Here is a 576716-nt window from a genome sequence, read left to right as displayed (position 1 = left end):
TAATTTTGTAAATAGTATTCCATTTCTTGATACTGCTAGGAATTTAGATTTTTAGAATAGCTAAACCATTTTCTATGTTTTCTATGAATTTTAATATGTTGTCAACCTGTTTTATTTTGATCAAGATGACAGAGTGGAATAAGATTAGGAGTGTCTGCACTCAATTATTATCGTCTAAAAATTGGTTTATGGTTAATTAGGCGAATGCTAAATTTTGTTGATGTTTTGAGCATATGCATTTCCGCTGTTTCTTTTTTTTGGACATTTTCTGAGTCTGTTTACGTTACACGAACATCCTCAGACAATGTGGGGCACATGTAACGCCGGAAATGCATATCCTCCTATTTCCATCTATTGTACTATAATTTGATTTCCTTATTTTTGTTACCTGAATATATGACATTTCTGTGTCTTTACATATTGTAATTGTTTTACTATTTGTATATATATATTTATGCATTTATGTCGATGTATAATTGGTTTGTTTCGTAAATATTATTTGTATTTTTACGCTGGGTCTTGCCTAGGGAAAACTGCTATCGAACGATTACATCGATAGGTCGTGTGAAGACTCAAAGTGTGTAGGATCTTTGGTAGTGTTAACTCTGCCGCGTGGAGCGCGGGCAGAGCTGTCGGAGTCTGGCGGGAGTAGCGAGTGGAGCAGGTGTGTTGTGTGACGCTCCCGCGAGTTGCCGCGCTTTCGGGGTTTGGCAGCATGTAATTGCGCTCGACTCGCGATGATAGTTTCTGACATGGTGTCGCGGACGGGAAGCATTAGCTGGCGCACATCAAGAGCCCGTTTCGCCTGGTGACCGTGTCGAGAAGAAGGCGCGCCAACATCCAGCTTCTGCAACAGCGACGGCCGACAATGAGTGACTGTCGCCACCTCCTCGATCGACGGCTTCAAACCTTCAATCAACCAACAAGGAAGACTAAAAGCACGTAAAGTTTCAGAACTGTATGGCAGACCTCAGCTTTTCAAATTGTTCCATTTGCCTCGCAAAATTACAGCAACTTAGCATGAACCTTTGTTGCTCATTGTCCCAATTGCATTGCCAAGCAGGGTCCCTTCCTTTTCCGAAATGAACCCGAGTGTCGTTGAAATTCAAACGCCAGCATAATTCCATTTCACTGCTTTAATTTCAAAGTTCAATTTAAGTATTCATAGCTGGCTACAATAGTTAGATTACACAAGCACAAATTAAGAGTGCGAGTTTTGTTACCGTATTTTAGCTCACCTGTGACTGCAGCTCAGCTTGGTATGTACTAAATTTTACTATTGTTAATTGTTCAGAATCGTTTAATTCAAGTTCAAAGTTAAATCTCTTCTTTCTAAATTGCGTAGATTCAAGTAGCTTTAGAAATGATTGTTGAGGTAGTCCAAGACTAACTGTATTTCGATGTGCTTCAGAAAGAAAGCTCACTATTAACTTCAGTCACTAAATTAACTTTCGATTTTCCGGTTTCATTAATTCTTTTGCTAAATTAAGTGTAGCGAAATTTATTACTTCTGACAAACTTTCAGTTTTCACACTACACGTGTCAACCTTCAGTTGCCACGCTTCTAGTGCTAATTATATGTGTAATAACCTTTCTTTTTCAGTTATTATAGTAATTGTCTATAGGACTGGCGACCGTAATTTCCCCCAAATCTCAAATATCTAATTACCGCTAGTTGATTGTTAACGTAACGGCCGCACATTTACTTTCTTTATTAACTTTATCCCTATTTCAAAATTAATTTCCACCAGTTTCACTTGCATTTTTCCTTTCATTTAGATGTAACCCTTTCCTCCCTCTTTACCGACAAGTTAACTTCGGTGACGATTGATTTTCCAAAATTTCCATTAGGTACACGCGGTTTCATTTTTCACTGTCATTAAGGTCGATAAGTGAGGGGGAGGCTACAATCCCCTCGAATCCTTTCCTGTCTGTGCCAACATGTGCTTTGAGGTCCCCTATTATAATCTGATTACCTCCATTTAGCTGCTTTTGCATGTCATCTTCAAATTCCTCCTTCTCCTTTTTTTTGTACACCCCACCTGTGGGGCATATGCTTGTATGATTTCAATGCTTTTTCCTTTCACTTGTACTCTGGCTTTTATCATTCGATCATTGATACCTTCCACCTCCTCCTGCAGACCTTCATATATATTGACTAAAAATACACTCTGATCATTATAACATCTCCTTTCGAACAACATCTGCTGTCTAGCCCATCAAAACAACTGCACGCGACATGGCCTCAAATAATACAGCTATCAACATCCTCTCAGCAAAGCACTAACCACCACAACTTCTGAACAAGCACTGCCAGTGGAGGCGGCTGAATAATACTCTTTGGCGCAATCTCTGGCGCTGTGACTCAGTGTAGTCACCTTTCATATGCCCTTCCTCCACGGGCTAGAATTTGATGGTATTTTTGCTAGCATTGGTGGTGAAAATACCACCAAATTCGTCCAAAAAAAATACAGACAAAAATAAAAGATAATATTAATAAGTAAATACCACGTAACTAAATAAATTTTTGCTTTGCACTGACCCTTCAATAACCTAATATATAAAATACAGTAAGGAATACAAATGCTTTCATACATGTGATTTTACATAATAGTTTACACAAGTAGCATTCAATCAATGGCACCAGCAATGACGAATATGTGCAGGTAGGAGTCTCATAACATTTCATAAACAGTAAATACACAAAAAATCAGTTTATACAAATATTCACATAAAATCCTTTCAGTAGTTCAATAAATAGGTATCACTTCTCAGAGTAGTTGACAGTTCCAACAGTAACACCCAGCAATGGTCAACAGGTGCAAATAACAGTCTCATAATATTTCATCAGCAGTAATTAAACAGCTCCATCAGTGGCACCCAGCAATGTTGAGCAGGTGCAGACACCAACAAGTGACATCATTTCAGTAGAAGCAGTTCCATTAGTAGCACCCATCAATGTTGAACAGGTGCAGACACCAACAAGTGACATCATTGGTAGAAGCAGTTCCATTAGTGACATCCAGCAATGTTGAGCAATCGCAGACAGCAACAAGTGACATGATTTCAGTAGAAGCAGTTCCATTAGTGGCACCCAGTAATGTTGAACAGGTGCAGACACCAACAAGTGACATCATTTCAGTAGAAGCAGTTCCATCAATGGCACCCAGCAATGTTCAGCAGGTGCAGACACCAACAAGTGACATTATGTCAGTAGAAGCAGTTCCATCAGTGGCACCCAGCAATGTTGAACAGGTGCAGACAGCAACAAGTGACATTGTTTCAGTAGAAGCAGTTCCAACAGTGGCACCCAGCAATGTTGAACAGGTGTAGACACCAACAAGTGACATTATGTCAGTAGAAACAGTTACATCAGTGGCACCCAGCAATGTTGAACAGGTGCAGACACCAACAAGTGACATCATTTCAATAGAAGCAGTTCCATCAGTGGCACCCAGCAATATTGAGCAGATGCAGACAGCAACAAGTGACATTATGTCAGTAGAAGCAGTTCCATCAGTGACACCCAGCAATGTTGAGCAGGTGCAGACAGCAACAAGTGACATTATTTGAGTAGAAACAGTTCCATCAGTGGCACCCAGCAATGTTGAACAGGTGCAGGTAACAGTCCATAATATTCACTATCACTAATCAGACAGTTCATCAGAGTTTATCAGCAGAAATTAAACATTTCCAAGTGGCACCCATCATTTTGAACAAGTGCAGGTAACAGTCCATAATATTCACTATCACTAATCAGACAGTTCATCAGAGTTTATCAGCAGAAATTAAACATTTCCAAGTGGCACCCATCATTTTGAACAAGTGCAGGTAACAGTCCATAATATTCACTATCATTAATCAGACAGTTCATCAGAGTTTATCAGCAGAAATTAAACATCTCCTAGTGGCACCCATCAATGTTGAACAGGTGCAAGCACGAACAACAGTTTGAATGCACACACAATTGCTTTTACATAATTATCATCAATGCTCTTACACTAAACATAAAAATAATAATAAACACACAAATGATATCAGATAATTGTCATATTAAACATTACAAATACACAAATATCAGTAAACCTATAATATTTATGGGTGTCAGTGCTAGCCATAACAAACAAGTAAAATAATATTTAGGAGATAGGTCAGTACCAATTATTTGGGATTAGGAAAGGAAAACACACAAAACACACTCACTCATCTATCATCCACATTAAGTGCTACTGTGTAATTGAATAGTGTTAACTGTGTAAATGCAATCCTGTCAAAATTTGATGCTCAACATGTGTATCAAGTAGTAGTGCCAGCAATGTATAACAGTCAATAATAGTTAGTCAACGTCATAGTCATCATGTCAAGACCAATGTTTGCCAAGCCAAATCAAAATGTACGGTTTCTGAACAACTGTCAGTGTGCCAAGATACGCAAATACTTCCTCTCTCCAAAAAAAAAAAAAAAAAAAAGTATATACTGCTTAGTGATTTAACAAAGTGTGTGTGTAGACAATCTTCCTTCCACTTGAGTGTTCTAGTCTGCCATCTTCATCCTCCTTGTTCCATATAACCCAACAAAAGAAATATGCTCCTCACTTACTTTACCTCTTGTCCACCAAAACTCCAATAATTATCAGCATCACATAATCTTAATACTTCAATAATATCTCTTACGTCGATACATATAAACCTTATCATCAATATCATTTACCTTACCTCTTGTCCACCAAAACTCCAATAATCATCAACTTCACACAATCTCAATACCTCAATAATACCTCTTCAATACGTCGACACATATAAACCTTATCGCCAATATCATTTCACTTCCATAACAACTCTTTCCTCTAGTCAGTCTCCTCGAACAAGTACAGATAAAATCCTAGTGCAAACTTCAATTCATCATCCCATACAATCCGAAGACACAATGTCCACACACAACCTCTGTGTAATCCATCTGACCCAAATCTTCTACTCATTATGAATCATAAAATACATTTTGGTTACCTTGTCCATCATTAAATAAAAGAAATGCCTACATGACCTCTAACAGCCTTTAGTTTGAATAACTTTCAGTAAGTAAGTACGAGTACGGAGTGTGAATGATAGTAATAATTCACAGTGTCTACACCACTTTAAGAATCATGGCAAAACAGAAGCAAACATGTGGAGTATTTCTTGTGTCAAGTGTCACTTGCTATTTCAATTGCTCACGAAGAATGCAGTGTAATAACTGTCAATGGTCTAAACCTAGTGTTGGTATGTCATGTCGTTAGCTTCCTTCCTATTACCATAAATTTAAACAGCTTCCATAAAGCCTCCAGCTCATGTGACTTCAATGAAGTTTCTTGTACCAACGTCGTTCGTAGAATTATAGCAGTTCATTTTCTTATCTTAAAATATAGAGCACTGAGCGTAAGCAAAACATGCAATAGCGAGTAAATATACTAGTAGAGAACATAATGTCAACAAGTGGATGCAGCACAATCCCTATAACGAGTCTCTGTCAAGCGAATAATCTATAATTAACACCATACTGTGGCCTAAACTCCATGTTCGTACATCTTATATCAGCATTTCTATATACCAAATTAAAGAGTAGTTATGACAACAAACAGAAATGTGTAAATATGCAATCCATACGCAAGGCAGCAATTATGTATCTTACATAATAAACAGGTCATTAGCATCATATCAGCATACGCAAATAAATGTTCATATGTAATCTTAATAAGTAAACATGAAGGCGCAAGCAGATAAATCACAAAGTGTAACTTACATACATAACCACAGTCAGCACAATTAATCAGGTGACAATTATAATTTAAATAAATAAGCACAGCAGGCACATAGTAGAACAAAATGTGACATCAGTGAAAAAGCATAGCAGCCATGCAATGCATAATATACACAAATAACAACCCTGTTCATTAATCAATCATTGTCAATATCAGTTAACACGAAGTATGAATCACGTAATCGCGAGCAGCAAATTACGTCTAAAGTACGTACCAAGTGGAAATATGTTACCTGGAAAATAAACTCAATTAATAATTACCTTTTTAGTTTATTAGTTTCTTCTTCGAAATTACATTCTTCCTGAAATTTTCTCGATAGCAAGTCCTCTCAACGTCGGACACACACAGAATTTACCTGAAGTTCTTAAATATTTTATACAACCGTATCCTGAAAAATACTGAACGTTAATAACATAATTTATCAAGTCACTATAGCTTTATACTGAATTTAATCAGAGAAATTAGACAGTGTATTTGTTTACGGCTGTCAGTGCATTCGCACTGAGCGCTCGATCAGCTGTAGGTACGCGTGACGTAGGAAGTAGTTGTTTGCGGCCAACGACTGCCTTGTGCGCCGCGCAGACTTGACTGTTGCTTTGAGTATGTGCCGCCGGCGGAACACGGCGCGGTATCCTTGTATTCTCTGCGTGTTTACATGTAACCGTGAGTCTCTCAAAAGTATGTCATTCCACAAAAATTTTAACGTTCGATATATGATGTATTCCCTTAGAGCGCCGAGATTTAAGAGTTTCTACTTCGACAGTGTTATCATGAATAATTTTGCGAACTCTATATGGACCGTTATAAAGCAGAAAAAATTTGCGACACAATCCTTTTCCTTTGTGAGACAAACGAGGAGACTTAATTAAGACCTTTTGACCAACCGACAAGGTTTTTAAACGACCAGGACGTTTAGCTGATTACTCTCTTCTAGCAGCCGTAGACGCAATATTTTGTAGAGCCAGGTTGACAACTTCATAATCCCGCAGTTTCCGTGAAGGCGGAAAAGGAACGATTTCAGAAATGCGATTTGTCAGTGCTTTATTTTTTAATATCAATATAGGTAGTAAAGAAGTTGAATCATTAGGGAGTTCATTCAGAATGTTTCCAAAAATATAAAGATACTGATCCCACGTTCTGTGATTCTGATGACAATAGAGACGACACAATTTATTGATTTCCTTCATACATCTCTCTGAAGCGTTAGATTGAGGGTGAAAAAGTGAAATGAAAATTGGTTTAATCTTACGACGCCGTAGAGTACGAAGCCAAATTTTAGAGCGAAACTGTGATCCATTATCTGATATAACCTTATCAACATGACCCGCTTCTTTAAGAAAATGTTTGATGAAAGCGTTAGATACTGAACGAGCTGTTGCTTTGCGTAAAGGTGTAAGACGCACATATTTTGATGTCAATTCCACTGCTACCAAAATGTACGCAAAACCATTAGTAGAACGAACCACTGGACCGAACAAATCGACTGCAGCCATCTCCTTTAATTCCGCTGGAATGATAGGAAACATCGGTGCTCTGTGAAATATAGTTGGTGGCTTAGCCTTTTGACATAATTTGCATTTGGCAAGAACAGCTCGGCAATAGTTTTCTGCACTACAACGCCGTTATCTTCTATCTCTTGAAATAAGTGTGCACCCAGGCCTTTGTATGATGAGTCCTTCGCCAAACAAAAATCTTTAGATAAATCCAGATGTGAAAGAAGTGGAGCAGCAACTAAAGCTTCACGAAGTTGTTCAAATTCTGACTGAGCTTCCTCATCCCAACACCAATTAGAATTTTTTCCAGATAGTTCACATAAACGAGGTGTGGTCAAATCGTCCAATCTAACAAAGCGTCTAAGAAAATTACAGACACCAAGGAAACTACGAACATCACGTTTTGTGGTAGGAACAGCATAATTACGAATAGCGTCTAGTTTCTTTGGATCAGGAAGAATACCTTCTGTAGAAATAATGTGACCAAGAAATTTCACCTGAGAACGACCAAATTCAGATTTTTCCAAGTTCACTGTAATGCCAACTCTTGCAAAAATACGTAATAATGAATCCAAAATTTTGTTGTGCTCACTCCAAGAACGTTTAGCAATAAGAATATCGTCAATGTATGAAGTAATATTGTTACGAAGATAAACAGGTAAAATTTCGTTTAAACTACGAATGAATACTGCTGAAGATGCAGTACGTCCAAACAGTAATTTCCGAAATCATTTTTGGGTAAAATAGTCATATCCGGTTATTCTTTAACGACTCCTTTTCTAGATAGATTGATAGTCGAAGAGTTGTTTTGATAGATACAAAGAATAGTAAAAGAGTAGGCAGCAGTGCAGAAAACTAAAAGGGAAATAGCACTACTACAGCTCGGGGCCCTGTGCACGCTACGGCACATATTCACTTAGTCTAGTGAATCCCCTGAGAACTTAAATATCCGCACATAAATTCCAGTTTGTGACTTAGTGGCCAATTTGGTGGAAGTGCGTACATAAATTGATCTAACCATGAACATGGATGTATGTCATTCTTAGAATTGCGAAAGATCTTAAATTTCCAAACAGTTAAAAAGTGTTTATAGTCAAAGTTTTCGCCTCGTGGCGACAAAGACCTACCGCGTCTGTCCCAGTCCGAATGTCGATTATTGTCAAGTTCGTGCGCCTGGCGCTCTCTTCTTGCATCTCGTAAATGAAATAAATTATTTTCTTCAAAGCCCTCTGCTATCTGTGATTCTAAATTTCTTCTGCTGTCTCTTCCTACGATTTCGCTTTCAATTTGTTTGACTTGCTTTCGTAACGCCTCAAATTCCCTTTTAACGCGTTCATTAAATTTTCCCTGATTTTCAACATGTTTAATTATGTTCTGGTACTCTTCGTTTTCTGCAAATTGCAATGGAGCTGTATCATCTGAATCTCTGTCCCCATTTAAACTACGACTTGTCAATTTATCTGAAAGCTCCTCAACACTTTCCGATAAGTCACCTATTTGTTCTTTCTGTTTATTTACGTCTTCCGTAAGTGTCGCGACTCGGGTTTCAGTATTAACACATTTAGTAGTTAACTGTTCATATTGTTGTGTTAGGTTATTTATTCTGTCATTTGTTACGGATTCCTCGATTCTTTCAAATATTTCTTCCTTATCGTGTGCACATGGTAAATTTAACTCTGAAAATTTTTGTACTATCACGCGATCTCTTTCTTCCTGTTCTCTATCCTGTTCCTTTTGTCTAATTTCTATTGCAATTAATCTATTATTGTGAGAATTCAAAATCGGTTGTACTTCTTCTCTAATTTCTTTCTTTAATTCATCTTTCATCTTTTTGAAACATGTCCCTATTCGTGAGTCTAACCGTGTTGCCATTGTTTCCATCTCTGTTTTAATTGTTTCTATTTGTGAGTCTAGCCACTGTTTTTAATTCAGATCCTAACTGTGATCCCAGTGAGTCTCCATTGTTCCCATATCAGTTTCTAACCGTGTTGCCACTGTTTTTAATTCAGATCCTAACTGTGATCCCAGTGAGTCTAACCGTGTTTCCATTGTTCCCATATCAGTTTCTAACCGTGTTGCCAATGTTCCCATATCTGTTTTAATTGTTCCTATTTGTGAGTCTAACCGTGATCCCAAATTTAATATTGCACTCATCAACTGCTCCATGTTAACTTGTTCGAAATTCTTTTCACCCCTAACATTTCCCGCAAAATCAACTTCTTCCGTCAAAGCTGTAAAGCTATCTGTGTTCGACACTATTCCAGAATCTTCTGTCGTTAATCTCGTATTCTGAAAATTTTTTGATTGTGAAAAATTTTGAACTGGTTCCGGACTATTTTCCCGACGTATTAAATTGTTTTCTACTTCATTAATCATCATACTGTTCTCCTGTGTTGGCGAGTTCGCCATGTTACCAATTTCGTCATTCTCCCTGTTCATCATTTTTGCCTTTTTCATCGATCGCGTAATCATTTACAAAATATACAAAACTCGTCACTACACGAAAACTACACACAATATGACACTTTATCACCAACAATACCATTCACACGAAATGCTTCCCTCAAACACGATTAACGAAAAAATTGAAATCTTCATAATTGCACAAAATTGTCAAACGCGTATACAAGACATAAAAAATTAAATTCTGCAAAAATACCATTAGAAGAAAGACAAGACAACTACAAATGTTCATTACCAAATCTACACATGCAATATAGACTACAATCACTAAACTACAAATTATTTCAACAATACTACTGTCTGCTATTTTACTATCAGAAGATTTCCAAAGGACGATCCGAAGCAGTGGTCGCCACGTGCAAATAATTTTAATTTTAGTAGCTGACTGTCCGATTACGAAGTCTCGTAACCGGTTGGCCCTGACTAGTATTAGTACGCAATCTGACTGCATAGAATAACAACAAAGAATGAAAGGAAATTTCCGTTACCACAATTAATTAATTAAGTCCCCAGCAACTATAAAAGCTACGAAACAACAAAGCACAAGTGTAACTGTTCTGTGTGTGGAAGTGTGATTCAACGTAGACATTTGGCACGGTTCTTCCTCACTTCGACAAGATGCTTTAAACGCCATTCACTGAAGTAATTAAAAAAAACCCAGAAATACTATAATTGCACATAGAAACCAGTATTACACTCTAATACATGAACACAAGCCAGATGATTTGTTGACTGAACCTGTGACCAAGAGACATTGTTAGTTAGGAAATTTAAAAAATAAAAAAGATGTTTTTTTACCTTCATATATATTGACAAAAATACACTCTGATCATTATAACATCTCCATTCGAACAACATCTGCTGTCTAGCCCATCAAAACAACTGCACACGACATGGCCTCAAATAATACAGCTATCAACATCCTCTCAGCAAAGCACTAACCACCACAACTTCTGAACAAGCACTGCCAGTGGAGGCGGCTGAATAATACTCTTTGGTGCAATCTCTGGCGCTGTGACTCAGTGTAGCCACCTTTCACTGTCTAACGTAAGATTTGGGTAAACGAGTAACCGTGTCATGCTAAGTAGTCAGCTAATAATCATACAAATGGCCAGTCTTGTTTCCAAACCGACCAACACCCATCGTGTATTGATTTATACATTAAAATCTGGACCAGAAAATATCATACACTTTGTGTGCGATATTTTGGTTTTGTGTGCAGAATAGACGTTTAAAGAATTTAATTTTTGTGCTTTCGAAGTCTCTGACTTATTATGTTAAGCATTTGAGACTTAATTTTGGGTATAAAGATAACTAATTGCAAACGCTCAATCACACGTTTGCTTTTATCTCTGAATAAAAGTGAACGACAGTTGTTCTCTATATGATCCCTGCTACCCAGAAGACTTCTGCTAAGATTTGATGCCTGTGCGGCAAAGCCAGCAACATTGCGTTTTCCAGTAGACTGCCAATGGCCATAGCTATCGACAAGAGTTGCAACAGGTTGTAGCCCTCTCCTCTTGGCGCTTCCACAGGACGTGCTGTAAGGCATCCTTCAGAATTGCGAAACATTATAAGTCCCTGGAAAAAGATAGAGAGTTGAGAAGAGTGTCTTGGAAGACTAACTTTATTCAGAAATAGACTGAAAGGTCAAGACTGAAAGGTCACGAGAACACTGTGAGGAAAATAAAATATCTGTGGAAGGTATTGAAAGTAGGGAAGAAAACACAACCGCAGCGCATCTGCCTTAAGCCTGCACGGCCTCATTAAAATTGATAGACGCTTAGGAACTTATGGTATTTACTATCTGTGCATCTCATCAACGAAAATAATAAATGTGTTTGAAATGTTAAAAATGAGTTTGGCATTCAAACCCTAGGAACATAAAACGTGCAGTATCAGTAGGGTATGTTAACTGTGTGGCAGATTGCCAGAATAGTCGAAGAGGGGTATATGGACTACCATCCACTCAGCTGACTGAAGTAGGTAAATCAATTAGCTGCTGCCATACTGTACTGTCTGGAGTGATATCTTGAAATTAGATGAGACAGAGCCAGTATTACTGTACACGTCTCAGTTTTCTCTGGTATGTAACCAGACAGATAAGAATGTTTGAAAAATTCTCTGATATTCTCGGGAAAAGAAGAATTGCGGTTTATAGTCACTCGATTCCAATGAACCTGCAAAGACCAACTAAAAATATTTGATCGTTTCGACAAAATTGCCAGAACGCAGATCAGGGAAGTGACAAATGACTTAGAACGAATTAACGTGCAGAAAGCAGAAAATCTAGACAGACAAAATTTTCGGAAGAGGATAAGGAAGTTCGTGGGTTTTCAGAATAAAGGTCAGAAAGTGCATCACGGTATGAGGGGTGAAAGAAAAAAAGAATAAAGTGAAAGAATGAAGATGTCTACCTGTTATTTTTATAGTACTCGTCATTGCGTCCTCTTCCACTGCATGGAGTTGAGTCTCTTCAAACTCGGCTGTGCAGAAAATCAGGAAAGAAGACAAGATCACGAGGTAGTTACTTCGCATGGTCCAAAGATGATCGAAATCGCAGAAAGAATGATTGAAGTTTCGCCTCAAGCAAAACTTGGGAACTAACGATCAGTCTATGAATGTCACAATAACAATTTTGCGTACTCCTAAGATCGTTGGTATGAAAAAGTAGCGCCTCCAAAATTTTTATTCTGTTATCAATATCGACTGAGGTATCACATGTCATGCACATTACTCAGTCGACCTTCTAGCTTTCCTCACCCAAGCTGCAACTCTGTGCCGCTGGAGGGCCCCATATTGCAGCGTGTAACATGGGTTGCGTAACGCAACGATGTAGATGCTTGAGAAACCCTCGCAAAACTAAAAGTTAGATTTTCGAAAAGTTCGTCATCACGTGGATAACCATCTCTTTCAGCATAATAATGCCAGATGACACACCATCGCCGCATCATTTGCAACAATCCAACGCTTTGGGTTCCGTGTCATCGACCATCCTCCGTACAGTCCCGACTCGTCCCCATCCAATTTTCACCTGTTTCCAAAACTTAAAGAACAGCTGCGAGAAATTCTGCCTGATAGTGTGGTAGCCTTGCACGCAGAGGTGAAGTTGTGGCTCCGTCAACAAAATCACACATTCTGCCTGCCGGTATCAAGAAACTGATTTGTCGTTGAGAGAAATGCGTTAGTCACCAGGGTGATTACGCTGCGAAACAGACGTACAGACAAGAAGAAATATATTGTAGAATGTTAATAAATGTTTTATTGATAAAGTTGTAAGTTTTCACAAGAAAATCAGAGGCATTACTTTTCAGCACGCCCTCGTAACATGTGGCTGCCACTGGCCATGTTTTTATTGGAAATCCGACCAACAACTGGAATCTAACTATAGAACCTTCAGATTAATGACCAATAACACAAACGGTGATACTAAAATTCTACCACTAGTTAAGGAATAGAGAACTGATTATATTACATCTACATCTACATATATACTCTGCTAGCCACCAAGCTGTGTGTGGCGGAGGGCACAATTCGCGCCAAAGTCATATTTCCCCCCTTCTGTTCCACTCGCGGATCGCGCGAGGGAAAGACGACAGTCTGAACGTCTCAGTACGAGCTCTTATTTCCCTTATCTTTGAATGATGATCATTACGCGATTTGGAAGTTGGTGGTAATAATATATGCTCTACATCCTCGGTGAAGATTGGATTTCGGAATTTAGTGAACAGCCCCTTCTGTTTAGCGCGTCGTCTATCTGCAAGTATGTCCCACGTCAAACTTTCTATGAGATTTGTAACGCTCTCGCGATAGCTAAATGCACAAGTCACGAATCTTGCCGCTCTTCTTTGGACCTTCTCAATCTCTTGAATCAGACCCAACTGGTAAGGGTCCCATACAGACGAACAATACTGTAAGACTGGACGAACTAACGTATTGTAAGCTATTTCCTTTGTTGAAGGACTGCATCGCTTCAGGGACCTACCAATAAACCGCAATCTAGAGTTCGCCTTACCCGTTACTTGTGTAATCTGATCATTCCATTTGAGATCATTTCGAATAGTGTTATCGTTTCCAAAGACTGATCATTTATTTTGTACTCATACATTAATGAGGATTTTCGCCTTGTTCAAAATGGTTCAAATGGCTCTGAGCACTATGGGACTTAATATCTGAGGTCATCAGTCCCCTAGAACTTAGAACTACTGAAACCTAACTAACCTAAGGACATCACACGCATCCATGCCCGAGGCAGGATTCGAACCTGCGACCGCAGCGGTCGCGCGGTTCCTGTCTGTAGCGCCTAGAACCGCTCAGCCACTCCGGCCGGCCTTCGACTTGTTATACGCAGTAGGTTACACTTACTAATATTGAGAAATAACTGCCAGTCATTACACCACGCATTTATTTTCTGCAAATCCTCATTGATTTGTTCACAACTTTCGTGTGATACTACTTTCCTTTAGACTACAGCATCATCGGCAAACAGTCTAAGGCCGCTGTCAATACCATCAACCAGATCGTTTATGTAGATCGTAAAAAGCAGAGGACCTATTACGCTGCCCTGGGGCACACCTGAAGTTACTCTTGTTTCTTTTGAAGTTACCCCGTTCAGGACGACATACTGCTCCCTGTCTGTTAGAAAACTTTCTATCAAACCGCATATGTCATCGGATTGACCGTAAGCGCACACTTTTTGTAGCAAGCGACAGCGCGGAACTGAGTCGAACGCCTTTCGAAAGTCGAGAAATATGGCATCAACCTGGGAGCCAGAATCTAGAGCCTGTTGTAAATCCTAAAACACTAGGTACGTCCATCTCAGAAGGCAGAAGAAAGAGACGGCAGGAGAGAAAGTTCGGGAGCAAGCTGCAGCAAGTGGTGTTAGTACGGGAAAACTGACGCCGAAACAGAGAGCCTACAGAGGGAATAACGGGCACAGGCACCAATGAAGCTGGAGAGAGCGTGCCACGGTTCCCCTCAGCGTGCAAAAGAGACGGGGAGAGGGTGGTTGAGGGAGGTCGAGGAGGCGGAGGGAGGATGGGCACAGAACGGGGCAGAGCGGACAGGCATCGAGTCAAAGACGTCGGCACGGAACGGCGGTAATGGATGCCTTTCCGGAGATTGTTTTAGTTGGCGCGCCCCAAGTTGGAGATGTGCGGCACTCTTTGCCAGCGGCCGGCTGTGCTGCAGGCGAACTTGCCTCATTACTCGCCGTGGACGCTCCGCGCCTGGTAAACACTCCGCTGCGCCGTCGCGGGCGCCGCTCTCAAAACCCCCAGCAGATGTAAAAAGGGCCACGGCTTTGCCAGCCCGGCGGAACTCTTACAGATACGGCGTCCAATAAAACTGCCGGCCGCATGCACGAGACCTGCTCGGAAAGTAGGTTCCGATGCTATCGGGTGCGCAGAGTAACAGCGGTGGCGGAGTGTTTTCGGCACAGATGTGTCGCCGGCTCAGCACGAGTATGGGGTTGCCGCAAGAGGGTTCCTGAAATTCGTACTTTAACTGTAAATCGAAATGGCCGATGATTAAATTATACTCTCTACGAAAGTCTACCAGGCGCCTTCCCCTCATTCCAATGTCATCCTATTATTTTTCTTTCTCTTCCTATTCCTACTATTGAACCCAGTGAATTATCACAATCATCTACATCTACACACATACTCCGCAATCCACCATACAGTGCGTGGCGGAGGGTACCTCGTACCAGAACTAGCATCTTCTCTCCCTGCTCCACTCCCAAACAGAACGAGGGAAAAATGACTGCCTATATGCCTCTGTACGAGCCCTTATCTCTCTTATCTTATCTTTGTGGTCTTTCCGCGAAATGTAAGTTGGCGGCAGTAAAATTGTACTGCAGTCAGCCTCAAATGCTGGTTCTCTGAATTTCCTCAGTGGCGATTCACGAAAATAACGCCTCCTTTCCTCTAGAGACTCCCACCCAGGTTCATGAAGCATTTCCGTAACACTCGCGTGATGATCAAACCTATCAGTAACAAATCTAGCAGCCCGCCTCTGAATTGCTTCTATGTCCTCCCTCAATCCGACCTGATAGGGATCCCAAACGCTCGAGCAGTACTCAAGAATAGGTCGTATTAGTATTTTATAAGCGCTCTCCTTTACAGATGAACCACATCTTCCCAAAATTCTACCAATGAGCCGAAGACGACTATCCGCCTTCCCCACAACTGCCATTAAAAGCTTGTCACACTTCATATCACTCTGCAATGTTACGCCCAAATATTTAATCGACGTGACTGTGTCAAGCGCAACACTACTAGTGGAGTATTCAAACATTACAGGATTCTTTTTCCTATTCATCTGCATTAATTTACATTTATCTATATTTAGAGTTAGCTGCCATTCTTTACACCAATCACAAATCCTGTCCAAATCATCTTGTGTACTCCTACAGTCACTCAACGACGACACCTTCCTGGACACCACAGCATCATCAGCAATCAGCCGCACATTGCTATCCACCCTATCCAAAAGATCATTTATGTAGATAGAAAACAACAGCGGACCTACCACATTTCCCTGGGGCACTCCAGATGATACCCTCTCCTCCGGTTAACACTCACCATCGTGGACAACAAATTGAGACCTGGTGGTCAAGGGAAGGTAGGATTCGGTTACGAATGTGGACGGGGCCGTAATCAGTTACTGTTGGTTGCCTTCTCTTTTAATCACACACAATTTATTTAAAATCAACAACAAATTAAAATAATGGCAATAATTCAAGAATTGTTTCACGGCTGAAGGCCTTAATGGCAATAAATTAAGAATTGATTAAACTTGCTGCAACTTACAATTAAAGTTATTAAAATATAAAAGACAAGTGACCAAGGTCTTAAAGCTCGCTGCAAAAATACAATTGCCAAATTAAAATTTCAAGACAAGTAACGACACTCACGGCTGAAGGCCTTAATGGCAACAAATTAAGAATTGTTTAACCTGTTGCAACTTACAAACTACAGTTATTAAAATACTGAAAACAAATCACCAAGGTCATAAAGGTTAACTGCTAAAATACAATTGCCATATTAGAATTTGAAGACAGTAGCGACAGTCACGGCTGAACGTCTTTAACGCATTGAATGCCAATTATTAAAAAAAATTTAAGAAACAAACTGTCAAACAGCGAGGCAGTAGCAAAAGTTAATTTAAAAGACAGGCAACTGATCACCAAACAAGTGAGAAAATGATAGTAAACTTCGTAGCACAACCGTTTAAACTTGCTGTAAAGTCAAGAATGGAAATTATATTTAAAAAAATTAGAAACAAACAATAAAAACAGCAGATGTAATAACAACGTTAATTCAAAAGGACAAGCAACTGGTCGCCAAACAGGCGAGACAAATGATGGTAACTTGGTAATACAATAATAAAATAATAACACAATAATGAAACAGCCGGCCGAAGTGGCCGTGCGGTTAAAGGCGCTGCAGTCTGGAACCGCGAGGCCGCTACGGTCGCAGGTTCGAATCCTGCCTCGGGCATGGATGTGTGTGATGTCCTTAGGTTAGTTAGGTTTAACTAGTTCTAAGTTCTAGGGGACTAATGACCTCAGCAGTTGAGTCCCATAGTGCTCAGAGCCATTTGAACCATTTTTGAATAATGAAACACAAGTGCTAGTCACAGACGGTGCTCCAGGAATCGACCTCTGAGTAGGTCAGGCCAAAAACACTTCCGCGAACAATGAGAAAGGCAACCAAAAGTTGCATTCGCTTCACAAGATGTTAACTCAGACTAGTGGCAGTCTAACGAATGACTAATGATAATCTGCTGAAGCTACCTAACGTCTGATAACCAATGCAATGATGGAACACCACGCCAAAGCCTGAACTACGTCCTCAGAATGCTGTGTTAGAGAGTCCGAAAGGAGAAAGGAACCACTACTACCAGAGTAGAAGAAATACCAACCGACCTACAAATCAAGGAAACTGTCAAAACTACGCGCCTTACCGGACAGCAGCGGCAAGGCGAGGAAACGTACACTGCCGTTACATACACTAACCTCCAGGGCAGGTCACTGGGGCGACCACCAGGCAGGAAGAATACCGCTGGCTGAACTTCACAAATAGTAACACACAGACTGCAGCAGTTAGTAACGAGAAGTCGAGGAAAGCTAATTAGATCCGCCTTCCCCAAGCACTCCACTCGCTGCTCTTCGTCTCGGTGACACAGCGAGCAGCAACATGAACCCAAGTCACCGGAGAAGCGCGAGATCTCACAGTGGTGGACGCTTCACTGCTAGGATTAAAATCCACTCAACTTAAAGCTTGTTGAATCTTGTTGACGACCAGGTCGTGTACCCTCGCGACCACAGCCCTTCCATCCGGCAGTGAATGCGTGCCGCCAGCGGTCCCGGCATGTTTCTGCACTGCCCTCTTGGCTCCTCTGGAGTCCGCAACCGAACTGCTCACTCACACAACCTGGAAGAACAACGATGTCACCCCAAAGATAGGGCTACAGTTACTACATATCGATAACGCCGCTACTGCCACTAGTGGACAGGCAACGCTTGTGAAACAAAGTGGCGCCAGTCAACACAAGAAGAATACAAACAACCGCAACCATGTCTACTAAACGATACAGTCTGACCTCCAGCAGAGGACGGAAACCTACAACAGCACCAATGTGAGCCGCAGCAAGGCTCACAAATACTTGTCTCCTTTAACTATATGAAGACATTCCCTTAGCTCATCATAAGTTATTTTAATGTCTTCATCATCTACAGATCTAGTTCGCATATAAAATTGCGCTACTGTTTTGACTACGCATTGCATTCAGCATACTATTTACAGTAGCCTAACTGCATTCCTCTTTCCTTATTTATTATTAAATCTACTCTTGCATTACGTATATTTGATTTTCTATTTATAACGCTGTACTCACCTGACCAAAGCCCCTGTCTTTCCAACCACCGCATGTTGCTAATTCTCACTATAAAACTAAACTCCATCTGTTCAGGCGTCGGAAGGCCCACAGTACCGACCGACCTCACTGTCACCCATAGCCAACAGGCGCTACTGATGAGGATATGGAAGGAGGGACTTGTGGTCAGCACAGCGCTCTCCCAGCCATTGTCAGCTTTCGTGACCGAGTCGCTACTTCTGAATCAATTAGCTCCTCAGTTGGCCTCCCGAGGGCCGAGCGCATCCCGTTTACCAATAGCGATAGGCAGAGATGGACGGTCTCCCATCCAAGAGCTAGCCAAGCCCGACAATACTTAACTTTGGTGATCTGACGGCAACCGGTGTTACTACTGGCCGCTGGCAATTCTACTTCAATCTATCCGTTTCCCTTTTTACATTTTTACCTTGTCGTTGGTGGGGAGGCTAGCTTGACTCAGCGATACAGATGGCCGTACCGTATGTGCAACCACAACGGAGGGATATCTGTTGAGAGGCCAGACAAACGTATGGTTCCTGAAGAGGGGCAGCAGCCTTTTCAGTAGTTGCAGGGGCAACAGTCTGGATGATTGACTGATCTGGCCTTGTAACACTAACAAAAACGGCCTTGCTGTGCTGGTACTGCGAACGGCTGAAAGCAGAGCATAACTTAATCATAGCTAACACTTGGTTCAAGAATCATAAAAGAAGGTTGTACACATGGAAGAATCCTGGAAATACTAGAAGGTATCAGATAGATTATGTAATGGTAAGACAGAGACTTAGGAACCAGGTATTAAATTGTAAGACATTTCCAGGGGCAGATTTTGACTCTGACCACAATCTATTGGTTATGAGCTGTAGATCAAAACTGAAGAAACTGCAAAAAGGTGGGAATTTAAGGAGATGGGACCTGGACAAACTGATAAAACCAGAAGTTGTACACAGTTTCAGGGAGAGCATAAGGGAACAATTGACAGAAATTGGGAGAAAAATACAGTAGAAGAAGAATGGGCAGCTCTGAGGTATGAAGTAGTGAAGGCAGCAGAGGATCAAGTAGGTAAAAAGACGAGGGCTAGTAGAAATCCTTGAGTAACAGAAGAAATATTAGAAAATATAAAAATGCAGTAAATGAAGCAGGCAAAAAGGAATACAAACGTCTCAAAAATGAGATCGACAGGAAGTGCAAAATGGCTAAGCAGGGATAGCTAGATGACAAATGTAAGGATGTAGAGGCTTATCTCGCTAGGGGTAAGATAGATACTGCCTACAGGAAAATTATAGACCTTTGGAGAAATGAGAACCACTTGTATGAATATCAAGATCTCAGATGGAAACCCAGTTCTAAGCAAAGAAGGGAAAGCAGGAAGGTGGAAGGAGTATATAGAGGGTCTATACAAGGGCGACGTAGTTGAGGACAATATTCTGGAAATGGAAGAGGATGTACATGAAGATGAAATGGGAGATACGATACTGCGTGAAGAGTTTGACAGAGCACTGAAAGACTTGAGTCGAAACAAGGCCCCGTGAGTAGACAACATTCCTTTAGAGCTACTGACGACCTTGGGAGAACCAGTCCTGACAAAACTCTACCATCTGGTGAGCAAGATGTATGAGACACGCGAAATACCCTCAGACTTCAAGAAGAATATAATAATTCCAATCCCAAAGAAAGCAGATGTTGGCAGATGTGAAAATTACCGAACAATCAGTTCAATAAGCCACAGTTGCAAAATACGAACACGAACTCTTTACAGACGAATGGAAAAACTAGTAGAAGCCAACCTTGGGGAAGATCAGTTTGGATTCCGTAGAAATATTGGAACACGTGAGGCAATACTGACCCTACGACTTGTCTTAGAAGAAAGTTTAAGGAAAGGCAAACCTACGTTTCTAGCATTTGTAGACTTAGAGAAAGCTTTTGACAATGTCGACTGGAATACTCTCTTTCAAATTCTAAAGGTGGCAGGGGTAAAATACGGGGAGCGAAAGGCTATTTACAATTTGTACAGAAACCAGATGGCAGTTATTAGAGTCGAGGGACATGAAAGGGAAGTAACGGTTGGGAAGGAAGTGAGTCAGTGTTGTAGTCTCTCCCCGATGTTAATCAATCTGTATATTGAGCAAGCAGTAAAGGAAACAAAAGAAAAATTCGGAGTAGGTATTAAAATCCACGGAGAAGAAATAAAGACTTTGAGGTTCACCGATGATATTGTAATTCTGTCAGAGACAGCAAAGGACTTGGAAGAGCAGTTGAACGGAATGGACAGTGTCTTGAAAGGAGGAAATAAGATGAACATCAACAAAAGCAAAACGAGGAAAATGGAAAGTAGTCGAATTAAGTCGGGTGATGCTGAGGGGATTAGATTAGGAAATGAGACACTTAAAGTAGTAAAGGAGGTTTGCTATTTGGGGAGCAAAACAACTGATGATGGTCGAAGTAGAGAGGATATAAAATGTAGACTGGCAATGGCAAGGAAAGCGTTTCTGAAGAAGAGAAATTTGTTAACATCGAGTATAGATTTAAGTGTCAGGAAGTCGTTTCTGAAAGTATTTGTATGGAGTGTAGCCATGTATGGAAGTAAAACATGGACGATAAATAGTTTGGACAAGAACAGAATAGAAGCTTTCGAAATGTGGTGCTACAGAAGAATGCTGACGATTGGATGGGTAGATCACATAACTAATGAGGAGGTATTGAATAGAATTGGAGAGAAGAGGAGTTTATGGCACAACTTGACAAGAAGAAGGGACCGGTTGGTAGGATATGTTCTGAGGCAACAAGGGATCACAAATTTTGCATTGGAGGGCAGCGTGTAGGGTAAAAATCGTAGAGGGAGACCAAGAGATGAATACATTAAGCAGATTCAGAAGGATGTAGGTTGCAGTAAGTACTGGGAGATGAAGAAGCTTGCACAGGATAGAGTAGCATGGAGAGCTGCATCAAACCAGTCTCAGGACTGAAGACCACCACCACAACAACAACAACTTACCTACCCTCTTAAGGGACCTAACATTACATGCTTTCACCCGTAGAACGCCCAGCCAGAGATTAGAAGGGGGGACTGTTCTCTCACCAGAATATTTTCCGAAGAGCATGTCATAATCATGTAACGAGACAGCAGAGCCTCATACCTGCGGGAAGAACAACAGCTATAGTTTTCCTTTGCTTCCAGCCGTTCACAGTACGAACGTAACAAGGCCATTATGGCTGAAGTTACAAGGTCAGATCAGTCAGTCATCCAGACAGTTGCCCCTGCAACTACTGAAAAGGCTGCTACTCATCTGCAGGAACAATATGATTGTCTGGCCTCTCCACAGATACCCCTCCACTGCGTTTGCACATACAGTACGACTATCTGTGTCGTTGAGGCCCGCAAGCCATCCACGTCGGCGAATAATGCTTCATTGGCGACATCCACAAGTATTGGCGCAAACTCCAATCATCTTGCGAAAACATGGATATAAAGTTTCACGATCCACCAATATATCATATAAAGTTTTACTGGTGTCAATGATATTTTTTCACTTACTTAGAGCTCTTAGGGAAATACAGCTCTGATGTCAATAAAACTTTTTGTGTGATACGCTGGTCATTCCGGAAACTTTGTAATTATGTTTTCGCGAGATGATTGGCGTTTTTTTTAAACCTCTCAAAATCCGTAAGTTTTGTCGTTAGTCGTATACTCTTCTGTGAGTCAAACTAGGAAATTAGCTATCCATGTTTAGTAAGACATGATATTTCTGCAAGTAACTCCAACAACTTATAAGCGGCAACTGATATTAAAAACTGTTAAAAAACCTTGTGGGTACTAATGAATAAGGTAAAACGAAAAATACCAGAATATTGTCATCATTTCATCTCAGTTACAATTAAATGATTGAAAGAAGCAATGTTACTCCTTCTGAAGACGCTTTAAAACCATTAAACTTATTTAAAACTTTTTTTAATGGTTTTTGTCAAAACTATGTACCTGTCAACCTTTTTGAGACCATTTCTCTTGAAGGATATCAGATATCAGTAAAATAAAGTTTGGCATCTCACAAAACTTTAGATTGGAAAAAATTAACACTTCTGTTTCTAAAGCGACGGATGATTAATAATTAGTAAAAGATTGAACATATATATCTAACGCGTTTTTGTAGGGCTTTTAGTAAACCACCCAATAATGAGTTAATGAGCCTGTCAGTTTTGCTCTTTTCCAGCAATGCTAATTTATATGTCGTGTTGAAACATTGTAATTCATGATCCAATTACACTTTGGTTCCTAACTTTCATTTTATTGCTGCCGTAGTCGGAAGTGAACTATCACATCTAAGTTGTGGCGAATGGAATCGGCCTTTTTAGGAGTTCTCCTTGTGGTAATGGTTATTAGCCACCGATCTTTCGCCAAAATAATGCCAGTTTTGTTTTACTGAAATCTGTAATAAGTGTTAAGGTGTCTCCCTTTTTAAAAAAGGTTCAATAACGAATGTAAACCGACCTCTGATTTTAAGTTTTTATGGTTTACCTCGGGTAAGCCACCACTGTAACGAACTTAATATGAAAATTCCCTGAAAACTTTAGTTTACCAGTATAAAAATCATGATTGGGGTCCTGGAATACGAAAATCACTTCCGTTAATAACGTTCCGCCGCCACGGGCGTTGCTTGGCACCAAAGAATACTTAATGGCAAATTAAGAGTTAATAACGGTTCCAGACTCACACAGCTATTGATAATATAAAGAAACTGCGCACTCTAAAATTAACAGAAAATAAATAACCACACTGACATATATATTTATTCAGTGAAATGAAAGATTGGTCACTGAACCTGATTCTGTTCTGAAAATAATAATATACGCACTGTCCCTTGTAAAATTAAACTTCCCAATTATCTTTTAAAATATCAATTAACTTCAGTAGCGCTGTATTGAAAGAGGTTTGTTGCGTATCGTGAAAGGAATCACTCAAATATTCTGCATCGATTAAGATCCAAGCTTTGTAACTTAACCGCTTGTCTGCTGCTCTCTATCTGAGTGAAACTTCCTAAAACTGTCTACCAAAACATCTCAAAAATGATTACTAAACAAACTAATTCCTAACTTAAACTTGTGTACTGTGCAAAACTCTGCCGACCGGAGTGGCCCTGTGGTTCTAGGCGCTACAGTCTGGAACCGAGCGACCGCTACGGTCGCAGGTTCGAATCCTGCCTCGGGCATGGATGTGTGTGATGTCCTTAGGTTAGTTAGGTTTAATTAGTTCTAAGTTCTAGGTGACTGATGACCTCAGAAGTTAAGTCGCGTAGTGCTCAGAGCCATTTTTGTGCAAATCTCCGACTATACTGTGTTATACAAATACTTATTATCATTTGCTCAACACTGTCTACAAATTGAAGCTAACTGTTTCTATAAAGATGCCGTGCTACCTGAATGTAATCTGACTTCTGAAATAAATGAGCAACTGAAATTACAAAGCATACCCTGGCCCTAAACTGTATTTTCACTTACCTCGTTTCTTCACAAACATGTTTGCAGAATTCTGGAAAGCAGCGCACAGCATACAGCAGCAAAGCAACATAAAAGAAACTACGACTGAAAAATCCGTACCACAAAGCGCATTGTGTGTACGTACATATTAAACTGAATGAACATTGGGAATTTTAACTGGCTAGAAGTGGCCTTGACAAAACTCAAATCAAACTATATATTCAAAAGATGAGCTGAATTTTTTCACAACAGTATTTAAATAAAGATCAACTGACTTTGCACAACAGTATTCACATACATGACTTTAAAAAAATAATTTTTAGCAAGGGGAATCTCATCCTCCTGTCGGAGCAATCCATTTAACAGTCCTACTACCTGAGCTGCGTTACTACAATCTCAATAACACAAAACAATGTTATGCACTTGCTTGCTTACCACGATCTCTCAACATTCTAGTAGCCGGCAGCTGTGGCCGAGCGGTTCTAGGCACTTCAGTCATGAACCGCGCTGCTGCTACGTTAGCAGGTTCGAATCCTGCCTTGGGCATGGATGGGTGTGATGTCCTTAGGTTAGTTAGGTTTAAGTAGTTCTAAGTCTAGGGGCCTGATGACCTCAGATGTTAAGTCCCATAGTACTTAGAGTCGCTTTGAACATTCTAGTAAAGCTCACAAATAATCTCCATTGCTTCTCTCTCCATAATGGCATGAGAAACATTCATACTGCAATTCCACCTGTGTGATATCACATTTATAAAGAAGATTTCTCGACTACTCTTCAAAATACGTCTTCTACTCAACACTACTCAACTTAGAATTGCTGTAACATTCCTAGCGCTCTCAGGCAGGGGCGATCTAACAACACGAAAATATTACAGCAGCAGTCAAATATTACGCACCTGCATGATTTTGCTCTGTGTGAGCTATACATATCGATATTTACGTAAGAAATAGAATTTACAGAATGATCAAAATAATATGCACACCTCACACCTTGTCGGCCGAAGTGGCCGTGCGGTTCTAGGCGCTGCAGTCTGGAACCGCGAGACCGCTACGGTCGCAGGTTCGAATCCTGCCTCTGGCATGGATGTGTGTGATGTCCTTAGGTTAGTTAGGTTTAACTAGTTCTGAGTTCTAGGGGACTAATGGCCTCAGAAGTTGAGTCCCATAGTGCTCAGAGCCATTTTGAACCACCTCACACCTTCATCAGCTGTAATGACAAGACATGATTCCTATCTTTGGTTACTCTTTAAGCACTGACTGGGGAATTAAGTTCGCGTTACCTCTTTCACCTTTATTGAGCGGATTTTACTTTCGGCCACGTTGATGAAAACAATCGTTTTAATTTATTTTAATAAGAGATAAACTGTTTATCGTCCTTGCGTTATATATCAAAGTCGCCCACCACACGTACAAAGGCCGCGCCGAATTTTAAATGAATGAGTAAGGAAAAGCTAAAATCTCATATTTATTGTGAAAAGCGTCGAAGCAGTTGGCTTTGTCGCTTTTCTTTCTGCAACAAGTCACTATGCCCACTTATATGCAAACTGGAGTTAGTTTGATACGCAAATTAATGACGTTTCAAATTAAATATCGTCTAAATCAGGGAGACTGTCGAAACGCGCATTTATTTTCAGTTGCTATTGAAACCTGGTTTGTAGGTACTCAGAGAGCGCACAGGATAAGGTTACATTTGTGGATGGAGCCGTAAACAGTTACTGTGAGTTGCACAAACAAACTCAAAACTTTGTTTTTCTAAGAACCACTTATTTACACATTGCTTTAAAAGATCACAGTTAGACAATACGGCTGAAGGCCTAGTTAAAGAAAACTTGAGATGCTTTCTGGATTGAAGGCCCAAAACGACACCAAAAACAAGAACGGCTGAAGACCTGGCTTAGAAATCAAAGGCAATTAAAAATCGAAGGTAAAATAAAAAAAAACATGCAATTGAAAACAATTAGCGGCTGAAGGCTTACATTATACGTCTGAACGACAACTATAAATAAAACACATTAATAAACAATTTTTTTCTGACCAAGAAATTTCTTTGCAAACTTACATCAGAACAGCCAAAAGCCTTATTAAAGAAATATTAACTTATTGCACGACTGAAGGTCACAAACAAATTTGAAACAATGGCTGAGGGCCTGAGCAACAAGTCAGGCAAACAATTTAAAATAAACCGCTTCCATCTTATAAAAAATTTTCCTTTAAAGAATACACACGGCTGAAGGCCTTATTAAAAGGGGCTCATGTAAATCCTCGGCTGAAGGCCACACATAGCACATCGAACACAAAGGGCCTGGATTACAAACAATTTCAGATTGAACAAATTTTAAGGAAAAATTATATTTCTTTTGAATAAAATCAATCTTCAAAAATTTTAACTCAACGCGGCTGAAGGCCTTTATGTAAAATTTAAAAAGAACTGAATTAATACACGGCTGAAGGCCTCGCACATTACTTCAATCTAAAATGAAAATCACAATCTAAAACAAACAGAACAAGTGGTGCTCAGAAATGTTCTAAGGGTTGGCCTGAGAAGGTCGCTCAAGGTGAGGTGAGACAGGCAGCCAAGAGTTGAATCGGATGGCAACCCAAACTATGGACGGCCCAAGGACCGACCAACAATTTAACCAATTCCCTTCCGTCCGACCAACGGCACAACGATGGAAAAAATACGAACAGCACTACGTCTTCAGAAGCTGGCGTCTAGAAACAGCCAAGGGAACAATAGCCACTATAAGCAAAATATGAACCAAACAACTCATAAGGCTGTCGAACTACATGCCGTGCTGCCAGTCGCACTCTGTAATAGTTTACTGCTATCGATACTCTGCGATTCCCTGATGAAACGAGGATTTGGAAAATACCATTGCTAGTTATTTTAGCTGTTCTTAAGAGAAAGACACACTGCCAGGAAACCACAGTAACGACCAGGGCAGGTAACTGGGGCGTTAACGGCCAAAGGGCGGAAAATACCGCTGGTGCACTTCACTGGCAATGTAACAGTCAATTTAATAATTAATTACAGTATAGGGAGACGGCTGCAAGATTTCGCCAACTCCAACACATCATACGTTGCTGCTAGCCCGGACGGCCCAGGGCGCAACAACCCGCAAATGAACAAAGAGATGTCACAATAGTTGAGGTTTCAAAACAGTTTATCTGATCACACAATTTCAGCGTCCAGGTTCGGTGGGCAACGAACTTTGTTGCTCTCGCAGCTAGCACCTCACGATCCGACAGCGCGTGCTCACTGCCAGCAGTCCCGGCCTGGCCTTGCGCCACAGAGACTTTCTCGCTGCTCCATCTCAACTGATTGACCACCACACACACCACCACCACCTGGAAATACTATGGTCACACCGAAGATAGTACGACAGTACTAGTATCGATAAGCGCTGCTGCTGCCACTCAAGGAGGCCAGCTAGCAACTTCATTACGCCAGTAAGTAAGGAAGAAACAAGACGCCACTCGATGTGACAAAATGCCAAAGAACAAACGGCATGAACGCGAGCCGCACGCGGCTCAGCTGTACGACAATAGTGATTTTGTAGTTAATTATTTCCGCTGGTTATCAGGCAGGGAAACCATCAGTCTCTGGAGCTGGACTCAGTGGGTTGGGGGGAGGGGAGACGAATGCTAGAGACAGTCGTTCCTTGTGCTCTGTCTTCTTCCTGGGGAGACTTTGTCAGCCAGTCGCACTCTGTAACTGTTTACTGCTATCGATGCTCTGTGATTCCCTGGTGAAAAGAGGATTTGGTAAATACCATTGCTAGTTATTTTAACTATTCTTAAGAGAAACGTTTGTAGTGGAGAAATCGATCTGGAAAGCTTTTTAAAAAGCACGGGCAGGCTATTATTAATTTATTAAATTTCGTGCGCGTTTTTCTGTTTAAAACGTCCAATCTAGCGTTTTTGTAAACGTGAATTCATTCAGTCTGTAGCGCAATAGTTGCTTTCTGAACAGCCAGCTCTGTAGGTCATTAACGCATCGTGAAAAGCTGAATGCGCTTTAGGCTACAGGCAATCACCTTCAGGCTGCTCCCTCAGAATGTAGCGATGGCGGAGATTCTGGCGCATAACATGAGGCAGCACAGGTGTCGCGTGTTTTCCCCACAGGCTTCGTTTCCGAGCACCTCCTGCTGTTCCCGACACGATGGATCTGCCCTCACAGCAGGGTGAGTGGCTAGTGGTAACGTGTTCGTGTCGCTCGTGGTGGAGTGCCAGTGTGGAGACTGGCTGCCTGGCCTCTCCCATTCACGCTGAGAATGAACAGGTGACCGCTCCTGCAGCGTGGTCCGAATAAGCACGTGGGGGGAGGGGTTCACTACTTGTAGGGAGCTCTAACGTTAGGCGCGTTATGACGTGCCCTTAGCGCTAGGATTTCACCCGGAACAAGTCCCGCCCATTCACCCCCCTCCACGCCTATCCATAGTGAAAGGCCCTCCCCTAAACAGCCGCCAGTTCCGCAAACTGAAAGCTACATCAAAGTTGTTATCCTCACAGTCCAACACATGTTACACTGTGATGAAGTTCAGTAATGGTAAGAAATTTAAGTTTTTCTGGATACTAATATAATATGAATCTGCACTATTAAAGAAAAAAAATTTTTTATAGAGTATTGAAAGCATCACCAGCAATAGAAAACAAAAGATAACGTGATGTTATTTAAGGGCAATAAGGACAAATTTTCATCAACTAATTCACATATTATAATACGATTATTTGAGGGAAACAGCAGAACAAACATACACTACTGGCCATTAAAATTGCTACACCACGGAGATGACGTGCTACAGACGTGAAACTTAACCTACAGGAAGAAGATGCTGTGATATGCAAATGATTAGCTTTTCAAAGCATTCACACAAGGTTGGCGCCGGTGGCGACACCTACAAAGTGCTGACATGAGCACTTTGATAAAGGTAGGATTGCAGTCTACCACGATTGTGGTTTATCGTATCGCGACATTGCTGCTCGCGTTGGTCGAGATCCAATGGCTGTTAGTGGAATATGGGATCGGTGGGTTCAGGAGGGTAATACGGAACGCCGTGCTGGATCCCAACGGCCTCGTATCACTAGCAGTCGAGATGACAGGCATCTTATCCGCATGGCTGTAACGGATCGTACTGCTACGTCTCGATGGGGACGTTTGCAAGACAAAAACCATCTGCACGAACAGTTCGACGGCGTTTGCAGCAGCATGGACTATCAGCTCGGAGACCATGGCTGCGGTTACCCTTGACGCTGCATCAGAGACAGGAGCGCGTTGGTGTACTCAACGACGAACCTGGGTGCACGAATGGCAAAACGTCATTTTTCGGATGAATCCAGGTTCTGTTTACAGCATCATAATTGTCGCATCCGTGTTTGGCGACATCGCGGTGAACGCACATTGGAAGCGTGTATTCATAATCGCTATACTGGCGTATCACCCGGGGTGATGGTGTGGGGTGCCATTGGTTACACGTCCCGGTCACCTCTTGTCTCCATTGACGGCACTTTGAACAGTAGGCGTTACATTTCAGATGTGTTACGACCTGTGGTTCTACCCTTCATTCGATCCCCTCGAAACCCTACATTTCAGCAGGATAATGCACGACCGCATGTTGCAGGTCCTGTAGGGGCCTTTCTGGATGCAGCACTAGTCATTTCCTTCCCTGATCCACTCGCAAATAGAGCGAGGGAAAAACGATTGTCTATGTGTCTCCGTCGAGCCCTAATTTCTCGAATCTTTGTGGTCCTCATGCGCAACGTACGTTGGCGGCAGTAGAATCGTTCGGTATTCAGCTTCAAATGCAGGTGGATAAGATGCCTGTCATCTCGACTGCTAGTGATACGAGGCCGTTGGGATCCAGCACGGCGTTCCGTATTACCCTCCTGAACCCACCGATTCCATTTTCTGCTAACAGTCATTGGATCTCGACCAACGCGAGCAGCATTGTCGCGATACGATAAACCGCAATCGCGATAGGCTACAATCCGACCTTTATCAAAGTCGAAAATGTGATGGTACTCATTTCTCCCCCTTACACGAGGCATCACAACAACGTTTCACCAGCAACGCCGGTCAACTGCTGTTTGTGTATGATAAATCGGTTGGAAACTTTCCCCATGTCAGCACGTTGTAGGTGTCGCCACCTTCGGCAACCTTGTGTGAATGCTCTTCTTCGTGTCGGTTAAATTTCGCGTCTGTAACACGTCATCATCGTGGTGTAGCAATTTTAATGGCCAGTAGTGTATTTAGACGCAAATTTATGTAAGAGGGGTTTCTGTACAGTCGCTTGAAAGGGTACAATAACGTCTGCTTAGTTTTTTTACTGGCGGAACAAAAGTGTCGTTCTCTGATTACCAACTGTTGCCTGAGACGCTGGAAACGTTCGCAGAACTGATGTGCTCTGCACTTATAACTTAACTGCAGACTCTGAGTAGAGCAAGTTCAGGCGCTGCCTGCACATGGGACACTTCGGCCTCTGTTTACAGCAGAATCATTTCGAGTCTTACATTCAATAGACACACTTGGGGTTCTGCACACAGCCGGACCTTTCCTCGGTCACGATGCTCCAGGCGGAGACTCCGTCTGCGGACTCCAGCGTCAGACCTCGTCCGAGGGCAATACTGTAGTGACGGCCACATTAGCCGCGCTTACCGAGCCGCAGCCTGCACGTTCACACTACAACGGTGGTGAGATTAACGGTCAGATCCGGTGGTATAGACCGCGATGAATTTATTAACACGGAATGATAATACATTACTGGCCATTAAAATTGCTACACCACGAAGATGACGTGCTACGGGCGCGAAATTTAACCGACAGGAAGAAGATGCTGTGATATGCAAATGATTAGCTTTTCAGAGCATTCACGCAAGGTTGGCGCCGGTGGCGACACCTACAACGTGCTGACATGAGGAAAGTTTCCAACCGATTTATCATATACAAACAGCAGTTGACCGGCGTTGCCTGGTGAAACGTTGTTGTGATGCCTCGTGTAAGGAGGAGAAATGCGTACCATCACGTTTCCGATTTTGATAAAGGTCAGATCGTAGCCTATCGCTATTGCGGTTCATCGCATCGAGTCATGTTGATCGCATTGGTCGAGATCCAATGACTGTTAGCAGAATATGCAATCGGTGGGTTCAGGAGGGTAATACGAACGCCGTGCGGGATCCCAACGGCCTCGTATCACTAGCAGTCGAGATGACAGGCATCTTATCCGCATGGCTGTAACGGATCGTGCAGCCACGTCTCGATCCCAGAGTCAACATTTGGGGTCGTTTGCAAGACAACAACCATCTGCACGAGCAGTTCGACGACGTTTGCAGCAGCACGGACTATCAGCTCCGAGACCATGGCTGCGGTTACCCTTGACGCTGCATCACAGACAGGAGCGCCTGAAATGGTGTACTCAACGGCGAACCTGGGTGCATGAATGGCAAAACGTTATTTTTTCGGATGAATCCAGGTTCTGTTTACAGCATCATGATGGTCGCTTCCGTGTTTGGCGACATTGCGGTGAACGCACATTGCAAGCGTGTATTCGTCACCGCCATACTGGCGTATCACCCGGCTTGGTGGTATGGGATGCCATTGGTTACACGTCTCGGTCACCTCTTGTTCGCATTGACGGCACTTTGAACAGTGGACGTTACATTTCAGATGTGTTACGACACGTGGCTCTACCCTTCATTCGATCCCTGCGAAACCCTTTATTTCAGCAGGATAATGTACGACCGCATGTTGCAGGTCCTGTACGGGCCTTTCTGGATACAGAAAATGTTCGACTGCTGCCGTGCCCAGCACATTCTCCAGATCTCTCACCAACTGACAACGTCTGGTCAATGGTGGCTAAGCAACTGGAACGTCACAATACTCAAGCCACTACTCTTGATGAACTGCGGTATCGTGTTGAAGCTGCACGAGCAGTTGTACCTGTACACACCATCCAAGCTCTTTTTGACTCAATGCCCAGGCGTATCAAGGCCGTTATTACGGCCAGAGGTGGTTGTTCTGGGTACTGATTTCTCAGGATCTATGCACCCAAATTGCTTGTAAATGTAATCAAATGTCAGTTCCTAGTATAATATGTTTGTCCAATGAATACCCGTTTATCACCTCCATTTCTTCTTGGTGTAGCGATTTTAATGGCCAGTAGTGCAAAAATTATTTCACAGTTAGATTCAGCGTGGCGACTGGGACTGGCACAGTAGCACAACAACTTAAGTTATATTCAAAGTATGAATCCAATCACTATTGCTGAGTTCCGTATCTGAGTCAGTTAAAATTTTATATGTTAGAAAGCTGAACTTACCATCGCGCTTCCCTTCCTAAACTTTGCCAACCGTAAGCCACTTCCATTTTATTTTGTGTTGTGTTTATCACTGTTTTCGTTGCATCTATAGTAACCTTTACTGAATTACTTGCCAATGTTTCTAACTAAATCAATTTTTTTAGTAAACTAAGGAATTCATCCTATTTTTGATTTTCATTTCATAGCTACTCATCCGTGTGCATAATTAAGCAAACCCCCATCCACTGATTCATTGCTGGGCTGAAAGTTAACATTTATGAACTCCGCTGACCACAGTTTAATTAGCGAGGTTCATTGGAAGAGACATTTAGATGGGTGATTAGCTAGCATCATTTCACTCTCTTTAATAGCAAGGCGTTTCGCAATTGAATAAAAAAAGCAGACACAACGGAAACTCAACTGATGTGCGACCATGCGATGTTTGTGTAGGTACATGATGAAGGACCCCCAGGATACCGTAAAGTTAATGTTTACTTTAAAAAAATTAAAACACCGATCGATGACAAGCATTGGCAAAGATGTTACTTGTGAATGCGCCGTGGGGCGCAGACAAATAAAGGGACTTGCATTCAATTATTTATTTATGATTTTGTTTTTTAGAGAGTCTCAATCAGGCTCTCTCGTATGTAGAAGTTTTGTTACGCTGTACTGCTCGGAGTATGATGGGTTACTGTATCATATGTGTTTCCGAATAAGAGAAGAATTAATAACAGTGTTAAGCATTTTTTTTATTAAAGTTAAATGGAACCAAGTCAAGAAAAATTCCTTCATATTTTGCATCATCCTGGGCGTCACTGGTGTCCCCTGGAGTCGGCTGGCTGCATCTACGATTGGAATGGAGGAAAAGAAGTCCACGGTCATATTTTCGTAAAATTAACAGGAGAAGCGTTCAGAAGACGAGAACTACAATTAATATATATATACAGTGATGGACGCAGAAAACCAAACGACGCAAGGTAAAGTGAATGAACCAAAGCACAACTTTGTACACGCAGAACGTTTCATAATAATGCAATTGTACTAATATTCCCTCTTCACCGCAAGCGAAAGGACAATTACCAATCAATTTCTTTTATTCCTTCCTTTTAATTTTTTAAATTATTTTTTTATTAAATTACAGGCTGAATGGTCTTAATGCTCTCTTGTTATTCATTTGTCTTCTAATAGTAACACAAACGATTCTAGCATGTGCTTCACCTGTTAGGGAAAGAATTTAGTTAGCTGAACGTGATGGTAATTCCATACAAACAATATTATTTTGCACAAAACGCCACACTTCGTACAAGACAGCATTGGAGATATTAGTATTCAAACTGACTGCTACTTCTTGAACACACTGGTAGTGAAACAGAATCCACTGACAAAGCAGCAATACTGCCTCCCAGAATAACAGGGAATAAAATAATCAATTCCACCGGAAGAAAGAACAAGTTGAGCATGATTGTTAAAATTTAGTTGTGTAGCTAACGGTTGTACAAAGAAAGAAAGGGTCTCCCGTGCACACCTAACTTGTGTTCTCAGCAGCTAGGATCATGCAGTTTAACTGGAGAGGGTTAAATTTAATAAAATTCATCATAAAACGTGGAGAATATTAATGACGGTGTTGGTTGTATTCGAAAGATCGAGGACTATATAATGAAACACTTCGTAAATTGATTGGGGTGACTTGCTTGCCACGTGGCATTCAACACCATACAAAGGGAGTCACGTGTTCGTAGCAATAGTTATGATATTAGGAAAAAGGAACTTGAAGTTCCTGCTGGATTTACTGTGATGAAAATTCACTGAAGGCGATTAAACAAAGAATGATGAACGGAAACCAAGATTGCAAGGGACACAACGGTACTGGCCGCCATGAAAGCCTCCAAGTTTACTCCACTGCTCAGTTTTCTCTCCAATGAAGAACTTCGTTTAAATTACGCTCTGCTTAATTAAACACCACTGATTGACTACAGCAAAGCACCATACGAGGATGTTATCACAAGAAAACCCGAAATAACCACTATGAGTTACTGTTAACGAACAAAGCATGAAGATCAGAGCTAACACTACACACAAGTTAATTAATCTTCGCACGCTGATATCATCATAAGGGTCGTAATTAATTAATAACAGAAAATGAAAGAGCTGATGCGATCATGTTTAGCAAGAGCATATCTCACTGTTTTCGATCTCAGATTGTAATGCAAATGTGCTCTTCCCCGCGTACGTGAACATATGGAATGGTTTTTTCGATTGTATACCACAAAACGTAGGGCACATAGCGTATTGCTAATGAGTATGTGCTGGAAAATGATTTAAGAGTCGAAAATGGCAAACGCACAGCAAATAATGGGTAACTACCTACTACGGACGATGTTTTCTTTCGCAAACGTAGTGTTTATGATATATTTATTGTTTATGACACGTTGGTTCGACCGAGTTGACATGGGGATAGAAGGGCTAAAACCATACAAAATCAAAAATCACTACAAAAATGTCAAAATAAATATCAAATAAAATGTGGTTGATATATGCCTCAAAATATTGCCTTTCATAGATTACAGATCTAGAATTAAATTTAGCTATGACGAAGTTATTTGAAAGTTATCGGGGCATTTTTATGAATGTTTCATATGACAAAATATTTTGAGCTTGTAAATAGACTAATTCCTCTGTTACGTCAGAATGTTTCTCAAAGTTGTCCAGCGCTCTCATATCAGGCATTATAGGATTAATTTATAGAAGCTATCTTTTATGTCACTGCGAATAAGAGGTGGTTCTGACTTCCAATAAACATTACTAATGCTGTAGCTAATATTTAAACGGAGAACAAATGCGAAAATTTGAATTATACGAAGAAACTTGATGAAATAAGTATTAGAAAACATATTGATTTCAATAAATCATTTCAAGCAATTTATGTAGTAATCAATAAGTGTCTGTTATGCTATTTTAGAATCGACATTAATCACACGTTAATTTAGTTTACTACGAACTAAGAGCCTACATTCTAATCAGTGCATTAGATATGTTTAGAGGTCTTGGAACCGACCTTTCATTTACAGAACTATGTAGCAGTATGGAAAGGGTTTCTTTGGCGCCAAACCTGGCGTGGCTCTTTCCAGTTAAAGCGTGCTGTTTGAATGTTTGGCTCCTTTTCATACAGCGGCATCCAGTCTCACTCTTGCAGCGCAGTTAATAAATACTTAGGACTCTGATCGCTGGCACGTTTTCCAGCTTATCCTCGCCACACCATCTCGTAGTCTGCTCATTTCTTACTTTAACTTAGTTAACTGACGTAAAAAGCGTCCCATGTCATTATATCCACACCGTAATTACGAGTAAACAAATGGAGAATTATGCTAACCAATAAACCTATTATAACATAACCAGTTAAAGGCAAATTCATGTACTTATTCATTCAGTATGAAGTTCTCTGCACCATAACGTAGCAAAGTACTGGATGCAACAGAACAGAGGCGTCTCATGTCTGCAACTACGTCCAAACTAAAAACGCATTTGCCGAGGGTAAAAAAATAAAAAGCACAAAACTGCATTTTCTACAAGGGAATAAAATTATGCAATAAACTACCCAATGAGGTTAAAGAGAATTAAATTCAAGAGACACTATAATGAAAAAAGAAACTGACCCACCACGAAGGATTTATCTGAATAGGAAAGAAATCGGTAGATGCGATGTACACGCACGGAAAAAAAATGATTGCAGTTTCAGAAAAACTGGAGGATTTATTCAAGAGAAAGAGTTTCGCGAATGGAGTATGTTGATAACACACTGGTCCACCTCTGGCTCTTATACAAGCAGTTCTTCGGCTTGGCATTGAGTGACAGACTTGTTGGATGACCTAAGGGGTAGTCTGCCAAATTATCTACAACAGACGCGTTGTTGTTGTTGTGGTCCACAGTCCTGAGACTGGTTTGAAGCAGCTCTCCATGCTACTCTATCCTGTACAAGCTTCTTCATCTCCCAGTACCTACTGCAACCGACATCATTCTGAATCTGCTTAGTGTATTCATCTCTTGGTCTCTCTCTGCGGTTTTTACCCTCCACCCTGTCCTCCAATACTAAATTGGTGATCCCTTGACGCCTCAGAACATGTCCTACCAACCGATTCCTTCTTCTAGTCAATTTGCGCCATAAATTTCTGTTCTCCCCAATTCTATTCAATACCTCCTCATTAGTTACGTGATCTACCCATCTAATCTTCAGCATTCTTCTATAGCACCACATTTCGAAAGCTTCTATTCTCTTCTTGTCCAAACTATTCATCGTTCACGTTTGACTTCCACACATGGCGACACACCATACAAATTCTTTCAGAAACGATTTCCTGACACTTAAATCTATAATCGATGTTAACAAATTTCTCTTCTTCAGAAATACTTTCCTTGCCATTGCCAGTCTACATTTTATATCCTTTCTACTTCGACCATCATCAGTTATTTTGCTTCCCAACTAGCAAAACTCATTTACTACTTTAAGTGTCTCCTTTCCTAATCTAATTTCCTCAGCATCACCCGATTTAATTCGACTACATTACATTATCCTCGTTTTGCTTTTGTGGATGTTCGTCTTATATCCTACTTTCAAGACATTGTCCATTCCGTTCAACGGCTCTTCCAGGTCCTTTGCTGTCTCTGACAGAATTACAATGTCATCGGCGAACCTCAGAGTTTTTATTTCTTCTCCATGGATTTTAATTCCTACTCCGAATTTTCTTTTGTTTCCTTTTCTGCTTGCTCAACATACAGACTGAATAACATCGGGGATAGACTACAACCCTGTCTCACTCCCATCCTAACCATTGCTTCCCTTTCATGTCCCTCGACGTTTATAAGTTCCATCTGGTTTCTGTACAAATTGTAAATAGCTTTTCGCTCCGTGTATTTTACCCCTGCCACCTTCAGAATTTGAAAGAGATTATTCCAGTCAACGTTGTCAAAAGTTTTCTCTAAGTCTACAAAAACTAGAAATGTAGGTTGGACTTTCCTCAATATATCTTCTAAGATAAGTCGTAGGGTCAGTATTGCGTCACGTGTTCCAGCATTTCTACGGATCACAAACTGATCTTCCCCGAGGTCGGCGTCTACCAGTTTTTCCATTCGTCTGTAAAGAATTCTTGTTAGTATTTTGCAGCCGTGACTTATTAAACTGATAGCTCGGTAATTTTCACATCTGTCAACACCTGATTTCTTTGAAATGGGAATTATTATAACCTATCAATTTCCCTTTTTAAATTTTCTAACCTACCTGCCCGTTTAAGGGATCTGACATTCCACTCTCCTTTCCGTAGAACGCCAGTTTTCTTTCTCCTGATAACGACGTCCTTCTGAGTACTCTCCGTCCGGAGATCCGAATGGGGACTACTTTACCTCCGGAATATTTTACCCAAGAGGACGCCATCATCATTTAACCATAAAGTAAAGTTGCATGCCCTCGGGAAAAGTTACGGCTGTAGTTTCCCCTTGCTTTCAGCCGTTCGCAGTACCAGCACAGCAAGGCCGTTTTGGTTAGCGTTACAAAGCCAGATCAGTCAATCATCCAGACTGTTGCCCCTGCAACTACTGAAAAGGCTGCTGCCCCTCTTCAGGAACCACACGTTTGTCTGACCTCTCAACAGATACCCCTCCGTTGTGGTTGCACCTACGGTACGGCTATCTGTATCGCTGAGGCACGTAAGCCTTCCCACCAACGGCAAGGTCCATGGTTCCCGACAAAATCCCGAGATGGTTGGAGGACCCTGCCCATAATGGTCCAAACGTTCTCCGTTTGGGAAAGATCTGGAGACCTTGCTGGCCAAGGTAGAGTTTGCCAAGCACGAAACAAACAACAGAAACTCTCGCTGTGTGCGAACCAACATTATTCCAGGATGGGGTACCATGGAGGGCAACAAAACGATGGAGAGAACATCGTCGACATACTGCTGTGCCGTAAGTGTGCCGCGGATGACAACCGAAGTGGTCTTGCTATGAAAAGAAATGGCACCTCACACCATCAGACCTGGTTGTCGGGCAGTATGGTAAACCAGAGTCACGTTGGTAAACTACTCCTATCCATCTCGACTTCAGACACGTCTTTGCTGATCGTCGCGGCTCAGTACGAAACGGGACTCATTACTGAAGGCAATTCTACTCCAGGCCGAAGCAGCGTCGCGAAACGCCCCAGACAGCCGTGGGATACCACCTTGACAGTCGCCCGCCATACAGCTCGGCAACCGCGAGTGATGGTGTGGAGTGCCACTGTTTTCATGGTAGCATCACTTTGTGTGTCACCCTCGGCAACCTCACAGCACAGCCTTACCTCGACGTTATTCTATGCCCCTTTTTGTCGCCCTTCATGGCAAGCCATCCTGAGCTTACATTTCAGCAAGATAACGCCCTCCGATACGCAGTGAAAGCTTCTACTGTTTCTCTTCGTGTTTCTCTTCGTATTGAAATAAATTTCTACAGAATTTAACTCAACGTAATATTTGCTCGCTTTTCCTTTATTTTAAACGAATTTAATTTCAGTTTATTTTAAACAAATTCCGTACCTATTTCTGTTACATGTGATGTAATACCTCAGTTTTTTTTAATTTGTAAACTATGTTCACTCATATACACTGCGTTGGAAAGGTTTTCTAAATTTTAAATTAAGTCCACTGTAGCAGAATGGTGCTAAGCGAGTTACAATCAAGAAATAGAATTTTAGAAATAGCCTTACTTTGCAGAAAAGCGGTCCATAGGAAGTCAACAACCTGATACCCACCTTCGTAGCTGAGATTTCTTACGCATGCCTGTGTGGTGGTGCTGGATTCGGAGCTAAGCCGGTTTGAAGCCTGGTGCTGCAAGGAGGTTCCACTGCCAGTAATTAACTGCCATGGGGGGGGGGGGGGGGGAGGTAAAGTTCATGATGGTTAGTCTTTGCATCAATGCGTTGGATTAAATTCCGAACTCTCCACAGTGTCTCATGAAGTGAGGTATGTGACACTGTTGGTCAGAGAACGCTGTAGAGCATCCACTGGGTAGTCTGTGTCCGTTGTCTCCATGTGTGCTGTGCAATTGGCTTCAGTGAACTAGTGTTCGTATAGCAGCACTCGTTTTTCAGTTTTTGGCTTTGTTCATTAGTACCGCCTTCAGCGGCGTCTAAAAGACACCAGAGCTTGTTTTACGTTTCTTGTTTATTGATTAAAGGCGGATAGGGACTGCACCTGTTGCGTATGGATGATGGGGGTATTGGCCACTGTCCGTAAACAACTGGAAGCTGTGTTGGCTACAGTCAACAGGCTTCAGGCTGCTGCACTGGGCTGCGATGGCACTTGGGGCGCCTTAGGCGAACGTTTCTTGTTTATTGATTAAAGGCGGATAGGGACTGCACCTGTTGTGTATGGATGACAGAGGTACTGGCCACTGTCCGTAAACAACTCGAAGCTGTGTTGGCTACGGTCGACAGCCTTCAGGCTGCTGCATTGGGCTGCGATGGGATTTGGTGCGCCTTAGGCGAATGTTTCGGCACCTCTGGAGCCTATAGTGCCTCTGGGATCCCTGATGCCGCTGCGCTTCCCTGGACCGTCGAATGTTACCCGTTTGTCATTGGCGGACAGTGGCGGGGTCGTGAATGTCTGGGCAGTAGCTGGAAGTGGGCACCGGCCACGCGGCTACTCCTTATGGCTTAAAAGTTGATGTGAGGTATTACCTACTGCTGAAAGTACAGCTCAGCCAGTACAGCACGCCTCGCCTATTTGGACTGGGGCTGATCTTCCTGAGACGTTCTGACAATCTCAGGGAGTGGGACTGCTTGTCATTGGGCGTTCCAGTGTTAGGCGGCTGACGCAGCCTCCCAAGAAAATAGTGGGCAGGTCAAGAAAGAAGGCCAGTGTTCACTCTGTTTGCCTGCTGGGGGGTTCGTCGGAGATTTGGGAGAGACTCTGCCGCCAGCAATTGAGAGCAACGGGTGCACCTGGCGGCAAATCGTGGCTCATGAGGGCACGGATCAAGCCTATCCCCAAGGTTCAGAGGTCATGCTCAGTTCCTACAAGCAGCTAGCTGATTCGGAGAAGACATCTAGCCTCGCCCGCGAGTTGGAGGCAGAAGTAATGTTTTGCGTATCTTTCTCAGATCTGATCTCGGTCCTTTGATTTGGAGCAGAGTGGAACTCCTAAACTGGAGGCTCAGACAATTCTGTGACGGTATCTGATGCAAATTTCTCGATTTCCGCTATTGGGGGGATAATCGTAGGGTACCCCTTGGTAATACGTGCACTGCTTGCAGTTAGTGGTTTCTAGGGTAGCAGAGTAAGCGTGGCGGGCACGTATGAGTGTTTCAGGTTAGAGAAAGTCCACCACAGGTCCGTTAAGATGCCTTCTGACAAGTGTATCATCCAGTCCGATGTGTCGAAACCTACCCTGAAATTTTTTCTCACAAGCAGAAGGCATCGAAAGAAATGCACTGCCAAAATTTTAGCTGCTAAGACGCCTTGCAAATACTTTTAAAAAATGTTGAAGTTACGCATTTTGCTTCACAAAGAGCCGCTTATAGCAGTGGTGTACAGCCCTTCATGATCGGCGCGTGAAACGGCGAATAAGCAGACGCAGCCGGAACTGGAGAACGTAGTGCCGTGTAGCACCCAGTCCATAGTGTACAAACGCGAAATTTTAAGAACTTAGACCATTCCAAAATTGTCTCAAATCGTTTATTTTATGAATAAGTTGCAGTTCATGTCGACAGCTAAGCTGTTGCAGAAGTAACTGTTACATAAGTGAATAGCAGAGAAAAGAAAATCAAGGCAGTGTATAATGTACTAACTTTCATCAATTGGGCCTTTAATTTGTTGACATGGTACAATAGATCTTATGGGATTTTCTGAATGATATACACTCGTATTTTAGTAACTATAAACAGTTCCTAGTTTCTTCCCTGCAGTCGTCACGAAAACGTGAAATGTCTTTTGGGTGACAAAAACGAATATTCGCCTTAACCTTGAACACCTCATAAACGGAACATTAATATGTTCAGGCACTTCACAGTAATTATTAGTTTTGGTTTTACAGAAATGGAATGCAGTAAGAAATGGTCGTGGCAGTTGCGCTGTGTACCAGAAATACTTGATCGGATTCTTAAAATGTGCTGATGCAAACCGACAATGCTCAAATGACTGACGTTTAAGAATACTGACAGAAATTATATCGTTCAATAATTTTCTAAAAATCCATTGCGGGACCATTTCCTTACTGAGAGAGTGAATCACACGGCTCCAAGGGGAATTCGAATGAAACTGACGGTCTTTTCGTCATTCTCCTGAAGACAGAGGTGTCGTTATGTCCAGGCTAAGAGACAAACAAAAGCGATTAATCAATTTCTGCAACTGGTAAGAAGACGCTTCGGATGTAATACCGAAAATTATTCTTTCGAAATTTTCCGGATTTTGCTGCGTTGACTACAAGATTTTTGCAACTAATCAATCTTTTAGATTCTTGGTCCCAGTTTGACTTGTGGTTTAAAACGGATATAAAGATGGGGAAACAATAATCCACTATTTATCACTGGTATTGTTGTATATGAATGAACAGTGGCATTCATCGACTGCACAAGAAACTGTACCTTTTTTTCGCTCGGAATAATAAATTGTCGTTTACATGTAGTTCTTCCACGACATGTGATTGACTGGTTTTATACACAGCGTTTTAAGGAATAACAAAAAGCTTCATCTTCATGTCGGCTATGGATTTCTCTGTGGTATTAATCTATTAATGATATCTTTACATGTTTACTTTAAGTAAACTTCGTAATTTTGAAATTTCCTTTTCCGTATAACATCCTGAATGAATCTGGGTAACCAGAGGGCCCAGTCTCGTACATCTTCCTTAGTAATGCTGCATTGACTATAGCGAGTAGTTCTAGATTCTTCTGAACTGTTTTTCTGTCACACTTCTACGATTTTCATTCTGGCACGTATTTCCCGTAACTGTTTCTTCCATTTTTGCAATTTGCGTTCAGATTTTAGGAAATGAAACAGTTTATGCACACTGCTTAACATTGAGTGTTTTCTCCCTCCTTCGTTCGTCCAAAGAATTTGCAGCCTTTCCTTTGTCATTGAAACCTAGTACTGTACATGTTTTCTTTGGGTAGGACGGTACTGTATTTTTTTGTGGACATTAATCAGCCCAACAATCATCGTTCGAACCACAATCCACGGAATCCTCAAAGTTATTTCCGATTTCTTATAACGTTTACACAATTTGTAACGAAACGTTGACACATTCGAATGAATTTCCGAGACATTAATTTTTAAATTAAGACAGATATTAATAAAAGAAAACATAGTCCTTAGTAGGCTGTAATGTAGATTACCTTTATTTAAATCGTAGGTCTTCAGGAGAATATACCACTATTAGTCATCTAAATTTATATGTGAAATGTATAATGTACTACATAATATTTTGTCATAGATTAATGAAATGAAAAAGTTTGTGAGTGTCCGTACTTCAAGAAACTTGTATGTCATAGCATGGGTAGTGTAGCCGCCATTACTATCAGCCACACTCAACGGCTACAGTCAACATGTTACGAACTGTGTAATTAGAATAGCAGAACCATTTATTCAAAATTAACTTTTTTGAATAATTAGTGTGTTAAACATAAAATTTGGTTCACCCTGTTATTTTATTCCTAATCATTCATCTATATCGGACCCTTTCCTCGTGTTTCGTTATTCCGAGTAAACCTGTTACAAAAATATTTGAAGTGCTTTATTCAGTATCTACAAGCACTAAAGTTTCATCTTTGAATAAATGTCTGAAAATAATTGTTGTGATCTAACTTTTAAAGTGAAGATAAAAGTACTGTATGATTTATGTAATGGATGTGCTGAAGTGAAATTTTGTATAAGTACTGAAGTAGATATTTTCAGACAAATTTAACGATTTTAATATTCTTACTCTCTTTGTGGCAATAAGTAAAGTGAAAGTGAGTAAATAAGTTTTGGTTAAAGTACACACAAAATTCTTTCAGTTATAAATGAAATTTAGTAAAGTACAAAGAGCTATGAAAAGAAAATTGCTATGTAGGACAGTAAAATTGAAGTAGGGTTGCATAAAATACGGAATGGCAATGTAAAGTGACCACATCCTCCCTACCTTTTTTTGACAGATCATTTGTTAAGAGGAAAGTACAAACAAAGTGCCTTAATAAATTTAAATTTATGTATTTTGCTATTGGAATACTTAAGTATTTAATTTCTTGGTTATACAAAACGCAAACATAGAAGTCCTCCCTAACCAATTTTTTAGCACGTAGTAATGATTAAAAATTCGTGCCCTTTCTGGATCAAAACTATGTAGGAGTGTATGAGGGTGCAGTAGCTAAAAGATTCCTATGACTTTCTCAGAATCATGTCCTCAAAGTTATATTTATTTCTGAAGTTATATTACAGAACGGCAGGAAAGTAGGCCAGATTTACTTCTTAACCATTTAATTGCCTAGAAAGGCTGGCGACCTTAAATCCATTAGACAAAGCACTTAATGAACTTGGTACAGAAAGATCCTAGAATGAGAATTATCCAATTTTTACTGCGGTTCTTTATAACAGCTAGAAAACCCTTAGGAAAGGGAACTAATAGTCTGATTTCCATATCCATTAGTCATACATCACGGTCAAATCCTGTAAAAGGAGTAATATTATACAATTCTCCATATAATATTGTTATACATGGCTTTTCGATTGGCAGGACTATTGCTTCTGTTGAAGTGTGGTGCTATAAAGTGATTTCATTTACATAGCACGTTCTTCATATTTCATCTTTGCAAGGTTGAAAACCTTTTTGGATCCCACATTACTGTGCAAAACTGGAACCTACACAAAGACAGATGCTGTTAGCAAGAATACAAAAAGAAATCACAAAGAAAATTAATTCAGTTATACCTCCATTGTTAACACTTAGCGAAACCACAAAGAACTGCTAATTACTATGGATATTAAGTGAGTTAAGAATTATGGTGAATAGTGACTGTGAACAACTGTGACAGAGAAACCATCAACGAAAACTGAAATTCGCTTTAGAAATTACGGTCGCGTAGTGCTGCGTTATCTGTTTACCAAAGTTATGACAACCAACGAGTGTGTGCTTGCCGTGTTGCGCATGCGCTGTGTGCTACAATTACGGTAGGGGTGTACAGATCTCGAGCCGCCTGACGGTCTACGAATATGGCAATTTTCAGAAATTTTTAAAACCTACTTGGTGTCTATTTTAGCAGCTAACATTTTCACATTGTGTATCTTTCCGTGTATTCTTCCTGTATAAAAAAATTTGAGGACAGATTTCGACATGTCGGAACGGATCAGACAGAGTAGGAGCATTCATCATAGCAGATCAGGGAAAGAAAACGTTACCACAGTATTAGTTAACTCCAGGAGCGTCTATGGAAAGGTCCCGGAACTACTCACGCTTATAAACAGCAGCAATGCCCACATAGGTATCTGAAACAGGAAGCTGACTGAAACCGAAAGTTAATAACAACCATATTCTAAGTTCCGATTACAAGACTGGTTGAACGCTAATGGTGGAGGCGTGGTTATAGCAATAAAGAGAGATAAAATCGAGAACTTTTAACATTGCAGCGCGTCAGCAATCGTGAATAATTTAATGATTATAAAGAATCCGCCTCGATTGCAAATAGAAACCGGCTGTTGACCTAGGTTTCGGCGCGGATAACCACGCCTTCTTCTAATATTGGACCATGACTCTTTACGCAGTTTGTAGTTTAGCGTGTTCCGAAGAAGGCGTGGTTATCCGCGCCGAAACCTAGGTCAACAGCCGATTTCTATTTGCAATGGAGGCGGATTCTTTATAACCATTAAAGATAAAATCTGTTGAGATTAGTACAAACTCAGAACGCGAAATAATGTGGGTGAAGATGAGTGTTAATGATGGATCAAAAGTGGTCATAAGATGCTTTTATAGACCCCCCTGCCTCAGCAACAGTAGTGGCGGAAGAGCTGAGGGGAAACTTAGAGAATATTTTGCGTATATTTCCTGGTCCTTATTCCAAAATTATCTTGAGCAGTTAATCAGAGAACCGACTCGTGAAGATATCATCTTAGACCTGCTCGTGACAAACAGATCCGAACTTTTCCAGTCAGCGTAGAACAGGCGATAAGTGATCACAAGGCCGTTACACCATCACTGAATACGGCAGTAAATAGCAATACAAAGACAGGCAGGATGATCTTCCCGTTTAGCAAGAGCGACAAGAGACGAATTTCAGATTACCTGACAGGCCATCATGAAAAATTCATCTCCAGCACTGACAATGTTGAGCGTCAATGGATAAAGTTCAAGAGCATCGTACGATACGTTTGAGACAAATATGTCTCCTACGAAAGCAAAGAAAGCTTCACTACAAATTTAGACGTAGCCAAAGCCTGCCGATGAACAAAAACTAAACGAAGCCAAAATTAACGCAAGGAAGACCATGCGTGAAGAGTTCAACGAATGTGAAACTAAAACTCTAGTTACCAATTTGACAGAAAATCCTAAGAAGGTCTGGTCTTATGCTAAGTCATCAAACTGATCAAAGCCATTTGCTCAGACATTTGTGACCAAAATGGAACTGAAATAGAGGATGACACAGCGAAGCCCGAAATACTAATCGTCGCTTTCCAAAACATTCACAGAGGAAGATCACATTGTAGTTCCTCCTTCAAATCGTTTCACAAATGACAGAATGGCAAATGTTGAAATACGTGACCAAGGGACGAAAAATCAACTTATATCGCTCAACAGAGGAAAGGCCACTGGAGGTGACGGGATACCAGTTCGATTCTACAAAGAGTATGAGAAAGAACTTCTCGTCTTCTAGCAGCAGTGTACCGTAGGTCTCCTGAGGAGTGAAGTGTTCCTAAAGATCGTAAAAAAGCACATGTCATTTCCGTTATCAAAAAGGGTCGTCGAATAGACGCACAGAATTATAGGCGTCTGACGTTTGTCAATTGTAGAATTTTGGGGGATGTTTTATGCTCGCATATTATTACACTTCTGGATACCGAAATCTCCTCTGTAGGAACCAACATGTAGTTTGAAAACAACTATCATGTGAAACCGAGGTCGTTCTCTTCGCCCACGAGACACAGGCTGTGGTACACATGGCAGCACAGGTGGATATCCCGTTCCTTGACTTCCCGAAGGCTTTCCATACAGTTCCACACGGCCGCATAATGAACAAAATACGAGCGTATGGAATGCCACACCAACTGTGTGATTGGACTGAAGAGTTTCTAGTAAACAGAACACAGTATGTGATTGTGACCGAAGAGAAGTCATCAGACATAAAACTTTGGATGTGCCCCAGGGTAGTGTTGTAGTATCATTACATTTCACAATATATGTGAATGACTTTCTAGGAAGTTCTGCGAGGCTTTTTGCGGCTGCTGCTGTATACAGAGCAGTCGCGACGCTGGAGAATTGTAGTGGAATGCAAGCAGACTTGCAGAGGATCGAAGCTTGGCCTAGGGAATGGCGATTGACCCTCAACATAAACAAATGTAACGTATAACGAATATGAAACTTCCTGGCAGATTAAAACTGTGAGTCGGACCGAGACTCGAACTCGGGACCTTTGCCTTTCGCTGGCGAGCGCTCTGCCATCTGAGCTACCCAAGCACGACTCACGCTCCGTCCTCACAGCTTTGCTTATGTCAGTACCTCGTCTCCTACCTCCCAAACTTCACAGAAGCTCTCCTGCGAACCTTGCAGAACTAGCACTCCTGGAAGAAAGGATATTGCGGAGACATGGGTTAGCCACTGCCTGTGGGATGTTTCCAGAATGAGATTTTCACTCTGCAGCGGAGTGTGCACTGATATGAAACTTCCTGGCAGATTGAAACTGTGTGCCGGACCGAGACTATAACTCGGGATCTTTGCCTTCCGCGGGCAAGCGCTCTACCGTCTGAGCTATCCTTTGGAAGGTAGGAGACGAGGTACTGACAGAAGTAAAGCTGTGAGGACGGAGCGTGAGTCGTGCTTGGGTAGCTCAGATTGTAGAGCGCTTGCCCGCGAAAGGGAAAGGTCCTGAGTTCGAGTCTCGGTCCGGCACACAGTTTTAATCTGCCAGGAAGTTTCATATCAGCGCACACTCCTCTGTAGAGTGAAAATCTCATTCTGTATAACGAATACATAGACGGAAAGATCCTGTACTGTAGGATTACAATCATTGGAAGTAGTTACTTCCATAAAATATCTAGGAGTTTGCGTACAGAGCGATTTGAAGTGGAATGATCACATACAATGAACCGTGAGTAAGGCAGATGCCAAACTGAAATTCACTGGAAGAATCCTCAGGAAAAGTACTCCGTTAACAAAGGAAGTAGCTTACAAAACACTCGTTCGAGCAATACTTTAATATTGCTCGTCAGTATGGGATGCGTACCAGTCAGGACTGATGGAGGAAATAGAGGAGATCCAAAGAATAGCAGCAAGTTTCGTTACAGGTTTATTTAGTAAGCGCGAAAGCGTCACGGGGCTGCTCGGCCACATGCAGTGTCAGACGCTGCAACAGAGGCGTTCTGCATCGTGTTATGGTCTGTTGTTGAAGTTTCGAGAGTGTACATTCCTAGAAGAGTCAACCAATATATTGCTTCATCCTACGTATGTTGAGCGAAAAGACCGTGAAGATAAAATTAGAGCATTACCAGCAATCTTTGTTTCCATGGGCCATAATCAACAGGTACAGAGAAAGGGGAAAGTGACACTGGTATCCTAGCACCGTCCGTCACTTGCGGAGCACAAGTGTAGATGTAGGTGGAGACTATGAGTTTCACTGTGTCTTGGTGCTATTCGAGAGGAGTAGGCTGTGCGTTGGCTCCGTGTTCACTCTCTCCCTTCCCTCACAAACATAACACTACAGTATACACAGACCTATTACTAGCCTACACTCTAGAAATACGACACTACTGTCCCACTGTGTGCAGAGAATGAACGCCCTTACCGACGGGCGCGTGAACCTTCTCCGTGGAAGAACACAACTAACAATTACATACAAAATTTACGTTTTTACCGACGTTATGACCACGTTTATGATGGTCAACTGTGATCTCCTGAAAAGGACCAAGATGATGTTTCTGGTGTGAAAGGATCAGCCGCCAGAGAAACCTGACGCCCAAGGTACGCCCGATTGCAAGTCTTATCTTGGTCGGAAATCATTGCAATCTTCGTGGAGGCTCCTTTCATGTACCGCAGGGAAGCGTCTTGGCTCCACTTCTCTTCAACATTTATACCAACGACCAGCCATTGACCCCAGGCACAAGGAGATTCTTATATGCAGATGATCTAGCCCTTGCTACGCAGAGCTCATGCTTTTAAAGAGTGGAAAGAAACCTGACAACAGAACTTAGAACACTGTCAAACTACTACAATCGGAACCAACTCAGACCAAACCCTTCGAAGACACAAGTGTGTGTCTTTCATTTAAGGAACAGGGAAGCCTAATCGCGAGCTACATATTGCATGGTCAGGCATCCAACTCCAGCATCATTACGCACCTAAATACTTGGGAGTCACTCTCGATAGAACTCTGACATTCAAAACTCACTGCAAGAACACCAAAATGAAAATCTCCGCTCGAAACAACCTAATTCGCAAACTAGCGGGGACACAATGGGGATCACATCCACAAACTATTCGCTGTTCTACAATGGCACTGTGCTTTTCTACTGCTGAATATGCTTCTCCAGTCCGGTACAGGTCATCTCATGCCAGACAAGTAGACATTGCTCTCAACGAAACCTGCAGGTTGATCACAGGTTGCTTAAGATCTACCCTAACTGATAAGCTCTACTGCCTGGCAGGAATAGCGCCACCATGGGGACGCAGAACAGTGGCTGCCAACAAGGAGAGGCTGAAAGTGGAACAGGACAGCGTCCATCCACTGCACGGACATAATCCACCACAGCAACGGCTGAGATCGCGAAGGAGCTTCCTAAGAACATCTGAGAAGCTCACCATTTCACCAGAGAAGGCAGGGCTGGAGTTATGGAAGAAGTCGACGCCTCACCTGCAGACGCCAGAAGCTGAAGAACTACCACCTGGACACAACGAGAGCTGGCTGGTGTGGAAATCTTTAAACAGATTACGATCAGGATTTGGACGATCCAGAGATAACCTGAAGAGATGGGGCTTCATAACAGAAGATACGTCCTGTGATTGTGGACAAGAACAAACCACAAGCCACGTGCTCCAGTCCCTTTTGTGCCCTACATCCTGCACGAAGATTGATCTCCTGCAAGCCACTCCAAGCGCCTTGGAGGTTGCAAAGTACTGGGCACATGTAATATAAATACAACTTGTATATATATATATATATATATATATATATATATATATATATATATATATATATATATATGTGTGTGTGTGTGTGTACATATTTATTGATGTCTATGGCTACTGTAAATTTGTATATTTCTGACTCGAGAATAAATAAATAAAAACGTGTACTCCCTAGTACCGTCTGAATTTTCAGTGATCATCAGAGCTCTCTCATGGGCGCTATAACCAGATTTTCGGTACTCGACTGTTATGTATGGACGAAGCACAGCTGAAGTAAGACTGAAACATTGCAAACCGAAGTCTTTTCTAAGACTTACAAAGCACACTGAGAAAACGTCTCAGCTGTCCGGACCATTCCTCTTAAAAAAGAAAAAGAACCGTCTAAATTAAAACCGTCTTCCATCGCGGATCGGTATTGCCTAGGTAATTAAGTTTTATTGATGGTAGTCGCGGACATTAAAATTATGTTAAAAGTTAATGAAATTAGTCACTCAATTTATGTATCAAAAATCAGTTTTCACAGCCAATTGAAACATCTGACGGCTCGCTCGAGTAGAGAACAATTGAATGGTTGGAGCGGAGCAGCTTTCATATTCACCAATCAGTTAATTCAGGAAATTCACAAGATGGCAAAATCTGTAGAACTTCGGGGCAATTACTTTCAAATTAAAGCCGCAGTCAAGCTGATGTGCAAGGTCACTAACCCCACCCGCGTTCGGAGAACTGCCACCACCACAGGGTTACCAACCTTAGCCAAGTAGGCTGAGAGCTGCCGCTCCGTCCGAAAGCAGCAGAAACAATTTGCATTAACACCCCCCCCCTCCCCCCCTAGTCAAGTTAGCTGACTGTAGGAACCTTTTTGCGACATAGGAGGCATACTGCTGTGATCCATCCAAGATTACTAAACTACAGAGGGGCTTTCCCTGCCCATTTTCGTTGCCATCCTCTGTTGGCTTCCCTTCGTCATTAATAGTAGATCGGGAGTTGCTGCCATTATATTGTATACGTGTTGTCATTCATCACTTTCGAAGCGACCAATGTCAATCAGCTGTTGTCAAGACGTTTCGTGGTAGAATTTTGATGGCAACTCTGGCCATGATTAAGATGAAAATACAATACCTGCAATGCGATCAGCTGGCGATACGATTCCACCTACGATGAAACGGTAAGCTTTGTCGCTTCGCCCCCTTCTATGTGTTCATATTACCTGACCCCTCATGGAAAAAGCCTTCATTTAGTTTAACGATTGTAAAGAATCCGCCTCGATTGCAAATAGAAACCGGATGTTGACCTAGGTTTCGGCGCGATAATCACGCCTTCTTCGGAACACAATAAAACTACAAACAGCCGAAAGAGGCATGGTCCAACATTAATACAGGTTTCGGCGCGGATAACCACGCCTTCTTCGGAACACACTAAAACTACAAACTGCCTAAAGAGGCATGGTGCAACATTAATACAGACCATGCCTCTTTAGGCGTTTGTAGTTTTAATGTGTTCTGAAGAAGAAGGTTATCTGCGCCGAAACCTAGGTCAACATCCGGTTTCTATTTTCAATCGAGGCGGATTCTTTATAATCATTAAATTATTCACGATTGCTGACGCGCTGCAGTGTTAAAAGTTCTCACCTTCATTTAGTGATTATTAGTTCCCAAATATCTCTCTCTATGGAGTGAACGAGTACTGTAGTTTCTCGTTTGATCCTCGCTGTTTTTCATGTACAGGGCGGGGCAAATAAAAGTGACCCGGAGAATTTGTGGCACCGGTAACGGTGGAGGAAAAGACCTAAGTTACTTCCGACAGGGTGGAGCAACTGCCCATAGAGTGGACCGAACCTTGGACGACATTTACATAATCGTCACGCCAGACAGATTTGTTATCAATCTGGTCACGCTCTTAGCTTGTCACTCAGCTCACCTGATTTGTTAGTGTGCGATTACTTTGTGTGGGGAGCCCTCTGTCTAAGGTGTAGCGCAACAACCCCCATACCCATAGTCTTCAAGAACTGCGGCAGAATATTTCTGATGAGACTGCAGGAATTCTAGCTGTCCAGCATCGATCATATTTCAGCAACTTGCTGAGATGATGAATGGTGGTCACTTTCAGTACCTGCTGTTTTCAATTTAGTACTGTATTTCCTTTCCTCTGCTGTGTTTCTTTGTACCCAGGAACTTCGTTTGCCCCATCCTGTACATTTACCTTGTCCTACAGAAAGTTAGCAGCTTGCCGTGTAGACCGGTATTGTGGATTGGTTAAATTCTATTCATTGTCACAATATTACCTCGCATTTATGTGTTTTTATCATTAATATATTTGATTTAATTTCAATTCACTCTCTGTTACCGATGCGTCGTTTTGCCCCAGTCCCCTTTATTTACTAACCCATTTTTTCAGGCAAAAAAATCTCATGCCGTAGGGATTAAATGCTGATGTCTGAACGGTCCAGGGAACAGATAATTAGCAGGTGAGATTGTTTTTAATGTGCTGATATGGAAACAGCGACAGGCAGTACATCTCATTTCCATACGATAAACCTGCAGCTCCAAACCAAATCAAAATCCAGGAACTATCGAAACTTTCGTCAGACCATCCTCATTAATGTTTATATGGTTTCCATAAACTGTTTGAGACAAATAGCGGTGCAGTAGATTTCAAAAAGGACGTAACCGATTTTTTCTCCAGCTTTCAGTAACTCTAACTTATGCTCCGCTGCTAATGGTCCCGTCGTCGACGGAACGTTAAATCCTAATATTCTTTCGTTCCTTCCGCATTGTTTCCTAAATCTGTATACGAGCTGCCCCAGAAACCATTAGGGACAAAATTGTACGCACTGTAGAAGATCCTAAGGTAAGTATTCTTAGGTAAAAATCTAAGAAACGAGATGAACATTTCAAGATACATCAGGTTCTGAGGGTCATCTTTGTAAATCGCTTACGTCTCGAACACAAATTTCGTGCTGAATGGAGTTTGGGGATTCTACCTAGAAATAAATACACATCGCCTCTGATAAGTCCGCGATAGAGTTTACCAGTGCTTACAGTTCGGGATTGGTCCTCGAAAGAAATAAAGAGACTTATGACATTGTTGGCTGGGAGACACCGAGGGGTGTTTCACTCGCCTAATTGGAGAAGTATTTTGTGCACAATGGATCATTTCCTCGCGGTGAATTTGTGTGTAGCATGGTTTTGTGGTACTGGCGCATAGCCTATTCCTCTTGAACAGCATCAAAGGTCCGTCGAGCTTCACATCCCTATTTGATAGACGGATCGTCATAGAGGGTGTCACATGCCTTGACTCCACGAGACACTACGGAGGGGTTTGGCGTTTAATCCAGGGCATCGACGCAATGCCTGGTGATCAGGAACTGTACGCCACCACTATCCTTGCCAGCCAAATACCGTCGATAGCATCTCGACTGCGGATATGAGTTAGTTGTCAAACACTGAGCAGTACTCATTAAAGGACCTTGCAGGTATTCATTTAGTGTTCAATGCAGCAGGATGTAGTGTCCACAAAGCCAAACGAATGTTCAGAGAAAAGCATTGAATCTCAAAAACTATGAGAAATTAGATCATTCAAGCGACAGAGAGGCGAAGAATTTCGTCGGTGAAGAATTTTTCGCGCAGGAAAATTTTAGGAGATGGTATTAGATCGTATGAGACAAGATTCATCAGTAACCACTAGTCAACATGCCTGTGAAATGCACACTTGAAAGAATATAGTGTGCAGAATTCAGTTTTATCAGCAATCACACCCCTATTACAAACAACTTGTTCAAGGAGAACCCAAAGCTCAATTCTGTCTCTGGGCTGTTTTGTAATGGATCGACTGAGACGGGGGATCGTCAGTCTGAAATACTGCTATGAGATCATGTTTTTGCTTTAAGGTGAAAGTTGTTTACCCCGGTAAAGAAGATAAAGGTTCATTTCCGACTCAAAATGAGTCCCGCATGGTCGAGCGAGCAGTATGTCAGTCCTCTTGATAGCTAGTCACTAGGGACAGTTGAGATTCTGCATGACGTTGGCTAACGACAAACTGAACACATCTATTCTATATGTACATGAGAGAAGTGTGAGCCCGACCAGTGCGAAAAGCAATATCATAAGGAATAAAACTACTTTCTCAGTAGCCCACGATCCTGCCACTGTCGAATACCGTTCTGGTGCTAGTTCGTGTATCTCCTTTTTGCACCATGCATAACACGATATTGTCACAGACAATCAACATTTAAATGTTAAATTCTCTGTGTAATCCTTCTTGATATATAAAGAGTAGATGGCGTTAGTGCTACCAGGTCTGGTCTGGTCTGGTCAAACACGTACCCGACTCATACGACGATAGTTGGTGGTGACTAAAATTTTCCCTCGATATGTTGGCGAAAATACATGTTTAATTCCGGAGTTACGCATAAAATATCATCCGAAATTGTACTAAACGCATTCTCTGAAAATTATTTCGAGCAGTTAGTTTATGAGCCCACGCGAATAGTAAACGGTTGTGAAAACACACTTGACCTCTTAGCAACAAATGATCCAGAGTTAATAACGAGCATCAAAACCGATCAAGGATTAGTGAACACTGGTTGTCGTAGCGAGATTGAATGTTGTAATCCCCAAATCCTCCAAAAATAAACGAAAAATATACCTATTAAAAATGAGATAAAAATTCACTTGACGCCTTCCTGAGAGACAATGTCCACTCATTCCAAATTAATAATATAAATGTAGACCAGATGTGGCTTAAATTCAAAGAAATAGTATCGGCAGCAATTAAGAGATTTATACCAAATAAATTAACAAACGACGCAGCTGATCCTCCTTGGTATACAAAACGGGTTAGAACACTGTTGCAGAAACAACGAAACAAACATGCCAATTTTAAACAGGCGCAAAATCTCAAGATTGGAGATCTTTTACAGAAGCTCGAAATTTAGCGCGGACTTCAATGCGAGATGCTTATAACAGTTTCCACAACGAAACTTTGTCTCGAAACCTGGCAGAAAATCCAAAGAGATTCTCGTCGTATGTGAAGTATGTTAACGGCAAGAAACAATCAATGCCTTCTCTGCGCGATAGCAATGGAGATACTATCGAAGGCAGTGCTGCCAAAGCAGCCTTCCGAAATGCCTCCGCCGGCCGGAGTGGCCGAGCGGTTCTAGGCGCTACATTCTGTAACCGCGCGACCGTTACGGTCGCAGGTTCGAATCCTGCCTCGGGCATGGATGTTTATGATGTCCTTAGGTTAGTTAGATTTAAGTGGTTCTAAGTTCTAGGCGACTGATGACCTCAGAAGTTAAGTCCCATAGTGCTCAGAGTAATTTGAACCTTTTTTTAAATGCCTTCACAAAAGAAGACGTAGTAAATATTCCAGCATTAGAATCGAGAACAGCTGCCAACATGAGTAACGTAGAAGTAAATATCCTCGGAGTTGTAAAGCAACTTAAATAACTTAATAAACGCAAGTCTTCTGGTCCAGACTGTAAACCAATTAGGTTCCTTTCGGAGTATGCTGATGCATTAGCGCCATACTTAACAATCATATACAACCGTTCGCTCGACGAAAGATCCGTACCCAAAGACTGGAAAGTTACACAGGTCACACCAATATTCAAAAAAGGTAGTAGGAGTAATCCACTAAATTACAGCCCCATGTCGTTAACGTCGATATGCAGCAGGATTTTGGACATACACTGCTGGCCACCGTAAATGCAACACCCTGAAGGAAGCATCCGAATCAAGTGAAATTTACACCATGGGTTTGCAGCGATGAGATATGCAACTGATTAGAATTTCAGCGCAGACGCACATCACGTGCGCCTGTGGCGCCACCTCATAGCGCCATTTAAGGCTTGGCGATTTCGACGAGTGTACGTTCGGCACGTGTGTTTACCTTGTGGTTGTTTCATAAGACGATCAGTTATGCCTCGCAGACAACAGCGAACATCGTTTGATCAAGTATCCGAGTTCGACAGAGGAAGGATAGTGGCTTACCGAGATTGTGGATTATCATACAGAGAAATCGCTAGTCGTGTTGGACGAAACCAAACAACTGTAATGCGGATATGTGACCGTTGGATGCAGGAGGGTACGACGGACCGACGTGGTCGATCGCATTCACCTCGGTGCACCACTGCACGTGCTGATAGGCAAATTGTGCGCATGGCAGTGACGGATCGCTCAGTGACATCCCGAACCATAGCACAGCACATTGCGTCTGTAACGCATCATCCAGAGTCTGCGCGTACCATTCGACGCCGTTTACAGCAGAGTGGTCTGTCCGCAAGACGTCCATTGCTTCGTCTACCAGTGACGCAGAACCACAGACGTCTCCGTCGCCAAAGGTGTGATGACAGACGGATGTGGACGGCAGAATGGAATGACGTTGTCTTTACTGACGAGGCATGCTTCTGTCTGCAGCACCACGATGGTCGGATTCGAGTGTGGAGACACCGTGGAGAGAGGATGCTGGACAGCTGCATTATGCACCGCCACACTGGTCTTGCACCGGGTATTATGGTATGGGGCAGTATTGGATATTACTCTCGCACGCCTCTAGTACGCATTGCCGGTACTTTAAATAGCCGGCGCTACATATCCGAGGTGCTGGAGCCAGTTGTCCTTCCTTACCTACAGGGCTCGGCCACAGCCATATTTCAACAGGATAATGCGCTACCACACGTGGCAAACATTGTCCAAAGGTTCTTCGTCGATAACCAGGTTGAATTGCTTCCCTGGCCGGCTCGCTCTCCGGATCTTTTGCCGATGGGAAACATGTGGTCCATGGTTGCTCAACGAGTGACCCAGATTACATCCCCAGCTGCCACGCCAGATGATCTTTGGCAACGTGTGGAAGCTGCTTGGGCTGCTGTACCCCAGGAACACATCCAACGTCTCTTTGACTCAATGTCGAGACGTGTGGCAGCGGTGATCTCCAACAATGGCGGCTACTCTGGCTACTGATTCTGGCAGGAACCACATGTCACAGACGTCTGTAAACGTAATCATTTGATACTTGATCAACATGTTATCTACAAAATAAATTTTGTTGTGGTACCTCTTTTCTTTCTTGGTGTTGCATTTATGGTGGCCAGCAGTGTATATTGTGTTGAAACATTATCTATTACCTCGAAGAAAACTATCTATTGACACACAGTCAACATGGGTTTAGAAACCATCGTTCTTGTGAAACACAGCTATCTCTTTATTTACATGAAGTGTTGAGTGATATTGACAAGTGATTTCAGATCGATTCCGTATTTCTGCATTTCCGGAAGGCTTTCGACACTGTACCATACAAGTGGCTTGTAGTGAAATTGCGTGCTTATGGAATATCGTCTCAGTTACGTGACTGGATTTGTGATTTCCTGTCAGAGAGGTCACAGTTCTTAGTAACTGACGGAAAGTGATCGAGTAAAACAGAAGTGATTTTTGGCGTTCCACAACGTTGTGTTATAGGCCCTTTGCTGTTCCTTATCTGTATAAACGATTTGGGAGACAGCCTGAGCAGCCGTCTTAGGTTGTTTGCAGATGACTCTATCGTTTATCGACAAATAAAGTCATCAGAAGATCAAAACAAATGGCAAAACGATTTAGAAAAGATATCTGAATGGTGCGAAAATTGGAAGTTGAGCCTAAATAACGAAAAGTGTGAGGTCATTCACATAAGTGCTAAAAGGAATTCGTTAAACTTCGGTTACACGATAAATCAGTCTAATTTAAAAGCCGTAAATTCAACCAAATACCTAGGCATTGCATTTACGAACAACTTAAATTGGAAGGAACACACCGAAAATGTTGTGGGGAAGGCTAACCAAAGACTGCTTTTTATTGGCAGGATACTTAGAAAATGTAACAGATCTGCAAAGGAGACTGCCTACACTACGCTTGTCCGTCCTCTTTTAGAATACTGCTGCGCGGTATGGGATCCTTACCAAAAAGGACTGACGGAGTACATCGAAAAAGTTCAAAGAAGGGCAGCACGATTTGTATTATCGCGAAATATGGGAGAGAGTGTTACAGAAATGATACAGGATTTGGCTGGACAACATTAAAAGAAAGGCGTTTTTCGTTGCGACGGAATCTTCTCACGTAATTCCAATCACCAACTTTCGCCTCCGAATACGAAAATATTTTGTTGACACCGACTTACATAGGGAGAAACGATCACCACGATAAAATAAGGGAAATCAGAGCTCGTACGGGAAGATATTGGTGTTCGTTATTTCCGCGAGCTATACGAGATTGGAATAATAGAGAATTGTGAAGGTGCCAGGCACCTAAATGTGATTTGCAGAGTATCTATGTAGATGTAGATGTAGGTGCCCGGTTGTGGTGAAATGGTAAACATTTATGTGTCCAAACATCTAAAACATTTCATGCCAGCTACAAGCTTGTTGCATGCCTTCTTCATGATGTTGCAGTTTTGGTGGTCATCGATGTATACAACGAACTCGTAATGCCAGAAAATTATATCAAAGCAACGGAAGACTTGCAGAGTATCTACGCTTTATGCTGGGACTTTCTTTTGGCTTTCTGTATACTCCTGACAAAAAACCTAATGTTACAACAATTTTTTTACAGGCTCAACCAGACCTTTCCTCTTCGATTTCAATACTTTCAAGCGATCATCTTCAGATCAACGTGACGTAGAGGGAGACCATTCATTGTCATTCTGTGGGTTTGTTAAAAATGAGATTCAGAGTGCTCCAGTTATACCCGGAACTAACCTGACTGCTCGCATTTATGGTGCGTTTCACGAAATGAAACCGCATTTTGTCATGCTAGACTGCCAGCCAGAGTGGCCGAGCGGTTCTAGGCGCTTCAGTCTGGAATCGCGAGACCGCTCCGGTTGCAGGTTCGAATCCTGCCTCGGGCATGACTGTGTGTGATGTCCTTAGGTTAGTTAGGTTTAAGTAGTTCTAAGTTCCAGGGGACTGATGACCTCAGATGTTAAGTCACATAGCGCTCAGAGCCATTTTGTCATGCTAGACTGCTTTGAATAATCGTTACAACGAAAGGTATCAATCTTGTTAGAATGCTCAAGAAAAACTATTTCAACATCTTTTGCGTATTTTCTTCTACAACTTCGTTCATACTCCGCTGTTGTATATTGAGGACATATAACTTGTACGATGTTACGCTTAAGGCTATTTGGAGCCATGAAGGGCACTCCAAGGAAGGAAATCTGAGACTCAATGCAGAGAGCAGGCGAAAGTGGTAGCGTTTAGGTTACTGGAGATAAATAGTAACTCTAGAGCAGTGAAAATTGCAGATGATTTGTGCCGCTGTTCCAGGGGAGAAATTTCTCTTCAGAGCATTAACTGGTAACTCCATCCACCGCCTACACGCTGTTGTAAGGTGTCATCGTAGAAGATGGCCACGAAACGGCTCGTCCTAGCAGAGGCAGCAAGCTTGATACTTGCTCCTGAGAACTGCAGCGTCAGAGCGCTACTACAGCAGTCTCCACTGTAAGTAGGCTGTTTAGGTTTTTATGTTGGTAACGCCACGTAGCACTCTGTATGAAAATCACTGGCTGTGCTGTGTGCAGTCTGTGGCTGGTTTGCATTGTTGTAATATTCGCTTGTGTAGTGTTGGGCAGTTGGATGTGAACAGCGCGTAGCGTTGCGCAGTTGGAGGTGAGCCGCCATCAGTGGTGGATGTGGGGGGAGAGATGGCAGAATTTTGAGAGCGGACGATCTGGACGTGTGTCCGCCAGAAAAAGGAAATTTGTAAGACGAGATGTCATGAACTGACATAAAATGACTTTTGAACATTATTAAGGTAAATACATTGATTGTTCTCTACCAAAATCTTTCATTTGCTAACTATGCCTATCAGTAGTTAGTGCCTTCCGTAGTTAGAATCTTTTATTTAGCTGGCAGTATTGGCGCTCGCTGTATTGCAGTAGTTCGAGTAATGAAGATTTTTGTGAGGTAAGTGATTCGTGAAAGGTATAGGTTATTGTTAGTCAGGGCCATTCTTTTGTAGGGATTATTGAAAGTCAGATTGCGTCGCGCTAAAAATATTGTGTGTCAGTTTATTGATGATCAGAATAAGTAAAGAGAGAAATGTCTGAGCACGTTCAGTTTGCTCAGCTGTTTGAAAATCAAATAACGTAAGAGGTATACCAGCACTGTCATTTATAATTTTCAAAAGGGGATGTTTCACCACTTACAGAAGGACAGAGGACGGGACCAAGTGGTGCAAGACACTGTTGTTGCCGACCATAATAGGAGTGGCGGTGACGTTTAGCTTTCAGCTAAACTTGGAGTTCGTTAAAGTAGAACCTAGAAGCATCCCTACTTACCGAGTAGGAGTAGGGGAGGAATCTAAATATGGTTCGCCAGGGGCAACCTGGCGGTGCAGAGCCACTCCCCAGATTGGTCGAAGCTTTTTAGGTGCCGGTGAATTGGTGGCACGACTGTAGGAGGGGAGAAACTGTGTGCGGCCACGATTCTTTAAAAACCCACGTTTTTTGTAATAAGAGGAAATTCTCAGTCAGATCGCTGGGGCAGTGACTCCTTGTCGCTCGTGGCAAGCCTCGGTAAGCTCCGACATGTCCTTTTTCCCACTTACAGTACTGTTCTCATGTTTGTACTTAGCGAGCTGTTAGTGTTCGCTACTCCTGTTAGCATCTGCCCCATGGCTTCAGACACTGACTTCTGTTGTGCAACCAGTTGCCTCCTTTGCCTTTTCTAATGTTTGGAACTAGCCTTCAGTACACTAGTTAGCCTGATCGCAATTAAGTAATGTTAATCAGACCGCTGAGTTCCATGAGTCTCCTCCTGCAAGCATCCTGTCGAGTCTCAGAGTCTGCATCTCTCGTAAATACCCTGTGATAGTGTTTGGCACTCATGCAAGTCATCAACTCGCCTTCACTGGGAATTTGTTCTGCGTTTGCTCCTCACTGCTCGAAAATTGCAGGCTGACCACAAATCCTCTGTCTTACCTCTATCCTGTGTTAGGACACGGCACTGCAACCACTGTGAATTGTACTGAAGAGGGTCTTTGCCATTGTTTCACGTAACAGGGTTTCTTCACTTTCTATTCACGTATGGTGCATGAGAGTAACACCTCTTAAAAGCTGCAGCTCATCTAATAGCGTCTTCGCGGTGCTTACAGGAACTATACCTAGGAGGCTGTTGGAGTCTTCGCTTAATACTGGTTCTTTCAGCTTTATTCTTCCAAATATGAACACGGGTGCTCTTACTTGCTCCTGTCAGAGGCGTATGTTTCGAGTTCTTCACTGAGAGGTGAAACTACTGACACATGATTGGTTTAGCTCTCAACTAATGGAAGTGACTAACAATAAGCCTTACATGCGACAACTACAGTGCACATACTCCATATGATAGATGTGTAGGGGTAAAATTGCGGCATAATTGATTTGTAGTTTTGTAGTCACGTTGATCGTATGGTCTAGCAGTATCGTTGATCGAAAATCTACTGTCCATTCTTTAATAGATTGGTCTCAAAGTACACGCTTAAAAAAAAAAAAGAAAAGAAAGAGACACACCACAAAGGAGTTACGCAAACTAATATTCATACAGGTTGTAAGGTGGCGTGGTCACCTGCGCTTCATTTCTTATGTATTCCGACCTCGCCATCGTATTCTGCGTATCAAGACGTTTCATTCGAGCCCAAACTCGATAGGGTAGAGTCAGTTTTACATATTTCCACTTAATCGATATGCAAATATAATAAATAAATCGCAAGTGCACACCGAGATTAAAAAGTCGAGGCTGGCATACACAAACATTCAAGACACGATGGCCACAGGAGTTTTTGTTCGGTGGAGGCAACCAGCCTGCTGGAAAGTCCGTAGGAGGGTGAGTTACCATGCAGTTGCGTCAGCTGGCCAACCACCCAGGGACCAAAACAGTTTTTTGCCAGAGAAAAGGGACAATGGCCTGCGTGTTCACCTTAAAAGCAAAACCCGCAGTATTGTTTGGGAGAGCCCTAGGATACACATTTTTTGACGGACCTAGTGCGCCGTTTCAGAGTGCTCACAGGTAGACAGTAAATGCCTACTGCAGATGCTATATATTTCCGGATTGGTCGGCTTAAACGGAGCGCCATTATCCCATTTGTAAGGGTAACGCTGACTGGCGGACTATTTCAGATGCAATGAGCAGGAGGAGTGAGGGAAAGACAGTGGATGATATACCCTTTCGCTTTTGAATGGAAAGGAGTCGTTCCGGCGCACTCTTGAAGCGGGAACACGTAGTGGGGGTGAGTGCGCTCGTGCGTGTACGCAGAGAGCGAGGAACAAAGTCTCTACTCAGTACTGCACTGAGAGAGCACCTCTGTCGCTAGAGAATCGGTGTGATTCTCTATATTGAGTTGCTCGCGATTAAGCGTTTGTTCACTGTGTTGGCCGTGACACTTAATGTGCAGTGTGAATGCAGACAGAGTATAGTTAGCACCTGCGAGCGAACATTGAGTGGCATCGCGGTGGATTGGTTATCTGACCGGTGTACCACGTCAATAGTTAGACTAGGGGCAGATAGGAGTCCTTCACTTCATCAAGGTGTAGTAAGAGTTCGTTCGATTGCCTAATGTCAATCCAGATAGAAAGAGTTTTGTTATTTTTCAGTGGCGAACGATGCAGGCGGCAGTCGTCACAGCTCACAGTATTGTGCGCTACAGCGTAGGTGAACCCCATCTTTCCTCCATTGGAAATAACATACTTCATTTACGTCACTCCATTACATTTCTCACGCAACAGCCTCGACTGTACTTAGAAAAATTCAAGCGGATAATTATTCAAGTAGAGTGGGCGTGGATCTCAGCCATTTTGCTGAGTAAATAACATACTTAAAGAAAAAGGATAAAAGAGCTTTCCCACACTCTGTATATAAATTTCATTAACAGGATTCCTATCCATAAGATGTAACCTCCTATTCCGCAAAGTACCCAGAAATTTGTGTATCAGTTTATGAATAAAAGTATCACTTGATTTTCTCAGATTTTGCAATAAATAATATTTTCCTTTCGTTTAATGTTTTTCTTACGCTAACTAGAATACTCCAGTATCCAAGTATCCCACTAGTTACGTAAGAAAATAGAATATATTTTATGTCTTTTCCTTACAGCGGACAACTCCAGAAGATATTTATTGCTGAAAGTTTTTCAGGCATTTCTTTTTGGTACGTTGGAAGCGTCTGTCTGACTTCTGTAGTTGTGTGGGGTGGAAATTGCTTCTTGCAGGAGCCAAAGGGTACTTGTCAGATCAATCCGTTGTGCAACTCGTAAACATATCACCCACACTAACAAGACATCGACTGAGAATGAAAAATCGTAAACTTTCGAGGCCGTTAGAGGAATGTGTGAGGCTGCTGCGCAATTTCACTGTAGAGCTAGCAAGTATGGTAAAAAGTAGACATGTCGATAACAGGGCATGAAATCTTTGAGAATTTCCTTCCGTGTACTCAGCTGGATCGTAACTAGGACTTGCAGACAGGCGCGTGAACGATATACGCAGATGTCAGTATTTGAGAGAGGACGTGTAGATCGATGCCACTGTTCGACAATGTTGGCAGGAACTGGTGGACAGTGGCTGAACACAGCATCAACAAGGAAGCGGTCGACCTAGAGAGACGACAGAACGTGATGACCGAGCAATCATCAGAGAGGAACTCAGAGCACCAGATTAGTCGTTACCAACTGCTGCTTCAGCGATAACAAGGGCGATTAATAGGCGTCTCGCAGAAAGGGGACAGGGCTCAAGACACCCTTTGCGCCGACTGCCATCAACGTCTGTACACCAACAAGACCGTTTGCAGTGATGTCGGGGAAATTCGGCTTGGAATCTCATTGAATGGAGTAGAATTGTCGTCAATGATTAGTCTTGCTTCGAGCTGATCTCCGATGACCAGCAAGGACGTGTCTGAAGACATCCCTGACAGTTGTGAGACATACGGCACGACAGCCAGGAGCGATTGTCAGAGACGCTATTTGCTTTCGTAACAGGACATCTTTGGTTATCAGCCGCAGCACCCATACAGCACAGCGCTACGTCAACGATATTCTACGTTCCGCTTTGTTGCCCTTCATGGCAAACCATCAAAGACTTACATTTCAGCAAGATAACGGCCGCTCGCAGGTGGGGAGAGTTTCTACTGCTTGTCTTCATGTTTTCCAAACGCTACCTTGGCCAGCAAGTCGTTGGATCTCTCCGTATTTCTGAACGTTCGGAGCCTTATGGGCTGGACTCTTCAATAGACTCGGGATATTGACCATCTAACGCGGCAGTTGAAGAGAATTTGGCAAGATATATCTTAGGAGTACATCTAACAACTCTGCCATTTATGCCAAGCCGCATAACTGCTTGCGTAAGGGCCGGAGATGGACCGTCACGTTGTTGTCTTCCTCAAGTAGTGAGGCTTTTTATCTTGAATAAATCATCAATATACATCGCACCTACCGATTTCCATCCAATTCTGATAATTCCTTCGTGGTGCGTCACTTTTAATTTCTTTTTTGTCTTTGTGTTTACGTCATCTAGAGGTAACACTACCTAAATGAACCATTATTTCTAGGAAGTGGAGCGTAAGTAAATGTTTTCTTGTCCTGAATTTGCAAATGCGGTAACTTTCAGAAACAAATGTTATGGTACCAAATACACACTTTTACTCTGGTATTTCTCTTTCAAATTTTACTTCGGAATTTTATCAGGGAATGACATTCGAAGGAAAACAAATACTCCCAGCCACGTGAAACTTTAATATATTTTTTTTAGCTTCCCTGTGAGATGGCTGTCCTAAAGTACAATATGCTTACGAAATTTTTCCGTTTATATTTAAGAGCTCAAAAGACAAACTGTTTTTTCAAAACAGTCTCTTTCTTATTTTCTTTGCACAAAGCTCGCCTTTTAAAAATATTTCTGCACATGGCAAGGTATTTGAGGCCAGAGCGAAGAACTCGAGGACGTACAAAAAAATTAACTCGATGAACTGATTTACTGTAGCAGACATTGGTGTTATGGTTGTGTCGAGGAGCTACAACAATAACGTCAGATCAAGTAAGCGGTGCTCAAATAAATTGATTATCGCTTCTTCTGGCTGAAGTAGAAGGCTGACTGAATATATGTCGCAGTGGAACACACATGCCGTATTACGTGTGAACGTGATACTTAAATAACAATCCTTTCCTCCCACAAATCCAGGATGTTACAAATACGCAGAGGCTTAAAATTCTGTCAAAAATTTTATTCGTGTCTTGTTGCACATTCGAACTCAGTGTAAAAATGAATTTTTGGGGATCAAAAGTATTTAAATTCTTTCTACCGGAAGACTTTTCTGCGCTTGTTTCAATACACAATTTGTAAGCCAGGAGTTTCTTTATTCTCACGTAGTTACGAATGTATAAACGGGAACAAGCGACGAGGCCTTTTTTGGCCGTAAAAAATGAAAGCAGGCGAAAGGGAAATCCGTACAGAGGCAGAGAAAGCCCTCGGAAGGGAAAGGGCGGAGAGAGGGAAGGGAGAGGGAGAAGGGAAGAAATGTGAAGCGGAAACAGTCGCGCTGCAACTTAACCGAAAACAATGCGGCCAAGAAACCCGGACCGGAGGAACAGTTTTTTATTGTTACAATACTTTAATCAGTTTAACGCTGTCTGAAACTCGGGAGGAAGTTTCTCGACAAGCAAAGAGCCTGAAAGAAGTTTATGAAAAGACAAGCGAAACGGATGCCCATTTAACGTCACGGGAGGCGGGGGTCGTTGGGAAAGGGAAAATCTCTGGTCTTCTCGGAATTATTCATTGTTTTGTGGTGCGAGACATTGTTTGGCGGCTAAGTTAACAACAGCTCGGTAAGTGAGCCAGTGACAGAATTATCTGCTGTCCAAACGAGACATCTAGCGTGCTTGCTTTTAACGTCTGTAGTGTTATTGTTCTCTAAACTAGAGGGGCCGTTAATTTTTTGCTTCAGCGTGAGATGATGGTAGTTTTACACATAAGCGGAAGCATCCTGGTTCATATAACGATCACGCCATTCCGATTTAGTTTTATTTTCCTGCTGGGGACTGACTGGCCGACTCATTCTTCAATGTGTCTTCAGAGCTGTGGACTATTCGTTGTCCGCATAACACAAAAAAGCTACTGTCTCATGTCGGGTGGTGCTGTTTCGGTATATTAAAACTGAATAAAAAAACGTTTGCAAGTTCATTGTAGGGCTCCTGAAATCTCCCTGCAAGAATGTAGGAATTTATATGCAGTTCGAGAATCACTGTAGTAAACAATTTTTGTCGAGCAAAACAGTTAGACATAGATGTAGTAACTCAATAACATGTAGTGAATGCCCCTGTATAGGGGATACCACACACGGACCACCATCAATTTTCCCTTCTCCACAGTTCTCTGTCGGTGATTAAGATGACAATGCTGCAGCAACTAACAATGCATTTCGATTAACGAAGCGATCACTCTCGCCCAACTGACGATGAGACTTGCATTGCGACGTCTCACACGCCTCACGGCGACTTAGAATTCTAACGTATAGTCTCTTAACGCTGCAGCCGTCTTGAGCAATGGCTCCCAAGCCACCATAGAAGCAGTAGACGTTTGCACGACATGGTCAACAAGATTTTCAAGCATCAGCCAGAGTGGCTGCAAGCTACAAGTCGTGCTACACTCTCCAGGGGTAGCGAAATATTATCGCCATATCAGAATTAATTTACTTAGAGCTTAACAAGCCTTTCAGGATAGCATAATATTACTACAGTTTATGAATTAATTTTGACTCTAATTTCTTTCATGAATTTGTTTGGAGTGCACAAGAGTAAGAGCACGTAGACAGTAATGATACCCTGATGTAGAGGTAATACTAATAATTTTTGCTGGTCATAATTGTAATTAATTCAGAAGTTAGTAATTTTCGCCAAGATGGCGTTTTCTGTTGTTAAAGAGCTCTTTATGTTGAGTTTGGGTAGTTCTTCCTGCATGAGTACACCAGAGAAGTGATTCTGGCTAGTATAAAAAGTCATTTCTAGCAACCTAACGTAAGCGAGCATCTCCCCAAAACTGTGCAAACTATCAGTTATGTGCGCCATGAAAAGTAGAGCTCTCTGTGCAGTCGGCAATATTTTTAGAAATCTGGGTTTTCAAATAATTTGCACAGCAGGAATTCCGCCGCAATGGAAGGGAAGGGGGGCGAGGGAATGAGGGTACTGACACTGTTGCCACATTTCATATAACTGATCCCCCTCCTCTCTTCCCTTTCTCCCCTCTTCCCACCAAGGTCACCTTAGAGGACTCCAGGGGCTGATGCAACATGCATGGTTGCTAGATCACCTGTGCTAAGTATAGATTGCAAGATGGCAGACCTACTCCACTTGTCTATGGTGGGAAATCTGTGATGGTGATCTGAGATGGCTGACCTGGATCCAGTCAAGTGGAATTAATTGGAGGTCGAGGAGTTCTGGGTGGTCCCTGTAAGCCAGTCAAGTGGATTTAATTCATAATCCAAAGGATTCTCGAGGTCCCCCCAACTGGGTGATCACTATAACTCAGTCCTCCTCCCCCCCCCCCCCCCCCTGCTCCATACTGCAATCCAAGTCAACCCACTTGTCCTGGTGGGAAACCCTAAAAAAGAAAAAAAAACCAAATAGGGTAGGCCCACTACATTGCATTTTATACATTACAAAAGCGACCTGTCAACCAGGCAGTCTGTCTCAGCCTCTCTTTAGAGACCCTGGCAGAGGAAAGGTTAGGTCTGTCGTCTTGCATTCTATAATTACAAGGAAAAGTCACCAAACTTACATCATATTTTAGGTAGAAAAAAGGACAATTGCCAGATGTCAGCCCCAACGAACGGTTCCACATGAAAATTTGGGCAATAATTCTGATGATACACAGTTATGCCCTTCTGAAATAACAGTTTTTAAAGTGCCTCACACAGCAGTTGTTTGTCATTCGCTTCATTCCATTGTAGCAGCTTAGCGCCTGAGTGTGAAGTACTATACAGCACAATGGCCACTGGAGATTTCCTATTCGCTGGATGTTGAAAGCGAGGGAAGAGGAGAGAGAAGGGGTCTATACATGTGTAATACAAGTATGCAATATGTCAATCTCAGGCACATGTATGTTCCATATTATTTAAGAAGATTCTCTTACTGATAATCTGCAGCTATATATGCACCTCAAAATCGAAATGAGTAAATCTAAGCGACTGCAGAATTATCATGAAGTGAGGTTAATGATTTTACATTTAAAATTTAATCATGGCCCACATTGCAGAATATCGTATTTTCTGTTTCAGTCCAGCAGTGTTACCTTTAAAATACAGCCGGCCGTGGTGCCCGAGCGGTTCTAGGTGCTACAGTCTGGCACCGCGCGACCGCTACGGTCGCAGGTTCGAATCCTGCCTCGGGCATGGATGTGTGTGATGTCATTAGTTTAGTTAGGTTTAAGTAGTTCTAAGTTGTAGGGGACTGATGACCTCAGCAGTTAAGTCCCATAGTGCTCAGAGCCATTTGAACCATTTTTTAAAAATACAAAGACAATAACGCGAAACATCAGTATTAATTCTTCTTTAAAGGCACACTAATTCATTTGATTCATTTACTCTGCACTTGTGAATCACAGCATAGAAATGCTCACGATAAAGAGATATCTGGCGCCAGCTGCAGGTTAGGAACGCCGCACTTTAGCACAATGAACAAAGCATGTTAACACTGTGAAAACAATGATTCACAAACCTCTTACTCACTCCACTGTACAGCACTATGTGCTCAGCATTAGGCAGCTGCAGCATTTTTTTTTTTTTTTTTTTTTTTTTTTTTTTTTTTTTTTTTTATTAAATAGAGGTGGAGCCCCTCCACGCCCACACCGGCATGATGGCCAACACAAAAGGTCTACTGCCATCTCTGCATAAGGGTTAGTATTCACTAAAGTGAGGTGTCGCAGGATGTGGGTACTGCGATGTCTGCGTACGTCTGGTTAAGGTTAACGATTAATACGCGCTCATCTGGTGATAGATTGGGTCGAAATCGAACGAAGAGTAGCGGTTTGAAGGGCAGAGGAAAAAAAGTGCCAAGGCCAGAGCCAAGGGAAAAAAACCGCTCCGATAGTTAGGTCGGGTGGTAAGAGCAGTAGCGGATGTCTTGCTGCCTGCGATAGGTCGTGCAAGGGTAGGCTTTGTTAGTAGTGGGTATCATGCAAGTTGATACCTTGACGTTGTGCAGTTGTGTTGCTCGGAGGCTGGTGCTGGGTGCTGGTGTAGAGTCCTCGTTCAGCGTCGGCAACCTGCAACAGTTAGGTTTATAATCGTTTTTGTGTCCGATAGGTCGTATGTCGGAAGCACAGTGTAAGGTAATGTTGGCGGTTTGTTTGTGCGTCAGTGGGCGAGCTCGTCGGTGTCCCTGCTGTGGCCTGTTGGTCGGCTATAATAGCAGTTGGTAATTACCAGTTAGTGTTTCTGATATGTAGCGGCTCGCCGACGTTTGTCGTTGTTTACGTATGTTAGTTTACCATAGGTGGCTATGCCCTAGCTAACAGTGGCTTTGGCCGCTTGTGCTTCCACCTATGGTTGTGATCGTAGTTTCCCAGAGTGAGGATGAAAGGATTGTTCGAATGTCTCGAGTTCCTGTATAGTCGTGTGGCGTGTTTTTGAATACTTCCTTGAGGGTATCAAGGCGGTATTCATGGTGAAGATCCGCGGTGCGTGTGTAGCGTGGAGCGTTGCTAATGATTCGTAGCACTTTGTTCTGTATGATCTGCAGGCGGCGCAGTCGTGTAGGAGCTGCATATCCCCAGAGGTGTAATCAGTGTCATGTATATGGACCTCGACACCCTCCTATTCAGTGTGCTTTCCCTGTTGAGCATTGGGTAGAGCTGTTTGAGCCTCGCGTGCACTTGGTTGGCAACGTACTCAATGTGGTCCCCCCATGTTAAGTTTCCGGCCCAGCCAAACACCTAGGTATCTGACTTTCTCTCGGAAACGTATTGGGTGTGTATGTAGTGTTATCGGTCTACAGTGTTGATGTTTGCGCAGTAGTTTCGGTCTGCGTGTGAACAAAACTGCTTCGCACTTGTCGACGTTTACTTTAATACGCCATCGCTCCAACCAAGGCTCAGCTGTTCTGAGTGCTGTCTGTATTCGTGAATTGATGTTCGACGGTTTCCAATCTTGCGCAAGGATGGCGGTGTCATCCGTGTAGATGGCTAAGGTCGTGTTTTGCGTTGCTGGGAAGTCATTAATGTACAGGTTAAACAAGATGGGCCCTAGGATGCTTCCTTGTGGTACTCTAGCTTGGATACCATGTTGCCTTGATTGTTTATCCTGCACGTTAGTGTTGAAACACCTGTTCGTGAGATATGAGTATATGAGACGTACGAGTCCGTCCGGGAAACTAGCTTCGCTTAATTTGCGTATGAGTCCGTTGTGCCAGAGACGGTCGAAAGCCTTTTCGATGTCCAGGAACACGGTCCCTGTGGCTTTGTTCATGTTGTAGCCGTGTGTTATATGTTCGACTGCGCGGAGGAGTTGTTGTGTTGTCGAGTGGTGGAGCGAGTGACAAACATAAAATGCATGTGAAAGTTTAAAATCTGTACTTTCAGAAGTTCTTAACTGCGTAATGTCCATATTATGGCCAAAATTTTCAAATGAGATCGACTGCTGGGTCTGACATCTTAATTTTTTTTTCTGCTTAAAATATTAGGTCAAGTTACTGATGCTTTCTTGTTAGCACAGGCGACTGGCAACCAGACAGGTTGCACCAGCCCTAAGAGTCCTCTGGGAAGACCTTGGTGAAGGCGTTAGAAGGAGGGAGGGGCCTGAGTTACATGAAATCAGGCCACAATGGAGACTGCATCAGCACCTCCATTTATTCCCTACTACCGGGATCAAAGTACTTCTGTAGTCGAGTCAAGTTTCTGGTGGTTGGTACAATCAGTCTTGAGGCCACATGGTTCTATCGTTTAGGCCTCAAGTCGAGACAGTTTAACTGAGTACTACAGACACCAGAAGGTCGATAAAAATATCTCTTTGGTCGGAGTATCAGTAAATGATCATATTGCTCGCTAATTGTAACTATCAGATCACCCAAAATTACGATGGCAGCTCGTAATTACGATGGCATGCAGACTACCATCACGTCCATGGCCCTGATAAGATAATGTCAGGTTCTCGAGCGATATGCCATCATTATATGTACACTAAATCTCTCGCTCTCCCTTCCTTTATACGTATTCTCTGATTATTTATATGTGTGGTTTTTCTTGACTGACCGAGCGCCGTCTCCGAGTCCATTAATAACTCTTTTATATGCAAGCACTTTTACCACCTATTTCAACTAAAGTGACACCAATTTTTTATGTATGACATTGTCTAGTATATAGCGAATTTTTATAGACTGAAATGAGTAAATTTGGCAGTGTCGATAGTGCACAGAGACATGGCTGTGATTTCGATTCTACATGATGTCTCCCATTGCGATGTACTATTACTATAGTAAATTACTTCTTACTTTCTTCCTCAGCTGCAGTTCACTTCGCTGTATTTTGTCAGGCGCCCTTCCATCAACATTGCCCATTATCTGGTATAGATCAGTCATCAATACAGAATTTTTGGTCTTATCTTCATATACTGCCAAAGAAGTAGGTTACACATTGATATCCTTTTCCTCAAAGCTCGATCTGAAAAATAGTGAAACAAGAATAAGAAAAAATTATAGAAATATGACTTTTAAGCAAAATAATATCTCATCCCTCATACAGAGCGTACCCTCTGAAAAGCAGTGAGATTACTAGGTTACTACATCTACAGATCAATACATCTTTTTCCGTTAATTGTAAATTTTTTGGTAGAACTACCAATGTATACATGACATACTTGATATGAGTAATAAGTTGAAACATCGGATTCCTTATCCAGTTCCCTGTTAGTAGCCTCCAACTTATTATTAGTTCCCTTCACACTAGCGTCCAGTTTGTGTACTCATTATTTTGCAATAACTTTATTTTCTTTTACAAAAGTCTCTATTTGTTCCTTGACATTGCAAGACTTCACTGTTCTTATGATCCAATTTGAAAGGCTACAGGCTACTGCAAGTTTACACCCTGACAGCATCACTTTAACTTATAACCCTTCCACTTGTCGACCTGACCATGTGGCTGCTAAATCGATTCTGCACTCTGACAGTGGTTGTTGTTGCTAGTCCGCAATGGAGGCTATCACTTTTATCAGAATCTTAAATAAAACTTCAGTGCTGAAATAATTTAATGAAATGGTGGCCATGTCGTTATTATAGTCAATTATTGTCAGTTGATTCATATGTCAATATGGAATTAATGGTTTATAAAAATGGCAGAAGTTTATTGATCATAAAGTAGGAGAAACAACACAAGTTAAGCGAGATGACAACTAAATCATGAACAGTTGGCAACACAAATAGAAGAAACAAATAATTAGCACTCCATTGGGTGGCGTTTGGTTGGCAAAGACTAAACTTTACCTGTTCAATCTATTTACCTTGGCTCGAAACATGGATAACGCAATCTGAAATTATCTAACGCTGAGTAGACTTTGATGGATTTATTTGACGCAGAAGTTATACGACGTTGTTGGAGCTGAGAACAAGTGGTGAGACTGTGATTCTGTTTGTCCTAACAAATTGGAGCAGCAGTACTGTACTCCGTGTGTGTTTACTCAGTGTGATCGTAAATATAGATGCTTACTCATGGAAAAACAATTTATTAAGACAATATTGTAGCTTAAATAAGTAAATTAGTATCTTTGTGATCTATATATTGAAGGTTTCGCTTTTACTTGCGTAGTTTTCGTGAAAAGATAACTGTTCTAAGTGCAAGCCGTTGGCGTCGGTTTGTTTTCGTTATCGACCGCAGTAAGTTGTGTGAATATTCAATAATTTCCGGGTATAGTCTGTGTAGCTTCATTGTGAAGAGTATCGTGCGTGTATAGTTTGCATTCGGTTCGTGTTTTCTGTGTTTCTATACTTCCGTACAGTTAATTTTCCATATTGTACAGTAAAGTCGTTAAGTGGTATTTCTGTTTCCATTAGAGTATTTGTACATAATTCAGTGATAGCGCCTGTTCAAATTTGTCGTAAGAAAATATCGAGCCTCTTCAGTTTCTTACTCGTTTCGTGATTTCCACCACTATAACCTACGCCAGCAATTAACTTCGCGCTGTTTACAGTCGCCTGCTGCTACATTCGCCTGACATACAGAAGTTCTTTGCTCATCTCGCCGGAAGCTAAGTTCTTTCTACTAATTATTAATTGGTGTAGCGGAATTGTTTGTAGTATAATTTGTATTGTTTGTATTTGTGTTGTTTGTTTGTTGTTTAATTTGTATTGTTTAATCTGCCGTCATGGGTGACAAAAGTAGATGTTGTCGTAAATTAATGAGCATGGGAGTGAAATGTCAGGATTGTGGGTTGGTGTTTCACTGGGGTGATTGTAGCGAGGAAGCTGTTATAATGCCAGATGGGGCTCGCCAATGGAGTTGTAGATAATGTAGCCGTGACAAGAAAATCATGGAACAGTGAAAAAAGATTCGTGCCCTCCAGGCTGAATTAGAAATGGAGTAATTCGAATTAGACGGGTTGAAGGGAGAAAGAGACAATGGGAGCTGGGAACAGGTAAAAAGTCGTAGACAGAAGGAGAAAACCCCAGAAATCACTTTTCAGATTCCAGTGAGCAATCAGTTTGATTTGTTACCTGAAACAGAAGAGCCTCAAACAGTTTTTGAGCAAAGTAGGGTGCAGTGGACTCATAGTAACAATTGTAATGCTAGATCGGGAGTAAAGTCGAGCAGAAAGAAAAGGGTCCTGATGTTAGGTAGCGGTCATGGAAAAGGTGTAGGCCAGTTGCTACGCGATAAGTTAGAAGCCGAGTAACAGGTCACAAGAATTGTGAAAGTAGTGCTAAGCTTAGACAGGTTACAGAAAACCTAGGAGTCTTGTGCAAAGATTTTGATGGTGAGCACGATGTTCTTATAGTAGGAGGAGCAGGAAACAGCCTGGCTAGCAATTAGGACTATAGCATTATGTGTGACCTGGAGGTAATAGAAGCAGCAACGGCTCACACTCGTGTGGGGTTTGTGGGTTTGTGGATGACCAGCCTTGGGTTAATAAGGCTGTCAACTGTTGGCAGAAACTAAATGTCATATCTGTGCTGTGCCTGTTGATGCAGTTGGGAGGTGAGGTTACACTAGTCATGACCTGCACCAGAAGAGGAGGGGGAAGGATAGATTAGCTTATCTTCTTGCAGAAAATGTAAGGGGGGCCACAAGCACACAAGACAAAATGCCTGTGATTACTGGAGTCAGAAAGACACATTTTTTTTTTTTTTTTTTAGGTTGGAGTCAGGTTACAGACAGAGAATACTGAAAGAGATTAAAACAGAACAGTGCCATAATATCTGTAGCAATATCCAAAGAAATAAAATTTGTGTGTTTCATCAGAACATTACAGGATTGAAAAATAAGATAGATGAGCTTCTTGTATGCCTAAATTCTGAAGGTATAGATGTTTTGTGTCTCTCTGAACACCATGTAACCACATGGATGGAGAAGTTAAATTTAAGAGATTACAGACTAGCATCTTATTGATGTAGAGTCAACACGGAAAAAGGAGGAGTTCCTACTTATATAAAAACTGGACACAAAGTCAAAAATATTGAAACAAATAGTTTTTGTGTAGATCAGATCCTTGAAGCATGTACTAGTGAGTTGCTACTGCAATATAGTTCAATAGTAATTGTAACAATCTACAGATCCCCTCAAGGTAACTTTCAGCTATTCATGAAAAATCTAGGAGCATTATTGAGCTACCTGTCAGACAAAAAGAAGCAGTTAGTGGTTTGTGGTGATTTTAATGTAGATTTCTTAAAAGCTACAGATAGGAAAAATGAGCTAGAATCTTTGTTTGTTTGTTTCAATCTAATATCTGTTGTAAATTTTCCAACTCGTGTGCAGCAGGTAGTAGGTCACTTATCGATAACATTTTCATAGACAGTGCTCGGGCAGAAACAACTAATGTGCACCCAGTTGTTAATGGGCTATCTGATCATGATGCACAGTCAATGGAAATAGCACATATAGCACCTTACAGGCTTCAGGCAGGTTCATACGTGGCAGGAGGCTTATTGATGCGAACAGGGTACAGAGTTTTAAGAGCAGCCTAGAAGAGGTAGAATGGGATTAAGTATACACAGAAAATGACACTGATGCCAAATTCAGTTTATTCCACTGTAAATTTGTCTCAGTTTTTCAGAGTTGCTTTCCTGAAACGTTATCCAAAAAAACCATTACAAAGTTAAGTAAGCCATTCATTACTAAGGGAATTAAGATATCATGTAAGAGGAAGAGGGAAATATATGGACAGGCCAGAATAAGTCAGGATCCGACGTTACTTGCTTACTGCAAAAGATACTTTAATAATTAAGAAGTCGAAAAGCTTATCTGGTCTGACAGAAATTAATAATGCGGATAATAAGATTACAACTATATGGAATATTGTGAAATGGGAGACAGAGCAGTCTGACAGTGCACAGCATACCACAGCAATAAAGCTAAATGATGATGCTGTGAGTGATAATTCACAAGTTGCAACTATTTTTAACAATCACTTTCTGAATGTAACACCAAAAATAGGCTTAAAGGGTTCAGTTGAAGAAGCAAAAAAAAATATGTTAAAAATGTCATTCACCATGACTTTAAGCCTTTAGAAATAGCACCAACGTCCTCCACTGAAATTAAGGGAATTATAAATATACGGAAAAACAAAAGCTCATGTGGTGTTGATGAAGTCTCTAACAGAATTTTGAAGTGCTGTTCTAATTTAATAAATGGAGTCCTTAGTGATATATGTAATGTTTCACTGGCACAGGGAATTTTTCCAGACAGATTGAAATACGCAACTGTCAAACCTCTTCATAAGATAGGGGACAAGCGTGACTTAAATAATTATAGACCAATTTCATTGCTGACTCCATTTTCTAAAATATTCGAAAAAGTTATGTATTCAAGGGTAGTCTCACATTTAAGTGAAAATAATTTACTCAGCATGTGACAGTTCGTTTTCCAGAAGTGTTACTCGACTGCGAATGCCATCTACACATTTAACCATCAAATAGTACAAGCCCTAAATAACAAATTATCGCCAGTTGGTATTTTTGTGATCAAGTCACGCTCTTAGAAAAACTCAGGTTTTATGAAATTGAAGGCTATACACAGAGCTGGTTTGAGTCATACTTAACGAACAGAAAGCAAAACGCTGTGTTGAATGACACAAATAATGTTGGGAGGGTGGTAAATTCTAGTGAATGGGGAGTTATCACAAAGGGAGTCACACAATGTTCAATTTTGGGTCCTCTGGTGTTCCTTATTCATGTGAATGACCTCTCACTTAACGTTCAGCATGCAGAACTAGTACTTTTTGCAGATGACACGAGTGTCATAATAAATCCCATTCCAGAAAAAGCAGCTGAAGATATTGTTAATGCTGTCTTTCAAAGAATTATTAAGTGGTTCTCAGAAAATGGACTCACCCTTAATTTTGAAAAAAAAAACATTATATCCAGTTTCGTACACCGAATAGAGTCATACCGACAATTGATGTAGCATATGAACAGGGCTCAGTTAACAGGGCAGATTTATCCAAATTTCTGCATGTTCACATTGATGACAACTTGAACTGGAAGAAGGATATTACTGTGCTTCTCAAACAATTAAGTTCAGCTTCTTTCGCTCTTCGTATAATCGCTAGTCTTAGTAATAAACAGATCAGCCTCCTAACGTACTCTGCGTATTTCCACTCAGTAATGTCTTATGGAATAGTTTTCTGGGGTAACTCACCACTTAGACATAGAGTATTGGTTGCACAAAATAGAGCAGTGAGAATAATTAGTGGTGTTCACCCAAGGACGCCACGTAGGCACCTATTCAATGAGTTAGGTATTTTAACTGCACCATCAGAGTACATATATTCGCTAATGAAATTCGTTATAAATAATCCATCTCAATTCGCGAAGAACAGTGATGTTCATATGTACAACACCAGAGGGAAAAATGACCTTTCCTATCCGTTATTGAAGCTGTCAGTTGCTCAAAAAGGAGGACATTCCTCAGGAACAAAAATCTTTGATAATTTGCCCAACAACATAAAGTGTCTGGCAGGTAGCAGATCAAGTTTTAAACCTAGTTTAAAAGCATTTCTATTGGACAACACCGTCTATTCCATGTAAGAGTTTCTGTTTCGGAATTGGTAAAAAAATTGCACCTCTAAATGTAGTTGCATGTGTAGAACTGAAAAATTCAGTAATATTAATATTAGCACTATTCATATATATATATATATATATATATATATATATATATATATATATATATATTGTAATCTGACTTGTTTCACATCATGTCGATAAAATAATCGTGAAAATGATCTACGGAACATGACATAGCTAAACTAAACTAAACCTTTCTCGATGTGTAGCGTTTCCTCAGGTGACAGTCGTGGTGTAAGCGTCTGCAGAGTAGCAATGTGCGGCGTCTGGAAATTCACTATCGCGGGGATGAAATATGCAAAGCTGCAAGCTGGCAATCTGTTAGATGGATCGCAATTACTACTGTATGATGAAACTCTGAAATATCGGCAGATTTCAGCGTGTAACACATCCATTCGCCGGTCATATCACGGACCAATTTGACTCACTTATACAACAGTACACACAAGGACATTAAACGTCAAGCTGGCAGACCTGATACAAATAAGATTGTCCTTGGCGCAGCGAGCTGCCATGATGATTGTGGTCTAAACTGTTGGTACTGCTAAGACTTCATCATAGGCTACCCAGTCAAGACCAGTGACAGTGCAAAGTCACGCTTAGGACTAGTGCCCCAAGTGCAGCCCACGCAAAACAAGAGTCAAGACTAGAATCTCCTCTCCAGGCTGATGTCTGAAACAGAAGCTACGTTTCTCCAACTGTCCCTTTCCAACAAACCTCGGTAAATTCGAAAAATGCACCCATGCAACTGTCCCACAGGGGTTTCATGCCAAATCACAAGAATCCACTAGTACCATGTGTCCCCTTTAGCTAGTCTGCACTACCATCCAACCAACTCTAACCAAAGTTAATAATATTCTTTTCCTTGCTGCAGAAGCAGCCAAACCATGGCTCATAAATTTCCATGTAAGGACGAGTGACGTTGCAATCATGAATTTCTTTTCCCATGACTACGTTAGGCAGTGTGTTTTGAGTTTTCGTTTAGGCCTAAAATGAAGAAGACATTTATCACAGACATCGTTGTCTTGATGGACTGAATGTTACAGTATGTCTGATCAAAGGCCTAAGCTAAGAGAAGTCCTTTTGTGCACCAACATAGAGCATTTCAGAGCCACCATAAATGTGCGTTTCGTCCTAAAATTCTTCCAAAGGCCTACGGCTTCTGTAGTATAACGACGAAAGGTTTGTTTAAAGGATTTTCATTTGACATATGACTATGTGCAGACTTCGTCACCTACGTCAGTTACAACACACTTCAAAATTATTTAAGTTCTTTTTAAATTGTCTCTAAATGGTTCTTGAACGAAACTGTAATTAAAACATCATCATTTGAGTCGTATGCGCAGAATTACGTCACTCAGTCCTATTGGTTTGCGCAAACTTTTTCTCAATTTAGATGTCGTTTTGTTTCTTCTCAGAAGTTATATTAATGCAAGTTATCTGATTTAACAAATATTAGAACCACATTGAATAAACTTTCAAGACTCAAACTCGCGATGAATGTTGTCAAAATTAATGATCTTGTCAAGTAGGTTATTAATTCATTCACATAATTCTTCATAAATAAATTCTCGGAACACGTATTTAAACTTTTGTAGCATCCACTAGTTTATTATCTTCCTACATATAGACGTGAACCTGAGCCTTGACAAGATAGGACTGGACATTTACACATGATTAAACTTTCTATGACGTCATTGTTATACAAAACATTAAAAAATCACAATTTTTCAATTTTTAGAAGCACGACGCAACAACTCGGTTTCAGGATCTTCTGTTGCTCTTTGGCTGTCGACCCGCGACGTATAGTGGCCAGCAGTTTTCTCTCCGGTCCCGGCAACGAAGATGCTGTCTCCGTTCGTTGCGCCGCCCTCTCCGTACATGAAACATAAAAAATAAATACAAACTTTAAACAATTCACAACCATTACAAAAATTACAAAAAATACATAAACAAAAACTAAATTAAACCTATATTCGCCTGCAAACTGGGCTGACACTGGTGGAGGGGTGACGCTTCAATCTCGCGTCCCACTACACTTCCCAAGAAACTCGGCAGGCAGGGAACGACACCACCTGATGGCTCCAAGGTGAACATGGAAACTTGTGGATTTTTGTGGACGCTGTCTCTTTACAGATTGAGCATTTAAGACACAGCCAAAGCGCCTTGTCTGGGCGTCCCACTTCTCCCGTGTGCTTCTGTCGCTGCCGTGGCCCAGAAATGCCTAACAGGTGGATCCAGGTAGGCAGTTTTTCGACTCTTTGGCCCAAATCATTGTCTGCACACCGGTATGAGAAATTTATGGGACCAAAATTCTGTCCTCAGTAAGTGCTTTGAGAAGTTCCTCTCTCTAACAGCTCCCAAGCCCCAAATGTCCACTACAAGATTAACTGTTAAGTAACCAAACTGCCTGCTTTTCTCAACTACAGAAAATACTATTTGAAGGAGAGCTACCATAAAGATCTCATATGCATTCACAATATACATCCTCCCATCAATGCCTGCTCATGTTGATAACTTCTTTTCATCTCAGAAAAATGATGTCTACGGTGTAAGAACAACATCAAAGAGTAGCCTTGAATATGAAAATAAGGGAGAGAGTGACATGTCTGCTCTCAACATGAACCTTGAACCTTAAAATTCCTCACTATTTCTAATAGTAAATAGTTTATATCTTTATCGTAAATATCTGATGTAGGCATCTGTGTGTTCGGCTGTCTGCCTTGAGCAGGACAAGTGCACGAAAGACAGAATCATCTTCCGCAACATCACAACTACTAGTGGACTCAAGTGGGCACACTATTCCAGATTCATCAATGTCATTCATAATCACATCATCGACTTCATAAGCTACGATGTGAACAGTAATAGCCTCAGAATTCCCAGCCTGACAAACTGAAATACTAATTTAATCACTGAAATCCGTTTATTCTTCATCCTGCGTAGCAGTAGCAAAACAAGACTGGAATTTGACTGCATAATAGAATACCAATGAATGCACAAATGTCTTAGAGCACGACAACAGACCACTAATCTCACAAAAAGTTCAACAGCGAGTTAAAGACTAGAACCTTCCCCCAATATATCTCCAGAAACTATCTACAAAGTACCACACTAGCCACACAAAAGACAGCAACACTCGAAATCACTCTTCAGTTGTCCACATCATCTCAAAAGTCAGAAACTGGATCAAATGAAACATGATATGGAAAATATCCAAAGTTCACTGTAACCATATGTTAAATTTTAAATAACCACTTCAAATATAAAATATTCATTAGATGAGGCGTCTCAGTTCACAGTAAGGAATGTACAGTACTACATCAAGTCACACCCACACATAAAATTTTAAAAATCTCAGATACATATAAATGGCTATTAAATAAATAATGAAATAGACAATTTTTGTTTAATCCAATGTAATCAGCGTCCTCTAATCATATGAAAACGACTCCCCCCCCCAACCTTCCTCACAGTCTCACTTTGTTCAAACACCTATCAATTTTGAAACATTGAATTATTAAGGAAAATCTCTTCGCCTTTCACCCTATCAACAAATTATTTGCTGTATGATATCGAATGAGCTTCAAATACGTCTTCATCCAGTTGTATTTAAATCAATGAATTGTATAAAGTATTCTGCAAGGCCATGGCTATATTCCACAGAATAAATGTAACGCCAATGAAAAAGTATTTATTTATATATTTACTCGTTTTTGTCATTACCAATACATGTCGAAATAACGTTATAAAATTTACAATTCTTAAGTTTTACGTTACACTGAAGAATTTTTCGTCTTATACGTAGAATTTTGCTTTGTATCTAAATGTTTTACATTATATTTAATGTTTTTATTTACGTAAATGACTGCCAAATTGATGTGGTCGCTGGCACTGATAAGTGTGTTTAATAATACACAATCTATATTGTACAACACTGAAATTTTGAGCTTACACTTTATCAGCTTGAGGAATACACAGTAATGAATTTTTATTTCTTTCGTTGCTTAATTTTTTTCCAGTTAACGAAGGGTTTGAACAATATATGGGAATGAAGAGAAACTTAGAGTTTAATATGTAAATTCGAAATCCTTAACGCTATAAACACAATTGTCAAATAACAATGTGTGAAGGTTCTTCTCGAATACGTCACTAGGTGAGTCTCTCAATGATAGTGGTAGCTTGTTATCTAGTTTCATTCCTGTGTGATAAAAACCACTTTGAATCTTGCACAGTCTTGCAAATTCTATATCTAAGTTATTTCCATTTTTGGTTTCAGGCCTGTGAATAACTGTTCTGCAAAGGACTGTGTTAATATTTTTGTGGGAAGAAAACATATTTTAAAATAAAAGAAAGGTTCAGTTAAGATGCTTAGATCTTCAAAGTGCTTTTGTTATGATTTTCGGCATGTAATTCCTATAATTGCTTTCATAGCTTTCTTCTGCCACATGAACATTAACCTTCGCAATACCAACGGGGGAGGGGGAGAGGGGGGTACTATTTGCCCACCTTTTGAAAATATTGGAATATCCTCAGGTACTTTTTTAAAATTTTGTGAAAAATATTCATTGTCTTTAATGAAGCCTCTTCCAGATTCTATGATTGTTTTATATTTTTCGTTTAAGCTTAGTCAGAAAAATTGAGTTTAAGGGAGGTGGTCATAAAGTCTCCCTCCCTTGGCAATAGATGCGACTTCCCACAACGGTCGTTTTACTCCACAAATAATAGCATTACGTGACCTTAGAACTCATGGACATTATATTTCTCTGGGTTGACCGCAAAAGTAGTCTCAACAATTATCCACTTCCCTTTGGTTCTTTATTGTTTCCTGTTCAGTGGCACTTACTCCAGCGTTAGATACAACTGTGATTGAAAATGTATCGACAGTCACTTACTGACAGACACATCACAGGTTTTGGAAGAATCTACAATTTCTCAAATTGAATTTGATGCAACTGACGATGTAGTGAGTAAACCTGAAGAGGAATGTGTTGTGCGTGAAGATGTGGACAGTGATAGAGTACCTACAGATGCTGAAGATAAACTCTGGGCACCTGAAACTGATGACGACGCAGCCTGCGAGGTTAGTGATAAGTATATTAAAGCACAGGAAAAATTTATAACTTCAAACCTCCTCACATTAGTAGACGAGTAGTACAAAACTTAGTGACAGAAAGAGAAGGCATAAGAGACGAAGGTAAAGTAGGAACAATAAGAGAGTCATTTGAAAAGTTTTTGTCTCCAGAAAGTGTCAACATCATAATAAGTCTTACCAATGAGAGGGATTGAGGCAGAAAATACACAAGACAGACAGACTTGAGTTCGTGGCATATATAGGGCTACTTATTGTTATGAGGAAGGAAAAGTATGTCATCTGTTAGAGATTTATGGTCCTGCACTTCAGGAAGGTTTGTTTATACTGCTACCATGAGCCGAACCAGATTCCAGCAGCTTACTAAAATACTATAGTAAGATTTGATGACAGGGTCGCGAAGCAATCGCAGGAAGTGTGGTAAGTCTGCTTGAATACGAGAAATTTTTGATAAAATAAATGAATTGCTGCCAAAATACTATTCTGTTGGGATGCACACTGTTACTGATGAAATGTTGTCACTGCCTGCGGCAGGTGCCCCTTCAAGGTCTTCATGAAGAAAGAACATGTTAAATACGGTATACTTATACGCCTGCTCACAGACGCTAAAACCAGATATGTTATGCTGGGAAAAGAAATGATAGTACACAACAATCAAATTCCGGTGCAGCTGTGGTCAAACGCCTGGTGGTTCCCATACACAATTCAGGGCGAAATGTCATGACAGACAGATATTACACTTCAGTTGATTTGGCCGAAGATCTACGGAGGAATCAGAAGCTAACTCTCGTGGGAGAATTACAAACCAATCCCTCAAGAACTGAAAGTTATCTCAAGACGAGAATTATATCCTAGTAAGTTTGCTTTCAGTGATACTAGTACTGGAAATATTCTAATCAGAATTGTTTCTTGTATCTGTCATGAAAACCCAAAAGGAATCTATTGTTTCTATCATGTCAACATTATGACGCTGCATTTTGTCAGCTACTGACACTAAGAAGGAAACAGTTATAAATTTATATTACAATGAGACTAAAGGTGACGTTGACATGATAAATCAAATGGCGAGGAAATATTCAACTAAGAGGACTACAAGAAGGCGGTCGCTGTCTGTTTTCTACACTCTTATGAACATAGCAGCGTTAAATAGTTATACACTGTTTTTGTTGAACTTCATGGACTGGAATAAGAAAAAAACCTAATAAGCGACGACTTTTTCTGCTAGAATTGGGATTACAGCTCATGAAACCATAGATTGGAGAAAGGACTGCCAAAGCATGTAGTTTCAAGAACGGAGGGTGTTCTCGGACGGGAAATCTAGCAGAACTTCGGTGCAAAGGAAGCTCATGGAGGTAAAGTAGATGTCATTTGTGTGTTAGTGGAAGCCGTTCGAAAGCAGTAAAGTACAACAAAGTGAACAAAACAACAATAATCAGCAACAATTGTGAGAGATACACATGTGGTAAACACAGCAAAATCACTGTTGTATGTTTCAAGTGTGAAGTAGATTCCGAGGAGAGTGGTGAATAATTCTTCTCACAAAACTATGTTATGTGCCTAAGCTATTATAGTAAAGTGTACTTCAATAGTATCATGTCGACATTTCCTACTAATTTTTCTCAAGGTAATTAGACCTAGTAAACTTAAATGACGAAGTAAGTTAAAGATACAAAATGCAGTTTTGAAAGAAATATTCAGCTTCTGTATCCTGATTATGCCTCACTAGATCTTTCAAAAGTATTTAATTAATGTAGCTGATGAAAAATTAATGAATTATATTTATTTTTTAAATTTTTTATAGTGGGGACGAAGTACCCCGCCCCTTCTATTGATAATACATGTTACTGAAAATGTCTTGGTATTGCGAGGGTTAAATACCAGCAGAGTAGCTCCGTAGTATTACTGCATATTGCAGACAAGATAATAATAAGAAAGAGTAATAACAAGAAGATAGTTGTTGTTCCATGAACAACGTTTTTAATTTACTTAACAAAAAACTACAGTAGATAGTTTGGTATGTGGAATTTCCTTGAGTAAATGTTTGTAGTGAAATGCGGAGAACAGAGTAGCACTTTACGGATCATACTGAGAGTTTCAGGGAGAGCATAAGGGAACAATTGACAGGAATGGGGGAAAGAAATACAGTAGAAGAAGAATGGGTAGCTTTGATGGATGTAGTAGTGAAGGCAGCAGAGGATCAAGTAGGTAAAAAGACGAGGGCTAGTAGAAATCCTTGGGTAACAGAAGAAATATTGAATTTAATTGATGAAAGGAGAAAATATAAAAATGCAGTAAATGAAGCAGCCAGAAAGGAATACAAACGTCTCAAAAATGAAATCGACAGGAAGTGCAAAATGGCTAAGCGGGGATGGCTAGAGGACAAATGTAAGGATGTAGAGGCTTATCTCACTAGGGGTAAGATAGATACTGCCTACAGGAAAATTAAAGAGACCGTTGGAGATAAGAGAACCACTTGTATGAACATCAAGAGCTCAGATGGAAACCCAGTTCTAAGCAAAGAAGGGAAAGCAGAAAGGTGGAAGGAGTATATAGAGGGTCTATACAAGGGCGATGTACTTGAGGACAATATTATGGAAATGGAAGAGGATGTAGATGAAGATGAAATGGGAGATACGATACTGCGTGAAGAATTTGACAGAGCACTGAAAGACCTGAGTCGAAACAAGGCCCCCGGCGTAGACAACATTCCATTGGAACTACTGACGGCCTTGGGAGAGCCAGTCCTGACAAAACTCTACCATCTGGTGAGCAAGATGTATGAAACAGGCGAAATACCCTCAGACTTCAAGAAGAATATAATAATTCCAATCCCAAAGAAAGCAGGAGTTGACAGACGTGAGAATTACCGAACTATCAGTTTAATAAGTCACAGCTGCAAAATACTAACACGAATTCTTTACAGACGAATGGAAAAACTAGTAGAAGCCGACCTCGGGGAAGATCAGTTTGGATTCCGTAGAAATACTGGAACACGTGAGGCAATACTGACACTACGACTTATCTTAGAAGAAAGAGTATGGAAAGGCAAACCTACGTTTCTAGCATTTGTAGACTTAGAGAAAGCTTTTGACAATGTTGACTGGAATACTCTCTTTCAAATTCTAAAGGTGGCAGGGGTAAAATACAGGGAGCGAAAGGCTATTTACAAAATGTACAGAAACCAGATGGCAGTTATAAGACTCGAGGGCCATGAAAGGGAAGCAGTGGTTGGGAAGGGAGTGAGACAGGGTTGTAGCCTCTCCCCGATGTTATTCAATCTGTATATTGAGCAAGCAGTAAAGGAAACAAAAGAAGAATTCGGAGTAGGTATTAAAATCCAGGGAGAAGAAATAAAAACTTTGAGGTTCGCTGATGACATTGTAATTCTGTCAGAGACAGCAAAGGACTTGGAAGAGCAGTTGAACGTAATGGATGGTGTCTTGAAGGGAGGATATAAGATGAACATCAACAAAAGCAAAACGAGGATAATGGAATGTAGTCGAATTAAGTCGGGTGATGTTGAGGGTATTAGATTAGGAAATGAGGCACTTAAAGTAGTAAAGGAGTTTTGCTATTTGGGGAGCAAAATAACTGATGATGGTCGAAGTAGAGAGGATATAAAATGTAGACTGGCAATGGCAAGGAAAGCGTTTCTGAAGAAGAGAAATTTGTTAACATCGAGTATAGATTTAAGTGTCAGGAAGTCATTTCTGAAAGTATTTGTATGGAGTGTAGCCATGTATGGAAGTGATACATGGACGGTAAATAGTTTGGACAAGAAGAGAATAGAAGCTTTCGAAATGTGGTGCTACAGAAGAATGCTGAAGATTAGATGGGTAGATCACATAACTAATGAGGAGGTACTGAATAGGATTGGGGAGAAGAGGAGTTTATGGCACAACTTGACCAGAAGAAGGGATCGGTTGGTAGGACATGTTCTGAGGCATCGAGGGATCACCAATTTAGTATTGGAGGGCAGCGTGGAGGGTAAAAATCGTAGGGGGAGACCAAGAGATGAATACACTAAGCAGATTCAGAAGGATGTAGGTTGCAGTAGGTACTGGGAGATGAAGAATCTTGCAGAGGATAGAGTAGCATGGAGAGCTGCATCAAACCAGTCTCAGGACTGAAGACCACAACAACAGAAACTGAGATGCAACTCGAGTGCTTGCATAATAGACGGTTACTCACGGCGAATTAAAAGGGTCAAAAATTCTCGCCGCACGGATGAACAACCCACTGCTAAAAGAGTCTTTTTCGCTTGCACATGTATTATTAATAGTGACGTACCCACAGCCTCCCCCCCCCCTCTTCCTCTCCCAGGAGTCCGTTGCGCTGGGAGAGGTAACGTGCGAAGGCTCATTTGTCAACTGTGTCTTTTCGCATGTGCACGTGACCTACTATGCTTGACTGGCAGCTATGCAGGACACAGCTGGGCCGTTTCTCGGCGAGAGAGAAGAAAAAGACCGTGAAGTTGTGATCCTCGACTTGTCTCAATGCAGGTAGTATTGGCTGAGAGAGGGTGGCGACTGGCGGGGGTGATCACAGGGGGCATGTTATTCTGTGTGGAGCTCATCGAACTGCGACGGGGGAGCGCTGGCGTCGGGAAGTGATGGGGTAGAAACTGCAGTGACATTCAGTGCAACCTGAACGCTCGGAGGCAGGTGTTGTGTTCTAGGAGCAGTGATGCTTAGGAACCCGTAAACCAATAATCTTGATGTAACTGCGGCCGGTTTGTAGCTGGGAGGGAACTCTCGGGAGATAAAACCATTGTCATCTTGACGTTCCTCGTTCTGTTCTTCAACCACGACAAACTCGTCTACCACTTCCACTTTAATGTTATTTTTCTAGAATTGCTGCATGTCAAGTGTCACCATGAACGTGTTGTCAGCATTCAAAATAACCGATGCGCTGTCGTCCCTTGAAGTGAGGCGAGTAGTGCGTCAGTCTGTGCGGCCTGTTCATCCACTGAGCCAGTGATATTCCGGAAAATCCAAGCAGGTTTAAGGTGGTTCATTGAAACAATGACTGGCTTGCCACGTAGCAAAACACTGAAAGTGATAGTTCCTCGTTTTGGTACTCCGTGATGACCCAAACATGGTGCCTGCAGCACAGGCCAAACGGTGTCATCCCACAACATGACGTATTCACAGTCTGCTGAGGATTTGTGTAAAGAAATTTTTGGCGAGCTGTGTGCCTGTAGTGGGTATATTTCTGAGCTGGGCAATGTGTTGCATCACTCTGCTGACGAGAGCGGGACGTTTCTTAGTCGCTGCTCGTTGCACTGGTGAAACGAAGTCAGCTGGCAGAGTGAACGGTTCGCTATGCAGAATTTCTGCTAAAGAGCCATGGAGGTCTTCTTTGTATCGTGAGTGTGTGCCAAAAAGCACCCACGGTGAAGCTTATGCCCACTGGCTATGATGACACATAAGTGCTGCCTTCAGCATCTGTTGCCAGTGTTCCACAAAACCATTACCTTGTGGGTGATAAGTTGTAGTGCGGTAATACCAGATACTGCAAGAGTTGCAAAGAATGGAAAATGGCGCAGATTCAAATTGGCGACCTTTGTGGGTCATGACCGAAGCGCGGCAGCGGAAATGTGATATTCCACAAGCGATCGAATTTTCTCTCCGTCGTTTCTACCATTCTGTCTGCCAAGTGTATGGCTTCAACCCAGTGGGTGACTCTATCAACAACGGAAAGATTGTACTGGAAATCTGCCAACACAGTAAGGGAGACGACCACATCAGAATGAACATACTATAACTGGCCTTTAGGTATATCGTATCTCTGTGTGGCGGCTGTGCGTACTATCCAACTTTGAAGCGTTGACGAGCTGAGCAGGCTTGAGTCTACAATTTACAGTCTCGTTTCACATTTAGCCAGATCTGAAATTGAGTATTCAATTTCCTGTAGATGAATACTAAAGACTGATTTCGAGCCTGGGTTGGTAGTGTGTTCCTTAAAACGTATCTAAAAATGTCTACCGGTTTGACCCATATATCCTGAACTACACCCATCACATGTAATGCAATATACTCCATGAGTTCTCGTTTTGTAAATAAAAACAGCTTTTTCTTGCCGCATTGTATTTTATTTGTCCCAGACGCGTTTCGCCTTTTACTTTGCGATATCATCAGTGAACTCCACAATGATGCAGTTTTGTTTTGATGTGTGATATTTGTAGACTATAAAATACATCATTTCTTGTTTTTTTATGAAAATAAATGATTACGTACAGTTATTTGAGTTTTTGGCTGGCCTCTGTGTTTCCTTTCATCTAGTCGCATGCTGGAGTTAGTACTATAGCTTCACCTATGAAACATAAGCACATTTTTTATTAAACTTTTCTCTTCATAATTTTCATGTTCTTTGCTCTGATTGCTGTGGAGCCCTATTAGCCTTCTGTCACTTTTACCGAAAACTGCGATTTAAAGTCGTAACTACTGTGTGTTTACTTTATGTCTCTTCCTGTTTGGTTTTGCATACATGTTGCTGAAAACCAAAGTCTGTTCATTTCTCTTTTTTTATATCAGTATGTGTGCGTGTGTGTGTGTGTGTGTGTAAGAGAGAGAGGGAAAGAGTGTGTCTTTGTATGGATTGTTATTATCGAAGAGAGAGAGAGAGAGAGAGAGAGAGAGAGAGAGAGGGGGGTGGTGGGGAGTGTATATGTATGGTTTCTTTTCTGTAGATATGTGTGGGTGTGTTCGTGGTTATCCAGGGCGTGTTGTGGGAAGTTGAATGTGAGTGTAATACCTAACAGATAGTGGATGAAAGTTTTAGTGTTCAGCTGATTCGTGTTTTGGTTTAAATGTTTTGTAGAGGGCTTCATCGACGAAGGAGTGAAAAGAGGTTGGCTGGTGTTAATATGATAATAATCCTTTGTTGGAGTCTTACTCCTGTTAATGCGAACAGTGAGTTGTTTGAAACTTCCTGGAAGATTAAAACTGTGTGCCCGACCGAGACTCGAACTCGGGATCTTTGCCTTTCGCGGGCCAGTATCTCATCTCCTATCTTCCAAACTTTACAGAAGCTCTCCTGCGAACCTTGCAGAACTAGCACTCCTGAGCACTTGCCTGCGAAAGGCAAAGGTCCCGAGTTCGAGTCTCGGTTGGGCACACAGTTTTAATCGGCCAGGAAGTTTCATATCAGCGCACACTCTGCTGCAGAGTGAAAATCTCATTCTAGTGAGTTGTTTGTTATGCGCACTTGATCATCCAACAGGGTTTTCTTTTTTGCTTTGGTTTTGTGTGTAATAATTTTCTTGCAGGGTTAGGAGATGTTTTTTTACTATTGGTTCTAATTGTTTTCATGTCTTCTTCTCTAGAGGTTTGTCTGTGATTGTGTTCTCTTACATGGTCCGCAAAAGTGGAATGGTTTGTTCCGTATTTAGAGGTTCTCGTGTGTTTTTTATATCAGACATAAAATTCTGCCTCTTTGTCCTATGTATATGCCATCACAAGTATTACACTATAATAGATATACACCTGCTTTCTGGTATATGTCTATGTCTTTCGCCAGTTTTGCGATGTATTTTTGGAAAGAATTGTCTGTTGTGTGTGTTATGTTTATGACCTGTCTTTTGAAAATGTTGCTGATTTTATGTGTGAGTTTGTGTTTGTATGACACTGTGTACCATCTTATGTCTTCTCTTATGTTTTTCTCATTATTCTATGTAGTTGTTATGGTACTGATTATTTGTGGTTGTGTTTGGTTGTGTTGTCTGTGGTTTTGTGTTTTTATTTTTCTTTTAATTTTATTATGTGATTATGTAACCATTGCTTTGGTTATCTGCATTTTTGTGTCAAGTTCTTTTTGGTAGTTTTTTTTGTTGAGTGGCAATGTATTGAGTCTATAGAGCATATGTCAAAGTGCTACTTCTTTTTGTGAGTGTGGGTGGTTAGACGCTTAGAGAATGATAACATCAGTTGCTATGGATTTAGTTTAAATTTCAAACATACGCTTATTGTTTTGTTTTTTGATTCTTATATCTAGAAAGTTAATTTGGTTATTCTGATCTCTTTCAGTTGTGAAGTTTATATTTTTACTTATCTGGTTGATGTCAGTATGTAGTTTTTAAATTTTTGTTTGTGGTTCATCTATTAAGCAGAGGGTGTCATCCATATACCTGAACCAATGTTATATGTTGTAGTCTTTTGATATTATTTTTGTGAAAGTGATCTGTACAATGTGGTTTGTAAAAATATTAGCGAATGATCCTGCAACTGGGGACCACATTAGTAATCCATCTTGTTGTAAATAAAACTCGTTATTGAATTGGAAATAGCTATATTTTGTTATAAGCCTTATTAATGTATTTCCTCAGAGACCTGACATGTGTTTTCGTGTTTTTCTCTATGATGTCTGTTGTTTCTGGTGTTGGTATGGTGGAATACATGCTTTCTACATCAAAATGAGAGGAGTGTTGCTGTGTCTGGGATTAATATATCTTTTATTTGTTGTATTGGCTGTGTAGTGTTTCTAATGGTTCTGTCTTCTTGTGCTTTGAAGTTTCGAGACAGTAATTTTAACTTGTATCCTACAGGTTTGTAACTGGACGATTTCCTGAAATCCAGTATCGGCCTTGCAGGGATATTCGGTCTGTGGATATTTGATTGGCTTCACAGGACAGGGGCATATATTACACATAATTAGTTTTCCTATGTACTCTTCATCTATTTCTGAAGTTATATTGTATTTTAATGCATTCTCCAACAGTTGTATTTCTTTACTTTTGATCTGTGTGCCTGCAAGGTTCACTGATCTTGGGTGGAATTCGTTTGTGTGTGTTTTTGTTGGATGTGTTTAGAGTGATTGTGTAGTGATTGGTGTTTTTTGAGTCAGCTAATTTTTCTTCTGTGAACTCTTTGCATCCTTTCTACAGTAGTTTCTGTGGGACTTCCAACCTTTAAGGCGCCTTAAAGTAAACTGTGACATGCGTCTGGAACAAATAAAGTATCTTGCAGCCAGAAAAGGCTGTTTTTATTTACAAGATGGATATTCCTGTGCTTGCTAGAAATAGTGGCCAGAGGTTCAGACTCAAGGAGAAGTCGGGATCTGAAAGTTATAAACCTCCTGGAGTATCAAGTTTGTTTGTGTTACCATCATCCACAGCATGCACAGATATATTCGTTTGCTAAATAAAAAGCACAATTTCTTGCTGCAGTATACGTTATTTGTCCCTGCTGCAATGTATTTTATTTGTTCCAGGTGTGTTTTGTTTTTTACTATAGAGCATCTTCAGTGGAATCTAGGATGACATAGTTTTGTTCTGATATTCAGTATTACAAAACAATTCACGTATTTTTTATGTAAATAAATGAACACTTACAGTTATTTGAGTTTTTGGCTGACACCTGCGTTTCCTTTCATCTGGTCATATGCTGGAGGCTGTACTATAGTTTCACTTATGGAACATAAGCACATTTTCATGTTACGAACCTTTTTCTCCGCAACTTTCGTGTTCTTTGCGCTAATACTGTAGTTATGGAGCACTACTAGTCTTCTGTCACTAGTTGTAGATATTTTTAGCAAAAACTGTGATTTAAAATCATGACTCCTATCTCTTCCTTTTATGTTTCTTCCTGTTCGGTTTGTTTTACGTGCCAACTTGAACATGAATGTAATAGCTGTCAGAAAGTGGATGAACGTTTAGTGTGCAGCTGTTTTGAGTTTTAATTTAAATGTTTTGTGGAGTGGTGCATGGACAAGTGAGTGTAAAGGGACTGGGTGGTATTATTACTGTAATAATCCTCTTTGGGAAGTGTTACTGTATTATTTTATCTATTAATGTAAAAAATGAGTTGTTTGTTATGTGCACTTGATTATTCAGCAGAGTTTTTTTCAGCTTTGATTTTTTGTGCGTGGTTATTTTCTTGCAGAGTTAGGAGGTGATTTTTTTTATTCTTTATTCCAATTATTTTCTTGCCTTTTCCTCAATTATTTGCAGATGTATTCCAATCCCTGTCTTTTTCTACAAGTTTTACCCTCGGCAGTTTCCTCTAGTACCATCGATGTTACTCCCTGATGTGCTGACAGATGTCCTACCATCCTGTCCCATCTTCTTGTCAGTGTTTTCCATATATTCCTTTCCTCGCCGATTATCTGCAAAACCTCCTCATTTCTTACCTCATCAGTCTATTTCATTTTCAATATTCTTATGTAACACCACATCTCAAATGCTTCGATTCTCTTCTGTTCCAGTTTTCCCACATCCATGTTTCACTACCATACAATACTGTTCTCGAAAAGTACATTTTCAGAAATTTCTTCCTCAAATTAAGATCTTTGTTTGATACTATTAGACTTAGCTTGGCCAGGAATGTCCTTTTTGTCAGCTCTAGTCTGCTTCTCTTGTCCTCATTGCTCCATCCATCATAGGTTATTTTGCTGCCTAGGTAGCAGAGATACTTATTTTCATCTACCTCGTGACCATCAATCCTGATTTTAAGTTTCTCGCTCTTCCCATTTCTGCTACTTCTCATTACTTTCGTCTTTCTTCCACTTACTCTCAGTCTATATTCAGTACTCAGCTGACTTTTCATTACATTCATTGATTCATTAAAGTATAGAGGGTGGATCTCGGGCCACACATGGTCAAATACCTGTTGTCACAGGGAGGAAAAGTAGGTCTTTTTAGGATAAATTCAGACAACATGTTCCTCTGCCTAAAGAGTATCTCCAGCACTTTAAAAAATACTGAAACAATCACTCAGTAGACATGGGGCATTTCACAGAATTAACAAACCTCCATCAAAACATGAAATCAATAAAAAATAAAATACACCTATCAGAAGTTGAGCTCCAATCTTTGAACTGCACAGTAGTTTGTATTACTGAGCACTGCTGTAGAGACACAGAAATCCAACATGTAGTATTGTCATTCAAAGAAAAGGCAAAACTCATACTGTAGTACTACTTCAAGGGGTGGAGGATCATGTACTTATATCAGAAAAAGAACACAGTTCAAATCAAGACATGACCTCAGTACCACAAGTGAAGACAAACACTTTGAAATATCAGCTATTGAATTAACAGGGCTTGATATCACCAAGAAATTAATCATTTTGTGTGTGTATAGATCTCCCAGTTGTAGTGTGGACACTTTTTTCAATAAGTTAACAGAAGTTCTAGATGAAGTCTGAAGTACAAAGGTCAACAACATTCTGTATGGGGACATTAACATCAACACTAACATCATAAATGAATCCAGCAGCACCTTCATAAACATCCTTCAAAGTTTTGGCATGTCGCTATTGGTCAATAGTGCAACAAGGGTTACCACAACGACTTCATCAGTAATTGATCATGTGGCCACAAATATGGACAGGGAAAAACGTGATGTAGCTGTAAAAGATCTCAGACTATCAGACCATCTCTGTCAAATAAAAACAGTAAAGTCAGGCATTGACTCATTTCCTAAACTAAAAGCCTATAAACGACATCTATCAGAAATCAAAATGAAAGATTTTTCAAAAGAAATAGAAAAACAAAGCTGTGATGAAGTGTATAAGGAAACCAATGTGAATATGAAATTTTCTAAATTCTCTGCATTATTTAATTTGAACTCTGAAAATGCATTTAAAAAGTATGCATGTCTGTATCAACATCTCACAAAAACAGATGGATAACAGCAGGTATAAGAAGTCCTCCCACATGTTTAAACACCTCAGTTCCATGAAAAAGATTCGCAGTGATCCAGAATTGTCAAATTTCTATCATAGATACAAAAAGATCTATAGGAAGGTGCCGATTGCTGCAAAAAAGTCATTTAATGACAAAATAATACATAATGCAGAGATTAAAAGCAAAGCAGTCTGGGATTTTACAAAAAAGGAAACGGGGAGAAGCAAACAAAGGCAGAATAGCATACTGCTAAGGGAGGGGGATAAAGCAATAAATGATCGACAGGACTTAACAAACTATGTAAACGAGCATTTTTCAAGTATTGCAGAGAAGCTACAGTAAAAATTCCTGCAAACAAATATAACACCTGTAAATAATGTTGCACTGAATACAATAATGTTACTTCCAACCTGTCAGCACTCTCAAAAATAATAGAAGCCATTATGAAAGACAGATTAATGAATTACCTGAGTAAATACAATATTTTAAGCGAATCACAGTTTGGTTCCTGAAGTGGCAAAAATACGGAGTCAGCCATAATTGAATTCACAAAAGTTGTACTTGATGCTCTTGATAAAGATGAGTGTGTCACAGGCATATTTTAGGATCTTTCTAAGGCATTTGATACATACGACCACAAGATTCTATTAAATAAATCAGAAGCATTAGGAAAATGAGGGGTACCTAATGACTGGTTTTGATCATACCCCACAGATAGGGTACAAAGAGTAGAGATAACACATACTTCAAATAGATCCAAACATTTAGAAAAACACTTATCGGAACCGAAGTACATTAATATAGGAGTTCTGCAAGGTAGCATATTAGGACCAATACTGTTCCTGATATACATCAATGACTTTCCCAATAGTGTTACTCATGGTGAAAAAATCGTCTTCGCTGATGAAAGCAATATTATAGTCATGAGAACTCCTTGCTGACAAAGCAACTGAAACTCTCAAGGAAGTTTATGATCGGTCAATAAGTAATACATAAAGAAAACTAATGCCATGAATTTCAGTTTGAAGAGGAAAAATAACAATGTTAAATTAAATGTAAATGGCACATGGCACCTCTATAGACTGTGTAACAAATGCAAAATTTCTAGGAATGAATATTGATACTCAGATGAAGTGGTGTGAACACACAAAGGTACTTGCAAACAGAATGTCATCAGCATGTTATGGCCTTATAATCCTATCATGACTGTGTAACATGGTATGTCTTTTAGTTACATACTATTCATATGTACACTCAATTCTTAGCTATGGCATTCTTTTTAGGAAAACAAATGCACTAAATACGAACATAATTTTCAAACTCCAGATAAGAGCCATAAGAATAATAACCAAAAATACTAGTCCAGCTCATTGTAAAGATCTGTTCAGAACACTAGGGATTTTAACTGCTCCATATGAATACATTTACCAGTCAGTTGTAGACATCAAAAATAACATTGGTAATTACTGCACAAACAGCCTTTGTCCATGATCATGCAACAAGAGATAGACTCAACTGACATTTACCAAGAAAAAATAAGCATAAAACTCAAAACAGCATTTTTCTACCAAGGAATAAAACTGTACAGTAAATTACCAAAGGAGATTATAGAAACTGCAAAGATACACTTATTTAAAAGGTGGCTAAAAAGTACCTATTATGCAATACATTTTATACACTGAAGGATTACTTAGCTAAAACAGAGTAGGGGTTTGATAGAAAATGTTATATAAATAAATAATAATAATAATAATAATAACAATAATAATGATTATAATATATCCAACATTCCACATAACACTTTATGTTTTTCCTTCTTTTTTTTACTTTCAAGAAATACTTACCCCCAAGCTATACATGGCCAATACTAATACGTTTTCCTCTTTCTGAGCTCAACATCTCACTCATTATGGAGGGATGCTGACTCAGTTTTTCAGGATAGGAAATGGGAAGTTGGCCCAGAGATAACGAGTATGTGTGTGTGTGTGTGTGTGTGTGTGTGTGTGTGTAGTGAGTGAAGTGTTATCAAACAATGTGTGTACAGTGTGTGCAGTGACTGATAGTAATATATGAGTGAACAATGTTGCATTACATTATTTATTGAGTTATTTGTAAAAAAAATTATTGTATGCCAAAAGTAAATCTAATGATTGTCTCTAACTAGAAGTCTGTAAATATATGTGTATACGAATTAGCTTATTTTAATTTGATCTAAATTTGTAAATATTTTGACATGTCCTATATCATTGTAAAAAGAGATCTACGGATGACTAAAGCTACTACTACTACTACTACTACTACTACTACTACTACTACTACTACTAGTACTACATTCAGCACATCATGTAATTCTTCTTTGCGTCACTGAGGATAGCTATGTCATCATAGAATCTTATCATTGGTATCTTTTTACCTTGAATTTTAATTATATCTCTGTACTTGTCTTTTATTTTCATAATTGCTTCTTCGATGTATAGATTGAACAATAGGGGTGAAAGATTGCATCCCTGTCTGACATCCCTTTTAATCTGAACACTTTATTCTTGGTCTTCCACTCTTATTACTCCCTGTTGTCTCTTGTACTTGTATATTACCTATGTCTCCCTATAGCTAACTCCTATTTTCCTCAGAAATTTGTACGTGTTAAACCATTTGACACTGTCAAACGCTTTTTCCACGTCGACAAATCCGATGAACGAGTCTTGATTGTTCTTTAGTCTTGTTTTCATTATCAACAGCAACGTTAGAACTGCCTCTCTGGAGTTTGCACCTTTCCTAAAGTCTAGCTGATCGTTACCTAGCACATCCTCATCTTCTTTACCATTCTTCTGTATAATATACTTATCAGCATTTTGGATGTGCGAACTGTTCAGCTAATTGTGTGATAATTCTCGACTTTTCAGCCCTTGCAGTCTTTGGGATTCTGTGGATTATGTTTTTCCGAAAGTCAGATGGTATATCGCCAGACTAACGCAGTCTACACACCAACGTTGTGAGAGTGTGTGGGTTTTATTTTGTCAAGTTGCATAATGGATTGATCGAGGAAGTACCCTTTTGCTACTGTGAGAAATAATTGCCACCTCACACTACTACAGAAGTCAGACAGACGCTCCTAATGTACCAACAAGAACTGCTTGAAAAACATTCAGCAACAAATATCTTCTGGAGTCGTCTGATGTAAGGAAAAGACACAAAAATATTCTATATTCCTACGTAACTAGTGGATTACTTGGGTACTGGAGGATTGATAGTTAGTGTAAGGAAAACATTAAACAAACGAAAAACATTATTTATTGCCAAAAGATTCTGAGAAATCAAGTGAAACTTTTTCTTATAAATTAATAAATTTCCAGGTTCTTTTCGGAACAGTAGACTGCCTCTTATGGATAGGAATGCTATTAATTTACAAAGTATGGAAAGGTTCTTTTCTCCCTTTTCTTTAAGAATGTTATTTACTCGGCAGAATGGCTGAAAGCCACACCTACACAACTTGAATAAATTTTCTAGGTATGGTCAAGGCTGTCGTGTGAGAAATGTAATGGAGTGTACCGTTATGGAGGACAGATGGGGCTCGCATTCGCTGTAGCACACAATACCGTGAGCTGCGATGACTGCTGCCTGCATCACTCACTGCTGACAAATAACACAACTATCTCTTTCTATCTGGATTGACCTTCGCCAATCAAACTCTTCCTATGCCTTGATGAAGTCAAGGACTCCTATCCACCCCTAGTCTAACTATTGGAATGGTACACTGGTCATATAAACAGTCCTCCACAATGCCACTCAATATTCACTTGCAGGCGTTTAACTAGTACTCTGTCCATGTTCACACCGCACAATAAGTGTAGCGGCGAACACAGTGAACGACGCTTAATCGCGAGCATCTCGGTATAGAGTATCACTCCGATTTGCTAATGACAGAGGTGCTCTCCCAGTGAAGTACTGAGGAAAGACTTTGTTCGACACTCTTTGCGTACACGTATGGGCGCACTCGCTCTCGTTACATGTTCCCGCTCCAAGAGCAACAACGGAACGGCCCCTTTTTCTGGAAAAGTTGCAAGGGTATATCATTCACTGTCTTCCCTCACTCCTCTGGCTCTTTATGTCAGAAATATTCCTCCAATCAGCGTTGCTCTTTTAAACGGTAGAGTGACATTTCGTTTAAGTCGACCAGTGCGGAAAGATGTAGCATCTCCATTAGGCATATACTGTCATCCTGTGAGAAGTTCGTAACTACGCAGTCGGTCTGTCAAAAAATGCGTCTTCTGAGCGTTCCCACACAATGTAGCAGAACTTACTTTTAAGTCGAACACGTGGGTCATCATCCCTTCGCTCTGGCTATAGCTGTCCTCTCTCTGGACAGAGGTCGTTCCGGCTGAATTAGGTGTGTGTTGACCCACCCCTCTGAAGGGACGGGCCTACCAGCGGGCTGGCTGCCTCCCAAGAACGAAAATTCCTGTGGCTGTCATGTTGTGTATGCCAGCCTCGACTTTTTTAACCTCAGTGGGCACTTGCAATTTACTTGTTAGATTTGCATATCGCTTACTGGAATTCATACAAAATTGATTCTACCTTATCGAGTTTGGGTTCGAATGAAGCGTCTTGATGTGCAGAATATGATCCTGAAGACGGAATATGTAGGAAATGAAGGTTAGGAGACCACACCACCTTACAACGTGAATAGTCATTTTGTTGCCACTTCTTCCCAGTTTTAGAAATTCTGATGAAATGTTAGCTATCCATTCCACCTTATATGATATTAAGTCTTCCATAGTTCTTTTGAATTCTGATGCTAATACTGGACCCCTATCTCTTCTATGTTGACTCCTGTTTGTTGTTCTGTCACATTAGACAAGTCTCTCCCATCACCGAAGTGTTCATTGTACTCATTCCATCTATCCACTCTCTCCTCCACATTTAACAGTTTTGAATTCTCATTGCAGTCCTAGACTCTAGTGTTACCAGCCTTGCATTTAATTTCCCCGAAGGTTATTTTGACTTTTCTAAATGCTGAGCCAGTACTTCAGACCTTCATTTCTTTTTCGATTTCTTCACGTTTTCCTTGCAGCCATTTCGTCTTAGCTGCCCTACACTTCCTACTTGTTTCATTCTTAAGTTACTTGTACTTCTGAACTTCTCTGACCGATCATTTTCGTACTTCCTTCTTTCATCAATCACCTGAAGTTATTTGTTATCCATGTCTTCGCAGTATCCGTGTTTTCCTTCCCAACTTCGGTGATTGCCCTTTTTAGAGAGTGCAGTGCGATATTCTGGATAACGATGTGTAGTTTCTTTGGACAAGCATGCACGTCCAAACGAACTTTGTTTCGTAATTCAGAGTAATACAGGCACTGCAATATCCTATAGATGAGAAGGGTGAACGATGGATAGAGAAATGTGTATGGGTGAATTGAAGTGTAACTATTGAGCAGCTGACCACCCTGACAAACCAAGCGGTTCACAATAACATATCCTCAACGACTGTTCAGCGAACGTTGATGGATATAGTCCTTCGCAGCAGTCACCTGGTTCATGCACCTTTACTGACTGCTGTTCGTCAGCGATGAAGGCTGTAATTTTCACGCTGGTACCGCAGCAGGGCGTCAACTGAGTGGTGACGGGTGGACCTCTTCAGATGAACCAAATTTCGTGCTCCAGCATCGGTGAGTGCGGCGTTAAACGTCTGAATGCAAACACCCTGCAACAGCCGTCGGAGCGTCATGGTCCAAAGAATGTTTTCATGGCATTGCCTGGGTGATCTCTTTATTCTGGAAGGCACAACGGATCAACGAAAGAATACATCTATGATTGGGAACCATGTCCATCCCTACATGCAGTGTGGTTTTCCTTTGCACAATGGCGTCTACCAGTAGGGCAATGCAAGATATCACATAGCTTACAGTGTATGTGTGTGTCCCAAAGGGCACCAGGATGAGCTTTCCATTCTTCCCCAGCCGTCAGATTCCCCCGATTTAAATCCAGTCTAGAATGTGTGGGGCCACCTCGTTCGGGCTTTTCACGGCATGGGTCCTCAGCTGAGAAACCTAACACTGCTGGCCACAGCACTGCAATTGACGTGACTCCACATCCCTGTACCTACCTTCCGAAAGAATCTCATTGACTCTCTTCCTCAATGTCTCGAAAAAGATTGTTATTCGGGTTCTTGACAGGAGGTCACATTAAACTGACACTGAATGGAAGCTTATAAATCGTTAGCTGCCACGAAGATATCGATATAAATTATCACGTCAGACATACACTGAAGAGCCAAAGACACTGGTACATCTGCCTTAAGTCGTGTAGGCCTCCCCGTGAACACGCAGAAGTGCCGAAACATGACGTGGCATGACTCGACTAATGTCTGTAGTAGTGCAGGAGGGAAGTGACACCATGAATCCCGCAGGACTGTCCTTAAATCCGTAACAGTACGTGGGGGTGGAGATCTTTTCTGACTAGGACGTTGCAAGGCATTCCAGATATGCTCAATAATGTTTATGTCTGGGGAGTTTGGTGGCCACGGAAGTATTTAAACTCAGAAGAGTGTTCCTGGAGCCATTCTGTAGCAATTCTGGACGTATGGGGTGTCTCACTGTCCTGCTGGAATTGCCCAAGTTGGTCGGAATGCACAATGGATATGAATGGATGCAGGTGATCAAACCGGATGCTTACGTACGTGTCACCTGTTAGTGTCGTATCTAGACGTATCGGGGGTCCCATATCACTCCAACTGCACACGCCCCACACCACTACAGAGCCTCCACCAGCTTGGACATCTCCTGCTGACATGCCGGGTCCATGGATTCATGAAGTTGTCTCCATACCCATAAACGTCCATTAGTTCGGTACAATTTGAAACGAGACTCTTCTCACCAGGCAACTTGTTTCCAGTCATCAATAGTCCAATGTCGGTGTTGACGGGCCCAGGCGAGGCGTATTGCTTTGTGTCTTGCAGTCATCATGGGTACAAGAGTGGGACTTCGGCTGCGAAAGCCCAAATCGATGACGTTTTGTTGAATAGTTCGCACGGTGACACTTGTTGATGCTCCAGCATTTAAATCTGCAGCAATTTGTGGAAGGGTTGCACGTGTGTCACGTTGAACGATAAATTCGCCGTTGGTTCAGTTCTTGCAGGGTCTTTTTCCGGCCGCAGCGATGTCGGGGATCTGACGTTTTACCAGATTCCTCATATTCACGGTACACTCCTGAAATGGTCGTACGGAAAAATCCCCACTTCATCGCTACCTCTGAGATACTGGGTCCAATCGCTCGTGCTTCGACTACAACACCACATTCAAACTCACTTAAATCTTGATAACCTGCCACTGTAGCAGCAGTAACCGATCTAACAACTGCGCCAGACACTTGTCTTATATAGCCGTTGCTGACCGCAGCGCCGTATTCTGCCCATTTACATGTCTCCGTATTTGAATACGCATGCCTATACCAGTTTCTTACAGTGGAAAAATATTTATTGACACAATCTGGTGAATGGCACATTTCTGTTCCTTTATCGAAATATTAGCAAAAAAAAAAAAAAAAAAAAACTGCTTCTTGAAGTGTCTCCCGAAACTAATCAGTTAACACCATAGAAATTAAGAACTTCAAAAAATTTAGTATGGCAAGAAGAGATATTCTTGAAAACTTTAGCCTTTCAAAATGTCGATAATTGGGAGCAAATAGTCAGGTCTCTTGCTGGACGATGTAACTGGTAGAACAAAAATTTAAGGTCCTTCAAGCCACTATGGAGCACATTTCTCATGAATGTTAAGTCTGTGCTGAGCACGAATAATGAAAAAGTTAATGTTCCTAATTACAATCGGCGAAACGAAGACAAAGTCCAAACACGACAGCTGGTATAGTCCAGTCCTTTAGGCGTGTGGTCTCTCGATTGGAGAGTGTCTGTGGACGGCGGACTGAGCGGCTCTTGTGAAGGTCATCGGTTTCAGCCTGGGCTGTCACTTTCTTCTGCTGCCCCGACGTGCGGAGTACTACATCCTTTTGAATGGCTGCCTGGCTGCATCACGGAAGCAGAACATAGTCTTGAGGAGAGCACGCCGATGCTAGCTGCACACGACGATCGAGATAATGGCGCTGCTGCCGGCGTCGCACTCTGACGGTCTAGTGATTGGTCACTGACTTGCTGGCTCTGCCGTGGTTCGAGTGGAGCATCACGCGTCTGAATTGTGCAGCTGGCAGATATTCGGCAGCTGGCGTTCCACGGTAGGTATGCCACAGTGTAAACTTATCTTCAAAGATTCATAAAAGGACGTTACGAATTAGGCTAATCTGACTGTGCTAGCAGCTCTTAGTGAATAAATACGTTTGGTAAATGCAAATTATGGCAGAATTCCTACTACAGTTTTAATTTGTACAGCCCGTGAGGATGGCATATTAAAAAGCTATCAGTTTAATAGTGACAAGCAATGTAAAGACATTTAGAGAAATCTTGTTAAAACAAATGATTATTTCAACTAAAAGAGCTACCCATACTATATGCAGGAACAAAGATTTTTTTTTAAATGTTCAAATGTGTGTGAGATCTTATGGGACTTAACTGCTAAGGTCATCAGTCCCTAAGCTTACACACCACCTAACCTAAATTATCTTAAGGACATGCCCGAGGGAGGACTTGAACCTCCGCCGGGACCAGCCACACAGTCTATGACTGCAGTGCCTTAAACCGCTCGGCTAATCCCGCTTGGTAGTTTTTTTTTTTGGATGAACCACGTGGCATTCCATACATAACACAGAATTTGCCAGCAAAATATTCAATAAACATACTAAAATATTAAGAATAGTTAAATGAATGAGCAAGGGATTTATATAGTTCGCTTATGTTTTGGATGTGCTATATAAATAAACCGAATTCTGTACAACATGAACCGAGACTGGATGCCACACAGTACAGAACATGTCGCATCCTGTTAATCCTAATGGCTCATTACAGACGTGATTCTTTACACAGAAGTAATAACGCTAAGCTCCGCTATCAGTTCATTACTTCATAACTCGTAGTTTATAACAAGAGAATGCAGGAAACAAATCTCATTGCAAGTTTGCACATAGAATTGCAAGTATCAGCTGCCACTAATATAACCCACGCACAAAACTCCTTTATACCATTCGAATGCCTACACGCCATGCCAGCCCTGGCCGCACGTAAGTCTTATTGGCCTAGTCGCTGCTCGCGAAAGAAAGTCGCTCAGATTGTCCATCTCGACTGAGCAAAGACTACTTTCATCTCGTTCCTTTCGGAGTATGCTGACGCATTAGCTCCAACAATCACATACAACAGTTGAAACGTTCCCTTAGGAAAATTTATGAATTACTGTGCTGATAAACCTCTTACGTTATTTGATTTTCAAACAGCTGAGCAAAACTGAACGTACTCAGACATTATTCTCTTTACTTATTCCGATCAACACTAAACTGACACACAATATTTTTAGCGCAACGCAATCTGACTTTCAAAAATCCCTACAAAAGAATGACCCTGACTAACAATAACCAATACCTTTCATGAATCACTTACCTCACAAAAATCTTCGTTACTCGAACTACTGCAATACAGTGAGCGCCAATACTGCCTGCTAAATAAAAGATTCTAACTACTGAAGGCACTAACTACTGATAGGCATAGTTAGCAAATGAAAAATTTTGATAGAGAACAAACAATTTATTTACCATCAAAGCGTTCAAAGGTCATAATATATATATATCAGTTCGTGACATCAAGTCTTACAAATTTACTGTCTCTGATGGACACACGTCCAGATCATCCGCTCTCAAAAGTCCGCCATCACTCTCCCCACATCCACCACTGCTGGCGGCTCACCTCCAACTGCGCAACGCTACACACTGTTAACAGTCAACTGCCCAACACTACAATAGCAAATTGCAACAATACAAGCCAGCCACAGAGTGCACATAGCACAGTTAGTGACTTTCATATAGAGCGCTACGTGGCGTTACCAACATAAAAACCTAAACAGCCTACTTACATAGCCCCCATGCTCCCCACAAAAAAATTTTACAAATTGTTTTGAACAGTGGCCAATACAGATTTGAAATTTTTTTATAATTACAATAACAACGATATCAAATGCACACACTTATTGATACGCTGTTGGTCACAGGCAAAAATTGTTCTCATAAAGACAGTCCTGATCATTCATCACAGTATAATTACATTGCACAAAGTCTGATCAGTAAAAGAAAATGCACACGGAAGTAGTGGATTTCCATGCTGTCTTGAAGAAGTAGTGTTGTCCTTCCAACAGAAAGACAGTGCTGACTCTTGGCATGCAGACAGGTAATGGGCTACAACAGAGCAAACCCACAGCAGAGTCAGTCGAAGTTTTGAAGAATATTGGTAGGTAGGTCATCATCACAGAGCAGACCACTGCAGTCCTGTTCGAGATTATGGTATTGGTAAGTCATCAGAGGTGTAGACTCACTGTAGTCCTTGTAGAGATTATGGTATTGGTGTGCCATCAAAGGTGCAGACCCACTGTAGTCCTTGTAGAGATGGCTAGCTGCCATCCGTTGTGACTGCGGGTTCACAATCACCATTAAACAGTCTTGCAGATACCGAGCGAGGTGGCGCAGAGGTTAGACACTGGACTCGCATTCGGGAGGACGACGGTTCAATCCCGCGTCTGGCCATCCTGATTTAGGTTTTCCGTGATTTGCCTAAATCGCTCTAGGCAAACGCCGGGCTGGTTCCTTTGAAAGGGCACGGCCGACTTCCTTCCCCATCCTTCCCTAATCTGATGAGACCTATGACCTCGCTATCTGGTCTCCTTCCCCAAAAACAACCCAAGTCCTGCGGGTAATATAGCAAGTCCATAAACCACCACTTGTGCACTCACAAAGTTTTTGGAATTGTCCTTAGAAACAGCAATGCTCTTAACCAGTCTCTTGCTGAATTATTAACACACGTGGAAACACTGACAGTCCCAACTTCTCACATATTTGTAAGTAGGCTGTTTATGTTTTCTCTATGTAAGTAGGCTGTTTATGTTTTATCTATGTAAGTAGGCTGTTTATGTTTTATCTATGTAAGTAGGCTGTTTATATTTTCTTGTTGGCAACGTTAAGTAGGCTGTTTAGGTTTTTTTATGGTAACGCCACCTTTGTATGAAAATCACTGGCTGTGCTGTGTGCAGTCTGTGGCTGCTTTGCATTGTTGTAATACTCGCCATTGTAGTGTTGGGCAGCGGCAGCTGGATGTGAACAGCGTGTAGCGTTGCGCAGTTGGAGGTGAGCCGCCAGCAGTGGTGGATGTGGGGAGAGAGATGGTGGAGTTTTGTAATTTTTCATGAACTGATATATTTATATGTGATGATATTAAGGTAAATACATTGTTTGTTCTCTATTAATATCTTTCATTTGCTAACTATCCCTATCAGTAGTTAGTGCCTTCAGTAGTTTGAATCTTTTGTGTAGCTGGCAGTAGTGGCGCTCGCTGTATTGCAGTAGCTTGAGCAGCGAAGATTTTTGTGAGGTAAGTGATTTGTGAAAGGTATAGTTTAATGTTAGTCAGGGCCATTCTTTTGCAGGGATCTTTGATAGTCAGATTGCGTTGCGCTAAAAACATTGTGTGTCAGGTTAAGCACAGTCTTGTATAATTGTTCAAAGGGGACGTTTCATATGTCGACCCTTAGCCGAGGATACCTCACTGGAATCTTCTGATTTTTTCTTGTAGTTTGTGTATTTAGTGTAGCTTTTGTTTATTGCTAGCGCGTAATTGTAGAGAGAATCTCCTTTGTAGTTGTAGTTTTCATTGTTGTAGAGTAAAACAGTTGTGGCATGCATGTAGATTTGCACCAAGTATTTCGCAGCTGCAATTAACTAGACATTATTTCCATTGCTACGTTATTTTATTTTGCTCTTCAAATTGTGTTTTTCTGTGTTGTCGTGTGAAATACTGTGACAATAATGGCGTGTGAAAAACGTAATACTAGGCTCCAAAGTAAACTGAGAAATGACAGTGAAGACGAAGGCAGTGTGTTAGCGCCGCAGAGTAATGAATTAACTGATGTTCAAAGTAGTAATTTGGTAATTGTGCATAGGGAAATGGAGCGGGCGGCAAACAATGGCGCGGACAGTGAAACAATTAGTGAAGAGGGAAGCATTATCGATCGATCGGTCGGCAACAGCTCGCCTCAGGAATCCGAAATGACAGGACACAATTTCGCAAATACTGTAGATTCAGGTTTTGGGTCATCACCGTTTTCTCAAATAAGTCAAGACACATTTTCTGCTTGTCAAAATGTGAATGTTGTCGGTGCAAATGCACTGCCGAAAAGCGTAGAGAAACAGATTCCAGACACTAATACATTATTATTGCAATTAATGCAACAAATGGAACAAAATCAGAGACAAACACAGCAAAAGCTTGGAAAGTTAGACACAATGGAACAAAATCAGAGACAAACACAGCAAAAGCTTCAAAAGTTAGACACACTGGAACAAAATCAGAGACAAACACAGCAACAGCTTCAAAAGTTAGACTCATTGGAACAAACTCTTGAACAAACGCGTGAAGATTTAACTACTGAGTTACATAACATTGAATCGAAATGTCAAAAAGTCTGTAATGACGTAAAAACTCAAATTTGTGAGCATTTCCAACCTATTTTTTCGCGTCATGAAAATGCACTACAGAATCACGAAGCAGCCATAAAAGAACTGCAAACTATTGTTCATGAAAATCATGAGACCTTGCAAGCAAAATTTGACTCAGTTGCATCTACCGATACGGTTATGCAACTTGCAAAAACTCAGGAAAACTTAAAGGTCACAGTAGACACGATTTCAACACAAATGGACACTCTGAAACTTGGTTCAGAAAAACATACAGAGGAAATGATTTCACTATCGGATAAAGTAGCCGAACTTTCAGATCAGTTCACTAACTTATCTACAAAGGTAGATGATGATCTGAATGACACAACACCTGTAGCCTTCACTGACACAGAAGAGTATGAACAAATTAGAAAATTCAAACAAAATCAAAATCAACTCAATACACAGTACAAAAGAGAAATCCGGGAAGTGCAAGATCAGTTGGCACAAGTAGTACAAGAATTACGTATTTCAGAGGACACTCGCGCCCCAATACTGGAAGAGGGACATACAAATACGGAACAGACACAAAATAACACAGGGCATTTCGGAAGTAATGAAAGAAATTGGGAATGTGCACCGAATTTTGAGAGGGAACGGCCGACACGACCTAACAATGACCGATATGCGACTCGCCGATATGATGATTTTGACTATAAGCTGTTCATTACTACACGTAAATTCAAAACATTTAAGAATTCTGGCAACGACATTCATCCACAAGCATGGCTCCATCAATTCTCTCATTGTTTTCCTCCCAACTGGTCGTTGGAACACAGATTAGAATTTATGTGTGGCTACTTAGAGAATGAACCAGCTGTAAGAATGCGATCGGTAATTCACGATTGCCACAGTGAAGGAGAGTTTTACCATGCCTTCCTCTCAGCATATTGGTCTCAAGCCACACAAGACCGTGTAAAACATAGCATCATAATGATGAAACGTTTCGAACAATCTGAATTTTCCAGTCTTATGAAATATTTTGAAGACATGTTGCATAAGAATCAGTATCTTTCAAACCCATACAGCCCCTCAGAACTCATCCGCATTTGCTTAATCAAACTGCCTGAACATTTACGACATATTATTTTGGCAGGACGTTGCAAAGACGACATTGAAGCATTTCAGGGACTCTTACAAGAATTAGAAATTGACACTGACAATCGCGGAACGCGAAACCAGGAACACAGCAATTACAGGTCACATCCGTCGCAATTCCGCGATGAAAGAAGTAATAACTTTACACGACAAGACTATTCTCACAACACAAATCGTGACCAAAACAGACAGCACCCGTATGACAACCGTTGGCAGGGTAGTAATAACTACAGGGAAAGATCACCTCTCCGTGGTAGTGACTATCACAGAGACAATAAGAGAAACAGACAATATGGGAACCAAAGTAAATATTATCAGGGGAGACAGAATAACTTTAGACGCAACGGTCCACCACGCAATTACGATTCCGGGAGAAATTCTCCACCACATGACCGACAAACAAGAAACTATGTCAACTACCGACATAACGACAGACCTGAATTCCATCAGAACTGGCGAGCTTTAAACAGAGCTGGGCCCTCTGGGCAAGGCGAATTTGTGGAAGTTAGGCCTCCTAATCCCAGTAACGGCGCGCGCCAACAAAGAAACAGACAATGACTCACACCGCAGGCAGCCGCGTGCGCCCGCTGGCTCAGGGAAAAATAACATTGACGCTAACCTTGAGCAAAATTCCAGTATTCTTTACCGACGTATACCACATGATAATTGCGTTAAAGTTGAAACTCTGCGTGCTAGGAAGAGTAAAGGGCTACACCACATTTCACATGTAAAACCATTTATTGGGAGATAATCTGCTTTTTAACTTTGTCTTTGCCATAAAACGTTTCGCTTCACATTTCTAGTATGCTTTGTCAGACTTAAGAAACTGTTACCATGCAACAATGTTTGAAGTTAAATATCCAGTCAAGAACCAAGAGAACTTATTCAAACAGAAATTGCGAATGCATTGTTATTGCGAACAGACGACACAGTGTTGTTATTTATACATTCCTCCTTGTTAGTTGCACGATTACGTAACGAATATTAGGCTTACATACTTAGAACATATACCAGCACTGCTAATGAAATTTTCATGCAACATTTTGGTTTGCTTGAGAGTGGATTCTGGATTTGAGGTGCTTTCTGTGAAATGCCAGATGACACAGTGGTTAGTTTATGTGACAGCTACACGATTTTATCACGACGCTGCTAATGCATGACAATTTACAATGTTGCTTTTGCGGTGTATCTGTCTTATATCTGCACAGTTTTTTCTGAATTCTTCTATAAAGTGAGACATATTTTAGTAGTAACTTTTGTGGTATAGCTACAAGGAGACAGCTTTTCCGTAGCACAACAATACGTTACAGCACAGTACTTTCTTCATCACAACAATAAGCGTAATAACTACGATATCTATACGCAAAGCATTTCACTTTGGTTTATCATGAGGTAAGTACATTGGCTTCTGCGGAACTTAGCTTTCGGAGGAAAATAACTACGACACTTCCACAGAGATTATCTTACAACAAGATGCACATTTAGCGCTACAGGACACGCATTTCAGTGATTAATTTTGTACTTAAAACATTTATTTTTAAAGATTTTTGAATTACAAAGAAAGTTTTCAGTGATACATTTCATTTCATTGCTGTAATCTGTAACACCTGAGGGTATAATTACATTAATCCTCAGGGGGGTACACGCTTACTTTGTGTACCATGTGTGTGGCAACCACAAGGAACCCTAGCTGATATGGTATTTGCTTATACAACTTTACACATCGGTACCATATTTCTCTAACACAGAATTACACAGCTATCTGATTATTTGACAGAGAAACAAACATTCTTTTTACTACATCAGTGACAGACGTTTAAGTAATTACACAGTTGGATAACTTCACACTTATGAAACTGTATTTTGTCTGTACTTTGTAAACTGTTCATATTTTTTCGGAATCATTGTGATACTATGAGAGCTTTGAATGATGTATTTGGTATGAGATCATGATTTTTAAAGTACGTTTGAGGTAGATGACATTATTTAAATGAGCAGAGAATTCTTTTTAGGCTTAGAAATTATTGGAGGAAGTTACGACGATTTTGAGATTTGACTGAAGTTTTATGTTATTATTACGACGATGATGTGTATTATGTTGTTGAGGAATGTTTATTATGCTACGTATTTCTTATGATGAAATACTGAAGAAGTGTCGACGAATAAGGTAAGGAATAATGAGTAGTGTTTAGGGACTCTGATTTGTGGAAAAGGTTGTTGGAAACCAAGAATCGTACTTTAAGAGTTATGAAATGTGTGTGTATATTCGTGAATGTATTACAATGCAGACGAAAATTTTTTTGGACACTGTTATATCTATAGCATTTTGTTTCTACAGATTTGCAACGCTAATTCTTGACCTGTGAAATATTTCTATGTGAGACGGTAGCAGAAACTGCTGTCGTAAATATTTCCGTACGAAAGTTAAGTGACCACCTGCACATAATGCGTCGTGGGCACCCAGGTGTGTCAGACACCTGGAGAACAAGCCATTAGTGTGAGTGCCTCGTCAGAAGCACAGGTAAAAAAAAAAACAGAAAGGGAAGGCCATTGTCCGCGCTACTGACATCTCCTTGTTGAAAGCATACTGTGGAGCTCGTAATTTATGATATTTTACTGAAATGCCTAATGAAACGATGAGAAACATTTCACAGCTATTGTCTTGCTAGTTAAGAAAAATGCCATATGGCTTGCTTTATGTATTTATTTACACATTTTGTTTAATATCAAGTTTCTAGCTGCACTGCAGCATTGGTTAAAATAAAATTTAATATATGTACTAATATAGTTATTTTATGCCTACAGATCCAGTCAATAAGAAATTTATGATCTACTTACAAGAAAACGAGGGCACATAAATAGACATTTCCCTTCACAGGAATTGCATAAATAATTTCTTTACGATTTGGTAACTTATCTGCTAGTGTAAGTTCTCGTGATGCATCACTCTAATGTTAAGATGTGACATAGGTATTAGACATGGCCATTTTAGTGTAATATTTTTTTCTGCTTGCGCTATGTCATGTTTAGGTATAAGTTGCTGCTGTTTGCCAGGCATAGTGTTATTGAATTTGACTTTTGCTAATTTATACTGTAGCTTGCTTTGCAATTTTCCATTTTTTTATTGCTGTTTATAATAATTGTTTTACGTGCTGCTGCATTGCCTCGTCCCTTAGTTTAGCATCTGAGCTCAGTAGATTTAAGTTAGCTTAAGAGGGGGTAGACTATATGAGAAACTGACTATGGAGAATAGGTAAGGAATGCATTGCGAAGTTATATAAAAAGGATTTGGGCCCAAATGAGTATTGTACAATCAGAAATAATTATTTTGAAAGAAATATGAACGGAATACAGAAAGCATGCTTGGATAAGATTTTTTTGGTGGAAGCAAAGGTTGAAATAAGACGAAAGATCTATAGTATGAAGTTTTGGGTTGGACTGCAGTACCACATGTTACACTGAAAACGAACCCTGTCCTTTCCTATTGGTGTTATCCCACTATGTGTTTGTGTACCCTTGAGTATTTGTTTTCTTCCTGTCTCTGTGTACAGTTTCATAGAATTTTTTTCTCTTTTAATATTAAGCTACATTCACTATGATGAGGAATACTGTTATCCTCGAATATAATTGGCATTAATAATATGTTATTTACTTTGTAAAGATGTTAGATATTGTTAATTCCGTTCTGTTTAATGCTCATGTGTGAAGTTGATGTTTCAAAAGTTCTTGTGATCTTTATGTATTTACTTATGTCATAATTCCTGTAACACTGATGTATATGTCTATTTCTATTCTTTTGTAAAGCCTGTTTTGCTACAAATGTTATCTGTATTGTTATGTTCTTTAATGATGTATTCTGTACCTTTGTTATTGTATTCTCATGTTATAAAATTGTAATTGTTACCAGTTCTTCAAATTAAGTAACATTTCACTGCACACGTTTTTGTTGGTCATAGTACATGGACAATATGTGAGAAGTAGGGACTGATAGTGTTTGCACGTGTGTTAATGATTCAGCAAGGGACTGGATAACAGCATTGCTGGATCTAAGGACAATTCCAAAAACTTTGTGAGTGCACAAGTGGTGGTTTATGGACTTGCTATATTCTCCGCAAGACTCTTCAATGGTGAATGTGCACCTGCACAATCGCAACAGATGGCTGCTGACCATCTCTACAAGGACTACAGTGGGTCTGCATCTATGATGACCTACCAATACCATTATCTCTACAAGGACTACAGTGGGTCTGCATCTATGATGACCTACCAATACCATTATTTCTACAAGGACTGCAGTGGGTCTGCACCTCTGGTGGCCCACCAATACCGTAATCTCTACCAGGACTACAGTGGGTCTGTTCTGTGATGACCTACCTACCAATATTCTTCCAAACTACGACTGACTCTGCTGTGGGTTTGCTCTGTTGTGGCCCGTTATCTGTCAGCATGTCAAGAGTCAGCACTGTCTTTCCGTTGGAAGGACAACACTACTTCTTCAAGACTGCATGGAAATCCACTACTTCTGTGTGCAATTTCTTTTACTAATGAGACTTTGTGAAAAAAAACCTGTAATTACTGTTATGATGTACGATTAGGACTGTCTTTATGGACTGTGAGACAATTTTAGCTTTTGACCAACATAATATCAATAAGTGTGTGCATTTGATTTCTTTGTTATGGTAATTATGAAAAATTTTTTCAAATCTGTATTGGCCACTGCCCCATCAAATTTGTAAAAATTTTTGTGGGGAGCATGGGGGCTATGTAAGTAGGCTGTTTATGTTTTCTCTATGTAAGTAGGCTGTTTATGTTTTATCTATGTAAGTAGGCTGTTTATGTTTTATCTATGTAAGTAGGCTGTTTATATTTTCTTGTTGGCAACGTTAAGTAGGCTGTTTAGGTTTTTTTATGGTAACGCCACCTTTGTATGAAAATCACTGGCTGTGCTGTGTGCAGTCTGTGGCTGCTTTGCATTGTTGTAATACTCGCCATTGTAGTGTTGGGCAGCGGCAGCTGGATGTGAACAGCGTGTAGCGTTGCGCAGTTGGAGGTGAGCCGCCAGCAGTGGTGGATGTGGGGAGAGAGATGGTGGAGTTTTGTAATTTTTCATGAACTGATATATTTATATGTGATGATATTAAGGTAAATACATTGTTTGTTCTCTATTAATATCTTTCATTTGCTAACTATCCCTATCAGTAGTTAGTGCCTTCAGTAGTTTGAATCTTTTGTGTAGCTGGCAGTAGTGGCGCTCGCTGTATTGCAGTAGCTTGAGCAGCGAAGATTTTTGTGAGGTAAGTGATTTGTGAAAGGTATAGTTTAATGTTAGTCAGGGCCATTCTTTTGCAGGGATCTTTGATAGTCAGATTGCGTTGCGCTAAAAACATTGTGTGTCAGGTTAAGCACAGTCCTGTATAATTGTTCAAAGGGGACGTTTCATATTGTGCATATACTATGATCAACAGAAACGTGTGCAGTGAAATGAAACTTAACTTGAAGAACCGGTGTCTATACAATTATAAATTTACAATGTAAGATTACAATTACAGAGGTACAAACTACATCATTAAAGAACATAACAATACAGATAACATTGTAGTACTACAGGCTTTACAAAAGAATAGAAATAAATATATATATCAGTGTTACAGGAATTATGACATAAGCAAATACATAAAAGATCAGTATAGCTTTCGAAAATAATGTCTAAACATCTTTACAAAGTAAATAACATATTATTAATGCAAATTATATTTGAAGAAAACGGTATTTCTCATCATAGTGAATGTAGCTGAGTATTAGAAAAATTCTACAACATAAGTATTATCAGATAAACACATAAAGACAGGAAGGACACAAATACACAAGGTACACAGACACATAGTGGAATAACACAAAAGGACAGGACAGGGAGTGTTTTCAGTGCAACATTTGGTATTGCTGTCCAACCCAAAACTTCATTCCATAGATCTTTCCTCTTATTTCAACATTTGTTTTCAGCAAAAAAATCCTATCTAAGCATGCTTTCTGTATTCTATTCATATCCTCTTTCAAAATAGTTTTTCTCCACTTTACACTACTTTTTTGGCCAAACCATTTTCTTATAGCTTCTCAATTCATTTCTTCCAATTCATCACAACTCGTTCTCTTATATAGTCTACCCCATCTTAAGACAACTTAAATCTACTGAGCTCAGATGCAAAACTAAGGTACGAGGCAATGCAGCAGCACAAAACAATTAACACAAACAGCAATGACAAAAAATGCAAATTGGCAAATCTAGCAGCAATAAATATAAATTAGCAAAGCAAATGTTACAGTACAACTAATATGAGCCAATGTGCAGCAAGAAGAAAAATAAATCAGTAGTAAAACTAGCTTAACAGAGTAATAAAAAGTGAATTTCAGTACCACTATGCCTGGCAAACAGCGGTTCACTAGAGTGATGCATCACCTTGACTTACTGTACGAAACAAGTTACCAAGTCATTGACAGAAATTATGTATGCAATTTCTGCGAAGGGAAATGTCTTTTGTGCTCCCTCGTTTTTTTGGAAGTAGATCATAAAATTGTTATTTACTGGATCTATAGGCATAAAATATCTATGTTAGTACATCTATTAAATTTTATTTTAACCAATGCTGCAGTGCAGCTAGAAACTAGATATTAAACGAAATGAGCAAATATATATACAAAGCAATGCATGAAATGTCATTCACAAGCCATATGGCATTTCATAAGTCAGTAGAAATTCTCTCAACTCTCGTAGAAAGACACTTGTCACAATCAGGTGTGCAGAAGTAAGAATATTTCCCATCAATTCATAAGCATTTCAGTAAGTAGCACAAAGTATGTGCTCCACAGTATAATCATACATTTCCAAGAAATAGCGTGTCATATTTGCGATGCTTTCTACAAAGGAATGTCAATAGCGAGGTTAATGGCCTCTTTTTTCTCCACCTAATGGCTTTTTCTCCAGGCGGCTGGAGCAGCTGGGCGCCACAATGTATTACATCAAGGTCACTTAGCTTTCTTACCCAAAAATTTACGACAGCACTGACAGTCTCATAAAAAAAATTTCACAGGTTTAGATTAATGTTACAAATGTGTAGAAACAAAATCCTATGAATATAGGAGTGTCCAAAAAATATACGTCAGCATTGTGATACATTCACGCATTTACACACATTTCATGACTCTTAAAGTACAATTCTTGGGTTCCAACATCCTTTTTCGCAAATCAGAGTCTCTAACCACTACTCATTATTCCTTTCCTTATTACACATACACATATTTGTCGACTCTTCTTCAACATTTCATCATAATAAATATGTAGCATAATCAAATTCCTCATATAGCATCAGCTTATTGATCATATACATACCTCAACAGCATAATACACATCGTCATCATAATAATAGCATCATAGCACATCAATCAAATCTCAAAATCGTCGTAGCTTCCTCCAATAATTTCAAAACCTAAAAAAATCTCTGCTCATTTCAATAGTGTCATCTACCTCAAATGTACTTTTAAATCATGATCCCATACCAAATACATCATTCAAAGTTCTCATAGTATCACAATGGTTCTGTAAAAAATGGTTCTGTAAAAAATGGTTCTGTAAAGTACAGACAAAATACAGTTTCATAAGTGTGAAGTTATCCAACTGTATAATTACGTAAGCATCTGTCACTGACATAGTAAAAAAAAATTTTTGTCGTTCTCAGTTAAATGATCAGATAGCTGTTTAATTTATGTGTTAGAGAAATGTGGTACCGATGTGTAAAGTTGTATAAGCAAATACTATATTAGCTAGGGCTCCTTGTGCTTGCCAAACACATGGAACACAAAGTAAGCGTGTACCCCCCTGATGATTAATGTAATTATGTCATCAGGTGTTACAGATTACAGCAATGGAATGAAATGTATCACAGAAAACTTTCTTTGCAATTCAAAAGGCTTTAAAAATAAATGTTTTAAGTACAAAATTAATCACTCAAATGCGTGTCCTGTAGCGCTAAACTGTGCGTCCTGCTGTAAGATAATTCTGTGGAAGTGTCGTAGTTTCGTCCTCCGTAAGCCAAGTTCTGCAGAAGTCCATGTACTTACCTTGTCATAAACAGCAGAGAAATGCTTTGTGTATAGATATCGTAGTTATTACGATTACTGCTGTGATGAAGAAAGTACTGTAATGTAATGTATTGTTGTGCTACGAAAGAGGCGGTCTCATTGAAGCTATACCACTAAAGTTACTACTAAAACATGTTTTACTTTCCAGAATAATACAGAAAAACTGTGCAGATATAAAACAGATACACCGCAAAAGCAACAATGTAAATTGTGTCACACATTAGTAGCACAGTGATATAATCGTGTAGTTGTCAAGGAAACCAAGTGCTAAGTCATCTTTAATCTCATAGAAAGTACATCAAATAAAGAATGTCACAATGTTGCATTAAAATCTCATTAGCAGTATATGTTCTAAGTATGTAAGCCTTATAGTCGTTACGTAATCGTGCAACTAACAAGCAAGAATGTACACACACAATAACACTGTGTTGTCTGTTCACTATAACAATGCATTTGTAATTACTTGTCTAAATAACTTCCCTAGGTTCTTGACTGGATAGTTAACTTTAAAACATAGTTGCATGTTAAGAGTTTCTAAGTGTGACAAAGTGTACTAATAACGTGAAGTGAAAAATTTTATAGCAAAGACTAAGTTAGAAAACAGATTATCTCTCAATAAACGGTTTCACATGAGAAATGTGGTGCAATCCTTTATTCTTCCTAGTACTCAGAGTTTCAACTTGAACGCAATTATCATGCGGTATACGTCGGTAAAGGATACTGGAATTTCTCGAAGTTAGCTTATGTTAATTTTCTCAAGCCCAGCCGGCGCACGTGGCTTCCTGCAGTGTGAGTCATTGCCTATTGTGTCTTTGTTGGCATGCGTCGTTATTGGGATATGGAGATGTAACTTCTACAAATTCACCTTGTCGAGAGGGCCCTGCCCTGTTTGAATCCCGCCAGTTCTGATGGAATTCAAGTCTGTCGTTTTGTCGGTAGTTTACGTAGTTTCTTTTTTGTCGGTCATGTGATGGAGAATGTCTCCCGGATTCGTAATGCGCAGTGGACCATTGAGTCTGAAGTTATTCTGTCTCCCTTGGTAATAACTATTTTGGTAGCCATATTGTGTGTTTCTCTGATTGTCTCTGTTAGTCATTACCTCAGAGAGGTGATCTTTCCATGTAATTATTACTACTCTGTCAATGGTTGTCATATGGGTGGTGTCTGTTTCTGTCACGATTTATGTTGTAAGAATAGCCTTGTCGTGTCCAGTTATTATTTCTTTCATCGTGGAATTATGACGGATGTGACCTGTAATTGTTGTGTTCCTGTTTTCGCGTCCCGCAATTGTCAGTGTCAATTTCCAATTCTTGTAACAGTCTCTGAAAGGCTTCAATCTCGTCTTTGCAACGTCCTGCCAAACTAATGTATCGTAAATGTTCAGGCACTTTGATTAAACAAATGCTGATGAGGTCTTAGGGACTGTATGGGTTTTACAGGCACTGATTCTTGTGCAACATGTCTTAAAGATATTTCACAAGACCGGAAAATTCAGATTGTTCGAAATGTTTCATCATTATGATGCTATGTTTTACTCGGTCTTGTGTAGCTTGAGACCAATATGCTGAAAGAAGGCATGATAAAATTCTCCTTCACTGTGACAATCGTGAATGACCGATCGCATTCTTAGAGCTGGTTCATTCTCTAAATAGCCACACATAAATTCTAACCTGTGCAATCTGACTTTTAAAAATCCCTACAAAAGAATGGCCCTGACTAACAATAACCTATACCTTTCATGAATCACTTACTTCACAAAAATCTTCGTTACTCGAACTACTGCAATACAGCGAGCGCCAATACTGCCTGCTAAATAAAAGATTCTAACTACTGACAGCACTAACTACTGATATTCATAGTTAGCAAATGAAAGATTTTGGTAGAGAACAATCAATGTATTTACCTTCAAAGCGTTCAAAGGTAATAATATATATATATCAGATCGTGACATCAAGTCTTACAAATTTACTGTCTCTGATGGACACACGTCCAGATCATCCGCTCTCAAAAGTCCGCCATCTCTCTCCCCTCATCCACCACTGCTGCGGCTCACCTCCAACTGCGCAACGCTACGCACTGTTAACAGTCAACTGCCCAACACTACAATAGCAAATTGCAACAATACAAGCCAGCCACAGAGTGCACATAGCACAGTCAGTGATTTTCATATAGAGCGCTACGTGGTGTTACCAACATAAAAACCTAAACAGCCTACTTACACGGTTCACTCGACGAAAGATCCTTACCCAAAGACTGGAAAGTTGCACAGAACACATCAATATTCAAGAAAGGTAGTAGGAGTAAACCACTATATTACAGGCCCATATCGTTAACGTCGATATGCAGCAGGATTTTAAAATATATATTGTGTTCGAACATCATGAATTACCTCGAAGAAAACGGTCTATTGACACACAGTTATCATGGGTTTAGAAAACATGGTTCCTGAGGAACAACTCTTTACTCACATAAAGTGTTTTCGGATCGATTCCGTATTTCTGGATTTCTGGAAGGCTTTTGACGCTGTACCACACAAGTGGCTTGTAGTGAAATTGCGTGCTTATGGAATATCGTCTCAGTTATGTGACTGGATTTGTGATTTTCTGTCAGAGAGGTTACAGTTCGTAGTAATTGACGGAAAGTTATCGAGTAAAACAGAAGTGATTTCTGGCGTTCCCCAAGGTAGTGTTATAGGCCCTTTGCTGTTCCTTATCTATATAAACGATTTGGGAGACAATATGAGAAGCCGTCTTTGGTTGTTTGCAGATGACTGTCGTTTATCGACTAATGAAGTCATCAGCAGATCAAAAGAATCTGCAAAACGATTTAGAAGAAATATCGGAATGGTGCGAAAAGTGGCAGTTGACCCCAAATAACGAAAAGTGTGAAGTCATCCACATGAGTGCTAAAAGGAACTCGTTAAACTTCGGTTACACGATAAATCAGATTAGTCTAAAAGCTGTAAATTCAACTATATACCTAGGTATTACAGTTACGAACAACTTAAACCGGAAGGAACACATAGAAAATGTTGTGGGGAAGGCTAACGAAAGACTGCGTTTTATTGGCAGGACACTTAGAAAGGAGACTGCCTACACTACGTTTGTCCGTCCTCTTTTAGAATACTGCTGCGCAGTGTGGGATCCTTACCACATAGGACTGACGGAATACATCGAAAAAGTTCAAAGAAAGGCAGCACGTTTTGTATTATCGCGAAATATGGGAGAGAGTGTCACAGAAATGATACAAGATTTGGGCTGGAAACCATTAAAAGAAATGCGTTTTTCCTTGCGACGGAATCTTCTCACGAAATCCCAATCACTAACTTTCTCCTCCGAATGCGAAAATACTTGGTTGACACCAACCTAAATAGGGAAGAACGATTACCACGACAAAGTAAGGGAAATTAGAGCTCGTACGGAAAGATATAGGTTCAAATTCAAATGGCTCTGAGCACTATGGGACTTAAGATCTGAGGTCATCAGTCCCCTAGAACTTAGAACTACTTAAACCTAACTAACCTAAGGACATCACACACATCCATGCCCGAGGCTGGACCCGAACCTGCGACCAAAGTGGTTGCGCTGTTCCAGACTGAAGCACGTAGAACCGCTCGGCCACACCGGCTGGCAAAGATATAGGTGTTTATTCTTTCCGCGCGATATACGAGATTGGAATAATAGAGAATTCTGAAGGTGTTTCGATGAACCTCTGCCAGGCACTTAAATGTGATTTGGAGAGTATCCATGTAAATGTAGGCTGGTGGCCATAGGCTATGTTAGAAAAGGTGTTCAGGGTTAACCAAGTACGGAAAATAGAAAAGCAGGAAGCTGGTGTGGCATGTATTCAGTGGATGCAAGGTAAGCGTTGCTTACCCAGCACAAACTGGAAACAACGGTGATACTAACGGAAAACACTGAAGTCTGAAAGCGTCCCTTCCTTGGACTGACAAATACTAATTTACGGAATGTTTTTGATTCAGGGCTGCCGATTTCTCACGGTTCTCAGTAAACTGGGTAACTTCGCTCTAACTGTTCATTACGTTTCAAGTGAGGACCGATGCTACTGGAGAGATGTGAGTGATCTGTACGAGCTGTCGCTGGACTTCCAGGAAGCATCTCTAACGCTACCCTGGTGAAAAAGTCCCATAGTGACCACACTGTAGGCGTTGGTGTGGGATCACAAGGAGTAAAAGTTATATTTTCTTTTTTGGTGCTACAGAAAATGTGTTCGTGGTTGAGATATCTGACTAATTATATACGTGTTACGTAGTTGTACTTTACCTCAACGCCATAAACAGTTTTCACAATTTAAGATAGACGTCACATAGGCATTATAGCCTCGGCAGAAAGTAAGAAAGTCGGCTGGTTGTGTATCGTAGTGGGAAGCGGAGAAGGCATGGAAATCCAAGCTGGGCAACGCCAGTGTGTTGCGCAGTCAGGGGATTCTGCTTCACAACTTTGCGTCCGCGGTTGCTGAGGGAAGAGCAACATAATACAACAGGGTAGCCCTACATCTGTAGTATGCATACAACGAAGGTGAAATCTTGCACACGGCGCTTTAATACGCAACTGTACAACAACGAGTGGCTGACAGGATGTTGTTCTATACAAAAGCTGTACCGCCGGTCACGTATTTCGCTCATAAGTTATAAATCCGTTTGGAATAATGTTGGATATTGCGACCCGGATAACTTCCACAGAACTTGTTAAAAGCACAGTTAGTCTAAAAACATTTGCTGCACATAATCGATGAAAGAACGTTCGATATAATAACACTTCTCGTATTTGTAATAATAAATTTCTCTTAGCCTTTCAGAGAGAAGTATTATTACGACGACGAGATGTGGTAATAATGAAACTGAAATGATCAGCGTAGCTGCTTTCCGCTGCTAGTCATTAATAGGGTTGTAACAACAACGACGTTGTAATATTGTACATATAAATAATATTTTTTTCCATCTGATTTTTCGTTAAACTTGTGTAATTGATGTTCCGATTTCATTTGTTTTTGTTTCATGCCATTGTGTTAAGAAAACTGTAAACAAGTTTCAATATGAATATTAATGTTTATGTCCAATGTCAAGCAATATTGTAATAGAATTGAAATGTAACAAATGTTGAGACAGTTGTAAGATGTTTAAAATTGTAACTGTGCGGCTGGTCCATACGTAGGCAATGTGTTAGGATATGTAGAATGCAAAACCTCGGGTGAATACCGGTCTGTCAGGGAGCAGTAAAAGGTGGATGGCAGGCGAGCGCGGGAAAATTCACACGGGCATTGCACGGCACAACGGGCTCAGCAGTAGTAATTGGAGTTTGGCACTGGTTTGAGCAACACCTTCTGGAGCGAGGAGGCTCTCCTGAAGACGTAGTTTCACTGAGCCTCGGGTATGCTGTTCCAACGCCCACACAGCATGGCAAAATTCCATAGGCACTAAATGGAAAATTACTGCGACGCTAAGAAGAATTAAAGTGCCGATACATCAAGAGCCATAGCTGTGGTTGTATGTGTGCTCTGTGCCTCGCCATCTCGCTGCCCGCCAACCGCCGTATCGATACAAGCAGGTTGAAACATTTAGTACTGTATTTGTATGGACCAAAGAGTGAACTGTTCAATAATAACCTACATTTACCAGAACTTTCCCATCATTTAATTGTCCTCACAACTAACCTAGACAGGGTCCTTTCCAAATGTTGTGCAATCCGAGTGTCCCGAAATGAAAAATCAAATTTTGTGTTAATAATAATTACTTGCAGACCTAGCTATGTTAGAATGGTGTTTAAAGAACTATTTTGTTAATGAACCAGTAAATGAATAACGAAGGTCTAACGAAGTCGAAAGATAACTTTAATGTTGATATAGTAATGAAGTTTAATTACTTCGAGACAGATATAAGGTATTTAAATGAGCAGTAAATAAGATAAAAAGAGTAGTAACTCATATACTGGAAATCTTGAATGCATAATAATTCCAGTAATAAATTTTTTAAATATAGTGATCATAACAGTTTCAGGGTCCCCTCCCCCTCCCCTTTTTTGTTCATTTGAATTCTGAAGTGTTCTAAATTGGTTTGACCAGCAAAAGTTAAAGTCAATATAAAAGCCAAAATTTATCAGTGTTTTATCTTTATCAAAACTGACATTTTGTGTGTGGCTCGAAAGTGCTATTTCTAGGGTAACCTATGCCCGATTTTAATCGGATTAATAGACAGTATAAAGTTTTGTAGTATACATTGTAGTGTAGTGTTATGTATTCATGGTTTTTCCATGTCAGTACAGAACGTGAAACTATCAGTTCAATAGATTTTCTGGTTCTAAAATTCTACTATATTATGCAGTGTTACTACTTGTTGTTTTCCATGAATAGCTACCAACTTGTACAGGGAAGAAACTCAGTTAAAGCCTAATTAGGCTGGCGACCGTATTATTATCAAATTGGTAGCATCTTCAGTGTTGCTTTTGGTCCATCCTGACGTGTAATTGCATTTCGGACTTGCTTGACGGATCGTTGTTATTACAGAGTGGGTGTAAGTCTGATTTGCCACCATTCAGGTACACGCGGTCGATATCTAAACGAAAATCTTTTCTCATAAGGTGAGCCCCGCTCACTTACCATAGTACAGACTTTAATGAGTATTGTGTGCCCGACGCGTACATTACAGGGTGATGCTAGACAGTTTATCAGCAATAAAGATTTGAATCTCCAATGATGGCGTGCATAAAAATCATGAGAATATAGTGAAGAGAGGCTGTGTGACTGATAGTGGAAATCTGCGTATAGATGGCTACACGGTGACCGATCAATTGCAGCGCTGTACCAAGATTTCCTCGTTTTCTCGTCTCATGCTAGAGTTGAAACAGGTATGAAATGGATTAGGACACGGTAGTTACAAACATTTTCGTAAATAAGAGCTTTTAATATACAGGATCATTTACGAAGAAATGCTAATATTTTAATATGTTATTCTACAAGTAAAAGTAAAGAAAAAAAGTTTGTATAAACGTAGGTCCGCAAATTTTTAGTTACGGAGGTACGGGTAATAAAAGATTTTGCCTGAAATTTAGCAACATCGCTAACATGACGTCATTGCAAAACTGTACCAGGTTAAAGTAAAGCACTTTTTCCATTTATTTTGTTATTGTTCTGGCGAATCTCATAAAACATGTACCAGACGTGTATCTGCAGTAGTTTTCCAGATCATCCAGAGAAGCAAAGATTATTATAGAAGTAATTTTTTTTCCTTCCATTAAGAATATAAAAAATTTTATGTTATTGTTGGCAACTGTTAGTGAGCTGTTTCAGTCGTTTCGTAACCTTGAAACTAGTTAGTTTTCTGTATTGTTCGAAAAAAAAATACAGTATTTGTGCGAAACCTCTTAGTAACTGTTACAGTTTGTAGATTATTCACGAAATAGGGATGCCTTTCAAATTTACGACAGAAGAGTACGCCGGTATGGTGTTTAACACCATCTTTTTTCCAAAAATAAATTCTCTACAACTTATGTTGAAAACTTTCTGCAATTGTCTGTGAGACGCCCTGCTGAACCCGCAGGACAGGTAGTTTAAATTGTGGAAAGGGGCCAAAGAAAGGGGCTGTCAGTTACATTCGAACACACAACTTTATCATTTGATCAAACATTACAAAAGCCCAAATTTTTTTTAAACACACAGCTTTAATCTTTGGGACTTTATTACCGGCTAAAAGCCACTTTAACCACTTTAATTTTAAAACGGCTGAAGGCCAATAACTTATAACTCAAGAATAATGAGAAATTTAAAAGGCAAGCCTTATCTTACAACAGTTCTTTAGTTAGGCTGAAGGCCCAAAGCATCAGACACTTCAAGAGCAAACAAGTTAAATTCAAATTGGCTGAAAGCCTAACACTTAAAACTCCATAACATAAATTTTTTTAAACACCAAAGGCCTTATGGGAAACAGTTCTTTAAATTAGGCTGAAGGCCTAAATAATCTTACGACTTAGGGGCAAAACAACCTTAATTTTTTAAAAAAGGGCTAGAAGCCATACAACTACAAACAACAACAAATAAAATGAAGGCAGTACACCCAAGGGCGCTCAGATGTTCGAGGGTCGGCCTGGAATTCAAACACTAACGCTCGCTTAGGTGAGACAGGCAGTCGGGCTAACCATTCACGATGCGACGACAATCCGAGCGACTGACCGACAGTCAATGGACCCACCGACAAGATAACTTTAACTTCACCCAACCAGGGCACGACAGGGAGTTCAACGGAACAACGTAGAATATACTGGCGCCCACAACCAATCATACATGGAGCTGTCAAACTACACACCGTGCTGGACAGCAACAACACGATGAGGAAGCTACACTGCCTGAAATTTACGTCAACGCCCAGGGCAGATAACCGGAACGTTAACGGCCACTAGGTAGAAGATTCCGCTGGTGCCCTTCAATTGAAATAACCAGATACAGTGAAACTCCACCGGAGAGTGGCTAGCATTTTCCAACTTGAAAATTACGTTGTTGCTCGCGGGAATATCCCAAACGCCGACAACGAACTCCAAACGACACACTGTGACTTGGTGGTAGATTAAATCAAAACTCAACTTTCGCGCCCAGGGTTGGTGAGCCACGGACCTCGTAGCAATGTGAGCAGCCCCACACACTCCGACACCACGTAGAGACGGGCAGCGGCACCGGCAAAATTATGTCCGGCGGAGAATTCCTCGCTGCTCCACGCCAACAGACCGACTGGTCACACAGCGCCCTGCCGGAAAATACAAGCGCCAGGTCAAAGATAGCCCAAGGTGCGAATATCGATACGCACCGCTGCTGCCACCCGCAGAGGGAGAGGATAACAGCATAAACACCATAACCGCGAGAGCCTATCACAGAATCGCAACGAAGGTTTAATCCAGCGCATAGCACGAGCCAGCCACGGCTCAGTCTGGAATTTAAAATACAAATTGGCCCAAGTAGTTAATAAATTAAATTTTACGAAATTACTTCTTTGCTTCTCTGGATTCTCTGGTAAACTACTGCAGATACACGTCTGGGACATGTTTTATTAGATTCACCTGATAAATAACAACAAAATTAATGGAAATCGTGCTTTTCTTAAACCTCGTACAATTTTGCGATGCCTTCATATTAGCGAAGTTTCTACATTTCAGGCAACATCTTTTATCAGCCGTAACTCCAAAAGTAAACATTAGCGGACCTATATTTATATGAACTTTTTCCTTTAATTTTATTTGTAGAATAACATATTTGCATATCTTCATGAATCATCCTGTATATATCCCAATTAAGGCGTGCGCCGCTCACAAGGGAGGAGAAGGGAGGAAGAGTGTGAAGTGTACAAGATCCATCGCTAAAGAAATCAGTATCATTTGTTTCAAAGAGTATGTTTAAGTTTTACAACGTTGCGTCATTCCATCTGAGGAATCCCACTAACACATGCTTACACTAACGCTTAAATAATCTACCTTACAAGACATTGTACAGAATTTTATTTTACATACACTACTGGCCATTAAAACTGCTACACCACGAAGACAACGTGCTACAGACATGAAATTTAACCGACAGGAAGAAGATGCTGGTGATATGCAAATGATTAGGTTTTCAGAGCATTCACACAAGGTTGGCGCTGGTGGCGACACCTACAACGAGCTGACATGAGGAAAGTTTCCAACCGATTTCTCATACACAAACAGCAGTTGACCGGCGTTTCCTGGTGAAACGTTGTTGTGATGCCTCGTGTAAGGAGGAGAAACGCGTACCATCACGTTTCCGACTCTGATAAATGACGGATCGTAGCCTATCGCGATTGCGGTTTATTGTATCACGAAATTGCTGCTCGCGTTGGTCGAGATCCAATGACTGTTAGCGGAATACGGATTCGGTGGGTTCAGGAGGGTAATACGGAACGCCGTGCTGGATCCCAACGGCCTCGTATCACTAGCAGTCGAGATGACAGACATCTTATCCGCATGGCTGTAACGGATCGTGCAGCCACGTCTCGGTCCCTGAGTCAACAGATGGGGACTTTCGCAAGACACGAACAATTCGACGACGTTTGCAGCAGCACGGACTATCAGCTCGGAGACCATGGCTGCGGTTACCCTTGACGCTGCATCACAGACAGGAGCGCCTGCGACGGTGTACTCAACGACGAACCTGGGTGCACGAATGGCAAAACGTCATTTTTTCGGATGACTCCAAGTTCTGTTTACAGCATCATGATGGTCGCATCCATGTTTGGCGACATCGCGGTGAATGCACATTGGAAGCGTGTATTCGTTATTGCCATACTGGCATATCAGACGGCGTGATGGTGGGGGGTGCCATTGGTTACACGTCTCGGTCACCTCTTGTTCGCATTGACGGCACTTTGAACAGCGGACGTCACATTTCAGATGTGTTATGACCTGTGGCTCTACCCTTCATTCGATCCCTGCGTAACCCTACATTTCAGCAGGATAATGCACGACCGCATGTTGCTGGTCCTGTGCGGGCCTTTCTGGATACAGAAAATGTTCGACTGCTGCCCTGGCCAGCACATTCTCCAGATCTCTCACCAACTGAAATAGTCTGGTCAATGGTGGCCGAGCAACTGGCTCGTCACAATACGCCAGTCACTACTCTTGATGAACTGTGGTATCGTGAAGCTGCATGGGCAGCTGTACCTGTACACACCATCCAAGCTCTGTTTGACTCAATGCCCAAGCGCATCAAGGCCGTTATTACGGCCAGAGGTGGTTGTTGTGGGTACTGATTTCTCAGGATCTATGCACCAAAATTGCGTGAAAATGTAATCACATGTCAGTTCTAGTATAATATATTTGTCCAATGAATGCCCGTTTATCATCTGAATTTCTTCTTGATGTAGCAATTTAGTGGTTCATGGTGTGGGTCCCTGTAGTCATGTCCTAGTTCATGATCCACGGGCAACGTATGAGTGGCCAAGTAAGTGATCCCAACTGTCGAGATACCAGTTAATTTGGAATAAGGCTGGGCATCTCGGACATATTCTGAGTCGTGGTCACCTTTGTGCTCATACGGCAAAGACTACCAAATCCACCGGTTAGTCCCTCAACCGTTAGGGGTAAAACCCAATGGGACTCGGGGCAAGTAAGGCTAGCAACCTGCTTCCCTGGTACTTTAAATATGATGCTGGCAACAATCAGAGCAAAATGCCTCGGACCTTTGGAGGTGACAGAGTCCCACCTCTAACTGACAAACCAGGGACTCCTAAGATACGATTTGGCAAATAAATGATAATGAGATGGTCAGCGATTAATATCAATGGCGGCTACTCTGGGAAGAAGGTAGAGCTGGCAGAGGCTGCAAGTAAGATGGGGCTGGACGTTTTAGCTGTTAGTGACATTCGGGTGAGGGGTGAGAAAGAAGAGGAAGTGGGAGAATACAAGGTCTACCTGTCAGGAGTCAAAGCAGGAATAGCACAATGGGGTGTAGGGCTTTACATCAGGAAAGAAATGGGACCCAGCGTAGTTTCAATAAGGTATGTAAACGAACGACTGATGTGGATAGATTTGACAGTGTCTAGCAAGAAAATTAGGATTGTGTCAGTATATTCGTATTGTGAAGGGACAGATCAAGATAAGATGGGTAGTTTTTATGAGGCACTCAGTGATGTAGTTGTTAGAGTAAAGGACGAGGACAGTGTTCTGCTCATGGGTGATTTTAATGCCAGGATTTGAAATCGAACAGAAGGGTATGAAAAGGTTACGGGTAAATTTGGAGAGGATATGGAGGCCAACAGGAATGGGAAACAACTCTTGGATTTCTGTGCCAATATGGGCTTAGTAATCACAAACTTCTTTTTTAAACATAAGAACATTCACCGGTATACCTGGGAAGGCAGGGGAACCAGATCTGTCATTGACTATATAATAACAGATAAAGAATTCAGGAAGGCTGTGAGGGACACACGTGTATTCAGGAGATTCTTTGATGACACTGATCATTATTTAATCTGCGGTGAAATTGGGATTGTGAGGCCTAAAGTGCAGGAGGTCAGGTCCATATGTAGGAGGATAAGAGTGGAGAAACTTCAGGATAAGGAAATCAGGCACAAGTACATAACAGCGATCTCAGAAAGGTACCAGTTAGTTGAATGTAGTCAATTACAGTCATTGGAAAATGAATGGACAAGGTACAGGGACACAGTACTAGAAGTGGCTAAAGAATGTCTTGGAACAGTAGTGTGTAAAAGTAGGATGAAGCAAACAACTTGGTGGAATGACACAGTCAAGGCAGACTGTAAAAGGAAAAAGAAGGTGTATCAAAAATGGCTACATACTAGAACTCAGGTAGACAGAGAAAGTTATGCTGAAGAAAGAAACAAAGCCAAACAGATAATTGCAACATCCAAGAAGAAATCTTGGGAAGACTTCGGAAACAGGTTGAAGACTATGGGTCAAGCTGCTGGAAAACCATTCTGGAGTGTAATTAGCGGTCTTCAAAAGGGAGGTAAGAAGGAAATGACAAGTATTTTGGACAGGTCAGGAAAACTGCTGGTGAATCCTGTGGGTGCCTTGGGCAGATGGAGGGAATATTTTGAAGAGTTGCTCAATGTAGGTGAAAATACGATCAGTAAAGTTTCAGATTTTGAGGTAGAATGGGATAGGAATGATGATGGAAATAGGATCACGTTTGAGGAAGTGGAGAAAATGGTCAATAGATTGCAGTGCAATAAAGCAGCTGGGGTGGATGAAATTTAGTCGGAACTCATCAAATACAGTGGAATGTCAGGTCTTAAATGGCTGCACAGGATAATTGAAATGGCCTGGGAGTCGGGACAGGTTCCATCAGACTGGTCAAAAGCAGTAATCACACCAATCTTTAAACATGGAAACAGAAAAGATTGCAAAAACTACAGAGGTATCTCTTTAATCAGCGTTGTGGGTAAAAATCTTCTCAGGTATTGTTGAAAGGAAAGTGCGAGTATTAGTTGAGGACCAATTGGATGAAAATCAGTGTGGGTTTAGGCCTCTTAGTGGTTGTCAGGACCAGATCTTTAGCTTACGGCAAATAATGGAGAAGCGTTATGAGTGGAACAGGGAATTGTATCTATGCTTTATAAATCTAGAAAAGGCATATGACCGGGTTCCTAGGAGGAAGTTATTGTCTGTTCTACGGGATTATGGAATAGGAGGCAAACTTTTGCAAGCAATTAAAGGTCTTTACATGGACAGTCAGGCAGCAGTTAGAGTTGACAGTAAATTGAGTTCATGGTTCAGAGTAGTTTCAGGGGTAAGACAAGGCTGCAACCTGTCTCCACTGTTGTTCATATTATTTATGGATCATATGTTGAAAACAATAGACTGGCTGGGTGAGATTAAGATATGTGAACACAAAATAATCAGTCTTGCATTTGCGGATGACTTAGTTGTGATGGCAGATTCGATTGAAAGTTTGCAAAGTAATATTTCAGAGCTAGATCAGAAATGTAAGGACTATGGTATGAAGATTAGCATCTCCAAAACGAAAGTAATGTCAGTGGGAAAGAAATATAAACGGATTGAGTGCCAAATAGGAGGAACGAAGTTAGAACAGGTGGATGGTTTCAAGTACTTAGGATGCATATTCTCACAGGATGGCAACATAGTGAAAGAACTGGAAGCGAGGTGTAGCAAAGATAATGCAGTGAGCGCTCAGCTACGATCTACTCTCTGCTGCAAGAAGGAAGTCAGTACCAAGACTAAGTTATCTGTGCACCGTTCAATCTATCGACCAACTTTGTTGTATGGGAGCGGAAGCTGGGTGGATTCAGGTTACCTTATCAACAAGGTTGAGGTTACGGATATGAAAGTAGCTAGGATGATTGCAGGTACTAGTAGATGGGAACAATGGCAGGAGGGTGTCCACAATGAGGAAGCCAAAGAAAAACTGGGAATGAACTCTATAGATGTAGCAGTCAGGGCGAACAGGCTTAGATGGTGGGGTCATGTTACACGCATGGGAGAAGCAAGGTTACCCAAGAGACTCATGGGTTCAGCAGTAGAGGGTAGGAGGAGTCGGGGCAGACCAAGGATTCGGTTAAGAATGATTTGGAAGTAATAGGTTTAACATCAGAAGAGGCGCCAATGTTAGCACTGAATAGGGGATCGTGGAGGAATTTTATAAGGGGGCTATGCTCTAGACTGAACGCTGAAAGGCATAATCAGTCTTAAATGATGATGACGATGATGTAGCAATTTTAATGGCCAATAGTGTATATATAATGTCACAGATAACAAATGGTAGTTTTTCATTTATTTGGATGGGTATTGTCTCTTGGGCACTTTAGAGTTGCGTAGCCTCTTTCGTTTTAGTATGGAATTCTCAACACATAGTCATTTCATTGTTAACAAAATAATGGTTTATAGAAGGAAAAATAGATGCAATTTTAGAGTTTTCACTGATTCTGTATCACATTATATAACGTGCCTAGACGTAGAACCGTTGTCAGCATTGAGACCACGTGCGACCAGTTGTGACACAAGATGGCAAAGTGGTGCCAGCCTAGGTAGTAGGACCCAACTAACGGATTGTCTATTCGGTCTGACACAGGGCGCTGTAGCGTGACCAGGATGTGATTCAGGTAGGCCTCATGTGCTCAACAGATTCAGGAACCACGATACAATCACATAATAGAACCAGTGATGCCTAAGTACAATGCACGATGGTTGTACTGAAAGAAAAACATCAGTCGTAGAAACACGGAATTATCGTTCTCTCATCAAATTCATTGTTTTCGAGGTCCATTAACATTTCTGCTAGGGGACACGACCTTTCTTAAATTTTATTTGCTTTATTTTGCTTACTACTTACCGTTGCGGCATAGCCACGCAAGCTCTACGGTTGTTAGACAACACAACGCAGTCTCTATCATCTCAGTTCACAATAAATGTATGTAACACGCATTGTATGTTTGAGTCATGTTGCTCATACTCCTTACGTTCATTGACACTTCACATTGTTTTAAATTCTGCAGTGGCGCTACTTGCGCTGCAGCCAGCTCGACAATCAAGTCTGTGGTGCGTAGTCAGGACTTCCACCGGGCAAAACAGTGACTTGACTGCGGAGTGCGTAACGTGTTCCCATGACAGAAATGCAAGATGATGCCGCTTCGATGAGTCCATTACACGTAGTAACTCACACCAGAGATCACAACTAGTCAACAGCTCACCGCATATAGTTCAGGTAAACAAAACTTTTGTTCTTTTTTGAGTGTCGGCGGAATAATTCGTTCACAGGTCGCAACTTACACCAAACACTCGATCCTGTCTAGGTTCATATTTTTAATTCCACGAACACATCATGACAGACACACACTTGCAAAATGGTTTCCCACAGTTTTCACTCTGGTTCACATACATTACTTTTACTTAGCAGCTTATCATAGTTTTTTACACAGCACAATAACAGTTCAGATTTTTATGTTTTCGGATCTCGGAAAGAAATAGATTTACTTATTCGGTATCCTACTTAGAAAATTTAACAGTTTTCTTTTGCATTTATTAGTCTATCCTAGTCCTTTACAAAAGTGTTTAATGGGTAAATAGCATTTAGGCTGATTTGGTTTTTGAATACTCATTACGATACCGGCGCTACACTATTTCAGATTCAGACGTGAGGCATACTGTATATCACGAAGAAAACATCTGTACACGGCAGAGCAAGAAAATAAGTCTCGCTTGAGTTGATTCAAAGCAAGGAAAACCTCAAACATGAAGTATCACTTGACATTGTAGATACAACTAACTTCAGCAAAACTTACGTCCACTAGACATTACTAGATTCTTTTTCTAGATAAAGCTGTCAGAAGAATACCTTAAATAGTCTTCGAAGCTTCTTGCATGAATTACCATAAGAAAAATATGTGGTGTCATCGCCAGACACCACACTTGCTAGGTGGTAGCTTAAATCGGCCGCGGTCCATTTAGTACATGTCGGACCCGCGTGTCGCCACTGTGTGATCGCAGACCGAGCGCCACCACAAGGCAGGTCTCGAGATACGGACTAGCACTCGCCCCAGTTGTACGACGACTTTGCTAGCGAATACACTAACGAAGCCTTTCTCTCATTTGCCGAGAGATAGTTAGAATAGCCTTCAGCTAAGTCCATGGCTACGACCTAGCAAGGCGCCATTAGCCTTACATAGTTTGATAGTTATCGTATGAAATGTCTCATCAAGAACGTTGTAAACCAAAGGACGATATAAAAGTTAAGTATTCCCAAAGCAACGTACTTTTCTTTATAGCAATTCATTGAGTGTCCTGTTTCAGACTTCAAGATTCTCCGTGAGCTTATAGCCCCCTCAAAATAACACTGTGTCGGCACTTCTGTCGACACATCACAATATATATAGCTTCAGTGTAAAATGTTTACATAAAGAAAATCTTTTCGGTGCTCGCCGTAAAAGTTCTTATCATACCGGTGTGTAGTCATGGGTGTATAGCAGTTTAGTCGGCATTGCCCTACGTAGGAAGACGTACAAACTAGTATACAGGGTGCAAATTTTAAGTTGACAAACCAGAATAACTCGAAAAATAAGCTTCACAGGAGAAAATGTGTAGAATCCAGAGCTGATTATTTACGAGAGGGACATCTGCTGGTGCTAAAATTAGCCTGCCACCCCAGCTCCCTGGGGGTGGGAGGGGAGGCAACTTTAAAACTTCAAATGGGAACCGCCATTTTTATTGCAGAATCAGATTCTCCAAATGCTACATACAGTTTGTCTTAAACATTTGTTGTTTGATTTTTGATAGTTGGCGCTGTAGTACAAGAAAAAACATGCTGTCGTTTTTGCGTGGAAAATGGTTACAGATAAATACAAAATACTTATTTACTTCGTAAATTCTGATTCCCTAAAATTAAAACTCTCTCTCTCTCTCCACATAGGGTGGGGTTTGAGATAGAGGAATTACAGTTTTACAAATATTGACAAACAAGACTTATCCGAATCTAAGGAAAAAATAATATGTGGGTCAACATTTGTAAAAGTCTAATTCCTCTCTCTCAAACCCTACCCTATGGGGAGAGAGGGAGAGTTTTAGTTTTAGCGAATCAAAATTTACGAAGTAAATAAGTATTTTTTATTTACCCGTAAACATTTTCCAAGCAAAAATGAGAACATGAATTTCCTTGAATTACAGCGCCAACAGAATCAAAACAAATGTTTAAGACAAAATGTACGTAGTTTTTTTGTAGAATCTGATTCTGCAATAAAAAATGGGGGTTCCCATATGAAATTTTAAAGTTGCCTCCCGCCTCACCCCCAGGGGGCTGGGGTGGTGGGCTAATTTTGCACCAGCAGATGTCCCCCTCGAAAATAATCAACTTAGGTTTCTACACATTTTTTCGCGTGAAGCTTATTTTTCGAGTTATTCTGCTTTGTAAACTTAAAATTTACACCCTGTATACAATTAAATTCATATCACTCTTCAACATAATGTCGCAATAGCCGCTACAGACAGTGCAGTTCGTGCCTATTTTACTTTTTCGTTCAGCAGGGTAGTATGTTCAGAGTGTCCACTTTGGATATACATTAGTGTCATGGAAACCACAAATCTTGCTTCTAGCCACTGCTAGTTTCTTGATAACGAGATTGATAATGAGATTGTTATCTCAGAACATAAGTGCAAGTGTTTTCATGTTAAACAAAACAGCAGGTGTGGTGTCACCGCCAGACACCACATTTGCTAGGTGGTATCTTTTAAATCGGCCGCGGTCCGTTAGTATACGTCGGACCCGCGTGTCGCCACTATCAGAGATTGCAGACCGAGCGCCGCCACACGGCAGGCCTAGTCTGTAGAGGCTCCCTAGCACTCGCCCCGGTTGTACAGCCGACTTTGCTAGCGATGGTTCACTGACTACATACGCTCTCATTTGCAGAGACGCCAGTTTAGCATAGCCTTCAGCTACGTCATTTGCTACGACCTAGCAAGGCGCCATATTCAGCTACTATGTCTTCTGAACAGATAATATTGTGAATCATGTACCGTCAAGAGCGACGTTCATCATTAATGGATTAAAGTTAAGTATCAAATTAGCTACGTCCGCTTTTTGAATTCTAATTCCTTGTCATGTTCCAGACCTCACGTCAGTATAGTTCTTCCCTCCTCACGCCAGCCTGCGTGAGCTAAAACGCGCGCATTTCGGCCTCCACTCATAACACGGTGTTAGCTCTTCTGCTGACACAACAGTAAGAGTACAGAATGAATGTTTAGACATGAGACTACTCTTTAGTCTTTCATGCAGGTAGTATTCCAATCAAATATACTCAGTGTAACAACCTTAACGAGAGTTCATAGAATGCAGTTACATGTATACAAACTTCAATCCCTCATATTTTATAATCTGTTGGTAGTAAACAGATATATCTTACGATGATTCTCTGCTTAAAAACATTGTGGCTAACTATGTAAACATATCTTCAGACTGTGGTGCGTGTATAAAACTTTAATTTTCTCGGATGTTGGAAAAGCCAAAAAGTAACTCTCAATTAGGTTCGGTAATATTTTATATGAACCGGTGTGACGCAGTTGCTATTTGCTATTGCGTTCCTGCAGAGCAGAAGATTTCGGATGTGATATAAGCAAAAGTGTTTCTCCGAGAATGTACAGTATATTTGAACTCGTCCTAACTTTTTATCGTGTGTCCGCTGTCGAGTTCTATCAGTGAGATTAGTGCGTCTGTTACCTATGCTTGTAAGTGGTTTCTTCTGAGACATGGCAAGGACTTTATCCAGTCATTTGCTTCTTTGTTGTTGCTCAGTAATTTAGTAGGTTTATAAGGTGTAGTGTAAACTGGAAAACTATGTACTATTTGCTCGAAAAGTTCTACGTACAAGCTCGACCCAGTATGGGTGGGTTGTGTATTTCCACAATTATGTTCTTACAAATCGACGAAATTCTCTAAAAATACGTTCGACGGCGAACTTGACCGGTGAAAGCGAGATAACAAAACATGCTTTCTGTCATTGCCTTTCAGAAAATCTTTCTTCTTTTCTACATGCAAATTACGATGTGAGGAATGCAACAGTTTTGCCAACCGTGAGTATGTCCTGTTTCTGAATCCTTATTACAGCAGATGCTTCTGCTCACTTCAAAGCGTATAGTTTATCACATTTAGAGAAAAGACCATAGAAAGATAGTAAATATTTGACACCATCTCGTGCAGCCAGCGCTGGCCCAGCTATATCGACAGATGACTAAATGCATCGGTTGTTGGTAGTATTGGCTGTAGTTCTATATTGCGACATTTCTTTGCTGGGTTAGCCTTGTGGCACATGAGACAGGTTTTTAAAAGCTGTTCTGCGTATCTGCGCATATTTGGAAAACAGCAGTATAAATTCAGTTTCCTCAAGCTTTTAGCATAAATCTAGTGAGTCTATAAACATAGTGAGTATGCTAAACTAAAGATTCTCTGTCTGTACTACCGGTACATACCAGTTATTACTATTGACATTGCGTCGGTAGAACAATGCATCATCGTGAATCTTATAAAGTTGCTGAATTCTTACAGATGGGTTGTCTGAAAGAAGTGTTTTTACCTTACTTAACTTAGGATCTAACTCTTGCAATGTTTCCATATTATTACACATGTCTAAACAGTACTGAATGTAGCAGGTGTCTTTCATCAGATATATTCTATAGTCTGTGGTTTATTCAGTGAGATCAGAAAGTTAGGTTACTCCTTTTGGCAGACACGATAAAGCGTCCGTGACGTCATTATCGTTACGTTTTATATGCATTATTTTAAAGCCATATTCTTGAAGAAATTCTGTCCATCTAGCAATTCCAGGGCGCAGTAACTTACATGTTAATAGAAAGCTAAGTGCTTGGAGCTTGCAGTAAGCCTTGGTATGTTTACCATAAACGTAAGAATTAAATTTCTTAAAAGCCTAAATGACGGCTGGAGCTTAAAGTTCGGTAGCTAAATATCCCCTTTCCCATTCAAAGTCCCACTTACAAATCTCATCATTTCAATCTCAACTTTACATTTCTCTCTGGAATCTAAAACAGACAAGCTACAATTCCTGTGAAGGATGCGTCAGTGGCAATACAAAATCTATCCTCATATCAGGGTGACGTAGGATATTGCCACTCTCAAGTGCATCTTTTAAAGCATAGCAATCTGTTTGAAAACTGTCTGATCAAAAGCAAACTGTGTTATTGTTTAGTAATCTAAAGAGTGACAGGGTGTCCAGCAACTGATTGGGCACAAAACAACGAAAGGAAGGACGTAGCCCAATAAATACTTTTAATGTTGTTTGTACCTGACAGGGAAACAGTATGACCTAGAAACTTAATTTTCTCTCTAGCAAACTTCCACTTTTGTAGATTCGCTGTCATTCTACTCTGTGAAAGTTTACACAAAATTCTATCTAGTGAATCCAGGTATTCTTTCCATACGGAAGTAACAATTAAAATGTCACCAACATATAACGTTGCCTCTAGCAAATCAGGTCTGACCACATAGTCTAGCACTGTAATAAATTTACCAGAGCTCGCAGTTAGACCGTAAGATAAAACACAAAATCGATAGCTCCTGCCAGCGTGAACAAAAGCAATGTATTTCCTGGACTCTACTGTTAAGGGGATTTGCTGGTAGGAAGATCTCAGACTAGAGGCTAGATAAAGTGTACACCGTGAAACTTTTGTAATTGCTCCTCCAAATTCTCAGGTTGTGTATCTAATATTATAGTTTTATTAATTCCATGTACATGTAAGACCAGAAATAAGTCCCCATTAGGTTTCGTTATAGGTAATGGTCTGCAATACTGAAACTGTGAAAGCTCGATAATATTCCACGATATTATTTTCATAATCTTGCGGTCTCACGTTTCGACTATGGGATGAGAAACGACTGGCTACAGAAAGTTTCATGTGGCGCTACATCCATGTGTTTATTCCTCCAGGATTGTATTATCGAATACATGTCATTCGTAACTCTTTAAGTTGTTGTCCTTGTTGCTCATAAAGATCTGGTGATTTAAGTACATCACCAGGCATACTAGTGAAGTCTGTATAATTTTAAATCCAGCATGTCGATGTATCGTGGGTGCCCTTAGTATTTAAAAACCGTGCTGTTATCCTTTGATAGTATTTACCGGGTTTACCTGGAACTTGTATTAAGTTGCACAAATAGCACTTATCTTGGAAGAAGTCAGTTGTTGCGTCGTTGTTCCTTAAAAACTCAGTCTATTACAAGATTCTTTAGAATTTGGAATCGGCATAAGGTTGTTCCATTAACTATTAAAACTTTTGAATTTGCCATTTGAAATGCTGCGACCTTGCAATAACAGCTCCTGTTATCTGACAATTCTGTACCGGGTGTATTGGTGCTTTGAATACTTCCTTAATTTTATTAAATTCACTACTGGCCATTAAAATTGCTACACCAAGAAGAAATGAAGATGATAGACGGGTATTCATTGGACAAATATATTATACTAGAACTGACATTTGATTATATTTTCACGCAATTTGGGTGCATAGATCCTGAGAAATCAGTACCCAGAACCACCACCTCTGGCCGTAATAACGGCCTTGATACGCCTGAGCATTGAGTAAGAGCTTAGATAGCGTGTACAGGTACAGCTGCCCATGCAGCTTCAACACGATACCACAGTTCACCAAGAGTAATGAATGGCGTATTGTGACGAGTCAGTTGCTCGGCCACCATTGACCAGAAGTTTTCAGTTGGTGAGAGATCTGGAGAATGTGCTGGCCAGGCCAGCAGTCGAACATATTCTGTATCCAGACAGGCTCGTACAGGAGCTGCAACATGGGGTCGTGCATTATCCTTCTGAAATGTAAGGTTTCGCCGTGATCGAATGAAGCGTAGAGCCACGGGTCTTAACACATCTGAAATGTAACGTCCACTGTTCAAAGTGCCGTCAATGCGAACAAGAGGTGACAGACGCGTAACCAATGCCACCCCATACCATCACGCCGGGTGATACGCTAGTATGGCGATGACGAATACACGCTTCCAATGTGCTTTCACCGCGATGTCGCCAAACACGAATGCGACCATAATGGTGCTGTAAACAGAACCTGGATTCATCCGAAAAAAAGACGGTTCGCTATTCGTGCACCCAGGTTCGTCGTAGAATACACCATCGCAGGCGCCCCTGTCTGTGATGGATCGTCAAGGGTAACCGCCGCCGTGGTCTCCGAACTGATAGTCCATGTTGCTGCAAACGTCGTCGAACTGTTCGTGCAGATGGTTGTTGTCTTGCAAACGTTCCCATCTGTTGACTGAGGGATCGAGACGTGGCTGCACGATCCGTTACAGCCATGCGGATAAGATGCCTGTCATCTCGACTGCTAGTGATACGGGGCCGTTGGGATCCAGCACGGCGTTCCGTATTAACCTCCTGAACCCACTGATTCCATATTCTGCTAACAGTCATTGTATTTCGACCAACTCGAGCAGCAATGTCGCGATACGATAAACGGCAATCGCGATAGGCTACAATCCGACATTTATCAAAGTCGGAAACGTGATGGTACGCATTTCTCCTCCTTACGCGAGGCATCACAACAATGTTTCACCAGGCAGTGCGGGTCAGCTGCTGTTTGTGTATGAGAAATCGGTTGGAAACTTTCCTCATGTCAGCTCGTTGTAGGTGTCGCCACGGGCGCCAACCTTGTGTGAATGTTCTCAAAAGCTTATCATTTGCATATCACAGCATCTTTTTCGTGTCGGTTAAATTTCGCGTCTGTAGCACGTCATCTTTGTGGTGTAGCAATTTTAATGGCCAGTTGTGTGAACTTTGTGACATGAAGTGCACAGATGCTCCAGTATCTAAAATATTCTTTGTAGGGATTGTTCGTGCAATAGCGTTTATAGATGTTTGCACCACCGCTTGCATTTCATTCGAATCTGTAAGCTGATTATTGCACAATTCTTCTCTAATATTATATTCCTTATAGAGCAACGTGTTCACGTGGCTACCAACATTGCCCCCCCACCTTGTGATACGACCGACATCGGAGGGCTTAATGAGGTCGAACGTAGTTTGTTGAACCTTCAACACAGACAGTGGGGGGCGGTTTGTTCATGGGTTCTATGATAGTCACGGAATGACCCTGATTTGGCCAGCCATGTCAGCCAGACCTGGCAGTACCTGACTATACTGTGGGTATGTCTAATATTCTGCGTGGTGTCTGTTTGTTCCAAGTCGTGTCTCCCTACCATTTTCGCACGTCGACGCTCTGAGTGTGTTTTTTAGGGAATTGACTAGTTTGAACCTGGGACCTGCTGCTGGTAAGGAGACGCCAGACCACACATGACATGTAGAATTCAGAAGAGTTCAGTGAGACTAGCGATGATATAATCAACTACTTAATGATTTCTGCATCAGCTCCACTGCACTCGCTGTAAAAGAATCTTAATACTAACTAAATTTAGTGGAAGGGGTTCAAGGCTTTCCTATTTTCTAGTTAGCTGGTAAAATAACGTCGAAAAAGCCCACAACATTGTTTATAAATTGTACTATTGATAAAAAGAAATATTTTAATACACGATGATAAAAACCACCTGCATTCAACAAAAATGTGAACGAATATTCCTTGAATGGGTTTCCAAGTTCTACAATACACTCCTGGAAATTGAAATAAGAACACCGTGAATTCATTGTCCCAGGAAGGGGAAACTTTATTGACACATTCCTGGGGTCAGATACATCACATGATCACACTGACAGAACCACAGGCACATAGATACAGGCAACAGAGCATGCACAATGTCGGCACTAGTACAGTGTATATCCACCTTTCGCAGCAATGCAGGCTGCTATTCTCCCATGGAGACGATCGTAGAGATGCTGGATGTAGTCCTGTGGAACGGCTTGCCATGCCATTTCCACCTGGCGCCTCAGTTGGACCACCGTTCGTGCTGGACGTGCAGACCGCGTGAGACGACGCTTCATCCAGTCCCAAACATGCTCAATGGGGGACAGATCTGGAGATCTTGCTGGCCAGGGTAGTTGACTTACACCTTCTAGAGCACGTTGGGTGGCACGGGATACATGCGGACGTGCATTGTCCTGTTGGAACAGCAAGTTCCCTTGCCGGTCTAGGAATGGTAGAACGATGGGTTCGATGACGGTTTGGATGTACCGTGCACTATTCAGTGTCCCCTCGACGATCACCAGTGGTGTACGGCCAGTGTAGGAGATCGCTCCCCACACCATGATGCCGGGTGTTGGCCCTGTGTGCCTCGGTCGTATGCAGTCCTGATTGTGGCGCTCACCTGCACGGCGCCAAACACGCATACGACCATCATTGGCACCAAGGTAGAAGCGACTCTCATCGCTGAAGACGACACGTCTCCATTCGTCCCTCCATTCACGCCTGTCGCGACACCACTGGAGGCGGGCTGCACGATGTTGGGGCGTGAGCGGAAGACGGCCTAACGGTGTGCGGGACCGTAGCCCAGCTTCATGGAGACGGTTGCGAATGGTCCTCGCCGATACCCCAGGAGCAACAGTGTCCCTAATTTGCTGGGAAGTGGCGGTGCGGTCCCCTACGGCACTGCGTAGGATCCTACGGTCTTGGCGTGCATCCGTGCGTCGCTGCGGTCCGGTCCCAGGTCGACGGGCACGTGCACCTTCCGCCGACCACTTGCGACAACATCGATGTACTGTGGAGACCTCACGCCCCACGTGTTGAGCAATTCGGCGGTACGTCCACCCGGCCTCCCGCATGCCCACTATACGCCCTCGCTCAAAGTCCGTCAACTGCACATACGGTTCACGTCCACGCTGTCGCGGCATGCTACCAGTGTTAAAGACTGCGATGGAGCTCCGTATGCCACGGCAAACTGGCTGACACTGACGGCGGCGGTGCACAAATGCTGCGCAGCTAGCGCCATTCGACGGCCAACACCGCGGTTCCTGGTGTGTCCGCTGTGCCGTGCGTGTGATCATTGCTTGTACAGCCCTCTCGCAGTGTCCGGAGCAAGTATGGTGGGTCTGACACACCGGTGTCAATGTGTTATTTTTTCCATTTCCAGGAGTGTAGATCGAAGGATGACCTATGCCATATCACATCTATAATCTAGGTTTAAATTAAGTTTCATGAAAGAGAAAACTATCAAAAATGGTCTACAGTGACCCTCAATTATCTTTAATTACATATTTAACCTGTCGTAAATTACAGTGGCTGATGCGGCTTCTCAATAATTATATAACAGAAAAATCGTCGTATTTCAGATTTTAGCTTCAAGTAGCAAATGTGAATACCACGAAGTTTAATTGACGATCGACACTAGTATTACGTAAAAAGGGGATGTAACAGATAAGACTTCTGCAGTTCTGAGTGAAGCCTTATGCACTCTCATGCGGCATCACGTGCGTTCATTACCTTGTCGGTGGTTAGGCAGCGTCAGGGGCGGTGGGGGCGCAGCTCCACACACCTCACCGTCTCGGTAGCAACTCTCTCGAACTTATCCTTACTACTGTTCACCGAAGTTGGTTTAAGAAAAAGGTATCTGGCTGTGTTTTCAACTGACCAATCAGCGTCTCAATGTTAACTTCATGCTCTGCCTAAAAAAATTGTCTATCCAATGAGAAACGTTATACTTTTCGTGGTGGGGAAATGTTTTTAATGTTTTCTACTTAAGACACGTATAGTCTCACACTAAAACTTGCAGCTGGTGTGACCCTTTTAGTGTTATCGTAAAATGTATACTGTTCTTCTGGAGGGCTCTATCTTTTAACATGGGCTGGGGGATGGACCTCCCGGTGGTTGGCTGATGATGTGGGTGTGCCATTGTCGTGCTCTTGTTGTAGGGCCTTCTAGCGTACAAGGCTCTGCTCTCGGATTCTGTTCTCGTTTCTCCCCTCAGAACTGCGTCTGTTTCACAGTGGGGAGGTATGACATGCATTTAGGCGTTCTTGTTAGTCTGTGGTATTCCATTTGCTCACTCGTTGATCATATTACTTTGGTTAATTTAATGTCAGGATTTATTGGGAGCTATGTGACATATTGCTGGATTTGCTATCATGTCAGTGTTTTCATGGAAGGTGTTGGATTTGACTGACACCTTACGTATGTATTATTCTCATTTCTTTGATTCTGGTTTGCAATCTGTGCATGCCAGTAATAATTATTTTTATTGTTCCTGTAATTTCGTCCACCGTCACATCCCTCATATCCGGGATGATACCAGTTGTTATTATTATATCTCCTATTATTATTTCTTGTCAGATCTGACAGGCGATGATCAGATCACCTAGCACTATACCCCGATAACGTCAGCTGTGAGGTCTCAAGCAGATTGTGAATGCCATGCAACCTGTAGTTTCCTTACTGCGGGGCGCGCGGCTGGCTGGGGGGACGTGCAGTGTTATGGCCATTATTGTTCTTACTGGCCTTCACATCTTCGTGTGTAAGGTCAATTGACTATAGATCTGATATAAAGTGTTCTAGGTTATCTTCCTGTGCGTGTATTAACTTTTCACGACTATCTAATGGAAATTTTGCTTAAAAATTCTCAGCACATCTTAGTGTGAAATTGGCTTTGTGCGAGAGTTACTTTTAAATACTTTTGGAAATAATACTTTCGAAATAATGGCAGAGGCCGCCTGAATTGTTCTGGGTTAAAAACTTAGAAAATAAGTTTCTCCTGATGACCACGAGACCAATGTTTTGACAAAAAAGGTCGTTGGAATTCTTCATAAGTATGACAGCACTCAGCTGTTTGTGCTGTCCATAGGGCTCCATCTTCTTGTATTTATCCTGTCGTAAAGTGTATCTTTTGCTGCTCCGACCAGGATGAGAGAAACACACCTTTGAACGACTTAATGAACATAAATGAATGAGTGTTTCCTGTGACACAAGGCTGGTATTGTCTGTGTTTGAGTAAGCTCTCTTGTAGCAAGATATTGTGCAGCTCAGAGGTTGTCGATATTTTGTACAGTGCGTTGCTCAGTAACTAGAAGTCACAGCATTACTGTACGGTCTAGAAAAAACTGTGGGAAAAGCACTTCATCAAATAGTGGGTTTTCAGTTGGTGCTGCACCTCGAACTAAACTTCTGACTGCAGATATTTCTTGTTGGGTGCTCGCAATCTGCATAGTCACCTGGACATGCCATTCTGGTGAATCTTTACATAAAGTTTGTTTAATATATTCACGCCTGCCTTTAACAAATTACCAGAAGTGTCACAATTGGAGGTTTGGCACACAACTCGTCAGTTCGGAATTTAATTTATCATCTTTCTCTGTGTCAGTCTCATAATATTTCTGTTACATCTTCAATCTGTTGTGCTTGATGAGTCACACCTTCTTGAATCTTCTTCTTTTGTACTTTTTTAGGCTCGAAAACATTTTTCTCAGTTTTTCCTGTTATCTCAACAGTCATTCCATTCATATTGTCCTGGAGTTAGTCCACATTCTTCTGATACTTGGAATATCTTTCTTTGTGGTCTCTCTTCATTCTTTCTATATGCTCGTGCAGCTGTTTCTTTAATTTCTGTTTATTTTCTTGGTATAATTTCTTTATGTTCTCTTTGATTTCTTGTGGTATCTTCTCTATGATCTCTTTATTCATCCAGGTATTTGTTTTCTTCCATGGTAACTTCTCTATACTCTACTTGGTTTCCTGCAATTTCTTTGAGATCACTTCCAATATTAATTGTAACTGTTCCCAACTATACTTGGTTCATCTCTCACTGTTTTTTGGTGTCTGAGGGCAGTCGGTTTATGGCTGCCAACTGACAGTCCACAAGTACTGATTGCTGTGTCATCTTTCATGCTTCATTTCCTCCATTTTTTCGAGAGACTACCCCTCAATCAATTACATTAGTTCACTAGATCTGCAGCTTATTCACGATATACTTTCAATTATTACAAAAGAATCCCTTGATAATTTAAACACTCCTCCTAATTAACAAAAAATTAAGAGAATTACCACCGTCCTCCATCAGTTAATCAAAATTAACGACTGTATACAGAAATTCTCATAAGTCTATAACCGTCAACACTGACTCCAACATTTATAGTTTTTCACGAAGTATTTAAGTACGATATGAGTTGTCAATCAATAAGAAGATATACCCATAATTCACAATAAATAGCACATCTGAATTGTTGCTACTTGCTACCATCACTGCTTAGTTGTATTAACAAACATACAATGCTTAGTATAATTCAGGTGAAACATCATAATGTATCAAAAACACTGTTTATAGTCCTCTGCATTATTGAAAAATAAAACTTATATGCTCTAAAGGTTGTGCAATACGGGTTGCTAGAGCACCAGCAGATCTTCACTCACCCATTGACAATTGTACATGTCATGATGTTTATAAAATATGATGGTGGATGTGATTCTGTGTTTACATCTCACTGGTCAGTCCACAACTGCCTGCTTCTAATTACCACCACAGTCACTTGACACGTTGGCATTGGTGAAGTTTGGTGACTCACCAGACAATGGAAGTGTCGCTGCTTGGCATGATGGCTATAGTTCACTGGTTGGCCACTTGGTGGAACTGTCGTCGCTTGAAGTTATCTGTTGGGCTACCACGCTGCAGTGCAGTTAGTAGTTCCACTGCTAGATGATGAAGTCGGCACTTGGTGTCACCGATTTTGCTACTTGTAGCTGTTGCAGCTACAGTCTGGTGTGGTTTGTCTATGATGTGTAGATTTAAGAGTTTTTAACATGTTGCAGCCCTGTCAGCAACTGTGATAAATTAATATGTCAAAAATCCGCCTGAGTTGCGAAATTTTAATGGTCTTTACCCAGGTTTCAGCTAGAGTAATCTAGCATTCTTCACAAGCATAAAATAAACTAAAACATGCCAGAATAAGGCACGGTCACACATAAAAAGCTAAAGTACCAAGGTACCATGTCAAGCTACGTTACTTAGCTGAGGAATGTTCCAACGTAGCGTCCGCGGCTAACCGACTGCTTTCCATGAAGTGGGGCCGGGGCTGTTCCCCAGATAAGTAACGTGGCCTGACATGGTACCACGGCACTTCAGCTTTTTATGTTTGACCGTGCCTTATTCTGGCATGTATTAGTTTATTTTATGCTTCTGAAGAATGCTAGATTACTCTAGCTGAAACGTGGGTAAAGACCAGTAACATTTCGCAATTGAGGCGGATTTTTGACACATTGATGTGTAGATTCCTTACAAGAGTTAGGTGCTGCAGAGTGTCGAATTGCCTTGCTACTCCCTATTCTTTGCCTTTGCTTCTCCAAGTACCTGTGCGATGTCACCCAAAATTGCGTCTTTGTCTGAAGTTGCACAAGCATTAACGTTTATGGATCCATGCGAAAATCCAATTTAAGCCATTAAAAAGACAATTTTGTGGTTGAAGTCATCAGTCCATTAAGTTCCTGAAAAATATTTGGCCTGTTCAATCAAATTAATATTCGCAAGTGTCTTTCCTATGCTTCTGAATTTTCATGTCTATTCACACAGATTTTAACGTTGGCACTTTTAGGCGCAGTTGCTGGACACCGTATATACTACTTGATACTGTGAAAACAAGTTCTTCCAAAATAAACAAGTTGTTATTGTACTATACAGGCCAAATTACATTTTGTTTCCTTCGATATTTGGGTTTTCAATAAATAACCTTATTACACTCTCCACATTTTAACGTTTATTGTAGTTCTATCCAGCGTAAGAGGTCCTAGGCACAGCAAACAGATGTAACGTTGCCATTTAAAGTTTGAGTATTGAAATTCTAAATAGTCTAGCAGCCCTAAACTTTGAACTAAGTGACCGTGGGCCTAATGGTTTAAGCAATGACGGTTTTAGCAGAGAGTTGTTAAAACGAGTTCTGGCTGCTCAGTAATACTATACTCAAGAAATATAGGTCTTGCAATAATAGTCACTGAAATTTTGTATGATGTAAAGTGATTTATTGTCGTTAGACGCAACTGGAGACTGTTACTACCTTCGTCTTACACATTTACTCACATATAGTTTGAACACAGGGACAGTACATCGAAATATCGTAACATGTTATTGTAATGATGTACACACGTAGTTATCGTTGTGATCCACTGGCCGGCGCAATATACGAGGGTTGGAACTTTAATAGTAGCAACTATTTATTTACAGCTCGTACAAAATAGATACAAGTTTCAAAGTTATGCTGACCAAAGTAGCCACCAGCATTCTGTATAATCTGTTGCCAGCTATGTGGAAGTCGTAGGATACTCTTAGCAGTGCCAGTTGTGTTGATATGTCTATCCAGACCATCACCCAGGAATTCCAAACTGCATAAGGATCCACTGGAAGTACTATGACAGTTAGACGGGAGGTGAGAAAACTTGGATTTCATGTTCGAGAGGCTGCTAGTAAGCGACAAATCACGCCGTTAAATACCAAACTATGCCTCGCTTGGTCGAAGGAGCTCAAACATTGGATGACTGAACAGTGGAAAAACGCTGTGTAGTGTCGAATCACGGTACACAATGAGGTGATCCCATGGCAGAGTGTGGGTATGGCCGGTGGACGTCATCTGCCGACGTGTGTAGTGCCAACAGTAAAATTCGGAGGTGGTGGTGCTGTGGTGTGGTCGTGTTTTTCATGGAGGGGGCTTGCACCCCTTGTTGCTTTGCGTGGCACTATCACAGCACAGGCCTACACTGATGTTTTAAGCAACTTGTTGCTTGTTTCCCACTGTGGAAGAGCAATTCGGGGATGGCGGTTGCTTCTTTCAACACGATTGAGCACCTGTTCATAACGCACCGCCTGTGGTGGAGTGGTTACACGACAATAACATCCCTGTAATGGACTGGCCTGCATAGAGTACTGACCTGAGTACTATAGAACACCTGTGGGATGGTTTGGAAAGCAGACTTCGTGTCAGGCCTCACCGAGCGACATTGATACCTCTCCTTTTTGTCCACGTGGATATTCTGGTCATCAGCTTGCACACGTTCAGTTTCATTAAGCAATCGACTAAATTTTTGTTCATTTTCGACCACCACTTCACCATCATCAACGAATCGCTGCCTGTGAGAAACTGTCCCCACAACGAAATGGGTACGATAAATCAACTTTGACTACGTTTCTTTGTGTTTAATTTTCTCTCCTCTGTTTTCCTTCATCTTTGGAGTGTGCCGTTCTTTTTCTTTGTGGATCTACTTCCTTCAATTTTCTGACCTCTTACTTTTCTGCAATCCTGTCCTTTGTTTTGTTTCAGCATAAAGTGTTCTGCTGTCTGTTATCTCCGCTCTAATTCTAGTGTTTATCATGTGGATTTGGATTTGTAGCTGTTTATTTAGTTCAATATCTGTTTAATTAATCCGTTACTGTTTATTCGATATATGTGTCCATAAAACTTCCCCTTGAAGAATGGGGTCCCGTTCTCCAAAAAACCTTCCAGCACCAGATTGAACGTATGCCTGCGAGAATGGAAGCTGTTGTCAAGGGTTAAGGTGGGCCGACACCATATTGGGTCAAATGGGTCAAATGGCTCTGAGCACTATGGGACTTAACATCTATGGTCATCAGTCCCCTAGAACTTAGAACTACTTAAACCTAACTAACCTAAGGACAGCACACAACACCCAGCCATCACGAGGCAGAGAAAATCCCTTACCCCGCCGGGAATCGAACCCGGGAACCCGGGCGTGGGAAGCGAGAACGCTACCGCACGACCACGAGATGCGGGCACACCATATTGAATTCCAGCTCAACCGACGGATGGCGCTACGATCTTGTAAGTAATTTTCAGCCAGGTGTCCGGATACTTTTGATCGCATAGTGAATGTATCCTAAAATATGCCACGAATTGAAAATGTCTTCTCATATATAAGGTTTACATCCGTGAGCGATATACAGCTATATGATTATAAAGTTCAGAGAGGAAAATTGTCAGTGGAGAACAGGGTAACTTACTTTCCCTCAACATTACGAAATGGGCATTAACAGTCATTCAACTGACTTCCACGAATTATGAAGTTCTCACAAGCACATGCCCTAACATTTACGCCATGTAAGTAACCCAGCTTCTAGTCAGGTTATACGCAATGGGCGTGCTTGTCCCAGTAATGAACAGGTTACGACACAGGTGTCCTGTTAGAGTATCGCGCTTGACTAGACAACGTCTTGCAACTTCCCTTCGGTTCCACCGTTCACATGTCATCTGCCAATTTCGTCACTGACGAAATGGGATGCTCACAGATGAGCCTAGATGTCCTCTCACGCAAGTTGATGGCCATGCTCGTGTGTGGTGACTCGTGGTGAGCGATACCTGCCAGATGATATCCAGGACATCGACAAATTTCCAAGGTACTATAATGGTGTGGCGAGACTTCAGTGTTGACAGCCATACAGAGTCTGTCGTGGTCGATGGTCACCTTGCCGCAGGCAGTACATCAAACATACTATTGGACCATGTGGTGGCTGCTACATACGGTGGTGGCCCTGAATTCCTTCTATTTCCAGGGTCTCTGTGGCGGGCGTCAGCAGGGACCTTTTTTTTTTTGTCAAGCCTGGACTTTTAAGTAATGGAATGACTGGCCATGAGTCCCCACCTAAACCCCATCATGCATATGTGGGACACGCTTGAAAGATGTTATGGTTGTCTTGTTCCACCGGGGGCACTCCAGGAATTCCCGTCGGCTGTCATTGAAGTATGGGAACGGATACCACAGGGCGACGTCCACAGACTTATATGGAGCAGGCCACGTAGGTGCCAGGCAGTGATAAACGATCAGAGAGATCATACACATTACTGAATCTCTCAAAGTCCTACGAAAAGCACCCACAACAACGGGATGAATGATTGGTTCCACTTTGTTTTCGACACCTGTCAGACATTTCAGTTCTTTCTATGAAAAAGATCGAGGTTATAATGATGATTTCCTGTGTAGTTAATTTATGAAAGAAAAAGGTATGATTTGCTAACATAACCCAGTCCTCAATAATTGCTCAATGGAGTATGGCAGACGTCCAAAGTCGTGTTTCCTTAATCCTTTTGAGCAGCGCGTACTGATCGCAGTGGTGGTTCGCGGTAACTGCTATCTTATGTGAAGGCAGAATGAACTTTACGTGGAATAGTTGGATCCTGATTGCAAAGTGCAATCAGGAACATCAGAATTTGAAAATAACGGCAAGGGATCACGAATAACTTTTAGAATCGTTGAGTATAAAAATATATAATTGCATTATAGTATAGTTATGCCCCGATGACGCACATAGCTCACGCGTATAACACGTGGTACAAAGAGCGAAATAAATGAACAAAGGACAATCTATATGCATCAGTTAATATTGAAAGAAGCTCGTTAAACGGGAGGGTGATGTTTAGACACCATACTTTTGGGACAGATTAACTGAAACTGTAATGCAGTAAGTGAAACAGGCAAAAAGGAATATAAACGTCTCAAAAATGAGATCGACAGGAAGTGCAAAATGGCTAAGCAGGGATGGCTAGAGGACAAATGTAAGGATGTAGAGGCCTATCTCACTAGGGGTAAGATAGATACCGCCTACAGGAAAATTAAAGAGACCTTTGGAGATAAGAGAACGACTTGTATGAATATCAAGAGCTCGGATGGAAACCCAGTTCTAAGCAAAGAAGGGAAAGCAGAAAGGTGGAAGGAGTATATAGAGGGTCTATACAAGGGCGATGTACTTGAGGACAATATTATGGAAATGGAAGAGGATGTAGATGAAGATGAAATGGGAGATATGATACTGTGTGAAGAGTTTGACAGAGCACTGAAAGACCTGAGTCGAAACAAAGCCCCCGGAGTAGACAATATTCCATTGGAACTACTGACGGCCGTGGGAGAGCCAGTCCTGACAAAACTCTACCATCTGGTGAGGAAGATGTATGAGACAGGCGAAATACCCTCAGACTTCAAGAAGAATATAATAATTCCAATCCCAAAGAAAGCAGGTGTTGACAGATGTGAAAATTACCGAACTATCAGCTTAATAAGTCACAGCTGCAAAATACTAACACGAATTCTTTACAGACGAATGGAAAAACTAGTAGAAGCCAACCTCGGGGAAGATCAGTTTGGATTCCGTAGAAACACTGGAACACGTGAGGCAATACTGACCTTACGACTTATCTTGGAAGAAAGATTAAGGAAAGGCAAACCTACGTTTCTAGCATTTGTAGACTTAGAGAAAGCTTTTGACAATGTTCACTGGAATACTCTCTTTCAAATTCTAAAGGTGGCAGGGGTAAAATACAGGGATCGAAAGGCTATTTACAATTTGTACAGAAACCAGATGGCAGTTATAAGAGTCGAGGGACATGAAAGGGAAGCAGTGGTTGGGAAGGGAGTAAGACAGGGTTGTAGCCTCTCCCCGATGTTGTTCAATCTGTATATTGAGCAAGCAGTAAAGGAAACAAAAGAAAAATTCGGAGTAGGTATTAAAATTCATGGAGAAGAAGTAAAAACTTTGAGGTTTGCCGATGACATTGTAATTCTGTCAGAGACAGCAAAGGACTTGGAAGAGCAGTTGAATGGAATGGACAGTGTCTTGAAAGGAAGATATAAGATGAACATCAAGAAAAGCAAAACAAGGATAATGGAATGTAGTCTAATTAAGTCGGGTGATGCTGAGGGAATTAGATTAGGAAATGAGGCACTTAAAGTAGTAAAGGAGTTTTGCTATTTGGGGAGCAAAATAACTGATGATGGTCGAAGTAGAGAGGATATAAAATGTAGGCTGGCAATGGCAAGGAAAGCGTTTCTGAAGAAGAGAAATTTGTTAACATCCAGTATTGATTTAAGTGTCAGGAAGTCATTTCTGAAAGTATTTGTATGGAGTGTAGCCATGTATGGAAGTGAAACATGGACGATAAATAGTTTGGACAAGAAGAGAATAGAAGCTTTCGAAATGTGGTGCTACAGAAGAATGCTGAAGATTAGATGGGTAGATCACATAACTAATGAGGAAGTATTGAATAGGATTGGGGAGAAGAGAAGTTTGTGGCGCAACTTGACCAGAAGAAGGGATCGGTTGGTAGGACATGTTCTGAGGCATCAAGGGATCACCAATTTAGTATTGGAGGGCAGCGTGGAGGGTAAAAATCGTAGAGGGAGACCAAGAGATGAATACACTAAGCAGATTCAGAAGAATGTAGGTTGCAGTAGGTACTGGGAGATGAAAAAGCTTGCACAGGATAGAGTAGCATGGAGAGCTGCATCAAACCAGTCTCAGGACTGAAGACCACAACAACAACAACAACTGAAACTGGATTCTGTGCCATGCTTCAAAAGTAACTCAACTTACAAAGCCACAAACGTAACAGCTAAACGTAGAAATGAATCGCTGAAGTACCGAAAATACTGTATCACGATGCCAGGTTCTGCAATGCGAACCAGAAAATGGGGACATGTTTCTAACCCGATGTCTGTGAGTGAACGACAGACTCTAACTCAAATTGTTGTCAACTCCCACTTTGCTATAAAGCGCCATACTACTCCTCTCAAGGCCAGCGACATCGTCCAACTAGACTCCACTTTGTCCATTCAGACGCAATGTCCACCGCTCGAACGACGTGGCATGCTCGCAACTCGCTGGCCGCTGTAGCCACCTCGCCAAAGCACTTACTCAAGGCTCGTGTCAAAGACAGCCATGTTTTTATGCATCAGTAGCTCGGTAGAAAGTGTATCTTTGCAGAGTGTTTTTGATTTAACAAGACGCGAAAGAAATTCAGTACTGAAAGTTGTGAGTGCTACAGACTAGTGTGGTTCCCGTCATATCACCGAAGTTAAGCGCTGTCGGTCTCAGGTAGCGCTTGGATGGGTGACTCCAGGCCTGCTGAGCGCTGTTGCCGAGTTAAGCGCATTTAGCCTTTGTGAGGTCAAATGAGGAGCTACTTGATTGACAAGCAGCTGCTCTGGTCACGAAAACTGACAGCAGCCGGGAGAGCACATTCTCCACCAAATCCGCATCCAGTGACGCATATCGGCTAAGGGTGACACGGCGGTCGGTCGGTACAGTTGGGCCTTCCGAGGCCTATCCAGAGTGAGTTTTACTGTTCTATACCTTCGTTTTACTGTTGTTTTCTATTAGACACTTCGTTCTCATTGTTTCCTTGCAGGTCATCTACAGTCATTACTCATGCAGCCCTTTCGATTTCCCTAGAACATGTAGAGTGACAAGATACTGAAGCTTTCTCACTGTTGCACTTCCCCCTAAATCACTGCTGGTGAGAAAACTCGATAGTAATGTAATATATGTTAAAGGGATATTATACGTATTAAAATGGTTTTAGTTTGATAAGTGTCTTTGCTTTTCTGTTTTATGCTGACGGCATGAATGATCCAACGTTCTGGGGGCAGAATCTTCATTGCAGCAGCCGTAGACGATGTAACGGCCACCGACACAACTTCTGTGACAGCAAGCAATCGCTATAAGCTCGACCCGTTAAGTGTTGCAAAGTGACTAGTCTATATTACATAATACCATCGTAAAATTTGAGGAAGTACTATGTATCGTGTTGTATTTTATATTGAAACGTTTCACTTCTTGTTTAGTGATGGTCAAGTGTACACACACACACACACACACACACACACACACACACACACACACTGAAATTACTTACCACCGTATATAATATCTTTTCTTGTGATATGAATAAATTATACTGAACTGAGGGCATTTTCATGAAATGAAAATACATCTCATGAGAATGGAAAGTTTTAGTCTGTTGAAAGAAATTTCAGTGCTCAACGAAAAAAGCGAGGCACCCAGAAGACATGGTCAGACGTCTGTGTGACTCTGTACACTGCAGCGCCATCGTCGGGTATGTAACTGATCAGAACTGCAGTTTTCTATTACTGGTAGAACGGTGACCAGAATGCATTACTGCTGTTCATGTTTACGTTTTTACCATGCCTGGTAAGGTATATAAGGGGTGTGAACAGTCAGATGTTGCGTGATCACTGTGAAGATTACAGAGATGCTGCACACTTGTGTGAGGTAGCGTTATCAGCATCTGAGGGTGCGAAAGGGGCCTCTTCGTGGGTATCCATGTGGCCAGCTGGTCAAATCATGCAGTGAACAGATTTGTGGGACATTGCGATGTGACAGTGGTCCGATGTTAGACTTTATGGGAACTTGACGGCAGGCATACTCGTTGCCAAGGTTCTGTCAACCATGTTCGACCTGCCTTATTCTGTACCAAGCTCATCGTTACCCTGCCACACCTCTCTCTGGCATCAAAGCATACATAACGGTCTTCTTACAGCCTCCTGTGTTATCCAACGTCATTGGTTGTAAACTACCAGCAGCCAGACTTGGGGTATTACTGTCCCACACATAGGCAGCTTTTAACAAGACTATACAAAGGGCTGCATTTGGAGGGGTACTGTGACCGGCAAACGTAGACTGCTGATGGCGTCGCGTTGTGTAAAGCGATGAATCACAGTTCTGCACTACCACCGATAACCATCGTTGGCTAGTACGGCGACGATCTAGGGAAAGATTCAAGTCTTTTAGTGTTTTGGAGAGACACAGCGGTACTACTTTCTGCGTCATGGTGTGGTGAGCCATCGGGCATGACTTCAGGTCACGGCTAGCAGCGATAGACGACACTCTGGCGGTAGAATGGTATGTCATAGACGTTGTACATCCTCATGTACTACCTCTCACACAACAGTATAACGGTGACGTTCTTCAACAGGACAATGCTTTTTCACGAATAGCACGTGTCTCTATGAACTGTCTGTGTGATGTTAAGGTACTCCTGGAGTCATCTCCCCCGATAGAATATTTGTCTGACCGGCTCGGACATCCACTGCGTTATATTCGCAGTATTCAGGATTTCAAGGACCAGCTGCAACAGTTGTGGGCTGCCTTGCTTCAGGAGAGGACGGAATACAACGGCCTTATTTTACTTTCCCAACCGAACCAGGCCATAGCGGCTGAAACATAAGGATAAGTGGACTCACATTGTCAAGTTCTTTCAATATTTGACTAGATTTTATAATCACTGAACTAACATTACATACCCTCTCAACCAGTGAAATTTCATTTTCTTTTCCCTCCTCTTCTGCATGAGTCGCTTTTTTGTCAGGTGGTGTACTCATGATGTACTACTTGTCTGACAAAAGTATTAAAACAAAAGAGAGAAAATAGATATTTACAAGAAGCACAAGATTATCTCTGAAAAATTAGCACAATACATCATCTAGAAGTAAGCAGAGCCTTATATACGATACGTACGGCAAATTAAAAGGAATCGGACAATTTTTTCCTTCTAAATAAGCCTGCAAAAAGAAAATTTAAGGTAAGACATTAAAAATAAGGATTAATGTGAGCTATACACTGGTGGCAGTAACATCGTCGCAAACAGCACATTGCAATAACTTTTAAGTCTGATTTTTGTCTGTTCCGTTTCCCATGTTTCATAGTTTATATAGATCTAGGGATTTTTTAGAAGCAGGGTGGCCTTTCGTATTCCTTTTTACTGAGTCTTTTTCGCCCTTCATTCTTAATCTGTTTTACTTCCAAGATAGAAAACTTCATCCATGTCTTCGAGAGTTGCTTGTCGAAGTATTAATTACCCATCCACCATGTGTACTATCTACTGACTTCATTACTTTAGTTTTGTTTTTGTATACGTTCCATTTCATTAAGCATTACACTAAATTTTTGTTCATTTTCGACGACCACTTCACCGTCATCAGCGAGTCGTATTATACTGATTCTCTGCCTGTGAGAAACTGTCCCCACAACGAAATGGATACGTTAAATCAACTTTGGCTAAGTTTCTTTGTGTTTAATTTTCTCTCCTCTGTTTTCCTTCATCTTTGCAGCGTGCCGTTCCTTTTCTTTGTGGATTCACTTGCTTCAATTTCCTGACCTACTTTTCTGCAATCCTGTCATTAGTTTTGTTTCCTTATAAGGTGTTCTGCTGTGTATTATCTCCGCTCTAATTCCAGTGTTTATGACATCTTTGCACTTTCAATTAACCATGTTGATTCGGATTTGTAGTTGTTTATTTAGTTCAATATCTGTTTAATTAATCCATCACTGTCCATTCGATAAATGAGTCCATAAAACTTTTGCCCTCTTCTCCTCGTTACACGTGTTAAGTTTTCCATTTTGAAACTGAACTCTTTGTTTGACCTTACTATGTGCTTCGCATTACTATTAGTTTTAGGTCGCAGCATTTTTCTTGGAATTATTCTGTCACCTTTTTCCAGTTTTTCAAGATACCCAAATTTATTGGGTTAAGCATTTTTGCTGTATACAGTAGTGTTTCCGGCCGTACCACCGTTTCATTGCGTCTTAGTTTTCTGTTCCAGGACAGATTTTTTGTCGTATGGAATGTTCTTTCCATTTGATGTACGCTGTTTTCTATTGCTATGTTTCTTCTGTATTTCTCGCATCCGTGTAGCTGGAATTAAAATAATCCGTTTAAGACACTGTATTTATGTGAATTTTAGACAATATACATGCTTACCTTATTTGAACTCCCTTAGTACTGATGAATTTCCTGCGTTCTCTCTATACTTTCTGCAACGTACAGTCGCAAAGTAGGGGTGAAAAGCCATCGTCATACACCTGATGTTGTTTAAAAAGATCCCCATTAAATTTTACTTCCTATTTCAATGGGTTTATTAATGAACTGTATTTAAAATTTATGTACATTCTTCGGAACTCTTTTCCTGACTTTCTCTTATATTTCCTGTACCCTTCTGAACCAAAGGTGTGTCATTAGTAAATGTTGTTTCTTGCAGCGATGTTATTAAATTCTTTTACGTTTAGAAAGATTGTCGAAGTTTAAGGTTTTCCTGTTTTTGAGAGTGGGTTTACTTTAAAAATGGCTAGGTAATTTATGTCTCGGTGTTTGATTTTATGGGTTCGTTGTTGAAGGCCGATTTCGGGATTCCCTGACTCATCGCATGCAGCGTGTCTGAGGACCCCAGCATCAGAATTCCTAGTCCCCATTTCTTTTGTGATGGGAGACTGCTTACTGCTACAAAGTGCACGTCAGTTGTTGATCGTTTCTTGAGTTAAGGGAATGAGTCCTCTATACATAGTACTCGAGGTGATTAGCTGTTAGGAAAACATTTCCCAGCTGCACCTCTGGTGAACAGACGCTAACCATTTGTGCTTTTTGCAAGTAAGGCGCAATTTTATTTTGAGCTGCTTCTTCCGCCAGTTTTGTTGTTCCAAGATCCACTTTCTCCTCCTTCACCGCCGTTGAAATCTTCACTATAATGTTTTTTTCTAAGAGACTGTTACTCCTCTCCCTCGTCCTTGCTCATCACTGGCATTAAATGTCTGTGGTGGCAATGAGCAAGCAATGAGCAACCCTAACTTAAAACGTTGTTGATTTTGACCTCTTGCGCCGTTCCACCATTGCTAAGTCGTCGAGTACACTCCAATTATTGTATCGCTGTAGCTGATGCCACAATGCCTAAGAAAGAAACCATCTTACATTCCACACAAGAAAAGCAATTTTTCCTAAATATATTTTTCAGTTATGGCAGAATGGTTCTGCCTGGGGCAAAATTGAAGCACAAATTCTTCCTATTTACTATGACTTTTGTGTATGTTTCTTCTATTGCAAGTTTATGTGGAGGGACGTTGCCGTATTTAAGAATTTTTAGGTCTGTGTTTATTTCTGTTAGCCTAGCCTAGGTTCATATCCACAAGATGCTCTGCAAATGGAGAATGACCGTTGTTCCTCTTAAGATCCGTTCTGTGTACAGTGCATCATGAAATTTCTACCAGTCCATCCGATATAAATCGAGATGGAGTCTTTTGATAGATTCCAGACCTGTTGTGTTTGTCTTTGATAGTACTGGTTGTCCTCAGTTTCATTTGTGTGGACTTATCTGTTCTGTACGCTATTTTCAATGTTTAGTTTCTTTAATATGTTGCCAACACACTGGAGTGCTTGAATGTTGTAGGTTAATGTGTACTAACTGTGTATTGTTATGGGTGTTTCGTATTCAGGTGGGTTCAGAGTGTTTGTGTTCCATGTGTTTATTTTTGTGTGGCTCTGTATGTTTTTCGATATTTATCTATTGGTTAATATGTGTTGGGAATCTCATCTTAGTGATTCAGATTGTCTATTATGTTTGGAGCCTATCCATTTTCAGCATATCAACAGATAAAATCCAACATACAATCGCTGCTACACAGAACATAAAACACGCGGACAGAACAGACAAACGACATACCAAAGCATCTTGCTTGGGTAAACAGTTGGTACACACTGACGTACGACAGCAAATGAGATCACTGGGTTGGTAAAACATTCAAAAATGGAGTAAAGACCAGAAAACTCTATACAGAAGAAACTGAAGACAACCAACACTATACAGACAAATACAATACATCTTGAATCTATCAATTTACATGTCAAGAATGAAACTGTTTATATTGAACACAGGCAGAAGTTTCAGAATTAGATACACTGAACCAGGGAGACACTTAAGAGTAATAGTGGTAATTCTGAATTTGCAGAGCACATTTTGGCTATGAAACACAGGCCAAAAGTCATAGTAATCAACTTACAAATTCTCCAACGCAGTGAAAACCCTCCACAGAAATTTATAATGAGGAAAATTACCGTATACAAAACAACATAGTAAACAAGAAGAATTTGTTTGCTCAGGGCAGAACCATACTTCCTTAATTGTATATTTGATAAAAAAAACGCGGGCTTAAAGTGAGCTTCAGTCACAAGACGATATTTTTCACTTTGCCTCGAACGTCGCTTATACGCTAATGTGGTAGTGAATGCTTTCGTGTAATTAACATGTACCTTATTCAAGTGTGATAGGGAAATAAAGGCCATCCCATGTAAAACGTACGTTTTTACGTGGTTTGTAATTGGGAGTTTGATGAACTAAGGACCCTGGCGAGATCACTACGTTCTGGATGTGAGCGGCAACATAATTAGCTGTCAGTACTAAGCGCCAAGTAGCGGCGATCCATCAGCCGTAAACGAACGACGGATGGAAGCAGCGAGCTCTGCTTTCACTTGTTCCCTACCACCCGAGCGCTTTTCAGAACGTGTCCTTTCATTTCTGTCTTCGAGAGATTTTTCGCGTGCGGCAATGGGTAGCGAAGTAAACAGAAGACAAATATTTGTCGTCTTTCCGAGAACGACTGTGGCGTACTTTCGTGGAAAGAAACAAGGATGTTTACGCAAACAAACTTCGTTGCCAGAAAAAAATACCGCCATGTTCCTCATTAGTGCCTCAGAAGTTACTCCAAAGTCCGTCTTCTTCATTCGTCAATTCGGTGGTTGGTTTTTTGTTTTCTACCTCGAGTTCCCGGTGAAGTGTTCCGCTGTGCAGCCGATGACATCGTGAGCTGATACAGGATCAGTTTCATATAATGGGCATGATAGATGGCAGTGGAAAAGGAAAAATTGAAATGTTCATCTACAGTTAAACAAAAAATGGTTCAAATGGCTCTGAGCACTAGGGACTTAACATCTGAGGTCATCAGCCCCCTAGACTTTAGAACTACTTAAACCTAACTAACATAACCTATGGACATCACACACATCCATGCTCGAGGCAGGATTCGAACCTGCGACCGTAACGGTCGCGCGGTTCCAGACTGAATTAGTTAAACAGAAAGTAGGAACTTGGAGAAGGGATGTAGAGAAAAACTTTTGTTTTTCTGTTAATCGAAAGACGTACTGCACACAGAGCCCCGTCTTACGCCAGGGAAATCAATGTTTCAATTTTGATAGATCCCTGGTGGTGACATGGTCAAGCGACTATCTTTAATGTATCGTTCAACGGGACGTAACAGAAAGCCAAACAGATGTTCCTAGTTGGGATGGATTCATTCCTGTGAATAGAAACTCAGTCGTTCAATCCACAGACATATGCCCTAGGTAGTCAAAAAAGAATGGGTCATACAGTAGAATTTCATGTGTAGTTTTCAGTAATATGGGAGAAAATTTATCAATTAGCATTCGTCAAGTTCTTTGTTGAATACTCACTTCGAAGAAGACAGTGTGTAAAGTATTGACAGAACAACAGTTACATCCCTATCGTAAAGAAAATATGGACTCAACAGGACCCAATGACCCATAGTGTGTATCGTCATGGTTTTATGCAGCCCATTACTACGGTTTCGTCCGAAGGTCCAATAATTTATTGTTAACGGATTAGGTTTCTCTCAGCCGTAATGTTTTTTTTTTCAACAGTCACAACAGTGTCGCCTGTAATGATTACAATCCGTCTCATCTCTCTAGCTACAATTCTTTAAAAGTTTTTGGTCTTGAATTGTACAAGATCAAGTAATACGACCTTATCCTGTCAGTCGCAACGGTTGGAGATTGTAGCTTCTGTTGTCTGCGTGACGATGTGGCGCTAACACGGCGGTGCACTATTCCACTTTGATATTAATGTCCGTCAGAAAATGAACAACAGGTACCGGCTACATTGAAAGGGATGGATCTGTCCCATGTGCAGCGCAATCGCCGGATCTCATTTCCGCAGTTTTTTTTCCTGAGGAGTAACATGAAGTCGTTAAATCGTCAATTTCTTGAAATGTTTTTGTGCGAGTCTTGCACAAATATGAAATTAAGAAATGTAAAGTGGGTTGTCCATGAATCTCTGTAAATTTTTTAAAAAAGATCTGAGTTCTGAGCGGAATGTAAAGTAAAATATTTCTGACGTTACATCATGGCTTGTAACTTTGGCACAAATACAAAATTTACAGTTGTCTGCGGAGCTCAATGTGTTGTGCATTTTTTTCTTAAGTTGAGAGATAGCTCATTTACAATAGGGCACTTACAGATCAAAATAACCAAAAATTCCAAGTTTCACCCAGTACGCTTATGATGTAAGGAACAGCGAGAGTATTCAATATGCGGCCTTCGTGTAATTCGTTAGACCACTTTTGCGTAACCCACAGTATTTCCTCGAGGCAACTGCTCATCACTGTTACGAAGTTTACTGCTGTTGCGGGGTACACAAAACGTGATTCGAGAGCCATATCCCGAGCATATCAGCCGGGAACGCCTGAAAAGCCATAGTGAGAGTACTTTCTGAATTTTAATGATATCGGTCACCAAGCATCTGAATTTAAATAGTAATCAGCGAGTCAGTGCCGCATACACTCACCCTGAAAGAAAATAAAAAATTCTCCATTTACATGCCAAAGAATAACAATTATTTTCGGAGACTGAAAAAGAAAACCAGCGTTAAATACTCATGTTCAATACAAGATGTAACGATAACTTTGGCATGTTGCGTTGGAGATACTATCAGAGCTTTTTTCTGAGAAAACAGCATGTTTTCAAAATTATGGAAAGACACGAAAGTTTTACGTCGCAGTAAAAACGTATTACATAGCTAAACAGGATGAATGAATAAAAGAAATGATCGCAGCCACATATTTGTATAGTTAATTATCCTCAGGGAAGCCCATGTCGCCCATTTTGTTGGTATATGGCACCTTATCTTCACTTTTCGTTTTGTCTCTGGGTGGATTTCTCACCGGACCTAAAGTTTCAACTTTGAATCCTTCAGTTTTCTTTAATTCTTAATTTTTTATTGCTTTTGAAATATAAATTACAAGGTTTTGTAAATCGGTACGAGAAATCGATAATCATACTTTAAATCACTAAACATATTTACAATCATAAATGAAGAACACAATATTGTCTGTTCTATTGAATAAGCTTCTTTCGTTAAACGGATTTTGGCATATAGACTTTAACTATCACTGTCAAAGAAGTATTTGTAGACAATGTTCGATTTAACATCAAATGACCGCACAGATATCAATATTTGCCCTTTTCTAAACTTCACTTAATCATAATAGTTTTCCAGTGTTTCTCACACTGTCTGTTCATTCCTAGTCCTCTGTCTCCCTGTATTTATTTGTTTTATTGTGATCGTACTCCATATATTGTGTTGTTACAAATTGTCAAGTCTGTCTTACTCTGTTTCTGCGTCACTTTCCGTATGTAATACCACTTAGAGATACTCTTTGGTACTCCTGTCAAATACTAGTTTTATTTTATTGGGATTGTTAATTTAAACCGTTATATTAGCTATTGTTTTTCGAGTTTAGAGTAATTGTTTTTTATGGTTTGCTCCCTTTACATTTATTTATTGTTTATCTTTTGCTTTGTAATTGCACTACCACTATACTGTCAGAGCTGACACTTAGTCTGTGTTCATGCAAAACGTTGGATGCGTAACATGCTTTGCAATGTTGTTGCCAAATATTGTAACATATTTTAAATCAATTAAAATAAAAAATGTCGTGTGACTAGGGCCTCCCGTCGGGTAGACCGTTCGCCGCGTGCAAGTCTTTCGATTTGACACCACTTCGGCGACTTCCGCGTCGATGGGGATGAAACGATGAGGATTAGGACAACACAAATCCAGTCCCTCAGCGGAGAAAATCTCGGACCCAGCCGGGAATCGAACCCGGGCCCTTACGATTGACATTCTGTCGCGCTGACCGCTCAGCTACCGGGGGCGGACATCAATTAAAATATGACCAAAGTAAGCTTAGTTTTATGTGAACAAATACAATTCACTTTTCTCCTTCATTTAATTAAGTTTCATTTAAAGATATGTGGCAAATTCAAGTACAATAGTGAAATCAACTTCGTTCTTCATTTTAAAAATATTTCTTTGAATTCTTTTGTGTTAAATTTATAATGCTTTTTTCGTTAAAAATTCTGTGTTTGCGTCACCAGTGTTTCTGTATGTTACACAACATTTTGTCTAGAGCCGCGACAACTAGTTGTCACCTGATGATGGCTAAGAAGCTGAAACCTGGTTTATGGATAAATAAATAGTAGTCGTAAAACATAGAGGTGTCTCCTTTTTGTTACTATTGTCGTGTTCTGCCAAGCAGCGACGGACATATCAGTTAATGTTATACTGTTTTTTTTATTTTTGCTCAGACCACTATGCTATCTCACTAAATTCTACATATTTGAGCAGGTACTATATTCAGACATCTGTCTTGTTCCAATGCTATGACAAACTCTTTGCTCGCTTGAGTATAAATAATGTTGCACACGACACGCCGCCGACTTGATTTGTTTTATTCTACATTGTCTTTCACCTTTATCTATGCAGATAAACCTTCTCAGGTAAAAAAGCTAGGTTCGTATCTGAAGAATACCGAAAACTTGTATTAATTTTACTTTTTATTTATTTCTTTATTTTTACGTCTCATAGTGGACATCAATATTGATGACCTAAGCATGACAGAAAAGTGACCTACCATAAGTTATTAAAGCAAATGACACATGGTGACCTGGTTCGTTATAGTAAAACAATATAAGTTTGTAAGAGCGTGCATTGGAACAATTTCAACTTTTTCGTGCAGGGATATCCAATACAAAAGAAGAGGAATGCATCCTTGAGAACTTCATGTCACAGAAACACCTGTCCATACAGTGTGTATGTTACGTAGAAACTCTTATGTTCCTTTGATGTCACCAGATAGTGCAAATATAGAAAAATGTTCTTCGTGGAAAAAATGGAAATAGTGAATCTGATACTTTCTCAGTAAAGGAAAGATGGCTTCGGAATGCATTCAGGTACCTTCAAATCGCAGGAAACTAAGAACAATTTCCTACAGAAGTTACTAATAGAAAGACAATAGAGCCTTAATTAATGTGTTTTAAACCTGAGTACATCAGATGATACTTTAAGATTACTACTGAAAATACTCTATGCCTTTCTGCTTCACTATTTCGCTACTCGACTTCATAATGTTACACCGCATGCAGTATGATGAAGCGTTTCTATCCACAGTATAGCAACACAGCTGTCATTTTAAGATATCACAAAAGACTCGTAAAAAGACCACTGGGACTATTTTCTATGCGAAAATATATGAGACAGAAGCAGATATTATCGTTCTAATGCGTAGGACGTGGAGAGGTGGTGATGGGGACCTCAAACCAGCTGAGCCACAGACAGCAAGACCGTCGCTGTATGAGGTTCCCCTAAGCACTATTGGAGTGTCCAAACAGACCAGACCAGTACCTGGCACTTGGTTTTTCTAGCAGGGAGACATCTGAATAGTAAATGACATTTCAAGATACCTGAAAAATTAACTATTCTAGAGAACATCGACTTTTGTAGATATTTGAAACCTAAAGATTACTGAAGATCTGAAGAACCAACCAGTTTCGGTTCACTGACCATCCCCAGGTTCATAAAAGCATTTACAACATAGAACTAAGCTATGTAAATGCTTTTATGAACCTGATGATATCCCATGGACCGCAACTGGCTGTCGAATAAAGTAATTTTATCATCAGCACTTGGCTGTAAATCATGACTTCCTGCAAATGTTTACGAGTATGCCCCCTACCTTGTGAAAAATTCGAAAGATAACGCAAGAATACTTTTAGAAAGGAAACTGCTTCATGTGGGAAAAGACATAATGCATCAGCAGCAATAGTTACGACCAAATAATTCGACTGGCGCGACAAAGAATTCCAGCTGGTCAATCAGCTGTATGGGCACATCCAGGCCATTTTTTTCAGCACGTTTGGAGAGGGGGTCGGAGATCCTCCTGTTCTGAAACACTTCACTGCTAGACTGCAAGACACACTTCACAGGTAGGCTTCATAAGAGATACTTCAATGTTAAGACTTCAAGAGAGGCACTTTACAGTTAGAGATCACGACAGACATGTGTGCTGACGTAGGTGGGAGAGGGAAAAAGGGGTTACTGGTGAGCCTGCGCTCCCGAGCGGTACAGAGCAGAACGCAGGACAATCCACAGTTAAGCATTTGATTGTTTCTTCTATCTGAGCCAACATTGGTACAGTCATTTACTAGAAATGCAGGTGGTGAGACTCGGTAGGGAACTCGCTGTGGAGACTCTTGGACAACCAAGATTTTGAAATAGTTGTTTATTCCAGAAAGGACTAACTAATACACTGGAGTCTAGTCCTAGGGTTAGAAAAAGCTTTCATAACACGGATACAACAGAAGCCAGTGCAGAAGTCCCAGTAGTGGATGCTACCGACAGTAGCAAACACTAGCAGCATCTTAAGGCAACATCTTAGATGTAAAACATATTGAAAGTGACACTGTTCACTGAGGCACTCAGAGAGAGAGAGAGAGAGAGAGAGAGGGAGAGAGCAGACTTACGCGGAGCTGAGAACTCTGCCAGAATTCGGAATCTAGGGGTTGTAAACAGTCGCGTGGGGGCACTGTTTTTCCACTTAACACCACCTAGCCAATCCCGTAGGTCTCTTGGAGGTGCCTGCCAATCATGGTTTAGTTAGGTCCCCTCTACTGCTCCTAAAGCGGGGATGTTAATGCAGTTACACTAAATAAGTTCGTATTTGGTATCAACACTGTTCATCCGAAAGCTAAACGTAACTGCTCTGCCAAATAAGGCTTGCAGCATTATTGTTATACGTCATTTAGCCCCGCCCCTCGGGCTCCCCGGAGTAGGGACTGCTGGGTCAACAGTTTTTGGCGTTATCGCTCTCTTTCTAAACCTTGTGAGTCTACTGACGTTGACCGAGCGAGGTGGCGCAGTGGTTAGCACACTGGACTCGCATTCAGGAGGACGACGGTTCAATCCCGTCTCCGGCCATCCTGATTTAGGTTTTCCGTGATTTCCCTAAATCGCTTCAGGCAAATGCCGGGATGGTTCCTTTGAAAGGGCACGGCCGATTTCCTTCCCCATCCTTCCCTAACCCGAGCTTGCGCTCCGTCTCTGATGACATCGTTGTCGACGGGACGTTAAACACTAATCTCCTCCTCCTCCTCTACTGACGTTGCTGTTCTCAGGGCTGGTATCAAGCTGGCTTTATACACTAGTACGTGCCTGTTGGTTACTAAGTTCTACGGTGACAACCTACTACAGCGTCTAGACGACATATGAAGTTACATGTTAATTCCTTGAAGAGTAACACCCTGGGACCGCGTCTGGGGGCGTCTGCATTTTCACAGGGCTGTTACCTTACTGTTTACCTCGTGTAACATCTCTCCTAGTTTCGCCTGCCCACAGCATCGTCTCTGCTTCCGCGCCTTGGAACGCCTGTCCTCCTTTCTCACAGCTTCAAGATAACACTGCAGTAGCAAGGAATAATCTGATGTGTCGACAGAAGTGCCGACACAGTGTGATTTGAGGGGACCGCAATGCACGCTATAAACACACGAAGGATGGCGTGAGGTCTGAAACAGGATACGTAATTAATGCTATAAAGAAAAGTACGTAGCTGCTGGAATACTTACTTTTATCCATCCTTGTTGTACATCGTTATTGACGTTACAAGTGAGACTCTGTAGATTCAGGCAATAAACTACTAATGGCGCCTTGCTAGGTCGTAGCCATTGACTTAGCTGAAGGCTATTCTAACTATCTGCTCAGCAAATGAGCGAGGCTTCGTCAGTGTGCATCGCTAGCTACGTCGTCCGTACAACTGGGGCGAGTGCTAGTCCGTCTCTCGAGACCTGCCGTGTGATGGCGCTCGGTCTGCGATCACTGACAGTGGCGACACGCGGGTCCGACATGTACTAATGGACCGCGGCCGATTTAAAGCTATCACCTAGCAAGTGTGGTGTCTGGCGGTGACACCACATTCCTCCCCCGCAAATCGGCGAACGGTTGTTTGATAAGGCTTCCGCCCGTCGTGGGGAGGACCCCATGTTGGCGTATGCGATGAGGTGGGGAGCCTAACAACAGGCGAGGCTGTGCCACCCGCACCCTGCCATTCGGTCCGAGGGGAGCTAGGAAACGCCTGAAAACCTAGTCCAGGGTGCTCGTCAACATGCAGTGTATGCGCCCGTATACGAACATCAGAAACGTTCTGTGCAATTGCATCACGTACCATTGTATCTGAATAAGGGAGTCCACATTCACACTCAAAAGCACAATCCCTAGTAAGGCCTTGCAAAGTTGCAACCCACTCCCTATTAGTTTGACCGGCCGTACGTTTTGTACGAAAGAACGTATACCTATTTGCAACTACATTAACTGATTCCTTGAAATAGGCATCTAAAGCACACAAAATTTCTTCGTAGGACAGAGTTGCTACGTCGCGTCGGGGAAATAATTTCACTATCACACGGTACGTTTGCACCCCTACACACGCCAATAAATGAGGCTGCCGCTCGTTACCTTGAATTCTGTAGGCGGCGAGATGAACTCCAAACTGGCGTGACCACTCCGTCCATGTCTCCAGAGCCGCTTCATAGGGACGAAATGGGGGTGCAACTGCATGTTGTGGCTGCGGTAGCGGTGAAGCGGCGGCTGCCGCATCGTTTTGCAGTGCACGTTGACCCTGAACGAGCTGTCCAAGGGCATCCAATCTGCTGATTCTGCAAGCGATAAAATTCGGACAGTACATCTGGAGATTGTGGCGAAGCCATGACAAGTAAATTAGTGCAATACGAAAGCGAAATCCACTTTTAAGCCTCGTCGCCAACTGATGTGTCGACAGAAGTGCCGACACAGTGTGATTTGAGGGGACCGCAATGCACGCTATAAACACACGAAGGATGGCGTGAGGTCTGAAACAGGATACGTAATTAATGCTATAAAGAAAAGTACGTAGCTGCTGGAATACTTAACTTTAATCCATCCTTGTTGTACATCGCTATTGATGTTACAAGTGAGACTCTGTAGATTCAGGCAATAAGCTACTAATGGCGCCTTGCTAGGTCGTAGCCATTGACTTAGCTGAAGGCTATTCTAACTATCTGCTCAGCAAATGAGCGAGGCTTCGTCAGTGTGCATCGCTAGCTACGTCGTCCGTACAACTGGGGCGAGTGCTAGTCCGTCTCTCGAGACCTGCCGTGTGATGGCGCTCGGTCTGCGATCACTGACAGTGGCGACACGAGGGTCCGACATGTACTAATGGACCGCGGCCGATTTAAAGCTATCACCTAGCAAGTGTGGTGTCTGGCGGTGACACCACATAATCAATATATTACAGACACTACACTGCTAGACTTCAAGAATGGCACCTCACATCTAGGCTTCTCACGAGAGACGGGTGAGAGGTAGACTTCATAAGATACTGTTCACTGCTAGGCTTCATGAGACATTTTGCGAGGTGCCGGGGTGGAGAATAGTTTGTACCTCTTTAATTCTGTCGAATTTTGCATGAGAACTAGACATGCACTCGATCCCGTCCTTACCAACCATCTAATTAATTATGTGGACAACGGTAACGAAAGGAATTGATGGTGGTCCCTGCTAGTTGGTAAAATGAGAAGTGCACACTCACAATAATTTAATAAAAATCGTAATCTACTCAATAAAAAAGGGACTTTTATCATAATAAACGACAGGAAATGGGATACTGCACCTATCTACGAAATATAGCGCATATTGCGTACAATATGCGTATTACAATGATATTTATTATAAATCAGAGCATTAAGGTACTTGGTTGTCTATACAGACAGTAGGTTAAAGGATAGGGTATACTGAACTATGAGAATGAGTTGGCTCGAGAACAAGGGGCTCCTACGCTCTGTGATGCAATAGATTGACGATAATGGTTCAAATGGCTCTGAGCACTATGGGACTTAACTTCTGAGGTCGTCAGTCCCCTAGAACTTAGAACTACTTAAACCTAACTATTCTAAGGACACCACGCACATCCATGCCCGAGACAGGATTCGAACCTGAGACCGTAGAGGTCCCGCGGTTCCAGACTGTAGCGCCTACAACCGCCTTGCCACTCCAGCCGGCTGACGATAATGTCTGGAGGTCCTAATGAATCAAGTATTACACCCCCGATTATAATACAGTATCATGATTAACTAACAGTGAGAGCTCAAATGGGAACACATGGAGAAACAAACAAGGTGGACTTGTAGCAAATCGATCGTGTGTCCTGCTGAGGACTTTAAAAATGATTTGTTCTACAATTTCGAAGCTGCAAAATACTTTATCAGCCCTGAAACCTGCAGCACGTCGTCGCTAGGCAGCGTTCTGATGACGTAGGCGCCGACACCTGCTGTGCAGAAACTCTGTTTCAATCCATGGCCTCAAATGCTGTCCAAGACTCCTAAGTTCTGCTCATGTGGTTGAAGCAGAGAAACTCTTGAATGCACGAGGATGTATCTCTAGGAAGAGGCACAGCAAAACCGCCTAAAATCGCCATGCCGGTACAGGTGCGAAAACGCAGAGTAAGTAATTTGGTCTTAAGCCGCAGTCCGCAGCTCGTGGTCGTGCGGTAGCGTTCTCGCTTCCCGCGCCCGGGTTCCGGGGTTCGATTCCCGGCGGGGTCAGGGATTTTCTCTGCCTCGTGATGACTGGGTGTTGTGTGATGTCCTTAGGTTTAAGTAGTTCTAAGTTCTAGGGGACTGATGACCATAGATGTTAAGTCCCATAGTGCTCAGAGCCATTTGAACCATTTTTTTCTTAAGCCGCAGAATGAAACTGGAGTCTGACCGAAGTCATGCTCCACAACAATTCCGAAAAAGTGCTACTAGGTCGCAAGACCATCCGATTCTAACCAAAATCAGATCCCAAATGCCATGTGCCCACGCAACGCAAGAGCGAAGCCAGTGTTACTCAACTCCCCACTACCCTGGAAAGCCGTGAATCAGCATTCAGTGCTGATTCCAAAATTCCCCTACACTATCTCAGAACATCATTCGCGCCAGTAGCGATCATTTCCTCCAATTTCGTGCAGGGCCTTATCACGTCAACTGGCCTCAGTTTAAGTTGACAAATCACCCATGTGCTGTTTAGCTGGGGGCACTGAACTTGCCGTTTGACCGGCTTCGAAAATGGCATGGCAAGACCACCAGCCATTCAGCGCCAGACTGTCACACCCAGCAGTGCACGGTCCGCAAGTATCATCAGAATCATGAAGACAATGCAGTCAATCGGCGCCAGCAGTCTTCGTTCCAGACGCACCGAAACGGTAAACACACAAACTATGGCGACACAGTCGTTTCGCCCTCCATACAACAGATGAAACTCGACCGATTTCAGTCGCCCCACCAGGCGTTCAAGCCCATTGATGCACGACCCTCTCCATATTCGCTGAAGTGCAGACCCCCCCCCCCCCTTGAAAACAGTGTGTCGTGTTCTGCAGTGCTCGCCTTGCAACAAGCCACCCAGGGAAGTAACAGAGAAAACTAGAAGCAAGATTACATACAGTCCCCAACATGCACAGCAATCAAGTGAAAGGTACCAATACTCTCATCAGAATAACCTTATTTGGCCCGTTCCCACAGTGAAATGATATAAAACATTAATAAAACTCATGAAAATGAGAGGTGACATGCAAAAGAAGGCATAGAACCTCTCAACTTTACTGCTAGACGGCAAGAGAGACACTTAAGAGCTATACATCACGAGACACACTTCAGTGCTAGATGCCATGAGAGATACTTCAATGCTAGACTTCATGAGAGATACTTGAGGTGCTAGGCCTCACGAGTCATAAGAGGTACTTTATAGCACTGTCTACGGTAAAAAAATAGTATTATTCAATAAATCATTTATTATCATTTAAAATTACGCGGTAACATCTACGATAGGCTTCATGAGACATATTTGAGTTTCTAGCACTGAAGTGGGTCTCATGAGGTCTAGTACTAAAGTGCCCTTCACGGAGTCTAGCACTGGAGTGTAAGACTCATGAGACAGAATTAACTGCTAGGCCTGATACAAGGCACTTCCACTTCTGCTCAGAGATCATGTAAGACCCTTCTTACAAGTGGAATGTTATTCAGTGGAAGTCATGTCTGTTAGCGATGGAGGTCCAGTGCAGCCCTGGGCTGGAGTCATAGACACTTAACAGCCATCACCACCTTGAAATACTGCTCTCCCATCCATGCAGCATCACAAGAACCCATCTTTAGCATACAGTATGCACTAAAGCACTCCAATAACAGTCTATCTGTCAATGTTTCATTTGCCTGAAAGTAATAACTAAAGCTCAGGAAAAGCATCTCTGAGATATATGTTAACAGAATGGGTATGATGTTAATTTCTTCTTTCAGTTGCAATGTGTGATGGCAAAATATTTTTTTCGTAATTGTGATTCGTAACTGAAATTAACTGACTGTAATTCAGAACATTTTGTGAAAATAAAACAAATTGTAATGTGATATATTTATATTCCACCAGCTGGTGCTCCTTATACGTTATTTATTATTAACTTCAAATGCTGCACTGAAGGTTAGGACAAATGTGCCAGAGGGCAAGAAGTTTTTTGGCCCAGAAAAACATGTAGGTTAATCATTCTGAGAGATATCACTAATATACTTGAACTAGTCAAGACTGGAATGATTATAGCGAGGTATGTTATTGATAAGTGTTTTTAAAGTATAGGTAAGGACTGATCTGTTAAATTTATCCATGGGTGTTTCTTGTGTTCTGATCTTTTTGTGTGTTGTGTTCTCCATCCTGTATCCTATTTGGAGTACCTGTTCCTTTAATATGTTGCCTATTCTGTGAACAATCTTGTTATTTTAGGTGAGTATGTGCCATTTCGTTTTGTGTGTTGTCGCTCTGTTGTCTTGTGTGTGGTCGTTTGTTTGTGTTTTGTGTTGTTCTGTGCTGGGTGAGGACTTGTGTGTGTAGTGTGTTCATTTTTGTACTGTTTGCATATTTTTTGATTGAACTTGTCTATCATATGGGCAGTACAACCATTTTATACTGCTATTTGTTTTAATGTGTTTAGTTCTTGTGTGTAGTTGTGTTTGTTCATGGGTGTTCTGTTTAATCTGTGGAGCATGAATCTAAAGTTTGCATGCTTGTGAGTCAATGTGTGGTTTTATAGGTTGTGAATGGTAGCGCTTGTGGTTGTTGGTTTCCTGAATATTAAGAAGTTGTGTGTATTGCATGTTTTTTGTATGGTGAGATCTAGAAAGTGTAATGTGTTGTTAGTTTCTGTTTCTAATGTGAAGATAATTTTTGGGTGTAAGTTGTTTATTTCATTCTGTAGCTGTTCTATGTGTGTATGTTGTTCATCAATCAGGCATATTATGTCATCGACATAACGGTACCGATATATAACTTTGTAATTCTTTGGTTTTATTACGTGTCTGAAGATCATGTTCTCCACGTTGTTCATGAATATGTTAGCTAGGAGGCCACTGATTGGTGATCCCATTGGCAGTCCTTCGTTTTGAGAATAAAATTCTTTGTTGAATACAAAATAATTTTGTGATGTTACGGTCTTGAGTATGGTTGTTATTTCATTGATGTGTGTGTCTGGTATGTTTTCTTTTTGTTTTAATCTTTGTGTGATGATGTTGATTGTCTCATTTATTGGAATGCAAGTGTACATTGATGTGACATTGAATGATATGAGGGTTGTTGTGTCTGGTATGTGTATGTTCTTGATTCTGTTTATCAACTCCTTTCAGTTTTCCAGATTCCTGTTGTTATCAAACATGTACAGTTTTTTCGGTAGTGTGTGTGTGTGTGTGTGTTGGGCTAGGTGGTAGGATGGAGCATTTCGGAAGTTAATGACGGGTCTTAATGGGATATTGTCCTTGTGAACCTTTGGTAGGGCATTTAGGGTGGGTGCTTTTCGATTTTTCTGTGTCATACTCTTTACTTGGCCTTTTGAGAATGTATTATTGATGTTTTTCAGTGACTTTTGAATGTTTTTCTGGTATCTTGCTGTTGGGTCACTGACCAGTATTGTGATGTTGTTGTGTTTGATAAAATCTAGTTTTTTCTCTATGTATTCTTTTTCATCCATGATTACAGTAATATTCCCTTCGTCTGCTCTTGTTACTATGGCATTGTTCTGTTTTAATTTTTGTTTAAGTTTGCTGGCTGTGATTTCCTCTGATGTTTTTTGATTAGAAATAATTGTGGATTTGTGCGTTCTGATTATCTGTGTTCTTGCTGCAGCTACTAATTCTCTTGTCAAGTTTGCATTAAAATTTGGTGTGCTCAGTCTTTCTTGTTCCTGTACAATGTGTTCTGATTCCGTTATGAGGTTTTCTATTCTTTTGTGTGATATGTTTGTGTTTTGGCCCTTTTTCTAGTAGGCTCTTTTCTGGTTTGGTAAGATTTATGTCAGTTAGGTTAACGATTCTGTCATGGAACTTATATTGTTGGTTGAGATTGTTCTTAGTGGGTGTGTTTGTGCTGTTGATTATTCTGTTGAGTTTTCTGTTTCGTTTCTCTCGTTTTTCTTGCATTACTTTCTGAATATATGCCTATTCTCTCTGTTTCTTCCTCAAAGTGAGCTGGTATTGTAAATTTTTTGGCCAAATCTAAATGTGTTTGGTAAAGTTCAGTGTTGAGCGACTGCTTTTTAGCATGTAATTCCCTAATTTCTTGTTTTAGCCACAAAATCTCCACTTTCTTTTTCTCTTTCTTTGGTGCAGATGGCATGCTATTCACAGAGTTCTTGATATAATCTGGAATTACATTATTAGGTAAGAAATTTTTATTAAACTGTATATTGAGATTTGTCTTCTGAAGCTTCATTAAGGTATTCCTTTATTTGTTGTAGAGCTTGCTGGGGAAAGCCTGACTGGGCGACGAAATATCCATCATTTTGATTTGCAGCTCCTTGTATTGGCCATGTTTGCAGTTAAAATCGTTGGATGTGAGGTCCGCCAGTTATGCAAAACTCCGTTTTTCTCAGTAGCCAAAAATGCACATAATTTTATAATCATTTAACAAAAATGTTCATGTTGCGGAATAAATAAAAACGAAAATCCACTGATGATGGCACAGTGGTGCCGAAACATGTTTGGGTACTGAGAAATCAGTGTTTTGCATAACTGGCGGACCTCACATCCAACAAAATTTAATCTATTCTTACGATAGGCCGTGTGGCCCACTAGCTAGTGTTGGAAAATTCTAATTGGGTAATCAGTTGTTCGCTGGTTGTAATTTTGTTACAGTCTATTGTTTTTCGTTTTATTTTTTCGTTAATTTCGAATAGCTACATCATTCAAATATTAATTGCATCAAATACATGCTAATTAACATAGGCTTAATCATAATTTTTTATGAAAAATGCACATTTTCTTGTTCCTATTTACATATCACACACAAAGTACTAGATTTTATTGCAAATATAAACTCTTAATTATTGATATTATTTAAAAGATGATTAATAAAAGTTAGTTAACTTTAAAATATTACAAACTTATTAACAATCTTCTATATAATATCCACAATTATGAATTTATAATTGCAATGAGAACTGGCATTTTGAATGTGATATGTAATTAGAAATAATAATATATGCATTTTTGTAAAAATGATGATCACGTATGAGCTAACTACTATATATTAGCTGACTTTTATATTTAAATGATGTAGGTATTCGAATTTCACAAAAGGAAAAATAGAAGAAAAAGAGGCTTTAGCAAGACTGGAACCTGAAACCCATTAATTACCCTACTGCCATTCTCCATTCCACCCATGAGCCACTCGACTCATCGTGAAAATCCCCAACATTTTACTGAATTAAAGTACCGCAGAAAAGTTCAGAGACAATTTTCTCGAGAATTTCTGAGATATACATGGAACTGCATTCAGTGATGCATATTAATTTGAGTTCTGAACTTTACATAGCATAAATATAAAAAAATACAAAAATCCGATTGGTGGATGCTCTTGCTGTGTGACTCACCTCCAGCAGGCACCGGTATTGGCCCATGTAGATCTCTCTCAAGAGACATTTGACACCAAGAACTCTCCACACACGAATCACAATGAAATGCACTGATGCACCCAAGTAAAAGTTCAACTGAGAATGTTCCATTTGTCTCGAAGTACTTACACGCAGGAAGTGACTCAGAGGTAATTATGAAAACAATGAGATTACTATTGTTCTTTCTATTTATCTTCATGTGTGATGGAAACTGTTAATGGTTTCAGAATAACTTCTGTAAAGCATGACTGCAGTTGGTTTACTTGTGATCCAGCAAACGATAATTTTGTAGAGTTAGAGGCATTTATAATGTACTTCAATTAAATTACCACAAATAGTGAACCTAATTCTTTTATTTTATACAGATTAGTGGCTCTGTAGTTAAGTGCAGCTTTTATAGTTAGTTAGTAAATGTAATTAACACAAATTATTTTCTCGAGCTGAATACTTTAATAAATGAATCACCACATAACCTCCAGGGTTCGACATTTTGCATCGTACATTTGCTTTATCTCCTATGTTGATGCACTGCTGAATATAAGGGAAGCAAGATAACAATGTAGGAAAAAACTGGTCAAATATTTGCGAAATAAATTGTCTAAAAATAAGACGCCAGATCAGAGAAACATTTCACGATCCTGTGAATGATGTTAGGAATCATACATAGCAGTTGAGATGCGTGTACACTAATGACACAAGGAGACAAATGAGTGAAATTGCACCATACAAACATGTTATTAGTACTCTTCACAATTCTAAGATTCTGAATTATGCACCCAACTTTAAATCATCTATCGCCACCTTATTTACTATACGTGATTTCGAGAATCATTCAAAGGTGCATCAAATGTTTCTATAACCTGTTTTCTTTCTTACTTTTGGATAAATCGTTTCACAAAGCAATTGACTGCTTCTTTAAATCCTTTTTACTTTCGAGTTTTGTTTAGAAAGCATTGAACATGCTACTAATATATTTAAATTTCAATCGGTTTTCTTACATAGCTAACAGCACCTGTTCGTGAAATATTGCAATTTTCTCTCAAGTCACCAATTATGTTTTTCTTGATTACACAGATTATCCTTAAGCAGCTAAATATCTTTTTCCAAAACTAAACCTCACATTGGTCAACTTTCAATGCGAGACTAGATTTCAAGTCTGTCAATTTGATATCCAGCTTGTTAGAAAAATAGTTCAAATGGCTCTGAGCACTATGGGACCTAACTTCTGAGATCATCAGTCCTCTAGAACTTAAAACTACTTAAATCTAACTAACCTAAGGATATCACACACATCCATGGCCGAGGCAGGATTCGAACCTGCGACCGCAGCGGTCGCGCGGTTCCTTACTGTAGCACTAGCTTGTTGTTTTCCAGTCTTTGTTGGCTATGGAAATTCGGACAAAACTCCGTTGCGTAATTTCTAGGTCTTGTTTTCGCCTCGCTCTGACATGGGACCAAACAGAAGGGCAGCTCTTATTGGCAAATAGTCACGTAAAACTGCCATCAGAACATCCTGATACACAGCAACTGTTAGTGTTAGAAGTAGAAGCCGTTCCCGACTTGTATGAAGCATGCATCCAAGTACTACAGTGTGAAACACCCGCGATTAATACGACGTCGATTGTTATTTTACCTACCATCGACGCGTGTGAGGAAAATATATGTTTATCGCTGGGTAAAGGGATCGTGGACACCTCACGAGCGTATTCCCACTTGTTGTGGCGATGAGTATACACAGTATAGAATTTCATCGTATAACCACGAGAGAAAATGAACGTAACACTGTGGCGTTGCTGCATCTCCTAACTACTGCACATTATGGTAATAAGAAAACATGTTTTGCGGAAACTACGGTTATCCAGCCCTTTTCCTTCGTCGACTCTCATTAAAGCTGTTTGCAGTGTCGTAGGTGAGGATTTTCGCACTGCGCGCAACCGACAGAAGCTACGGAGCGCAAATAACTGTTTTAAAAGGAGCAAGCTGAAGTGACCGCGTTAGGGGGAGGTCCTTTTCCTTCCTTTTGTGCGACGGCACTAGCGGCAGCAGAAACTGCCAGGGTCCGCAGGGTAGGGTAGCAGAGGTCGCGAAAAAACAAGAACAGCGTTAAAGCTAACAAGCGCGCGCCGCTCTTCGGTCACGCCGGAGAGGGCCGGGGTTTTACGCGCCGCCTAATTGAGTCTGGCGTGCGCGTCCGCAGGGCAGAGCGACTCGGCCGAGTAGAGTTGCTAATGAAGGCCGCGTTCTCCACGCGGATTCCTTCCGGATCCGGGCCGCCGCTCGCTTAGAGTGTGTTCTGCACCGCCACTGAAGCGGGACCGCACGACAGGGTGTAGGGTCCACTTTGATTAAAATGACACTTTCGTCGTTTCTCTCGAGCTCTTCGTCACTTGCAACATTGTTTCGTAATCGATTATCGATCATCGAAGCAAAGACGCTGGCGATAGTGTGACGGTACGTCACATAAATATTAACATTTTTATCGGTTGTAAGCAGTGAACAATATTGAGAAGTGTTAAGGGTGAACTAAAAATTATTTGTAAACACTTAACGTACTTTATGAACATAATTAATGTAAAAGATAAAAAAACATGTAATGCAAAGATGATTTAAAAGTAGCATCTTTATTTAAAACATGTCTATGAAAATTAAAAAGGATCGCTAAGAGACGCGATTATACAGCCGAAGAGGACGGAAGTATTTCATGGTACACACACTGTTTTGTTTCGCGATACGGAAGGCAGCCATTGAGCTGCTACACATATTTTATGTAAGTTATTCTGTATTCTGCTAAAATAAACTAATTATTGTTATCATAAAATGAATTTCTTTGGAATAGTTGTCACCTCAAATGGTTGCAACAGCTAAATATTTTTAATAAGCATGTTTTTTTCAGTAATTTGTGCTGCGGGAAGCTCATCTTCCGATGCAGCCGCCTCTGGTTGGTCATTACGCGCCGAAGTATTAACTTATTTTTCAAAGTGTTAACAGTAACTGTAAATGCGGGAGATTTCGTTGTAAGGACCTTTCTAAATTGCAACAGATAATTAATTTAACGTTAAAGTTCATTTTTAAATTATACAGATTCCATGAGTTCAGTAAGTTTTATCTTGGCCGCTCCACAACAACAATAGAAATTCTCTCGAGCCTTGATTTGCAATCAGTAAATAGAAATTAACAAAATTACGTTCAATTCAGTTAACGGCAACTATATTTGAGTCATCACATTCAAAATCTAAAGTTGGTACATGAATAACAGTGGCCCTTTAAGAACCTATTTCATATTTACTTATGCATATAAGTAAAAGTGATAAGAAAAGATTATATCCCTGAGAGAAAGAATCATGCTCTGATAAACTAAAAATTATATATATATATATATATATATATATATAACGTAACAATAGCTAACAGAGAGCTCTTTAACGCAGACAAAACTTATATCAACTGAATTCAATTTTTTTTCCTTATCCTAGGGTGTAACGGGACATCTTCCTCTATCATTGCCTTTCCTCAACTGTAGTTGTCGATACCAGTATTACTTTTCGAATTTTGGGCAGGTCACTATTATCTCAGTTGCTTTTCTCAAAACTTTCATAAAATTTTATACACAGTATGTTATATTTCAAGCAAAAAATTTATGGAAAGGAATTACTTTATAAAATATTTTAGTTTCAAATGTTATAATCAATAAGTACTAGTTCTGGATGTGCAGTTAAAATTAGTTTTTAGAAACATTTGAATTTTCGAATTATTTGCACTCTTAAAACTTCTATTACTAATTACGAAATCCTGTACTGGTTACTATTTTTATTTCTGGATTGATTTATGAAATAGAAATCGAAATTAATAATGTAACAGAAACTAGTAGAAATTCATTTGTTAAGAAAAATTGTAAACCCTTTGGAATATTGTTAATTCTGCAGAGGGTGGGGGCATTTTTGTATTTTTGTGCAACAGTATAATTTCGGCTTTGTTAATGTGCAAAATCAAGAGAGTGTATGGCATACTAAAGTCTGAGAAAATATATTTACGTAAAAACATAAAATTCTGCAACAACAATCTTCAGACTTATTTAGTTCAATCGCACCATAGGGATCTACAATGTAAGATTCTCAGATTCAACAATCAGACTCCTAGACAATAAGAACTGGAGCCATCTCAACACTACACATTATGTGAAACTGAAAGTTTATTGTAATCTTCGCTCCTCTCTCAATTCATCATAAAATACTTTAATGTGGACAATGGGTGGAAGGAGGAAGGACGGGGCTGATTACAAGGGACGTCCAACAAGTAATGCAACACAAAATCATCTTGGGGTTGATGATTATTTCGACGCCCTGCCAGGCATTTCCGAGCAACCTCTACAACAAATTCAGGAACACTACAGCAAAGTTACATCAAACTGTTTTAAATATAAAATTCAATAGAATTTGTCATTCACATAATGTAATACCTAACTATATACATCTAAATGTAAACAGTATGTCAACTGCAGCTCGTCATGTCAAACACAAAGCCGAAATTGACCAAGAAACAAATTTTCTAGAAAAGGGCCCAAAATACAATGTTAACACACACATCACACACAAGACAGTGGAGAATCTTATCACAGAAAGTGAGTACATCATAAAGCAATAAGAAAGAAACAATAACCCAAACCTCAATGCAGGTCTGACAAGAGAATTAGTCGCAGAAGAAATAAGATGCACTATAAAGTAATGCAACACATTTTTATGTCGGCCAATTTAGGTTGAAGAAATGCGGAATTGTGAGAGATCGTCGAATATTTCCACTTGAGCTCCTATAGTTTCACGAAGTTCCGGTAGGTGGCGGCGCTATACATAGCCCTCAAAATGACATCTGTAACAGAGGTGTGTTCAAAGCAGAGAGCTATCACTGAGCTTCTTTTGGCGGAAAACCACAGCATTGCAGATCTCCATAGGCGCTTACAGAATTTGTTGGAGATCTGGCAATGAACAAAAGCATGGTGAGTCGTTGGATGAGGCACCTATCATCGTAACAAGGTCACGCAGATCTCCATCCTCTGAAGTGTATTTCGTCAGCCTCAGGAAATGAAGTATCGAATTCAGCGTGTTCGTCGCCACAAAAATGTAAGTGAACGTCTCCTTCTTCATGACAACGCAAAGCCTCACGCAAGTCTGAGCTCGTGAGAGGAGTTCACAAAGCTTCATTGGACAGTTCTTCATCATCCATCCTATAGCCCAGATCCCGCACGTTCCATCTTCCATCTCTTTGGCCCAATGAAGCATGCACTCCATGGGAAGCCTTACGTGAATGATGGTAATCTTATTGATGCAGCATGACGTTGGCTCTGACGTCGACAAGTGGAGTGGCTCTCTCTCATTAATGTGGCATAAGGTTTTTGCATTGAATTGAGACTGTATTGAAAAATCGGGTTTTGCAGCCAAAAGAGTGGGGAATAATGTGTATTGGATTCCTGAATAAAACCAATCTGCTTTCAGAAAACAATGTGTTGCTTTGTGTATTGAATTCCCCTCGTACACAATACATTTTTATGACAACAGCTATATCTTGCTGAGTGCTTGCTGATTCCGTCAGTACCACACAATTCTTACGAAACTGTTTTTGAGGATTCCTGTAATAAATGCATATTTCAAGTTTTGAAGTCACTTTAATACGTTATTCCATCTTTACTACCATAAACTGAGGATCGATAACAACTAAAGTAGAATCATGTACAGAGCATCAACTAGTAATATTTAACATGTGGTTTCAACACAATAAATGAAGTAGGTATTACACTGACAGCCAATGGAGATAGGCGATATTAGATCTACCTCATTATAGTTAGACAAATGTTCTGGCTTCAAATAAGAGACTGCAGAAGCTGCCCACGTCCAGACATCGATAGTGATTATGACATAGTGACAGCAAAATTTGATCTGAAGTAAAACAAAGAAAACTTAGAAAAGAACTTGTGAGAAATTAGATCTAAATAGACTAAAGAACGACAGGCTTAAGTAGACATAAAAGGACTAGAACATTATTATAAACAATACTGGGAACATTCAAGGTGGGAGGGGGACCTTGAGAAATAATATGCTAAGAAACAGCAAATGAAGTAGTCGGTGGACAGTAGCTGTAATGTGGCAGATTAAATGAATGTCAATTTCGCACCTTACATGAGAGATTTTATACATTGTAACAAGAAGGTGAATGTCACCTGGCATACTTCAGCAAAAAGGAGCAGATTTGCCTATTAAAACGTACAGTATGCAGTGCAAAGGGATAACACTCAGTTGATGGTATTAACACACCGAACCTACAGGGTGTTCCAAAAATGACCGGTATATTTGAAACGGCAATAAAACCTAAACGAGCAGCGATAGAAATACACCGTTTGTTGCAATATGCTTGGGACAACAGTACAATTTCAGACAGACAAACTTTCGAAATTACAGTAGTTACAATTTTCAACAACAGATGGCGCTGCAAGTGATGTGAAAGATATAGAAGACAACGCAGTCTGTGGGTGCGCCATGCTGTACGTCGTCTTTCTGCTGTAAGCGTGTGCTGTTCACAATGTGCAAGTGTGCTGTAGACAACATGGTTTATTCCTTAGAACAGAGGATTTTTCTGGTGTTGGAATTCCACCGCCTAGAACACAGTGTTGTTGCAACAAGACGAAGTTTTCAACAGAGGTTTAATGTAACCAAAGGACCGAAAAGCGATACAATAAAGGATCTGTTTGAAAAATTCCAACGGACTGGGAACATGATGGATGAACGTGCTGGAAAGGTAGGGCGACCGCGTACGGCAACCACAGAGGGCAACGCACAGCTAGTGCAGCAGGTGATCCAACAGCGGCCTCAGGTTTCCGTTAGCTGTGTTGCAGCTGCGGTCCAAATGACGCCAACGTCCACGTATCGTCTCATGCGCCAGAGTTTACACCTCTATCCGTACAAAATTCAAGCGCGGCAACCCCTCAGCGCCACTACCATTGCTGCACGAGAGACATTCGCTACCGATATAGTGCACAGGATTGATGATGGCGATATGGATGTGGGCAGCATTTGGTTTACTGACGAAGCTTATTTTTACCTGGATGGCTTCGTCAATAAACCGAACTGGCGCATATGGGGAACCGAAAAGCCCCATGTTGCAGTCCCATCGTCCCTGCATCCTCAAAAAGTACTGGTCTGGGCCGCCATTTCTTCCAAAGGAATCATTGGCCCATTTTTCAGATCCGAAACGATTACTGCATCACGCTATCTGGACATTCTTCGTGAATTTGTGGCGGTACAAACTGCCTTAGACGACGCTGCGAACACCTCGTGGTTTATGCAAGTTGGTGCCCAGCCACATCGCACGGCCGACGTCTTTAATTTCCTGAATGAGTATTTCGATGATCGTGTGATTGCTTTGGGCTATCCGAAACATACAGGAGGCGGCGTGGATTGGCCTGCCTATTCGCCAGACATGAACCCCTGTGACTTCTTTCTGTGGGGACACTTGAAAGACCAGGTGTACCGCCAGAATCCAGAAACAATTGAACAGTTGAAGCAGTACATCTCATCTGCATGTGAAGCCATTCCGCCAGACACGTTGTCAAAGGATTCGGGTAATTTCATTCAGAGACTACGCCATATTATTGCTACGCATGGTGGATATGTAGAAAATATCGTACTATAGAGTTTCCCAGACCGCAACGCCATCTGTTGTTGAAAATTGTAACTACTGTAATTTCGAAAGTTTGTCTGCGTGAAAATGTACTGTTGTCCCAAGTATATTGCAACAAACGGTGTATTTCTATCGCTGCTCGTTTAGTTTTTATTGCCGTTTCAAATATACCGGTCATTTTTGAAACACACTGTAAATCCTGCATGTCAGTGAGCAAGAGAAGAAAAAAGCTGCTGGAGGAAACGTCTTAGTTTGGGAGCAGATGTGAGTTCTGACGTCACAGCCTGAGCACAATGGAACCCTCTTAATGCGGCCTGCAGTGAGGGACAATGAATGCGCTGGGTGACTCATCAAACAGGGCAGGTAGAGTGCCAGAGGAGTGGCATGGAGAGAATCTTTAGAAAACTGCGTTGGGGAATTTCCAGGTGGATTCAAACAGACCAGCGACACAGTCGATCATGTGAACTGCGCGTGGTATTCTCATGATGTACGAATGTAGGTTTTAGGTGTCTAGAGTGGACACAAAATGTCCGACTGGCTGAATTGAACTAGGAAGGAGTAAAGTGCCGCAGTTTGATGGTAGGCACTTTGCGATTGGCAGAGACAGTTTCCACAAGATGAAAGGAACGTTCCTATTCGTCAGAAAAAGTCGTGACATGGTGCACGAAAGGAATCAGGTGGGGGACAGTTTTGGTATGAGAGACGCAAGACCAAAAATTTCGGGGACTCTCCTCTGAACCACCGTCAAGTCCAGAGTCAAGCTATGTACGACACAAAGGAGGAATTTTGTGTGAATACTGCACTCACTTCGGCAGGCATTCCGCTAGATATCAGCAGTAGCGTTGTTGAGCTCCAGCAGCGGAGAAACGAAACAGCCACGTAGTTAATTGCTCTTGCAAGAACTGAGAGGGCATTTTAACATGTTCACTGCTTCATCCAAGCACGTGCATATCGCCATATTTCAAGACTAGGGATGAGTGCATGTTTTCCTGCCTAATTAGAAATCAGCAAAGATTTTAATTAGCTTTTATAGGACTTTCAGAGGACGAGAGCAACCATGCAGCCAATAGCTCATCGCAGCTAAGGTAAATACCGCTAGCAGAGGCATGAACTTGTTGGTTCACCAGCTTGCGTCCACTGTGAAGTCGAGCAACCTTGAGTCATCTTTTGCTCTGCTTGTCACATAAACTAACCATCCTCTGTAGACTTGATTGTCATCCTAAATAGTACCAAACTAAGAACCAGAATCGGATGATTTGTCGTAATATTGGCCAACTTCATGATGTAGTAGTAAGAATAATTTAGTAGAGGACATTCTGGTTAAATTTAATATTGCTGTGTTCAGAGTTATTGTGATTAAACAGGACGAAATGCGTTATCTTGACAACTGTCCTAACATTGTCATGTTACAACCTAGGTAAATTCGTGTACTTCTTTGACAATAATCTTCAATTAAAAACAGTTTGTGTACAGCTAAACACCGTTGTGCTCTGTCATAGAATAGGGATCCACTCCTTACTCCAGTTATTTATTCTATAGACGCTGACGCACTCAAAGGGTGTTTTGCTGATGTCTGACGATAGAGAAAAGGAGTGGAGTGTCAGAAAGCCGAAGAGTAGGAAAAGTATGAATTTCAGAACGCATAAAAAATGAATTATAGGCATAAGCTGAAACAAGACAACGTCGAGGAAGGATAAAGGCAGTATAGACTGTTCAGGAATAAAATAAACTGAGAATGAAGAAAGGCTAAAAAAAATCCCACCTGGCTAGCCATGCGGTCTAGCATGCTGCTTCCTGAGTGGGAAGGCGTTCCAGTCCCCAGCACGAATCTATCCGGTGGATTAGTGTCGAGGTCCAGTGTGCCAGCCAGTCTGTGGATGGTTTTTAAGGCGGTTTTCCTTCTGCCTTGGTGAATGTGGACTGGTTCCTCTAATTCCGCCTCAGTTACACTATGACGGCAATTGCTGTGCAAACACTGTCTCTACATACGCGTACACCATTATTATTCTACATACCATGCAAACATTTGGGGTTACGCTCATCTGTTATGACACATTCCCGGAGGGGGGGGGGGGGGCGGGTTCACTGGCGGTCGAACCGCACAATAACCATGGGTTCGGTGTGGGGCAGCTGTGAGGTGGGTGGACTGTTGTGGGGTGGTGAACCACTGAGAGCTATGTCGGGACACAGCCTCTCCGTCGTTTCTAGTCCCCAGTTCAATACACAATACACACAAGGCTAAAAAAAAAAAAAAAACAATTTTTGGAAGATAAGTACAAAGAGATAACTGAAATGATCAAGGTGAAGGAACTGCTACGTGCTTGTAAATCAATTAAACAGTTCTTTAGAAACGCACGATTAAATGCAATGCAGTCCAAAACAAAAATAGAATGATATTATATGGCGCAGAAAAACATAGCAGAAAGGTGGAAGCAACACTCTGAGAAGACGTTTGCAGGGAATAATGAAGATCTGAATCTGGAGAACACTGAGGAAGTCGATCCGGGAGACAAGGGAGAGCATATCTTGTACGAAGAGTTCGACCTTGCAGTCAAGCAACTAAAATGCTGGAAAGCCACTGGATTTGATGATATACCAGCAGAGCTCGGTAAGGCTGCTGGAAAACAACTATTGTTTCACATCTTACAAGTTATATGCGAAACTGGGAAGCTCACTATAGACTTTCAAAAATGTCTTTCAGTGCAAATACCAAAGAAAGCATGCGATAAAAGATCTGATCACTGAAGGAGCCTCTGTTTGGTAACACATGCCTCCAAGATTTTGACGTCCGTCATTCTGAAGAGGACCGAAGGCACACTAGAATCAATAGCAAGTTTACGATTAATTTTTTGGAAAAACACTAAAGAAGGTTAAGGAAACAGATACTGCTTTCGTCAATATAGCAAAAGCATTTGATTAGGTAGTCTGGCGACAGCTTTTAAAAATTCTGAGAGAGAATGGCACAAAACATAAGCAAAGAAGAATAGTACCGAGACTGTGTAGAGAAGAAATATGAACACAAAGAAGAAACTACTATCAAGCAATATCTACAAGGCTGCTCACTAACTCCCATATTGTTCAGTGGGTTCATTTGGAGAGCAATAGATGAAGTCGGAGAGAAACTAAAAACTGCAGAAGGAATTAAAGCGTACTGTAAGAAAATAGACATGTTGCGATTTGTTGATCATATGGTGGTGTTAAGTGCGAAAGAATTAGAAGCGATGATGGTCCAGTTGGAAACTACCTCCAGCTCTTCCTATAACATGAAAAGTAATAAAACTAAAACAAAAATCGTAATGGTGAGTGGGCAAAACACCGCTGCTCGATGATCAGTTAGCAATGACCAACTGGAAACCGTCAAGTCCCGCTCCTATTTAGGAAGTATACTACATCAGAGGACCGAAGAAGGATGTATCAAGTCGAATTGCAGGAAAGACCTCATGGAGAAGTTTGGAATGTGCTACTGTGCATAAGTAAGGCATGGACACTCTAAGAAGCAAAAAAACACAAAATAACAAGCTTTGAGATGATGTGCTATAGCACGATGCCAAAGATTACTTACGTAGACAAGATTAGAGGAAGAGAAGCCATGGCTTTGGAAGCTTATCCAACACAGAAGGAACATATGCTGAGACATGATAGTATCGTTAAAAGGAACGGTAGAGGTTAAGAACACAAGAGGCAGATCAAGACTGGAATACACTAGATCATGAGCAATACTAGCTGCACCACCTATATTGCTCTCAAGAGCAGGTCTGTAGACAGAAAAGCATGACCAGTGATACCAACCAACATCATGATTGAAGACGTAAGAGACAGAACAAATAAGACTGTAACAGGATAATAGGTTTCATGGGGAGCAATTAATTCGGGTAACTCAAATATTTTGTCATATTTAACAAATGAAACCGTGCACAATACTCGTATTCGGATTCAGTTGAAAAGTAACATTTATTCAGCACTTTTGAATACATTAAGGGAATGAACAGTGATCAATGTGTTACAAATATTTACTATAAAAAACAGTCTTGATCACAATTTATTTACTAAGGTGACCGGTTTCGACCACTACTGTGATCATCTTCAGACCTACAAGTCGTATACAAAGCTTTACAGCAGTAAATCGTATCTGTGCAGCATGTACCACACATGTCAGTTAAAGATTATTGCAGCCTACTCATTGAAAATCGTTTTAATAGCGACATGTTGCTGTTCAATAGTACATCGTCTGGCGTGACAGTCTTTGCCGTTCCTCTTTCGGGCCGCGCAGGATTAGCCGAGCGGTCTAAGGCGCTGCAGTCATGGACTGTGCGGCTGGTCCCGTCGGAGGTTCGAGTCCTCCCTCGGGCATGGGTGTGTGTGTGTTCGTCCTTACGATAATTTAGGTTAAGTAGTGTGTAAGCTTAGGGACTGATGACCATAGCAGTTAAGTCCCATAAGATTTCACACACACATTTCCTCTTTCGCAACAACTTCGTTAGAAAGAAGCCTGCTGCCATATCTTTGGAACGGCGTCCAACTTCACCATGGCAACCAGTGGTTCCAAAACGTACACTAACAGGCCTAAAGAGGGCAAACCATGTACTGTCAAAACGAAGTTCATTTATCCTACATGTTTAAATATTTTTAACGCTTCTTAATTGACAATAGCTGTTAAATAATCTAAGTTTAGTGTGTGTTTATTTTCTTTCTTGACAATGTTCTTTTGACTAAGAAACTTTACATTGTTATTCGACTTTTAACCCATTGGTTCGTAATGACATAATTCCGTCAGAAGTGGGCGGAGCCTCCATTATAAATAATAAGACGTGCACTGGTTTCTCCAGTAGTGATTCTCCAGCAGAAGTAGGTTCTTACTCATTGGTAATTCATCGTTTTATAGCTTTATAACTGTATGTATTTTCTTTAATGTATGTGGCCTCTAATTAAAGCTTTGTATACGACTTGTAGGTCTGAAGATGATCACAGTAGTGGTCGAAACCGGTCGCCATAATAAATAAATTGTGATCAAGACTGTTTTTTATAGTAAAGATCATGTATGCACATAAAAATGTGATTCAAACGTATCTACTAAATTAATATTACTAAAATATAAATAATAATATTAAATTCCCTTAACTTCGGAAATACTACAGATTCGTTAAATCTAAGACCATTTCGGGAAATGGCACAAAAATTCCTTTGAGATGAAACATATTATACACAATTACTCAGCAGTTTCAAATTTCGTTAGAATTTCACGTATTTTATTTTGCAAACGTGACAGTTAGGTATGATGATATATTAGGGCACTCAAGTATGATCCCCACAACATTAATGGATAATCAAAGCAATGTAATATGCAACAATGAAACGCTTTTAAGTTAATATTAATAGAAATTAAAACAGAGCTAGTCTTCAAGCAGCTTAATTCTATTATTAAATATATTTTATACGTTGTTTGACAAAAATAGGTGAAACACCCAGGAGACATGGTCGCACGTCGCACGTCGTAACTTGGTACACGCAAACACAATTGAACGACTTAAGATTCAATGTAAAAGCAGATTTGTCACCAGAGTGCGTCAATGTTTTCGTGTTTAGTGTTTTTGACAGGCCTGGCAGGATATATAAGGAAGTGAATAGCGTCACATGTTGAGTGGTCGCTATGGAAGATATGGAGATTCCGTTTAATCATCATCAGCACCTCACAGAATCTGAAAGGGGCCTTCATTTGATCGTGCAGCATACAGCTTTGAGGTGCGTTCTGGTGTGACAGTGACCCGGTGGTGGACTGCATTGGAATATGAGCGCAGGCATACTCATTGTCAAGGTCCCAGTCTAAGATGTCTGAGAACTACAAGACAGGGCTACCGCATTGTGCATCAAACATATTGCAACCTCTTTACATATGAGATAATCATCGAAGAACAACTAATGGATCTTCTGCAACATTCTGTGTTATCTGGCACCATTGAGCAGAGACTAACAGCAGCCGGATTAGTGGACAACCGTCTCATACAACGATGTCATCAACATCACAACACAAACGGCTGCATTTGGAGTGGTGCCGTAGCCGGAAACCATGGTCAGCTGATGATTGATTGGTGTCCCAGTGTGTTCAGTAATGAATCGTATATCAGCAATATCCCAGATGACCGTAATGGACGAGTCTAGCGGGTGGCCCCATGAGACGTCCCGTTCTTCCATTGTTTTGGAGAGGCACGGTAGTGTTTACTCCCGGTGTCATGGTGTGGGAAACCATCGGGTAGGACTAAGTCAAAGCTGGTAGTGATTGAGGGATACCTGACAGCTCAACGAGAAGTGACGGAAATTCCTCTTCCTTTCGTTTCATCTCTATTTCGACAGTATCGTGGTGCTACTTTTCAGCAGGACATGGCACATCTTTAAAAACAGTGTGTGTAGCTTTGAGGTACTCCTGAGGCCAGCAAGATACCGGTCTATCTCCAACAGAACATTTGTGCGACCAGCATGAACATCATCTCCGTATCAGAGCCGGTGTTCAGGATATCAATGACCAGTTACAGTTGTTGTCGGATAGCTTGCTTTAAGAGAGGATACAACGACTTAATGACGTCCTTCCTAAGAGAATCAATGTATACAAGCAGGCCAGAGGGGGTGCAACGTCGTGCTAATAAGTGCTTTCATACTGCTAAGTTGTTTATCAGTTTGACCATTTTGTAATCACCAGGTACCCTCTCAACTCGCGAAGTTTCATTTCGTTTTCTTCTCTCCTTTTAGGTGTTTAACTTTTTTTGTCAGGTGGTCTGCTTCGTTTTTAGACATCGAACCTCTTAAATTGGTGGGTAGTCTCAAAGTAAATTTTTTTTGGGTAGATGCCAAGCGTTGTAATACTTCCAATTACTGTGAATGCCTACCAAATGTATGTTGGCAAAGGTCATAATAAATAAACTGGAAGCAGTCTTGATCGCATAAATTTTTTAATGTGGTGACCGGTTTCGATCTTATTATAAGATCATATTCAGACCATAGATGTCTGCCGGAGGCGGCGGCGCATGACAACGCTCTTGCTTGTGGCTGGTGGTGTACTGCTTCCAGTTTATTAATTTATAATTATTATAGATCGCTGTTTCCTGTAATAAGAACTACGTTCTTTATGTTGTTAAAGGTCATAATTATGTCTGATACCAGTCTTGAGCGTCTTTTGTGAGTTTTTTAAAACGTAAGAACTAAGTTCTGAAGACATGATTTGATTTATCAATATTTACATTGCACAGCGTTACAAATACTGACAGCACGAGTGAACTTCGGGACCAGAGACCTATAATTGACTGCAGCCATAAAATACACTGATGAAATCCACAAGCTGGATCTGAGGCGTGCTATACTGAATGGGGGCCCACATTTTATTTTTATGGGCAAAAAACACAGGTAACGTCACAAACTCCAGTTTACGAATACGACTGCCCTTAGCAGGCTGGTTATCAGTCCAGAGGAGGAAGCTGTCAGTGCTCACTCAAGGACATATGATGAGATGTACAGTATGTCGCCTTATTGTTGTTTATTTCGCAATGAAGCTTCCAAGACAAACTTAACTGACTACAAAAAGCCACATCGCTGCACAATTTGTGGAAATTCTGGTTATCTCGAGCTAGCCTTGATTTTTTTTCATAATTTAAAGCATTTAAAATGCAGTAGTAGTTATTCGGACGTAAGAGGTCTTGCACAGGATACAGAAGCATGGAGAACTGCATCAAACCAGACCACTACAACAACGAACCACAGTGAAAACAAAGGATTTTACTTATGTCTCCAAATATCTCCACAAAAGCTTTTCTTCGTGCAGATGTCAATCTATACCTATCTGTTAACGAAGGCCATACAAAACATAGCCAGCCAGAGATTTACATAGGTAAAGACTGTAACAGATAAAATACTTTTAGGTCTAATTTTCACTCTCAGATTTTATCATAAAAAAATCTTATATTTTCAGGTATCAGTCAAATAATAACCCACTATTGATAGGATAAATGTTTCAGAAAAGACTGGGCAAGAAAACTGGCGTAAGACGGATTTGTGTTTAGGAATGTCACGTAAGAAACAACCCTTTAATAGGGGATAGGACATCGATATTTCAGTTACATTTTATCAAAAGGTGATGAGCTGATGGAGTGTCGTCAACCGTGAGACTCAATAGCTGCATCCTGGGAACCACTGAGTGATACTGGAAAACAGACAGAACAGAAGTCGTAGCTACGACTGTAATGGTAAAGGAAATGGGCGGGGCGTGCCGTAAGCAAAAAGGGTGATAGATGGACCAGAGAAGTTCTTTGCTGAATTCAAAGAGATGTGAAAAGACTGATGCGATGACGTAATGGAAAGTGGCTAAACTGCACTGGAAAACGTTCAAAAACGTAGGGATGCGTATAAGTCGTGCTAAATCGACGTATCTTATTGCAGTATAACCTAACAACTATTATTTTATTGTTATTAGATAAAATATTTTACGTGTTTAATTGACAAGTAGTTGAGTGAAAATATGAGGTCTGCTATAATTTTAAACTGGGCATTTTCGTGTAGGAAATCATGTTACTGGACTCAGTGAAGACTTTCAAGCGTTTATGTAGTATCCACAACGAATTTTCTCACTGCAGTGGAGTGTGCGCTGATTTAAAACTTACTAATAACGTTTCGTGGATAGGGAATCAAATCTGGCACATTTTGCAAAGGTCTAGGTTCGAATCGCAGTCCGACACACAGTTTCAATCTGCCAGGAATATAAGTCACTCAGTAATCAGTTTTCACTATCCAGAAACGCAGAACACGCTGAGGAAACAAGGGACAAACATGTGACTGTATCCCTGAATGTCTCAGATGGAGAGACAAAACCGCAGAGGAAAATGCTACGTAGTTTCACTGCCATAATACCCTCTGGGAACAACGAGACCACTCTATGATCCGAAACAGAGTCTTCTATTTAGCCGTATTACGGTATGATCCTTAGCCGGCCGTTGTGGCCAGGCGGTTCTAGGCGCTTCAGTCTGGAACCGCGCGACCGCTACGGTCGCAGGTTCGAATCCTGCCTCGGGCATGGATGTGTGTGATGTCCTTAGGTTAGTTAGGTGTAAGTAGTTCTAAGTTCTAGGAGACTGATGACCTCAGAAGTTAAGTCCCATAGTGCTCAGACCCATTTGAACCATTTGAGCAATATGATCGACGTGGAAAACAACATATTTTCTGGACTGCTAAAAATTGTCTCCATCAGTAGTAGACTTTGAAACTATTAAATGTTGAAAAATACGAAAGAGAAAAGAATGTGAAGGTAACAGGTTTGATGAAATTAAGTAAGATGTCATGGCTCCTTTTTAATATGATGGCGTAAGCTTTTCATCTAGATAACTTTTTTACCAACACTTGACAGACTACAACTCACTTGTGACTCTATCCTCCAGGGTACCAACGAAAAAGGGCAAAGGACATCGTTACTTCACATTTAGGAAAAATGTTTTTACTGATAATAAAGGAATGAATGTTTACATACGAGGAGCACTCAGAAAGTTCACGGAATTTTCGTTGTGACGAGTTTTGGTACTCCTCGTACAATGCTGGAAGTAATTTTACACCCTTTTAGAGGTTTCCAATTCACTCAAGATTTATGTTGCGAATGGAGTACATGAAATGATTACGTTTACAGATGAGTAGTAGAAGCGGTTCTGAGGTACCAGGCATCGACCCAAGTAGAAACACGCGATTTAGGACGTGATGTAGCCTCCACAGGCGCACACTCAGGCAAGCGCACACACTGGCATCCAATAGATCGTACAGATGGCGAATACTGACCTGGGATACGTTATTCCACGCCTGCCCGACCTGTTCACGTAGTTCTGCAAGAGTTCTCGGTTGATGAGTTGCACGAGTCACTTTTCGTCCCATCACATTCCACACCTGCTCGAGTTTTAGACAACTCCGGAGATCATGTCGGGCAAGGGAGTTGCTACACTTCTTGCAAAGCATGCTAGGTTTCACAGGCAGTGTGTGGGCGAGCATTATGCTGTTGGATCAACAAATGACCTTCTTGTTGAAAGAACGGGGAAGGAATGGACCTAACTACTTTCTACACCTACCAAATGGTGGTTAGTCCCAACCAGAAACACTGAAGGTGAACGAGAGTTGTAACGTATCACATCCCAGATCGTAAGGCCTGGGCTGCAGCCAGTGTGTCTTGGACGAATGCACTCTGCAAGACCGTGCTCACCAGGTCTACGTCGTACCTGCAAACTACTATCGCTAGCGTACAGGCAGAATCTGCTTTTATCGCTGAAGATCACGGGGCGCCATTCCATCTACCAAGTGATCCTCTCAGGCACCAGTCGAGCCGTGCACGTCGGTGGTGTGGTGTGAGTGGAAGACGGGTTGAACGTGTGCGTGCACGTAGTTACATGCTAGTAACTGGTTCACAATAGTTCGAGTTGGCACGTCTTGACCCCTTTCAAAAACGTCCAGTTGGCAGCAGGAAGCACGAGTGCATCTCCGTAGCATGGCTGCCTGCCTGCTTCTACATCTACATCTACATCCTTACTCCGCAAGCCACCTGACGGTGTGTGGCGGAGGGTACCTTGAGTACCTCTATCGGTTCTCCCTTCTATTCCAGTCTCGTATTGTTTGTGGAAAGAAAGATTGTCGGTATGCCTCTGTGTGGGCTCTAATTTCTCTGATTTTATCCTCATGATCTTTTCGCGAGATATACGTAGGAGGAAGCAATATACTGCTTGACTCCTCGGTGAAGGTATGTTCTCGAAACTTCAACAAAAGCCCGTACCGAGCTACTGAGCGTCTCTCTTGCAGAGTCTTTCACTGGAGTTTGTCTGTCATCTCCGTAACGCTTTCGCGATTACTAAATGATCCTGTAACGAAGCGCGCTGCTCTCCGTTGGATCTTTTCTAACTCTTCTACCAGCCCTATCTGGTACGGATCCCCCATATTCAAGCAGTGGGCGAACAAGTGTACTGTAACCTACCTCCTTTGTTTTCGTATTGCATTTCCTTAGGATTCTTCCAATGAATCTGTCTGGCATCTGCTTTACCGCCGATCAACTTTATATGATCATTCCATTTTAAATCACTCCTAATGCCCACTCCCAGATAATTTATGGAATTAACTGCTTCCAGTTGTTGACCTGCTATATTGTAGCTAAATGACAAAGGATCTTCCTTTCTATGTATTCGCAGCACATTACACTTGTCTACATTGAGATTCAATTGCCATTCCCTGCACCATGCGTCAATTCGTTGCAGATACTCCTGCATTTCAGTACAATTTTCTATTGTTACAACCTCTCGATATACTACAGCATCATCCGCAAAAAGCCTCAGCGAACTTCCGATGTTATCCACAAGGTCATTTATGTATATTGTGAATAGCAACGGTCCTACGACATCCCCCTGCTGCACACCTGAAATCACTCTTACTTCGGAAGAATTGTCTCCATTGAGAATGACATGCTGCGTTCTGTTATCTAGGAACTCTTCAATCCAATCACACAATTGGTCTGATAGTCCATACGCTCTTATTTTGTTCACTAAACGACTGTGGGGAACTGTATCGAACGCCTTGCGGAAGTCAAGAAACACGGCATCTACCTGGGAACCCGTGTCTATGGCCCTGTGAGTCTGGTGGACGAATAGCGCGAGCTGGGTGTCACACGATCGTCTTTTTCGAAACCCATGCTGGTTCTTACAGAGTAGATTTCTAGTCTCCAGAAAAGTCATTATATTCGAACATAATACGTGTTCCAAAATTCTACAACTGATCGACGTTGGAGATATAAGTCTATAGTTCTGCACATCTGTTCGACGTCCCTTCTTGTAAACGGGGGTGACCTGTGCCCTTTTCCAATCTTTTGGAATGCTACGCTCTTCTAGAGACCTATGGTACACCGCTGCAAGAAGGGAGGCAAGTTCCTTCGCGTACTCTGCTTCACGAATTTGCACCTCACTGAGCCTTCTGGCTGAGAGCGTCCCCTATTAAAGGGTAGACACAGATGGCGCACTGGTAGCTGTGCTATTACGCTATCTGTTGGCGGACAACGTTGAAATCATTACCAGTATATTTATTGTCCCCCAGGTGGCATATGCCATCATAAGATCAAAATCTATGTGGTTTTACCAAGTCGACATACTTTTTACGGCAGTGTATTGGTCTGAATTAATTACTCTGATTTAACCAATAATTCTTGATTACAGTGCAATACTTTTTGTGCGATTTTTTTGTTTATTTTGTTGATTTACAGGTAAGAGCATGTGGTGATATGTTGCGAACATCAAATTCATGTACAGTTTGCTGCAGAGACTATGTTAGGTCTACAAACAGATTACGGGGATGCTGATTCAAGAAAACAGCAATTTACTAGTAGTTTCAAGATTTAGGTGTGGACAGGAATCGCTGGAAAACGAGAACCGCAGTGGAGGGATACGAGCCACCAGAAACGAAGCAGTAGTCGAGCAACAATCAGATCAGACAGACAACTGACCATCGACAAGTTGGCACAGTAATTGTATGTCTCCCACCGATCCAGTCGCGCAATCCTGTCAGACGATTTGAAGATGAAATGTGTCAGTCCACAGTTTGTTTCGTGGATGCTAACTCTGGATCAAACGGTAACTTGTTTGTGGACTGCGGCAGAGAGTTAAAAAAAGAAAAAAAACACGGAGTGCCCAACGTTTCTTGAGACAACCGCAACAGGCGATGAAATCTGGGAGCACACATACGACACGGAGGAAAAAGGCAGTCATCAGAATAGCCCAGAACGTCCTCTCCTAGGCCAAAGTACGTCAAGTCAAATCCAAAACAAAAGTGATGCTCTTTGTGTTTTTCGACAATGAAGCTGTGTTGCACCGTGCACTAGTACCAGCTGGACAAAGTGTTAGCGGCCCTTTCTACGTGAAGGTTCTGGAAAGACTGAGTGAGGCAATCCGAAGAAAACGCCCCGTGAAACGGCAAGGAGTGTGGACACTGCATCGCTACAATGCTCCCTGCCGCACGTCGCTTGTGGTGGGACATGACTCGCAGAAACGAACATTCCACTACCAGCTTCCCTACTCACTAGATTTAGCACCGGTGGATTTCTGACTCTTCCTCAGGATCAAAAATGGCCTGAAAGGTAACGACTTTGACAGCGTAGAAGACATTGAAACCAACGCGACCTCTGAACTTGGGAAGATACCAAAACAGGACTTTCATCGTTGTTTCCAGCAATGACAGGAGCCGTTGAACAAGTGTGTATGTGCTCAAGGAGCTTAGTTTGAAAGCGATTAAGTAAATAGTTGCAACGAAATTCTTTCGGACTGCCTCTCGTAGTAAATCAACACCCACAAGATCTCTTCCTTCTTGGTGCCATCTACTTTGAGTAGTTTTAAGTACTACGAAAGGCGACTGCACTACGATCTTCTGCCGGTACCTGACAAGCCCAGAAATGTAAGCTGAGGGCATCAGCGAAGTGCTGCACTCCGTCAGTGTTACATTTGTTTCGGCACCTCACTGACACAGCAACAGTCTAACAGGTTCAAAATGGCTCTGAGCACTATGGGACTCAACTGCTGAGGTCATTAGTCCCCTAGAACTTAGAACTAGTTAAACCTAACTAACCTAAGGACATCACAAACATCCATGCCCGAGGCAGGATTCGAACCTGCGGTTCCAGACTGCAGCGCCTTTAACCGCACGGCCACTTCGGCCGGCGTCTAACAGTTACCCGAGGCTTGGCAGAGGTCGGTAATGGAGCAAGTGCTTCCCAAAATGGAGAAATTTGAGAGAGGTCTTTATGGAGCAGTGGACTTCTAGTACCTCAGTATGATGACGACTGCGCGCCTAGATCCGCGAGACCACCGCGGCCGGCAAATCGCTAACATTTAAGGCGTTCACTGAACAAGTGATGTTCATGTCACAAACTGAAAGGTGCTCGTAGCCTTTCGGAAAGCTTGGAAAGACTTTCACGTACGATTGCATGCTGTTACTTGCTGTTGCGATGAAAAGCAAAAACAATTGCTGTTCTTTCCACAAACTGGCCAATGGACACGGACCGACCTCCGTGTCATTCTGGAGCGAAGGCGTCATCGAGATGCCAAGTAGACGGGTGTAGGGTCTGTACACTGCTGTCACGGACGTTGTCGGGTTACCACATCTGGCGCCGATACTACTCGTCATTTACACTCATGCTCATAAATTAAGGATAATGGCAGAATGTGGTGCCACACAACGTGGCACTACTCAAAACGTTCGTTAATAGCATAGGCCCATAGGGAACACACACGACACAGATCTGTATGTCGACGCTATTAGTGACAAGTAGAGAAAACCGTCCCATGCTTTGTGCTACAAAACGGCACTATTTCCTGCTCATGTACCCCGACATCAATATGAGAATGATCACCATGTACACGTAAACAGGCCGCACAACGGGTTGGCATACTCTGGATCAGGTATTCCAGTAGCTGCTGGGGTATAGCTTCCCATTCTTGCACCAGTGCCTGTCGGAGCTCCTGAAGTGTCCTAGGGGTTTGAAGACGAGGAGCGATACGTCGACCGAGAGCATCCCAGACGTGCTCGATAGGGTTTAGGTCTGGAGAACAGGCAGGCCACTCCATTCGCCTGATATCTTCTGTTTCAAGGTACTCCTCCACAATGGCAGCTCGGTGGGACCGTGCGTTATCGTCCACCAGGAGGAATGTGGGACCCACTGCACCCCTGAAAAGGCGGACATACTGGTGAAAAATGACGTCCCGATACACCTGACTGTTACAGTTCCTCTGTCAAAGACATGTAGGGGTGTACGTGCACCAGTCATAATCCCATTCCACACCATCAAACCCCGACCTCCACACAGGTCCCTTTCAAGGACATTAAGGGGTTGCTATCTGGTTCCTGGTTCACGCCATGATGAACACCGGTCGAGAATCACTGTTCAGACTATACCTGGACCTGTCCGTAAACACGTAAACATAACCTGGGGCCACTGTTCCAATGACTATGTACTGTGTTCTTGACAGCAGGCTTTACGGGCTCTCCTGTGACCAGGGGTCAGTGCAATGCACTTTGCGGGTCTCCGGGCGAATAAACCGTGTCTGTTCAGTCGTCTGTAGACTGTGTGTCTGGAGACAACTGTTCCAGTGGCTGCCGTAAGGTCCCGAGCGAGGCTATCTGCAGTACTATCTCCTCCGTCAGACCAGATCGGTCTGACGGAGGAGATAGAGAAGATCCAAAGAAGAGCGGCGCGTTTCGTCACAGGGTTATTTGGTAACCATGATAGCGTTACGGAGATGTTTAATAAATTCAAGTGGCAGACTCTGCAAGAGAGGCGCTCTGCATCGCGGTGTAGCTTGCTCGCCAGGTTTCGAGAGGGTGCGTTTCTGGATGAGGTATCGAATATGTTGCTTCCCCCTACATATACCTCCCGAGGAGATCACGAATGCAAAATTAGAGAGATTAGAGCGCGCACGGAGGCTTTCAGACAGTCGTTCTTCCCGCGAACCATACGCGACTGGAACAGGAAAGGGAGGTAATGACAGTGGCACGTAAAGTGCCCTCCGCCACACACCGTTGGGTGGCTTGCGGAGAATAAATGTAGATGTAGATGTAGACTCCGTGGCCGTCTGCGGACACTGATGGTGAGATATCGGTCTTCTTGTGGTCTTGTACACTGTGGACGACCCGTACTGTAGCTCCTGGACACGTTTCCTGTCTGCTGGAATCGTTGCTATAATCTTGAGATCACACTTTGTGTTACACCGAGGGCCCGTGCTAAGACCTGCTGTGTTTGACCAGCCTCCAGTCGCCACAGTATTCTACCCCTCATAACGTCATCAATATATGTTCTTTGAGCCATTTTCAACATACAGTCACCATTAGCACGTCTGAAAACGTCTGCACACTTACTCACTGCACCGTACTCTAACATGCACCAACACACCTCTGCGAATGTGGACTGCTGCCAGCAGTGCATGGTCATACCTCGAGGTGATTTAAATCCGCATACCGCCCACCAGAGCGTTGTTTCACCATGTATCAACACTATCCTTAATTGATGAGCATTAGTGTAGTTCTCCAGTTGTCCGCTCAGGGCTGAGAGCGCCCCATTCCAGTCCTACCACCACGGAAAAATTCCTGGCAGTGCCAGTAATCGAACCCGCGTTCTCCTACACGCCAGCTAGCTGTGCTCTTCACTCAGCTACGGGTGTTGACTTGCTTTTGCGTTAACAGATACGCAATGTGCATATATTTCTGTAAAGAATGGGTATAACCATGATGCAGAAATTCATTTTTGTAATGCAGTTATTATTACCATGAAGTCCGCCCCCGGTAGCTGAGTCGTCAGCGCAACAGTACGTCAATCCTAAGGGCCAGGGTTCGATTCCCGGATAGGTCGGAGATTTTCTACGCACAGGCACTGGGTGTTGCGTTGTCTAAATCATCATCATTGCATCCCCATCGACGCGCAAGTCACCGAAGTGGCGTCAAATCGAAAGACTTGCACCCGGCGAACGGTCTACCCGACGGGAGGCCCTAGTCACGCGACATTAACATTTTACATTACCATAAAAATCTGAGAGCAAATATAAAAATCACTTCTTTATTGATGAATAGTATAGGCCTGTATATATAATGCTGCATGGGTACATTTTTTATTATGAGTGACGCACGATCTGAATATAGAGATATTTGAATTCATTAAGAGCATTATATTGACTTCACTTTTAATACGCTGTTAGTCAAGCCCTCAAATCACTGAACTACTGCAGCAGCACTTTAAGGACACGAAACCTGCTTCTAGAAGTAAGGGGTCTTGCGCAACTGTCTCGAGATTTATAACAGTGTTTCATTAATGTGCAAAAGTGTTTCTAAATTAATTGCAGGGGAGTTCTTTACTGTTTTATGGTGACTAAACTCAGCCATAAACAGTCAGATTCCACTTAAACTGAGTCATAGGCCTACTTAGTCGTGAGATTAACGTCGAAGGGTATTTTGTTTTGTAGACGTGTTAGGAGCTTCGATGACTCGGTGTAGGTGTGCAATGTGTGGGAGCTAACGATTTTGTATTATGATCTAAAGCTACACTTAGAAGATCTGTTTCGTAGTTTCTTCGGACACGTCCGAAAGAACAGACGCCACATACATACAAATAAGACGAGGACGGCAAATGATCCCTTCATTGCAGTTGCACGCTGCGATCGAACTCTTACCGGAATCGGAGAAATGTGATTTTGGGTACGCTGGGAGGCGTGCTGAGGTAGTCCATGCAACAGCGTTACCCACTTTGTCTGCATGGCGTTGTGGTCAGCTCATCTGCCTAGTAAGCGGGAGACCCAGGTTCGAACACCAGTCCAGCATGTACTGTTTCTGCTGGATCTACCTGGGTTTAAAAAAATGTAAACTAAATATTACGATAAATTTTATAAATAATCGACAAGTACGCCAAACAAGAAGAGATAGAATTACAAAAAAATGGTTCAAATGGCTCCGAGCGCTATGGGACTTAACGTCTGAGGTCATCAGTCCCCTAGAGCTTAGAACTACTTAAACCTTACTAACCTAAGGACATCACACACATCCATGCCCGAGGCAGGATTCGAACCTGCGACCGTAGCGGTCCCGCGGTTCCAGACTGAAGCGCCTAGAACCGCTCGGCCACTCCGGCCGGCGATAGAACTACAATGGACATGTTATTCCATGGGCTCTTGCCCTTATATGCATGAACCATCTTTCCTTTGTCGTTCACATATCTTATCTGCTTGGATTCGGACCTAAGAGGACGTTCTTGTGTAAAGCTCATCTTGCTGTACCAGCTGGTAATGCAAGTTGTACTTAAAACCCGAAAAATATAATGGTTATTTTGTCAAAAGAATTTGTGTATGTGGTCAATCAATTGTTAATCAGATACCTGGATTGTCTTAAGTAGATATGGGCCTTAACAACGAATTTTCATTGTTAGGCACCATCTTAGAAAAATCTTTAACATTTTTCTTTTAGCTCATCTACGAGACGTGCCGTCGCTTAGGACAATCAACTTTATTTCAGATCCCACGAGAACGGAGGCAGCTACTAATAATTTAACAATTTTACTTATAGATTTTCTTTATATAACGAGATAACATCCCAGGCAGAATAGGTCTAGTCACAGGATTCCAGTTCCATTATAGGATTTTATTTGTAGATGCTACTCTTGTTATCTTATATTGGGGAATCGAGACGAAATCACGATATTAAGTTACGTATTGCAGTAGTGTACATGGAAGAGACTTGGCAAATATTCTCTGGTGCAATAAGCACACGACTTCTCACGAGCCTCGAATGATATCTGTAGTGTTGGGTGAATAAAAAAAGGACAATTAATTATCGATGATTACGTAACCACCCTGAGAACTGAGCTAGTTTACTGAGTGCTTATACACGTCGGGTTAAATTAAACAACATATTACACTGTTACTAATATTCCTACATTAGTTACTTCTCTTTTATGCTGAGCCATTGCATTAATGTGTGTTCCTTTTTTTTTATATAAATCATGGCTCATATTCATTCTATTACACTACACTGATAGCAAAGAAAAAGAGTCACAAATAATTTTTTATTTTATTACATTACAAGCATACAAATTAATGTCCACTGGCAGCTAATGTCTCTAACTTCTTTGTGACTCGTTTCGTACTACATATACATAAAATGAACTGAGGTGTTTGGTCACAACATGACTGTTAACCAAAAAAGAAATCATTGTATACAGGCAATGTTTCTCCATGAATTCTTTATGCTGTCGTAATACTGTATTAGAAGCTTTAAACGCTCCTATGCAGCATGACCCAAAAGTCTGTTAACATAAGAAACTGCACTAATTCACGGAATAATGTAGATAGAGAGGTAAAATTGACACTCATGCCTGAAACGACATGAGGTTTATTGAAACCAAAACCCTCATCGTCACTCGCGTGGCTGATAAACACCTGCTGGAAGGTACGACTTTTATGCAAGATGGTGCTCGACCCCATATTGCACGTGTGAAATATCTCTTGCGCACATCGTTTGGTGAGGATCGCGTGCTGAACCGCCTCTTCCGACATGCTTGGCCTCGCAGATCCCCAAAGCCCAATATGTGTGATTGTTGGTTGTGTGGTTACCTGAAGTCGCAAGTGTACCGCAACCGTCCGACCTCATTAGGGATGCTAAAAGAAAACATCCAACGGCCTGCTGATATGCTGTGCAGTGCTATCCAAAAGAGTGTCCCTCGACTACAGGTATGGTTGATGAATGACCTGCAACGTGTTGAGTATTTTTTATAATGCATATTGGTTATAATGTATATTTAAGTGTATCTCTAGCGAATTTAGTCCTGCAGTTTTGTTTTCAAGCAGCTCAGTGTTTATGAAGTTATACACCGAAGAGCCAAAGAAACGTGTTACGGAAATGCTTCAGGAACTCGGGTGGGCCGGCCGGAGTGGTCGTGCGGTTATAGGCGCTACAGTTTGGAACCGCGTGACCGCTACGGTCGCAGGTTCGAATCCTGCCTCGGGCATGGATGTGTGTGATGTCCTTAGGTTAGTTAGGTTTAAGTAGTTCTAAGTTCTATGGGACTGATGACCACAGTAGTTAAGTCCCATAGTGCTCAGAGCCATTTGAACCAACTCGGGTGGGAGTCTCTAGAGGAAAGGAGGCGTTCTTTTCGTGAATCGCTACTGAGGCAATTTAGAGAACCAGCATTTGAGGCTGACTGTAGTACAATTTTACTGCCGCCAACTTACATTTCGCGGAAAGACCACAAAGATAAGATAAGAGAGATAGGGCTCGTACAGAGGCATATAGGCAGTCATTTTTCCCTCGTTCTGTTTGGGAGTGGAACAGGGAGAGAAGATGCTAGTTGTGGTACGAGGTACCCTCCACCACGCACCGTATGGTGGATTGCGGAGTATGTATGTAGATGTAGATGTAAACTGGTACACCTGCCTAATACCATGCAGGGCCCCCGCGAACTTGCAGAAACGCCGCAACACGACGTGGCATGGACTCGACTAATTTCTGAAGTAGTGCTGGAGGGAAATGACACCATGAATCCAGCAGGGCTGTCCATAAGTCCGTAAGAGTAAGAGGGGGTGGAGATCTTTTCTGAAGACCACGTTGAAAGGCATCACAGATATGCTCAATAATGTTCATGTCTGGGGAGTTTGGTGGCCAGTGTGTTCCTGGAATCACTCAGCAACAGTTCTGACTATGTAGGGTTCACATTGTTCTGCTGGAATTTCCTAAGTCCGTCGGAATGCACAATGGACATGAATGGATGCTGGTGATCAGACAGGATGCTTACGTACATGACACCCTTTAGAGTCGTATCTAGACATATCAGGGGTTCCATATCACTCCAACTGCACACGCCCCACACCACTGCAGAGCTTGCACCAGCTTGAAGTTTTGGAAGTTTGTGGTAAGTTCCTATGAGACCAAACTGCTGAGGTCATCGGTCTCTAGGCTTACACATTACTTAATCTAACTGAAACTAACTTACACTAAGAACGACACACACACACCCATGCCCGAGGGAGGACTCGAACCTCCGACGGGGGCAGCCGCGCGAAGCGTGACAAAGCGCCTTACCCCTCGCGTCTATCCCGCGCTGCCCAGCTTGAACAGTCCCCAGCTGATATGCAGAGGCCATGGATTCATGAAGTTGTCTCCATACCCATACACGTCCGCCAATACGATACAACTTGTAACGAGAGTCGTACGACCAGGCGACATGTTTCCAATCACCAACAGCCCAATGTCGGTGTTGACGGGCCGAGGCGAGGAGTGAAGTTTTAAGTTGTGCAGTCATCAAGGGTACACGAGTCTGCCTTCGGCTCCGAAAGCCTATATCGATGTTGTTTCGCTGAATGGTTCGCGTGCTAACTGTTGTTTATGGCCCAGCATTGAAATCTGCAGCAATTTGCGGAAGGGTTGCACTTCTGTCACGTTGAACGCTTCTCTTCGGTCGTTGTTGTTTCCTTTCTTGCAGGATTTTTTTCAGGGCCCAACGATGTCGGAGATTTGACGTTTTACCGAATTCCTGATGTTCACGGCACACCCGTGAAATGGTCGTACGGTAAAATCCCTACTTCATCGTTACCTTGGAGATGCCGTGTCCCATCGCTAGAGCACCAACTAAAACACCACGTTCAAACTCACTTAAACCTTGATATCCCGCTATTGTAACAGCTATAACCGGTGTAACAAGTGCACCAGACAGTTGTTGTCTTATACAGGCATTACCGACCCTAGCGCCGTATTCTGTCTTTTTCCAGATCTCTATATTTGAATATGCATGTCCATACCAGTTTCTTTGGCACTTCTATGTGTCTCCTGAAGCATGTGCTGTACAATGATACAAATTTGCAGGTACATCCAGTGGTATATGTGAACACTGTCTGCGAAAGATATTGCGATTAGAGTTTGTAGTGAAGAACTAATAAACTAAAGCGTCATGCACGACGCTGCAGTTCTTGAAGCATATGAGCTTTTATAACGTCATATCTCCTCACAATGAAATGATTTTGCAGGTACATCAAATGGTATAGTGAATACTGCCTACAAGACGTGTTGCGCGTAGAGTTGGTAATAAAGAAGTAACAAATTGAAACGTCATGCGTGATGCAGCAGTTTTACAGCATGAACTGCGAAAATTGACTGAACGGTAAACTGTTTTAATCATTTTCTGGGAGTTACCAGAGAGAAAATTTTTTTAAAGGTTTGAAATTATGGGTAAACTTATTGTAAGTTAGTAAGTGCCCTCATTCGAAAACACTGGTAAAATACACTCCTGGAAATGGAAAAAAGAACACATTGACACCGGTGTGTCAGACCCACCATACTTGCTCCGGACACTGCGAGAGGGCTGTACAAGCAATGATCACACGCACGGCACAGCGGACACACCAGGAACCACGGTGTTGGCCGTCGAATGGCGCTAGCTGCGCAGCATTTGTGCACCGCCGCCGTCAGTGTCAGCCAGTTTGCCGTGGCATACGGAGCTCCATCGCAGTCTTTAACACTGGTAGCATGCCGCGACAGCGTGGACATGAACCGTATGTGCAGTTGACGGACTTTGAGCGAGGGCGTATAGTGGGCATGCGGGAGGCCGGGTGGACGTACCGCCGAATTGCTCAACACGTGGGGCGTGAGGTCTCCACAGTACATCGATGTTGTCGCAAGTGGTCGGCGGAAGGTGCACGTGCCCGTCGACCTGGGACCGGACCGCAGCGACGCACGGGTGCACGCCAAGACCGTAGGATCCTACGCAGTGCCGTAGGGGACCGCACCGCCACTTCCCAGCAAATTAGGGACACTGTTGCTCCTGGGGTATCGGCGAGGACCATTCGCAACCGTCTCCATGAAGCTGGGCTACGGTCCCGAACACCGTTAGGCCGTCTTCCGCTCACGCCCCAACATCGTGCAGCCCGCCTCCGGTGGTGTCGCGACAGGTGTGAATGGAGGGACGAATGGAGACGTGTCGTCTTCAGCGATGAGAGTCGCTTCTGCCTTGGTGCCAATGATGGTCTTATGCGTGTTTGGCGCCGTGCAGGTGAGCGCCACAATCAGGACTGCATACGACCGAGGCACACAGGGCCAACACCCGGCATCATGGTGTGTTGAGCGATCTCCTATACTGGCCGTACACCACTGGTGATCGTCGAGGGGACACTGAATAGTGCACGGTACATCCAAACCGTCATCGAACCCATCGTTCTACCATTCCTAGACCGGCAAGGGAACTTGCTGTTCCAACAGGACAATGCACGTCCGCATGTATCCCGTGCCACCCAACGTGCTCTAGAAGGTGTAAGTCAACTACCCTGGCCAGCAAGATCTCCGGATCTGTCCCCCATTGAGCATGTTTGGGACTGGATGAAGCGTCGTCTCACGCGGTCTGCACGTTCAGCACGAACGCTGGTCCAACTGAGGCGCCAGGTGGAAATGGCATGGCAAGCCGTTCCACAGGCCTACATCCAGCATCTCTACGATCGTCTCCATGGGAGAATAGCAGCCTGCATTGCTGCGAAAGGTGGATATACACTGTACTAGTGCCGACATTGTGCATGCTCTGTTGCCTGTGTCTATGTGCCTGTGGTTCTGTCAGTGTGATCATGTGATGTATCTGACCCCAGGAATGTGTCAATAAAGTTTCCCCTTCCTGGGACAATGAATTCACGGTGTTCTTATTTCAATTTCCAGGAGTGTATATTCTGGGTATTTATACGTCGTGATTCGTGATATTTTTAACCCCTACCCCCAACCCTCTTTGAGAGGGAGGTGGCTATTACCTCCACAAGGTTTTTGCCAGACAGTAAGTGAGATGGGCGCCCCGTTTGGTTGAAACAGATCAGGTGGTTTAGGAGGAGATGCGGAACATACAGGTACATACATACGAGGACGTGCTGAAAAGTGGTGTGTCCGAATTTTTTATTCTGTTCTCAGTATCGGTTGAGGTGTTAACATGTGAATTCATATTACTTGACAGACTTTCCTGCTTCGCAAACGTAAGTTGCAACGCTCTGCCAGTAGAGGGCTACGAATAGTAACTTGTAATGTGGTGGTGTGTGATGAAACATTGTCGGTGCGTGAGAAACATCGTGCTGTCATCGAGTTTCGAATTCGAAAACTTAGTCCACACCTGGAACACCCACTCCTTCAGCATGACAACGCCAAACCACATACGAACACGGCGACGTCTGTAACAGTCCGACGCCGTGGTTTCACTGTCATTGGTCATCCTACACACAGTGTACAGTTGGCCGCATCAGAATGTCATTAATAGAGATCGGATTACATGCATTTGCACGTTGCATATGCGTTTCAATATTTGGCTCCTTTTCACCTGTTACTGCATATTTGAACTAAAATCTAGTGACGATGCGTATTTTCGCATTATATTTACGATATTTTTAAAAAATTTAGACTCGCGGTCTCTAGCTCTATCTACTTTTGATGTTTCACAGATTGACCGCGACCTAGAACTGCGTGCATTGCCTAGTGAAATCATTACAGAAGAGGAGGCCGGCCGAAGTGGCCGCGCGGTTCTGGCGCTGCAGTCTGGAACCGCGAGACCGCTACGGTCGCAGGTTCGAATCCTGCCTCGGGCATGGATGTGTGTGATGTCCTTAGGTTAGTTAGGTTTAACTAGTTCTAAGTTCTAGGGGACTAATGACCTCAGCAGTTGAGTCCCATAGTGCTCAGAGCCATTTGAACCATTTGAACAGAAGAGGAACAGGAACAGGCAGAAAGAGTCAATGCTCCTTAGCCCCCTCCGCTACCATACCGTACGCGTCGGCAACAATGAAATTAAACTACCCAAGCCTTTAGTCGCATGTCCATTGTCTCAGTTTAGCTTTCTATTTACTTGTACGTAGTTGTACGTGTTTAGGACGTGTAGTGTGTAACGTGTTTTGTGCCATACCGCCCGAAAAAAGAAGCGTCGTTTCGTGGATAGCTGGCCATCCTGGATCATTTACATACGACGGAATTGTTTTATATTGTCAAGTTAGTGAGAAAAAGTTTTGTGCAAACAAGTGTCAAATAGACCAGCGCGTCAAAACAAGTCTTCATATTGCAGGAATACGGAAGAAAGGACCACGACGACAACTTCTGACAACAGCAAGTAGCAGTAGCAGGGATTTGTCCAAAGGCAGTCAAAAGAAGTGGGGTTAACATGGATGTATGTGAAGCATTCATTGCAAGCAATATCGCTCTTCACAAACGTACAAACCCTATCCTCAAAGGCTTCCTGCGCAAATATTGCTTAACTCAAAATATTCCAGATGAACCAACATTGCGTAAAAATTACATACCGACAATTTGCGTTAAATGTTCTGGAAGAAATACGCAATGAAGGACAGAATTATCTGAATTTCAGTTGACGAAACCACAGACACTTGTGGCCGCTACATTGCAATTTTAATTGTTGTTGCTTTAAAAGAAGAGCCTTCTTCTTCCTATTTAGAGGCGTGCAAAAACCTTGAAAACGTAAATCATTCTACGATCGCCAGATTAATGAACGAGGGCATCAGAAAAATATTTCCAGAATCTTCTGCAGATGAAAGGGTGTTTGTGTTTATTTCAGGTGCTGCTCCCTATATGATCAAAACAGGAAAAGCCCTCCGAGTATTTTATGCCAATCTGATTCATGTGACTTGCTTTGCTCATGGAGTACACCGCCTTGCTGAAGAAGTGCATTCCACGTTTGTGAATGTAAGAAAACTGATTTCATCAACAAAGAAAGTTTTTCTAACTGCTCCTGCTCGCATCAAGACCCACAAAGAAAAACTACCAAAAGTGCCTTTACCTCCCGAACCAGTGGTAACTCGTTGGGGTACATTGGTCGAAGCTGCATTGTTTCACAGTGAACATTAGAGGGGTAGCAAACGACTTCGATAGTGCAGAGGCTTTGGTAGTTGGCCCGTGCAAGGAGGCTTTTAATGATTCCGCTATTAAAAAAAGACATTGCTATTATTAGCACTTATTTTTCCCAGATACATACAAGTATTTAAAGGCTTGAAACTCATGGTTTGGCGTTGAATGAACCTATTCAGTTAATGAATAAAATTATTCTAGTGAACTCCTCATTGCCAGAGCTATTCCCAAGAAAACTTAAAAAAAATTGAAAACATTTTAAACAGTAACCCAGGTTTTGAACCGTTCTGCCAGACTGATAGTTTTATTAATGGGACAGGTGAACTTTTACTACAAAAAATACTTGTCAACATAGCACCAAAATTCAAATGTTGCTCAGTTACCTCAGTTGATGTTAAACGGTCCTATTCTGCTTATAAAAATGTTATGAGTGATCAAAGACACAATCTTACTACTGAACATTTGGAACAGTACTTGGTCGTTTACGTTCACAATGGTAGGAAAATGTAAAATAAATGCTGCTTTGATCAAATAGTATTAATTAAAAGTTAATGCTGTTCAAACAAATTCATGATTGTATGTTGTTTTGTAAATAAATTATTACAGAGTTTTTGAGTGTGCCCCTCTGCGTGTGATATATCTCCAAGTTGGTCATGTACATTTCAACTGTTTCACTGCGACTCACTCGTCGCATCCGCTTGTTACCGACAACAATGGCAAAGAAAGAATAATTTTTGAAACACGGTATGCGTCCCCATTTTGCAAATTTTTAGGAAATAATCACAGAAAGGCCCCATTCCTAACCTCTACCGGGAAAGTATTTAGAAAATGATATCAGCGTTCTAAATGTACCGATTTTTCGCGTGGCCGGCACTCTTCCACGTAACTGATATGCACAGGTTCGACTTTGAGATATAATGCACGCAGTAACTACCATGTTTTTTTGTTATCTGTTCTTGCGTATTTCGTCACTTTTCATGCATATTTTAAGCATTTTTCATGCATATTGGCATTAAGATTTTTATGATACATATAATCTGGTCTCTAGTCATAAGTTTTCAAACCTTAAAGAACACGTTCAAGGCCTTCAAATTCATAGCAGAGGTGAGGTTGCGGCTCCGTCAACACAGTCAAACATTCTACAGTGACGGTATTAACAAAATGTTCTCTCATTGGGTGAAATTTGTTGAGAAATAAATATGTAGATATGAAGAAGGTGTACAATGTTAATGACGTTTGTTTTATTTTAAAAAAATTTAAGAGTTTTTGGATGGAAAATCTGGAGGTACTTCTTTTCAGCAGACCCTCATACATACGTACATCATCTTTTATAATACGTATGGATTCCGTAAACAGTATCTAGTCAGGGCGGCTCATCTATGAACTGGCTTGAATACAGTTACGAAACGCTAAATTAAAATAAAAATCACAAAGTGACTAGTGGCGTTCTATTCACATACTCAACAGTAAAATAAATCGCAGTCTCATCATGATAAAAAAATACATTCATGATAATTACGTATTGGAACTACCAGCTTTCCACGCGTAATCTAATAATGAATTTATAAGGTGAATCATATTCTGCAAGCGAGGTTTCAGTGCAAAAATGGCATTATGTGGAGCTAATGTAATTACCATTCTTCTGCATGCTTGTGTGCTGTTCGCGCATTTAATTTTCCCTGTTTATTGCCAAGTGTACGCTAGCAGATGCATGATACTCGCGAACTCTCATTACAAAACAACTGGAAGTAACTAGAAGAGGGATGAGATTGGTTTTACAAATTAAAATTTATGTGCGTTCCTCGCGGGCTGCAGCGATATTATCATTTATGTGTTTCTGGGTGAATTTTTCATCGTGGTTTTTGTCCAGAATAATAGTTCTGCAGTTTATTAAGTTATGACTCTACGATCGAGCCTTTTTTAATGTTCTGCTGAAACAGAACAATAAGAAACTACTCAAAATGGACGAAAGGCATAGTGTAAACAAAGTGATACATATGCTTCAACATGACGCATTTGTGTTTTTTAATGTGGTCTTTTGACACTTTTTTATTTGATACAGCTTTCATTAATGTTGTCAGACTGACGAACACAAAATGAAATTTTATGTTTAACCAATACAAACTTCCTTGGAGGAACTATGTTTAGAAGGGATAGCGAACTGAATAACTACGGTTGTCACACACTGTCTTGTCGTCAGCCAAGTCATCACTGTTTTCATTCGGGAAGATAAGTTTTCGGGTACGAGTCCTGGTGCCATACACAGTATTAACCCGCCAGGACCATGGTTTGATGGGTTACTCCAAAATATGTCACCGTGTGGTTTTATGAGATTCAAGTTACTAATGTATGTCAGCTTCTTTCCTCAAACCTTGGTTAAGTTGCACAAAAAGGTTTGTTTAAGCATCTCAGCAGTTCTGAAGAATGCTTCTCTGAACTGCGTTTGTGATCAAGTCCTAACCTAAAGAATACTGTCACTGTTCCTCATCTGCGTTTCCCCATACATTAAGCTTCTGTTGTGTGTAAATCACTTTGAAGGTTGTGCCCTGGATGTAGTGAGTTTAACGATACTGAAATGGCAGTAAGCAGTTATTTATGTCTACGAAAATTTCATAACAGCTTCTACAGGGTGTTTATAAATGAATATCGGGGTTTTAAGTCTTTATAATATTTATTACATTAAACTTACAGCTATAAATGATATGTAAATGAAAGAGCAACTCAAACAGTTGTCCTTGGCACCAGTGTGCATGCGCAGTGCTCAATGTTTCCGCCGCAATCCGCTAGACAGCGGCAGTAGCGAAGATGGCGACTAGTGAACAGAAAGTGTTTTCTATTTTGCAGTTTGCAAAGACCGAATCTTTAGTTACTGTGCGATGTGTGTTCCGGCTGGAGTTCGGTTGTTATCCTCCAGGTGATAATAACACTTGTAGATGGTATCATCAATTTGAAGATACCGGCTGCCTTTGTAAAGGGAAGAGCACAGGACGACCAAGAGTTAGTGAAGAGGCTGTCGTTCGAGTGAGGGAGTCGTTCACTCGTAGCCCAAAGAAATCAGTCCGGAAGGCTAGTCGTGAATTACAAGTTCCCGTGTCGACTGTTTGGAAAGTTTTAAGAAAACATGTACAACTACGCCCTTACCGTTTACAGTTATTACAGGCTCTAAAGCCGGCAGACCATGGATTACGTGCCAACTTCGAAAACAAAATGTTGTTTCATGACGATGAAGATTTTCTGGATCATGCAGTCTTCAGTGATGAATCGACCTTTAACCTTAGTGGACATGTTAACACTCACAATGTGCGCATCTGGGGCTCAGAAAATCCTCACGAGGTGGTACAAATGCAACGAGATTCCCATAAAGTGACTGTTTTTTGTGCTGTATCCCGGCAGAAAATTTATGGGCCTTTCTTTTTTGGCGAACCTACTGTAACTGGCACTTCTTACCTTGATACACTACAGCAATTGCTCTTCCCTCAGTTGGAAGAAGATGAGCCAGGGAACTTCATTTTCCAGCAAGATGGCGCACCACCTCACTGGCATAGCGAAGTACACGATTGGTTGAACCTCACTGTACCCAAGCGCTGGATAGGCTGCAAGGGACCCTATGACAGGGCTTGCTTTGCATGGCTTCCACGTTCACCCAACCTAACGCCATGCGATTTTTTCCTTTGGGGCTCCATCAAGGATCGTGTGTACATGCCTCCTCTACCAGCAGACCTCCCTGAATTAAGAAACCGGATTGAAGCAGCTGTTGCTACGATCACTGAAGACACACTTATCAACGTTTGGGAAGAACTCAGCTATAGACTTGATGTGTACCATGTGACAAATGGTGCTCACATTGAAAATTTATACGGTTCTTGGTAAAACTGTTTGAGTTGCTCTTCCGTTTGACATATCATTTATAACTGTAAGTTTAATATAATAAATATTATAAAGTGATAACACCCGATATTCATTTATAAACACCCTGTATAACTACATGTGATTTGGTATTTAACAAAATAAAAAAAAAAATCTACACACAAAAATAAAACAAGAAAACCTAATCATCTGTTAGTCTTACTAGTGAAATGGTTCTTAGACAGGGGCTTCATTTTAACACAAGACGCTGAAATATCTTGGAAACAACACATCGGATCAAAAAAAGTTGTAATTCCAACGATACCACTCTCGACCTACCAACTCATCCCATGCGTGGGTGGCGGTACAACTTTGAAATCTTAAATGGGAACCTCATTTTTTATTGCGGATTACGAATCTACGGTAAAATCTAAATACATTTTGCCTGAACCATTTTTTTCGTTTCGCCACAGATGGCACTTAGTCGGAGGGATGTAAATGGGTACACAATCCTAATTTACGACATGCTACTCAATGGTCCTTGAATATCTTATGACACATGGGACCCTGCCTACATCCTGTGAGGGCAGGAGAGGCCAGTATTTCATAACTTCTAATTGGAAACCCCATTCGAAACGTTGTTTTCCTCCGAGATGTCGAACAGGGGCTATTCGACGCGAGACCGTGGCCGTGTAGCGCACTACGACCTGCGACCTGACCTCACGTATCGTGAAGACGTAGAACAGATAGCGGCTCTAAACCTTACAATACTTGCGCAGTGTTTATTGCCTGCACACGTGCCTGTCACTTGGAGAACAGGCGTGCGAGTGGACGATGAATGTTGTAACCACACAAGAAAAACTTGAAATGATCCTGCTTTACGACGAATTTAGGAGAAATGTTGAGGTTGCTGTTGCCCTGCACGCCGAGCGTTTCCCAGAGAAAGTTCGTTCTTGTTCGTTCTTTTACAGGGTTGTAACGCCTTTATGTCTATAGTAGCGTACAGACTGGCAAAAGGAAACGAAGCAGACGTGTTACAGGAGAAGGTAATGAAATAGCTGTACTAGCGGCAGTGCACTACAAGCCGCGCGGGATTAGCCGAGCGGTCAAAGGCACTGCAGTCATTGACTGTGCGGCTGATCCATGCGGAGGTTCGAGTCCTCCCTCGGGCATGGTTTTGTGTGTTTGTCCTTCGGATGATTTAGGTTAAGTTGTGTGTAAGCTTAGGATCTGATGACCTTAGCAGTTAAGTCCCATAAGATTTAAAAAAAAGTGCACTACAATCCACGGATAAGCGCTTGGCAATTACACCGCGATTCAAGAATGTCCATAGGTAGTATTGTCACAATTCTGCATAGTCTTAAAAAATGGTTCAGATGGCTATGAGCACTATGGGACTTGACATCTGAGGTCATCAGTCCCCTAGAACTTAGAACTACTTACACCTAACTAACCTAAGGACATCACACACATCCATGCCCGATGCAGGATTCGAACCTGCGACCGTAGCGGTCGCGCGGTTCCAGACTGAAGAGCCTAGAACCGCTCGGTCTACGGGCCGGCTCATAGTCTTAAGTATCACCCATACGACGTGTCACTGCATCAAGAACTTCATGTCACTGGTTGGTACCCATAACCGTGCAGTGTATTGTGAATTGCCATATCAACAAATGAAAATCACCGCCACGTTCTGCGCCGAGGTACTGTTTTCAGACGAGTCTACATTCACAAACGGTGGTATTGTTAACTGGCATAACATGTGTTACTGAAGTGTAGACAATCCACACTGGTTACGGCAAGTTGACCATCAACGTCCTTGGTCGGTTAACGTACGGTGAGGGATTATGGGGAACCAACTCATTGGTCCGTACTTTGTCGGCGGCAGGTTGATTGGACACAAATATCGAACGTTTTTGGAACAGGAACTTTCGGTACTACTGCGGGATGTTGCCCTGGACATGATTTCAGCTTGACGGTTGCCCAGCGCATCACGCAATTGAAGCACGGGATGTATTAGACCGTATTTACACAGGTCGGTGGCTCGACAGAGGTGGCAAAGCTCACAGTATTTGACGTCACCGGACTTCTTTCTAAGGTGGTATTTAAAAGATGGGGTTTACCAGCAAGTACCAACAGGTCATGAAGACATAGCCGATCGCATCGGAAACGCCTATGCTGACATTCCGGCAAATATGCTTCTGTCCTGTGTAGGGTCATTTGAAAAGCGGATCATTAAGTTTTTTGAATTTGGCCTTACTACATTTGGACACTTACTTGAATTGGAAAAGTAGAGTAGCGTTCGTTTCGAGCCACAGCCACAGTGGCAAGTCGAGTAGTTCCCTGTTCGATAAGTTGGAGGAATACAACGTTGCAATGGGGTTTCCAATTAGACGTTATGAAATACTGGCCTGACCTACCCTCGCAGCATGGAGGTGGTGTCACACGTGTCATTAGATATTCAAGGACCATTGAGTAGCATGTCGTAAATTAGGATTGTGTACCCATTTCTGTTCCTCCGATTACAGCACCATCTGTGGCGAAATGAAGAAAATGCTTTAGACAAAAGTATGTAGATTTTACCGTAGAATAGTTATCTGCAATAAAAAACGCTGCTCCCATGGAAGATTTCAAAGTTGCTCCCACTACCCAAGCATGGGGTGGGATGGAGGGTCGAGTATCGTATCACTCGATGTCCCCTCCGAGATAACAAAATTGGAATTATAACTTTTTTTGATCCGATGTGTTGTTTTCGAGGTACTTCAGTGTATTCAATTAAAATGAATACCTTTTATACAGAAGAAACACTGTTGGTCTCAACGTGGTTCCTTCTGAGGTATCATATTTAATTAGTTTTCACTCAGATGAAAACTCGCGGCTTAATCCTGGGCTGCTTGCCCTTGAAACACACTGGGTATCCTTTGACAGAATTTGAAATTAACTTGTAATTTACTGCATAATTTAAGTAGAAGGAGGACACAAGGGTTGCTCAGCCAGATTAAATATTTTTACTTTATTCTGCACTACCGATCGGTTTCGGCATTTGAGCCGTTATAAGTCATACAGTTTACTGAGACAGTCATTTATATTTACACCACGAGTTTCAATGGTTCACACCATCGTGTTCAGGTGGAGAATTGTGCAAAGACGCATTTTCGTAGCAGCAGGCAAAGTACAAGCCAGGTTATGTTGCATCTTTTGCTGGTGCGAAATTGTATTTCAGAAATGGCACTGTTAATGTTAATCAATTAATGTCGTGTGACTAGGGCCTCCCGTCGGGTAGACCGTTGGCCAGGTGCAAGTCTTTCGATTTGACGCCACTTCGGCGACTTGCGTGTCGATGGGGATGAAATGATTATGATGAGGACAACACAACACCCAGTCCCTGAGTGAAAAAAATCTCCAACCATGCTAGGAATCGAACCCGTGCCCTTAGGATTGACATTCCATAGCGCTGATCGCTCAGCTACCAGGGCGGACACTGTTAACGTTAAAAACTGCGTTTGTAAGACTAAAGTATATTTTTAAGGCAAGTAAAATCGAAAAAATTCTGCCTACTGCTATTTGTTGCATGTGCTCTCCACTGTACATTTGTTTACAATCTCACATCAAACACGTTTCGCGGTTAGAGATATGCTTGCTTACTTTGAATGGAAAAACTAGTAGAAGCCAACCTCGGGGAAGATCAGTTTGGATTCCGTAGAAACACTGGAACACGTGAGGCAATACTGACCTTACGACTTATCTTAGATGAAAGATTAAGGAAAGGCAAACCTACGTTTCTAGCATTTGTAGACTTAGAGAAAGCTTTTGACAATGTTGACTGGAATACTCTCTTTCAAATTCTGAAGGTGGCAGGGGTAAAATACAGGGAGCGAAAGGCTATTTACAATTTGTACAGAAACCAGATGGCAGTTATAAGAGTCGAGGGACGTGAAAGGGAAACAGTGGTTGGGAAGGGAGTAAGACAGGGTTGTAGCCTCTCCCCGATATTGTTCAATCTGTATATTGAGCAAGCAGTAAAGGAAACAAAAGAAAAATTCGGGGTAGGTATTAAAATTCATGGAGAAGAAATAAAAACTTTGAGGTTCGCCGATGACATTGTAATTCTGTCAGAGACAGCAAAGGACTTGGAAGAGCAGTTGAATGGAATGGACAGTGTCTTGAAAGGAGGATATAAGATGAACATCAACAAAAGCAAAACAAGGATAATGGAATGTAGTCTAATTAAGTCGGGTGATGCTGAGGGAATTAGATTAGGAAATGAGGCACTTAAAGTAGTAAAGGAGTTTTGCTATTTGGGGAGCAAAATAACTGATGATGGTCGAAGTAGAGAGGATATAAAATGTAGGCTGGCAATGGCAAGGAAAGCGTTTCTGAAGAAGAGAAATCTGTTAACATCCAGTATTGATTTAAGTGTCAGGAAATCATTTCTGAAAGTATTCGTATGGAGTGTAGCCATGTATGGAAGTGAAACATGGACGATAAATAGTTTGGACAAGAAGAGAATAGAAGCTTTCGAAATGTGGTGCTACAGAAGAATGCTGAAGATTAGATGGGTAGATCACATAACTAATGAGGAAGTATTGAATAGGATTGGGGAGAAGAGAAGTTTGTGGCACAACTTGACCAGAAGAAGGGATCGGTTGGTAGGACATGTTCTGAGGCATCAAGGGATCACCTATTTTGTATTGGAGGGCAGCGTGGAGGGTAAAAATCGTAGAGGGAGACCAAGAGATGAATACACTAAGCAGATTCAGAAGGATGTAGGTTGCAGTAGGTACTGGGAGATGAAAAAGCTTGCACAGGATAGAGTGGCATGGAGAGCTGCATCAAACCAGTCTCAGGACTGAAGACCACAACAACAACAACTTTGAATACAATTGCTGGAGCTTGGTTGTTAGTTTACAGTACATAACAATTCAGTTGTTATTTTTTATGAAATAATTATGTGCACAGAAATATGTTTTCTTGTATATACAGGGTGACTTTTTCGACAGTATACAAATTCTAGGGATTGATCGATGAGAAGATATGAAACAAAAAAGGTCTAACGAACGTATGTCCGGAAATACATGTTTTCCGTGCTAGAGCCCAGTTAATTAATCATACTTTGTTACAGAGATTGCGGTTTAATACGCGCTGTACCACACAGCCCAAGTTACTGCATGCATAGTTGCCTCTGAGAGGGTGGTACTGTTCTTCATACGTCATGCCCTAGCGCCCTCTCGTGCCATAGTAATCGGTAATGTGTCCGATTCACTTCTCTTGCTGACTCACCTTCCAGTGGATGTGATACAGCGTTGTACACATTGTTTCCGTATTCGTATCGAGAGATTGCCGACATGGTGTTTACTTACTTAAAGACAAATGAGAATGGGCGGCGGGCAGCGAGGTTGTATCAGGAGACCTATCCCCGCCGGCAACAACCACAGCTTCCAGTATTTGCAACAGCGTTTCGCCATTTGTCTGAGACAGGGTCGTTTCAGGAAGCAGGAAATCGCGAAAGAGGTACCCGAAATGTTCGGTCACCGGACTTGGAGGAAAATGTGATTAATACTACGGAAGGCTACCGCCGTGTCAGTACCATGCAGTTGGCCCGCCAGTACAGGGTAAGCCAGATGACCGTGTGGAACATTCTCCATGACAATTGTTACTGCCCTTATCATTTACAGCGTGTGTAGAACTTACTAACTACAAAATTTCCAAAACGTGAGCACTTTTGTCAGTGGTTTCTTCACCAGACAACCACGATACCTGAATTTGTGTCATCCATCCAGTTAACAAATAAGGCCATCTTTATGCAGGGTGGTATCTTCAGCTTTAATAACAGTCGTCTGTGGGATATTATGCAGAACCCCCACGGTATGGTGACAGCGAATCATCAGCACTGGTGCAGCCGGAATGTGTGGGCCGGGATAATTGGTGAATGACGTGTATATTTCCATTGTCTATTGTCAAACCACAATTTATGAAAGATGTTTGTATTTTATTAATAGGATTAAGTAGGAATAATTAATATTTGTCACGTTGGAAATAACTGTGATAGCAGGGAATGTCTGCACCAAAATATTGTTGGCGGGAGAGACCGCACATTGATATAATTTTAAAAGGGGTGGGAGAGTCCGCGTATGGATACATTTTAAGAAAAGAGCGGGAAAGAACGCCCATTGATACATTTTGTAATGGTAGCAGGGATTGTCTGCACCAGAAAGCATTGTTGGCGGGAGAGAGCGCACTTTAGCGTTCGTAGGAAGTCAGTTGTAAGCGAGATGTGAAGCGAGTTGGTAGCAGGTCTGAAGCGAGAGGTTGAGAGGAGTGGTGTGCCTGCCAGCCACTAGCTATGATTTACAAGAGATTATAAACGGATTTACAGAGACATCAGCTAACTATTATCATAAGAGGAACTAATATTATTGAATTAATTTTTTGAGAAACTCAAGACTACTGAAGGTATGTTAGCGCATTGCTAGTTGTAAGATTATTTTAAAATGTAAGTCCCATTTGAACGTTTGAAAAATCATTTCATTCAGAATATAATTAATTTTTGCCAGCAATATTGCATTACTGATTATAATCCATCTCAAAAACCATCAACGTAAAACTTCGCAAAATTTTATTGTTGTCAAGAAAAAGTTTAACTATGAATTACAGAACTTCAGTCAAATTAATTAAAGAATAACGTCAGATTTGCTATTAAAGAATAACGTCAGCTTTGGGAATAAATACAGCCACTTATTATGACAGCCCACCAGCAGCTAATAGAGTACAGTAAAACAGAGGAAGTATATTCATGTCGCAGTTCGATGTAGCAGTCAGATGGCAATCCAGTAACAGTAAAAAAGGTAGGGAACAGTTTTGGATTATTGCAGGTAACGACTGAGGGCCACGACGACGACACGTTCTATGTTTCGTCGAAATAATCAGAAAATCACTTTTAATAAGCAACAATTAAATTTGTATGCGAAGATCCAGGAAGACAATAAATTTCAAAGGGAAGTTTCTTTTGTTATTATTAAGCAAGAGATAGAAATCCTAACGGAAGGTTTCATAGGTTATTGTAGAAAGGAAGGTTGAGTAACAAATGAGATATAGAGGAGACGGTTACTGCGTAACAAAAGAGATATAGAGGAGACGGGAAGGTTTCATTGGTAACCGTATTTTGGAGCCAGTCTTTCTTCCACGTCGCATAACAGGTTCGGGACTTTAGGCGTTTCTTGCAGGTGACTTTTCCTCCCCTTCTGGAGGAAGTGGCATTGATGATTCGAAGGCTTATGTGGCTGCTACGTGATGGTGCTCCAGCCCACTTCGCCGTTAACATCCAGACTCGTCTCAATCGTGTCTCCACTGGTCGATGGATCGTACGATGGGGGGTGGTGGGGGGTGGGGGGGTGGGGAGGGGGTCCAGTTGCTTGGCGTGCTCGCCTCGTTCACCGGATCTTAAGGCGTGCGGTTTCTGGTTATTGGGCAACTCAAAAATATCGTGCATGCAGAGCTCATACCAGATGTGGAGACAGTGGAGCAGCGTATTCATGCTGCCTTTGTTCGGATGCAGCCTGACCGAGGTGAACGTATGAGACAGAACATGCTACAGCGCGCACACACATATGTTGTGGCACATGGAAATCATTTTCAACACATGTTTTAACTGTGACTGCATGGTACAGCGCGTATTAGGCTGCAGTCTGTGTAACAATGTATGACTTAATAAATGGTCTCTAGCATGGAAACCATGCATTTCCGGACATAAGTTCATTAGCCCTTTTTTGTTCCGAGTCCTCTCATCGATTAATCCCTTGAGTTTTTACGCGGTGGGAAAAAAATCACCCTGTGTGTATGTATGTGTGTGTGTGTGTGTGTGTGTGTGTGTGTGTGTGTGTGTGTGTGCCGGCCGCTGTGGCCGAGCGGTTCTAGGCGCTTCAGTCTGGAACCACACGATCGCGATGGTCGCAGGTTCGAATCCTGCCTCGGGCATGGATGTGTGTGCTGACCCTAGGTTAGTTAGGTTTAAGTAGTTCTAAGTCCTAGGGGACTGATGACCTCAGAAGTTAAGTCCCATAGTGCTCAGAGCCATTTGAACCATTTTTGTGTGTGTGTGAGTGTGAGTGTGTGTGTGTGTGTGTGTGTGTGTGTGTGTGTGTGTGTGTGTGTGTGTATGTGTGTGTTCCTGCCTCTCGCCGAGTGATGGTACATAATACTCGTACTTTTTCGAACATGATCGTTTCGGTGGTGTGTGGTGGCATACATTTGCATAGGCGTACTGAGCTCCCAGTCTTTGAACACGATGCAGTTTCTGGTCAACCTTTTATGACGCTGTACTTGCTCTCTTGTGCGTCTTCTCACGGGTGGATTCGACCAGACGTCATTTTTATGGATAACAACATGTTACCGCCTCGGCCTGCGCAGGTGGAGGTGCTTTTGGAACGAGAGGATACTCGGCAAATGGGCTGGTATGCCCGTTACCCCGATTTAAATTCCATCGAACACGTGTAGAATGCGTTGGGGAGCGTATTGCAACATGTCCACGCGCACCAATGACCACGCAGCTGCTGTCAACCGTGCTGATCGAAGGCTGGAACACCCTTACCTACCTTGTGGCCAGCATAGGAACACATTCCAGAGCATTCAGTTGTAATCACGCACCCTGTGAAGAACCACGTGTCACATCCACGTGCCATCATGAGTCCCTGTGACTTCAGTGTTATTACTATCTTGCAATAAAGTGCATCATTTCTGTTCGTCTCATTACGTATTTCTTTGAGTTACCTTCTGTACCATACTGTAGGACTTCTTACTACGTATGGTCAAAGTTCCAGTCATATTAATTGACAGGGACACATGACGCGAAAGTTAATTTTATTGTTAAGATTTTTCACATCACTGTACGAACATAGAGAAAAAAATGGTTCAAATGGCTCTGAGCACTATGGGACTCAACTGCTGTGGTCATAAGTCCCCTAGAACTTAGAACTACTTAAACCTAACTAACCTAAGGACAGCACACAACACCCAGCCATCACGAGGCAGAGAAAATCCCTGACCCCGCCAGGAATCGAACCCGGGAACCCGGGTGTGGGAAGCGAGGACGCTACCGCACGACCACGAGACACGGGCGAACATAGAGACAAGTCGTTCAAATGAAAGTGATAATGGTGTGGGCGACAACTCAGAAAAGATGTCATTAGGAAAACTTGAAGACGGCAACGAGTCTGCTTGCCGAAATGTCGTGGAGAACTTACGAAGCGACCCGGGAGGACGCCAGAGAATACTGCAAGTAAGAATCAGGCTGGGAAAACGTTAGCTTGCATATAAAGATAAGTAGCTCATAGAGTACTTTTCTTAATTCATTTTCTGTCGTGAAACCGGAAGTGAAACTTGGAATTTGTGGAAATAGATAAAAAACACGACTGCTTCTGAACGACTGAAGTTAGCTAAAATTCTTATTCAGAAATGGTTGCTAGAAAAAAAAAATCTGTTTACAACACCGCCGTTGAGGATATAATTCACAATTGCAACAGGAGACAGGAAGAATACGAAGTAATTCTCGCAGATTGCTCCCTACCGCACTGCAGCTTGGAGACTAAACTTATTCCTTTCTGTCTTCCTGCCTACATGCTCTATTGAGTATGTGTGGCCTATAGAGCTTCAGCCTGTTAAACGAATGAGTTAGGTTCGTACTTCTTGAAACTCCAATACGAAGAGAGGAAAAGAGAGAGAGAATTTATTTTCGTCCCGCGAGTTCCTCTTGCCGCTTGCGCTGAAGCCTTTTAGAAACCTCTCTTTGATGTTTTATTGATTTAAATGGCACTCACTTCATTCTACGTCAGAAATCTTCTGAAGCCATGTCTTTTATATACATTATTAGCCTAATAACCTGTCAGCGGCAGTCGGAACGAATCGGTTGCAGTTATAAGGCAGCAATTACATTTCGCCCGCAGTCCAGAGCGGGCGGCTGGAGAACGCCCCCCCCCCCCTCTCTCTCTCTCTCTCTCTCTCTCTCTCTCTCTCTCTATCGCGTGCGGAGCTGATGAAGTCTTCCAATATTATTATGGAGATTTCGCGAAGGGATAAAGAAAGAAACCAGTCAGACTGTTGGAACGGTACAGATTCTGCAGAATATAAAAGAAATTTCTGTGTAGCTGGGATGAAACCTCATCTGGCGCGAAGCCCTTTGCCTGCCATTCCTTTACTTGCTATTAGCGATGCAGTTTCGAGGAAACGTAGGAAATGAATCCTGCAGTGATGCTTGAAATCTGAAATTCTGAGTTATAAAATGTTATATTACGGCTTATTACTCTTCTCTTTAATACTATTCTGGAAGCTCACATGTCGACAGTACCTCACTTTTACTTAGATATCTCGGAAGTATCGGTACAGATCCTCTGTATATTGCGTTCCAGACGACACACACACACACCAAAAAAAGCTGTGTTAGTCATACTCAAAGACTGAAAGAATGAAATCCAACATTGGTTTTTCCGACTGGAAAATTCAACTTCGCCATCATATTCATCTCAATCATGTTGTATCTGCATCTACGCGCCTATCAGACAGCAACCTGTCACACACCCGCATCCCACTGGTGAGTAGGCATCAGGCGTCATCTCCTGTGGCCATCTTACATGCCGGCAACCACGTCACGAACCAACAATTGTCTTGTGTGTTAGTAAATGTCTGAACAGCGACAAAACTGCCTGGTTTGTTGTCCACAGAATCTTTGGAAGCTGCCATAAAAGGACCAGGCATGGCAACGGCAGTGCTGCAGCAGCACTGCTATAGAAGGCACTACAGTTCATCTCAGCATCTCACATAGCCGAAAACAGATCACACCACTTCTGTATGCCGTGAACGTATTTATGACAGCTTGGCCTCCAGGACTTTGATATTATGATGTGTTGTAGTCTTCGTGCAATAAGAGGCAGTTACTGCACTGAGTCAGACGCTAACTGTGCCTTCAGGAACTGTGATTCAGTCTTATGTCGTTCACAGTCCGCTATACTTATTGGCTCTGACCCTCTTCAAGACAGCGACTTGACTAAGAACTATTTGTTCATAACATAAAATACTGTAAACAAGGAATCGGTAAGCTGAGCAGGGTCGCAATCTGGGGTGCTACACTACAAAAATTTAAAATAAAAAATGTTTGTAATTTAGTTTTGTGGCATGGGTCCCTTCGTACTCGTAAAAGACTTAAATGTGATTATTTTTTATGGGCTTGTTTGAATGAGTTTTCCAGTAGAAACTACATCAGTGTTCACCTTGGAACTTGACTCTTACATTAGCAACTTTCACCATTTAATTTACATCTTCCACTGTTTCATTATTTCGTATTTTAGTTCCAACAGGTTTTGCTGCAAACCTGCAATTATGTACCCAGTTATTAATTGTATAATGCATGGTTTATCTCTGGGACAGTCTGTGAAACGTTCAGGAAGAATTCCTTGAGTTCCGACTGAGCTAACCAATTAGGTCACAGATCGCTTCGCTCGGTATTCTGAGTCGTAGGTTTGAAGAGGCATCTTTGAATTCCTAGCAGAGGATTTTGTATTGCAGTCTCGTGGAGTGATAGTAGATGTATATTACGTTCTACACCACTTTTCGAAGTGAGCCTTTTTTAATCAGATTTTAGACAATTTTTTGGCATTTACTATCCCAGTTTTTATGCTTTTCAGTGCAGAGTCACTTGAAAATAACAATCACCTTTGGGTGTACACCTAACTAGAATTTTAGATGAGCAATTTTCAATACGATTGTAAACGATTTTTACGAATTTATCATCAAATTTTCTAATATTAGATAAACAATACACTTAAAACAATAATAACTTTGGGAGTAACCCCAATGTGGTGCATAATGTACGTAACTCATTAACATGTTGATAAACAAATGTAGCATATTGATGGTGATGATGATGAATTCAAGATTTATACTGTATTTTCTGCCACAACACTCCAAATGAGTATTTTCCTACGATTTTAAGGCCTTTTTAGGGATTTATGATTGAAATACATCGATGAAAAAAAAAGATCGCAACACCAAGAAGAAGTTCTGCGACATACGTGAAAGTTGGTAGGCGTGTTTCCACATCATGATGTCTATTCAAATATTGCGCCAGTTGCCTAAGAGGTTGCAAATCAGGTTTGTTTTAAATACATGCTGTACCTGCCGGGAGCAATAGTTAGCTTTGAGACTGGACGTGGTGTATTGAAGTTAGTCAAGAATGCCTGTAAGACGACATAGATGTCATTATCAACACCTTACTCAGTTTGAACGAGGTCGTGTAATAGCGCTATGTGAAGGGGGATGTCCCTTCCACGATTATACAGAAGGACGTGGCAGGAATGGGACCCGTCTACACGACCACATGTTATTACCGAGAAGGAAGACCATTGTGTTTAGCGAATGGCTCTGGTGCACCGTACTGCATCTGCAGCAGCAATTTGAGCAGCATTTGGTTTCACAGTGACACAACATATGATACAAATCGATTACTTCGGGGACAGCCCCGACACAGATCCTCTGATTACACTGACCACAGATTACCGCCTTTCTCGACCTCAGTGATGTGAAGCGAGAGCTCATCGGAGGGCAGAGTGGAGGATCGTTGTATTTTCCAATGAAAGGTGGTTCTGCCTTGCTGCCAGTGATGGCTGTGTGTTGGTTAGAAGTAGCTCAGTTGAGGGCCTGCAGCCAACCTGTCTGCGTCCTAAACATGCAGGACCTACACCTGGAGCTATGGTCTGGAGTGCCATTTCATATGATAGCACGAACACTCGCGTGGTTATCCCATGCATCCTGACTGCAAATTTGTATGTCAGTGTGGTGACTGGACTTGGGCTGCCATTCGTGAACAGAATACTGGGGGTACTTTCCAACAGGATAACGCTCACCCATATACCACTGTTGTAGCCCAATATGCTCTACAGTGTGTATACATGTTGCCTTGGCCTGCTCGATAACGAGACCACAAACAGCATTAGGCTTCCCTGTACTGACCAATCAACTGCAACAAGCATGGAACTACATCTCTCAAACTGACACCAGGAACTTGTACAGCATAATGCATAAACATTTGCATGCTTGCATTTAACATTCTGACGATTACACCTGCAATTAATGTACCAGCATTTCACATCTGCAGTGGCTTATCTCGCACTTACGTTAACCTGTGATTTTGCAATGTTCATCACTTAAATAAGTTACCTAGGCAACTGGATTCCCAAAATTTCATTGCTCTACATAAATTATATTTTTCGCTATGTATACTGAAGACTATGATTTTCAATATAAATGCTCTTGATATCAACCATCACTTTTGGGAGTAACCCCATTATGATACATAAACTCTATTTACATTCATGATGAATACAATATATTCAGAGAATGATGTCACAATATATTCTACCCCAGTACACCTAAATCAATATATTTTATCCTAAGTGATGCATTATGATCATCATACTGACAACAATGACTACGAATCCATGATTTTTAGAGGATGAAAATATATTCTACTCCATTACACTTAATATGTTCATTATGAAACTGACACCTGGTATTCCACCCCAGTGACGATGAATGAAATATAAAACACATTTACTGATGAGCATGAATGGAATATTATATGACACATTGATGAAATACAATACATATGATACACTGATGCTGATGAAGCATATATATTTTACCCCAAGAAAAAGCACTAGTATGTTCTACCCCAGTCTAGTATACTATGTTACCTACGATACTTGGAGGTGTATTATGAAATATAATACACATCTACTGATGACAGTGAGTGAAATATAATGCACATTTCCAGTATGGGGTTAATGTGGGTTCAGACAACCTTCAGATGGCCTTTGGCGTCATATTACAATTGATGCAATTGTGGAAGTCATTCATTTGTGACACTTGTAAAGATATCCCCCCATCCCCAATCCTATTCCGCTACTGCCCTCACCATCCTCCCCTCCTCTCTTCCACTTTTATCGTGCCCAACACAGATTATTTGATGCCTGTATGTGGTAGTGGAAGGATCATCATGTATGTAAGAAATGAAGACTGTCTTGCTTTCACCTACCTAGATTCAGCTACTTTTCAAGGTCACCGAACTTCCCCCACTTCTCCCATCGAAAATAATTGTACAAAGATAATTGTAAATAGGAAATTTCTTAGGATTTTTGGTGGGTTAGTGAATAAGACAAGTAAATATTCTTATACAAAAACAGTTTTACTTTTGTTTGTACAGTATAGTTTGAATTACAGCTAGCTTAATTTTTAACTTATAATTTAAATCTACATTTAAATTTCCTAATTAATTTTCCAACTAGCAATTAGACATGTATTAAGCAGGTTCGTTCTTGAATTGAATACCTATCTAACATTTTTCCTGTAAATTATCTCTTTTATGGCTTTAGCAATTAGCTGAATTCATTCCTGCAAATCTCCTACTTCAGAGCAGTCAGGCAGTTTAATTTTATCTTTTATTTCCTGCATAACATTGTAGTTATAACACTCCACCTCTTGCCAGGTATACCGTACCAGTTGTTCTGTTGCACATTTTTGTGGAATTTCCATATAGAACCTTATGTTTACAGCTTTTACGAGGAAGTGGTCATTATATGTTGTTAATCCGTCGGTTTTAAGCTCTGAAAACGTTTGTTCCGTTGCTATGAGCACAACATCAACACTGTGTCTCAGAGCGCCAAACATGGAGAATTTACATTGTAGATGACAACTAAATAACCCACACATCTCCTCCTTTACTTTACAGATCGTCCCCTTTTTAACAGCTCTAGCAGTCCACTTGATCACAGATTTTAACCCTATAATGTTATTGCACAATTGATCTATAATGGGTGTAAGCACATATACATTCTTCTTGCTAAGAAGCACTCCATCTTCAGTATAATTTACGTTGTTAATGACAGTTACAAGATTGTCCAATTTCTCTAGTAATAATCACAAACGAAACCACTTGTCAGATGTGGTCTCACCTTCCTCCTTAATAGGTGAGAGATATTTAGCACTTTAGTGGAGTCCATGTTGACACTTTCTACTAACAAAGAAGAATCAGTTATGGATGTCAATCTTTGCTTACACTGTAAAAATACAAACTGATGATGCTCCTGGTCATGTGATTTTCTGGTGACGTTTTCTAAATATGGTTGTATTTGAAATCCATGGAAAGCAGTTATGCTATTTTGTGCCAGTTTCTCCTGAGGGCACACAGACCCTTCACCACCTCTTCCCACACTGGACCTTCCACAGTTGGATCCACCTTTGGACGCTATCCCAACTTAAGGTGAGTGACTCCACCTTCAGATGCTATCCTGGACGTGCCACAAGTGGATCCACCCCAAAGAGTTCAAATGGTTCAAATGGCTCTGACGCTATGGATTTTAACTGCTGTGGTCATCAGTCCACTGGAACTTAGAACTACTTAAACCTAACTAACCTAAGGACATCATACACATCCATGCCCGTGGCAGGATTCGAACCTGCGACTGTAGCGGTCGTGCAGTTCCAGATTGTAGTGCCTAGAACCTCTGCCACTCTGGCCGGCCCACCTCAAACAGTATCTCGAGCATAATACCGGTGGATCCACCTTTGGATACTTCACTGGACTTGATGCAGGTGGATCCACCTTTGGGCACTACCCCAGACTTAACAGAGGTGGATCCATTTCTGAACCTTATCCCTATCCTGATTCTGCTCTGGACAGTGGAAGCCCCTCCAAGAAATTGGCATACAAAATAACGTAGTTGTAGTCCATAGATTGCAAGTACGACCATGTTTAGAAGGGATGAGCAGAATATCATGTGACCAGAAGTGCTGCTATCATAGATCTTTAGAGTATAAAAGGAGGCTTGACAGTCACAACTGATATACTTCTGTGGTAGCGGAAAGTGCCAGAACGGCTTCTGCCAAAGTGCTAAACATCCCTCAGCTATTAGGGAGGAAAACGAGACCAATCGATGAACAATCTGGGTTGTGGCTATTACTGGAGAACCTGGACAATCTTGTTACTGACACTGACAACGTAAATTACACCGAAAATGGGGTGCTCCTTAATAAGACGAATTTAAATGTGGTAACACCAGTTTTTGAGCTTTGGTTCCGAAGATTCTAATTCTTTAGATTTTATTTTTCTAGGATTTTATTTTCAGTAATGTCCATTTATTATACTCAAAATATCATTTAATTTATAACCATGTGACAAAAGATTTAGCACAAACACACGCAAATGACCATCTATGACTTCACTGTGGTCTTATATTGACTCCACATTACAGTTCACTTTGGCCTAAGTAGTTCACTAGTTGTTGTGGTACAGTGGCACCAAATGAAAAAAATGGTTCAAATGGCTCTGGGCACTATGGGACTTAACATCTGAGGTCAGCAGTCCCCTAGAAATTAGAACTACGTAAACCTAACTAACCTAAGGACATCACACACATCCATGCCCGAGGCAGGATTCGAACCTGCGACCATAGCAGTCGCGCGGTTCAGGACTGAAGCGCCTAGAACCGCTCGGCCACCGCGGCCGGAGCCACCAAATGAGTCAAATACCATTTTTGTACTCTCTGTTTAATAGTAGCATTATGTTTGATCTTTCTAACATTTCGACATTCATTTTCTGTCAAGCAGCATGGGACTTCATTTCCATTTCCAGCTTCAGGTTTGCCACTTGGTAGCACACTGTGATCACTGCTGTAGTTATTCATTTATATACAGTAAAAATACTATACTACCCCTTCATGGTCATCAAAATCAATTCCAATACCTAATTTTCTTTTTCATATGAGTACATTGTACCTCTTGTGGCATCATTATTATACATTCTCTCTTTTGCACTTTTCTGAAGCACTCTATCTTCTTTATGTCTATGTTATAAATGTCTATGATCTCTGTGAGCAGTATCATGCCTTTTACATATTCAATGTTTCATATTTATATGTGATCTTGCAGCCACTAGAGGAGATGAGAAGTTCTGCCAGTGCTAAATTTCTTGTATGTTCCGATTCTCTGTGTGTTCTTCGCTCTCTAAAACGTTTGTACCCAACAGATAAAGTAGTCCAGAACATCCATGATGCCCTTCTCCAACTACAAAGTACCAGGGCACATGGGCATTGCGGGGAATGAAAGGAAGGATCTAGCAGCCAAGAAGGCATATCATGATCTTCAGTTATTTCAATGTGCCATACCACTGCATGCAATAGCACTGTTAAGATCGAGAGTCTTGGGTCGGAGAGTGGATGAGAGCCTGCCTGGAAGTCTACCCAGTAAAGCCCACAACGCGGTCATGGCGTACCTCCTTCCAGCCACATCAACGGGACAAGTTTCTCCTTACTCATCTTCACATAGGCGACAGCCCTCTGACACACGACCCTCCCGTTTGTGGTGCTTGTGGCGTACAGAACACCGTGCGTCAAATTTTACTGGACTGTGTTTTATTTTCCGAATAGCAGGCCACGGTGGATTTGCCAACGGATTTGCTCTCTATTCTAGGTAACGTTCAAACGAATGTGGTTAGGGTTTTAATTCTGTGAATAGTTCAACATTTTTTCTGAAATTTTAGAGAGATGATTTTACTGTGTTAACAGGTTGACTGGCTCACCCACGTTTGGTCAGTCATGACAGGCAAATGCCTGTGCTTTTCGTTTAGCTCTTTTGTCTTTTGTGTATCTTTTAATCTCATTTATAGTAACTTTTATTCTTACTCGGTTGCCTTAGCATATGGGAGACAGAGTGAATGTGTGGGGAATTTGAGTGAGACGAGAGTGAGCGCATGAGGGTAATTTTATAGATTTTCTCCTCACTGTGTGCAGCAGTTTTAGAGATTTCACTTACATTAGTTTTTGTTTAGTGGGTGTAAGGGCGCTGATAACCTCGTCGTTGATAGCCATAAGCTCCAAACACACACTACATGTTTCATGTAATGGATTTCTAACTTTATCCCCTTGTGGTAGTCTTTCATCTAACTTGGTAAATGGTCCAAAATAATTATATCCAGGTACATGCAGTTCTGGCATTGGTAAATTATTTGGAGGCCAACTGGCTAATCCTTATGCACAGACTTTTGCTCTTCTAATATGTATGTGTTAAATTATTCAGAAATGGTATATCTTTAGGAGTGTTTAAAATTAAGTCATTAAATTTACTTATTAGCATTTGTGCTATACCAGTCTTCTCATTGTGATAATTTTTGTTATGTGTCATCTCCTCAGCATGAGTTACTATTAACCTATCAATTATTTAATGTACATAGTTCAATCTACTATATTTAAGAGGTTTATTACCGTATTTTTTGATAAATTCTTTTCCTATGTTTTACGTTCTATTATTTATTCCCAAACTGGTTTCATAATGTGAATCCATTTTGTACCTGAACTAGATCAGACACTATTAGGGCTGAATCATAATATTCATAAACCACATTTTTATTCTTAACTATTTCTTTATAAGTTTCAAAATAATGTTCAGTATACATACCAAGTAATTCATATTTAATACTCTTTTATATATTTCTCATACTCTGTACTTTGTTACATTTCCAAAACTTAAATCCTTGTTGTAATGCTTCAACTTTTCTTCTGTTTCGTTTATCCCTTTTAAAGCCTTTTTGATCATTTATTACAAGCATTTATACAACACAAAATCTGTGTTTGTGTGTTCCATCGCTATAAATTACTTGGATTATCTTTAGATTATTGCCATCATGTCTCTGATGTGTTAAATCAACAGTAATGAAATCAAACCTGTCATTCCAAAATCTTATACATAATTCTTAGCATTATTTAAATTCAAATCACCACCAACAAATTCATAATAAATGTGATGTACATTTGTGTCATATTGTCTATATATATTTAAAAAATTCAGATGATCTCTGATTAATACCTTTCATACCTTTGAAAATGTTTGACTGAAATGAAAGCGATCTATTCGTTTACACCTGCCTCCAGCGAAATATTCTATTACAATATCATGCTCTTCAAGTATAAAGACATTAGATACTACAAGCGAATTATCCTGACATTCATTGAATAATATAATGTCATCGTTGTATTTGAAAGATGAATCTACTGAGTCACTTTTCCATTCTTCAATGTCCTTACATTCATGTATAAGCTCTTGGCACTTTGATTGCTTTAAGCTTTTGGAGTAAATAGGTACATGGTTTATTTTACTCCAGTTCAATAAACCAGGAGCTGAAAGATAGTCATCAATCATTAATGTTGTTTTTCTACATCGGCCTCATCCTATTATTACAAATCGAATTGAGTTAGATAGAGGCTTACCATGATTTCTGAATATTCTTATTTTTAGTCTTCTTCTCTGGAATTCCCATTTTGGGATTCCAATCTATCATCATTTAATTACTAATAAATATATACATTAATCCAACTGACTGCTATTTCATCAGTAGTCAAGGAAAGATAACATTGCAGCATTGGTTGGAATTTGCACAACACTTTTCAACTACAAATGTTACATAAAAAAATAATAAGATGGTTTTTGGTGAAGATACAATAGTAATTCCTATAGTTCTGAAAACCTTAGAAAAGTTTATTCATACAAAGAAGCCTAATATATACATTAAAGCAGATGAATGTTTAAGTATAGTTACTATTGCAAGTAATATTAAATTGTATATAGATATAAAAGATAGTATTGGAAGTATGCTGGCATTTAGTATTCACACTACTGCAGCTAATGAAAAGGCTAATGCTCATAATATTTCTAAATTTATACCATTTGAATTAAATCACATAATTTTAATTTAGCTAATGGGATTTATATAAAGCATACTGAGAAATGACAGAATGAACTTAATAATATTGCTTTACTTAAGCCTAATGCTGAATTTGGTGCAGACAAAATATGGATGTCGACGTTGCGCCAGCAGAATGACAATCGATTACTCTTAATCGAGAATGATGATGCCTTCCAAAGATAGGCATACCGTCGGCATCACATGACGAATGGTGGTGCCCTCTATGCGCTCTACAAATGCTAGAGTACCTGGAGCCTCAGTGGCAGTAGCTGGATGACCTCAGAAGATGTCTCTCACAGATGGAGACAAAACGTTAGGTGGAAATTTTATACATCAAACACAGCCTCTCAGCCCAGAAGTTTCAACTGAAGACAACACCAGCCATGAAAGCCTACATTGTATGGTTAGACATATTAGAACTGAAATCAAGATTTTATTCTTATTAAATAAACAAGATTGAATGTGATGAATTTTATTGTTTTCCTATGAGTGAGAAGAGTAAAAATATCCTGAATATTCCTGACAAAGAGACAAAGATGAATATTTATACTGGTGATGAATGTTTTCATCCTTATCACAGTTAGTTGTACATTAGCTTTAGGAACACTAGCTAATGGAAAAGATTACCCACTGTATGATGCACATACCAATAAAAAGGTAATTAATAACTGAGTAGCAAAGGTATTTGACTTTGTAAAGATAAATAAAGGAAATAACGTTTTATCTAGAATGGAACATCCATTTATTTCATCATCAGTTTGATTACAGTTCTCTTTCTGATAAAATTATTATAGTAATGCAGGAATTGAGACAAAAGAAAGGTAAACTTGTAGTAGAAAATAAGGAAATCCCATTGCAAGTTGTAAAATATCGGTCCAGTTTTGAGGTTGAACAATGAGAAAAAATATTGCAGAATCCTGAAGTAGCGATATCTTTCTATGAATTGCAGACTACAGAGTTAGGTGGATTAAGTTATTAGCTAGATATGACGAATTACTATGACTAAATGGAGTTTTATGTTTCTTGTATTTCGGACTAATTGTAAGAATAACCAGCTGATTGACTCATTATTTTAAGCTATGTACACTATATTTGAAGAATGGATTAAATGAATTATTTTCATGAGACCTGTGGAACTTAGGGCCACCAGATAATTGTCTCAAAGCCTGTGATGCATTTCATGATTTTATACAAATTACGCAACTGAAAGTTGATGTTGATATAAGTTCATATAACTTCATAGCAGACTATCCTATCTATGTGATTAAAATGACATGTGCCTAAAATGTAGTAGCTATGTGAAACAACAATGAAGCTATGTGCTACTTTCAGTGCTAACATACCAACTGATGCACTTTCCTATGTAACTGCGTGTGGAAAGAAATATCTTATATATGATGCACAGTTTAGGATACTAAGTGACAATTTCGACTCTATATAAATAATGAAAAATAAAATATGAAAATTGTTTGGATGCACTTATAACATGCTCTGGATATTTAGAAGGAAAGACAGCGTTATCCAACTGCATTAGCTAGAAGCCTTACATAAGCTCTAAGCTGAGCTTCCATGTGTTCATAAAGCTCCTTTTGTTTTCGAATTATATCAGACGGATTCATGCGTTAAACTTGTTTCCACAAAATGGTGTTACTCTTTGTGTCATGTATTTCTGTTTGGTGTTCAGTATTTAACGAGTCAGCTGTTTTCTCAATCAAATACTTGTATAGCAAAGCTTTACCTTTTTAAAGCTTGTTAGATATATACAGCACTCCAGTATGATCCATTACATCACGCTTAAAAATGAAAATATCGAAGAATTCAGTTACACTCAGGGGGTGAGTGAGTGGTTTAGACAGACTGGTGGGCTCAGTGGAAATACTATTGACTGTAACGAATGCCTTTACTTAATCCCAATAAATGACGTGTTGCAGCTCAGTGAGATAAACAGGCCTCACTTGTTATCTCTGGCTGGCGATGACATATGGACGTCAGCTACTGCCTTAGATGCTATGTAGCCGCCCTGAAATGATAACAATGCTAATGGAAGGCCCATGGCAGCTGGTGGCCTCTGGAGGCCATGGTCATGATGTCAACATTGTCCAATTTCCCTTCGCAACGTGGAGCCATGGCGGCCAATCGGCTCAGCACTTGTTTACCGTGGCAGCGTAAAGAGGTGACTGTGTGTGGGCTTCAGCTTGCTACTCTGTGGCCGGAATTGGATGGTGGCTGGTGCACAGACATTCAGATCCCCTCTAGGAACTCAATGCTGGTGGAAGCAGCCACAGACTGCAGGTTGGTATGACTGTGTCACCATGTCCCGAGACGAACTTAGTGTTGGCAGTGAAATGCGATCTTGAACTCATGGCTGCTGCTGGCGATGTCCAGCTGATTCACTGCCAGGTTGCCCCTATGGTAGTCCTGCTGGACTCTGGCAATGAGAGAGTGCCTTCTGTCTCAAAATCGAGACATATTTATATTGCTTTGAGGTGCATTTATTTTGCTCAAAACCTGGGCCCTAACAAGACACTTACCCTGGTGTGAAGGAATCCTGAATGCTATCCCCTAGACACTAAAGTCGTCTTGTCAGCGCTATCCTCATATCCAGTCCTTGTCTCCGCTAACCCCTCCGCTGTTTTATTTAATTTTCTCATGTCGTTTCCATGTTCTGTACTGAATATTTTCTTCAGAATTCTACTGCCCACATCAATCCATTCCCTTTTTATTCTGCTGGATTCTTGCAGTGCGCTGTCTGCTGACACTAGTTTGATTACCTCTTGCATCTGCTCTTGGAATTGTGCATATTCCTTGAGTAATTCCCTGTGTTCCTTGGCGATATTTCTAAGTGTCTCATAACTATCTCCTAACTGCTGTACCATGAAAACACCTCTTAAAGCTTGCTTACCTTGTTCCTTAATCCCCAATAATTAAACTCAGTTACCAGGCATGACTGGCTAACAATACATCTTGTTTCTTGGAAAATACATCTCCTTTCATGCAGTGCACCCACTCCACTTCTGGTGAAGAGGTACGACATTGCCAAAGCTAGCAGTTTTATCCTCTGGGTCTTTCTCTGTACAGCAACCTGTGGAAAGAAATCATTATCACCTCCCCTCCCCCCTAGGGAACGGCTGTCTCCGACAGCATGTCTCAGTACACTGTAGATATATGCCACTCTGACAAAAACACACAACCATATTTGGAACATCGTAAACAACCCATGCTACACACAAGAGAAAAACACCTAAATTACAAAACACAATACATATCGACTATTTCGTTGGCCTCAGTGCATATCGAGCATGAGGTATCAGGACCTCTTTCTCCTGCTGCTCATCACATTGTTTATTGTTGTCTGACTCTTTCCTTACTTTCATTCCCATCTTCTGTGGAATCGTTTCTGGAACATCACTGAAACACCACAGATGCTCAACATACATTTTAGAGCATAGGGACTTGATAGCATCACTCATTGTTCTACTTTGTACTGCAGTGACGTTTCCACTCGCTTCGCTGTATATTGTTGCTTCAACACCTCAGTATTCGCTGTGTGGACCCTTCTCTATACTTCCTTGACTTTTCTTGAAAGTTCTCAGACCAATCCACTATTCCTTCTTCCTTTCTGTCCAGTCATGACGAATGGTGGTGGCATATTTTCCTCATACACCACCTCGAATGGTGACACCCCTGTACTAGTGTGTACTTTGGAGTTACATGCACTTACTACAGGGGATAAATAAGCGATCCAATCTGAATGGTGGGTGTTTATGTAATAACCAAGCATCCTTCCAATTGGCCAATGAACCTTTTGTGTCCATCCAATAGCCTGAGGATGAAGTAGACTCGTTCTTAATTTTTTTAGTCTTGATAATGGACACAATTCTTTTATCTGGTTTGAGATGAAGTTTGTCCCCAGATCTGTATATATCATCCACCGCACCCCAAACTTCAGTATCCACCTATTCACCAATGGTTGTGTAACTGTGACTGCCTCTTGGTCTGGTATTCGCATCATCTCTATATAACGAGAAAAATGGTCTGTTATGCTCAGCATAAAATGGTTAATACTGGTGTTCAATTGAATGGCCCCAAAATGTCCATCCCAAAGAAAGTAAATGGGTCTGTCGTCTTTGGCAGCCTCTCCAACAGTACCTGCTTTTGACTGAAATCTGCACACTACACACGCTATACTATTACTAACGTATTGATCAGCTTCATCCATCCTTCCTTTCCACCAGTATTTTTCCACCACTCCACAATGCATCACCCTGCCCAACAAGACATGATTGTGCATTACAAGTTGTACATCCTCCTTCAATAGTGATGGCACAACTACCCATGGTCCTAACTTAGTCTCTCTATGCAATAATTCGTCATGCATGCTGAACTGTTACTGCTTGCCATCTCATTTAAATTCCTCACCAGCACTCTGTGCAGCCTGCCATTCTCCATGGTTTCGAACTTGTACTTGTGTTATGCTATCTTCCTGCTCAACTCATCTGAATTTCCATGTTTTTTTCCTGGTTTGTGGATTACTTCATACTCAGATTCACTGTGTTTCGATGCCCACGTCATCAGTCTGTTGGATGAGTCCTTTAAACCTAGTATCTACTGCAAAACAGCATTGTCCATCAGTGCCTACCGTACAGGTAACACCAGTAGTATTTTACTCCATACACTATCCTAACCATCTCTCTCCGTTGTGGAGTGATTTCTCTCAGCTCCATTCAACTGTTTTGATGCAAAAGCAACAGGATGTTCCTGGCCATCGGCATCCTGACTTAAAACACACCCAAGAGCGTGATTCCACACATCACATGATAATATGAACCAATCCTAAGACTCCGGAAACATCACACTGGATCTGACAGCAAAACCTTCTTCAGTTCTACAAACATTCCTGGGCATTTCTCTGACCACACGAATGTAATACCATTCTTAAACAACCGTGTAAATTGCTGTGCTACTCGTGCATCTGCAGATCCTCTCAGAAACTTCCTCTAATAACTTGTGAGACCCAGAAAGTATTGTAACTGCTTAGTTGTTCCTGGTTCAGGAAAATCTTGTTTTGAATTTAATCTAGTATCATTCCTCACAGCATTTACTAATTATATGACCTAAATAGTTGACTTTTCCAGTGCAAAGTGACATTTTCCACACTTACCGTCAAATGAGCTGCTTGTAACCCCTTGAACGCTGAGAGAGGACGAGCCACTCTCTCATTATTATTCATATTCAAAGGTAAAATTTAATGTTGACTTTACACCCACGACATCGTTTTGGTGAGACATTAGGAAGTTATCAGCAAGAACAGGCATTGATGGCAGCATGTACACTGTTAATGCATGTAGGCTCTTTATATAGGCTCTCCTTGAAATAGTATTTTTCTGGGACTGAGAACAAGCAGGCAGTTTGGCCATTTAACAGTAAAGATTGCAGTGAACATCTGGAGCTTGAAAGCCATGTGCAGCAGGAACATCTCAAAGCATTTGCTGTGGACTGAATGCTGAGCCCAAGAATTTCTCGCACTCGTATGCATACAGTGCATTCAGTCGAAGAGGCGAAAAGAACGGCCTATCTGGGCTTACCTGTCAGGCGCCTCTTGCCACAGCAGGAACAGGGGGCTTGAGAGCAATTTATGTCGTCCCACCAACGACTTATGACAGTGTCGTAAACGCCCTTCATGATCATGGATGGTGGCCCTAAGAATTTGCCAGTTTCCGTATTCACTGCGGACAATATGCAGTCAAGGGAGCCATCAGGTGGAGTCATTTCTCGGCCTGCAGAGTTTTCTGGGAAGCCTCAGGCTACATTTATGGCGGCTCTGGAATGTTCTACATTGGGACACAACAATCACTTCTCTTAGTTTAGATGTGGCCCCTATTCAGACATGCAGTAACATTCGGGCCATCCAGATAATGATCTACATGATAAATGTGTTACTCATTTTAGTGCTATATGGAAACTCAAAAGAACACTTTGGCTAAGTGGTCATGAGAGAAACAAGCCGAGAACACAACATCACCTCCTCTCTGTGCGGGAATTAGCGAGTCAGAGGTTTGCTTCTGCTCCTGAAAGGAGGAATGGCTGATGAGTAGAGCAGATAAGTTACGGGGAAGACATGGAGCTCGTGGAATCTTGTGATTGGCACGAAACACTTATGAGGGTGATTGTGGGAGTACTTTTGTAGAGAAACTAGATTTTTCGATTCAGACTCTAGTCTGGAGTGGGTCTTCTGATAGACTCCAGTCTGGATAGGATTCTGGTCTTGACTTTTGTTATGAGTGGACTGCACTTGGGACACTTGTCCTGAGTGTAGCCTCGCACTAGCATTTGTCTTGACTGGGGAGCCTGTGATGAGGACTTAGATGTACCGACAGTTTAGAACTCAGTCATCTTGGACAACTCGCTGTGTCGAGGGCAATATTATTCGTGACATGTCTGCCACCTTGACAACAAAGACAGTCAAAGGGCAAAATGAATTTAGTAGATGCATGGGGCAGGAAATCAAGCGGGAGGTTTACCAGTTACAGTGATTGCTGTCAGGGAGCTAACTCATAGTCGCCTGTTACTTTCCAAGCCATACTACAAGCCCATTTTAGTCTTGCAATGCATCCCTCAATCGTTGCTTACATTCTTCCATATTTCTTGAAAAAATGGTTATTTCAGCCACATATATCAGACATTGAGGCTGTTTTAATCCTTTTAGCTCCCTGTCCAGTTACCGTTGTCAATATGTTTTTGAGCCCAAAATGCATCATTCTGCTTTGTGTCCCCAATGCGCTGAAAACGCAGAGCAACTTCAATTGATGGTATCCACACTTCAAGTCCAATGTCAAGAAATACTGCACTGCCCTCGGTTATTTATTATTTCTGTGATGTTTGGAAATAGATAGGCATCTGTCGTACACTTACTATTCAAACGGCGGTAATCGCAACAAAATCGATACTTTTTTGAGCCACTTATAGACACCTTAGATACATTACAATTCCCACCTTTTCCCCTTGGGCTTATACTTCGTTCTGTTATCCCCTTCAGCCAACTGTCTATTTATAAATTCTTCCAAAACTGGTTGCCGTGATCGTGGTTTTCTGCATGGTCTCTGCTTCATTTCCTGTCGTATCCTGTGCTGTGTTACTGGTGCAGCAGACAGAGTTATTTGTGGAAAAAACAGATCTTAAAGCTCCTATTACACGTTCTCCATCTGTGACCCTCTATTCCTTCCAAATGCTTCAATTTTTCGTGAACTGTAGCTCTAACGGCGGCATGTGCCCTTCTACAGCATACATCTCCCGTACAGCAAACTTGCTTATCCGGAATCTGCAATGTGGCCAACAATATTCGTTTAAATGACTTAACATCCTCGATGCAATAATTATTTACGTTAACAGATACTTCCTTGCCTCTGTCCCTGTCTTTGACACATACAATACTGTGTTACACCAAAAGATATCAGTATCCATCACTTCACTATCTTCCAGCGGTTCCAACATACACTATGTATTCAGTGGTAAGTTAGGCTCCACAATGGGCCATAGCGACTTCCGGTGACACTTGTCATGCAGTCATTTGAACGTCATTGCTCGCAGTTTAACTTGGTTGTCTCACACACTCGAGGTTCCTCGTCACAGATCAACATTGACAACAGCTTCCTCTAGCCGGAATGTATTCCCACCAAGCTCCGGTAATCGTAGTCGGTCAACTGTTGCTTGATGTTGATACAGAAAGACTATCCTAGGATCATGTTGCAGCCATCGCTTACATCAGACACCACTTCCACACTTTGTCTAAATTCGTTTGCCTCAAACGGAAAATTAATCCTTACTGACCCCAATGGTCGTTCATCATTGTTCCCTACTTCATGAAACTTGTAATATGGTGTGTTCTACCGCTTCCTATATAACTTCGTTCAGCCCACTGACACATGCGCTCCTGTGTCCAACAAAACTTTATACTATCTACCTTTTATCATACCTATTATGGCACATTTCACCTCTGCATTTGTTTTTACTGTATTTATTTCCACTGGGAACGCCCTTCGGTAGCTCTGTGATTGCTTTTTAAGTTTGACGGACATTTACTACCCCCTAAGGCCACCTCTACCCCAAATGCTACATCCCTGTCGATGACCAACACTACCCCCTACTACTATTCCCATTAAATAGTTGGTAAACCATGCTATCCGTATCACTGCTTCATGACTGGCAGAAATGCCTCTTCATATGATCTGTATGCCCACAATTAAAACACTTTACATTTGATACAAACAAATGTCTCTGATCCCTTATTCCTGTCTACCTATTAATTTCGTTGTCCGCCCCGGTAGCTGAGTGGTCAGTGCGACAGAATGTCAATCCTAAGGGCCTGTGTTCGATTCCCGGCTGGGTCGGAGATTTTCTCCACTCAGGGACTGGGTGTTGTGTTGTCCTAATCATAATCATCATTTTATCCCCATTGACGCGCAACTCGCCAATGTGGCGTCAGCTCGGAAGACCTGCACCCGGCGACCGGTCTACCCAATGGGAGGCCCTAGTCACAGGACATTTATTTACAAATTTCGTTGTACTCAGATGTTAATCTGTCCTTCCATGGAGATCTATAGGCATCACGATGCACAACCTCTTCCACATTTGTGGTGCTGAACCTCTCGGGAAACCACCAAGTAATCGTTACTTGGTCTTCTGTTAGTGCCACCTTTTTCACCTCCTCACTTCGTGACAGTGCATAAGTGTGAACATTCATCTTCCTAATTCTATCTGTTGTAATGGTACTTGAAATACGCAACCATTACGGCACCTCACCTGAACCGCTCGATACCAGCTATATTATACTGTGTTTCTGCAAAGTAGTTGACATATTTCTGAGACAACATTCAGATTTGATTTCATTTGTGATACTTCGATATGTTTATATTGCAATGATATTATTCTTATGTGTATTCTTTCTTTTGTCACTATGATCTTTGACGTAATTGTAACTCTGATTTTTGGGCGCGTAAGCGATTATTAGTTGGTGGTTGACTTGTTAGAGTGTCGGACCTTGAGAAGGTCAAGTCTTGGACGTCATGTTGGAAATACGCGTATTGTAGTCTGCTTATAAAATGTGAACTTTAACAGTGACTGTGAGGAAGATGTTTTCAAGTATGTTTTGTATTGTGAAGTGATGTTTTGTGTTTACGTGATATTGCAATAAACGCAATTAAAAGGAAGTGTAACTTAATTTCGGAGTGCTGATTATTTTTTTACATCACCATTGTCCAGCAAAAGTGTAATCTTCAAGGATGGTTTGTGAAGCGCATCTACATTACTTTTGAATATAGCAGAATAGAACCTAGGCCTTTTTGCATCCGAGCTTGGAATCATAACCACCTAGATTTTCAACGATTGAGCCATGATTTTACGACGATACCAGCGTGGGAAACACAAAAAGATGAGTGCCTAGTTTTTTCATTATTACATGAAATGACTATTAACCGTGCTCTAATAACATCTGCCACATAATAACTTAATTGTTGCCCGAAAATGCAGTATTTAGCAGCGTGAGCAACACCACAACCGTTAGATTCTTACCTTTGTTGTGGTAGGGTTGTTAGACTGTGAAATCCTCTAATGCTTTATTACGCCTTCTAGACATTATATGAAATTGCTTACGAAAACGCATCCACTGTTTTGTTTCCTACATCTCTGCTCAAACACTTTTCTCAGCTGATCAAAGGTTTCTGCATTGCATAACGCTGCTGTGCACCATACGAATAACGTTACCTCTCCCATAAAACCAAACCATGCAATCTGCAATAATTATTTATCCAACCAACCCCTTACGTCAGCTGATGATTTGGGATCTCCTACAAATGCTAACACATCCTCAGACTAACTATCAGAAAAGGGAGAAACAGGGTAGGCAACAGCCAGAACCACTCCTGGAGTCTGTGACTTCAACACGTCTATCTCCTCATCTTTCTGCTGCTAGTGATGCCGACTCACACGCTGCCCAGTGTGACCCTTGGCATCATGGTGATGGTGCTGGACTCCAGCGATGAGAGTGCCTTCTGTCTCAAGTTCCAAATATGTGTATGTTGCTGCAAAGCACATTTGCTTCGCTACGCTAAATCCTTGACCCTAGTTGTATCACCCATAACAAGAGAGTGCCCTGGTGTGGTGACATCGACCCTCCTGCTACAGTCATTACCATTTGTATGGTGCTGTTGCCCACTGACTCATAAGTCACCACATCTGCATCTACCAGCCTGTGACTGTTAATGCAATCTTCATGGCAGCTTTCTCACTGCTCTTGTTACTTCAGCTAAAGACTGAATAGAGTGTTAGAATATGCAGTCCTTCATTAGTTGTTTTATATAAATTCATTACATGGTTATGAAAATATTTAAATCTCTAGGAACGTATGTTATGTGTATTTGGCTTACTGGTGCAGCGGTAACTACATCGACTGCCGTCACTACACCACTGGACACAACTCTTTTAAAATTTAGGTGAATTGCATGCAGGTAGATCAGGTAGATCAATCACAATCGCTATCTTAAACTACATCTTTTAATGTGTAACATTTTCTTTGTGTACAGTGATATACATGTACTGAGGAATGTAAAAAGGGTGGTAGTAAGGAATAAGATAACGGTAGATGGCTACAAAGCATGCTTGTTCAATAATAATGAATTATACAGATCAATGAATTTAATTAGAAGTTATAACCATGGAACATATACAGTAAAATTATATATGATAGCACTACTTGCACATGATGATAAATGGCATATTATGCATGACTGAAAAAATATGCTTCCACAAGGGAATTATAGTTGACAGTAGGTATATTTGATAAGATCATCATCGTGATCAGTCGATGTGTATTGTAATTTATCATACTCATTCATGTATTGTAGGTAATATGGTATGTTATGTTGGTGTACAACATACTATAGAGATATCATGGGCTATAATATATTGGCTTCAACATCATAAACATATCATATGTATTATGTCACCAATGTATCAGATATGTTATACACTGATCAGTCGTAATATTATGACCACCGACCTGCTATCGACATAAACCCATCCATGTGATACCAGTATCATGGGGAGAGGGACGACTGCTAGCATGCTGTCTGTGTGCAGAATGGCGAAGGTACACAATCTATCTGAGTTTGAGGGCAGATTGTGATGGCCTTGAGGCTCAGCACAAGCATTGTGGAAAGTGCACAACTTGTTTGGTGTTCAAGGAGCGATGTGGTGAGTGTGAAACCACATGCAGACGTCATAGGTTTGGATGGCCACCCCTCATTACAGATGCCATATGTCGTAGGTTGGGCAGACAGACAAAACAGAGCAGGCATTGAACTGTGGAGGAACTAACCTCAGGCTTTAATGCTGAGCAGAATAAAAGTGTGTCTGAACACTCAGTGTACCAAATATTCCTAAAGATAGGGCTCCACAGGCATTGACCCGCGCATGTGTCAGTGTTAGCACCACTTCAGCAACTACGAATGAAATGGGCAAGTGACCATCGGCAGTGGATATTGGCGCAGTGGCAGGGTGTTGGATGGTCTGATGAATCCCTGATGGCGATCATCTTGGCGATGGGAGGGCGCGAATACGTCGTCTTCCAGGGGAACAGCTCCTTAACATCTGTGTTGCTGGATGGAGACAAGCTGGCAGTGGCTCAGTCATGCTCTGGTGAACATTCATGTGGGTATCCATGGGTCCAGTGAAGCCATACAAGGCACCATGACGGCCAAGGAATATAGTACACTCGTTGTAGACCACGTACACCCCCAATTCCCAATGGCAATGGATCTTTTCAGTAAGATAATGTGCCATGTCGCAAGCCCAAGGTTGTGATGGAGTGGTTTGAGGAACACAGTGGCGAGTTCGAATTGATGTGCTGACCTCACAACTCACCAGATCTGAACCCGACTGAACACATGTGTGATGTAATTGAACATGGCTCATAGCCCCCTTCCCCGGAATTTACGGGAAGTAGGTGACATGTGTGCATGTGATTCTAACTCCCTCCAGCGACGCACCAAGGCGTCATTGCGTTCATGTCACGACGTGTCGCCTGTATTATCCATGCCAAAGATGGAGGTAGTGGGTATTAGGTAGCTGGTCATAATATTTTAGCTGACCATTGTATTCCATTCATAATCACCAGAGGATGTGTATTACATTTCATTCATCATCACTGGGGTACATCAGGTTCGTTATGAATATATCAAGTGTGTTTGGGTAGAATATATTATATCATCATCCTGTGAATATGTTTGATTCATAAGCATTAGCACCAATACGTTGATCACTAATGCATCATTTGGGGTATAATATATTAGTTTAGGAGTACTGGGGTAGAATGAATTATATCACCATCCTCTGAAATGGTTCGAATGGCTCTGAGCACTATGGGACTTAACATCTGAGGTCATCAGTCCCCTACAACTTAGAACTACTTAAACCTAACTAACCTAAGGACATCACGCACATCCATGCCCGAGGCAGGATTCGAACCTGTGGCCATAGCGGTCGCGCGGTTCCAGACTGAAGCGCCTACAACCGCTCGGTCACAGAGGCCGGCACCATCCTCTGAATATACTGGATTTATCACCAAAGTAAATATAGATTGCATGTCATAATAGGTTACACCAAAAAACAGTCGTTGATACCAAGTTCATTCATATAAAAAATCATAGATCTCAATATATTTCCATAATAAATCCGTAAAAATGTCCCTAACTCGTACTGAAAATGCTTGTTTGGGTTAGGACAAGAAACATATATCTTGGGTTCATCGTCATCACCATCAGTATCCTGTGGTATTACCAGTAAGAGCTGCGGCTAGAGCATCTGTTTGCAGAAAGTTATCAATTAGAATAACAGTAATAGTTATTCATCACGATCATTTTATGGAATGATATAAACGAGATGCGCAATACACATAAGGTGGATAATACCACGTAGAAGCAAATTTTAGCTTCTTAATTTTTTACCACAAACAATGAAGACCTTATGTTTTAATTGTTCCTTTGATCTACCACATAACCTCTCGTTATTTGTATGTACAAAGAATTCAGTCAATCAGAAGACATTGAAATATATCGGAAACAAACATCGGATCTTTGTAATGGTAAATAAAAATCAAAGGACGTGTGTTCAAGCATGAAAAAGGTTGTTTTCAAAATAAATACCTTGTAGTTCAGTGTGTATAGTTGAAGTCTGCGAACATAGATGATTTGTCAGCGCTCCTGCCGGCTGTGCAGAAGACTCGGGTTGGATTCCCGGTACTGCCAGAGAATTTTCCTTGGTGGGAGAACTGTAATGGTGTCGACTTAGTCTCGTGATGCTAATTAAGGCGCTACTTGAATACGAAGTAGCGACTGCAAGGTCCGGAAAGCCGGCAACGGCCGGGAGAGCGGTATGTTGACGTCATGCCCGTCCAGATTCCAGCCAGATGGCGTCATTCGGCAGCGGATGACACGGCAGCTGGTTCTATGAGTGTGATGACGGTGTTTAGTTTTTTTCTGCTTACAGTTTACCCCAGGTGTCTATCTTCATGTATGAACAAGATACAGTGTTATGTAACCGAATGAATATGAAAACTCCTGTAAGTATTAAATAATATACGATAAATTCAGAACGTAGTGCGGCGGGGCGTGGTTTGTTGTCGGCGTCGTTACTCGTTGATTCATTTCTAATCCTGTCCTTCCTTCTCACCCCACACATCCACCTCAGCATCCACATTTCCGCCACTTCCATCTTCCTTTCCGGGGCTATTGTGATTGGCCTTGTCTCTGCCCCGTATATCATAGCTGGCCTTACCACCGACTTGTACACTCTCCCTTTCAACCCAATACTCACCTTCTTGTCACACAACACTCCACTCATTTTCCTCCAGTTGTTCAAACCACAATTTACTTGATGCAACACCGAATAAATTGCGGTTGGAACAACTGGAGGAAAATGAGTGGAGTGTTGTGTGAAAAGAAGGTGAGCATTGGGTTGAAAGGGAAAGTGTACAAGTCGGTGATAAGGCCTGCTATGATATACGGGGCAGAGACATGGTCAATCACAGTAGCCCAGGAAAGGAAGATGGAAGTGGCGGAAATGAGGATGCTGAGGTGGATGTGTGGGGTAACAAGGAAGGACAGAATTAGAAATGAATTTGTTAGAGGAGCTGGGAAAGTGGGACCCACGGGGAAAAAGATACAAGAGAGCAGACTAAGGTGGTACGGACACTTACAGAGAAAAGGGGAAGAGTATATCGGAAACAGAGTTGAAGTTATAAAGATTGAAGGAGCGAGAAGGAGAGGAAGACTGAAGATGAGGTGGAAGGATAAGATATCCGGGGACCTAAGGGAGAAAGGATGGAAGAAGGAAGAGGCAATGGATAGAGAACTATGGAGGAGAAGGATCCAGAAGAGCAACGCCGACCCTACGTGACGTGGGACAAGGCGACGATAAAGAAGAAGAAGAAGAAGTCGTTACTCGTTCGTACACTCTCTCTCATTCATTGTCCACCTACCTCAGTACGGCTTCCTTACGACGGCCCTTAACTCTGCAGTAGTAGATACTAACTGGGCCGTGTAAAGCAGTGTTGACAAGACCATGACATAACACCTACCACAAAGAGGCCACGTAACTCAAGTTGCAAATCAGTTCATTTTAACAAATTTCAGGTGGCGAGAAATGCAGTTTACCTGCAGTAAGCCTTCGGAAATTCTAGTAAACTGGTTTTTATTCTTAGGGCAGCACATAAATTTTCTATCAAGTCCTAATTTACTATTTTTAACTGCTCTACTATTCCCAATTCACAGTCTGTACAAAAGATTCTTACACAAAAAAAAGCAGCCAGAATATCTACCAGTCCGACCCGATTAATGTTCGATCTGACAGTCACTGACCCACTACTCTAGCGAGTTGAAACTTCGGTCGTATCAGTGATCTTCAAAGTTGGAAGTGCTCGCCCAAGTATTCCATAAAGTATACGGAAAATGCCACGCAGAATTTCACTAAGACCTAAATGGTTCAAATGGCTCTGAGCACTATGGGACTTAACATCTCAGGTCATCAGTCCCCTAGAACTGAGAACTACTTAAACCTAATTAACCTAAGGACATCACACACATCCACGCCCGAGGCAGGATTCGAACCTGCGACCGTAGCGGTCGTGCGGATCCAGACTTTAGAGCCTAAGACCTAAATATCACATTCTCATAACACATCAATCAATTGATCAAATTGTCCTCAAAATGTTCGTAACTTAAAATGCCTAAGTCACGACACTTCCTAACAGTGATGAACTCTACAGTTCTTCATTTTACAAGTTATTTTCTCGGCGACATTTAGCACGATGTTACACGTACGCAGGTTGCCGAGCAACTCTGTCGATGCCATCCCACTCTCTGCCTATCTAACCTTCTGCGCGCGCGAACAGCTTAATTCTGATTGGCTAATGGTCTGAATGACCAATCAGAATGAGCCTTCTAGATCATTCTCGCGGCAAAATTTGCCTGAGCCAATCACTAATCAAAAAATCATTTACGTCATTCCAATGCCAATTTCTAATATAATATTTAATAAAATGGACCGAAATGCAAAATAATCTTTAAATTAATTTAGAAACTCATTCCACTTCCGACTTCTATTCTGGCTGCTCTCTTACAAAAGCACGCACACTTCGGTATACGTCATCAGCATCGTGGTTGCACCACAATTTTCCCACAGGCCATTTTCATAAGTTTTTAGATAAAATAGTATTAAGTTTTTTCGTACGTCCCACAGACACTCTCATTCATTCCCATATATACACACACAAAAATAAGCAGATAATAATTTTGAATAATTTTTACACTACGAAATGCAGAGTAATTAAAGTTTTGAAAAGAAAAATTCCAATTAAGTGATTTTATACACTGACAACATTGTTATGACTTCAGATCTACATCTACATCTACATGGATACTCTGCAAATCACATTTAAGTGCCTGGCAGAAGGTTCATCGAACCACCTTCACAATTCTCTATTATTCCAATCTCATATGGCACGCGGAAAGAATTGACACCTATATCTTTCGGTACCAGCTCTGATTTCCCTTATTTTATCTTTGTGATCGTTCCTCCCTATGTAAGTCGGTGTCAACAAAATATTTTCGCATTCGGAGGAGAAAGTTGGTGATTTGAATTTCGTGAGAAGATTCCGTCGCAACGAAAAACGCCTTTCTTTTAATGATGTCCAGCCCAAATCCTGTATCATTTCTGTAACACTCTCTCCCATATTTCGCGATAATACAAAACGTGCTGCCTTTCTTTGAACTTTTTCGATGTACGCAGTCAGTCCTATCTGGTAAGGATCCCACACCGCGCAACAGTATTCTAAAAGAGGACCGACAAGCGTAGTGTAGGCAGTCTCCTTAGCGGGTCTGTTACATTTTCTAAGTGTCCTGCCAATGAAACGCAGTCTTTGGTTAGCCTCCCCCACAACATTTTCTGTGTGTTCCTTCCAATTTAAATTGTTCGTAATTGTAATTACTAGGCATTTAGTAGAATTAACGGCGTTTAGATTAGACTGATTTATCGTGTAACCGAAGTTTAACACGTTCTTTTTAGCACTCATGTGGATGACCCTCACACTTTTCGTTATTTAATGTCAATTGCCACTTTTCGCACCATTTCGATATTTCTTCTAAATCGTTTTGCAGTTTGTTTTGAACTTCTGATGACTTTATTAGTCGATAAACGACAGCGTCATCTGCAAACAATCGAAGATGGCTGCTCAGATTGTCTCCCAAATCGTTTATGTAGATCAGAAACAGCAAAGGGCCTGTAACACTACCTTGGGGAACGCCAGAAATCACTTCTGTTTTACTCGATGACTTTCCGTCAGTTACAACGAACTGTGACCTCTCTGACAGGAAATGACAGATCCAGTCACATAACTGAGACGATATTCCATAATCACTACGAGCCGCTTGTGTGGTACAGTGTCGAAAGGCTTCCGGAAATCAAAAAATACGGAATCGATATGAAATCCCTTGTCAATAGCACTCAGCACTTCATACGAATAAAAAGCTAGTTGTGCTTCACAAGAACGATGTTTTGTAAACCCATGTTGTCTGTGTATCAATAGACCGTTTTCTTCGAGGCAATTTATTACGTTCGAACCCAATATATGTGTGCTCAAATGTGTGTGAAATCTTATGGGACTTAACTGCTAAGGTCATCAGTCCGTAAGCTTACACACTGCTTAACCTAAATTATCCTATGGACAAACACACACACCCATGCCCGAGGGAGGACTCGATCCTCCGCCGGGACCAGCCGCACAGAACACAATATATGTTCTAAAACCCTGCTGCATATCGACGTTAACTATATGGGACTGTAATTTAGTGGATTACTCCTAAGACTTTTCTTGAATATTGGTGTGACCTGTGCAACTTTCCAGTCTTTGGGTACGGATCTTTCGTCGAGCGAACGGTTGTATGTGATTGTTAAGTATGGAGCTATTGCATCAGCAAACTCCGAAGGGATCCTAATTGGTATACAGTCTGGACCAGAAGACTTGCTTTTATTAAGTGATTTAAGTTGCTTCGCTACTCCGAGGATATTTAGTTCTACGTTACTCATGTTGGTAGCTATTCTCGATTCGAATTCCGGAATATCTACTTCGTCTTCTTTTGTGAAGGCATTCCGGATACTACTAAAAGACAAACTGCTATTGTTCCTAACTGGGTTTTGAAACATAAGTGTCTGTTTTATGACTTTCAAGTGATTTTCTCAATCTCAGTAACTATATTAGATAAAATTCTGAAATTTTAACAAGCTCTTCTACTTAATGACAAAAGATGGTATACCAAGTTTGAGCAAAATGGGATGGTAATTACTATAGTTTATTTAGATTCGTAGCGGGTATGATTTTACATCCCTACTAGATGTTACTGGAGACCGTTGTCACAGCTAGTAGCGTCATCTGCGCTGTGAGTCATAGCGAAGACACAGTCCTACAGCCACCGGGCTACACGGCTGTATGCTTTACTGCAGCGAATGTTATCTCATAATAACTTGCTACGTTACAGTAGATACTGTATGTGAGGATACGTGTGCATCTTCATTTTTTACGAACTCCGTTAGCTTCTCGCGCAGAGATACGCACTCGCCACAGAGGCGGCTTCCGGGGCACGTTAACGCCGGGTCGCACGTTACTTAATTCAGAAGAGTTGATGGCGCAGGCGGGGCTGCGCAGTTAATACGGAGGGCGCGGGCCATTGTGCGCCAAACAAAGTGGCCGAAGCAGTCCGTGTTTTACAAGAAATACGGGCCCGGCACGGCGCGCGCGGGCGGCCGCTTTTGTGCGGCGCACAACAGCGCCAGTTAAACACTGCCGACGTATTAGCGCAGTTTATATGTCAATTACTTACCGCCCTCTGCCCTCCTCCCGTTCATTAGCGCACAGTTTTCGCACTGCTGGGCAACCGCGCTCTGCTTGGCGTGCAGTCCAGTTCTCTGTTCGCGTCAGCGGTTGGAACAGCATAATTTCTGTGGGGGTCTCCCTCATGTTCTGAAAATTGCTGCTGTGACGTGTCGGTTGAACTGTTTAGAATACTCCTAAGATGGTGTAAGTCCGATTCCTGGTAAGCTACAGGGAAGGGAATCTCCCCATAAGATCATGCAAATTTAAGAGAAATAACTTCCCACAGTGGATAACGTCTTATTGAAGGAAAACTACATGGAATGACCCAAGTAAGCACGAAAGTACAGGTACTTCACCTCACGTGGCTACAATATTTTAGGACCACCAATGATTGCACAGCTAATTACTTCTTCTTTTCCTTTCCTTTTATTACAGTGAGAGAAACCTGTTATTTTCTGCAGTCCTTAGTGTTTCCTTTAGATGTCTCCAATGTATACGTTAACGTAGAAGAATCAAATTCCAGAATGAGATTTTCACTCTGCAGTGGAATGTGCGCTGATATGAAACTTCCTGGCAGATTAAAACTGTGTGCCGGACCGAGACTCGAACTCGGGACCTTTGCCTTTCGCGGACAAGTGCTCCACCACTGAGCTACCACGCACGACTCACGCTCCGCCCTCACAACTTTACTTCTGGCAGGACCTCGTCTCCTACCTTACAAACTTGATAGAGCACTTTCTAACAACCCTACCACAACAAAGGTCAAAATTTAATAATGATTGTGGTTTTGCTCACACTGCTAAATACTGCATTTTCGGGCAACAACATAGTTATCGTGGCATGTGTCATTAGAGCACAGTTAATAAAGTCATTTCATGGAATAATGAATAAACTAGGCACTCGTCTTTTCGTGTTTCCCACGCTGGTCTCGTTGTAAAATCATGGCTCAATCGTCGAAAATCTAGGTGGTGATGATTCCAAGCTCGGATGCAAAGAGGCCTAGGTTTTATTCTGCTATATTCAAAAGTTTTATAGATGTGTTTCACAAACCATTCTTGATGATTACACTTTTGCAAGACAATGGTGACGTAAAAAAATAATCAGCACTCCGAATTTAAGTTACACTTCTTTTTTATTGCTTTTGTTGCAGTATCACGTAACACACAAAACATCACTTCAAAATACAAAACATACTCGAAAACATCTTCCTCACTGTTAAAGTTCACATTTTATAAGCTGACTACGTTATGCGTCTTTCCAACATGACGTCCAAGATTTGACTTTTTCAAGGTCCGACTCTTTAACTAACTAATCATCGCTTACGCGCCCAAAACTCAGAAGTACAAATACGTCAAAGATCATAGTGACAAAAAAAAGAATACACATAAGAATAATATCATTGCAACATAAACATATCGATGTATCAAAGTACCTCTACATTCATGAAATCAAATCTGGATGTTGTCTCAGAAACATGTTAACTACTTTACAGAAACACAGTAGAATATTGCTGGTATCGAGAGGTTCAGGTGAGCTGCCGTAATGGCTACGTAATTCAAGTACCATTACAACTTGCCCGCGAAAGTCAAAGGTCCCGAATTCGAGTCTCGGTCCGGCAAACAGTTTTAATCTGCCAGGAAGTTTCAAGAATCAAATTGTCATAAACTACTGCTGAAAGCAGCCCTCAGTTAGGCATAGGACATCTCTGCACAGCGAAATTGGTGGTGGCAACCTCTGTTCCAAAAAACCTGCATTGTGCGAGTTGCTAGGAGGAAACTAGTAATCGCTATAACAATTTAGTTTAGTATAATAAAACATAAAACATTATTTACCTACTGAATTAGGCAAGAACACATTTAATAAGTGGAAAAAATGTTGTGATTATGAAATATAGCCTTGGAACAGGTGGGTGGTCACATTAAACCATAACATGAAACACCATGGATATCGCCAGTGGCTGCGAAAGTAGTTAGTAATGTAAATAAAGAATCCCAGAAAAGCAAGTGTGAACACAGAATTGCCAAAGTGCATGACGATAGCAACAAGCAGACTGTGAAAGCTAAGGCTTTGCAGCTACACCATGATGTAAATTAACCAGCCTCACGCCCCCCTCGGTCTCAGTGATTGCATCAGCACCTCATGCCTAGCACACTTGCACAGTGTGAATGTGGAAGGCAGCGGCAGTAGCGACTGCAAATTCTTAGCTCAGATTGAGATCTGTACTCTGTTCTAAGATGGAGACGTGCCTCTCTGCAGCTCTCTTAAGTGAAGTACATTCTCAGCAGCACCCACGTGTCAAGTCTGTTCTTTGGCAGCCAGGCAGTTAGTGACTGCCGTCTTCTCTATCCAAAACTAAGCTGGATCAGCCAGCATACCCTCACTGGCCAGTCGCAGCAAGTTGATTAAATGGCTACTCTCATGGGTTTTTTCATGGTTAACCAATAGTTGTGTGGTATGACAAAGAAGGCAGAAAATCTCTCCCATTACATGACAGGTCTCTAACCTGGCCAACATAAAGGCTTGCATATAGACAGACATGGGAAAATGCGCCTCTACCAAAATAACTATTGTGAGCCTATCAAAGTCACAGTTACTCAGACATGAAAGAACATTCTTTCGTGGCTAGGCTGTGGGCAATAGCTACTTCCATGGAATCAAGTTTCGAGTGTTACACCTTGATTTCACATTTTTATCTCTCCAAAATTGATTAATACAGTTTTTTTGCGAAACACAAGCTGCTACCACCATGCTTGCTGTGCAGAGATGGAAGCAGCTAATTCCCTGTCTTATACCTGACTGAGGGCTGCTTTCAGCACCGAACATTGGTCCTTCTAAGTGGACTTCCAAATTACGAAACAGGTAAAGAAAGCTCCCAAAGGTGCAGATAATAACAGGTCCCCCTCACTGTGGTAAAAAGAAAGGAAAAGGAAAAGTAATAAGTTGTGAAATCCTTGGTGGTAGTGAATACTGTCTGCAGTTACCACGTAGCTTTAAAGAATCGCCTATATTGACTACTGGGATGTGCATATTACATTATAAAATAGATGGCGTGACAGTTTGAGCATTAACTGCCTCATAACACTGCGAAGGATACGCAGATGCTATCAGAATAGATCCTCATATGCATGAGCAAACATTCTTGTTATTTGTTTTTAGAGAGAATAATATGAAAGCCTCCTTCCTACTCCTTTTAAATTTCACTGAAAGCATAACTAGTTGACATCATTGTTAATTTCATGGAAATAATTCTCTTCGTATATTAAATTTTTACTCCTGAATGAAGAACAAGGCAATCTATTAATGAGATGTTCAGAAGTAGGAACAGCTTTCACAGAGCAACGATAAGTATAAAGGAATCTTGAGCAGATGTTTAAGTGATGCAAAATTACTTTCGTTAAGTGCAAACCGGCTAACACCAACTGAATTTATAATACATCCTCTCTTATACAGAAAATACATCAGCTATGAAATTAGGCGAAGAAGAAGTGAGCAAATGGGAAGTGATCAGACATGTTAGATAGTAAGTGGCCTCAAGGTGAAAAATAATTAAAGAGACTCTGAACTACAATTTGGTCATTATTCATTAAACAGACACCATAATTTAGTGTAAAGGGTAAATTTTTCTTCAAAAGGACAGCATGGAAAACAATGCCACAAATCTTCAAGGAACAGAACAAAATAAAACCTACATAGTCTCAGTTACCACTTAAATAGGTGGAATAGTAATGTGAGCCATGACCTATACTCACAGGTAACATAATGAAAAAGCAATCTTGATCCTTGAACATGGAACAACGCCTCTCGATCACAACAGGATACTTAATCCTAGTCACAAAAAGCTCGTCTACAGAGATGAAAATCATGTAAACAGAACATTACGGCAAAGTGTGTTAGCAGGCAACGTTCTGTTGCAGGTTAGAGATAGCCATCGCAGTAAGACACAAGAGAAAGGCGTTTGGCCACAACAAATTGAACCATAAAAGTGTACACAGCAATGAGAAGTATGCTACTAGTTCCGTCGGTCAGCGGAAGTAGGGCGATAGTCGAAGAGCATGTTTCTTCTGCATCAGCATGACTGAACTAACTGAAAACTTAACTGCCAGATTGGTAAGTAGAGTATGTATTTCAAAGTAAAGCATACAAATATACTATCGATACGCAGCTAAAGATGTGACTACCCTATCAGAAGAATACAGTGCATAGAGAAGTTTTACATCTCTCCAGCGACTAACAACTCTCGTAAAGATGAATTATATCAAAGACATTTCCTAATAGATGGCTTTCAAGTGGAAGGAACAAATCTAATATTTCGCTGCATCAAATTGCAAATGTTTGCACTCTATTCTCGAATGACATATAGCAAGAAAGGGTGCTTGTACACATCTCTGCTCACGTTAAATGTATCAACATGAACAGGATACGACATTGTTATGTGTCGATCAGCCTTGGCAGAATCATTTTGATAAAAATTGCAAACATGTATAAAATATAGGGTGGAATTTTCACTTCGAGTCGCTCAGGCGTCCAAAACGCTCTGACTTGAAACTGTTTTGTGAACAATAAACTGGAAACCGTCTCAAATAGGCTAGTGAAAATATACATACATGCAAACGTTCACAGTACATGTTATTACAATATGTGGCATTGTGGAGGAAAAGATGTGACAAAGACAAATTTCTTCACGTACCCTGGCTCTAAAATCACTGCTGACGGCTCACTCGTTCCCAAAATCACAAATCGAGTTAGCAATGCTTGGCTGAAATTGGCGACAATGACCAGTAGCTACCAGAGCGATTAAAGTCGAAAACATACCGTTCTACAACCCGCCAAGTTGCCTTGCAGAACCTTGACTCGAAACGGAACAACCAGAGCAACGGCTTACTGTAATGGAAACCAAAATGGTTCGCTGGACATCTTTCCCGAAACTTGACGGCCTAGAAACGTACACGATCCAGATACCTAGCTGCATAATGTAACGAGTCATAGCTTCATCATGTCAAATGTTTCTCGCATGGGTCAGTTTGCGGCTCCAGCCGTGAGGGGTCGTCACCTTACAAGCGACGAAATGTTACCTTCATAATTACAAATTGTCCGCCCCCCGGTAGCTGAGTGGTCAGCGCGACAGAATGTCAATCCTAAGGGCGTGGCATCGAATCGCGGCTGGGTCGGAGATTCTCTCCGCTCAGGGACTGGGTGTTGTGTTGTCCTAACCCTCATCATTTCATCCCCATCGACGCGCAAGTCGCCAAAGTGGCGTCAAATCGAAAGACTTGCACCCGGCGAACGGTCTACCCGACGGGAGGCCCTAGTCACACGACATTTACATTTATTACAAATTCAATCAGACCTTTGCCCTACTCCAAATGGGATGAAACTAGGTACAACATTTTGTTAACTGCTGACGACGGTAAAAATTTCAGCTTCTTATCTAAAGTACATTTTGAGATACGCAAAATTATGAGCACTGAATAAGTTATCAGCTGGCAAGATCGCTAAAATAATTTATTCAGATAGATTAGTGGTTTCGACTATCCTTTGTTGCTATCTTCTGATCTATGTTTACATTATTAGCAATCTTCACCTTCACTACGTTACGTGGTATTATACAATTTATGTCCATGTTGGTATCGTGAACTGTTTTAGAAGTTGGCACGTCAGTTTAACAGCTATTTTACACACGTTATGACACCGATTAGAAGTGCTCACGATCATCAACATTTTACAACTCAACGTAAATTGGTGATGAATGCGATTAATGTGAGCAATTGTAATAGACGCAATAACACGTGGGTACATAGCTGTTATTTTGAAATTGACATGCTGACTTTTATTATAGCTCATGATACGAAAATGGACATACATTGTATATCACCACTTACTGCACTGAAGGAGGAACTCTATGATAATGTTAACATAGATCCGAAGATGACAACAGAGAATTGACGAGACCGGTAAATCGATATGAATAAATGATGTTAAGATCTTGGCAGACGAAAATTGTTTCAGTGTTCGTAGTACTACAGATCGCTCGCCACGCTGATGATGTCAGAACTGTACACACAAAATTACATAAAACACTCAATTTAGAGCTTTCATAAATAAATAACTTCTTGATAAGTTCATGCGTTTTAGGTAAAGTCACTGAAGAACTTTGTTGATTTATCTAGCCTTTCAGCAACAGAACAAAACTGTCTTCTGCAAAGTATTTGTTTAAACGTAATTATTTTATATTTTACTGACGTTTTGATTATTTCTATTAAATAACATCATTAAGTTCTGTTTTAGTGCTTGAATGTGTGAGGGAATAAAAGTGATATATAATGTATGTAACGTAAAGTCTTTGCAGTTATAAGTAACTGAATGTATAATAGCTTCGGAACGTAGGTTTTTATTGTGTATACCAGACAAAAACGTAAGGGAAGTTGTGTTTTGTGAAACAGACATTTTACTGTACTTTGGACTTACAATACCTAGTCTAGTCATTCAGACAATTCATGAAAACGTTAATTTGTCTACGTTTGTTTTTCTTGAACTTATTATTTAATAATTCTGTCTTAACTAACTTCAGGAGGGGATTGGTTCAGGGTGGAAAACGGATTGTGCGGATCTAAATCGAAATCTACGTTGGGTCTCAGCCAATTTGACGCAAGGAATCTAGCGCATTAAGTTTCAAAACTGGTTCAAATGGCTCTAAGCACTATGGGTCTTAACATCTGAGGTCCACGTTCCCCTAGACTTACAACTACTTAAACCTAGCTAGCCTAAGGAACATCGCACACTTCCACGCCCGAGGCAGGATTCGAACCTGCGACCGTAGCAGTTATTACGTTTATGAGCGGGTTTACGTGCTGGAGTCGGGAAGAGTAGGCGTTCAGTTCTGATGACACTCGGCCGTGGTCTCAGTGAACTCTACAAAATTGTACTATTTCTGAGCAATGGTAGAGTTTAAGAGATTGTGATGTATCTGAAAATAATCAGGTACAGTTGTAAAAGATGATTACGGGAATTCCGGATTTTTTTTCATTGTAAAATGTGGCTTTGTTTTGAATAACTTAAACTTTGCATGTCTTGCTGTGCAATTGTAACGGAGAAATAATCTGAAGTGAACATTTGCAAAGTACTGTGCGAGCGTTGAAACTAAGAAAATCCATGTGTGTTTTCGGTATCAGGTCATGTTGGGAACCTTAAAATGGCTGCTTAAGAGTGAGTCTGCTGTACGTGTGAAAGCCAGATTACCAATTGTAGCTAGTACGGACTAGGTGTCGTGGAGTTGTACTTAAAAGCCACATTTGGTTGTTAGCCATACACAGGCGCACTCTCGGGGAAAATCACCCGCATTCTGAAGAAAGACCGGGTCGGAACTGTGTTTTGTCCTCCAAATAAAACACGTGCACTGGTGGGGAGCGCCAAAGATGACCTCGGTTTGAGGAAGGCCGGCGTGTACCAGATTCCGTGTCAATGTGGCAAGTCGTATATTGGTCAGACGATGCGTACCGTCGAGGATCGATGCCGTGAACACCAGAGGCACACACGACTGATGTATCCGAGCAAGTCGGCGGTCGCTGAACATTATTTGTCGGAAAATCACGCCATGGAGTATGACCGCACGAGGATTCTGGTACAGACGTCGAGATACTGGGACAGCGTTGTTAGAGAGGCCATCGAAATTCGCACCAATAACGACCTCATAAGCCGTGACTGTGGCTATAATCTTAGCAAGGCTTGGGAACCAGCGATCGGGTTAATCAAGAGTAAATCGAGCAAACGTATAGTTGTGACGACCACGGCGGACAGAGCCGTCACACCGACGTCATCTCAGACGCCGTCGCAATCTGTTCCACCGCGCGACCGTGGCGCGGGGCGCGGACGGCGGAGGGAGCGCGCCGCGGGCGGAGGGTATTTAAATCGGCCGCCGCCGCGACCGAACCCAGTTCCCTCTGAGCAGCCATAGCGTACGGATCTCCGTGCCGGCACGTTCACAGGAGCTCAGTCCGTCAGTTCACCTGATGATGGCGACATGTATGATCGCCGAAATATTGTGCCCGTTGGACACTATAGACCGGCAGCACATCCGTGGATATTTTGACTTTCCTAATGTTTCTCGTGGTGTTTTGTATGGCACTGTGACCGAGCACTTGAATTACCGAAAATTGGGCAGACGTTGGGTACTGAAAATGTTGACGGATGTGCACAAAACCAAATGTTTAGACAGTGCAATTACTTTCCTTGAGCGGTACCACAACGACGGTGGTGATTTCTTAGGCCAAATTGTTACGGGCGATGAAACATGAGTGGCCTACGTCACACCAGAATCAAAGCAACAGTCCATGGAAGATGAACAAGGACATTGTTTTGCTGCAAGACAATGCCCGTCCGCATGTGGCGAATCAGACCAAAGATCTCATCACATCTTTTCGATGGGAAACTCTAGATCATCATCCGTACAGCCCCGATCTTGCGCCCAGTGACTACCATCTGTTCCTGCACTTGAAGAAACACCTGGACGGTCAGCGTCTTCAAGACGATGACGAAGTCAAAACAGTGGTGATGCAGTGATTAACAAGTCAGGTGGCAGACGTCTATGAGGAGGGTATTCAAAAACTGGTACAACTTTATGACAAGTTCCTCAATATTGACGGAAATTATGTAGAAAAGTAGATCAAGATACAGGCTTTCATGTACAAATAAAATTATTGAGACATCTTAGCACATCTTTTTTAATTTCAAAACGGTACTTACTTAAAAACACGCCTCGTATAATTCACTCAGCTGCCACTCGGGTCTTTTAGCGAACAAGGGCAGGTTCTTGTATTCCCGTATGTCACGGAACTCAGTCTTTACTTACACTTGGTTCCCCACATAAAAATAAGCATGATCGTAACCAATTGGTCACAATGATCATTGTCAGAAAACAAAAAAAGAATTTCAACAGCAGGAGCATGCACAGCAGCTGACTTACTGTGTTCAGTGACTGTAGTGTTCTTACACACAATAAACTCTGCTCAAATAACTATTTGCGTCTATGCCTCAATAATTGTCACATATTAAGATAAACATTATTCACAGTCAAAATAACTTCACCACCTACGCGAACGTCACTTTGTCGCGGTCTTATTCAGATTCAGCCAAAAGCAAAGCTTATTTGATAACATTGCGGCAGCGCAACTGCCGGCCAACCGTACCGCTCCCCGGTCTAACCGCTAGTCCTCAACAATGGCGTGTTGTGCGCCCCTTCTCCCCCACTACACCGCTTGTGACATCAGTCACCATCTCTTCCCTTAAAACAGATACATTTTACCTTTTACTTGCCCTGTTTCTGCGCATATACACTTTTGATTTACACTCTTCTGCAAATTTTACTCTGACCCTCTGCTCTCATTCAAAGTTTTTTGAAACTAACTACTTTTTTACCCTTCGGCGGCATCTGGTCGGACCAGTCCACCTTCTCCATCCCCAAGTGGTGTACGCCAGTGGATGCTGCGTCGTATTCCTAGGCTACCCCTGGCTTTACCGTGCCCTTCAGCCTTCACGCTGTTGCAAGTCACCGTGCTGGCCTACCGCGCCCGACTCGGCTCTTATCGTAACCCTTCGGCACGCTACCTCCGCTCTATCCATTCGTCCGTCTGCCGTCTAGCTGCATTCCAATCGGCACTCACTTAGTTAAAAAATGCTAGAACTTTAGTTTCATTGCCCGTACAACAACCGGGTTTCTTTCTGAAGCCACCTCATATTCTTAGCAATCACATGAAGTTCCTAAAAGCCACCTCATATTCTTAGTAATCACATGAAGTTCCTAAAACTATTGCTTATCTGAAGCATGGTCATTCGTGCACAGCACATTGCCACGTTTCAAGATGTGGTGGGATGACGATTATTTGCGTTTTATTTACACTCACGTTCTGAAGAAAACAGAACACCTTGAACGACTGGAGAGAGGACGTTCATATTAACAGGACATATACACTACTGGCCATTAAAATTGCTACACCACGAAGATGACGTGCTACAGACGCGAAATTTAACCGACAGGAAGAAGATGCTGTGATATGCAAATGATTAGCTTTTCGGAGCATTCACACAGGGTTTCCGCCGGTGGCGACACCTACAACGTGCTGACATGAGGGCAGTTTCCAACAGATTTCTAATACACAAACAGCAGTTGACCGGCATTGCCTCGTGAAACGTTGTTGTGATGCCTCGTTTAAGGAGGAGGAATGCGTACCATCACGTTTCCGACTTTGATAAAGGTCGGATTGTAGCCTATCGCGAATGCGGTTTATCGTATCGCGACATTGCTGCTCGCGTTGGTCGAGATCCAATAACTGTTGGCAGAATATGGAATCGGTGGGCAATACGGAACGCCGTGGTGGATCCCGACGGCCTCGTATCACCAGCAGTCTAGATGACAGGCATCTTATCCGCATGGCTGTAACGAATCGTGCAGCCACGTCTCCATCTCTGAGTCAACAGATGGGGACGAATGGAAGACAACAACCATCTGCATGAACAGTTCTACGACGTTTGCAGCAGCATGGACTATCAGCTCGGAGAACATGGCTGCGGTTACCCTCGACGCTGCATCACAGACAGGAGCGCCTGCGATGGTGTACTCAACAACGAACCCGGGTGCACGAACGGCAAAACGTCATTTTTTCGGATGAATCCAGGTTCTGTTTACAGCATCATGATGGTCGCATCCGAGTTTGGCGACATCGCGGTGAACGCACATTGGAAGCGTGTATTCGTTATCGCCATACTGGCGTATCACCCGGCGTGATGGTATGGGGTGCCATAGGTTACACGTCTCGGTCACCTCTTGTCTGCATTGACGGCACTTTGAACAGTGGACGTTACGTTTCAGATGTGTTACCCTTCAGTCGATCCCTGCGAAACACTACATTTCAGCAGGATAATGCACGACCGCATGTTGCAGGTCCTGTACTGGCCTTTCTGGATACAGAAAATGTTCGACTGCTGCCCCGGCCAGCACATCCTCCAGATCTCTTACCAATTGAAAACGTCTGGTCAATGGCGCCCGAGCAACTGACTCGTCACGATACGCCAATCACTAGTCTTGATGAACTGTGGTATCGTGTTGAAACTGCATGGGCAGCTGTAGCTGTACACGACATCCAAGCTCTGTTTGACTCAATACCCAGGCGTATCAAGGCCGTTATTACGGCCAGAGGTGGTTGTTCTGGGTACTGATTTCTAAGGATCTATGCACCCAAATTGTGTGAAAATATAATCACATGTCAGTTCCAGTACAATATATTTGTCCAACAAATACCCGTTTATCATCTGCATTTCTTCGTGGTGTAGCAATTTTAATGGCCAGTAGTGTACATTAGTACGTTCTGCAGTAATGATTAGCATCTGCGTACTCCTCGGATCTGGCGCAGCAGTGGAACAGTGTAACACGTCATACACTATCAGGGGCGATAGACCGCCGCCGTTTATTACGGCATGTGTTATATGCATGTCTTTCACTTCTCCGCCTACCCTTGACGAATTTATATGAACATGTTAGATGATAGTTTTGTATGGAACGACGTCACTGGGGACAGGAATGACATGAAATTCTGTTTTCAGACGAATCCAGACTCTGTTTGTTTGAAAATGATGGCAACATTTCGGTTCGCCGCAAACAGGAGGGCGCCATTTCAGTGACTCCATTCGCACAGACGTACAGCGCCACCTGAAGACTTTATGGCGTCAGGTGCTATTGGGTACAACCACAAATCACAGTTGGTGCGTGTCCAGGGCACTGTGACCAGAGTAACCTAGGTGAATGACATCCTGCTACCTCTAGCCATCAACACCCAGATGCCATTTTCAGCAATACAATGCACGACCACATGTTGCTGCACAAACACGTGCTTTCTTGGTGTCACAGGATGTCAGACTTTTGGCCTGGCACGCCACAGCACCAGATTCGTCGACAATCTAAAGTGTGCCCACACATATGGTGAAAAGACGGGCGCACTGCTGTGACCCAGTGCCAGTCACTACAGATGAAGTTTGGAACCAGATGAATGCAGCATGGATGGCTATACCACAGGACGCCATTCGCTCCTTTTATGCATCGATGCCATCACGCATGGAACAAGTTATGAGGACCATGGGGGGCACTGTGCCTACTTGGCAACAGGACACATGTTGAACCGAAGTGACTGAAATGCTAATCATTTCTGCAGAACGTACTGATGTACATGTCCTGTGAATATGAACGTCCTATCTCTAGTAGTTCAAAGTGTTCGGATTTTTTTTCTGAACATGAGTGTTCATTCCTTTGAAGCTGATACTTTTACGACATTTGGAAAAAGAGTGAATCACCTGTTAGCTAGGTGCAGTTGATACATTATACATCAATACGCCATGTGTCAGATGTGCGTGTGTCTGTTCCTTATGTTTTTTATTATTAGTTACATTTAGTGAAGAACTGTCTATTATGTAAATTGCGATCGCAATGCTAATGACCAAGCAATGTTACTGCCACTAAGCAAAACAGCAAAACCAGCAACTGAAACGGGGCCTTAGGCAATTGCAATTCTTCACTTTTCTAAGCCAACTGCTGCATAACAGAAAAATAAGCCGCAATATCAGATCACAAGACTACTAAGCGAATTGTGAGGGTTGACTAACTCCAAAGAAACGACCTATTCGCTTTCGACCTAAACAATTTCTGCGTCATCCAAATGATTAACGACTGCAAGGAAGTCGACCATTTTTTATTGATTTTTGTAGCTCTAGTGCATGGAAGAGCTAGGCTGAAGTAGGTGTGACGTTCCTTTAAAACACATCGATCGAATTACAATTTCAACATTCAAAAACGTGAAACTTTCAGTTGGTAGAGCACTTGCCCGCGAAAGGCAAAGTTCCAGAATTCGAGTCTCGGTCCGGCACACAGTTTTAATCTGCCAGGAAGTTTCATATCAGCGCACACTCCGCTGCAGAGTGGAAATCTCATTCTGGATTCAAAAACGTATTTCTTCGAAATAGTTTTAAAGACCCACTAATTTCTTTATTAAGATATTCAAATCCCAAAATCCCCAGTTGGTTGGTTGGCTGGTTGGTTTGGGGAAGGAGACCAGACAGCGTGGTCATCGGTCTCATCGGATTAGGGAAGGATGGGGAAGGAAGTCGGCCGTGCCCTTTCAGAGGAACCATCCCGGCATTTGCCTGGAGTGATTTAGGGAAATCACGGAAAACCTAAATCAGGATGGCCGGACGCGGGATTGAACCGTCGTCCTTCCGAATGCGAGTCCAGTGTTTAACCACTGCGCCACTTCGCTCGGTCAAAATCCCCAGTAAATGTTGATTGTAAATGATATTTTATACAATTATAGTAAGACAGAATTTTAAAACACTTAATTGCAGCCGGCCGCTGTGGCCGAGCGGTTCTAGGCCCTTCAGGCCGGAACCGGGCTGCTGCTACGGTCGCAGGTTCGAATCCTGCCTCGGCCATAGATGTGTGTGATGTCCTTAGGTTAGGTAGGTTTAAGTAGTTCTGTCTAGGGGACTGATGATCTCAGACGTTAAGTCTCATAGTGCTTAGAGCCATTTGAACCATTTGAGCTTAATTGCACCTGGCAACTCTGGTATAATTTTATGACTTGTTTAATCAAGCTAGAAGCTATGATTTCAGAGAATGCACTCTTTTAACCATGAAATATTTTAACTGAACAATATATTGCAGTACACTGAATCAACGATCAGCATGCTATTGCTCGTACATGGAATAATTAGTCCTGCTAGCAACAAAGATAGCAATACTATCTGAATGTTACAGTACGCGCACCGATCTCAGTTTTCAAAACGGGTTACTCCTCAGTAACTTCAGGAGGCTACAACACAGTAAACATTGCTTGCACTGAACACCATCAGCTCCTATATACGTACAGAACCAGCCACAGCGGCCGCACGAAAACATCTGCCAAGCCATTCAGCGGGCACCAGCGTACGAGCTTACTTAAGCATCGACGCCAACTAGTACACAAGATACATTAAAGTTTGATGGTAACCACCACTGTCACCGATGCGGACCAAGTAGATGTCCCTGTAGCGATATGGTAACCAGCGTCCTGCATCAGGAGCGAGCCGAACAGTTTATACTTACTGGCCGAAGGCTGTATACAAAAGACCCCTGCGCCCTTGTTCCCGGTAGGAAGCAGGGAGAGGCACTAGCTGGAATTCCAATCAATACACATGTGACGACTTCAGGTCGGCATAATTTTTACATGACACCTCCTAACATGTTGTATTAACTTGCTTCCTTCCCAGCAGTACGAAGGTCTAAGCGATTTCTGAGTGCGAATCTCTTCGTCTGAACACCAATCGGGATGGAGCGTCCACCTACCTCAACATTCACTTATGCTCTACGTTTTATACGCACTGACGAGCCGAAACGTAGTGACCACCTCCTTGATAGCGCGTTCGTTCACCTTTCGAACGCAATACAAAAGTAATTTTGCGTGTTGTGCTTCTACAAGTCCATCGTCAGTTTCTCGGCGTATTTGGCACAAGGTCACTATGCACTGTTCACACGATTCTGGCAAATTACGGGCCGGTTCCAGAATGAGATTTTCATTCTGCAGCGGAGTGTGCGCTGATATGAAACTTCCTGGGAGATTAAAACTGTGTGCTGGACCGAGACTCGAACTCGGCAACTTTGCCTCTCGCGGGCAAGTGCTGTACCATCTGAGCTACCCAAGCACAACTCACGCCCCGTCCTCACAGCTTTACTTCTGCCAGTACCTCGTCTCCTACCTTCCAAACTTTACAGAAGCTCTCCTGCAAAACTTGCAGAACTAGCACTCCTGAAAGAAGGGAGATTGCGGAGACATGGCATAGCCACAGTCTGGGGGATGTTTCCAGAATGAGATTTTCACGCTGCAGCGGAGTTTGCGCTGATATGAAACTTCCTGGCAGATTAAAACTGTGTGCCGGACCGAGACTCGAACTCAGGACCTTTGCCTTTCGCAGGCAAGTTCTCTACCATCTGAACCAGCGTTTCTGTAAAGTTTGGAAAGTAGGAGACGAGGTACTGGCAGAAGTAAAGCTGTGAGGACGGGATGTGAGTCGTGCTTGGGTAGCTCAGATGGTAGAGCACTTACCCGCGAAAGGCAAAGGTCCCGAGTTCGAGTCTCTGTCCAGCACACAGTTTCAATCTATGGGCCGGTTGTTTGTGGGCGCGGAGTTGACGTCCGATGGCTTCCCATATGTGTTACATCGGTTATGACTAAGCGAATTTGGTGGACAAGGCATCAGCACTCCTCATACCGATGTATCACGATTCTAGCCTTGAGAAATTGCCCTACTGGAAGATTTAATCGTTATCGGGGAAGACGTCAAGCATGAGGGGATACAGGTGCTCCACAGTAATGTTCAAATAATTCACAGCTGTGATGGTACTTTCGATTACTACCACAGGCCTCATGGAAGCAGAAGTGAATGTCCCCTATGGCATAATATTGCCCCCATTGGGCTGCTTCCGTGGAGTTGTTAATGTTTCAAGAACATCAACCAGATGTAACAAGAAGCGTGATTCATCCGAGAAAGCGACACGTTTCAGTTGATCCTCGCTCCAATCTAGAAGATTCCATGTCCAGTGAATCGTCATTGACGAAGTCGTTGGGTTAACAAGGGAACACTGGGAGAACAAGGGAACGCTTAGCGGTCATAGCCCAAGGCACAACAATGTGTTCTGAACGGTGTGCTCAGAAACACCTGCGCATACACCAGAATTGTACTCTGTCGTCGGAACTATCACAGATCGCCGTCTATCAAACTTTACCGAGCGAGCTCGTCGCCAGCGTCCATGTGGACGTCAAACCTCCACATGGACGTCCAACACCATGTCGCCTATTCGTTGCTTCACCGCCCTGGAACCTCGTCCCATAGATGCTCATCACAATGTCGTGCGAACAACTCCGTTTAAGTCGGGTTTTCCAAGGAGAAGGAATTTTGCACAGCGTGGTATGTATGATTGTACCCAGGCGTGCATCTCTTCGTCCGTGCGAAAAGACGGCCACGAATGTTTCTCTTCAGAGCACCAAAAATGTGGAAATCACGTGGAAAGAGATCGGGACTAACGTTACTTAAACATCGACAGTTGACACATCCAATATTATCGACAGTATTTTTAAAAGATTTCGATGTATCGATTAACTATCGATTGTTTTGCGAAGTTATAGCAAATGAAAAATATTACTTAAAATACACTCCTGGAAATTGAAATAAGAACACCGTGAATTCATTGTCCCAGGAAGGGGAAACTTTATTGACACATTCCTGGGGTCAGATACATCACATGATCACACTGACAGAACCACAGGCACATAGACACAGGCAACAGAGCATGCACAATGTCGGCACTAGTACAGTGTATATCCACCTTTCGCAGCAATGCAGGCTGCTATTCTCCCATGGAGACGATCGTAGAGATGCTGGATGTAGTCCTGTGGAACGGCTTGCCATGCCATTTCCACCTGGCGCCTCAGTTGGATCAGCGTTCGTGCTGGACGTGCAGACCGCGTGAGTCGACGCTTCATCCAGTCCCAAACATGCTCAATGGGGGACAGATCCGGAGATCTTGCTGGCCAGGGTAGTTGACTTACACCTTCTAGAGCACGTTGGGTGGCACGGGATACATGCGGACGTGCATTGTCCTGTTGGAACAGCAAGTTCCCTTGCCGGTCTAGGAATGGTAGAACGATGGGGTCGATGACGGTTTGGATGTACCGTGCACTATTCAGTGTCCCCTCGACGATCACTAGTGGTGTACGGCCAGTGTAGGAGATCGCTCCCCACACCATGATGCCGGGTGTTGGCCCTGTGTGCCTCGGACGTATGCAGTCCTGATTGTGGCGCTCACCTGCACGGCGCCAAACACGCATACGACCATCATTGGCACCAAGGCAGAAGCGACTCTCATCGCTGAAGACGACACGTCTCCATTCGTCCCTCCATTCACGCCTGTCGCGACACCACTGGAGGCGGGCTGCACGATGTTGGGGCGTGAGCGGAAGACGGCCTAACGGTGTGCGGGACCGTAGCCCAGCTTCATGGAGACGGTTGCGAATGGTCCTCGCCGATACCCCAGGAGCAACAGTGTCCCTAATTTGCTGGGAAGTGGCGGTGCGGTCCCCTACGGCACTGCGTAGGATCCTACGGTCTTGGCGTGCATCCGTGCGTCGCTGCGGTCCGGTCCCAGGTCGACGGGCACGTGCACCTTCCGCCGACCACTGGCGACAACATCGATGTACTGTGGAGACCTCACGCCCCACGTGTTGAGCAATTCGGCGGTACGTCCACCCGGCCTCCCGCATGCCCACTATACGCCCTCGCTCAAAGTCCGTCAACTGCACATACGGTTCACGTCCACGCTGTCGCGGCATGCTACCAGTGTTAAAGACTGCGATGGAGGTCCATATGCCACGGCAAACTGGCTGACACTGACGGCGGCGGTGCACAAATGCTGCGCAGCTAGCGCCATTCGACGGCCAACACCGCGGTTCCTGGTGTGTCCGCTGTGCCGTGCGTGTGATCATTGCTTGTACAGCCCTCTCGCAGTGTCCGGAACAAGTATGGTGGGTCTGACACACCGGTGTCAATGTGTTCTTTTTTCCATTTCCAGGAGTGTACAACAATACGAGACATCCAAATTTTGTTGTATAAAAAGTGAGGTATTTAAATTCTTGTCATTAAGTCTGTTGTTTAAAACACAACATTAAAAGTTACAAGTAAGGTGTTCAAATTCTTCTCCTTTAGTCTGACGCGTTTTTCAGTGATTACTTATTCTGCCTTGAAGGAAACGCTCTCTGCAGGAACTGAAGTCGATGGACGCCAAAAAAATTTAGTAGCCATTACACGCAACATACTATAAGATTTTGCACAATATTCTAATACCCAAACATGATTATCTCTTATAGGTTTCTCAAAACACTGGTGTAGGTCAATTATGGTATCACTGACTGGTGTAACGACATCGACGTTACGCTGTTAGTAATTGGGCAAAAAAGTAGATCATCCAGTTTCAAACTGTTCGGCTATTAGTACACGTTTTAGCACTGTTCATGGATGCTGCTGTTTCAGGTATTATTCTTGTAGTTGATGCGATGATAGCAGCATACTCTTTCTGGAGTACTGGTGCTGCGTTCTCTGCCTCTTGAAATGTCCTGAAACAAGTTTCTTAAACCTAGGATCTAATACCGTCACAAGCGTAGTAATAGTCAATGCGTTAAATGGTTTCACTCTTTCCTTTAATGATTTAATCAAGGAATCCAGAACACTTCGTCCTTAATTAGTTGTTAAGGTGCCTTCTAAATCCGAAAACTTTGCAGCAATACCTCGTATAAGAGATAGAATTGAGGAAGCAGTGATGTATGACTCCCTTGAGACTGTTGTTGTTGTTGCTACTTGAAAAGGTTCAAGAAGTTCTATTATCTCTTGTACAGCTAAGTAATTTTCTACTGCGAGCGTAGGTAGTGCTTTTCAACTTTCATTGATCGCAATCTCAAGCTTACATCGTACTTTCAGAATTCTTTTGAGCATGTGGCATGGGCTGTTATCGAGTCGGCACTTCTTGTATCAGTCTCAGTTCTTTTTCGTTTGCTCTGTTTTGAACATTGCTCAGTTTTTCACGGGCTAGTGTAATGAAAGTCACCATAACCTTTGTTTTCAATAAAACTTTAGAAAATGTTTCTGCTTTAAAAAATCTTGTACTGTTTGAGCTGTGCTTACCCCAGCTTATGCGTTGCTTTAAAACTTGGCTGTTACTCTGCATTTGGTTTCCCGTGGTTCTTCCTCTTTCTACCTGTGGCAGCAGCGGTGTGTATCGATATTTGCACCGTATACCATCTTTGGTCTGGTGTTTATAGTTCCGGCTTGGCGGTGTGCAACCAGTCTGTCGGTTGGAGTGGATCAGCAAGCAAGTCTGTGCGCGGCAGAGTCGGCCGGGCCCGCTGGCGGTCTCTTATGCAGTGTCGGAGCGTGTGGGGGCTGTTCCGAGTGCCATGAGGTTCGTGGCTCACCGACCCACGACATGAAAGTTGAGTGGTGATTTAATTACCGAAGCCACGTCTGTTCACGTTGTCCACTTGGTTGGTGGTTCGCTGTTAGCGGTATTCCTGGGAGCAGCAGCGAGTGTTCGAATTGGTGAAGATTTAGCCGCCATTTGCTGGAATTAACTATATTTGGTGGTTTGAAATTCAAATGCACCAGTGGAATTTTCTGCCTTGTGACCGTTAGTGTTCCGGTTACCTGCCCTGCTCGCTGACGTAAATTCAGGCAGTGTCCTTTCCTCACCTGCTGTCGCTGTCCAACATGGTGTGTAGTTTTTAGCAGCTTAATGTATTTTTGGTTGTGGGCGGCTATGTCTGTAACGTTTTGGCTTTGGAATTCTCGAATACAGGTCTGTGGCTAGCAAGTCGTCTTGTCGGTGAGACCCTGACTGTCTCTTGGTTGTGTTGCCGGCGGATCGAGTATAGTCGGACGACTTCTTGTCTCACCTAAGCGAACGTTAAGATTTCAAGGGCAGACCGAGCCCCCTCGAAACTTTTCAGCGCCGTTGCATATACTGCCTTTCTTGTTGACGTTGAATTGTGTATTTTTAGTGGCTTATAGCCGATGGTTGGAATTTGTATGCTTGTAACTGTGTTTTTAAAATCAAAGGCCTTCAGCCGTTTTAAAAGTAAGTTTTTCTAAACTGGGCAAGTCTTACATTGTCTGAAGATAAAGCTTGAGCCTTCTGCGTGTTGAAAATTAATTGCATTTTTTTGAACAACCGCCTTCAGCCACTTTAAGTTTCAAAGATCCTACTTATCAAGTGTTTACCTTTTGGAAGACAAAGCTCTGGGATTTCTGGCTGTTGAAAATTTACTTTAGTTGTACTGTTTTTTTAAAAGCATGGGCCCTCAGCCGCTTTAAGAGTTAATGTTCTTACTTATCAACTATTACATTCTTTCAAGATAAAGCTGTGGGCCTTCTGCCTGTTGAAAATTTATCGTAGTTGTATTGTTCTTAGCCGGCCGCGGTGGTCTAGGGGTTCTAGGCGCTCAGTCCGGAGCCGCGCGACTGCTACGCTCGCAGGTTCGAATCCTGCCTCGGGCATGGATGTGTGTGATGTCCTTAGGTCAGTTAGGTTTAAGTAGTTCTAAGTTCTAGGGGATTGATGACCTCAGATGTTAAGTCCCAAGTGCTCAGCGCCATTTGAACCATTTTGTATTGTTTTTAAAATGATGGGCCTTTAGCCGCTTTAAAATTTTGGATTCTTACTTATCAAGTTTTACATCGCTTGGGCTTAAATACTATTTAAGATTAAAAGCTTTGGGCCTTCTGGCTTGGAAAACTGGTTGCAGTTTTTTTTAAACAAAGGCCTTCAGCCGTTTTGGAGTAAGGTTTCTTATTGGTCTTAAGGCTTGGGCCTTCTGCGTATTGAAATGTTATTGTAGTTATGTTGTTCTAAATTTATCGGCCTTCAGCCGCTTTTATAAGACTTAATCTATCTGACTAGTCAAGTCTTATATCGCTTGGCCTTAAATACTATTTAAGGTTAAAGCCTAGAGCTTTCTGTCTAAAAAAATAGAAAATATTTATAGCAAGTCATGGGCCTTCCGACGTTTTAGAATTAAAGACGTTTTCTGTCGATAGTCAAGCTTAGAAGTTGCGCTGTAATGTTTGGACAAATAAATAAAGTGTTATGTTTGGAGTGTAACTGACAGCCGCTCATTCTGCCCCCCCTTCCACAATTCCAGCTTCTTGCCCTGTTCTGCGGGTCTAGCAGGGCGTAACATTGTTAAGTTGATGCAGTGGGCAAAACAGAGTGAATGTCGAACCTTTACGATTTAGGCAGCTTTTTCATAACTTAAGCGTTGTCTTTTCACGAATATTGTATTATAATAAGATTTGATGACCTAAAGTAACCTGCCTGTATGTTCGAAATTTTGCGTAATACTGTAAAAAAAATTCTTATAAGAAGAGGAAGGTCGCCATAAGGAACAGGGTTGCGAGAGAGGAAATGTTTACTGGTCTGCTGTACAATGCTGCTACCTTAGCTACCTTTGGCGTGCATGCTTTCTGATGAGCTGCAGCAGTTATGGTATAAACTGCACACAGGAATAACAAGATTGAAACTGCGTTGAAGAGACCAAGGGTGGCTCCTTTACTCATGTTTTCTCTCAGTTTAGCTGACACTCAGTACAAAACAAAAGATCCATCATGTACTTCTGTGCTACATCTGCTACATCGCTGAGATCGGCAACACTTGTGATCTTAGTGTAGTCGACATGAAGTGTGGAGCTTGTAGAAGTTTTGTTGGCTGTTTCGCCTATCGTCGGGGGAACGGCACGGAGCGATATAAAGAACACAATACGGTATTAATGAAGGGTAAGGAAAGCTACGGCGAGAGACAACAATGCTGGCACCTCCACCCATCATACCGGTGTATTCCCATAATACAAGTATATGCGCGCTGCTCCAAGTTTGCACTTGACAGGACCTGATAGCGTTTCGTCGGCTTCATTGTAATGGCGATACAACAACTTCCATTACACAATAGCTCAGAGTTTTACATTACCACTGGGAAGTTCCGATTCGGTTAGTACGGCGTATATTTACAACCTGCTATGGTTAGTCTTTTGTATATGCATTTATATTAACTCCATCTTCTAAGCACCGACAGTTTTAATTCTGTTCCGTTTCGTTAACACAATGGAAGCACTTCCGCGTAAATCACACACCAAAGCAAGTTGTTTATATACTCGGAAAACAACAAGGCAGTGATTGTAACGCCGCTGCCAACTGATTTTGATACGCTGTATTAACTTTGATTCAGACGGTGTTGAGGTTCGCGTTCGTTTCTCACTTGATAGTCTATCGCACAAGTTTCACAAAGTGAAAATTTTGGGCGCAGAAGTAACAATGTTTTGAGAAAGCGAATTGTAGAGACACCCATGTTCAACTGCGTTGCTTATTTGTAGTAATGAATGAGAAAATATATTAAGCCTGTTGTAATGCAATTATTAAATGATTTTTTACGGTTGGTAGTGTCCGTAAACAGAACACAAATGACATGATGGCTTCAGATTTCTATCTTGATGAGTGGGGGCGGGTAGGAGAGGTGTGAAACTGTCAAGAAAAACCTTATAAGTTACACCGACTCGACGTACACCGCCATGTACCGATCACAACAATGAACCGAAACTCAGCATGGCACTGAGAAGTTACAGAAAGATACATTTAAAAATTTGTTAGTTACACGAGCGTAGATTCTGCGTTGTGATGACACGCAGTTTTGGTCACTTTCAATATGGGTGAAACTAATTTTTCGTCCATTACTAAGTGGCAAGTCAATGGCAATATTTCTTCATTTACGTTGCTTTTCCACATGTCCGTTGTAACACTAAAGAAAATTACATTTTGTAAGGGCTTTTTCTAATTTATTTTTTCTGTCTTCGTATAGTTTTGAGATTAGTAAACATTTAAGTGTGGTTTTATCTGACAATTCATATCTGCTGCCTAAGGGATAAACAAATTTTTCAAGCCTTGATGGTCAGAACTTCTGTACGGCAGCTCATCGACAGCAATCTTTTGTGAATAAAGACAATCAAGTTCTTTTTTTTACTTTTGAACTGAACTATCTTCTGTTGCAATAGTTTCTTTTAGAGCTTCACGATTCTTTTGGTTGCACCTCTTGCACTCGATCTATCTCACATGTTGACCCCTCACCTTTCTGTTAACAATCCGTGATTCTCTAGTTTTTCAACATTCTATCTTTTTAGTGGTCTCTTAAATTAGTCCTGTTCTCTGATCATGTTTATAATCTTTAATGCAGATGGAACACATTACAGACTGACTACTGTCCCCCACTTTCTTGAAAAAATTCCATACAGATGATTGATTATTACGTTTCATTTTCAAAACAATAACAAGAAACTCTATTTACGCACATCTTACTAGAATAATCTTGGAAGCGCTGAGTTTACTCGGGCAACAGAGACTATAGGTGGCGAGCGGAAACTACTGATCGTCCCATGTCAGCACCATTCGGAACACTTTCATGACGACTGCGCCCTTCGTCTCACTGCTGCCAATGACAGCGATCCAACAGGTGTGGCACTATAACTGCGTGATGAAGAATAATCATGTTGTGGTGTGGCGTTTAGATAAAATGAGTGACGAAGAAGCCACTGTTGGCACATCGACGCTACCTCCTACGATACCCTGAAGAGCTAGAAGCTTAGGGGCAGTGTTCTTCCTCGTGACGCTCGAAAAATTATCAGATTACAGAATGCTGCAAACTAGAAAAATTAAAAAAATGAAAATAATGGTGTGCTAATTCACCCTCTGCGCAAGTTTCAAACAAGGGGTTTCAGCATTAACCGGCAAGAGCTTAAGAAATATCAACAGGATTTGGAGTTTTGCAAAAACATTCCCGGACATTCACCGTCAACTCTTGGCGAGAAGAGATTAGTTTTGTCTCACATCTACTAAAACATTCACATTTAGCCCAAATTACTTATGAATATGCACTGCAATCTTGCGACAGCAGATAGCATGTAAATACATTTGTATATTTTGATGGTCAGGTCCAGCTACCATATAAGTAAAAAAGCTTGACACTCGCCGGGTTGTGCTTTTACTATATCCAGTTTTGCGATACCTGGTGTGTCGTTGAAGGAACAAGCCCCGCTAATCGACCACAACGTGTGCAGCCAACATATGAATGACGTTTGTACTTCTACAGAAGCAGAAGTGGCTCAGGGGTATCAGAATTGCGTCAGTGTCTTGTGTTTTCGAATCACCTTACTCATTAACATGAACAACTGAAAATTTTTTTAAGTACAATGAGGACTCAAAAACAGAAGTGGGCAGTGGCAGGTGTGTTTAATTAATAACGATAATAACTATTTATTTTAAAATGCATCATACAGGACAATCACAAACACTTAACAGACCTTTAAAATATCATTATTTCTCCTACTAACTGCGTTGTATTACAGCAGCCTTATTTACATTTGTATTCCTTGCTAAAAGTAAGCAAGCTCACAATTTGAAGATGACAATTTGTATAATGTGCGTTCACGAATCTATGTTATTTACGTGTGTAGTTTTTACCATAATTATCTGATCGGTACGTGACGCGCACTACCGTGAGATATCATCGCTGGAAGACAAACTATAAAATTCTCGTCTCTCTCGGCCTCATCTCCCCAAAGCGACCAATCTATTAACAACATAGATTAGAAACAACATAGACTGGCTAAGGCGCCACCATATTTGGGTTGATTAAAAACCGCCATACTGTCTACTTTCCATCTGCACTCCAAACGCCATGTAGGTAATTGGAACCGACAATTTTTCCGGCGCCTATTACAAAAGAATTATATTATAAACGATAGGACTATCGATAGTTAAACCAAACTACCGAGGCCGGCCGGAATGGCCGTGCGGTTCTAGGCGCTACAGTCTGGAACCGAGCGACCGCTACGGTCGCAGGTTCGAATCCTGCCTCGGGCATGGATGTGTGTGATGTCCTTAGGTTAGTTAGGTTTAATTAGTTCTGAGTTCTAGGCGACTGATGACCTCAGAAGTTAAGTCGCATAGTGCTCAGAGCCATTTGAACCATTTTTTGAACCAGACCACCGATAGTGACGATAGCGCAAATTCGATAGATTAATCGATAGTTTATCGATGTTTAAGTAACACTTACGGGACTGTATGGAGATTGTGTAAGGGCTTCTAAGCGAAACTTTTGCAGCGTACTCGAAACAACGTTGGCAACACATGAGCAGACCCTGGGTACAATCGTGGTTCGGTATGCAATCGTAAACTTTTTTTTTTCATGTAGGTATTGACCGTCTTGTGTCACAGTGGGATAGATGTTTTAATAAGTGTGGCGATTACTTTTAAAATAATAAACAATTAACTTTTTTCCATCTGTTTCGTTTTCATTTGACTGCCCCCTTATGTCCGTTCAACTATCAGCAAACTGAAGAGCGCTTAATAAATGCTGTACGATATGTTAAAACTAACATCAACAAAAGCAAAACGAGGATAATGGAATGTAGTCGAATTAGATCGGGTGATGCTGCGCGAATTATATTAGGAAATGAGACGCTTAAAGTAGTAAATGAGTTTTGCTATTTGGGGAGCAAAATAACTGATGATGGTCAAAGTAGAGATGATATAAAATGTAGACTGGCAATGGCAAGGAAAGCATTTCTGAAGAAGAGAAATTTGTTAACATAGAGTTTAGATTTAACTGTCTGGAAGTCGTTTCTGAAAGTATTTGTATGGAGTGTAGCCATGTATGGAAGTGAAACGTGGACGATAAATAGCGATAAATAGTTTAGACAAGAAGAGAACAGAAGCTTTCGAAATGTGGTGCTACAGAAGAATGCTGAAGATTGGATGGGTAGATCACATAACTAATGAGGAGGTACTGAACAGAACTGGAGAGAAGAGAAATTTGTGGCTCAACTCGACTAGAAGAAGGGATCGGTTTGTAGGGCACATTCTGAGGCATCAAGGGATCACTAATTTAGTATTGGAGGGCAGCATGGAGGGTAAAAATCGTAGAGGGAAACCAAGAGATGAATACAGTAAACACATTCAGAAGGATGTAGGTTGCAGTAGGTACTGGGAAATGAAGAAGCTTGCACATAATAGAGTAGCATGTACAGCTGCATCAAACCAACCTCTGGACTGAAGACCACAACAACAAAATGTTAAAACTTCGGTTAAAGTTATAACACCTTGTTTGAACACCCTTCCCAGACAGCACGTGTGGACTGAAGTTAATGTGCGTGCTGTTCTGGCAAAACACAAATTCGCAACGCGTTGAAGTTCTGCGTTCCTGCCGGTGCAAAACGCTCTGTCGTGTTTACACAGCGCAAAATTCCTGCTCCTACGAAAACTCGGCTAAGTCGTCGGTTGAGGAATGAAGTGATAGTGCCAAATAAACCAGAGATCTACGGACATCGGTTTTTCTGATATTGGCAGCTATTATGAAGGCAGACGAGATAGGATTTCTCCCAATTTACGGTGGTCAAGGGGCCTGAAGATAGTGTACAGTAACGCTGAAACTGGTTGCACAAATAAATCAAATGCAGAAGAGACTGCTGCAGGTGTTTTAATTCTCATTTCGTACTGAACAGCCGAAGTCCCTGTAACCATCAACTACAAGTGTAGACATACATCGGTAGCACCATGGTCAGACAGAGATTCCAAAATCACACATTGGATGTAAGGCGTACCCAGAAGGAGATACAGATTCGGATCATAGTCTAATAATGATGATGAATGAAGTTTAAGAGAATCGCACGGAAGAGTCAGTGTGGAGGAACGAACTAGGATACTGAAGTACTGGGCAATGATATAACACGTTTGAAGTTCGCTAAAGAAGTAGACACTGCAATAAGGAGTAACACAGTAGGCAGCTCCTCTGAAGAAGTGGTGATCTACGAAAGAAGGAAGTACAAAAATGTTCAGGGAAAGATATTAATCGACAATGATAAATAGCTTGGGAATGAAATAAACAGGAAGCATTGGGAAGGCAAAGCGAAATGGCTGCAAAAAAAAAGTGAAGAAATAGACGTTACTGACGAAAGTACTGTTTGAGCATATAGAAAAGTCAAAACAGCCTTCGGTGAAATTAAAAGCAAAGGCAGCAATGTTGTGTGGTTGTTAGTAGGAAACCGATTATCTTTGCCCGTGGTAGAGACATTTCACGTTAAACACCAAAACAACTTAAGGGTCACAGAACTATTATGTTAATATTGCATCTGATGTGCTTCACGTCGTTTCTTTAGAAATAGTTCCTCCTTCTTTCGGCTGCAGTAGGTACCGTCATGGAGCGCGCATGTGTCACGTGACTTTGGCAGCGACACATGAACACGTGGTATGAAAACACAAAATCCCGCAAAGTTTCAAAAATGTTGCACAACGTCGTTTAAGTAATCTCATCCTCGGTGTACCTCATTTGGCTAGAACTGATTTATATACTGCCGTGTATACTCCACAATTCGATGTACAGTACATCGTAAAGGGCACTTGGTAGTAGTATTAGCCGTTTCCTCTTGTGTAATGAGCGACGGGAAAACTACTGCTTACGTCCTTCGGTTGTCCACCTCTGTAGCTGAGGGTGTAAATAGATTATTTTCTTCGAGGTAATTCATAACGTTCGAAAAAATTATACGGGGCGTATTCGAAAACTAAAGCCCGTTTGGTCATACAAGAAAAATAATAAAAAACCTCACGAGAAAAGGTTTTTATTGACAGTAATATTTTACTACATGTCTATTCTACTTTTCCATATACTCGCCGCTCTCATTGTACAGTTTCTGTAACGCTGCACCAGCTTCTTTAACCCATCCGCGTACAAATCTGCCGCCTGGGAGTTGAATCATCAGTCTTGGATTCAACGTCATTTTGAAATCGTTGCGCAATCAGTCACTTTTCAAACGTAAGGAGCAAGATCGGTACTGTACGGGGTGTGCTCAGAAAGTTCCCGACGAAAATCTTGAATCTTTTCCTCGGCTTTGGCACCAGTGTGAGGGAGTGCGCTATCCTGAAGGTTTATGCCAGACGACAGTTTTCCGAGATTTTGATAGTGCATTTCTGTTAGATCAGCATTTCACAGTATATATCAGCTTAATTGTTGGCCACAATCCATGAAATTAATCACAAGGACGCCCTTATCGGCCCAGAAAACGTTAGGCATTTTTTCAATTCGAGAATGGGGATTGCTTTAAAATTTTTGGTTTCAGTAAACCTGAATGGAGCTACTGCAATAACTGTCTGGTTTGATTCTTCGCTCGTGTATCATATCCCGTCTCTTCGCCTGTAACAATGTGGGAAAGCAAATCATCTCCATCTTGTCTACAGCGCCCCAAAACCGTCGTATTCTTTGCCCTTTATGCTAATGGGTGAGCATTTTCGGTACCCGTCTCGCACACAGTTCCTGATATTCAAGCTGTTCAGTGACAGTCCTATAAACCGAGGGTGGAGCAACCGTTTGGAATACATTAGCCACACCCCCGATCATTTCGAAGCTTTTGGTTCACTTGATCAACGATGTCTCCGGTCTGAATACTGGGCCTGCCACTCCGCTGTTCATCGTGACATTTGTGCGGGCATTTTGAAATTCTCGACACCATTTTCGAACTTGTTTCAGCTCCGCACACTAGGTGTGACTCATGATGGATTTGAGCAGCTGAAGATCCTTTTGCCAGCAAAAATCTAATCAATGAAATGATAATTAAATCAAGACCCAAAGCTGCCCACAGGGGCTGATATACATCAACGAGGACAGTTGAAAACGTGTGCCCCGACTGGGACTCGAACCCGGGATCTCCTGCTTACATGGCATACGCTCTACCCATCTCTCTTTTTTATTATTATTAAGGGACACGGGGAAGGGTCGGGGGCAAAGAGGGCAAGGGTCGTCTTTCGCGACCTGGCCTCAATGTCCCGTTCCCGCCCTCCTAGAGCCATGGAAGGAAACGGGTTCGATATGATTAAAACTTTATTGGATCAAATACACTTACTTATAAGTATACATCTCTCTCTCTCTCTCTCTCTCTCTCTCTCTCTCTCTCTCTCTCTGTATATATATATATATATATATATATATATATATACGTTTTCAACTGTCCTCGTTGATGTATATCAGCGCCTGTGGGCAGCTTTATATAGGGTGTTACAAAAAGGTACGGCCAAACTTTCAGGAAACATTCACCACACACAAAGAAAGAAAATATGTTATGTGGGCTTGTGTCTGGAAACGCTTACTTTCCATGTTAGAGCTCATTTTATTACTTCTCCTCAAATCACATTAATCATGGAATGGAAACACACAGCAACAGAGAACGTACGAGCGTGACTTCAAACACTTTGTTATAGGAAATGTTCAAAATGTCCTCCGTCAGCGAGAATACATGCATCCACGCTCCGTCGCATGGAATCCCTGATGCGCTGATGCAGCCCTGGAGAGTGGCGTATTGTATCACAGCCGTCCACGATACGAGCACGAAGAGTCTCTACATTTGGTACCGGAGTTGCGTAGACAAGAGTTTTCAAATGCCCCCATAAATGAAAGTCAAGAGGGTTGAGGTCAGGAGAGCGTGGAGGCCATGGAATTGGTCCCCCTCTACCAATCCATCGGTCACCGAATCTGTTGTTGAGAAGCGTACGAATACTTCGACTAAAATGTGCAGGAGATCCATCGTGCTTGAACCACATGTTGTGTCGTACTTTTAAAGGCACATGTTCTAGCAGCACAGGTAGAGTATCCCGTATGAAATCATGATAACGTGCTCCATTGAGCGTAGGTGGAAGAACATACTGACGAAACTAAAATGAGCACTAACATGGAAATTAAGCGTTTCCGGACCCATGTCCACATAACATCTTTTCTTTATTTGTGTGTGAGGAATGTTTCCTGAAAGTTTGGCCGTACCTTTTTGTAACACCCTGTATATATATATCGGGTGATCAAAAAGTCAGTATAAATTTGAAAACTTAATAAACCGCGGAATAATGTAGATAGAGAGGTAAAAATTGACACACATGCTTGGAATGACATGGGGTTTTATTAAAACAAAACAAAAAAGTTCGCAAAATGTCTGACAGATGGCGCTGGACAGCAAAACGTCACTGACTGCGCATGACAATCGTGTATAAACGGAGCTGTAATGAGAGAGAGAATCCCCCTCCTACTCCCCCTCCATCTCTTGTGCCTCCTTTCACTGTCTCTGGGCTCCCTCCTGCCCTGTCTTCCCTCTTCGTCTCCCGCCCCACGTGTCTCCTGCCTCTTTGTATACCCACTGATGCCCCTCCTCTCTCCATCCCGCTGCTTTCCCTGCTGCCCCTTGCTCTCCCCTCCTTTTCCATCCTCTCTGCCCTTTCCCTCGGCAGGTCCCGCCTGGCAGTTTTATTCTTCGTCCTGTGTGCTCCAAGTGGGTTTTCAGTGTGTTGTTCCGGAGTGTTTTTAGTACTGTGGCCGGCTTTTAACGTGTACATGTCCATTCAGTGTCTTCTTTGAGTTTTGAAGAATCGCCAACTGTGTTTTTTAACTTTCTGGCGACGTTTTTTTAACTGTTCTCCATGAATGTCTGCGTGTTAGTCTATATTTTTTACCTCCATTTTCTCCCATTATTCTGAGTTCCCCTTTATCGCCTTATGTACGTACCATTGTATTCTAAGTTCATGTCACTCGGCTGAAGAGCGGCCGATTGTGCCGCTGACAGCCCTCCCCTGCCCAGATGGGGCAGGGGAATGAAATCACAATAAAGAAAAGAAAAAAAAAGAGAGAATCAGATGCGCCAGCAGTCGCAGCATGTTGACGTTACCTGAAAAGGCGCTTTTAGTGAAGCTGTATTATCAGAATGGAGAATGTGCTAGTTCAGCATTACGATACGATCGCCAAAGGAAGGGGATTTGAACGGGTAACAAATGCAGCTGTGGCGAGAATGATTTCGAAGTTCGAAGCCACGGGTTGTTTAGACGATAGACCCCACAGTGGCCGACCGAGCACAAGGCGTAATGCTGCTGAGACAGTTCACGAAGAAATGGAGACTGTAGCGGGTTCGTCTATGCACGGGGAAGTCAGCACTCGTGCAGTCACACGTCGCAGCGGCATTCCATACACTACTGTTTGGTTGGCACTTAGGCGTACCCTTCGATGCTATCCGTACAAAATCCATCGGCATCATGAATTGTTACCTGGCGATTTAGTGAAGCGGAGGGTATTTGCGGTGTGGGCGTTTCAAAAGATGGCGGAAGATGACTATTGGTTCAGTAACGTGTTGTGGACCGACAAAGCTCATTTCACGCTCCGAGTGTCTGTCAATGCCCACAACTGCAGAATTTGGGCTACGGAAAATCCTAGGTCATGGAAACTCCATTGCACGACGAGAAAGTCACGGTATGGGTTGGATTTACTACATCTAACGTTATCGGGCTTTTTGTCTTCGAGGAAATGCGTGATTCTGGTTTTGTAACTGCTACCATGACGGGTGAGAGGTACGCCGATATGTTACAGAATTGCATCATCCCCAGCCTGGCTGATAAACACCTCCTGGAACGTACGATGTTTATGCAGGATGGCGCTCCACCCCATATTGCTACACGCGTCAAAGATCTCTTGTGCGTGTCGTTTGGTGATCGTGTGCTCAGCCGCTACTTTCATCATGCTTGGCCTTCCAGGTCCCTAGACCTCAGTCCGTGCGATTATTGGCGTTGGGGTTACCTGAAGTCGCAAGTGTATCGTGATTGACCGACATCTCTAGGGATACTGAAAGACAACATCCGACGCCAATGCCTCACCTTAACTTCGAACGTGCTTTACAGTGCTGTTCACAACATTGTTCCTCGACTGCAGCTATTGTTGAGGAATGATGGTGGACATATTGAGCCTTTCCTGTAAATAACATCATCTTTGCTTTGTCTTACTTTGTTATGCTAATTATTGCTATCCTGATCAGATGAAGCGCCATCTGTAAGACATTTTTTGAACTTTTGTATTTTTTTGGTTCTAATAAAACCCCATGTCATTCCAAGCATGTATGTCAATTTGCACCTCTCTATCTACATTATTCCGTGATTTATTCAGTTTTCAATTTTATACTGACTTTTAATCAGCCAGTATATATATATATATATATATATATATATATATCCCTCTTTTTTATATTATTATTTCTTTTTTAACGGGATCCTACAACCGCAACCAGAAGCTTCCGAATCGTCTTCGGGTAATGAATGTAAGGGGGACTCCATCTAAATCGTTTGCTCTGAGGATCAATCGTGTGCCGTGAAAATATTTTAAGTGTGACTTCTAGTACTCGGAGCGCCCCAATGGGCAGGAGGATCCTCGAATAATGCGCCTAAATGCTTAAATAGTTCAGTAGTCGTGTGCGGTACAATGCATATTGGCCGAACGCCTCATGAGTCGTTGTCAGATGGATCCACAAGTCCAGAGCGTTTTCGGGAGCGGATTGCTAAATGTAATACAGCACAATGCCCTTCAGCCAGTTGACGGCGTTCGTTCTAGCAGTGGGAAAGTAAGTGATATCTGGGTGTAGGAGTTCGTCCGGAGTGACAGACTGGCTCTCGTCGCAACAGGAGCGCCAGCATACGTACTATAAGATCGCAGCATCTGCCTGTCGCAGTACATGTCAGGTGGTTCAAAATGGTTCAAATGGCTCTGAGCACTATGAGACTTAACATCTGAGGTCATCAGTCCCCTAGAACTTAGAACTACTTAAACCTAACTAACCTAAGGACATCACACACATCCATGCCCGAGGCAGGATTCGAACCTGCCACCGTAGCGGTCGCTCGGTTCCAGACTGTAGTGGCTAGAGCCGCTCGGCCACTCCGGCCGGCCAATCGTTGTCCACGGAGCGGATATTAAACATAATTATTTGTAGGGAACATATTCCGCAGCATAGTAAAAAAATATATATATAAACAGATTTCAAATAAGTCCACAGCAATATGACTGTGTAGTGCATCAGAAAAACTACAGATTTCAAGGGAAGAGAAAGCGCATTTGTTACAAAAACTGGCGTTTGCGCGTTTCAAGGATGCTGTATACAGTTTACAGGATGTGCGTGATAGTGTCATACTACGTAACGCCCTTCAAATTGCGTGCGACACAGATTACAGTGATTTCAAGGGAAGCACTGGGTAGCTGCATAACTTCAAACAGTGCTACAGAATTGTAAGACGTAAGGCAACGAAATTTCAGGCAACTTGATGATGCACAGCAAACTGTGGAATTGTGGCGAAACAAGCGTTGCACCGTTGTGAGAGGTACGGAGGCAACCGAGTGTGTTGGGACTTATCTCAGTCCACTACTACTAACACTGCGTCATTACAACGCGCCTGTGCATAGCGCACAAAGTATTGCACCATAACCTAGGAATGAAATTAAAAATTAAAATAACATTTCCAAACACGGTCACGATATGATTCAGTATATTTATGCAAAAACTCTTAAATCCCAGAATGATCAGATGAACAAATGTTGCTAAATATGAGGTTTGGAACGTAAATAGTGGCAACTACGAGGGCAGTTCAATAAGTAATGCAACACACTTTTTTTCTGAAACAGGGGTTATTTTATTCAGCATTGAAATACACCAGGTTATTCCCCAATCTTTTAGTTACACAACACTATTTTTCAACGTAATCTCCATTCAATGCTACGGCCTTACGCCACCTTGAAATGAGGGCCTGTATGCCTGCACGGTACCATTCCACTGGTCGATGTCGGAGCCAACGTCGTACTGCATCAATAACTTCTTCATCATCCGCGTAGTGCCTCCCACGGATTGCGTCCTTCATTGGGCCAAACATATGGAAATCCGACGATGCGAGATCGGGGCTGTAGGGTGCATGAGGAAGAACAGTCCACTGAAGTTTTGTGAGCTCCTCTCGGGTGCGAAGACTTGTGTGAGGTCTTGCGTTGTCATGAAGAAGGAGAAGTTCGTTCAGATTTTTGTGCCTACGAACACGCTGAAGTCGTTTCTTCAATTTCTGAAGAGTAGCACAATACACTTCAGAGTTGATCGTTTGACCATGGGGAAGGACATCGAACAGAATAACCCCTTCAGCGTCCCAGAAGACTGTAACCGTGACTTTACCGGCTGAGGGTATGGCTTGTTTATTTTTCTTGGTAGGGGAGTGGGTGTGGCGCCACTCCATTGATTGCCGTTTTGTTTCAGGTTCGAAGTGATGAACCCATGTTTCATTGCCTGTAACAATCTTTGACAAGAAATTGTCACCCTCAGCCACATGACGAGCAAGCAATTCCGCCCAGATGGTTCTCCTTTGCTCTTTATGGTGTTCGGTTAGACAACGAGGGACCCAGCGGGAACAAACCTTTGAATATCCCAACTGGTGAACAACTGTGACAGCACTACCAACAGAGATGTCAAGTGGAGCACTGAGTTGTTTGATGGTGATCCGTCGATAATCTCGAACGAGTGTGTTCGCACGCTTCGCCATTGCAGGAGTCACAGCTGTGCACGGCCGGCCCGCGCGCGGGAGATCAGTCAGTCTTGCTTGACCTTGCGGTGATGATGACACACGCTTTGCCCAACGACTCACCGTGCTTTTGTCCACTGCCAGATCACCGTAGACATTCTGCAAGCGCCTATGAATATCTGTGATGCCCTGGTTTTCCGCCAAAAGAAACTCGATCACTGCCCGTTGTTTGCAACTCACATCCGTTACAGACGCCATTTTAACAGCTCCGTACAGCGCTGCCATCTGTCGGAAGTCAATGAAACTATACGAGACGAAGCGGGAATGTTTGAAAATATTCCACAAGAAATTTCCGGTTTTTTCAACCAAAATTGGCCGAGAAAAAAAAATGTGTTGCATTACTTATTGAACTGCCCTGGTATTTATTCACAACCGATACAAAAGAGTTATATGTTTGCACCTGTTACTGCCCTTCAAAGTAGTCACCACTGTTGTGTAGAACCCGTTGCCAGCGATGAGGAAGGCGTAGTATACCGTTAGTCAGGGCCTGTTCTGTTGATGGTGCGAATGGAGCAGTCTACTGCCTGTAAAATCCCTGGAACAGTTCTGAAGCGAATGCCACGACGTGCTTCCTTCACCTTCTGATCAAATCAAAATCACAAGGACTTACGTCCGGAGAGTATGGTGGATGGTACAGTACTTCCCAGTCCCATCGACCGAATCAGTTGTGAATAAATAATTGCCATTAAGTTCCAACCCTCGTATATTATTTTAACAAAAAAATAAGTGGCGCTAAATAATGAAGTTAGAGAGCCAAAAACTGTTCAGAATATGCACATGTATGTCACAATCAAAAGTTACACGTCCCAACTTGATCGGTGCGATATTTTGGTCAAAATCAGCGTCTATATGAAAAATTGAGGGCACTTAATATTAGACTAAGAAAGATGAAAATTCGTACGTAGCCTCAGTTTGATATAAAAACATTAAATATCGGGCTCCACCAAGCTGCCTGTATTAGCTTACAAGTTATTTACTAAAAACGAAATTTGGAACGAATCGTCCCTACTCATAATAGATTAATTACGAGCTGTATTTGTTATGGAAAGTTCTCATTACGGCACTCAATCATTACAAGGAATCTTGAAGACGTAGTTCAGAGATCCTGTTCTACTTTTAGTTCGATTCTAAAAATTCTAGCTGGCAAAGTTTAAATGGAGTTGAGCTAAAACTTTTTCACTAACTAAAGCCACCTTAAAACCACTCATATAAAATGTAAGAAGATTGTAAACTGTCACTCAGCAGAGATATTAATTAAAACGTATCCAAGAAGGGGGCCATTTAGTTGCTGCTAATTGTGACTAGAGCGTCTAACAACCATACCACAACAAAGGTCAAAAATTAATTATGATTGTAGTGTTGCTCACGCTGCTAAATATTGCATTTTCGGGCAACAACAAAGTTATATTATGTGGCAGGTGACATTAGAGCACAGTTAATAAAGTGATTTCTTGAAATAATGGATAAACTAGGCACTCATCTTTTCGTGTTTCCCACGCTGGTCTCGTTGTGAACTCATGGGTCGATAGGCGAAAATCTAGGTAAGTGATGATTACAAGCTCGGATGCAAAGAGGCCTAGGTGTTATTCTGCGATATTCAAAAGTTTTATAGATGTGTTTCGTAAACCGTTGTTGAAGATTAAACTTCTGCAAGTTAGGACAAAGGTGATGTAAAAAAGTAATCAGCACTCCGAATTTAAGTTACGCTTCTTTTTTATTACTTTTTTTGCAATATCACGTAACTCATTCCAAAACATCACTTCACAATATAAAACATACTTGAAAATATCTTCCTCACTATTAAAGTTCACATTTCATAATCTGACTACAGTTTGCGTCTTTTTAACATGACGACCAAAGCTTGACTCTCTAATAACCGCTTACGCGCCCAAAAATCAGAGTTACAAGTACGTCAAAGATCATAGTGACAAAAGAAAGAATACACATAAGAATAATATGATTGCAATATATACATATCGATGTATCGAAGTACCTCTACATTAATGAAATCAAATCTGAATGTTGTCACAGAAATATGTTAACTATTTTACAGAAACACAGTAGAATATTGCTGGTATCGAGAGGTTGAGGTGAGGTGACGTAATGGTTACGTAATTCAAGTACCATTACAAGCGGTTGGAAGCAGATGTTATGTTCGGTGGTCCGCTACCAGCCAGAGAGACAGTAAAAAAGGAAACTTCACGTCACACTGAGCTGTCAGTCTGTCCCCATCAGTCAACGCTGGAATACCCTGTGCCTCGGATGACGTCGGAGCTAAGCATCTACCAAACACATATGTTCAGTGAAAGGCGGAAGCGAACTCACGAGGACTGTACACCATCTTGGGTCGTTTAGTTTTCACGGAAGCAACTGTGTGAGAGCCGCCCGTAAGGTTGACAAAACGGCGTGGCAAGTGGCGAGATTATTGTCCACTTTTAACTTTTGGTGATTTACAAGTCTATTTTATTTGGAAGTTTCCACAGAGGTCCCCTCCAAACTGCTAATAGAGCTGTTTCTGATAGGGAAATTATAATTATTATTAGAGATATTACTTTATATCCCCCACGTGAACCATGGATCTTGCCGTTGATGGGGAGGCTTGCGCACCTCAGCGATACAGATAGGCGTACCGTAGGTGCAACCACAACGTAGGGGTATCTGTTGAGAGGCCAGACAAACATGTGGTTCCTGAAGAGGAGCAGCAGCCTTTTCAGTAGTTGCAGGGACAACAGTTTGGATGATTGACTCATTTCGCCTTGTAACATCAACCAAAACGACCTTCCTGTGCTGGTACTGCGAACGGCTGAAAGCAAGGGGAAACTGCAGCTGTAATTTTTCCCGAGGGCAAGTAGTTTTACTGTATGGTTAAATGATGATCGTGTCCTCTTTGGTAAAATATTCCGGAGGTAAAATAGTCCCCCATTCGGATCTCCGGGCGGGTACTACTCAGGAGGACGTCGTTACCAGGAGAAACAAAATTGGCGTTCTACGGATCGGAGCGTGGAATGTCAGATGCCTTAATCAGGCAGGTAGGTTAGATAATATAAAAAAGAGAAATCGATAGGTTAAAATTAGATATAGTGTGTATTAGTGAAGTTCGGAGGCGGGAGGAACAAGACTTTGGGTCAGGTGAATATAGGGTTATAAATACAAAATCAAATAAGGATAATGCAGGCGTGGGTTTAATAATGAATAAAAAATAGGATCGCGGATAAACTACTACGAACAGCAAAGTGAACGCATTATTGTAGCCAAGATAGACACGAAGCCCATGCTTATCACAGTAGTACAAATTTATATGCCAACTAGATCCCCAGATGATGAAGAGATTAAGGAAATGTATGATGTGATAAAAGAAATTATTCACATAGTGAAGCGAGGCGAAAATTTAACAGTCATGGGGAACTGGAATTCGACTGCAGGAAAAGGAAGAGAAGGAAAAGGAGCAGGTGAATATGGACTGGGGGTAAGGAATGAAAGAGGAAGCCGCCTGGTAGAATTTTGTACAGAGCATAACTTAATCACAGCTAACACTTTGTTTAAGAATCATGAAAGAAGGTTGTATTTGTGGAAGAGGCCTGGAGACACTCAAAGGTTTCAGATAGATTATCTAATGTAATATAATGTGTAATTTTAAGACATTTCCAGGGGCAGATGTGGATTCTGACTACAATCTGTTGGTTATGAACTGTAGATTAAAACTGAAGAAACTGCAAAAAGGTGGGAATTTGAGGAGATGGGACCTGGATAAACTGAAAGAACCAGAGGTTGTAGAAAGTTTCAGAGAGAGCATTAGGGAACAATGGACAAGAACAGGGGAAAGATATACAGTAGACGAACAATGGGTAGCCTTGAGAGATGAAATAGTGAAGGTAGCAGAGGATCAGGTAGGTAAAAAGACGAGGGCTTGTAGAAATCCTTGGGTAACAGAAGAGATACTGAATTTAATTGTTGAAAGGAGAAAATCTAAAAACGCAGTAAATGAAGCATGCGAAAAGGAATACAAACGTGTTAAAAATGAGATTGACATTGAACTGCAAAATGGGTAAGCAAGGATGGCTAGAGGACAAATGTAGGGATGTAAAAGCATATATCACTAGTGGTAAGATAGATACTGCGTACAGGAAAATTAAAGAGATCTTTGGCGAAAAGAGAACCACCTGTATGAATATCAAGGACTCGGTTGGAAAACCAGTCCTAAGCAAAGAAGGGAAAGCAGGAAGGAGTATATAGGGGGTCTACACAAGGGCGATGCAATTAAGGGCAATAGTATGGAAATGGAAGAGGACGTAGTTGAAGGTGAAATGTGAAGAATTTGACACAGCACTGAAAGAGCTAAGTCGAAACAAAGGCCCGGGAGTAGCCAACATTCTATTAGAACTACTGATAGCCTTGGGAGAGCCAGCCATGGCAAAACTCTACCATCCGATGAGCAGAATGTATGAGACAGGCGAAATATCCTCGGACTTCAAGAAGAATATAGTAATTCTAATCTCAAAGAAAGCCGGTGCTAACAGGTATGAAAATTACCGAACTATCAGTTTAATAAGTCTCGGTTGCAAAATACTAACACGACTTCTTTACAGACGAATAGAAAAACCGGTGGAAACTGACTTCTGGTAAGATCAGTTTGGATTCCCTAGAAATGTTATAACACGCGAGGGAATATTTACCCTACGATTTATCTCAGAAAATAGGTTAAGCAAAAGCAAACCTCCGTTTCTAGTGTTTGTAGACTTAGAGAAAGCTTTTTTTGACAATGTTGACTGGAATACTCTCTTTGAGATTATGAAGGTGGCAGGGATCAAAGGATAAAATGCAGGGAGCGAATTGCTATTTACAATTTGTACAGAAACCAGGTAGCAATTATAAGAGTCGAAGTGCCAGAAATAGAAGCAGTGAGAAGGGAGTGAGACAGGATTGTAGCCCGTCCCCGATGTTATTCAATCTGTATATTGAGCAAGCAGTAAGGGAAACAAAACAAAAATTTCGAGTAGAAATTAGAATCGATGGAGAACAAATAAAAACATTGAGGTTTTGCCGAGGACATTGTAATTCTATGAGAGATAGCAAAGGACCTGGAAGAGCTGAACGGAATGGACAGTGTTTTGAAAGGAGTATATAAGATGAACATCAACAAAAGCAAAACGAGGATAATGGAATGTAGTCGAATTAAATCGGATGATGCTGAGGGAATTACATTAGGAAATGAGAAACCTGAAGTGGTAGATGAGTTATGCTATTTGGGGAGCAAAATAACTGATGAGGGTCGAAGTAAACAAGATATAAAATGTAGACTGGAAATGGCAGGGAAAGCGTTTCTGAAGAAGAGAATTTTGTTAAGATCGAGTATATATTTAATTGTCAGGAAGTCGTTTCTGAAAGTATCTGTATGGAGTGTAGCCATGTATGGAAGTGAAACATGGACGATAAATAGTTTAGACAAGAAGAGAACAGAAGGTTTCGAAATGTGGTGCTACAGAATAACGCTGAAGATTAGATGGGCAGATCACATAACTAATGAGGAGGTACTGAATAGAATTGGGGAGAAGTGGAATTGGTGGCAGAACGTGACTAGAAGAAGGGATTAGTTGGTAGGACATATTCTGAGGCATCAAGAGATCAGCAATTTAATATTGGAGGGCAGCGTGAAGGGTATAAATCGTAGAGGGAGACCAAGAGATGAATACACAAAGCAGATTCAGAAGGATGTAGGTTGCAGCAGCTATTCGCAGAAGAAGAGGCTTGCACAGGACAGAGTAGTATGGTGAGCTGCATCAAACCAGTATCTGGATTTAAGGCCAAAAACAACAACAACGACATTATTTTATACTGTGTATGTGAACGTTTACTGAATGTACCTATCAGTTAGAACTAAAAACGTTTATTTATAGTTATAGTTCCCGATCCCGCTGGGTAAACAGCAAGTAGCACAAGAATAATGTGGACTAGCAAACTGTAAATTATGTATGTTCTCTATCGGTTTCTGGCTGACCGCAAAAATAGTTTTCAGGCTCTTGTATAAGACGACGATAATTTACGTGCCACCCCACGTATTGTGCATCGGCCGGGAAACTGAACAGTGAAAGTGGTCGTTAAAAAACAGGGAACTCGGTACGCACTAACAGGATACCGAAGTGAAATATGGCGAATAGTGTTAAGAATTTGCTCGTGAGTGTCGAAACAAAATTGTGAATGTTAGCGGTAGTAGCCTGGAACGTGGTGGGAGGAGGTAAGAAGACGACACTACAACACCGCTCTTACTGGCGCTGATGTTAGAAGAAGATGGCGCATCATAATGGAGCTGTGTGGACCGGCAACTTTTCTGCAAGCCGCTGAGTGCGCTCTCATCTGAGCCCAGCCCCCCTTGCAGAAGGCGCTACGCGCCACCATCTTCACCGTCATAGCTACTGCTGTTGCCTGCACTACATCGCAGTACATTGCATCACGCCTGCCGGTACAGCTCGCTGGCATCACTCGTCGAAATCAAGCAATTAAGTCCAGACAAGAATAATTGAAGTATTTGTTAATTGCTTCTAACAGTCTGTTAAAAATGGAATCTAATCATAGAGATAGTGTGTAAGTTAAGATGGAACCGGTCTCTGATGATGAATCCTCAGAATTCGAAACCAAAATTAACACGGATGTTTCCGTCAAAGTAATAAATCCAGAATACGAAGGTGATTTGTCCTAAGTAGAATCGGAAGTAAATTTTAATGTTACTAGGAAGTTAGCTGGCCGTTGTGGCCGAGCGGTTCTTGGCGCTTCAGTCTGGAACCGCGCGACCGCTACGGTCGCAGGTTTGAATCTTGCCTCGGGCATGGATGTGTATGATGTCCTTAGGTTAGTTAGGTTTAAGTAGTTCTAAGTTCTAGGGGACTGATGACCTCTGATGTTAAGTCCCATAGTTCTCAGAGCCATTTTTACCATTTGGGAAGTTAGAAACAGTTTATGATGATGAGATAATTGAAGCTGAAGTCAAGAAATAGAAAGTAGAACTAATAGAACTTACAGATAATGAAACTGAGTTAAGTGTTTCTGAAACTCAATCAAGCCAGGTAATAGTAGAACTCCTTTGAAACTAGTGTAAATGCCAAGCGGCAAGACAGAGACACCAAACTGGATGAAGTACTATTTTCTAGACTTGAATTACACCATAAAGAACTGAACAGTAAGATTGCATCTAATAGTACAGAACTAAAGGATAGTAATGAAGAAGTAAGCAGTAAGGTGAAGTTCGCAAGGATTTCGAAGGCGCAGATGAACTTGTGGAAGGAGGGTTGTCAGAAAGAATAGACCGTGAATCCAAACTTTGCTCTAATCGATTTGAAGAAGCAACTATTAAAGTAAACGCTTGTCAAAAGGTTGTTAAGAATGTAAAATCTGACTGTGTTAAATTATATAAGGATTTTGATAAAGAATTTTCTGACAGAGTGGAAGCAGTGGTACTAAAGGTAGTAGAGCTAAGTGCTAGTGTTGCTAACATAGAAAGTACAGTAACCTCTGGTAGCTCTCGTAATACTACTGTGCAGCAGGTTGCTTCAGGTGACGCCGTTTTCATCGGATGTCGTCAAGTTTTACGTTTTGATCCAGATAAATTACCTATTCGAGTTCTGGAAAGATTTTTAAGATGTTTTGCCAAATGCATGGAAAAATTTCTTTCATAAGTAGTCATTAGTCAGGAGATCCTTTGCGACGGTCAGCTGACGTCATGATTAGGTGCAAACCTCTTTCGTAATTTAAAACTGCATTTGTTAATGAGTACTGGTCTCACGACAAACAAAACGATGTGTTGAGATAGTGGTAAAAGTTTACTCCAGGTCGTCAATCAGTTAGAGTCGTCTACAAAGTGCGTTTCACAGCTGTCACATCTCACAGAAAAGATGAAGCCGGAAATGCTTATCATGGAATTAGAAGGTAAGCTGCCATGGTATTGGCAGAAATGAATCATTTCCGTACCTAGAGATAATATGGATAGGTTCAATGAGTGTGTGGAGCTAGTAGAAAGAGTACCTGCTGTCGAGGAGTAGGTGCAAAATAACAATAGGTGTTCCAACAATCATGTAAAAAACCGAAATAATGTCAGTGGAAACGTGAATATTAGAAGTACGGAGGTTAAGAATACTTGATTTAATTAACATGGTCAAGAGTGTGTTAGAGGAAGAGGACGCAAACACCCACTGCGCTTTCGCAATAATTATGACAAAGGCAAAAACGTAAATAATGTGCTGTTGAGACAAGACGGAGCACAGAATGCTTCCCTACCTGATTTTGATTCGAATGAGCGGAATAGGCCGCGTGTGAGACACTAAGTCCCGTCTATGAGGAAATTGGCGCTAAACAGGCGGAAACAGTAACACAACGAGTAACAAAAAGACAAACCACAGTCAGTCAGCACTCCCAAACCGATAACAAGAAGGATGGAACAACAACATACAGTACCACTGAAGTGCTAAACCACTCTCATTAAATAGTTGACAGTGTTTTGGCCACGTCAGAAAAAGGGGTCAAGAAGGAAAAGGAAAACGCTACAGATAATAGGGAAGAATAAATTAACGGGTTTGATGCAGATAAGGACGAAGATGAAGTAAAAGCTTACATCTTCGACAATAATGGCAATCTGAAGTCTAAAGTTTTGGTAGAGGAAGTAGTGTCAGTTTTGCAAGGTTCTGAAGAAGAGGAATTGTTGGATGAAGGGGGCAGAATAACAGTGAGGTCAGGAAATTTATTACCTATATTGACGTGCCACAAACTGTAGAAGCAGACGACAGTATTATATATCACAATGTTGCACAAGAATGCAGTTCTTCAGAAATAGAAAGCAGTTCAGCTGGTGTGCAGCAAACGATAGTAGAGGAGGCCGTCAAGTGCTTTGACTTAAAATTGATGGACAGGTTGGAAAAGGCAGCTACAGATGTAGAGGTTGATGACCGGTGCGTCGAAGCATAAATGTACTTGTAACTAAACAGGATTACTTTAACTGGAAACAGACTGCAAAGGATTTATTAGAAGACTTTTATGAGGAACCTGTTCAAAGTAGAATAACTCACCATATTATAAAAACTAAAATTTCAGGAGTAACAGTCCGTTGTCTTCTTGACGTGGCAGTGAAGCAAGTGCTTTGTCCCAAGCATTCTTTGATTCTGTTCTAATAAGAATGAATTAATTACCAAGAAAGTCAGTGGTTTAAGAATAATGGATGCTACTGGAAAAGTTTCTAGACCAGTACGGCACGAAACTTTGATACAGATTGGTATGGGTGACATAATAATAGGTCATCCTACCTTAATCGTGCTCACCGAGCGAGGTGGCGCAGTGGTTAGCACACTGGACTCTCGTTCGGGAGGACGACGGTTTAATCCCGTCTCCGGCCATCCTGATTTAGGTTTTCCGTGATTTCCCTAAATCGTTTCAGGCAAATGCCGGGATGGTTCCTTTGAAAGGGCACGGCCGATTTCCTTCCCTCACCCGAGCTTGCGCTCCGTCTCTAATGACCTCGTTGTCGACGGGACGTAAAACACTAATCTCCTCCTCCTTAATCGTGCTCGGATTAATTGTTGACACAGATCTTTTAACGAAATATCAAGGACAGATTGACTTTGATCAGAGCCATACTCCTGAGTAATTACAGAGCCTTTAATAGGAAATTCCAAGGGCATAATAGTGAAGCATGAGAACTGACTACTAGAGTAATAGGGAATAATGGAGACCTGCAAGGAAGATACTGAACCCGCTAATAATGTGCAATGTGCTAATACCGAAAGGAACTGTATCTTCGAAGAAATGGAGGCTAAGGGACAATCATTAGATAAACTTCTGATAAAAAAGATTTGGACAGAGAAAGAAAGCATGACGCAAAATCTTCTTCCCCCTTTTAACATTTGTGACTAGTGTTAGTCAAAACTAAAGAAATCTAAGAAAATTTCGGAGGAAACAAAGAAAATTGTGCATGCTTATCAAGGACCACTCAGGATAACACGTAAGCCTCATGCAACCGCATACCGTCTGGAATACCCAAAAAGTAAAGAACTAGGTCTACAGAGCATTTTAGACCTGAAGCCTGTGGTGTCACCGCCAGACACCACACTTGCTAGGTGGTAGCTTAAATCGGCCGCGGTCCATTTAGTACATGTTGGACCCGCGTGTCGCCACTGTGTAATCGCAGACCTAGCGCCACCACCAAGGCAGGTCTCGTGATACGAGAGAGCACTCGCCCCAGTTGTACGAGAACCTAGCTACCGACCAGATGTACGAAGCCTTTCTCTCTCATTAGCCGAGAGACAGAATAGCCATCAGCTAAGTTAATGGCTACGAACTAGCAAGGCGCCATTTGTATCAGTGCCTATAGCTTACGAGTATTCAAGAGAGATGAATTCCAAGGACTAATAAAAAGATAAGTAATAAGCATCTACATACTTTTCTTCTTATTCATTTATAAGTTCTCATGTTCCAGACTTCACGCCCGTCTGCGTTAGCCTTGCGTGCCCTATCGGCTACAGCGTTAGTCTAGCGTGCATTTTCAGCCATCTCAACTTCACGGTGTCGGCCCAGCTACCGACACAACAAAGCCTTTTAAAACAAACAGTAATTAGATGCTGCAAGGGGTCTGTCACTCTTTGGCGGGGCACTGTGTGGTCCCTGCTAGATGAAACTTTATTTCATTTTCAAGTTTCATTCTCTTCTTGTGTCATATCTATAGAAAGTAAGGAATATATGACATCTTGTTGTACATATACTGTTAGTTTGTAATGTATTCCTAGTAAGTAAGAACGATTCCCGAAAATGACTATACCCAAATGATGAGTTAAAAGACAATATGACAGGCAGTTTGCAGTAGTAACTTCCAAATACTAAAATAAAAGTGAGTAACTTTCGAGCACCAATGACAGAAAAATAATGGCTGAAGTAAATGAATAATAAATATCCACCAAAAGAATTCGTAAATTAAAATACAGATACTTTGCGTTAAGGGAAGTAACAGAAACTGGAAATTCCTAAAATCTGAAACTATAAACTCTACATACATTAATAATTCTCAATTGGAAATTGGAAGTAAGATTGTCTGTAGGTAAGAGAGGGTAATAAAATGGTGCCACTAGAGGCAAGCCAAAGCGTTTTGATATTAATTAAAGGAGAGGCGTGGAAGCGGTGTGAGGATCACACCAAAAATAAATGTAAATAATGAGGTCAGTAGGGGGACGAAGGCAAAAGGGAGAAAGAAGTGTCGAAATATGTGGGTAAAGGAAAATTGAGAGAAATAGCAGTAACGAAATTAGTAGACTGACATATAAGGTAAAATGGTGGAAAATTTGTAATTTTCTCACGTCTTGTAGAAAGGGTGAGAAACGCGTAATCTTGCTGAAAGCAGATGGTCAATTAACAGATAAATATTGACACATACAGACAACAATACGGGCAAACGAACATATTTAGGAAAACAGATTGTAGAGTACTGATATAGTATAATAAAAAAGGCTTTGTGATTATGAGTGTGACAAAACAAAGTAACTGCTGTCGAACAAGTGAGTTCTTTAGCATTCTATTCAATATGGTAACTGATCCATACGAAGACAGAACTAACAAAGGTTACTCATTTTCCTAAGTAAAGCAACATCTAAGGGAATGAAATAAATTGCAAACTAGTCCAAAATGTCATTATTTTATATATATATTTTGCAAAGTTTGTGTTTCAAGCTTGATAATGAAGTAAATTGTTACGATTTTGTGGAGTTACATATTTCCAATAATCATTTTGGAAGAGTTTATAATAGTTTTCCATCAAATACGAGGGTTGTCCAGAAAGTAAGTTCCGATTGGTCGCTAAATGAAAACCACAGTGAAAATCAGAAACATTTTATTTGCAAGAGTTAACTACACTTTCCAGATACTTCTCTACATAGTCGCCGCTCCGACTCCGACATTTGTCGGAGCGTTATACCAAATTTCCAACACCATCGTTATAGAAGGCAGCCGCCTGTGCTTTCCAACAATTCTCTACACTGATCTACAGTGCGTCGCCTGTGCCTACGTATCGTCTTCGTATCCAGCATTTCATGTGAATAGAGATGATACTCAGGATGAGCCAATTAGGGCTGTGTTGTGGGTGATCGAACATCTCCCATCGAAAAGGCTGCAGGAGCGTCTTCACTGGCCCTGCAGAGTGCGGCTGAGAATTGCCATGAAGAAGGAAATGCGTGGCAGTTGTGTTAGGTGGGCTGCATTCATTAAGGCGAAGCCTCTCAGCGGGCCCTCCTAATTGGCGGGAGACATCGTTGTTCTAGGCAGCTTTACACGCTCACAGTGCGCCCACAACTGAAAAGAGCGTCTTGATGCTATCGACGGTCATACTAGAGAGACTACCCAACATATCTGTGCAGAACTTCATCAGGTTTCCACTGTGGTGTCCATTTCGCGACCATCGGAACTTACTTTCTGGACAACCCTCGTAAATTAAAACAAAGAAAAATTCTTTCTGCTAACTTCTCAATCAATTACTTAAATTATAGAAGAGTAGAAGAAGGAATGTGTTTTGGCCTCCCTTAGATGTAAGCTGGGAACATATTATCTGTTTCTCAGGGACATGGAGGATTCACGAAAGGGAGCCTACAAGCTCTACTGGAGAAGGAAGCAAGAACAACTCGTACAACAGTGACTTCTCTCTTTTCCCTTTTGTTAATAGAATATCGTGAAGAACGACATATATGGTAATTTCCCACCCTGTACCTTAAACGTTTTAGTGAAAGTGCTTCCTAAGGGCAGTACCTACTGTTGTAACTAAATGAATGAAGTCTGAAAAGTGAAATGTTGTGTGTTTCTCTTTCAGGTAAAGACTGGATCACAGAATTTATTTTGTAATAACCGAAAATTTTTTTAATGTTTCTAAGTTATTTATGTACTTGATTTGTAAAAGTCCACTATATGGTTCCTTTTGCAAGTGTAGTGTTAAGGAAAATTTTACGAAAGTCATCTTTATTTAAAAGAGGTCAGATATAGTAATATCACTTGTTCCTAATTTTCAATTTTGTTGAGAAACAAATTTTTTCACCAAAATAAATAGCACTGTTTCAGTGTGAGAGATACAGAGGTGAGCGACTTGGACTGGACTTTCCCCAACTCATTGCTCCTAGTGCCACGTCATCATAATGCACCTGTGCGTAGCATAGAAAGTATCCTGCCATAATGCATGAATGAAATTAAAAATTAACATAACTTTTTCAAACGTTGTCTGGATGTGATTAAACATATTAGTGTTAAAACTATTAAATCTCAGAACGATCAAGTGATTAAGTTTCGCTAAATATATTATTTTAAGAAGAAATATGTGGTGCAAAAAATTAAGCTAGAGAGCCAAAAATTGTTCAGAATGTGCAAATGTATGTGACAATCAAAAGTTACAAGTCTCAACGTGAACGGTGCAATATTCAGGTCAAAATCTGTTTTTACGAAAAACTGAAGGCGCTAAATATTAGATTCAGAAAGATGAAAATTCGTATGTAATCTCAGTTTGACATAAAAACATTAACTATCTGGCTCCATTAAACTGCCTGTATTAGCTTTTAAGTTATTTACTAAAAACGAAATCTGGAACGAATCGTCTCTACTCATAATATAATATTTATGATTTGTATTTGTTATGTAAAGTTCTGATTACAGCACTCAGTTACATTGATGAAATAATGCAATCGTAACAAGTTTCAAGACTTTAGTGTAAATAACAATCTTTTCAAGGAATCTTAAAGAGGCAGTTCAGAGGTAATGTTCTACTGTCGGTTCTATTCTAAAAATTATAGCTGGCAAAGTATAAATACAGTTGAACTAAAACTTTTTCAGTAACTAGAGCTAGCTTAAATCCATTCATATAAAAGATATGACGATTGTAAATTGTCACTCAGCAGATACATTAATTAATACGTGTGCAAGAAAGGGGCCATTTAGGTTATACTATATGTGCCTAGAGTGGTTGACAGCGTATGTTCCGTTCGGTGTTCGGCGGTCCACTGCGCCCGTATAGAAATACAGCCAGAGAGGCAGTAAGAAGGACACTTCACTCCACGCTGAGCTATCAATGCGCCTGCGTCAGTCAAACGCTAGAATACGCTGTGCCTCGGATGACATCAGAGCTAGGCACCTAACAAATGCATGTTTTCGGTAAAAATAGGAAGTCAACTCCCGAAGACTGTACACCATCATGGATAGCTCAGTGCTAATGAAAATGACTGTTCTTGTGCCGCCCTTAATGTTGACAAAATTACGTGACAATTGACGAGATCATTGTCAACTTTTAGGGTGAGCAGTTTACTTTTGGTTATTACACGTCACGGCGACATTCTAATTTACTTGGAACTTCCTGTAGAGGTCGCCTCTGAACAGTTAATAGAGTTGTTTTTGATAAGGAAATCATTGTTATTATTATCAGAGATATTATTTTATATTGTGTGTATATTCAATCAGCTAAAAATGGTTCAAATGGCTGTCAGCACTATGGGACTTAACTTCTGAGGTCATCAGTCCCCTAGAACTTAGAACTACTTAAACCTAACTAACTTAAGGACATCACACTTGCCCATGCCCGAGGCAGGATTCGAATCTGCGACCGTAGCAGTCACTTGGTTCCAGACTGTAGCGCCTCGAACCGTTCGGCCACCCCGGCCGGTTATCTTTCAGCTACAACTCAAAACTTTTATTTATAGTCATATTTCCCGATCCCGCTGAATGAACATCAAGCGGGAACATTTTCTTTCACTGAGCACAAGAATAATGTGGACTTTCAGACTAGAAATTGTCAGTTTGTCAGCCATCGCTTTCTGGCTGACCGCAGAAATAGTTTTCAGGCTCTTGTCAACGGCGAAGAAGAATATTAAGATTTTTATACATTAACTTATCTGTGGCTAGCAGAATCTGCCAGATAATTTGTAGATAAGATAAACAAATTTATCCCACTTTTCAGTAAGGAATTCGTTTTCATCTCTGACCAATCGGGATTTGCAGAGGAACTTCATATGAAAGAATCCCTGGAAACTAGAGGCGCCAAGATGTTTGTATGAAGCTTAACTGTCATCAGTCGCTTAACACATTCTTATACAGTTTTGCCGACTGTTAACTGGGATGGTAGATTGGGTGGAAAGTTATTTATCGTGCTGCTAGAAGTCGGAAGTGCTCTGTCCCCTTCGGTTCTTTATCGTGTCCGTGGTCGTGCAAGGGCAGTAGGGAATATTCACGTCTCAACAAGCAAGAGTGGGAAAATGGACCTAAATTATACGAGTACTCCTTTTTGTCAATAGCAAGTCAAAATAACTTGCTTTTGCTAGATTGCTGGTCCACGTATAAAACCATACTCCTTTAGAGCAAATTATCCCTCAGGATTCACTGGCCAAACTCAGTCTCTGCATGTTTGTTTTTTCCGTGCCTATAAACCATGTTATTGCACCATCTACAGCTAAGCTTTGAAGGATAGCGAATTTCACTGTAAGCCCCATGACCGAGTGTTTCGCACTCGGTTGCATCCCATCAAACTCCACCAGTCCCCATCACCCTATCACACCAATGTGATTCTGTAAGCATTCTTTAAGAGTGGATACCTAGCTGAACGTTTTGCACGATTTGTAACGCCCGATGAGTTCGCCTTCGATCTTGATGGTGAGAACCTGTGTGATCACTATGGCATGCCGTTCTTCATTCGATGTTCATGGTGCAAGTTAATCGTTTGCTTTGAACATTTCTTGAATGTCGACGATGTCCGTTTTGTGAAGTGTAGTACATACATCCCATAGAAGGTTGATCTCTGCACAATTCATTTCCTGTCACCTTTCTGATGTACATGGTGACTCATTAGCAGCTAATATTTGTCTTGTCATAACACTGTCACATCACTTTCAAATGAGCCTTACTAAAGACTGAACTTGCGACCTCGCACTCAAGGGGGTTCGTTCTCAGTTCCTTGCCCAGTCTAGCATGTGAAGCGTCTCATTTAGCCAGTAGCATCGGAATTGACACTTACTCCGTTTGACTTCAACTGACAATTTTCAGTCTACTGTTAACTTTGTCAAGGAACTTGGTCTTTTTAATAAAGTGTATTTAATGCCCTATTCACCCATTCCTTGCATCACCAAGGAAACCATGAAGCAGGTCGTGTTTCAGAACCCAGCTGTTACATGTTCCAGGCTTCCACATCCTAGGAGGTGTGGATATAGCTCAACAGATTCCAGAAGGGGAAAGTATGTGCAAGGAAATCTTGCACAAGTGGTTCTTTTGCACTGAAAGTACGTACGATTGTGGTGATATTCACATAATGAGCCACACTGTAAATGAACACCCCAACAGAAGTTTCCCTCGTGGTGTTAGTAGTCTACATGAAGCACCTGACCAGGTGCTCCACTGGATTGAGTCTCTCTACATGCGTTTGCGATCTGGGCCGTTGAATGTTTATTTGGTTTACATAGTTGCACGTACGTGCTTATGTTTAAATATGTAGGACAATTTTGTTGTTGTAAATGACGCACGCACTAATAATAATAAAGATTTCGCTGCAGTCGTCTTTTGGATGATCTGACAAGCAATTACACCAGCCTTACGTGCAGATAGTGTAAGAAGTCCATGACTAAGGAATTTATTGCTAGCGCACCCGAGCAGATGTAATTTCGATGGATTGCTCACGCGCTGCCTGCGATATGTAAGCTATAAGAAGGATAAAGTAGCATGGATAGCTGCATCAAACCAGTCTCAGCACTGAGGACCACAACAACAACAACAAGAGAATCTCAGACCAGATAACAGTGTTGGCTGCAGTAAGAGCAGTGTCAGTAGGAGCAAGTACGAGGTGCATTCAAGTTCTAAGGCCTCCGATTTTTTTTCTAATTAACTACTCACCCGAAATCGATGAAACTGGCATTACTTCTCGACGTAATCACCCTGCAGACGTACACATTTTTCACAACGCTGACGCCATGATTCCATGGCAGCGGCGAAGGCTTCTTTAGGAGTCTGTTTTGACCACTGGAAAATCGCTGAGGCAATGGCAGCACGGCTGGTGAATGTGCGGCCAAGGAGACTGTCTTTCATTGTTGGAAAAAGCCAAAAGTCACTAGGAGCCAGGTCAGGTGAGTAGGGATCATGAGGAATCACTTCAAAGTTGTTATCACAAAGAAAATGTTGAGTAACGTTAGCTCGATGTGCGGGTGCGTTGTCTTGGTGGAACAGCACACGCGCAGCCCTTCCCAGACGTTTTTGTTGCAGTGCAGGAAGGAATTTGTTCTTCAAAACATTTTTGTAGGATGCAACTTTTACCGTAGTGCCCTTTGGAGCGCAATGGGTAAGGATTACGCCCTCGCTGTCCCAGAACATGGACACCATCATTTTTTCAGCACTGGCGGTTACCCGAAATTTTTTTGGTGGCGGTTAATCTGTGTGCCTCCATTGAGGTGACTGGCGCTTTGTTTCTGGATTGAAAAATGGCATCCATGTCTCATCCATTGTCACAACCGACGAGAAGAAAGTCCCATTTGTGCTGTCGTTGCACGTTAACATTGCTTGGCAACATGCCACATGGGCAGCCGTGTGGTCGTCCGTCAGCATTTGTGGCACCCACCTGGATGACACTTTTCGCATTTTCAGGTCGTCATGCAGGATTGTGTTCACAGAACCCACAGAAATGCCAAATCTGGAGGCCATCTGTTCAACAGTCATTCGGCGATCCCCCAAAACAATTCTCTCCACTTTCTCGATCGTGTAGTCAGACCGGCTTGTGCGAGCCCGAGGTTGTTTCGGTTTGTTGTCGCACGATGTTCTGCCTTAATTAAACTGTCGCACCCACGAATGCACTTTCGACACATCCATAACTCCATCACCACTTGTCTCCTTCAATTGTCGATGAATTTCAATTGGTTTCACACCACGCAAATTCAGAAAGCGAATGATTGCACGCTGTTCAAGTAAGGAAAACGTCGCCATTTTATGTATTTAAAACAGTTCTCATTCTCGCCGCTGGCGGTAAAATTCCATCTGCCGTACGGTGCTGCCATCTCTGGGACGCGGCCTCATTTTAAAACAATGAGCATGTTTCTATCTCTTTCCAGTCCGGAGAAAAAATATCGGAGTCCTTAGAACTTGAATGCACCTCGTAGTAGCTAGCAGTCTGGTGTATGGAGTTGGCTGGGCTGGTCGTGGGGAGCGATGGCGGTGCCTGAGCAATATAATATAAGGTGAAAGCAGCCGCGCGCATGTGTAGTTTATTACAACATAATATGTACTATTGTTATATCAATTCCCACGTAAATGTTTCAGAAAAAAATCTTTCAATAATAATCCTGTTTATAAAATTAACTTTTTGGCAATCATTCATCAGAATTTAAAGAATTTATTAATTTCTGCAATCCATGGTCATCCCGATTGTAGTAAAGCAAAATCAGTCGTTTCATTTTATACATTACAAATCTAGCGGCCAGAATTGCACTGGGCTGTGCCATAAAAATTTCTTATAGGAGCAGATATATACGCGTTATCCGGCGACTTCATTGAGGTAAGAATTTTAAACTTATTCAGAATGATCTTTCAGGGCCATGACGCAGCGCTGTTGACGTCCGAAATTTACCAGTTTATATTCATAGTCAATTATTGAAAGGTTATAAGTGAGCCACAATTTTATTGAGAGGTTAGTCATGTTATTATTGCGAGGTTACTGAATAATATACTGTTGCTATGTTACACTGAATGTGAATGTTATATTTATTTTTTTACTGTTGCGAGATTACAGTAGATCTTACAGGGTGGTGCAAGTAAGTGACACCAGTATGTCGTCTTCCGCTTTTCGATGTTTCTACTTTTGTTCACGCAAGACGCCAGCCACACTGCCCCACCAAACCACCGACGCGGCACTTGTGCATGCGGCGTAGGCTCGCGCGCGGCTTTAACTACATCGTTATTTGAGTAATTATATGCAAAGGTGGCAGGCTGTGGAGGCCTAATGAGAATATCAAGACTGGTGAGGAAGGAGATGCGCTGTGAAGAGGGGATAGGGATGGGGAGAGAGGAGTTAAGAGGTAAGGGCGAGGCTGGCGGTTGGGGTTAGGAAGCGAGGTAGTGGAAGCAGATCCGTGCCACAGGAGGCGCACGACGTGGCGGAGTGAGTGGGGAGTCGCATATGGAGGGAAGAATGGGAGACTAGTGTGTGTGTGTGTGTGTGTGTGTGTGTGTGTGTGTGTGTGTGTGTGTGTGTGTGTGTGTGTGTGTGTGAGAGAGAGAGAGAGAGAGAGAGAGAGAGAGAGAGAGAGAGAGAGAGAGAGAGAGAGAGATAGGAGCACGGACCGACGATGGATGTGCTCGGAGAGGAAGAGAAGTCGCCGGAACAAAAACGGCTAATGTCGACAAAACACGACCAAAAGGGTGTTTGTTGCAAGCAAGGGCGCATAGTTTCATTGCACGATAGTGTCGGTCCAGCGCGCGACATAGGGAGAAGGGCCGTGCAAAAACCTCCACTGTCCCCAGGGAGGGAGTGCCTCCTTTGCGAGCCGTGGAGAAGCGCATTATGTCTATACGGTATAATTTTCGGAGATAAAACGGGTAACAAAATGAATAAAGTGAATTTATGACCCTAACGCGCCGAGTTTTTGTCTCACTCCGGCCTGACTGCATTCCGCCCGCCGCCTCCACCGCCTCCCAGCTCTTCCGCTGCTGCCCTCCGTGCACCGCTTTGGAATTGTGGCCACCAGGGCACGGTCTACACGACGAATTTTTTCGCTCGTTATTGTAGGTTTCATTGAAATCTAGTCTTGAGTGGGGGAAGTTCTCTTTGCTCCGTGTTCCCTGATTAAATGTGTTAGCCAAATGTTTGTAGGGCGAATTTAGGTATTTCAGGAAGCGAACAGAAGACTGCACAGTCAAGGAATAGTATTTTATGACACAACAGTAAAATTTACTCCAAAAGGATATTGATTGTATTGTATTGAACTGGAGACCTAGAAACGACGGAGAGGCCTCGTCCCCGCCGTAGCCCTCAGTGGTTCACAGCAGGCTACAGCAGTCTACTCACCCCACCGCTGCCCCACACCTAAAACCCAGGTGTATTGAGTGGAGGCCCCCCCCCCCCCCTCCCGGAAACGTCTCACACCAGCAGACGAGTCTAACCCCAAATGTTTGCGTGGTGTGTACGCATACGTGGAGACAGTGTAAGTAGGCTGTTTAGGTTTTCATGTTGGAAACGTCACCTAGCGCTCTGTATGAAAATCACTGGCTGTGCTGTGTGCAGTCTGTGGCTGGTTGGCATTGTTGGAATATTCGTCAGTGTAGTGTTGGGTAGTGGGATGTGAACAGCGCGTAGCGCTGCGCAGTTGGAGGTGAGCCGCCAGCAGTGGTGGATGTGGGGAGAGAGATGGCGGAGTTTTGAGAGTGGATGATCTGGACGTGTGTCCATCAGAGACAGTAAATTTGTAAGACTGGATGTCATGAACTGATATATATATTAAGGTAAATACATCGTTTGTTCTCTATCAAAATCTTTCATTTGCTAACTATGCCTATGAGTAGTTAGTGCCTTCAGTAGTTAGAATCTTTTATTTAGCTGGCAGTATTGGCGCTCGCTGTATTGCAGTAGTTCGAGTAACGAAGATTTTTGTGAGGTAAGTGATTCATGAAAGGTATAGGTTATTGTTAGTCAGGGCCATTCTTTTGTAGACTTTATTGAAAGTCAGATTACGTTGCACTAAAAATATTGTTTGTCAGTTTAGTGTTGACCAGAATAGGTAAAGAGCGAAATGTCTGAGAACGTTCAGTTCTGCTCAGCTGGTTGAAAATCAAATAATGTAAGAGGTTTATCAGCAGAGTCACTCATAAATTTTTGTAAGGAGACGTTTCAACAGTGTTTGCACAGCAATCGCCGACATAGTGTAACTGATGCGGAATAAGGGGACCCAGCCCGCATTCGCCAAGGTAGATGGAAAAGCGCCTTAAAAACCATCGAAAGACTGGCCGGCACACCCGACCTCGACACTAATCCGCTCTCATTCCCCTATAATTGCCGTCTAGTGCCAGGGAAGCTATTCGCTGGGTCTTAAGAAATGTCCTGTCGTCTTTTCGTCCTATCCCTTCCTCTAGTCAGCGTCTTCCGTATACCATCTCTTTTTCTCACCGAATCTGCGCACACAGGTATAAAGGGTCCGAACACTCATTCTAGTTACAGGAGGGTGATGGGAGAGGCTTGCAATTGGTTAATAGCAAATAGCTTAACCCTCAGTCTTACCGACTCGTGTTATACAATATAAACAAATAAGCAGAAGCAGAGGTCAGTAGACGCACAACAACGAGGCTCCACGTCTATGGTTCCTAGGCACTAAGGTGGATAATGTGTAAGTAGGCTGTTTAGGTTTTTATGTTGGTAACGCCACGTAGCGCTCTGTATGAAAATCACTGACTGTGCTGTGTGCAGTCTGTGGCTGGTTTGCATTGTTGGAATATTTGCTATTACAGTGTTGGGCAGTTGGATGTGAACAGCGCGTAGCGTTGCGCAGTTGGAGGTGAGCCGCCAGCAATGGTGGATGTGAGGAGAGAGATGGCAGAATTTTGAGAGCGGACGATCTGGACGTGTGTCCGTCAGAATAACGAAATTTGTAAGACTGGATGAACGCTGTTAAGGTAAATACATTGTTTGTTCTCTATCAAAATCTTTCATTTGCCAACTATGCCTATCAGTAGTTACTGCCTTCAGTAGTTAGAATCTTCTATTTAGCTGGCAGTATTGGCACTCGCTATATTGCAATAGTTCGAGTAACGAAGATTTTTGTGAGGTAAATGATTCATGAAAGGTACAAAAATGGCTCTGAGCACTATGGGACTCAACTGCTGTGGTCATCAGTCCCCTAGAACTTAGAACTAATTAAACCTAACTAACCTAAGGACATCACACACATCCATGCCCGAGGCAGGATTCGAACCTGCGACCGTAGCAGCAGCGCGGCTCCGGACTGGAGCGCCTAAAACCGCACGACCACCGCGGCCGGCGATTCATGAAAGGTATAGGTTATTGTTAGTCAGGGCCGTTCTTGTGTAGGGGTTATTGAAAGTCAGACTGCGTTGCGCTAAAAGTATTGTGTGTCAGTTTAGTGATGATCAGAATAAGTAAAGAGAAAACTGTCTGAGTACGTTGAGTTTCGCTCAGCTGTTTGAAAATCAAATAACGTAAGAGGTTTTCCAGCACAGTTATTTATAAATTTTTCTAAGGGGATCTTACAAATGTGTTGAGATGAAACGGGCATGTGGAAACGTAAACCAAAAAACATAGTTCTGCCCGCTTTGCACCTACAAATATCTCTGATTTTGTTGACCTATTTTTCTTTGCATATTGTCATTCAGTAACTACAATAGTATTCTGGGGTAATGCTGCTAAGATCAAAAAGAAATCTGTTCAGCAGAAATGTGCACGAAAAATATTGTTTAAAAGTGGTAACCGAACAAACCGAGGCGATGCAAAACTTTTTTTGATGTGTGTGTATTCCCAATGGTATTTGTAGTTTATAAGAAGACTGCATTTAAGGTGGACTGTGAAGTTCACAACCAAAACACTGGAAGTGGAAATAATTTCCACGCAGATTACGCAGACATATCTAGTGCTCAGAACTGAGTATTGTATTCCGCTGGAAACGTCTATAACGGATGGCAGTTGGACAGCAAGTAGAAAATGTAAAAGCGCCACATACTGAAAAACAAAGAAACAGAACACTTCATTAGCCACATAGTCCGCAATTCAGTAGAATGCGAGTACTTGGACCCCGTGCTTTAGTTTCCGTATAGCTCTGACGTTCGTATCAAATAGACTTTGACTTTGCCAGTACGCTATGTAGCAGCTGATAACGTTCTGTAAGATGTTGTAGAGGGAAAAATAGCAGCTTAGCAGTTTCAGATACGGACCAACGGCGTTTTTCTAAGGAGTTGTTCTTCCAATAATACTCATGTACATATACGTATACATATACAAAGGAATCTACAAATAATTCCCATCATTATCGGTGTGAGAAGATTACCACTAAGCATACTTTGTAGTCAGTAATGTTAAAGGATGGAATCTGCAGTGGTTTGTTCGGCCTCGTAATGAATAACTTGATACTGGAGGCTCTGCTTCATGTTTCGATTTACAGAACACGATATATGAATGAACGAACGAATAAGTGATTGAATGACTGAACCAACCAAAGTATTAGACGGGGTTTGCTATTTGGGCAGCAATGAAACTGGCGTCTGCAGATGTAAAGGTGATATAAAGCCGGGCAATAGTAAGAAAAGCTTTTCTAAAAAGAGGAACATTTCAGCCTTATATGGAAGTGAAACGTGGATATTAGACTGCACAGACAAAAACTGTAAGCTTCTGAAATTTTGGGTTACGGAAGTCCGCTCAAGACGAGATGAGTCGTCTGGGTAACTAATGAATAAGTAGCGAATCGGATCAAATTGGAAAGAGCTTAATGGTAAAACTTGACCAAATGAAGGGACAGGCCGATAAGACAAAGTGTGTGGCGTCAAGAGTCTTTCAGGTGTACTCGGCGTTATTGATTAATGGTGTACTTCTGGATTTTCAGGCAAGTTCCTGGTTCCATTTTATGCACAATATTTCGACGACCACTAGACTTCTTTAGCTGCAAGTGTTGGTGTTATGTGTACTCGCTGTCTGCACTACAACCGGACTGTGAACTCTCGTTGGTCCTGCGCCGCCATCTAGAGTTTATTGTGAGATCGACACCCGAAGCCAACTGAGGCCTGTGATGCTTTTTTTCAGTACCTGCGCTGATATACCGTAAACGCATATTTTCTCAGAGTTTCCCAGATATGGTTGATGTGGTAGCCGGCGAGATCCCAATAAATTGCGTGCTGGGCCCCAAGTATTGTTGAAATAGATACCTCCGTTCCTCTTTATTAGGGTACCCCACACCTTTATTTCGATAGAATCCTTAATTACGCTGTTCCAGAAACTTGGCGTTGAAACCATGATATTAACTTCATCTCATTCCATTTCATGATTTGCTAATGACAGGAAGTGTGGGAGGGGGGGGGGGGGGGGTTAAAAGTGTTGAAGGAGGCCACTGCTTGAATGCAGTAAAAAGGTTCAGTTGCTTGCTTGCTTGTAGGCGTAGCAGCTAGGCAGATACTCTATCCGATCAGAAGTGTCAGCACGTGCCTGTGCAATGCACAGTTGACAATTAGATGTCACGACAGGCGGACCCGCTGGAATAAAATACGGGGAGTAATGTATTGTCAATAGAGAGGCAGTAATAACAGGTCAGGCAGGATAGCTTATAACACTACCGTCCGCTACTGTTGAAATATAACCTCAAAGCTGGAGACAGTTCGTATAATGAAATTATTTTTAGTAAGACAATTGCAGTATAAAGAAGCAGAACAGTGTTACCCTCTGAAAGGAATTTTGTTATGTTGACAGTGATGTACCTATCGGAAGTGGCTTATCGCAAGTGGAAGTCAGAATTACGTAAATATTTAAACAGTAGCAAACAATATTTTGCCTATCCAGACTGCCCAAATGATAAAGAAAGCGGTCGCCTGCCTAATTAGGCATAAGAATAAGTAAATTATTTTTGTTCAAGAAACTAATTATGAATAACTTTAATGGACAGATACAGCCTATACTTCATCACACGAGAGTGCAATGAACTCTGTCACAGACATATGTTGACGTTAAAGAACATGCTAACAGTTATAGAAGAACAAGGCTATTTGCATAAGTACAACAGATCATGACACACACTATTGCCTTCAGGGCTTAGTCAAACTGAATGGTTTCAATAATATTACTATTAATATTTATTATAAAATTATAAATTGGGCATAGGTTTAGACTCTCTTTTACCAATTACTTTTCTATCTGACATGAAAAAAAAACAAATATTTCACTAGCAAACTATTTCTCACTGTCCTCTGAATAAAAGAAATTACTGTTTTCGTAGATAGTGGTCTTTCTGTTACTTGTTACCTAGCATAAGCACAAAAGACGAATTGTGGATCATGTTACGCTATTAATATGCACTTCCAATACACAAAGAGACAAACGCTTAGCCAACATGAGTATATAACTTTCCACAAATGCAGTTCACGACTTTTACTGCAGTGAGACACAATATTGACAAATTTGTAAGAAACTGACTCACCTTTTAAAATATACAACAGGCAGCACTATGATCATTAACTAAGCAAAACTTTATAAGCCTCAGTTTTAAGAACTTTTAATTTTTCAAAGTAACAGCAAATTGTCTTTATTACCATAGTCTTCTACTTTCAAGTCAATGATTAAATAGGTAATTTTGAAAGTCCACAAAACTTTAAATTGGACTGTTTCAATCACTGGGAGGCTTTCACAAAGCTACATTTACTACCTCCCACAATTTTACCAAATCCCTCTTACCAAATATCAAACATCATTATTTAATTAACTGTTTGGCTTTGAGGCTTTCATTTTTCCACAACAAGGACACTCGGTAATCATAGTTCAAACGGAGAGGAACCTGAGAGGTGTTATGGTAAGGAAAAACAATCAAGTTAGGTACATAAATTCGGTTATAAGTTACCTTATATTCGAGTACACTAAAACATCCAATGAGCTGATCCTTCAATTACATATCTACAATTCCTCCATTCCGTTACAGTGATTGCGCAATGTGGTGGCGAGTACGTCCTGGCAGGTGGATCAGCAGTTGATAATGATAAAGCTCTGTCATTTCTTGGTGGCGATGATAGATACTATTTCCAAAACAGAGCTAGCTTACAAATTCATCCACCCGAGGCTTTGGCACATTGGAAAACGGCACAAAAAGCGTCTCTCGGCACCAACACAATCCGCTGTTGTAACATGATATGTTGGCGGTTCAGTAGCTCGTGTCCGACTAACTCTCCCTTTCACCTTTCCACCCAAGCCAACCACAATTTGTTCGCGCTACAAAGTTCCGTTCCCGAGGGGAACCACACCACCTTTTACATATAAAATAACCAAAAGCCCTTAGTGAGGATCAGTCTTTACATAACAGCAAGTAGTTTCTTGAAACAAAACATATCATTTGCACATATTGGTATTTCTACAAAAAATTATTTAAACAAAATTACAATTATATACATTACGTTTTGTTCCCTCCAAATGAGGCAAAGAATCTAACTAATAAAGACAATACATTGCACAGTATTTTACCGAGACATCAAAGTTTTTGAAAAGAAAGAAGTATACAATTTAGTGTTATCGATTCAAACCAACAATATTTACAGAAACTCAACGATATAATATTGAATAAACATAAAAAAATCAGTAAACAGTTAGGTAGGGTTTGAGTTATGGTGTTATAAGCTCAGCGAGAGCTAACATGAACTAGTGATTGGATGTGACCTGAGTAGCAACTCCAAAAAAATGGTTCAAATGGCTCTGAGCACTATGCGACTTAACTTCTGAGGTCATCAGTCGCCTAGAACTTAGAACTAATGAAACCTAACTAACCTAAGGACATCACACACATCCATGCCCGAGGCAGGATTCGAACCTGCGACCGTAGCGGTAGCTCGGCTCCAGACTTTAGCGCCCAGAACCGCACGGCCACTCCGGCCGGCAGTAGCAACTCCATCAGGGACGTTTCAATCCTTCTAAAGCTGCCCAAATCGAGTTTTGGTGATGTAACTGTGAAACACGAAACTCGAAAGAACACCCACAGCTCAACTAAGACCGAGCAGACCTCATGTAACGACGGGCAGGGACCATCGAGAATTTCGGAGGGTGATCATAAGAAATCGCATGAAATCAGCGGAAGGAATCACTCGTGAGTTTCAAAATGCTATCAGCAGTCGAGCTGGAACACTAACTGTGTGTATGGAGTAAAAAAAAAAGGAATAATAGTCGAGCAACTACTCATAAACCATGCACTTCTGCTAAAGCACGCTTGTGGTAATATAAAAAGCGAGGTCACTGGTCAGTGAATGACTGTAAACGAGTGCTTTTGAGCGGTGGGTCACGCTATGCCATGTGGCAGTCCGATGGAAGGGTTTGGGTTAGTCGGATGCCTCAACAACGTTGCCTCATATGTAGTGCCAACAGTTTTAAGTACAGAGGAGCTGAGACATTTTTGGTTGGGCTCTGGTCACCTTACTGCGCTTAAGAGAACTCTAGATCCAGGAAGATGTGAACACATTTTACAGCATTAACTGCTGCATGCAATAGAGAAACAGTTTGGGGACGATGATGGATGGTACCAGCATGACCATACACCCAGTCATAAAGCAACATCTCTGAGGCAATGGTTTTTGGATAACAACATTCCTGAAATGGGATGGCCTGCCCAAAGCGCCGATCTCAACCCAGGGGAACACCTTTGGTATTACTTCGCTCCAGACCCCAGCATCCAACATCACAAACTTCTCTGGTTTCGGCTCTTGTGGAAGATGACGATCACCGGGCATTCGCCATCCCCTCACCCTGCCTTCGGATAGCCACATTGTGTACCGGGGTCCCTCCACACAACGTTTTTCCACTGTTCGATCGTCCAATGTTTACACTCCTTACACCAAGCGAGGCGTCGTTTGGTATTTTACTGGCTTGATGTATGGCTTATGAGCAGCCGCTCGACAGTGAAATCAAAGTTGTCTCACCTCCCGCCTAACACTCATAATACTCGCTGTGGATCCTGATGCAGTTCGGAATTCCTGTGTGATGGTCTGGATAGATGTCTGCCTATTACACATTACGACTCTGTTCAACTGTCGGCGGTCTCTGTCACTGAACAGACGAGGTCGGCCTGTACGCTTTTGTGCTGTACGTGTCCCTTCACGTTTCCACTTGACTATCACATCGGAAACAGTGGACCTAGGGTTGTTTAGGAGTTTGGAAATCTCGGGTACAGACGTGTGACACAAGTGACACCCAATCACCTGACCACATTCAAAGTGCGTGATTCTGCGGAGCGCCCCATTCTGCTCTTTCACGATGTCCAATGACTACTGAGGTCGCTGATAAGGAGTACCTGGCGGTTGGTGGCAGCGCAATGCATCTAATATGAAAAACGAGTGGTTTTGGAAGTGTCCGGACACTTATGATCACATAGTGTATATTAATGGCCACTGCTAGATGTCCGGATACTTCTGATAGGAGAGTGTAGAGAGAGACATGTACACAGTAGACTAGAGAGCTACAGTAAATTAGTCGCCAGACTGGTGACTACAAAAGATGAGCTGATTTCTGTGAATTCAGTATGTTGTCGGGGGTTCTGAAATCGGGGTTTGTAAGTCTCTTGGAAGTGTTTCAAAGAATGACGAGTTTTAATATAACAGAAAAAAACATAACATTACAGTAAATAGTATTAGCAGTATGCAATACACTTTTAAAGATACAGACGCTTTTTGCACTATTTGAGTTCCTTGATGTACTTATTGACAGATGAGGATGGAGCTATACAGGGCGACTTTTCTGTCCGTACAGAAATGTCACCTGTATTCAGTACACATAATTTACACATGAAAATCTTCTCTTCCCTTTTGGACAACAGTCTAGTCAATATTTAACGTCACTGATTTTCTTTATAGAAATAACATTTGGAAATCATCTGTGACCGCGATAGGCAGGCGTGTGCCGATGTCAGTACGCGCCGCCCTTTGCAAGACTACTTGGTTCTTGTGACCAATAAATGGCAAGTACGGCATATTCATCAACAACACTCTCTGAGTAGCTCTGCCAACTGAGCACACAGCAAGTGCCGTATTTTCAAAGGTATGGGCTCCTGCAGCTTGGTTCAATACTGAAATTTTGTCGGCCTGTTTGTAACCAATGTGCTTCATTTGGTTGAAGCAAACCTATGGAACTTCCTGGCAGATTAAAACTGTGTGCCGGACTAAGACTCTAACTCGGGACCTTTGCCTTTCGCGGGCAAGTGCTCTACCATCTGAGCTATCCAAGTACGACTCACGCTCCGTCCTCACAGCTTCACTTCTGACAGTACCTCGTCTCCTACCTTCCAAACTTTACAGAAGCTCTCCTGCACACAGTTTTAATCTGTCAGAAAGTTTCACATCAGCGCACACTCCGCTGCAGTGTGAAAATCTCATTCTGCATACCTATGGAATCTTCATAATGTCATCATTTACGTATAATTAGTTTATGGTCTTCTATCTCGTAGTTTTGAAGCTGCAGGCAATTAGCGGTAGCTCCGTAATATTGGATTGCTCGAAAAATGACACACAAATTTCTGATTCTTTCCCGCTTCTTGAGTATGTCATCTGGTTTTTCCGCAAACATTGAAAACTCAGCGTGTATAATTACGAAATCTGAATTTAGTGTGCAATACGGTCCTTTAAAATTGCAATAACAGTAAGGATAGCAAATAATTTTGCAAGTACAGTACAGTAGAAAGAAAACGTGATAAAATTTGTTGCTGATTAGCGATACACAGGATGATAACTTTACTACACAGAGCTGCTACTTTTGGCAATACCATGGCTCTATCCCGGCAGGGTACAGAGCTTGATTCAGACTGGATGACAGATAAGGATGAGTCACTCCATTTGTGGCGGACTAAGAGTAGGGCAGATGGGGCGGCCAGCCTCTGGTGTCTAGTATGGGGGGCGGGGGGCTTCCAAATCTCGAGGGCTATAAGGACCAGACCGTTTATGGTCATAAACGAAATAAGATTAAAATATGTTCAATAAATAAGGGGCCCTTTGGAGTTCATGTCCCATATGTATGACAAATATAAGCAAAGTTAGCTGCTTATCTGTTATCAGGCCATGGCTACTGTCAATGGGAGTGTTCAGAATTTTTAGACAGTTTCTAAAAAATGGTTCAAATGGCCCTGAGCACTATGGACTTAGCTGCAGTGGTCATCAGTCCCCTAGAACTTAAAACTACTTAAATCTAACTAACCTAAGGACATCACACACAACCATGCCCGAGGCAGGATTCGAACCTGCGATCGTAGCGGTTGCGCTGTTAGCGACTGTAGCGCCTAGAACCGCTCAGCCTCTTCGCCCGGCTTTAGAGAGTTTCTAAAACATCTTCAACTCTTGTAGTCCTTTCTTCCTCAGTTGCATGTAATATTACGGTAAACTAATATTTTTGCTTTTTCGACCGTCTGATTACAACCGAATGAAACACAGTTTTTGTGCATACGCGTTTCGTCTTTATTCTCTGCAAGGCGTCTTCAGTGGCAGGTTGCGTGGACGATTTTCTACATATTATGTTTCTGTTCTATTTTTGATGCCGTTCCTCTTCTTATAATTGTCACTTGGTTTTTTTCATATTTCACAGCACTAGGAACTGAACACTCGTTTTGAGGCTATGCAACTGAAGATACCTTGCAGAGAACAAAGGCGTGCGCGTATGACACGGAAATTGTGTTTCATTCAGTTGTAATCAGACGGTCCAGAAAGTAAAAATTATACATTCACCGTAAAGTTTATAAAACGTTGCATGAAACTTAAAAGCTGTAGAATGATAACCAGCTGTCTGCTGGAGGTACTTATTCTATATGAATGGCATCTACACTTGTGTACTGTACTTAAAGGTTAAAAATAAATGCTTAGGTGTTGTGAAGAGATTAGCAGTGATTTATTAATTTTGCAACTGCACTATACACTATAAAAATTATTTTTTCAAAGGTTATACATAATTATTATGTAGTATATTTTATGAATTTGAAAATCCAACTTGATGAATTAGAGGATATGCAAAAAAATATTCAACAGCAGCTGGATAAAAATGGGCTGGGTATTGTGCTGTGCACGGTTCAAGGCTATGACGATGACGCATCAGTATTAAGTGAACGTGGAGGAGTACAAAGAAAAACTGGAGCGGTCAGTCCAAAGCTCTGTTCAGTCCCTGTGCTAATCATTCCTTAACTCTCTGTGGAATTCATGCCTTCTTATGTATTCCCTCTAGCTCACCTGTTTCGGAACTGTAGAGAAGTTAAATTCATTCTTCTTGTCTTCTATAAGTAGATGGAAATTAATTGTAGAAAAAGCAGTAAACGATTGTCTGATACTATATGGAGTGCTTAATACAATTCAATTAAAGTCATAAAAGAAAATATGAAAACAATTGTGAGCATTTTGGAAGGTATTCGAGAAGCTTGATACTGGATTTGCAGTAATCAATGCTTCTTCAAATGTTCAGATGGGTGTGAATTCCTAAGGTACCAAACTCCTGAAATCATCGGTCCCTAGACATATACACTACTTAAACTAACTTGCTAAGAACAACACATACACCCATGGCCGATTGAGGACTGGAACCTCCGGCGGTAAGGGCCGTGTAATCCGTAACGTGGCATCTCTATCCGCGCGGACATTACTCCTTCCATCTATCTGTAGTTTTACTTCTTTGACCTACAGAAACGTTTGGTTTACGACACTGAAGGAAGTAAATTTAGCCCAATAATATCTGTAGTCTCCAAAAATGATTTAGGATGAAGCACTCGCCAAATCAAAAACCGTGAATGAGTTTGTAGTAACGGAACGCACTACAGTTCTAGACAATACTGTTACCTTTGGCACTAAAAAATGCAGTGACATGGACACTAACAGCGACCGATGACGAAGGAGAAGGAGGAGGATAAGTAAAACAATGCCGGGTGAAATAGCTTATGACCCTGTATTATCGATTCAAGAGGTTCTTCGACCAATGTTTGACGCATAGATCTATTGATACAAGAATTGATACAACAATATACAACAATGAAGGAAATCATCAAAATTTTGCAATTGTTGAAACAAAATTTATGCTTGAAACTTCCAATGGCGGTCTGGCTGTAGTACTTGAGAACCTGGCCGAAATTTACGGTGTGTTTGATAACGATCAGGTGCTGCAAGACATAAAAAGTTGTCATAGTCATCTACGTGCAACCGTTACGAGTGTGGACGTTGCTCCTAGATGGACAGTCTGAAAAATCTTTCCATTTATAATGAAATGACAGTGTAGTGAATCATTACCCTTTACAAAAGTAATAATTCAGTACCTCATGACGATTTGTGTCTGTCACGTCGTGAGAAAAAGTTTTCCTAAACAGAAGCCAATAACAATTATCTTCGCTCTACAGGAATCAAGATCGGCTAGCCAACCACCGAGCGAAGTGGCGTAGTGGTTAGTACACTGGACTCGCATTCGGGAGGACGACGGTTCAAACCCGCGTCCGGCCATCCTGATTTAGGGTTTCCGTGATTTTCGTAAGTCGCTTCAGGCAAATGGCGGGATGGCTCCTTTGATAGATGACGGCCGACTTCCTTCTCCATCTTTCCCTAATCCGATGAGAGCGATGACCTCGCTGTTTGGTCTACTCCCCCTTCCAACCAACCAACGGCTAGGCAATGTGTCCATTATATCAATTGAAAGAAAAATTTATGTTGAAATGGATGTCAACGAGGTGACAGCAAATTTCTGTACAGTAAACGCGCTACCTCGTAATAAAGTTACGAAAGTAACTGGTATTATAACTGCAGAAGATTTGATTCCAGACGTACGAAATAAAAAAGTAATTTCCTTGTTCTGTTCTTTATTATTTCTCTGTACTTTACATGATGGTCGCTGAGCTAAATGTTGATTCGTACTGTAAGTTCTTCACCTATATATTTAGATATCTGTATTACAATTACTAGAGTGTAGAGTACACACAATTATAAATATTTTTTTGAAACTTCCTGGCAGATTAAAACTGTCTGCCGGACCGAGACTCGAACTCGGGACCTTTGCCTTTCGCGGGCAAATGCTCTACCAACTGAGCTACCTAAGCACGACTCACGACCCCTCCTCACAACTTTACTTCCGGCAGTACCTCGTCTCCTACCTTCCAAACTTCACAGAAGTTCTTCTGCGACACTTGCAGGACTGGCACTACTGAAAGAAAGGATATTGCGGAGACATGGCTTAGCCACAGCCTGGGGGATGTTTCCAGAATGAGATTTTCACTCTGCAGCGGAGTGTGCGCTGATTTTGAAACTTCCCGGCAGATTAAAACTGTGTGCCGGACCGAGACTCGAACTTTTTGTCGATTTTTTTTGTCAGCCGTTACATCCATATGATACTTCCTTTTTTTACAAAATGTACGCTAGAAACACATCAGTAATTTCGAGAATGTACAATTTCCTGCAATCGTCTGATAAATGGGTCAGTCTTGAGGCAATTTTTTATCTGCTTATTGTGCACTGATAAGTGGTAGAGCTGGCCTGTATTTACGTCTCGTTTGCAGTGCATCTGAAGCTTCTCTACCGGTTTGAAATCACTCTGCGTTTGTGAATGTGTTAAAACGCGTTTTTACTTGAAGTATAGTAAGAGCAGTACGGATTCCGAAGATCCGGGTATGTACCGTTATTTATAATTATTTTCATTCATATTATTTACTACTTTTGTTAGTAATGTTTTATTATTCTAACTCAGGGTGTTTCCCTGCGTATTTGTTAACACAGTGTGATAGAAAAATCATTCGTGTGTCAGAAATTTAAAAAGTGGCCACTGAACACCATAGTTTGATTTTTACGGCTATTTTACATTAATGGGTTGACAGATATCAAAGAAGTCATCTTCGAAATGAATTCTTAAAGCATTTTGTTTTTATTCTAGGTCCTTCGCAAGTTTAAGTTATGAGAAGAAAGGCTACTATGACCTTATGAAGAGATGTACTGAAAAAGAGTTTGTACAAAGATTGGACTTTATGAAAAACTATATATTATCAGATGAAGAAAAGAAAAGTTGCAAACATAAACTGTCTTATATAAAGTCGCAGTTAAGGAAACGATGGTTAGCTGCATAGGAAGTTGAAAGCACGTTCTTAAAAAATTTACTGTAATTGCCTGTAATGTACCATTAAAATTCCATGTTACAGAACTCGAGTTGATAGGTCACCGAGTTGGTCGGTCTCGGTAGAGTTAAGCGAACGCAGTAAAAGAGATAAGACACAGTTATCGAGGAAAAATCCTAGAGCCATCGAACTAACGTGTGCCAGTCAAATGAAGCTCCGAGAATCTGGAAATGTTGAGTGTCTCAAAGTCGTTAAAGACATTACTCATTTTGTACATGAGGAGCTAAATACAGGCAAGCATTAGGTCGGGGTCGTACAGCCTTACAAGCAGAAAAACGACTTTCTCATATCCAAGCCTTGTCAATGTTTATGGAAGACTCGCTGACAAGGAAACAATACGAAATAATCCGAACAGATGATAAGACGATCTATCCCTATTGTGGTACCCTTCAAGAGGCTATAAAGCAGTGATACTCTGTGACTGAATCCTATCAGGTGACTGCCACATGTGCAGAGATTCAACTTCAAGATTTGCTTAGTGTCACATGGGGCAATTAATATTATAGTTGGAAGAAGTTTTAAATGATCTTTCAAATCTTTCAATAAATGGAATTTTGACGGTTCACAGCAAATTCAGTTTAAACAAAAATTTGAAAACAACCATGATTCTGCTGCGGACATATTTCAGTTATCTTCAGTGCATCTCTAACTTATTAGTCGCACGAATGAAGACCTAATTATTTGGAAAAATCCAACACCATCATCTTCTAGCTACTGCAGACCAATGAGAATTAGATTTGTTCATGAAACAGCTGATGTTAATAATGAAGAACTTAGTTATTTCAACAGGCAAACTGAAACGTTACAAGAGACAAAAATTTCTTAAACATACATTGCTGATGACTATTTGGATACAAAGATCTACAGTGTAGCAACAGAGACAGAATCGACAGTGAAATGCTACTTTTGCAAAGCTACCTCAAAAGATACGTGAGCTTTTTGGGGGCCAGTCGTGACGTCAGCGTCCGATAGCAGCTGAGTCTTTAAAACTGCAATTGTGCTTACCTGCGCATGAGCAGCACGAACTGGGCTCAGAATGGGGGAGCACGAGATGCGAAAAGAAAATTTGGTTGTGAATCCAATGATATACAGATACCAGTACGATTTGGAAATGTTATATGGCAGGAGATACAGAAAAAAATAGATTTGGCTACCAGTAATTCACTAAATAACTTATAACTTTTAGAGGATCATCCCACCAAAGAGACTGAGCACTCAGTTTGTAGTTATTGACAGAACGGATCGATGGAACTACTTACATGTTCCATAACTTTAGTAATTAAGCTGTGAGACACATTTTTTCCCGGCGGGGTCAGGGATTTTCTCTGCCTCGTGATGACTGGCTGTTGTGTGATGTCCTTAGGTTTAAGTAGTTCTAAGTTCTAGGGGACTGATGACCATAGATGTTAAGTCCCATAGTGCTCAGAGCCATTTGAGACACATTTTAATTTGGAAAATTACATATCTTTTGAATGAAGATTGATACATTGACACCACGGTAGTATGTTTTGGCAGCCATTACTACTCTTCAAACAGATCATTTAAATGTCAAGATATATGACTTTTACTGTCCATTTTTATTGTCGTGTGTTAAATCTGCATAGTTTTGTCCGTAATTTCATTGAAGATACATGAATGCTAATAACAGCAATGGAAAGAGGAGGCGAAATTTTATAAAAATGATGCACTATACATAATTTTATTATAAATAGTGTACCTTTACTATCACGAGGATAAACAGTTCGTACCATTACAAACACAAATCGTAATTATTTACACTTTGATTTGAGGGAAAACCATGGCATCTAAAAATTGTTACTGTTATATATGTTTACAGTGTGATATTTCAGCACGCAGCTCTCTCTCTCTTTCTCTCTTTCCAGGCAGTAATCCTGACTTACGGGGCCTGCTGTTATGGTTAAACGGACGTGGCATGTTAATTTTAAGGGGTGGCCAGATGCCCTTCCTGTCAACATCCTGTACCCCTCAGGACGGACTCAGTGTACTGCAGCTGTCTGCGGCTAGTGTAAGCCATGGAATAGTGCGAACGTGTTTCAAATCTCTGTGAGTCGTGTAACTGAGGCGGAACGTGGGGACCAGCCCGGTATTCACCTAGCGGGATGTGGAAAACCGCCTAAAAACCACATCCAGGCTGGCCGGCACACAGGCCCCTGTCGTTAATCCTCTGGGCAGATTCGATCTGGGGCCAGCTCTCGCCTACTCGATTCCAGGAAACAGCGCGTTAGCGCTCTCGGCCACCCTGGTGGGTATTTTAGCACGCAGCTAATGGTGCAAAAACAGCTTTAATCAAAATTTATGTATCAAAAGTTGTTTAAAAGGATTGATGATCACGTGCGTTCCTTATGTGACGTCAATACGCACACTTTTCGTGGGTGGGGTGCCGATAGTTGGAGAAGGGCCACGGTCTTGTGCAGGTTCTGACTGGGTCTTTATAAGGTGGGCGGTCACGTTTCTCACGCTTACTCAGAGCGGAAAAGTGGCAGACTCATTTCGGGACGATTTGAAGGAGGTAGCATCTGCGTTAGTATAAGTGGTCGTACAGCTGCTTTCATTGCGTGTTTGGAGTATTTCACGTCCCGTAGGAGTTAAAAATATTGTTGCACTCTTTGGACTGTGATTATTTTGTATAGTGGTGCAATTAGTCTCGACAGAGTTGTTGGGACTTTTATAAAATTTTCAACTGTTCCTCGTTTAGGAATGGGAATCGTTTTGTTGATGAGTCAATTGGTTAGCCTAGTTGTGTAACTTTATACCTGTGAACACAGTCTCGTATTTCCCAGTTAACTTATCCATGATCATCGTCTACGAGGAGGACTGCGCTTTTTGGTTCGTTCCGTGTCCTTCAAAATTGGTCAAGCCATCTCTTCATTGGCCCTCCTAAAGATCTTTTGCCTTTTGGTTTTTATTGATTTATGATTTTAGGGAAGCAGCGGTTGGGAAGGGAGTGAGACAGGGTTGTAGTCTCTCCCCGATGTTATTCAATCTGTATATTGAGCAAGCAGTAAAGGAAACGAAATATAAAGTTGGAGTAGGTATAAAAATCCATGAAGAAGAAATAAAAACTTTGAGGTTCGCCGATGACATCGTAATTCTGTCAGAGACAGCAAAGGACTTGGAAGAGCAGTTGAACGGAATGGATAGTGTCTTGAAAGGAGGATATAAGATGAACATCAACAAAAGCAAAACGAGGATAATGGAATGTAGTCGAATTAAGTCGGGTGATGCTGAGGGAATTGGATTAGGAAATGAGACACTTAAAGTAGTAAAGGAGTTTTGCTATTTGGGGAGCAAAATAACTGATGACGGTCGAAGTAGAGTGGATATAAAATGTAGACTGGCAATGGCAAGAAAAGCGTTTCTGTAGAAGAGAAATTTGTTAACATCGCGTATAGATTTAAGTGTCAGGAAGTCGTTTCTGAAAGTATTTGTATGGAGTGTAGCCATGTAAGGAAGTGAAACATTGACGATAAATAGTTTGGACAAGAAGAGAATAGATGCTTTCGAAATGTGGTGCTACAGAAGAATGCTGAAGATTAGATGGGTAGGTCACATAACTAATGAGGAGGTACTGAATAGAATTGGGGAGAAGAGGAGTTTGTGGCACAACTTGACTAGAAGAAGGGATCGATTGGTAGGACATGTTCTGAGGCATCAAGGAATCACCAATTTAGTACTTGAGGGCAGCATGGAGGGTAAAAATCGTAGAGGGAGACCGAGAGATGAATACTAAGCAGATTCAGAAGGATGTAGGCTGCAGTAGGTACTGGGAGATGAAGAGGCTTGCACAGGATAGAGTAGCATGACAAATGACTGAAGCGATTTCACAGCTCTACAATAACTTTATTATTTGAGATATTTTCACAATGCTTTGCACACACATACAAAAACTCAAAAAGTTTTTATAGGCATTCACAAATGCTCGATGTGTGCCCCTTTAGTGATTCAGCAGACATCAAGCCGATAATCAAATTCCTCCCACACTAGGCGCAGCATGTCCCCATCAATGAGTTCGAAAGCATAGTTGATGCGAGCTCGCAGTTCTAGCACGTTTCTTGGTAGAGGAGGTTTAAACACTGAATCTTTCACATAATCCCACAGAAAGAAATCGCATGGGGTTAAGTCGGGAGAGCGTGGAGGCCATGACATGAATTGTTGATCATGATCTCCACCACGACCGATCCACCGGTTTTCCAATCTCCTGTTTAAGAAATGCTTCTGCTTTAGCTTTTCCCGTAAGATTTTCCAAACCGTCGGCTGTGGTACGTTTAGCTCCCTGCTTGCTTTATTCGTCGACTTCCGCGGGCTACGCGTGAAACTTGCCCGCACGCGTTCAACCGTTTCTTCCTTCACTGCAGGCCGTCCCGTTGATTTCCCCTTACAGAGGCATCCAGAAGCTTTAAACTGCGCATACCGTCGCCGAATGGAGTTAGCAGTTGGTGGATCTTTGTTGAACTTCGTCCTGAAGTGTCGTTGCACTGTTATGACTGACTGAAGTGAGTGCATTTCAAGCACGACATACGCTTTCTCGGCTCCTGTCGCCATTTTATCTCACTGCGCTCTCGAGCGCTCTGGCGGCAGAAACCTGAAGTGCGGCTTCAGTCGAACAAAACTTTATGAGTTTTTCTACGTATTTGTAGTGTGTCGTGACCATATGTCAATGAATGGAGCTACAGTGAATTTATGAAATCGCTTCAATCATTTGTAATAGCCCTGTACTTTGCCAAACGCCTTTTCGTAGTGAATGAAGGCAAGAAAAATTGGCTAATTTATTAGTTTATTTACATAGCAAGTTTCTATCCACTACTGGGTGATCATTGCAGCAAAATAGCTTATGCTAATCATCAGTCAACAGCTTAGTGAGAGATTAATGGAACAATAAACGATTTTACTAAAACTTAATCATCAACAATTGGGTGATTTTGTAACGGCACATGTGCTTAACCTAGTAGATGTTAGAGTGCTGACGCCAGTAACTTTTTTTACTGTTTTTATTAAATTTAAGGTGACTGAACCTTAGGAAGAAGAAGCCTACCCCTAGACCAACAGAGAGAGCCAGTGATTTACAAGGTTTAAAAAGCGTCGAAACTGAAACTTGCTGGCAAATTAAAACTGTCTGCCGAACCGAGACTCGAACTCGGGACTTTTGCCTTTCGCGGGCAAGTGTTCTACCAACTGAGCTACCCAAGCACAACTCACGCTCCGTCCTCACAGCTTTAATTCCACCACTACCTCGTCTCCTACCTTCCAAACTTCACAGAAGCTCTCCTACGAACCTTGCGGAACTAGCAATCCTGGAAGAAAGGATATTGCGGAGACACGGCTTAGCCACAGCCTGGGGGTTGTTTCTAGAATGAAATTTTCACTCTACAGTGTAATGTGTACTGACATGAAACTTCCTGGCAGGTCAAGTGGTTCGCAGGAGAGCTTCTGTGAAGTTTGTAAGGTTGGAGACGAGGTACTGGCGGAATTAAAGCTGTGAGGACGGGGCGTGAGTCATGTTTGGATAACTCAGTTGGTAGAGCACTTGCGCGCGAAAGGCAAAGGTCCCGAGTTCGAGTCTCGGTCGGGCACACAGTTTTAATTTGCCCGGAAGTTTCATATCAGCGCACACTCCGCTGCAGAGTGAAAATCTCATTCTAGTATCAGTAATTGTTTGTCCTGTCTCATTCGTGCACTGACCAAGAGAAAAAAATTACAGTCAATATGCCTCTGCGCGCGCCCTAATGAATTGATGAGACCATTTATGCGTTCATTATATTACTGGACAATGGTGGACTAGTTGTTGACGAAGAATGGAAGTGCATGCAGGCATCGACTGGAGTGAGGGGAATGATTGGAGCTATCAGAAAATGTAGATTACCGAGAACTCTACGCGGAACAGTATTCACTTTTCCAGGAGGTATGCAGCCACTTCCAGAAACACGCAGCCGCCTGGCATTTCTCGGAACACTTTAACCGCTGCACGTGATTCAGCCGCTCCGCCTGCAGCGCTTTTCAAGTTGCCGCATTATTTTTACAGCGGGATGGCAACCTCCAAGTACGACTAGTCGTTTTACGGAAGGCTCTGACGTTGTTGTAACAAGCCCAACAACAGCCTTTACACTGATGAAAATCCATGCTGTTAAGAGCTTCACACTTCGTGGCCTATACAGGGTGGTCCATTGATAGTGACCGGGCAAAATATCTCACGAAATAAAGCATCAAATAAAAAAACTACAAAGAACGAAACTCTTGCAGCTTGAGGGGGGAAACCAGATGGCGCTATGGTTGGCCAGATAGATGGCGGTGCCATAGGTCAAACGAATATCTACTGCGTTTTTTTAAGTAGGAACCCCCATTTTTTATTACATATTCGTGTAGTACGTAAAGAAATATGAATGTTTTATTTGGACCACTTTTTTCGCTTTGTGATAGATGGCGCTGTAATAGTCACAAACATATGGCTCACAATTTTAGACGAACAGTTGGTAACAGGTAGGATTTTTTAAATTAAAATACAGAACGTAAGTACGTTTGAACATTTGATTTCGGTTGTTCCAATGTGATACATGTACCTCTGTGAACTTATCATTCCTCAGAACGCATGCTGTTACAAATTTCCAAATTAAATTCGAAATTTATGAAACATACACAGCCAACTTTCTAACACTTTTGAGTGGGTGTATTTAGACTAACTATCTCTGCTATTAGTACTACAGAAGTAGTTTATTAATGCATACACACTATCTATTTACTAAGCAGCTTTTGCTATATGTGAATGATCGGCCTCTTAGCCTCTCTGGAATCCTGCCAGAGAGTTGCCCGTCCCTAGCCACGTGGAGGCGCGCCGCTACTACTAGAGAAACCACTTTATTTATACTGCCCTTTTATTCCCCCCACCACCATACTGATCTAACTACAACTACTAGCTACTATGAATCGAAGACTTAAACAAACATAATATTTACATATTTACAATAGCGCATTAGATCTGAAGCGCATTTACTCTCTTCCAAGGTAGGCTCGCTGGGCCTCCATTGAAATTTTATTCACCAATTTTGCGAAATTGCTGAACAGTTCGCTTTTTGTCAATATTTCATTAATATTTCTTGTTTGCAGAAGCTGCCTCTCCACTGAGACAGCCTGTTCGTATATTGGGCACTCAAACACTGTGTGTTCTGGCGATCCTTCGTGGGCATCACAGTCACACTCCGCTGTTGGCCTTTTCCCTATTTTATGCAGGTACGTGAGATAGGGACCGTGGCCTGTGAGGAAGTGAACTAGGCCCTGTGAGAGCTTCACTAACTTGTTCTTTAGTCTTTCCCTTACTGTGGGTAGAAACCCGTGGACTCTACGGCCTGTACTGGACCCATCCCATTCGTCCTGCCAAATGTCAAGCACTTTTCCTCGGATGGCTTTAACGCTTAGCAGAGGAATGCCCATTATATTTTGCACCATGTCGATCTTCTGTTTGCGCAGCCAGTAGAAGGCTGCGTGCTGCCTTATTATCAGGTCTAGTGGACATAGACCCATAATTACCAACAGTGCATCTGTTGGACTTGTGTTGAATGCTCCAATGCATCTCAACAGAACGTTCCTCTGTATTCGCCTGACAGCAGCAGCAGGCCGAACCAGAGCTAGCCTGTGGGCCCACACACTGGATGCGTGCCCTACTATTGGTGCCAACATACTGTTGTGATAGATATTTATTGCTTTTGACGGCAAATGAAATCTTCTTCGTCCAATTGACATTATCTTATTTAACAGAGCTAAGGACTTTGTCGTTATTTGCTCAATATGCGGAATGAAACTCCAATTCTCATCTAGATATACCCCTAGGTAACGGGCATATCTCTGTCGCGACACTGCCTGGTCATTAATTCTGACTGTTGGGTCCCTATTTAACTTGCCTTTTAAGAGCATGTACTGTGATTTTTGTGGTGCAATAGACATTTTAGTCTTCTCACACCAATCTGTTAACAGACCAGTAGCCAGTCGTGACCGATCTTCGATCACATTGCGAGTGTCACCTTCCATTAGAATTACAAGATCATCCGCATAAGCAACGACACCTACAACTGCAGTGTCTCCTTGCAGGACGTTCAACAATGATTCCATGTTGATATCACAGAAGATGGGACCACACACCGATCCCTGGGGACAACCACGGGATACTCTCTTAGTTACGACGGCTCCAGGAGCCATTATTTTAGCGATTCTTCCATCACAGTAGGCCTCCAGACAGCCATATAGCAGCTGCGGGCGCCCAATCTCTCTTAGGCTAGAGAAGAGTGCCGGCCACCACAGGTTATCGAAGGCCCCTGAGATGTCTATCATTACGCCCAGAACATACTTTGATGTAGCTGAGTGAACAATGCTGTTACAGCATGATTACCTGTAAATACCACATTAATGCAATAAATGCTCAAAATGATGTCCGTCTACCTCAATGCAAGTGGGGAGCAGCGCCGCCGGGTGGGCAGCCCGGGGCTGCGCGGCAGCAGGTAGCGAGCGGCGGGCTGTGTAGCGCCCGAGGTGCACTCAGCAGCCAGCAGCCTTGCCGTTGCCCCTGAGCGGAGCCACCGGCGGGGTCGCGGCGCGCTACTTCCCCGGCTGGGATTCTGAATGGGTCAGCGGGAGATTCATGCGCTTGAAATTGGCGTCACAACTCACGGGCGATGCGCGCGTCTGCCAGCCGCAGCCCTCGCTCGCGAGCTGAAGTCGAGGTGGCCGGGCGGGAGACGTATAATCTCCAATAAAAGTTCGCCCTCGGGCGTTTTGAGAAGCTACCCGGCGTTTGATTTGCTCTGCGCAGAGGGAGCACTGTGGAAACCAATAACGGAGGGGCCCAATTCAGACAGGCCTTTTAAATCGCACAGGATCTTATTGTGGAAGAATCGTGTGCTTCTATTCCTACTGTGGCACGCTAATATCAAATTCTGACCCACATTCTACTTCTGTTTTGTTGAATGTATGGAAATTTATTGAATTAGTTTCTGAAAATCTTCCCTTTTGCGAGTTTGAAGCAGACGACATAATACGAGGGTCACTCCAAAAGAAATGCACGCTATTTTTTCTTTTTAAATCCATCTTTTATACTACATGTTTGAAAGTTTTACAGTGTGTAGATACATCCTGGGACATGAAAGGGAAGCAGTGGTTGGGAAGGGAGTGAGACAGGGTTGTAGCCTGTCCCCGATGTTATTCAATCTGTATATTGAGCAAGAAGTAAAGGAAACGAAAGAAAAGTTCGCAGTAGGTATTAAAATCCATGGGGAAGAAATAAAAACTTTGAGGTTCGCCGATGCCATTGTAATTCTGTCAGAGACAGCAAAGGACCTGGAAGAGCAGCTGAACGGAATGGACAGTGTCTTGAAAGGAGCGTATAAGATGAACATCAACAAAAGCAAAACGAGGATAATGGAATGTAGTCGAATTAAGCCGGGTGATGCAGTGGGAATTAGATTAGGAAATGAGACACTTAAAGTAGTAAAGGAGTTTTGCTATCTGGGGAGCAAAATAACTGATGATGGTCGAAGTAGAGATGATATAAAATGTAGCCTGGAATTGGCAAGGAAAGCGTTTCTGAAGAAGAGAAATTTGTTAACATCGAGCACAGATTTAAGGGTCAGGAAGTCGTTTCTGAAAGTATTTGTATGGAGTGTAGCCATGTATGGAAGTGAAATATGGACGATAAATATTTTAGAAAAAAAGAGAATAGAAGCTTTCGAAATGTGGAGCTACAGAATGATGTTGAAGGTTAGATGGGTAGATCACATAAGTAATGAGGAGGTACTGAATAGAATTGGGGAGAAGAGGAATTTGTGGCACAACTTGACTAGAAGAAGGGATCGGTTGGTAGGACATGTTCTGAGGCATCAAGGGATCACCAATTTAGTATTGGAGGGCAGCATGGAGGGTGAAAATCGTAGAGGGAGACCGAGAGATGAATACACTAAGCAGATTCAGAAGGATGTAGGCTGCAGTAGGTACTGGGAGATGAAGAGGCTTGCACAGGATAGAGTAGCATGGAGAGCTGCATCAAACCAGTCTCAGGACTGAAGACCGCAACAACAACAGATACGTCCTTTAGGAACAATATTTTCATTTCTACACATAATTTCCATCCCTCCCAACTGTCTTACGCCATCTTGGAACCAGCGCCTGTATACACGAACGGTAAAATTATGGACCAACCTGCTGGAGCCACTGTTTGGCAGTGTGCACAAGGGAGTCATCATCTACAAACCATGTTCCACGAAGAGAGTCTTTTAGTTTCCCAAAGAGATGATAGTCACATGGAGCCAGGTCAGAACTGTAAGGCGGGTGTTTCAGTGTTGTGCAACCGAGTTTTGGGATCGCTTCCCTGGTTTCTTGACTGACATGTGGCCGTGAATTGTCGTGCAACAGCAAAACATCCTGCTTTTGCCGATGTGGTCTATCACGACTCAGTCGAGCTTGAAGTTTCTTCAGTGTCGTCACAGATGCCTCAGAATTTATGGTGGTTCCACTTGGCATGATGTCCACAAGCAAGACTCCTTCGGAATCGAAAAACACCGTTGCCATAACTTTTCGAGCAGAAGGTGCGGTTTTGAAATTTTTTCTCTTGGGTGAATTAGCATAATGCCACTCCACTGATTGCCTCTTCGTCTCTGGTGAAAAACGATAGAGCCATGTTCCATCACCTGTCACAATTCTTCCAAGAAATTCATCTCCACCATTCTCGTACTGTTCCAAAAGTTCGCTGCATACCGTTTTTCTTGTTTCTTTGTGGGCCACTGTCAACATCCTGGGAACCCACCTGGCACAAACCTTTTTTAACGCCAACACTTTCGGTATTCTGCAAACACGTCCTTCTCCTATCCCAGCGTAGCATGACAATTCGTTCGCTGTGATGGGTCTGTCAGCAGTCACCAATTTGTTAACTCTCTGCACATTGCGTGTAGTGTGTGCAGTACGAGGCCTGGCACTGCGAGGAAAATCCTCAATATTGCTGTGCCCACTTTCATCACGTAACCTGCTTGCCCACCAACTAACTGCACTACGATCGACAGCAGCATCCCCATACACCTTTTTCATCCTCTTCTGGATGTTTCCCACTCTCTCGTTTTCACAGCACAGGAATTCTGTCACAGCTCGTTGCTTCTGACGAACGTCAAGTGTAGCAGCCATCTTGAAGACATGCTGTGACGGCGCCACTCACGGGAGCAGGTTGAACTAAGTTTTAAAACACGTGGGAAGGATGTATCTACACACTGTAAAACTTTCGCACATGCAGAATGAAAACTGTATTTTTACAGAAATATTGTGAATTTCTTTTGGAGTGACTCGTGCATTCATAAAATTGAATGTTGAGAGTGTTGACTTTGTAGCTGTGTCCCTTTAATACATAACCTCTTCATACAGATCATGAGCATCATCATGAATTTACTTTACATAATGGTATTTCTTTTCTTAACTGTAATAATACAAGAAAATCAGTAGCAGTTTACACAGTATTGCTCAACAATAAGAGACACAAAACTCCCATCTCTTGCGGCCGTCATGAAAATAAATACCTCAAGGTCACCTCACCGTCTTACAGCACTGCTGGTTAGTGGTCATTTCAAATGGTACTAAAAATTCCGAAATAAATATTGGACATCTCTATTTTTAGTCTAGAATATGGAGAAGCACTTTCAAAAACAAAATTCTTGTCAGCTGCTACGAATAAATAAATAAATAAAAACTAATGTACAAATAATTTTGAAGAAAAATAATTTTTTGCTTCAAACTATTGATAAAACAGAATCATTAACATATATGAACTGAAAGTAGTATATGGATATTCTGAAAATTTATAAATGCATATGATACATATTTCATCGTGGAAACTTTTAAGTATTCCGAGATAAAGAAATAAACTACTATAAACGATGTTAACTTGTTCCACCTGTGTAACGAAAAATGTTAGTTGTCTTTCTGTTGGACCTTGTAGAAACTTCCAGCTAGAAAGTTGTTAAGAAAACTATAAAATTAATTTTGATGATGTCTGAGACATTGTTGCGTCGTATCATGTATGAACGCATCACATTTGCAGGAGACTCAGTGCGCGACACCAGGATTTTAGTTCCTACGGCTCACGTTAATACGACCGAGAATATTCGCTACCTCCCAAAAACATTTTATTCACAGCTCTTACTGACCCTTCGACACCGCACCCGCCACCAAAATCGACGATGTAAACTATACAAATGAAACTGTAGGTTCTTTCAGTCCACTACTTGCATTGAAGTTGCGCAAAATATACAGGGCTATTACAAATGGTTGAAGCGATTTCATAAATTCACTGTAGCTCCATTCATTGACATATGGTCACGATACACTACAGATACGTAGAAAACCTCATAAAGTTTTGTTCGGCTCAAGCCGCACTTCAGGTTTCTGCCGCCAGAGCGCTCGAGAGCGCAGTGAGACAAAATGGCGACAGGAGCCGAGAAAGCGTATGTCGTGCTTGAAATGCACTCACATCAGTCAGTCATAACAGTGCAACGACACTTCAGGACGAAGTTCAACAAAGATCCACCAACTGCTAACTCCATTTGGCGATGGTATGCGCAGTTTAAAGCTTCTGGATGCCTCTGTAAGGGGAAATCAACGGGTCCGCCTGCAGTGAGCGAAGAAACGGTTGAACGCGTGCGGGCAAGTTTCACGCGTAGCCCGCGGAAGTCGACGAATAAAGCAAGCAGGGAGCTAAACGTACCACAGCCGACGGTTTGGAAAATCTTACGGAAACGGCTAAAGCAGAAGCCTTACCGTTTATAATTGCTACAAGCCCTGACACCCGATGACAAAGTCAAACGCTTTGAATTTTCGGAGTGGTTGCAACAGCTCATGGAAGAGGATGCGTTCAGTGCGAAACTTGTTTTCAGTGATGAAGCAACATTTTTTCTTAATGGTGAAGTGAACAGACACAATGTGCGAATCTGGGCGGTAGAGAATCCTCACGCATTCGTGCAGCAAATTCGCAATTCACCAAAAGTTAACGTGTTTTGCGCAATCTCACGGTTTAAAGTTTACAGCCCCTTTTTCTTCTGCGAAAAAAACGTTACAGGACACGTGTATCTGGACATGCTGGAAAACTGGCTCATGCCACAACTGGAGACCGACAGCGCCGACTTCATCTTTCAACAGGATGGTGCTCCACCGCACTTCCATCATGATGTTTGGCATTTCTTAAACAGGAGATTGGAAAACCGATGGATCGGTCGTGGTGGAGATCATGATCAGCAATTCAAGTCATGGCCTCCACGCTTTCCCGACTTAACCCCATGCGATTTCTTTCTGTGGGGTTATGTGAAAGATTCAGTGTTTAAACCTCCTCTACCAAGAAACGTGCCAGAACTGCGAGCTCGCATCAACGATGCTTTCGAACTCATTGATGGGGACATGCTGCACCGAGTGTGGGAGGAACTTGATTATCGGCTTGATGTCTGCCGAATCACTAAAGGGGCACATATCGAACATTTGTGAATGCCTAAAAAAACTTTTTGAGTTTTTGTATGTGTGTGCAAAGCATTGTGAAAATATCTCAAATAATAAAGTTATTGTAGAGCTGTGAAATCGCTTCAATCATTTGTAATAACCCTGTATTATTGCGTATGATTTTGTGAAAGCCTGTCCTCAGCACGCAGTAAGCGTATTGTACCCAAAACTTTGTTCTTGTTTCTGCAATGTTTCTGCATTGTTTCTGCAGTCTACTAAAAATGTTCGTCCACCACTGCACTTTCTCAATCAAAAGCCAATGGAGCGGAGAATACAAAGAGCCAGAATAATTGAGGCACTGACATCCATAAGGGCCCATAGCACAGAAATAAAGTTCTAAGAGAAATGGATGTTTGTGAAAATCAAATCTATAGGCAAACCACCAGTCACATAGGTCCGAACTGTTTTTTTAACCAAATATCAATATCCTATACTTCCTACAAAAAAAAAAAATGTAACCACTTTATGGTATGAAATATTTTCCATATGTAGGGTAGTGGCAGTAATGACTTTTGACAACTGTGAAGTTTGTAATTAATGTGAAACAAGAATCACAGAATAAAGAACAGATACTTCATTCACCACATACACAATTATGACCTACTCCAACACTTCATGTACTCTTTACCGTAATTTACATTAAAAACATCTGTGGGCTTGTGGTTGAAACAGAACAGCCGATACATCTCCGATTATAATGTTTTACTACTACGTACATGATGTAGACACTAAATTATGTTGTCGATCCAAGATACTAATTGAGCAGCAGTGAGCAACAAAATTATACTTTGTGTTTTGCGTCCTTACAAAAATGAATATCCGAGAAATTGGTGAGACAGCTTTACGTGAATGTTCATAGATACAGAGTGGAGATATAGGTAAAATTGGTTCGCCATAATACTAACAGATGTCAGGAGCATGCATGCATGCATGCTACAGTCTCAAAATCGATGACGGTCTGCTTTGGGCCTTTGTGGTTCTCAGTCTGTAATTATTTTTTTCGTCGAGACCACCCCGAATCTTTCCAGCTGTCGGATACCCTTCTCTGTCGCAGTATCTTAGTACACTTCTAAGAACTAACATTTTGCAAAAATGGTCAAATTTGGTAGATTTCAATTTTCATTTATATCTCTTTCTTGGAGAATTGAAACAGATTTTCTCTTTTAGAGATTCTGCAGATGTTACTGCACTGTTAATATGGTATACATTCAATTTCGAAACACCACGAGGTTTCTCTCTTAGACTTACCCGACGATTTTGTGACATCTCATTGAATCGGGTGTACTGCCGGTGGTCTGCGTTTTTCTAACACAATATTTCGACGTTGTACCTCGGCGTCTTCGTCAGGTGTTTCCTGTGACTGAACGACAGGAGGTCAGCCTGTCATTCAGTCACAGTAAGCACCTGATGGAGACATCGAGGTACAACGTCGAAACATTGTGTTAGGAAAACGCAGACCACCGGCAGTACATCCGATTCAACGAGATGTCACCACAAGGTTTTCTTGTCATTTTATGAATTTTGTAAGCGATCCGCGATCCCACGGACGTGGATATTAGTATCCGACTCCAAGGTCGATAGCAGACATGAGTCGATTGTCGAGCGCTGCAGGAGGCAGTGAGAGGAGTGTCGAGTGAGCAGTGGTACTGGAGAGACGGGCAAGAATGGTGATCGAACAGAGTACAGTGTCAATGCCGGTTGTGCCGAGTGAGTAGTAAACGGTAAATTCACCAGAGTGTAACAAATGAGCGTCCCCCTGATCGTCGTGGGGTTGACCCTCATTGATACCGATTCGCAAGTGACATAAAACCAAAAGTGACAAGTGCCGAATTACGTGTTTCGCGTCGGCCAGCAACAACCATTGATTGCAGTGAGGATTGTTGTGAATGTTAACCATCATTACTGTGTGTGACGAAGTACTTAAAATCAGCAACCAATAAAAGATATAACCGTAATTAAACGTGTAAGGCGAAGGTAGAAACTGCCTCAGAATTTGTGTGTTAGTAGAAAATACATACCAGTTTGTACATCGCAACCTTTATTGTCTTTAATAATAGACAAACTTTCTATCATTAACTATTCCGTCTCAGAACAGCCGCACTAGGTTGAAATACCCCTGAAACCACAGCAGAAAGATCGATAGCCTTTCATCCATTAAGCACATGGTCATATAATCATAATAGTTAACTGTTTGGCGGCTTCGGTAAATCACACAAAACCTAATAAAGGACAAAAAGGGGGTGTTTCAATTCTCAGAAAATTTATGTTAATCTTGGTTTCTTTACTTTTAGTCAGGTAAAAACCTTCAGTACGTGTGATATGATATTTTTAAATTGTTTTTTAATGTCTTTTACCGACTACACACACACAGACTGAAGTAGGCTCTTGCTTCTGCATTTCGCTCACTGACATACACATATCAGTGCACCACTCCGCGGAGCACTGAAACCGGCAGAGTGGCAACAAAGTTCTGATGTGGGCGAATCACAGCACTCAATGCAGCGATTCCTAACCTGGGGGTAAAAACAAGCGGAGGGGAAAAATATATTTACTTAGGGGCAAAAAAAAAAAAAGTTCAAATGTGTTTCAGTCACAAAACTAGATTATATTTAAAGGATGATAATGGGTTTTTTTATTATTTCGGCAGAGTGTTACTCAGACCCGTGGTCTAAGGGTAGAGTCTTTAATTAGTCCCCGGTTCGAAAACCACCAGCGCCTAAATTTTGATTAATAATGAACTTTGGTGGCCGAAGTCTTCCTGTATAAGAAGTCCCATCAGCCTGCCAGCGGCCTTGTTAAAGAGGGTGGAGGAGCAGACAGAGATTCTGGGCACACTCTTGTCCTTGGGGTGGGAAACTGTATCTAAAAGCGGAAGAACTAGCAATGCTCAACGGCATGAGGATGCAGAAGACAATGGAAACCACTGCATTAAAGACACATAACGTGTTTCCACAGGACATGTAACCTGTAATTGAAAAAGTGTCATGACGATCTCTCCATTGGCAAAAGATTCCGGATAGTCTCCCATTCGGATTCACCATGAGAAAAAGATTGAATAATCAGTGGAAGAATACAGTCTTACGAGTCGGGGCGTGGAATGGCAGGCACTTGAATGTGGAAGGGAAGCTAGAAAATCTATAAAGGAAATGCAAATGCTCAAGCTAGATGTAGTAGGGGTCAGTGAAGTGAAATAGAAAGAACAGAAGGACTTCTGGTCGGATAAGTATATGGTAATATCAACAGCAACAGAAAGTTGTATAACGGTTCAAATGGCTCTGAACACTATGGGACTTAACATCTAAGGTCATCAGTCCCCTAGACTTAGAACTTCTTAAACCTAAATAACCTAAGGATATCACACACATCCATGTCCGAGGCAGGATTCGAACCTGCGACCAAAGCAGTAGCGCGGTTCCGGACTGAAGCGCCTAGAACCGTTCGGCCACAACGGCCGGCTTGTAGAACGGGAGTAAGAATCGTTGTGAATAGGATGGCAGGGCAGAGAGTGAGTTACCGCGAACAGTGCAGTTATAGGGTTGTTGTGATCGGAATCGACAGCAAACCAACATCGACAACGATAATTAAGGTACACATTACGACGTCACAAGCTGAAGATGAAGAGGCAGAGATGAAATATGAAGGTATTGAAAGAGTAATACAGTATATAAAGGGAGATGAAAATCTGATAGTCATGGGGGACTGGAGTGCAGTTGTAGGAGGGGAAGAAAAGGTTGCAGGAGAATATGGGCTTGGGAAAAGGAATGAGAGAGGAGAAAGAATTTCACCTAGAATAGCGAATACTCTGTAGAAGAATCACATGAGGAGGAGATATACGTGGTAAAGACCAGGTGACACACGAAGATTTCAGTTAGATTCCGTCATCGTCGGGCAGAGATTCCGAAATCAGATACTAGACTGTAAGGCTTCCCCGGAGCAGATATAGATTTAGATCACAATTTAGTACTGATGAAGAGTAGGTTGAAGCTTAAGAGATTGGCCAGGAAGAATAAATATGCAAAGAAGCTGCATACGGAAGTACTAAGAAATGAAAAGACACTCTTGAAGTTCTCTAAAGCTGTAGATACAGCAATGAGGAATAGCTCAGTAGGCAGTACAGTTGAAAAGGAATGGACGTCTCTAAAAAGGGCAATAACAGAAGTTGGAAAGAAAAACATAAGTTCAAAGAAGGTAACTGCGAAGAAATCACGGATAACACAAGAAATACTTCAGCTGATCGATGAAAGAAGAAAGTACAAAAATGTCCAGGTAATTCAGGAACACGGAAATACAAGCTGCTGAAGAATGAAATAAATCGGAAGTGCAGGGAAGTTAAGGTAAAATGGCTGCATGAAAAATGTGAAGAAATCGAAAAAGAAATGAATGTCGGAAGGACTGATTCAGCATATAGGAAAGTCAAAAAGGCCTTACTTGAAATTAAAAGCAAAGGTAGTAACATTAAGAGTGGAACGAGAATTCCACTGTTAAATGCAGAAGAGAGAGCGGATTGGTTTAAAGAGTATATTCAAGGCCTCGTTTGGGGGGAAGATCTGGCTGATGTGTTAGAAGAAGAAACAGGCGTCGATTTAGAGGAGATAGGGGATCCAGCATTAAAATCAGAATTTAAGAGAGCTTTGGAAGACTTAAGATCAAATAAGGCAGAAGGAATTGATAACATTCCATCAGAATTTCTAAAATCACTGGGGGAAGTGACAACAAAGGACTACACACATGTGTGTGTATAATGTATTAGTCTGGCGACATACCATCCGACTTTCGGAAAAATATCATCCACACAATTCCGAAGACTGCAAGAGCTGACAAGTGCAATAATTATCGGACAATCAGCTTAACAGCTCATGCATCCAAATTGCTGACGAGAATAATATACAGAAGAACGGAAAAGAAAATTGAGGATGTGTTAGATGACCAGTTCGGCTTTAGAAATAGGTAAAGGCACCAGAGAGGCAACTTTGACGTTGCGGTTGATAATGGAAACAAGACTAAAGAAAAATGAAGACACGTTCATAGAATTTGTTGACTTGCTAAAACATTCGATATGTAAAATGGAGCAAGACGTTCGAAATCCCGAGAAAAATAGGGGCTTATTTAATTAATCGTGTCAGAAGCATCGTAGATAAAATCAAAATGATTAACACATACATATCAAGTATATAACAAATACAAAAAGAGTATAAAAGAATACAGATATATAAGCAGGGTCAAGTAGTTTTTTTTTAATTTTATGAAGTCTTGGACCAGAACCTGGCCACGTCCAGCGCTTCCGGGGTGGCATTCATCAAATCCTTCATGGTGCAGGTACTTGGGCACAGCACACACTGCGTGAGGTGGGTGGCGGTTTGAGTGAGTCCACAGTCACAGAGCGCCGGTTCATTTGAGTGGCCCCATTTGCGAATATTCTCTTTGGATCGTGTGACACCAGAGCGCAGCCTATTAAGAGATTTCCATGTCGTCCATCCTCCCATATGGCCGGAAGGGAGTTCTTCGTTTGGGACTAACCATTCCACGAGGTGCGCGTTTTGCTCTCGCCACATTTCCAGTCTCACTTGCTGCGGTGTCCCGACGATGTTTTCTGCTGTGCGCAGGAAGCTTTTCTAGATTTTTGTCGACGGCGGGCTGGTTGGTGTTTGTACAGCGGGTGGGCAGGTGAGGTCACCACCACTGTCTTTTCCTTCCTGGCCGCTACTTTCCTTCTAATATCTGGTGGGGCCACGCCTGCCAGGCAGTACAGTGTGCTCCCTGCCGCCGTTGGATAAGCAGCTGCCAGCAGCAAGTCGTATACTCCTAGATCAATTATTTGTTACATAGTTTAATTCTTGCATTGTTTAATTCATAAATTTCGGGCGTATTATAGTATTTGAGAGTTGTAGCATCGCGTTTTAGTACCTGAATAGTGCAAAATCGCGTAGTCTCCTTCCGCCGCCGAACAGTGTGTCAGCAGTGCGCAAGTAGCAGCATTACTGCATTTACTAGGCAATCTTGCATTTTAATAACCGTTTAAATTTTGTGTCGATTTGTTTGTGCTCTCTGGAGATTAGTTCAGACGTTCTTTGCACAACAGTTTTTAGCATGGATAGGGACTGCAACTGCTGTGTTCGGATGCGGGCTGAGTTGGCATCCCTTCGCTCCCAGCTTCAGGCAGTGTTGGCTTCGGTCACACAGCTTGAGGCTGTTGCCAATGGACATCACTCTGGGGGTCTGGATGGGGGAATGTCGGGGACGGCCAGCTCGTCCCACGCATCCTCCAATCGGACTACGACTGTGGCTGCCCGGGATACTGCCCACATTGAGGCTGATCGCTCACCTGTGGTAGAGTGGGAGGTCGTCTCGAGGTGTGGCAGGGGGCGAAAGACATTCCGGAGGGCTGAACGGAAGGCCTCTCCAGTTTGTCTGACAAACCGGTTTCAGGCTCTGTCTCAGGCTGATACCGATCTTCGGCCGGACATGGCTGCTTGTCCTGTTCCAGAGGTTGCCCCTCAGTCTGCAAGATCCGGGCGGTCGTAGAGGGTTGGCTTACTGGTGGTTGGGAGCTCCTACGTCAGGCGCGTAATGGGGCCCCTTAGGGATATGGCAGCAAGGGAGGGGAAGAAAACCAAGGTGCACTCCGTGTGCATACCTGGGGGAGTCATTCCAGATGTGGAAAGGGTCCTTCCGGATGCCATGAATGGTACAGGGTGCACCAATCTGCAGGTGGTCGCTCATGTCGGCACCAATGACGTGTGTCGCTATGGATCGGAGGAAATCCTCTCTGGATTCCGGCGGCTATCTGATTTGGTGAAGACTGCCAGTCTCGTTAGCAGGATGAAAGCAGAGCTCACCATCTGCAGCATCGTCGACAGGACTGACTGCGGACCTTTGGTACAGAGCCGAGTGGAGGGTCTGAATCAGAGGCTGAGACGGTTCTGCGACCGTGTGGGCTGCAGATTCCTCGACTTGCACCATAGGGTGGTGGGGTTTCGGGTTCCGCCGGATAGGTCAGGAGTCCACTACACGCAGCAAGCCGCTACACGGGTAGCAGGGGTTGTGTGGCGTGGACTGGGCATTTTTTTAGGTTAGATGGCCTCGGGCAAGTACAGAAAGGGCAACAGCCTCAAAGGGTGCGAGGCAAAGTCAGGACATGCGGGGACCAAGCAGCAATCGGTATTGTAATTGTAAACTGTCAAAGCTGCATTGGTAAAGAACCGGAACTTCAAACGCTGATAGAAAGCACCGAAGCTGAAATCGTTATAGGTACAGAAAGCTGGGCCGGCCGCGGTGGCCGTTCGGTTCTAGGCGCTTCAGTCCGGAACCGCGGGACTGCTACGGTCGCAGGTTCGAATCCTGCCTCGGGCATGGATGTGTGTGATGTCCTTAGGTTAGTTAGGTTTAAGTAGTTCTAAGTTCTAGGGGACTGATGACCTAAGATGTTAAGTCCCATAGTGCTCAGAACCATTTGAACAGAAAGCTGGCTGAAGCCAGAGCTAAATTCTGCCGAAATTTTTACAAAGGCACAGACAGTGTTTAGAAAGGATAGATTGCATGCAACCGGTGGTGGCGTGTTTGTCGCCGTTAGTAGTAGTTTATCCTGTAGTGAAGTAGAAGTGGATGGTTCCTGTGAATTATTATGGGTGGAGGTTACACTCAACAACCGAGCTAGGTTAATAATTGGCTCCTTTTACCGACCTCCCGACTCAGCAGCATTAGTGGCAGAACAACTGAGAGAAAATTTGGAATACATTTCACATAAATTTTCTCAGCATGTTATAGTCTTAGGTGGAGATTTCAATTTACCAGATATAGACTGGGACACTTAGATGTTTAGGACGGGTGGTAGGGACAGAGCATCGAGTGACATTATACTGAGTGCACTATCCGAAAATTACCTCGAGCAATTAAGCAGAGAACCGACTCTTGGAGATAACATCTTGGACCTACTGATAACAAACAGACCCGAACTTTTCGACTCTGTAAGTGCAGAACAGGGAATCAGTGATCATAAGGCCGTTGCAGCATCCCTGAATATGGAAGTTAATAGGAATATAAAAAAAGGGAGGAAGGTTTATCTGTTTAGCAAGAGTAATAGAAGGCAGATTTCTGACTACCTAACAGATCAAAACGAAAATTTCTGTTCCGACATTGACAATGTTGAGTGTTTACGGAAAAAGTTCAAGGCAATTGTAAAATCCGTTTTACACAGGTACGTGCCGAGTAAAACTGTGAGGGACGGGAAAAACCCACCGTGGTTCAGCAACAAAGTTAGGAAACTACTGCGAAAGCAAAGAGAGCTTCACTCCAAGTTTAAACGCAGCCAAAACCTCTCAGACAAACAGAAGCTAAACGATGTCAAAGTTAGCGTAAGGAGGGCTATGCGTGAAGCCTTCAGTGAATTCGAAAGTAAAATTCTATGTACCGACTTGACAGAAAATCCTAGGAAGTTCTGGTCTTACGTTAAATCAGTATGTGGCTCGAAACAGCATATCCAGACACTCCGGGATGATGATGGCATTGAAACAGAGGAAGACACGCGTAAAGCTGAAATACTAAACACCTTTTTCCAAAGACCGCACTGCAGTTCCTTCTCTAAATCCTCGCACAAACGAAAAAATGGCTGACATCGAAATAAGTGTCCAAGGAGTAGAAAAGCAACTGAAATCACTCAACAGAGGAAAGTCCACTGGACCTGACGGGATACCATTTCGATTCTACACAGAGTACGCGAAAGAACTTGCCCCCCTTCTAACAGCCGTGTACCGCAAGTCTCTAGAGGAACGGAAGGTTCCAAATGATTGGAAAAGAGCACAGGTAGTCCCAGTCTTCAAGAAGGGTCGTCGAGCAGATACGCAAAACTATAGACCTATATCTCTGACGTCGATCTGTTGTAGAATTTTAGAACATGTTTTTTGCTCGAGTATCATGTCGTTTTTGGAAACCCAGAATCTACTATGTAGGAATCAACATGGATTCCGGAAACAGCGATCGTGTGAGACCCAACTCGCTTTATTTGCTCATGAGACCCAGAAAATATTAGATACAGGCTCCCAGGTTGATGCTATTTTGCTTGACTTCCGGAAGGCGTTCAATACAGTTCTGCACTTCGCCTGATAAACAAAGTAAGAGCCTGCGGAATATCAGACCAGCTGTGTGGATGGGCTGAAGAGTTTTTAGCAAACAGAACACAGCAAGTTGTTATCAATGGAGAGACGTCTACAGACGTTAAAGTAACCTCTGGCGTGCCACAGGGGAGTATTATGGGACCATTGCTTTTCACAATACTTATAAATGACCTAGTAGATAGTGTCGGAAGTTCCATGCGGCTTTTCGCGGATGATGCTGTAGTGTACAGAGAAGTTTCAGCATTAGAAAATTGTAGCGAAATGCAGGAAGATCTGCAGCGGATAGGCACTTGGTGCAGCGAGCGGCATCAGACCCTTAACATAGACAAATGTAATGTATTGCGAATACATAGAAAGAAGGGTCCTTTATTGTATGATTTTATGATAGCGGAACAAACACTGGTAGCAGTAACTTCTGTTGAAACGTCCCCTTTTTGAACAATTATACAAGACTGTGCTTAAACTGACACACAATATTTTGTTAGCGCAACGCAATCTGACTTTCAAAATTCCCTACAAGAGAATGGCCCTGACTAACATTAAACTATACCTTTCACAAATCACTTACCTCACAAAAATCTTCGCTGCTCAAGCTACTGCAATACAGCGAGCGCCACTACTGCCAGCTAAATAAAAGATTCAAACTATGGAAGGCACTAACTACTGATAGGGATAGTTAGCAAATGAAAGATATTAATAGAGAACAAACAATGTATTTACCTTGATATCATCATATATAAATATAGCAGTTCATGACAAATTTCAAAACTCCGCCATCTCTCTCCCCACATCCACCACTGCTGGTGGCTCACCTCCAACTGCCCAACGCTACGCGCTGTTCACATCCAGCTGCCGCTGCCCAACACTACAATGGCAGACAACAATGCAAACTACCCACAGACTGCACACAGCACAGCCAGTGATTTTTCATACAGAGGTGGCGTTACCAATAAAAAAACCTAAACAGCCTACTTACATAGCCCCCATGCTCCCCACAAAAAATTTTACAAATTGGATTGGGCAGTGGCCAATACAGATTTGAAAAAAATTTTTCATAATTACAATAACAAAGAAATCAAATGCACACACTTATTGATACAATGTTGGTCAAAAGCTCAAATTTTCTCGCAGTCCATAAAGACATTCTTGATCATTCATTACGGTAAAATAGTAGTGTTTTTCTCAAAGTCTGAGCAGTAGAAGTAAATGCACACGGAAGTAGTGGAATTCCATGCAGTCGTGAAGAAGTAGTGTTGTCTTTCCAACGGAAAGACAGTGCTGACTCTTGACATGCATACAGGTAATGGGACACAACAGAGCAAACCCACAGCAGAGTCAGTCGAAATTTTGAAGAGTATTGGTAGGTAGGTCATCACAGAGCAGACCCACTGTAGTCCTGGTAGAGATTACGGTATTGGTGGGCCACCAGAGGTGCAGACCCACTGCAGTCCTTGTAGAAATAATGGTATTGATGGATCATCAAAGATGTAGACCCACAGTAGTCCTTGTAGAGATAATGGTGCTGGTGGGTCATCAAAGATGCAGCCCCACTGTAGTCCTTGTAGAGATAGCCAGCAGCCATCTGTTGTGACTGTGCAGGTGCACAATCACCATTGAAGAGTCTTGCGGATAATATAGCAAGTCCATAAACCACCACTTGTGCACTCACGAAGTTTCTGGAATTGTCCTTAGAACCAGCAATGCTGTTATCCAGTCCCTTGCTGAATCATTAACACACATGCAAACACTATCAGTCCCTACTTCTCACATATTGTCCATATACTATGCCCAACAGAAACGTGTGCAGTGAAATGGAACTTACAAGTTACTTAATTTGATTAACCTGTGTCAATTACAATATTATAACACGAAAATATGATTACAAAGGTACAAAATACATCATTAAAAACATAACAATACAGATAACATTTGTAGTACAGGCTTTACAAAAGAATCGAACTAACATACACATCAGTGGAATTATGACATGAGTACATACATAAAAGATCACAATAACTTTTGAAACATCAACTTCACACATGAGCATTAAAACAAAACAGAACAAGTAATGTCTAAACATCTTTACAAAGAAAATGACATATTATAAATGCAAATTATATTTGAGGATAACAGTATTCCTCATCATAGTGAATGTAGCTGAGTACTAGAACAGAAAAAAATTTCTATGAAACAGTACACAGAGACAGGAAGAAAAGAAATACACAAGGGTACACAAACACATAGTGGGATAACACCAATAGGAAAGGACAGGGTTCGTTTTCAGTGTAACATTTGGTACTGCAGTCCAACCCAAAACTTCATATATCTTTCCTCTTATTTCATCCTTTGTTTCCACCAAAAAAATTCTATCTAAGCATGCTTTCTGTATTTATATGTTCACACATTTCTTACCTCAACATTTATTTCCAAGAAAATCCTACCTAAACCTGTTTTCTGTACTTTTTTTCGTATAACTTCTGAATGCATTTCTTCCAATTCATCGCAACTCATTCTCTTAGAGGCTACCCCCTCTTAAGCTAACTTAAATCTACTGAGCTCAGATGCTAAACTAAGGGACGAGGCAATGCAGCAGCACATAAAACAATTAATATAAACAGCAATGAAAAGAAATGGAAAATCGCAAAGCAAGCTACAGTAAATCTAAATTACCAAGCAATTCAACATTACAACTAATATGAGGCAATGCACAGCGAACAAAAAAAATAAATCTGGCTTAGCAGAGTAACACAAAGTCAAATTCAGTAACACTATGCCTGGCAAACAGCAGCTTATATCTAAACATGACAGCTCAAGCAGAAAAAATATTACAGTAAAAACAACAATGCAGATAAGGGAAATGTATATTCACATCTTAATGTCTATGTAATTAAAGTGGTGCACCACAACAACTTACTGAAAAAAGATATTACCATGTACTTGAAAAGAAAATTATGTGTCCAGTTACTGTTACTAGTCCCTTCTTATTGTTCTTTCCTTTCCAAGTGCTCCTTTTTTTAAAGAATGTGGATTACAAAATTATCATTTAATAGATCTGTTGACAGAAAGTGTTCACATTAGCAAATGCATCCAAGTTTATTTTATAAAACTAATGCTGTAACACAGCTGGAAAACAGGTATCAAATGAAATAAGCAATTACGCAAACCAAAGCATAAAAATATCATTCAATAGTCATGTGACATTTCATAAGTTAGTAGAAATTCTCTCAACTCTCGTAGAAAGACGCTTGTCGTAATCAGGTGTGCAGATGTAAAAATATTTCTCGTCATTTCATTAGGCATTTCAGTAACGAGTATAATGGCCTCCCCTTTTTTTTCTACCTGTGCCGCTGAAAGGCTAATGGCTTTTTTTCGGGCGGCTGTCGCCCAGGTGGGTGCCCATGACGCATTACGTGCAGGTGGTCACTTAACTTTCTTACGGAAGTATTTAGTACAGCAGTTTCCGCTACAGTGACAGTCTCACATAAAAATATTTCACAGGTCAAGAATTAGCGTTGCAAATCTGTAGAAAGAAAATTCTATAAATATAAGTGTCCAAATAAAATATTCGTCAGCATTGTGATACAGTCACGCATTCACGCACATTTCATAACTCTTAAAGCACGATTCTTGGTTTCCAACATACTTCTTATTCCTCATATACGGTAGCCTCATCTTATTGATCATAAACATATCTCAACAGCATAGTACACATCGTCGTCGTAATAATATCATAACATCTCAGTCAATTCTCACAATCGTCGTAGCTTCCTCCAATAATTTCAAAGCCTAAAAAGAATTCTCTGCTCATTTAAATAGTGTCACCTACCTCAAACGTACTTTAAAAATCATGATCTCATACCAAATACATCATTCAAAGCTCTCATAGTATCACAATGGGTCCAAAAAAATATGAACAGTTCACACAGTACAGACAAAATACAATTTCATAAGTGTGAAGTAATCCAACTCTGTAATTGCGTAAACATCTGTCACTGACGTAGTAAAAAGAATGTTTGTTTCTCTGTCAAATAATCAGATAGCTGTGTAATTCTGTGTTAGAGAAATATGGTACTGAAGTGTAAAGTTGTATAACCAAATACCATATTAGCTGGGGCTCTTTGTGCTTGCCAAACACATGGTACACAAAGTAAGCGTGTACCCCCCTGAGGATTATTGTAATTATACCCTCAGGTGTTACAGATTACAGCAATGGAATGAAATGTATCACGGAAAACTTTCTTTGTAATTCAAAAATCTTTAAAAATAAATGTTTGAAGTACAAAATTAATCACTCAAATACGTGTCCTGTAGCGCTAAATATGCGTCTTGCTGTAAGATAATCTCTGTGGAAGTGTCGTAGTTATCGTCCTCCGAAAGCTAAGTTCTGCAGAAGACAATGTACTTACCTCATGATAAACGAAAGTGAAATGCTTTGCGTATAGATATTTTAGTTATTACGCTTATTGTTGTGGTGAAGAACATACTGCGCTGTAACGTATTGTTGTGCTACGGAAAACCCTGTCTCATTGTAGCTATACTACAAAAGTTACTACTAAAACATGTTTTACTTTCCAGAATAAAACAGAAAAACTGTGCAGATATAAAACAGAAACACCGCAAAAGCAACATTGTACATTGTCACTCATTAGTAGCGTCGTGATAAAATCGTGTAGCTGTCACATAAACTAACCACTGTGTCATCTGGTATCTCACAGAAAGTACTTTAAATCCAGAATATATTTTCAAGTAAACCAAAATGTTGCATTAAAATCTCATTAGCAGAACCAGTATATGTTTTAAGTATGTGAGCCTTATGGTCGTTACGTAATCGTGCCACTAACAAACAAGAATGTACACACACAATAACGATGTGTCGTCAGTTCACTATAACAATGCATTCTTAATTTCTGTTTAAATAAGTTCTCTTGGTTCTTCACTGGATATTTAACTTCAAACATTATTGCATATTAACAGATTCTAAGTCTGACAAAGCATACTAGTAATGTAAAGTGAAAATTTATATGGCAAAAACAAAGTTAAAAAGCAGATTATCTTTCAATAAACGGTTTTACATGTGAAATGTGGTGTAAATCTTTACTCTTCCTAGTACGCAATTATCATGTGGTATACGTCGGATTCTGTAAGGTCCATTGTAAACTAGAAAGAATTTGTGACTCAAGTGTTTCTTCTTATGTGACAATGAATGAGCTTTAATGAGAACTTTCTGACCAATATACAATTTCTTTGCATTTGCTTTACCGTGTAGTTTTCTCCTTTTGTCTGCTGCAGATTTTATATTTTTAAGAGCCAAATCAATTATGTCTTTGTGTCGAAGTTTACGTGTATTTGGGAAAGGTACAAGCTCTCTGATTCTGTTCGGTGGTTCTTCATTCTTTAGTACAAGAGTAGGTGGTAAAGCAGTGGAATCATGAGGCATTTCATTCAGCACATTTTGAAATAAGTGTAAATATCTGTCCCAATGCTGATGCTTTCTGTGACAATAAAGTCTGCAAAGCTTATTGATTTCTTTCATAATCCGTTCAGACGGGTTACAATGTGGTGAGTACAATGAAATAAAAACTGGTTTGATTTTATGATTCCGAAGCATGCGTGACCAAACAGCAGATCTGAATTGAGGTCCGTTATCTCAAATAACTTTGCTAACGTGTCCAACTTCACGTAAGAAATTTTTAACAAAGGCGTTGGATACAGATCGTCCAGTGGCTTTACGTAACGGAGTGAAAGAAACAAATTTTGAAGTAAGTTCAACAGCGACTAAAACGTACGAAAATCCATTAGATGTTCTGACAAGCGGTCCCAAGAGATCAACAGCAGCAAATTCTTTTAATTTAGAAGGAATAATAGGAAATAACGGAGCATGATGTGAGACAGTAGATGGTTTCGCCTTTTGACAAAGTTTACAAATAGACAAGACTCTTCGAATTCTCTTTTCCATATTGTTAAAATAACAAGTCGTTCGAAGAATATGATAACATTTTCGTGGACCAAAATGTGCGTAGCTGAAATGAATGTACCAAATGAGCTTATTAACAAAATCGTCTGGAATGCAAAGTACCCATAGCTTGTCATCAACAGTGCAGCGTTTGAAGAGTATGTTGTTTCTAACCAGGTAATAATGCCGAATCTGTGTGTGTGTCTTTTCATGCCATTTGCTCTTGATGTCTTTCCAAATCGGATCTTTATCTTGTTCATGAGCAATGTCCTTTAAAGATGTGGTGATGAAGTTTTCAAAGGCGACTTTCTGAATGTAAAGAATACTGAAATTTTTCTCGAGGTTGCCTTCTGTGTTACTTTTCTCAAGCCCAGCCGGTGCGCGTGACAATGCGTCCGCAACAATGTTCTCCTTGCCGGGAATGTAGACTATTGTGAAGCGGAATTCTTGCAGAAACAATGCCCAACGTTTTAACCTGTCATGATTTAATTTTGAAGACATAAGAAATTGTAATGCACGATGATCACTGTATACTTTTACGTGCTTACCAGAAAGAAAGAAACGGAATTTGTTAAATGCCCAAACGATAGCCAAAGCTTCTAATTCAGTAACGGAATAATTTTTTTTCAGATTTTGTTAGCACTCGGCTAGCAAAAGCAATGGTTTTCTGAACGGTAGTGTCATTTTCTATGGCTTCTTGAAATAAATGGGCACCAAGACCGACTTTAGAAGAATCCGTGCTAAGGCAGAAATCTTGTGACAGATCTGGATGAGCTAGTATTGGCGCGTTAAGTAGCGATTCTTTCAAAGAATTGAATTCCAACTGTGCTTGTTCGTCCCAGTTCCAAATAGTATTTTTTCCAGTGAGAGAACAAAGTTTTGGTGTAACAAGAATTTTCATATTCAGAAAACGACGGTAAAAATTTACGAGACCTAGAAAACTGCGGACTTGTCTTTTTGTAGATGGAACTGGAATGGCTCTGATTGCTTCTAACTTTTCAGGATCCGGCTGAATGCCTTCAGAAGAAATAATATGTCCCAAAAACTTCACTTTTGTCCTACCGAATTCAGACTTTTCCAAGTTAATTGTAATTCCAGATTCTGCAAAAATATGTAACACGCTGTTGAGGATGCGATTGTGTTGTTCCCATGAGGCTTCTACTATCAGAATATCGTCTACATATAAGGTGATGTGACGTTTTAACAATTCAGGTAATATGGAATTTAGCCCGCGAATGAATGCTGCTGAAGAAATGTTCAAACCAAAAGGAAGTTTCCGAAACTGATAACAAACGCCGAAACAAAGGAAAGCTGTGTATTTTCTACATTCTGGATGAAGTTCGATCTGATAAAAGCTGGATCTGAGATCAATGGAAGACAACACTTTTACACCATTAAAATTTTGAAGAAGTTCTTCCATCGTCTGCGGTCTGTCTGTTTCAGGAATAATGATAGTATTGATTTGTCTCGAATCTAAGACAAGCCTGATCGATCCATTTTTCTTCTCAACAACATGTAACGGATTGTTGTATGAGCTTACTGGAGGCTCAATAATGCCCTCGTCAAGCATAGATTGTATTTCTGTTCTAACACGGTCCCTATAATGTGCTGGAATTACGTACGGTCTAACACAAAATTTAGTATGCTCACGAACACGAAATTTGTATTGAAATCCCTTGATTGTTCCTGTTTTGTGAGTAAAAACTGTGGAATGTGCTTGTAAAATCTCAAAAAGGTCCTGCCTATCAGTGTCATTACAATTCTCAATTGTTTGAATTTTATTCTGAATTAACTTATTAGTGTCAAATGCGCCGTCGATATCATCCCTGTCAGTACTTGCAGAATGATTGTTAGCGTCAAGTTCCGTCGAAAATTCCGAACTGTTGTCTAACAGGAGGTAAAGCCGATTAATTTCTTCGTCATGGTTTGAGAGCCAATCTTCAAATTTCAAAGCTACTGACTTACCTTCTTTTTCTAAAGTTATTTCAGCATCGTGAAAGTTTAAGATTGCTTTGTATTCATTCAAAAAGTCTACTCCCAGTATAATTTCCGTCGACAATAATGAAACAATAAGAAAGTTCATAGAGAAGCTGTGGCTTTGACAAAAGAATTCTAAGTTGGTTTGTTGGCGTACATCTACACTTTTTCCAAAGATTGCACCTTGTAATTTAATCTTACGTAACGGAAGTGTGGGGCAATCGTTCGATTTGTTGCATTTGCTAAAGGCTGTTTCACTGATTACTGAAATGGGACTGCCAGAGTCAAGTACTGCCGTAAATTTTACGTCATTTACTGTAATGTGAATCACAGGATATGCAATGTTGTTATGTTTTACGTCGTGTTCTTGGAGTAAGATGTCCCTAATGTCTTCCATTTTTACGTAATTACTAGCTACGGCAGCTGCGTCGTCAGTTTCATAAGTACGTTTTGTGGCAGCCAGCGGTGTGAGTCATTGCCTATGGTCTCTTTGTTGGCGCACATCGTTATTGGGGTTTGGAGACCTAACTTCTACAAATTCACCGTGACGAGAAGGCCCTGCTCTGTTTGAATCCCGCCAGTTCTGATGCAATTCAGGTCTGTCGTTACGATCACATCGTCTGTCGTCATGTCGGTAGTTCCTGTAGTTTCTTTCTTGTCGGTTAAGTGGTGGAGAATTTCTCCCTGAATCGTAACTGCGCGCTGGACCGTTGCGTCTAAAGTTATTCTGTCTCCCGTAATAATAATTATTTTGGTTCCCATATTGTCTGTTTCTCTGATTGTCTCTGTGATAGTCACTACCACGGAGAGGTGATCTTTCCCTGTAATTATTACTACTCTGCCAACGGTTGTTGTACGGGTGGTGTCTATTTTGGTCACGATTTGCGTTGTAAGAATAGACCTGTCGTGTCCAGTTATTGTTTCTGTCGTCACGGAATTGTGACGGATGTGGCCTGTAGTGATTGTTTTCCTGTTTTCGCATCCCGCGACTGTCTGTGTCAATTTCCAGTTCTTGTAACAGTCCCTGAAAAGCCTCAATGTCTTCTTTGCAACGTCCTGCTAAAATAATATCTCGTAAATGTGTGGGTTTGAAAGATACTGATTCTTATGCAACATGTCTTCAAAATATTTCACAAGACTGGAAAATACAGATTGTTCGAAATGTTTCATCATTATGATGCCATGTTTTACTCGGTCTTGTGTGGCTTGAGACCAATATGCTGAGAGGAAGGCATGGTAAAATTCTCCTTCACTGTGGCAATCGTGAAAGACCGATCGCATTCTTACAGCTGGTTCATTCTCTAAGTAGCCACACATAAATTCTAATCTGTGTTCTAACGACCAGTTGGGAGGAAAACAATGAGAGAATTGATGGAGCCATGCTTGTGGATGAATGTCGTTGCCAGAATTCTTAAATGTTTTGAATTTACGTGTAGTAATGAACAGCTTATAGTCAAAATCGTCATGTCGGCGAGTCGCATGTCGGTCATTGTTACTTCGTTTCGGCGGTTCCATCTCAAAATCCATTGCGCCTTGCCAATTTCTTTCATAATTTCCGAAGTGTCCTGTGTTATTATTTTGTGTTTGTTCCGTATTTCTATGTCCCTCTTCCCGTATTGGAGCGCGAGTGTCCTCTGAAATACGTAATTCTTGTATTACCTGCGTCAACTGATCTTGTACTTCCCGGATTTCTCTTTTGTACTGTGTATTGATTTGATTTTGATTTTGTTTGAATTTTCTTATTTGTTCATACTCTTCTGTGTCAGTGAAGGCTACGCGTCTTGTGTCATTCAGATCATCATCTACCTTTGTAGATAAGTTAGTGACCTGATCCGAAAGTTCGGCTACTTTCTCCGATAGTGTACTTATTTCCTCCATGTGTCTTTCTGAACCAATTTTCAGGGTATCTACTGTGTCCTTTAAGTTTTCCTGAGTTCTTGCAAGTTGCGTATCCGAATCGGTAGATGCAACTGAGTCAATTTTAGCTTGCAAGGTCTCATGATTTTCATGAACAATAGTTTGCAGTTCTTTTATGGCTGCTTCGTGATTCTGTAATACATTTTCATGACGTGAAAAAATAGGTTGGAAATGCTCACAAATTTGTGTTTTTACGTCATTACAGACCTTTTGACATTTCGATTCGATGTTATGTAACTCAGTGGTTAAATCTTCACGTGTTTGTTCAAGTGTAGTGTCTAACTTTTTGAGATTTTGTTCCACTGTGTCTAACTTTTTGAGATTTTGTTCCACTGTGTCTAACTGTTGCTGTGTTTGTCTCTGGTGTTGTTCCATTGTATCTAACTTTTCAAGCTTTTGTCCCATTTGTTGCATTAATTGTAATAACAATGCACTGGTGTCTGAAACATGTTCCTCAGTGCTTTTCGGCAGTGAAGTTGCACCGGCAACATTCACATTTTGACAAGCAGAAAATGTGTCTTGACTCATTTGAGAAAACGGTGAGAACCCAAAACCTGAGTCTACAGTATTTGCAAAATTGTGTCCTGTCATTCCCGATTCCTGAGGCAAGCTGTTGCCGACCGATCGATCGAAAATGCGTCCCTCTTCACTAATTGTTTCACTGTCCACGCCATTGTTTGCCGCCTGCTCCATTTCCCTATGCACAGTTACCAAATTACTACTTTGAATGTCTGTTAATTCATTACTCTGCGGCGCTATCACACTGCTTTCGTCTTCACTGTCATTTCTCAGTTTACTTTGGAGCCTAGTATTACGTTTTTCACACGCCATTATTGTCACAATATTTCACACGACAACACAGAAAAGCACAATTTGAAGAGCAAAAATAAGAGAACACATTAACATAGCACTGAAAATAATATTTAGTTAATTGCAAGCGCAGCTGCGAAAAACTTGCTGCAAATCTACATGCATGCCACAACTGTTTTACTGTACAACAATGAAAAACTACAACTACAAAGGAAATTCTCTCTATAATTACGCGCTAGCAATAAACAAAATCTACACTAATTACACAAACTACAAGAAAAAATTAGAAGATTCCAGTGAGGTATCCTCGGCTAAGGGTCGACATATGAAACGTCCCCTTTTTGAACAATTATACAAGACTGTGCTTAAACTGACACACAATATTTTGTTAGCGCAACGCAATCTGACTTTCAAAATTCCCTACAAGAGAATGGCCCTGACTAACATTAAACTATACCTTTCACAAATCACTTACCTCACAAAAATCTTCGCTGCTCAAGCTACTGCAATACAGCGAGCGCCACTACTGCCAGCTAAATAAAAGATTCAAACTATGGAAGGCACTAACTACTGATAGGGATAGTTAGCAAATGAAAGATATTAATAGAGAACAAACAATGTATTTACCTTGATATCATCATATATAAATATAGCAGTTCATGACAAATTTCAAAACTCCGCCATCTCTCTCCCCACATCCACCACTGCTGGCAGCTCACCTCCAACTGCCCAACGCTACGCGCTGTTCACATCCAGCTGCCGCTGCGCAACACTACAATGGCAGACAACAATGCAAACTACCCACAGACTGCACACAGCACAGCCAGTGATTTTTCATACAGAGGTGGAGTTACCAATAAAAAAACCTAAACAGCCTACTTACACTGTAAAATATCTGGGAGTATGCGTGCGGAACGATTTGAAGTTGAATGATCATATAAAATTAATTGTTGGTAAGGCGGGTTCCAGGTTGAGATTCATTGGGAGATTCCTTAGAAAATGTAGTCCATCAACAAAGGAGATGGCTTACAAAACACTCTTTCTACCTATACTTGAGTATTGCTCATCAGTGTGGGATCCGTACCAGATCGGGTTGACGGAGGAGATAGAGAAGATCCAAAGAAGAGCGGCGCGTTTCGTCACAGGGTTATTTGGTAACCGTGATAGCGTTACGGAGATGTTTAACAAACTCAAGTGGCAGACTCTGCAAGAGAGGCACTCTGCATCGCGGTGTAGCTTGCTGTCCAGGTTTCGAGAGCGTGCGTTTCTGGATGAGGTATCGAGTATATTGCTTCCCCCTACTTATACCTCCCGAAGAGAACACGAATGTAAAATGAGAGAGGCTTCCAGACAGTCGTTCTTCCCGCGAACCATACGCGACTGGAACAGTAAAGGGAGGTAATGACAGTGGCACGTAAAGTGCCCTCCGCCACACACCGTTGGGTGGCTTGCGGAGTATAAATGTAGATGTATAATTTATCAGTCGTGGTTGTTCTCAGCCTGTGATGATGCTGCAGGATTCATTAAGTGGTATGTCCACTTGCTTGGCGTGGCATGAGTTGTTCCACACTGGGCACGCGTACTCCGCTGTTGAATAGCACAAAGCAAGAGCTGTGGTTCTCACTATTCCAGGCTGTGCCCTCCATTTAGTACCCGTTAGTTTGCGCACGATGTTGTTTCTCGCGGCTACTTTGTGTTTAGTGTTCATGCAGTGCTTTTTTTAGGTGGGTGCTCTATCCAAGGTGACGCCTAAGTATTTTGGTGTTTCGCAATGTTCTAGGGGCACTCTTTCCCAGTTAAGTTGTAGTCTTCTTGCAGATTGTCTGTTCTTTAGGTGGAAGGCACAGGTTTCGGTTTTCCCTGGGATGGGTTTGAGATGGTTGCCCTTATAGTAGGTGGCAAGCTGGTCGAGGGCTTCTGACAGATTCTGTTCAACAGTTTCAAAGCTGTCTGCTTGAGCGGTAATGGCGCAATCATCTACATATATGAAGCTTTCGGTGCCTTGGGGGAGGGGCTTGTCATTAGTATATATATTAAAAAGTGTTGGGGCCAGTACGCTTCCTTGGGGGAGGCCATTTTTCTGTATCCTTCACCGGCTTCTCTGTCCCTGAAAATCTACGAAGAATCTTCGATTCTGGAGTAGGTTTCCAATCAGTAAGGTTAGTCTGTAGTCCCTATTCATTGCGTATATCTTCCCCAGGAGCAGTCGGTGGTTGACTGTGTCGTAGGCTGCTGATAGGTCTTGGAAGACAGCCCCGGTGATCTTCCTGTTCTCGAACCATTTCTCTACGTGTTGCGTTAATTTAGCACCTGTGACGTGCTGCATTTGCCCTGTTTGAAACCTGCTTGTTGTGGGATCAGGAGGGGCTCGATGGCGTCCGTGATTCTGTGGAGTATCATCCTTTCCAAAACCTTGTTCATATGGCATAGCAGAGAGATCGGCCTGTAGTTTTTGGTATTGTCGCGTTCTTTGCCTGGTTTTAGGATGGCAATGATTCGCGATTTTCTCCAGATTTTTGAACTTTGCAGGATGTCATGCAGTTGTTCATCATATCGACTAACCATTTCCTTGTTACGGGTCCAAAATGCTTTATTTGCTCGATGCATATATCATCAAGGCCGGCTGTTCTCCTTATTTTGCACTTACTGATCGCCTGCTCCAGTTCTGCCAACGTAAATGACTTGGATAGTTTTTCGCTCTCCTGAGGGGGGTTTCGTTCTATGCCCCTCTTTTTTGTCTTTAGGTTGTCGTATATTGGTGGTTTCCCATTTATGAGAAGCTGGTGTGCAGTTTGGTCTGCTGTGACGTTCGCGTGTAGATTTGGTTTGGTGGGGTCATTGGCTAGGCGTTTTATGAGTTTCCAGGCCTTTTGACTACCTCTGCCAAAATTAGTTTCCTCCATCAGTTTGGTCCATTGCTCCCTTCTCACATCTGATATCCGGGATGTAATAAATCTTCCTTTGATTAGGGTTTCTTCACTGAAGGGGTTTCTTTCGAAGAGCATTTGATACTCTTCCAGTAGGGCTACTGTTTCCTGGGTGAGTCATGGTGTGTAACCTGTTCTGCATCCCCTTGGAATAGACAGTCGGGAGCAGGTTTTGACGGTGTCCACGAAGCTGTCATAGTTCTCTGGATCTGGGCTAGATGTCTGGACTCTCTCTTCTAGTAGAACGTAGCATGTCATTCTCAATGGGTAGAAGTCTTCCGAAGTAAGAGTGATTTCAGGTGTGCCGCAGGGGAGTGTCGTAGGACCGTTGCTATTCACAATAGACATAAATGACCTTGTGGATGACATCGGAAGTTCACTGAGGCTTTTTGCGGATGATGCTGTGGTGTATCGAGAGGTAGTAACATTGGTAAATTGTACTGAACTGCAGGAGGATCTGCAGCGAATTGACGGTTGGTGCAGGGAATGGCAATTGAATCTCAATGTAGACAAGTGTAATGTGCTGCGAATACATAGAAAGATAGATCCCTTATCATTTAGCTACAATATAGCAGGTCAGCAACTGGAAGCAGTTAATTCCATAAATTATCTGGGAGTAGGCATTAGGAGCGATTTAAAATGGAATGATCATATAAAGTTGATCGTTGGTAAAGCAGATGCCAGACTGAGATACATTGGAAGAATCCTAAGGAAATGCAATCCGAAAACAAAGGAAGTAGGTTACAGTACGCTTGTTCGCCCACTGCTTGAACACTGCTCAGCAGTGTGGGATCTGTACCAGACAGGGTTGATAGAAGAGATGGGGAAGATCCAACGGAGAGCAGCGTGCTTCGTTACAGGATCATTTAGTAATCACGAAAGCGTTACGGAGATGACAGATAAACTCCAGTGGAAGACTCTGCAGGAGAGACGCTCAGTAGCTTGGTACGGGCTTTTGTTAAAGTTTCGAGAACATACCTTCACCGAAGAGTCAAGCAGTATATTGCTAGCTCCTACGTATATCTCGCGAAGAGACGATGAGGATAAAATCAGAGAGATTAGAGCCCACACAGAAGCATACCGACAATCCTTTCCACGAACAATACGAGACTGGAATAGAAGGGAGAACCGATGGAGGTACTCAAGGTACCCTCCGCCACGCAGCGTCAGGTGGCTTGCGGAGTATGGATGTGGATGTAGATGTAGATGTAGATGTAGTATTCTGATGAATTTGGCCAGTCTGACTTCCTGAAATTATATCTCCCTCTGAACTTTACTCTTCGTGGTATAACTATTGGCAACATTTGGCTCATTACTGGGCGATGTTGTGTCTTTGGGATGGGGGCGCAGATGGACTTAAAGCACTGTTGTGCTATTTCTTCGCCGACGAATAGGAGATCCGGGTTCTATACGCGGCACCACCTGCCGCTGTTGAAAGATGTTGGAAGTTTGCTGTCGTGGATAAGTGCTAGGTGGTTTGACTCGGCCCACGCCAGAACGGCTTCACCATTTTTGTCTTCTTGTGCATATCTCCATATGTGACTATGGCTGTTGAAATCGCTGATGATGAAAGCCGTTTTCTGTTTACCGATTTTTACTGGTGGTTCAAAGTGGAAGTCTACATTTGGGGGCTTATACAGTGAGGTCACCATGTATTCACCAAATTCCACCGTGATAATCTCGATATCTCTCTCCTCAGTGTGATCCGCCATCCTCACTTGGAGGTCCGGTTTGGTGAACACAGCACTCCCGTATTGAGCGTGCGTCTTTCTGCTACTAGTTTCATCCCTGCAACCTTGGGGCGTCGGTGTTGGATGTCCCTATGCGTTTCCTGCACGCAGAGTACATCACATTTGGTTTTTTGACAAAGCTCGCTCAGCAATTGTTCTTTGCAAGACGAAAGACCTATGTTCACAGAGATGATCGTCAAAGCCGGTTCTGATAAGATATGTCTCAAGACATTATATCACTCTGTAGCGAAGCAACATACTCACGCCATATAAAATTCACATCAGTCTTTCCATTGTGTGCCAGCCTAGTCTGCTGTAACTAGCTCTGACGTCATAAATGTTGCACAATACTTCAAAAATCAAGTAAATAACCTGACACGTTTCTAGCATGTCAGAGTAACACTAAATCAATATGCGTTGGATATCAGTTCAATAACTTTAACCATTTTCGAAATTTGTATATTTTCCTGTAAAAATCATTGGCGCAACAGAAAAAAGCTAGAAACTTAAAAATTTATATTTAGATTCCTTTTTCATAATAATTTAGTAGAAACAGTATTCTGGATATCACAAATTAAACTTTTAGTTGAAATTCATTATTTTCTGGTTTTTGTCTTAAAAATTAAGGAAGCAAGATAGATTAAGTAGGTGAATAAGTAAGGGTAGGATGTTTAAATTTATGTAGAAGGGAGATCCGCTATAATTACAAAGATGTGAGAAGTTTCAACTGAATAACTATAAAACTATAGCGATAGCATATCTCCAAAGGGCAAGTTCAGAGCTCGTCTACTGCATGTAGTGTAATTAAATTAATTCTCTCGCCCAAAATATTTGACTTAGCCACATCAGATTTGTATTATGATTACTTACCTATGTGCTGATTGCACATTTAAATTGAGAGCTTCATCGGCCATCAGCAAAGGAAGCAATGATTTATTCAGTAACCTAAAGTGGTGCATTACTAGCCCAGCGTCTAGTCGGGGGAGCGGATTTGATCAGGCGTTCCCTTAGCCGTCCGCACCGCGGCTTTATATATAAGAATGCTGCGCGAGAGAAAAAGGCCCCAGTTCTCTCCAGACGCTGATTAGCGCACCACCTGTGCCGGGAGTCGCGTCGCGTCGGTATCATTGCTATAAACAGCCTCAGATGCCGTAATAAGTTACTCGGGATACGTGTAACCATGAAATCGTTTTCGAGTGAAGTGTTAATTCTGGGATGACTTTAATGATCTATCTTCGGTTTGCGTATGTCGTATTTTCACATGCCGCTGCGGGACAGACATTCTACAATTATTTAGCGTGGCGTTTGATGAACATTATCATCAAATTATGGCGAGCATTCATTTAAACATTTAATTTGAACAGTTATAGCTGCATTAGCGCATTAGACTCTGAACTGCTCTGATAGTTTGATTGTGTGGATTCTTTTTTGGTCTGTGACTTTCAGAATATAGTGAACATTTTAGAGAGAATCGTTTTTGATTATGAATCCCAGACAATCTCCTAATTCCTCAGAGCTATAAGCTGTAGCTATAAATGTATTTCTCAGATGAATTGGGCATTAGGAATTCTAATTACAGGCTTCACGTTTTGCTAATCACTTACTGATTGCCAATATTGTAGTTAGAGAGCCAGTGTTGAGAACGGCAAACAACAGCATTAAATAAATAATAGGAACATATATAACAATTAATTCCACCCGCCGCCCCACATATGTTGCTAATCGGCCAGGAAAAATAAAGATATATAATAACAATTATTCCACTCGCTGCCCCACATATGTTGCTAATCGGCCGGGAAATGCATCTTTTCTACATTACATTCTATTTATTCTACAATTATTCCACCCGCCACCCCACAACTCTACTGTGATGCTTCTATAAGCTATAGGTAGACACAAGTAATATACAATATGTACAAGAGAAAAGAAGGAAAATAGTAATGGACGACCAAGAACAAAGTGCTTGGATTAAAAAGGGTATAAGAGTGGGATGAAGTCTTTCCCCCCTACTGTTCAATCTGTAAATCGAAGGAGCTACGATGGAATAAAAGAAAGGTTCAGGAGCGGAATTAAGATTCAAAGTGAAAGGATATCAATGACATTCGCTGATGAGATTGCTATCCTGAGTGAAAGTGTGAAGAATTACGTAACCTGCTGAATGAAATGAACAGTCTAATGAGCACAGAATATCGACTGAGAGTAAATCGAGGAAAGACGAAAATAATGAGAAGTAGCATAAATGAGAAAAGCAAGAATCTTAACATCATGATTGGTGTTCGCGAAGCAGATGAAGGAATTCTGCTACCTAGGCAGCAAAAAACCAATGACAGACAGAGCAAGTAGGACATCAAAAGCAGACCAGCACTGGCAAGAAGGGCATTCCTGGCCAAGAGAAGTCTACTAGCATCAAACATAGGCCTTAATACGAAGAAGAAATTTCTGAGAATGTACGTTTGGAGCGCAGCATTGTATGGCAGTGAAACATGGATTGTGGGAAAATCGGAACAGAAGAGAATCGAAGTATTTGAGCTGTGGTGCTACAGAAGAGTGTTGAAAATTAGATGGATTGATCAGGTAAAGAATGACGAGGTTCTGCGCAGGATCAGAGAGGAAAGGAATATGTGGAAAAATTTGGAAATTTGTGGTAAGTTGCTATGGGATCAAACTGCTGAGGTCATCGGTCTGTAGGCTTAGACACTACTTAATCTAACTTAACTACCTTATGCTAAGGACAACACACACACCCACGCCCGAGGGAGGACTCGAACCTCCGACGGGGGCAGCTGCGCGAACCGTTGCAAGACGCCCGAGACCGCGTGGCTACCCCGCGCAGCTGGAATATGTGGAAAACACAAGGAGACGGGACAAGATCATAGGAAATCTGTTAAGACATAAGAGAATGAGTTCCATGGTACAAGAGGGAGCTGTAAACGCAAAAACTGTAAAGGAAGACAGAGATTGTAATATATCCCGCAAAAAATTGAGGACGTAGGTTGCAAGTGCTACTCTGAGATGAATTGGTTAGCACAGGAGAGGAATTCGTGGCTGGTCTCAAACCAATCAGAAGACTGATGACTGAAAAAAAAGAGTGTAACACAGATTACGTAGGCTACCAATAGTTACATTTTAATTTCGAAACTGGCATTAGCGCGTGAAGCGGTGTGGTGGACGTTACGGGGTGTGAAACGAATGTATGGACATCTACCTCACGTAATCCAGCACGACACACATACTTTCTTCACACCATGCATCTATGACAGTAAGATTGAGACATATATATCTCATATGATTAAAATATCTCTTGAAAATGCCTTTGCAAGGTGCAGGCAGTTCTCACAATAGACCAGAAATTGGTTCATTAATCAGTTGCCAGCAATAAACAAACTAATTGACAGCACAACACAACGACAAGTTTGAAATTGCTATTACATTGTCTTAGGGCCAACACAGTATTATTATTATTATTATTAGTGGCAGTAACCAGATACAAAGCATTGACAACCTGCAGTATTCCAGTTTTTACCATTTCAGATCTGAGGAGTTCAGCAATAAAGTGAATTACAAATAAAAAGAATAGTGCAGACATTTTGACTTGGTTGAGTTTGGATGGGGGTAAAAATAAATGTCATTAGGGAGGGGAGCACTGAAGGGGGGGGGGGGGACATGCTTCGTAAGAAGTGTCTGCTATCAGCGTCTTTTCTGAGGAGTTGTAGGCTGATGTGAAAATTGCGTCATCACTTGATAAAAGACGGGTTTTGGAAATAAGCTGTGCCGAATGCCGCATTAGAGCGAGGCTTAATAAAACATCTACAGAAACTAAATATAATTTATCTTCCATCAGTTTAAAAACAAAAGCATTCAGAGAAAATTATTTTTCATTTTAAAGTTTAGTTAGCGCTAGTGTTGATGACTGTGGGGAGTGGGGGTTAGTAGCTAATATCTGACTGCACTCAGGGGTAATGGTCTAAGAAGGTTTGGGAACCACTGGCTTAGTGCCTGTTGATTCCAAGCATCAGGTGTGACCTCGAGGTGTCTTAGTAACTGCCACTCTAGCTACAAAATAAAACTAACTGGTTACTAAAATAAAAAAAAACCATCTTATAAGGATTTCGAATAACGTCCTTCGGTTTGCGACTACAAGTTTTGCCTTCTCCAAGAGGGACAACTCTTCTGCAACTGCCACTACATTTGTATTTACTGCAAATGTTATCATTAAAGTACGTTAGTTACATTACAATAATACAATCGAAAAGACGATTGAAGTTTCTGAAATGCGGTGTTTCAAAACAAGATTAAGGTTAAACGGGTCTAGTGGATAACAAGTGAGCACATTCTAGATGATATCGAGGGCAAAAGACCTTTATGTCGTGACTAAAAGAAGTCAATGTTTCAGGCTGTTTATTGACTGGAACTACTTTACGCATTTCGATTATATACATCGTTTCAAACGTATAACCCAGTTCCAATCAATAAACAGTGAGGCTAGGTAAATTTGAAATTTTTGTGTAACGTGAGCGCTACGTCTCATACTGCATTTTTGGAGATCGTTAATTAAGCCTTAAGGAAGTGATCGGCTAGCAGGGCACACACTGATACATCAAGGCATCGTCATTTTTCTCTAGTGGGGAAGTGTGCGCGGTAGAAATTGTAGAGGGAGACCAAGACTTAAATACAATAAATACGTTAAAATCGATGTAAGTACGCTGAACAAAAAATTGTTCATCTCCAAAGATGTCGCTCTAATTCCGTCTGACAACGCCTCTAACCTTTATAATGCATTCTATTTGGTGACGAAGGGACTCTGCAAGTTTCTTCAGATATGTTCTATCCACGTGAAAACACACGTTCACAGTTACATCATGTAGACTCAAGAAATCAGGGTGCTGTTTATTGGTACATGTCATCCAATGTACCAAAGAGTTCTAGACATTTTCTGTGGTATCAGAATCAGGTGACTTAGTTGACCAGATGAATTGCTGTATTATGCGTTAGTGTTCATCAAACACGGAATATGTTGTAGCGAAACTGGCTGCAACGGTGTTAATCCTGGTTGAGACTAAACAGTTGCACTTCTACTGGGGATATGATAAGTGATAGGCATTGCGAAATCAGTTTTTAGTTGAGATCAGTTTTTTCCTAGCTAACTACCAGAGATCGAGTACATAAGTTTGAATCTGTGTATGACTCGTCTGCATATTCGGAGGTTGGTTGTGCACTGTTGTTTTCATATGGCGCAGCTAGTGAACAGTGAGTGAATAGTTTACAAAAGCACATAAATGAACGAATAGATTATTAAATAAACGAGATAAGAAAGAAATCATCCCTCTGGGACAATGATGTAGCCTAACCATAGTATTACAGTCCAGTATCCGTTTATTCAGAATAACCAAAAATTACTTTGAAATGTGGTGTTACACAGGCTAATATTTAAGCCCAATGGAACAATAAGTGACGAAATAACGGGCCTAGCAGAGCAGGTACAGCGTTCATAGGCAGTGATGAACGTAAACCAAATGCACTGTGAAGTGCACCGATCTCAATCAAACTAAATAATAGTCCTAAAGTTCAGTAAGTTCATTCAAGTCTATTTACCACAACCATTAACCATAGCAAAGTTCAGTCACTAACACCTACACTAGGACACACCGGTTGTTTTTTAAGTCCCAAACTACTACACTAAATCCTGAATAGAAACACACCGATATAATTCTACCGCTGAATATCCCATAAACACATGTGGCTCAACGGCACTTCAAACTTTACCAGCGACCTCACCCGACCAGACCAAAGCGTCAAAAGGCCCAGAATTGTGCTCTGTTTGCTTATTTGAAATTTCTCTCATATGTCTACAGTTATGTAAGCGTCTTGGTACTAGGCAGCCATTACAGTGAGTTCATATTTTACAATCTACGCATCTCCTACGTATATAATATGCATTACAAGACAATTTGTGGACAGATATCACTTCATTCCATGTTGTACATTTAGAATAATCACCTATATTTTTTAATTTTATGCATCATAAAACAGAACAACAAGAGCTAGTAAAACTCACAACTTTATTCACCTTGCCGCTGCTGTACTACGCTACCCAAACAATCATCTTACAAAAATTAACTTAATAAGATTCTTATTAAAGAAACACAAAAAATACGAATAAGAGGACAAATCATTCTTGCTAAGCTAATCTATATGTGTGGAGAACTCTTTGTTTTGGTACTTTATTAATAACTATTAAACAAATTGCATAAAAAGTTCTCGGTTTACTTGACACGTCAAATTTGGATAAAATCCCAAGCTTTAGATGACTACCTTCATACCTCCGTCATCTTCGTCAGGGGTAAAACTGACTGTCGTGGACTGGTTTCTTTTTTATTGAGTTTCGATTCCCCCCGAAGGGGGCGGGCTGGCAGCAGCTTAGTATGCCGCTCTTCAGCCTACAGAATTTGTTTTAAAAAGATGAAGATAATAAATAATAAAAACAGGTGATAAAATCGGAGACTTAAATGATAACATGGCGGAAAAATCGTGGAACTTAAAACATAGAACAAAGGGATGACGATGCTAATAAAATACATATGAAGCAGACAGGTAAAAAAATAGACAGACAATTAAAAAACGCGGCGACAGTCTGGCTTCTGTTCGCAAGAGACATAAAATTCATGCCCATCGACAGCATGATTTCTGTTCGCAACACTTTGGAAAGACGAACAACACTGAACATTTACTTGAACACTGCATTGAAAAGTTGGCAAATATGACAAACCACAGTCGGGGGCATGTGGGGGGAACCTGGACAGATGATGAGAAAATAAAAAGGGGAGAAGGAGAGGAAAAACGAAGGGAGGGAAGGGGGGAAAGGAGCCGATGGAGGACGAGAACCCATAAGAAGGGGGGTGGGTGCTGGGCAGAAGGTGGGAAGAAAACAGGATGGAAGGGGGTGGGGGAAGAGGGAGCCCAGGGAAAGGACAGAAGAAAGGAGGGGGGGGGGGTGAGGATCAGAGTTGATAGGAGGGATAAGTGGAGGGAGAGAGGGCATCATCCAGGAGGGGGAGTTGATGGAAGCCACCTTGGGAAAGGAGATGAAGAGTGTAGAGATGGAGGGTAGGGCAGACACAACAGTGAAGGCGTGGCAGGGGCCAGGGATGAGAGAGGAGAGGAGCAACCAGGGGGTGAGCGGGATCAAGGCGGCAGGAGGTGTAGAGTATGCAGAGATATTTGAGCAATAGGAGCAGATGGGGGAAAGGAATGAGGAGGATCCACGTGGTGGACAGGAGGCGTATACGGAAGGCAAGGCAGAGTGCATGATGTTCAAGGATCTGGAAGGATTTATAGAATTTGGGGGGGGGGGGGGCAGCTATCCAGACGGGACTAGCATAACAGAGGATGGGATGGATGAAGGATTTGTTGGTGTGGGGGGTGGTAGAGGGGTGCAATCCCCATGTCCGGCCAGAGAGGAGTTTGAGGAGTCAGAGGCAATTGTGGGCTTTGGATTGGAGGGAGCAGAGATGAGGGATCCAAGCGAGGTAACGGTCAATGGCGAGGCCAAGGTAGGTGAGGGTGGGGGAGAGGCGGACAGGACGGGCGCAGACAGTAAGGGAGAAATCCAGGAGCCGGAAGGAGCGAGTGTCACGACATACGATGATTGCCTGAGTCGTGGAAGGATTGATTTTCAGGAGCCACTGGTTAAACCATGTGGCCAAAAGGTCAAGGTGATTCTGGAGAAGGCGTTGGGACCGTTGGAGAGTAGGAGCGAGGACAAGGAATGTGGTGTCATCAGCATACTGCAAGAGGTGTATGGGAGGGGGGGGGGGGTTGGGGCATATCTGTTGTGTACAGCCGGCCGGAGTGGCTGAGCGGTTCTAGGCGCTATAGTCTGGAGCCGCGAGACCACTACGGTCGCAGGTTCGAATCCTGCCTCGGGCATGGATGTTTGTGATGTTCTTAGGGTAGTTAGGTTTAAGTAGTTCTAAGTTCTAGGGGACTGATGATCACAGCAGTTAAGTCCCATAGTGCTCAGAGCCATTTGAACAATTTTGCCATGTGCAGGAGCTAGAGGAGAGGGGAGAGGACAGAACCCTGGGGCACACCTGCAGAGGGGTAGAAGGTGTGGGAGTTGGCATTATGGATGGTAACATAGGAGGGGCGGCAGGAGAGGAAGGAGGCCATCAGATGGATGTAGTCGACAGGAAGGGAGTAGGTTTGGAGTTTAAACAGGAGACCAGGATGCCGGACATGCTCATAGGTCTTTTTGAGGTCGAGGGAGGCAAAAATGGCGGAGCAATGGGAGTTAAGTTGGAGGGAGAGGAGATGAGTGAGGCATAGGAATTGGTCATCGGCAGAGAAGGAAGGTCGAAAGCCACATTGGGTGTTGGAGAGGAGGTGGTTTCAATGGAGGTGGTCATGGATGTGCCAGATAAGAATGGATTCCAAGAGCTTGCTGAACTCTGATGTGAGACATATTGGATGATAGGAAGAGGCATCAGATGGAGGCTTGTTGGGTTTGGAGAACATCAGGATACGGGAGGTTTTCCACAGGTTGGGGTAGAAGCCAGTGGCAAGGATGACATTGTAGAGGGTGGCAAGGACTGAAAGGAAGGAGGGCGGGCAGTGTTTGAGGTGTTAGTAAGTAACACAGTCGTGGCCAGGAGCAATGTAGCATTTAGTGCAGAGTGTGAGGCTGATGTCCTGTGTAGTGATGGGAATGTTAAGTTCAGATGGTGGTGTGTGGCCCAAGTACTGGAAGGTAGGAGCAAGGGGAGGAACAGAGGTATTCGTACAGTCGATGACGTCAGGGAAGAGGGAATAATCAAATTGGGGATCATCTGGTATGGAAAAAACATTAGATATGTGAGAGGCAAAGTGGTTGGCCTTACTGAGGTTGTCAGGAAAGGGACAGTCATCAAGGAGGAGAGGGTACTGGAGGGTGGGGCAGTTCCCAGTAAGACAGTGGAAAGCAGACCAATTGTGTACATGTCTGGCACCAGGCGCGGCGTTTCTTCACAGTAAGCAGGTTGCGGATTTGTCATTGCCAGTGGCGGGTAAGTGTGTCCTGGTCCTGAGTGCGGAGAAAAGAGCGGCAGAGGTGGCGAGACTATCGAAGGAGAAGGATGGCGTGTGGAGGCACGGCGGGGTGGGGTGGTGAGGGTGGATGGCTTTGGCGGGGATATGGGTGGCGACGGCGTCAGACAAGGTCCGGTGCATGAAGGCAGCAGTGCGAGAGAAGTCATCAGGAGATTGGAGGGTAAGGTTGTGGCCTTCAACCTGGGTGTGAATGGAGTCCCAGTAGGCATCCCAGTTGGCATGGGAGTAATCAAGTTAAGGAGGGATGTCAGGGTGAGGAGTGGGGTGGGGTTGGCGACCACTACAGATAGTGAGGGAGAACAGGAGCATGGTCACTGCCAATGAGATCAAGGACATCTGTGGTGATGCACCCAAGGAGGTTGGGAGAGGCATGGACCACATCGGGAGTGGTGTTGGATTTGGGTCGGGTGTGCTGCGGGAGGGGAACCAGGTCTCCCTGGACAGTGGTGATAAACCGATGCCACCATTGGAGGTCGGCAGGATCACGGCTGTGGATATTGAGGTCGGTGGCAATCACGTAGGTGGAGAAGGTACAGGAAGGGGGTGCGAGGGCTGACATAAATGGTGGCACAGGTGACAGTAAGGGTGGAGAAGAAGAGGCTGAGGGTGAGATGCTCGGCAGGATTGTTAAGGAGAGGTTGGGGCCAGACAGGGAGGTGCTTGAGGTGGCCTATAGCAACTCCACCACATGCCAGAGGGTACAGGTTATCAGTGTGGTGAAGGGTGTAAGGAGCTGTGGAGATGGAGATACGGGGTTGAAGGAAAGTTTCATTTAGGACGAAGGTATCCACTTGGTGCTGATGGAGGGTGTGGAGGAAGAGGAGTTTGTGGGTGGGCAGGGAGAGAATATTGTGGTACAGGATACTGTAGCGTTGTTGTACAATGGGAGGGGACTGTTAGGCGAGGGTGGTGAGGGGGATGAAGTTGAAGTGGGTCTGGTTGTGGGAGTAGGTGGCATAGGTGGTAAGATGGAAGATGGAATGGGCAGTGAGGGCGATTTGGGAAAGGGTGTGGGAGTGCTGGAAGGGGTGGATGTTTTGGAGCACAATGTTGATGAAACGAATGATGTCCTGTGCAGTAGGTGGAGGGCGGAGCGAGTTGTTGGGGTAGATGGGGTCATCAATAGGACGGACAGGGAGGTGAGCTCAGGGATGACTGGAGGAGGTTTCGCTTTACACTTCGAGGAGTAGGTAGGATGTGGTTCTTTGTAGGTGTTGCAGGAGTGGGGAGAGGTGTGGTTGGGGCAGTTCTTTAGCAAGTGGGAAGCTTTGCAGTGGGGACAAGTAGGAGGGTTCTTGCAGGCAGAGGTAACATGGTCATTGTATGTGAGGCAGCGTTGGCAGCAGTAGGATTGGACTGTGGAACGGGAGGGGTCCACCTTATGACTGCGATTGTATATGAGGGCTCCCTCGGTGAGGAGGCGTTCAATGGAGGAGGAGGATTTGGTGAATAACCGCTTTAGATAAGTCAGCCCGGCATCATTAAAGTTGCGGCAGGCTGAGTGGATTTCGATGTTGGGCCAGGAGTTGAGTTCCGCCAACACCTCAGCCTGTGTGACCACGGGGCTAAGCTTTGTGATCACAGCAGTGAAGGTTGGCGGACCTCGGGGAGGCTGAGGCTGACAGGGAGATGACGGGGTGTGGTAGGGGGTGAGGGTTGCATTTTGACCAAATTGGATATGTGGGATGTTGGATAGGAGAACAGTGTGGAAGGAAGCATTGGGGGATTTAATGAGGGCCGAATCCTTGCAAGGAATAAGAAGGGAGGTGGGGGCATTGGGGTAGTACTTACGGATGGCCAGGGTGAGGGTGCGGGTATAAAGGAATTGAGGGTCAGGATTGGAGAGGACAAAGGTGTAGGTGGGAGGCTTGGGAGGGGTGGAGGTTGGGGTCGCGTACATGGGGGTAGGTGGGTCCTGGGGATTGCGGGGGAAGGGTCAACATTAGCGCACTTGAAAGGTTTCGCGGTCACGACAGGGTGGAGAGGGGGCTGGGGGACGGGTTGCAGGGTGAGATGGTGGGGGGCAGTAGCGCCCTGAGGAGCAGATGACGCAGAGGGAGGGGGCGTGGGTGGCACAGAGACTGTGGAACGGCGAGCCGAAATCCGTGCTGGCTTGGAGCCTGACAGAGGTGGTGCAGGGAGCGGTGGAAAGTCTGCAGATGTCGATGGGGCGACAGTGACAGGGGAGGAAGAGTTGGGGGAAGTTACAGACGAAAATGGCGCAGGAGTAGGGTGTACAGGGAGGGAAGAAAGGACGGGAATGGGGGTGGAGAATGAGCTCCATGTGATGGTGGTTGGAGCAGAGGAGGTAGAGGTGAAAATGATGGAGGTGGAGGGTTGGGACATGATGGCGGCGCGCGAGACGGGGGCAAAGACGGCGGCGGCGGCGGTGGCGGCAGCGGCGAGACGGACGGACGGACGAACAGCTACAGCAGCGAGCACGGGGCGGCAGCCGCACGGCGGACAGATGGACGGACTGATGGACAGGCGTACAGACAGTCAGACAGACTGCGACAGCGACAGCAACAAGCTTCGAAGACGGAGATTCCACCCTGAGGGTAGCCCAGGCTCTGCAATCTGACGTTTTCGAAGGAGGGGACCAACCCTCTAGATGATCGTGGACCATTGAGGCTTCCGCTTTTATAAGCAGTGGACAGCTTCTCATTGGCTGGATGACGTCACGGTGAAAACGGCGCGTACAGAGGTGCCGGCCTCTATGTCCATAGATTTTGTGTGCGCTCTTTATCCAGCGTTGCTTGCAGTGCCATCCATCGCAACATGCGGAGAATTGGACACAGAGGCCGCCACCTCCATACGCGCCATTTTCACCGTTACGTCATCCAACCAATGAGAAGCCGTTCACTGCTTAAAAAAACGGAAGCCTCACCGGTCCACGACAGTCAGTTTTACCCCTGACGAAGATGACGGAGGTAGTCATCGAAAGCTTGGGATTTTATCCAAAACTGACGCAGCAAGTAAACCGAGAACTTTTTATGCAAGGACTCTGTTGCGAAAGACTTTGTAGTCATATTAAACAAATTATTTATAACAATTAGAAAGTCTATTGAATATTAAAATAAATATGATAATTTTATAGTTAAATTCAAGACCTGTTCAATGGTGTGCGATACGCATATGTAGCATGTCCGTAGCTTCTGTCACTGTTGTTTTAAACAATTTTACATGTAAAGATTAATAGATTTGTCAATATTTGTTGAATAAATATAGTAAAAATTTTACTGAATTTGTCTCTTTATTGCGATTTCGGACTATCATCAGATTTTCTGAAGAATCTCTGGAAGTGAGCCGGCCGGGGTGGCCGAGCGGTTCTAGGCGCTACAGTCTGGAACCGCGCGACCGCTACGGCAACAGGTTCGAATCCTGCCTCGGGCATGGATTTGTGTGATGTCCTTAGGTTAGTTAGGTTTAAGCAGTTCTAAGTTCGTTAGTTAGGTTTAAGTAGTTCTAAGTTCTAGGGGACTGATGACCTCAGAAGTTAAGCCCCATAGTACTCAGAGCCATTTGAACCATTTTTTTCTGGAAGTTCAGTGGATATCCAAAACTTTAAGTTTCGGTAGTCTCACCTTAATCATATAGATCGATGTTCACAGATGTGTTGTGGTACAGTTCTGCCTAACTCTCAAGGGGATTCCAAGTTACATCCACCCAGTGGCCTGCTATACAGCGGCCCCTAGCATGTCTCGGGCTCATAGCAGTGGCACAGAGCACTTTCCAGTGCTCGCTGACTTACCTGGCCCACCCGCCATGCGCCAACTTCTCAGCTAAACGTTGCTCAATCACACCCGCCATTTCGAACACTTTGTGCAGCAGACATACCGTTTTAAATTTTATAGTATGACGTGAACGCAGTTGTTATCTTCACAGAAGACCGGAGCGTCCATAGCACACTCATCTTCAATATGTAGAAAATATTCACCGTGAATGTTGAAATAAACATCCTTATTCACGTTCACGCTACCAAACCGAGTAGGCTCTAATTGTCATATGGAGATCACCCCCAAAACACAACAGAACAACTGTGACGAATCTTCTTTTGCGAGGTGTCCGGCTCCAAAATCCATTGCATATTTGTGTGCTGAAAAGCAATGGCTATGAATTTTTTATGTGAAAACTCATAAAGCTTGAAGTTTATTAACGTTTTGTGGCTTTATTTTTCACGTCTACATATTTATTTCACTACATAATCACCCTAGCGATGAACAAATTTCTCCCAGTGGCAGACTAGTTAGTTAATAATGTATACTTGCACCGCTTCATCATTCTAAAAGCAAAGTTGTCGAACGTGTTCCTCAAATTTTGGGTACAGATGAAAGAGGATGGGGCCAAGTGGGGAACGTATGGAAAATGAACGATGACAGTCTACATTCACATCTACATATAATTCGCGCCAAAGTCATATTTGCCCCCGTCTGTTCCACTCGCGGATCACGCGAGGGAAAAACAACTGTCTGAACGTCTCAGTACGAGCTCTAATTTCCCTTATCTTTGAATGATGATTCGTGGTAATAATATATGCTCTACATCCTCGGCGAAGATCGGATTTCGGAATTTAGTCAACAGCCCCTTCCTCTTAGCGCGCCGTCCACTTCAAACTTTCTATGAGATTTGTAACGCTCTCGCGATGGTTAACTGTACCAGTCACGAATCTCGCCGCTCTTCTTTGGACCTTCTCAGTCTCTTGAATCAGACCCAGCTGGTAAGGGTCCCATACAGACGAACAATACTCTAAGACTGGACGAACTAACGCATTGTATGCTATTTCCTTTCTTGAAGGTCTGCATCGCTTCAGGATTCTACCAATAAACCACAATGTAATAGTTCGCCTTGCCCGTTAGTTGTGTGATCTCATGACAGTGAATACAAGGGTTGGATTACCGCAGATGCAGTGCTTGTGTGTGGTCTTGCATTGTCATACTGAAGGAGAGGATGCCCTATGTGTGGACAAATTCGTAAATTTCTGCTTTCAGTTCTATGGAGGTCTCGCAATATCTTGCGTAATTTACGCTGGTGCCTTCAGGCATGAATCCCAAATGCACCACCTGTGCAACATCTCAGAACACTGTGATCGCGACTTTGCGTGCTGATGGCATTATATTGAACTTTTACGAGTACGACGTCGGTGATACTTTGTGGCGGAACTTCACTGATGCTCTCTTGTTTTTGGGGTCAAAATGGTGAGCTCATCTTTCATCACGTGTCACAATGTTGTTAAGGCATTTATCACTCTCACGCTCAAAACCAAAAGAAATAGTTGGCAGATGTCCAATCTCATTCGTTTCATTTCAGGAATGACCATTCGAGGCACCCACTGTGCACACAGTTTAAATGGTTCAAATAGTTCTGAGCACTGTGGGACTTAACATCTGTGGTCATCAGTCCCCTAGAACTTAGAACTACTTAAATCTAACTAACCTAAGGACATCACACACATCCATGTCCGAGGCAGGATTCGAACCTGCGACCGTAGCGGTCGCTCGGCTCCAGACTGTAGCGCCTAGAACCGCACGACCACTCCGGCCGGCAGCACCCAAACACATGGATGTCTGAAGGAACGCTGCGCCATTCTTCTTTACGTCGCAGGCACTGCAGTATTGTATTTATCCGCCGATAGCGGCCAGTTACTTGCAACTAAAATGTCCTCCTCTGGACAGGAGTAAGACAATATGTGTACGAGAACAGGTTGTGACGCAGGAACAACGACATATGGAAGCTTAGGTCTGGCCGTGAGTCGTGCACAGATAGCCAAAGGGGTTAAGTCGGAAAATCTGGGTTCGAGTCCCGGTCCGTTACAAATTTTTAACTTTCGTTATTCCCTTATACAGCTGATGGTTGTTATCATCTACAATACGAGTGTTATTCGGAAAGTAACGTCCGATCGACCGCGAAATGGAAACCACAGGGAAAATCGATGAAGCTCTGCCCAGGTGTGTTGGACAGTATTTCTAGTATGCCTGTCGATCATATCATGTCGCTCTTTTCAGTTCTGAGCGCACAGTGAACACGTAAAGATCCTAGAAAATAATGTCTCCAGCCGAGTGCCCGTGAGAGACTACGCCTGATTTCATGCAGCCCACACAATGTAACTGTCATGAATTTCCTTCTTCATGGCAATTCTCGGCCGGCACTGCAGCTGCAAGCAGGACGCTTCTGCAGCATTTTCGATGTCAAGCGTTTGATCATCCACCATACAGTCCGGACTTGGCTCCTCAGTTTCAACTCTGCTCGCATGAGCCGGTGGCTGTGAAAGAAACATTTTGGCACAGACAACCAGCTGAAGATGAGCGTAGAGACTTGGCAGAAAGCACAGGCGGCTGCCTTCCATTACGAGGGTATTGGAAAGTTGGTACAACGCTACGACAGATGTGTAAGTCGGAGCACCAGCTATGTAGAGAAGCAGGTGGAAGGTGTAGCTAAATGTGGCAAATAAAATATTTTTGAATTTCAGTACAACGGAAAATCAGTCCAAACCTGCAAAATTTCAGTTCTCTTTATTCACTCGATGATTAGTTTCGGGCTGGGACCCAATTTCAGATCATCCTACAGGGTAGAAAATTAAAAAAAAAAATGGTTCAAATGGCTCTGAGCACTATGGGACTTAAGATCTGTGGTCAGCAGTCCCCTAGAACTTAGAACTACTTAAACCTAACTAACCTAAGGACATCACACACATCCATGCCCGAGGCAGGATTCGAACCTGCGACCGTAGCAGTCGCGCGGTTCCGGACTGCGCGCCTAGAACCGCTAGACCACCGCGGCCGGCTAGAAAATCAAATTTACACTCAAGTACAATAAAAAAAATGGTTCTAATGGCTCTGAACACTATGGGACTTAACTTCTGAGGTCATCAGTCCCCTAGAACTTAGAACTACTTAAACCTAACTAACCTAAGGACATCCCACACATCCATGACCGAGGCAGGATTCGAACCTGCGACCGTATCGGTCGCGCGGTTCCAGACTGTAGCGCCTAGAACCGTTCGGCCACCCCGGCCGGCACAATACAAATTTTACCCAATTTTTAAGTGTATGCTATAAATACAAAACATATCGTTTCACGAATTACATAACACAGCCAAAAACATTTCCTAAAATGTAAGAACCCTGTCAAAAATGTGCAAACTAACTGCTACAGCCCATACGGATAACCGGCAGTCTACTCCTTCCGCTGTCCTAAAGAAACCTCGGGTAGGAGGCGACTACCAGGACATAGGAAACCTTTTGTATTTATTAAAATGTTCTCCAAGCATCAAGAATACGACAATTAATACAATAACCGCACAAGTTAACAATAAAATTAATACTTTTAATATATTTACCAAAAGTAGTCAAATATTTAAAATTACTGAAGAGTAAAACACAGCAGTGCCACATACGGCGCGTATTACTAAGTTGTATGTCATGTTAGCGCATAAAAATCATTAAATGTGAACATTGGTATTAAAAGAAACCAAATAATAGGAGATTAAAGAATCTTCATCATTTCTGAACCTTCACAAGCAAAAAAACTTTACCATAACAATCTTTACCACATAAGTGAAGATAAAAACTTCTTCTAACATGTCCCAGACAAAAACAGATATGCTTCCTCCACTCCTTCGCCTCTTCTGCCTCTCTTCCCCAATTCATAAAAATATATTGCGTATTTTGCCGTATATACTTTGGTTCTTGCACTTACCATTGGCTTGTCATGCGCTCCCTTCGTTATCTTCCTCGCTGATATACTGAGGATGACAGCTTTTGATTTCGGTACGCACTATTGTCTGTGTCGCCTACAGTCTACTGCTGATTAGACAATAAGATTTCTGTGTTTGTTGTGCTTTTACGCTGCATTAGTGGTGTGATGTGTGTGGCAGATTATGAAGCTCGGTTTACTGGTTGTTTATGCGGTCTTCACCACTAAATTATTTTAAAAATTTGTTTGGGTTCCTTTTTGTTATCACATATTATCTGCACGATTACTCCTGAGTAATATATGATTTCTCTGTTGAATATGGTAGTTTTTATTTATTGGATCCGCATCCCCTCTTCCTACCCCCCCCCCCCCCCCCCCCTATACAACCACGCTCCCACCCTATATGTCCATGGGTGTGGTTATGCTATGTCTTCCCTTAGGATGGAAACTACATTTTTTGTGCTTTGTAAAAGACAACTTTGTGGTTTGTCTGTTTTTATCTGGGACACCTTAGAAAAAAGTTGCTTTACCTTCGTGTTTCATAACGGCTGTAGTCGCCGTAGTACCACTTCCTTCAGTCATGTTTGCATGATCGAAGGACTACTGCGATGTTTTTCTTAACAACACAGGAACTGTAATATCGTAACGTTGATACACTACGCTCACACGTCCACTACTTAACGTTGCCTGCTCACAATTAACTGGTCGAGTGCACGTCTGTTCTTCACAGGTGTGAGTTCGAGTTGCCACCGTAGTTATTTCGGCTGACCATCGCTTATAAGTCAGGAATAAAATCAGTCTCGGAACTTTTTAGATGGACTGTTTATGCATGGAAGGATGAAACCATCACCGAGTTTCTTAATTGCAGACTGATATTTTCGAGATGCTTATGAAAACTTGATGACTACCGCTAGTAAATCACAGATTTTATTCGTATTGTAAGTGTAAAGTAACTTTAATTTTAATTGTGCTAGTCATATTTACGTCATGAAACGTGTTTAGGACTCTATATACTTTTCTGGACTACTTATTCCACTGTATCAAAAATATACAATGATGCCCACGTTTCCTTTCTTCTACGTTTAATTTTAAATCTTCGCGTGACCTACTGACTAGGAACAGTTTCTCCATTTACTTTAGTTGTTTTTCGCCCTTTGTGCGCTGTTTGCGTGGCCGTATTTCCTGCTGCCACACTAGTGACATCTCAACATCAATTCAACAACGTGCTCTACAACGTACAGTAAAATGCAGTCGGTATATCACTAGATACAGTTCTTCCACGAAACACGCTTGCGACCTGTATGTATTCCATACCAGTTGTTTCATTATGGTGTACTGTAATTGTGCCCAAGCTTCTTTTCCTCCACAGTCAAAAAATGGCTCTGAGCACTATAGGACTTAACATCTTAGGTCATTAGTCCCCTAGAACTTAGAACTACTTAAACCTAACTAACCTAAGGACAACACACACATCCATGCCCGAGGCAGGATTCGAACCTGCGACCGTAGCAGTCCCGCGGATCTGGACTGTAGCGCGTAGAACCGCACGGCCACCGCTACCGGCCCTCCACAGTCACTTTCCAATAGTCAATATTAGCTGCTGGTTGAGAATTGTCTCTTCACTTACTCCAGTCACAAGCTCTAGCCCCACGGTGCGCTTCGCACTTTGCTTTTGTTGACAGGTTCCCTGCTAGCATGCTGGTGACCTCACTAAAGCTGTCTGGAGACAGTTCCCAAGTTTCCCGTCCGTAGCGCTACTTGTAATTGATATTAATTCATTTTATTTATCATTAGATTTTTATACTACTTATTACGCTGATTATGTCCACTTACATTTTTGTGTATGCCTTCAAGATATGGATGTCGTTAGCTGATTAACTCCAGTTCTGGCATGATGTCTTCACTTGTTGAGCATCTACGAGCTCCTAGTTTATTTATGGACTCACAGGGGGACCCTCCATACAGTAAATCATGGATTTTGATGTGCTTCATATATGTTGTAGAGTACCTGGCTATCCGGTTTTTTAGCGACGGGCCTTGGTTTTTGAGAAAATCGATTTTGAAGTTCATTGCACGATCTGTATACCCGTAACATTACATGAATTCCGAGCAAGTCAGCGTAGCGCTGAAGGTATCGTGTTCGAACCCTGCCCATATACTTTTGTTTTGTGTGTGTGTTTTTTTTTTTCAAAATCGACCGAATTTTTCAATTCTATTTCAAAGAATATCAACACAGTGTAAGGTGTGCGAAATTATAAAGAAATATTCAGTTATTAATTTTTTTCTCAAACAATATTACAAAATCTTATTTTTCATCGTCCACATTGCTTGATGTGCCAGAACAAAATTGTGGGTGATGCTTATCATAGAAACAACCGAAGCACAAATTTTCGCAGCACCTCGCGCATTTTATGAAAGCAACCGTCTTGCAGGCGCACGGTTTCTTCATGAGTGATACCCGGTTTGCATTCAAAAAGATTTCTCTTTCATCCGCTAATTTCGATGCGAACCATGGTTTCAAAATTAGGTGCGCTGGATTTATGTAGAATTAGCGAATGTAATTTTATCGAATCTTAACTAGAAGCGATCTCTCTATTGTATTTCATCAAGTAGGGAGCATTCTGAATAATTTTCGTGAAGATTTTCACCTGTCGGTAAAAATAAACGTCGCAGGGTTCAAAATGGTTCAAATGGCTGTGAGCACTATGGGACTTAACTGCTGTGGTCATCAGTCCCCTAGAACTTAGAACTACTTAAACCTAACTAACCTAAGGACAACACACACATCCATGCCCGTGGCAGTATGCGAACCTGCGACCGTAGCAGTTGCGCGGTTCCAGACTGTAGCGCCTAGAACCGCTCGGCCGCTCCGGCGGGCAAACATCGCAGGGCTGGCAAAAAGGAGTGCACTTTGGTGGGACCACTTTTAGGGTGCAGGTGCTTGCTTTCCTTTCATCAGTGAATAGATGATCGTATAAAGTTGAATCGGTTTGCCCTCCTCACGAATCGATAATGTACAAAAAAAATTTCTGTCCCTCGTACCGATGAAAATTCTTCGTACACCAGTTTCGTGAACCTCCCGTATTTCGTGCAGGACGCAACTACATTTCTGTATTCCACAATTAATTCGTCCACTTGTTCTTGAACGTTAGGACCATTTTTTCGCAATGGTTCTTATATACGTAAAAAACGTGTGGGAGCAGGACTCGAACACGGTACCTCCAGCGCAGTAGCCATGAACCTTTACCGCTACGCTACGCTGACTTCCTAGCAATATGTGTAATTTACGGATTTGCAAAGCGCGCAATGAACTTCAAAATCGATTTTATCAAAAAACCAAGGCCCGTCGCTAAAAAACCGGATAGCCAGGTACTCAGGGTAAGTGCGCCTACAACATACACTCCTGGAAATTGAAATAAGAACACCGTGAATTCATTGTCCCAGGAAGGGGAAACTTTATTGACACATTCCTGGGGTCAGATACATCACATGATCACACTGACAGAACCACGGGCACATAGACACAGGCAACAGAGCATGCACAATGTCGGCACTAGTACGGTGTATATCCACCTTTCGCAGCAATGCAGGCTGCTATTCTCCCATGGAGACGATCGTAGAGATGCTGGATGTAGTCCTGTGGAACGGCTTGCCATGCCATTTCCACCTGGCGCCTCAGTTGGACCAGCGTTCGTGCTGGACGTGCAGACCGCGTGAGACGACGCTTCATCCAGTCCCAAACATGCTCAATGGGGGACAGATCCGGAGATCTTGCTGGCCAGGGTAGTTGACTTACACCTTCTAGAGCACGTTGGGTGGCACGGGATACATGCGGACGTGCATTGTCCTGTTGGAACAGCAAGTTCCCTTGCCGGTCTAGGAATGGTAGAACGATGGGTTCGATGACGGTTTGGATGTACCGTGCACTATTCAGTGTCCCCTCGACGATCACCAGTGGTGTACGGCCAGTGTAGGAGATCGCTCCCCACCCCATGATGCCGGGTGTTGGCCCTGTGTGCCTCGGTCGTATGCAGTCCTGATTGTGGCGCTCACCTGCACGGCGGGCGCCAAACACGCATACGACCATCATTGGCACCAAGGCAGAAGCGGCTCTCATCGCTGAAGACGACACGTCTCCATTCGTCCCTCCATTCACGCCTGTCGCGACACCACTGGAGGCGGGCTGCACGATGTTGGGGCGTGAGCGGAAGACGGCCTAACGGTGTGCGGGACCGTAGCCCAGCTTCATGGAGACGGTTGCGAATGGTCCTCGCCGATACCCCAGGAGCAACAGTGTCCCTAATTTGCTGGGAAGTGGCGGTGCGGTCCCCTACGGCACTGCGTAGGATCCTACGGTCTTGGCGTGCATCCGTGCGTCGCTGCGGTCCGGTCCCAGGTCGACGGGCACGTGCACCTTCCGCCGACCACTGGCGACAACATCGATGTACTGTGGAGACCTCACGCCCCACGTGTTGAGCAATTCGGCGGTACGTCCACCCGGCCTCCCGCATGCCCACTATACGCCCTCTATCAAAGTCCGTCAACTGCACATACGGTTCACGTCCACGCTGTCGCGGCATGCTACCAGTGTTAAAGACTGCGATGGAGCTCCGTATGCCACGGCAAACTGGCTGACACTGACGGCGGCGGTGCACAAATGCTGTGCAGCTACCGCCATTCGACGGCCAACACCGCGGTTCCTGGTGTGTCCGCTGTGCCGTGCGTGTGATCATTGCTTGTACAGCCCTCTCGCAGTGTCCGGAGCAAGTATGATGGGTCTGACACACCGTTGTCAATGTGTTTTTTTTCCATTTCCAGGAGTGTATTTGAAGCGCATCAAAATCCGTGATTTACAGTATGGAGGGTCCCCTTGTCAGTGTTTTATTGCTTACTGTATGCATTTTGCAGTTTGCATCTGATTATTGACACTCGCAAATAATAGAATAGGTATAAGTCGGCGACTTATGCATGTGCCAGTGTTATTCCACGTCGGCAACTACGACTAAAATGGGTACGAGACCATCGGCACTGGACTGGAACGTCGCATGGTCTGTTGAATCCCGCTATCTTCGTCATCGTGGCAATGAGAGGGTGTAAATTGGTTTTCTTACAGGGGAACAGCTCCTTCACACGTGTACAGAGACAGGCTGGCGGCGACTCCATTATACTCTGGGGAGCAATCACAGGGCATCCATCCGTTCATGGTGCTTATGCGAGGTGCCATGACGGCCAAGGAGTATCACGCACTGGTTACAGACGACGTACACGCCTTCACGATGATCATGTTTCTCGACAGCAGGGGCAGTTTTCAGCAAGACAATACATGTCACAAGGTCAGGATGATGAAGCGGTTCGACGAACTCAGTGTGGAGTTCCAACTGATATGCTGACCCCCAACGCGCCAGATCAGAACCTGATCGATGTCTGGGATGTGACTGAACATGGCGTCAGAGCTCATCTCCCTCCTCCCCGGAATTTACAGAAATTAAGTTACTTTTGCGTGCAGAAGTGGTTACAGCTCCCTCCAGACACGATGCATTACCGCTGTTATCATTTCCAAAGTTGGGCATACCGGCTATTAGGTAAGTGGTCATTATGTTCTGGCTGATCAATGTGTGCAACTACAGTTGCTGAGGATGGAGAAAATACGAAACCCTTGTGTTTGAATCTTAACGTGTTATGGAAATGATTATGACAACCGGAACATTTACTGGCCTTTAAGAATGGTGCACCAGTGGAGGTCGAAACAAATGATAAATGGTGCCCAAATTGCGTCGGCCGCAAGGAGCGCCAGCGGCGTTGTTCACCTCCTGATTGACTGTCGCTCGCTGGCAGCTACCCCCCCCCCCCCCCCCCACCCCCGTCCTGCCTATTGACCTGGGTCATCGCTCCGTTGTTTCTCCCGGCGGCCCTTTTGTCGCTGAATACACGACCCGACGCCGCCGCGCGCTCATTTGTTTATATGAATATCTGCGACCGCAAAACAATATCAATCATTTATTAAAAGCGGATATTATTGAATGTCGGCGAACACAGGTTATTGTAGTTAAAATGAATTGTCCGCGACGGCGGTAGCTTTTGTGCTCAAATCGTATTTTTCTGATAGGAGGCGTCAATGCAGTGTGGCATAATAGATGGCATTCCAAAAATTACTATTGTCCGTGAATGTAGTGAGTAAATTAATGGAAATTTACGGCGGGCTGGGATACATTTCCGGTGTAATTGTAGGAAGAACTAGTGAAAAATGTGGCCAGACCAAACGTTTGCTCGTGAAATACCGCCGTTAACTGTGAACCTGGGAATATCTCATGTCTGCAGCATTGTCATCCTATGCAGGGCAACGTTTAACTCAGAAATTTAGAAATCACAGGATCCCGCATATTAGGTTCCCCCAAGCTGAAAATGACGCTGGTATTTTAATTTTAGTTAGAAAATGTCAATTACAGTGAATGAATGGCATTTTCGCAGCTGACTAATATTCACATACCAAGCGATAATAATGATCGTTTGTCCGTCTATGAAGAGAACATGTTGCTTTTACTGTCTGCCGATTAATGAATTAATTTTGTTCATTTTAGAAACAATCCGAAGAGCGTCTACGCTTTTTCGAGGTAATTGTTGCCCTTTCCGTTTCGGCTGGCAGTACACACCTCTCATAGGGACGGTGGTTATCGCTGAGACAACCGGTTTTCGGTTATATATTTTTTTTCTACTACAGATTATCCTGACTGTTAAAACCGCTTAAAATAACCGGTTTCTGAAATAACCGATTTTCTTTTTTTATTCCTGTTATTTCTTGTAATATACATAGTAATCGAAGAAAGACCGAAAAAATTTTGTTTTCTCTGTTTAAAGCCGCATAGAACCAAAATTTTAAATTAAATAGGCAAAATGGAGGGAAACTTCGTTTGTCCACCATTCTCTCCTTTTCTCAAAAAGTGGTAAGTTGATAAAAGTTACAAAAAAATCACCAGTATTCTCTCATTGATTCTGTTTTTTTGAAACTCTACTGAAAAATGACGCTGTAAGCGAGGAACATGGCACTATTTCAGCATTACGAATAGTCAGTGCTAGAGGGTGAAAACTAAGCCTGAAAAACTCAATTTCTCGTGTTAATTTGTCTGTTTTGAACGGGTGTAGGTAGATAAAGGCATATTATTTAGACACATGCAGTAGATCAGCTGATTTATATTTTTATCGTAAATTATGAATGAATTGTCAAGTTCCAAGTTTTCTCATCATATGATGCCACTAATTTGTTGTGGCTCCTCCAGTTTTTAATCTTTTAAAGCAAATGGAGCGTTATGCTTAATGGGCACCGTATTTCGTAAAATACTTTCAGACTAAGGATTGTGCCATTCTGTAATACAACCTTGTGTCCGTCGACGACAGTAAGAACCTTCTATATAGATAAGATGGGTAAGTCTTTGATACAGCGCGTACACTTATAACATTTAATTGGCCACGCCACATGGTAACAATTACATTATTGTATCACCAACGCTGTACTAATTCTTGTGCCACGTGTCTGCTGCTGGTTTCTGTCGGCATTGTTATTAAAATGGCACTGATTTATCGCAATATTTCAAAACAATAGAAATTTTACGAATAAAAGTTACTCACTTTCTTTGAAAAACATTTACTTAAAAACCAAAAATTTTAGCACTCCTGCTACGGCTAATTAATATTCATATTTTTTTACACGTTTATTAGCAAAATGAGTGCCATTATTTTGCCTGGCATAGGCAGACAAGAGCATATTTTAATCGGAAAGTGAACAGTTCGCGCCTTAACACACACCTGAGATTCATCACTGGCGATGGTATTTTTATCAACTGACAATGGTTTTTTATCAGTTGAGGAGGGCTGAGAGCTTTACCTGCCACACCAATTATTACTCTGCGGCATTCTGTAAACTACGACATAGCATTTATATTTACAACAGAGGATACAGCTTTAAAGTTGAGAAACTTGTTGTGTGCGTTTATAATCGACCTGAACAAATTCAGCTCTATGGGTCCAGTGGACATTTCATTCATTTTCGTTTCAATAGTCTGTTTTTTTTTTAAAGAAAATATTCACTGTATGAATTGTCAAGCAATCATGTAAATAAATAAATAAAAAAAACAATTGTTACAACCGAGGCTCAAGAAACACCGAAAAATACCGGTTATTCAGAACTAATATACAACCAGTATCGGTTTTAACCAGTCGGTGTTTCCCATTCCTAATCTCTAATATCCTAGAAATAGGTGGGACGTTAAATTCTAATTGCCTTCTTTTCTGTTGTATCAGTCAACACCTACAGGTGTCGAAAGGGTCCGACGAGGTTTTAGACAGTGGTCGAAATATAGCTGGTAGACGCCACAAACGCGGGAATGTCATCAAGCAGTACGTCAGTTCAAAACACAGCAATATCTACAGTTGTAAATCCATATGTTAACTGTTCGAAAATGGCTGGTTTGTTGGGTGGTAAATCATTAACTTAAGTCAATGAAAAATTGTTAACACTACGAACGTATTTCGTGTACTGAGCAAACATCTTGGAGTTCAAGCTAACATGCCTAACTTGTAACCAACCTAAAATTTCTAAGAAGGGAAACCGCCATATAATGATAATGGAGTGAGAGAGAAGAAACGGCAGCTAAGAAGAAGACATCGATGAAGAAGCAATGGGTAACTAAATATGTAGTCGGAATTGCTGATGAAAGAAAAACAGGAAGGCAACGGACAGAAAAGAGTCACTCCTTCGCAACTGGATGGAAAGAAAACACAAGATGGCCTTTAGGAAGAAGCAGTTCTCGCCACCAGCATAATGGAAGTAGAGAAACATGTGGATAATATGGAAAATTACAGAGACTCCAAAAGAGGCGACAAAAGACAACTTTTTTTAATGAACACACCACCATTTGACCGTATTGTTGTTTATTTAGTTACGATCCAGGTTTCGGCCTTATATGTCATTTTCAAGTGATAGAGTTTATGGCAGTAACATATACCACAGGACATCATTTTTAAAATCGGCCATAAATTAAGAAAAATATTCGCTCCCCACAAAAGGCGTAATTAAACAAACAACAATACAGTCTAATGGCGGGGCGTTCATCTAAAAATTACTGTATGACTGTTGGTCAGCCACATAAAAAACTTTTTAAAGAGAGAACCGTCTGAAATACACGTGGAGCTAACGAAATCAACTTAATGTGTGCAACGTAACTGTCATTTTAAAGTCAGCTCTCAACGTGAGACGTTTCTGTTTGCCAAAAGTCACTACCTCTAGGTTTCTACAGTAGAATCAGTTTTATGTAATAAACCTAAGTTCAGTATGCACACATACATTTCGTTTTACTTGAAAGAAAAATTTATGATATAACCTTCAAGACAATCGATTAAAAATATAAATAAATGTGTGCAAATGGAAATGTAATCAAGAAATTATAAAACTCCCAAATTAGGAAAAAGAGTATTTTTTAGCATGCAAAGCAATATAAATCTTCATTACCATAGGAAGCTATAGTTATAGACAAAAAAGTATTTGCTGTGATTCTGAAACGTGAAGGCACAACAATGTAACGTTAAAATGGATGTGGTGCAAAAGTTTAAAGACTGCGAAGCGAATCAGCTTCTGTCTGAATAATTACTCTGCGGAGGAGGCAATAATGGGTGTCAAAGACTATGATTAAAGAAATCAGATAAAACTGTAAATGACGGTCAAAATTTCTTTGCTCATTTCCGCCTCTAAACTAGGCAGAGTTGTGGCGGAACAGCGTAAATACCTCGAGCTGGCTGGGAAACACTGCCTTTTTATAGATCGAAAAGACGTAGAGACGTTTTAAGTCCGTTTATTTTGTCTAATGCTCCTCCAGTGACATTATTCCACCTGTGAAGTGCCACGCAGGATTTTATTAGGACATAGGAATTGAGGCCGACATTAACAACGCAAGACGCTAGCAACAGAGTAGGGAAGAGACAGGAGACAGAGCGGTGTGGTGAGCGTCCAGATGGCAGACTCGTTCATCTTTGGGAACTAGTTCACTGGCGACCGGCCCTTTGTGTGACTCGTTCATTTTTATTCAGCCACCAATCATTTTTATCTGATTATGTAATACTGCATGTGTATACAGAATTTTAATTTATTTTCATATGACCAAACGTTATTTTTATTAAAAAACTGTAATTCAATATGTGTTAATTAACATTTCCATTTGTTAATACGCACGGAAAGTGGAAAAGTTGCATTTGGTGATATTCGAAGCAGTGAGTTTACAGTTACAAAACTTACACTTTATGCACTCAGTTGCTGGCGATTGCGTTCACAGTTTGGAATTCTTCTTTATTTAACAGAGCTCGGAAACCTTAAATGTTCAAAGCCGACTGTCAAGATACTGAGAATTGCGTCATACCGCTTCAGGATATTTTGGTCCCTTCGCTAACCTTCAGATCAAGTGTGAAGAAAACAAAAGAGGGTGGAACACACCGTCCCCTTATTAGACAGATACCAGTAAACTCCTGATTCTTTGAATAATCGAATTCCCGTGCATAAAACACAATATCCTCATATCCTTCATACACCACGAACAGAGGACCGCGTGTGCGCGAGATGATGGGCAGCGCCTCCTGGCGGCAAGTAGACACGCAGCGCACCGGTGGGAGAAGACGGCAGAAACGATAAATCGCAACAGCACTAGTTGGAAGAATCCAATGATCGAAAAGAAGACCGTTGTCGTTTAATGTCGGACAAAATCGGATTCCATATCTTACTTAGAGGAAAACCTTTATCCCTGTTAATAATATTACTTGATAATCTAATTTCAATGGATTCTTTAAGAACACATTCCCAATAGCGAGAAGCAGGAGAGATCAATTGTGTCTTGTCATACATCATCCTGTGTCCTTCGTTAAGGCAATGTTCCGCCACTGCCGACTTCTCAGTCTGGAACAACCGAGTGTGCCGATGATGTTCTACGCACCGGTCCTGAATAGTTCGAATAGTTTGACCAATATACTTCTTTCCACAGTGACACGGAATTTCATAAACCCCGGGCCTCCTCAAGCCCAAATAATCTTCAACTGAGCCAAGAAGGGCTCTAGTGTTGGCCACCGGCGTAAAAACAATTTTAATATCATGTTTTCTTAAAATTCTTGAAATTTTGGATGATGTACTTCCCGCAAAGGGTAAATAAGCAACGGCTCCAAAAGTATCCTCTATTGGCTCGTGTGACGTACCAAACTGAAGAGCACGACATATTTGTTGCTCCGTATATCCATTCTGTTTAAAAACAGTCTTCAAATGATCAAGTTCTTCTTTCAAATGTTCGTCGTCAGAAATGGCATAACCTCTTTTGACGAGAGTCAGCAAAACTTCACTGCGTTGGTGTGGTGGATGACAGCTGGTCGCATGAAGATACGGTCAGTATGAGCGGGTTTCCTATACACACTATGTCCAAAAGTCCCATCATCCTTTCTTTGCAGAAAAACATCAAGAATTGGAAGTTTTCCATCACTTTCAATTTCCATAGTAAATTTAATACTTGGATGTAGACGATTGTACAGTTTTCGAGACATTATCGTGTTGGAATTTGAACTTGGTGCAATTTTGTAGTGGAGGTAGGCCAATAATAATAATAAATAATAATAATAAGTAATGATAATAAATAATAATAAATCATAATAAATGATAATGAATAATAATGAATAATAGTAATGACAAGTACGGTTTTTGCAGCCATTATTGTATTGGAATTTGAATTTGGGGTCAATTTTTTCTATAGGGTTAGGTTAGTGGACATAGCACAATCGACCTATTTTCCTGCCAAAATTCAAATTTCTCGCCAATTTCCTTGGGGTTAGGTTAGTGGAGGAAGCCAAAATCCGCCATCCTGAATGACGTCACTGCGGTGCTCTCTGGTGGCAGGGGTATGAACTAACACACTGTTGGACTCCAGACCTCGAAGCTAACGCACTTACATCGTATAAATAATAATAAAAATAATAATAAATAATGATAATAAATTATAATAGTTGATAATGAATGATAATAAATAATAATGAATAATAATACAGACAAGTGCATGGTACCAGCATAGCACGTAAGCTTGGTGGCGAGGTGGTGCGGAGAGGGTGGGGGACATAGCTGACTGTGTCATTGCCTGAGACTGCTCGGGCTGCTGCTTGGGCAAGGTCGGCTGCTGTCGAGAGGTTGCAGGCAGTACCTCCTGTAGGCTGCCGCTAGGCAGCACCTGGCGGACCTCTGAGCTGCTTAGGCATGTGCACTGACCCCTACCGGCAGGGTGTGGAACCGAAGGTGCAGGCATGCCAACTGAAGGCGAAGGCTATGTGGTCAGCGACAGGCGGTGTCGGTGACGAATGATTGCATAGGCCTGATCAGTCATGTGTAGACGGTTATCGAGAGGGTTCACTATGTGAGATAGTAGGTGAAGTTGTAGGTCCAACGGAAGCTTGACTATGCACAAGCTCCACAGTGTGGTGTCTGGTAGAGCTTGATCATCAATTAATGCACGAAGGCACCGCCAAAGCTGCGAATGTGTGCAGTCATCGAGGTACTCGTCATGGATGATGTGGTGGATAACCTCTGCTGGAGGGGGAGAAAGGCATTCAATGAATAATGTTTCTGCCGTTAAATACTTGGGCGAGGTGGGCGTTGAGAGGAGGAGATCACTGATGCGGTCTTGATGAGCATCGAGGAGGCTCACCAGGCAGATGAAATGTGCATCGTCGTCTGAAATCCTGTAGATATTCCATAAATGATCCACCAATGCGAACCAAGTCTTAGGGTTGTCCATTTGCAACTCAGGCAGCATAGGAAAACTGCCAGGTAACACATGTTAATGCAGTACAGGGAAGCGAAGATCTGTGTAAGCGGTGTAGGAAGCCCCCTGACGCCAAGAGTACAGTACCAGTGGACGATGCATCGCTCGAGGTCTCTGTGGGGGGGGCAGCCAAAGGCAGCACACGATGTGGAGTGAGCCGGTGCAACCGATGGCATGACGTGTCCCAACTGCAGGCCCGGAGGTGAGCGCGGCGCAGGTGTAACGGACTGTGCCTTTGCAACAGCGGGCGGAAGGCAGTCGCAATGCAGCCAAGGGGGGGCTGATCCGTAAGCTGGTGCAGATGAAACAGCCGGTGCCATTACAAGAGCGGGAGGAAGTAGAGTGTGGTGTGACCACGGAGCGATGGTCACAGGAACTGGCGCGCAGTTGAGGCGACCAGTGTCGCCTTGGGGCATGCATGGGGGGGGGGGGGGGGGGGGGGGGTGGCTAGTGCAATGACATCAGCCATATAACAATGTGTGTGCATGAACATTCCAATTACAGTTCCCGAATTTTGTCGATACATCAAACCGACGTGAAGGTGACTGTTTAGCTGAGGTGTGAAACACTATGTCCTTAGCAAGGTTATCATTCACAATGTCACTAAGTGGCGTGCATTGTCCGTGCAGCAGGTTTTCTATGTATTAGAATTTGATGGTGGCCGTGTTGGGCCAGTAACGGTTAAGTGGCCGCCAGTATGGCTGGGGCCAGGTAATGGTTCGCTTCTAACCAAATGTACATCAGGAGCACTAATAAAAACGCGAGCACAGTTAATAGGGTGTAAGGCACTGGCACAAAACTACACTGGTAGATCCATTGCTCCGAGGACAATGTGGGCCGGCACACAAAGCTCGTTAATGATGAAAATAAGCACAGAATAATTTCCGAACACAAACGATGATGTCGGGGTCACCACTGTGGGTATTACGTGGTGTAGAACCGTAATAATACACTTTTGCAGTGGGATGAACATTTATTTTATCACTGAACAAAGGGAATAAAAGGGAAGCTGTCGAACATGGTGCGCAGCTAGACATAGACAAAGTGAACTAAAAGTAAAGTCAAAGAGCATCGGTTCAAAGACATGCCGCTTCACGACAGAGGCGCCACAACTTGACTGTATAGCGCCGAGCGGCCTGCGTCGTTCGGATATTGTTTAGTATTGTCGGGCGCCTTCGGTCACGTCTGCACGTAAATGAGGTTTAATTCCGCGTTCTGCAGTTGTAAAATAAACAGGTAATACGTAGTTTGTAAATCTAGTGGATGTACTCTAAGTTATAATAAAAATCACATTATAATCTTAAATTTTTAAAAATAATATGAATAAATAAACAAGCTCACCAGTCAGCAAAGTTTGCGTCTGGCTTTGACGGCAGAAAACTCGTTGATCGTATCTTCATAGTTCAGATGGTTATCAGTTAGGAGGTCGGCTTGGATGTGAAGAATGAACAAGGCGTTCAGCCTTTCCTCAGACAACGTAGAATGTAGGTACGATTTCAGTCTTTTAACAGCCGAAAACGAGCGTTCCTATGAATAATTTGTAAGTGCCATACATAGAAATATTCTGAGAGCAATGTCAACATTCGGAAACACTGACTGTAACCTCTCTTTTCGTAAAATTTACTTATTTCCACTCGTGTATCACAAATCTTAGAAGGTTTCAAAAGTAACGAGAAATATACCCATTAGCCGGCCGTTGTGGCCGAGCGGTTCTAGGCGCTTCAGTCTGGAACCGCGCGACCGTTATGGTTGCAGTTTCGAATCCTGCCTCGGGCATGGGTGTGTGCGATGTCCTTAGGTTAGTTAGGTTTAAGTAGTTCTAAGTTCCAGTTCTGATGACCTCAGATGTTAAGTCCCATAGTGCTCAGAGCCATTTGAACCATTTGAAATGTACCCATTCACTAGGGAAGGAAGGCTCTAAATATGTCTCATATGACGCTTGGACTTTTGCTGCACGTTCAGCAATATCGTCAAGTGAACTGTTCTTAAGGTTACTGAAAACTGTGAAGGAGTCCAACAGTGTTATATAGCTTTCCTTCTTCCTCACTAATTCAGCGTACAAGTTGTCGAGTACTGGGAGAAACATTTTTCTACTCTAAATTTTTCCCTTCCAGTCAGAAAAACTTTTTCAGAGTCCGCTTCTTCGTCATTATGATTTTGTGTTTTCGTGATAGTCTGTATCAGTCACAATTATTATGATTACACTCCTGGAAATTGAAATAAGAACACCGTGAATTCATTGTCCCAGGAAGGGGAAACTTTATTGACACATTCCTGAGGTCAGATACATCACATGATCACACTGACAGAACCACAGGCACATAGGCACAGGCAACAGAGCATGCACAATGTCGGCACTAGTACAGTGTATATCCACCTTTCGCAGCAATGCAGGCTGCTATTCTCCCATGGAGACGATCGTAGAGATGCTGGATGTAGTCCTGTGGAACGGCTTGCCATGCCATTTCCACCTGGCGCCTCAGTTGGACCAGCGTTCGTGCTGGACGTGCAGACCGCGTGAGACGACGCTTCATCCAGTCCCAAACATGCTCAATGGGGGACAGATCCGGAGATCTTGCTGGCCAGGGTAGTTGACTTGCACCTTCTAGAGCACGTTGGGTGGCACGGGATACATGCGGACGTGCATTGTCCTGTTGGAACAGCAAGTTCCCTTGCCGGTCTAGGAATGGTAGAACGATGGGTTCGATGACGGTTTGGATGTACCGTGCACTATTCAGTGTCCCCTCGACGATCACCAGTGGTGTACGGCCAGTGTAGGAGATCGCTCCCCACCCCATGATGCCGGGTGTTGGCCCTGTGTGCCTCGGTCGTATGCAGTCCTGATTGTGGCGCTCACCTGCACGGAGCCAAACACGCATACGACCATCATTGGCACCAAGGCAGAAGCGACTCTCATCGCTGAAGACGACACGTCTCCATTCGGCTCTCCATTCACGCCTGTCGCGACACCACTGGAGGCGGGCTGCACGATGTTGGGGCGTGAGCGGAAGACGGCCTAACGGTGTGCGGTACCGTAGCCCAGCTTCATGGAGACGGTTGCGAATGGTCCTCGCCGATACCCCAGGAGCAACAGTGTCCCTAATTTGCTGGGAGGTGGCGGTGCGGTCCCCTACGGCACTGCGTAGGATCCTACGGTCTTGGCGTGCATCCGTGCGTCGCTGCGGTCCGGTCCCAGGTCGACGGGCACGTGCACCTTCCGCCGACCACTGGCGACAACATCGATGTACTGTGGAGACCTCACGCCCCACGTGTTGAGCAATTCGGCGGTACGTCCACCCGGCCTCCCGCATGCCCACTATACGCCCTCGCTCAAAGTCCGTCAACTGCACATACGGTTCACGTCCACGCTGTCGCGGCATGCTACCAGTGTTAAAGACTGCGATGGAGCTCCGTATGCCACGGCAAACTGGCTGACACTGACGGCGGCGGTGCACAAATGCTGCGCAGCTAGCGCCATTCGACGGCCAACACCGCGGTTCCTGGTGTGTCCGCTGTGCCGTGCGTGTGATCATTGCTTGTACAGCCCTCTCGCAGTGTCCGGAGCAAGTATGGTGGGTCTGACACACCGGTGTCAATGTGTTCTTTTTTCCATTTCCAGGAGTGTATTTTCCAACAGTCGATCATGCCACAAACAGATGCAATAAATCTTACAAGTGATTCATATAATGCATGCACTATTTTAGTATCAATAATTACACTTCGCAATTTCAGATTTACTCTATTAAATCTCTAGAGTATGTCCTTCCAAACAGTCATCATGAATACTGTTTCTAGTCTGCCGAGTTGACCCAATAAACCTGAAGCCTCATTTCGCACAACTGGTTTTTCAAACGTATTATTGGCAATATGTGTGATTGCATTGATAATGCCCTCCGAGGTTTCATATAGACTTACACACGCTTCCTCTCTTGCTCACCAACGTGTTTTTGACAAACTTTTTTCCGTTTTGCTTCATGGTTTCATGAAAGAAAGAAGTTTATCGCAGCTCTTTGTAGAAGTAGAGAAAAGAATGTAAATGTTTTGCACTACAGTGAAAAATGAACATGCTTTCTCGACAACTGCACAAGGCACATCATGCGCTTTCGGATTTCGTTGTTTAATGCGTGCCTGCAAACCAGTGTAGGTTCTTGACATATTGCTTGCGTTGTCATATGACTGGCCTCTACGGTCACTAATACCAATGGAATTTGTAGACTGGACTTCTAGTACGGATGCAGCTAAGTTTTCGGACTTGTGTCCCGGGTTTGGTAAAAACAGAAGGAAACGTTCAACAGATTCACCGTTCTCGTTCACATATCTTAATATGAAAGATAAATGAGCAATATGTGACATGTCCGCAGTAGACTCTGCTTACTTTATTCTTTAAAGGGGCAGGGGCCTTATCGACCATACGCCTGCTCTATGAGCCTCTTCCACTTCTGCCTGTCCAATGCGCTGTTTGTCCAGTTGCTGTTGCTGTTCATCCTAGTTGTGTCCTCCCGAATGTTATCCCGCCATCTCATTCTGGGTCCTCCTCTTCCTCTCGTTCCATCATTGTTCTGCTTAATGCCATTCTAGGCACTCTATTCTCTGTTATTCTTGCTATATGGCCTGCCCTATTCAACCTTCTCCTCTTGAGCACTTCGACGATGTTACGGTGTTTGTACAGCCCTCTTAATTCTTCATATCTTCTTATTCTCCATTCCATGTTATTTTCGTCGTACACAGGTCCAAAAATTTTCCTTAGAACTTTTCTTTCGAATGTTAACAGTTTTTCGTCATCTTTCTTTCTAAATATTAATGTTTCACATAAATATAACATCACAGGTATAATGGTCGATTGATATAAGCGAATTTTGAAGTTACTGCTAAGTGATCCTTTTCTTACACTACTGGCCATTAAAACTGCTACACCAAGAAGAAATGCAGGTGATAAACGGGTATTCATTGGACAAATATATTATACAAGAACTGACATGTGATTACATTTTCACGCAATTTGGGTGCATGGATCCTAAGAAATCAGTACCCAGAACAACCACCTCTGGCCGTAATAACGCCCTTGATACGCCTCGGCATTGTGTCAAACAGAGCTTGGATGACGTGTACAGGTACAGCTGCCCCTGCACCTTCAACACGATACCACAGTTCATCAAGAGTAGTGGCTGGCGTATTGTGACTGCCCATGCAGCTTCAATACGATACCACAGTTCATCAAGAGTAGCGACTGGCGTATTGTGACGAGCCAGTTGCTCGGCCACCATTAGCCAGACGTTTTCAATTGGTGAGAGATCTGGATAATGTGCTGGCGAGGGCGCAGTCGAACATTTTCTGTATCCAGAAAGGCCCGTACAGGACCTGCAACATGCGGTCGTGCATTAACATGCTGAAATGTAGGATTTCGCAGTGATCGAATGAAGGGTAGAGCCACGGTCGTAACACATCTGAAATGTAACGTCCACTGTTCAAAGTGCTGTCAATGCGAACAAGAGGTGACCGAGACGTGTAACCAATGGCACCCCATACCATCACGCCGGGTGATACGCCAGTATGGCGACGACGAATACACGCTTCCAATGTGCGTTCACCATGATGTCACCAAACACGGATGCGACCATCATGATGCTGTAAACAGAACCTGGATTTATCCGAAAAAATGACTTTTTGCCATTCGTGCACCTGGTTCGTCGTTGAGTACACCACCACAGGCGCTCCTGTCTGTGATGCAGCGTCGAGAGTAACAGCAGCCTTGGGCTCCGAGCTGACAGTCCATGCTGTTGCAAACGTCTTCGAGCTGTTCGTCCAGATGGTTGTTGTCTTGCAAACGTCCCCATCTGTTGACTCAGGGATCGAGACGTGGCTGCACGATCCGTTACAGCCATGCGGATAAGATGCCTGTCATCTCGACTGCTAGTGATACGAGGCCGTTGGGATCCAGCACGGCGTTCCGTATTACCCTCCTGAACCCAGTCTGCTAACAGTCATTGGATCTCGACCAACGCGAGCAGCAATGTCGCGATAAGATAAACAGCAATCGCGATAGGCTACAATCCGACCTTTATCAAAGTCGGAAACGTGATGGTACGCATTTCTCCTCCTTACACGAGGCATCACAACAACGTTTCACCAGGCAACGCCGGTCAACTGCTGTTTGTGTATGAGAAATCGGTTGGAAACTTTCCTCAAGTCAGCACGTTGTAGGTGTCGCCACCGGCGCCAACCTTGTGTGAATACTCTGAAAAACTAATCATTTGCATATCACAGCATCTTCTTCCTGTCGGTTAAATTTCGCGTCTGTAGCACGTCATCTTCATGGTGTAGAAATTTTAATGGCCAGTAGTGTAGAATTTTGATGAAACAAAAAAGTGTCTTGTTTGCTGTTGCTAAGCGGGCATCCGTTTCCATATCTGTTCCGTTGTTATTACTAAAAAGACTTCCTAGGTACTTGTAGTGGTCAACAGTCTTGAAATTGAATTCATCTACAGTCAAAGGTGCATATTTTCAGGTTTTCTTACCTATGGGCAGTATGGGCAGTTATTCTCTCTTTTCCTTCATTAACATGCACTCCTGTTTTCTCAGGAATTCTGTAGTAATTTTGAATCATTCTGATTAATTCTGTTTTGGAACTACTTATTAGTGCTACATCATCTGCATAGGCAAGTCTTGTAATGTTCACATTCTGTAGATGGATCCCTTGTGGACTGGTTTTAGAAAATTCTCTATCTAATTTTTCTGGGACAAGGTTAAATAAAGTAGGTGAAATGGCATCCCCTTGTCCCAGTCCAGTGTACACCTTAAAATCTTCAGTTTCTCTTACCCATGTCTTTATGCGACATAAAGTTTCGTCTATACACATTTTAACTAATCTGATTAATTTTGATGGCATTTTAAATTCATTATATTTAAGAGTGTCTGTCGGTGTATGCTATCATAGGCCTTTTATAACAAACAAGTCGATCATTCTTCTTACATATGGGGCACACAGTTGCAGTTTTCCAATCTGCAGGAATGTTTTCTGTCTTCCATTTTGTTTCTATTAACGCCTGTATTTATAATAGGCAACGGCCTTGCCGCAGTGGATACACCGGTTCCCGTGAGATCAGCGAATTTAAGCGCTGTCGGGCGTGGTCGGCACTTGGATGGGTGACCATCCAGCCGCCATGCGCTGTTGCCATGTTTCGGGGTGCACTCAGCCTCGTGATGCCAATTGAGGAGCTACTCGACCGAATAGTAGCGGCTCCGGTCAAAGAAAACCATCATAACGACCGGGAGAGCGGTGTGCTGACCACACGCCCCTCCTATGCGCATCCTCAACTGAGGATGATACGGCGGTCGGATGGTCCCGATGGGCCACTTGTGGCCTGAAGACGGAGTGCTGTATTTAAAATTCCAGTTGTGGGCCTCCATTCCTTAATAACTGGTCTTCGCCACAAGCCGTGTTATTCTTTAATTTCTTTATTGCTTGCTGTGTTTCATTTACTGATGGGGTAGTAACTGTATCAGCTGTATCAGTTGTATCAGTTGTATCAGGTTCTCACGATTTAAAGTAAGAGTGTGGGTCATTGCAGTTGAGAAGTTCTGAAAAGTATGTCTTCCATCTTTTTTGTATGTCACGTTTGTTGGTCCGTTATAAACTGTTCCCTTTAATTGAATTTAGCAAAGGATTTTTATTATTTTGATACATCTGCCTTGTCCTGTGACGTTGGAAATCATCCTCTGCTTCTCTGATCATATTGTTATAGTATTCCCTTTTCTCTTGTCTTAGGGTTCTTTGCATTTCTTGGTGGAGTTTATAGTATCTTTCCTTCAATGTCATATCGTCCCTTTCTTTAATCCATGCATTCCTCGCGTTTCTTCTTTCCTGCACTTTTCCATGACACTTTGTGTTAAACCAAATTTTATTAGGTCGTTTTCTTTTACCTATGATTTTGAAAGCTGCTTCTTGAATACAGCCCTTCTGGTGTCTCCATCTGTTTTCGACATCCTGTGGTTCTGTATTGGTCAGTCTCGGTTTTGTTAGATTGCTCTCAATTTCTTATGTAAAATCTACTATTATAGAGAAATAATTGGCCTGTTTTATTTCACTTATGATAATTCCTTTCATTCGTTCAGAAAGAGGCTCTATTATTTCATCATAGTTTTTTGAAGAAAGCTAACTTGTATGTCCCTGCCCTGGATTTCCATATCGTTCAATGTGCTCTGCGAGAAAAGGATCAAACTCGGCTATAAGTTCAAGAGATATCATAAACTGACCATTATGTAACGAATGGAATCTTTCAACGTGTCCATCTAGGGGAAGTCCATGACTTGTTAGCTTCTTCACTACCTCAATCACCCTTTTCAACACACTGCGCCAGCACATTTTTTTCTGTCTCAACATATGACTCGAAATGGTTATTTATTGTTTCAAGTTACTTTTTTCTTGTTAAGAGTGATAACTCAGGATTTTTGTGTTCAAGTGAATTCTCATGATGAGATGAAATATTAGAAATGTTTTTCCAATCTGAAATACCATTAGTAGCAATAGCGGCCTCACCTCTGAACAATTTACATGGTGCACGAAAAACAGCGCCGGTGCTACAGGAGTAGACTAGAAAATCACGCAAAGCTGATTCACCATTTAAAAGTTTACGGTAAAGTACATTTTTGTTCAAATATCTTGTTTTATCGCCTCGCCTATTGATCTTGTTGAATTAGAAAAATCACCGTCACCATTTTGATTAATGCCACGTTGTAAAAGTATACTCTAAAATACATTTTTGTTCAAATATCTGGTTTTATCGCCTATTGATGTTCTTGAATTAGAAAAATCACCGTTACAATTTTGATTAACGCCACGTTGCAAGAGAATGTCGATTGTTGATTCATTGACACACCGTTCTGCAGGATCATCACTAACGAGGTTGTTTCTTTAGGTAATGTCTGACTAGACACTTAGATTTTCGTGAAACTCGAAACCAGGAACAATTTACTTTTCTTCATTTTTAACTTTTGTTTCTTATGTATTTACTTCTTTTACAAGAGCTGCCGTGCCAGAAACATCATCCGTACTACTTGAACTTGAAGTCGAACCAGCAACATTTTTGGAAAAACTTATCTACTCTGCCAAGAGTTTTTAGAACATTGGCTTCTCGCTCTCGCCTTTCCTTCGATAATTTCCGAAATGCCGCCCCACTTAAGTTTGAACGTTTGCTGTTTTCACTGTTATTCTTGTTAAGGCACCTACAAAGTTGTCGCCGGCCGGAGTGGCCGTGCGGTTCTAGGCGCTTCAGTCTGGAACCGCGTGACCGCTACGGTCGCAGGTTCGAATCCTGCCTTGGGCATGGATGTGTGTGATGTCCTTAGGTTAGTTAGGCTTAAGTAGTTCTAAGTTCTAGGGGACTGATGACCACAGATGTTAAGTCCCATAGTGCTCAGAGCCATTTGAACCATTTACAAAGTTGTCGACCAACAGCAAAACAAAAGAAAAAAAATTGAGAAAGGAAAGAAAGAAGAATTGTGTCCAGTTCTAATCGTACTACACCGCACATGTGCACAAAGCTTTTTGCTTTAAACACGACACACGAGGACAAAGATTTTTCCTTTAAACACGGAGCAATGAACTGACCAACTCGGATTACTCGACGTAACTGTGCTATGAAAAAACGAAAATGAAGAATAATTTTATTTCATTGTCGCCTGTTTCTCTGTTGTCAGTGAACGGTAGAAGCACACCTGCACGCTGGAATTCGTCTCGTAAAGAAAACGGGACAGTCGCTTTGTTGGCTTCTGTTTCCCACGTCGCCAGAATTTTAGCTGGGGCGCAAATATGTTCTGAATATTCTTGACACTGTCTTTTATAATTTAAAAATCAAATAATTTTTGCAATTTCTTGGATTGAGGTGTGCTGGATCGACTCTTATCCCACTTATTCTTATAACATTTTAGCGGTTTCTGTGTGCACAGAAGACAGACTGCAAGGTTTAAGTAGTCTTGTTGGCAGTTGATGTGGTGTGTTGTCATTTGCATGAACACTGCTGTTACGCCTACACGCAAATGCACCTTTTGTTCCAACATAAAATGAAAATAATCTTTACTCGAAGAAAAAAAGCTTAGTTAGGAAGTTTAACATAAAATTTGTAATGCCACGTACTATTCGAGTGCACATAGTGGGAACTTTGTTATGGTGCAGGCTGCAGCACAATAAATGAGGCAAAAGAAAGAAGTTGGCTTCTTCTTCTTCTTTCGCCAAAAAAGTAACTAAGTAATAAATTAAAATTTTTAAACTGTTTTGAATGTATTTCACACATTATTAGATATTCTGGATATGTTCTTTTCGTATAAACATGTGTTTAAAAATGTAAAACATTTTCACTGTCAACATGTTTTGTTAAGTGGGTCTCATTGAATCAAAGCTCAGATAGTGAAGACCACAGAGCTTTCACATTAATGACAGTAATGAAGGGCTGACTTGATACTTCCCCGTAATTTCTACAAGAAATTTAAGTAGAGTCGGGTTTTACATACTGAGGCCCACACATGTTACAGTATTTAAGAAACTGCTGATTAGTTTATCACAGCTTTTTAGCGGTCCCTGTATTTTCACTGGGAAAATATGGTAGGGTTAAGCAGAAGCCGACAACATTCTCAGAATAATAACGTTTCAAACATTGTATTGTAGATTGCCCTCCTGACAGCTTACTTCAAAATATTTTGAACAATCATGAAGATGATACCAGACAGAAACCCAATGTTAAATTTCCATTCAGTCACCAAGTAAACTATGTACATTTCTAAGCTTGTATTGTCGAATTTCGCTCTTAAGGCTTATTTAAACTAGCAGGTTGTTTAACAATATTAAAAAAATTTTGTCGTTTATAAGCGCAGTTGTTTTAAAACGTAAATAGTTAAAATGAGAACAGAGCAAAAAATGCCACCCTTGTTAAGGTGCCGCCCTTAGGCCCGTGCCTAGTGGGCCTATGTGTAAATCCGCCCCTGTTCGAGAATCGTTAGAGGCACCAAATTTTGTTAAAGCCTTGGCTGCATCCTCTAAAAACGCTGAGGAAAGTGTGGCAGCAACTGAAAAAATGATCCACACAGTAACGAAGGAAAACATTGCTACAAGAAAGTTTCCCGTATTAAAAGAACTGTGTACAGACTTGTCATGGCTTTCTTTGACCAAATTAACTTTCAGTGGCAAGGCACATTATGGAAATTATGATACACTTAGGCGACAAAAACCATGGACTAACAATACACACACATTCAGGTGGCGGAAGTATCACGTACGCAAGGTATAAAAGGGCAGAGCACTGACGAAACTGTCATTTGTACACAGGCGAGTCATGTGAAAGGGTTTCCAAAGTGGTTACGGCCGCAAGACAGGAATTAACAGACTTTGGACACGGAATGTGTAACACCATAGCTCTAATACTCTACTAATTTATTTACACTTTTGTTTTATTCAATATTATATCGCTGAGTTTCTGTAAATGTTGTTGGGCTGAATCGATATCATAAGAGTGTTTACTTCTTTTTTTGAAAAAAAACTTTGATGTCCTGATAAAATACTGTGTAATGTAATGTCTTTATTAGTTAAATTCTTTGCCTCACTTGGAGGGAGACAAAACTTATCATATATAACTGGAATTTGTTCAAATAATTTTATTTTGGACTGTCAATATGTGCAAATGATATGTTTTGTTCAAAATGTCTTGTTACTCTGTATTTGCTGATCCTCACTTAGGGTTATTAGTTATTTATATGTAAGGTGTTGTGGTTCCCCTCGGGAACGGAATCACTCAGCGCGCGCAAAATGTGGTTGGCATGTAGGAAGAGGTGGGACAACGAGTTAGTCTGGGACGAGCTACCTACCTGCCAACAGCTCATGTAAAAGTTGTGTTTTGTGCTGGTGCCGAGAGAGGCTTATTGTGCCGTTTTCCAATGTGCCAAAGCCTCGGGTGGATGGATAAATAGCTGGAACTGTTGGAGTTGGTATCTATCATCGCCACCAAGAAATTACAAAGTCCAACATTTCCGCCTGCAAATTCACCCACCAACATGCACTCGCCACCACGTTGCGCAATCATTGTAACGGAACCAAGGAATTGTAGAAGTGTAGAGTGAAGGATCAGCTCACGTGGATGATTTATTTGTTTTCAATAATAAAGTAAACAAAAAGACTATCTATGAAAATTTACCTTGATTTATCCTCAGTCACATATCGAATTAGCGTCCTCCCCATGCTAAAGTGCTTACCGAGTGTCCTTATTGAAAGAATATTAAATGCCAGTGTTTTACTAATTAAAGCTTCTTGAAAGTAGTAAACAGAAAATTAAAGTTAATGTGGGAAAAGAGTGTGATAAAGTAAATGTTTGCTGAAAGTAATTTTGCAATTAAAACTGCTTATTAAAAGTTTGTGGGATTGCTAAAAAACTAAAGTGAAAAATATAATTTAAAGTAATAAAGTAGTACAAACGGGTATTGTCAACTCCAAAATTAGAAGTTCTTTGTGTCTCACTGCAGTAAAGGTTGAGAACTGTAACTGTGGGAAGTTATATACTCATGCTTGTAAAGTACTTGTTCCTCTTGTGTATTGAAAGTGCATATTAATAATGTAATAGGATCCACAGTTTGTTGTGCTCGTGCTAGATAACAACTAACAGAGAGACCAGTACCTATGAAAACAGCAACTTCTTTTATTCGAAGGTCAGTAAGAAAGTGTCGGCTAGTGAACTCCATTTAACTTTAATGCTAAGTAGAAAAGTATTTAGTAGAGAGAGACTTAATGTATACAAAATACGTAATTTTACAGTGAATCATATTCACATTTCATGTCAGATAGGGAAGTATTTGAAAAGTGAGACTAAATTTACGCTTAATTGTATAATCCTAAAGTGCACTTTATTGAAACCGTTCAGTTTGACCAAGCCTTGAAGGCAAAAGTTTATGTCATTATCTATTGTACTTAAGCAGATAGCTTTGGTCTTCTCTGACTGTCAGTTCTGTCTTTAACGTTAACACAGGATTGTGTCAGAGTTCGTTGCACTCTCGTGTGGCAAAGTATAGGTTGGATCTTTCCATTAAAGTTACTCATATTTAGTTTCTTGATCAAAAATGTTACTTATTCTTATGCCTAATTAGGCTGGCGAACGTTTTCTTTGTCATTTGGACAGTGTGGATAGGCAAAATATTGTTTGTTACTGTTTAAGTATTTACGTAATTCTGACTTTCACTTTCGATAAGCCACCTCCGTTAGGTACATCACGGTCAAAACAACAAAATTCCTTTCAGAGGGTAACACTGCTCTGCTTCATTATACTGCAATTGCTTTAATAAAAATAATTTCATTATACGAGCTGCCTCCAGCTTTGAGGTTATAGTAGAACAGTAGTGGGCGGTACTGTTATAAATGGTTGTTGGAACTGGACGTATGGGACATTCCATTTAGGAAATCGTTAGGGACTTCTATGTTCCGAGATCCACATTGGCAAAAACGTTCCGAGAATACCAAATTTCGGGCATTACCTCTCACCACGGTCATCGTAGTGGCCGACGGTCTTCACTTGACGACTGAGAGCAGCTGCGTTTGCGTAGAGTTGTGAGTGCTAACGGATATCCAATACTGCAATAAATAACCGCAGGAATCATTATGGGATGTAGGACTAACGTATCCATTACTACAGTGCGTCGAAATTTTGCGTTAAGGGACTGTGGCAGCAGATGACCGATGGGAGTGCCTTTGATAACACAACATTATCATCTTCAGCGCTTCTCCTGGGCTGTGACCACATCTAATGGACATTAATTACTGGAAAGTCGTAGCCTGGTGATGAGTCGCGATTTCAGTTGGTAATAGCTGATGGTAGGGTTCGAGTGTGGCGTAGACCCCACGAAGCCATGGATTCAAGTAGTCGACAAGACACTGTGCAAGCTGGTGGTGGCTCCACAGTGAGGTGGAACATGTTTACATGGAGTGGACTGGGTCCTCCGGTCCAGCTGAACCGATCATTGACTGGAAAGGGTTATGTTCGGCAGCTTGGAGACCTTTTGCAGCAATTCATGGACTTCAGGTTCCAAAACAACAATGGATTTTTATGGACGACAATGTGCCATATCTCCAAGCCATAGTTGTTCGCTACTGGCTTGAGGAACATTATGGACAGTTAGTCAATGAGTTGGCCAACCAGATCGTCCGACATGCATCCCATGGAACATTTGTGGGATGTAATGCAGACATCAATTAGTTCAAAAAATCACGCGTCGGCAACACTTTCGCAATTATGGACGGCTATGGAGACAGCAAGGGTCATTACTTCTGCAAAGGACTTCCAACGACTTATTGAGTCTGTGCCATGTCGAGTTGTTGCAGTAGGTTGATCGACACGATATAAGGAGATATTCCATGATTTTTCTCATCTCAGTGTAATATTTATGACATGGGGGATGTAATTTCTGAAATAATTACTGATGATATTATCGAAAATAAAGTCAGCAATGTGGTATTCAATTATGATGGACGAATCTACTGCCATTACTCAAATAGAAGCTCTAATCATATTAGTAAAAGTAGTGCAAAACAAGAAAATGTACATGCAGTAATTAAAGCTATGTCCTCTAACAGGATGTACTGCGAGAGTTATACGGGGTGCACCATTTTAATCCAAATGGGGAATAAATCGGGATGGACATGAGATACAGCAAAATGTTGTAGATAAAAGTTGTAGGTGACAAAGGGGGTCACGGACTGCTACTAATGACCGTGACCTTGAACGTGATTTTCAAGGTAGGGATTAACTCAGAATAGAGGAGGAATACAACAAAATGTTGGATGCAGATTGGAAGTAGCATAAGGGATCACATTTCATTACCGATAACCACGATTTTAAAGGTAATTATCGAAGGTTATTCGGAGGTTGAAGTTTGTTTCATGGAAACACCTATTTGTGACATCGGATTTGGAAAGAGAAAATAGAGATTTGAACCTTAAGTTTTAATTAACGTATTTATTGGCACAAATAAATACATCACCGGGTATAAATGTTATTGTGGCATTAGCAAGACGGAAGAAACATAAAACGCAGATAATTGGTTTAAAACCGTTGAATGAGTCCACTTGCCTCTCATTCCTCCCATTTGTATCTAACACTGCATTTCGCTGTATCCCACCCCTATTCTAAGTTAATCCATACTAGAACTAAAAACATATTTGCATATTTGACCTTCATCGCCTATCCATGAACCTGAATAATGTTAATTTTATACGTAAAATTTCCCTCTCTTTTCAAATCTTGTATCAAATATTTGGGTTCCCATTAACAGAAATCACTTTAACTTCCAAATCGCCATGAAAATCACGTTCATTAGCAGCAGTACGTGACCCTCTTTGCTACCTGAAAATTTTACCTGCAACATTTTGCTGTATCTCATCTCGAGCCAGAGTTATTTCACATTATGGATTAAAATGGCCCATACCGTGTATTCATATATCGTAGGAATTTTGGATAGGCATGACAGTGATAAGAGCAAATGCTCCTCAATTGCTAGTAATGGCGCATCTGTTACGAGAGGAGTAAGAAATGGGATGGCAACTCTTTTTCAAAACTATTACCCCATATATAATCTATGCATTAGCATTGCCAAATAAATGGACCTAAGTGATAATTTTCTATGACAGAAGTGAAAATAAGGGATAAACGCAAAAAATAAGGAACCTAAAGTGGCATACTCGTACAGAACAACCAATGGTTAATAATCGTACTGTATTATTATTCTCTCAAAAAAATTGTATCACTACATTAACAACAAAAATTACATACATTCCTGAAAATAAAAAAAAAATAAAAAATCCATCTGAACAGTAGGTTCAACACCTGACAGATCACTTACAGTGATTTAAATAAACCCTTATCTTTTAATTAATATGGCTTTCTGGAATTTGGCAACAGATCGTGCCTCTTTCTGTAAAAACGTACCACTTTTCACAAAATTGAGAAATTCCCTAAACTGTATTCGAAATGTACACTAACCTGAAATTTTGGTTTTATTAGATCTACACTACTTTTGTTTCGTTAGTCAATCCATTTATTACTCATTAACGGCAAAATTCTTTCTGTACATGCATTTTATCCAGGCATACTGAAAACAAATCCAACTTCCGTTAAATGATTAGGCAAAATGACATTTCTATTTTTTGAAGAAGCGAAAAAATAAACCCATTGTTTACAAGCATTTCCTCCCTGCGAGATGGTATTTCAAAAACATCACAGGCATTGGTAAATTCCTCCTACAAAGCATCTGCATCAGCTCTGATCCACATAAATTCCAGAAGTTTCTGCATGTACTTAAATTTAAGCTCAGATACTAAAGTAAATGGTATCCAAGCTTATATTGAAAAAGTTTCATCAAATCTAAAATACTGTCTTAGATAATCAAGCAAATTGGAATAGAAATCTATAAAGTCTGTCTCAGTGACTACCTTAGAACTAGTCAGTTCATTTAACATTTTGTTTGTAACACTACCAGTAAGGCTTGTTAGCTATTCTTTGATTTTACTAATTACAGTTTTTGCTATTTCAAAAGATTAAGTTATACTTATGTCAGCACACTGTAGTTTATTCGAATATTCCATTGCTATATTACGAATATGAGAAAGAAACAGTAAATCCAACGGAATGTCAAATCAAACGCCTTTCAGGTAATTTACAAACTGTTATTTTACTTCGCTACCACATTCGGCGCTTTACTACGCCCTCTTTAGTCCCCTGACCAACGTGTTGGAAGATTCCAACCTAGGTCCGGTCAAAGTAGGGGCCAGTATTCAAAGGCTGGTATGTGTGGGTTTCTGCTTGATACAGAGATCACTTCAACCATCATCTGCCGACCTGATCGCTGATCTCTGTATCAGGAAGAAATCTACAGATGCCGTCTTTTGACCGGAACCGAGGCTGGAATCCTACACGTTAGTCAAGGGGCCTGAAGATGGCGTAGTAAATCGCCGAAACTGGTAGCCAAATCAAGTAAAAGTTTGGAAATTAGACGGCTGAATGGTGTTTGATTTGACATTCTGTACTGCACAGCCGAGTCCCGCAATCATCTCTGAAGAGATGGACAGCCAGAGAGTAAATGTAACTGCAATATTAATTCCTTTTCTGGGTCACCAAAGTCATTGAAATATGTTTCCAATACTTTAGGACAGTCATTACTGCTTTTAAAATAACTTCTTTTGGGTTCTCAATTTTTAATTATCCTTTCAACAGCAGGAGTTAGTGTTAACTACTTGCTAGGAACGGATCTGAGAACTTCACTCCATTCCATTTCTACATAATCCAAAAATGATTTAACAGAATCCATTCTCTTTGTAGAAATGCAAAAATGGTCATTCAGTCGTAAAATCACATTTTCCGTACCAAAGATGAAAATATTACATGCCCGTTTTACAGCATCATGTAAAAAATAATTCGAACAATGAACGTTTAAAATATATCTGTTATCATCGTTTAGCAGAGCTGAATTGCGCTTTCTAAAGTTTACATTTGAATTATCCACACATTACGCACTACAATTGGAAACATTTAAATCGTGATACACATGGGAAGTTATCAGTAAGTTGTGAATGTCTATGGCCGTTTTATCACTTTGTTCTACAAAGTCCAAAATTTTATGTTGTATTCCACCATCTGGATCCATATACCGTAAGACTACTGGGAACATTTTCCTGTCTATATGATTACGTAAGTACAAATAAAGAAAAGTAAGCTAGACTTAGGTGGAGGTTCCAAAAATTCAGTAAAATCGGACACACTTTTGAGGCCAAAAACATTTTTCACCAGACTTTCAGCTTTTATATGAGCACACTGCACGTTTTTTGAAATGCCCGAATCACTCAACGCTTCCGGTCGATGCGTTACAGTCGATGCTATTGTAATTGAGGTTATGTTTTATATTGTGATACACAAATGCCAGTTCTCCCGCAGTTGCACTGCATAATTCGTTTTGTGATGTGCCCTTGAAGGAGTTATATATCTTGTCTGCCTGCTTTATGTCCCTTTTTCTCTCTTTGTGACCTACAAAGACATAAAAATCGGCCATTGCTGCGTTTACTAGATTACGAAATCAATAACATAACATAATTAATGACTGGAAGCTTGTAATTCGTACTGGAGTTTTTTCGAATGTCTGTCGAATGTTGAAGACAGTCTGTGTTGCAACCATGTGCAATATTGAAATCCTTCTATCAGAAGGAACAATGTGCTTTATGATGGTTATTCATTATATGTGCAATCCACGAGTACGCTTCCTCGCAATTAGGGCGATGCACACATAACTTTTTCATTTTCTTCCTTGGTGAATTTTCTTCTCCATTGTACTCATAAGCATCAGTCATTTTTAACTCCTTACAAAATATTTCTAAGCCTAACTGGTCACGTTGTCCTCTCAGAACACAACTGAGCAATTGTGAAAGAGGAGCACCTCGTCACACTTAGAGGTGTATCCGGCCGAACGGAAGTCATATTAGCTATAGGAGGGGGGAGGAATACAAGGGAAAGCCAGTGACAAAGTGCATACAAAGCAATCATCGTCTAACTTAAAAGAATGTATAGCGAGAATTCTGAAAGTACGGGATGTATCTTTACTCCAAATTAAATGAAAATACGAGATTTCCCGGGACATACTGGGTAGTTAGCAACCGTACTATGCATTGCGTGGCCCGTAGGTTAGCTCTTGCAAGTCAGTTAAGAAGCTGAATACTGTTCGAGGTTTGTAAAGTTTCGAGATATTCTTTACAGACTTTATAGATACTTTGGACTGTCACCACAGAATTCTAAAGCATTAAGAGACATGCAAGAAATACTTAAAGAGCCAAGGAAAAAAATTGTTAAAACTTTGGCCTTTTGCTGGCTCTCGTTGGGAGAGGAGGTAAATTCACAATATGAAAGTTGGAATTATTTGGTACCTGTGCTGGAAAAAGAGGAAACTTGTAGCTGTTGGCTTACTAAAAAATGCAAAATATCTAAAACTTTTGTCAGCATTGTCTCTTATGAAAGATGTCATGTTTCTTGTTAAACGGTGTATGACTTTTTAAAAAGTCAAATTTAGACCCCCAAGCGCATGGAAATTCGCTTAAACTCATGCAACCAAGACCTCGAGGTCCTTAAACTGGAAGCTGTTCCAAATCAGATTTTTTTCGATAAAATATCTCCAGAATTTCAAGATGTTGAGTAAGACTTTCGTGGAAACATAATACATGATTCATTACAGCATATAAATGTTATTAAGTACACTATTTTCAAATTCAGAGGTAACTTGCTTATAAATTTGAATCAGAGACTAGAGGACTTTGATAAGAGAGGAGCATTTAGTAAATTATATCCCATAGAATTGATGACGAGCAAAAAACAAATCAGAGAGGTACATGAACTGATTAATTGTGCCAGATCTATAAATTTAAATGATCTGTTACTGGAATGGGAATTGTTTAAGAAGGCGCTGAACAGTAGATGCAACAGGTGGGTATCTGTTTAGAGGCCAGACAAACATGCGGTTTCTCAAGAGGAGCAGCAGCCTCTTCAATAGTTGCAGGGGCAACAGTCTAGATGATTGAGTGATCTGGCTTTGTAACATCAATCAAAACGGCCTTACTGTGCTGGTACTGCGAACGGCAGAAAACAAGGGAAAACTACATCCGTAATTTTTCCCAAGGACATGTAGCTCTGCCATATGGTTAAAAGATGGTGTCATCCTCTTGGTTAAAATATTTAGAAGGCAAAATAGTCCCCCATTCGGATATCCGGGCAGGGACTAATTAGGACATAATAATCATCAGGAGAAACAAAACTAGCGTACCAATGATTGGGGCGAGAAAAGTTAAATTCTGTAGTTGCGTAGATAGGTTACATAACTGAAAAAGGAAAATGGGTATTTGAAGTTAGATATAGTTAATTCGAATTTTTGAAGTTCAGTGCAGGAGGAACAGCGCTTCTGGTAAAGCGAACATAGGGTGTAAATAAAATATCAAGTAGGGAAGATGCAGGAGTACGTCAAATGACGAATAAGGAACTAGGAATGCGGGTAAGCTACTACAGACAGCACAGTGGACGCATTATTGTAGCCAAGATAGACACAAAGCCAACACCTGCCACAGTAGAAAAAGTTAATATGTGAACTAGCTTCGCAGATGACGAAGAGTGTGAAGAAGTGGATGATGAGATAAAAGAAATTATTCAGATAGTTAAGGGAGACGGAAATTTAGTTGCGATGGGGGACTAGAATTCGATAGTAGCAAAATTAAGGGAAGGAAAAACTGTATGTGAATATGGACTGAGGAAAGAAATGAACATGGAAGCCCCCTAATAGAATTTTGTACAGAGCAGAATTTAATCATAGCTAATTCTGGGATTAAGAGTCATGAAGGAAGGCTGTATGCATGGATAGGACATGAAGACAACGGAAGATTTCCGGTTGATTGTAGAATGATCAGACAGAAATTTAGGAACCAGTTTTATTCCAGGGGTAGATGTGGACTCTTACCACAATTTATTGATTCGGAAGTATAGATTAAAACTATAGGAACTACAAAAAGGAAGGACATAGAGGATCTGGGACATGCATAGGTTGAAAGAATCAGAGGTTGTTGAGAGTTTCAGAGGGAGCATTAGGCAACTATTGACTAGAAAAGGGGATAGCATTATATTAGAAGACTAATGGATAGTTTACAAAGATGAAATAGTAAAGGCAGAGGATCAAATTGGTAGAAAGACACGAGCTAATAGAAATCCTTGGATAACACAGGAGATATTAAATTTGATTAAGTAAAAATATGAAAATGCAGCAAATGAAACAGGCGGAAGCGGATGCAAACGTCTAGAACAAAAAGACTGACGGGAATTGCAAAATGGCTAAGCAAGAATGACTGGAGAACAGATTTAAGGATTTAGAGGCATATTTCACCGGGGTAAAGTCCGCCCCGGTAGCTGAGTGGTCAGCGTGACAGACTGTCAATGCTAAGGGCCCGGGTTCGATTCCCGGCTGGGTCGGAAATTTTCTCCGCTCAGGGACTGGGTGTTGTGTTGTCCTGATCATCATCATTTCATCCCCATCGACGCGCAGGTCGCCGAAGTGGCGTCAAATCGAAAGACCTGCACCAGGCGAACGGTCTACCCGACGGGAGGCCCTAGCCATACGACATTTCCATTTATACCGGGGTAAAGATAGATGCCGCCTACAACTAAATTAAAGGGGCCTTTGGAGTAAAGAGAAGCAAGTGTATGAATATGAAGAGCTCAGAAGGAAAACCTGTCCTAAGCAAATAACGAAAATCTGGAGGTGGAAGGAGTGTATAGAGGGCCTATACAAGGGAGATGAATTTGAAGGCTGTATTATAGAAATGGAAGAGGGTGTAGATGAAGATGAGATGGGAGATATAATTCTGCTTGAAGAATTTTACGGAGCACTGAAACACCTAAGTCGAAACAGGGTTCTGGGAATAGACGACATTCCGTCAGAAATACTGACAGCTTTGGGAGACCCAGCCATGACAGAACGCTTCCATATGGTGTGCAAGATGTATGAGACGGGCGAAATACCCTTAGGCTTCAAGAAGAATCTGATAATTCCCACTTAAAACAGAGGTGTGAATATGACCGAACTATCAGTTTAATAAGTCATGGTTGCAAAATACTAACACGAGTTATTTACAGAAGAGTGGAAAAACTGGTAGAAAACGACCTTGGGTAAGATCAGTTTGGATTCCGGAAGAATGTAAGTACACGCGAGGTAATACTGACAATACGAGTTATCTTAGAAGACTGGTTAAGGAAAGGCAAACCTACGTTTAAAGCATTTGTAGACTTAGAGAAAACTTCTGACAATGTTGAGTCGAATACTCTCTTTGAAATCCTGATGGTAGCAGGGGTAAAATACAGGGAGCGAAAGGCTATTTACAACTTGTACAGAAAGCAGAACGCAGTTATAAGAGGGGCGTGAAAGGCAACCAGTGATTGAGAAGTGAGTGAGACAGGGTTGCAACCTATCGTCAATTTCATTCAATCTGTACCCTGAGCATTTAGTACAAGAAGCGAAAGAAAATTTGTGGTAGGAATTAAAGTTCAGGGAGAAGACATAAGATCTTTGAGGTTTGGAAATTTGTAAATTTGTGGTAAGTGACTATGGGACCAAACTGCTGAGATCATCGGTCCCTAGGCTTACACACTACTTAATCTAACGTAAATGAACTTACGCTACGAACAACACACACACACCCATGTCCAAGGGAGGACTCGAACCTCCGACGGGGACAGCCGTGCAAACCGTGCAAGGCGCCCCAGACCGCTCGGCTACCGCGCGCGGCTTTGAGATTTACCAATGTCACTGTAAATCCGTCAGAGATAGGAAAGAACTTGGGAGAGGAGTTTAACGGAATGGACAGTGTCTTGAAAGGAGGCTATAAGGTAAACGTAACAAAATAAATCATGGATAATGGAATGTAGTCGAATTAAATCGGGTGATGCTGAGGGAGTGACATTGCGAAAAGAGACACTTGAAATAGTTGATGACTTTAGCTGTTTGGGTAGTCGAATAACTGATTATGGTCGAAATTGAGAGGATATAAAAAGATAGACTGGTAATGGCAAGAAAAGCGTTTCCGAAGAAAAGAAATTTGTTAATATCGAATGTAAGTGTTAGGTAGTCTTTTCTAAAAGCATTTGTAAGAGTGTAGTAATATATGGAAGTGAAACATGAAAAATAAATAGTTTAAAAAGAAGAGATTAGAAGCTTTTGAAATTTGGTGCTGCAGAAGAAAGCTGAAGATTAGACGGGTAGATCACGTAACTGATGAGGAGGTAGGCCTACTGAGTAGAATTGGGGAGAAAAGAAATTTGTGGCGCAACCTGACTAGAAGAAGGAATCGGTTGACAGACACATTCTGAGATACCACGGGCTCACCAATTTAGTACTGGTGGAAAGCGCAGGCGGTAAAAATGTAGAGGGAGACCAAGAGAAGAATACAGTAATCAGATTCAGAAGGATGTACGTTGCCATAGTTATTCGGAGATGAAGAGTCTTGCGCGGGACAGAGTAGCACCGAGAACTGCATCAAACCAGTCTCCGCAAGGAAGACCACAACACAGTAAGGTAAGTGAACAACTCCCTCTTAAGAATTTAAGTATAGAATACGCCGTCAGTATTTCCCTGCACTCAGTCGACTGCGAGCGAGGGTTTAATGCATGAACAATATAACAGCCAGAAAGAATTAGTAAAATTCTGATGATTAATATTGAAAGGGCATCTTGCAGTCACTTTCATTTCGGAAAGTGTGGTTCAAATGGCTCTAAGCACTATGAGACTTAACATATAAGGTCATTAGTCCCCTAGACTTAGGACTACTTAAACCTAACTAACCTAAGGACAACACATACATCCATGCTCGAGGCAGGATTCGAACCTGCGACTGTAGCAGCAGCGCGGTTCCGGACTGAAGTGCCTAGAACCGCTCGGTCACAGCGGCCGGCGACGGTTAGTCCCTCATTTCTTAGTAAACTTCTTGTCAAACTCGCGTTTGTGGAATAATGAACCGACAGCTAATGCGCCGTGTACTGGTCGTGGGACTCCACTGTACCATTGCAATAATGTCGTCCCTTTCCTCAACTGACTGGACGGCTTCACATTCTGATGTTATGTATCCACCTGGTAGGGTCCTTGATTCACATAATGTTTGAAAAACACTGGGAAATAACCTGGCATAGGAGCTACGTCGATTGGGAAAAGGTCTCTTGTATTGTGTCACTGTTACATGGGCACTACCATAACAATACCTGTACAAAAACAACATGTCTGCGTATTCTACATGGGTGAACATATGCAGTATGTTGGTACTGACGGACACAATGGAATTGCTCAATTAAACAACACTCAAGCACGACTTGCACACTGCCTCACGACTGTTCAGTGATCCAGTCCATGATTGCACACTGGGTAAGCTTGCAGCTGTTACCTCAGTGTGACGTCACTGTGCTGCCATCTGTTGGAGAGCCTCCACATCTCTTGTGGGATGTATCTGGCGTCTGTGCCATCATTACTCTGTCCAACATAGGGCCTATAATACACTTCAGTAAGCAATATTCACGCGTCTTCATATCCATTCGGTGTGTGTATTCTTCAACCCGCTCTAGTCCTTTAACGGTCGAAAATCGGACAAATTTTCATAATGATATGATAATTAAATCAAGACCCCAAGCTGTCGACAGGCGTTGATATACATCAACGGGGACAGTTGAAAATGTGTGCCCCGACTGGGACTCGAACCCGGGATCTCCTGCTTACAGGGCAGACGGTCTATCTCAGCCACCGAGGGCACAGAGGTTAGTGCGACTGCAGGGATTTATCCCTTGCCCGCTACCTATGAGATCCACATTCCCAACTTAATGTCCACACACTACATTCGTAGTGCCCCTGACCATTGCACTCATTACTCGTGGCAGACAATCTTACCCGAAAGAACAGATACCATCTTCATGTAGGTAAGGCTAACCGGCCATTGATCTTCTTCTTCTGTGCTGGATGCACACGCATTGCCAGAACTCTTACGGGATTCGGTAAGATTGTCTGCCGCGAGTAATCAGTGTAATGGGCAGGGGCACTACGAATGTAGTGTGTGGACATTAAGTTGGGAATGTGGGTCTCACGGGTAGCGTGCAACGGATAAATCCCTGCAGTCGCAATAACCTTGTGCCCTCGGTGGCTGGGATAGATAGAGCGTCTGCCCTGTAAGCAGGAGATCGGGGTTAGAGTCCCACTCGGGGCACACATTTTCAACTGTCCCCGTTGATGTATAACAATGCCTGTCGACAGCTTAGGGTCTTGATTTAATTATCATTTCAATCTAAGAGAGCTGCATGGTCACTGATGATATCTGTTCTTTCGGACATGTCCGAAAGAAGAGATACCATCTTCATACATTTTCAAAAGGTTTTTTCGGTTTATTTTCACATGTAGGATCACCCCATAAACTATGTGACATTCCTCGTGAATCATCTTGTAAATGTGTTAAAGCTAATTTAAAAAGCACTAAAATTTCATTTAGCAGATTACTGTCAGCTTCAATTCAATAGACACGTATTTCACTTTCAAAACCTTCATTAACAGTATAATCTGTAAAATTCTCTGCTAGCAGAATTTTGCACAAATTTATATCTTTATTCTCTAGATCTACATACTTGCAGCCCTCCGTCTCAAGGTGTCTCCTAAGTGCGTGTAACGTGGTGACATGTAACATAACCGTCTCCGTGTGTTAGAAATAGCGTGCTGTAATCGAGTTTTGAAGTTCAAGAGTTCGTTCAAAAGCGAAGCAAGCTCTCCTTTAGCGTGACAATCGCAGGCCACCCATGAGGGCTGCGACATCTGCAGCAATTCGTGTGGGGCGTGTGACAGGGGCCGGGGCATCACTAGTCCATAGCACTGCCACACTGCGTAAAAGTCGACTGTAAAGGAGAAAACGTCCTGAGACAAATATGCAGCAACTTGGCTTGTGTTTGCCATCGTGAAGGGAGTCATTAAAAATAGCTTCCTGACAGCATATGTAGTGTTACATTATCATTGCTGTATCACAAACAGTCTCACACACTGTTCCTTTGAATAAGAGAGAGAACTGTGATCAACAAATGTGTTTTATAAGGTTGCTGATGAACTTCGTAGCAGTTACTCGTTTGTCGCATTGATACAGTCCTTATGAAGCGGGTGATTTCTGTATTTAACATTTCTTCGGAATTATACGTGTGGAAGCATTGAATAGTCATTAAGAAATAGACTCCTATGGCAGTAAATGGTTCAAATGGCTCTAAGCACTATGGGACTTAACATCTGAGGTCATCAGTCGCCTAGGCTTAGAACTCCTTAAACCTAACTAACCTAAGGACATCACACACATCCATGCCAGAGGCAGGATTCGAACCTGCGACCGTAGCAGCAGTGCGGTTCCGGACTGAAGCGCCTAGAACCGCTCGGCCGTAGAGGCCGGCCCTGTGGCAGTAGCCCTTGTCATAATTGTAGCCTATAGCCATTAAACCAACCTGGTAAGGGTCTTAGACTGTAGAGGAAATTTCGTATTTTGTAATAACACACCACGGTAATCCTAAACATGTTATGTGCATGATAAATAATTATTCATTCGACGCTTAATCATAGATACAACTATACTGATATTAGCAATGCCTAATGGAACCGTGACACATCTGGAAAGACGATGTTTCTGTCAACAATAGCTGCGAGAGCATAAGAAAACTAGTTTCCCAGTCTTCTGCTTTAGTAAGTAACATGGCCAGATGAAATGATTTCAGTCATCCAGCTGAGTAACCACAAATCCCGCCGTTAGTTCGGCTACCAAAATACACTACTCGCCATTACAATTGCTACACCAAAAATAAATGCAGACGATAAACGGGTATTCATTGGACAAATATATTATACTAGAACTGACATGTGATTACATTTTCACGCAGTTTGGGTGCATAGATCCTCAGAAATCAGTACCCAGAACAACCACCTCTGGCCGTAAAAACGGCCTTGATACGCCTGGGCATTGAGTCAAACAGAGCTTGGATGGTGTGTACAGGTACAGCTGCCCATGCAGCTTCAACACGATACCACAGTTCATCAAGAGTAGTGACTGGCGTATTGTGACGAGCCAGTTACTCGGCTACCATTGACCACAAGATTTCAGTTGGTGAGAGATCTGGAGAAAGTGCTGGCCAGGGCAGCAGTCGAACATTTTCTGTATCCAGAAAGGCCCGTAGAGGACCTGCAACATGCGGTCGTGCATTTATCCTGCTGAAATGTAGGGTTTCGCAGGGATCGAATGAAGGGTAGAGTCACGGGTCGTAACACATCTGAAATGTAACGACCACTGTTCAAAGTGCCGTCAATGCGAACAAGAGGTGACCGAGGGGTGGTACCAATGACAACCCATACCATCCCCAGTATGGCGATGACGAATACACGTTTCCAATTTGCGTTCACCGAGATGTCGCCAAACACGGATGTGACCAACATGATGCTGTAAACAGAACCTGGATTCATCCGAAAAAATGACGTTTCGCCATTCGTGCACCCAGGTTCGTCGTTGAGTACACCATCGCAGGCGCTCCTGTCTCTGATGCAGCGTCAAGGGTAACCGCAGCCACGGTCTCCGAGCTGATAGTCCATGCTGCTGCAAACGTCGTCGAACTGTTCGTGTAGATGGTTGTCGTCTTGCAAACATCCCCATCTGTTGACTCAGGGATCGAGACGTGGCTGCACGATCCGTTACAGCCATGCGGATAAGATGCCCGTCATTTCGACTGCTAGTGATACGAGGCCGCTGGGATCCAGCACGGCGTTCCGTATTTCCATCCTGAACCCACCGATTCCATATTCCGCTAACAGTCATTGGATCTCGACCAACGCGAGCAGCAACGTCGCGATACGTTAAATCGCAAGCGCGATAGGCTACAATCCGACCTTTATCAAAGTCGGAAACGTGATGGTACGCATTTCTCCTCCTTACACGAGGCATCACAACAACGTTTCACCAAGCAACGCCGGTCAACTGCTCTTTGTGTATGAGGAATCGGTTGGAAACTTTCCTCATGTCAGCACGTTGTAAGTGTCGCCACCGGCGCCAACCTTGTGTGAACGCTCTGAAAAGCTTATCATTCCTATGTCACAGCATCTTCTTCCTGTCGGTTAAATTTCGTGTCTGTAGCATGTCATCTTCGTGGTGTAGCAATTTTAATGGCAAGTAGTGTAGATGCTTTGCATAGTCGATTTTCACAATAAAAATTTCACTGAAGAGACAGAGCATTACGAGCATTGCTCACTGAGAGATTAAATGCCGGCTGGTGGCGTTGCGAGAGCGTGACGCGGCAAGGTGAGTATGTAAGCGGAGTAGAGACCAATGGCGAATGTCTAGCGCCGCTATGAGAAACAAACAGACAAATCTACTGACATAAACGACATTAAAAAAGAGCAGATTGTTATGACCGGTCCCGGAAATGGTCATTTCGAAAAGGGCGATGCTGATAGACTGTTCGCGTGCAGCTATTGTGAACATCGATGTAAAGTGGCTGAAGGAATGTGAAATCACGAGAAGGCGACGTGTTGGACGTCCACTACACATCACGGAACATGGACGTCAGATGCTTGTCTGACCTGAAAAGCGGGACAGGCGCCAGTCTGTGGCAAATCTGTCGAAGGAGTAAATTGCTGGTGCAGGCACAACTGTTTCTGGGCGCACTGTTCAATGCACACTGTTGAACATGAGAATTTGTAGCCACGTGTTCCCTTGCTGACACAACAAAACGGTCAGTTACGACTGTAGTGGTCACGGGATCATCGAGGTTCAACCGTGGATCAATGAAAGAGTGTCGACTGGTCAGAGAAGACCACGCCTCCTGTTACACCAGGTCCAAGGCCGTGTACGGATATTCAGGCGAATGGCTGTTCGCAACATGCATTTCGCCACGGACGCTGGCTGTTGAGGACAGTATTACGCTGTGGAGGGCGTTCACCTGTTGCTCCACCTGTCCTGCGGTAGTCTCCATTCCTTCCAAGCTAATAATGTAAGTGTAGACCAGGTATGGCTCAAATTGAAAGATACAGTATCGACTGCAATAGATAGATTCATACCGCATAAGTTAATAAGAGATGGGACTGATCCACCACGGTACGCAAAACACGTCAGAACACTGTTGCAGAAGCAACTAAAAAAGCATCTCAAGTTCAGAAGAACGCAAAATCCCCAAGTCTGGCTAAGTTTCACGGAAGCTCGATATTTAGTGCGGACGTCAATGAGAGATGCTTTTAATAGGTTCCACAATGAAACATTGTCTCAAAACTTGGTAGAAAACGCAAAGACATTCTGGTCTATGTAAAGAACACCAGTGGCAAAAAACAGTCAATACCGTCCCTGCGCGATAGCGATGGAAATTTTACCGATGATGGTGCCACTAAAGTGGAGTTACTAAATGCAGTTTTCCGTAATTCCTTCACGAAAGAAGATGAAATAAACATTCCAGATTTTGAAACATGAAGCATCAGTGACATGAAAGTAGATATCTTAGGTGTTGCGAAGCAACTCAAATCATTTAAGAAAGGCAAGTCTTCCGGTCCAGATGGTACATCAATCAGGTTCCTTTCAGAGTATGCAGACACAATAGCGCCTTTCTTAGCAATCATATACAACCTCTCACTTGGCGAAAGGTCTGTTCCTATAGATTGGAAAGTAGCACAGCTCATTCCACTATTCAAGAAAGGACATAGGAGTAACCCACTGAATGACAGACCCATATCACTGACCTCGATTTCCACTAGGGTTTTGGAGCTTATACTGTACTCTAACATTATGAATCACCTTGAAGGAAACGACTTATTGATACATAACAAATACGGATTCAGAAAATATCGTTCTTGTGCAATACAACTAGCTCTTTACTCCCATGACGGAATGAATGCTGTCGACAAGGGATCTTAGATCGATTCCATATTCCTAGATTTCCAGAAGGCTTTCGATACCGTTCCTCACAAGCGACTATTAGTCAAATTGCGTGCATATGGAGTGTCGTCTCAGTTGTGTGACTGGATTTGTGATTTCCTCTCATAGAGGTCACAGTTGGTAGTGACAGACGGTGAATCATCGAGCAGAACAAGAGTGATATCTGGCGTTCCGCAGGGTAGTGTCATAGGCCCCTATGCTGATCCTGATTTACATAAATGATCTAGGTGATAATCTGAGCAGCCCTCTTAGATTGTTTGCAGATGACGCTGTAATTTACCGTCTAGTAAAATCACCAGACGATCAATTCCAATTACAAAATGATCTAGAGAGAATCTCTGTATGGTGCGAAAAGTGGCAATTGGCACTAAAAAAAGAAAAGTGCGAGGTCATCCACATGCGTACTAAAGGAAATCGGATTAATTTTGGTTATATGATAAATTGTACGAATCTAAGAGCTGTCAATTCGACTAAATACCTAGGAATTACAATTACGAGCAACTTAAATTGGAAAGACAACGTAGATAATATTGTGGGGCAGGCGAAGCAAAGACTGCCCTTTGTTGGCAGAACACTTAGAAGATGCGACAAACCCACTAAAGAGACAGCCTACATTACACTTGTCCGTCCTCTGATGGAATATCGCTGCGCAGTGTGGGATCCTTACCAGGCAGGATTGACGGAGGACATCTAAAAAGTGGAAAGATGGGCAGCACGTTTCGTGTTATCGCACAACAGGGGTGGGAGTGTCACTGATATGATACGCAAGTTGGGGTGGCAGTCACTCAAACAAAGGCGTTTTTCTTTCCGGCGTGATCTATTTACCAAATTTCAATCACCAACTTTCCCTTCCGAATGATAAAATATTTTGTTGACACTCACCTACGTAGGGAGAAATGATCATCATAACAAAATAAGAGAAATCGGAACTCTAACGGAAAGATTTAGGTGTTCCTTTTTCCCACGCGCCATTCGAGAGTGGATTGGTAGAGAAGTAGTATGAAAATGGTTCGATAAACCCTCTGCCAGGCACTTAAGTGTGAATTGCAGAGTAACCATGTAGATGTAGATGTAATCGAAATCACTATGACAACTATGGACCACCGGAATCCTTTATTGATTGAAGTCCTCCCCAACGGCGATAGTACCTTCCAACAGGATAACTATCAGTATCAGAAGGCTAGAATCGTGCTACAGTGGTTTGAGGAGCAATACAGCGAACTAACGTTAATGTGTTTGCTACCAATTTCGCCAAATTCGAACCTGTTTGGGACGCTATCAGGTGCCAGCTCCGCTGCCACAAACTATCGGTCGGTAATTTACGGGTATTGCGTGACCTGTGCGTAGACTTCTGGTAGCACATGTCATCAGAAACGTGCTAAGGACTTGGCACTTCCAAGTGACGCAGAATCGCTGCAGTATTGCGACTGGACCATAACGCTGTAAAGCAGGCGGTCATAATGTATTCGCTCATTAGTCTACAGATATACAGCACATTTTTTATAAGCCATTATGGATACTGGTAATCCATTAAAACAACTGTCTTCCAAAACATGTACACACACATCTAAAAATATAACATGTCTTCGAATTTGAGAAGTCGTATCAGAAAAGACGCCACGGAACTAGTATTACTCACCTCAATTAGAAAAACTGCGGAACGTTCATAGGTATACATACTTGTTAATTTTGGTAGGTCTGTCCGACAAACAATGTCTCCAATACGTGTCAGGAATTCATAATTTATTTTATATTGCAGCGAACCAGACCCTCCAGAGCAGATGCGTAGTTTTCCTTTGCATTCTCAGATTTCGAAAATTGTTCAAATGGCTCTAATCACTATGGGACTTAACATCTGAGGTCATCAGTCCTCTAGACTTAGAACTACTTAAACCTAACCACCCTAAGGACATCACGCACATCCATGCCCGAGGCAGGATTCGAACCTGCGACCGTAGCAGCAGCGTGGTTCCGGACTGAAGCGCCTAGAACCGCTCGACCACAGCGGCCGGCATTCTCAGATTTACTCTCACTATAATTTTCCATACTGATTTGATTACGACGAACAGACGGACATCTGGATGTGCAACATGTAATACCACATGTACAGGCCAGTGTTGTATAAAACATTATAGTTCCTAGAATGAGATTTTCACTCTGCAGCGGAGTGTGCGCTGATATGAAACTGTGTGCCGAACCGAGACTCGAACTCGGGACCTTTGGCTTTCGCGGGCAAGTGCTCTACCATCTGAGCTACCCAAGCACAACTCACACCCCGTCCTCATAGCTTTACCTCCGCCAGTACGTCGTCTCCTACCTTCCATTCGTTACAGAAGCTCTCCTGCGAACACTAGAGCACTTGCCCGCGAAAGGCAAAGGTCCCGACTTCGAGTCTCGGTCCGGCACACAGTTTTAATCTGCCAGAAAGTTTCATTATAGTTCCTGATCGTCCTTTTTTAAGAAGAGTATCGAGATATAACATCCTACCATTACCGAATAATCCATTAAAACTATAGTCTTCCACACCTTGTACACATCCAGATAAAACTGTAGCGCTTATGTGTTCTAATTTTAGTGGTCATAACCATTACATATGGAATATAGTAGAAATGGATAAATATTGAAAAAAAATGTGGCAAATGTCAAAAAATCCGGTAGGAAATGTCGATAATCTATGGTTATCTGCATTTATATTTAGAATATAGTCAAGATGTGACTTCAGTGCTACATCTGACTGTTTTCGGGGAGAAATCTTGGATGCTTCCCTGAATGATCTACGAGAATCACTGCTCAGTATCTTTCCTAATTGATTGAGATCCATGCTAGTGGTTGAGAAAGCAATCTTATCGTAGACTCCTCGGAAAACAAGATGTAAGATACTCAGAAAAAAACTTAATCAAAATATAGATGCGGTAATCGGCCGAGATGAGCTGTAACGAGTAGATATTGGCGTAGTGCTGACGCCACAAACACTGATTACGTACCATCAGAACAGGATTTCTGCGAGGGAAACAGCTATGTGATTGTGGTCAACTATAAGATAGTTTGAATAGACTGTTTAAAATGGATGACCTTCTGTTGTAGAGTTAAGATATATAGTAAATTTGTACGTCAAATCAGAAGCCCCGGCGTGAACAAAGTTATCGGTAACCACGTCACAGATTGCATGAAGCGTCCATACACGTGACTATGAGGTGCTTTTACGTACTCCTTGGCTAAAGGCCATTGTATTACTAAGTTGGAGGCTTAAATATAGAAGTACAGAACAGATCGTGTGTTTAACCCAATGCAATACTTATTAAGTGTTTTTGAACTCTAACAAACAGCATTTAAAATGTGCTCATCCGTACTTTGTGCCGATTACATTTATGCGATCTTAGCTAACGAATAATTTGCAGAAAGGCAGCAGTTTTTCTACTGGAGGTAGTAAGAATACTCGAAAATTGCCTTAAACCGTTCTGAGACTCAAGACGGATGAAAGCTTACCAATTAAGTTCTGTCTGCATGCAGTTTTAGTTATCTATTACATGGAGATTCGTAAAACTGACCCCAGCAACGACGACTTAAGTATTACTCAGAAGTGCTGTATTACAGCATGATAAACATATTTCTCTCAGTCCAGAACATGGTTCTCCACTACACCGTCACATAAAGATATCGCCGAATTAAAACTGGAACCCACAACCAATATTAACCATAACAGCAGATCTGCATGCTAGGTCACGGTTGCCGTCGTAACCGAATAATCAGGAACACCGAAATCGCGCCCCATTCACCAGTCCATATCTCATTGCTAGTGGATGTAGTAGGTCATGTCCATCACTGCTGAATCGTCCAAGGTCGACAGCAGCTCTGTATGCCATCATGCGAGCTGCTGCTGTCATAGTCCATCGATTATAAAAATATTTGAAAAATTATTGCATATAAACCAGATTTCTTTTTCCAAACACTGCTGGATGTGCCTCATAAGTAAATTAGTATGTTGTAGAAACGTATTTTTTCCCCTGTCTCAATGCGAAAGGGATTGGATGATGGTCCGTTCATTAGAGATATTACAGCTGGAAGTCTGGTATAAGTTACTGAAGCAAGACTGGGAGAAATGGTTGTTATTTACGGTTTCTAAAACCGCCGAAAGCGGAGCCTTTCCCAGAGATTTTTACTAGTGTGCTGAGAATATTGGGGAGAAAAAATATAGTGAGAGTAATTCTGATAATGCAAAGGAGAGGCCTAAGTAATGGTTGTGTAGATGTCTAAAGGCTGTAATGTGTCAAACAGGCGTATATCACACGCATCAAAAACAGTTTTGCATCACCTCGGTTCCGAGAGTTCCGGAACCTGTGCAGAAAAGTGGAATAGAGATCAATATATACATCATTTCCGTCCTTTTTATTGCTCATGAAAACCACACATTGTATGTTGTACCACCATACAGCGAGACCTTCGGAGATGGTGGTCCAGATTGCTGTACACACCGGTACCTCTAATACCCACCAACACATCCTCTTACATTGATGAATGCCTGTATTCGTCGTGGCATACTATCCAGAAGTTCATCAAGGCACTGTTGGTCCAGATTGTCCCACTCCTAAACGGCGATTTGGCGCAGATCCCTCAGAGTGGTTGGTGGGTCACATCGTCAATAAACAGCCATTTTGAATCTATCTATTGTTCGATAGGGTTCATGTCTGGAGAACATGCTGGCCACTATATTCGGGTGATGTCGCTATCCTGAAGGAAGTCATTCACAAGATGTGCACGATGGGGGCGCGTAGTTTCGTCCATGAAGACGAATACTACGCAAATATGCTGCCGATATGGTTGCACTATAGGTCGGACGATAGCATTCACGTATCGTACAGTTGTTACGGCGCCTTCCATGACCTCCAGCGGCGTACGTCGGCTCTACATAATGCCACCGCAAAACAGCAGGGAACCTCCACCCTGCTGCACTTGCTAGACAGCGTGTCTAGGGCGTTCAGCCTGGCCGGGTTGCCTCAAAACACGTCTCCGGCGATAGTCTGGTTGAAAGCATATGCGACACTCATCGGTGACGAGAATGTGATACAATCGTAAGCGGTCCATTCGGCATGTTGTTGGGCCCATCTGTACCGTGCTGCATGGTGTCGTGGTTGCAAAGATGGACCTCGCCATGGACGTCGGTAGTGAAGTTGCGCATCATGCAGCCTATTGCGCTCTGTTTGATACGTAACAAGACGTCCTGTGGCTGCACGAAAAGCATTATTCAACATGGTGGCGTTGCTGTCAGGGTTCCTCCGAGCCATAATCCGTAGGCAGCGGTCATCCACTGCAGTAGTAGCCCTTCGGAGGCCCGAGCGAGGCATGTCATCGACAGTTCCTGTCTGCCTGTGTCACCTCCATGTCTGAACAACATCGCTTTGGTTCACTCCGAGACGCCTGGACACTTCAATTGTTAAGAGCCCTTCCTGGTACAAAGTAACAATGCGGACGCGATCGAACCGCGGTACTGACCGTCTAGGCATGGTTGAACTACAGACAACACGAGCTGTGTACCTGCTTCCTGGTGGAATGAGTGGAACTGATCGGCTGTCGGACCCCCTCCGTCTAATAGGCGCTGCTCATGCGTGGTTGTTTATATCTTTGGGCGGGTTTAGTGCCATCTCTGAACAGTCAGAGGAACTGTGTCTGTGATACAGAAACCACAGTCAAGGTCTGTCTTCAGGAGTTCTGGGAACCGGGGTATCCAAAACTTTTTTTCACGTGTGTAGGTGGTTGGAAAGGTAGCGACCCTATATGACCGGAAGAGATTTAGTCTTTACCCACATGTTGTTTTCTGTCGCCGGTACAAATAATCATCATCGAGTGTTTACCATATGCACACGAAAGATAACATATGGGAGAGACAGGTGGTAAATACTAAGACAGGTCTATGTCAAGTCTAAAACACAACATTCTGGGGAGTTACGGTAGATGTGGGTGTGATGTAAACAGTCTCATGTATTCCTGATAAGTCAGATAATCGGCAATAGAACTGTATTCTTACGGTTTATTATTGTTTTTCTAGCTAATCTAGACCAGTACCTATTAATATATATAATATCCCGAAAGTCATTCTGAAATCATTCTGGAACTTGTTTATTGGGGGCTGAGTAATACTAAATCACTTGGTATTGATTCTGATGTCTTTTCTGGTTATGAGCTCTAAAATTGGAATACGTAGGTGTTACATTTTTAGCCGGATGCATTTTAATGGATTATTCGATAGTGCTAGGACGTAATATCTCGATACTTTTCTTAAAAAAGGACAATCAGGAATTGTAATGGTCGATAGTGCTAGGATGTAATATCTCGATACTCTTCTTAAAAAAGGACAATCAGGAATTGTAATGGTTTATAGAGCAATGAACAGTATCTGTGGTATTCTGTACTGCATATCCAGATGATCGCCTGTTGCTTTAAAAAAAATCCGTATTGAAAATTCTAGTGGGCGTAGATCTGAGAATGCAAAGGACATTACACGTCTCTGCTCTGGAGGGTCTGGTTGGCTGCGATAGAGAATAAATTGCGCATTCCTGATACATACTGGAGACATGGTTTGTCGAGCAGACCTACTAAAACTACCGTAGGCCTATATGTATACCTAAGATTATCCCACAGTTTGTCTAATGGAGGTGAGTAATACTAGCTCCGATGGAACTGGTCGTGACGTCTTTCCTGATTACGACTTCTAAAATTCGGATACATATTATGTCTTCTAGATCGATGTGTACATGCCGCGGAAGGCTGTTGTTTTAATAGAATATTCGGTAATGGTAGCACGCAGTACCTTGATACTCTACTTAAAAAAAGACAGTTAGTACCTATAATGGTTTATCAAAAAATGTGGCTTCAGCCACCTACGGTGATATTATTAAAATGCAAGATGCGTTTCGAGTCCTGGGGGTTCATCTTCAGGTGCTTTGACAGTTTACATCAGTTTTACATTTCGTTTAATTCTGGACCTGGCAGGATCACATTGTTATATTACAAAATGCCACATTATTAAATATAGTTTATAAACTATCATAAATCGAAAAATAACTTACTGTTTCTAGTAGTAGGTGCGTGGTTCTGGAGAATGTTTATGTACAAATATACAGTTTCTGTTAAACAGCACATTTGCAGGAACATTTTGACACAGCACATTTTCGGACACTATTAAAAACAAGTCAAAGAACTTCAATCATGAAGATGCTGCATTTTTACAAATGCACAGATATTATTTAGAAGGTGTTACATTATTATTTACGTAGAGGTCCTTAACAATACAAATATTTGAGAATGTGGTATATGTGCATATATTTTATGAAACGGTTACATTATTATATACTTGTTTCTGTAGGGAAAAATAAACTTTTAAGAGTACTGAAAAATTGTGGCTGCTATACAGGGTGGTTCATTGATCGTGAACGGGCCAAATATCTCACGAAATAAGCATCAAACGAAAAAACTAAAAAAAACGAAACTCGTCTAGCTTGAAGGGGGAAACCAGATGGCGCTATAGTTGGCCCGCTAGATGGCGCTGCCATAGGTCAAACGAATATCAACTGCGTTTTTTAAAATAGGGACCCACATTTCTATTAAATATTCGTGCAGCACGCAAAGAAATATGAATGTTTTAGTTGGACTACTTTTTTCGCTTTGTGATAGATGGCGCTGTAATAGTCACAAACGTATAAGTACGAGGTACCACGTAACATTCCGCCAGTGCAGACGGTATTTGCCGACGTGATACATTGCCCGTGTTAGAATGGACCGTTTACCAATTGCGGAAAAGGTCGATATCGTGCAGATGTATGGCTATTCTGATCAAAATGCCCAACGGGCGTGTGCTATCTGTGCTGCTTGGTATCCTGGACGACATCATCCAAGTGGGCATCATCCAAGTGTCCGGACAGTTCGCCGGATAGTTTCGCCGGATAGTTACGTTATTTAAGGAAACAGGAAGCGTTCAGCCACATGTGAAACGTCAACCACGACCTGCAACAATTTATGATGCCCAAGTAGGTGTTTTAGTTGCTGTCGGGGCTAATCCCCACATGAGTAGCAGACAAAGTGCGTGAGAATCGGGAATCTCAGAATCGTCGGTGTTGAGAATGCTACATCAACATCGATTGCACCCGTACCATATTTCTATGCACCAGGAATTGCATGGCGAGGACTTTGAACGTCGTGTACTGTTCTGCCACTGGGCACAAGAGAAATTACGGGACGATGACAGATTTTTTGCACGCGTTCTATTTAGCGACGAAGCGTCATTCACCAACAGCGGTAACGTAAGCCGGCATAATATGCACTATTGGGCAACGGAAAATCCACGATGGCTGCGACAAGTGGAACGTCAGCGACCTTGGCGGGTTAATGTATGGTGCGGCATTATGGGAGGAAGGATAATTGGCCCCCATTTTATCGATGGCAGTCTAAATGGTGTAATGTATGCTGATTTGCTACGTAATGTTCTACCGATGTTACTACAAGATGTTTGACTGCATGACAGAATGGCGATGTACTTCCAACATGATGGATGTCCGGCACATAGCTCGCGTACGGTTGAAACGGTATTGAATAGCATATTTCATGACAGGTGGATTGGTCGTCGAAGCACCATACCATGGCCCGCACGTTCACCGGATCTGACGTCCCCGGATTTATTTCTGTGGGGAAAGTTGAAGGATATTTGGTATCGTGATTCACCGACAACGCCTGATAACATGCGTCAGCGCATTGTCAATGCATGTGCGAACATTACGGAAGGCGAACTACTCGCTGTTGAGAGGAATGTCGTTACACGTATTGCCAAATGCATTGAGGTTGACGGACATCATTTTGAGCATTTATTGCATTAATGTGGTATTTACAGGTAATCACGCTGTAACAGCATGCGTTCTCAGAAATGATAAGTTCACAAAGGTACATGTATCACATTGGAACAACCGAAATAAAATGTTCAAATGTACCTACGTTTTGTATTTTAATTTAAGAAACCGACCTGTTACCAACGGTTCGTCTATTATTGTGAGCCATATGTTTGTGACTATTACAGCGCCGTCTATCACAAAGCGAAAAAAGTGGTCGAACTAAAACATTCATATTTCTTTACGTACTACACGAATATGTAATGACCATGGGGTTCCTATTTTAAAAAAAACGCAGTTGATATCCGTTTGACCTATGGCAGCGCCACATAGCGAGCCAACCATAGCGCCATGTGGTTTCCCCCTTCAAGGTAGACAAGATTCGTCCTTTGTAGTTTTTTCGCGTGACGCTTATTTCGTGAGATATTTGGGTCGGTCACGATCAATGGACCACCCTGTTTACCATTTGTTCATTCAACGAGTTTTCAGAACCTTTTTCCTTATGTAACTTTATTTCTGATTGCTGTGGCGGATCAATTTTCCTTGCCTTTGTTTTCCATATGGAGTACAATTAAGCTGTCGTGGGTATCACTTAGTCTGTGTGTGGTGTCACCGCCAGACACCACACTTGCTAGGTGATAGCCTTTAAATCGGCCGCGGTCCGTTAGTATACGTCGGACTCGCTTGTCGCCACTATCAGTGATTGCAGACCGAATGCCGCCACACGGCAGGTCTAGAGAGACTTCCTAGCACTCGCCCCAGTTGTACAGCCGACTTTGTTAGCGATGGTTCACTGACAAATTACGCTCTCATTTGCCGAGACGATAGTTAGCATAGCCTTGAGCTACGTCATTTGCTACGACTTAGCAAGGCGCCATAATCATTTGCTATTTATCTTGTGATGCATGTACCGCCAGACCGATGTTCACCAATTATGGATTAAAGTTATGTATTCCAACAGCTACGTACTTTATTTGCTAGACTCAGATCCTTTAACTGTTCCAGACCTCACGCCAGCCTGCGTGAGCTTAAACGCGTGCCTTTCGGCTTCACCTCCTAGTGGCTTGGCTGCCTTGCCAAGTCACAACACTGTGTCTGCTCTTCTCCGTAGGAAACAGTGTGTGAGTCTGTTTTGTGACACATCAGTCGTAATGTAACACTACATACGTTGTCAATGAGTTCCATCACGATGGAAAACGTGACTCACGTTACTGAGTATTTGTCTCAGGCCGTTTTTCCCTGCACAGTCGACTTCTTGGCGGTGGGGCACGGCTACGGGCAAGCGATGCCCCGACTCCTGCCGGACGCCGCTCACGACTCGCCGCGCTCGCAGGTAAGCGGCTGCAGACTGAATATTCCCGCTCCGTCTTCCGGCTTACGCTTCGCAGGTAGCTTTCCAGGGGATATAGCGCGTGCGTAAGTGTTTCCCGCGTCCCCTTATGTCCTGCGGCAGCTGTGCGCGGCGGAAAGTTTGAGTGGTATTTGGCGGAATCGTTACTGCAGTTCACATAACGGACCTAGCAGCCATAGCCAGCATGCGAGAGAACAGAGTAGCACTTGCAACCTACGTCCTCAATTATTTGCTTGACGTATTCCAATCTCTGTCTTCCTCTACAGTTTTTGCCCTCTACAGCTCCCTCTAGTACCATGGAAGTCATTCCCTCATGTCTTAGCAGATGTCCTATCATCCTGTCCCTTCTCCTTATCAGTGTTTTCCACATATTCCTTTCCTCTCCGATTCTGTGTAGAACCTCCTCATTCCTTACCTGATCAGTCCACCTAATTTTCAACATTTGTCTATAGCACCACATCTCAAATGCTTCGATTCTCTTCTGTTCCGGTTTTCCCACAGTCCATGTTTCACTACCATACAATGCTGTACTCCAGACGTACATCCTCAGAAATTTCTTCCTCAAATTAAGGCCGGTATTTGATATTAGTAGACTTCTCTTGGCCACAAATGCCTTTTTTGCCATAGCGAGTCTGCTTTTGAAGTCCTCCTTGCTCCGTCCGTCATTGGTTATTTTACTGCCTAGGTAGCAGAATTCCTTAACTTCATTGACTTCGTGACCATCAATCCTGATGTTAAGTTTCTCGCTGTCCTCATTTCTACTACTTCTCATTACCTTCGTCTTTCTCCGATTTACTCTCAAACCATACTGTGTACTCATTAGACTGTTCATTCCGTTCAGCAGATCATTTAATTCTTCTTCACTTTCATTCAGGATAGCAATGTCATCAGCGAATCGTATCATTGATATTCTTTCGCCTTGTATTTTAATTCCACTCCTGAACCTTTCTTTTATTTCCATCATTGCTTCCTTGATGTACAGATTGAAGAGTAGGGGCGAAAGGATACAGCCTTGTCTTACGCCCTTCTTAATACGAGCACTTCGTTCTTGATCGTCCACTCTTATTATTCCCTCTTGGTTGTTGTACATATTGTATATGACCCGTCTCTCCCTATAGCTTACCCCTACTTTTTTCAGAATCTCGAACAGCTTGCACCATTTTATATTGTCGAACGCTTTTTCCAGGTCGACAAATCCTATGGAAGTGTCTTGATTTTTCTTTATCCTTGCTTCCATTATTAGCCGTAACGTCAGAATTGCCTCTCTCGTCCCTTTACTTTTCCTAAAGCCAAACTGATCGTCACCTAGCGCATTCTCAATTTTCTTTTCCATTCTTCTGTATATTATTCTTGTAAGCATCTTCGATGCATGAGCTGTTAAGCTGATTGTGCGATAATTCTCGCACTTGTCAAGTCTTGCCGTCTTCGGAATTGTGTGGATGATGCTTTTCCGAAAGTCAGATGGTATGTCGCCAGACTCATATATTCTACACACAAACGTGAATAGTCGTTCGTTTTGTTGCCACTTCCCCCAATGATTTTAGAAATTCTGATGGAATGTTATCTATCCCTTCTGCCTTATTTGACAGTAAGTCCTCCAAAGCTCTTTTAAATTCCGATTCTAATACTGGATCCCCTATCTCTTCTAAATCGATTCCTGTTTCTTCTTCTATCACATCAGACAAATCTTCACCCTCATAGAGGCTTTCAATGTATTCTTTCCACCTATCTGCTCTCTCCTCTGCATTTAACAGTGGAATTCCCGTTGCACTCTTAATGTTACCACCGTTGCTTTTAATGTCACCAAAGGTTGTTTTGACTTTCCTGTATGCTGAGTCTGTCCTTCCGACAATCATATCTTTTTCGATGTCTTCACATTTTTCCTGCAGCCATTTCGTCTTAGCTTCCCTGCACTTCCTATTTATTTCATTCCTCAGCGACTTGTATTTCTGTATTCCTGATTATCCCGGAACATGTTTGTACTTCCTCCTTTCATCAATCAACTGAAGTATTTCTTCTGTTACCCATGGTTTCTTCGCAGCTACCTTCTCTGTACCTATGTTTCCCTTCCCAACTTCTGTGATGGCCGTTTTTAGAGATGTCCATTCCTCTTCAACTGTACTGCCAACTGCGCTATTCCTTATTGCTGTACCTATAGCGTTAGAGAACTTCAAACGTATCTCGTCATTCCTTAGTACTTCCGTATCCCACTTCTTTGCGTATTGATTCTTCCTGACTAATGTCTTGAACTTCAGCCTACTCTTCATCACTACTATATTGTGATCTGAGTCTATATCTGCTCCTGGGTACGCCTTACAATCCAGTATCTGATTTCTGAATCTCTGTCTGAACATGATGTAATCTAATTGAAATCTTCCCGTATCTCCCGGCCTTTTCCAAGTATACCACCTCCTCTTGTGATTCTTGAACAAGGTATTCGCTATTACTAGCTGAAACTTGTTACAGAACTCAATTAGTCTTTCTCCTCTTTCATTCCTTGTCCCAAGCCCATATTCTCCTGTAACCTTTTCTTCTACTCCTTCCCCTACAACTGCATTCCAGTCGCCCACGACTATTAGATTTTCGTCCCCCTTTACATACTGCATTACCCTTTCAATATCCTCATACACTTTCTCTATCTGTTCATCTTCAGCTTGCGACGTCGGCATGTATACCTGAACTATCGCTGTCGGCGTTGGTCTGCTGTCGATTCTGATTAGAACAACCCGGTCACTGAACTGTTCACAGTAACACACCCTCTGCCCTACCTTCCTATTCATAACGAATCCTACACCTGTTATACCATTTTCTGCTGCTGTTGATATTACCCGATACTCATCTGACCAGAAATCCAGGTCTCCCTTCCACTTCACTTCACTGACACCTTCTATATCTAGATTGAGCCTTTGCATTTCCCTTTTCAGATTTTCTAGTTTCCCTACCACGTTCAAGCTTCTGAGATTCCACGCCCCGACTCGTAGAACGTTATCCTTTCGTAGATTATTCAATCTTTTTCTCATGGTAACCTCATAAACTGAATAAATTTAAATACATTTTCTGGTGTTGTGAAATGTACAACTTCATAATAGACGTTCATACTGAAGACACCTGGCAGTGTAATTATGTGTAAGCATTCCGTAATCTATTTCCATTGCGAGTTTGCAGTAAGTTTTTGGATGTATTTTTATGTTGCTGATCTGTAGCAGTGTAATTACAAATGGCTCTGAGCACTATGGGACTCAACTGCTGAGGTCATTAGTCCCCTAGAACTTAGAACTAGTTAAACCTAACTAACCTAAGGACATCACACACATCCATGCCCGAGGCAGGATTCGAACCTGCGACCGTAGCGGTCTCGCGGTTCCAGACTGCAGCGCCAGAACCGCGCGGCCACTTCGGCCGGCAGTGTAATTACAGACTGAGCTTTTCGTGGTAGTGTTGCACGTGTGTACGAAATTTTCCAAAATTAAATGGTTCGTTGCAATTTCGCATTACCCACAATATTGCGGTCCTAGCCCTGCCCCTAAATTGATTAAATAAAGAATATGGAAATTGAATGGTTTTTTATAAATAAAAAATATATTATTATTATTATGGGGAACGTCCTTGCCGCAGTGGTCTCGTGCGATCACCGAAGTTACGCGCTGTTGGGCGTGGTCGGCACTTGGATAGGTGACCATCCAGGCCGCCATGCGCTGTTGCCATTTTTCGGTGTGCACGCAGCCTCGTGATGACAATTGAGGAGCTACTCGACCGAATAGCAGCGGCTTCGGTCAAGAATACCATCATAACGACGGGAGAGCGGTGTGCTGACCCCACGCCCCTCCTATCCACATTCTCCACTGAGGATGACACGGCGGTCGGATGGTCCCGGTCGTCCATTCGTGGCCTGACGACGGATAGCTCGTCTTTTCCCGCTGATTTTCGGGAGGGAATACATCCATGACATCACAATTTACAGCTCCCTGTGGTGGTGGTATTGTGAAAGAGACGTCCTTACATACATACTCATGCACAAGCGATTGGGAAGAATTGGGTGTGGGGGCAGGGTGAGGCATTGTGAGTCCTTCTTCCAACAGGATAACACCTGCACATTCGCCAAATAAGGAGGAAAAACTACCCTATGTCCTTCCACAAAACAGACTGAATATTTCCTGACAAGTTCCAGTTTTGGGTAGTGGAAAGTGGGGGTGGGCATGGGGGTTGGTATTGTCAACTAGGCCGCTGCTCAAGTCTCAGCCAGTACTCCACACTGTTATGCAAATACCCCTAACAGGTTTGAATTGTCAACTGGGCGTTGTCTGGTGGGGTGGGGAAAACCCATGATGTTGAGCACCCTTGATGGCAGTATTGTGAATGGAGCAGTCTGGTCTACACATGTCAAGGCGAGCACGCAGAATTGGGAAAAAAGTGAGGGGTGGGGGCAGCGGAAAATTAGGTGTGGGGCTGGTATTGGAATTTTTCCAAATGGATAGCACCTACAAATCCCAAAAACGATGAAATAAAGAATATACCAAACTTTGCCCTTCCACACAATTAGCTCAATGCAGACTCAGCTCTTCCTGTCAACTCCTGGTAGGGGGATGGGAGAGAATGGAAAGAGGGAGGGGTGGGATGAGGGGGAAGCCCATGACATCACAATTTTGAGAACACTCTGGTGGTAGGACAGCGAACTAGGTCAGTGTATTTCCTATATAACTGTCACACTAGAACCGACGTTAGAGAGTATACATTGGTACTCGATGATGCATCGTTTTAATTGGGGAAATCTGCTGTCGGTACCATACTGTAACAAGTTCGTCTCTTACAAAATGGAAACCAATTAAACTGCATACAAGACCGCTAAGGACGAATTCTGCGCGATAAATTACTATAAGGTATGTGAAAACTGCTGTGAGTGAACATAGGGACTTATTTGCAGGTAAACTTGTGTTTGAGCTACTGAGAAATCACAAAGGTATTTCCTTTATCCGCCTCAGTTGCAATAGCTGTACCTATTGACATCTTAATATTTAAGATTTTTGCAATATTAACTTGAAAATTTATGTTTGTTTGTTGGTTTGCTTCTTAATAACTTCTTTGGTTTGTAAGACTCAAGGGTAAATGTTGTGTGAATTGCTTTTACATTCCTTTACTCAAACTATTTATCAAAGAGTTAGTTTTATTACATTGTCTATTTTCAATTAAATATCACAAGAGATTTTTCTTTTCATCTGTAAATTTGAACAACATGAAAAAAATTTGAGGTGTAACTTGATTACTGACAAGCAATTGCCCAGTATACATTTAGTTAGGTGAGATGTCTTTTGCTTCGTAAGTCTCTCAATTTCCAGACTTTATTCAATATAATCTGTTCCTTCTTTGAACAGCAAAATCAACAGGCAAATTGACCACAATGTTGATGTTGGAATTACATACTGAGCTGGACATAGCTTACTATAAGTAACTACTGAGAACTGGGAAATTTTTTAAGGAGAGCAAACAGCTCAGAACTGAAACACTGTACCTAGTCTGACTGCGTAGAGAGTAAAGTCCGAGGTGGAACATAGGGACCAGCCTGGTATTCGCCTCGTAGAACGTGGGAAACCAAGTAAAAACCGTATCCAGGACGGCTGGCACACCGATCCCTCGTCGTCAATCTTTAGCTGTAATACCTCCCCGTGCCAAAGGTGTCCCGTTAACACACGTGACTGCCCGGGAAGGTATATTAAAACTAATTTCCGTATTGAGTTTCATGATTTTAGTTCTGATCCCTCTGAACATTCTGAAATTTCCTAAAGCCTGACGCATCAATAAATTGATGAGTTTTGATAACGCTATTGGAAACACAGTGATCTCTATTGAAATAAGTAGTATTGATCAAAATAAAATATTTTTATACATTTTTAATGGGAAACGACTGCACTCTTGATGATCAGCACCAAGCAATTACATGTCTATGAAATGTAAATAACAATTTCGTTGGAGGCAATAAGCTACAAAAAGAGAAAAGTGATAATGACACATATAATAAAAGTCACAGTAACATACAGAAAGAGTTATATCATAAACGGTGTACAGAGACGCCGAGAAAAGCGCGAACATAACTCAAGACACGCACTTGTCGAATGATGAACGGTGTAGGAACGCTACGCACTAAATAAGTGAAGCTTCACCCATTGTCCACTACATATCCACAGAAGGAACCAATAAGTCTAGTCTTATGATAACAACGTATGATAAAGCTTACAATAATCAATCTGCATGCATTATAAAAGAAAAAGCATGACAGTTTATGTTCGTCAAAATTATCTACTATAAACGTTAGTTACTTTTGTAGAAAAAATAATTAAGAAATGAATAAAAAGTCAATGAAAATCAGACATAAGAATGTTAACTGCTACCTACGGACAGTTCATGGAAGTAACAACAAAGGTGTAGAAGCGTCACTCTTGCAAAGTTGAACGTAGACAATACCATCAGTTATCATGGAGACGGGTGGTGTGGAGTTTATCGATAAAGTTGTAAGTAGGCTGTTTATGTTTTCTCTATGTAAGTAGGCTGTTTATGTTTTCTCTATGTAAGTAGGCTGTTTATATTTTCTTGTTGGCAACGTTAAGTAGGCTGTTTAGGTTTTTTTATTGGTAACGCCACCTCTGTATGAAAATCAATGGCTGTGCTGTGTGCAGTCTGTGGCTAGTTTGCATTGTTGTCTGCCATTGTAGTGTTGGGCAGCGGCAGCTGGATGTGAACAGCGTGTAGCGTTGCGCAGTTGGAGGTGAGCCGCCAGCAGTGGTGGATGTGGGGAGAGAGATGGCGGAGTTTTGTAATTTTTCATGAACTGCTATATTTATATATGATGATATCAAGGTAAATACATTGTTTGTTCTCTATTAATATCTTTCATTTGCTAACTACCCCTATCAGTAGTTAGTGCCTTCAGTAGTTTGAATCTTTTATTTAGCTGGCAGTAGTGGCGCTCGCTGTATTGCAGTAGCTTGAGCAGCGAAGATTTTTGTGAGGTAAGTGATTTGTGCCACAACTGTTTTACTGTACAACAATGAAAGGCTACAACTACAAAGGAGATTCTCTCTACAATTACGCGCTAGCAATAAACAAAAGCTACACTAAATACACAAACTACAAGAAAAATCAGAAGATTCCAGTGAGGTATCCTAGGCTAAGGGTCGACATATGAAACGTCCCCTTTGAACAATTATCCATGACTGTGCTTAACCTGACACACAATATTTTGTTAGCGCAACGCAATCTGACTTTCAAAATTCCCTACAAAAGAATGGCCCTGACTAACATTAAACTATACCTTTCACAAATCACTTACCTCACAAAAATCTTCGCTGCTCAAGCTATTGCAGTACAGCGAGCGCCACTACTGCCAGCTAAATAAAAGATTCAAACTATGGAAGGCACTAACTACTGATAGGGATAGTTAGCAAATGAAAGATATTAATAGAGAACAAACAATGTATTTACCTTGATATCATCACAAGTCATAATATACACTCCTGGAAATTGAAATAAGAACACCGTGAATTCATTGTCCCAGGAAGGGGAAACTTTATTGACACATTCCTGGGGTCAGATACATCACATGATCACACTGACAGAACCACAGGCACATAGACACAGGCAACAGAGCATGCACAATGTCGGCACTAGTACAGTGTATATCCACCTTTCGCAGCAATGCAGGCTGCTATTCTCCCATGGAGACGATCGTAGAGATGCTGGATGTAGTCCTCTGGAACGGCTTGCCATGCCATTTCCACCTGGCGCCTCAGTTGGACCAGCGTTAGTGCTGGACGTGCAGACCGCGTGAGACGACGCTTCATCCAGTCCCAAACATGCTCAATGGGGGACAGATCCGGAGATCTTGCTGGCCAGGGTAGTTGACTTACACCTTCTAGAGCACGTTGGGTGGCACGGGATACATGCGGACGCGCATTGTCCTGTTGGAACAGCAAGTTCCCTTGCCGGTCTAGGAATGGTAGAACGATGGGTTCGATGACGGTTTGGATGTACCGTGCACTATTTAGTGTCCCCTCGACGATCACCAGTGGTGTACGGCCTGTGTAGGATCGCTCCCCACACCATGATGCCGGGTGTTGGCCCTGTGTGCCTCGGTCGTATGCAGTCCTTATTGTGGCGCTCACCTGCACGGCGCCAAACACGCATACGACCATCATTGGCACCAAGGCAGAAGCGACTCTCATCGCTGAAGACGACACGTCTCCATTCGTCCCTCCATTCACGCCTGTCGCGACACCACTGGAGGCGGGCTGCACGATGTTGGGGCGTGAGCGGAAGACGGCCTAACGGTGTGCGGGGTCGTAGCCCAGCCTCATGGAGACGGTTGCGAATGGTCCTCGCCGATACCCCAGGAGCAACAGTGTCCCTAATTTGCTGGGAAGTGGCGGTGCGGTCCCCTACGGCACTGTGTAGGATCCTACGGTCTTGGCGTGCATCCGTGCGTCGCTGCGGTCCGGTCCCAGGTCGACGGGCACGTGCACCTTCCGCCGACCACTGGCGACAACATCGATGTACTGTGGAGACCTCACGGCCCACGTGTTGAGCAATTCGGTGGTACGTCCACCCGGCCTCCCGCATGCCCACTATACGCCGTCACTCAAAGTCCGTCAACTGCACATACGGTTCACGTCCACGCTGTCGCGGCATGCTACCAGTGTTAAAGACTGCGATGGAGCTCCGTATGCCACGGCAAACTGGCTGACACTGACGGCGGCGGTGCACAAATGCTGCGCAGCTAGCGCCATTCGACGGCCAACACCGCGGTTAATGGTGTGTCCGCTGTGCCGTGCGTGTGATCATTGCTTGTACAGCCCTCTCGCAGTGTCCGGAGCAAGTATGGTGGGTCTGACACACCGGTGTCAATGTGTTCTTTTTTCCATTTCCAGGAGTGTATATATCAGTTCATGACAAATTACAAATCTCCGCCATCTCTCTCCCCACATCCACCACTGCTGGCGGCTCACCTCCAACTGCGCAACGCTACGCGCTGTTCACATCCAGCTGCCGCTGCCCAACACTACAATGGCAGACAACAATGCAAACTAGCCACAGACTGCACACAGCACAGCCAGTGATTTTCATACAGAGGTGGCGTTACCAATAAAAAAACCTAAACAGCCTACTTAACGTTGCCAACAAGAAAATATAAACAGCCTACTTACATAGAGAAAACATAAACAGCCTACTTACATAGAGAAAACATAAACAGCCTACTTACAAAGTGCATCTGTAATAAGGTAGATGACAAGCCAAGGATGTATTGCTAGGCAATAGGTAAAACTATGGTAACTAATGCAAACCAAGGGAATACCTTTTTAATCTCTAGAGAAGGAGAGTATGCACCCAAAACTCTTCAATTTTTTTTTAAAATGACGTGAGTGAAGTTAGTAAACTGCGGAGTTTCAAACTAAAATTAAGAAGTAAATCGATGATAAGTAATTTATTATTACTGAGCGAAGAAAAGACTTCTTTAAAAGTAATGAACCTATAATTAGAAAAGTGTAGATCATGCGACCATACTTCAAATCATCACCAACGTAAGTTGTCCACATTATAAAATTAATAGGTAACTTAATGATATTTCAAAATCTGTATATATGAAAAGAAATATAATATTAAGAACAGCTTTGAACTTAACCAAGCAGTTTGCAGTATACACATTCCAGAAGGTACTAGGTTCACCTCAGCAGATGTTTAGAATCTCTACACCATCACCTCAATTAAATATACGGTAGTTATTATTCAAAGTAATCTATTAAAACATAAAACAAAGAATCCAGGGAAATAGTAGAACTTACTGAATTGTTAGAAAGTACTCTTGTGTTTCTTTCAATAATAAGGTTTACGATAAAAATATGGACTAGCAATGGGAAATTCTCTACCTGGGTTTTTAGCAGACATTTTTGTTAAATACACTGAAATTAAATTCTTTAAGGAAAATCCTGAAATTAGCAAAAAAACTGTTTGTTACAGGAGATATGCAGATGATACACTGTTGCTCTACAAAGTATCAAAAATGGAATAGAGGCTTTAGTTGAAGTTTAAAATAATGGCCATCTAAAATTGTCGTTTACTGTAAAACATGAAAATAGCAAATCATTTAATTTCTTTGACCTTACTATTAAGAAACACGACAGCAAACATTACTTTGCTGTTTATAGAAAACCTACAGCAACATTTGCTATCATAAAGGCTACATCATGTCATCAACAGAGATATCGAAGACCATTCATTGTCTCAGTGATTCACAGAATGTTAAAGTTCTCACTACATTTAGATGAAATTCAAAACTGAACTGCTTTCACCAAACAATTAGTTAGGGCTAATGATTTTAATGCACATGAAACTGATGTTTCGTTCAGCAAGTTAAAACAAATATTTCCAGATTCTCCTGCTACAACTACTTCAGAATTTGTTAAAATTACTCTTTCGGGTAATCTGTTTGATAAAATGTAGAAATAGTTTTAAAGATACAGTCGTAACTGTAGTATTTACCACAAATAATCTCATCCAAACGAAGTCAAATATACAGCAAGTCGTCAAGTTAAGAAAAATTCTGGTATCTCCATGGTTATTTGTGATGACTGTAACAAAAAGGTCGTAACTTTCTCATCCATTTCAATGGGCGTACCACTGTTGCTGCTTATAACAAATCATTGTTTGGCTAGCACCTAATACAAAACAGCAATTCTGAAGGTTTCATCCAATAGAACTTAAATTTTACATCATGCCTCATGCCCTTAAAGAGCACCTGTTGAATATCTCTGAAGAAATCGAAATTTATGCAAATTATAAAAAAACATTCCTTTAATTTCCTAAACGAGCAACTGGATTTTAGAGAGGAATGTTTCTACGACCTGTTTGATGATTTACTATGGTTCTGCTCTTTTGCTCTTTTTTCTCTAATTTTTAATATTTTTATTCTCTATTTTGTTCTTCTTCTATATTTATACATTTGCTTTTCAAGCATTAAGCTTGTTTATATTTATTGGTCTTATTCTGTTTCAAGCCCTGTCAAGCACACCACTGACAAAACTTTTTGCCTCTTCAGTACTTATTATTAATACCTTAATAAGCGGTCTCATGGCAAGTGATCTAATATTTCGCTAAGTACTTACACATACAATGTTAGTCATTCTAACAGCAACTCATGTGGTATGTAACTTGACAAAATTTTTTCCCCTGATACGTTATTATCATCGAGTTCTAGGCCGACTACTGAAGCGACAGACACCGGTCGGCTCTTGGATGTTCTTCTCTCCATGATGACCAATGGCTTCTTTTGCCAGTACATCTTTGGCTCGTCTCTGTTCTTGCCTCCAAGGTGACCGACGGCATCTGTTGGGGGTACATCTTTGCTTTACCGCAGGGCGCCCTTCAGCGATCATCTCCGTGCCACCCAGCTCCATGACAACTGATGGTATCTCCTACATTCATCTTTGAATCCATCACGCTTCGACAACATTACTGTTACTTCCATGTGTTGCTCATCGTTGGCAATTATGGTTCCGGTAACAGAGATTTATTGGCTGTCGATGTATTTATTAATTACTTTTTCTACAAATGTAACTAATGTTTACAGCGGATAATTTTGAAGAATTTTAAAATGTTATTTTATATTTTTTCTTTTATAATACACAAAAATTGATTAGTCTTGCGTTATTATCGTAAGACTAGCCTTATTGGCTCCTTGCACTGTCATGCAGTAGACGATGGTCGGAGCGTCACCTATTTAACGTTTAGCATTCCGACGCTATTCAGCATTCGACGAGTGTGTCCCTTGACGTAGGTTTGCGCACCACTCGGCGTCTGTGCATACTGCCTAAGTGTAGAAATCTTTCTTTATGTGATTATCACTTTTATTGTACACGTCGTCATCACGTATCTCATTCTGTTATTAATCCCTCCAAGGAAATGGTTATTTACAGTTTAGAGATATGTGATGGTACTAAGCAAATTCAGAAGGATGTAGGCTGCAGTAGGCACTGGGAGATGAAGAAGCTTGCACAGGATAGAGTAGCATGGAGAGCTGCATCAAACCAGTCTCAGAACTGAAGACGACAACAACAACAACAACATATGTGATGGTCTGATGATGACTGTCATGAGTAAATCCAGTTACCATTAAAATTTTTAAAGTGCAATACATAATTTATATCGTGTCGAGCCTCTTTCTCCTGAGATCCAAAGTTGCTACAGACACGTGCACATCTGTGTCCAATAGAAACCTGTTTTGCCTTCGATCCAACAACACAATAAGCGAAACTCCATCTCTGCAAGCGTTTCAGTCTTGTTAAAATTTACTGTGAGCGCCGCTTCGCATCCCAGCATCACCTGTTGTTGTTTAAAGGTAGATTATTCTCATTCCGTATCATCCAATTCTACTCTCTGTTCTGACTACAGTTCCATCCCATCTGCCCTAGTTTTCCGTATTTTCCACACTGTGGTTGGCGCCAGTAACACCGTATGTGGGCCTGAAGGTTCACAATGTGAACATTTGACGTCATCGGAAAAACTCGTTTTTTCAGGGAGCGTGGTCAATGCCTCCGCTTCCTGTAGCACTGTTGCCGTTCCTATGGCTCCAGCTTAGTCTTTCGGATACCCTGCCCGTACGTTTCTTGATACAACAAGAGGCAACTCCTGCACAAATTCGTATAACGCCCTTTGTTCTGCTTCCTGCACAAGGACCTTCTCTGTGTCATCACTTTCCGTCAGCTCATACGTACTGACATTTAGTTTCCTTATTCCAGCAACGAAACTCTCGATGGATTTATGCTATCTTTGAGTCACGCTGTTTAATTGCTCCCAGTGATGTATACAAGTAACCATTCTACAAGGGTGTGCTTAAAAGTAATGCCTCCGAATATGTTATGCGAAATTCTTAAAGATTTTTAAATAAAACCAAATTTATTAACATTCAACGTCTTCGTACTCCATGTTTACATTATTTCACAACATAATCACCCTGGCGACGAACACATTTCTTCGAACGAGAGACCAGTTTCTTGATACTGTCAACAACAATCTCACTTCTGCTTGCACCGCTTCATCGTTGTCGAAATGAAGACCTCGAAGTTGTTCTTAAAGTTTTTGAAACAGACGGAAATCGGATGGGGCCAAGTATGGAGGGTGATGTACGGCAGCGAACGCAAGGTGTCGGATTGTCGCAGGTATCGCAGCTGTCGTATGTGGTCTGGCGTTGTCATGGTGAGGGGAGAGGGCTCTCCACGTGTGGACAAGCTCTTAGAATTCGAAGCTCAATTACAACATCCTGTTTTGCACTTGCCGACAGCGTTATGTTACACACCGAAGTGTTACACTCTGCAATTCGGAGCCCTCTAGCGACAGAGGACTACAAATAGGTAGACACGGAGAATAAAGATGTATAATGTTTTGATAACGTTTGTTTCACTGAGAAAGCTTAAAGAGCTTTCACAAAAAAAAATTCGGAAGCAATACTTTTTAACACATCCTCATACTATAACACCGTAACAAGCCTTTCCTCGAAATTTCAAATGTCTGATCATTTTATAATTCCTCATGGTACATCACATATCTTTTCTCATTGTGACTTAACGAGCATTTCGCTCTCATTTAAATATATGGCCGAAAGAGTCAGCTGACTGGAATTGTGGAACGAACCCTGTCGTCCAGGGCCAAGTGCCACAAAGGGCGCAGATTCACCACGAGGTGGGGAAACTCACAGGCGTCTATTGTCTATTCAGGCCTAAGCGCTGTAGTGTGCGAGTGAGACAGACGAGAACCTACGTCATTTACAAACCCAGTAGAAGGCTTTTGTGGCCAGGGATATTTAGCAGTGTCAAACATGGTGGACCTAAAATCGGACATAAAGGGAAATTATTTAGTTCTGTAGTAATTCAAGGAATCAAGCGACAGTAATTTTAATCTGCCATCATCCATAAATTTTCATGGTGATCCCAATAAAACTTGAATACTGATCACATCTATAATAGTATAGGATTTTATGTCAAATTAACAAGTTTTGTAACAAAGACCTGAATGCTAAAATCTGAACGCTTTGGTCGATTTTAGTGAACGGCATTACATACAGAAGTGCATCATTAAAATGAAAAATGTTCTAAATATCAACTCTGTAACTTTATTTGTTTAAAAGATATATTAAATTTAAATTCTCAGCATTTTCAGTTAAGCATCAGATCATTATTTCCTCCACACAAAACACATTGAACGATGACAGCATGATACCTTATTGAATTATTAAGTAACAGAGTATTTGTTGTAAAGTTTAGTGCATAATAGTTATTTTTGTTCTTTATTTATTTATTTTATTTTGTGCAAGGTTACTGGCCGTGGCATTCAAAGTTAAGAAGGAAATTTTATTGGTTTTATGTAAGAGAATTTAACGTTTATTATGTAATGGATATTATTGTTACTTTATTCAGAACGTGAAAGTGGTCAAGCTTTGATTATTTAAATATTTTATAATGTAAAATAATGTAGAATAAGCTCTAGCCAATCAAATGGACGACTCCAGGAAAGGGAACTGCGCTTGTCAGTTAATCGAAGACGTTCGGCGCGCGGGAAACGCGGTCGGAGATGGGCAGAAGGCAGTTCTGGTCTGGACACCAAAGAATACAGCTCGGTTGGAGGCACCAAAGGGTACAGTTCGGATTGAGACGCGAAAGCAGACAGTCGGTCTTTGGGCAGCTAGGAAATGAAACGACTTGGAGCGGTTAGCAGCCGGGCGCCTGGTGTGAACTTTTCGCATAGTTAACGAGGTGGAGTATTGAACTTGAAATTCGCGATGACATTGTGAATGATCGAACTGTGTCAAATGGGTATGCGCTCGAGTGTAACAGTAACACTAAATACGACCACTTTCGCTATTAGTTTTGCAGCGCCGAGTGGCCGCGCGGTTCGAGGCGTCATGTCGCGGACTGCGCGGCCCCTCCCTCCGGAGGTTCGAGTCCTCCCTCGAGCATGGTTGTGTGTGTTGTTCTTAGCATAAGTTAGTTTAAGGAGTATGTAAGTCTAGGGACCGATGACCTTAGGAGTTCGGTCCCTTAGGAATTCACACACATTTGAACATTTGCTATTAGTTTTTTTTTCTGAATAAATATTATTCTAACCAAATCGTAATTGTGTTGTTTACATCATTTATGGGTCGTTAATTTGGTTCCCGATATTATTATTACTGTTCTTATAAGTTATGTTAACTTCGTATTTCGCAAACTTGCAATCAGCAGAAAATTTAACCAAAGGGTCACAAGTGTCTAACTTAGGGCGTGTAACGCAACACGTGCGGTTCAACCCCAAGACTAGTTGGAGCCAAGACATTTCGACGAAGAGGAACCGCATGTGAGCCCAAACATCTCTGGGATGTTAGCTCGCAGCGTCTACTACTGAACATCCATTTGCTAACAAATCATTTTCGCAAAAGTCAGCGTTTTGTCCACAAATGTTATCACCTATTCACGCTTTACCAAAAAAGGATAATTAGGCTAAAGACGCCAACATCTATGTCGGGTACTGACAAAGTGGACGATGCTCTGTCCTCTTTTGGTGCAATCTATGCAAGTCTATGTTATCTGCCCTCATTGGAGCACCTTGCTTTGGTAAAAACTGAACCGCCTCAGTAGTTTTAAACGCGAGTACTTTGGCTTGCTCATTGTAAAGCTTGCGTCTACAACAATAGGACAGAAGTAATGGGATAGCTGCAGGGAAAAACTAATACTAGCATCACACCACACTCTTGCCTACCATCATTCCTTAATCCTTCACCTGAGCGCCAGCCGTGCACACTCTCTGCAGTCTCTTGCGTAATACCCTGGTCTTTTGCATTTAAAACGCGATACTGGTTAATGACTGCGCTCACGGGGCACTACGTCCCATCAAGTTACTCTGGTCACAGCTAAATGGGCGCAAACCAGCGTATTTTTCTAGCGTTACCCCTAAATTCACTCAGATCAAAGCCTGTTTGTACTTTCTCCAGCACTCCAATCTAATCGTCTCGCCGTTTCCAGTCACTCGAATGGAAATCAGTAAAACCACAGGTTTTCCTCACTAACCAGCTGAAATCATGATGATTAAGAGTAACCCACGACGTTGCATGCACGTCATTGTAAGAATGTGGAGGGGTGTTGCAGACACTGTTATATGCCAGGCTTGTCGACTCAGGATAGCACGCAGAACTTCCGTGCGCACTAGCAGTTCCTCAGTGGTTGTGGAATCAGAAATGCTCCACTTTCAAATACATGTTCGATGAGACACTCCTACAGGGGCTGTTGGTGGCGACTCTAAGGCGGCCGTTGATCCCCAGGCAGCTGTGACTACCTCAGCAAGAACACAAGGCAGCGTACTTGGTCCACAGTGGTGAATGGTATCTGGGCAGGAGCGCCGGCTTAGCTGAGTGCAGTCCCGATGTCTGGCACTGACAACTTAGCAGCACGCGTGTGGAAAGCTCGTTGATGCTGGAGTCAGTGAAGCGCATGGCTACAAACTCAAGACCATTCGGAGATATCTCACAGACCGGATGCATTTACCTGGGGGCGGTTCCAACTGGTTGCTGCTAGTTCAAACCCCGGCAGTGTCAGGTTTACCTGCGGCTTGCATATCAGCAGCTACCAGATTTGTCTGCGGTGGAGCAGAGCTCAGATTCGGGATCAGATGAAGACAACAATGCAGCTAAGTCAGAATGGTGAGTATTTATAGTTGCTCGCCCGGTTTTGTTGAGGCAGCGCGGAGATTTTGGTCATGTAGTCGACCGCGGCGGCTCTTCTTCTTCGGTTATCAACCCACAGGTTGGTTGGCAGCAGCACGCCATTCCGTTCTTTTGTCAACTTTCTTCTTCATATCTGCATAGGTCTGGCACCCGATGTCATTTATTACTTGTTGAATGTAGCTTAATCTAGGTCGTCCTCGGCGAGTTCTTCCTTCAATGATTCCTTCTAATATTCTCTTAATGAAATTGTTATGCCGTAAAATGTGACCTATGAAGGTTATTCTTCTTTTCTGTATATTTCGCCAAAGAGATCTGTTTTCTTTCACTCTTCTGAGGACATCTTCGTTTGTAGCCTTGTCTCGCCAGCTGATTTTTTCCATTCTCCGGTAGCACCACATTTCGAATGCCTCTAATCTTCTCTTTTCTTCTTTTCCACTAGTCCAAGTTTCACATCCGTAAAGGGCTGTACTCCACACATAGGTTTTCATGACTCTCTTTCTTACGTCTAAACTAACATTTCTACTCGTCAGTAAGTTTCTTTTTCCATTGAATGCTATTTTGGCAAGTTGTATTCTGTTTTTAATGTCACTTTTGCTCCTTCCATCTGCTGTTATTTTGCTGCCTAAGTAGTTAAATTCTGTAACCTGCCCTAGTTTCTCTCCCTTTATTGTTATTCGTATGGGTTCATTGTAGTTCAGGGCGCCACTCACCATCACTTTAGTCTTTTTCTTATTTATTTTCATTCCATACTGTTCTTTTAAGGTGTTTTCCATTTCATTGAGTGCGGCTTCTAAATCTTCTTTCCTTTCTGTAATTATGGCGATATCATCTGCATATCGCAACATATCTATTTTCATTCCGTTAAGTTTTATTCCTACTTCAATATTCTCTCTTATTTTGTCTATTGCTTCTTGGATATATGCGTTGAAAATTACTGGAGATAGTGGGCATCCCTGTCTCACTCCTTTCCTTATTCTTGCTGTTTCTTCTTTGTTTTCCTTCTTAACTAAGGCTGTTTCATTTTGGTATATTTTAAAGATTATCCTTCTATCATTATATTTCAGACCAGCGGCGGCTCAGCACGAGATAATTCAACCGACCACTGCGATTGGCTGCGCCCTTGCACCGTCCTGTGTCAATAGGATTCGAGCCCTGGCAGCAGGTTTTCACAAGTAGCTGGCTTTCTTGCCTGGCCACTCCTTGTGAAGTCTGTGCGAATGAGTGTTTGCGTAAAGCCAACATTTGTGAGATTTTTAAGCTGTACTATAGTTTATAATTTCAGTTGGTAATTCTTCTTGCATTTCGCCCCCAGCACGGCAAACGTCGAGAAGGAAGGACTATGAATAGCAGCAGGTTTGTCGATGCCATCGAAAACATAGCCTATGGTATTCAGGTCTGGATACAGAGCTGGTTACACAGCAGTTCATAAACTGTTTGCTCTTGTATATATTTTTCCAAGATGCGAAACTCATATGACCTAGCACCATTGACTTCTTGGAAGATATCCTCATCTTTTCCGCTGACATACGAATAGACACTTATAAAACCTACTCAAACACAGATCCATGCGAATGAATGTCGAACTCATTATTCATGTAAAGATAAACCTCGTTATACGAGGGTTGTCCAGATGGTAAGTTCCGATCGGTCGCGAAATGGAAACCACAGTGAAATCCAGAAACGTTTTATTTGCAACAGTTAGATACAACTTCCAACTGCTTCTCTACATAGTCGCCGCTCCAGCTCCATGTGTTGTCGTAGTGTTGTATCATCTTTCCAGTATCCTCCTCATAGAAAGCAGCCGCCTGTGCTTTCGGCCAGTTATCTGCACTGGTCTGCAACTCTTTGTCTGTGGAAAAATTTTGCCTTCGTAGCCAGCGGCTTTTCTGAGCATAGATGAGACTCAGGGGGAGCCGATTATATATTATGGGTGATCAAACACTTCTCATCGGAAACGCTGCAGGAGCGTCTGCATTGCCCCTGCAGTGTGCGGCCGAGAATTGGCATGAAGAAAGGAACTGCTCGACAGTTGTGTTGCGTGGGCTGCATGACACAGGCGAAATCTCTAACCAGACCCTCATACTTGACGGGAGACACTATTTCCTATGCATCTGTACGTGCTCACGGTTCACTCAAAACTGAAAAGAACGACGTGGCACGATCGACGAGCATACTAGAGACACTGCCCAACACATCTGTGCAAAGCTTTTCCGGATTTTCCCAGTTGTTTCCATTTCGCGACCGATCGGAACAAACTTTCTGTACAACCCTCGTACACAGCTACAGTGTGAAGTCGGATTTCTCACTGAAATACGTCAGCTATCATTAAACGTTAGTAAATCCGTTAATGAAATTGTTTTCTGTTGATTTGCGTTCAGAATATATTTGTTCTGTCCACTGCAATGGTTTTATCTTGTACTGAGTGACTGGTTACATAAGGGCCAAACGGCCTGTGATGGAATTATTTTGAGAGCATAATCACAAATATTGTGCTTCAGCCTGAGACATAGCCCCTAGCCATCCTTAGCTCTACTTGCCGTAAGCCTAACGTGTCGCCTGAAACTGTAGTTTAACTGTGTGGATACCAGATGGACGTACGTTTAATAACCTAGACGCCTGCGAGATGGTTCTGGCTATTCCAGCTTTCTTTTCCTCGTGAGTGTAACGTAGACGGTAATAGCAGTGTGGCCAGAAACGTCAATAATCTCGCACAGTAGCGACAATCTCAGTCGATATCCGACCACTTAGGTCATGTTGAGTACTTGACCGACAATTTGTCCAGATTCTGCAAAACAGAATCGGAAGACACCGCCTAAAAACAATGAACTGTCTTCGTATCATTTCATTTGGTGACGTTACAGCACATGAGAACCTAACAGGATTTGCAGATACACAGACAGACGGCAGAGGACTTAAAAAGTCAGCTGAACGGAATGGGTTGTTTATTGAAAAGAGGTTATAAGGTGTACGCCAATAAAAGTTGTAAAATAATCAGGTGGTTTTAAAACAATTGGCGATGACCGAAGTAGAGGATTTAAACGTAGACATGCTGTAGCAAGAAAGTAGTTTCAAATAAGAAAAATATGTTAACGTTGCATATAGAGTTAAGTATTAGGAAGCCATTTCTCCAACATTTTGGGAATGTAATTGTTTACAAGTGTGAAACGTGGACAATAAACAATTCAGATAAGAAGAGAATACAAGCTGTAGAAATGTAGAGCTACAGCGGACTGTTTGATATTCTAATTTCGAGCTGTTGAACTTCACAGATCCTGAGTTGTTTGTTGGGACCCTGAAATTGTTACAGTTTAGGTAAGTTATTGCAACTATTGAACAGAAAATGTGGAAGAAACAGCTACATGTCACGACTTCATTAAAAGAAGCACATAACCATAATCTACCGCAGAAACCGCGAACAAAAATCCGTGCGCAGTTGCTGGAAGAAAGCACAGATCACACTCGTCATCCATTTGATGTAGAATTTTGTCTCTAACAGAACGACTTCCTCCACGCCAACCCGCAAGGATTCCGAAAATATGGACAATATGAAACCCAACTCGCATTTTTCACACCTGAACTCGAAAGTCACTGATCAAGGCGGTCAGGTAAATAACAAGCTGTTGTTCTAACGAGAGCACCATTTATTTTCATTGATTGTATGTTAGATATGACCTTGCACGAATTATGAGTTGAGTATGGGGACAGTAAAACTGTTGTAGTTAAGAGTACATGTATTTCAACTATAATTTACTGAACTTTACACAGACTTTCACTGTGGAATTGCTCAGGAACACAGAAGGAGGCCCTCAAACTGTTCTGTCTCGCATGTACCATTTTGTGCATGCTGTCCCTTGAAGAATAGGTGCCAATGGCGAAAATAAAAGTTTATATTTAGGTCAGTTGTACTTGATTTGTAACTTTGGCTGCAGGTGTTTTAAAATAATAGTGGTTCAAATGGCTCTGAGCACAATGGGACTTAACATCTGTGGTCATCAGTCCCCTAGAACTTAGAACTATTTAAACCTAACTAACTTAAGGACATCACACACATCCATGCCCGAGGCAGGAGTCGAACCTGCGACCGTAGCAGTCGCGCGGTTCCGGACTGCGCGCCTAGAACTGCTAGACCACCGCGGCCGGCTTCAAAATAATACATTGGTGTCATTTAACCGTTATTTAATAGAGGCAGCACAGCCTAGCTACTGAACTTCATCGCTAATGAGGTCGGATATTTCGAAAGTAGCTGTAAATAATCGCAAAATACTGTCGCAGAAATATTTTCACACAATAAAGTTACCTTTATAGATCAAATGATTTGTTAAATCGTCAATCAAACTCACAGTAGCAGATAACAACCTACCAACATACAGAATGTACAGACGGGCTCACATATACCAACAACGTAGACAAAGAAAGGTAATGCAACAGACAAAAACGATTTTTACGACCAATTTAATTAGAAGAATTATAGCTAGAAACTTTTTTACATTTTACAGAGATAAATAAAGAGTACTCATTAACGTTGGTACAAAGATGTTAAAACTTGTTTGGGTTTGTATAAAAGGCAGTTGCTTGCATAAAACAGACGTACCTGAAGCCCAGTAATTTTGTCAGCTTAAACACCGAATAATGAATAACTACAACTGCATGCCACCTCCTACAGTTGAGTCGTCGTAAGCTGATGCCTGACAGTTGCAGTAGGTTGGAGCGGCAGCTTCACGCGCCTGCTCAACCAATAACGTAACGCGATTTTGTACACGTTTCTATAGCAACGCCTCAGTGTCATCACAGCTACTGTTTCCGCCTTCTGCCGTTTACACATCGCAGCTGAAAACTGGTAACAGTGCTGTGAGGTGTCAGGGACGATCATCCGCCGTCTCTACGCGGGCACCATACTGACTGTAAGTCAATTGTCTCACTTATGTGACAAATCTCATATCTAATCACACCTGATGGGGATAATCGGATAATCGGATTCTAAATATATGATGTACAATTTCAGTCCTACCAGATCCTAACCTAATTTTCAGTTGAACATTTTCGTAAGCCTTTATGGCCTCTTCAGGTTTTTACAGATAAGCTTAATGTTGCAGCTTTTATAATATTTAAATTTGAATCTTGTTAAAAATAGTCGCAACACAGTAAATACGCTCTAAGACAAAAAGACGATGTAGAACGGAGCAGTTATGGAGATTGGTTATAAACTGATTAGGGTAGATCAGGGGCATTCCGTTCATTTGATCTGTAAACTCTATATATTATGACATGAAATATTTTTAAAAAATCTGTCAATGTGATAATATTATGGTATATTAATTGTGCTTACAATCCAGTATACAAAAGGCTGAAATTCTTACACACGAAAAAAGTATTAAACAACCTTCTGAAGAAGGCAGGAATCACAAAATATAAAAATGACGGGGCTATTCCAACCAGTCAAGAGAGACTATTCCGCCCAGTATATAAAAAAAACCATAAGCATTTAGCGCAAGTAAACATTTTTCGACCTTTTTGCACCGACACACACTTCGTGAAACTGTGTACCACATTGCTGGAACTTTATCCAGAACAGCTGCCTATAACGCTTGTTACTGATTGCTTCGTATCTTCCTCGGACCAACAAGCAACTGCCATTTTCCGTTTGAATGTACGGACCATCTGAAAAGAAACCAAGAAAACGTATTCTCTAGAATTTCTCAGCAAATATCAATTAAACCAATAATTTGAGTGAGCGGAAATTACCCCGCGTCTACGGGACGAAATAACTCCATGTTCTGACATTCCGAAAGACGTGGCAAATCTGACCTTTGTGGAAGAAGTCGGCAATTTATGTTGATGCACACAATAAAGAATCTGTGTTCTTATACAAGTGATTTGAAAAATTTTAAATTTCACGTCATTGTGCGTTTTATACCTTCATTTGTTAGGTTGTATTCTTTAACTGTGTCAATTATCGATCATAATTCCCTTACCACTAGAGTTTGTTCTTCTGTCCGGTCAATAATGCAACAGAAAAATTCCTTACTATAGCGATATAAAGCGTCACAGAGATTCTGGTAAACATTGACGAAAACGACCTGGCGCACTGTTCCCACATTTCTTCTTTCAGGCAGATTAGCCCCCGTGATCTTCGCTGCACAGGTATCGATGGAAAACGCAGAACTATGAACGCTGGCGGCTAATAGATGAATGTGTGACGCTGAATACCAACTTCACCGCGCAGTTGGCAAGGATAGTAAACAAGGAACAGGTAGATACAGGGTATAAAGTCCTTGCGAAGTTCATTCCGTGTTCTCAGATGGGCCGTAATTATGCCACGAAGGTAGCGCTTGAGCAGTATACGCAGATGTCAGCATTTGAGAGAAGACGTGCAGTTGGGCTCAAAAAAGCCAGTTGTAGCAATTGGTGAATGCTCGACACCTGAATAGGAGCGGAGCCGCTATTGGACGATGTAGCACGAACAGGTGAACCAAGGCCGAGCATAGCGTCAAGAAGGCAGTGGTCGATCTAGACGGACGACAGAACAAGAGCACCGAGCAATCGTCAGAGAGTACCGGATGCTACTTGGATCAGGTGTATCAGTGACCACAATGGCCATTAAGAGAATGCTCACAGAAAAGGGGCTCAGCTCACGGCGCCCCACGCGCCGACTACCATTGACCTCTGTACATCAACAAGCCCTTTGACAGGGGTGTCGGGCGCATTCGGCCTGGAATCTTATTGATTGGAATAGCATTGTCATCAGTGATGAGTTCTGCCTGGAACTGAGTCACGATGACCATTGAAGACGCGTCCGGAGGCGACCCCGACAGCAGCGGGAAACCAACCAGACTGTGGCCTGCCAGACGGCCCGACAACCAGGAGTGTTGATCTGGGTGCCATTTCATTTTATACCAGGACTTCTCTGGTTATCATTCGAGTCACAGCGGTACGTTGACTGTATTACGCACCTATTTTTGTTGGCCTTCGTGGTAAGCCATACTGGGCTTACATTTCAGCAAGATAATGGCCGCCCTCACTCGGCGAGAGTATCTACTGATTGTCTTCGTGTTGGCCAAACTCCATCCTGGCCAGCAAGGTAGTCGGATCTCACCCTGACTGAGAACGTTTGGAGCATTACGGGCGTGACCCTCCAAACAGCTCGGGATGTAACGCACCAGTTGGACAGAATATGGCACGATATCGTTCAGCAGGGCATCCAACAACGCTGTTAATCAATGCTACGCAGAATAAGCTCTTACATTAAGGCCAGAAGTGGAGCAACGCGTTACTGACTTCCTCAGTTTGTGAAGCTCTTTCTCTTCAATAAATCTTCCAGTATTTCTGCAACTGTAATTATTTGCTTGTCTATACATGTACGTCTCATCATTACATGTGTTGATTTCCATCCCATTCGGATAATTCCTTCGTGGTGCATCTTTTTTCGGTCTTATAGTGTGTGTGAAGAGACTTACGCGTGAGTCCTCATTGCAGACGCTGCATAACACAGATAAATAAAATGTCGTGTGACTAGGCCCTCCCGTCGGGTAGACCGTTCGCCGGGTGCAAGTCTTTCGATTTGACGCCACTTCGGCCACTTGCGTGTCGACGGGGATGAAACGATGATGATTAGGACAACACAAAACCCAGTACTTGAGCGGAGAAAATCTTCGCCCCAGCCGGGAGTCGAACCCGGGCCCTTAGGATTGACATTCTGTCGCGCTGACCACTCAGCTACCGTGGCGATAAAAGCACAGTTTATACGCGTTGTTAAATCATTTCGCTCTGGTGTGTAAACAACAAGTGCCTGCCACCGTACAGACGCTCACGCCAACAGCTTTTTCTTTTCTCACGAGGTCAGCTGGAACTCATCGCATTAGTCTCTGCTACAGGTTCGTCTTACACAGAAAATTCTGCAACTGCTGCTAATAAAAAAGAAAAAAAAAAGAAAATCTACATAACTGTAGAGTAAGAATTTTCAGAAAAGTTGAAAATCGAACCTGTTAAAATGGTTCAAATGGCTCTGAGCACTACGGGACTCAACTGCTGAGGTCATTAGTCCCCTAGAACTTAGAACTAGTTAAACCTAACTAACCTAAAGACATCACAAACATCCATGCCGGAGGCAGGATTCGAACCTGCGACCGTAGCGGTCTTGCGGTTCCAGACTGCAGCGCCTTTAACCGCACGGCCACACCGGCCGGCGAGCCTGTTACTGAAGTTTCTTTAATTACACAGCGAATTCTTAAAATTATACTCGCTAATGATATTTTGGCTAGTAACAAGAATGGATTTAGGATGAAACATGTGACTCATATCCACAATATTAGAAGTAAAAATAAATTACTGTATTTCTGCATCTCTATCTAAGATTTGAAATGGAGTTTTATATTTTGGCACAAAAGTCTTTAGCAGATTCCCCCTTACCTCAGACACAAAGTAATCGTCTGCATATTAGCATCATTTAAATGTGGAATGATTAATGTAAGAGAAAGAGCAGTGGCAATTTTCTTCTCTTTTTTTTTTCTTTTTCGAAATTGCCCTTCTCTCCTAACGTGTAATCTACGAGTAATTGACAATTATCTGTGCGAGTGGATTAGCGATAGTTACTTTTGACAATTAATGCATTAACTGAAGCTGCGAGGGGTGTCGTTACTTGCACCTACTTGCTTTCTTCAGGCTCCTACTGGTTTGATGCTGCCAGACACCGCATACTGTCCCATGCCAAACTCATCATCTCAACATCTCGGAGTTGAACTAACAACCAGCATCCTCAATTATTTGTCAGACACATTACAGTCTCGGTCTTTCCCAACAGCTTTCACCCTCTACAGCTCTCTCTAGTACCATGATGGTTAGTTAAATGGTTCAAATGGCTCTAAGCACTATGGCTCTGAGCACTATGGGACTTAACTTCTTAGGTCATCAGTCCCCTAGAACTTGGAACTACTTAAACCTAACTAACCTAAGGACATAAAAAACAACCATGCCCGAGGCAGGATTCGAACCTGCGACCGTAGCGGTCGCGCAGTTCCAGACTGTAACGCCTAGAACCGCTCGGCCACCCCGGCCGGCCCTATGCACTATGGGATTTAACATCTGAGGTCATCAGTCCCCTAGACTTAGATCTACTTAAACTTAACTAACCCAAGGATTTTACACACATCCATGCCCGAGGCAGGATTCGAACCTGCGACCGTAGCGGTCACGCGGTTCCAGACTGAAGCGCCTTGAACCGCACGGCCACACCGGCCGGCGTTGGTTAGTCCCTCATATCTTAGTAAACTTCTTGTCAACATATTCATTCATCTTATCAGTGTTTTCCACCTTTGCACACTAGAGTTGTGTTGGCCAGGAACGTTCTTTTTCCTGTGTGGATCAGTAGGTAAAAACCACTGCTCACAAAACGGAAAGTTGTCATACAACCAGCAATAACTAAATCTACAGCTGTATTTCATCTCTGATTTATACCGGAGGCAACCGGTTTCGGCGTTCCATTAGCCCATCATCAGGCCCTCAGTGGGAGGTTGGTAGCTGAGCTTATAATGCCCGACCCCATGTCATGCAAAAGCGAACCAGTTTCCGCACCAGCGTATGTATCACGGCTATATATTTGTAAATGCCGAAACCGTTTGCCACTGGAATAAACCAGAAATGAAAATGCGGCTGTTGGTTTATTTTGTATCACTTTATGTCTGACCTCTGCTCTCACTTGTGCGACTGGATTCGTGATTTCCTGTCAGGAAGGTAGCAGTTCGTAGTAATAGACGGCAAATCATCGAGTAAAACTGAAGTGATATCAAGTGTTCCCCAGGGAAGCGTCCTGGGGCCTCTGCTGTTCCTGATCTATATAAATGACCTGGGTGACAATCTGAGGAGTTCTCTTAGGCTGTTCGCAGATGATGCTGTAATTTACCGTCTAGTAAGGTCATCCGAAGACGAGTATCAGTTGCAAAGTGATTTAAAAAACATTGCTGTATGGTGTGGCAGGTGGCAGTTGGCGCCAAATAACGAAAAGTGTGAGGTGATCCACATGAGTTCCAAAAGAAATCCGTTGGAATTCGATTACTCGATAAATAGTACAATTATCAAGGCTGTCAATTCAACTAAGTACCTGGGTGTTAAAATTACGAACAACTTCAGTTGGAAAGACCACATAGATAATATTGTGGCGAAGGTGAGCCAAAGGTTGCGTTTCATTGGCAGGACACTTAGAAGATGCAACAAGTCCACTAAAGAGACAGCTTACACTACACTCGTTCGTCCTCTGTTAGAATATTGCTGCGCGGTGTGGGATCCTTACCAGGTGGGATTGACGGAGGACATCGAAAGGGTGCAAAAAAGGGCAGCTCATTTTGTATTGTCACGTAATAGGGGAGAGAGTGTGGCAGATATGATACGCGAGTTGCGATGGAAGTCACTAAAGCAAAGACGTTTTTCGTCGCGGCGAGATCTCTTTACGAAATTTCAGTCACCAAATTTCTCTTCCGAATGCGAAAATATTTTGTTGAGCCCAAACTACATAGGTAGGAATGATCATCAAAATAAAGTAAGAGAAATCAGAACTCGAACAGAAAGGTTTAGGTGTTCGTTTTTCCCGCGCGCTGTTCGGGGGTGGAATGGTAGAGAGATAGTACGATTGTTGTTCGATGAACCCTCTGCCAAGCACTTAAATGTGAATTGCAGAGTAATCATGTAGATGTAGATGTAGATGTAGAAGACAGTGTTATTACTCGGGGAACATATTCGTTGAAAGCAGCGATGATGGCTGTTAATCAGTTGAAATCGATTTGCAAAAGTAAATAAAGAAAACATGATTTTGCGACTGGTTGCTGCTTTGGTAATTTTATGGTTTACGGTCACAGCACAACTTGGGAACCACATGGAGCCCACCATTCATTATTTATTACTGGTTATCGTCCCTCCTAACGAGGGTGAATGAAAGCAGAAGTTCTGAGTTCGGATTCCGGGCAGATAGCAGGTTTTAATCTAGATTGAAATTTTCACTCTACAGCGGTGTGTACGCTGATATGAAACTTCCTGGAAGATTAAAACTGTGCGCCGGACCGAGACTCGAACTCGGGACCTTTGCCTTTCGCGGGCAAGTGCTCTGCTAGGAAGTTTCATATCAGCACACACTCCGCTGCAGAGTGAAAATCTCATTCTGGAGGCTTTAATGTGTCAGGAATTTCCGAAAAAGCTCCCACTCCGCTGCAAAGTTGCGGGTGCCTTCTGACAGGGTAATTTGTTGGAAACCCGAAACTGGGAAGTGATCTCCCGCACTCATCAGAGTGAGTGTGCGCTCGGCGCGGCCAGGTGGGCACTGAGCGAGCGCCGGCGGCTCGGTAACAAATGGCGAATCAGGCAGGCGCGTGGGCCCGCTGCCCTCGTGGCGCCACCGGCTGCACAAATTGCGGCCAGGCTGCGGCTGCCGCTGTGGGTGCCGGGGGGGGGGGGGGGGCGAGGAAGGGGTGCGCGCGTGTCCCGCATAGCGACCAGGCTGTGCGCCTCAACCGCTCTCCACCACAGCTCTGCCTTCCCGCCTCGCGCGGGCGCTACATCTCGTTTCATCATTTCCTGCCGCCGGCCCGTCCCGTGACTGTCTTCGACAAGTGAGCTGGCGGCTGATGTGCGTCACGTCGCACAGCCCCGGACACTTCGCGTCGATTTGTGATAACATTATCGATATAAGTTCTTTATATATTTTAGTGCCTATATCCACTTCTGTAACCGTTTACTGGTAAGCAGCTCTACCGTTCCGGTCACAGGAGGATGAACTGAACCCGACCGACCGTCGTGTCATCTACATCTACATCCATACTCCGCAAGCCACCTGACGGTGTGTGGCGGAGGGTACCTTGAGTACCTCTATCGGTTCTCCCTTCCATTCCAGTCTCGTATTGTTCGTGGAAGGAAGCATTGTCGGTATGCCTCTGTGTGGGCCATAATCTCTCTGATTTTATCCTCATGGTCTCTTCGCGAGATACACGTAGGAGGGAGCAAAATACTGCTTGACTCCTCGGTGAAAGTATTTTCTCGAAACTTCAACAAAAGCCCGTACCGAGCTACTGAGCGTCTCTCCTGCAGAGTCTTCCACTGGAGTTTATCTATCATCTCTGTAACGCTTTCGCGATTACTAAATGACCCTGTAACGAAGCGCGCTACTCTCCGTTGGATCTTCTCCATCTCTTCTATCAACCCTGTCTGGTACGGATCCCACACTGCTGAGCAGTATTCAAGCAGTGGGCGAACAAGCGTACTGTAACCTACTTCCTTTGTTTTCGGATTGCATTTCCTTAGGATTCTTCTAATGAATCTCAGTCTGGCATCTGCTTTATCAACGACCAACTTTATATGATCATTCCATTTTAAATCACTCCTAATGCGTACTCCTAGATAATTTATGTAGTTAACTCCTTCCAGTTGCTGACCTGCTATATTGTCGCTAAATGATAAGGGATCTTTCTTTCTATGTATTCGCAGCACATTACATTTGTCTACATTGAGATTCAATTGCCATTCCCTGCACCATGCGTCAATTCGCTGCAGATCCTCCTGCATTTCAGTACAATTTTACATTGTTACAACTTCACGATATACCACAGCATCATCCGCAAAAAGCCTCAGTGAGCTTCCAATGTGATCCACTAGGTCATTTACGTATAATGTGAATAGCAACGGTCCTACGACACTCTCCTGCGGCACACCTGAAATCACTGTTATTTCGGAAGACTTCTCTGCATTGAGGATGACATGCTGCATTCTGTTATCTAGGAACTCTTCAATCCAATCACACAATTGGTCTGATAGTCCATATGCTCTTACTTTGTTCATTAAACGACTGTGGGGAACTGTATCGAACGCCTTGCGGAAGTCCAGAAACATGGCATCTACCTGGGAACCCGTGTCTATGGCCCTCTGAGTCTCGTGGACGAATAGCGCGAGCTGGGTTTCACACGATCGTCTTTTTCGAAACCCATGCTGATTCCTACAGAGTAGTTTCTAGTCTCGAGAAAAGTCATTATACTCGAACATAATACGTGTTCCAAAATTCTACAACTGATAGACGTTAGAGATATAGGTCTATAGTTCTGCACATCTGTTCGACGTCCCTTCTTGAAAACGGGGATGACCTGTGCCCTGTTCCAATCCTTTGGAACAATACGCTCTCCAAGAGACCTACGGTACACCGCTGCAAGAAGGGGGACAAGTTCATTCGCGTACTCTGTGTGAAATCGAACTGGTATCCCATCAGGTCCAGCGGCTTTTCCTCTTTTCAGCGATTTTAATTGTTTCTCTGTCCCTCTGTCGTCCATTTCGATATCTACCATTTTGTCATGTGTGCGACAATCTAGAGAAGGACCTACAGTGCAATCTTCCTCTGTGAAACAGCTTTGGAAAAAGACATTTAGTATTTCGGTCTTTAGTCTGTCATCCTCTGTTTCAGTACCATTTTGGTCACAGAGTGTCTGGACATTTTGTTTTGATCCACCTACCGCTGTGACATCAGACCAGATTTGATGGGAAAAAGGACTTACAGATAATTCAATGTTTTGGTGAGATCTTACTTTCAGATTAATTTCTAGTGATTCAATATAGCTTCAGACGAGTTTTGCATGCAAGATATAGAAGTATAGTTTTCTCATTCGGCAGTCGATTATAATGAGATTGTTTCGGCGCATGAATATGAAGCTCACAGTGTGTGTTTGAATTAAGTTTTAGCACTCATGGCATGGAGGACATCCCAAACCAATCCCCAAATGTGCACTGTAGGTTTTAATTTTAAAAGGTGCAGTATATTAGGATGGTTAAAGATTAACTGTAATGTTAACGAACAATTATTATGACCTACGGTTACCAGTAAATAAAGCACGAAACAGACTGTGTTAGGCACGTACGAACGGTGGTAAAAATAAATTAAAATGAGTGAACTAAGATGGTGGTTCTTGTCAGTTTAGTCAGTAGCAATTTTCTTCCCGCCATGCGATCTCGTGTTCCTTGTTCGTCCATAAACAAACGGTATGCAATAGTGCCACGAAAACTGTGGTATGACGTAAACCCGGAAGACAATTTTGCACTATGATTTGATTAGAACTGAGTCAGTACAGTTGTGATACGGTGGTAGTAGCTCACAGTATTGGTTCCGTAAAATTACAGGCCAGAATTTATAGATCATTTGTTTAGGGCATTATTAAGAGAAAAAGTGTTGTTCTTGATGACGATATGTCTGAGACATCGGTATGATGCATGACCACTAATACCACTAGTATAGATCTTACTCGCTCGTCAACTCACATATCTAGTGGTTATCCGCTAGATACGTAGAAGAGTCAAGAGGGTAAACTCTCACTTAGTAACTACAACATACTTTCTGCTCGCCCCCTGCCCTTCTCTCTATCCCCTGTCACTTCTCTCAACATCCTCTCCTCTCTCTGCCCTCCCTCTCCCTTTGTAACTGCCCTGTTATCTTCTATCTTTCCCCTTCTCCTCCCCTTCCTCTCTCCCCACATCACTTCTTCACATAACTCTTCTTCCTCTCTTCTTCCCTCTCTCTCTCACCACTATTTCTGTTTTTTTCATCTCTTCCTCCCCCTCTATCTGTCACCATCTCCCCCTCACTACTTCCTATCCCCTCCTTTCACATACTTTCTCTCCCACTTCCCATTACTTCCCCACCCTTTCCCTGCTCTCTCCTGAGTTCCCTAGCGAATCCTTTGCGTCACTGTTTCCAGCGCTCCATGCAGCTTAAAATTAAAAGATCGTAGCTTTTGGGAATGAGGTAGAAAATCGAGAGTCGTGCTTTCATTGATGCGAGGTGATCTTTGCTTGAGCCAACCGCCTAGAGGTGCCATGGATGCCCACTGAACCTGGTCTGCAGGCGTTATTGGTGCCAGCGTGAGTCATGTGGTCAATTCATTCGTCAGCCATTGGGAGTCGTTCTTCAGATTAGGAATGCACACTGGCCTTGCCTTCTGACCTGCCAGTGGTGTCTCTGAGGGGCACCATCGCTTCCAATAATCAGGTTGCACATCCTCTTCTGTAATCCCAATCTTTTAGGAAGGTCCGTGCAGACGCAGCAAATGTGACATACTGTGTTGACTGCATCTACCCTTAACAATGAGCAACGTCTCTTGCAAAGCTATAAGGGGACAGCCCAGCCATGAGAGTTGTGAAAGCTTTTGCTCCAGGAGCACCAACGCCGCCCCAAGCTCAAGCAACAACCTGAAGCCTGCCGGCCGTTATCACGCAACTTCGAGTTTCTTCCCTACACACAGCACGTAGAAGATATCGAAAAGTAAGCGGTCTAAAGAGCTTTCGCGTACAGTGACCAGCAAGAGCACCGAAGGACTAAATTCATACTCCGTTACTGAATGGCGCATGCTGTTTTTGCTTCAGTAGCACTGTCAAAAGCAATGCTGGAACACTGATAACCTTTATAAATTTTTTGGAGCAGATACGAGGTCGGTAGGCCGCGAGAGTTCCGGCGCAGCTCTCGCGACCTACCGACCTCGTCCGCGCAGTGGGGTCTGCTGTTTCTCTTTAGCTGAGTAATGTAGATTTATGACTGGGTACTAGGGTGCTATAGTTTTGTACTTGACATGCCCAAACTTTGGCATGTAATAGTTTAGTGTTAATAGCTTCTGTAGAAGGCCAAATTATTTTGGCTGGAACCTAGGTAAAGATTGGTTTCTATTTGCAACTGAGGCTGACGTGTTATATGTTTATCACAGTTGCTAACGTGGCTGCACGATGTTAAAAATTCTTACATTTCTTTTGTTCTGATATCAACTGGGCTTAACTTTTTCTGTGAAGTTAGCAGTCGTCGTGCAGCTTTATTTTTGATAGCATTGCATCCAATGTTCAAAATCAAATGGCTCTGAGCACTATAAGACTTAACTTTGAGGTCATCAGTCCCTTAGAACTTGGAACTACTTAAACCTAACTAACCTAAGGACATCACACACATCCATGCCCGAGGCAGGATTCGAACCTGCGACCGTAGCGGTCGCGCAGTTCCAGACTGTAGCGCCTAGAACCGCTCGGCCACTCCGGCCGGCCCCAATGTTCACATGAACCAGAAGAAGTGCCGTAAATGTTGCAGGTTTTCTCTTCTGTCAGTGTTATACTCCACACCTAAACGTGAAGATTGGGGCAGCCGATCCTCGTGTAGGAAGCGAGAATGAAAAGGGTTGCTGCCTACCTGTGGTCAAGAGGAGAGAGATATTGAATATGACACAGTATAATACGGTGGCAGGAGGAACAAGACTTTTGGTCAGATGAATACAGGGTTATAAATACAAAATCGAATAGAGGTAATGCAGGAGTAGGTTTGATAATGAATAAAAAAATAGGAGTGCGGGTAAGCTACTATAAACAGCATAGTGAACCATTATTGTGGCTAAGATAGACACAAAGCCCATGCCTACTACAGTAGTACAAGTTTATATGCCAACTAGCTCTGCAGATGACGAAGAAATTGAAGAAATGTATGATGATATAAAAGAAATTATTCAGGTAGTGAAGAGAGACGAAAATTTAATAGTCATGGGTGACTGGAATTCGAGAGTAGGTAAAGGGAGAGAAGGAAACATAGTAGGTGAATATGGATTGGGGGAAAGAAATGAAAGAGGAAGCCGTCTGGTAGAATTTTGCACAGAGCATATCTTAATCATAGCTAACACTTGGTTCAAGAATCATAAAAGAAGGTTGTACACATGGAAGAATCCTGGAGATACTAGTAAGTATCAGATAGATTAAATAATGATAAGACAGAGATTTAGGAACCAGGTTTTAAATTGTAAGACATTTCCTGGGGCAGATGTGGATTCTGACCACAATCTATTGGTTATGAACTGTAGATTAAAACGGAAGAAACTGCAAAAAGGTGGGAATTTAAGGTGATGGGACCTGGATAAACTGACTAAACCAGAGGTTGTACAGAGTTTCAGGGAGAGCATAAGGGAGCAATTGACAGGAATGGGGGAAAGAAATACAGTAGAAGAAGAATGGGTAGCTCTGAGGGATGAAGTAGTGAAGGCAGCAGAGGATCAAGTAAGTAAAAAGACGAGGGCTAGTAGAAATCCTTGGGTAACAGAAGAAATATTGAATTTAATTGATGAAAGGAGAAAATACAAAAAATGCTGTAAATGAAACAGGCAAAAAGGAATACAAACGTCTCAAAAATGAGATCGACAGGAAGTGCAAAATGGCTAAGCAGGGATAGCTAGAGGACAAATATAACGATGTAGAGGCTTATCTTACTAGGGGCAAGATAGATACTGCCTACAGGAAAATTAAAGAGACCTTTGGAGAAAAGAGAGCCACTTGTATGAATATCAAGAGCTCAGATGGAAACCCAGTTCTAAGCAAAGAAGGGAAAGCAGAAAGGTGCAAGGCGTATATAGAAGGTCTATACAATGGCGATGTACTTGAGGACAATATTGTAGAAATGGAAGAGGACGTAGATGAATATGAAATGAGAGATACGATATTGCGTTAAGAGTTTGACAGAGCTGAGTCGAAACAAGGCCGCGGGAGTAGACAACATTCCATTAGAACTACTGACGGCCTTGGGAGAGCCAGTACTGACAAAACTCTACCATCTGGTGAGCAAGATGTATGAGACAGGCGAAATACCCTCAGACTTCAAGAAGAATATAATAATTCCAATTCCAAAGAAAGCAGGTGTTGACAGATGTGAAAATTACCGAACTATCAGTTTAATCAGTCACAGCTGCAAAATAATAGCGCGAATTCTTTACAGACGAATGGAAAAACTGGTAGAAGCCAACCTCGGAAAAGATCAGTTTGGATTCCGTAGAAATGTTGGCACGCGTGAGGCCATACTGACCTTACGACTTATCTTAGGAGACAGAATAAGGAAAGGCAAACCTATGTTTCTAGCATTTGTAGACTTAGAGAAAGCTTTTGACAATATTCACTGGAATAGTCTCTTTCAAATTCTGAAGGTAGCAGGGGTAAAATATAGGGAGCGAAAGGCTATTTACAATTTGTACAGAAACCAGATGGCAGTTACAAGAATCGATTGACATGAAAGGGAAGCAGTGGTTGGGAAGGGAGTGAGACAGGGTTGTAGCCTCTCCCCGATGTTATTCATTCTTTATATTGAGCAAGCAGTGAAGGAAACAAAAGAAAAAGTCGGAGTAGGTATTAAAATCCATGGAGAAGAAATAAAAACTTTGAGGTTCGCCGATGACATTGTAATTCTGTCAGAGACAGCAAAGGACTTTGAAGAGCAATTGAATGGAATGGACAGTGTCTTAAAAGGAGGATATAAGATGAACATCAACAGAGGCAAAACGAGGATAATGGAACGTAGTCGAATTAAGTCGGGTGATGGTGAGGGAATTAGATTAGGAAATGAGACACTTAAGGGAGTAAAGGAATTTTGCTATTTGGGAAGCAAAATAACTGATGATGGTCGAAGTAGAGAGGACATAAAATGTAGACTGGCAATGGCAAGGAAAGCGTTTCTGAAGAAGAGAAATTTGTTAACATCGAGTATAGATTTAAGTGTCAGGAAGTCGTTTCTGAAAGTATTTGTATGGAGTGTGTAAGTAGGCTGTTTATGTTTTCTCTATGTAAGTAGGCTGTTTAGGTTTTTTATTGGTAACGCCACCTCTGTATGAAAATCACTGGCTGTGCTGTGTGCAGTCTGTGGCTGCTTTGCATTGTTGTAATACTCGCCATTGTAGTGTTAGGCAGCTGGCTGTGAACAGCGCGTAGCGTTGCGCAGTTGGAGGTGAGTCGCCAGCAGTGGTGGATGTGAGGAGAGAGATGGCGGAGTTTTGTAATTTTTCATGAACTGATATATTTATATATGATCATATCAAGGTAAATACATTGTTTGTTCTCTATTAATATCTTTCATTTGCTAACTATCCCTATCAGTAGTTAGTGCCTTCAGTAGTTTGAATCTTTTATTTAGCTGGCAGTAGTGGCGCTCGCTGTATTGCAGTAGCTTGAGCAGCGAAGATTTTTGTGAGGTAAGTGATTTGTGAAAGGTATAGTTTAATGTTAGTCAGGGCCATTCTTTTGTAGAGATGTTTGAAAGTCAGATTGCGTTGCGCTAACAAAATATTGTGTGTCAGGTTAAGCACAGTCTTGTATAATTGTTAAAAGGGGACGTTTCATATGGCGACCCTGCCAGGATACCTCACTGGAATCTTCTGATTTTTTTCTTGTAGTTTGTGTAATTAGTGTAGCTATTGTTTATTGCTAGCGCGTAATTGTAGAGAAAATCTCCTTTGTAGTTGCAGTCTTTCATTGTTGTACAGTAAAACAGTTTTGGCATGCATGTAGATTTGCACCAAGTATTTCGCAGCTGCAATTAACTAGATATTATTTTCAGTGCTATTTTAATGTGTTCTCTTATTTTTTATCTTCAAATTGTGCTTTTCTTTGTTATCGTGTGAAATACTGTGACAATAATGGCGTGTGAAAAACGTAACACTAGGCTCCAAACTAAACTGAGAAATAATAGTGATGACGAGCGTAGCTTATCAGCGCCGCCGAGTAATGAATTTACTAATGTTCAAAGTAGTAATTTGGTAACTGTGCACAGGGAAATGGAGCGGGCGTCAAACAATGGCGTGGACAGTGAAACAATTAGTGAAGAGGGAAGCATTATCGATCGATCGGTCGGCAATAGCTCGCCTCAGGAAGCCAAAATGACACGACACGATCTCGCAAATACTGTAGATTCAGGTTTTGGATCCTCACCGTTTTCTCAAATAAGTCAAGACACATTTTCTGCTTGTCAAAATGTGAATGTTTCCGGTGTAAATTCACTGCCGAAAAGCACTGAGGAACATGTTTCAGACACCAATGCATTGTTATTACAATTAATACAACAAATGGGACAAACACAGCAAAAGTTAGACACAGTGGAACAAAATCTTCAAAAGTTAGACACAATGGAACAACACCAGAGACAAACACAGCAACAGTTAGACGCAATGGTACAAAATCTTCACACCACGCTTGAACAAACACGTGAAGATTTAACTACTGAGTTACATAACATTGAATCGAAATGTCAAAAAGTCTGTAATGACGTAAAAACACAAATTTGTGAGCATTTTCAACCTATTTTTTCGCGGCATGAAAATGCATTACAGAATCACGAAGCAGCCATAAAAGAACTGCAAGCCATTGTTCATGAAAATCACGAGACCTTGTGGGCTAAAATTGACTCAGTTGCATCTACCGATTCGGTTACGCAACTTGCAATAACTCAGGAAAACTTAAAGGACACAGTAGATACGATTTCAACACAAATGGACACTCTGAAACTTGGTTCAGAAAAACACACTGAGGAAATGTGTTCACTATCGGAGAAAGTAGCCGAACTTTCGGATCAGGTCACTAACTTATCTACAAAGGTAGATGATGATCTGAATGACACAAGACCTGTAGCCTTCACTGACACTGAAGAGTGCGAACAAATTAGGAAATTCAAACAAAATCAGAATCAGATTAATACGCAACACCAAAGAGAAATCCGGGAAGTACAAGATCAGCTGACACAGGTAATACAAGAATTACGTATTTCAGAGGACACTCGCGCTCCAACACGGGAAGAGGGACTTAGAAATACGGAACAACCACAAAATAATAACACAGGACACTTCGGAAGTTATGAAAGAAATTGGCAAGGTGCACCGAATTTTGAAATGGAACCGCCGAAACGACATAACAATGACCGATATGCGACTCGCCGACATGATGACTTTGACTATAAGCTGTTCATTACTACACGTAAATTCAAAACATTTAAGAATTCTGGGAACGACATTCATCCACAAGCATGGCTCCATCAATTCTCTCATTGTTTTCCTCCCAACTGGTCGTTGGAACACAGATTAGAATTTATGTGTGGCTACTTAGAGAATGAACCAGCTGTAAGAATGCGGTCGGTCATTCACGATTGCCACAGTGAAGGAGAATTTTACCATGCCTTCCTCTCAGCATATTGGTCTCAAGCCACACAAGACCGGGTAAAACATGGTATCATAATGATGAAACATTTCGAACAATCTGAATTCTCCAGTCTTGTGAAATATTTTGAAGACATGTTGCACAAGAATCAATATCTTTCAAACCCATACAGCCCCTCAGAACTCATCCGCATTTGCTTAATCAAATTACCTGAACATTTACGACATATTATTTTGGCAGGACGTTGCAAAGACGACATTGAAGCTTTTCAGGGACTGTTACAAGAATTGGAAATTGACACTGACAATCGCGGATTGCGGAAAGAGGAACACAACAATTACAGGTCACATCCGTCGCAATTCCGCGATGAAAGAAGTAATAACTGGACACGACAAGGCTATTCTCACAACACATATCGTGACCAAAACAGACACCACCCGTATGACAACCGTTGGCAGAGTAGTAATAATTACAGGGAAAGATCACCTCTCCGTGGTAATGACTATCACAGAGACAATCAGAGAAACAGACAATATGGGAACCAAAACAATTATTATCAAGGGAGACAGAATAACTTTAGACGCAACGGTCCAGCGCGCAGTTACGATTCAGGGAGAAATTCTCCACCACTTAACCGACAAGAAAGAATCTACAGGAACTACCGACATGACGACAGACGATGTGATCGTAACGACAGACCTGAATTGCATCAGAACTGGCGGGATTCGAACAGAGCAGGGCCTTCTCGTCAGAGTGAATTTGTAGAAGTTAGGTCTCCTAATCCCAATAACGACGCGCGCCAACAAAGAGACAGACAATGACTCGCACAGCAGGCAGCTGCGTGCGGCCGCTGGCTCAGGGAAAAATAACAAAGACGCTAGCCTTGAGAAAAGATTTAGCATTCTTTACGGATGTAAACAACATGATAATTGCTTTGAAGTTGAAAGTCTGCGTACTAGGAAGAGTAAAGGATTGCACCACACTTGACATGTAAAACCGCTTACTGAGAGATAATCTGCTTTTTACCTTTGTCTTTGCCATAAAACGTTTCACTTCACGTTACTAGTATGCTTTAGAAACTGTTACCATGCAACAATGTTTAAAGTTAAATATTCAGTCAAGAACCAAGACAACTTATTCAACCAGAAATTACGAATGCATTGTTATTGCGAACAGATGACACAGCGGTTAGTTTATGTGACAGCTACACGATTTTTATCACGACGCTACTAATGAGTGACAGTTTACAATGTTGCTTTTGCGGTGTATCTGTTTTATATCTGCACAGTTTTTCTGAATTCTTCTGGAAAGAAAAACATGTTTTAGTAGTAACTTTTGTGGTATAGCAACAATGAGACAGCCTTTTTCGTGGCACAACATTACGTTACTGTACAGTACTTTCCTCATCACGGCAATAAGCGTAATAACTAAGATATCTATACGCAAAGCATTTCACTTTTGTTTATCATGTGGTAAGTACATTGACTTCTGCAGAACTTAGCTTTCGGAGGACGATAATTACGACACTTCCACAGAATTATCTTACAGCAAGACGCACATTTAGCGCTACAGGACACGCATTTCAGTGATTAATTTTGTACTTAAAACATTTATTTTTAAAGATTTTTTAATTACAAAGAAAGTTTTCCGTGATACATTTCATTCCATTGCGGTAATTTGTAACACCTGGGAGTATAATTACATTAATCCTCAGGGGGGTACACACTTACTTTGTGTACCATGTGTGTGGCAACCACAAGGAACCCTAGCTAATATGGTATTTGCTTATACAACTTTACACATCGGTACCATATTTCTCTAACACACAAATTACACAGCTATCTGATCATTTAACTGAGAGATAAACATGTTTTTTACTACGTCAGTGACACATGTTTACGTAATTACACCGTTGGATAACTTTATACTTATGAAACTGTATTTTGTCTGTACTTTGTAAACTGTTCATATTTTTTTGGAATCATTGTGATACTATGAGAGCTTTGAATGATGTATTTGGTATGAGATCATGATTTTTAAAGTACGTTTGAGGCAGCTGACACTTTTGACATGAGCAGAGAATTATTTTAGGCTTAGAAATTATTGGAGGAAGTTAGGACGATTTTGAGATTTGACTGAAGTGTTATGATGTTATTATTACGACGACGATGTGTATTATGTTGTTGAGGAATGTTTATTACACTATGTATTTCTCACGATGAAATATTGAAGAAGTGTCGACGAATATGTATATGTGTAATGAGGTAAGGAATAATGAGTAGTGTTTAGGGACTCTTGACTTGTGAAAAAGGATGTTGGAAACCAAGAATCGTACTTTAAGAGTTATGACATGTGTGAATCATGTGTGAATGTATCACAATGCCACTGAACATTTTTTGGACACTGTTATATTCATAGGATTTTGTTTCTACAGACTTGCAACGCTAATTCTTGACCTGTGAAATATTTTTATATGAGACTACCACGGTAGTGCTGTCGTAAATATTTCCGTACGAAAGTTAAGTGACCACCTGCACGTAATGCGTCGCGGGCACCCAGCTGTGTCAGACGCCTGGAGAAAAAGCCATTATTGCGAGCCCTTTTCAGCGGCACAGGTAGAAAAAAAAAGGGGACGCCATTAACCACATATGATTTTTGTAATGCGTTGTGGGCACACAGCTGTGTCAAACACCTGGAGAACAAGCCATTAGGGTGTGCCTTTCATCGCTAATGCGACACCCTCGTTACTTGAAAACATATGATTACTCGCACTTTGTGCTAATTACTGCAATGCTTATGAATTGATGGGAAATATTCGTACATCTGCACACCTGATTATGACAAGTGTCTTTCTACGAGAGTTGAGAGAATTTCTACTAACTTATGAAATGTCACATGACTATTGAATGATATTTTTATGCTTTGGTTTGCGTAATTGCTTATTTCATTTGATACCTGTTTTTCAGCTGTGTTGCAGCATTGTTTTTATAAAATGAAATGCATTTGCTAATGTGAACACTTTCTGTCAACAGATCTATTAAATAATTATTTTATGATCCACATTCTTTAAAAAAGGAGCACTTGGAAAGGAAAGAACAATAAGAAGGAACTAGTAACTGCATTCATAATTTTCTTTTCAAGTAATTGGTAACTTTTTGGTAGAATAACTTCTTGTGGTGCACCACTTTAATTACTTAGACATTAAGATGTGATTATACATTTCCCTTATCTGCATTGTTGTTTTTACTGTAATATTTTTTCTGCTTGAGCTATGTCATGTTTAGATATAAGTTATTTCTGCTGCTATTTGCCAGGCATAGTGCTGCTGAATCTTAAATTGTGTTACTCTGTTAAGCTAGTTTTACTACTGACTTATTTTTCTTGTTACTGTACATTGGCTCATATTAGTTGTAATATTGCAATTGCTTTGGCATTTGTATTTTTGTCATTGATGTTTGTGTTGATTTGTTATGTGATGCTGCATTGCCTCGTTCCTTAGTTTAGCATCTGAGCTCAGTAGATTTAAGTTAGCTTAAGAGGGGGTAGCCTCTAAGAGAATGAGTTGCGATGAATTGGAAGAAATGCATTGAGAAAACAGGTTTAGGTAGGATTTTCTTGGAAATAAATGTTGAGGTAAGAAATGTGTGAACATATAAATACAGAAAGCATGCTTAGATAGAATTTTTTTTGGGTGGAAACAAAGGATGAAATAAGAGGAAAGATATATGAAGTTTTGGGTTGGACTGCAGTACCACATGTTACACTGAAAATGAACCCTGTCCTTTCCCTTTTGTGTTATCCCACTATATGTTTGTGTACCCTTGTGTTTTTGTTTTCTTCCTGTCTCTGTGTACAGTTTCATAGAATTTTTTTCTCTTTTAATATTAAGCTACATTCACTATGATGAGGCATACTGTTATCCTCAAATATAATTGGCATTAATAATATGTTATTTTCTTTGTAAAGTTGTTTACAATTCTGCTCTGTTTCAATGTTCATGTGTGAAATTAATGTTTCGAAAACTATTCTCATTATTTTATGTATGTACTTATGTCACTATTTTTGTAACACTGATGTATATGTTTATTTCTATTCTTTTGTAAAGCCTCTACTACAAATGTTATCTGTATTATTATGTTTTTAATGATGTATTTTGTACCTTTGTAATTGTATTCTTATGTTATAAAATTGTAATTGTCACCAGTTCATGACATTATTAACTTGTTAGTTATATTTCACTGCACACGTTTCTGTTGGTCATAGTATGTGGACAATATGTGAGAAGTAGGGACTGTTAGTGTTTGCACGTGTGTTAATAATTCTGCAAGGGACTGGATAACAGCATTGCTGGTTCTAAGGACAATTCCAAAAACTTTGTGAGTGCACAAGTGGTGGTTTATGGACTTGCTATATCATCCGCAAGACTCTTCAATGGTGATTGTGCACCTGCACAAGCACAACAGATGGCTGCTGGCTATCTCTACAAGGACTACAGTGGGTCTGCACCTCTGGTGGCCCACCAATACCGTAATCTCTACCAGGACTACAGTGGGTCTGCTCTGTGATGACCTACCCATATTCATCAAAACTTCGACTGACTCTGCAGTGGGTTTGCTCTGTTGTGGCCCATTACCTGTCAGCATGTCAAGAGTCAGCACTGTCTTTCCATTGGAAGGACAACACTACTTCTTCAAGACTGCATGGAAATCCACTACTTCTATGTGCATTTTCTTTTACTGCTCAGACTTTGAGAAAAGAAACGGCAGTTTCACTGTGATGAACAATGTGGACTGTCTTTATGGACTGTGAGAAATTTTGAGCTTTTGACCAACATTGTATCAATAAGTGTGTGCATTTGATTTCTTTGTTATTGTAATTATGAAAAATTTTTTTCAAATCTGTATTGGCCACTGCCCCATCCAATTTGTAAAAATTTTTGTGGGGAGCATGGGGGCTATGTAAGTAGGCTGTTTATGTTTTCTCTATGTAAGTAGGCTGTTTAGGTTTTTTATTGGTAACGCCACCTCTGTATGAAAATCACTGGCTGTGCTGTGTGCAGTCTGTGGCTGCTTTGCATTGTTGTAATACTCGCCATTGTAGTGTTAGGCAGCTGGCTGTGAACAGCGCGTAGCGTTGCGCAGTTGGAGGTGAGTCGCCAGCAGTGGTGGATGTGAGGAGAGAGATGGCGGAGTTTTGTAATTTTTCATGAACTGATATATTTATATATGATCATATCAAGGTAAATACATTGTTTGTTCTCTATTAATATCTTTCATTTGCTAACTATCCCTATCAGTAGTTAGTGCCTTCAGTAGTTTGAATCTTTTATTTAGCTGGCAGTAGTGGCGCTCGCTGTATTGCAGTAGCTTGAGCAGCGAAGATTTTTGTGAGGTAAGTGATTTGTGAAAGGTATAGTTTAATGTTAGTCAGGGCCATTCTTTTGTAGAGATGTTTGAAAGTCAGATTGCGTTGCGCTAACAAAATATTGTGTGTCAGGTTAAGCACAGTCTTGTATAATTGTTAAAAGGGGACGTTTCAAGTGTAGCGATGTATGCTAGTGAAACATGGACGATAAATAGTTTGGACAAGAAGAGAACAGAAGCTTTCGAAATGTGGCGCTACAGAAGAATGCTGAAGATTAGATGGATAGATCAAATAACTAATGAGGAGGTACTGAATAGAATTGTGGAAAAGAGGAGTTTTTGGCACAACTTGACAAGAAGAAATGACCGGTTGGTAGGACATGTTCTGAGGCATCAGGGGATCACCAATTTAGTATTGGAGGGCAGTGTTTAGGGAAAAAATCGTAGAGGGAGACCGAGAGATGAATAAACTAAGCAGATTTAGAATGATGTAGGCTGCAGTATGTACTGGGAGATGAAGAAGCTTGCACAGGATAGAGTAGCATGGAGAGCTGCATCAAACCAGTCTCAGGACTGAAGACCACAACAACAACAACATAATACTCATACAACCTAATGTCACGACTATAGTAGAAAGGCAGTTTTGCGACGCCGTATCATTTGGTAAAGCCAGAAAAATCAATGTACTGATAGTAGCTCAGTCAGACAGTCTTACTTGAACAGAAATGCGACATTAACGTAAGCAAGTGTTAGCGTTACACACACACACACACACACACACACACACACACACACACACACACGCACCCACACACACTAAGAATACTACCTGTCTTCGATAATGTATAACTGTATAGTAACATGAAGCGAGGTACTAAACTAAACCATTGAAAACAGTTGGGCTCAGACGGTTCTGTGACCGTATAGGCTGCAGATTCCTTGACTTGCGCCAAAGGGTAGTTGGGCTTCGGGTTCCGCTGACTAGGTCAGGTGTCCACTATACGCAGGAGGCTGCTACACGGGTAGCAAGGGTTGTGTGGTGTGGACTGGGCGGTTTCTTAGGTTAGAGGGTCTCGGGAAAACACAAAAAGGGCTTCAGTCACAAAGGGTGGAGGCCGAACACAGGAAAAACGTAGGTACAGGAACCATTGGCACAACAGTTGTAAATTGTCGTCCCTGTGTTGGGAAAGTACCAGATCCCCAAACGCTAATAGAAAGCACTGATGCTGAAATCGTTATAGGCATTGAAAGCTAGCTAAAGCCGGATATAAGCTCAGCCGAAATATTTGCTAAGAACCTAACGGTGTTCCGAAATGATAGGCTAAACACGGCTGGCGGTGGCGTGTTTCTTGCTGTTGGAAGTAGTTTATCTTGTAGCGAAATTGAAGTAGTTAGTTCCTGTGAGTTAGTATGGGCAGAGGTCATTGTTGGCAATCGGAATAAAATCATAATTGGGTCCTTTTACCGACCTCCCAAATCAGATGATACAGTTGCTGAAAGGTTCAAAAACAACTTGAGTTTGATTTCAAACACGTACCAGACTCGCACTGTTATAGTTGGTGGTGACTTTAATTTACCCTCCATATGTTGGCGAAAATACATGTTTAATTCTGGAGGCACTCGTAAATCATCATCCGAAATTGTGCTAAACGTATTCTCTGAAAATTATTTGGAACTTTTAGTTGATGAGCCCACGCGAATAATACACATTTGTGAAAACACACTTGACCTCTTGGAAACTAATAATCCTGAGATAATAACGACCATCAAAACGGACACAGGGATTAGTGAACACAGGGTTGTCGTAGCGAGACTGAATATTGTAACCTCCAAATCTTCCAAAAATAAACGAGAAATATTCGTATTCAAAAAGGCAATAAAAATCACTTGATGCCTTCCTGAGAGACAATCTCTACTCATTCTAAATTAATAATATGAGTGTAGACCAAATGTGGCTTGCATTCAGAGAAATAATATCGGCAGCAATTGAAAGATTTATACCAAATAAATTAACAAACGACGGCGCTGATCCTCCTTGGTACACTAAACGGGTCAGAACACTGTCTATTGACACACAGTCAACATGGGTTTAGAAAATATCGTTCTTATGAAACACAACTAGATTTTTATTCGCATGAAGTTTTGAGTGCTATTTATAAGGGATTTCAGATCGTTTCCGTATTTCTGGTTTTCCAGAAGGCTTTCGCCACTGTACCACACAACTTGCTTGTAGTGAAATTGCGTGCTTATGGAATATTGTCTCAGTTACGTGACTGGATTTGTGACTTCCTGTCAGAGAGGGGACAGTTCGTAGTAATTGACGGAAGGTCATCGAGTAAAACAGAAGTTATTTCTGGCGTTCCCCAAGGTAGTGTTATAGGCCCTTTGCTGTTCTTTATCTATATAAACGATTTGGAGACAATTTGAGCAGCCGTCTTCGGTTGTTTGCAGATGACTAATAAGGTCATCAGAAGATCAAAACAAATTGGAGAACGATTTAGAAAAGATATATGAATGGTGCGAAAATTGGCAGTTGATCCTAAATAACGAAAAATGCTAAAAGGAATTCGTTAAACTTCGGTTACACGATAAATCAGTCTAATCTGAAGGCCGTAAATTCAACTAAATACCTGAGTATTACAATTACGAACAACTTTAATTGGAAGGATCACACAGAAAATGTTGTACCGAAGGCTAACCAAAGACTGCGTTTTATTAGCAGGACACTTAGATAATCTGAAAATGAGACTGCCTACACTACACTTGTCCGCCCCCTTTTAGGATACTGTTGCGCGGTGTGGGATCCTTACCAGATAGGACCGGCGGAGTACATCGAAAAAGTTTTGTATTAGCGCTAAAAATGGGAGAGAGTGTCACAAAAGTGATACAGGATTTGGTTTGGACATCATTAAAAGAAAGGCGTTTTTCGTTGCGACGGAACCTTCTCACGAAATTCTAATCACCAACTTTCTCCTCCGAAAGCGAAAGTATTTTGTTGACACCGACCTACATAGGGAGAAACGATCACCATAATAAAATAAGGGAAATCAGAGTTCGTAGGGAAAGATATCGGTGTTCGTTCTTTCAGGCGGCATACGAGATTGGAATAATAGAGAATTGTGGAGCTGGTTCGACGAAACCTCTGCCAAGCGCTTAAATATGATTTCCAGAGTTGCTGTTGTTGTTGCGGTCTTCAGTCCTGAGACTGATTTGATGCAGCTCTCCATGCTACTCTATCCTGTGCAAGCTTCTTCACCTCCAAGTACCTACTGCAACCTACATCCTTCTGAATCTGCTTAGTGTATTCATCTCTTGGTCTCCCTCTACGATTTTTACGCTCCACGCTGCCCTCCAATACTAAATTGGTGATCCCTCTATGCCTCAGAACGTGTCCTAACAAGCGATCCCTTCTTCTAGTCAAGTTGTGCCACAAACTTCTCTTCTCCCCAATCCTATTCAATACCTCCTCATTAGTTATGTGATCTACCCATCCAATCTTCAGCAGTCTTCTGTAGCACCACATTTCGAAAGCTTCTATTCTCTTCTTGTCCAAACTATTTATCGTCCATGTTTCACTTCCATACATGGCTACACTCCATACAAATACTTTCAGAAACGACTTCCTGACACTTAAATCTATACTCAATGTTAACAGATTTCTCTTCTTCAGAAACGCTTTCCTTGCCATTGCTAGTCTGCATTTGATATCCCCTCTACTTCGACCACCATCAGTTATCTTGTTCCCCAAATAGCAAAACTCCTTTACTACTTTAAGTGTCTCATTTCCTAATCTAATTCCCTCAGCATCACCCGACTTAATTCGACTACATTCCATTATCCTCGTTTTGCTTTTGTTCAAAATGGTTCAAATGGTTCTGAGCACTATGCGACTTAACTTCTGAGGTCATCAGTCGCCTAGAACTTAGAACTAATTAAACCTAACTATCCTAAGGACATCACACACATCCATGCCCGAGGGAGGATTCGAACCTGCGGCCGTAGCGGTCGCTCGGGTCCAGACTGCAGCGCCCAGAACCGCACGGCCACTCCGGCCGGCTTGCTTTTGTTGATGTTCATCTTATATCCTCCTTTCAAGACACTATCCATTCAGTTCAACTGCTCTTCCAAGTCCTTTGCTGTCTCTGACAGAATTACAATGTCATCGGCGAACCTCAAAGTTTTTATTTCTTCTCCAGAGTATCCATGTAGATGTAGATGTAGATGTTGGTCGCTTTCAGAAAAGATCACTCGTTCATACACGACATCTTGCATACGGCAGACGCAGGTGAACAGGTAGGTTCTGTCTAGTTAGATTCAGGCAAGGCGTTCCACATTGCATCAAATCGTCTGCTACTAACCGAGATGCTATCATACGGAGTGTCCTCACAGTTACGTGAGTAGCTAGAGGAAGTTTTATTTAATAAAATGTAGTGTGGTGTATTAGATGACGAATGTTATATAAAAAAGAGACATTAGGCGTCCCGTACGGATTGGTAGCACGATATCTAATGTATTCAGTATTCAGTTAAACGATTTATCAGATAGAGTCAACAGCACTGCATGAATGTCTGCTGATGATGGCAGAGTCTACAGAAAAGTATCGCCATTGAACGTTCGTAAGTAATTGCAGAAAGACTTGTACAAAATACGCACTTTGTGTAATAAGTGGTAGCTCTTTTTAAATGTGGACAAACGAGAGGTAGTGTCTGTAATATAGAGAAAGCACCCGACAGTATCTGAATTTAAGACTAGTGATGAACGTCTTGAACCCAACACAACATACAGTATAAGTAGCTGGGGCTCTAGAAGCGATACAAAATTGGAGGATAGCTTCAACTCAGTATTAGGCAAGGAAAATGGAAGATTTAGATCTGTTGCAAGGCTTCTGGGAAAAACCTGGGATCTACAAAGGAAATCTGTTACAAGGCGGTAATGTGACCAATTCTGGAGTATTCTACCACTGTTTGAAGTTCTTATCAAGTAATCATGGCAGCAGTCATCGAGTGAATTCAGAGACGCGCTGCTGCATTTGTAAAAGGTCGGTATCGCTCACACTAAAGTGTAACAGTGAGACGAGGACCGTGTCATATCGACGAGTTACGAGTGCGGCCAGAGATCTTGTTTCTTCATCTCTGGGTGATCCATTTGGCGGCCTCCGACAGGGGGCACACGAAGAGACGGCGAAGGCAATTTACAGCCAGACGCTTTTGCGGGAGACTTTCCTGTGGCAGATTTCACTGATGATTTACCACAACTTCATATAAATATCTGCAGTATTTCAGCATGGTGAGACTCTACATCTATATCTACATGGATACTCTGCAAATCACATTTAAGTGCCTGGCAGAGGGTTCATCAAACCACCTTGACAATTCTATATTATTCCATTCTCGTATAGGGAGCGGAAAGAACGAACACCTATATCTTTCCGTACGAGCTCTGATTTCCCTTATTTTATCTTGGTGATCGTTTCTCTCTATGTAGGTCGGAATCAACAAAATATTTTCGCATTCGGAGGAGAAAGTTGGTGATTGGAATTTCGTGAGAAGATTCCGTCGCAACGAGAAACGCCTTTGTTTTAATGATGTCCAGCCCAAATCCTGTATCATTTCTGTGACAATCCCTCCTATATTTCGCGATAATACAAAACGTGCTGCCTTTCTTCGAAATTTTTCGATGTACTCCGTCAGTCCTATCTGGTAAGAATCCCATACCGTGCAGCAGTATTCTAAAAGAGGACGGACAAGCGTAGTCTAGGCAGTCTCCTTAGTAGGTTGTATTTTCTAAGTGTCCTGCCAATAAAACGCAGTCTTTGGTTAGCCTTCCCCACAACATTTTCTGTGTGTTCCTTCCAATTTAAATTGTTCATAATTCTAATACCTAGGAATTTAATTGAATTTATGGCTTTTAGATTAGATGATTTATCGTGTAACCGAAGTTTAACGCGTTCCTTTTAGCACTCATATGGATGACCTCACACTTTTCGTTATTTAAGGTCAACTGCCAGTTTTTGCACCACTCCGATATTTCGTCTAAATCATTTTGCAGTTTGTTTTGATCTTCTGATGACTTTATTAGTCGATAAACGACAGCGTCATCTGCAAACAACCGAAGACGGCTGCTCAGATTGTCTCCCAAATCGTTTATATAGATGATGAACAGCAAACGAACTATAAAACCACTTGGGGAACTCCAGAAATCACTTATGTTTTACTAGATGACTTTCCGTCACTTACTAGGAACTTTGACCTCTCTGACAGGAAATCACGAATCCAGTCACATAACTTAGACGATAATCCATACGCACCCAATTTCACTAGGAGCCGCGCGTGTGGTAGAGTGTCAAAAGCCTTCCGGAAATCCAGAAATACGGAATCGATCTGAAATCCCTTGTAATTGCACTCAGCACTTCATGTGAATAAAGAGCTAGTTGTGTTTCACAAAAACGACATTTTCTAAACCCATGTTGACTGTGTCAATAGATCGTTTTCTTCGAGGTAATTCATAATGTTCGAACACAATATATTTCCTAAAATCCTGCTGCATATCGATGTTAACGATATGAGCCTGTAATTTAGTGGATTACTCCTACTACCTTTCTTGAATATTGGTGTGACCTGTGCACCTTTCCACTCTTTGGGTACGGATCTTTCGTCGAGTGAACGGTTGTATATGATGGTTAAGTATGGAGCTAATGCATCAGCATACTCCGAAAGGAACCTAATTGGTATACAGTCTGGACCAGAAGACTTGTTTTTATTAAGTGATTTAAGTTGCTTCACTACTCCGAGGATATTTACTTTTAAGTTACTCGTGTTGGCAGTTGTTCTCGATTCGAATTCAGGAATATTTACTTCGTCTTCTTTTGTGAAGGCATTTCGGAAGGGTGTGTTTAGTAACTCTGCTTTGGCAGCACTGTCTTCGAAAGTATCCCCACTGCTATTGTGCAGTGAAGGCATTGATTGTTTCTTGCCGCGAACATACTTCACATACGACCAGAATCTCTTTGGATTTTCTGCCAGGTTTCGAGACAAAGTTTCATTGTGGAAACTGTTATAAGCATCTCGCATTGACGTCCGCGCTAAATTTCGAGCTTGTGTATAAGATCGCCAATCTTGGGGACTTTGCGTCTGTTGAAATTTGGCATGTTTGTTTCGTTGTTTCTGCAACATTGTTCGAACCCGTTTTGTGTACCAAGGGGGCTCAGCTCCGTTTTTTGTTAATTTATTTGGTATAAATCTCTCAATTGCTGCCGATACTATTTCTATGAATTTAAGCCACATCTGGTCTACACTTGTGTTATTAATTTGGAATGAGTGGAGATTGTCTCTCAGGAAGGCGTCAAGTGAATTTATATCTGCTTCTTTGAATAGGTATGTTTTTCGCTTTTTTTCGAGGATTTGGGGATTACAATATTCAATCTCGCTACGGCAGCCCTGTGTTCACCAATCCCTGAATCGTTGTGATGCTCGTTATTAACTCAGGATTATTTGTTGCTAAGAGGTCAAGTGTGTTTTCACAACCGTTTACTATTCGCGTGGGCTCATGAACTAACTGCTCGAAATAATTATCAGAGAACGCGTTTGGCACAATTTCGGATGATATTTTATGCGTACCTCCTGAATTAAACATGGATTTTCGCCAACATATCGAGTGTAAATTGAAGTCACCACCAACTACTATCGTATGAGTCGGGTACTTGTTTGAAATCGAATTCAAACCTGAACTAATGGTTTTGATTCATTGGAGACCCATTCGATTGTAATGTCCCTGGTCGTCCTTTGGTGAAACAAAATAGAAAGTGACGATGTTAGAGGCTATCAGTGTGTTGGGCAAAGGGTTTCTCATTTTGAAGGCCAAACTGTATTTGATAACTTCTTCAGAAATTCATTACTTTTAAGGCCACGCGCCAAGTTCTGTCTGTGGTGTTTGCTGAACTTCCTTTGCGCACATTAACTGATAAAAAATGTATACTGAGACTGTCATGCCCAGCGGTATACCGAGTGCTTCGTAGCCTATGACTATTTTCGGCACGAATCCATATTCCATAGCCCGTAGATTCGGATATTTTGATTTACGTGTTTACATATATGTCTCGAGATATCTGACATGGGAATAATTCTGTTTTCTTTATGTTGTAGTAAAGGTGTGAATTAACGAGGGTGGCCTTTTAAATCTGTAAACTACATGCTCACCTGTAACTGTCGAGAAAGTTAAATGGGAAGAAGTGGAAAAAAATAAAGACCCAATTCTTGCGTAACCCTGTCGGGCAAATTTAGAGACTCTGTATTTGAAGATGAATGTCCTGCTATTATGCCGTCACTAATGAGAATAATACAAGAGAGATTAGGACGTGTACAGAGATAAACAGTCATACCCTCGCTCAACACAGTAATGGAATAGGAAGGAGAATTCATAATAATGATAAAAATGAAATTATCGTGTTGCATTGTTGGCTGGGACGTCCCGTCCGGGGACATTCGGCCGCCGGGTGCAAGACGTATTTCAGGTGACGCCACGTTGGGCGACTTGCGAGTCGGTGATGATGAAATGATGGTGCGGTCAATACAACACCCAGTACACGGGCGGAGGAAATCTCCAACTCGGTCGGACATCGAACCCGGGGCCTCTGCATGGTTGACAAGCAAGTTATCACTCAGCTAAGCAGGCGGACTTAATATTGGTAATATGTACCCTTCTCCATGCACTGTACAGTGGCTTGCGGAGAATATGTGTGGATGTAGACGATTAACAGGAAGGACATCCAAGTCAGTCTTTGATGGAGTGACAGTACACGATATTTTAGTGATGTTCATGAAACAGATAGAGGAAATTGCTACGTGGTTTTTCTTGCTATTAAAGCCTGAGAATCCTCACATTTGACGGAGAGCTACTACTGGTTCCACTAAGTGATGAAATTACTCAGTTGTAGATGGAGGGTTTGTTGGGAAGAATGGAGTGTTCAATGGATGGCAAGGAGGTGGTGCGCTCTGGATAATCAAGCAGGTGAGTTTGAGAGAACGATTTTAGGATAACAGCTGCGTGGAGCTGATAGAGGTGAGGTGATAGGATGAATCCTTGGAGCACACCAAAGATTAGGTTTCAATAGTGAGGGTGGATATTGTGAATTGTTACAAAGGATGGAGATTAATTAGAAATGAAGCAATTAGGTGGATGTACGAAGGTTGCCCAGAACGTAATGCACCGCATTTTTTTCAACAATTCTTCACTGAACCGAAAGAATCGTTTTTTATCAACATACCCTATTTTCCCACGTAATCTCCATCCCGTCCTATGGCCTTCCTCCAACGCGAAGCAAGGGCATGTATGCCCTCTAAATACAAAAACTTTTGAATATTCAAGAGTGAGGATAACTGCATCCACACTTCCATTGCTGACTGACAGACGCAGCGCCAACTGCCGAGTCGTAATGCGTCTGTCCTCGCGAATGACGCCAGCTCGCTGCAACATGTCTGGTGTGACAGCCGTGGATGGTCCCCCGACTGCTGCAAATCGTGGAGTTCCACCGTACTGCCTTCTGATCAGGGGCGGTGGCAAGGAGGGAGGGGGGGGGGCTCTGGGGGCTGCAGCACCCCTCCCCCTTGCCACCGCCCCTGATCAGAAGGCAGGGGACTATGAGGGCTGTTGCCCCCCCCCCCCCCCCCCCCCCGTGGAGTATCATATTACAGTGGATAAAATGACTTCAGACAATGACTTCACTGATGCGAATATATTTCTCCAACAGATTAAATCATTTTTTTAATAATTATGTAGCAATACAGGTTACAATGTATTTCAAACACATTCTAACAAAAGAATAAGAGCGGCAAATAGCTTACTATCTAAACCAATAAATATCATTTAACTTAAAATGGGCGTCTTATTATTTATTAATACACATTTTTTACCCTGAACTCCCAAACAGTTAACAAAAACTACCTTAAGCGACGCGAAATTTTACCAGTTTGTCGATGGAGAACCCGAACTCTCCTTTTGTTAAGCGATATTCCATTCCCCCAAACCATCCCCCCCCCCCAACCCCCGCACGCCCATGAGACCTCCCTCGCTCTTGACTGACTTCTAGAATCGCCCCTGTTTCTGATGACCTCCGTGCCCAGCGACTAACTGTATTTCTGTCGGCAGCAGATGCTACATAGACCTTGCACAAGCGTTTGTGAATGTTCCCCACAGTTTCTTTCTCTGCAGTGTAAAATTCAATGACGGCACGTGCTTGTAACGTACACCACCTACAGACGCCATTTTGAAACTGTTCTACAGCTGCGCTATCTGTCGAAAGTGTCGGAAACTTGGCGCGTCACTCAGGAGACTTCCAATGATACATACGTAACGCTTCGCATTCGTAACATTGCTTTTGGCTGAGAAAAAAAAAAAAAAAAAAATGCGGTACACTACCTTCTGGGCAACCCTCGTTATTTGAAGCACGTATCAGTGGCATTGAAAGAGAAGCTCGTGAAACACCAGAACACTAACTACACACACACAGACATAGAACAACACTTAATTATATTTGTTTTGTCATAAGTATTTCTTAAAGAAATTTGCTAAAACTGTAGATCGTAATTCTCAAGTTAGTAATTATTGGAACAACATACGTCATTTCAATTTCTTTCACTTAAATTTGTAGGTGTAAAGCCGTGTAAAAAAATATCAAAACTGATGACTGTGAAACCTTATGTAGAATCTCACACTGGTTGGAACTAATATCTTTGGGATGGGGATTCACTCATGATGTGGAAGCTACGAAAAGTTTGCGTGCGCGAAGCGGAGAGAGAGCATAGTTTTCGCACTTTCAGTGCTACACATGGTTGTAAGCGTTTTCAACGTCTACGGATAGGAACAAATCGGGCTGAGCTCTTATCATTCTGCTGTTCACCAGCACTAAGATGTATCGTTGCAATGTTGTTACTTTTTAGGAGCACAAGGGCCTTCGAGATTTTCCGCAGGTCTGAATACGAGCTGTGTACGATACGGTGTTACGTGGGATTCCAGAAAAAGAAGGGACACATCTTGAGGTGGCGATACGCGACATGGGTTATAAATCGGGACTGTGTGTAGTATTTTGAAATATTATAATTTCTGTATTATATTGTATGATGCGATGCGGTGTGAATGGGGATGTAAAGTGTAAAGTTAAGCTTAAGTTGGGAGCGAGAGGGACAACATGCAATGAGGTGACAAAGGCGTGGGATAGCGACACGCACATATACAGATGGTGGCAGTAACGCATACAAAAGGCATAAAAGGGCAGTGCACAGGCGGAGCTGTAATTGCTTTCTCAGGTGATCCATGTGAAAAGGTGTCCAACGTATTCGGGCTCACGACGTGAATTAACTGTGAGCGCGGAATGGTAGTGCAGCTAGACGCATGGGACATTTCATTTCGGAAACCGTTTGGGAATTCGATATTCCTAGATCCACAGTGTGAAGAGTGTGCCGAGAATACCAAATTCCACGCAGTACACGTCACAACGGACAACGCAGTGGCCGACGCTCTTCACTTAACGATCAAGAGCAGCTTCGATTGTGTGAAGTTGTCACTGCTAAGAGACAGGCAACATTGAGTGAAATAGCCACAGAAATCAGTGTGGGACGCACGACGAACGGATCCATTAGGACAATGCGGCGAAATCTGGCGTTAATAGGCTATGGCGGCAGGCGACCGGCGCGAGTGGCTTTGGTAACCGCACGACTTCGCCTGCAGCGCCTCTCCTTGGCTCGTGACCGTGTAACGCCGGAAATGCATATCCTCCTATTTCCATCTATTGTACTATAATTTGTTTTCCTTATTTTTGTTACCTGAATATATGACATTTCTGTGTCTTTACATACTGTAATTGTTTTACTATTTGTATATATATATTTATGCATTTATGTCGATGTATAATTGGTTTGTTTCGTAAATATTATTTGTATTTTTACGCTGGGTCTGGCCTAGGGAAAACTGCTATCGAACGATTACATCGATAGGTCGTGTGAAGACTCAAAGTGTGTAGGATCTTTGGTAGTGTTAACTCTGCCGCGTGGAGCGCGGGCAGAGCTGTCGGAGTCTGGCTGGAGTAGCGAGTGGAGCAGGTGTGTTGTGTGACGCTCCCGCGAGTTGCCGCGCTTTCGGGGTTTGGCAGCATGTAATTGCGCTCAACTAGCGATTATAGTTTCTGACATGGTGTCGCGGACGGGAAGCATTAGCTGGCGCACATCAAGAGCCCGTTTCGCCTGGTGACCGTGTCGAGAAGAAGGCGCGCCAACATCCAGCTTCTGCAACAGCGACGGCCGACAATGAGTGACTGTCGCCACCTCCTCGATCGACGGCTTCAAACCTTCAATCAACCAACAAGGAAGACTAAAAGCACGTAAAGTTTCAGAACTGTATGGCAGACCTCAGCTTTTCAAATTGTTCCATTTGCCTCGCAAAATTACAGCAACTTAGCATGAACCTTTGTTGCTCATTGTCCCAATTGCATTGCCAAGCAGGGTCCCTTCCTTTTCCGAAATGAACCCGAGTGTAGTTGAAATTCAAACGCCAGCATAATTCCATTTCACTGCTTTAATTTCAAAGTTCAATTTAAGTATTCCTAGCTGGCTACAATAGTTAGATTACACAAGCACAAATTAAGAGTGCGAGTTTTGTTACCGTATTTTAGCTTACCTGTGACTGCAGCTCAGCTTGGTACGTACTAAATTTTACTATTGTTAATTGTTCAGAATCGTTTAATTCAAGTTCAAAGTTAAATCTCTTCTTTCTAAATTGCGTAGATTCAAGTAGCTTTAGAAATGATTGTTGAGGTAGTCCAAGACTAACTGTATTTCGATGTGCTTCAGAAAGAAAGCTCACTATTAACTTCAGTCACTAAATTAACTTTCGATTTTCCGGTTTCATTAATTCTTTTGCTAAATTAAGTGTAGCGAAATTTGTTACTTCTGACAAACTTTCAGTTTTCACACTACATGTGTCAACCTTCAGTTGCCACGCTTCTAGTGCTAATTATATGTGTAATAACCTTTCTTTTTCAGTTATTATAGTAATTGTCCATAGAACTGGCGACCGTAATTTCCCCCAAATCTCAAATATCTAATTACCGCTAGTTGATTGTTAACGTAACGGCCGCACATTTACTTTCTTTATTAACTTTATCCCTATTTCAAAATTAATTTCCACCAGTTTCACTTGCATTTTTCCTTTCATTTAGATGTAACCCTTTCCTCCCTCTTTACCGACAGGTTAACTTCGGTGACGATTGCTTTTCCAAAATTCCCATTAGGTACACGCGGTTTCATTTTTCACTGTCATTAAGGTTAATAAGTGAGGGGGAGGTTACAACCGTACCGGCTGAATCCTAGACGACTGGCAAACCGTGGCCTGGTCAGACAAGTCAATTTCAATGATAAGAGTTGATGATAGTATTCGAGTGTGGCACGGACCCCACGAAACCATGGACCCAAACTGTCAATAAGACATAGCGCAAGTTGGTGGCGGCTCCATGATGATGTGGGCTGTGTTTACATAGGGATTGGGTCCTCTGGTCAAACTGAACCGGTAATTGAGTCGAAATGATTATGCTGGGCTGCCTGGGGAGCATTTGCAGCCATTCATGTCTCTAAACAACGATGGAATTTTTATGGTTGACAATGCGCCGTGTCGCTGGGCTACAATTTTTCGCGTTACTTTTTAAGAAAATTCTGGACAATTCGAGCGAATTATTTGGCGACCCAGATCAACCAACAGGATTCGCTTCGAACGTTTACAGGACTATAATCGAGAGGTCAGTTCGTGCACAAAATCCTGTATCGGCAACACTTCCGCAATTATGGACGACCATAGAAGCAGCATGGCTCAACATTTCTGCAGGGGACTTCTACCGACTTGAATGAGATTTTCACTCTGCAGCGGAGCACGACTCACGCCCCGTCCTCACATCTTTACTTCTGCCAGTACACTTGCCCGCGAAAGGCAAAGATCCCGAGTTCGAGTCTCGGTCCGGCACACAGTTTTAATCTGCCAGGAAGTTTCATATCAGCGCACACTCCGCTGCACAGTGAAAATCTCATTCTGGAAACATCCCCCAGGCTGTGGCTAAGCCATGTCTCCGCAATATCCTTTCTTTCAGGAGTGCTAGTTCTGCAGGGTTCGCAGGAGAACTTCTGCAATATTTGGAAGGTAGGAGACGAGATACTGGCAGAAGTAAAGATGTGAGGACGGGGCGTGAGTCGTGCTTTGCTAGAGCACTTGCCCGCGAAGGGCAAAGTCCCGAGTTCGAGTCTCGGTCTAGCACACAGTTTTAATCTGCCAGGAAGTTTTTACCGACTTCTTGAGTTCATGACACGTCGAGTTGCTGCACTACGCCGAGAAAGAAGGAGGCCCAACACCGTACTAGGATGTATCACATGACTTTGTTCACCTCATTGTATGTGCTCTGCTCCACATGTGCAAAGCTTTTTACAGGCAGTGTCTTATTATAACCGCACCATCTGCAAAACGTTTGAGATTACTATTAACATTGTCCACTATTAATATTGTTCAGTATCACTACTGGTTAAAGTGCAATGTGAGATACTACCTTAGCTAATAATCGTAAGAGGTTCATCAAAATTTATCAAGGAATGGTGGATGTGTCTTCTGCGCGGTAGGTATAAAGACGGTCTCTACTTTGATTAAGAGGAATGGGTCGGTTGGTGGTGAGGAGTAGGTGATGCAATGCGGGATCCTGCTCTGTGGGCGACTGGAAAGATTACGAGTGCTTCTATCGAGTTTAGTGTGTGACTGACGCGAGTCCTGGAGTCTGTGACGGTACAAACCCCCGTTACTAGATGAATATTTCTAGTACGCAAGGATTGCTTTGTGGAGAGCGAGCGCGCTACCTGGTGCGCGATTCGCAGAAGCGTGTGGCGCGCCCGCGCGAGATTTGCAACGGTCGGTGGGATGGTCTCTGCCGCCGGGCGGCCACGTAGCCCGCAGCTTGGGGCATTGTTCGGTTTTTCGCGCATTACGCGACAACTGTGTAACTTACGATGAAGAGCAATGCGGAAGAGGATTGTCGTCAGCAATATGCACCTTCTGAAAGATCGATCTTTATTTAAAGTCACGAGACGCAAAAGTTATAGTAACCTCAAAATCGGTTAATATCACGAATACTGAAAGATTAATAGAAATAGTAAATATTAATTTACAGGGATGAGAGAGCACTCATTAAAAACGTTTCGTCATAGCGGATCGATTGCCGTAGTCATATGTTAAGATTCACAAATAATTAAGCCCGTAACGAGCAATAAACAAAGTTTGAGGGAAAATTGTTTATAACATACAGTAGAAAACTCATGACGTAAAGAACGGCACTATATAAAATTTTGCGTGGCATCACACGAATTTTAAACTAGTTAAGTTATACTATACACTTAACTTGTAACGGTTTTCATTGTTTGCAAATAATTATTAACATTTATCGCCCATAATTAATTAATTATTATAGATATGAAGATTTTGGGCAGCGCAATGTGTATATCGCTTTAGATTACGTCTTAAAACGGTGCTATATGCAGTTCTATGTTAAAACTTTGCAGCACAGATGTCAACAAACAAACTTGCGCTAAGTGGCGAAATTTTGCAGAAACTAAAACTTGATTTACGGGCGATAGGATAATCCTAGAAATTAATGTAATATAGTAAATGAGATGTACCTTTTAGCGCGGTTCCGATGGTGTACTTATTTCTGTCGAGGGATGTATGTATCAAAATCTGTAACCTTAACTGGTGAGACTGGTACTTGCATAACCAGGGGGTAGACATCCGAACCTATATAAGCGAGCGGCCATCTTGGTCAGGGGTCAGTCGTTGGTCAGTCGTTTTGGAGGGTGGGTGGCGAGTGAGCCCCACTTGAGGGTGGCCCATGTGGTCGTTTGAGAATTATTTTTTCGCCGATTTATTTCGACAAAGAGTATTGTTTAATAGTGCAAGTGTGCAAGCATATATTTGGTGAACTGGAAGTGCTATGATTATTTGTGTGAGTGCGAATTACGAGGTATACATTGGCGTAAGTGAACGTGTGGCGATGACGGTGTCGGGTGCTCTTTTATTGTCGGGTCACACAGTTTCAAATACCGGCTCCATGGTCATTGTTCGGTCTTCACAGGTGAGCTATTTGCCCTCTATCAGGCAGTTCTTTACATCCGCCGCCACCGACATTCTGCTCATGTCATCTGCTCTGATTCCCTGAGCGCCATCCAGAGCCTCGGTGATCCGTATCCGGTTCACCCATTCCTGCACAGGATCCAACTCTCTCTTGAGCAGCTGGCGGACGGTTCTCCGGTTACCTTTATGTGAGTTCCTGGCCATGTCGGTATCCCTGGGAACGAAGCTGCAGATGCCGCGGCCAAGGCTGCGGTTCTCCAGCCTCGGTCAGCTTCTTGTTGTGTGCCTTCATCTGATTTTAGCAGGGTCATTTGTCAGCGCATTTTGTCGCTGTGACATGCCGATTGGTCTACACTTGCTGAAAACAAGCTTCGGGCCTTGAAACCTCTCCCCACGGCTTGGACGACCTCTTCACGCCCTTCTCGGCGGGAGGAGGTCATTTTGGCCCGGTTACGTATTGGACACTGCCGGTTCAGCCATCGCCATCTGCTGACGGCTGCGCCGGCGCCGGCGCCGTTCTGCCCATATGGGCAATTGCTGACAGTACGCCACATTTTAACGTCCTGTCCGAATTTTAATACACTGCGCTTTGATCTTGGCCTGCCATGTACTCTGGATGACATTTTAGCGGATGACCCAGGAGCATCTGCTCGCGTTCTTCGTTTTATCCACTTGAAAAACCTGTCTAAGGACATTTGATTATACTGTTTTCTGTTAATCCCTTGCCTGTTAATGTGCCTTTTATAGTGCTGTCCTTTTTAGTTGCTGTTTTAATCTTGTGCCTCGCAGTGCATTCATAACTTAGTCTGGGCGCTAATGACCACTGTAGTTGTGCGCCCTAAAACCACAAAAAAAAGAAGGATCTGTGATTTCGCGCCAAAACTTCTAGTACAAAGAGGACAGTGGGACTTGTGGTTCTGTTCGAATTGAGTGAGTAATTTTCGTTTGTAGCAGCCTACATTAGTGGTATTGTGGGATCGGAGTCAAATTATTATTAAAGTAAAACTGTAAACCGTCTCGCCAGTGCTGATTTCATTGTGTGAAAGAAAAGGACAACGCCAGTAAACAGTGATTGAACTGTGTCGTCAAAAACTGATTTTGCTGTAATAACCGCCTTATTTTTGTTCCCTAGCATAAACTGTACTCATGAATATTAATTCAAAAACTATAACTAATGCGCGGGTGTGTAACAGTGTACTAATGCACAAAGTGTAGAAATCGTTCCCTGAGACTTTCATGAGAGCCAAAATTTGCAGTAACATTTTTCAACCAACATTTGTATATGTTGTGTCACCGCCAGACACCACACTTGCTAGGCGGTAGCCTTTAAATAGGCCGCGCTCCGTTAGTATACGTCGGACCCACGTGTCGCCACTATCAGTGATTGCAGACCGAGCGCCGCCACACGGCAGGTCTAGTCTAGAGAGACTCCCTAGCACTCTCCCCAGTTGTACAGCCGACTTTGTTAGCGATGGTTCACTGTCTCCATACGCTCTCATTTGCCGAGACGACAGTTTAGCATAGGCTTCAGCTACATCATTTGCTACGACCTAGCAAGGCGCCATATTCATCTTCAAGAATGTATTCTGAACAGATAATATTGTGAAACATGTACCGTCAAGAGTGACTTCATCATTAATGGATTAAAGTTAAGTATCAAACTAATTACGTCCGCTTTCTGAATTCTAATTCCTTGTCATGTTCCAGAGCTCACGTCAGTATAGTTCTTCCCTCCTCACGCTAGCGTGCGTGAGCTAAAACGCGTGCGTTTCGGCCTCCTCTAGTAACACAGGATATGCACATTCTTGTGAACGCTTCAACTGCACTTCTTATTTATCGCCCCGTCGCAAGTTCAAAAATGGTTCAAATGGCTCTGAGCACTATGGGACTTAACTTCTGAGGCCATCAGTCCTCTAGAACTTAGAACTACGTAAACCTCACTAACCTAAGGACATCACACACATCCATGCCCGAGGCAGGATTCGAACCTGCGACCGTAGCGGTCACGCGGTTCCAGACTGTAGCGCCTATAACCGCACAGCCACCCCGGCCGGCCGTCGCAAGTCGACGTGAAAAAATGCATATGTGTCTCTGGCCGTTATCGAATAACTGAATGCTGCTAACGGACAGGATAAAGCCATATATGCTGGAAACCACAATGACGATAACCAGCTCGCGCCAGCACCGTCTGCCGATGATAGTTCGCGACGCTGCCGCCATGGCTCGAACTGACGGCAAGAGGGAGCATCCCGCTGGCCGAGTCGTTGCGGACAGGCGCTGTCCGCTCGCACTTTATGGAAGCGCCATCTGCCGGCCGGGCCACGGCGCCAGCGGCCGCGCAAAATGTGTAAATCTGTCAATTTCTATACGCCAGCGGGCGCCGCTTACCGGGCGCAGCCGGGCAGCGGCTAGCGTGGCCACGTTGGCGCACAGTGGCCGAAACGCGGTCGCCTTTGATCTGCAGCCGATCGTCTGCGGGTGCGGCGCGCTCTGGAAGGCGGCTCCCGCGACGCGATGACGCGTGGGCGGCCTTGACGGGGCGCACTCCGCACTGCTAACGCCTGCCGCGCTGACCTGCGAGAGGCCGGCACCGAGGGAGCTGCGCATATCTTCATTTCTTTCTACTGGCAAGTTTGATGGGCCGCTTAACTCTCCTGTGCCAACCTAGGGAGCTGCGCATATCTTCATTTCTTTCTACTGGCAAGTTTGATGGGCCGCTTAACTCTCCTGTGCCAACCTCTTCATCTCACAGCAACACCTGAAGTCCGCAATTACTTAGAAGGTATCTAGAACTACACTAAAAAGCCAAAGAAACAGGTACAATTTCCTAATCTACATCTACGTTTATGCTCCGCAAGCCACCCAACGGTGTGTGGCGGAGGGCACTTTACGTGCCACTGTCATTACCTCCCTTCCCTGTTCCAGTCGCGTATGGTTCGCGGGAAGAACGACTGCCGGAAAGCACCGCGATGCAGAGCGCCTCTCTTGCAGAGTCTGCCACTTGAGTTTGCTAAACATCTCCGTAACGCTATCACGCTTACTAAATAACCCTGTGACGAAACGCGCCGCTCTTCTTTGGATCTTCTCTATCTCCTCTGTCAACCCGATCTGGTACGGATCCCACACTGATGAGCAATACTCAAGTATAGGTCGAACGATTGTTTTGTAAGCCACCACCTTTGTTGATGGACTATATTTTCTATGGACTATTCCAATGAATCTCAACCTGGTACCCACCTTACCAACAATTAATTTTATACGATTATTCCACTTCAAATCGTCCCGCACGCATACTCCCAGATATTTTACAGAAGTAACTGCTACCAGTGTTTGTGCCGCTATCATATAATCATACAATAAAGGATCCTGCTTTCTATGTATTAGCAATACATTACATTTGTCTATGTTAAGGGTCAGTTGCCACTCCCTGCAACAAGTGCCTATCTGCTGCAGATCTTCCTGCATTTCGCTGCAATTTTATAATGCTGCAACTTCTCTGTATACTACAGCATCATCCGCGAAAAGCCGCATGGAACTTCCGACACTATCTACTAGGTCATTTATATATATTGTGAAAAGCAATGGTCCCATAATAGCGTGTAGGGCTCCCGCTAGATCCAGAAGTACCGCAACACGATGTGGCATGGACTCGAATAATATCTGAAGTAGTGGTGGAGGGAACTGAAACCATGAATCCTCCATGGCTGGGACATAAATCCGTAACAGTACGAATGGTTGGAGATCTACTCTAAACAGCACGTTGCAAGGAATCCCAGATAAGCTCAATAATGTTCATGTCTGGGGAGTTCGGTGGCCAGTGGAAGTGTTTAAACTCCGAAAAGTGTTCCTCGAGCCATACTGTAGCAATTCTGGACGTATGGGGAGTCACATTGTCCTGCTGGAATTACTCAAGTCCGTCGGAATGTATAAAGACATGAAAGGATGCAGACGATCAGACAGGATGCTTACGTACGTGTCACCTATCAGAGTCGTATCTAGACATATCACGGACCCCATACTACTCCAACTGCAAACGTCCCACACCATCACAGAGCCTCCACCAGCTTGAACAGTGCCTTGCTGACACGCACGGTCCATGGCTCATGGGGTTGTCTCCATACCCGGCCATCCGCACGATACAATTTGAAACGAGACTCGTCCGACCAGGCAATATATATCCAGTTATCAGCAGTCCAATGTCGGTGTCAACTAGCCCAGGGAAGGAGTACAGCTTTGCGTCTTGCAGTCACCAAGGCTACAGGAGTGGGCCTTCGGCTATGAAAGCCCATATCGATGATGTTTTGTTGAATGGTTCACACGCTGACACTTGTTGATGGCCCAGCACTGAAGTCTGCAGCAAATTGCGGAAGGGCTGCTCTTCTGTCACGCGGAACAGCGATATCGGAGATCTGACGTTTCATCGGACTCCTGATATTCACAGTACACTCGTGAAATGGTCGTACGGGGAAATACCCACTTCATTGCAACCTCGAAGGTGCTGTCTCCCATTGCTCGTCCGGCGACTATTACACCACGTTCAAACTCACTTAAATCGTGATATCATGCCATTCTAGCAGCAGTAATTGATCTGACAACTGCGCCAGACACTTGTTGCCTCACATAGGCGTTGCCGACGACGGCGCCGTATTCTGCCTGTTTATATATGTCTATACCAGTTTCTTTGGAGCCCCAGTGCACACCTACATATAGACTCTGCAAGCCACTGTACGGTGCGTGACGGAGGGTACCCTGTACCACTACAAGTCATTTTCATTCATATTATTCAAGCAAAAAGAGCGAGGGAAAAACATCTATCTATATGGTGACCTATGAGAAGAATGAAAAAGAAAACTGAGGGCGTGTTAGATGACGATCGCGCTGCTGCTACGGTCGCAGGTTCGAATCCTGCCACGGGCATGGATGTGTGTGATGTCATTAGGTTAGTTAGGTTTAAGTTGTTCTAAGTCTAGGGGACTGATGACCTCAGATATTAAGTCCCATAGTGCTTAGAGCCATTTGAACTATTTAGATGACGATCAGTTTGGATTTCGGAAAGGCACAAGCACCTGAGGGTCAGTTCCTCTGATAATAGAAGCAAAACTGAAGAAAAACCAGGACACGTTCAACAGGATTTGTCGACCCGGAAAAAGAGTTCGACAACGTCAGATGGTCAAAGTTGTTTGAAATAGTGAGAAAAGTAAAGGTAAGCTATAGGGAAAGACGGGTAACATACAGTATATAAAAGAGCTTGGAAGGAACAATAAGCATGAAGACCAAGGACGAAGTGCCCGAATTAAAAAGTGCGTAAGACAGGGATGTAATTTTTTGCCTCTACTGTTCAATATATACGTCGAAGAAGCATTAACGCAAATAAAACAAAGATTCAAGAGTGGAATTATAATAAAAGGTGAAACAATATCAATGATAAGATTCACTAATGGCATTGCTATTCTCACCGAAGAATTAAAGGATCTGCCGAATGGGATGCACAGATTGATCAGTACAGAATAAGGATTGAAAGTAAACCGAAGTAAGACGAAAGTAATGAGTAGTAGCAGAAATGAGAACAATGAGGAACCCAACATCAGAGTTGGTGATCACAAGGTAGATGAAATTACGAAATTCTGCTACTGTGACGGACGGAGCAAGGCGGACATCAAAAGCAGGCTAGCATTGACAAAAAGGGAATTTATGGCCAAGAGAAGTCCGGTACTGTCAAACATAGACCTTAATTTGAAGAGGAAATTTCTGAGAACGTACGTCTGAAGCACAACATTCCATAGTAGTGAAACATGGACTGTGGGAAAACCGGAACGGAAGGGAATCGAAGCATTTGAGATGCGGTGCTACAGAATAATTTTGAAAATTGTGTGGACTGATAATGTAAGCACTGAGGAGGTTCTCCGGAGAATCGGAGAGGAAAGGAACATATGGAAACCCTGACAAGAGGAAGGGACAGAATGGTAGGGCATCTGTTAAAACATCACGGAATAACTTCAATGGTACTAGAAGGAACTGCAAAGGATTAAAACTGTAGAGAAAGACAGAGATTGGAGTAGTTCCAGCAAATAATTGAGGACATAGACTGCAAGTCCTACTCTGAGATGAAGAGGTTGGCACAGGAGAGGAATTCGTGGCGGGCCTCATCAAACCAGTCAGAAGACAGATGACTGAAAAAAAAATTATTTAGCCCCAATTTCGCACATTCTACCTTTGTTGTCGTTAACGCGAAATGTATATTGGTGGCAGGAGAATCGTTCTGCAGTCACCTTCAAGTACCCGTTCTCTAAATTTTTATCGATAGTGTTACTCGAAAAGAACGTCACCATCCTTCCAAATATTCCCGTTTGAGTTTTTGAAGTATGTCAGCCGCTGTGGCCGAGCAGTTCTAGTCGCTTCAGTCCGGAACCGCGTTGCTGCTACGGTCGCAGGTTCGAATCCTGTCTCGGGCATGGAAGTGTGTGATGTCCTTAGGTTAGTTAGGTTTAAGTAGTTCTAAGTCTAGGGGACTGATGACCTCAGATGTTAAGTCCCATACTGCTCAGAGCCATTTGAACCATTTTGAAGTACCTCCAAACACTTGCGTGTTGTTCAAGCCTACCGTAAGAAAACCAGCAGATCACCTCTGAGCTGCTTCGATGTCCGACCTAGTGCGGATCCCAAATACCCGGGCAGTAATCAGGGACAGGTCGCACAAACGTCCAATATACGCTCTCCTTTGCAGATGAACCACGCTTTCCCAAAATTCTCCCAATATACCGAAGTCGACCATTCTGCTTCCCTACCACAATCCTCACATTCTCGTTCCACTTCACATCTCTTTGCAACGATGTGCCCAATGATTTGAACGTCGTGACTGTGTAAAGCAGGACACTGCTAATGCTGTATCCGAACATTACAGGTTTGTTAGCAAGCTTACTATTTTCTTCTATAATCTGGACTGTAATAAAAATGGCAAGGTTCTGTTAATCAGAACACAGGAGAAGTGATCTAAATAAGGACAGACTTATTCAGTCTTAACATAACAAGACAAAAAATCACTAAAGAAACGTCACACAAACATCTTTATTTGACAAAGGCTTTCGCTAACATAGGGTCTATGATAGGCAAAGTGATCAGCTGGGGATCGACACACGACAATAACTAGAACACTAATCGCTCTCCCTGACATCGTAGTCGCGAATCCGTGGTATGGCACAACAACTACCCCACCATCAAGCATCTATACTCTACCATTCCAAAAAAGAAAAATATGGTTCGAAAGAACAGGATGCTGAGAAACATATATTGGAGCCCCACGCCGTAGCATCTACATCTGCATGGATGCTCTGAAAATCACATTTAAGTACCTGGCAGAGGGTTCATCGAACCACCTTCACAATTCTATGTTATGCCAATCTCGTATAGCGCGCGGAAAGAATGAACACCTATGTCTTCCGTACGAGCCCTGATTTCCCTTATTTTATTGTGGTGATCGTTCCTCCCTATGTAGGTCGGTGTCAACAAAATATTTTTACATTCGGAGGAGAAAGTTGGTGATTGGAATTTTGTGAGAAGATTCCGTCGCAACGAAAAACGCCTTACTTTTATGATTTCCAGCCAAAATCCAATATCATTTCTGTGACTCTCTCTCCCATATTTAGCGATAATGCAAAACGTGCTGCCTTTCTTTGAACTTTTTCGATGTACTCCGTCAGTCCTATCTGGTAAGGATTCCACAACGCGCAGCAGTATTCTAAGAAAGGACGGACAAGCATTTTCTAAGTGTCCTGCCAATAAAACGCAGTCTTTGGTTAGCCTTCCCCACAACATTTTCTATGTGTTACTTCCAATTTAGGTTGTCCGTCATTGTAATACCTAGGTATTTAGTTGAATTTACGGCTTTTAGATTAGATTGATTTATCGCGTAACCGAAGTTTAATGAGTTCCTTTTAGCACTCATGTCGATGACACCACACTTTTCGTTGTTTAGGGGCAACTGCCAATTTTCGCACCATTCAGATATCTTTTCTAAATCGTTTTGCAGTTTGTTTTGATCTCTGATGACTTTGTTAGTTGGTAAACGAAAGTGTCATCTGCAAACCCAAGACGGCTGCTCAGATTGTCTCCCAACAACAAAGGACTTACAACACTACCTTGGAAAACGCCAGAAATCACTTTTGTTTTACTCGATGACTTTCCGTCAATTACTACGAACTGTGACCCCTCTGACAGGAAGTCACAAATAGAGTCACATAACCGAGACGATATTCCATAAACACACAATTTCACTACGAGACGTTTGTGTGGTAGTGTCAAAAGCCATCCGGAAATCCAGAAATATGGAATCGATATGAAATCCTTCGTCAATAGCACTCAACACTTCATGTGAATAAAGAGATAGTTGTGTTTCACAGGAACGATGTTTTCTAAACCCATGTTGACCGTGTGTCAATAAATTGTTTTCTTCGAGGTAATTCATTATGTTCGAACACAAATTATGTTCTAAAATCCTGATGCATAGCGACGTAAACGATATGGGCCTGTAATTTAGTGGGTTACTCCTACTACCTTTCTTGAATATTGGTGTGACCTGTGCAACTTTCCACTCTTTGGGTACGGATCTTTCGTCGAGTGAACGGTTGTATATGATGGTTAAGTATGGAGCTAATGCATCAGCATACTCCGAAAGGAACGTAATTGGTATACAGTGTAAACCAGAAGACTTGCTTTTATTAAGTGATTTAAGTTGCTTTACTATTCTGAGGATATTTACTTCTACGTTACTCATGTTGGCAGCTGTTCTCAATTAGAGTTCTGGAAAATTAACTTCGTCTTCTTTTGCGAAGGCATTTCGGAAGGCTGTGTTTAGTAACTCTGCTTTGGCGGGACTTAACATCTGTGGTCATCAGTCCCCTAGAACTTAGAACTACTTAAACCTAACTAACCTAAGGACATCCCACACATCCATGCCCGAGGCAGGATTCGAACCTACGACCGTAGCAGTCGCGCGGTTCCGGACTGCGCGCCTGGAACCGCTAGACCACCGCGGCCGGCTCTTCGGTAGTATCTCCATTTCTATCGCGCAGATAAGGCATTCATTGTTTCTTGCCGCTAACATACTTCACATACGACCAGAATCTCTTTGGGTTTTCTGCCAGGTTTCGAGACAAAATTTCATTGTGGAAACTGTTATAAGCATCTCGCATTGAAGTCCGGGCTAAATTTCGAGCTTCTGTAAAAGATCGCCAATCTTGGGGATTTTTCGTCTGTTGAAATTTGGCATGTTTGTTTCGTTGTTTCTGCAACAGTGCTCTAACCCGTTTTGTGTACCAAGGGGGATCAGCTCCGTCGTTTGTTAATTTTTTATTATAAATCTCTCAATTGCTGCCGATACCATTTCTTTGAATTTAAGCCACATCTGGTATACACTTATATTATTAATTTGGAATGAGTGGAGATTTCTCTCAGGAAGGCGTCAAGTGAATTTTCATCTGCTGTTTTGAATAGGTATATTTTTCGCTTATTTTTCGTGGATTCAGAGATTACAATATTCAATCTCGCTACGACAACCCTGTGTTCACTAATCCCTGCATCGGTTTTGATGCTCGTTCTCAGCCAATACTTTACCTCCCTGCTCGTGAGGGCGGCATACCACGATGTGTTCGGCGAATGAAGTCATGGACGGCCGCAATCTGTTATTAATGGCGCGCGCCCGAAGAATGCAAGTACGCGGTCTCGCTTTCGGTTAATTCGGAACCTAGGTTCTTTCCTATGTGCCTCTGAAACCCCTATGGATTCCAGTGTGCAGGTGGAACCATTTGCTTGTCTGCCAAACCAGTTTGACTCCGTGCCACGGCTATGCGTGACGGAATATGTCAAATGTTTAGACGGACGACTCAAAACAATTAAGTACATCCACGCATCACTCGTTGTGTGCGTCATGCTAGAAACAGTACCTCTGACGGTTCAGGACGTGACTGGTACAGGCTCTAACTGGCACACTAGCAAAGGACACAAGTCTCACCGTTTAGGTAGAGACCTGCAGTTCTTTACTAGTGAAGCGCCAGTACAAGATTGATCTTGTCTTTCTGTCGTCTTTCCTCCTCAGCTCGGTTCCTTCATCTTCGGATCAAATCAAATTCACAATCATCTGCGACGAGCTTTGCGAAAGAAGCGGCGACACTTTCTGCACAACCCATCCATAATTTTACACGACAAAGTGCGGACGCATACAGCGCAAGCTGTGGCTGCCCTCTTCGGTCGATGGGACTGGGAAGTACTATACCATCCACCATTCTCCCCGGACTTAAGTCCTTGTGACTTTGATTTGATTCCGAAGATGAAGGAACCACTTCGTGGCAATCGCTTCAGAACTGTTCCAGAGATTCGACAGGCAGCAGACAGCTCCATTCGCACCATCAACAGAACAGGCTCTGCTAACGATATAGTACGCCTTCCACGTCACTGGCAACGGGTTCTACTCAACGCTGGTGACTGCTTCGAATGACAGTAACAGATTCAAACATATAACTCTTTTGTATCGGTTGTGAATAAATAGTTGACACTAATTAAGTTCCGACCCCCGTATGCATGAGCACTAGCTTTATATTTTAACCGTATGCAGCGACTGGCAGAGTTATATATTTTAATTGTTTTACGTCCAACTACGCGACAGATAACGTATTTTTCTTACTTTCCGTAATATTACCTCACCCTCTAGACACAAATGTTGCTTTGGCAGACCGTTTGCTCTAGACTTGTTTATTGAAATTTAAACCCCTAATATGGCAATAGTTATACAAATATGTTACATACACGTCTCTGACAAATTTTCGATTTATGTCCACACCATTGACGGTACTGTATCATTGCTTTGTTTGTTTTCCACGTGGACAGAATTGATAGTTCGTGCTAACAACGAAGGTAAGCACAGACAGTGTTTAAGAACGAGTCAATAGTTTCTACATGCAGTATGCAACCTTTTCGCTCTTCCCTCTTGTATTTTAAATGAATGTGACTAGTTACCTTTCGTGTCAACCGCAATAAAATCAACCACTATGCTTTGAGAGAAAACAACAACTGTCCAAATTCTAAATAACAATGTACCACAAGGAAACTGGCTCTATCATGAAGCTTTAGTCTAGCAGGGGTGTGTGGATCGGGTTCTGCATCTTTGAAGTCCAAACTCACCATCACAACTGTCAGATTTACAATATGTGATCAAAAGTATCGGGACACCTGGCTGAAAATTACTTACAAAAGCGTGGCGCCTTCCATCGATAATGCAGAAATTCAATAGGGTGTTGGCCCACCCTTAGCCTTAATGACATGCTTCCACTCTCGCAGGCATACTGTGAGCGACGTGGGTGCTATTCTGTCATTCTGCGCAACGGATTAATCTGAGATGTACCCTTTACCCTGTGGCTCCTGCAAGATGCAATTTCCGCCCCCACACTACTGCAGAAGTCAGACAGACGCTCCTAACGTTCTAAAGAGAAATGCCTGAAAAACTTTCAGCAATAACTATCTTTTGGAGTCGTCCACTGTAAGGAAATGACACAAAAATTAACAAAATTTCTTACGTAACTAGTGGGATACTTTGGTACTGGAGTAGTGCTAGTTAGAACAGAAAAACATGAAACTAACGAAAATTATTATTTTTATTTTGCAAAAATTCTGTGAAATCACAATGGCACTTTTAGTTATGAACTGAACAATTTATTTCCGGGTTCTTTTCGGAATGTGAAGTTACCTCTCAAGGATAGGATTCGCTAATAAAATTTCTGTACAAAGTTTAAGATTGTTATTGACTTGGCAGAATGGCTGAGAGCCGCACCTACTCAACTTGAATAATTATCCGTTAGAATGTTGCTAGGTATGGTCAAGGCTGTCACATGTGAATTGCAGTGAAGTGTACTGTTGTGGAGGAAATATGGGGCTTGCAAGAGCTGTAGCACACAATACCATGAGCTGCGATGACTGCTGTCTGCACCGCTCGCTGCTGACAAATAAGATAACTCTCGTTCTATCTGGATTGGCCTTCGCCAATCAAACTCTCCCTACGCCTTGATGAAGTCAAGGACTCCTATTCGCCTCTAGCCTAACTATTGGCGTGGTACACTGGTCAGATAACCAGTCCACCGCAATGCCACTAAAAAATTCGGTCGCAGGCGTTTAACTTTAACTCTGTCTGTTCACACTGCACAATAAGTGTGGTGGCCAACACAGTGAACAACGCTTAATCGCAAGGACTCAATATAGAGTCGCACTTCGATTCGCTCTTGACAGAGGTGCTCTCCCAGTGAAGTACTGAGGAGAGACTTGTTCCTCGCTCTTTGAGTACATGTATGAGCCCGCATGCTCTTGTTACGTGTTCTTGCTCCAAGAGCGACAACGGAATGGCCCCTCTCCATGCCAGGCGTGAAGGGGTATATCTTTCGGTCTCTTCCATTACTCCTTCACCTCAAGGCGTCAGAAATATCGTCTGCCAATCAGCATTGCTCTTCTAAAATGGGAGAATGACGTTTCGTTTAAGGAGACCAATCCGGACATCTGTAGCATTGACGTTTGGCGTTTGCTGTCTCCCTGTGAAAATCTCTGAAACTGCGTGCTATATTTGTAAAGAATGCGTAGGCTGGGCGCTCCCACACAATGTAGCGGAATTTGCTTTTAAGCCAAACACGGGGTCGTCCTTTCACTCGGGCAAACGCTGTCTGCTCTATGGGCAGTCACCGGCCGACATAGATAGGTTGGGACCGGCCTCCTGGCGTGCGGTTGCTCTCCTGAACTAAAAGCTCCTGTGACCGTCGTGTCTGGAATGTATGTGTGTACGCCAGCCTCAAGTGTTTCAACCACGGTGTGGTTACTTGTTATTTGCATATCGTTTACATGAATTCATACAACATTGACTTTATCTTATCGAGTTTTGGTTCAAATGAAGTGTCTTGATGTGCGGAATATGATTGAGAGGGCGGAATATGTAAGCAATGAAGGTCAGGAGACCACGACGTCTTACAATACATTCAATCAGGTGCTGGAAGGTTTCTTAGAGAATGGCAGCCCATTCTTCACGGAGTGCTGCCTTGAGGAGAGGTATCGATGTCTGTCGGTGAGGCCTGGAACGAAGTCGGTGTTCCAAAAAATCCCAAAGGTGTTTTGTAGGATTCATGTGAAGACTCTGTACAGGCCAGTCCATTACTGGGATGTTACTGTCGTGTAACCACTTCGCCACACGCCGTGCATTATGAACAGGTGCTCGATGGTGTTGAAAGATGCAGTTGCCATTCCCGAATGGCTCTTCAACAGTGGGAAGCAAGAAGGTGCTTGAAACATCAATGTAGGCCTGTACTGTGATAGTGCCAAACAAAACAGCAAGGGGTGCGAGCCCCCTCCATGAAAAAAACCACCGCCTCCAAATTTTAATGTTGGCACTACACACGCTGACAGATGACGTTTGCTGGGCGTTCGTTATAGCCACACCCTAACATCGGATCGCCACGTTGGGTACCGTGATGCGTCACTCCACACAATGTTTTTCCACTGTTCAATCTTCGAATGTTTACGTTCCTTGCACCAAGCGAGGTGTCGTTTAGCATTTACCGGCGTGATATGTGACATATGAGCAGCCGCTTGCACCAAAAAGCACAATAATAATCTCCCACAATTCTATGCAGTTTGAACCCTGTACCTGCCGTGTGGATCTTTCTAGCCAGGATAGTTTAGGAAATGCTGACTACTTCTCAGCAAACACAAAATAACTGAATTGTGTTACTTTCACAACCAAAATGTCATCAGCGACGATAAATTCACAACATTGACGCATTTAACTTTGGAATTATAAAGACACCCACCTTAACTACTTGAATTAATGCGATGGCGCTTGACAGGCGTAAGTTTTGCGCCTGTATGACAGCATCTATCTCTGTGAATTTGTCATCATTAAAAAATACTTACATTCACGAAATAAAGTCACTTTCCACGTGACTTGACTTCCATAGGCTTTATTTATGTAATACATGTATAGACAAAGCGTATTTTGCCATAACTGAGGAGCCGCCTCGCACACTTCGTCCTTACTCCGCAGACTCCAGCAACATTCTCCCGAACAAAGGCCCGTTCTCCCCGCTGCTGCCTAGGTTTCAGTTCCCAAAAACGCGCAATGTTTATCCATCGAAAACCTTAGACTCATAACTTTGCTGAATATTGGTTATAAGACCTTGGCACATATACTAGCTCACAGGCTTAAGAATGTGATGCATACAGTAACTGGTCCTTACCAAACCACAGTGGGCAAGGATAGAACAATTATACAGAGTGTATGTGATGACAAAGATACAACAACCACAGCAGGTGTTCTCAAATTAAAATGTGCTGTTATGTCACTAGACTTTCAAAAAGCCTTTGACAGAGTAAAATGCGATTACCTATTCGAAATGATGAAGGCAACGGGTTTTCCACAATGATTATTCAAATTCATACACAGAATATGAAGCTTAAGTTCATCCAGACGCGCGGGGTAGCCGTGAGGTCTGACGTGCTGCCCCCTCCGAAGTCCTAGTCTTCCCTCGGGCATGGGTGTGTGTGTGTTGTCCTTAGCGTAAGTTACTTTAAGTTAGGTTAAGTAGTGTGTAAGTCTAGGGATCGATGACCTCCGCAGTTTGGTTCCATAGGAGCTTACCACAAATTTCCGAAGAAAGGTTCATCCAGAAACCTAATAAATGGTCAGCTAACGAGAACATTTAATTGCAATATTTCAGTAAGACAAGGATGTCCAATGTCGATGGCCCTGTTCGCCATCGCATCAGAATCTCTGCTAGTCACTCTGGAACAACAGCGAAGAGGTCGAAACATGAGCGCTGTAGATATTATCGTGTGTAGAGCATACGTTGATGACGTGGGTCATGTGGTCACCAATGAAAATGATGGAATAGGCCCCACGAATTACTGGCCCATACGAATTGGCGTCAGGGGCAAAGCTATATAAATCGAAACCAAATATCATGAATATCGGACTCGGAATATGTATGCAAAACTCAGGACGGTTAAAGGTCATCTCCCATATGAAAATATTAGGTATCGATTACAGATCCAACCCAAAACACACCGTAGCCGCCAATTGCAATAGAAGACTCGCAAGCATGCGAGCAAATGTAGAAGAGCATAGAAAGAGGAAACTCGACGAATTTAAGAGGGAAACGGTGGCAAATATATATATATCGTAGCAAAAATCAACTATATGATACCCATTCCTCGAGACACGGCCTCCAGAATTATGTCGGTCTTAGGTCACTTTGTAACTCTTGCAGACGTATGCAAAGTTAAATTTGACACTCTGACTCTCTGTGCAGAAAGCGGTGGGATAAGCCTTGTGGATATTAGCATAAAGACTAAAGCCTTATTTGTGTGTACAATACGCAAATTATGGAAAAAATCATTGAACAGTTTAACATCTCACTTTCTCAACGAAATCACTCCAGTCAGTATGAACTCGCCTAGAAACGCGCAACATATCCCAAACGGTTTCCGTCATCTGAGAATTTTTAATCGAATTCAGATATATACAAATAATCATTCCGGAGAACAATATGACGAAGACAAAGGAAATATATCTTAACCGTTTAGTGACCAAATTATTTCCTGAAGTTGTAGACTTTTTATGAACACTTTATTGGGCTAAGAAACCGTTCATAAAATCATAGTTTAAATCTTGAAAGTGAGAGTTTAGCCTACGAGCATAAAAAAATTAGTGGGAACTATTGTTCCCACCGATCTCTGGAGTAACTTCACTTGCTAATTTAAAAAAAAAAATGTATTTCCTTTATTTTGTAGTGCAAAATCATGTTAAACATTACCTTTGTATTAGTTCATACTGTCCTTTGAGTTCACTAAGGTGATGTACTATGGAACTTAGAGAGGCATGGTGCTACACACAAAGGTACACGACAGTTGTTGCACATTATTTTTGTTCTCTTTTCTTTGTTCATGGTGCTAAATTGGCGGCATCTTCTGTTTGTTGTACCCTTTGTAGGGAAATGAGTTCCAACTTTCTCCAGACAAACTTCATTTGGTACTCCAGACACACCTCTTTTTGGTGTTTGAAAATGAACAGGCCTTCCTCTTCTCGTACGATTTGAGAAGCCAGAGATAAGCTGCCTTGCCAAGTGCAATCTAAATGTTAGCTGGTCTGCTTCTATCTTCTGTAGCTTCCACATAACGTAGGAATTGACAACTGCCAAATGCACAAGAAAGAAAAACAGTTTGTGCCACCACTTCCATGAACGAAGGCCTACAGCATACTGTTCACGCAGCTGATCAAATCTATCCACTCCTCCCATTATTTTATTATACTCTGCCACAGCCAATGGGCAGAATACTTCACTTCTGCTTCCAATAACTTGTAATATTCATGTAATTTTCAGTCAAATCCAGCAAATATACACGAATACTAGCTCCCTCACAAATATAGAAGTAGAAAAATACAGCACAAGTCACTTCACACGCAAAAGGAAAGCATACTATCCAAAAAACGCTGTAGCGGTCGAAACAATGGCTCGTTTTTACGCGGGAACTGAGCTTCTGCATTGATTGACTCACAAGGTAGAAATACAACAGCTTTCGCCTGACCATTGACAATCTACACATAGTTAGCACAATCTAACAGAGATGGTAGCACAAGTTAGAAGTGGGAACACAGATTACCACTGAACTTACAGCGAAAACAAATAAGTGGGAACTATAGTTCCCACTGGTCACTAATGGGTTAAAATGATGGAAAACAAAAGTAAAATGCGATTGAATTAAAATTTCCAGCCGTGCGGAGTGGCCGCGCGGTTTGAGGCGCCATGTCACGGATTGCGCGGCTCTCCCGTCGAAGGTTCAAGTTCTCCCTCCGGCATGGGTGTGTGTGTGTTGTTCTTAGCATAAGTTAGTTTAAGCAGTGAGTAAGTGTAGGGACCGATTACCTCAGTCGTTTCGTCCCTTAGGAATCCACACACATTTGAACAGTTTTACAATTTCCAGCCTATGATTGGAAAGCGATCTGGACAATATGATGTGAATTTTAATGAATGTTTGAACAAATGGACAATATCAGTTGTCGGAATCTATCAACAAGTATTAAGGCAAAGTGGTACAAAGCAGTTTTGAAAAGAAAAAAGTGTGACAACGTGTAACCTCCCCCTCACTTATCGACCTTAATGACAGTGAAAAATTAAACCATGTGCACCTAACGGAAATTTGGGAAAAGCAATCGTCCCGAAGTTAATTTGTCAGTAAAGAGGGAAGAAAGGGTTACATCTAAATGAAAGGAAAATGCAAATGAAATTGGTAGAAATTAATTTTGAAAAAGGGTAAAATTAATAAAGGAAGTAAATGTGCAGTCATTATGTTAACAATTAATTGGCGTTAATTAGATATTTGAGATTTGGGGAAAAATACGGTCGCCAGTCCTATGTACAACTACTATAATAACTGAAAATGAAAGATTAATGCACATATAATTAGCACTAAAAGCGTGGCAACTGAAAGTTGACACGTGTTGTGTGAAAACTGAAAGTTTGTCAGAAGTAATAAATTTCGCTACACTCTGACTTAATTTAGCAAAAGAATTAATAAAACCGGAAAATCGAAAGTTAATTTAGTGACTGAAATTAATAGTGAACTTTGTTTCTGAAGCACTACGAAATTCAATAAAATAAGGTTAGTCTTGGGCTACCTCAACAATCATTTCAAAAGCTACTTGAATCTAAGCAATTTAGAAATAAGAGATTTAACTTTGAACTTGAATTAAATGATTCAGAACAATTAACAATAGTAAAATTTAGTACGTACCAAGCTGAGCTGCAGTCACAGGTAAGCTAAAATATGGTAACAAAACTCGCACTCTTGATTTGTGCTTGTGTAATCTAAATATTGTAGCCAGCTATGAATGCCTTAACTGAACTTTGAAATTAAAGCAGTGAAATCGAATGATATTACTTTAATGCTGGCGTTTGAATTTTAACGACACTCGAGTTCATTCCAGAAAAGGAAGGGACCCTGCTTGGTAATGCAATTGGAACAATGACCAACAAAGGTTCATGCTAAGTTGCTGTATTTTTGTGATGCAACAGTTTGAAAAGCTGAGGTCTGCCATACAGTTCTAAAACTTTACGTGCTTTTAGTCTTCCTTGTTGGTTGATTGAAGGTTTGCAGTCGTCGATCGGGGAGGTGACGACAGCCTCTCATTGTCGGCCATCGCTGTTGCAGAAGCTGGATGTTGGCGCGCCTTCTTCTCGACACGGTCACCAGGCGAAACGGGCTCTTCATGTGCGCCAGCTAATGCTTCCCGTCCGCGACACCGTGTCGGTAACTATCTTATCAAGTCGAGCGCAATTACATGCTGCCAAACCCTGAAAGCGCGGCAACTCGCGAGAGCGTCACACAACACACCTGCTCCACCGCCCTACTCCAGCCAGACTCTCTCTGCCCGTGCTCCATGCGGCAGAGTTAATACTACCAAAGATCCTAAACACTTTGTTTCTCCACACGACCTATCGATGTAGTCGTTCGATAGTTTTCCCTAGGCCATACCCAGCGTAAAAATACAAATAATATTTACAATAGAAACCAATTATACATTGACATAAATGCATAAACAGTAGAACAATTACAATATATAAAGACACAGATATGTCATATCTTCAGGTAACAAAGGAAAAAAATTTATAGTACAATAGATGGAAATAGGAGGATATGCATTTTCGGCGTTACAAACAACGTCACACAGTCACCTGTAAGAATTGTCAATGCTTTTGCTGTTGGAATATCTTCCATCGATAGGTCCAAGTGCTACTCTTGCAGACTGATATCTGTCAGAATTTTGGTTAGCTGGTTGATAAAGGAACCATCCCAGCATTTGCCTGAAGCGATTTAGGGAAATCACAGAATACTTAAATCAGGATGGCAGGACGCGTGTTTGAACTGTCGTCCTCCCGAATGCGAGTCGAGTGTGCTAACCATAACGCCACCTCAATCGGTGCCAGAATGTTACCGCTCTCCTATAACGGTTCTTAGCTTCATCAGACTCTACTTTTCCTTAGACTTTTTACGTCAGTTTGTACTCTTCCACCCATTCGGAAAGAAGAGATATCCGCTGTTGCATCTACGCAGTACATTTGCTTAGGACAGAGTTCGTTTCCAACCCTCATCCTTTGAACTTTCTAGACGACATGGGTTTACCTGCGTCCTGGCGACATGCATTTCCTTCGCCTAAGCCTCCCCATCCTGTAACAATAGTGAGGCCCTCTCGCTTTGTCAGTCGTAAATTGAGACAGACCAGCTGAATTAAAATTTGTGTATCTCGTGATTCGCTACTCAGACACGTAGCGATTTTCACCAGAATCAATAAACTATTCTATAAGACTCGATATGCTTATACCTACTCAGTTCTTTCTTCATTTATTTTAATTTATTCAGTTGTTGGCGAGGAGTACAATCAGCGTGGTTAGTGGACATACATACCACTGCAAATTTCAAGTAAACAATCTATTTTAAATTTGACGCTTGCACGTACATGTGCTTGTTTTTTGAACTGACATACCTAATCTTATATAACCGGATATGTTACATGACGACACCTGTAAGTGCAAAATGTAGACTGTTCATTATAAATGTTGAATGGACATGTAAAGCACGAAATCAGAAAGTGCTAAAAAGTTGTAAGTAGGCTGTTTAGGTTTTTTATTGGTAACGCCACCTCTGTATGAAAATCACTGGCTGTGCTGTGTGCAGTCTGTGGCTGCTTTGCATTGTTGTAATACTCGCCATTGTAGCGTTAGGCAGCTGGCTGTGAACAGCGCGTAGCGTTGCGCAGTTGGAGGTGAGCCGCCAGCAGTGGTGGATGTGGGGAGAGAGATGGCGGAGTTTTGAAATTTGTCATGAACTGCTATATTTATATATGATGATATCAAGGTAAATACATTGTTTGTTCTCTATTAATATCTTTCATTTGCTAACTATCCCTATCAGTAGTTAGTGCCTTCAGTAGTTTGAATCTTTTATTTAGCTGGCAGTAGTGGCGCTTGCTGTATTGCAGTAGCTTGAGCAGCGAAGATTTTTGTGAGGTAAGTGATTTGTGAAAGGTATAGTTTAATGTTAGTCAGGGCCATTCTTTTGTAGGGAATTTTGAAAGTCAGATTGCGTTGCGCTAACAAAATATTGTGTATCAGTTTAAGCACAGTCGTATATAAATAGTTCAAAGGGGACGTTTCATATGGCGACCCTGCCAGGATACCTCACTGGAATCTTCTGATTTTTTCTTGTAGTTTGTGTAATTAGTGTAGATTTTGTTTATTGCTAGCGTGTAACTGTAGAGAGAATCTCCTTTGTAGTTGCAGTCTTTCATTGTTGTACAGTAAAACAGTTGTGGCATGCATGTAGATTTGCACCAAGTATTTCGCAGCTGCGCTGGCAATTAAGTAGACATTATTTCCATTGCTATGTTATTTTATTTTTGCTCTTCAAATTGTGTTTTTCTGTGTTGTCGTGTGAAATACTGTAACAATAATGGCGTATGAAAAACGTAATACTAGGCTCCAAAGTAAACTGAGAAATGACAGTGAAAATGAAAGCAGTGTGTTAGCGCCACCGAGTAATGAATTAACTGATGTTCAAAGTAGTAATTTGATAATTGTGCATAGGGAAATGGAGCGGGCGGCAAACAATGGCGTGGACAGTGAAACAATTAGTGAAGAGGGAAGCATTATCGATCGATCGGTCGGCAACAGCTCGCCTCAGGAATCCGAAATGATAGGACACAATTTTGCAAACACTGTAGATTCAGGTTTTGCGTCCTCACCGTTTTCTCAAATGAGTCAAGACACGTTTTCCGCTTGTCAAAATGTGAATGTTGCCGGTGCAAATTCACTGCCGAAAAGCACTGAGGAACATGTTTCAGACACCAGTGCATTGTTATTACAGTTAATGCAACAAATGGGACAAAGGCTACAAAAGTTAGACACAACGCTTGAACAAAATCAGAAACAAACACAGCAACAGTTACACACAATGGAACAAAATCAGAGACAAACACAGCAGAATCTTAAAAAGTTAGACTCATTGGAGCAAACTCTTGAACAAACACGTGAGGATTTAACTACTGAGTTACATCACATTGAATCGAAATGTCAAAAAGTCTGTAATGACGTAAAAACACAAATTTGTGAGCATTTCCAACCTATTTTTTCGCGTCATGAAAATGCATTACAGAATCAGGAAGCAGCCATAAAAGAACTGCAAACTATTGTTCATGAAAATCACAACACCTTGCAAGCTAAAATTGACTCAGTTGCATCTACCGATTCGGTTACGCAACTTGCAAAAACTCAGGAAAACTTAAAGGACACAGTAGATACTCTGAAACTTGGTTCAGAAAAACATACAGAGGAAATAATTTCACTATCGGATAAAGTAGCTGAACTTTCAGATCAGTTCACTAACTTATCTACAAAGGTAGATGATGATCTGAATGACACAAGACCTGTAGCCTTCACTGACACTGAAGAGTGCGAACAAATTAGGAAATTCAAACAAAATCAGAATCAGATTAATACGCAACACCATAGAGAAATCCGGGAAGTACAAGATCAGCTGACACAGTTAATACAAGAATTACGTATTTCAGACGATACTCGCGCCCCAATACGGGAAGAGGGACACAGAAATACAGAACAGCCACAAAATAATAACACAGGGCATTTCGGAAGTTATGAAAGAAATTGGCAATGTGCACCGAATTTTGAGATGGAACGGCCGACACGACCTAACAATGACCGATATGCGACTCGACGACATGATGATTTTGACTATAAGCTGTTCATTACTACACGTAAATTCAAAACATTTAAGAATTCTGGCAACGACATTCATCCACAAGCATGGCTCCATCAATTCTCTCATTGTTTTCCTCCCAACTGGTCATTGGAGCACAGATTAGAATTTATGTGTGGCTACTTAGAGAATGAACCAGCTGTAAGAATGCGATCGGTCATTCACGATTGCCACAGTGAGGGAGAATTTTACCATGCCTTCCTCTCAGCATATTGGTCTCAAGCCACACAAGACCGTGTAAAACATAGCATCATGATGATGAAACACTTTGAACAGTCTGAATTTTCCAGTCTTATGAAATATTTTGAAGACATGTTGCATAAGAATCAGTATCTTACAAACCCATACAGCCCCTCAGAACTCATCCGCATTTGCTTACTCAAATTGCCTGAACATTTACGGCATATTATTTTAGCAGGACGTTGCAAAGACGACATTGAAGCCTTTCAGGGACTGTTACAAGAATTAGAAATTGACACTGACAATCGCGGAACGCGAAAGCAGGAACACAACAATTACAGGTCACATCCGTCGCAATTCCGCGATGAAAGAAGTAATAACTTGACACGACAAGGCTATTCTCACAACACAAATCGTGACCAAAACAGACACCACCCGTATGACAACCGTTGGCAGAGTAGTAATAACTACAGGGAAAGATCACCTCTCCGTGGTAATGACTATCACAGAGACAATAAGAGAAACAGACAATATGGGAACCAAAATAAATACTATCAAGGGAGACAGAATAACTTTAGACACAACGGATCAGCGCGCAGTTACGATTCAAGGAGAAATTCTCCACCATGTGACCGACAAGAAAGAAACTATGGAATCTACCGACATGACGACAGACGATATGATCGTAACGACAGACCTGAATTGCATCAGAACTGGCGGGATTCAAACAGAGCAGGGCCCTCTCGTCACGGTGAATTTGTAGAAGTTAGGTCTCCAAACCCCAATAACGAAGCGCGCCAACAAAGAGACAATAGGCAATGACTCACACCGCTGGCAGCCACAAAACATACTTATGAAACTGACGACGCAGCTGCCGTAGCTAGTAATTACGTAAAAATGGAAGACATTAGGGACATCTTACTCCAGGAACACGACATAAAACATAACAACATTGCGTATCCTGTGATTCACATTACAGTAAATGACATAAAATTTACGGCAGTACTTGACTCTGGCAGTCCCATTTCAGTAATCAGTGAAACAGCCTTTAGCAAATGCAACAAATCGAACGATTGCCCCACACTTCCGTTACGTAAGATTAAATTACAAGGTGCAATCTTTGGAAAAAGTGTAGATGTACGCCAACAAACCAACTTAGAATTCTTTTGTCAAAGCCACAGCTTCTCTACGAACTTACTTATTGTTCCATTATTGTCGACGGAAATTATACTGGGAGTAGACTTTTTGAATGAATACAAAGCAATCTTAAGCTTTCACGATGCTGAAATAAGTTTAGAGAAAGAAGGTAAGTCAATAGCTTTGAAATTTGAAGACTGGCTCTCAAACCATGATGAGGAAATTAATCGGCTTTACCTTCTGTTAGATAACAGTTCGGAATTTTCTACGGAACTAGACACTAACAATCACTCTGCAAGAACTGACAGGGATGACATCGATGGCATATTTGAAATTAATGAATTAATTCAGAATAAAATTCAAACAATTGAGAATTGTAATGACACTGATAGGCAGGACCTTTTTGAGATTTTACAAGCACATTCCACAGTTTTTACTCACAAAACAGGAACAATCAAGGGATTTCAATACCAATTTCGTGTTCGTGAGCATACTAAATTTTGTGTTAGACCATACGTAATTCCGGCGCATTATAGGGACCGTGTTAGAACAGAAATACAATCTATGCTTGACGAGGGCATTATTGAGCCTGCAGTAAGCTCATACAACAATCCGTTACATGTTGTTGAGAAGAAAAATGGATCGATCAGACTTGTCTTAGATTCGAGACAAATCAATACTATCATTATTCCTGAAACAAACAGGCCGCAGACGATGGAAGAACTTCTTCAAAATTTTAATGGTGTAAAAGTGTTGTCTTCCATTGATCTCAGATCCAGCTTTTATCAGATCGAACTTCATCCAGAATGTAGAAAATACACAGCTTTCCTTTGTTTCGGCGTTTGTTATCAGTTTCGGAAACTTCCTTTTGGTTTGAACATTTCTTCAGCAGCATTCATTCGCGGGCTAAATTCCATATTACCTGAATTCTTAAAACGTCACATCACCTTATATGTGGACGATATTCTGATAGCAGAAGCTTCATGGGAACAACATAATCGCACTCTCAACAGTTTGTTACATATTTTTGCAGAATCTGGAATTACAGTTAACTTGGAAAAGTCTGAATTCGGTAGGACAAAAGTGAAGTTTTTGGGACATATTATTTCTTCTGAAGGCATTCAGCCGGATCCTGAAAAGTTAGAAGCAATCAGAGCCATTCCAGTTCCATCTACAAAAAGACAAGTCCGCAGTTTTCTAGGTCTCGTAAATTTTTACCGTCGTTTTCTGAATATGCAAATTCTTGTTACACCAAAACTTTGTTCTCTCACTGGAAAAAATACTATTTGGAACTGGGACGAACAAGCACAGTTGGAATTCAATTCTTTGAAAGAATCGCTACTTAACGCGCCAATACTAGCTCATCCAGATCTGTCACAAGATTTCTGCCTTAGCACGGATTCTTCTAAAGTCGGTCTTGGTGCCCATTTATTTCAAGAAGCCATAGAAAATGACACTACCGTTCAGAAAACCATTGCTTTTGCTAGCCGAGTGCTAACAAAATCTGAAAAAAATTATTCCGTTACTGAATTAGAAGCTTTAGCTATCGTTTGGGCATTTAACAAATTCCGTTTCTTTCTTTCTGGTAAGCACGTAAAAGTGTACAGTGATCATCGAGCATTACAATTTCTTATGTCTTCAAAATTAAATCATGACAGGTTCAAACGTTGGGCATTGTTTCTGCAAGAATTCCGCTTCACAATAGTCTACATTCCCGGCAAGGAGAACATTGTTGCGGACGCACTGTCACGCGCACCGGCTGGGCTTGAGAAAAGTAACAAAGAAGGCAACCTCGAGAAAAATTTCAGTATTCTTTACTTTCAGAAAGTCGCCTTTGAAAACTTCATCACCACATCTTTAAAAGACATTGTTCATGAACAAGATAAAGATCCGATTTGGAGAGACATCAAAAGTAAATGGCATGAAAAGACACACACTCAGATTCGGCATTATTACCTGGTTAGAAACAACATACTCTTCAAACGCTGCACTGTTGATGACAAGCTATGGGTACTTTGCATTCCAGACGATTTTGTTAATAAGCTCATTTGGTACATTCATTTCAGCTACGCACATTTTGGCCCACGAAAATGTTATCATATTCTTCGAACGACTTGTTATTTTAACAATATGGAAAAGAGAATTCGAAGAGTCTTGTCTATTTGTAAACTTTGTCAAAAGGCGAAACCATCTACTATCTCCCATAGTGCTCCGCTGTTTCCTATCATTCCTTCTAAATTAAAAGAATTTGCTGCTGTTGATCTCTTGGGATCGCTTGTCAGAACATCTAATGGATTTTCGTACGTTCTAGTCGCTGTTGAACTTACTTCAAAATTTGTTTCTTTCACACCGTTACGTAAAGCCACTGGACGGTCTGTATCCAACGCCTTTGTTAAAAATTTCTTACGTGAAGTTGGACACGTTAGCAAAGTCATTTCAGATAACGGACCGCAATTCAGATCTGCTGTTTGGTCACGCATGCTTCGCAACCATAAAATTAAACCTGTTTTTATTTCATTGTACTCACCACATTGTAACCCATCTGAACGGATTATGAAAGAAATCAATAAGCTTTGCAGACTTTATTGTCACAGAAAGCATCAGCATTGGGACAGATATTTACACTTATTTCAAAATGTGCTGAATGAAATGCCTCATGATTCCACTGCTTTACCACCTACTCTTGTACTGAAGAATGTGGAACCTCCGAACAGAATCAGAGAGCTTGTACCTTTCCCGAATACACGTAAACTTCGACACAAAGACATAATTGATTTGGCTCTTAAAAATATAAAATCTGCAGCAGACAAACGGAGAAAACTAAACGGTAAAGCAAATGCAAAGAAATTATGTATTGGTCAGAAAGTTCTCATTAAAGCTCATTCATTGTCACATAAGAAGAAACACTTGAGTCACAAATTCTTTCTAGTTTACAATGGACCTTACAGAATCCGACGTATACCACATGATAATTGCGTTGAAGTTGAAACTCTGCGTACTAGGAAGAGTAAAGGTTTACACCACATTTCTCATGTAAAACCATTTATTGACAGATAATCTGCCTTTTAACTTTGTCTTTGCCATAAAACGTTTCACTTCACGTTACTAGTATGCTTTAGAAACTGTTACCATGCAACAATGTTTGAAGTTGAATATCCAGCCAAGAACCAAGAGAAATTATTTAAACAGAAATTACGAATGCATTGTTATTGCGAACAGACGACACAGTGTAATTGTGTGTGTACATTCTTGCTTGTTAGTTGCACGATTAGAACATTTACCAGTACTGCTAATGAGATTTTAATGCAACATTTTGGTTTACTTGAAAATACATTCCGGATTTAAAGTACTTTCTGTGAGATACCAGATGAGACAATAGTTAGTTTATGTGACAGCTACACGATTTTATCACGACGCTACTAATGAGTGACAATTTACAATGTTGATTTTGCGGTGTTTCTGTTTTATATCTGCACAGTTTTCTGAATTCTTCTGCAAAGTAAAATATGTTTTAGTAGTAACTTTTGTGGTATAGCAACAATGAGACAGCCTTTTTCGTGGCATAACAATACGTTACTGTACAGTACTTTCTTCATCACGCCAATAAGCATAATAACTACGATATCTATATGCAAAGCATTTCATTTTTGTTTATCATGAGGTAAGTACATTGACTTCTGCAGAACTTAGCTTTCGGAGGAAAATAACTACGACACTTCCACAGAGATTATCTTACAACAAGATGCACATTTAGCGCTACAGGACACGCATTTCAGTGATTAATTTTGTACTTAAAACATTTATTTTTAAAGATTTTTGAATTACAAAGAAAGTTTTCCGTGATATATTTCATTCCATTGGTGTAATCTGTAACACCTGAGGGTATAATTACATTAATCCTCAGGGGGGTACACGCCTACTTTGTGTACCATGTGTTTGGCAAGCACAAGGAACCCTAGCTAATATGGTATTTGCTTATACAACTTTACACATCGGTACCATATTTCTCTAACACACAAATTACACAGCTATCCGATCATTTAACTGAGAGAGACAAACATTTATTTTTGCTACATCTGTGACACATGTTTACGCAATTACACAGTTGGGTAACTTCACACTTATGAAACTGTATTTTGTCTGTACTTTGAGAAACGCTCATATTTTTCGGAATCATTGTGATACTATGAGAGCTTTGAATGACGTATTTCGTATGGGGTCATGATTTTTAAAGTACGTTTGAGGCAGCTGACACTTTTGAAATGAGCAGAGAATTTTTTTAGGCTTAGAAATTATTGGAGGAAGCTATGACGATTTTGAGATTTGAATGAGGTGTTATGATGTTATTTTTACGACGACGATGTGTATTATGCTGTTGAGATATGTTTATGTCAATAAGATGATGCTACCATATATGAGGAATGTGATTACGTGTTTATATGTATATGAATAATGAATAGAAGTTAGAGACTCTTGACTTGTGAAAAAGGATGTTGGAAACCGAGAATCGTACTTTAAGATTTATGAAATGTGCGTAAATTCGTGACTGTATCACAATGCTGACGAATATTTTATTTGGACACTCATATTTATAGGATTTTCTTTCTACAGATTTGCAACGCTAATTCTTGACCTGTGAAATATTTTTATATGAGACTGTCACTGTAGCGGTAAAGATTTCCGTAAGAAAGTTAAGTGACCACCTGCACGTAATGCGTCGTGGGCACCCAGCTGTGTCAGACGCCTGGAGAAAAAGCCATTAGCGCGTGCCTTTCAGACCACAGGAAGAAAAAAAAAAGGAGGCCATTATCCTGGCCATTGTCATTCCTTTAGAGAAAGCATCGCAAATCCGACACGCTGATTACTTGGAAACATATCGTACTTTCTGATATTTACTGAAATGCCTAATGAAATGACGAGAAATATTTTTACATCTGCACACCTGATTATGACAAGCGTCTTTCTATGAGAGTTGAGAGAATTTCTACTAACTTACGAAATGCCACATGGCTATTGAATGATGTTTTTATGCTTTGGTTTGCGTAATTGCTTATTTCATTTGACATCTGGTTTCCAGCTGTGTTGCAGCATTGCTTTTATAAAATATAATGCATTTGCTAATGTGAACGCTTTCTGTCAACAGATCTATTAAATAATTATTTTATGACCCACATTCTTCGATAAAGGAGCTCTTGGAAAGGAAAGAACAATAAGAAGGAACTAGTACCAGTAACTGCATTCATAATTTTCTTTTCAAGTAATTGGTAACTTTTTGGTAGAATAACTTCTTGTGGTGCACCACTTTAATTACATAGATATTAAGATGTGAATATACATTTCCCTTATCTGCATTGTTGTTTTTACTGTAATATTTTTTCTGCTTGAGCTATGTCATGTTTAGATATAAGCTGCTGTTTGCCAGGCATAGTGTTACTGAATTTGACTTTGTATTACTCTGTTAAGCTTTTCTTGTTGCTGCATATTGGCTCGTTGCTTTGCCTTTTGTATTTTTTATCATTGCTGTTTGTATTAATTGTTTTGTGCTGCTGCATTGCCTCGTCCCTTAGTTTAGCATCTGAGCTCAGTAGATTTAAGTTAGCTTAAGAGGGGGTAGCCTCTAAGAGAATGAGTTGCGAGGAATTGGAAGAAATGCATTGAGAAAACAGGTTTAGGTAGGATTTTCTTGGAAATAAATGTTGAGGTGAGAAATGTGTGAACATATAAATACAGAAAGCATGCTTAGATAGAATTTTTTTGGTGGAAACAAAGGATGAAATAAGAGGAAAGATATATGAAGTTTTAGGTTGGACTGCAGTACCACATGTTACACTGAAAACGAACCCTGTCCTTTCCTATTGGTGTTATCCCACTATGTGTTTGTGTACCCTTGTGTATTTGTTTTCTTCCTGTCTCTGTGTAGTTTCATAGAATTTTTTTTTCTTTTAATATTAAGCTACATTCACTATGATGAGGAATACTGTTATCCTCAAATATACTTGGCATTAATAATATGTTATTTACTTTGTAAAGATGTTAGACATTATTCATTCTGTTTAAATGCTCATGTGTGAAGTTGATGTTTCGCAAGTTATTCTGATCTTTTATGTATGTACTCATGTCATAATTCCTGTAACACTGACGTATATGTCTATTTCTATTCTTTTGTAACGCCTGTTTTACTACAAATGTTATCTGTATTGTTATGTTCTTTAATGATGTATTTTGTACCTTTGTAATTGTATTCTCATGTTATAAAATTGTACTTGACACCAGTTCATCAAATTAAGTAACTTGAAAGTTACATTTCACTGCACACGTTTCTGTTGGTCATAGTATATGGACAATATGTGAGAAGTAGGGACTGTTAGTGTTTGCACGTGTGTTAATAATTCAGCAAGGGACTGGATAACAGCATTGCTGGTTCTAAGGACAATTTCAAAAACTTTGTGAGTGCACAAGTGGTGGTTTATGGACTTGCTATATTATCCGCAAGACTCTTTAACGGTGATTGTGCACCTGCACAGTCACAACAGATGGCTGCTGGCTATCTCTCCAAGGACTACAGTGGGTCTGCATCTTTGGTGACCCACCAGCACCATTATCTCTACAAGGACTACAGTGGGTCTGCATCTTTGATGACCCACCAGTACCATTATCTCTACAAGGACTGCAGTGGGTCTGCACCTCTGGTGGCCCACCAATACCGTAATCTCTACCAGGACTACAGTGGGTCTGCTCTGTGATGACCTACCTACCAATACTCTTCAAAATTTCGACTGACTCTGCTGTGGGTTTGCTCCATTGTGGCCCATTACCTGTCTGCATGTCGAGAGTCAGCACTGTCTTTCCATTGGAAGGACAACACTACTTCTTCAAGACTGCATGGAAATCCACTACTTCTGTGTGCATTTTCTTTTACTGCTCAGACTTTGAGAAAAACACTGCTATTCTCCTGTTATGTACGATTAGGACTATCTTTATGGACTGTGAGAAAATTTTAGCTTTTGACCAACATAATATCAATAAGTGTGTGCATTTGATTTCTTTGTTATTGTAATTATGAAAAATTTTTCAAATCTGTATTGGCCACTGCCCAATCCCATTTGTAAAATATTTTTGTGGGGAGCATGGGGGCTATGTAAGTAGGCTGTTTAGGTTTTTTATTGGTAACGCCACCTCTGTATGAAAATCACTGGCTGTGCTGTGTGCAGTCTGTGGCTGCTTTGCATTGTTGTAATACTCGCCATTGTAGCGTTAGGCAGCTGGCTGTGAACAGCGCGTAGCGTTGCGCAGTTGGAGGTGAGCCGCCAGCAGTGGTGGATGTGGGGAGAGAGATGGCGGAGTTTTGAAATTTGTCATGAACTGCTATATTTATATATGATGATATCAAGGTAAATACATTGTTTGTTCTCTATTAATATCTTTCATTTGCTAACTATCCCTATCAGTAGTTAGTGCCTTCAGTAGTTTGAATCTTTTATTTAGCTGGCAGTAGTGGCGCTTGCTGTATTGCAGTAGCTTGAGCAGCGAAGATTTTTGTGAGGTAAGTGATTTGTGAAAGGTATAGTTTAATGTTAGTCAGGGCCATTATTTTGTAGGGAATTTTGAAAGTCAGATTGCGTTGCGCTAACAAAATATTGTGTGTCAGTTTAAGCACAGTCGTATATAAATAGTTCAAAGGGGACGTTTCAAAGTGTAGTTGGGGACTGATGTCTACCCAAGACCTTATCACACGAAGGGAGTGTTTACGACATCTGTAGTGAAAACCAGATATACTTAACCTGGCGATGAAAGAAGTAGTACAGGGAAGAATGGAGTGACAGACCAAGAACAGACAATGCACATGAGATTAGAATGGATGTGGGTATTGTGTTAACGGTTCGTAGAGATGGAAGGATCTGTGCAATATAGGAAAAACTGGACGACAGTATCGAACCATTTGACATACTAATTACCACATCTAAGTTTTGGAGAGGAAGTTAAGACAGTGTCGTGATATTAGTTTTGCCAGACTGTGATAGGCATGTAAGGATGGTGATGTACAAAAGTACATGAGTGGCTAAAGCTGTAGCCACTGAAGACGGTAAATGAACGAGATTTTGGTGAAGATTAGATTGCGTGGTAAGAAGTCGGTCGCTTGGTGTTTGAGTTCGGATGCAGTGTCATCTCGGCTGATACGAAATAGTGGGGAAGGGAAGGCACCGACGGAACGATGGGAAACATAATATTTTTTATGTGCTGGCCTTGCGGCGCGTCAGCCATAACCGATACTGCTCCTCACGCCTGCACAGCCTCAGCAAGCCGGTACGATGCCCCATTTTGGCATACCTGCTGCAACTCATATATGTAACAAGTTTAACTGGTTAGTCTCTATACATCGTCGGCGAGTAAAATTTCACTACAATCCTTCCCTAGAAAATGCGCTGGACTAAAACTGGAAAGCAAAATATTGTGACGGAACGCGACGTATCACTAACAAAAACATTCCTGGGACGTTTACCCGAACACACTTACATTATATCAACAATTTTTATATTATCTCTGCCTACAGCAAAATAAAATTAGCTCAGAAATATTTCATGCACCTTGAAATAGGCAATCCATTCCACATCATCGGCCCTGGGTAAGAAAGAGATAAGACAGGTTGCCTACCTAATGGTGAATAAAACATTTTCCGGTCCAGTTTAATCTTCCCCAATCAGCATGTCCATCTGGATAACTGAAAGATATAGTCTGACAGAAATGTTTCGCCTTAATTTATTGAAGCGTTGTCAGTGTATGTGTTGGCGTTATTCTAAGTGAATGTTCTCTGTGTTGCAGGACAAGCTACGCTTTTAACAACTCGACCGAGAATTTTTATCTGCATCAGGTAATAACTTCCACAGTCCTAGACAGAGGTGTACAGGGTAAAAACTGTAGGGGGAGACACAGGTTAGACTACACCCAAAAAATAACTGAGGACGCAGGATGAAAGTGCTACTCTGACATAAAAAGGTAGTCACAAAAGACGAATTTATGGTGTGATGCATCATAACATTTATATAGAAAGACACCTTTCATAAAATTCCGCGGTTGTATCAACTTCTGCAGACTGTCTTTTCTCTGCCTGTGTCTTCTCATATTTTTCAGGCCAGAGAGGAGGATTACCCTGGGAAGCGAAATGGAATGTTCGTTAGTTTCATTTTTTATTGTGTTTGATAATCAGCACATCACGTACGTGTAACTACACTACTGGCTATTAAAACTGCTACACCACGAAGATGACGTGCTACAGACGCGAAATTTAATCGACAGGAAGAAGATGCTGTGATATGCAAATGATTAGCTTTTCAGGGCATTCACACGAGGTTGGCGCCGGTGGCGACACCTACAACGTACTGACATGAGGAAAGTTTCCAACCGATTTCTCTTACACAAACAGCAGTTGACCGGCGTTGCCTGGTGAGAACTTGTTGTGATGCCTCGCGTAAGGAGGAGGAATACGTACCATCACGTTTCCAACTTTGATAAAGGTCGGATTGTAGCCTATCGCGCTTGCGGTTTATCATATCGTGAAATTGCTGCTCGCGTTGGGCGACATCCAATGACTGTTAGCAGAATATGGAATCGGCGGTTCAGGAGGGTAATACGGAACGCCATGCTGGATCCCAACGGCCTCGTATCACTGGCAGTCGAGATGACAGCCATCTTACCCGCATGGCTGTAACGGATCGTGCAGCCACGTCTCGATCCCTGAGTCAACAGATGGGGACGTTTGCAAGACAACAACCATCTGCACGAACAGTTCGACGATGTTTGCAGCAGCATGGAGACCATGGCTGCGTTTATCCTTGACGCTGCATCACAGACAGGAGCACCTGCGATGGTGTACTCAACGACGAACCTGGTTGCACGAATGGCAAAACGTTATTTTTTCGGGTGAATCCAGGTTCTGTTTACAGCATCATGATGGTCGCATCCGTGTTTGGCGACATCGCGGCGAACGCAGACTGGAAATGTGTATTCGTCATGGCCATACTTGCGTACCACCCGGCGTGATGTTATGGGGTGCCACTGATTACACGTGTCGGTCAGCTCTTGTTCGCATTGACGGCACTTTGAACAGTGAACGTTACATTTCAGATGTGTTACGACCCGTGTCTCTATCCTTCATTCGATCCCTGCGAAACCCTACATTTCAATAAGATAACGCACAACCGCATGTTGCAGGTCCTGTACGGGCCTTTCTGGATACAGAAAATGTTCGACAGCTGCCCTGGGCAGCACATTCTGCAGATCTCTCATCAACTGAAAACGTCTGGTCAAAGGTGGCCGAGCAACTAGCTCATCACAATACGCCAGTTACTAGTCTTGATGAACTGTGATACCGTGTTGAAGCTGCATGGGCAGCTGTACCTGTTTACGCCATCCAAGCTCTGTTTGACTCAATGGCCAGGCGTATCAAGGCCGTTATTACGGCCAGAGGTGTTTGTTCTGGTTACTGATTTGTCAGGATCTATGCACCCAAATTGCGTGAAAATGTAACCACATGTCAGTTCTGGTATAATATATTTGTCCAATGAATACCCGTTTATCATCTGCATTTCCTCTTGGTGTAGCAATTAAAGGCCAGTAGTGTATCATTTCTACACATCGATGGTCGCTGGACTTAAGTGAATGTGCGTGTAATATGAAACGCCTGCAACCTGAAGAATTCAGGTGGACTTTCTTGCTTCAGGTCGCTAGCAGAGGCCCGGGAACGGTGATTGTATTCAACTTTAACTCTGGTTTGAGGCGCCACTCAGGCTGAGCGTTGTCTGCGCTGTTTACTGTCTGGGCACCCTCGCTACTCGCTCTTCTAGAATCATGTGCAGTGGAAGCTTTCGTTCAAATTTTAGAAGTTGAACAGATGGGAAATTTTCAGGACGAGTAAACAGGCGTCGTCTCTCCAGTTTTCTCATGGAGGAGGCGTCTGGAACCATTGAAAAATACGTCTTGTTGATTGGTCAGTTCGTCCAGTCCACGTTTTCTCGGTCGTGTACACGTAGCCGAGGCAGCTCAAAAACTTTCTGTGACATTAAAGTAATTTGTTAGAAACATTATGGGCTTCTTGAGTTATTATTTTGCTCTCTTGTAACTAAATTTTGATGGGGCAGTTGTTTCTCTTTACTTTGTCTTGGATAGTTTTTCCGACTGAGTTGCGTATTTCTTTCCACTGCGAGGTACAAGCTGTTTTTTATCGACTCAACTTCTGCTAGAAAATGGTGAACCTTACCTTCGGTTGTTCTGTGAATGTTCGAGCCTTTGCACGTGAACATACAGTGTGTGAGTCCATATTGCGTTCCTGACGCAGCCTGATCAGCGCTGAAGATTTTGCACATGTCTCATGAAGTTTTGCATTACGTTCTACTTTTTGAGTAAATGTCTATGTATTTAATTCGCTAAATGTGTCCCAACGTGCATACCAGCACGCTATCCTCCATCCTGTGATCACGAACATTGTGCATCTTATGAGAGAAGCATGCTAGGAAGTATTTAGTAAAGTTTGGTCCCCAATCAGTCAGTCGGAAGTCTAGTTGTTAGATGACCGTTGCACGTTTATTTTGTGATTTAACCTAAGGACCAAATCAATTAAAATTTCTGAGGCTTCAGACGACTTCGGGAAAGGTGAGGGTGCTAACGAATGTATTTACTCAACAGGAAGCTTGGGACTGCAAGAAGTTCCTGTTACAGGCTAAAGATCGCTCCTCAAACAAATCATCCACCGATATTTGGACTTTTCCTACATCAAGTAACAACAAGCTTATTTTAGTGGCACTGATGTTTCAACAAGATATTTCTTTCATACAGTTGCCAGAAGGACATAGAGCCACCAAACGAGGAAATAAGCCAACAGAGGGCTCAAATGAGTAGCAGCGACAGTACCCAGAGTACAAACCTGTTAACCGAGCGAGGTGGCGCAGTGGTTAGCACACTGGACTCGCATTCGGGAGGACGACGGTTCAATCCCGTCTCCGGCCATCCAGATTTAGGTTTTCCGTGATTTCCCTAAATTGTTTCAGGCAAATGCCGGGATGGTTCCTTTGAAAGGGCACGGCCGATTTCCTTCCCAATCCTTCCCTAACCCGAGCTTGCGCTCCGTCTCTAATGACCTCGTTGTCGACGGGACGTTAAACACTAACCACCACCACCACAAACCTGTTAAGACTTTCGTGACCACTTTTGACGAACTGCCTACTGGTTTGTGTCAAGGGTGCTTCGGCCGACGTTTGTTTGATGACTTTTCTGAAGTTTCGCCAGCACGAGTGGCTGTGGACCGAAAACTATATGTACTTGGCGCTCTAACGTCCGAGGGCTTTTTCGGTCCGCAGCTCGTGGTCTCGTCGCTAGCGTTACTGCCTCTGGATCACGGGGTCCCGAGTTCAATTCCCGGCCGTGTCGGGGACTTTGTCCGCCCTTGGAATGGATGTTTATGTTGTCCTCATAATTTCATTGTCTTTCGGGAAGATGACAAGACTGGATAACGTAGCGATTTGGGAATTTCTACCGGTGCTGATAACCACACAGTTGAGAGCCTCACAAACCATATATCATCACAATCATCATCATTATCGAAAGGCTTTTTCTTGGCCATTACCGCTGCAGTTCTCCCCTTGCTGCCTGCAAAGGCCGTTCGCTGCGGTGCAGGAATAGAGGATCCGTTCACCTTGTGGCTTTCTTACTGAAGCCGTTCTCATGTTCGTGTATTTCTATAGCTTCCTTGAACAAGGGGGGGGGGGGGGGAGGGGTGATAGCTAGAAAAGGAACAAGAACTAACTTTCTAGACGTGCTAGTCACGAAGGATAGTGAAAACTTGGACACAAAGCGCAATTAAAACCAATGTGCACGTACCGATACCTGTACGAACTATCAGATCACCACTCCAGCTAGAAAAGAGGCATGATTAATACGCTCACAACGCGAGCAAGATGAATATGTGAGCCGCAGTAACTCAGGCGAGAGGTGCGACACCTACAAAGAGTTCTGAGGAGTAATGGGTGCTTCTTCAGTTACACAAGAAGTGTGACAGAATCAACCATTTGGCAAAGTCACATCGGAAAAAGAGATGTCGGATGTAGCGTTTCTGCCATACATTCCCAGAGTGACGGAAAGAAGCGGCCATGTATTGTGTCTCAGATCGGCAAAGGAAAGAAGCGCCCCACTTGCAATGTCAGAAATATACCGCATATCATGTACACGTGGAAAAGTCTATGTTGAAATATTTGGAAGATCAGTCAACACCAGGATCACCAGACATGAGCGGGACTCCAGGCTGGGTCAGTCTGAGAAATCGGCCGTGGCGGAGCATGTACCTTTGTGAGATGGACCACGTAGTAAAATTCGCCGACACGCAAGTTCTTGCTGAAGAGGAGAGCTATCACACCCGCTTGTTCGAGGAAGCCGTAGAGAGACACGAACATGGCAGTAACTTCAACACGAAAGGAGAAAGCTTTAAGGTGAACGGATCGTGGATTCCTGTGCTGAAGTGAATGACGGTTCAGGTAGCAACGGGAGAATCGCAGAGGTAATGATCACGGAAGAGCCCTTGGTCCTTGGCACGTCAGGTACTTAAATATAATCTGCGACTGCGATTCCAACCCGCCGTTAGCAATGGAGGGTGATACACTGACAATGCCAGCCACTTGTACTGCCGAAACGTCAAACAAATGTCGGTCGAAGATGGTTCAAATGGCTCCAAGCATTTATAGGACTTAACATCTGAGGTCATCAGTCCTCTAAACTTAGAACTACTTAAACCTAACTAACCTAAGGATATCACACACATCCGTGCCCGAGGCAGGATTCGAACCTGCGACCGCAGCAGCAGCGCGGTTCCGGACTGAAGGGCCTAGAACCGCTCGGCCACATCGTCGGCCGAAGAACCCGAGGTAGAAGCCAACAGACAGTTTCTCAGTACCCAGAGAATTAACTGTGCCTGCGGATAGCACCAGGAACGTGTCTATAGCCGCCAGCAAGAAAAGCCAGGCAAGACGTTATGTAAGTAGACACAGTTGTTGTTCATTGGGTTCAGGGCTGGACCAAATTTGAAGCCAGCTCAGTACACGTGAACTTTAACGTCTGCCACGCATCATCATCATATTAATGTTCATCAGTGTAATAGTTCTGTTAATAACCTGTTTCCACACATTTTAAGCTGTTGCCTAACGTTATTGGCTCCTGTGATCAGGCTGTATAGTCGCGGCATGCAAACAAGCCACCTCAGTAACAGCAATTATTTTCGGTTGTAGGCGATTCTTTTCGTTCCACCTATTAGTGCTTAATACAAAGTGTGTTTGGTGAGTAGAATACTGTACATACTGCTACAAAAATTACACATGTAAAGACTTTATATGAAACTTGTTTGGCCATTGATTCCTTTGAGCTGCAAAAAAATATCGGTTTCGTTGTCTTTTTTTCAGTCAAATCCTATCATAATGTATCTTGTTGGTTGCACATAAACCTTGTAACGAATAAAATTTAAATCAAACTTATTCTTACCACAAGTATTATGAGTGAATTATGACTAAAGTTTCACAAACTTTCTTTTTGCTAACAGCAGTTTTTTTGATTTATTAACGTCTTATGTAGTGAGGCAGTGAATATTTACAATATTTAGTGTTTTATATATTAGACCTAATGAGAAGTAAACGTCTGCAGATAATTATTGTAGTCTGATACCTACTTAATGTTAAGCAATTGATTTTGCACTAAAATTCGTTTTGTAATCCCCAGAATCAGCATTCTGACCCACAATCCAAATAATATTGCTCTAATAATAATACTGAATCTTTATCTCGATAATGCTATAGACGCTTTGTTCTTTAAGATCGAGTAAGGCCCTTAGAAGTTATTAAGTTTTAAAAGAATTAAGTACATTCACAATTTCCAGTATTATGTTAACAGAGTTGGTGTTCAGACGCGCGTCCTCGCTCTGATCTTTCTCTCGTGTGAGGCCGTTCAGTATTGTGTATCTTTATTAACATGAGTGTTACTTGAGCTGTGACCGTGAGAAACACTGCCTTATACTTGCTGAGGAACAGAGACATTGTTGGACAGGAAAAATCACAGGCAATGATCGACGACGTGAAACTCAGTACATGAATAGTAGAGGTGGAGTGACATATTTATATGAAAACTGGTATAGATTTCATCAGTTGAGAAAGCAGGATAACAGACGTAAATAACTTTCAAGGTTGACACAGGTCAGACTCCCAAAACAGTGGTCGATATCGGACACTGTGTAGTAAAGGAATACGCCCTCCTCGGGCGCTAATGAACATTTTGCAGCTATTACTCATGCTGGCTATCAAACTGTTGAGGAGTTTCAAAAAAAAAAAAAAAAAAAAAAAAAAACAGCAAATAAAAGATCCATTAATGAATATCTTCATAGTCAGCTCCAAGCATTCAACGCGGGACTCAAAGATATTGAGCATCTTTGGTCGGAATTTAAAGCTATTGTCCACCACGTGCTAGAGAAATATGTGCCTAGCAAAAATATAGGGGAGGGAAAGGATCCACCTTGCTTCAACAAACATAATAGGAAGTTCTGAGAAATCAAAGAAATCTGCACAGTCGGTTTAAAGGTAGTCACTGCCCCGCTGACAAACAGAAATTATGCGACATAAAAGCAGCTGTCAAAAGGTCAGTGAGAGATTCTTTTAACGAATTTGAAAGCAATATTTTATCTGCAGAGTCTAAAAATAACCCCAAAAATTGTGGTCGTACTTAAAATCTATGAACGCTACAAATAATTCAATACCTTCTTTTGCTGACAGTACGGGTAATGTAACTGATGATGAGAAACAGAAGTCTAAAATTCTAAACCTAGCTTTCAAAAACTCGTTTACGGTAGAGGACTGCAGCATCATTCCTCCTTTCAATTATCGAACAAACGCAAGGATGGCTGACATAGTGTTTAGTGTATCTGGGATTGTAAAACAGTTAAGATCCTTAGACGCCAGGAAGGCATCTGGCCCAGACGGTATCCCCGTAAGATTTTATGTTGACTGTGCTACAAATATAGCACCATTCTTACCCATCATCTATCAGAGATCATTGGAACGGCGGAAAGTTCCACAGGACTGGAAGAAGGCCAAGGTCATAGAAATCTATAAAAAGGGTAGAAAATCGGATACACATAATTACCGGCCAGTGTTTGAGCTATACACTCAAATCATGTGCAAAAAGCGGGGTAAGGGACGTTGTGGACGGATACTGGGAGGAATAAATTAATTATTGTTAACGTTCAGAGCGTCTATTAAAGTCTGTTATATCTCAATTCAGGAAGGGCGACGAGGTCAAGCCATGAAATGACACGAACATACGGCCCAGAACTCACACAGTACTGTCTCTAGGCAACATCTGTTATGAGATTGTCTTTATTGCATAATGTCTTGGACTCAGACGTGTAACTGATGAAATGACGAAAACATCAGAATCCATTTTCGGGAACGCGGCCCAAAACCCTGCAGCGTAAACAATTCAACACATGAAATTTTGAAAAAGTGCCAATGACCGAGATCCCTTTGCTAGCAACAATGCACGGGGCTGGAACGTGTGAAATTACCTATCGCTGAAATCAAACCCCTTAATGTCTTGTGGAGAAAAGGTACAGTTACGGAACTGTGTAAAAAAATCTCTCCTCTGACGGAAGAACACGATATCGGTAATGAGAGTTTCGGAACAGTGAAAATAACGAAAATAGTAAATTTTACGAAAAAGGCGCTTTCAAGTCTGCAGCACGTAAACTCTAATTGCGCATAATGTCTGCATGTTATTGTTGTTTTGTTTCCAAGGTTTTTAATGTGCTCATGCCATACCGTAGAACTACAAATTATACCATCCTGCAAGGAATTCAGAAATTCAAATGTTGCAACAGCAGAAACATGAACCTTAACTTACTCGAAATAGAGCCCAGCTACCCACTTTTTCGCGTTTCGATGATGTGCCTTACTGGACTTATGAAACTGCTATTGGGATTAAAAGTCATGCCCACTTTTTACAAACATACCTGTAAGACAGTACTACATTTAAGCCTTTTTTCATTCCATCCCCGAAATGTTTGGTACAGACCATAGAATATTTCATCAATGTGCACAATTACCGTTAACTAAACCAGAGGATTCATAAAAACCCACCTCTTTATTTTTGTTTATGTATTAGCTTAAACACATGTTTGTCTTCTAAACAAAAAAACGTGTGGTCACCCTGTGCAAATAGAATCAATGTCACGAGTTTTTATTACTTCCTTAAGCCACTTTTGCTCCCATAGGGAGCATTTAATTTACTTTTTCAAACCTGATGGTCTATCTGTTATCTCAGAGCAATCCACAATGTTGCAGGCTGACCAGCTGGGCCTTTTCACAACCATATCAAGACAAAAAATAAGCTGAAACCCCTCATTCGTGGCAGCTATTCCGTACCTGCCCTTCAGACTTTACGGAAGTCTCTAGTTTCAATTTCAAGACAAAGTATTAAGCTACCCGATCTTATGATATATAAGAGAAAGAGATAATCAGTTGAGGAAACCAGAACAAATGATACAAAAAATTCCTGTAATATAGACAGTATGTTCAAGAGTTCAATTTTTGTCACAAGACAGAACTGTACATATCCAAGAAAAATTTCTCATCCTCATTAGACTAAGCCCATTTCAGAGATTCATATTAGCTTTAAGAACATTTTCCTTTTTTTTTTTAGTACAGCCCAATTATTAAACCGCTAATGAGCTTGTGGAGCCGTAGGATTTTTGTCCCTCTGGAATGAAGTTCGTCCACGATATAAGAGCCTATAAATTAATAACATGAGCAACCTGAAAATTGCCTTAACCGAGTTACTCGCAATCTGTAAGCCTTTTGTCCACATTTCATCTCGCCGCGGTTGAAACATGAACTTCTGCTCACGACTGTAAGTGACTCAGTAAGTACGTACGAAAATTAATAATTTTATATATTCAAAAATCTATGATTTCACATCAACAAATTGTTCACAGACCACATAAATGTCAATACCCCGCTCCACTCTTGGCACTGTTCAGAATCTAAAAGCCCTATGTGCTCCATAATTTGAAAATTCCTTTTCTGCAACACATTGTTCTGATTTTAAATGAGAGTTTAACCATACGAAAGTGGAAAGCTTTATTGCTTCACTCGCCACGAAATTTAGAATGCGGGTTACGTCCAAAAACTTGAGAGACTGAAACGGATGGGACAGTTAATTACTTGATTACTTGCAGCTCACACGAGAGTTCAGTGTTATACATTTCGAATTAACTGTGATATTAAAGTAACTCGCAATCTATCCAAGTTTGCCCAAACACAACTATCCAAGACACGTGTTCACAATTGCGAAGCTCTGGCACTGTGTAAGCTTGTTTGTCCGTCGCTGACATAGAAGACTGCAAACCTTCTTTCCTTCTCGTCTGGGCAAGCTGTGCAGTGACTAGAGTACATATAAAGCTTACTGGGACAGGGTAAATGCTAGCTACAATGAAGTCGATAATTCGATTGTAATATTGGCATTTTAATTCGATATTCCCCACAACTGATAAAATTACAAAAAAATGTGAATCTCTTTGTCCACCCACACACTCCTAAGAATGGCACATTAACAATTTGCAATTACGTGCCCCTATTACCGGCAGCTGCGTTGGTAAATACTCGGCACCTCGCAAGGGTAACTACCAGATCAAGAATATAAGGTAAGTTGTTGAAAGTGGTTAATCGTTGGTGAAAATTTCACTTCTGAGCACACAAAGAGCCCTAACCGCAGAACTCTGCACGGAACACGGGTTGGTGCAGTGCTGGGATACAGACCGTATATCTCCCTTCGAAGACGATGCCCAAGACGCCGTCTCCAAGTCCGTACTGCTCGATGGCTGAAGGCGAAGTCCACTCTCTCTACAATTCTCCCGTCTTCCACGCGTACGAATACGCGGCGGAATACCCTGTCTCGGCCAATGTCGAAAGCTCTATCATCGCCGAAATCCCTCCACTGAGATCTACCCAATGATCGAGTAGGTCATAACGCCCCTAGGCAAACGAAATTACGGTATTCGCCACGTGTCGCCCAGCACAGGTAGCTCCGGATGCCGGGCTACCCCAAAAGCGCCGTATTGTCCCGCGTTTCCGGTGACCGCTACCTGCCGCCCACGGCGACCCGGCGAGCTACGGTCATCTGCAGACTTTACATTCCACCATTCTCAACTTCCGACGCTTTTCAACAACGCCTTAAATTAGTGGCTCAATCATGCAGACATGCAGGGAGTACTGCTCGAGAGTGCCTCATATTTATCATAATTCAATAGAGTCATGATCTGATGCCCTTGCCGGTCCCTTTATTATTAATGCTAATGTTGGTAAGCTAACGTGTAAGTGCCCATGTCCTGGTACCTTACAGCTGACCTGGGAACAAGCTGCGACACACGCAACTACCAAAATGACAATGATCCACGAGGCTGCTTAGGGGTTGCTTGTGCAGTCTGAAAAGCTGGAAAGGGTATTGCAGTGTAGATTGTGCTCAGAAATAGATATTAAGAAAAAAATTCGATACGTTGTCGTGTTTCCGAGTTAACTGGCATTGTAGTTAGCCAGTCAGATAGCAGCGCAGGCAAATTCAAGTCACCCGCAAGAGACGGTTCCGCCAAACGTGTTCTTCATTTGGTTTCCTAAAACCGAACAGCAGAACGATATAAAAATTGGACATGGGACGGTAATTAGAGTCCAATCCGAGCACAAGGCTGAGCTTTCTCGTGCTGTATCGCTTTCTTGATGCAATAATTTACCAACAGCCGTATGTATTGTAGAAATTTATTTTATGAACTTATTATGAGCTACCAGTTTCGGCATTACATTGATGCCATCTTCAGGCCCCACACTTCGTAGTCGTAAAATCGCTATATACGGAAGGAGCCATAAGGCGACAGGCGCCTGGCCACCAAGACCTGTTGCATAACGATTTCATTCACGGATCCAGTTACATGGCTCCTTACGTGTATAGCGATTTTACGACTACGACGTGTGGGGCCTGAAGATGGCATCAATGTAATGCCGAATCTGGTGGGACATAAGAAGTTCATAAAATAAATTTCTACAATATATACGGCTGTTGGTAAATTATTGCACCAAGAAATACATGCCAGCCGTTGTCCCATGGTCCACAATGGATCAACGAAGATTCATGCAGTATCGCGTCGCTTTGAGAACATGTGACATTAATTTGATCTGGTGCGCTGCTTGAATTTGCGAACACTACGGTCTGATTGGCTAACTTCAGTGCTAATTATTTAGGAAGCGGCGCAATGTATCCATGTTTTCTTGACAATTATTTCTCAGCACAAATTACCCTGCAACACCCTTACAAGCTTCTCATACTGTTTGTCACCATCCTGTAAAGCCACAGTGTGGTCCCTTGCGAATCGTGAACCTGCGCGACTGCTTTTAAATTGCCAGCACACGTGGCTACATGCACTAAAAGCGCTCTCTCGGCACCTTAAATTTCTTATAACTTTCCCATCTGGGACTGTATTGTCTCTATAATTTTCCCTATCGTAGATCCATTTCATTGAAAATTCATTTCTGTATCTTAATAAATATAAATGGTTCCCAGAATGAGATTTTCACTCTGCAGCGGAGTGTGCGCTGATATGAAACTTCCTGGCAGATTAAAACTGTGTGCCCGACCGAGACTCGAACTCGGGACCTTTGCCTTTCGCGGGCAAGTGCTCTACCAACTGAGCTACCGAAGCACGACTCACGCCCGGTACTCACAGCTTTACTTCTGCCAGTACCTCGTCTCCTACCTTCCAAACTTTACAGAAGCTCTCCTGCGAACCTTGCAGAACTAGCACTCCTGAAAGAAAGGATATTGCGGAGACATGGCTTAGCCACAGCCTGGGGGATGTTTCCAGAATGAGATTTTCACTCTGCAGCGGAGTGTGCGCTGATATGAAACTTCCTGGCAGATTAAAACTGTGTGCCCGACCGAGACTCGAACTCGGGACCTTTGCCTTTCGCGGGCAAGTGCTCTACCAACTGAGCTACCGAAGCACGACTCACGCCCGGTACTCACAGCTTTACTTCTGCCAGTACCTCGTCTCCTACTTTCCAAACTTTACAGAAGCTCTCCTGCGAACCTTGCAGAACTAGCACTCCTGAAAGAAAGGATATTGCGGAGACATGGCTTAGCCACAGCCTGGGGGATGTTTCCAGAATGAGATTTTCACTCTGCAGCGGAGGTTCATATCAGCGCACACTCCGCTGCAGAGTGAAAATCTCATTCTGGAAACATCCCCCAGGCTGTGGCTAAGCCATGTCTCCGCAATATCCTTTCTTTCAGGAGTGCTAGTTCTGCAAGGTTCGCAGGAGAGCTTCTGTAAAGTTTGGAAGGTAGGAGACGAGGTACTGGCAGAAGTAAAGCTGTGAGTACCGGGCGTGAGTCGTGCTTCGGTAGCTCAGTTGGGAGAGCACTTGCCCGCGAAAGGCAAAGGTCCCGAGTTCGAGTCTCGGTCGGGCACACAGTTTTAATCTGCCAGGAAGTTTCATATCAGCGCACACTCCGCTGCAGAGTGAAAATCTCATTCTGGAAACATCCCCCAGGCTGTGGCTAAGCCATGTCTCCGCAATATCCTTTCTTTCAGGAGTGCTAGTTCTGCAAGGTTCGCAGGAGAGCTTCTGTAAAGTTTGGAAGGTAGAAGACGAGGTACTGGCAGAAGTAAAGCTGTGAGTACCGGGCGTGAGTCGTGCTTCGGTAGCTCAGTTGGTAGAGCACTTGCCCGCGAAAGGCAAAGGTCCCGAGTTCGAGTCTCGGTCGGGCACACAGTTTTAATCTGCCAGGAAGTTTAATATAAATGGTACTATTGTTTAAATGGAACTTTAACTGGTCTTTCTGCCCTGACTCTCCTGTCTGTCTTCGCTGTACACACTAAAGTTACATCAATCTGTAACGTATATAGCAAACTGGTACCAAGCAAATTGTAATGTTGTGCAATATGTCACAAAACCTCATGTGTGGGTAGAATACCTTCCTATTGACTGTGTGGAGTACTTCAGTATATGGCAGCGTTGCTTTCCCTTTACGCTGATTGACCAAAGACTTGAAACAGAAGCCACATTGTGGCTGGCAGAAAGAGTTGGATGGCGGCGGCCGACGCGAATGGTCGACAGTACGTGATCACTGAATAGGAAATTTGTAAAGTACGTTAATCACTCAGAGATACACCGATAAGCCAAAACATTATGACCACAGTCCACCACGACGTTGGATGCCGCCCGGTGGCGTTCCGGGCAGGTGACGCGCCAACAGAATTTAAGCGAAGCAGACACTGTGAGGGACGGGAAAAACCCACCGTGGTACAACAACAAAGTTAGGAAACTACTGCGAAAGCAAAGAGAGCTTCACTGCAAATTTAAACGCAGCCAAAACATCTCAGACAAACAGAAGCTAAACGATGTTAAAGTTAGCGTAAGGAGGGCTATGCGTGAAGCGGGCAGTGAATTCGAAACTAAAATTCTAGGTACCGACTTGACAGAAAATCCTAGGAAGTTCTGGTCTTACGTTAAATCAGTAAGTGGATCGAAACAGCATATCCAGATACTCTGGGATGGCAATTTCATTGAAACAGAGGATGACACGGCGTAAAGCTGTAATATACTAAACACCTCTTTCCGAAGCTGTTCCACAGAGGAAGACCGCTCTGCAGTTCCTTCTCTAAATCCTCGCACGAACGAAAAAATGGCTGACATCGAAATAAGTGTCCAAGGAATAGAAAAGCAACTGAAATCACTCAACACTACACTGGACCTGACGGGCTACCAATGCGATTCTACACAGAGTATGTGAAACAACTTGCCCCTCATCTAACAGCCGTGTACCGCAAGTCTCTAGAGGAACGGAATGATTGAAAAAGAGCACAGGTAGTTCCAGTTCCCAAGAAGGGTCGTGGAGCAGATGCGCAAAACTATAGGCCTGTATCTCTGACATCGATCTGTTGTAAAATTTTAGAACATGTTTTTTGCTCGAGTATCATGTCGTTTTTGGAAACCCAGAATCTGCTCTGTAGGAATCAACATGGATTCCGGAAACAGCGATCGTGTGAGACCCAACTCGCTTTATTTGTTCATGGGACCCAGAAAATATTAGATACAGGCTCTCAGGTAGATGCCATTTTCCTTGACTTCCGGATGGCGTTCGATACAGTTCCGCACTGTCGCCTGATAAACAAAGTAAGAGCCTACGGAATATCAGACCAGCTGTGTGGCTGGATTGAAGAGTTTTTAGCAAACAGAACACAGCATGTTGTTCTCAATGGGGAGGCGTCTACAGACGGTAAAGTAACCTCTGGCGTGCCACAGGGTAGTGTTATGAGACCATTGCTTTTTACAATATATATAAATGACCTAATAGATTGTGTCGGATGTTCCATGCGGCTTTTCGCGGATGATGCTGTAGTATACAGAGAAGTTGCAGCATTAGAAAATTGCAGCGAAATGCAGGAAGATCTGCAGCGGATAGGCACTTGGTGCAGGGAGTGGCAACTGACCTTTAACATAGACGAATTTAATGTATTGCGAATACATAGAAAGAAGGATCCTTTATTGTATGATTATATGATAGCGGAACAAACACTGGTAGCAGTTACTTCTGTAAAATATCTGGGAGTATGAGTGCGGAACGATTTGAAGTGGAATGATCATATAAAATTAATTGTTGGTAAGGTGGTTGCCAGGTTGAGATTCATTGGGAGAGTCCTTAGAAAATGTAGTGCATCAACAAATGAGGTGGCTTACAAAACAATCGTTCGACCTGTACTTGAGTATTGCTCATCAGCGTGGGGTCCGTACCAGGTCGGGTTGCCAGAGGAGATAGAGAAGACCCAAAGAAGAGCGGCGCGTTTCGTCACAGAGTTATTTGGTAAGCGTGATAGCGTTACGGAGATGTTTAGCAAACTCAAGTGGCAGACTCTGCAAGAGAGGCGCTCTGTATCGCGGTGTAGCTTGCTGTCCAGGTTTCGAGAGGGTGCGTTTCTGGATGAGGTATCGAATATATTGCTTCCCCCTACTTATATCTCCTGAGGAGATTACGAATGTAAAATCAGAGAGATTCGAGCGCGCACGGAGGCTTTCCGGCAGTCGTTTTTCCCGCGCACCATACGCGACTGGAACAGGAAAGAGAGGTAATGACAGTGGCACGTAATGTGCCCTCCGCCACACACCTTTTGGTGGCTTGCGGAGTATAAATGGAGATGTAGATCACCCTAGCGAAAGTACGGGCTACAAATCCATTAAGATAAGCGACCGTGGCAGAGGACAGATTGTTAGTATGCAGAGCCTGTGATCCAGTATCTCGAAAACGGCGAAGCAGGTCGAATGTTCACGTGCTACTATCGTGAGCATCTACGGAAAGAGGTAGAAGGACAGTGAAGCTACCACTTGGTTTGACGTCCACGACTCTTCACAGAACGTAGGGTTCGAAGGATTGTCTGCTCTGGAAAGTAGGATAGATGGTGATTTGTGGCGTCTCTACCGAAAGAGCATAATGCTGGTGCTTGGTCTAGTGTTTCAGAGCACACTGTTCATGCAACATGGTTAAACATGGAGCTCCATAGAGCGACCACTCATAGTTGTCCACATGTTGACATCGTCATTTACCATCGGTATTCGACCGTCGATCAGTGGAAACGTCTCGGCTCTTCGGGTGAATGACATTTCTGCTACGCTAGGTCGATGGTCGTCTCTACAAACGCCGTCATCGAGGTGAACCGCGGCTCGAAACGTGCAGCGCGCCTCGGACACAGGCTGGTGGGAGCAGTGTTATGCTATGGGAGACATTCTCCTGCGTTTCTTTGGGACATGTAATAGTAATCGAAGGCACGCTCATAGCTGCGAACCACCTGCATCTCTTCATGTTTGATCTTTTCCCCGACGACGCTGTCTTTTTTCATTAATATGATTGTCCGTATCGCGGAACCAGAACCGTGCTACAGTGGTTCGAGGAGCATAGCAGTGAACTTACGTTGATGTCTCGGTGACCAAATTTGCGTGATGTAAATCTCATGGAACCTATCTGGGTCACTATCGGGCGCTATCACCGCTTGCGCAAATCGGCGGCCCGTTATTTACGCGATTTACATGACCTGTGCGTGGATATCTAATGCCACATACTTCCACAAACCTACCAACAAACTTTCGGATCTCTGATACGCAGAATAAGTGATGTATTTCGTTCCTAAAACGGACAAAGAAGCTGTTAAGCAGATGGTCGTAATGTTTTGGCTCATCACTCTACACATATGGAAGTATAATTTGCATTACAAGGCTGCATTAAGAGTTTGTTGGTGGCCTTATCTGAGTGTGATCGTGTACGTGAAATTACAGACGACGATTATGAATTTTGTTAAATGTCAAGAATAGCTATATTGATCGTTGGTATTCATTTCCTGATCGTTAAGTGTGATCAATATTGTTATTCGCAAGTGACAAATACTGATTTACACAGGTGGAGTGTTGTATAACATTTCGTGTGTAATATTAACAGTGCTGTGGCAAGAATTCCTGCGCTAAATATCGTAAATGATAGATATGCCTTAAAGCTAAATTAAATGCTCTTTACTGAAAAGAAGGCTGTATTTTCCTACAAGGACAACAGTTGCAGCACCACTTGATAAAGGAACCAAGAGTGAGCCTTATCTTCTGCACCGGGACGGATATTCAACTTTACAAGACGTAAGGGGAGCTACAGAACCCGGCGATATGTGCACATCCGAATACGGCCCTTACGTGTGTGACTAGTCGGTCACCACCAGGCACAGCTTTAAGAGGGGAGCTGTTGTAAGTCCTCTTAAAAACTGGTACATCGGAATCCTTCTCTAAACAAATCTTTATATTCTAACATACATAACTGATCGACAATGTGTTACGGTTTTCTGAATTTAAGGCCAACATTTATATTTATTTTAAAAACTCAGATTTCCTTTAAGCCAAGTTTATGTAACACTTCTTTATAGCTATTTTATACCAAAATATGCATACCAGTAAAAGTTTAACGCTGTATCTGTAAATTCACACATATGCAAAGCTACGGGAACCATCTGTTTTCCAGAAAATATTTATGTGCTGGGGTTCGAATTCTGGATTCAATAACTTTTGCACGATTCTACTAACAAATCACATAATTATAAAAGTATAAAAAATTGATGTATGCAGCTGCATAACATTATGAGTGACTCACGCACAAGCCGGATCGCACGTCATGCTTTTTTTTCTTTTTCTTCCCATGCTTGAGCTTGGTGCTGGGAGTATTTCATGGGAAGTTCCTGTATCTCTCGTTCTCTGTTTTAAATCGCAGCTGTCGCCAACTGTTACAAGCAATTGCTTCCCCAAAAGCGTGAGATGTACGCATATAAAGTTGGTTCCTCATACAAAAAAATCTGTAATTTAGCGCCTTTTGCATTGTCTCAAGTTGGGTATGGGTAAATACGAGGATGCATCCAATCGCAGTGTCAATTTAACATGACGAAATGTACGCCCTTAGTAGGAGAATACATGAGTTAAAATTAATGGATTGACGGTACAAATATACAGTATCTTCGACATCCTCTGGTTGTTAACACATAATGTAAATAGTAAAAATATAATTACGTACTAAGTAAGTGCATCTGAAGTAGATACTACGTAAATTACCCTACCACACTATTCTAACAGTCCTCTGACCGCACAGATGATAGGAAAACATAGGACCAAATGTAGTCAGAAAATGTTTAAGGCACTTTATTTGGTGCTAAATTATAAATGATAAACCATACCACCCATTAAACAGTTCCTTTAAAATGAAAGACAAAACCCGAAGAAAACTGTAATCATCTATTATTAACTCACCAACTCTGTAATTTGTCTCCATTAAGTTCTGGCACAAGCACAGAATACGAAAGGCACTTGGCAATCGACAAGCAATTTGTATGCGATTAGGACATCGTAATAGGGTGACCTAGAAGTACTTTCTAACAAGAATCTATTCAATTTCTCAACAGTAAGTGATAACTTTGAAAAGAGAAGATACAGAAATACATTTTGCTGCCTCTGTGTGTTAGTTCGAAGTACAGTTGTCTTCTGTTTAAATACATACAACCAGTGTTGCCCTCTCTCCAGGATCGTGTTAACTATGAATTAATGAGCAGATACTTGTGTTCATAGTAAAAAGTGATGTACGCTGAAGCCTAAAAGGCATCTTTTTGCGAATCCTGCGGGCTTTAAGGATTAATAGACGTTATTATTTACTCAAAATTAGGCAAATTATCTGAATGCACAATTCGCCAAAGAGAAGGTAGGAAAAACACACAATCAGAAATGTTGAATAGCATTGTTTGAGAATTACTAAGTACCTAGATGTACCATATAATAAGTGTCTGTTGAATTATGAGACAGTATTTCTGGCAATAAGTTGATTTTTTCAATTCAGACACATAAATTGTGGATACAAGTAACTTTTTCTATCATTTTTAGCCATTCTTCCTCAATTTCAACTTCAGTTATGTTTAGCATGTAGATGAATTTATTTTGTTTCTAAAGAAACGCGTTTTACGTATTAATACTATCACCAGTAATCTATAATATAAAGAAAATTATTTAATTAAACATATCTTTAGGAATACTGTTGAGTTCCCTGGTAGCGTGTAACGACCCTACAACTCTACTCTGTTCTTAAATATCATCTCTTATTGCGAGTGACTTTGCTAAATCCTAGAATGGCTGTCGTAGTTTCTACCTACGAGCTAGCAAAAATTAATAAAATTCCAGGACTGTTCTTACTTAAACTGTAATAATTTATAAGTGGTAACTGCGTGTAAACCTGTTTGATTATTGTTAAGGCTACCGTAATTATTCTGGACCATTTAGTGCAAATTTAGAGGGTTTGTACTTTATAGACACATTTTTCACTTCACTTCGCTCTTACCTTAATTATCGTTTTGATAATTTGACTTTCCCTCTGAAACACAGTGTCAATATTTACATCTGAGCTGGCAGCCATTACCAAATCAGCGAGGACAGCGGAGTAGTGGTTAGCACACTGGCCTTGGATTCTGGAGGACGACGCTTCAAATCCGAGTGCGCCCATCGAGACTTAGATTTTCCATCATGTCCCTGAATTGCTACAGGCAAATGCTGCGATGGTTTCTTTGAAAGGCCACGGTCAATTTCCTTCCCCATCCATGAAATATTCCGAGTCTATGTTCCATCTCTAATGACCTCGATGCGGAGGGGACGTTAAACTCGGGTCAACCTTCCTTCCTTGAAGACCAACTTACTGTGAGAAGTTTCCTTTTGAAAATAAGTAATTCTGCTTTCTAAATTATGTTTTTAGACATGAAGACACAAATTTTGTAAACAGTTCTACACATGGAACGCGAAGTAGTTAATGAATTTATGTTCGGTGTAATGCAACTTTAGGTTTATTACTAGAATGAAACTCACAAGATATTTAACCTCTACTTTCTCAAAAATTGTCTTTACGAAAGTTTTCAGGTAAAAGTGTTGTTACTTACTACTCTCAGATCGAATCAGCTTTCGTCTTGAGAAACTAAGCAAATTAATTTAATCAAATACTGTTACAATACGACACATCAAATTTGCATGTCTCCATTTCTTCATGTAAATTAACCACGCAAATTTTACGTTAACTGTAGTAAACCAATACTATTTTTAGATAGGATTTAAGTGAAAGGAATTATAAGTTACTTGAAAAAATAATGTTACCGTTCGACGTTGAATTATTATTACCGTATTGTTTCCACAAGAAAGAAGAAAAACGATCATCAGACATCAGACATTATTTAATAACACGTCGGTCTCTCCCGTTACAATACTGAGTACAAAATAAATAGTCAGTAGCTTGCCTTTTTAGTTGAGAATATGGTGGAAACGTGCTTTCGCAGCATCTTCACGTCGCATGTTACTTAGACAGACCAAATACACCACACTGTTTACCATTTGGAACCATTCTTAATGGAAGGACGGTGCAGTTCTTGTACCACCGTGTTTTACCTGGAAATGTGTTGCAGCCATGGTTTCAGTCTACATCAGACGACTTATTACTGCAAAAGTGCTAATTATCGCCTTCTTCAATAAACTTTATAATTTTTAGCACAAAACATCAGTGCTGTAGAGCCCACTATCGTGTGAACCCTACTCAGTAACTGCTGGCTGGCTACTCTCTCCACTCCAGTCTGCCTGCTGCATGTTTATTCAAAAGAAAAGGTACACCAAAATACGGAAATGACAAGGCCATCTGATAGTCCTATGGCGGCGCTGTCCACAGGACTGCCTGCTGTGCACTTTCCAAGAGAAAAGACGTTCCAGAAATGGAAAAGTTAAGAGAAAACGCTTGCCAGTTAAAAGTCATAATATCTTCCCTATTTCGGTAGTTAAATACCACCTATTTTCTTTATAATAATAAACTTCTTTTTTTACACAAACGCCTTTAGGAATCTTTGGATCCTTGACTCGCCTGTGTAATTTAACATTTATACATGTGAGTCATTGGGCCACCTAGAATTGACACGAGGTGTGGTGAATTTGTTTGTGAGACTGAGCACTGGCGGATACCCCAGGACCAGGCTGCTGCTACTGTTTTTTTGTCCTCTTCCTTAAGAGGGAGTGTTGGTGGAGGTTGTTGTCGCATTTGGACATTTCCTCCTCTTTTTTTGGGTGGTGTTAAATGTACTGATCTTTTGTTAATTGCTATTTGATGAGAGTTTTTCTTTTTCTTATTCAGTTACTGCAGGAGTAGCGACTTGTGTCTTTTGTATTTCTCCCTTTGTTGCTCGTATTGCCCAAGGGTGTTGATTAGTTCATTTTGCGACTTTCCGGCCGTGGGGTAGAAACCTTCTGCCAGGGCACGGAAACGCGTTGATAGTGGCTCAATATCTGCAGCTTCATGTAGGTCTGCCGCGGGGAAGCGCGTGAGGTCGTGTAAGGCACGTCTTAACACTCTATTTTGTACCTTCTGTAAGCGATCTACCGTCGATCTGGCTGCATAGCCCCATACAGGGCATGCGTACTCCAGTATCGGTCGAATGAGACTTCGGTAGATCGCTACTCCTATTGAGGGATCGAGGGAACTAGTGCTGTTCAATACAGGGTACAGAACCTGCATCCTGGTGTGAGCCTTTCTGCGAAACTCCTCTGTGTGACACTTCCACGTCAGGCGCCTGTCAAGTGTGACACCGAGGTACCTCGCAGAACTTCTCCATGGCAGGTTCTGCCCCTGCAATCGCACCAATTGGTATGGCTGTCTTGGATGTCGGCGTTTGCCGTAGCGTCTGGTGAGCAGCATGGCTTGCGTTTTATCGGAATTGATTGTGGTCCGCCACTGCTTGGCCCAGTTTTCCGTCCTTTTTAGGGCGGTTTGCAGACCCCTTGTAACGAGGTTCCTGTTTGCAGAAGAATGCAGTGTCGTCGGCATATTGTGCATTGTGTACATGCTGAGTCGTGGGGATGTCAGCAGTGTAGACATTGTAGAGGACGGGTCCCAGGACCGAACCTTGGGCCACTGATTCTTCTCTTGGTCGATAGGGATCCATCGATCTTAAATGAGAAGGTCCTACCGGAGAGATATTTTTTTTTCGATTTGGACGACCTTTTCGGGGAAGCCTAGGGTGTACATCTTATGTAGTATCCGGGTGTGCCAGACTGAATCAAAGGCTTTTGCTACCTCTGACAAGACAAGCGCGCAGTAGCCCTTTCGGTTGGAGCTGTCCGTGGCTGCTTCAACCACCCTCATGATTTGTTGGGGGCGGAGTGTCTTTGCCGAAAGCCGAATTGGAATTTCGGCAGTATCTGCTCTCTTGTGGCATGGTCCTGTATAGGGGCAAGTAGGAGGCGCTCGTAAAGTTTACTGAGAGTAGGCAGTAAACCAATTGGTCTGTAATGTTGCGGGAACACCAGGTCTTTTCCTGGTTTCGCGATCGCAATGACTTCTGCGTGCTTCCACTGCACCGGGTATTTTTGCGATCGCGTCAGTTCGTTAACTATGTCAGTCAAGTGGGTGATCGCCAGAGGCGGAAGGAGTTTCAGTTATTCATAGGTGACCTGGGGTCTTCCTGTTGGGCAGGGACTTGATGCAGCGCGCCACGTCTTCAGTACTGGAGAGTGGCGTATAGTCATCTTCGTCGTCTGCTTCCAGGAACACAGCCAGTTCTCGGCGGACTGTTGCGACGTGTTCTCTGTCCTGTACTTCTGCTGATCTGAATTCCTTTTCGAACACGTCGGATAGCGCGTTAGCTTTGTCGATTGCACTAAACTGCAGTCCACGTTCGCCATGCAGTGGTGGCATTTTCGCGCGTCTTTTCGTTAACTGCTTGGTGGCTTGCCATAAACTTTTGTCTTCCAGTTTGAGAGCTGAGAGCCTTGCTGACCATTGTTGGTTGCGATACTCATTGAGATCTGCTTTCAGCTCTCTCTGTAACCTATTGAGTAGGCTCCGTGTATCCCTGTTTCTGGTGAGCTTCCACTCTTTGGCGGTCCTGTTTTTGTGCCGCATTTGCAAGTGCAAGCAAGTGCGGAGGGAGTTGCTTGGAGCGGGAAAGGGGGGGGGGGGGGAGGCGCAGAAGACTGTGTGGTTCCCTCAGTAGCTTGTAGGACCACTTTTGTGAGGTCGTCTAGCGCCTGTTATGCGGTCTCTGCAGTTGGAGGCGGGACCAGGGGAGCGGCGTGAACGTGCAAGGAGAGGCGACCGCTTCTGGTGAGCCTGGGTACAAAGGCCTGACAGGAAACGGGGAAAATCCCAGAATGGAGCTGGACTATGTTCGTTGGCTTAGCAGAATGCGGGATGCACCGTCAATTGCGGGCTCTGAGACAATCTAAAAGATGGCTAAGCTACGGCCCTCACAATATCTGTAAAATTCAATGACACAACAGTAACTACAATATTTTTTAAAACTACGGAAGTTAATATTTCACAGTGACTAAATATGTGCACGATGAATCTCTGAATTAATAACTTTTAAACGCTTCACGCGATTTCAACAAGCGATATCACAGGTGATATCGCCCCTGAAAGCCACCCCATATGACGTATTTTATATCTTTTTCATTATGCGCATATTTGTCACAATAGTGTATTCTCCACAATCACACAGCAAATGAATGCAGCACGAATACCTCATATTTTGTCATACTCGTGTGTTTATTTAATAAAAATGTTATTATTTTTCCCAGGTATTTATTTAACTATTGATTACAATTGCTAACATAAAATCGTAGTGAAGTAAGAAGTAGTCAGTCGCAAGTGTTCCTTGACACGTTATTGAAAAGAGAATCAAAACACGCTTTTATTAGGCAAATGGAAATAATTGTTTAAACAATATTTAATGACAGTCTGTCATTTAATGTGAGTGCACTTGGCAAAAATGCTGGCTTATTTATTTATGAACAAGCTATTATTATATTTATTACAACTGATCTGTTTATGAGCGAATATTAGAACATGTCCTTGTTTAAATATTCTTGTAATGTAGTAGTTCATTGTGGAAAGTGGTAAAGTTGAGTTGAATCATGTCTGTAGAACGTAAGAACGATATATTTCTGATGGGGTCAGTCTTCAGCCAGTGAAGAAGCAGGCAGTGGTGGAATACTACTGACGTCAAGTGAAGAGGAACGCTTTTAGAGCGATGTCATCAAGGGAACGATTCTGGCCACTTACGTCGAGTACTTGAAGAAGGCAGACCTGTCTGAGATCTTGACGAAGGCTAGCTCTTTTACGACTGTCCTTGAAGAAGGCAGATCTGCGTGGGGAATCCGCTACCACTCTCGTAACGCTCTCAACGCAGCTTTATTGCATTTCATAAGATTATTTTCTCCTTGTACTTTAACTGGATACCGTAAAACCACTTCCCATTTAGTTAAGATATACGTCCACGAATAAACATTTTTCGACATAATTCTTTGGTGCGGTCTACACCAATTACAGATGTTACAATAGGAGCTTTTTATCAATTGTTCATTTATGTTCTCTTTAATACTCCAGCGTATTTTATTGATTCGCAATTGCAGCCAATGTTGAGTGCACGATCATAGCTACAGAGTATTATTTGCTTGTCATTTGCTGGTCATGAAAGCAAGCTTGCGAAGCTCGACCCTAATACTATATCGAGTAATTCTTTTTGAACAGAGCCGTGCATAACCCTATTACCTAAGATGTGAGTAACATCAGGTAAAGTTGCAGCTGGTTTGTTCGTGTGGGATGTTGTTTAGAGGGCAATTACTCAGCAGAAAACCGTTAGGTGATGTAGCACTTGTCCGGTACCATGATTTGTCACTTTCAGATGGATATCTGTGATGCTATTTGAAGATATACACCCTATCAGTCGAAAAAGTTTCGTTACAGGACAAATATAAATAGAGAAAACTTAAGATGGTGGTTTTAATGTTGCAGGTGTTCTAGATGTTACGCCGGGGTATAACACAGAACGTTCATTGAACCATGTGAAAACGTCAGAAAAGTCCTTCTTCGAGAATACTCGGGACACATCGGCTTGAATGGCGATTACGTCGTCGAAGCCTTGACCCTTCATGCAAATCTCTGCACTTTGTCGCTTTGTGGCAGAGTACTTTTTATAACACAGAGTTTCATCACCCGTGATAATCTATTCCAGAAAACAATAGATCGCCATTTTCATTTCAATCATTTCACTGCAGGCAGTGATGCATTGTGACTTTGTTCAGGACTTGAGATGTACGGTACAAACTTTGCACCCACTTTTCACTTCTTCAAAACATTCTGGAGAATCTCCTGAACACTTAATTAAGAATGACTGATTGTTGTGTGATGTCCTTAGGTTAGTTAGGTTTAAGTATTTCTAAGTTCTAGGGGGACTGATGACCATAGATGTTAAGTCCCATAGTGCTCAGAGCCACTTAATTAAGAGATGTCGCTGCATTGTCATTTGCGACACAATACTGTTCACACACTACACCCTCATATCCACTACTTAACATTGCCTGTTCGCAAATTACTGATCGAATTGTAAAGTATACAAAAAGCGAAAAAAGTGAAATTTTTCAGTATTGATTGTTCGAGATAGGATACATCACATTAACAACAGCACAACAGCAGGGGAAACTTTATTGACACATTCCTGAGGTCAGATACATCACATGATCACACTGACAGAACCACAGGCACATAGACACAGGCAACAGAGCATGCACAATGTCGGCATTAGTACAGTGTATATCCACCTTTCGCAGCAATGCAGGCTGCTATTCTCCCATGGAGACGATCGTAGAGATGCTGGATGTAGTCCTGTGGAACGGCTTGCCATGCCATTTCCACCTGGCGCCTCAGTTGGACCAGCGTTCGTGCTGGACGTGCAGACCGCGTGAGACGACGCTTCATCCAGTCCCAAACATGCTCAATGGGGGACAGATCCGGAGATCTTGCTGGCCAGGGTAGTTGACGTACACCTTCTAGAGCACGTTGGGTGGCACGGGATACATGCGGACGTGCATTGTCCTGTTGGAACAGCAAGTTCCCTCGCCGATCTAGGAATGGTAGAACGATGGGTTCGATGACGGTTTGGATGTACCGTGCACTATTCAGTGTCCCCTCGACGATCACCAGTGGTGTACGGCCAGTGTAGGAGATCGCTCCCCACACCATGATGCCGGGTGTTGGCCCTGTGTGCCTCGGTCGTATGCAGTCCTGATTGTGGCGCTCACCTGCACGGCGCCAAACACGCATACGACCATCATTGGCACCAAGGCAGAAGCGACTCTCATCGCTGAAGACGACACGTCTCCATTCGTCCCTCCATTCACGCCTGTCGCGACACCACTGGAGGCGGGCTGCACGATGTTGGGGCGTGAGCGGAAGACGGCCTAACGGTGTGCGGGACCGTAGCCCAGCTTCATGGAGACGGTTGCGAATGGTCCTCGCCGATACCCCAGGAGCAACAGTGTCCCTAATTTGCTGGGAAGTGGCGGTGCGGTCCCCTACGGCACTGCGTAGGATCCTACGGTCTTGGCGTGCATCCGTGCGTCGCTGCGGTCGGGTCCCAGGACGACGGGCACGTGCACCTTCCGCCGACCACTGGCGACAACATCGATGTACTGTGGAGACCTCACGCCCCACGTGTTGAGCAATTCGGCGGTACGTCCACCCGGCCTCCCGCATGCCCACTATACGCCCTCGCTCAAAGTCCGTCAACTGCACATACGGTTCACGTCCACGCTGTCGCGGCATGCTACCAGTGTTAAAGACTGCGATGGAGCTCCGTATGCCACGGCAAACTGGCTGACACTGACGGCGGCGGTGCACAAATGCTGCGCAGCTAGCGCCATTCGACGGCCAACACCGCGGTTCCTGGTGTGTCCGCTGTGCCGTGCGTGTGATCATTGCTTGTACAGCCCTCTCGCAGTGTCCGGAGCAAGTATGGTGGGTCTGACACACCGGTGTCAATGTGTTCTTTTTTCCATTTCCAGGAGTGTATATGATGCAATAAGTGTTTTAATATTTTTAGAAAGTGACCAACGACTTCTGCTAATATTATTTGAAGTTTTTGTTTATATGTCCCGGCTAATTAAGCTGTTGGAAATGGACGCTCTAGTGACGTTATAATAGCCCGGCAACAGCGCGCAGCGGCAACGTCATTCACAAGTTGAACCTACAGTGTAATTTTTTGCGAAGTACGATTATCCCTGTTGTTGTCATGCAAATCATTTCTTGCAATGCAGTTTAATATTTTTACGTTCCTGGGTCACCATACTTCTCCGCTGACCTGCGATGACTTCTCAGCTTCTGCGCTTGGCTTTCGCCATACTATGAAATTGCGGGTAATATCTTTCACTCGACACAGCAGGAAGTTCATCTTACTATATATAGTTAAGGCTCACCGGCCATTTGGCCATCTTTCTCCGGCGGATGCACAAACAGTGCCCGAACTCTTACGGGAATCGGCAAGAGGCCGCGAGTAATGAGTATAATGGGCAGGAGCACTATGAATATAGTGCGGGACAATAAGTTGCGAATGTGGGTCTCACGGGAAGCGTGCCAGAGGTAAGTCCCTGCAGTCGCCCTGTCCTCTGCGTCATCGGTCGCTGACACGCCGGCACGGTAGCTCAGCGTTTTCGGTCAGGGGGTTGCGTGCTCTCTGTAAAAAAAAAAAAAAAAAAAAAAAAAAAAAAAAAAAAAAAAAAAAAAACACTGAGTCAAGGAGTCAACGATCAACGTCAACGGATGTCTTGTAACGTCCGCCCAGACCAAACACAACGAACTATATCGAAAAAAAAAGAAAAAAGATGGATAGAACGTCTGACATGTAAGCAGGACATTTTCAATTGTCCTCGTTGACTTATATCAACACCTGTATGCAGCTAAGGGTATTCATTTCATTGTAACTCATTACACTCTTGGAAAGAAATCGCAGCAACAAAGAATAATTAATGTGTAATAATGAAATTTCAAGAAGATATTTCTACAGGGAGAGTTATTGCAGCTTCTGGATGGCGTTGGAGTTGCGGTCGGATGATGTCCGTATTTCCTCCATTCGAGACAGATCTGGTGACGGAGTAGGCCATATCAGCATGTCAACAATCTGTGGAACCTGCTGAATTACAACAGCGCTATGTGGGGTGAACGTTATCCTATTGGAAAACACTCCCTGGAAAGATCTCCTGGATGGGAGCCTATTAAGCCCAATCTCAGGTTTGAAGTACATATTTCCAGTCAAGATCAGTGGGATAACTACGACAGTGTTCCTGCTGTTACACAAAATCGCACCCCAGTATATAACTCCAGCTGTGGGTCCAGTGTATCTAGCACGCAGACAAGTTGGTTCAGGCCCTCAATTGGTCTCCTTCTAATCAATACACCGCCGTCATTGGCACCGAGATAGAATCAACTTTAATCAGAAAACACGACTGACATCCACCCTCCCGTCCGACGGATTCTCGCTCGACGCTACTGAAGTCGCAAATGGTGATGGTTTGAGGTCAGTGGAACGCACGCTACAGGGCTTCTGGCCCGGTGCTATAATTGAATTACTTCGTAACAGTTGGCTGTGTCACTGTGTGCCGTTTGCTGCTCAGATTGCTGTGGAACACAGTACGATGCGCCAAAGCTATACTACGGACATGATGGTTTTCCCCTGCGGTAGTGCCACGTGGTCGTTGGAACCAGGTCTTCTTGCAACTGTACACCCTCGTGACCTCCGCTGCCGGCAAACATGTGCACTGGCTACATTCCTGCCAAGTCTTTCTGGAAAGCCGCATGAGGAACATCGAGCTTCTCGTACCCTTATTACAGAACGTCGTTCAAACTCAGTGAGGTGTTGATAATGGTGTCTGTGGTATCAACGTTCGATACCACACTTGTTAAGGGTTGCAGTTATGGACCGCGGTCCGTACTAGTATTGCAGGAACCGCGAGTCGCTTAGTAACGTATGGCATAAAATGTTCAAATGTGTATGAAATCTTATGGGACTTAACTGCTAAGGTCATCAGTCCCTAAGCTTACACACTACTTAACCTAAATCATCCTAAAGACAAACACACACACCCATGCCCGGGGGAGGACTCGAACCTCCGCCGGGATCAGCCGCTCAGTCCGTGACTGCAGCGCCCTAGACCGCTCGGCTAATCCCGCGCGGCAACGTATGGCATAGCTGAGGTCTCAATAGCTATCTGTTTATAATTATATGTATGCAGCCAAGAAGAATCCCGTACAACCAGTTAAGTACAATATACAGATGGGTCCAAAAATGTATCCACTGTTTAAAAGTCCATAACTGGCAAACTAATTGACGGAGATGTCTCATATTTGGTAGTGTAATAGTTTGTAGTTCCGGCAATCGCCACACAAGCGTTGTATTGCGTTTTGTTTTGTCAGATAACAGTCGCCAGATAGTCCGTATAGAATGGAGTATTGCGAGTGGTTTACTAACATGGTGCGCAACGCTGAAGAGTTTGCAGAGGTGATTGTGTGGTCTGATGAGGCATAGTTCAAACTCAATGGTACAGTAAATCGCCACAATTGAATCTACTGGGCCGCAGAAAATCCGAACGTAGACAAAGCCGTGAATTTGCCAACAGTAAATGTGTGGTGTGGGTTGTCTTACCGGGGCTTGATTAGGCCATTCTTCTTTGACGGGACAGTTACCGGTGAGGTGTACCTTCAGAAGCTTCATACATCCATTTTACCTGCCATCTGAGACTTGTATGGAGACGGAAGAGTTTACTTTCAACAAGATGGTGCCCCAGCCCACTACCAAAATCGTGTTAGGGCGTATATCGACGAAAATCTACCAGGAAGATGGATAGGCTGTAGAGGTGCTGTGGAGTATCCACCACGTTCCCCAGACCTAACTCCTCTGGACTTTTACCTGTGGGTAACACTAAAGGACGTCGTTTGTCAACAAAAGCCACGCACATTGGATGAAGTTCGAGAATCCATCGTACAGTCATGTGCAAATATCCAACTGAACACATTGCAGTCAGTTGTTCGTGCTGCAGTTCGGTGGCATCGTTTGTGTGTGGATGTTAATGGTGATCATTTCGAACACCTACAGTGGTACCTTTTTAAGTTGGACTTTAAGCTACACTTTCACCAAAAACGAGATAACGCCGTCAATTGGTTTGCAAGTTATGGGCTTTTAAACAGTGGATACATTTTTTGGATCCCTCTGTATATTATTTTTTACCAACGACTTCTAATAATTTTAGACGTTGCAGACCCAGACCATGCAGCCAGCCAGCACCTTATCGACGTTACTGACAAACGTGCTGTGATTTATATGTTTCTATTTAGCATTGGCCACCAGTCAACATCAGCGACGACTCGTTCGTCGTCATCGTAACAGTGTCTTTGTCCCCTTAAAGGCATACGTGACTACCTGCAACTCACCAATTCCAATCTCAGAGGTAAGTACCGCTCGCGATCGTTACAGCGTGTATTTAAAGCTATTCGACTGGCGCGAAATTAGAATAAGTATTGTAAGTAGGCTGTTTAGGTTTTCTTATTGGTAACGCCTTGTAGCGCTCTGTATGAAAATCACTGGCTGTTCTGTGTGCAGTCTGTGGCTGGTTTGCATTGTTGTTGGCCATTGTAGTGTTGGGCAGCTGGATGTTAATAGCGCGTAGCGTTGCGCAGTTGGAGGTGAGCCGCCAGCTGTGGTGGATGTGGGGAGAGAGATGGTGGAATTTTGAGAGCGGATGATCTGGACAGAGACAGTAAAATTGTAAGACTGGATGTCATAAACTGATATATATATATATATATATATATATATATATATATATATATATATATATATATATATATATATATATATATATAAAAAATGAATTTTAGACAATATTAAGGTAAATACATTGTTTTTTCTCTATCAAAATCTTTCATTTGCTAACTATGCCTATCAGTAGTTAGTGCCTTCAGTAGGTTGAATCTTTTGTTAGCTCGCAGTAGTGGCGCTCGCTGTATTGCAGTAGCTTGAGTAACGAAGATTTTTGTGAGGTAAGTGATTTGTGAAAGGTATAGTTTAATGTTAGTCAGGGCCATTCTTTTGTAGGGATTATTTAAAGTCAGATTGCGTTGCGCTAAAAAATATTGTGTGTCAGTTTAGTGTTGATCAGAATAAGTAAAGAGAGTAATGTCTGAGTACGTTCAGTTTTGCTCAGCTGTTTGAAAATCAAATAATGTAAGAGGTTTATCAGCACAGTAATTCAATAATTTTTCTAAGGGGACGTTACAGTATCATCTTTCAGACGTGGAAACACGCCTACCAATTTCCGTTTATGTCGCACAACTTCTTCTTGGTGATGCGATATTTTTATCCATCAGTGTATTAAAATCAAATTACAGATAATAAGATATACGGGACTTTTCACGGTGGCCACTGGATACAATGGGGATAGCAAGAAAAAGAGTTAATTCTTTTTGCTGTGTTCACGAAACATAAGATGAACGCAAATCGCACATAGCTCTGTTTAGTTTCAAAGATATAGGTTCTGCTACAAACTCAACAACATGATCCGATCACTACCGTTGCGAACACACTGCTTCGTTATACAAGGTACTGCTGTTATTTACAATTCTTAGTTCAAGATGCCCCCCCCATGAACCATGGACCTTGCCGTTGGTGGGGAGGCTTGCGTGCCTCAGCGATACAGATAGCCGTACCGTAGGTGCAACCACAACGGAGGGGTATCTGTTGAGAGGCCAGACAAACGTGTGGTTCCTGAAGAGGGGCAGCAGCCTTTTCAGTAGTTGCAAGGGCAATAGTCTGGATGATTGACTGATCTGGCCTTGTAACAATAACCAAAACGGCCTTGCTGTGCTGGTACTGCGAACGGCTGAAAGCAAGGGGAAACTACAGCCGTAATTTTTCCCGAGGGCATGCAGCTTTACTGTATGATTACATGATGATGGCGTCCTCTTGGGTAAAATATTCCGGAGGTAAAATAGTCCCCCATTCGGATCTCCGGGCGGGGACTACTCAAGAGGATGTCGTTATCAGGAGAACGAAAACTGGCGTTCTACGGATCGGAGCGTGGAATGTCAGATCCCTTAATCGGGCAGGTAGGTTAGAAAATTTAAAAAGGGAAATGGATAGGTTGAAGTTAGATATAGTGGGAATTAGTGAAGTTCGGTGGCAGGAGGAACAAGACTTCTGGTCAGGTGACTACAGGGTTATAAACACAAAGTCAAATAGGGGTAATGCAGGAGTAGGTTTAATAATGAATAGGAAAATAGGAATGCGGGTAAGCTACTACAAACAGCATAGTGAACGCATTATTGTGGCCAAGATAGATACGAAGCAAACACCTACTACAGTAGTACAAGTTTATATGCCAACTAGCTCTGCAGATGACGAAGAAATTGAAGAAATGTATGATGAAATAAAAGAAATTATTCAGATTGTGAAGAGAGACGAAAATTTAATAGTCATGGGTGATTGGAATTCGAGTGTAGGAAAAGGGAGAGAAGGAAACATAGTAGGTGAATATGGATTGGGGGACAGAAATGAAAGAGGAAGCCGCCTGGTAGAATTTTGCACAGAGCACAACATAATCATAACTAACACTTGGTTTAAGAATCATGAAAGAAGGTTGTATACATGGAAGAACCCTGGAGATACTAAAAGGTATCAGATAGATTATATAATGGTAAGACAGAGATTTAGGAACCAGGTTTTAAACTGTAAGACATTTCCAGGGGCAGATGTGGACTCTGACCACAATCTATTGGTTATGACCTGTAGATTAAAACTGAAGAAACTGCAAAAAGGTGGGAATTTAAGGAGATGGGACCTGGATAAACTAAAAGAACCAGAGGTTGTACAGAGATTCAGGGAGAGCATAAGGGATCAATTGACAGGAATGGGGGAAATAAATACAGTAGAAGAAGAATGGGTAGCTTTGAGGGATGAAGTAGTGAAAGCAGCAGAGGATCAAGTAGGTAAAAAGACGAGGGCTAGTAGAAATCCTTGGGTAACTGAAGAAATATTGAATTTAATTGATGAAAGGAGAAAATATAAAAATGCAGTAAGTGAAACAGGCAAAAAGGAATACAAACGTCTCAAAAATGAGATCGACAGGAAGTGCAAAATGGCTAAGCAGGGATGGCTAGAGGACAAATGTAAGGATGTAGAGGCCTATCTCACTAGGGGTTAGATAGATACCGCCTACAGGAAAATTAAAGAGTCCTTTGGAGATAAGAGAACGACTTGTATGAATATCAAGAGCTCAGATGGAAACCCAGTTCTAAGCAAAGAAGGGAAAGCAGAAAGGTGAAAGGAGTATATAGAGGGTCTATACAAGGGCGATGTACTTGAGGACAATATTATGGAAATGGAAGAGGATGTAGATGAAGATGAAATGGGAGATACGATACTGCGTGAAGAGTTTGACAGAGCACTGAAAGACCTGAGTCGAAACAAGGCCCCGGGAGTAGACAACGTTCCATTAGAACTACTGACGGCCGTGGGAGAGCCAGTTCTGACAAAACTCTACCATCTGGTGAGCAAGATGTATGAAACAGGCGAAATACCCTCAGACTTCAAGAAGAATATAATAATTCCAATCCCAAAGAAAGCAGGTGTTGACAGATGTGAAAATTACCGAACTATCAGCTTAATAAGTCACAGCTGCAAAATACTAACACGAATTCTTTACAGACGAATGGAAAAACTAGTAGAAGCCAACCTCGGGGAAGATCAGTTTGGATTCCGTAGAAACACTGGAACACGTGAGGCAATATTGACCTTACGACTTATCTTAGAAGAAAGATTAAGGAAAGGCAAATCTACGTTTCTAGCATTTGTAGACTTAGAGAAAGCTTTTGACAATGTTGACTGGAATACTCTCTTTCAAATTCTAAAGGTGGCAGGGGTAAAATACAGGGAGCGAAAGGCTATTTACAATTTGTACAGAAACCAGATGGCAGTTATAAGAGTCGAGGGACATAAAAGGGAAGCAGTGGTTGGGAAGGGAGTAAGACAGGGTTGTATCCTCTCCCCGATGTTGTTCAATCTGTATATTGAGCAAGCAGTAAAGGAAACAAAAGAAAAATTCGGAGTAGGTGTTAAAATTCATGGAGAAGAAATAAAAACCTTGAGGTTCGCCGATGACATTGTAATTCTGTCAGAGACAGCAAAAGACTTGGAAGAGCAGTTGAGTGGAATGGACAGTATCTTGAAAGGAGGATATAAGATGAACACCAACAAAAGCAAAACAAGGATAATGGAATGTAGTCTAATTAAGTCGGGTGATGCTGAGGGAATTAGATTAGGAAATGAGGCACTTAAAGTAGTAAAGGAGTTTTGCTATTTGGGGAGCAAAATAACTGATGATGGTCGAAGTAGAGAGGATATAAAATGTAGGCTGGCAATGGCAAGGAAAGCGTTTCTGAAGAAGAGAAATTTGTTAACATCCAGTATTGATTTAAGTGTCAGGAAGTCATTTCTGAAAGTATTTGTATGGAGTGTAGACATGTATGGAAGTGAAACATGGACGATAAATAGTTTGGACAAGAAGAGGATAGAAGCTTTTGAAATGTGGTGCTACAGAAGAATGCTGAAGATTAGATGGGTAGATCACATAACTAATGAGGAAGTATTGAATAGGATTGGGGAGAAGAGAAGTTTGTGGCACAACTTGACCAGAAGAAGGGATCGGTTGGTAGGACATGTTCTGAGGCATCAAGGGATCACCAATTTAGTATTGGAGGGCAGCGTGGAGGGTAAAAATCGTAGAGGGAGACCAAGAGATGAATACACTAAGCAGATTCAGAAGGATGTAGGTTGCAGTAGGTACTGGGAGATGAAGGTGCTTGCACAGGATAGAGTAGCATGGAGAGCTGCATCAAACCAGTCTCAGGACTGAAGACCACAACAACAACAACAACAACAGTTCAAGATGCCACCGTATTTACTGCGCTACCGTCGTTTATACGACAAGAATAAAATGGTCTCGGAACTTTGAACATATATCATGTGTTTCAAACATTGTAAGAAATTTTTATGTTTGCTGATGACAACAGCTTGGTAGTGAAGGATCTTGTGTGTAATATTTTAACAGTGTCAAATAATGTAGTTCATGAAATAAGTTCGTGGCTTGTGGAAAATAATTTGATGCTAAATCACAGTAAGACTCAGTTTTTACAGTTTCTAAGTCAAAATTCAACAAGAACCGATATTTTGATCAGACAGAATGGGCATATTATAAGCGAGACGGAACAGTTCATGTTCCTAGGCGTTCGGATGGATAGTAAGCTGTTGTGGAAAGCCCATGTTCAGGATCTTGTTCAGAAACTAAATGCTGCTTTATTTACCATTAGAACAGTATCTGAAATAAGTGACAGTTCAACACGAGAAGTAGTCTACCTCGCATATTTTCATACACTTATGTCGTATGGTATTTTTTGGGGTAATTCTTCTGATTCAAAAAGGGTGTTTTTGGCTCAAAACTGGCTGTTCGACCTATATGTGGTGTAAGTTCGAGAACCTCTTGTCGACCCCTATTCAGTAGTCTGGGAATTCTGACATTTCCCTCACAGTATATATTTTCTTTAATGTCGTTTGTTGTTAGCAATGTTAGCTTATTTCCAAGAGTTAGCAGCTTTCACTCAGTTAATACTAGGCAGAAATCAAATCTGCATGTGGAATGCACTTCCTTGACTCTTTTGCAGAAAGGAGTGCAGTATTCTGCTGCATCAATTTTCAATAGGCTACCACAAGAACTCAAAAATCTTAGTAGTAGCCCAAACACTTTTAAGTCTAAACTGAAGAGTTTCCTCATGGCTCACTCCTTCTATTCTGTCGATGAGCTCCTGGAAGAGCTGAAAAGTTAAGCAAATTCCAGTGTTACATTGTTGATTTTCTTTATTTAAATTTACGACTTGTCACCTGAATATGTTTCTTATATTTCATTTTATCTGTTTCTACTATCGTGTAATAATTTCATGTATTGACTCGTTCCATGACCATGGAGACTTTTTCATAATTTGGTCCCACAGAACAATAAATAAATAAATAAGTAAACGAGAAATGGTGGGTGTTTGGTCCCAAACCACAACGAATACACTATCTAGTGGTAGGTCAGATATGATAGTGTTCTGTACATAGTTCCGCGCAGTCAGCGCATACACAACTTTCCCAATAGAGAGCGCCCCGTTAAGCACAACAGCGCAGGCGCAGCGCTCGTCCGTCTCCGCACTACGAGATGGTGCTGTCTTAGAGACGGACCAAATTCTGCTTCCGCCGATCCGCGTATTAATATGTAATGCAGCAAATGAGATTGCTGTTAACGTAGAACCTTTTCTCCTCGCGGATCACATTCGCGCAGTGATACCTGAACGCCCGAGGTATTATAACGAGTGTACCGACCTCCGATTAGTCAGTCTGCATTAGTCTGCATTAGTCTATAGTCAAGTTTTAGTCTGCGCCTAACAAGATTATCATATTCCTGCACATAGCCATGAAGATAAGTGTATAGACACTTTGTCAAGTATCAGAGATATGTGAGAATAAGATTAACGTACCAAGACCAAAGGAGCTTCAGATTGTCAATTGTAAATAGCATCCAGAATCAAGTTAAGTAATTTTATGTTGTTATTATTTTAATAAATGTGTGTGAAAATTAATCAAGTTCTGTTTAAAGTTAGTCACCGTCAATCTGCTACTCTAAGCGTGCAAGTTTCATTTCTATCGTCTGACCTAACGGCAGAAGATAAACACGCCACGATAAGACCACGAGACATATTGCTGACACTCGCCTACTTCGTTAGAGCTACAAGTCAAATAATCTGATAGTGTGTGTACCGAAGGTCTTACAGTACGCACACTACAGATAGTGGTGTTGAGGATGGATATGAATTCCGAATGAATGGTTGTAAAATCATTGATACCAGTTATGTGACGAACATCTCCACAGAATTTATAAACATAGGACTGGTATTTTATGGTCTAATACTTTACCCTTCTGTCAGTGTACCCTGCAGCAGAAATAAATTAGAAGAAGGGATTGCCCACTGAATAGAAGACGCGGCGGCGCTGTAACGAGGTTACGTCGCACTCTCCGTTAGCTACTGCGAAGACGTGTGCTTTTGATAACTCGTTGTAGCCCTGCCTCATCCAGAGGAAAGTGCGGCCGTACCTCACGGGTAATGCTCAGGTCGTTCGGTATTCCTCCGGTCACCCCGGGACAGAGAGTGTTTCGCCACTCACGGGGCTCGTGCGGCGCGAGCTGTTTTCATCGGAGGCACCTCTGCTCGCTGGCGGACGCGCTTTATTGCCCGGGCCGCCGGCTGCTTTAGCGCCCCCGGAGGGACAATATCCAGACCGGGCGCAGCGCCCCGCCGCGGCTCACGGCCGTGTTTTAATACATCGCCGACACGGGCGTCCTAACTGCGTACACGGCATTACTTTCGCGGATGACCCGACAGACACTCTGGCCACAGTCCACTGTCTGCTGCATTACATTGCCGCCCTCCGGCGCGATCGTAAATAATCGTTACGTTGCCGTGCCGGGGGTGTTTTTAATTTTCGTCAATTTAACGGCGCGGGCGTGCAGCTGTAGGTCAGAGGATAAGTTTATTTTGGCGACGTTTTACGCACTGCGGCGCGATCCGCTGGACTACATATTGCTCTGCAGCGGAACGTTCAGGTCTGTAAAGCCTCGTAGCGAGTATCATCTAGAGTTTGTCTGCTGTAAGCTGAATAAACGTATTTTCATTTTCTGGGTCATACTTTTATATTTATTTTGGGACGAAAAGTGCGTTGTATTCGATCCATTAATGAAGGAAATAAATTTCAAGCACGAGTCGGCGATCATTGTGAATGTTTTGTGAATAAAACAGAATAGGTCGCTTAATGTATGTATTTGCAAGTTCTACAGTTTTAATTGTATGATGTCAGTAGCCGAAAGGGAATAATAAAGACGTATGTTCACAATGCATTCGAATAAAGTTTTATATTTTTAGCGATGAGCTGACCAGGAAGACTGAAACATTCCATTAGAAAAATTTATGAATTACAGTGCTGGTAAATCTCTTACGTTATTTGCCACCTGCTCCATTTCCCTATGCACAATTACCAAATTACTACTTTGAATATCTGTTAATTCATTACACAGTGGTGCTGGTAAGCTACGCTTGTCTTCACTATCATTTCTCAATTTACTTTGGAGCCTAGTGTTACGTTTTTCACACGCCATAATTATCACGTTTTTCACACGATAACAAGGAAAGCACAATGTGAAGACCAAAAAGAAGAAAACATATTAACATAGCACTGAAAATAATATCTAGTTAATTGCAAGCTGCAGCTGCAGCTGCGAAATACACTCCTGGAAATGGAAAAAAGAACACATTGACACCGGTGTGTCAGACCCACCATACTTGCTCCGGACACTGCGAGAGGGCTGTACAAGCAATGATCACACGCACGGCACAGCGGACACACCAGGAACCGCGGTGTTGGCCGTCGAATGGCGCTAGCTGCGCAGCATTTGTGCACCGCCGCCGTCAGTGTCAGCCAGTTTGCCGTGGCATACGGAGCTCCATCGCAGTCTTTAACACTGGTAGCATGCCGCGACAGCGTGGACGTGAACCGTATGTGCAGTTGACGGACTTTGAGCGAGGGCGTATAGTGGGCATGCGGGAGGCCGGGTGGACGTACCGCCGAATTGCTCAACACGTGGGGCGTGAGGTCTCCACAGTACATCGATGTTGTCGCCAGTGGTCGGCGGAAGGTGCACGTGCCCGTCGACCTGGGACCGGACCGCAGCGACGCACGGATGCACGCCAAGACCGTAGGATCCTACGCAGTGCCGTAGGGGACCGCACCGCCACTTCCCAGCAAATTAGGGACACTGTTGCTCCTGGGGTATCGGCGAGGACCATTCGCAACCGTCTCCATGAAGCTGGGCTACGGTCCCGCACACCGTTAGGCCGTCTTCCGCTCACGCCCCAACATCGTGCAGCCCGCCTCCAGTGGTGTCGCGACAGGCGTGAATGGAGGGACGAATGGAGACGTGTCGTCTTCAGCGATGAGAGTCGCTTCTGCCTTGAGCCAATGATGGTCGTATGCGTGTTTGGCGCCGTGCAGGTGAGCGCCACAATCAGGACTGCATACGACCGAGGCACACAGGGCCAACACCCGGCATCATGGTGTGGGGAGCGATCTCCTACACTGGCCGTACACCACTGATGATCGTCGAGGGGACACTGAATAGTGCACGGTACATCCAAACCGTCATCAAACCCATCGTTCTACCATTCCTAGACCGGCAAGGGAACTTGCTGTTCCAACAGGACAATGCACGTTCGCATGTATCCCATGCCACCCAACGTGCTCTAGAAGGTGTAAGTCAACTACCCTGGCCAGCAAGATCTCCGGATCTGTCCCCCATTGAGCATGTTTGAGACTGGATGAAGCGTTGTCTCACGCGGTCTGCACGTCCAGCACGAACACTGGTCCAATTGAGGTGCCAGGTGGAAATGGCATGGCAAGCCGTTCCACAGGACTACATCCAGCATCTCTATGATTGTCTCCATGGGGGAATAGCAGCCTGCATTGCTGCGAAAGGTGGATATACACTGTACTAGTGCCGACATTGTGCATGCTCTGTTGCCTGTGTCTATGTGCCTGTGGTTCTGTCAGTGTGATCATGTGATGTATCTGACCCCAGGAATATGTCAATAAAGTTTCCCCTTCCTGGGACAATGAATTCACGGTGTTTTTATTTCAATTTCCAGGAGTGTACTCGGTGCAAATCTAGATGCATGGCACAACTGTTTTACTGTACAACAATGAAAAACTACAACTACAAAGGAAATTCTCTCTACAATTATATGCTAGCAATAAACAATAGCTATGCTAATTACACAAACTACAAAAAAAATTAGAAGATTCCAGTGAGGTATCCTGGCAGGGTCGCCGTATGAAACATCCCCTTAGAAAAATTTACGGATGACTGTAATGGTAAACCTCTTAAGTTATTTGATTTTCAAATAGCTGAGCAAAACTGAACGTTCTCAGACTTTTCTCTCTTTACTTATTCTGATCCACAGTAAACTGACACAATTTTTTTTTTTAGTGCAATGCAATCTGACTTTCAATAATCCCTACAAAAGAATGGCCCTGACTAACAATAACCTATATCTTATATGAATCACTTACCTCACAAGAATCTTCGTTACTCAAACTACTGCAATACAGCGAGTGCGAATACTGCCAGCTAAATAAAATATTGTAACTACTGAAGGCGCTAACTACTGATAGGCATAGTTAGCAAATGGAAGATTTTGATGTAGAACGAACAATATATTTACATTAATAGTGTTCAAAAGTCATAATATATATATATATATATATATATATATATATATATATATATATATATATATATATATATATCAGTTCATGACATCCAGTCTTACAAATTTCGTTTTTCTGATGGACACACGTTCAGATCGTCCACTCTCAAAATTCTGCCATCTCTCTCCCCACATCCACCACCTCCAAATGCACAACGCTACGCACTGTTGACATCCAACTGCCCAACACTACAATAGCAAATATTCCAACAATGCAAATCAGCCACAGACTGCACGCAGCACAGTCAGTGATTTTCATACAGAGCGCTACGTGGCGTTACCAACATAAAAATCTAAACAGCCTACTTACAAAACGTCTACATGGAGGGATCATTGAGGGAGGATAAGTAAGCCCAGATAAATAACAATACACGAATACACTTTCGAGATTATTAGATTAAACCAAGACAGCATCATCACTCTCTAAGACGTCTCAGTGCGAATAAAATTGCTCCATGTTTTATATTAGTCAAACTGGAAGGAATGTCAGCACCCGGTTAGAAGAGCACAAATTAGTCAGTATTAGTGAATCGCTGTTGATTTTGCATCAGTTATTCAGAGGTATAGTACTAAACGAGACGGAGGAGATACCCATGTATGGAGCCTGTCCGTTAGAATTATCAATAAACAAAAAGACTCATGAAGTGTAAAATTTCTGGGAAATTTAACATATATAATAATACGACGAGGCGTCGCACAGCAAAATTAGGGCCAGCCGTTACTTTAGTGAGACGCATACACGGCAGTGGTTCGGAGGGACCAGTAGCCAAGTAATCACAGCTTGTAGTTATTTTATTTTACTATATGGCTTTAAGAGCACTCGTTTATCGTATTTCATTTTACTCGAGTGGTAAATTACACACCTTGGCCATTTTATTTAACTAACCCCATCACACTTAACTCTATATGAAGGAAGTTGACAGACATGGAGTATTCGTTAAATCCGTGTGCATCATCTCTTTACGTCAAGTACACCACCTCTGTCTGTCTTCTGTATAATTTAGCATAAGCTCTTCCCAACAGAATTTTCCGTGCCACCCCCACACAGAAGTGCAAATCTATTGAGATGGAATGTGTAAATACGTGTAACCTTAAATTTGTGACCGGCACCCGTTCTGATGATGCTGATGATACTAGTACTACGATACCTACGAAATTTGCTCTCCCAAGCGCCATGAAAGTGGACACCGTTTAGATATAACAGCGCAGACACTCCTACTAACCATTCAAGAAGCAAGAATAATTGTATCAATGAGCTTGCAAGTACGCCGCGTCAGGTCACAACCAAAAATCCACAAAAATAGAATCCCTCTCAAACCTATTATGAACTGTAGGAACAATCCAAAATTCAAGCTAAAAAAATACGCTTTAAAATTCATAAAGAAACATATACATAAATAAAAAAGAAACAGGAATGCAACAGACTTCACACAACATGTCAAAAACAAAAAGCTTCCAGATAAATTCCGCTTGCCCCTTCTGACACACGAAACATATGTCTCCATTTTTTGTACAAGTTCTATAAAGAGAAATGATAGTAGTGTGATGCAGGTTGAAATGCCAAAAAAAGCAGACAAACACAGACATCATGAGAAAGTCTTTCCATTCCAATGACTCATTACGAAAAACAAATATTTACCGAGTGCTTCAAGAGCGAAAGTCTCCCAGGTTGCTTTGGAAGAGTTTCAATAGCAGCAATTGTCACGTGTGGTAAAAGCTGTTGTCTAGAGAGGGACAAAACGTACAATAGCAGAGCATTGCCGGCCCCTGGGATCGACGTTAACGTTTTGGTGAGGTTAGGTAAGATCTGGTGTGGACGGCTCAACAGCATCGAGTGGAATGGCGCGTGTTCCCCAAGTCCTCGCCTGTTGGTGAATCTCTGATCGTGATGAGACACGACGCTGTTGGTAGCGGAGTTTCGACCAGACATCAGTAGCAATCAGTGCACACAACACTGAAGGCTCATGGAAAGATTTCTCTCGCTTTCCTGCTCTTCTGTGGTTTCCCAATTGGGTCGTCAGTTTTACATTCTCCGGCCAATGCAACTTTGTGTTACAAAGGTGTAGCTTGCACTAGGTCGCCTTGTACCACTTGGGCACCTGTGGAACAATTTCCCACAGAAGCACGTTGTGAACACAGTTTCCATATTTGGTTGTCAGGTGCTCAAGGGAATTTCTCCTTCTACTCGCATTTTCAGTATAGTTATTCTGTCTTATCGCTGTAGCTCTGCAGAGACGAAAGTTTTCCATATAGAAACCTGTGGTTTAACAGCTTAGACACGTCCGCCTCGGTAGCTGCGCTGTCAGCGCGATGTTTTGCCAAGTAAAGAGGTCACGGTTCGATTCCAAGCCGGGGTGGAGATTTTTCTCAACGTGAGGACTGGGTGCTGTGTTGTCCTTACGTTCGTATAGACATAATTGATATTCCACTGTTGATCTGGCTACATGTGCACCTACTGTAAGCAAGTCGACTGGGAAAGAAAAGAATGTAAGGTTAGAAAGGCCTACCGAGCCATCTTGCGACTAACAACTAACGGGAAGTTTCCTTAGATACCTTTTCTTATGGTTGACGTATGCCTTCTTTTTCCACGAACTAGATATGTAAATAACATTTGCATCAATATATGCAATCAATCACATGCAAACAGATCACTCGCATATCGAACCACTTCACTCCTGTATGTTGGACAACATATATACGTTTATGTCTGTGCACCACTTGCTTACCACATTATTTTTTAGATATCCTTACAGAATGAAGGAAGTCAGGGCTACAAAACAAATAGGCCTGTATTTCTGGAAGAGGACAGCAATGATAGCCACTTTCACAGAAGAAAAGAAATGGAAAGAAACAACATTGAAAAATGAGGAACAAGAATCTCTCTTAGAAGTGTGACCTTCAATTCAAAAGACTATTCAAAAGTGGCTCCGAGCACTATGGGACTTAACATCTGAGGTCATAAGTCCCCTAGAACTTAGAACTACTTAAACCTAACTAACCCAAGGACATCACACACATTCATGCCCGAGGCAGGATTCGAAACTGTGACCGTAGCGGTCGCGCGGTTCCAGACTGAAGCACCTAGAACCGCTCGGCCACTGCAGCCGGCTCAAAAGACTGTAAAAGACCTTAAAAAAGCAAGGAAAGACCAATGGAACAACATGAGCAGAAGGAAGAAAATCACGGTATGGTGAGCTAATGAAGAAATTGTGGAACAAAAGGAAACAGCATGGAAGTAGAGAAAAAAATGAGCATATTTGTAACAACATGGATAGAAGAACGGAGAAAAAACAAGTCGATGGTGAAAGAATACTGGAAGAGAAAGAAATACTATGACTGGATGGCTCCATGTCGCTCGATTTATACGGCCTTAGCTGGACGCCAAGGGTCTGAACGGGATGTTTCTGATTTCTGAGTCTCTTGGAGGAGTCTACGAGAGTTACGACATTTCGTTTGTCTGGTTTTCGGAGAGACATAGTACTTCTTATTCGATGGTGAACATCCATGTCTGATCTGGTTGTTTAATTCTAATACAACGGCAGCAGTGACAGAAAATGACGCTAACGTGTTAAAATGTCGTAGAGTGAACGGTCCTCACATTAAATCTTTCAACTGAACAGTACATGATTTTGGATGGGATCCGCCTTAGCAAAATGCAATTTTGTTTTTGACTCCAAACATGTTTCACTGCAGTTGCAGCGTTATTAGTGGTGTGGGCGCCTTCTGTCATCGTCCAGCGCCGTGACATGCTCGGGTGTTTGGAAGTACAGTGCCGCCGCTAAACTTTCCCGCTGGACGCCAGAGACGCTATACACAAGCGACAATTGTTCTGTTATTTACTTTTTGATTGTTGATTTCTGATCCACTTTCTACTCCTTGGTGAAAGTGTGAATCCAAGTGTGTTAGATACGGAATAATTTACCGTATTGAACTTTTCTCACGCCTTCGCACGAGTTATCGATTGCAGTGTATTATTGTCTGTTCCGCCAGCTGGGTTTCGTTAATAAATTATTACGTCAAGCTGAGACAAGCCTACTTCCCTTATTCAGCCTACAGGCACTTACAGATGTTATACCGTGGATCGCGGTATTCAAACCAGTACCGACAAGTGGGCTTTTATTTTATGGCTGTTAAACATAAAGAATGTTCTTACTGTTTCTGTACATGTAAATATTAGTTTTTAAAATCGTTATTACAGGTCTTTGAAGAACACATAACATTATGTATTCATACCTTTTTACCATATGCTGTCGTTTTTCTGATGTATTACGTTTTCATAGTGCCTATTTTCTTTCACAGTTTGTCATCTGCAGCCACATACAACTTAATGTAGACAAATTATTTAAGCAAAAATTACGATTTGGAAAAACACACACAAAATGGCACATACACCTCTGAAAGATTCAAAAGAACTGCCAGGAACACCTTCAACTGTTTCACTTTCTACCACCTTGTTTTTACACCTTCAACTGTTCCACTGTCCGCCATCTTGTTTTTACAGCTGATAAACAATGAAACAGTGACAGTGACAGATCAGTATACAGAACATCACAGTGAAGAAGACGAGGAAAAAGAAAATGTAAGTGAAACATAATGTAAGTACACAGACACACACGTCCTTCCACATAGAATTAATTAATTTCAGGCATAGCCATAACAGTTTCCAAATGGTAATTTTTGCTTGAATAATTTGTCTACTTTAAGTTGTATATGGTTGCAGATGAGAAACTGTGAAAGAAAACAGGCGCTATAAAAATATAATACATCAGGAAAACCACAGCAAATGGTAAAAAGGTATGAATACATAATTTTATGTGTTTCTCAAATATCTGTTATTACGATATTATAAACTCATATTTACATGTATATAAACAGTAAGGATATTTTTTTATGTTTAACAGACATAAAATAAAAGCTCACTTATAATGCTGCAACTGCATTGAAACATGTTTGGAATAAAAAACAAAATTGTGTTTTGCTAAAGACGGACCCCATCCAAAAAGTTATGTGTTGTTAAAGCAAACACAGACAAAAGAGCTTCAACATCAAGATGATCGTTCAACTGAGATTCAATCTTATTTCAAAATTGTTCAAATGGCTCTGAGCACTATGCGACTTTACTTTTGAGGGCATCAGTCGCCTAGAACTTAGAACTACTTAAACCAAACTAACCTAAGGACATCACACACATCTATGCCCGAGGCAGGATTCGAACCTGCGACCGTTGCGGTCGCTCGGTTCCAGACTGTAGTGCCTAGAACCTCACGACCACTCCGGCAAGCCCATCTTATTTCAAGAAGATTACTATCGACACCCATAATACGTCACTTTGAGCAATCCAAGGCTACATTGAATCAGGCGTCTCCTCTCCGGCAAGACATAAATTAGAGTCAACAAACTTAATTTTTCACTTGTTACAAGAGACTGAAACTTGAATAGGGTTACACAACAGTTACTTTGGACTTGTAATTTTTATTGATAATCAAGAAATAAAGAAGAAAAGTCTTAATGGAAAGTAGAGGAACTGAAGATGGGAAAAAAGAGAAATACTTGAGGGCAGATTTGAATTCTGAGAACGGCCTGGATCAACATATATTTGAATACAACCGTAAAAATGAACTGTTTTTGTTGTAGCTTAGTGTTGGCATACTCTAGTTATCTAACATAATGTAGCACGTTAGGAGACCGACAAAGATGAGCGCAAGAATCTATGGTCTGCTCCGTCAGACCACAGCACTTACCCGCCTCGCCTGCTGTGAAGTTACACCACTGAATATGTTTATTAAAATTCTTAATGAAGGCTCCAATTTAAAATGTTAATTTACTTCTGCCTTATTTAATCTCGCTTTAAGAACGTAATTAGTGTAATTGGCTGCCACGGACCGCAATTTCGTACTGGTTGCTTCATTACGGAGGCCCCGTCGTGAAAGAAAACGTTTCGGCCGGTCGTATAGCAGCCTCCTTAAGCCGCGCAGAGCGCCTTAGTTGAAACGAACTGCGCAGCAGTCCCCGCAAAAAAGCACTGTTCTGAGGGCAATGTTCGCCGGCGAAGGGGGCATTTGTTTGGCAGAGCAATGCAATAAACGGGCTGCTGCAGCCGTAAAGTCTTTAGGTGGAGCGCGCGCGGCGTGACAACTCGGCGGGCCCAGTCAGCGGCCCGGCATTCAGACGGGGCAGCGCGTCTTCTCGACCCGAGCACACCCGCAAAAAGCGCACGCGGACGCAGTCTCGGCCGTGGTAAGACACTACACGGCTCTCTTCTTACGTAGCCCAACGCTTACCCCCTTAATCTTCTTCCAAGTACACGTTCATTAATTGCATGGCAGAGTAAGTACACTGCTGGCCATTAAAACTGCTACACACGCTTCCGACTTTGATAAAGGTCGGATTGTAGCCTATCGCGATTGCGGTTTATCATATCGCGACATTGCTGCTCGCGTTGGTCCAGATCCAATGACTGTTAGCAGAATATGGAATCGGTGAGTTCAGGAGGGTAATACGGAACGCCGTGCTGAATCCCAACGGCCTCGTACCACTAGCAGTCGATGTGACAGGCATCTTATCCGCATGGCTGTAACGGATCGTGCAGCCACGTCTCGATCCTTGAGTCAACAGATGCACGAACAGTTCGATGACCTTTGCAGCAGCATGGACTATCAGCTGGTCGGACTTCATGGCTGCGGTTACCCTTTCGTTGCATCAGAGCGGGAGCGCCTGCGGTGGTGTACTCAACGACGAACCTGGGGGCACGAATGGCAAAACGTCATTTTTTCGGATGAATCCAGGTTCTGTTTACAGCGTCATGATGGTCGCATCCGTGTCTGGTGACATTGCAGTGAACGCACATTGGAAGCATGTGTTCGTCATCGCCATACTGGCGTATCACCCGGCGTCATGTTACGGAGTGCCATTGGTTACACGTCTCGGTCACCTCTTGTTTGCATTGACGGGACTTTGAACAGTGGACGTTACATTTCAGATGTGTTACGACCCGTGGCTCTACCCTTCATCCAATCCCTGCGAAACCATACAGTTCAGCAGGATAATGAACGACCGCATGTTGTAGGTCCTGCACGGGCCTTTCTGGATACAGAAAATGTTCGACTGCTTCCCTGACCAGCACATTCTCCAAATCTCTCACCAATTGAAAACGTCTGGTCAATGGTGGCCGAGCAACTGGCTCGTCACAATACGCCGGTCACTACTCTTGATGAACTGTGGTATCGTGTTGCAGCTGCATGGGCAGCTGTAAGTGTACACGCCATCCAAGCTCTGTTTGACTCAATGTCCAGGCGTATCAAGGCCGTTATTACGGCCAGAGGTGGTTGTTCTGGGTACTGATTTCTCAGGATCTATGCACCCATATTGCGTGAAATTTTAATCACATGTCCATTCTAGTATAATATATTTTCCAATGAATGCCCGTTTATCATCTGAATGTCTTCTTGGTGTAGGAATTTCAATGGCTAGTATTGTACAAAGCAGAGGAAAAGAAAATCACGACTCAAAATAACACTTTCTTTTAATCTTTCATATTCTGCCGTTAATGAGAAGCCGCAGGAGCGTAGTCTCTTGACAGGGAGGTAGCAGTTTGGAACACTGACGGACCGAAGATCATGTCGAAGAAACGTTTCTCCCTTCCTTTATTTGGCAATTGATATTTAGAGTCACCAGTAGTCACGGGAAGGGTTTCCCCATTTGAAGATAAGCCATCTACGACACCCGAATGATGGGTCTAGATGAGGCATACAGGACGAGTGTACGCACGATATCTGAACGGTGTCTTACAGAGACACTATCTGATCAGATGTATCGGGACAGCTATTAGTGGACATTAGTGCTGAGACCACGCCCAGTGACGTGTCTGGATATCTGTGAAGGACATCTAGCCCAGTTTCTCTTGAGAGCCGAAACCATGGGAGGCAGTCATATTGGACTTTGGTATCTGCAGTGAATTCGACATTCTAGCTGATCCCAGAGGTGTTCCGTTGGCTTCTGATCTGGACTTTGGGCAGGGTAGTCCATTTCAGGAATGTTGTTGACCACAAACCACTGCCTCCTAGATGCTACCATTATGGGTCCTCTGACATGCTCAAGCAATCGTCGTCTCCACCCTAACGACATCCTTTGTACGAGGTTTTTGGCTCTCCGCATGGTGGCAGGTAAGATTCTCCAGACATTCGCCGAACCCAAACATATCCATCGCATTGCCACAGGGCGTAGCATGGTTCACCACTTCAGATCACTCGTTTCCAGTCATCTGTATCCCACCTCAAGCACAGCTCAGCACTAACTGGAAATACAAGGGTTAGTCAAATGAAAACATTAAATTCCTAATAACAAATCGAAATTTCGCGCCGTTATCGTGTAAGTTGGTAAGTGTGCTACAAGTAGCGTGCAGAATGGCCTGTAGGTGGCAGCATATTGCAGATGCACACATACCGTCGCAGTATCAGTGTAAAGATGGCCGCCCCACTTGCGACTTGCACCAGGGAGGAATAGCGTTCTGTTATTCGGTTTTTGCGTAGTGAAGGTGTGAAACCTATTGAAATTAATCGACGAATAAAGGTTCAGTACGGTGATGCATGTTTGTCACAGCAGCAAGTTTACGAATGGAGTAGGAAGTTCGCAAACGGCGTGACTTCAGTGGAAGATGCTCCTCGTCCAGGTAAGATACAACGAGTTGTGACTCCACAGAACACTGCAACAGTTGAAGTCATAGTGAAGGAAAACCGCCGAGTGACAGTGAATGACATTGCAGCATGTTTCCAGGTTAGTCATGTGTCAGCACACCACATTGTGCATGATGAGCCCCAGTTTCACAAAGTGTCTGCAAGGTGGGTGCCACGGCAGCTGACTCCTGAAATGAGAGAACGACGTGTTGTTGCTTGTGAAGAACTTCTTCGGCGCTTTGAACAAGAAGGTGATGGCTTCCTTGCAAGAATAATTACTGGGGACGAAACCTGGGTTCACTTCCACCAACCGGAAACGAAGAGAGCGAGCAAGGAATGGCGCCATTCCTCATCACGTAAACCAAGGAAGTTTCGAACAGAACCATCAGCAGGGAAGGTTATGCTGACTCTCTTTTGGGACGAAAAAGGCGCCATTTTGGATCATTACATGCCTAGAGGGACCACTGTGACCAGTGCATCATACACAGATCTCCTAAAAAAATCATCTGCGGCCTGCAATCAAATCAAAGCAACTTGGATTGCTGTCAGCAGGTACCCTTTTGCAACATGACAATGCAAGGCCTCACACTGCCCGTACAACAGTTGCAACAGTCACAGACCTGCATTTTGAGTGTCTTCCTCATCAACCATACTCACCAGACCTTGTCCCAAGTGATTTCCATATGTTTGGACCACTCAAAGACGCAATGGGAGGAAAGAAGTTCCGTTCTGATGAAGAGGTACGCCACGCGGTGCATGAGCGGTTGCGCGGACTTCCAAAAGAATTTTTTTTTTTCTGAAGGAATTTATGCACTTTGTAAGCGCTGGAGGACTTAGATTGAGCGTGGGGGAGATTATGTTGAAAAGTGATATAGCTTTGTACCACGTCTGCACAGTAAATAATATTTAAAAAAAAATTTAAGGTTTTCACTTGACTCACCCTCGTATGTGGTTTATGAGTATGAGGAGCTGCTCAACCACTCTAAGCCATTCTTTTCGTGTTCCTACGCACAGTCACTGTGCTACCTGGCCTTCTCATAGTACTTTGGAACTACGAATGACTCCTTCCGCTGATATCAAGAGAGTTTTTCGAAATTACCTTCTGAAATGTTTGACTGTCTCTGTTCGTCAGTACACGTGATCTGTCTGGTCGTGCTATGATTATTCCTCCCCTGAGGTGATACCCCATTACTAGTTCATGTTCCAAGCCACTCACCCCTCCTGATCGACCCATAGCGCCGTTACTGCTTCTCTGATAACAGCACCCCGTTTTGTGCAGCCGGCCGGTGTGGCCAAGCGGTTAAAGGCGCTACAGTCTGGAACCGCGTGGCCGCCACGGTCGCAGGTTCGAATCCTGCCTCGGGCATGGATGTGTGTGATGTCCTTAGGTTAGTTAGGTTTAAGTAGTGCTAAGTTCTACCGGACTGATGACCTTAGAAGTTAAGTCCCACAGTGCTCAGAGCCATTTGAACCATTTTTTGAACCGTTTTGTGTCTACATGTGGATTTATAACGCAACAGTGTTATGATTCATGTACGAAGTATGCTGTTGAACTGTGACGTGATTATTTAGTAAATTTTTTACTACAATTATAGATACGTAATGAAGTTAGTATTTTAAATTCAAAAAATCATTTATGTACGGTCTGAGCTCGTCTTAAATATTAATTACTATGAAAAGTACAAAAGAAGCATAAGAATGAAGCAAGAGATTAGGCTTATAGGATACCCGTCTTCTGGCTTTGTCATTCCGTTTGAGAAGAGCCTTTTCTGCCAGTGAAAATGTCATGTCCGCTGCCTTGCCGGACAGTGCTGAGAAAGGGATAACAGTTACCCCTGTCGCGTTACGTTTTGTGCTCACCTTCCACATGGAGAAAAAACTTTAGCGCAGGCACATTGAACAAAACGTTGTGAAATAACATCGTCACCGTATTCTGATGAAAGTCATGTATGAAATGCTGCTCCTGTTACTCCTTCATATAAACAAAGGGTTACTGAACGCTGTTCTACAGTGGAAACGGTGAGTATCGCAGCCACATTTACATCGCGAGAGTGCAAACCGGAATGACACACATCTGGCCACTAAAATTGCTACACCAAGAAGAAATGCAGATGATAAACGGGCGTTCATTGGAAAATATGTTATACTAGAACTGACATGTGATTACATTTCACACAATTCGGGTGCATAGATCCTGAGAAATCAGTATCCAGAACAACCACCTCTGGCCGTAATAACGGCCTTGATACGCCTGGGCATTGAGTCAAACAGAGCTTGGATGGCGTGTACAGGTACAGCTGCTCATGCAGATTCAACACAATACCACAGTTCATCATGAGTAGTGACTGGCGTATTGTGACGAGCCAGTTGCTCGGTCACCATTGACCAGAGGTTTTCAATTGGTGAGAGATCTGGAGAATGTGATGGCCAGGGCAGCAGTCGAACATTTTCTGTATCCAGAAAGGCCCGTACAAGACCTACAACATGCGGTCGTTCATTATCCTGCCGAAATGTAGGGTTTCGCATGGATCGAATGAAGCGTAGAGTCACGGGTCGTAACACATTTGAAATGTAATGTCCACTGTTCAAAGTGCCGTCAATGCGAACAAGAGGTGACCGAGACGTGTAACCAATGGCACCCCATAACATTTCACCGGGTGATACGCCAGTATGGCGATGACGAATACATGTTTCCAATGTGCGTTCACCGCGATGTCGCCAAACATGGATGCGACCATATTGATGTTGCAAACAGAATCTGGATCCATCCGAAATATTGACGTTTTGCCATTCGTGCACCCAGGTTCGTCGTTGAGTACACCATCGCAGGCGCTCCTGTCTGCGATGCAGCGTCAAGGGTAACCGCAGCCATGGTCTCCGAGCTGATAGTCCATGCTGCTGGAAACGTCGTCGAAGTGTTGGTGCAGATGGTAGTTGTCTTGCAAACGTCCTCACCTGTTGATTCAGGGATCGAGATGTGGCTGTACGATCCGTTACAGCCATGCGGATAAGATGCCTGTCATCTCGACTGCTAGTGATACGAGGCCGTTGGGATTCAGCACGGCGTTCCGCATTACCCTCCTGAACCCACCGATTCCATATTCTGCTATCAGTCATTGGATCTCGAACAACGCGTGCAGCAATGTCGGGATACGATAAAGCGCAATCGCGATAGGCTACAATCCGACCTTTATCGAAGTCGGAAACGTGAAAGCACGCATTTCTCCTCCTTACACGAGGCATCACAACAACGTTTTACCAGGCAACGCCGGTCAACTACTGTTTGTGTATGAGGAATCGGTTGTTAACTTTCCTCATGTCAGCACGTAATAGGTGTCGCCACCGGTGCCAACCTTGTGTGAATGCTCTGAAAAGCTAATCATTTGCATATCACAGCATCTTCTTCCCGTCGGTTAAATATCGCGTCTGTAGCACGTCATCTTCGTGGTGTAGCAATTTTAATGGCCGGTAGTGTACGAAATGTGCTTTTGAGCTCTGACGTGCTTATTTAGTAAATGTTTTACTTCAATGATGGATACGTAATGAAGTTTAGTGTTTTAAAATTAAGAATTCATATATGTACAGTCTGAACTCGTCCTTAATATTAATTACTGTAAAAAGTACAATACAAGCAAAAGCATGAAGGAAGACATTAGGCTTACAGGATCCCCAGATTTTGGCTTTGTCGTTTCCGTTTGGGAAAGCCTTTTCTGCCAGTGAAAATGTCATGTGCGCTGACTTGCTGGACAGTGTTGAGAAAGGGATAACAGCTGCCCCTGTCGCGTTACGTTTTGTGTACCCTTCTACATGGAGAAAACTTTAGCGCAGGCACATTGAGCAAAACGTTGTGAAATAACATCGTCGCCGTATTCTGATGAAAGTCATGTATGAAATGCTGCTCCTGATACATGTTCATATATAAAAAAGGATTACTGAACGCTCTTCTACAGTGGTAACTATGAGTAGTGGGGCCATCTTTACGTCGCAAGAGTGTGAAGCGAAATGATATAATAACGCCGCAATCTACCACAGCCGAGAACAACGTTGCCATCTGTCGGCTGATGAACACACGAAGGCCTAGAGCCAACCTAAAGGCAGTTAGAGCAAAACTGCAGATACTCTCGTATACAGACATACTAGACATACTCTCGTATACTCTGACAAAAATCTGTAGAAATGATAGATGCTTTGATATAATGGTGTCTTACATTAGGCGCCAGTTGACTTTGCAAAATAGAAAAACTTTCACATGGTTTACATAAACCCAATCGCCAGAAATAAATAAAAAAGTGACTTTGTCGTTTTTAGTACGAGACAGAACAGTGGCAAACAGTTTTTATCAAGAGTGCTTTACTGCTTATAGTCATGAGATGACGGATGGTGGAGTGCTGGCACCGAGCTGTTACGTAGTGCGATGACTATTTCAAGCATGTCTGATGAGTTGGTATAAATGCGCAGCTACTGTAAGCGAGCCTGTGGCCTCTGCTGTATTCAGCGTACAGCATCAGTGGCATCGACCAAGGGACGGTCATTGCTTATGCACTTCACAACACATTTTGACATGCCTTAAGCTATCAGCCCCCTCAGCGAACGAAGCAAGCCAATTTAAAACACGGCTAGAGTAAATTTTTGAATAACGGTAAGATCCTACCAGAGTTGAAGACATAGCTTTCGTGTAAACTACGAACGCTGTTTAGAGTAATTGTTGCTGACTCTCGCTAATGCGACAATCACTGACGTCCAGGCAAAATCTGTTACATCACTAAACATATATTTTTACTATTTCCGCAATGAGAAGCATAATGCTCGGTAATGAGGTGTAAATGGCTGCCTGGGAAATGACACCCTCGCTCATGGTTGTTTTTCTGGGAAATGCAAGCCGACGATACAGCCGATGCTCAGGATACTGCATCGGTTCTAAATTGTGCTGAAATAGTCGTGCGAGAAGCAGTTTGTTTTTTGTTGTAGCCTGACAGAAGCTAACCAGATCATTGCCGTGAACCATGCAGCGTCGTGAAACCAAGATCGACGATAACACGATGGCGAAGCACACAGTGGAGTGCGAACGATGTGACTAAAAATAGGGCTAGGCCAGTGCAGCACCGGCGAACAAAGCCATACTCGTTTTAAACAGCAATGTACAAACCATAGTTCCAGTTAAAAGTCAATGTCCAGAAAAGGAGGTAACAGTTGAATATGAGAAACGGCATAATAAGCTTTAGCAACGAGTTACAACCTCCGGATACAGAATACTTTTCTTATTTAACAGTTACTTAGCGGATTCTGATTATTTTTCTTATTTAACAGTTACTTACACTGCCTGCCAAAAAAAAAAAGAATAAAAAGTGAAACGTCCGGAGAACAAGGTCGGATGTCAATGTAATTTAGTACACGCCATAGATGGGTGGGTAAATGAATAGGGTTGCAGTTCTCTGTGAAAGGTGCAACCGCCATCACAGTGCATTAGTGTTGGCTCGTGTTTATTGGTAGGGTATACAAGGGACGTGAACAGTACTGAATGTTGAGTGATCACTATGAAAGACACGGAGACGCGAGTACTCGTGTGACACCATTATCAGCACATGGTAGAATTGTGCGTCTCAGTTTGGCCACTTGGATGGATCATTTAATATCCAGATTTGTTGGACGTTCTGATGTCACAATGGCCCGATGTTAAGGATGCACGAGAAAGTGAGGGCACGTATATCCGTCGACGAGATTCCTCTCCGCCGTACTGCGAAATAAGTACATTGTAACCTCTTCAAATCTGCGCCTGCCATCCAAGAACAAGTAAAGGACTCTTTCAGAATTCTGTGTCGTATAGCCCCACTGATCGGAAACTAGCAGGGGCCAGGCTAAGGAATTACCAGGACATGCGTAGGCTTCCGTCAGCACAACTCGAACAGTTGCATTTGGAGTGGAACCGCGAGCGGGAAGCATGGACTGCTCATGGATGGCTTCACATTTCGTTCAGTGGAGAATCGCGGTTCTGCGCCATTCCAAGTGGCCATCATCAGTGAGTATGGGAGCGACAGGAGGAGAAGTCGTAGCGAGATTGAATACTGTAATCCCCAAATCCTCGAAAAATAAGCGAAAAATATACCTATTCAAAAAAGCAGATAAAAATTCACTTGATGCCTTCCTGAGAGACAATCTCCACTCATTCCAAATTAATAATATAAGTGTAGACCAGATGTGGCTTAAATTCAAAGGAATGGTATCGGTAGCAGTTGAGAGATTTATACCAAATAAATTAACAAACGACGGAGCTGATCCTCCTTGGTACACAAAGCGGGTTAGAACACAGTTGCAGAAACAACGAAACAAACATGCCAAACTTAAACAGACACAAAATCCCCAAGATTGGCGATCTTTTACAGAAGCTCGAAATTTAGCGCGAACTTCAATGCGGATGCCATAACAGTATCCACAACGAAACTTTGTCTCGAAACCTGGCAGAAAATGCAAAGAAATTCTGGTCGTATGTGAAGTACGTTAGTGGCAAGAAACAATCAATGCCTTCTCTGCACGATAGCAATGGAGATACCGAAAACAGCGCTGCCAACGCAGAGTTACTAAACACAGCCTTCCGAAATGGATTCACAAAAGAAGACGAGGTAAATATTCCAGAATTCGAATCGAGAACAGCTGCCAACATTAGTAATGTAGAAGTAAATATCCTCGGAGTAGTGAAGCAACTTAAATCACTTAATAAAAGCAAGTGTTCTGGTCCACACTGTATACCAATTAGGTTCCTTTCGGAGTATGCTGATGCATTAGCTCCATACTTAACCATCATATACAACCGTTCACTCGACGAAAGATCCGTACCCAAAGAGTGGAAAGTTGCACAGGTCACACCAATATTCAAGAAAGGTAGTAGGAGTAATCCACTAAATTACTGGCCCATATCGTTTACGTCGCTATGCATCAGGATTTTAGAACATTATTTGTGTTCGAACATAATGAATCACCTTGAAGAAAACGGTTTATTGACACACGGTCAACATCGTTCCTGTGAAACACAACTATCTCTTTATTCACAGGAAGTGTTGAGTGCTATTGACAAGGGATTTCATATCGATTCCGTAATTCTGGATTTCTGGAAGGCTTTTGACACTGTACCACACAAGCGGCTCGTAGTGAAATTGCGTGCTTATGCAATATCGTCTCAGTTATGCAACTGGATTTCTGATCTCCTGTCAGAGAGGTCACAGTTCGTAGTAACTGACGGAAAGTCATCGAGTAAATCAGAAGTGATTTCTGGCGTTCCCCAAGGTAGTGTTATAGGCCCTTTGGTGTTCCTTATCTATATAAACGATTTGGGAGACAATCTGAGCAGCCGTCTTCTGTTGTTTGCAGATGACGCTGTCGTTTATCGACTAATAAAGTCATCTGAAGATAAAAAAAACTGCAGAACGATTTAGAAAAGATATGTGAATGGTGCGAAAAGTCGCAGTTGACCCTAAATAACGAAAAGTGTGAGTTTATCCGCATGAAGCTAAAAGGAACTCGTTAAACTTCGGTTACACGATAAATCAGTATAATCTAAAAGCCGTAAATTCAACTAAATATCTAAGTATTACAATTACGAACAACTTAAATTGGAAGGAACACACAGAAAATGTTGTGGGAAAGGCTAACCAAAAACTGCCTTTTATTGGCAGCACACTTAGAAAATGTAACAAACCTACTAAGGAGACTGCCTACACTACTCCTGTCCGTCCTCTTTTAGGACACTGTTGCGCGGTGCGGGATCCTTACCAGATAGGACTGACGGAGTACATCGAAAAAGTTCAAAGAAATATAGGACGTTTTGTATTATCGTGAAATATGGGACAGAGTGTCACAGAAATGATACAGGATTTGGGCTGGCCATCATTAAAAGAAAGGCGTTTTTCGTTGCGACAGAATTTTCTCACGAAATTCCAATCACCAGCTTTCCGAATGCGAAAATATTTTGTTGAGACCGACCTATATAGGAGGAACGATCATCACGATAAAATAAGGGAAATCAGAGCTCGTACGGAAAGATATAGGCGTTCATTCTCTCCGCGCGCTATACGAGATTGGAATAATAGAGAATTCTGGAGGTGGTTCGATGAACCCTCTGCCAGGCACTTAAATGTGATTTGCAGAGTATCTGTGTGGATGTAGATGTAGAAGTCCCATTCTTCCAGTGTTCTGGAGTGACACAGTGTTGTTACTCCTGGAGTCCTGGTGTGGGCAACCATTGCGTCAAGACTTCACGTCACACGTAATCAGGCGGCACAACGTACGTCACGGACATCCTGCTTCCTCGTGAGTACAACTCCTGCGATATCACCCTGGTGACATTTGTCAACGGAACAATTCTTGTTTACCGCACGGTATGTGTCTCTATGAACTACGTGATGCTGAGGTATTCCTGTGGCCAGCAAGAGACCCAGGTCTGTTCCCGGTAGAACCTGTGTGGGACCAGCTCAGACGTCAAATTCGTCCCAGAGTCAGTACGCGGGATACGAAGAAGCGTTTGCAACAGTTGTGGGCAGTTTACCTCAGGAAAGGATGCAACTGCTGTACAGGGTTCCCATCAGAATCAGTGCCTGCAACCCGGCCAAAGACGTGAGACGGCAGACTGATACGTGGATTTATGCTACGAAGCTTTTTGGTAAATTTCACGCGACTTTGTACCCGCTGTAATAACTTCAAATACCATCTCAACTCGAGAAGTTTCATTGCGTTCTCTCTTCCCTTCTTGATTGCTTCAAGTTTTTTCATCTTCCGTGGGCGATTTGGCAGCGGACACGTTTCCGCTCTTCAGTCAGTGAATTACATTAAAGTTCTGCATTAAAAAATAATAATTCAAGACGTGAATCTTTAAACATTCCCGGCGGATATGTTGTAAATAGTCTTCACGGGTTTACCGCTGAGTGACGTGCAAATCCACAATATTTCGCCAGAGCAAATGTCCGACATCTTCAGGTGGTTGAACCTTGCTGTGGCTCGGTACCACTGACGCTATTCGCACCTTCCGATTCTAGACGACTTGGCACCAAAATACGGTAAAAATGCCAAAGTGTCTTCGTATCTTCATTCTGCTCCTTAGATTGTACTTGCTTCGGCCTGATACCGTCAGTAGTCTCTAGCCACCAGCAAGGTTCAACCACCTGAAGATGTCCGACAGTTGGAATTTGAACGTCATCCGGCGGCAAATTTGTGAAGACTGCTTACACAACTGAAAAAGGTAAAAATAGTTGATGACGTTTATGGCACTATGATAGCTATGTGATGTACATTCTCTTTATTACGAAAATAATGTAATAATGGCTTCTTGTAATTGTGGGTGGTGATGGGATGTGGTATGTTTCGGACAGAATCTATGAAAAGGAATGTCGAATGTATATACGAGAAAGAAGTGATACGTGGGATGAACACGTTAGGAGATGAGTGGGGTGACAGCTGGCCAAGGAAAGGGTGCATTAGTGCCTTCTTATAGGATGAGATGGGTAGTTTATGGCAAGAATGAACGGAAATTGCAGGTGTGTGTTCTCGTGTGGGAGGGGAACGCTAATGACATACGACTGTGAAAGTGATGGAGTGCTGGTGTATGGGAGAAGGTCGAACGAATTTACAGGGAGTGTGAGCACGCCACTGCACTGCTCCTGTTGTGCTTAGTAAAGCACAATTTAGGAAACAGAAGCAAATTGGTTTCTTTAAGATCAATATTCGGTGGGCTTGGCTGTGGGAATAGGTGACGGTTACATGAGGTGGAATACGAAGAGGACAGTTACGGAGATTTCGTATAGTTGACTAGTTTTTCGTTCAATTTTATAGTGAAGGGAGACGAAAATTTAATTCTCATGGGTGACTGGAATTCGAGAGCAGGAAAGGGAGAGAAGGAAACATAGTAGGCGAATATGGATTGGGGGTAAGAAATGAAAGAGGAAGCCGTCTGGTATAATTTTGCACAGAGCATAACTTAATCACAGCTAACACTTGGTTCAAGAATCATAAAAGAAGGTTGTATACATGGAAGAATCCTGGAGGTACTAGAAGGTATCAGATAGATTAAATAATGCTAAGACAGAGATTTAGGAACCAGGTTTTAAATTGTAAGACATTTCCAGGGGCAGATGTTGACTCTGACCACAATCTGTTGGTTATGAACTGTAGATTAAAACCGAAGAAACTGCAAAAAGATGGGAATTTAAGGAGATGGGACCTGGACAAACTGACAGAACCAGAGGTTGTAGAGAGTTTCAGGGAGAGCATAAGGAAACAATTGACAGGAATGGGGGAAAGAAATACAGTAGAAGAAGAATGGGTAGCTCTGAGGGATGAAGTAGTGAAGGTAGCAGAGGATCAAGAAGGTAAAAAGACGAGGGCTAGTAGAAATCCTTGGGTAACAGAAGAAATATTGAATTTAATTGATGAAAGGAGAACATATAAAAACGCAGTAAATGAAGCATGTAAAAAGAAATACAAATGGCTCAAAAATGAGATCGACAGGAAGTGCAAAATGGCTAAGCAAGGATGGCTAGAGAACAAATGTAAGGATGTAGAGGCTTATCTCACGAGGGGTAAGATAGATACTGCCTACAGGGAAATTAAAGAGACCTTTGGAGAAAAGAGAGCCACTTGTATGAATATCAAGAGCTCAGATGAAAACGCAGTTCTAAGCAAAGAAGGGAAAGCAGAAAGGTGGAAGGTGTATAAAGAGGGTCTGTACAAGAGCGATGTACTTGAGGACAATATTATGGAGATGCAAGAGGATGTAGATGAAGATGAAATTGGAGATATGATACTGCGTGAAGAGTTTGACAGAGCACTGAAAGACCTGAGTCGAAGCAAGGCCCCAGGAGTAGATAACATTCCATTGGAACTATTGACGGCCTAGGGAGAGCCAGTCCTGACAAAAATCTACCATCTGGTGAGCATGATGTATGAGACAGGCGAAATACCCTCAGACTTGAAGAAGAATATAATAATTCCAATCCCAAAGAAAGCAGGTGTTGACAGATGTGAAAATTACCGAATTATCAGTTTAATATGTTACAGCTGCAAAATACTAACGCGTATTCCTTACAGACGAATGGAAAAACTGGTAGAAGCCGACCTCGGAGAAGATCAGTTTGGATTCCGTAGAAATGTTGGAACACGTGAGGCAATACTGACCCCACGACTTATCTTAGAAAATAGATTCAGGAAAGGCATACCTACGTTTCTAGCATTTGTAGACCGAGAGAAAATTTTTGAAAATGTTGAACTTAATACTCTCTTTCAAATTCTAAAGGTGGCAGGGGTAAAATACAGGGAGCGAAAGGCTATTTACAATTTGTACAGAAACAAGATGGTATTTATAAGAGTCGAGGGGCAATAAAAGGAAGCAGCGGTTGGGAAGTGAGTGAGACAGAGTTGTAGCCTCTCCCCGATGTTATTCAATCTTTATATTGAGCAAGCAGTGAAAGGTCCCCTTTGAACAATTATACACGACTGTGCTTAAACTGACACACAATATTTTGTTAGCGCAACGCAATCTGACTTTCAAAATTCCCTACAAAAGAATGGCCCTGACTAACATTAAACTATACCTTTCACAAATCACTTACCTCACAAAAATCTTCGCTGCTCAAGCTACTGCAATACAGCGAGCGCCACTACTGCCAGCTAAATAAAAGATTCAAACTATGGAAGGCACTAACTACTGATAGGGATAGTTAGCAAATGAAAGATATTAATAGAGAACAAACAATGTATTTACCTTGATATCATCATATATAAATATAGCAGTTCATGACAAATTTCAAAACTCCGCCATCTCTCTCCCCACATCCACCACTGCTGGCGGCTCACCTCCAACTGCGCAACGCTACGCGCTGTTAACATCCAGCTGCCCAACACTACAATGGCAGACAACAATGCAAACTAGCCACAGACTGCACACAGGTGGCGTTACCAATAAAAAAACCTAAACAGCCTACTTACATAGCCCCCATGCTCCCCACAAAAAATTTTGCAAATTTTTTTGGGCACTGGCCAATACATATTTGTTAAAATTTTTTCACAATTACAATAACAAAGAAATCAAAGGCACACACTTATTGATACAATGTTGGTCAAAAGCTAAAATTTTCTCACAGTCCATAAAGACAGTCCTGATTGTTCATTACGGTAAAATAGTAGTGTTTTTCTCAAAGTCTGAGCAGTAGAAGAAAATGCACACGGAAGTAGTGGATTTCCATGCAGTCTTGAAGAAGTAGTGTTGTCCTTCCAACGGAAAGACAGTGCTGACTCTTGACATGCATACAGGTAATGGGCCACAACAGAGCAGACCCACAGCAGAGTCATTCCACGTTTTGAAGAATATTGGTAGATAGGTCATCACATAGTAGACCCACTGTAGTCCTTGTAGAGATAATGGTACTGGTGGGTCATCAAAGATGCAGACCCACTGTAGTCCTTGTAGAGATTGCAGTAATGGTGGGCCACCAGAGGTGCAGACCCACTGCAGTCCTTGTAGAAATAATGGTATTGGTGAGTCATCAAAGGTGTAGACCCACTGTAGTCCTTGTAGAGAAAGCTAGCAGCCATCTGTTGCGACTGTGCAGGTGCACAATCACCATCGAGGAGTCGTGCAGAGAATATAGCAAGTCCATAAACCACCACTTGTGCACTCACAAAGTTTTTGAAATTGTCCTTAGAACCAGCAATGCTGTTATCCAGTCCCTTGCTGAATTATTAACACACGTGCAAACACTAACAGTCCCTACTTCTCACATATTGTCCATATACTATGGCCAACAGAAACGTGTGCAGTGAAATGTAACTTACAAGTTACTTAATTTGATGAACTGGTGTCAATTACAATTTTATAACATAAGAATACAATTACAAAGGTACAAAATACATCATTAAAGTACATAACAATACAGATAACATTAGTAGTACAGGCTTTACAAAAGAATAGAAATAAACATATACATCAGTGTTACAGGAATTATGACATGAGTACAAAAATAAAAGATCAGAATCACTTTCGAAACATCAACTTCACACATGAGCATTAAAACAAAACAGAATAAATAATGTTTAAGCATATTTATAAGGTAAATAACATATTATTAATGCCAATTATATTTGAGGATAACAGTATTCCTCATCATAGTGAATGTAGCTGAGTATTAGAAAAATTCTACAACATAAATCGTATCAGATAAACACATAAAGACAGGATGAACACAAATACACAAGGGTACACAAACATATAGCGGAATAATACAAAAGGAAAGGACAGGGTTTGTTTTACTGCAGTATTTTGCAAACAAAACTTCCTTTACTTCTTGGAGATCTCCCTTCGTTCTTCATTATTTCCAAAGGTTCTATCTATACCTGCTTTCTGTACTTTTCTCGTATAGCCTCTCAGTGCATTTCTTCAAATTCATCGCAACTCATTCTCTTAGAGGCTACCCCCTCTTAAGCTAACTTAAATCTACTGAGC

Source organism: Schistocerca serialis, chromosome 8 (assembly GCF_023864345.2).
Source record: "Schistocerca serialis cubense isolate TAMUIC-IGC-003099 chromosome 8, iqSchSeri2.2, whole genome shotgun sequence".
In the NCBI taxonomy this organism is placed as follows: domain Eukaryota; kingdom Metazoa; phylum Arthropoda; class Insecta; order Orthoptera; family Acrididae; genus Schistocerca; species Schistocerca serialis.
Note: the sequence above shows the minus strand (reverse complement) of the source record.